This window comes from Molothrus ater, chromosome 1, assembly GCF_012460135.2.
Source record: "Molothrus ater isolate BHLD 08-10-18 breed brown headed cowbird chromosome 1, BPBGC_Mater_1.1, whole genome shotgun sequence".
NCBI classification, from domain to species: domain Eukaryota; kingdom Metazoa; phylum Chordata; class Aves; order Passeriformes; family Icteridae; genus Molothrus; species Molothrus ater.
Genome location: NC_050478.2, coordinates 54,361,065 through 54,871,871, shown reverse-complemented (window position 1 = coordinate 54,871,871; position 510,807 = coordinate 54,361,065). Strand labels below are relative to the sequence as shown.

The following is a 510,807-nucleotide window of genomic DNA, read 5'->3' as shown; positions in this document are numbered from 1 at the left end:
AACACAAGTTCTTCAGCCCCCGTGTCTACTAGGAATTCAAATTCTTCCTCCTGGGGGCCTATTTTTAAAGTTATCAAGGGGGCCTGATGATATTCTGGGCGCCAGGAGGTAGAGCCCTGACCCCTCATCTTCTGCTTCTCCTTTTTTGCTCAGTCTCATAGACCTCAGGTCCTTTTCTTTCTGGGGGCAATTCTTTCTAATACGTCCATTCTTTTACAGTAAAGCAAACTGGTCATTCATTCCCCTGTTTCCCAAACTTTCCTTCTTGTGCCCAGTCCCAAGGAGCTGCATCCCCCCTCCATCTATCTTCCCATACTCGGAATCTCCCTCCCTTACCTGGGTAGTTCTTGTCATGCTGGTTTCCTTCCCTAATGGCAGTTACCATTACTTGGCTTTTGCCTTGGCCTTCTCTTCGTCTCTCTTTACATACACCTTCTGTGCTTCCCTTAAAAGACCCTCTAACCTCCTTTCTTGCCAACCATCTAACTCTTCTAACTTTCTCCATATATCTGGCCAGGTGTGTGTGACAAAATTTATCTTTAGTAAGGTCTGTCTGGTCACTGTGTCAGGGTCAACTCCTGAATACTGCCTCATATTTTTCCTCAACCTTTCTAACCACTCTGTTGGGTTTCTTCCCTCTTTTGCTGCTCATTGAAAGCCTTACAGGCATTTTGATTACATGGAGCTGCCTCTTTGATACCTCTTATAATCCATGTTCTATATTCCTCCATGTCTTGCCTCCCCCCAGTGCTGTTGCGGTCCCAGATGGGGCACACTGTGGGCATTTTCAGATCCCCAGGAGGTCCTTGCACATGCTCCCTTTCCCATATCCATATCCCAGCTGCCCGGATCATCCGTCTTTCCTCTGGTGTGAACAACATGGTTATTATTGATTGCATTTCCTCCCATGTGTAAATATTGGGCCCCAGAAACTGGTCTCACTGCTCCGCTAATCCAATGGGGTCTTCTAATAGTCCTTCTAATAGTCCTTTAATTCCTTTTTAAACATTCTCACATCAGAGGAACTAAGAGGTACAGTTACAGGGGTACTTTCCTCAGGGGGTACAGTCTCAATGCTTGGCTCCCATCCTTTGATCTGCTTTCCTCTCTTTGTGCTACCCTGCTCCTGGCTAGGCCTATGAGGGGGCAGCAGAGGTGCAGTTGGAGCTACTGGATGTGGCAGGGGTAAGTGGTCTAACAGGTCCCACTCTGTATGTTCTGCTACCTTAAACACGCTCACCTTCTCAGCAAGCAGCATAGTCACTCTTCCTGACTGAATGTTTTCTTAGCTCTTCCATACATGTTTAATGCTTGGCATATCCATTCCTCTTCTGACCCATATCTCAGCCAGTATACATGAACATTCCTAATTTCCTTTCTGGTCCTTTCCAACACGCAGTACTGAACCATTTTGCTCTCATCCTTATCTCTGGTGTTGGGGTCATATTTCCACTGGCCTAGCTTCCTTCCCAGTGGACTATCTGGGGGTATGCCCATTGGTTCCTCTTCAATCTCTGCTTCTTCCTTTGGGGATTCGCTACTCACCCATGATCCCATCTTGACCAGGTCTTCCTCCGACAGAGCCCACCTTTGCAACCACAGGCCCTTCTGGCAGAGCTCGCCTCCCCAGTCATCCAACTACACACTCTCTCAGCAAGGCCCACCTCCCCATGAAGGTGTGAGGGAAAGGGGAAGAAAAGAAACCAGGAAAGGAGGAAAGAAAGGGAAGAGAGAGAGAGAGAGAGAGAGAGAGAGAGAGGATAAAGGGAGAAAAAAAGGGGAAGAGAGAGAAAAAGCTAGAAAAAAAACTACTCCGAAAAAAACCCCTATAGTCCAGGGGCTTCCATCCCCGCCCCACTCCAGCTTGGCTCACTCTGTCCCAGCTTGCTGCAGCATGTGAAGTGCTACACCTAATATGGGGTAACCACTGCAGCAAACCTCTCAGCGGTTGTCCTGTTTCCAGCCCGATCTTGGCTGGCTCCGGGAACCATGGAGCTGGTTGTGCCCAAAAGCTGTCCCCACCTGAGCTCAGCCACCGCTGGCGCCACTGGTGCCTGGCCCACCGGTGCTTCCCCCAAAACCGCCGCTGGCTACTGCCACTCAGCCAGCCCGGTGGCGCTGCCCACGCCACCCCCAAAACCACCGCTGGCTCAGTGCTACAAAACCCTTCACAAACCCTTATACGTCACATATCCTGCTGGCCATGGGGGAAAATCCCCACTTTTCTCCTCACCACATATCCTGCCCTTTCCTCCAACCACCCAATATCCTAAAACTCCAATGGACCGGGATAGGTCTAGTATAGATATATAACTGGCGTGGAGTTCGCTTTCATATACTGGAAGTACGGAGTAATTGTCTGGCCAAATAGTACTCACCCCTCTTCATCTCTTTATCCAGCCTCCTATTGTCTCTGGGCTTCAGCCTGCGACCACCGGTGGTCCTGGGATTGTCCAATAGAGCCCGCCAAACTTTTGTGGCATGGGTGCACCTCTTTTCGAAAACTCCTAGCACCACTGGGGCGAGATGTTTATCCAGGATGAGCACCCCAAAATTGTGAGAAATGGCTACTCACTTTTCATAATTTTAGAAAGATTTATTAAACCTTATCCAAAATATAACAGAAGACGGAATAGAGAAAATGTTATGGTGTGGGAGCAAAGGATTTTCCCCATCATGTGCTCACCCACATAATGGAGCTTTCACCTTTTAACCCTTTAACCCTTTCCAAAGTTCTGTCCATCGACTCCTTCTTCACTGTCCAGTGGTGGAGATCTCTTCCTCAAATCCTGGTTGGAGGTCAGGTGTTGCCATAGTGACAAGCTGGCCCTCCCACATGTCCCAACCTCAGCTGTCTCTTGGTAACAACACAAAGGGGTAAAACATAACTAGGAATCTATGAAACTTTTCTTAACCTATACACATGCTATTTGTCTGGTAATTTTGAGAGTCAATCATCGCATTATTCATCTATTGCAATAAGAATCTCAGCTCTGACACTCAGAGCACTTCCTTGTCCCCTTCCCTCCTTTTGCACTGACCTTAGTGTTGCCATCTAGTTCTCCTCAAGTGTCTTCAGTTTTTCTCTGACTCGGGAGACAACTGATGTACATAGGTTCATTTGTTCTCAAGTTCTATTAATTGAAAAGATGTTATAGAGTTCTGCAACACTGAAAGATTGATCCTGTCCAGGGAATTGCTTGCCATCCCTCTCACTGCTGGTCATGTGGTCCCTGCTGGTACCAAGCGGGCTGTGCTGGCCACTGGCTCCACTCGGCACCTCTTCATGTGGAGTGCCAAAATGGAAAAGTTGCTGCTGCCACATTTACCCTTCTGTTCACAGTATGGCTCGCTAAAAGTGGCTAAGGAAAAAAAGATCATTGCAAGCCATGCTGAAATAGCTGCAGCCGCGTGTTGCTGCCCCGCCGCCCCAATCTCGGCCGCGTGGTCCCGGCCATGTGGCCGCTCTTGGACCAAGATGGCAGTGGCCACTGCATTTTTACCACTGCTAAGGAATTCAGTGGTGCTTCTGTGAACAACACTTCTGCCCAAGCTTCATTTCTGGTCTGACTGCAACACTATGAAATACCGAGGCACAAAGCCTACAGCATAAAAAAGATGTTTTTGATTATCTTTGAAAGACCATGTCAATCAGAAGAGGTTTTTGAAGGCTGAAAAAAAGTAAATCTTGCTCTTCAAAGTTCTAGTTCTCATTTTAACCATATAATTAACTTTAGAGAGCAAGAAGTAGGATCGGAATAACCACAGGCTTGTTCGACTCACCTGGGAAGGTGATGGAGCAACCAGTGCTGGAGCAGGGGAATTGGATTAGATGATCTGAAAGGTCCCTTCCTATCTCAGTGATTCTCTTTGCACCACTGAAAATGTTGTCCTGGAAAGTTTGCCTCTGAAGGAAAATGTTTTCCTCAGCTTGACACCAGATAATGAACTCCCCAGGAACTAAGGATGAACAGGGTAGCTTCCACAGGATATACAAAGGACATACTTTAACACACAGCACAGCATGTTTGCAGATAATGACTGAAAATCACTACACAATTCAAAAATAGGCACCCACTCCAGTGCATATATTCAGAGAGGAGTGGTTAGCGGTGAAGAGAAGGAGAAAAGAGAGAAAGAATAATTATGAAATATTGTAAATGGAACATACTTCTCTTAACCCATCACTGGAAAGTCTTTTGATACTGCAAAGAGGATGAAAGTCTGCACAGCATAGAATTAAGTTATGCCAGAAATATACTTTTGGTTGAAATGTTCAAGGAAACACAGGGAAAATGCTTCCCAGCTTTGGTTTTGCTTAACTAAAGATCTTCATGATTTTGAAAAAATTCCAGATGAAGACTCAATAGAGACACACTAGAGTTGGATACACTGAAAAGTGGTTCAGTATTTCTTGTGCCAGCACATGCAAAAATGGCTGCTACTGAATGGGTCCTTACACAACAAAAACACTGTTGTCCTCTGCACCACCCCATGCTACTACTTTATTGCAAGCACAGCACAATAAAATGTGAGACAATTACTCATTTTTAAGAACATTTCAATTAAACTGATTTTTAAAAAATTCTCAACTTATTTATTGTGGCTCCCATTCATCATTCTCACCAGAAACAGATACATCTGTGTCCTATATGAACACTATTTGGAACGTCATCCAGTGGACATCTTGCTAAATGTGATTTCACGGCTATCAGACACCAAGGTATCACTACCTTATCAATCTAACTGGATTTAAAATCTACTGGGATCTGACTAAAAGCAAGGGCAGGAAAATCCTACCAACAATTCAAGTGCCCTCTGCAGCTCCTGCCACTTCCTAGCCCTTAACTATACTACTACACCTCCACCACTGGCAGCTCCTTCAGGCTGGAGGGGTATCAGCCTCCACTCAGCACATTTCTGACTCCTGCACCGTGATTGGTCTTAAGCACAATCCAGGAGCAGATGGCACTGGCAGCCTTGTCCATTCACATTACAGACTCCTGGGTCAATGTCGCAGTCAGAACTTACCAGAATGCCTAAGACCTGCTCTACTGCAAAAACTTATTATGATCCCCATTTATGGAAGGCTTTAAAGGCTAAATTTAGGTCATTCCCCTATGACTCATTAACTTCTCTTAGAACTTCTCACACACTCTATTCTCTTCTACATTTGATGCCTCAGACACTTCAGATGTCCTGTTTTCTGCATAATTTAATATTTGATTACAGTAAAAGAAAGCACACATTGTCTTGAAGAACAGAAAAAACATAATCTATGGATATTTTTAATTCCAAAGGCAAATTAATCTTTCATGGCACAGTAGAATAAACAGTAGAATAGACAGTTCCAAAAGTATATAATTAAAGCATCATTCTCTACATAAGGTACTTATTTTCTTACTAATCTTGTTTAAGTTATTTTGAAAGTACAGCAGTTGATTTACAGCAAGTATTTAGCAAAGATACAGTCTTTGAGAGGGAAGCTTTCCAGAGAGGAAGGAACCCCGATGTTATGCCTAGCATTTACAAACAGGGGTAAAAGTTATGCTGCCTGAATAAGAGGGCAAAACTGTACAACAGAAGACGGGAAACTAGCTTTTCAGAGAGATTTTTCTTCATTCAGATAATCTCCCTTGTTCAGCATTAGATAAGAATTTTTCTGCAAGTAGTTTTCCAAGGCATAGGCAAGGACCAGTGCAACCAACCTGCAGAGATGGCACTGTTTTTCCAAGGTGACTGAAGACATACAGTATTTGAATGCTAAATCACATCATTTCAGAAGCAGGAAATCCACTGTGACATTTTTATTCAAGAGATTATTTGCAATTCCAGCTCCCTTGAATTACAGTCAGGAACTTTACATCACAAGCAGAAAACCACTGTGGTAGTCTACGCAATAGCAAAAAAAAGAACAGTGCCTGCTTAAAAGACTCCGACTGAATAAACATTAAGCCTAAGATGGAAAGTGATTAAATTTCCTATGACGAAAATTTGCTGGACCAACCTGTGCATTCTATACAGAATACTGACAACCTCCACCCAATTATCAGCCAAAATGTATGGAATATGATACCACATGGAATATGACATGCATCCAAAAATGGGGAAGCAACTGATTTTGTATTTGCTCTTGCTCTGTAGCACAAGATCAGTGTCAGGAACTGAACTGATGTTCCAACACACAATACCCAATGTATTCAAGGTTTCCTGTAGAGCAGCTTTAGAAAACATACCTTTGTCTATAGAACAACTTCTTGAAGTATTAACTGACCCACTGAATCATGTCATGGTGGACAGCAGACGCTTGCACAATTGCCATACACAGTTGATTCAATACATCGGTGATCCAGTAGAATAATTACCTCCTCCTTTTGCAGAAGTCAACCTTTATCATGATGCTGTCCACTTTAACTGTGTTCTCAGCAGGACTAAATAGCCTCATTCTGAGTAGGCACCTCTAGCTCCCCACTCTCTTGGGCCCCCCAAAATCTTCAGTGTAGCCCAACATTTTCACCAAGCCTATCACACAGCATTGGGGGTTTAAAATAATAAAACAAGGACAGATGAGAAAAATCATCTGAAAACTCACTTTAGCCTGTCACAGGATGAGCGGGAGCTTTAAAGAAGCCCTGCCTTAGGCTCGGATTTTGACAACAGTTTAAATTAATCACTTTGGCAAGTTCTAAGGATGGCAGATCAAGGTCTATTTATAAAATGAACTATTTATTAAACAGACATGAAATAACACATAAAAATCTTGATCAGAATTACTTACTGCAAAGTATAAAAGTTAAGAACTACTAGTAGATTACAGCATAACATATAATGCTGCACTATATCAAGGTACCTATAGTAAAGCTACCAAAAGAAATACTATTGATTAGGAGTCAAATGTAACTTACCGCTGAAATGAGAGTAATGTACACAGATTCCTTCACTTAACCCCTGGAAAGTAACTGCAAAGCGGGCATTCCTACTCATGGGGAAAGCTCCATACATTTCCAGGAAAATGTATAGAAGATTTCTGCTCTGTGAAAGTTTAGCGTGGCTTTTATTGTTTGTAAAGTGTCTGTCAGTCAGAAATCCAACCTATTTTGCTAGATCTCACTTCAACAGCAAGATGGTTTTTGCTGGTTGGGAGACCAGTATAAACCCCAAGGCATAAAAATAACTCTCTACAAGACAGCTTGTCCTGTTTAAGTTATCTGACTGGTTAACAACATAATTTCTTATGGGGGAGGGTGAGATGTCCTGCTTACAAGCAGGTAATAGTTTTCTCTCTTTTGATATGATAAACCAATTTATACTTACTTGATCCACCACAAATCATTTTAGTTACCTTTATTGGTCAAGAACTCACACAGAACTGGATGTATCAGAGAAAAAAAAGCTTTTAAGTTTATTTGAAGTTTACCTTAGAAGGACAAGAGCTTTGGCATCTGAAGAAAGTGCAGTTGAAACTGATCCAGTGCTACTCTGTACTTTTCTGATACGTTCTGCAACTTTACAGTTAATTCTTACGCAAGTTCTTCTTCAGAAGAAAAGCTCTTGGATAGCTGAATATTTTAGACTCTAATATCAGATGTTTTCTATGATGTAAAGGCTTCTTAGGAAGAAGAGTGTATCAAAGTCAAGTCTGCACATATCCTGCTGAATCTCAATGAGCAAATTTAGACTTCAGGAACATGAAAAGGGTAGTCCCTGAAGCCCAAATGAAAGAAGCTTTGGATTTAGAGAAGATTTTGATTAGATTTTCATACAGTGATTTACTTGCATAATGCAAAGAATATGCCAGGCTATAATGCAGTATAATTGCTGATGATGGCAGAGTCTAGCAAACTGAGTCACAGAATGATCAAATGCTTTAGTGAATTTAAGGCCAAGCTGAAGTAAAAAAAATATACTCTCTTGAAATTATCATGTAACTCTAATCTACAGGACACTTTTCCATATACAGCTATGGAAGTAGGTTGACTTTTTCCTCCTGTAAGCTGACAGCTTATTGCATTCTTAGGATAGAACATAGAAAAACTGTTTAAAGCTACTGAAGAAGAGGGGTTTAAAAAAGTTTTTTAACTTTTACATGCATGGCATGCATTAACTCAAGCATCATGGTGAAAACAACCCTTGAGGTCACTGGAACATTTCATTTACTAGGACTAAAAGCAGCTTTCCTGATCAGTGTAGTGAAGAATGGATAAAGGAACAATATACCTGAGAATACGTACTAGCTGCTGAAAATGAACAGCTGCAAAGCCAGGCACAAATTCTTATGGGTGAAGCTTGATGTATGCAGACTATACCCTGCACTACAAACCTCCTACCCTTCTGTTATTCCACTCAATCTATGTTCATTAATAATTTGCAGTTTTTTAAATTTTTTCCTCAACTGTCTGTGTTAACACAAAAGATTAGTATGCTTTTGAGAAGATCTATTCTTTTAATGATTGTTTTGCCTATGTAATCATGCAGAGTAAATCCTAGCATTTCTAAACACATAAATTTTTATTCCAGTATTATACAGATCTGCACAGTGGACAAGACAAAATCATTCTTCAGATTTCTATACCAATTACCCAGAGGATTTTAAAAGATTATTATGAATATACATAAACTAGAAATCCAAATTTCCACAGTTTTTATTATTAGTAATTATTTAGTAACATTAGTATTAGTAATATTACTAATATTACTAATAATTACTAATTATTTAGTAATATTAGTATTAGTAATATTACTAATATTAGTAATAATTACTAATATTACTATTAGTAATTATTATTAGTAATTATTAGTAATTATTAATAATTACACAGAAATTATTTTAAGGTGTACTTACATGGGAATAAGGTATAGAAGAAGGTGTTGTATTAGAGGTACCATATTTTCCAGTTTTACAGATAGACTGCAGTATATACCATTGATTTAGGACTTAGTATGTTACCATGCTAACTTGTTCAAGCAGTTAACAGTTAATTTGATGGCAAAAAAAATATATTTTTACTTTCAAACTCAAGTTATTAAAAACCAGAAAAATAACTTGGGAGTTCTGATTACTTTTTTAAGGAAAAGATGCTTATTTTGAATTTAGTCAGCATATATTATAAACAGATTACATTACTGTGAGGACATTCTCAAAGATCACTTCCTTTGGATCAACAAAACAGAATGCAGCTCAAATGAACAATATCGTTTTTGTTAACATCCAATTGACTTATTTAACTTAGCTGTTAAATTGCTAAGGCCAGAAGAAACTTCTAGAGATCTTACCTTTGAAAAGTCAGATACATTTTTTCCCTTGCACTTAAATGAAACCATGCATGCACTTCAACCACACATAAAATAAGCACAGAGACCTACTGCTGAGTTTAAAAATAAAGTTTCTGGATGAGTTGAACATGAGAAAAACTCACTTTAAACTACTACATTGTGAAGATTAATTGAGAAATTAACCAGTTTCTAATGAACTATGAATGTGTAACAAGGGCAAATTGCCAATGTATGGAATTCACAGTTAACAAATTTGTTAACTGAAGATATGAGTTGGCACACAACTTCAAGTTCTAAAGCAATTTCACTGAAAGGAGTCAGACTCCTGTGGGTCTCAAGGTAAATAGACTAAAACAGGATTGAAGTAGTCTGGTGAGCTGAATTCATGGCATTACATTTTTCTTTACAATCCAACCATAAGCCTGATGTGGTTCCAAACTGAATGCACATTAACTGATAGCAAACACAAATCTCTAAATCGCATGGGTTTTTTCCTTCCCATTTTATTTTTTTTTTTCTGTTCCAGAATGAAGTAACAAGCTGAGCAAAGGAACCATGACATATGAATTGCATAACAAAGACTTACCAGACAAAGATTTTCACATTTTCTCATTACCCAAAATATTCAATAAACAGGATAAACTACAGGAACCACTTTTGAATCACAATCAAAATTATATACAGAAATGGAAAATTACAGTGGCTCTTATGGTCCTAACAGATTTGGTGTCACTGACTGACACTGAGAACTAGGCCACTGCTATTTCTTCATCTCCAGGACTGCACTTCCTGGCCCCCTGTGTTTGGCACTGCATATATTGCAGAACTGGACAGAAGATACCTAAATCAAAACGAAAACATGAGTCTCTCAGAGAAATGTAGCCACATCAGAATATGTGAAGATGAATGAAAAGTGCTAATGCCCTTCTCAACATTACTGCTCACAGTCAGACTGTTCCCAGTCAACATACTCATGGATAGGTGAGGGAAGACAATATAGAAAAACATAGTAAGACTGGCTGTTCTGGAGTCAGAGAGCAGCACAACTCACCACTCACTCCACTACTACCACCTGCCAGAAGAGTAATGTCAAACTTTCTCCACACCAAAAATGAAAAGTAACACTGATTATCTTCATATATAAGGATGAGAGTAAAGTCACTTGGTGAGCTCCAATAACCACTGGATGCCTTAGTCACAGCTCTGTCTTTGGGTAGTGCTCCACAGATTTCCAACAACTGAGATCAGGGCCCAAATACTGTCATTTGACATCAAAGATATGTTTACTGTTACTCTGTGTTTAGCTCTGTGTCCATTTTGTGCATGCACTATTTACATTTCAGTATGTCACCGATAATCAAACATCAGTAACATGACGGATCACCTAAGGCCACATACTACAATCTAACAGGGGAAATTTGGTTCTCTTACATGCATACACCCTTCTATTCATACATACTGTCTATGAATAGATATCATATAATATCTACATAACATTTAAAAATCCCACCTAATCAGTCACCTCCCCCAGAAAATTGAGAATGCTAGATAAATTTTAGATTATTTCTCACAATAAAATTTGTGGTAAATATTGAAGAAATATCTACTAGTTGTTGGACTTTCTTGTACAAATGATCTAATACATTCAGCTTTTCCTAACATATTTAAATATCCATGCTGTACCATATGGTTATAAGCACTTTGTTTACTTACAGATGAAGTGATTCACTAAAGCTATTTTTTCACTACATGTTAATGTTCAGAGATAGATACAGAATCTTAAAGACTTACATTTAATTTTCTATGTGATTTTGTTACCATTTGAATGCTTTCATTCCTATATTTAAAACCTGTTATATCTAGAAGTTATCTTTTGCTTTGTGTTAATTGAACAAACAAACCAAACCCCCAAATAACTTACAAAGAAAACAATGTTTTGACCATAAGGATGATTACAAAGATATTTAAATATTCACTCTGAAATGACTGATTTTTGTCTTCCAGGTCAGAAGATATCATTTAATATGGTTCACTTGAGAAAATACCTTTATTCTCATCTTTGAGTATGTTTAGTTAAAGTAAAAGCTGGAATGGAAAATAATTTAAAAATTAGAGAGACTGTATTCCCTGTATGTCTCAGATTTGCATTATATATTCTGATTGCAGAAAGTGATAAAATACTGTTCAAACAGTAGTGATTTCTTTTTACATTGGATGAACTTTAGTTGAGGTATCTTTAAACTCCCTTTTCTTGGTCACATACAACTATGTGGCATCATCAGAAGTTATGCCTATAATCATACAATTCCTCATAGACCCATGCCCTTCTCCACAGCTGACAAAAGAAAATGTGTCACTTTATCTTTGGCAAAGGTGTCAGACATATTAAGCTAATTCCTTACTGTGTTAGATACAGGTAGGCACTCTCTGTGAAACATGTGTCTGCAGTGGAACACTACCACACTGAAGGACTTGGATGCATCTGGGAAACAGAAAAACAAATTAATTTCAACAGGACTATGAAACAAATGATTTAGCACATTCTGTCATACACAGAGAAACTTCAAGTAACATCTCTCAAAATAATTTCAAAATTATTCTGACTCATTCATAGAAACCACTAAGAGTGATTGTTTCAGGAAACGTGTGCCAGTGATGGAGTTACAAATCAATTTTTTCTGTGGCTTAGATATTGTATACCTCCCTATCAGGAATTTTTCATCTCAATATATGCTACATGCTAAATTTGGGCAGGGAGAAGAGTAAACTACCACCAAATAATGCAGCTGCTTTGAAGAAAAGATAGCAGAAAAATTCTTGCACTAGTGTGAAGAGAACCAGAACACGGAGCAGTTCTAGAGCCTGCACTGCCCGCCATGATCCTGAAATTTGGCAACAAGCTGCCTAAGTGCATGATGTGAGCTTTCATTCTCAAATGAATATTTAGCCAAATTAGAACCCTTAATACAACATCCACATATCTAAAGAATAACCATCTCACTCACAAGCATCATTTGCATTCTACTTTGGCTCTTTTCACCTCAACACACATACTTCAAAGTGCTAGCACATTCAATTCTGCCAGATTCTCCTTGTCTGTATATTGCTACACATGATCCCAGTATAGTTGTTTTTATTTATTTATTTAAGTGAAAAATGGTAGAAACCAGATTAACTGTAAGTGATTCTATCAGGCTGTTAACCCCTAGAAAACAAATAAATGTCTGTACATATGCTTTGTGTTATATATTCTTGCTTTAACAGGCCACAACAGATATTCTCTTGGTAAAACTACTTCTTTTTAAGACACCCAACAACTATATTGATATTTCTGGACTATTGTTGCTTTGAAGAATGAAAATCTCTGAAATAACATCCTGAATTTCTATTTTCACAACTAACTTTAGAAGGTAGTTGGTTTTAAGCTAAACCAACTTTGGTCTAAAGCTAGTTGGTTTTAAGATGTTGGAAATGTGGCACCCATGACTGAAGCCAAGAACTCACCACCATTCAGACAAAAAATACGTGCAAAAAAATTTTAGTCTACAAGTTCAGTGTGAATAATCCAACAGATGTGGACAAGATTTGGTGCCTTAGGTTTGTGGTTCTAATAATCTTTGAGAATATGTATGGTGATGGAATTAAAAGTCGCCTTGAATTCCATGTAATCAAAACAGAAAATAAGGAAGACAAAGTTGAATAAGAAAGAATATCTGGGTTTACTACAATAAAAAATGTTCAATTAGACTCCACTCCCATGTCAGAATTCAAAAGCAAGTTTTGCATAGGAGATTGAAATTTATACAGTGATCACCAAAGGAGATTACACATTTTTATGAATAATTTCTCTTAAAATACTACTAAAAAAATTTACAAAAAAAAAATTTTACAACCTCCTTTTTTTTTTTTTTCCCAAGAAAAGCATCCTACCTGAAGGTAATATTGGAGACAGACATGATTCACAGATATTCTCCTCTGAAAAACAGAACAAAAGGAAATTAGGTTTTGTAAACAAATTCCATGTTTACTTTTTATAAAGCAGGCATGAACATACTGCTATTACAGAAATGGAGCTTGGCCCTAAAGCATTTACTTAAGATGCCTAACAATCTATTAAAAATTGAAGAGCAATACTGAAGTAACATTTCTAATAACAACATGATAAATATTTAGATTTGATGATGGTAGAACTGCAGGATTGAGGCTGTTTAGGATCAGTGCTGAAGAGATGAAAAGCAAACTGAAACAAGGAGCATGGGATAGGTGGCTGTTAACTCTGCAGCACTTTGGAGCAGAAGCCCTGGTACTCCGTCCTGTCAGCTTTTGTCTCTGGCTATTAACACTCAGCTGGTGTGAATTACAGTGCTGTTCACATGCATCATTAGCACCTTGCAAAATATTTTCAACTGTTTCTGGCAATCTTCTTGTATCTTTTGCTTTGGTTGCAGATTATTACCATCTGATTGTCCATGTTGGTACTAAACAGCATTTTCACCTTTATAGAGGAAATGCAGGACACAATACATTACTAGCTATGCAGAGACTGATCAAGAGAAACAGCTGCATGCTGGGTCTTGTAGTTTTTGACATACAAGTAATTCCTCTGCAAAGGGGAAAAGCACCTAGTATCCTCCTACACTCTACAGATAAGGTAAAAAATGCAGGCTTTTCGGCAGCTTCCAAAGCAGACAGTTAGGAGGTATATAAACAGTCTATGTAAAATAGTCTTTAAAATATTGAAAGTCATCATGTTTCCTCTGTACCCACCATCCACTAGAACACCCTTCATCTGAGTTCGATGCATTTTCTTCAATAAAGAAAGAGAATCAGCAACAAGTATCTTTTTGCATCCTTCCCGCAGCAAGATCTGTTGGTGCAAAGAACATAAAAGACAGTGGTTGTTGAACAGATGGGTATATCAACCATCTTGACAATTAACCACTCTGCTGCCTCTGAGTGCAAGGAATGTTTAAAACTTTTCAAGGTATTATAAAGGAGGCAAAGGAGGAACCTTTTGTTGCTATCACCTCTACCTAAATGAAAAGCCCACAAAAAAACCCGAAAACCCTACAAAACAAAAACGAACATCAAAAAATAGAATTCTTTACAAAGATACTATTATTATAATTATGAACATCTTTCTATGAGATGGTGTTGACAAAATAACAACAGAGAGGAATTTTTACAGTGCCCCATAGAATTAATTTCCAAACCATTTCAAAATTCTTCTTCCTGTATCTTTCCTGTCTTCTTCAGAAAAGATATTTGATAATCATAAGATCTTCATAAACACTGCAATTCAAAATACATTTTGTTCAAACATATATCCTGCTGAAGAGTCATTTAATAAGCAGCATTAAATGTCTATGCAACTAACCAAAGGTCCCTAGTTCATTCCTCTTCAGCAAAAGTCTCAGCTCCCTTTTGACTTATTTGGTATTTTTCATTAGACTGACCTGTCATTGCCTGAAATGGTTTTGAAACACAGAAGAAGCAAGGGCATAACAATTATCCAGAACCTTATTGCACAATACTTAATGGAGCAAGTATGGAAAAACAACAAACCCGAGTAAGTATTTTGGACTTTTTTCTTCCTCCTCCCAAACTGATGTTTGGAAATTTGTTTTCCAAGACAACAATTTCTTTGAAAACTGCTTCCCAAAGATACTCACAGTCAATTATAATGTGATCAACCCTACTAAAAGAGAGGTATAAAGAAGCAATGTTCATTCCTTTCTTCTGCTCATTCGTATTACTGGAGATACTGAGCATTCTAAGACAGTACAAAATACAGCTAATGCAAATACCTAAGAAGAAATACAATAATAGATTTTACAGCCAGGTGGACACTGTCAAAAACTGTACCTTTTCACATACACATTCTGAAGTAATAAGGACACATTGCTAAGAATGATATGCAGATAAAACTGCAAATCTGAAGTACATTAAAAAAAGTAACACTGAGTAACACTGTGAGCATTTCAAATTGGGCATATCAGTGGGTGAATGAGACTTTTCCAGTATTGGAGACATTGAGTTATAAAACATTTCAGAGCACCAGCAAGTAAATGCAGATCTACAAGGCAAATGCTTAGAAAATGAATAATTTTTATCTGTTGATAATCTCAGGAACATTCTGGCTATGTCTTTCCCTTGCCAACTTTATCCAAAGGCAACAAAGAAGGTAAAATTTTGTTCTAAATAAAGAAAAATGTTGCTAGGTTTGAAAAAAATACAAGAAACTTTTAGCAAGGACAACTAAATGAGACTGTGTCAAGTCCACCTCCTGGCCCTGAAGAGGACAGCACCAAGAATCACACCAAGTGCCTCTGAACATTGTCGAAATGTTTCTTGAACTCTGACAATCTTGGTGCTGTGACCATGTTAAATGAAAGAAGCAGAACAAAGATAGAATGGAAGATGGAAATGTGTCCTAGCATTTCTTAATTAAATACAGTGTGCTAATAGAAAAAATTCATTGAAAAGAAAGAACAATGAAGAGGGAAAAAACAGACATCACTAGCTCACTGGAAAACCTCAATACTGTTTGATGCCTTAAAACCCAAGAGTAACAGAAATATCTGATCAAACATATATTTTAAGAAATATGCACTTTCTCCCATTATTTAAACAGCACTAAGATCTTTCCATACCACATTTAATGACTGACAGACCTTATTTTGCTAGAAATGGAATACAGTAGGCAGCCATTATTATATAAAAGGAAAAATTGCAATGCAGAATGTAAAATTTCTATTCTCAAGGTAATAAATTCTCAACACTTCTGTACAAATTTATTTGAAGACCTCAAAAATGGGTAATTTGAGAGTTACAGAAAGTAAAGGAAAGGGAATTTGAGTCCAGAGAGAGGGAGCTTTAAAGGGGAGAGAAATAGGTAACTGCACCCTAAGGTTAAGTTGAACTAGTTAAAACTGACATTGGGCATCAATCTGTGATGGAACCACTTTCCAAGAAGAAACAGAATTGAGGATGAAACTGAATTTTATTTATCCTTTAAAAGCATGTAATTGTGAGCACAAGCATGACAGTATCATGCACCTACAGAAAGAAGTTTTAGTCAGAAATAATGCCTTTCATTAAATTAATGAAAATTGCTAAAACCAAAACTGTTATTGTGAAAAAAGTTTGTTTTCTGGCTATATTAGGGAAGATATTAGGCACCAACCATTCTAGTTGATTGTAACAGTCTTGATTTTCATTTGTAAATCAAGCCTAACATGATCTTTAAAGAAAACAAAAAAAAGCACTGCAGTATGGAGTTATTTTGAAAGGGTATACTCAAAACTATGGGAATTAATTCAGGCCTTGATTCAGCCTAACCCACAAAGAAGTCCAAGTTTCTCAAGGCCAGTTAACTAAATTCTTTCAAATAGCATCACTGCCACATTAAAAACACATTATTTTTAGTCTTTACAGCCAAAAGGCACATGTCCCCCTGCGCAAGCTGCCTCTTGCCCTCTAGTGCCTCCAAGGTGTCTGAACAGCATTTTTTGTTATGTTCAAGTTCATAACCTAACAATTTTTTCAGGTGCTGTTTCAAGCAGCATTCATTGTATTGTCATTAGGTTCTTCTAGTTCATAAATTCTATTATGAGTGGATAGATGTGAATTCTGTGAATGGATTAATGTCTGTTACCCATCAGAGTTCCTGCAGGTTCAAAGTGCAAACTGGTAAGTCAATGTTTGAGTAAAATGGCTAATGCACAAAATCTCAAAGTACTACATCTAAACGAATTGCTTCTGTCTTTAAAGCTAGGGGAAAAGGAGTCTTAGAAAACCAACACCTTTCAAAGATTTATTTTAACAAATGACATAGAAAGGGTGAAAAATGAAGCATTTCTTTCTAAAACAAGACTCTTCCAATACCACAAGCAGTTCCTACATTTCATTCAGATACAAACCAAAGCTGAAAGACACCTATTTTATAGATTTGGAAAGCATAACAGGCTTATAATTAACTCACAGTTCTACAAATAAGGAAATTTTACTATCAGCCTTCTCTGGGAGATATGTGATACAATGCTTTAGAAACCTGGAGAATGGTGATTCATTTGCACTTAAAAAATGCACTAGGAATGTGTAATTTCTAATAAGTAAGCAGGGTTCTCTTTAAGACAACCTGTCTAATTTATCTATAAATTTATGACAGCAACAAAGTAGATTTCAGAAGCAGTAAAAAAGCTTCAGACTGCACTTTATTTGATAAAATATTATCCTACTAAAATTCAAAGAACTATAACTTTGTTGTTTGTGAATGTTACTGCATATAAATACTAAAATCAGCATTATTTCAGCAGTAAATAAACTTTCAACATTACAGTCAGGGTCATTTGATTATGTACTATGGTTTTAATACATTAACTCAAACAATGTCAAAGACAAAACATCAAAATTAATTATCTTCATGGGTAAAAAAAAAAACAACAAAAAAATCACTTCAAGGTTTAATTCCAATTCAAAAAACCACTTAAATATTTCTCTGCTTAGGGGAATAGTTAGAAGTGTGCACAGTTTTAACCTCATGGCAGAATTGCAGAAAAAAGTTGCACATGATCTATGTTTTATTTTTGCCCAAAACAATATCTAATTCTGCTTTAGTGCTGTGCTTGGTTGGTTGGTAGTGATCAGATTTCAAAGGTTAACCACACAGCTGATGTGAGCTTAGAGTAGCATATAGAGCAGTGGCAGCATTTCATCTAGTGGATAGCAGTTTTTTTAAGTGAAGCCATCAGTCTGCAATCTGCCAACATTATTAAAAAATTATTCAAGGAAGAGTCCATATTAAAAAAAATTACAACAAAATTTGCATTAGTAGACTTTCTTGCTGGATTCTCTAATGCATACTGTGAGTCACACATACGTTGGTAGCCACTCAGTTTGATTTACTTGGTTTTGCTGGGATGAAAAGGACTGTTCTCAAAAGGACAAAGTCTGTCAAAGGCACTGCTTTTAACTCCTACCTGTATTTGACATCACACCTAAGTAAAGTTCACTGGTATGAAAACTCAAGAGTATAACAGGAAATTTGCATTTGCATGCTTACATAGGCATAAAACAATTTTATCAGGGCTTGCAAAAGGAGCCCACAACTAAACAACATAATGGCACAGTTGTAACATATTTTGGGAAGCCATCATTATGAAAAGACCAGCACAGTTTTTGTGTTAGGCAGTGACTTGCAAGTCAAGCAACAGGTTCTCCTTCCACCTGCACTCCTCCTTCGTGGATCCTAACACAAGATTCTTTTTGCCTTTGAAAATTAGAACAATAAAACATATGCATACAGAGCTTGAGATCCAAAAATATGAAGATATAGAAAATCCTAGCCAATGAAATTTGTATTTCTGAGTGAGTTCAAAATGTCTGGTTTATGCTCCATGCTACACATCAAGAGGTTTCTACCAAAAGCAAGAGTTCTGCCAGCCAGAATAAAGGCCAGTGACTTCTCAGCATGAACCTACACAACATGTGCAGAGGTATGACCAGACATCACACAAACACACTTGAACTAGCTTTAAAACAGCTAATGAGGCAGCAATAACAAAAATAGTCCCTCTAGAAAATTTGAGTCCCTCTATAAAATTGGCTACTTTGGTGAGTGTGCAAGACCAGCAACAAGATCTCTAAATTTCAATGCAGATATACCATCTGTTCATGAACAGTGCATTTCATGTTGCCAGTAACACTTAAGGAACAGACTTATTTTAAACTATAACTTACACTTCTCTAATGAAATATTGCCTTTTTTTGGGCTATACGTTTTTCTATCATACAAGAAAGCCCAAGCACAAATTACATTAAGCTTCGCTAATTTCTATTATCCCTATGAAATCTAAATTTTAGCCCTAGAGCTATCCAACTCTACTTCAAAATCAATTAATTTGAAATCCATGAATCATTTCAATGCTAACAGTAAATTATTTTAGATATCATTCTCAAGATTAAATACATGCTTTTATTCCAAAAGTAATTCTATTAAAAGGTATTTGAAGAAAAAATTGTTGTCATATTTTGGGGATGGAAATTGTATTTCCATCCCCAAAATATGACCATACTGATGTCATCAGCTTTGTCTGAAGCCATGCAATGTACTCTGTATATGTGTAAAGCTGTAGCTATGCTTACAGCACTTTCTCAGTTTGCCTGAAAACACAACAAATTTTGATTTAATGAGAATCCAGGAACAGGAGGATCAATGGTGGTACTGACAGCAGCAAGATTAACATGCAACTGTTGAAATGCAGCATGGTATTTAGTGATCCCTCATTTTGGAAGGATACTAGCTTTGGACTTCACCCAATGAAGTCAAAAACTGAAGTAATGTTAAAACATGCATTATATGCAAACATGTATCTATTTACAAGTGTTGAGAGATGAAGAAATGTAAAATGTTTCTTTGAAATAGCCAAAGTCATAATCTGAAGTTCACATAAAAATAAAATAATCGAAAAGCCTTAGAAAGGCTTAAACCCTGCCCTGAAGGGAGATATGGCCTAGCAAGATACCAGCCATGACCGTAATGTAACCATTGAGTCCATCTGTTTGCTTGAAATGTTGAAAGACTAATAGCAGATGGGGAACAAACGTTTGAGGCTCAGAAAATCAGAGTTTCAGCTGCCTACTGAGCTACATTTTCTTGGACTCTGCATAGTCACACTGGAGGCATCTGTATTTTTCAGTAGAACAATGGAGAACAGCATAACAGAGAATTCAAGTTTGTGACTCCTTTTGTAGGAGAGAGATTTAAAATATGCAGTGCAACACAATCTGCTGGCTACTTACAGGGAACACTGAAAGATATACTTCTTGTAAGCTCTTACAAACATATCTCAGAACCAATCATGCAGGGGACTGCACATATCTGTATAATTATGCTGGGGTAAGAACTTCCATAATCCAGTGAACAGTCCATTTAAAAAAAATGCATTAACAGCAACATAGGCACAGAATATTCTGAGTTGGAAGCAGCACTGAATCCAGCTCTAAAGTGAATAGTCCATAATACAGGAATTGAACCTACAACCTCGGCATTATTAGAATCATGCTCTAACCAACTGATTCTGCACCACTGACATGAATTTGATTTTAGAAATTCATCTTCCTTCAGTTAGTATGACACTTAACATATGACTCTAACACCTGATGAATGTTTCAGTGAGGGCATGTTGCATTCTGCCTCCATTCTGCTTCTGCATTCACGTGAAACAGAACGAGAAGTACTGGTCATGAAACTTTCCAATACTAGCCAGTTGGGCAGTGTAAAATAGGCTGAATCACTCAAGATGCTTCCAGTTCTACTTACCCACCAGGCTTCTACAGTGTGGAAGACATTTAGAAGGGCTAGATGCCATCAAGAAATCTTATCAAATTTCCGCTATTTCTGTCAGTTTTGTGTGGGCCCACAATGTCCATGACCAATGACTGAACAAATCACAATAGCAATTTCTTGTGCTGTTCAATGACAAAGACAGTTTGCTGTCTCTCTGAAAATTAGTATCCCATGAAGAATGCAACATCTACCTGCAAGTTGTAGTCCTGAAGAATTTTCACTAGTGAGTCTCTCAAATTAGGAATCTCCATGCCTTCCTTAATGCGGTGGATCAAAAGAATAGGATCAACATGGGTTCCAATATTGTTCAACAAACCAGTAATAAAAGCTGTGAAAAATAAGAGGCAAAGAAATTAAGAAAAACAATCCAGCACAATACCTGATTAAAGGATACTATGGTGACAAGCTACTTGACAGTTCTCTAATAAGTGAAAGCACTAAGTCTCTTTTACAGTCTTTGTATGTTTCTTGCAGCTGTATTTACCTGAATAGAAGCCTTTGGGAAAGTGAGGAAGATACAGTCTGGCAACTTACAGAACTTTCAGCGTATTCAGCACAGTTGTAACTGAGTCTCCAGCACAAACTCACAAGTAAATAATGCATTTTGATTCAATAAAAAGAGCACTCAAACAAATAGTGTTTAACTACTAACTAATAACTACTTTATGTGGTAATTCCATTCCCAGTTCCAGGGTATAAGAACAAACTTTCAAGCACCTAACCTGATTTCAATGTGTTTCTAATCATTGGTGAGAGCGACATGATAGAAGTCTTTTGCTCTTTGAAGAGCATCTGGGTAAAAAAAAACCAGAATGATGACTCAAGGCTGTGTTTTTCCTTCAACCCCCACAACTGAGGAATATCAGTAGAGCTGCTCTGCACACAGGCAGAAACTGTTACATAGAGTTACTGAGAGAATTTTGTATGCTTTGAGTCCCTTTTGCTCTAAAGGTGTCACTGACTTTAGTGATGCATTCAAGTATGGGAAATTTGAGAATGCCATTCTTCTTGAGGTTTAAAAGATTCTGGTCACTTCTTCCTTTCAAAATTAGCAACCAAGGGATGAAAAGATACATATTCTGACACTAATTCTACAAGACTCTCAATTCCCTAGAAAAGAGGTCCCAAAAGAGACTTTACAGTCTTGATTTAAAGCCCCAGAAGAGCTTGCAAAAACCCGTGGAGTAGATAGTTAAGAAAATTCTCTGTTTTCTTAGTCATTTGAACTTTGAATCTGCCTCCTTGACAACAGTGATGCTTCTGTTTCTGAGTCCATCTAACCTTTTAACTTGGAGTAGCTATTCATATAATGAATGAAAGGCAAAATGCACTCACTATTACCAATCTTACCTTTGTAACACAGAAAAAAATAAATTAGTTGTTTTACTGAGGGAAGAAAGGTGTAGGCTTTTCATTTTCAGAATCTCGAAGGGAAGCAGTTGTAATAAAATAGTATGCAAAATCCTCATCAAACCTGCAGACTGTGTTTTGAGGCTGTCTAAAAATGAAGTCTCATTCCACTAAACTAAAAGCACTACTGTCCCCTTGATTTATCATTAAGGACATAATTATGCAGAGCTTATTCAATGTTAAGCCTCTAATTATTCATTGTGTAGCATACCCTCACACTGCCTTACTGCAAGTTTTTATGCACAGTAGGACAGCTGTGTTGTCCTTCACAAACTAGAAAACTTCCCTGACCATACAAAAACACGTTCTCTAACATACATGTGAATAATTCAATCCTTTATTTGCAAAAGCATTACACACATGCAAGCTTCCCAGAAACTATCCCACTTACGTGGTTTGTCAATAGAATATAAAATGAGATCTTCCCAAAGTTCTCCATCATCTTGTTCCTTGGCAAATTCAATAGCTTTATCTACATCTTGCAATTCTTCCATTATCATCTTCAAGGCACTGCGGCTATTACCCATTCTGCCTGGAAGGAAAAATAAGAGACTATAAATGCTAATTGCTCATCATGTTCAGTGCTCTTCCAATAAGAATTTTCTAAGCCTGAAGTTGACTCAGACTAATTCAACTAAGACCCAATCTAGTCTATTCAGATGTAGGAATGCAAATCAGTATAATATGAATAAGTGCTTGGAGCAGTTTGCTGGACTGGGGCCTGGAGGCTTTCTCAAGGATGTGTTGGGTCTTTTTTGGGGTTCTGAACTGAAGCAACATCTAACATGAGGGGGAGTGTGTGTATGTGTAGAGATGTAAACTATAATGTGAAATACCAGCTTCAAGGGCCCACATGAGCCCTCTTAATTTGCAGTAAATATGGCACAACTTACACCCATGAAAAATAAGAGGAAACAGGAAGAAGTAGCAGAAAGTATGAACTATTTCCAAAATAAATTTATTAGTAAATCTTACTCTCCACTGGACTGAAATGGTCCACAAAATATTCTTCTTACTGAACCAGACATTGTTTAAAAATATTTACTATTTTGTTCATGACTAATACATAAACATACATATAAGTCTTCCAATGCCTCTCATTCAGAGGTAGATTTCTTGGCCAGCTGAAGGAGTTAATTTACAACTAACTTAATGGAAAAAATGATAGAAAGCAACATAAGCAAATCTTTCATCTCAGCAAAAAAATAATACCAAGCTTCTAAGATGTATTTAGAATAAAACAATTGTTTAATTTATTCTCTCTTTTCAAAACCATCAGTATTACTCTTCTCTTGGAGAATGTATCAGAAAAAACTCCCCACCCAACTTGCTCCCCATAGCCTCTGCAATGCTTCCAGAACCCCAGAAGAACACCAAGTAAAAAACAAAGTAACACAATATATGAAGTTAAGACATCATATCCATCCAGTGCTTTGTTTTATTTTCTAAGTCATGTTATTTGGTTTAGATATTAGACAATATATCTTCATACCATAAACTTTATTACAAATCTAAAAGTGTTGTAATTGATCACAGTTATTTATTCTGAGTTACTTACTCAGAAGATAGACTGTCTCCTCTACAAAGTTCCTCTGCTGGCAGATCTCAAGAGCCTTGAATGTAAGGGAAGAGAAGAGAGAAGAGAATATACGGAAACCATGCAACATGAAATTTTATTGATCACAAATGCTGCAAGAAGCTTGAAGTGATTTTTCTATGTAGTTACATTATTCATTTTGACAGGAACGCAGCTCCCTTAATAAGCACTGCCAAGTCCTCTGGCCTTAATTAAGAAGAGAAACTCTGTCACTTCCATGACTCTCTTTAAAATAATTCTCTGAGACTGAATAAATCTGGGGACAGAACAGGTACTTCAGTCTGGACTATGTCAATCTCTGCCTTTAATTCTACTGGCAACTTCTTTATTCTCCCTCCAAAAGTTGGTTAACACAAAACATTAAGGTTATCTACTACCAAGACTTGCTTCCTGTGGGCAGACTTACGTAGTCTCTAGTGATGGAAGTGTGCGTGACATTCATTAATAACACAAGGCTGAAAATCTCTTCAGGGTAACCAGAATGGTTTCAGGACAGAGAGTGCCCTCCAAAATTTGTACCAAGAAGACAATGCGAAATAACAAATGTGAAAGAATATGGAAAAAGCATTTCTTGTAAATTAGGTTTAAAGACCTGAGGGCTAAGTATCTTCAGCAGCTACAGAAATCTGTGTGTAGTTGGAAACCAGCACAATTATAAAAAATAACAAACTGATTACCAACAAGTTTGTAGTAACAGGAAATCAGCAGGGCTGGTATGCCATAAACAATGCCATGTCTGTTTCCAATTTGGAAACAGAAAGCAAACTCAAGATTCATAGTGCTCCTGTAAAGACAACTGTTCACCAACCTTCACACTTAGAAATCAAAGTTTAAAATACATAAAGTATAGCTACAATCAAAGATGAGGTAGGAATTTACTTTTCCTTCCAATCTCATTATTTCAGAAGGGTTACTATGAAGATTAGAGGTATGGACAACAAATTTTGGGTTAGGGGTAAGCAAATTACCAACTAGATACTCCAGGTGAAGGAAGGTATGAATAACATTAAGTTATATACACAGCTGACAGCCCTCTTTTTCCTCTCCACTTAAAAAGTAAACTACAAAGCACCAGGTATTCAGGAATTCTAGATACTGCCATTTCCTGACTGTCATGCTCCCTCTAGAGGAAAACAGGGAACATTCCTACTTCTCTTCCAGCTCATTTTTAAAACGTTTGCTAAACTGCACTTGACTAAAAGTGGCTTACTTCTAGAGAGCACAAATTATTTCTTCTTGATGAGTTTATAATTTCATTAGAACAATAAAAAGAGCAGATTTTTTTTCTAACAGAAATTGCTTTTTGCAATTTACACACTGTGTTGGAACTTGCTTAACAGGAAGTGAAAATAGCAGAAACTGGGAAATTCTTAGTCCTCTTTTCAATTTCTTAGAGCAAAGATCTGTATGTCACAAGAAGTGTTACTATACAGCATGCATGGTAAGAAGTATAATTACAGAATTAATAGTATCTTTTTGTCTCTTCCTTAGCTTCTTACTGAAAGATGTTAACATTTTAACATTAAGGTTAGAATTACACATTTTTTCTGACATTCTCTCTTGCCTTTGGTGATTACTGCACCACACGTTCCAGAAGCTGATGGGTCTCTGACCTATTCTTGCTCAAAGCCTGTATCTTCAGCAAAGCAATGCCAGCAATGAGCATCACTTTCACACAGCACTTTTCTGCACCACCTGCCACTAAAGATAGGAGGCTGGACGTGCAATAACTAAAATTAATTTGCCTCAAAATTAAACAAAAATGCAGGTAAGGTTTTATACATAAAACCATGATCACATGAATAACACATAAGGCAGAAACTAAGAATCATAAAATTAAAACAAGTAAGCCAATATTGTAGACCAAAGTTTCTGGCTGGAAACCTCTCAGGCTCACTGCCTAAACTAGTCAATCGAGTTTCAGATAATGGTTTCTACAAATCCCAATTCTCCAATCTAAGAATGTATAATAATAAAAGAACGTATTTTCCAGTAGACAAAAGCATGCAAAACAAGAGACATACCAGGAACAGTACTAGTTTTCTTTGGAATGTTAACCATGTAATACAACATTCAATATTACACTTGAAAACTACTCTACTGTGTCATCATTATAGCTGCATATGGATAGGCAAGGTCTGCTCTGCTCAGCCATTAACAGCAACAAATACAAATAATAAAATACTGACCCATCTAAACTGGAAAACTTAGAATTTCCATTTGTTTCACATTAATTCAGGCAGGGCAAACAACTCAAGATTGGCCTTACATTTATGCATTTTGTAATTTGGCAAGAAAGAGCAAGGAAGGAAGATGGAAACCTGGTACTCTGTAAAACCTCAAGTGTATTAGCCAAATTACAAAGACAAAATACTTTTAGCCCTGTTAGTTCAGTGATGTATATTGTGTATATCATTCAACAGGAACTTATGGCCTTACAATAAAAAGATAGAATAACTACAGTTACAGCTACTGGTTTTTCAAGATCTAACACTGACAGCTCCTAGATTTGGCAAAATGATTGTCAATTTCTTGAACCCATAACCTACTGTTCAGTCAGGCTAAGCACTGATGAGTAGATATGTTGTAGCTAGAACTGTAGTCAGAACTTCTGCATTAAAAATACCCATCAATTCCTGCCCTGTGAGCTGAGAGAGGGAAGTCTCAGGTGTCATCAGCTCTGCAAACCAAACTGCAGGTGATGGTCACAAACTTAAAGGATCCCTCATATTGGCAGTAGAGGGCAGTACCAGACACGGCTTGAAATTCACAAGACTACAAGCTACAGACCAGGACCTTAATAAAAATCAAGGACTTATGCTTAGATTTTTGGGGCTTACCTTCTCCAGTGGGCAGTGTGTGCTGTCTCTGAGAAATGGAAGTAAGTTTGGTCGATCATATTCAGCATAAAGACTGATCTGTTTCTCATGATATCGTTGGCCTTTATGGTGGTCTCTTTTGAAAAGCTTGTGTAAATACTAGGAATCAAAAAAGAATCAGAATTCAAACTCACTTGTTCAATATTATTAATGGAATAATAGAAACTCCTGAGTTGGAAGGGACCCACATAGATAAACAAATTCCAACTCCTGGCCCTGCACAGCACAGCCCCAGGAACCACACCATGTTCCTGAGAGCATTGTCCAAATGCTTCTTGAACTCAGATAGGTTTGATGCTGTGACCACTTCCCCAGAGTTGAAGACTATTCCAGTGCGCAGTCACTGTAGTGGGCAAAGCTTTTCCTAATATCTAACCTAAACCTCCCCTGACACAGCTTCATGCTGCCCTTAGGTCCTGTCACAGGTCAATGGAGAAGAGATTATGCCTGCTGATGCTTCCCTTGTGAAGAAAGTGTAAATGCTACAAGGATTCCCCTCACTCTCCTCTTCTCCAGGCAGAACAAAACCAAGCGACCTCAGCTGCTCTTTGTGTGGCTTCTCCTCTAGACCATTCACCATCTTTGTTGCCTTCCTCTGTATGCATCCCTTCTGTAAACTGACAGTCCTGTCAGTTGCCTTTGCAAAGCTCTTAGGCTGTGGACTGCACTTTTCATAGATCTGCTTCCCATAATCAGATCTCTAACCCATAAATCATCTCGTCACCAGATGAACACCTGAGCCCTATCTGTAATCAGCAGCAAGTTAAACTTCCCTCTCTAATACAGCCCAAGCCCACAGTCACATATTACGTGATTACAGTGGTACTGTTATTCTGTACAAACAAAAACAATTCAACAGTGTATGAAGTTACAGCTCCAGAAAAACAAGCAATTCACTTTCTCTATGGATCAGCAAAATGTATTTTAGAGCTGCACCCACCAACCAATCTCATTTTTGGGTAGGGAAAAAGGAGGAATAAAAACAAGAAGTAATTGACCAGGAAAGAAAAGTGCCTACAATGCTATAAGGAGATGTTAATAAGCCTGCATTACGTTATCAAATTCTCACAGGTACACATCTAACTGTGAAGAAGTTATGGCTATGCTAAAGAGGAAATTGGCAGAAGTAGCCACTTTGATGATTCAAGACATTTCAGTGTCAGGTTCACTTTGACAAGATAAACACACATGTAAAAGGTATGTCCAGCCAAGAGTTTACTCAGCTCAACTTCAAATCAACAGAATACAGGAATACTTACCACATGCTGTAACTCAGGCCTGTTTTCTAACTCTTCAACAACTCTGTCAATCTGAAACAAAACAAACCTGTGATAAACATCACATTTACAAGACTGGAAAAAGGACAGGTCATAAAAGCTAGCATTGGACTGCCATGCCATGAACTTGTTATACTCACAGAAATTTTATCTTCATTATCCAAAAACATGTCTACTGCTTTCTACAACAGAGAAAGAGAACTCAAGTAGGTAACAGGCACACATATTTTCTTACCCTCTATACAGTATTATGCTTATTCATGGACAGGTGTCAGATGGACAGACCTACTCTTTTCAGCAACAGAAATTCAGAGGGCAATTTACATAACACCAGCATATCCTGACAGCACAGCATCGCAGTATTCTTCCAGAATACTTCTCCTAAGTTCCCTCATTAATAGCAGTAAATGCTGTGCACCTACACTGCAGGTGAAGTATGCCCACTGAATCACCATCAGTCACAAAAAGCTATTGCCAAACGATGTAGAAATACCATTTGTTCCATCTCAAAAGAGAATTGCAGGGTGGTGACTATGTAAGAAACACACAATTCAACCTGCCTCACAATTGGATTCCTCCAAACTACCTGGAGACCAATACCATTAATCCAGCAGACAAGACCATGTAAGCCAAGTGGCCACCAGGATTCAGGTTCCGCTTCCTCTTTCAAGAGCAAACTTTTGCTTCACTTTCACAAAATCCCAAACCACAGGTTCCTGATACTACTTATTCTATTGAATTAAACAAAAATTATACTTTTTTTCCTCCATGAATGGAGAAACATGGACATACTAAAGATGATCACCAACAGTAGAGATCCATATTTTAGCTACAGCGCTTAAACAACTATTGCACTGAAAAAGAGATCTACTTGGTTATCTTCCCAGTGATCACACCAAAATTAATTTGCTCGGATTTTAAAGTCAGCTGGAAAGAAAGAAGGTAGAATTCAGCATGGAATAAACACTTCCTGATTTTTGGAATTAAGGTTGATAACCTTGTGAAATTTCAGAAACAGATTAATTTTCTGTGGTGAAAGGAAATGGCAAGTACATTTAATATATGCTTAAATAAATTCACTATCTCCTTTCTTTGGCTTATTAATACCATTATTTGATTCAAAATACAGAAAGAATAACATGGTGAAATGATACTCTGTGTGAAATGATATTCAATGTTGTGACTTGAACCACAACAATGTTCTCAAATAATGCGGACACTCACTTTTCTCACTGAGAGTGACAAATGGAAATAGAAAGGAAACAGAAATAGAAATATGAAGGAAAAAAATAATCCTTGGGTCAATTATTTTGCGATCTAGGCAAACAATCTTCCTTATCTCAGAACGTATCCAGATGTAGTAAACACACTCTCTGCCTCAACATCATCTATAGATAATTTACTTTTAATCTGTTAAATTGTATTTAGAGGAAAGTGAATATAAAATCATTAGGATCATTATACCTCTGAATCGAAATCCATGAGCAGAACAATTTTGTCTCTGATAGAACTGAAGAGATTGTGCTTGTGGATTAACTGGAAGACATCTTTGTGCCTTAGAGTTAGGTAGATTTCTAGGGCTCTGCCATAGCGCTGATCGTAAGTGTACCTGATAGAAACAGGATTATAAAACATGTAATATTACATACTTAAAAGTAGGAAAATCATTTACGAGAGAAAATATAAACATACTCTAGTATGTAAAACTTGAATTTATAAATATCCAAACAGACCTGTGATTCATTTTTGTAAGGGGAAATAAACATCAGGCAACATTAATTTCACCTCTATTTATATTTGCCTTCATTTGTGTTTGGACCTGCAGTTTTCTGCATTTTCATTCTCCATTTTCAACTCACAGGGGAAGACACACAAAATGCTAGCGTTTCAATTCTTGGAAACCAACTGGAACACTCTTCAGAGCTTAAAAAACATTGTTCTCTTAGAACTTTTGGACAGATTGTAACATAGCAATAGACAGTAATTCTTCTTTCTTCAAAGATGCAGTGAGAAAATAACACAGTGATCAGGCTGAGAAACTCAAAGAGCTTTATCCCTGTACGAAGTGACTAAGAATCAGATCAGTTTTGGCACATTTTCCAGTCACATATTTCCATCCATGCAGTAATCCTAAATACACTACTTCTTAAATAGTGGGCAAAATCCCCCACCATTTTATTTTTACATGGGTGATTCTGAAATGTGCACTTCAGAGAAGAGGTTTCCTCTGACAGCATGTAGAGGCATGTTAGTTATTTACTTTAGAAAGAGGAACTGGAAATCCAATCTCATGCTTAACTATTTGCTTCTATACTCGATGTGAACATTACAAGGAAGGGTAAAGAATTGCTAAGCTGTGCAATCAGCAGAGTGGAGAGGAGAGAAAGCCAACACTCTGTAGACGCAGCAAAGAAGAGAGCTAAACAAATACGAATAAACTGCAGTACACTATTTTAAGTGTACTTTTTGTAACAGGAGTTTAAAACTGTACTCACAATTCTGCAAGTGTTCGTAGCAAAGTCCTGTTCTGTGGATCTTTCTTCAGGTGATCCACTACAGCTTGAACTATGATTGTGTTGTTGTACAGATCTCCAGGCCATTCTTTTATTAGCGTTGCAAACCCCTAAACGTATAAGAGATTGTAACAGAAATACAAAGAATGGCCTAAGGAGCATTTCAAAACATCAAAGCTTCAGCTAAGCCTCTGAGATGACACCTGCTGTCCCTTAACCTTTAAGGAAGTTTCATGTGCCCACAGACATGTACAGTACAGAACACAGATTTTTTCCTTCTTAGGACAATGTTATTATGATTCATGAAGCTGAGTCTCTTTCAGGTGCTGTAGGCTTTGTGCATCACCTCAACCACTTATGCTACATTAAAAAACCTAAAAATAACAGTCTAATAAATAATCAATCTTACAGTATTCACATGCTTTGAAGAACAGTCTATTTATTCTCTTAAAATTAAAATTCAACATTTAAATATTGTCATTATTGTGGAACTGTGCACTGATAATCTGTTTGAATACATCAGAGAATTTGCTGTCAGAATTCTTCAATGCTAAGGGTATTTGGCTGGCAATAACTATGGGACACATTGATGTGGAACACATCAGGCTGCAGTACCTCATAGTCACTTTCCAAAAATTCATGCAGGACCATTTCATAGATCAGAGGCTTCAAAACTGGATCTCGTCTTGGCAAGTAACGACTAATTGCCTATAGGAACAAAGAGAACAAAGTGTCAGATGGTGAATGACATGTAACATCCTGGTACACTGAAAAAAAATGTTGTGAAACAAAAGAACAAGGCTATACACAAAACATGGCCCCTGGTAATCACTGGAAACCTTATAAACTCATACTTGTAAGCAGCACTCAGAAGTTATTTACTTTAGGATTATACACACTGGAATTTTATAACTGACTTGAAAGAACTATCATTTGAGAGACAGGTGGCAAGATACTAATTAGAATAGGAGAATCAGCCATTGTCCTTAAGAGACCAGTAGTCAATTAGAAAACAAAACCCATAAAAGACCCCTCAAAACAAGAATGTTTTAAAAATCCATTTTGTTAAGTCTTAGCCTTGTAAAAAGGTATAAGGATTCATTAGCTGAAAAATGTGTTGGATTGGATTGACCCTGACTAGACACCAGGCACCCAACAAAGCCACTTTCTCACTTCCCTCCACAACTTGACAGAGAAAAAATATAACGAAGGGTTCATGGGTTAAGATAAGATCCAGGGATCCCTCACCAAATACCATCATAGCAAAACAGACTCACATTTTGGACAGTAATTGAATTTTTTAATAACCAAACCAGAGCAGGATAATAAGAAGCGAAATAATCTCAAAAACACCTTCCCTCATCCATTCCTCCTTCCTAGGCTCTACCTCCTTCACTCCAGAAACACAGCGAGACAGTGAATGGGTATTGATTGACAGGGAATGATTGTCAGCTCATCACACATTGCTCCTCTTGCTGCTCAGGTAGAGGAGTCTCCCTTTCTCCAGTGTGGGGTCCCTCCCACAGGAGACAGCTCTCCACAAACTTCTTTAACATGAATCCATCCCATGGGCAACAGTTCCCCATGAACTGCTGCAATCTGGGCCACTCTTCCATTGGATGCAGTCCTTCAGGCGCAGTCCGCTGCAGCATGGGCTCCTACGCAGGCTGCAGGTGGATCTCTGCATCCCCTTTGTCCTCCATGGGCTGCAGGGACACAGCTGCTTCATGGTCTTCACCATGGCCTGCAGAGGAATCTCAGCTCTGGTGCCTGGATCACCACCTCGTCCTCCTTCTTCCCTGACCTTAGTGTCTGCAAAATTGTATTTGTATCTCATATTACCAACTCAGTTCTTCTCTGGTCACAGTTACAACTGTGCAATATTGTATTTACAACTGTGCAAAGTTGTATTTGTATCTCATATTACCAACTCAGTTCTTCTCTGGTCACAGTTACAACTGTGCAATAACTTTTTTTCTTTGTTTTTATATCTGTTATCCCAGAGGTGTTCCTATCATTCCTGATTGGCTTGATCTCGGCCAGCAGTAGGTCCATCCTGGAGCTGGCTGGCATTGGCTCTGATGGACATGGGGGAAGCTTCTGCCAGCTTCTCACAGAAGCCACTACTGTAGCACTCCCACTACCAGAACCTGATCACGCAAGCACAATATATGTGTAATTTTGAATTATGACTTGTGTTGGGGTCACCACATTTTATGAAGGGCTATTTTTACATACCCAATTGAAAATTAATTTGAAAATATATCTCTCCATGAAAAGGATGAAGGCATGTGATCTGTTACTGTATAGAAGGTGTTAAGGAATTGCATTCCAGCAAGCAAGAGATGAGAAGCTGCCAGAATAAATTAGCTCATACCCTGGAATTTCAGCACAGCATCTAATTAGCACTACTGTTCCATGCAACTAGAGGCCAAGATTATTTCCATCTGCCAAAATAAATCACACTGCTACTAGCTGTCTGGGGACTTAGGGTTTGTAGCTGAGGGACCAACACCAGTGAAATTCCTCCAAACACTCAGAGATGTTGCCTGTTGCCCGCTATTGGCACATGGTACAATAGCATTTTGTTACTGAAGTTGTTTGAACAAAGCAGGAGAAAAAACATCTTACTACATTTTAGACCTCTCCTCTCCCTGTGCTGTCTGGACATGGCCAGTTTTTGAAATGTAGTGCTGCCAACCTCAGCTCCCACCAGCTGTCACAGGATTTATCAGTTAACTCAGGGTACAGTCTTGATGGCCGCTCTGGGGTATATTCCTGACCCCTTCATAAAAAGTCTCTTTTGACCATAGAGAAAGCAAGCTAGACATTAACTGGATACTCAAAGGCAGAAGACAATCTCCAATGGCTGTTTTCACTCCCACTTTCTACCTTCCCTGCTACCTCCTGAATGAACAACCTCCCCCAACAGACTGTTGCAACTCTTGGCTGTAGTTTGGCCATACAGCAAGCCCTGAAGAGGTGTAGTTTCCTTGTGTGTGAGCCAGGCTGCTTCGTGAAGGAAATGTCTCCTGCCCTGTGTCCCATTGCTTTAAAGAAAAAACACAGCCACCTCCTGCAGTTTGACCACCATGCTCAGGAAAGCATACAAGAAGCATGTAAGAAGCATACAAGTTATTTTTAAGCCTTGACACAAAGGTGACCCATGATGGAGGTTACAAACTCTTCCTATTTTATTTTTAAGCTGCACTTAGGGAGCATGGTCAGAAAAAAAAGCTTCTGAATCAGACTGCCTTTGTACCAATTCTTGAACTATGTGGTAAAGTGACTTTAAATAAAAAAGGGATACTATACAGAGAAGTAGTTTCTTCCCTTGTTTCTTTTCAAGATCTGCTTTCAGACTTTTCATCAATAAATGTAAGGATGAGGTACAAGAAAACCCATTTAAGGTTGTACATGAGATAGTCTAAACCATCTCACCAATAAGCCAGAACATCAATTATTTATTCCTCAAAGGCTATCTAAGAGATGAAAGAGCCTGTTAGGATAGTGCTTCTCTCTGCTATGCCCACTACAGTCTGGTGAAGTCTTTCAAATGTCTTCCATCCAGTGTTTTGGTTAAAGCACTGCTGCTGCTAGCTGATCATCCTGGACCACTGCTGAAAGTCACTGCTGTCACAGCAAACAGAATGGAGGGTATCCCTCAGTCCACAACAGACACAGAGTTTGAAATCTTCCTTTGAATCCATCCACCTTCCTCAGCTGCTTGAGCCGAGACATTAGATTTTTATACTGAAGTGACTTGAGCACAAGTGATGCCATTTGAGTTTTGCCTTTTTATCTTTTATATGTTCTCTGTATTCTTCACATGTATATTTGTAACTCTGTCACCTATTGTATTAGTGACTAGTTTTCCCAGTACTTTTCCATGGCCTTTCCTTAAGCAAAAAGACAAAATAAATTCCAGAGCTCCAAGCCCCAGGAGGTACAAGGCCCTCTTGGTTCTTCCTGGGAACTAAGGCTGAGAACAACTCTTTGAGCAGAGCACAGCACAGTGCTGAAGGGGGGGCTCCAGAGAAGAGGCTTGACCTGGGGGGGAATTGCATCACCCACCACTCCTAACTGGTGCTTTTTATCAATTATGCTAATTTCCTAAAACCTTCAAATGTGTACTCATCCCTGTAGGGGTGGGCTTTTGTGGACACCTTTCCACAACTACTCCTGAAGGCCTTCAAATAAAGATTCTCTTTTATATTACCTCCTTAGTAAAATTACGTCGAGTTTCATTTCCAGGTTGAGCAAAAGGCAAAGCACGTAACTCCCTCAAGCCACCACTGTTGGAGCAGTAGAGGAACAGATCACTGCAAGGCTCTAGAATCTTGAAACTGACACAACTAGGTTTCATAGAGGACATTCATTGAAGATGAGAGATACCAAGATATCAAAATGCAACCAAACAGGACTGCTTAATACAGAACATTCAAAAACCCCCTAAAATCACACACAAACAACAACACTCACCCCATGGAATTTGACACTGGGGTATCACTGATTCCTCTGCACAGGAAGGAAATTTCAAGCCTTTAGTTTACTGTCACCTTAGTTATTGGCAAATCATGCTAGATTTGAAACATCAGATTTCAGGCAACAACTTATAAGCAGTGCAAATTCTTCCAAGACAATTCTGTTTTGAAATAAACTCTCTTTCCACATCTCAATAGTCTCCTCATCAGGGCTGAAAGCCATTATAGGCCAGTTACAATATGGTGTTTAATATCTGCTAGTTATGTAGGTAAAAAATTCCACACCAGTGATCCCAAGCATTACAAGGACGCCTTCATTCAGATTCGGCCTAATTTAGTGCATCCTTTATGATACTCAGACATCTTTAGAAATCTAGGACAAGTTATATGCAACTGAAATAGTGAAATAAGGCAGGCATTTTGTAGAACTGCAACTTGAAGCTGAATAATGTGATGGACTGCATCTCGTGTATTTCTGAGAGATCCTGGGCCTAGGCTCTAAGAAGATAAGAGAAATTCTAAAGGCTGAAAACAGCCAGTTGTTTAGAAAGGCAGTAATTGAGGTGAGATGTTTTTGCAACAAACCTGCAAATATTTTTCTGTTTTACAGTCTGCTGGATGATGTAAGTGGAGACAAGACAAACATCCTTTCCAGACATTTGCAGCTAAAAACCAAAATGAACCCAAAAGAAGAAGCAGTGTATCAAAAATTCACCTGTACCTGCATTCAAGTCCTTTACTGGACTAAAGTAAAGGAACAGAAACATAGGATTTCATCTTCCAAGTAGTAAAGAGTGCACCAAACCACAAAGAAGTCATACTAAAGGCAAGGCTGTTTTTGCACTGGAGTGGCCCTGAAACTGAAGTTAGACATTTCTGAAATTTGTAATGCTGAAACACTTTTGGTTTTTGAACAGAATTAAATAGCTCAAAACCAGCAAGGGACTGCATGCTGTGAGATCTTAATAGTATGTCCTTTTTGGCTCATTGAGTTTGAATAGGAAGACATAAAATTCAGAAGTAAATGTACACATGTTACCAAAGGGAGTGTGCATAAAGTTTTCAATTGGTTTAGCAGTGACAGTACTAGGTTTTATGTCCTGTGCAATTTATTAACTGAGACTCTCACATTAAATGTGTACTGTTGTAGTAGCTGGCTTGTGACTAGGGAAAACACCAGGCAGCGCAGACTGCTCCTCTTTCTCACCACCATTTCTAGCACACAGCATAGGTCTTCACTGCTCCTTTGCAATTCTTTAAAACTTAAAGCTGTGTAACTGTTGCAACGGACCTGGATTTGCCAGAATGACTGGCACCCACAGAGTCTATTTTCCTTAATACCTGGGGTAGTATTTTTATGACATACTGGAAATGAATGAAAGGTAAATGGGAAAGATTCACAGTATTTAACTGTGAGCATCTTAGCAAGTAAAAGCTTTGGGGGTGGGTCTTTCACGTTGGAGACTGCCAACAAGTAAAATATATAGCACTATGTCTCCAATCTTGTTTTAGTAATTTACACATCAATCGGAAAGACAGCTGTCTAGAAACAAACAGAGATCTGGGGCAGCAATACCAGAACAGGGCCATTAAATGTGATGCTTTAGATACTTGGTCAATACAAACAGTAAGTACAACATATGAATTACTTGAGTGCAGACATAGAAATTAACTTACTTTAAGCTGACCTATTTCTTTAAACTTGTAAACTTCAAATTCCCAGAGTTCTGTGTTTTTGCCAAGGATTTTCTGGCACTTTCTGCAAGAAAAATGAAAGAGATGAGAACAAAAGTAGGTACAGAAAGTAATACAAATGTGACAGCATTACTACAAGGATTCCTTTCTTCTCCCTATCATGACACTTGTTAAAGCGACTTATTTTGGCAACCACCACTATAAGTACAGTATGCCAGGCTCTCCTCCTTTCAAACCTTAAAATTTTGTTGCATCCAAGAGGATTAACGGCTTATTATGCATTCACCCACGACGGCCATATTAGCTTTCATGGAATCATGGCATGGTTTGGATTGGAAGGGAGCTTAAACATCATCTAGTGGAAATCCACGCACCATACACAGACATGCCACCGTCTTGGTCAGCTTTATGAGTCTTTAATCTCTTTAAATTAAATTAAATTAAATTTAAAAATAAAGTCTTTAAATCTCACCTGAGAAAAACTGAACACTTAAAAAGATATGCTTATGCTTACATGTACATGAAAACAAAACCCTTGGGTAATTTCTGATCCTTACTTTAGATTCCCATGTTTGACATTTTTGTTTATACCTACACAAAATCAAATTATTTTCTGATGCTCTTATGTGCAATGACACACTAATAAACTGAGTTTATCAAAATCCAAAGAAAACCTTAGTTTTGAAAATCTAGTGTGACATTGAAAAATCACGGCTTTCTTTCAAAAATATATGCCTCAATTCCAGTTAAAATTTACAGCAACTTTTAGGTAACTACAAGCAAAAAAATATATGGCACTGCAATACACCTCTGTGTTTTGAAACGTCAGAAATTCCAGAACACACAGAAAATCAACATCCACAAATACTTCAGAATCAAAAATTTGTTTTTGCTTTTCCCTACATAGATACACTTCAGCCAGCAAAGAAGATCTTTAATACTAAGTTACCGAGCAGCCAGGTCGTACTCTCCTTTCTCCATCAGGTGATTTATATAGGCTAAGCCAATATCCTAGAGTGAATGAAAACAGAGAATTAGCTATAAAAGTTTGGAAGTGAACTATCTGACTACTGTACAGAACTACTGTAACAGTAGTGCATACAACTGGAAATTCAAGGCTCTAAGTGCATCCCTTGATTCTCCTTTACAAGTAGGGCCCACAGAACAGTCAATACAAAATACTTGCATAGACTGCTCACAGTTTCAACTAAAGGTGCTCTTTTAAATAATTCTCATAACCTCACTGATGCTGAGAAGACTACCACCTCTAATTATTAAGGATTGTTTGAAACACATAGCTGATCTTGCTGTGCTTGAATTAATTCTAAAAGAAAACCACCAGTCATTGTATAAGACATGCTCTTTGCCAAAACAATTTGCAGAGAAGAGCAAAACGTTGGTTGAGAATATAAATCCTAATGCTGCTCAATAAAGTGCAGGAATTACTGAGAACTTAACAAGATTACTAGTTATTACATACCAAATTTTCTTTCTCAAAGTTCATCACACAGGTCAGTTGTAAAATGTTTTTGATATGCATTTAATATATATTAAAATTTTGGCATGAGCCTCCTAATGTAATCTCAACACTCATATCCATTTTGACCTAACCCAGTGTACTCATTGCATAACTTAAGAATCACATCACTAAAAAAAGCACATTGTTTCTAGAAAGAAAAAAAAAAAGAGGAGAAAAGAAAAAAACAAAGCTGTACAATGAAAAAAAAGTTATTGTTTCTTAAAAAAATTAAACATTTGCATCTTCTGAGACACGAAATTTCTTTGATCCATATCAAGGAAAGAATTGACCATAGCAGAATATGAATAGGGGTATGCAACAACTTCAACTGGTCAATCTGCTACAAAGTTAGAAAAAAATGCACATACACAAGATTTTAGGATTTCATTATGCTATAGGAACCACCTTCGTATTTTCAACTTCACCATTCTCAAGAAAGAGACAGACAGAAATTGTCATTCTGTGGACCAGCTTCTCAGTGAACAGCGAAGACGGTTAAGGAAAGAGATGTAGATCTGGTTGTTTTACGATCTCTGTGCTCTGCTCAAGAGGTGCAGAGAAGCAGTGATAATTACTTCCATCTAAAAAATCCCCAAGGCTACCAGTCTTGTCAGGTATTCTGAATGTGGTGTCACTAGGCAGTGAGAGCATGAGTTGTTTAAAATCAGTGTACCACTAATCCTTCACTTAGGGCTTGATGTCAACATTTTGTTTCCTCAACACATTCTGTTGGCTTTTGCTTTAAAGACCAAAATCTCAAAAACTGCTTGTATTTCACTGAATTTAATCATTTATTGCAGAGCAAATTTCTGCAAAGCAAAAGAAAAGCTGTGGGATTTCTTTTTTTAGTTTGGTGTTTGCCTGTTTGGCTTTCTTTTTTTCCTCCTAATGCATTGCCAGGATCCCCTTTTACTCTACATCTTTTGCAAGGGCCACAGAGTAGTTTTGTTAAATGCAAACTCTGTGATAGGTAATGGCATGCCATTTAAATCTTGATTCAACTTCTGGACTACACAAGAGTAAAACTTTTAAAGATATACTGATATATATTACTGATAACACCAGTAATCTGGCCAAAAAATTAAGCACATCTTGAACACTTTGTACAGATTTCAATTTAAAGCAGCATCAGTATTAGTGAATTGAAACAAAAGCAAACAAACAAAAGATAAAATTAGTGACACTTTTGTGTCTATTACACCATTTCCCCTTTTGTTTTAAACATTGATACCCTTTGTTGCTCTGTGAAAGGGACTATAAACATAGGAAATTATGTGAGAAAAGGAGCATCTCTTAAACTTTTTACAAAATCCTGTCACATTTACGAGGTATAAGTTAAGGAGAAATTTGTCACTCCTGCCTGCAGTCTCTAAGAGTGAAATACTGTGTGTTACTTCAAACAACAGTAAATTTAATACAAAAGTAAAAGCAAACTAAAATCCCCATCAGCAATCAGAGAAATGGAATTCTCTTCCTTTCAATGCCAATAGCACCTTCATATAATGCAGATTCTTTCATGTTTCATGAACTAATGCTCCTGTTGTGCAGCTGAAACCAAAAAATTGGATGCCAGTTGGAGTATGCCTAACAGTTATTTCCTGGTGTTATAAAAAACAGGGAATATACTTGTTTCATCTTATGGCATTCTAAAATAAAGAAGATATTATATTTTGAATATAAGTTTTGAGACTTACCAAAATCTTGTGCTTTTTTATGGTTTTTTGACTGATCTCAGCTGCCATCAAAGCTTCCTATATTCAAAAAGGAGAAAACAGAGATACCAGTCACATTCACAAACTTTCAATACAGAAAGCTCTAGAACTGTATAAATCAACTCTTTTTCAGAGTAGGGTGCTGGAAGCACTAGAATTTTTAATGCCATGGTTGGATGAACAGCTTTGAATTCATACTCAAACAAAAGCAGTCAAGCAAAGAGCAAACTACTTTTGTTTCCATCTGGGTTCACTCCACATTATTATGTTAAGATCAAATCACAACAAAACACACAATGCAATCACATTTGATCATTTTCAAAAGAGACCACTTCACTACCAAAACCTGTGAAAAAAATCAACAGGAAAAGGGGTGAATGGGGAAAGCTACCTGCCAGTTCCCCAGCCCAAATGTCTTCTTCAGTCAGAATGATTTATATTTAAGTGTCATTTGCTGTTTTCCTACTCCTTTTTTTTTCAAACATGTAGAAAAAAGTCTGGCACTTTTACAAATAAAAATGAAACCTTTAAGATATATCATAACAGGCCTGTCTAACTTGAATGGCTTTCATAAAGGCACATACACAGCTGTCACTTGCAAATTACTGGAGTCTTCTGGGACCAAATGCTGTGATTTACATATATTGCAAAACTAAACTCATCATACAAGTTTGCTATTCCAATGCAAAAGCATCCACAAGGATGAAACAAATCTGCATGAGAAATATCATGATTATATTAGCAAAAGCAATACATGCTGAATGGCTTTTCCACATTTTTTTTCTTCTAATGGGCACACAACAAACATAAATTAGAATTTGTAAGTTAACTTTATGCATCATAACAAATGTTCTAAGTCAATAAATACAGGATATTAGAATTCAGACCACTGTGTGCATGTTCATACGGTTTGAAAGAACTTATTGTTTTAGGTGTTTAGATATGCATACTCAAACATCAGTATTTACGCAACCAAATGGTGAGCTGTTTTTTTTCCGCGAGAGCTGTATACCCTTGTCTTTTAATATTGGATGAGCTTTGTTGTGAGCAACACTACTTTCAGCAAGTGCAGGTACAGTTTAAGACCATAATATTTTACTTTTAAAAGCACAGCTCATTAGTTAACTCTTCTGCTATTCTAAAGCCAAAACCCAGCTTTAATAATTTTCAGTGTCAGCTAATACATTTCATAACTGATGATGAGAGCAGTATTTTCAGCATCTAATTCAACCACCTCACTTGAGTGAAATTTTGATTAGTTGTTTCAGTAGTGAGACTAACTCTGTAAGAGATGGAGTAATGAATAGTTAAGTCCCATCCTTTACAAGCATTTACTCAATGGCTGTAGGGAACAGAAATGTCCAATCCAAATGACCTAGCAAATTCCATCATCCTACTCCAATTTCCAAACAAGGAAAGTCTGAAAGAAAGAATGATGTAAAAATTACTTCGTATTTCTTCTTTTCAAGAAGCCAGTCAATGTGATCATCTTGGTCCCGCTCTTTGGCCACAACCACATCTCTTGGGCTGATGATATAAAAAAGCGATTCACCTTCCGAATACTCTGCAAATGCATACACAGTATTAATATTTTTACTATATTTTCTTTAAGTAAAGTTCTGCTTTTTAGCATACCCTTGAGAGGAATTTACAAAGAGGAAGACAGCAAGGCTACTTCTGCAGGACACACTAGTTTGGATGCTGTATTCTCCAATAAATTAAAACTGGTTTAAATGGCTAAATATATTTTAAAAAACCACTAAAACCTATTGCAAATTCTGATTCATCCACTATGTGCAAACTTTATGATGGTTTAGAACCCATTTTTATACTCTTAGAGGACTATTACACTACACAGCCTGCAATAAACTTATCCTTCCCATCAAGGTCAAGGCCATCAAAAGCATAAATGATAGATGCCATAACCCCTGGGGACACAGTACATCATTACAGCAATGCATTTACAATGCTGCAAGTTAAGGCTCTATGTATAATGCATTTTCTTACACCATAAGCCTTAATTTTTGAGTAAGCAGAAAGAAAAAGTACTAAAAGGTCAAATCAAATGCAAAAGATGACTGTTCTAAATAGTTATCATTTGGACAGAGCCATGAAGAAACATGAATACTTTGTAGGTACAGAATAGAAAACCACTCACTGTCCAGATCAGTTTCTATAAACACATCCAAATACAATCCTGAAGTGATAAGCAATTCACAAAATGATACTTGTCTTAAAACATACATAACATTTAGACTTTTCAGGTAAACAAGAATATTCGTAAAGCATAAAAGTACAGCTGCGGACATCAATGTTCTGCTTTGGAAGATGTATAAAAAACCCCCAATTCTACTGATAGCAGCATTGATGTTTTTGAGGTCAGGAGGAGATATAGTATATTTCTAGTGGCTTAAGGGCATAGATGTACACAAAGAGGTTTGCCAAGCCTATGATTTGAAGCATGCTGGCAGAGGAGATACTTAAAATTCAGATTAATGGATTTTAAAAGCCAGAAGAAACGCTTCTCTATAAGACAGGCCACATAATCTTCACCAAGGAATTCTGCATCAGCTTTGCCATGCATTTTTCTGAGCTACAACATATAGATCAGAAAACTACCCCATCTTTAAAAGACAGCATATATTGTGCCAGGGCTTAATGTCCCTTCCTGTTACATAATGAAACCTGTCTTGTAGGTGGAGCTCGCCAAAATCCAGTTCCTATTAATTCCATTTTACCATTTGAGGTCTGTAATACAACTGGCAGCTTTGTCAGTACAGAGAAGCTAAATATCAGTGGGCCCCCTTTAAGTTGACCCATGTACATCTTACTGTTGAAACGATACTTATTCAATCTTTCCCTCTAGAGCAGCTTTTCCAGACATTGTGCCACTCATTTTATTATTCCTGAAGCCCTTTGTGTAAAAAGAGCTCCTATGGATCATATGTTGAATAAATCTCCTTCAAAGATACTGCCTTCGACAATACTGGACATTACATGAGGTATATACTTCTGCCTTCTCCAGTATGTCTGACCTAATAGATGGCATTAAAATCATGATGTTTAAATACACACATTTATTTTCTTTTATATGACTGATTCTTGTGGATTTCCACTCTACACTTCAGTGTCATAAGCGTTACAGCTGTTCAAGTAGATGACAAAAAAATGACATAAAAATAAAAAAGGAGGCTAAGTACACCCAAATCTTTTTTTAAGCAGATCTGAAAACAAAACAAAACAATATTGAGAATACCTACCTAAATGATAATCACGACATTCATTTTCCTGAAATCCTCGTACTGTTAGTGCATCAGAAGAGATCTCTTCACAGGACTCAGGCAGGGGTTGTACAATATCAAGTCTAGGCCTTGCACAACACTCCACTTCCTAGAAAAATGACACCTTAGTCATTTCCTACATGATTTACCTTAGCAATACCAACTGGTGGTCATCTAGAAACAAGGCTGAAATTGAACAGCTGCAAACATTCACAGACGTGCAGTACTTTGCACTGGCTACTCAGCTGCAAATGATATAAGTTGCAAAGTTGTGCTCCACAGAGTAATTGCATCTGGAACTCAGAGGAAAGTTACTCCAAGTTACCCAAGTTACTCTTTGATTGCTTTCCTTGAAGGAGATCAGTCTGGAGGAGGAGGTATAGATAGACATAGGTCCAATCCTACCCTGAGTTTTCTCACTACTTCTCTGCTCTTGGACACAGAAGTTTTCTGGGCTATCACAGATGACTATTAACTGCTTCATTCAACAAGCAACAGAACAATTTAGAGGACATACCCAGCTGGGCTCATGCCGTGAAGGACAGAGCCCTATGAGCCTGGTATTCTGGTATTATTTTTTTTTTTTAAGCTGGTATTTGATTTTAGGCATCCAGCAGCAGCAGGGAGAAATTAATCTGAGAATAATACAAAAACTTTGCTGTTCTGATGAACTTAGAGTAAAATGAACTTTCAAGTGCAATGTAGGAGGTTATGGTAAGATAACATAATGGATTTTCACCTTCTGTTCAAGTGAAACTGCTGTCTTCAACTAGCTGCATTTTTAATTAAGTCAAGGTCCAAGACAATCCTATATTTTCTACTTCAGGCTGTTAATTATAGCAAAATATAGAATAAAAGACCAAGAACATGTAGAAAGCAGATATTAACAGCTCTAACTTACTCATTTGGAAGTAGCACCACTTGGGTCTTTTCTCAATTTAACTGTTCCAGGAAAAAAAATACCCAAACCAAAAAAACTTTCAAAGCAAGTTCAATTGTGATCTAATTTGTAATAAGTAAGAAGCTGTCATTTGCAAGCTGTGAAATCAAGGGTAGGAAGACAAGTGTTCCTTGCAACTAAAGGACACTTTTGTACTGAGTAGCAATTCTGCTGCAAGCTCAGGCAGTTTGGGCTCCACACTAACAAGACAAGTGAACCAAGACACTAACAAAGGAGTTCCCATCACAACAGGACACAGATGCACCATCAGGGACAATTGTACTTCTGTTCCTCCTACAGCTACACAGAGAATGGAGAAGTTAGTGAAGTCCAGCATTTGGAGTTTGTTTAAAGGGCTAATTAAAAGCAAATACAGGAGAAAAACTTTTTTCTATGTTAAATTACCATTATATCACCTGAAATTCCCTTTTCATCTTTCTTTCCTAAAGCAATTAAAATGACTTTAACCTTCAGCAGCCACTACCTTGTTTACACTAGCTCCTTTCCTGTACTACTTTTTCATTAACAGTGGTGTCCCAATTTCCTTGCTCCCTAGCATTTCAACCACCTCTTCCTCCCTCTCCTTATCCCATTTGTCTGCTTTCTTGTCATTCACTCACTCTCCCATACTGTGCTGTCTCTTTTGGGAAACATTGCTGTGACATTATTTTTCTCCTTAATATAAATAAAGAAATAATAATCTGACATCCTGAAGTAGAACTAGAAGCTAACCCCACTGATTTCAGAAGGCTTGTGCATTTGTTTGAACCTACAGCATTTCATTGCCTAGCAACTTGTGCACCCAGTTTCTTAAGGTTACTATGGTGATGGTTGTCTAACGCAGACATGCTTATCAAAGAGATGATCAAGAGCATCTGCCATTCTCACACTGCAGCTTCAAGGACTTCCTCCTCTGCCTTGCCTTTTATTTGGCAATATGAAATCAGTGTCGGAGAAAGACATGCCACTTGTCCATGCACAGTCAAAATGGCTGACAAGAATTCTAAATTCTACCTCTCCACACATGGATCTGGGTGTACACAACTAAAGATCTTAGAAGAACGGGAGACAAAGATGCCACTCACTCACAATCATTCATTCCACTCCACAGTCACTCAAATGCTTGAGTTGATCAACTTCCCTACTCTCATTTCTTTTGAGATACAGTGTCAGCAAGTTCCTCTTATGGCCAAACAAGACTGATTATTTCTTCTGGTGCAGAAACATCAGGAAGAGAGAAATGGAGAGAAAAAGGAGTGGGGGGGGAACAAAGGAAGGAAAAAAAGAGCAAGAAGGACTAGCTAGAGACCTTCTCTGCATTCTGCAAGAAAAAAAGGAACTAAACATGATTTCTGAGAGGTAAGCACATTAGTCTTCAACATTACCTCCACTGACCTTGTTTTATGGATCAGAGATGTTTCACTGTTCACTACCAGCAGACTACAATTTTTTCCTCAGATAATCATATTTGTATGACAAGTTTAAGGCCCAACTCACAGGCTAAATTAATGTTGTGAAGAAACTCTGAGATAAAAAAAACTACCGTTTTTTCGGAGATCTCCTTTACATATGAAAGTATAACAAGCTGGTCACAGAGAGGTGCAAGTCCACTGACGTAGAATTCGGTGTCAAATTGGAAAACTGAAATACAGGAAAGAAAAACAGACTCAAAACCATGAAAGTGTATGAACTACTACCTAAGAAAAACTCGCTGATATTCAGAGACAATCAACAGCATACAGCACCACTTTAGAGAACTGAAGACTCAACACATGTAACAAACCCAGAGATTTCCCAGTTGGATCAGATGAAGATCTACATTGAACAGATTAAATTACATTAAAGTTTGCAAAAGGAAATGTTTGTGCTCCAGGTTGTTAGAGATGAAACATCTGAAATGAAGGTGCAGTCTGATTTTCAGTAATAACATTGAAAAAGGAAGCAAAACAAAAATCAAACTCAATAAAATAAGCAGTAAGTAGTACAGCTTCATTGGTTTGCATATCCACAGCATGTTCAGGTGGCCAAAAGAGAATTTCACCTGCTACATCTATTAGTATACAGGAAAACACAAAGATCGTTATTTATTTATCATCACTTTAAACATCACAGAATAACTTACAGATACAATCATTACAAAGAAAACAACAGTTCATAGTACCTTTTCTTGTTCATAAAACTGAAAACATAATTTTCTGAAATTGGTCTTGAAATAGAGATAGTTACATGAGATTATTTCAAGAAAGATAAAGAGAGTGCTGAACTGTATTTACAAAAAGACTTAATAAATGAGACCTCTGCCACAAACATCTCTTTGTTTTTATTCTGCTGGATTTATGATGCACCACTTTTTGTGAACTCCTCTCTCATGGGGACAAAAACAAGAATCATCCAAGTGCTTATATTAGCAAGCCTTGTAACTATAAGCTTTTAAAAAAAAATCAGATACTTCATTAATTTCTCCCAAAACACGGTTTTAGGAGAATCTAAGCATAAGTAAGAAACAAAAAGTTTCCTTCCTTACTGTTTAGCATATTAAACTACTAATATATATATATATATATATTTTTTTTTTTTTTTACTAAAATTTTCTAGCAGGGCAAACAGAAAATAGAGCATAATGACATTAAAAATAAAGCTGATTTTCTTTAGCTAAGATAATAAGAAGGAACAGGAGAAATAATTGTCCTCCCACAAAAGGAGAAAAAATACAATGAAACAGAGTATATATTTGACACCTGTCTCTCTAGGAATAACCAAGCACTGTTTTTCTTTTAATGACTGCTGACACTTTGGCATCACTGAAGGACCACACTATAGCACAAGCATAGAGCACTCAATCCATTCACAGAGAAGAGGTTCACATGTGTAACCATGTACATAATTATCTTGTTCTAGCCTACAAGACTGATGAGATTACTTTGACTATGTCACATGTTGCTCTCAGTGATGATTTAAAACAAATCAGTTCAAAACCAACTACATACCTTATTCTTAGTTGAAAATTTAGTATTTAGCATTTTAAAAGAATATGGAAGGCAGGAGGAAAAACATGGAAAAGAAAAAACAAAGTGAAATCCAGAATACTATCAAAGGAACTTTAAATTCAGCTTTATAGAAGGGCTAGGAGAACGGTCTCAAAGGCATGTAAAATACTGTGGTTTGTATTTGAAGAGGAAAACAGCAAGGTGAATTATAATTATTATAGACACAGCTTTAAAATCCATGTGTATTTCTTTGTCTTATACTAGAATTTAGGTCCCTTTTGCCAGTGAAAATGCTTGTAATGCCCAATGTAATGGTGCATTTAAGATCAAAAGAAGTACTGATATGTGAAACATAAATAAACAAACAAATAAAAATCACCACTTCGAGTTTTGTTTTTGAACAGAATATAGTTTCCTTGGTTTCACTATCAGCTTTCTCTTAGCTCATCTTTCTCAAGAGGCGTTGTTGAAACACAATGCTCTAGCTCTGCAGCTACAGCCTTGAACAAAGAATAACTGGCATAGACAGTGCTTCTTGACCTGATAAAAACCTTTGATGCTGCTAATCAAAAAAGTCTTACTGAAAAAAGAAGATGGAAGTAACAGCTGCACAGAACAATAATAAGTTAAATTGACTTACTCTCTGGACACTGTGTTGTGATCAAGGAGGAAAAGAAATCCAACATAAAGGCAATGCAGAAATGCTGTTAATTTGAAAAGGATCCAAAATAATTAAAACAAATGTAGTATTGAAGTAAATAGAAATGACTGAGATATGGCCATGCGTCATACATGTTTATGCCTGTCATAAGAGAAGACAGAAGACAGGCTGACAGTGGATCTACTCCACGTTCAGCATCTATGTACAGATGTCAAATAAATTACCTGGAAGTAAAATGAAGAAACCTGTAAATCTTTTTTGCTGCTCATTAAATGAAATGTATGAAATACACTAAAATACAGAAATGAAACTATATATGGTACAATATTTACCTAAACTCCCACTTTCTCTGGGACTTAAAGATCTATGCGTATGCAACGCTGAAACTAAAAGGAGCCAATATTGTTTAGTCAAACCTCTAAAAGCAGGCCCTGCTTTACCACAGCAGATTTTGAAGAGTAAAACTTTGGTTATAGTCAGAGCGTTTTACCTCTGATTCCACCTAAAAGCACTGGTGGTGGAGATATCATCTTGAGAACTCTTAAGGGTATGGTGCATTGTGACCTATAACAATGAATACAAATTTTGCAGATGTTTTTAGTGAGCTAGGTAATTTATGCAAACCAAAACAGAATACAAAATGGCATGATTTGATTAGCTATTATCTTGTGCATGGAGTTGCGCTTGACGTAAAATATAACTTTTTTTTTTCCCAACAGGATGTGAGTTCAGTTCCAACTAGAGGACAAGAAAAGGCCCCGTATAAATATCACTTAAGCTACAAAGCTGATTTTCTGAAAAACTCTTTTTTTCCATTGAACCAAGAACATTTTGTTAACCAACAGGAAAAATATTCAGTCTTGAAGAATTCTGGGGCTTAGAAATTCTGAGGTTTGATTACAAAGAAGTCAAAATCTTGAAGAATTTTGACTCATTTTATGAAGCAATTTATAAATTATAAGTTTGGCTTGTGGCAAAACAGATGAACAAAAGTCTAAGTAGAATCAACTATATAACTAGGTTTAGATTTTTTCTTCTTTTTTTTGGCTTCTCAGAGTATAGCAGACTTGCTTAAATGAAATGTTTGCATAAATCACCTTATGAAGTAAATCTCCTGATCATCACGTTCATCAATTAAGCCTTATGTTCCGTCTACATAAAGAGAAATATGTTGGCACATTAGATCCCATTAATCTTGCTTTACAAACAAGAAAATAAATATTCCCATGTATTCAGATTGAAATGTGCAATCTCAATGCATGATGCTAACTTGCCATGCAGGTGTGAAGCTGCTCCCTTGTAAAACATACAGGTGTGTTGTTACAAGCATAGCCTTGAAACATGTAATTTTTAAACGAGAAAACTGCTTTGTGGGAAATTTGGTAGAATGCAAAGGGAGACAAGTATTCAAGAGACATTGCTGCCTGGCTTGTACCTGCAATTAAGCTGAGATTCCTCAGACAAAATCTGGACAAAAGTAAATTGATTAGAAATTCTCTAATCAACTTGAAGTCTTTTACATACTTCTGGTGTTAATCTCTATTTTCTGCTATCATTAACAACCTGAGTAACTGAGGCAGAGATAAAGTACTTCTCCATAATGGTATATAAAATCCTGGCAAGGCTTTTAGGAAGAAAAGGCTTTTAGGAAAAAATAGGAAGACTAGATTTCCTATTTTCCTTTGAAAAGGTATTATATTAACTGGGAAGTCTAATTAGTTATTTAGCAATGAGCCTTCTCTTGGGTTCCAGTTGAGGAAGGGTTCCCTGTTCAGAGCAGAAGCTGTGCAGCATTACAGCTTTTGTACACGCTTCAGGAGTGAGCACAGAGGTCAAGCACTCTTTAAGAAGGATCACAATGGCATTTAGTCTACGTTAAGCCTGTAATTCAATACCAATACCTTCTAATCAATACACTACTTCACAGCAGTTGCTGACAGAGCTAAACTGATAGGATCTGCTCAGCTAACATATGTTTAAACCTAAATAGAAACACTCACTTGGAGTTTATCTTTGACACTGAATGAAGACTCTCAGAGGTAATGAACTGTAGCAAAAACAATAGCAAGATTACTGAAGAAAAGCACCACTAATATACTGAAAGATGTAAATTGAATTAGCAATGCCACATGAATCTCAGTGCATGAGACCTGTAAAATTCATCTATTTTCTCTCACAGATAATCACAACATTATCTTCTTTAAGATAAAACATGCAGAACAGTTCAAAGGTGTAACTTTCACACATTGTGGGGTTTGGCATCACAGCAGATAGTGAAATTATTTCCCGCCTTAGAGTAAGAATAGCTAATTCTTGAGATAGAAACAGAAGATGAGGAGGTACTTTGTTAAACAGGATCCTATGCACCTAAATTGCAATGCAGGAAATACTGTTTCCTTATTCACTGGGCTGCAAAGTACTGAAGGAACATTTATTATCTACTATTTATTATCTACTAATGCCATCACAGTTTTCTATGATACCACTATGGAACTCAGGGGCCCTCAGAATGGCTTTAAAACAGCATAAACCTGAAACTGTTGACATGTGACAGGACACTGTTTTATCATAGACTCCATATGTATTACCCTGATGACCAAAGAAGCAACGATGAAGTTTCCTGTTCCACTTCTGGTTTTCTTTCCAGATGAAAAATTGTAAAAGCAGAGAGAAAAAAAATTAAAAAACACCACACCACTAAACATGACAAAAGTAATACTGCGTTAAGGGTTTCGCTTTTTGTAAGTCTGTTGACAAGATCTTATGAGTCAAAATATCTGAAGGATACTCAATTGTCCTTGCATTGAAGGATTATATTTTTGTCTTGTATAAATTCTTTACTTTATGCAAGCATATAAATTTATACATTCACTTTGGATATTAGTGGTCTTGCAAGAAAAACTACTGTTTGCAGGTCTGATATAAGATCAGATTTTCTGGCTATACCTTTGAAAAGTAATGATGAAGTAAAATTGAAATAGATGTTATGGCATGACATACTGCAGTCAAGAAGACTTTTAATGTGTCTCTATGAAAGACCAATAATTTATACTGAGACTTGAACAAACAATGTCTCTCTCTTTTCCGTCCCAATCCTCCCAGGTTCTAGAGTGACGTGGATGGCATTTAGCAAAGCAATTTCAGTGCTTTGACTTGAAACCAGAAAATAAAATCTCAAGCACATCATTAACAGGTTAAGTGAGATAAAATACCAGTCCTCTAAACTACAGAGAAAACTGCAGGCCAGAAATTTTAAGATGAAAGAGTTACTTCCACATAAATCTTTATCCTTCATGTCTGCACCTAAATAGCCCAATGACAACTTTTTATGCTTTTTAATCAAGTTCCAATAGACAGTCACCTAAAACTAGCACCATCTATATAAGCACATTACAGATGAAATAGAAGTTATCTCTGTTCACTTGTCAGTATGTGACCAAACCCATTTAGTTATTTTCTAAAAGCTACTTACAGATACAGAAAGTATTATATACAAGATCTCAGGCTAAAAGTCATGAGCAAACTTTTCCTTGATAAAATTATTGTGAATATCCTAGAATTCTGCAGTTAAATAGTCTGTTTGCACTATGTAATCCTAAACATCAAATAGCTTTCAGGTCTCAGTTAATTCTCAGGCACACCACCAATCTCTCAGTATTCAGACTCCCTGCAGAGCTTAACAAGTCTCCTAGATGATTTTCAGAAGCTATTTTAGAACAGTCCCTTCCTGAAATCAGAAAACAGAGCATACGCACACATATGCCATACACCATTCCAAACTGACATGATTCAGGATCTTGCTTGAACACCCTATTTACAATCTCATGTTACTACAGTCAAGGGAGCATCAAAGCCTCCAAACTGTTGCCCACTCTGGTCTGCAGAGTCAGAGGGCCTGCTTATCTTCAGAAGGCCAGCACTATCTGTTCCTAGATACATCTTTTCCCCAGCAGACACTTCCGGGGACAGTTGTGTCTTTTTGTTTACATCCCCACTTCCCTTCCAAATTTTCTTTGAATTCCACTCTGTCAAGAACTTTTCCAATAATCAGTAATAATAAAAATTTATTTACATCAGATTAGCTAGAAAAATAAGAAAGTAAATGAAAATATGAAATTCAGAAGCCAAGAAAGGAAACAAAAATAAATTAAAATCAATTTCCTAACACTACACCAGAGATTTTTATGGGGGGAAAAAAGAGAAAAATGTTATGAATAGTGTAGTCAAACAACATATAATCAAATAAAGTAGTATCTATTTTCTCTTTACTGCTACACTGACCATCAATCATTTAGGCAAGATGAAAACTCAAGTTCTCTAAAGGAATCTGTATGAAAGAAAGTTAAGGTATCCACTGTTCACACAAGTATCTTTGATACTACATGGTCACAGAACTTAAGGTTCTCTAGAAAAAAACCCTCACACCTAGGCAAGAGGGCATTATGACAACCTCAGGAACTAAGAATGAGGAGACATTTACGTTACAACTACATCTTGCCTCCAAAGCGTAACAGTTTTGTTCTGGCTAGCATGTAGAAGACTTTTAAAGCTTTTTGAAAAGGAGTGAATTCATACAACCATACCTATTTCCACGTAGCGGTTTGGTAGGTCACGCATTTCACTGGCATGCCGTTCTTTTACTGAGCAAATCTAGGAAACAAGAGATTTGAATTGTTACAATAAGGAAGCTGTAATTCCTAAAATGACACTAACTTTGCCTCAATAATAAAAGCAATTTCTGGGAATTCTCCAATATGGATTTCTTTATTTTGAAAAACTCAAGTTGTGAAACAGTAATGATGCATCAGTAAAGAAAACCACACAGAAAAGCAGTGGCTGTAGTTCACAGCCTTATAAATATGCTGGGAGAGAAGAGGACCACATAGGACCACATAAAAGAAATGTGAAAATACATGCCCACTGTGGTTTCTTCACAGAGGCATTTATTTATGAGTTTGGTTTTGGTGTCTTCTCACACTTTGTGTCTCATTACCTTTCCAGGTACCTGATTCCTATTCACTAAGTTTGCTATTGCTCCTCCCAGTTACAAGAGGGGAGTATGTATATACAAAGAAATGCAAATAACCAAATGTTGTGAAGCACAGGCAAATAGAAGGGGGAAGACAGATGCCAAACTTAGGACAAACCTCCTCATTTATAAAACTCTAAGCTTAACACTCCCAAAGCTTTTAATATGTCACCTTCCTCACTCCACCCTCCCTTTCCATCTATTCCTATCAGGCACTTTTAATTTCCCACTGTGCAGTGATGCAGCAGTGTGTTATTAGAAAACAGCTAACAGGCTTGTAACAAACTCATGCCATATGCTGGTCTGAGCAAATGATAATCAGTTTGCACCACACAAGTTTGAAATGCCAGTCTCCTGTTGAAAGATAACAAAACCCTAAGCAGCCTGTCCTTCCACCCACCCTTTTTTCTCCCCCATGGTTGACCAAAATCATGTGCCTGTTTAAACAGCTGCAACCTCCTCAGCCCCCAAACCAATGCCCTCAAAAAAATACCTCACGGTAAGTTGTTCTTCCTTAATGCTAGTCCAAAGAAATGAATTCAACAGCACACTTAAAGCTTTCCAAAGACAACATCTCTCTAAGGAGTGAAATGTCCCTGAGGATTACATTCACTGCATGCTCTCACACAGATCTGTCTCACCGCTGGGTGCCTATCATTCCTCCTCCTCATGACGGTCAGTCCAATGACATTTCTGAGGCAGCAAGAGTTCTGAACACTGGTCAAACCAAATTCTATTTTTTTCGATTGTCTTTACTTTTCAGAAACAATCCTCTGTTTGTCTGTTATAACAGCAAGCATTTATTACAAAGACAGGTAATTGCACCTTTACTGAATTTCCCCAGCCAATAATCAGAGTTAAATTATCCTTCCAGCAAAGGCTGCAGGGATACATATCTGGGCGAAGGCTTATGTCATCTCGAGGCACATTGGTAATTCTTTGCTTGGAGATCATGTCAAGTATCTTCACGCCCTGAAAGTTTAAAACCAAGAGAACTTTATTCAGTATGACAAACTCCTACTCACCATTTTGTACGCTAAGGCAGTCAGAGCAGTTTACGGCATAAATTTCAGAGCAGGGCTAAGTGTGCCACCAGAAAAAACTGTTGATACAAAACCCCATCTAACCCAGGAAGTGACAAAAGGAGTAAAGGGATCAGAGTAATTTAGATGTTTTAAATTCACATGTCAAATAAAAAGACATAATAAGTGAATGAGTGACAGACTAGCAATTCTAGTCATGAACCAATTTGGTTTATTAGGCGGGTGCTACTCCTGGAGAAATAAAAAGAATCCCAGCTTTTTCACAATAGTCCCTGCAGAGACACAGAAATTTCCACCTTGGAAAAAGAAAAGCAACAGCTCATTAATATAAACTAATTCAGTCTCAAGATATGCATTTCAACTCTTATTAAAACAGGAAAGTGAGCATATTTAAACAATGCTTGGTTTTTAAATTTTTTTTACTTTTTGTGATATTTTTACTCCCTCCTCAGGAAATCTCTTACACTAATAGAACAAGAAGTTAAAACCCAGGAAGATTAAAGTCATTCAAGAGACAGAGGAAAAAAAGAACCAATAATTAGATTTTTCTGCATTACTTAGACAAGGTAAGCTATAACCTTTCCAACAGCAAAATGGAGGTGAATTTCATATTAAGTAATGACTTGTTCTTGATAATTTAAAACATAAGCCTCTAAAATAAAATATTTTAGTAGGTCTTAGAGAGTGAGTCTTCAAATCACAGAAAAGGGGGATGGAAAAGACCTTGAAAGGTCAGCAACCATGATGCCCTGCCATGTAAGGATTTTCCTAGTGGCAAAACTGATTTAAAAGATTCCCTGCCTATTTCTGTCCCCCCCATTGTGAGTTTCTATGTCCTCAGCTGTACAAATACACAGATACAACTGGTTAAAAGTCATGGGGGGTCATGGTCTAAGCCAGGTTTTGTCTCTTTTTTTAACCACAAGGTAAGTGGTATGAGGGTGGGTGTAGGGATTTTTTTTCAGTGATCTTTGTCACTGAATAACCGTGAGCATGGAACACACTTCTACTAGCATCTCATCAGCTAGCAGACATCAAGGTTTCAAAAACAAATAAACAAACAAACACAAACAAACAACAACTTACCAAAACATCTGCAATGTACAGAACCCAGATCTCTAAGTAACATAAACAATATTATCCTTTGTGTTTTCTGAGCTCATCTGATAAACTTTTTAATCTTGCTTCAATTGCATTTTAATAAAGTTACTTTTTATAAATCTTACTACTTTGTCTCCAAGGATGATTTTTAGTAACCCATACCACACCTTCTGTTTTTCTCCATGGCAGCAAATCTTACATGGGATAGACCAGCTCCTGTTTGAAGTAGCTTTCAAACTAACAGTGTAGGATCTTCTTCGGTTATAAGTGTTGAGAGACAGTTGTTTTACATAATAAGTTTTACATAAGAGTAAGCTATTTAGAGTTATAATATTGTGTGATATAGTATGTTGCTTGCTTAGATTTACTTGCTTAGCATAAGTAGCTGGATTTTTTTGAAGTCTTGGGTGGTAAGCTCTGAACTTACACCTGTTGTTTTTGGCTGCTAATTAATTATTAATTAATTTTCTTTATAGTAGCTGGTACAGTGTTGAGTCATGGATTTGCTGTAAGAATTATGTTGATGGCTCACTGATATTTTAGTTGTTGCTATGTAATTTCCCATGCTCTGCCTGCGAGCAGGTGCACAAGAAGTGAGCAAGGAATCAAAAGGGCCCCTGTTGGCTCTTTGGAGCTGCCCACTGAAAAAGGACTCCAGTCCTTGAAGTTAAAGTGTGGGATAGTGTGTATGTGACTCCTTGAATGGTGTGAGAATGCCTGAGCAGAGGCTTCTTCTCTAACAGGTATGCCATTTGCATCATGAATTGAAAGGCCTTCCAGAGTCAACTTCCCATCATGAATGAGCTAAAACCTGTCCAAATGGGAGTCCAGCAGCCAAATGCCTCTAAGGATTTATCCCTTAGATGTCTCAGTTTGTAAAACTTGCACTATTAGCCATGGAGGAAGGAGAAGAGGGAAGGAAAAGCAGAAAACATAGGTTACCCATGCATCGGAAAAGCAGAATTAGACCTTACCTAAATATGAAAACTAGGTAGCCATGCACACACAGTAAGAAGTAAGGCTATAAACATTTTCTCTGGTTTGGGAAAAAATAAGTGTAACACAAAACCTTGCTAGAGAATGGAGTTAAAAAAATTAAAGGGGAAGAGAAAAGGCAATAACCAAATCTATTAATCTTTTGGAGGGCAAATGTCATTTCATTTTTCTTTGAAATATAGGCCCTGATCATGGCTTTTTGTCTCTGACAGATGGCTCTCAATGTTTTATTAGTACTCTGTGTTCTGTTGTGGCACACCATCTCTAGGGATAGCTCTTGTCCTATCCATTCCAGCAGATACCTAGAATATGTATTTTAATTATATGGATCTGAAAAGAACAAAACCTTCAAATAACCTAATGTTATGTCAGTCAAACCCTCAGTGAAGTTTCCATTCTAACAGAGTTATTAAAGGGAAGCAAATAGACAAAGGTCCACCTTTAACAATTTCATATCAAACTGGTTTTGAAATATAAAAAAGAAAAATGGTTTAAAATATTTTAATAAATGCCTCCGTTTAGGATGGAAAAACAATAGAAAAAAAAAAAAAAGCTAGTGTTTCAGAAGTACTTTCAACAAATTTAAAAAAAATACTTTGGAATTTAGACATGATACACATTAAAAACCTATCCCTCACTGCTGAGCTGCAAAACATAGAGCTTGACCCATCAATTAAATATACAGTGATAGGTGAAGTATAACACTCAGAATGAATGCAATGGTTTCCTTTAAAATTACACTTAGAACAAAAGGGACCTATTTTTTCTAAGTCTAACTTTCTTCTAGTGGCCTAACAAAATGAGGAATTATTACTGTATTTTTTTTATAATCTGCAATATTGAAAGTGCATATGACAATGTCATTTCAGTACAAATGACAAAATCCAGACAGTTTATTTTTTTTGGGGTGGGTGGAAGAGAGTGGAGATGTTCTATTATTTATATAGAGAAGAATTACATAGGCATTCCTTCCTCAGTTTGCTTCAATAAATTGCACTAATCAAAATTCTAATTAATAACAGTGTACATTAGTGACCATCATAGTGGTATGTAGAGCTACTTTCCTAATTTCTTCAGAAGTGGCAATCATATTGGAGAACCCTGACTAATGAGCAGAAAACAACAGATGAAATTTCCAGAAAGAAATAACATATAAACCACTATCCTTCAATGCCTTTTATACCCAATTCTACAAATTCATAGCTTTTCACCTGAATATTCTGGCAATTAGCATTGAAAAATGTCAATAATCAGTGTAACACAGAGATTTTTTTGTACATGTAATGGAGGTGAAAAATACTTACCATATTATTAGCCCAAGCAATTAAGTGCCCTCTCCATTTTATATTTCTTATATTTCCTTCCCCTTCATGTAAAACTGAAGGCTTCCATCTATTCATCCAACCTCTTTCATATAACAGCAACTATGAAGAAGTGAAACAATAAATATTTGACACAGTACTGTATGCAGACATTGAAGTTATTTTTTCTTCATTATCCCTTACTCTGTTTGGATTTAAGAGCAATGAAAAATACACATCTATCACAAAACAAAAGCAAAAAAATCAAACATTTTGCTATACTATATTTACATCAAACATCTTGTATATTACAGAATTCCTGTTAAATTTTAAAAATATTAATAAGAAGGCCTTTCATCAAGTTTCTCCAAAGAACAGTAAGTATAATTATTTACCTTTTAAAGATAAAAAAATTAGGGTATTTCCAAACCTAAGTCTGCAGCGCTAGTGACAACAGTTCAGAAAATTGTTAAAGAAACCAGGTCACCTCACTGATCTCGACATTCATCAATCTCGTTATAGACTCCTTCCCTCCAAAAAAAATAAGCAGTCAAAGAAAATTAAAAGATCCCCAAGCCTGTGACCTTTTGCTTGCCTCCATGTGAAACTACACAGCGTTCCACAGGGGTATAGAGATACTGTGGTTTATTCCCACATGTGCAAACTGCACTATACCACAAGTGCTGCTGATTGTAAAACTTGTGTGACTAGCAATCTCAGGTTCTAAGGAAGGTATTTTAGAATATCTAAAAGCATAAGAGATGCTATGGGATACTTTTCAGCAGCAAAGAAAAACCCAACTCCACACAGAAAGCCTGCACAGAAAGACAGCCCATATCGGTTAGTTGAAGCATGGTGCTAATAATGCGAAGGTTGCAGGTTCGATCCAGTTATGGGGCATTCACTTAAGAGCTGAACTCGATGATCCTTGTGGATCCCTTCCAAATCAGAACATTCTGATTTTGTATGTCTCATTAAGTTATTTAATAGGATTACAAGGAATCACTCTGAGAGAAGCAAAGTGCAGCACTTGGAGGGATACCTAAGTATGAAGCTGAAGCATCTACCGAGACCATAGTCCTGCTAACTTTTGCATGAGTACACCCACATACAAATACATGCACAACCTGAACCCAAGCTCCCAAGTTCACACCTCACACTGGAAGGTGTGAAATAGCTGTCTGCAAGGATTTCTACAATGCTAAAACCCAAATGGAGTACTCTGCTTGCTAATATTTCCTATCTAAGATCCAGCTGTATGCACTGTTTTTATATGGTTTCCCGCCACTTGTATTTGGATAAATACATAAAGTGTTAAGACATTAGTTGTTTAAAATAAGATCTTTAAACAAAATACAAGATTTTAACGGCAATTATCAGACTGCCTGTCTCCTAAAGCCACCAGATGGCACCAGAAGACCAGTATTTTCTCCAAGAGTTTAAAGCAAGCATTAGGTAGGGATTGTGTGAATTACACTGCAGACATCAAACTTTTAATTCAAGCAAAGTGATTTTGCATCCTTCACATAGGTCACATGAACGCCCAACTTTTAGACAGTATAGGTTTTTTTCCCACATATGAAAAGATTACTGAGTAACTCTCACAGAACATGTTATTTTACAGCTACCAGGGCAAGCCACTGAAAGCAGTGTAACTTCTACACCCACAATTCAGTGCTATATGGAGGGATTTCCATTAGAAGACTGGTAGGAAGATGTTAAGCATAGGAGCAGCCCTCAGCCCAAATGAATGATCTCCACTCAGATGCTAAAGATGCCATAAAAAAAAAGTGCTGTGCTGATCCAGACTTGAAAATTACTTTTTTCCTGAGGAGAAGAAGAAGAACTGCTGCTTGGATGATTATACCATGCAATAAAGACAGCAGCAAAATACGTGGTATTTGCATTGAGACTTATCGGACAAAGATCCAAAAGCTGATGTGGATGATGTGAAACCTAGCTGATGTCAATTATATTATTGTACTTGGAATTTTTTCTGCTTGTGACTGAATTGTGATTTAAATTAATTTATTATACTCAAAATCCAGAGCAAACTTCATATGACACTTTGCATCTCTTTTGTTATTCATGGTTTGTGAACATGCTTTTTCGTGACTCTGAATAACAAACTGCAAGGAAAAGTAAGTGATCTGAGAAAGTTCTTCTGAAGAGAGAAGATAATTTGAAAAATCCTGCTTCCATCTATGCTCAACCCTAAGGGCACAAGTTTTTAGATCAAGGCAGTATAAGACAACAGGCTGATATCAGCTATAATAAGGATGGAAATTGAATCACTGAAACACCCTATCATTCCCATCTTCAGATCAGCAACTGAAATAGGTCAAACACTGAGGCCAAAGGGCACTTCACACTGTGGCTTTAAAAAAAAATGCAATCTCAAAACATGCTTAACTAAATTATCTTCAGTGCAATTATCTGTGTGCTGTTGATATACATACTGCGATTTATTTATTATTTCTTAGAGCAATGGCACGTGGAAATTGAATTTGTGAACCCAGAACTTTCCTATGTATTTTGGAACTGCTGTCTACTGAAAGCATCTCTCTCAAAATGAACAGCCTAATATCTTTCTTGGCCTTCCTTTCTGTCTCCACATTGTAATGTTGATCATACCAGAAGGTAATTTAAAACTTCAGAAGACTTGTAAGAAGAAATCCATGGTTTCTAGAGGGACTCTTCCTACCACCTCCCTCTCTTTTTCGTTGGAGTAAAATATTTTAAGACTTTATTTGCCATAAATCCTAAATTATGGTAGTCAGCATTCACAGTACTTATATTTCAAGAGCAGCCAAAATCCCACTTTCTTGGCTTCTCTGCAATAGTTTGTTTTCCCTGTTTTTCCTTTGCTCTCATAAAACTTTCTAGTCTTTTGTTACATACAATACAGTTGTGCTTAGAACACTCTTCCAGTGTTTCTTGCATGCACCGCAATTTGATAATACAGCTAAAATAAAATAACCTTTAGCATCAAGGTCCCCACCCACACTGTTTCACAGCGCATTGCAATCTTCTGTTAGCTCACTAATTATTTTGCGAGTCTTAACTGCTTATAAATGCCCACCAGATCATTAAGAAAAATGAGACACTGAAATGTATGAGACAAGAGGTGGAGCAGGACACTTTTTGGTTTTTAAAAAAACTTGGATTAGTGAATACATGAATACACATTTTGGATTAGTGAATACATCTCTCCATATATTTTATTAACAGTAGATTAATCTACACGAAAAAGAGCTCAACACTCTATTTTAGAGTGCATTCAGGAAAGAGAATAGATGAGCGCTTGGACTTAATGGAGCCTGTCATGCAATTAGCATTAACACTAACTACATGTAATCCTGGTCTTAAACTATGTACAGGAATTCCCAATCCTCTGAGCAAAAAGGTGAATGATTGCAACTTTGGAAGTATCAACATGGTAAAGTAATTAAATTTAATTTATTCTCACTACCACTTACTAGCTTCGATATACTGAAATATGTCTGTTCTCACAGAAATTTCAAAGGAAACACACTTTTAATGATGCCTAGCATCACTACTTCGTTTCAACACAGTGACTTCTGTGTAAAGATTTGAAGATTTAGTGAAGAAAAAGTGAAGAAAAAAAGGCTTAAGTCTTCAATTTGTAACTGAAGAGCCATTTTTCCATTCCCTACTGCAGAACTCTTGGATCAGTTTTTAACTCCCAAAATCAAAATTAGGAAAAAAGTCTCTGTAATTTCCTTGTTCTGTTCTTTGTCTAAGTGTGAGGATGAGCCTACCTTTGGCATTTGTCCTGTGTTTTGGTGCCTCTGTCACCACTTTCACCTCAGCCAGGCAAGACTACAAAAATCTAAAATGCTATTTCCATGGTTACAAGTGATCGCTACAGCTATTTATTGTTTTCAGCATATAACAAATATTTACAGGCACAGTCAAGATTAACAGATACCAGAGAGTAACATAGAACAGCATGCCTCATGAAGACTTATGTTTAATAGTTCATCCCTAGGAAAACATACAGCAACAATAAAAAATTATACTTTGTATTTGAAACAGACGATGGGACTGGAATGAGCTCAAACAAGACAGAGAATAATGTAAGCCTCAAGCTTGTGGCTGAAGATGAGCTTTCAAGATTTCATCACAAAATGTTGTGTAGGGAGCTGGGATATGAACAGAGAGGAGGGCAGCAAGTGCAGTCAAGGGAAATCAAGCAAGGAGGCAGAGGCACACAGCAGTATCAGGAGGTATGTGATGGCAACAGTGAGTGATGAAACAGGAGCTACTGTTGGTACTTCATGGACAGAGGAGCTAGAAATTTTGAGATGTTTAATACAAACAAACGCCACAGGACCTTTATTAGGCTTCACTTTTAATAACTCAACTGCCACATTCCAGCTGTTGCTTATTCAAAAAAAGCTACAGAATTAACACCTTGAAAAGCAAATCCTACTGTCTTGCAGGCAGAGAGACACATTTCATACACTTAGATCCTCTTCAGTTGCCACCTCAGGCAATGTAAAAAAGGGTTCTACAGAGACATTTGTAAAACACAAAACTACAGATTGCATGCACATAGGACTACGATCCATTTCCTTTACACAAACCAAATTTATTGCTGCACAAGGAGAGTTTTTGTTTTAGTGATGAAGAAACACTTATCCAAATACCCATAAAGAAGAAACGTAAGAAAAAAAGAAAAAGCTTATTAAGCAAACAGGACACACTATATATCCAACTCTCATCTGTTTAATAATATGGGATACATCTGGGCATTATGCATTGCAGCAAGGAAATAACAGACCAGTAGTATTGTGGTTTACTTGCTACAGTTTGTTTCCTACTTATGGTAAATTATCCAATGCATGGACAGAAATTGCCACAGTATTTACTCTTTCTTAATTTAAATCAGACCTTTGAGTATTTACTGAGTGACATTTTATAGCTTACAAAGCAATCTGCCTTTCTTGTCTGATACTCTTCTACCCAACATAATGCCAAATAGCTGGCTATCTGCTTTCTAAAAATGGACTGTGCTGCAAACAGCATCCTAACAATTTAATAATTTGTCAAAGTACTTCAGTTATTATGAAGTACATATCATAGGGTTCAGAGGTAAGGTCATCTACTTACTGACCACATGAAGTGCATCTGCTGACACTAAAAAGCAACAATTTAAAAAAATATCTGAGACATTCCTTGACTTTAACAAAGAAATTCCACTACCCCTAACAGCAGTCACAGATCCTCAACAATGCTTTTCTCTTTCCACTTGTGCACTTTTTGGAATCACCATGCTTTCTCTGTATATGTTGTTGCTCCACCTGGAGTGGAAAGGAATTTAGATTGCCTTGTTTTGCATTTCAGGCAAGAGTTACCATGGGTCCAAAATTCTGACATTGAAATAGGTTTTTTTTGTTTGGTTGTTTTTTTTATTTGTTTTTTCTTTAATAAGAAATTTCCCCCAGATAACAGTAAGTTCTCTCTGCTTTTATAAAAGAAAAAAGAGTCTAATATTTAAACACAAGCATTGATATGTTTAAATGTTAATTCTAGGTGGATAAATGGGACAAACACGATCAGACACATCTGTATTTGAAGACCAGTTCTTATAGTGTATCTTCTGCAGCAAAAGAAACACAGACATTATTCCAACAAATATATATATAAAAACCCATTAATATATTGTGTAGCTATAGACACAGATAGATATAGAGAGATGACGCTGTTGACAGTCACAGGGCAAATCAGTTTTATTTTGGTTCTCTAGCCCTTAAAATGTTTCAGACTGGACATGCAAATCAATATTTATTATATAAAATATATGTCCTAGGCAAATGAGGAGACCCAGTCCTTTATGATACAGAATATTCTACTCCTATACTTCAGAATACATTTGCTTAATTTGTGCTGGGTCCCCACTACCATGCTAGGTTGAGAAGACTCACAAAACCCCTTCATTAGCACACATTCAGCAGAGCGACTCAATCACTCCAGAGGACTCACTCTCCTAAGTGTTTCACTACAAAAACATTTGTATCTAGTTATTGATGTTAATAGAGATGATGTCTCTGCCAAGAGAGGAATCTCAATTTGTCCTGCTCTCCTTAAGTTATCTTTACATAAGTCACAGTAGCTGATACTTTGACTTTGCATCTAAAATAATCTTCAGTCTTCTTTCTTTATTAGTTCTGTCTGTTTAACCCTCATGACATAACGGATACTTGGACTTCACAAAAACATTTATTTAGTTGATGTATTGGCAAAGACCAGCACTCTAAGAGTTAAATCAAGAAAACCTTGTTTTCAGCTCTACCACCCTCATTTAGTTGGCTTTTACCCTGTTATTTTTTGAGATTAGAGCCTTTTTTTTAAAGGTAGAAGGTTATGGCCTGGAGTAACACAGTATTTGTCTTTTCCCTTGCTTTGAAGCTCTATTGTCTGCTCTGGACAGAAATCCCCTTTTATTTACAATATATAGTATTATTATTTCAGGGTTACCATCATCTGCCAAATAAGCACAACAGTGCTGTGGTTAATTGCAGAGATGAGGAGGGGAAGAGGGAAGCACCTCCTTTTAGTATGGCACCTATTGCTTCTCACTGCAACAGTGTCAATTTCCACAGCACCTGCCTTATTTCTAGGCACAGATAATATAAATTGATTTAGGAAAATGGGTGAAATAAGCTTTCCCAACCCAAAATATTATTTCAAGTTTAACAGAAGTTCTTTTCTTTTCAAAACTAATGCTTTAATATGCAAACAATTTAATTAGTTCATAATACATTTTAGAGAAAAGCTTTTCTATATGCCTACTTAAGCAAAGTTAAGCAACCATAAAAACAAACGCACAGTAGAGTTAAGCTTACAACTCACAATGATTATCCCAGTTACCCCAGGGAGCACTGCTCTTAAGTCAGCTTTAGGTCAGGCTGAGCTTCTAAGATGTAGCAAATCCCAGCATTACACAGCAATTCACCCAAGTTCCAGACATCCACCTGTGTAGGGAACTGAGGACCTGCACTGTGCATGCCTGAAGCATGTTGCTAGGGTCTTTTTCCCACTTCCATCTCTTGAATATTTCCAGGATGCCCTGAGTGCATCTTTGAACTGAAAAATGTATTTTATACACATTTTATATTGTTATGAAGAATATTTTTCTAAAAAAATGAAGGCAAAGCAAACAAAAAAACCCACTCCACTTTAAAAATGCTTACATACATTATGTTACCATTCTCAGAAAGTAAAAACAAAAATGGATCCAGCAAGCCTTTGGATTAAGAGTTCACATGATATATACCATGTTTTTTAATGCAGCTCAGGCAAAGAGCATACCATTAGAGCTTTAAGCAAAGCTTTTCTTTTACATTTGCTCCAAAATGAAGATACTCTTATTGTTACTCTTGCCTTGGTGTGGATGAGGACAACAGGCAACATGCTTCCCACCACTGCCAGCTATCATGGATGAAGTTAGTGTATACATGTGAAGGCTAAAAGTGCACAGACCTCAGGAACCACAGGAGGACCTGTCCCCCTCCCTGAAGGAGCTCACCTTGGTTGCTTAACATTGCTTAAGTAGGCACAATCCCCCAGACACAGGGAGAGAGTGGTGAGGTCCACAGCCTGAGGCTGTATGCTTCCGCCTGCTTCTCCTCACTCTTCAGCTGCCTGTTGCCTGCTGCCTCCATACTACACTTTGGCTTTATAGTTAAGGAGAGGTGTAAATGTTCAGAAAAAACAAGAAAGTAGCTTTCTTAGTAGGTGGAATTTAGCTTCCCGAATTTTCAAAAAGCATTTTGTGGTTGCTTTTACAGAAGTACATATGCTCCTTTTGGAGGAAAGGAGAGAAGGGGAAAGGCTTCTACTGCATGGCTAAAAGCTTTATTTGTTGGTTTTCTGTACCAATAAAATCAAATTTCAGGTGTCAAGTGACATTTGCTTCAATGCTAAATACCTTATGTGAAGATGTCAATTAAAGTTTTTCTGAGGAGTAAAGTTCCTCAGCAAAGCATGAATGTATTAAGAATGAGTATACCATTTCCCAGAGGACAGAATATAAAACAACCTGTCAAGTAATCAAAGATAACCAAAGAGAATGTGTTAACTCCCTGATGTTTTTTTCTGTTCAGCATCAGGTGAATGCAAGATCTTTTACCACCTGACGGAGTCTGTTCTATTAATTCCTTGCTCCTCTCCTTCCATGCCCCTTTTATCAGCACTAAAAAGCTTCACAAACTGGTGGCTGACAAAGACACACACTGACTGTACATTATTTTAAGTACAACACCAACTTCTACCAGCCAGAAAAATCTGTCAAGCACACACACCACTTAAATAACTAAAGCACGGCTATGCTTTGAAACATATTACTGAACTGTTAATGGAATTTAAGATGCATTCAGCACTAGAAGCCTGTAGTTTTTGCGTGCTGGTAAGAGCAACGCAATGGCATTTGGTTTCATGCATCTGTGAGGAGTGTTCATCCTTAATTCTTAACAGAAGGCAAATAAAATTCCATGAATTCAAGAAATTGTTCCAAATAAAACTTTTCATATTTTGACTGAAAATATGCAATGTGATATAAGATACCTGTAGGACATGGAAACACCTGCAATCTGGAAGTCAGAATTGTATCCTACACTAATAAGACAATGTACATTTAAAACACCGACTGAATCCAAATAGAAGACTACCTAGAAATGTAAGTCCTTGGAATGGGGTGAGCTCTACTATACCAAGAACTCCCCTTAGTTCATTTTAAAAAAACCAACAAAATCCCTCACCATGGCCAAGAGCTGATGAAGATACTTGGGTTTATTTCCTTAAAATAAAACCCCAAACAACGAAACAAAACCCCATCCCAAGAAATCACCCACAGGTAACCTGACCAGTTTTAAGGTCTAACTTCTGCTCCCACTTCAACAAATTAAAATGGAGAAAATCTGGCCCAGGACATATAAATTACTTTTTTTCAGGCTATCTACACAGAATGGTATTTCTACTCTGAATCTCAACTTGTTGTGACATGTTTTTAACGTAAAAATTGCACTTTCTTTCCCCCTGAAGTCACTTTTAATTAGCAATGTTTTAGAATACAATGCATAAATAGAAGGAAAAAGCAGAAGTCTTTGTTCTAGGTGTTATAAGTCACATACATAGCCTTCTGAGCTATATCAAGGGCTATTTAAAGGTAGCCAAAGTTCATTATGAATGCTTACCTTTTTTCCTCCTGTTACAAATTGCTTGAAGTGGGATCTTACAAACTGAGGATGAACAGCAACAATCTGGGGAGGGTGGGGGAAAATGGGAAGAGATGACTGTGGCTTAAATAACAGTTTACATGAAGCACCACATCACTTTTTAAACTAGATAACCCTTTGTCAATTATCAAGTATTACAGCTGAGTTCTTTCTCTAAAGTAAAGTCTAGTTGCTTCAGACACTTGGTTGTTTTTCTTAGAAGATAATTCTTCATATTATATGCTGTAGGACAAGGGTGACACTGAGCATCATCTTGCACTGAATAGCTACTTTTTTGTAGAGAAGGCTGCAGAATTAGGACCAATCAGAACAGGACTGCTGTGAGCAAGTTACCCCAGTTAAATCTGGTCTGGAACCTGCCTGAAGGGTACACATACCTCAGCCCTGCCAGAGGACAACATTGTGTAGCATCTTACATAGTCTCTTTGCTTTATGTGTTACAATGTCAAGAGTGGAGATCCAGCTGTATGAGCAGTAAAGGCCCTAGGAGGCAAGTCTGGCATGTCACATCTGGCATGTGTGAAAACTTAATGATCTCATTCCTTTCCCCCACACCACAAAGAGCAGCTGCAACATGGAAGACCCCAAGCAGCAAAATGCAAACATTTGCCCACATCGCCGCTCCTCCTGCAGGAAATGTTTCTTGTTAAAAAGTACTGGATTTTCCCATATGCCCAGTAGACGTCCTTTTTTCACCAGCCGGACAGACACACTTTTCTAAGGCAGAGTTAAACTCAAGTCTCTCCTTCAGATAGGGCACATCAGTATCACGGCCCATTGCCTTATTTTGAGGCAGGATTAATGGATATGAACTGGTTGCAAAGTATTGACCTCCCATTTAGCAGAACCCTCAGAATTTGTATCACAAATCTACAAAGAAATATGGTGAGATGGGTAACACCTGAAACAGGACAATTTCTCTTTCACTTTCTTTTTGTATTTGAAAAACTCAATAATACTTCTTACAAAACCAAGATTGGCTTTCTTCCTACCTAACCAGATCAAAACCAGATCAAATATTGAGATAGAAAACTATTTCCTAGTTACTTGAATAACATTGTAAGGAAATGGTATTCCTCTCTTTCATTCATTGCATGTGACCTTTCTTTTACTAAAGACAACACCACCACAATTACTATAGATTAAAACAAGCACTTACTTTAATAGGACAGTCAAATGTTTCATGAAACTCTTCTGCTGAATATAATCCAAACACTTGTACCTGAAAAAGTATATTGAAAAATGAAAATTATTTACCTGATTTACACTGAACAATTAACACTGAAAGTAAAAACCTAACACCTAGAAGATTAATTTGAATGCTAACATGACATCTTTTTTCCTAAAGGAAGACACAATTAACAATTCAAAGCTAATTGATATGGCTTGGTCTTCTACAGTGACATATCTCTAATATTTGCAGCAGTACAGAAATACTTTTATGAATATTTTTCCTTTTTTTTTTTTGTTACAATCACAGTAAAAACAATAACTTCCTTTTGCTTTAGGCTGATCCAATTGGTTTAACAGATAGCAACCTAACTATGGTAAGAGCAACAGAATAACATTCAGGAGAAAATAAATTAAAAATTCTTCCTTTCTGAGAAAGAATGGTAGGATTTTTTTCCCTCCAAGCAATACAGGGTTTACATAAGAAAAGAAACTTGTGACAATAAAGCAAAACCAGCCTGAAATCCAAGTTCCATATATTTCTAGGCATCCTCCCCTCCTCCCAAGTGCATACAGTGCTATTTTGTTTTATTCCATGATCACTGGAAATTTCTTTCTCTGAAGATTCCTCCCTTCTCACTTATATCGAGGTATCAGTACATTTAAGAGTCAGCAAAGGAGTTGCAACCATAGGCAATCATATTTATCAGAATCAATCCATCTGAAGAAGCATCAACACTGAATTAAAAAAAAAGTTTCTACTGTCAAGAGAATGAACAGATTTTTAATATGTTTCCTTGCCTTTAATTCAGAACAACTAGAGAGATATCAAGTGTTAATGAAATACTATTAGATTATATGACTACAGAATAAGATACCTCCAGATTATTTTAAGTACAGCCCTCTTTTGGATTCATGTCTCCTCATTCAATAAACAATATTCCCTTTCCTTACTCTCAGATGAGACAGTTTACCGCCTAGTTCCTGCATAATTTAGGAATAAAATGGGGCTGATGACTTATGGCCAGGAATTAGTAACTGATTTACTAACTATGTTTTCCAGGAAGAATAATAAATGGTTTGCTTTTGCATTATGTTTTTAAGACGTTTCCACCCACTGTCAGAAATTGTTGAAACAAACTCATCCAAGGAGGGATGAACACCAGTGGAGGAAGGGAGAAAAAAGAGTGTCCCATGGAGTGATCAGTGAGGAAATGTATCTGACAGCAAATCTACTTGAGAATGCTCTCAGATAGGCTCTCATTATTGTCTGGAAAATTTTCTGGAAAAGGTAATCCCTTCAGTAACTCTGCTCTGCATGTTCAGCATTGGACTCAAAAGTTTTAAAAGATCTTTTAACCTTATTTCTTTCTTCCCATCATGATTCTTTCAGGGGGAAAACGAAAAAAATAATAGTAATGAGAAAATATAAATCCCTTTAGAGAGAGACCTGAAGAATAAAGTCAGTAAATATCAGTAATGGACCACAAAATGTGAGGCTTAATTGCTCTGAAAAGATCAATTCAGAGCCCAAGAACACCCAAAATTCCTGCAGACGGTCAAGAAGACAAAGTAAATATATTAAACTTCAGGGAAACTACAAGAGAAACTAAGCCATCTTCAAGGAACTAGGACATCCTTAGAGCGACTCAAAGTTCAGCAGTGTCGTGAAGTTAAAAACATCTCCAACCACCTCATTTTACTTTCAAGCTTGTCTCCTGGATACAACTCCTAAGCATTATCAGCTCAGACCATTACTCATTAGTGAATATACTGCCTCTAACAACACACTTTAAAAATACTTCTGCATGCACTGTGTAGGGCTGAGCTACTGCTTCAATGGATTAGAAAAATCAATATTTGGAGACTGTGAGATGTATCACAAATCTGTGATTATGTAAGCCAGCCAAAGGGTTGTATTTGAATTGGACCTGGCTGTAAGCCTAGAAAACCTTTGGGCTGATGTCTAGAGGATTTTGCTTTCTGGGTTTTTGTTTTCATCAGTTGGCACATCTGATGAAAACAGATGTATATTCAGTACAATAGCCTACACAAAGTAAGAAACAGAGGAAAGAGAAAATAAGATAGAAAAAAGAAAGGAGAAAAAAAAAAGAAAACACACAGTTAAAACATAACACTACAAATTCTGTGAAAGCAGAATCCTCAAAAATTACAAAACACCCCTCTCAAATTAAAAGTAATTAATCCAAATTAGCAACAGTGCCTTCAACGTTTTCCTAATATATCACTGAAGATGGCAATATGATATTTCTTTTGGAGTATTACAACAACATGGAGTGAGCTAAGAGGAAAAAACAATTCCACAAAAAATACATGCTATCATGTTTACTCTAGGGACATCATCTAACAGTTTATTACTTCTTAATGTCTCATATTCTTCAGAAAGAAAGTGATTCTTTTGCTATTACAAACCTATATTGGATTTATCTACCTCTACTTTCCATGCCCACTCTGTTCACGATGCTCTTAGGCAGCTGGAAAAAGGATTTTATGATTCCCCTACATTTTGCCAGTCCTGTCTGATTTTAAATGTCCAGAACCCACCACTCCATTGCATCCAGACTTAGCTGCTTCTTTGCTTCCACATGTGGAAAAAGTAAGCAACCTTCCGTGACCAAAAGGCAGGAAATCAAGTCACGTTTCTTGAAAAATTATCAATGTAATTCATGGATATTCTTAACATCAATGTTGTTACAGGCACTAGAGATGACACTAAAACACATAAGCACATGAGTTTTCAATATAATTTCTATTTCTTCATATAAAAAAAGTTAAAAGCCAGAATAAGAGTGCAATTACACTCTTCTTATGTAAAGACATGGAAGCTTTAGCAAAATCGGGAGTCATATCCAGGTTTTTCAAGATAGTATACAATTAACTACATACAAAACTAACACAAAAAAACCAATCTAAAAATCTCCACAATTCTGAGGATGCCAGCCTGCTTCCTGCTCTATTTATTTGAGCACCAAAATTCTCTTATGCCCTAACATTTCAATACCCAGCAGCTAGACTAGAAGGATGGTGTTGGTTATGATTTCTGCTCCTTTCCATGCCAGTGGTGATCAGCTGCAGCTGACTTCATTAGAAAGGAAGGTTTTCAAAGAACAAATGTGTAGTACAGAAAAGCTGCAAGTGGCTCTCAAAGCATTTGTTGGACATGTATGATATACATGCAACAGGTTTTGACATTGGGTCTGGATGTTGACTGTCAAGAAGAGGGTTAGAAAATTGTACTGTTCTTCTGTGCTCTCCCCCCAGTCTATACAGCTAGATCAAATCTAGTTTGAGAGCCAGAAAAAAAAAGTAGTAAAATAAAATATATCAAGCAGCAGAACAGACATGAGGAGGAGGTTCTCATCATAAGGCCTTCCTGCAAGAAAGTAAATGGCTTCCATCTCTATCATATTGGATCCACTTTGATATGTGAAAATGCACTCTGCTTATAGCAAAAGAGAACATATCTTCATTAACTGGTAGAATATACTTGTAGCTGACTCAAAATTCCCAGCCTCTTCTTTACATCTGCTTTTTTGTTTAAAACTGATTTAAGAAAACGAAACTGTTTTACTGTACTGCTTTACTGTTTTTCCCCCCTTGTTTTTTTTAAAAAAAAGGATTTCACCACTTTTAAATATTTAATCAAGTTAATAAAGACTTTGTAACTACTTGTACAAGTATTTTAACTGCTCACAATATCAACACTCCCACTGTAGCAAGGTAAGTGCTATAAGGAATGAAAGTTACACTTTTGTTATGACCAGAATCTGTAAGTGCTACATTATCTGGCTGGGAATCTGCCATTTTCTTATACAGTAGCACAACATAAAACAATTTATTTTAATCAATTTTAGGGGTGGATTATTTCACAGACACGAGCCTTTCTGGATCATGTGGAAAATCTAACTTCTAAAATATCCAGATCGTTCAAATCTCCAGATGAGTTTTTCACAAGTGTAGAATATGGTAAAGCATCAATGTCCCTGGACTCTATGAATGCAAATATGCTGAATATTGTACCTGTGATACTACATTCCTGTGGCTGTGGGACTGTATTTTAGACTGCCTTGTATAGTGTGTAATGTCATACACAGGATCCACAACTGCTATTTCACTAAATTAAGACAGAGTCACCATTTAAAGTATTGAAGTCTTTTCAAATAGAACCACACCAGAGTAGTGATTATGGGTTTTTCAATATATCTGAAATGAAATAACTATATTTAGTATTAGCTTAGTATACAAAAAAATGTGTATGGCTTGCAGTCTCACTGCAGCATAGTGGATTTCTGACAGTCATCCACAGTCATATCTGAGGAGCCCTTACAGTAAGTGCTTGCTCCCCAACACCATAGGAAAACCTAAACCAACAATGCTAGCTCAACTTTTTTATTAGCTTGCTCAATTACTGACCCTTGCCTTATCTTGCTTAGACAAATAGGATACTCTTGTGGGGTTTCACACAGGATGTAAAATTCTATAACGACTTTGATAGGTACTAGTATCCTAATTACTGTGCCAAGATACTGACATCAAGATATCTCTCAGAAAGAAAAGGCCTGGATACACAAACTGGCTGCCTGCCTATTGAGGGACAAAAAACTCCATTTGGAATGAAAAAACCCAAATGCACACCAGTCTAAAGTGGTTTTTTCCCCATTGCAAATTCCAGCTGTATTTTAATTTAAAGAACTTCAACTGAATGCAACATTAGGATTACCAACACTCCTTCTCCCCCAAGTCTACTGTGTAAGAAATGTTCTCCTGAGAAGTAAGTTGGATATTGAAAAATTATTTAAATTACTTTAAATGCACTGCATTTGTATATGGGCACTATATTAAAAATAGCCTTAAATACACAATGTGCATTAGAATTTTGTCATTGCAAACCAACATTAGAAAATACTGTCATCCACTGAAAAAATGAAAAGACATTCTTATAACTGGAAAATCAATCACCAAAACCACTAAATGTCACAGCTCAACATTCCAGAGAAGCACTGATAATTGCTACTTATACACTACACAAATGATATATGTCCTCAGTCAAGGAAGCAGGTTTTTTAGGAAACTGTACATATATTGATTTTACATTTATTTAATGTGGCTGTTGTAAGACACTTTGTTCTTCTGATAAACTATGATTGTTTATCAAAAGATTCTGTAATTCAAGAGAAACATTCATAAAGTGTGTGAAAATGAAAACCACCAGCCCACAGAAATCATGTCCACAAAATCCAATTTTGTGGATTTATAGCAGAAAGGCATTAAACTACTGTGTTGCAGGAACAGCAGAGTAGTCACTGAAGTATAACTGGCACAGCAGTAATGATTAAGTTGACATGACCTCCTGTCACAGCTGTTAATCAGCTTAATAGCAGTTACATTATTGACATTCCTGTAATTACTTTTCCTACAGCATATTTGTGCAAAATATATTTGACTTTAATTTTGAGTATTCAAAGGTGAGTTCAGTTCTCAAAATGTATGGTCAAAGTAGTGGTGCTCAATGCAGGAATCAACTCCACAGGTTATCACAATTATCCTAGTATAATACTAGGACTACCTGCTACTTCAACAAATATATAGAGATTTGTTGTACCTTCCCATCTTCTGAGCAAACACCCATGTGCTCTCCACTTTCATCCAGGCTGATCTGATTTATCTTCACTGGGCTCTAGAGAAAGAAAACAAGGAAAAAATACTTTTGAAGTTAAATCACCAAGAACATGCTTTAACATTCCTTGCACTTTGAAAGATTTACGTGTTAACGACTGAGTAATGTTTAGTTGCATGAATCAAAAAATCCTCACAGAACAGGTATTTCTATGACAAAGCCAAAAGACTTCTTTCCAGCCTTCTGCCCCACTCCAAAATTTTGACTTTCCTTTTGCAGTTACCTGCCTCAGAGCTCTGGAACTCCCATGAAGTGCCAGGCTCCCAGACCTTAAGCATCTGTGCCTGTGCACCACTGGCTATTAGTTCTTGCTATCAAAACTTTGGATAAAATACAGTGACCACAGGGGCATCAGGGCAACTGGAGACTTTCTATTTTGGTCTGATGGCTAGGCCTGTAATTATTTGTTTTTTCAAATTCCTTCTCTTACATTCATTTTTGGCTCTAATACTGTTCTCAGAAGTATTAGAAGGAATTGAAGTGCAACATAGGTTTACTTGTCCTTAGACAAATATGGAGAAAAGCCTGAAAACCATCCCAATTTAATAAATCTTCCCTTCCCTATCCAAATATACTTTTGGTTCTAACCTACAGGGTTAGACAGTATCTGCTACTGTTTACTTAGCTTAAACAGCTACTCACACCTGAGGTATGGAGGGCTAACTCATAACATCATTTGGGTAACCTGATGAATATCCTCTTGCATACAAAAACCAAGTCAATTATATTCAGGTACCAGAAACTTCTTATGTACCATGATCCTGATTTCACCCTCTGTAACAAATAGCTCATCATTTCAAGAATCACTGAAGGATCTTCCCAGAGCTAAGTCTCTCACACTTTTAAGAACCAGTTTTCTTATTCTCATAAAAACTAGAATGGATTGAACCACAACTTAGACCACTCCTGTGGTTCTGAGCATGATAAAAGAAATCCATCATATGTTTGTGTAAAAACAAAGTGTCACTGGAAGAGCACTGGAGTTGTGGGATCACATTAGATGCTACACAACTGTGTCTGAAGTATCACAGGTCCTTATATATGCTATGGCAGTTGGAATTGCATTAGAAGTATATAATAAGTATATAAAAACACACTGTCCACATGGGCTATTCTACAGCAGATGAACTGAGGTGTTTTCACACCCTCTGGAAAGTTTTTCCCCCCATAATCTTTCACACACACAACAAATTCCAACTCAGAGAAAGGGAAGCTTTCCTCCCATCCACTCTGAAAACAGCTTATGCCCAAATCATATTTTCTAGAAGCTTTTTTAAAATCAAGGTTGATTGAACAACTGAACACTGCACTGCCATAGTTGTCTGATGAGTTGGGAAAGTTACACTGCCCTTTTGCTTTCCTGCTGTCTTGTGTACAAAACATAATTCCTGGTCTCACCACAAAATGGCACCTGGAAATATTGAAATTACTGCTTATCACAAAGTGGTCTTTCTACAGAGTGTTGTTTGCAAAGAAGTTCACTGGGAATTTAAACCAATTTTCCTTGACTTATGTGCTCCCGAAGTATTTTTGTTTGCCACAGACTGGTTATGCTGAGTTGCTACATTTCAAGGTTAGACACCAGTGCATGACTAGCAGGGCAGGCAGCTGGTGCACATTCCACAGCTGTGTTCCTTCTGTCACATTCAGGGGGTATCAGCAGAGGAGTACAGCTCAAGCCCATCAACCTGATTGTGTGGCATCCTTGTAAAAGCTCTATTCTCAGATATTACACACAGAATTGGCTAATTCCAAGCCTGGAGGATGCTGAGTAAGGCATCCTGTATCAGTTGTCAGTCTGACTTCCTAGAATCTTCATAAACAGCATGTACTTTCATTCCTGCCTTGCCTTGAAAAATGCCTTTCTAAATTTCTGTTTTGCTCATCAAGGTGCAAGAGAAGACTTTGCCTCTGTCTAGGGGTGGCCATAGGGAAAAAGCTAGCATTTCCTCTACTACCAGGAACATCTCTGGCATTCTGAGAGGAGAAGCATAGAAAGTTTAACTGAGTTTATCAGGGAAGTGATACGGGTTTTTTTGTTCTGGGCTGCATCTAAGTTGCCATTGCCACAACTTTCCCACTAAGTTTCCTCTCTTCATTTGTTATTTTGCAACTGCAAAGACAAAACGTCTGTCTTCAGTAGTACAGTCTTGGCACAGGGTCATACACTAAGGTACACAGTGTCCAACTAGTCATGTCCTTCTCATTACTCCAGCACCTACATCCACCATCAGACTGACATCACAGCAACAGCTGATCTGGCAGCAGTTCAGTGTGATGGGCCTTGTTGGAGACACTGCTGCAACAAAACCTAAGACAAAATGACACAAACCAGGACACACCAGAGGAGCTGACGGCTCAATCCTACAGTCCACACTATTCCTATTTTCCAGTCAAATGGCTTTGATAAAGTTTGATTCTGAAAAAATGAAGCGTAGAAAATAGGTAAAGTGGACTACAAAAGCTATCTCCACATAAACATTGAAGATGAGTATCAGGAGGATGGAATTTATCTTTTGTAATGTGAAAGCCATATGGCAATACTTCAGAGATTAAATGTATGATTGTATTCAGGTAATTAACAGTGCTCAGTAAGGCAAAATATCTCCTGCGGGATACTAAGGATAACAGGAAGGGCTTCTACAGGTATGTTGCAAGCAAAAGAGAGACTAGGGATAGAAAAGATATGGGAAGAAAATAGGAGACCAGGCTACCATGGACGAAGAGGAGGCTGGGGTTCTCAATGACTTCTGTCCCTCTGTCTTCACTGCCAAGTGCTCCAGCCATGCCACCCAAGTCAAGAAAGGCAGATGCAGGGACTGTGACGATGAAGATCCTGAGCCCCCTGTAGGAGAGGATCAGGTTGGAGACCACCTAAGGAACCTGAATGTGCACAAGTCCATGGGACCCAAGAAGATTTATATGTAGGTCCCAAGGGAGCTGGCAGATGAAGTTGCTGAGCCACCATCCATTGTTTTTGAAAAATTGTGTCAGGTGAAGTCCTTGATAACTGGAAAAAGGGAAATATAATCCTCATTTTTAAACAGGGAAAAGTGGAAGATAGAAGGAACTATTGTCCAGTCAGTTTCAGCTCTGTGCCAAGCAAGGTCACACAGCAGATTCTATGGGAAAGTATGCTAAGGTACCCGGTACCCGGCCAACAAAGAGGTGACTGGTAACAGCTAAAATGGTTTTACAAGGAGAAGATCATGCCTAACAAATTTGGTGACCTTCTATGACAGGGCTACAGCATTGGTAGACAGGGGTAGAGCAACTGACATTGTCTACCTGGACTAAATGCTAAGTGTTTCAAACTCCTGCAGGACATCCTTGTCTCCAGATTGGAGAAACAGGGATTTGATGGATGAACCACTCGGTGGATACAGAACTGGCTGGATGGCCAAATGCACAGAGTTTTGGTCAACAGCTCATTGCCACATGGAGAACCAGTGACTGGTGTCCCTCAGGGTCCATACTGGGCCCGATACTGCTCAACATCTTTGTTGGTGACATGGACAGCGGGACCAAGTTCAGCAAGTTCACTGATGACACCAGTCTGTGTGGTGCAGTTGACACAATGAAGGGAAGGGATAATGGCATCCAGAGGGACCTTGACAGATGTGGGCTGAAGCAAACGTCATGAAGTTCAACAAAGTAAAGTGCAAGGTCCTACACTACTGGGACACACAAGACAGATTATGGACTTTGGACCTGGTTAGCATAAGAGATTTGATAACAGGATGCCTTGGTAATAGCAAACAGAACTTTGAGGATTAAATCAAGATTGCAAGAAGATTAAATCAGACAGACTTACCAGAAAAAGAAAATTACATCAAACTCTTCAAGCAGGAGATGTAAAATGCAAGAGATGTTGTAAAATGCGTATGTTTGTTTATGTGATGATTAACCCAATCCTGGTAGTAAAACATTACTAGTCTTCCTAGAAAAAGTATATAAGCAGTTGTACTTCACAAGAAATTTGTATTCTTCAACCATTTCATGGAGTCTCCATCTCTCTTCATTGCTGACACTACACCTGCGTCACTGCAATCCCAGACACACCAATGGCTTGGGCAGAGAAGTGGTTGAGAGCAACCCTGGTAAGAAAGACTTGGGGCTGCTAGGTGATGAAAAACTTCACACAAGCCAGCTGTGTGTGCTCATAGATCAGAAAGACAATTGAATCCTGGGCTGCATCACAAGGAATGCCAGCAGGTCAAAGGAGGTGATTCTGCCCCTCTACTCTGCTCATGTGAGATCCTAACTGGAGCGCTGCATTCTGTTCTGGTGTCTCCAACACCAGGAGGACATGAAACTGTTGGAGCAAGTCCAGAGGAGGGTCATGAAGTTTGTAAGAGGACTGAAGTACCTCTTTTATGAAGACAGGCTGAGAAAGCTGAGGCTGTACAGCTTGGAGAAAAGAAGGTTGCATGGAGACCTCACGGCCAACTTCCAGTACCTGAAAGGGACCTACAAGAAAGTTTGGAGAGGGACTCTTCATCAGGAACTGCAATGATAAGACAAGGAGTAATGAGTACAAATGAAAAAGGGAAAATTTAGATTACATATTAGGAAGAAATTATATACTGTGAGTGTGGTGAGACACTGAACAGGTTGCCCAGAGAGGTTGTGGATATCCCAACCCTGATACTGTTCAAAGCTAGGCTGAATAAGGCCTTGAGCAACTTCATCTAGGGGGAGGTGTCCCTGCCCATGGCAGGGAAGATTAGGACTATGTAATCTTTACATTCTAAGCACTTAACATTCTGTGATTCTAAGATTCTAGAATGTTGTCAGTGGAATAAAAGGGTGATTCTAGAGTGTTTGCATTTTTCCCACATTCAAAATAGTGCACAATACTTCCAGACTTGTTCCATTTCTAAACAGAAATTCAATGATACAACAGCATTTATATTTTAAGTAACAATTTGGTACAAGCCTTCTGCATGCCTAACACCTTCATCAGTTGCTATTAACTTTTTCTTTCTCCTATTATTTTTTCCTCTTTGTCTCCACCATACACAGATGACAATCAGGGAAAACAACTAAACTCAACTAAAAGAGACCTGCTCATTTACACAACCCTCCAGATAAGTTTTGACAGGAAATGACATACACAAGGCAAAGCAAACACAGAGTAAATTTTTTTCTGTACTCACGTCAAACTAGCACATTGACTATTAGCCTGTCTGCTGACATTACAAGTCAGAACTTTCTGTGGAGTTCAGAGAGTGATGATAGTCCAGGCTGAATATTACATGCATTTTAAAAATAAAGTTTCAGGAAGAACTCTAATACCAGACTCTTCTTGTTCAGAGTTAAATAACAGTCAAGCCTACGATTTCCGGAATTATGTTCCACTGGAAAGCTGTTTGAGAATCAAGATCTCAACCTATTCAGGAAATAAGAAAGAAAAGACCACAGATAAAATTGGTACATATATTATCTAAACTAAAGTGTTTCTTCCAGAATCAGTTCCAATTCTTCTTTTCATAACCATCATTTGTTTAAATATACTTCTGTGCCAGTCAGCAAAGCTACTTACTATTTCAAATTTAATTGCATTAAATTAATCAATTTTAAATCAAAATTAATTGCGATCAATTGCATCCAATACCCTGTGGATAATTTTGATATTTTAGAAAGGAGGAACACAAATAATATTGTGGGTCACCCCCTCCCACCTTGCTTTTATTTTTCTTTTTTTTAATAAATGTTAGAAACTCAGGCATAAAGTTACAACCGCCTTTCCCTTGCGTTTTTTTTTAAAGCTTTGTCCAGCTAACACACTGATGAATTTAATTGTCTGACTAAAGAAAGCAGGCTTTGGATTTTACAGTAAAGGTATAAATGCCCCTCCTGCACGATCTACCTTTACATGTCTACAAAAGATGAAGAATATCTCAAGGTTAGAGAAGACAAAAGGAGTCACTAACTCATCATAATTTGAAGGACTGATTATTTAACACAGTTGGAACCATGATACACACTGGAATTTGGTCACTTGACTGTTGTAAAGGTATTTTAAACGTGTGTTGGAAAAAACCTGTAACATGTAAAAGAATCTAAAATTTAGAACACGTAATAGAGATGATCTAATCTTAAGCCTCATGTCATAAAACGAGAGGCACCTGTATATAAAATGTTGAAAAAGTACTATTTATTATTTTATTAGCACTACATTGGATAATCTTTTTTGTACCTAATCAGGACCCCTACCATTAGGCCAATCAAGTAAAAATACACAACAACTTTGTGATCACAATGATTACTTCCAGTGCTGTATAAGAGATGATAATAATACACATTGAATTTCTCAAGCATCATAATTCAAGTTCGGCAATAAGTTGGATCCTGTTGGTTAGGAATGGAAATTATTTACCTGGGAATAGCTTCAGAATTTCATACACTTTTGAAGTACTAGCAAAGGAAGAAATACCTTCAGCTGAATTTCCATTAGCTTCAGTTTTCTTTCTGATGGAGACATGTTTGGAATTCTGGACAACATAAGTAAGTTTGACTGTTCAAAATCAATAATGTCAAGCTGACACTATAGAACAAAAAAAAACATTACCTTAATGGACGAAAGAGAAGTTTAGGTAGCAGGAGAGAAAGCTAGTAGACACCTTGCACATAAAGATCTAAATGCAGACTTTTGCAAAATCCTAAATTTAAAGGAAAGGAAAATCAAATATCTAGCAGCAAATGTACCTCATGTGATAATCAATTACCTAATGTAAAATGTTTGAAATAAATGCTCTTACTATGGATTAAGTCAGCTCTTCAATTAGGAGTAAATTCATGGCCACTCAGAAAGCTTCTTTTAATTGTGTTCTTTGTGGCAACTCCTTCTCCCCTGACACTCATCATCAACCCACCTTATACAATCAGTCCCCCAATGGTGAACCTGAGAAATCAATCTGCTAATGTATAATTTGTAAAGCTCCCCCGACTAACAAATGGATAATTGATTCTTTCACAAATGCTGCATCCCAATGGATTTGAAGCGGAAGAACATGAAACATAAGACTGGATTTCACTCCAATTCTGTGAGAAATGCAATATTTACAAGCTAGGAATCTAAACATTTTAATAGTTGTCTGTGACTTCATGCCTTTTAGCCATGGTTTGCAGGCAAACCACATGCACGTTAGGAGTGTGAAAAACAAAGCAAGTGTTCAATCATACTTACAGCAAAGCTCATTTTACTTCAAGAGGTTCCCATCACTTCTACAACCCCCTTAATCAGTGTTTTCATCCACTCATTTTAAAGACTTTTCATAAGCTTTTCCTAAATTAATTTAAACATAATTATTTATCTGTGTGTGAGGAACCAATTTAGCTTTATCTCAACACTGATTGCCAGGGCACATGGGGAAGGGGTTGCATATCTGCCACATGCAGGAGGCAAGCCTTGTCTCTGGGAGGACTTCATCTGGCAACATGGGACTTAACCTCCTCCCAAGGGACCGTCAGTAGGAGACACTGAACTCCCCAGAGAGGCTTCTCCAATCAGATGATGAAAGGTCACCACCAATGGACTGCCATGGAAGGTTAGACTGGGCCAATGGTCTCCAGCCAACAGGCAGGCTTAGGGAAGAGCCAGAGAGCATAAAAAGTAATTTCACCACGAGCAGTGGGGGGCTTTGGAGACTATGCTTTTTGCTTTGAGGGGCTTTTCAGTTTTATGCTTTTTGTGTCTTTCTGGGGACTTGTCTTGTGGCTGGGGGCTTTTGAGACTTACTTTTTAGCTTTGTCTACAACCTGCTGAGGGGCTCGCCACTGCTCGCTGCTGTGCCCTTGCTGGCTTGCTTGCTCCCTCCTTTGCCCTGACACGAGCCTGCCTTTTGGCTCTTCTGCCTTCGCTGGCTCTTGCTCGCCTTCGCGCCTGTCCTGCCTCCCCGTGTCCCTGACCATCACCCCGCCGCTTCGCCTGCGCATCCTTGCCTGAGCTACTTGCGTTCAACCCGGCTGCTCCGATCGAGCCCCGTACTGCGATGCTCGCCCCGACCCTGTCCAGGGTCCTGCACCTCCGGTCGGAGCGCCTACCCCGCGTGCCTGGTGCCGTCGCTGCGGGAGCCGGGCCTCTCCGAGAGTCGCGTCGGCTCGTTAGGAGCCAGCCCTGCACAGGCAGGCAGCGCGCACACCGCCAGCCGCCTGGACACCGGCGGCACTTCCCCGGACTCGCAGGTGGCAACGCCCTCTTTTCCTCTCTGTCTCCTCTCCCCTCTCTCTCCCTGCCCTTCTCCCCTCCTTTTCAATTTTCCTTCCTTCTTTTCTGCCTTTTCCAGCCCTCCTTCATTTGGGCAACTCCTTTCTCTTTTTGGTTTTTTTTTTTTTGTTTGTTTTTTTTTTCATTAACAATAAACAGTTTTCAGATACAACGTTTGCCGTGTTTGGCTTAATTTAGTTCCTGACCGTCCATTTCTAAAATAACTCCTTGCAGTTTCCCTCAGAGGGACGCAATACCATGCATATGCATACATATATATATATACTGAAAGAAGAAAAACACCTAAGGGTCTTTTCTGCTACATGACTATCAGTCTGGATCTGTACAATGATTATGTAGCTGTTCTCCATACTAAGGCAAATTGCATGTACAAAGTTGCATTGTAATAAAAAAAACTGTCTCCTAAATGTGCCTACTTTTCATTTATTCATGTTTCATCTGCATGCCATTCACATAAACAAACATGTAAAGCTCCAAAGTACAGCAATATGATCAACCAACCCATGGTTGTATACTTGGTTGTATACATGGTTAGCTTGCTGGAGTATGGACTACCATTATTATGTTTGTATTATTTCCACCATGGCGGAGGTATCCAAGTGTAAAATACTGATTTGCAAACAGAAACCACCTAAGTTATTGTCATAACTAAGCTAAGATCCTCACAAAACACAAACCTTGCTCTATGTAGGATGAGGAACTGGCTTTGAAAAGGACCCCAAATCCTCAGCAACAGTTAAGCACAACTCTATTATATGCTGTGTCCCATCTCTTTTGACTTCAAAACACTCATACCCAGAGATCTCTTGTACTGAGGAACTGTCTTTAAAAAGAAACTGAACTCATGCACTTTTCTCGCCCCAAATACTGCAGTGTTGCACTGACTCACAAGTATTTCGCATATTTGCAAAATTTCATCGATACAACACAGGCAAAAGCATCTTGAAACCCAAATTCTAATGCTGTACCATGATTTACCCATAAAAAGACAGAAGTACACACATATCTTACTTATCTACACATAGCTGAGGAATAAAGCACAATAACAGAGAAGTCTAAATTGAAAATGCAGCTGTAGGAGTTAAAGAAAAATATGTTCGCCACTGCCTGCAATGAAGAAGCATACTCTATATTTACAACATCTAAAGTTTCATTTCCTGAAAACTTACTAATATCCACACCAAAGAGGTGTAGTTCAACAATATTAGCAACGAAATTTTGGTGGGAACTATTGCTCCACTGCATTTCCTAAAACACTCTTGAATCTGTCATTCTCCAAATGAAAAATGGGAGATTATGTTGGTTAGAAGAAAAGGGAGGGGGAAAGGCTCAAGGGAGTGACAAGGTCTGGGACACAGAACAATAACAACATTAACTTTTATCTTGTCTGCAGGAAGGCAGACCTTATCTACAAAAACCAAAGATCTCAAAAGCTTGTCTAAAACTAAGGGAATATGAGGACAAGAAGTCCCTCAAATATAGTCTAAGACAGTGAGAAAGAACAAAAAACCTACAGTGATTTCAGTATTTTCCACATCAGTGAGTCCCTTGTTTGTCAACTGCAGGGACTAAGAAAAAAAAAACCAAAACATCCAAGGGGAAAAAAATATTAACAAGGGATCTCCCTAAATCTTTCGTAGATACTAGATAATCAGAATGCTTGTTTACGATTGATGGAACTATTACCAAAACCAAATCTATACTGAAAGCCTAGACTACTTCCTAGCAGAATCGAACTGTTACCTAATTCCTGACTGATCCAAAGAAAAATCTCTTTTCTATTAAAACACTGCTGTGTAAGGAGATATCCTCCTGGGAACTTTGTGCCAAAGTAAGCAAACTACTCCCATTTCCTTCTCCCCCCAGATCCCCTTTGCCATCCTCTGTATAACTGTAGGGCTCTTCAACAATTTTATGTCCTAAGCCTTTCCCTACTTCTTTGTTGCTATCTGTGTATTAAACCATCTGAGAATATGAAGCAATATTCCCAATCATACAGCCATGGAGAAGGCTGAAGTACGGGGGGAGGGCTGAGGAAAGTCTGCTGGTGATAGATACATCTTCCTTGGAAAACCCAACACCCCCTGGGGAGAAAGACTATCCCAGGCAATGTAGAGGTTCACCTCACCAATTTCTGTTACTGCTTTCTTTTCAGAATAGTTTGCCAAACACAATGAACTTGTGAGATTCATCTTTAAATATAAACTTTCAAGAGAGGCTACTGAATTATTCAAATGGGCTTTGAAGAACAGTCCACAAAACATACCTAAAACTCTGACGATGTAACTTAAGGGGCACTTCACTGCCTGTTTCTAACGGAATACTACTACCGTCATTAATGTATTTAACAGAATTTTGTAGAATTCCATCCTTGAAGTGGAAAGTATGAGATTTTACTCCATTTCTTGATAAGCCACATTTCAGAAATGTGACTAATGAAAAAGGCCAAGCAGGACATACAGTGAAAGCTCTGGTCAGAAGAGGTTTTCTTTTTAGAGATTAATTTATTGGTGCATCCATCAAACAACTTTTGAAGAAGCAAAGGGGCTGTTGACTATTCTGCTTAGGGCTCATGCACTGTTGTGCCAACATCATTTCCAGGAAGGTTTTCTGAACAGCAATGATGCTCATCCCAATCTCTGACCTAACACAAGATAGAAGACATCATCCCATGGAGCCTGGAAACACTGTTTCTCCACACATTCCACACAGGGCCATTATTTTCTTCATAGTTCTCTTTTTTTTCCCTTTTTTCTTTCTGTAAGGTCCTACAATGGAAAATTTCAGTAAGTACTTTTCCCAATTATTTTGGCTTGTCAACTACTCTGCTACAAAAAATGATCCAAACCCAGTGGCTAGTGAAATCAGTGAAAATATCTCCACTGATGGAATCAGACAGATGCAGAAATATTATAAGGAAATGAATTCCCTTTCCTGACTGAAAACAACATAAGTAGTTATACTCCTGGCATAGTTAAATATTACACTGGGTTATCAATGCTCAAGCTCAGCCAACACCTAGAGTGCCATTTTCCATGTAAATTTTCAGTTATCAACACTGATACAGACTAGCATAAGTCAGAGCCACATACAATAATAAACACATTTTCTGATTACTGAAAGCATTGTATTCTCTTTGGACACCAACTCTGGAACTTTCTTTATTTGCAATTATAAACATCTGGTAAAGTCTTACAAGTCCACCAGAGATACTCAGTCAATATTGGATGTCTTGTCAGGATCCTAAAAACATATGCAAACCAAAAAGATGGAGGGAGATAGAGAGTTCTCACACTGGTAGAAACTGTGTATTATGAAGTGCGCTGTAATTTACTGTAAGCAGTATATCGTATGCCATATCCTCATTGTGACAGTACGATAGGGAAGGCTAAATATGAAGATTAATTGATCCTGTACAAGTTCCTCAATGCATTTACATACAAAGAGGCTCTATTTCAATACCAGTGAAGTGTACATTTGATTGCGTATCATAAACTTTATTTAAAGTAGATAAAAAAAGCAAACACATTCATTCACTCCATCTTTACACTGCTGACATTTCAATGCTCCTATCCATAAAACTGCCAAGACCTTCAACAACTAGACTTCAATTAGCAGCCAGTTTAGGATTACAGTGGTGAACCTTCCAACACCAAAATACCAATTTCTGACATTTCTTATATCTTTATTTCTCTGTGTCAGAAGACACTGAGTGAAACTGACTTCAACAGTGAAGACCATCACAGTGGAGATGGTCACTTGACAGTAGATACTTTTATCAGCAGCCATTCTGAGGGTATTAACACCAGACACTGGTCAAATCTGGACTGTACATGTTTAATATTCCATCACAAGTGCAATAAAGTACTATACACACTGGCATGTATTTTAAAACAAATAAGTCTCATCCTCCAGAAAGGAACCTTTATTAGAATTTTTAAGTTCATTATCAGTTATGTCTTCCCTATAGAAAAAACTACTTGATTTTGCCTTCATGTTTTGCTCATCGTATTATGCCCCTGTTATGTCATTATCTATTTTTAACAGTGCTGTATTTTTATTGTTAATGGAAACAAAGGGTTGTAGCCCTATCATTAATGTCAACTTGTATAAAAAACATTGTCCTACAGAATTCAGTCTTTCTAACCAGGGAAACATTTTCTAATGTAAATAATATTTTATTAATGCCTGAACTCTTAATAATTCTGACAGGCAAACTACTATTATTCTATATATGCACATAAGTGCCTGCATTCCCTATGGACAAAAATACCATCCAGGTATAATACCCCATTTGAAAGGAAAACAGCCCTAGGAATCAGCAATACACTAGCTTCTTACAATCAAACCTCTCCAAATCCTCCCTATGCTTTTAAGTGTTATTAGATTTTAGAAAATGCACATCTGAGTTACCAGTCTTCTATGAAAACACTTAATTAGTGCTACCTGAAACTCGCTGTTTCATTGGTGCCAATAAAACTCCAGAGCAATTTGGCACAGTGGTCCACTTTCTAAATAGTCCTGATATGTGATACACATTCAAACAGCAAATATTACTACACCTGGATGGTAAAAGAGTTAAAAGGAAAAAAAAAAACAAAACTGTTTTGATGATTTTGATGTATCTTAATAATATCACAAATAATTTTGCTCAAAACTGTCTGAAAGTGACACATGTAAATTTACTTTGCAGAATTACAGTAAGGTCCTCTGTTTGATCCTCCACAGAAATAAGAGGCAACAAGGTTTGGTGAAAAAAAGAAAACAAATTGGAAGCTTTGCCCTTTCATTGATCAACAATGCTGTATTAAATACTACAGCAGTAATGTCCTTAATGTCCTTTATGTTTTGCATTCTCCCCTATTCAAATGTCTTCACCCTAGATTATTCAATGCTTTTTTCTGAAAAAAACATGCAGAATACAACAGCATCCTACCAAGTCAAGAGAAAGTGAACTATTTCCTATGTCTAGATGTTTGTGACAGAACAGTATGTAAACACAGTCCTTTACCTCATTAAAAGGTGACATTAAAGATTTCTACTGAAGTCAGTGACACTAAAGAGGGCTGCTAAGGTACCTTAAATGTAATACATTTAGAGCTGATCATGAAATGCAGCTGACAAACAACAAGATACCCAGACTGAGGTAAAGTGATTGATACTAGAGAACAAAAAAGGAGACTTCTTCCAATGCTTCTATGTTAAAAAAAAAAGAAAACAATATGCATTTGAAGGGTAATGAAGTTGTAGAAGGACCATTTGGTCTAAAGATGGGGCTGTAATCCTTCTCAAAAAAGGGACATGGGCAACCTAGTTGCTAGTCAAGAGTTCAAAAGAGAAGGCAGAAACAATTGCTATTCCAAAATCAGCTGCTAAAGTACATGGGCTTTATACTTCAACTGAAATTAATTAGATCGACACCATACATATTACTGGTTGCTGCAGTACAAGCACACATCTGACTTGTATGTGTTAACAACATTCAAGAAATAAATGACATTCTGTAGCTGAACTCATACCTCCAGCTAAAATTTTTACATTATTTTGCACTAAGCTACGGTTATTGAAACTACAATCCTGAAAGAATAATTGAATGAAATGGTAACACTTCCTAAATTTTGAGCTACAAAAATTATTTATAAGTGATTCTAGAATTGTTTAGAACTCCCACATTTCATCGATATTCCAAACAACATTTGTATTAGTATCAATTACCTTCCACATCCCTTTGATCTTTTTGGTTAACTAAAAATTTCATTAATACTCCTTTCAAAGGAAAGTCAGATACAATAGTACAAAGATGATGTACAAAACATGTACAAGAGGTTGTTTTTTTCTTATTTCAGTTTTGTCAGACAAGAAAACTTTCTAGATCTATGGAATAATGGTCATGACGCCAAAATTTCTGCCAGTCTGTGCAAGATACCACAGGTACACCATGATTCCTGCCAAAGATGGTTCTGAATCTTCAATAGCTCCACAGTTCCCATTGGAAACAGTTCATGTCACAAGCAACCTAATAAACACAGTACCAGAATAAACATATAAAACATACATTTTAAGCCTTTATACAAAAAAAACAGACTCAAAAGCCATTGAATTATTCCCACAACTACTGTAAAAACCTTTGGATTTCCAAATCCTTTGCAGTTAAAATGAAAAGACAGACAGAGAGAAGCAGAAGTGATATTAAATTGGGTGTAGACACTCAAGACTTTAGACAAAAATCCCAAAAGATGACATTTGTGTCAATTTTTTTCCATTTGAAAGAGCTAGCAGTTGGCATAAAGCATTTAAGACACAAAAATGCAACACCCATTTGGTTGGGAGGTCCCAGGGTTGAGAAGGAAACCTGTCCTTTGCAATAGACACTCGCTTCTATCAAAACCATAATTTTTATTTTGGTTTTTGGAACTCTCACTTAAAATAGACTACTTGGTTTTATAAACAAAACAGGATTTCAGCTTCAAATTTAACAGGCACAGTAGCACCATGCAAATCCTGACAGAGAGCTACCCAGATCTTTAAATTCTGCTGCTTCACTTCCTAAGTTTTCCTACATAGTCTCCCACTAACAACTAAAATGATGTCGTTAAAGATAAAAAACAGGGACTTTTAAGTAGCTTGTCAAAGTAAGTGATAGTTACATCATCTTAGTCTCAAACTCTCATGCAAAGTTCCATCCAAAGCAACGTCATTATACAATGAAAAGGTAAGTTACTTTCCCCATTGAAAGATGTTGCTTAATCTCCTACAGCAGTTAGCAGGTTTTGTATCATTGCTAGCAGCACCACTTAGTGCTTAAGAACAGCTGTTTCTTTGTTAGAAATATTTTTTTGTTGTTAACAATTAAACTCTTGCCAAGAGGCAACAAGTCAACTGAAAACTCTGGTTTTCTTTGCAACCTGCTGAGTTATCAGCAAAACAATAGGCCACACACTGACCTTCAACCAAGGTCTTGCTCCAGAGATTGGTGAGTGCTTCAATACACCCAAGGGCAATAATACCACCACGGAAGGAACTCCCTTTCAAGCCTTCACCAGAGATGACGCAGTGTTTTTGCATTACTATCGCTCCAATAAAAAACCAATAATTAAATAGCTAGTGCTACACAATGTGAGACAATCACAAAGATAACCACAAGGCAAGGAAAGAAATACATTGTAAAAAGATATGCTGTGAGGAGGTTTCTTTCTGGAACTCTAGCAGTCTTGAATAACTCACAATAGCTGTTGCATGCTAGAAGACTTCAATTTCTTTGTATTAAGAGAAGCTTTAAACCACTATTTACATCATTTTCTAGACTCATGCATCACTACTGAAACACCTTCAATGCATTAAACTTTTAAATCTGCATTACTTATAAAATAGGCCATCTTCCCCCTTCTAACAGACTATCACTGGCACCATCCAAGACTTCTTACCACTTTTGCTTTAAGCTTGATGTTTATGAGAAGACCAGAACGGGGACAGGTTTTCTTGCCCTTTGAAAGCTTTTTGATTTGTTACGTAACTAAACATGTTTGTACAGCTTTCTTCACATCTACAAATCCTTAACCCACAGGATGTCAGTTCAGGCAATAATTATATGAATAAATTGTAGACAGTCTAAGAAGGAAAGAAAGATGGAGAGACATTTGGAATTAACGTGCTGTGAATCAGTCCTGCATCATCCTTTGTCAGTGGAATTAGCAGGCTTTTCTTCCCTCTTCTTGTTGCCTTTTAGCAATAATTTTCAGTGTATTTGACACATTTCATCTCACTCAATGCACTGAACCCTAATACAAGAGAATACCAGTTTGTCAAACATACATTATTGAGGATGCATACCAGTTAATCTTAGGCAACTGACATTGTCAAAGACAAGCCACCCTGGCAAGAGCCACAGAAGTGCTAGGCAAAGAGGAGAGAGGTACAACAAGTGCACAAGCACAACTGCTGAGATACCAAGCAACACAAAAGACCAAAGCCTCCCAATTCCTGTCTCAATTCCCCCCAAAACACAAATATCTTACAACAGATTCAAAGCACACATTTCCACTGCTATTGACAAGAGGAGTTGCAAGCCTGAAAAGACTAGTCGTCTACTTGGTACAGGATTCTGCATCAGATACTTGAAGAGCTGGATGAGAGTAAGACTTTATTCTAAAAATAATTTCTAGTTTTTTACATAAGTTTCACAGAAGTCTCTTTGAATATTTATTGGTCAAAGTAGAGTAGACACTATAGTATTTGTAATCCAGGATAACCACATTGATTTGCTGCTATGGACATCAAGAAGTGCAGTCCTAATAGGTTTTTTAAACAATAAAAAAAAAGTGTGTTACAATTCCCAGCACTTCTAGGGAAGCCAAGCTTTATATTTTAATGTTTCTTACAGCTGTTTTTAGCTCAAATTAAAATGATAAATGCATTCAGTCTTGAAAAGGAGTGCTGCCATTCAAAACTTGGCTATTCTGGAGATAATGCAACACACTGGTGAATTTTCTCCCTCATTTTGCTGCAAATCCTCTGATATGAGTACCTTTTTACTTTTTACAATTTGGCTCAAATGCAGATGCATTATGGAAAAAATAGGATTTATTATAAAAGCAAAAATTCTTATTTCTTCGATTTCCAAGACCATTTTTTTTTTTAACATGGCTTCCTGAAATTAGGAAAGAAAAACAGAAATCAAGAGGACTAAGAGAGCAGTAATGGTATTTTCTAAGAATATTTAATATGCACTTGGCATTGAAATGAATTTTTAAAAAATGCTTAAAAAAACCCTCTTGCATAATTCTGGTTTATTTTACATACTAACAGTGTTTGGATCTAGTAGCTTTTTAAGTTTCCCATGTATGGCTTTTTTTTGCTAATTACACATTTAACAGATGTATAAAAAAAAATTATTTTTTTCACATCCCAGCTTTTCTTTAAAAAAACCCCAAAACCAAAATAACCCCCCGAAAAATGGAGATAAAGACTCAGATGAAGTACAGTTCCTTATGCAACTGTTTTCTTTTGCACAAAGGGCATCACATTGCTATCCTTACTATTATTTTCTGCAATGTCACAAGACAGAAAACATCTCCTAAAAAGATCCTTTCAAAAAGAAAAATACATAAAAGACCCTCCCCAGGTACACTGTTTACTGTAAACAATTAAAATATTTCAGTGGTAATACTGCTATTTTATTCAGAAAAAATTATACACAATATTAATTTCCTATAATCAGTAACAACAGGTACTTCCCCTATTAACAACTTCAAGATAGAGCTGTATATGCCATTTCACCAATGAAAAAGGTTCTGAGAAAGAATTTGTTCTTTTTGGATCAGAGAAAAAGAACCAGAAAAAACACCACTAGTGAAAACAGTCTTCACCAGCACATTTACAAGAAATGCTTTGTCCCTGCGTGACAAATTACTTCCCTACTTCGGGAAGTAATTCCCTTTTTCCTCCAGAAAGGGTTAGGTTTTATTTGGGATTTATAACATGGCAATACTTTAATGCAAATTCCCCAGGGGAGACAATAAAGAGGCATTAGAAGGAGAGAACTGAACTAAGACCCCCAGTGAATGTTTTGTAGTGATGTCTCTAGTCTGAAATTCAACATCTTGAGAAGTTCAGGTAAGAAGGAAAATATTTTGGCATACAGCAGCCAGTTCAGAATAAACTGTCTATGAGTTCAGCAGCTGACTGAATTATTTTGTGAATTATTAATTCAGAAAACTTTTCAGCTTAAGTAGCCAGGTACATCACAGAGCTGCTTTCTTCTCACATAGGCAGCCTGTTCTGTTCTACAACAGTTAGTAGTTCCTCGAGAAACTTTTCTTTTAAAGACAAGTGGTGCTAGAGGAAAATCATTCTTCTTCAAACTAGAAAATAGAGGAAAAAAAAGAAAAAAGAAGCACCATTTCCAACTAATCCATGATATAATCTATTGCAGCGGAGACATGTACATTACAAAAAGAGATATAAACATTAAGAGTAGAATCCAAGAAACATTTCTTTTTCCTATTCTCCAGCTCAAAAAGCAGTTTGCACTCTAACAATCATTTCAAACGAAATCATTGTCATCTTTACAAGAGACACAGCACAAAAATCATGCTGAAGCAGGCTAAGTTTGGAAAAGTAACATCTTCGAGCAGAAAGTAACTTTATAGTCCAACACTAACTTCATAAGAAACCACCCTCCCAGCAGGCGCTGGTAGGACTTTTCAGTAAAGAAAAACAATGAAAATAACAGCAACTTTGGGAGGGTGCGTATAAAGAGAATGCAGGGATTTTGTTTTATAGACTTTACCAGGTAACAGGTCCCCTTGCTCCTTGCTCTACACCTAGGCAGTTCCCTAAGTCTTCACAGAAGGACGATTTCGTCTCTTGGAACCAGTGTGAGAGAACATGTATTGGTGGTGGACAGAAGAAGATTGTTCTACAACTAAAATTTTCCAAGCACCTTATACTGAATGGAACAAACACAAGTTTAGGACAGTTAATGCCAGACTCAATACAAATTCTCCTCTTCATTTAAGTGAGTCTCTGACTCTGTTTTCTACTGCAGCAATGGAAGAGAATAATTCAGGTATATTTAATCTGACCTGCCTCAAATAGAGAAGTTTCTCCTACTTCCCAGAGAAACTCTATCAAGATGCATGCACGTAAACTAGTAAGAACTGCAAGGGAGACACCAAATGCTTTTCCTCTTCTGAAATGCAGTCAGCATTCTCAGCTGCAGGGCTGATGAACATACAAAATTAAAATAAATAGATGCTCATAATTAGTTTGACTTTAATGAATCGCCAGTAAGGTCATTGTCAATGTGAATAAAATTAAATCTAAAAATTCCTTCAAGAGCTGCACCTTAAGTTTATACTTAAGTTTATGCTCTACTCCCTTGCACAATTCATAATCAGATTTTTCAAAAATATAAACAAATGCTTGACCCCTTCCATGCAGCTGTGTCAGCTTTAGAATGTATATTCTCTTTGCAAACATGTCCACATCTTGTGATGGTTTCTATGGCTAGTCCTTATACTGCTTTGAAAAAACAGTGCCTGGCTACTAACATTTTTGAAGACCTGAGAAGAAAAAAAAATTCTAATTCTTTTCCTTCCACTCCCCAAGACAGACAGGGAATTTGAAACTAATGAACTAATATCCACAATAAAAAGGAACATTTAATACTCTAGAACAGAGCTTTAAATTTAGCATCTTATTCATCTGATACTACAAAGCACAATAAGGAAAAAGGCTTCTTCTTTTCCTTCAATCAATAAAATCCCTTAATAATTCAAACTTCAAAACATTTACATAAAATATTAGCATTATATATTTGTAATTGATAAACTGAGCCAGCAAGGTCATCACTTTTCAATTACTTGTGGCAACTAGATAAGGTGACAGTGCACTAACTAATAACTGACAGTAGTCAGCTAATGAACAGGTTCACGCCTTATGGAAGTAATGAGTTTCCGGGTTCCATTTTTATTAGCCACTTGCAATCATAAATATGTATTTCCTCTTCTGCTACATGAAGAAGTTTCCTATATATAAACCGAGATGTGCTCACCACAAAGACATCCAGCATAACTTCTTTTTGCAAGGACCATACACTGTTTTTTATGTAATGGAATGCGTTAGTGTAGTTGCACATGTAACTGACTTACTGTAGCATGAGTGTTAACTGGTACATTGCAGCAGTTTTATATGCCTGTAAATGGCTTCTGAATAATATCATACTTACAACATCAAACTTCTGTGTGATGTTCCCCTGGACATCAAGTAAATAAACTTTGCCATAATGTGTTCCCAGTGCCAAAAACTGTGAAAGAAAGAGATTGATTACATAAACACAAAGACATCACAAGAAATACTACAATGCTAAATAAACTCCCAGATTAGCAACACTGGGGAAAAGAAAAAAGCCCACCATGTTCTATAGAGAAAGGTTATTTTAACTGTACCCAAAGAATAAAACAGGGCTTCAAGCCCATATTTCTGTGATAGTGCAAGTTAGCTGTCAGAATGAGTCATGAGGACCCTCATCCACTGACAACTAATGGTGGGTCTGCAGTCTGTATACACCAGCTGATGGACTGTGGCAGCAAATTAAAAATGCAGCGTGAGAGCAAGAACCAACAGAGATCTGCAATAGTTCCTAGATCCTTTCTGCAGCTTTGTTTCAATCCTAATGTTTCCTTTGAGCTTTATTTTTAATTCTTCATTATTAAAATAAAAAAAAGTGTTCAAACACAGCAAAACTCCAACTTTAAGCCCCTGGTAAAATACAGTTGAATTATGGAAGGTCTATGACAGTGCATTTAAGTACACAGATAACTCCGGGGATTGCTTTCCTTCACATAGTAACATTCCTAAATAGAATACTCCCAAGACAAATACACTTCCTTGGAAATCTCAGGAGTTGCATTCTAAAAAATAGTAGCAAAATAAAGAAATCTTGACATAAATCCAGACTATCACAAACTTATTTTGATACAAACAAGAAGAAATTGATTCTGAGAGATCTGTTGTTAGTTGAACCATGTGAACTACACCTAAACAGAAAAGATAGAATTTCAGTACTACTTGATTTATGACAGAGGTTTCTTTTATTTGCCCCCTCCCCCATCCTCCCACTTTCAGCATTACTGAAATAGTCTAGGCTACTCAATTCTCTGTATTTCACATGTGAGCATGCTTCATTGCAACCTATAATGAAATGCTCAAATTTACAGGCACTGCTAAGCGTGTCAGTCAGGCAGCACAATCTTTAAAAAATAACCTTACAGAAAGTCAAGGTTTAAAAGGATTTATCAAAATGGAATTGCTTAAAATGAAATTTCTGTTCAGGCACTTAAAATATGAAGCTACATTAAAAGGAGGTAAGAAAGGGAAAGAAGGGGCTCATTAGAAATTCATTCCCTGCAATGCCTTTCACTCCTGCAAGGTTGCCTTTTTTCAGGAAGAAAAAAGTCCCCCGGGTAAAAAAATCAATACTGGTTAATAAAACATCAGGTGTGCAGACATAACTAGGTATGACTATTCCACTGCACAGGCCTGCTTGAATGCACCAGATGCCATGACGATTAGTCATCCAGTGCAGACAGCAAGCCTGGTGAAAATATGATGCTTTAGCAGCAAAAATGAAAAAAAAAAATTCTGGGGGGAAATTAGTCTGAATGCAGAAGCCAGATCTCAGGATTCCCAGCAAAGTTAGTGTTTTAATCAGAGTCATATTTTACATATTACTGCATAAATTTTCTAATGAGAGCATTTAGCAAGGCTTTTCCTGTTCGTTCAGGAAAAAAATCCCAAAAAAACCAGCAAGAATGAAACAGAAATACCCTTGCAAAACCTATAACCCAGCTTCATTTTTAAGTTCTCTGTTGCAAGAGACCTATTCCTAAAAGACTGCAGTACTTGGCTTCTAACAATATTGATTCTTCTCATAAGTAGTGTATCTAGTTTGCTGGAAAACTGAAAGTACTGGGATACTTCGGCAGTTTTCCTGTACTGTCACGCTTTGTGACACTATAGCAAAAGCTGTATCTGTGCACATCCTTATAGAAAAATCCTGTTAAACTCCTGGCTTTCAAAATCTACCTGAGATGCAGGAAAAAAAGGTAACAGAAACAGGCTACAGACAAAAAGGAAATGCTTGCCAATTTTCCAAATATCTGTGTAATTCTAAGTTGTCAAAAACATTTTAAAAAGACTTATTGTTTTCATTCACACTGTTAAAATACAAGCTTCATCTTAAGTGCCTCTTGAGCCATAGCAACAGTCCTCTGAGGAAAAGAAACACAGCACAAGTCAATCTAAAAATATAGCCAAATAATAAAGATAGATCCCTCAACAATAACTGTTAAGGAGATATTACAGGCTGTGAAAAATTATATATTCAGAAAATAGCTACTATGTTTTACATACTAGTAGTTGACAAATCATTAACTCACATTTTCAGCTGCACTTCAGAATGCCTCAATATTCTAACATGTTTTACAGTACGTATAAAAGAGAAGAAAACTCATAAAACACAAAAGCAATTGTTTAAATCACTAAAGAATCATATGAAGCTTATTTAAGAACAAAATATAAATTATTTTAAAAATTTCTTTAGTTTGCATTGTCTATTAGGATATGTCTTTATCCGTATCATCCTATTAAGATATGTCTTTATCCTTATCATCCCTCTGGTACATCAAAATCTCTTAGCATGTGCAGTTCCTCTCTTTTTAACACACTGAATCAGGGAAGGGGGACAGGCCAGTGTTAGTATGACACCCCCCAAAAGTAAAGCCTAAGCAAACAAAAAATACAATATTTACTTTCTTCTACACTGCATTAACATGTCTTCCACAGCCAAATATATGCTAAGTTCCTGACATGATCAAGTTGATCTTTGCTGGCACGGCTGTACAAATAACCACAGTATATGCCAACTTCCTTTCTGAATAAAGAAAAGTTAGGATTGTATTTTGATTGCAGTTCTTAATACTTTTCATTATTAAATCTGAGTGAGCATTTTTCTAGTAGCTTATGTAAACATCTCATCTAACAAATCACTGCATCTTGAATTCTCACCTCATTTCCTCATTGAGAAAATGTGTTTACCACTGAAAAATGCTTGATACAAACAAGAAGGAAATTGATTCTGAGAGATCTGCTGTTAATTGAACCATGTGAACTACTTGTTTTATCACTGAGAAAATGTGGATTTCTCAATACAGGTTAATGGTAAATTTTGTTTATGTCACTGATGCCTTGCAGTGCAACTCTAGATTTGGCATCACTTCTACACAGAAATACACTGATGCACTATAAACACAGATAAATATATAAAACCGAGCAGAAGTGCTATCTCAGCCACAAAGTCACATAATACCTTTTCATGCACTGTCATGCAGCTGGCTGCATCCTTCTGGAGAATTTCAGTCACTCCATTAGAAAGCCGTTCATACTTGAGCTTAGGTTCTTCTTCACTCTCATCTTCCTAAATTTTTAGGAGTGTAAGAAAAGGGAGCAAGAGAGAAAAAACAACAAAAATACTTATAAGTTTATTTTAGATAAAAAATTAATTAAAAGATACCCCAAAACTATCACACAGCAACAGGCGAAGATGGATCACTGCGATCTCTTCACAACAGCCATTACAATCAAAAGCCAAACTTTCACAGTTTAATCATCTGAAGGGGTTTGGACTGTGCTTTTTTGTTACTGGTTTTTCTTTTTACTCCAAAGTTCTGAGTGCAAAGTCTGTATAGCAGCATGTCAATTTAGCTGTAGGAGGCACTTACTTGATATCTAAAAAGCAGGAAAAAATGTGCATGTATACTTTGTTACATAAAGTTAGTAATTTGCAATTTAGAAGTAAAATACAAGAAGGATGAATATGATAATGAAGGATGATAAAATAAAGTGTGCCACTGTAGCCACCATGAACTGAAAGCTGAAGCATGCACGTTACAAGAAACTTCACGACCTTTACAAGATGCTGCACCTCTGTAGGAAGGATAGAGGCAAAATGCTGTGAACAAAAATAAGAAGAATCCACTAGGAATAAGTTAATTGTATAAAATCCACCAATGGGCTTATGGTAAAAAAAAATACTATAAATATGTTTTCTGGGAAGAGGATCTGGACACATTATACTCCTATGAATCACCTTTATCTTCTGCATGTTAGGATCTTTTTCTGGTAAATACTGAAGCGTTCTGCTCTTTTCATGCATGTTAGGTATTATCACCCATCACTACTTAAATGCAAGGAAGGACCATGGGGGAAAGAGTGAAAAGAAAGGAACCCAAGCTAAAAACAAACAAACAAACAAACAAACAAACACCACACAAAAAACCAAAACAAAACAAAAAAAACCCCAACCAAACAAAAAAACCCAAGCAGCAAATTTATTGCTCAAAGAAGACCCAACATGCTTATCTCTTAGGAAAAGAAAATCATAGTTGCAAAATAGCTCTTTGGTCATAGGCATCTATCTGTAACAGCTGGTGTACAGAGGTACAATGCCAGAGAGATTCCACAGGCTTCAGTAAGTCTCAATTAATCTTATACATGCACAGACATACACAAACCCTTACATATCCCTTGGTCCTCACTGGGAAACAGTATACCTGCAATAATATTCTCCTACACTTGCTATTGACTATAATGAATATATCAACACTGAGTATGTGTAGGAGCAATGGGGGGCAGGACGGTTGGGACAGACAGAGAAGAGAGATCCTTGAAGCCAGGTTGTGGAACTTGCTGTTTACTGCAAAGGGCATGGGTGCAGGGGCGCTGCTAGGAGCTGCCAGCCACAGCTCGAAGCAGGCCTTGAGAGAGGGAGAAGGTAAAGAGCGAGGTTCCCGTTACCATACAATAAATCTTCTTCTGTGTTGAATATTCTAATTCACACTAACCAATCTAATTCAAGATACAAATCCTATAGCATTTATATATAGCCTATAAGAATCATTACATTAACATACTGTGTTACATTTTAAACCCTAAATCTACTCTTTGGACCCCTTCTGCCAAGCTAGTAGGGTCTGCTCTGAGCCTTGGACGTGTCTGCAAGCAGAGGGTCTTGTTTCATCAAAAGGGGATTACCTCCAGTCTGGCCATACCATTGTTTTCCAGTTGTTCAGTAACTAAGGTATCTCAAAGCTTGCTTTCATTTCAATCTCGCTTATAGTTTCCATATTCTCAAAATCTTTTGCCAGGCAATCATATTTATAAGGTTTTCCTGTTTCATCTTCCCCAACAAGTATGTTTTCCATATAAAACATCTTTCATTCTTAAGCAACCAGAATATACCAGTGCAGTGCTCTAGTTAAAGGAGTGCCTTGACTTCCCACCAACTACTGCCTTCCAATTCCTAAAAATGCAGAGTATCAGCCAACAGCAGAACTGTGTTTGTGCAGCACTTTCTTGTAGACACGATGCAAAAAATAAATTTGGAAGAGAGACGTGTTAACAGATTAAAAAAATGCATTTTGTTTAAATTGCTTTTGCAGTACTAAAGCCAGGCTTTTCCAAGTTAAATAGTACGGCCATTTACTATGTGCGCTACCATCATATTTGGTAACACTTACATAACCTCATACAAAACACAAAAAAGCCATATACACCTATGGAGACACCCAATACCTAGTCCCTTGCTTATAGAAATATGCTGCAAAAGAGTGTTTTAAAATGTTACGTGAGAGTATTAAGACAGAATACAAATGAGATTAATACAGGGATGTCAGCAGTGCATGACGTAGGAGTATGAAGTGGGATGTCAAAATGTCCACTAAGAAACAATTTTATTCAGTAAATCTAACACTGAACAAAGTTGTTACTAGACAGAATGACAATGTCAAATTACAGGTCTGTATATAAATCAGTCAAATTCCTCATGCCTACAGATCGTTAATAAATGGCTACAAGGTAGAGGGAGGAGGTAAAGTCAAAGTAAAAAGCGTACATTTGATGGAAGGAGAGTGTAAGGAAGTATGTGTCCATTATAACAATTAACACATTACTGCATTTTATACATTGCTTACGAAGATTATACTTGAAATGCATGGGCAATCATTGAATAAATTCATAAAAGTAAAAATTGAACGCCAGTCATCTAGTTTTTATAAGATCCCACATGTTGCTGGGGCCAGGACATCCAATGTGCAACCAACATGAAAAGTTAATTCTAGTCTCTGGAGTAGTTTGCATAAAATCATTCATCCATGGACCATTAAATAAAGTTACTGTAAATAAGTTTTACCTGTCTTATTTATGAGTGAAAACTAAGTCATTTTTTCTGCACATGCATATACAAAAAATATATACTTTCAAAAGTCAGTGCACCAAAGCATTCTGCCAGCATTCTGCCATGGCTTCAAAGTAAGTAAGTAAATAAAATGAAAACTCCCAAATATTAGGCATGATGATGTACCTATTTCACGCTTTCTTGACAGGTATCTTGTATGTTAAATAAAAGTCAAGCTAAAAGGTGAATTGAAATGAGGTTGGAGCACTTTACTGTAAACAAAATGAAATAAAAAGGTGATTTTCAAAAATTCAAGATTACTGCTTCAGACTCTGATATATTAAATGAATTTGATGATCTCTTATTTAGAGTATCAGGGTTTAATAATTTTAAAGGTATTTTTCTACTAGGAAAAGCTTTTATGCAGTTTAAACTTCTTCTAAAGTAAACACAAGCCAGTGTTAATAAAAGCAAATCAATAATTTTTGTTAAATTTTAATAATCTTGAAAACCCACAAATTAAACCATGAGCAGCCTGAGTTGAGATGTCAGTTAGCTGTGTTTCTATGACAACCTAGAGGAATAGTACAAGTCCTGACTTGCAGCAAAGCTAAGATACAAACCGAGTGAAATTTACCCCATACAAGAGAACTCACAGCTTTCCTTTTTTAAGGGAAAAAATAATAAAAAAACCAATTGCTGAATTTACACGTATTTTTACTAACTGTATGACACTTTTAATTAAACCCTCCTAGAGGATTCTAAAAATTTGAAAATAAATTTTGTAAGACTGCTTTTTATACCAACACTTAGTACTACTTCAATATTTAATGCCTAAAATTATCCAAAATAACAATACTAAATTTTGATATTCTTGACAAATGTTTTAAAAGAAAAATATATATTTACTTCACAAAATGTGTAAAGCACATTTTGTAAAGCACACATGGCAGCCTTAAATTCTGAAAGGCAAGGAGGCCCACAGAGCTGTCAGGAAGGTACCTTTGTGATGTGATAAAATAAATGACCGTTTTTCAACAACAGGAATGCTAACTTGAAACTCATACTCCATTTGATTTTTCACTTGCTTTTTAAAGCTAAAGCTAGCAGGCAAATCGCTAAAATATGCTGTAAAGAACAGGCACCCATAAACATTTCCCACTGAAAGCACATTTCCAACTGAATGAAATACTCTGATTAGCCCCTAAGACTAATACAAACTCCTTCATACTGAGAGCTCTTCCAGTTGTCATTGCTGAACACTCCTGAACTGAAAACAAATTCCTTCTCATTCACCCAGTAGCTATGGAATACCAACTCTTCTTCTGGAACGGGTTTACAAAACTAACAAAAGCTACACATGTTCAACAAGCTCTCTCAACAGGCCAGTACCACTGCAAGGGATTCTCGCCAGCCTCTCTGAACTCAGGTTCACAACCTTCTTCAGATATTCTGCCCCATATTTCCTAGCTTTGCCTACAGGAACTGCTGTGCTGAAACCATGAGTAGGAAAAAAGAAAAAAAATCTGAAATCAGTCCTTGTGAAGAAAATTTTCAGAAGGAACCTGTGGGCAGTTCCCAGAGTTATTTCATTAGCCCACATTTGCTCCTGGAGCAGAGGATCTGCCTATAGGACAGACTGTCACATGAACATTGTTCTATTGATTACAGATATTCAAATTATGTTACAAGTACTGATAGCAAAAGTGTCATCCTTACCACACAATTTGCCCTCAAAGTTTTTCAAAGCCTTTACGGAAATAAACATTGCATACACTATAAGGCAAGTGTCCTTCCCCTTTGCTGCACGTCTTCTCTCCGGTCCCAGATAAAATTGCAATTACTCTAAATGTCCATTCCAGCCTTGTTTATGCCTGCAAGTTTTGATCCTGCAAAGCATTTAAACTCCAATACAAAGATAGCTGAAGTCCATCACTGAAGCAATTTCAAAAAGGACACACACCCTACTCCAACAAGGCCCTAGTGTCATAGGCCTTCTTAAAAGGCTATGTGTGAAAAAGGAAAAAAAAGACAAAATAAACAAAAACCCTACAGTTAATTTTCTTTTTTTACATGCTTTCTATCAAGTTTACATTGATTTCAGAGATTATAAGAAAAAGGGTGAGTTACTTCATTTCCTCCTGGCCAGGTCAGGGTTAATTTTTGCAGTAACCAGGGGAGGCATGGCTAGGACAGAGAGGCTATCCTACACCACTTATGCCATTGCCAAGTATGGGGAGGACCCACACTGAGGAGAAGGAGCCCCTTCTCTGAGGAGAAAGGGTTCCTTCTTGTTGATCAGAGGATGGGTTGGGTAATGCTGGTTCCAACCCAGAGTAGCAGGTGAGTACGGGTGAGTATTTTCGCATGTGAATCTCTCTCTCTCTTTTATACACTTTAGTTATTAGTACTGTGCTGTTACTGTTCATTTTCTTATCTCATTGTTGTTTCCAGTAAATTGTTCTTATCTCAACCCATCATCTTTCCCTTTTGTGTCTCCTACTCTCCAGCCCACCCCAAGTGAAGGGGAAGAGGGGAGCAAGCAAGAAGCATGTGGTTTGTAGAGTCTCAGTGAGAGCACTAAAGCAAGGAGTACTATTCCTAAATTGCAACACCCTCTAGCTTACTGGATCATTCAAATGCTCTGCCTCTGTGTGTCTGAACACTTAATGTTTAGGACACATTATAAAATCTTATTAAAAAAAAACCTAACCCAAACCAAAAAACCTCATTCTGCTGCAGAAAATGCAACCCCAATACTACTGCAAAAAGGTGATTGGCAATTTGTGGGAGTAACTTTTCTTGACATTTAATACAGGTCAGACCTTGAGAAACCCTATCAGCATTTTATTTATTTAAATAGTCATCACTATCACACAGAAGAAAAAAATTAAACCAACTAATTAGAGCTCCAGAATTACTAGTTTACACACTATATGAAAATCTCCAGTAGAACCAAAGAAACCAACTCAAATTATTTTTGAATTAAAATAAAACCTCATAGAACATTTTAAGTTATGCAAAAATGAATAAACACCTCCTTAGTGCTCCACTGGGGGCATCTCCACTTCTTACAGAAATTCAATGACATATATAAAAAGAAAAAGAAACCAACATAAAAAGACCTCAAGCCCCAAAATGAAGTCTCCAGGGATAGTTCCTTATTTCTCTTGTATATGTGCAGAAGCTCAAAGCGCAGCAAAATACCCAGCAGAACACAGTTGCCAAGATCATTTATTACTTTCCTTGGTTTTGACATCTTGACTTCATCCAAGGTATAACCATCTCCAAATCCTAATTTTTTTAATAGAAATAATATCTTAATCAGGGCATTGACTGATTGTCTCAGCTTTAGTTTTGAGGGCCTGTGAGATTGGATGGAAATGATCTTTCATCTATAAATGCCCTATTTGACATGGGAGCAAAGAGTACTTAGCCAAGTGTCTGGTGTGTGGCTGAGAAGCAGAATGGATGACTTCTAGCCAGACTGCTATGAAAGGAACATCACCAGTGAGGTTTTACACCAACATCTGACCCCCTGGCTCTCTGCAAACCCTTTTTCATCACCAGAATGGCTTGGAAGGGCAGGATTGCACCCAGGATGGCTGTGCAAACCTTACTTTGGACAAGGGAGCCCAACAAGAACCTTACAAACGTAAGGTTAACTGCCACAAGATTTCCATGACAAGACAAGTACTACCCAACAAAAGATACAGATAAAGCTTTTTATTTAAACCTTCACAGCATTTCTATATGTGGGAGCTGCACCAAATGGGTCATAATGTCTCCTTTGGCCCAATAAAGAAATTGTGGCTATTTTCAACCTCAGACCTTTGTTAGGACCCAACTAATCTCCATTCATTCAAGGTAAAGAGATACAGATTTACAGATGAATCTGATTTTACATTTGCTGAACCCCACTCCCCAAAATCTACAGGGAAAATATCTAACACTAAGTCCCTCAGACAAGCAGGTTCACTTATCTGTCACCTCTAGTTTTCTCTACCCACATTGTATTCAGGCTAAATGTGGCTCAGACCATCTGGTAATCCAGATAATCAGACAGAAGCCTCTATATTCTCAATATCACCCCTGCAAATATCCATGTGCATAATTTCTCACTTCCTTCTTTATCATATTTCACACCAAAACATTTTCTAGTAACTGTATGCTAAAAAACTAAGACTTGCCATACTTTTCTTGTATCTAATGACAGTAATTGACAAACCATACAGTTTCTTCACTCTGGAAATAATGCTTCAGTTTAGACACCCTTGGTCAGCTAGGACAATGAGCAAATTCTTCAACTTTGCTGATTTGGACAACAAGGCAAGATGCAGACAGAGCAACTCTCCACTACAGCTCTGTAGGACTAGGTCTGCTGACAGGGTTACTCTCAGTTTTGGGACACAAATGGAAAAGGACAACAGTGACTCTGCCCCACCACAATATTATGAAGGTTAAAGGATTGAAGTACTGCCTTCACAGTACCAGTCAATCCAACCCCCCTATAATCCAATTATACAAAACACATAAAGGGCCTGGCTCCCACTCCAACACTTAACCTCCACTTTTAAGACTGCAGAGTCTTGAAGGCTCACAAGTCTTCCCCAAGCACCCCTCTTACCAATCTCCTCTGCTCCATCCCCTTGTAATCCTCAGATGGATCTTTGCTGATACCCTAACTTCCCTCAAACACTTTATCAAGCCCTCTCAGCCTAGACTACAAGTCCAATTTCAACACTTTTCAGTGTGCCTGCCAGGAACCCCATCTTCTTCCTCTCCAAAACTACCATGTCCTCAGTCAGAAGCTCACTTCCAGCCAGGCAACCCTCATGACACAGCTTCCCAATACAGGGTTTTTAATGACTGCTTATAGCTTGACATGAAACAGCTGTTCACAGGACACCAGAATCCAGCATGAACAGCTCACCAAATATACTATAGGTGGTTCTTGCAAAAGGCAGGCCACAGCTCCCATCTCAGCAGCAGACTCACAGAGCTCAGAGACATTCAGAGGACAGAGATCAAGACTGACCACTGAGTAAATGGATTTGGCAATGCAGACAATTACCATCCTGTATTTCAACGACCTCTTTCCATATATTAAAAACACAGATGTTCTTATAATACATGGAAGGAAAAAAGGAATTTTATTTACTAATTCGAGGTTGACATATGCAAATGAACACACTGCTCATTTGCAATACAAGGGAATATAGCAAATGAATAAGAATATCTAGCAAAAAAATCTGCTGCAAGTGAAAATACCACATGGGAGCAGCACATGACTTAACACATGCAGGAGGGCTAATAAAAGTAGAAAATATTAAGCAGCAAGCTGTAACACATTGCTAACATCTGTTGATGAATTTAAGGAAGTGACATCATCATGTCACAACACAGTTGGGAGATCCCTTTGACTTCCACCCCTGACCATGTCAAAGTCCCTGCACTATCTGGTAAAACCAATTAATACATTATTTTGTTTGTTTTTTAAGAACATGGAGATGAAGAAAAACTCCTAATCTTTACCTAAATGCTTACCCTGCTCACAACGTTAAGTACAATAACAACTGGGTTACACCTGTGATGAGGTAAATTTGCTTTCTCCCCCTCTTCCTTGTTATATTCCTACTTCACAGTTACAAAACAGTCGGTCTTTATAAATCCTGCTATTGCCTTATGACTGCAGGCATCAGAATGTAACTTGTACTTTAAAGATGAGGGGTAGAAGTTTTGAACTCTACACATTAAATTGGTATATTATCAGAAAGAACCCAGGAATATTTCTGGACATTTGTCCACTTCCTTCTACCCTTAAAGCAAACATGTTCAACTTCAGGTAATCTGACCCACTATTAACTGCATCACGTGCGCATACCAGTAGTCTTATTTTACATCAGCGTCACTGGGAAAAATCTATTTGAAGATGATGACCAATTCTGGTCAGAATAGGGGTAGGATAAAGGTTTTTCTTTGGAAAGTTTTAGAAGTCAAAATTGTCAAAAGATGCAAATTACTCAGGTGGGCAATGAGGATGTAACACTATCATTGTAAAGGAGGCAGCTATTTACTCAAAGTTCTTCCATTGTAATGTCAGGCTTCTTTGGTGTTTGCCTCTGATGCTGCCACTTTTGAAAGAAACTGCACACAAGACAATCTATTGCCTGCTATTCTGACGTGGAAGTCAGGAAAAAACCCTCGCCCAAATCCTGCTTCTTCTCACACCAACTGGAACCCATGTTATAGTGTAGAAATAATTTAAATAATCATTAATTCTGAAAAAATAGCTGGAAATTCACAACAAAGATTTAAAATTTTTTATTTTCATTGTTGCAAAACCTCTAGAAGATTGTTACTCTTTACAATCAAGAAACACATGAAGTATAATTTAGAATCTAATTTGGTCCTTAAAGAGATAGCATCTTGTGCTGATTTTGCAATAATTGATTTTTGGTGAAGATGGAAAAAGTCAGCTGTGGAAGTGATTCTCTGTGAGGAGCTGCTAGTGGTTTCCTCCATGCCTGGCAAAACCAATCACTGGCTACCTTGGGAAACTGGCACTCTGCTAAGCCAACTGGAAATGCCTCTAGGATAACACATTTAAGAATGAAGAAAACGCAGTAAGCTTTCTTGCCCTCTGCTCTGTACAGTTGAGTAGCGGGCCAGCTGGGGCCCTGTCACAGACATCTTTTATGAAAAATCCTTTCCTTAGGATTTTTCCTCCTGAGAAGCTGAGAGGCCTCAGGAACAAAATGTAAACAATGGTTATCTACTGCTGTGGAATGCAACAGGTGGATCTTTGATTAGCCCATGTTGGTTGTTTCTAATTAATGGCCAATCACAGTGAGCAGGCTCAGACAGAGAGTCTGAGCCACAAGCCTTTGTTATCATTCTTTCATTCTTTCTTTTTCTATTCTTAGCTAGGCTTCTGATGAAATCCTTTCTTCTATTCTTTTAGTATAGTTTTAATATAATATATATCATAAAATAATAAATCAAGCCTTCTGAAACATGGAGTCAGATCCTCGTCTCTTCCCTCATCCTAAGACCCCTGTGAACACCGTCACAGGGCCCCTTTCCCAGAGGGGGCTGCTGGACCCTGGCATGGCTGCAGCTCTCTCAACATGGCTTGTAATGGACTTTATTTACTTGGACACTTTTAACCAGCCATGCTGCAGACAGAAAGACAAAAGCAGTGGAACAGCCTTTCTTTTTTTGGTGTCCCAAATGAAGAAAAGGCGCAGAGTGGAGCTGGCAGTTGCCACGGCTTGCACAATGCTGGCAGACCCCATGTGACCAACTGAGACAGAGGCACAGTGACCAATTCCCTGACTGCAGAACCTGGACAAGATTAACCTTTCACAATTTTGCAGAATTCTACAAAAACTGTTTCAATTGGTAGAACTTGAGAACAAATGAACCTGCTGTGCTGGTTTTGCATTGGAGGCATCCGCAGAAGTGCCTCAACAGTTTCCTAAGAAAAGCTGCTAGCAGTTTCCGCCGCGTCTGACAAAAAAAAAAATCAGTAATTAGTTTTAAGAATTGACAATCTGTTAAACCACTGAGTAAGCTAAATGCACCTCTGTGAATACACATGTTAAAGACAAAAAAATCCCAAGAAGTTCTCTTTTGCTTCTGGCCTGAGCAGGTAACAAGGCCAGCCCGGCCTGTATCTCAGCTGGGCCAGGCTGGGTGGGCTCTGCCACAGGACCAGGCCCCATCAGCTGCTGGGCAGGGCGAGGGCAGGGGAGGCCATCGGCCCCTGGCGTGCTGCAGCTGAGCCTTGGCCTGGCTGCGGAGATCCTAGCTGCTCCCCCAGCCCATCCTAGCCCAGCCATGGCTCTGGCCGCAAGCTACCGAGCCTGGCTGGGCTCACATGACCATCTGCAGGCCCCAGGCAAGATACCAGCTCTTTCAGTGCACAGATAAGACTTGCAGACCTTCAATCCTTCCTCACGTGAGAAAAAAGGACAGAGTGAGAACACATAGAAGAACAACATGAAAACACCAAGGTCAGTGAAGGAAGAGTCAAGTCCCAGATGGGAGGGATGAAAAAATGCCTTGCTCTTGAGGCTGAAATCCTCTTGCAAAGCTACAGAGAAGAAAGTAATTGATATATCAGACTCTTTTTCCCTGTAACTCATCACAAGTATGGGGAGATTAAGTGTTCAAATTGTAGATATGAGCAAAAGCCTCTATGCTAAAGTAAGCAAATGTTGAAGTAGCTGTGATCCCACAAGAAGTTTGAACAGAGAGAGACAAAAAAAGTGATGAAGACTCTCTGCCCCAGGGAAAGAAGATTTCTGTTCTCAGAGATGAAGATGATCTCAAAGACAGATAAAGAGAACCTTTGCTCTTGAACAGCTCATCCTTAAAATAGTACCTCATAAGTTGACATGGCCCATAAACGTAGCTGTCGGGAAAGCTGTGAAAAATGGGAGGGACTTCATGATTGCAGATTTCCAGATGGCTATTTGTGGAAATTAAAAGCCACGAGAGAACTGTTTTCTTGTAGAAAAGTCTCCATAAATTAACAAGAGGGACTTCTCTCCCTAAGTGACATGAAGAAAGACTATTCTAGAAGTGATAAAGTAACTAAATCGTTTCTGTATGTTGTTAGTGAGAAAGAAAAGGTTGTAGGGGGGAGGAGAAGTGTTCTAAAACTTTTATTCTGATTCTTATTATTCTTTCTTTTCATTACTATTAATTAACTTTTCTTTATACCCTTTCCAAGTTTTGAGCCTACTTTGCCTTCCTTCTAATCCTATCTCAGAACAAGAAATAAGTAAGTATATTCTAGTGAGTGCACTGGCATTTAACCAGCGCTAAAACCCACCGACAAACACCAATTCTCTCCTGAGTCAGAGAAAAGGAAAAAGTGAAGACAGATGAGAACAGCATGAGAACGCTAAGGTAGGTGAAAAAGAGGGAGGGAGAGGAGGAGCTCCAAGTGTCAGAGCTAAGATTCTTCTGAAAGCTGTGGTGAGGACTGTAATACAAGTTTCCCTGTAATTCATGAAGTGCATGGGGGGGAAAGGTGTTCTAAAAGTTTATTTTAGTTCTCATTATCCTCTTTTAATTCTGTTAATGAATTTTTCTTCCTTTATACCTTTTAGAGTTTTGAGCCTGTTTTGCCCTTAAAGTGTTTTCTCCTAATCCTTATCTCACCCCTTGAGTTTTCTTTTCCCTTCCTCTGCTTAACTATAGCAGAAGAAAATGAATGAATGATTTTCATAGGTGCACTGGCGTTTGACCAGCATCAACCTACCACACACCTCAAACTCATTTATTAAAGCTCCTCAAGTAGACGTCCCCATATTTGTTTTTTAAAAAGAAAAAATAAATGTTCTGTGTTCTAAGGTGATGCAAACACAGCTTCCCTGATTAGCCATTTCTAGGTCTTACCTGGCCTTCCTTCAGAAGAAAAAAAATCCAGAACCAAGCAGAAGAAAGCACTCCATCCCCCACTATTTTGGATGATATATCCACCTCTGCTGAAGAATCAAGTGCCACAGAACAAACAAGGACAATTATTGTAACAGGTTGTGTAACTATTATGAAGTGCAGCTTCATCATTACCGTTTCTCCATCCCTAGGTTGGTTTTCAGACTTCAGCTCCTACCTCAGTGATAAAGGGACTATCTCTGCAATTTTCAGAATTAGGATCCTAACTCAATTTCTGTCAATGCAATGAAATCTCTAACATTAACAGAATACCAAGAAAAACTCAGACCAAGGCCTTTAACCCAGCTGCTTGATAATACCAAAACTGGGATACCATTTTATTGCAAGTTGTTGTTTTATTTACTGTGCTGAATTTAAATCCTGAGCACTTTACCAGACCTTCTGGAAGCTCACTGAGAGAACACAAACCTCTTTTCCTCCATTACTTTCATTAAAAAAAAATTGTTCCTAAAGGAAAATTTTAACAAAGCAGAAAAAAAAAAAAACTGGTTTAAGAATGAGAATAGCAAAGAGCATTTCATCCTGAAGTCACTGGTTCAAAAGCAGGTAGAGCAATAGTGAATAAAAGCTAGAAAGCCATTACAGTTTTCAACTTGTACAAGAAATCTGCAACTATTGGTACACAAAAAAGGCACGAAGACTGAAATTTCTAAACTATGACAGCATGTTTGTGATTTATGCTGCTAAAAATATTTTCCCCTAATTCTATGGTGAAAATACAGTAGTGGTAGTTCTGTGAAAAACATGAATAACCTCTGATCTCATTCCTTTACAACTGTTCATAAGGCACATCACCAACGCTTTTCCAGTACCTAGCTGTAAAATTGGTAAATATGGATTAGGATGGTAAAATTTCACACAGCAGCTTTCTGTTCTCCCCACACATTTTCCATAGGGATTTATTTAGTACTCTGGGAAAATGCAGATACACACCAGGAGCATGGAATTAAGATGATATGGCTGCCTGTGAATGTCTCAAAATGGGCTGCATTTACAGTATGAAATGACACAGATGAAAGACAAAACAGAGAGCATTTTATTTCTTCACAAAACTGTTGTGACATACAGAATATTAGACTATTTTTGCACAACATCAATTGAAGATTTACTCCTACAGATTTGAAAGAGCTGGGCATCAGCCAAGTTTCGAAGCATAAGTAACACAGAGATACTTGCACATGACCAATCCTCATAAATGGTGTGTTTAAAAAAAATAGTAGTAGAAAGTCAATATAATATAATTTGGTTTCATTTCAACTACCTCAGTTTATTTTGCTGATGGTTTTGTGCATGGCAAAGAACACCTGAAACTTCCAAATCCACTTCAGTGCTCAAAAACATAGGATACATCCATCCATACCAAATGCACTATACAGAGGCAGCACAGGATAGGCTGTTTCATCTTCCATGTCCAAATCCAATTCCAGCACAGAAAAATCCAAACTCAGTCCAAATATCAATGAAGCTATGGATTTCTACTTTTATTGTCCTCTTGCTGAGTAAGGAACTTGGGCAAACATTTGTTTCCCCTGTGAACACTATTCAAGCAACACAGTTGCCACCTTGTGATCTACTGCATATGAAAAGCTGACAGTGCAGTTTTGAGAACAGCAGTTTTTGAAGCTCACCTACCCACCACTGGGGAAGAGCTGAATTTCACCATTACTTTCTTTTTGCAGCCAGGAGTGTTATTCCATACAGTGAAGTACATTTAATGTTTTGGGAAAGCCACGTCTACATCCTCTGCTAACACAGTAGCTTTGCAATTGCTTTTAATTTATGTAGGAAGCACAGCAGCATTTTTACTTTTTATGTATGCCACAACACACAAATAGAACAGGCACTTCTGGTTAATATTAATAGCTCATTAAATGAAGTATTTAATTTTCACTCAAAACCAGAACATCTTAAAAGAATACTGCAATAATCAATTTCTTTCCTGCGAGTCAATCCTCTAATAATGTTTATTATAATATTAGTTACTAGTCACTGCAAACTTGTTTTTCAAATTAATGCAGGAAAAGATTCCATTTAAACTTCAATAAATATTTTACTATGCTCACCCTACTGACTCAAATTGATAAATTATTTGCGTGATACATTTCCTCATCAATAAGGAGAACTTAGTACTTGGAATTTATGTAACTTTTCCTTCCATTCTCCCCAAAAGGCCAATTTAATTTAAAGCCATACAGAGAAAAGCAATCTCTCTTCAGATGTCCAATATATGAAACAGAATATATTTTTTGAGCATTTTTCTCCCATTTTACATTTTAAAAAATAATCTAGTGTACAACTATTCAGTAAAAAGGAAAAGTGGCACGATTAAAATAATTACTTTGGAAAAGGTCAGACTGTAGACAAAAAAAGGCAACTCAGACTGAAGTACAGTAGCCATATCTACTTTTCAACCATCAATTTTTCTTGCAATGGTGATGCTCCTTCAAATGCTACTATCCACAGAACAGCTTACCTCTTCCAGCCCAGTGCTCCACACCCCATGTTAAGAGAATGCTTTGATGGAAACACAATATGACAAGGAGCCTTTTTCACCAGATGCTTTACTTACTTGAAATGATTTAATTGCTTTGACCTAATCCAGACCCAACCTACAAGACTAAAACTTGGAGTGCACTGAAAAGAGAAAGAAAATATCAAGGCTTTTTAGTTGACTTTTTTTAAGGCTTACATTTTTTCCTAGCTGTGTTCCTGCTCCGATCTCTTTTCGAAACCCTAAACAACAAACCACCACTAGTCTCAGTGGTAAAAGTGTATCAGAGAGGGATATTTCTAAACCACCAGAAATAGTTTGAGCACTGGATTAACAAGAATTTCTACAATACCCTTCTCTCTACAAACTCTCACAGAATTTATTAATATGGTGTTTAAATAACTAATCAAGAAACTAATTGAACAAACATGTCCCTTTCCCAGGGTAACAGTGATCAAAATAGCAAAAAAATGTTAAGGGGACATATAAAAATAGAAGTGCTAGAATGAAAATATATGCAATACTGATGACTAACACATTGATGTATCTAACAAAAAAACAAGAATACAGGTATCAGTGTACCTTCTTTAAAAAATACTATTCTAATACCTCTTTGCAGAACATCTGCACCCACGTGGCTTTTTTTTTTGTAGTTTAACAAGCAAACAATCACAAAAAAAAAAAATTATGCTGTAGTGCAGCGTCAAAAAAAGAAACAAAACCACAAACAGTGACTTCTGCCTTACATAATCAAGGATCTTTTCTTGGGACATAGCATGCATTTATAATTCCAGGGACATTTGTTCTTGAAAGGGTGCTTCCTGTAAAAAAGTCACATACTGGATCAGCACAATCTGCTAATAATCCCATAGTAAATAAGAATGGAGGAGAAAATTTTAAGTCTTTTATTCTTTGCTAATTAGTTGGCAAAACAAAACTATCTGTCTGACAGAAAACAGCTCAACTGAGAAAGGATTTTACAGCAACAGATGCATTGCAAGGAAGAAAAATTTGAAAATAAATTCAGATTCAGGCTGTACATAATTTAAGGAGATTTTTTTCCCTCCACAGTTTCCAAATAGCCAAAAGCCTGATTACTTTGCTATCTACTTTTTAGATCTCATCAAATGTGACAGTCCAAACATATAGCTTCAGGTGCTATAAAATAAAATTAGGTAAGCCAATGAAACCACATTGAAACTAGGATTTTTCAGCCAAACAAACCTGCTCAGATCCACCCTCAAATCTGGCTGCATATGTGATGATTAGACAAGGTTGGGATAAGTAATGCAAATATACTTAAAAAAAAAATTTAAAACCCAAAAAAACCCAAAAACCCATCAAAAACCACCAAAACCAAATGTCTAAAGCCAAACATACCAAGCCAAAAAGAAAATACCTGTGTTTCAAGACTGAGTAAAATTACTTCACAAAAGAAGGAGGTTTTCCCCTAAGAATTAAAGGACTATTAGATATACAGCTTCCTCATCCTAGCCTGGCATAATATATTGTAGTCTGACTACAGGAAAAGAAAAAGCATGTAATACCCCAAATCAGATATAAGAACATGATAGGAAAGTGCCAACTGTACTGTAGTTACCAGGAAAGAAATGTAATAACACTTCTACAAGTGCTACCAGTTCTACAAATTTTACTAGTAATTTCAGCTATCTCTATATTGAAAGAAAGGTCTACTTAAGATCTGAACAAATGCACCATCTCTGCTCATTGATACTTTGCATTTTACACACTCTGACTTAAATAGCTGAGAAGCATTTTACACCAGGGCAGCCTTAGGAACTCAATTTCCTGTGCAGCCATTGCTGGAACCAAACTTACATTGATGAGTTTTCAGATGACATACATCGAAGATAGTTTTTGCAGACTTCCACATTTGAGGCTTACTATTAAGCTCTACCACCAAGTCTGTGCAAATGGGCATCCTGGCAATTATTAAAGAGCCTGTCCTTCAAAATAAACCAAGCAGGTAGCAAAAAAGCACTAGAATCTTATTTGGTAGAAGATGCTAAAGGAATGATAGTAAGAGTTGCTGCATGAGATAGAATTAATGTATATTTGATTCTTTGCTAAAATAATGGCACAGAAGCGTAAAAACATCAGAAAAAAAAAATCCATACTTTGTTTACACATCCAATTCAGACAGGGGTATAATTTACTCAAAATTGGAAATTTTAATATTGCATTTCTCCATAACAGAAAGCACATCTATAATGTAAGTTGGATATGTGTCATGTGCCCTCTGGAATAATTAGTAACAATATTCAACTTTATACAAAGAATTTAAATTAATTTTATTGCAAGAGTAACTATATATGTAAAAATTTTTAGTACTATGGTAAGATGTCTATGAAGTCCATGCCATAAATATATTTTTAGTGGCTAAAACAACACAGGCTGTAAGAATCAGAGTCTCTGATTCTAGAACCACCACCATAAAATACATCCCTGATTATTCAAACTACAGGCCATTCAAAAGAAATAATTACAATTTTATGATCACAAGAGCTAGGCATGAAGCCATCAGTTTGATCTAAGCTCTGACCATACTTCAAGCAATATAAGCAAGCACTAAGAACATTTTTACACTTTGTGCTTTTTCCATTTTGCTTTTATCTGAACAATCTTTAGAAATAGTCTAATCAGTTTCATTCCATTAGCTATTTTCTGATTATTATAGACGTGTAATGTGATGGTTGGCTCTCACAATAAAGAGATTACTATTATGTGCATGTTAAGAGAAGTTTTATTCATGTATAGTTATGTTATTGTGATTTGTTGGTTAGATGTCCTCTGTTCTCCCCCTAGTCCCCTTCCTCTCCCGGTACTGTTGCCAAGGGACGGCCTTGGTAATCAGGACATGCGGAAGGAGGGCAGGTACCTGTGCCCCTCGAATGGGCATATGGGAAGGGGGAAGGCTTGTTACTAGGACACAGCATGACAACACCTGACCTCCAATCAAGTTGTAAGAAAGTGATCTCCACCAATAAACGGCAAAGAAGAGTTGACTGATAGACTTTAAGAGAGGACAGGGTTGTCCACTGCAACCCCCGGGGTGTAAAACACAGAGCAGCCATTTTGTAGACCAGCTTGTGGCTGCTGGGTCACCTACTCCAAGCATGCTGTCCTTCTTTCCTTATTCACTCATTTGTTGTATTTTGTTAAGCTTTTAATAAACCTTTGAAATTTTCAAAAGTGAGAAGTCATTTCTCATACTGATGATCAAGATACTAAAGACTAGACTTAAAGATGGCTAATCCAAAGCATTTTCATAGACATTAGAATGACAATTGTTCTTTAGATCCAATATCTACATTCTCAATATATAAATTTCCTTTTTACTTCTCTCTGCATGTGAAATTAACATTAAGAATAGATGTCAACTTTAACATAGGTCTAGTTGAAATTTTAGGACTTTAAATTTTGTAAAGATGCATGCCTATTTTTCTTAAGGGAAAAATTAGTAAAACTCCACCAACCTGGCAACCCATTTATGATTAATTCTGCTGTAAATACTGATTTGCTAAAGCTGAAATCTTGAAAGGCCAGTAAAAGTGCCATTTTTTTCATTGCAATAAGCTTTAAGATTAAAAAAAGCACCTCAGCAGGTATCTGTGTTCACTATCCTGTGAATGTCTAGCCTGGAGAGGATTACTATTCTACTGACACATTGCCCAGTGATTGTTTATCTCCACATCACAAAGCACTATTCAGAATGAAGGCATTTCACACTGGACAAAAAAAGTCTGGCCTGGGCAGCTGTTCCACAGAGCAATGTTAAAGGGCCAAAAACCTCTGCTTCTCACCAGTATTGCCATTCAGTGCCACTGAAGACAACCACTCAATGGCAGAAAGAAAAAAAAAAATCTCACAAGAAACAAAGCCACCTTCCACTACAAAAAGATTTTTTCAGAATCCACCACTACAGTCTCTGCACTGTCCACTGTCATAGAAATGAGGATTTCTGTCTACTTAGTGCTTAAACCCAACATGGAGATTTGTCCCTTGGTAAAAACAAAATCTTCCTAAGAGCTTTATTTATAACATTACTGCTCAGAGACAAGCTCTTAACTCTCTCCAGCTTCCTTCCTCTCTTCACCCCCAGCCCCCTTTTCCCATCACCTACAGCAGTGTAGGCAGACCTCTCCAGAAAATGAGACAATTGTTGACAAAACATCATCTCAAGAATAGAGTCTACAGGACATGATTAAGTTGAGATTGTGAAGCTATTAAAACAGCAATGTAATTACCTGAATGTAGTATTACTGCATATATAATTATACTTACAAATTTTCATTTTATCAAAACAGAAGCAAATGCACTTCAATTCATCTCTCAACATAATTTTACAATAATAGGGTGAATGTGTTTTTTTTTTTAATATAAAGAAGCTTCTAATAGCAATTCACAGCTTCTTTTTAATAATTTAAGATCAGAGTAACAATCCTTGGTACATAATACTGGCCAAATTTCTAAAAACAACCAGTGAAACAGTATTTTTCACTCCATATTGACAAAAAGCACTGACCACACTGACACAAATCTGAGTATGAAACATTTTAAGAAGGGTTACCTCAGATTCATCTGTTGATTCCTCATAAGACCTGGTTTCCTGAAAAGGACACAAAAAATAAAGGGGTAAATAGCTATGTATATACATAAATGAGCAGTATTTCCCTTTAAGAAGTACTTTTAAACCCTTACTAAGAAATTAAAGACAAAGCAGGATCAACTCAAAGTTCAGAGTTTCCATCCTTGCCATTCACACTCGATTTGTGCTTGCACTCGCATTTGAGTGTCACAGTGAGAGTCAGGAGCAGCAGGGATTCTGTTGTCAGTTACCCAAAAAGGGAGAGTGACTGGGTGATCTGAGAATCTGTCCCTGTGATTATCTTCCCCTCTTCCAGAAGCAATAGTAAATTTTGCAAAGAAACTGCCCCTATCTTGACTTTCATGGCAGAACAGCATTCTCAAGTTATCCACAAGCCCCCTCTGCTATTCAACTATTTAGCTGTTAATAGGCTTATTTTAAACTTAAATAATTTCAAACCATTTCCATAGAAATCCAGCATTCAATGATTTGCTCCTTCCCATCTGATGTTAATGCAAGATGTGGCTTTCTCCTGCCTTCAAAACAACTGTACCTTTAAAACATCTCTCTAGCAAGATGATTCTTTCTACCCTGGGAAAAGATTTTTTTAAGTCAACTCCTGCTCATCTCTCATCTGCTCACTGAGAAAATCTGCTGATGCAATGCCTCCTCGAAGAAGTCAGCAAAACGAAGATTTACTTAACGTATTTATCTTTATCAATAGCAATAAAGGATTACAACTAATACACCAGCAGTGAATGTAAGCATTTTAACAATAAAATATGATATAAACAAAGAACAAGTAAGAGAGAAAGCAGCATTTCAAATCTTATGAAAGGAGTCTTTGAAGAGTAAGATTAATAGGTACAGAATTCCACCAGACAAGACAAAAAAAAATAAATTACACCCTTACCAACAGCTTAGAGAAAAATGGAAAAGGGAGAAAATTTAATGCACTGACAACCAGTGTAAATTTTTGTTTCTCATATTTATTTCTTTTCTATGTTTATATAATGCACTGATTGTGACCCGTATACCAAAAGCAAAGGCTTACTTTTCATTCCTGGAGGCTCACATTGATGCCCATAATGTGACCATAATGACCATCACAGCAGATGGGACAGAAACAAAGCAGCACTACTACCAGCTACTGGAAGCTTCATGCAAGGTGTTACCACAATTACTGACATCCATTTCCTCCATTTTACATACTACAGACAGACTCACCTCTAAAATACACATCCCATAGAAGGGTTATCAGTGTAGTCTACACTTGTGTCATGAATTGGGAAATTGCAAGTAAAAAGTACATGGGAATCAAGGGAAGATGGAGTAAAATCCTGGCATCCTTTGAAGTTTAGGTTCAACTTTGCAAGCCCAACTGTTTGGCTGTTGATCTCCCAGTCTCTAATCACAAGCTGCTGTAACTTTTCAGGAAATTACAATTTTGTTACATACAATCTTTGTGCATCTTAACAATAACCAAGTGAGAACTGAACTAAAACAGTGTGGTGTAATATTGCCAGCTGACTGGATGAGCTAGAACAACACACAAAGTCCAACACAAAGTATCATCAGATTCCTAATAAAAAACAATTATTTTCCCTTCTGAATACCAAGAGCTACCTACTCAAATGCTTAATAAATCAAAATTAATAGCACTACTGTTGTGGTATTTTGGTATAATTCACACAGTGTGGGGAAAAAAAAAAATCTCTCCCAAACAAAGTAATTACAGCAAGTGACATTTCTGCTAGTGCAGCTACACCAACTACATCTGCCCCTCATGGTTCCAATTGTTTTGGTTGTCTAGGAACAGAAACTTACTTTCAGGATGAGTTCACTATCTAACACCACGCTGTCAGACCAACACACGTGCAGGATGGAGTTAACAGCTCACTTACTGAGACAGCAGCTGGTCCTCACACCCACCTGAGCCACAAGTTATGTGCAAAGGCATCCCTAGAGGATACTGACATATAAAATTAGGGCATGCAAGAATTTGATTCCAATAACAATCCATGTGAACTAAGAAAATATCTATCTATTTTTATTTAGGACATCTACCCTGGTATCCCTACTGTATTCACAAGGCACTGCAATCTCAGATACTACATTTCATAAATAGCATATGAATACAGGTAAATGCTTCATGGCATTTGGTTGCCCTGGGGCTTTCTTATGTTCCTTTGCCTTCCCTCCCAATGCATGAACTGAAAGCATTATCCTCCACTTCCACTTTTTAGTAGCCTTGTAACTGTGGAAAGGAAATCCCTAAAAAGGGATTTGTAGACAACCAGAATCCAAAATCATGTAGGAAAAGCAGTCTTTAGCAATCTCAGACTCTAGGGGAAAATCAGCAGTACGCTTCAGCCAGCTGACAAACACTGTTGCTTAAGTAGCCCAAGAATGAAGTAAGGGAACATAGATCAGGAAACCATAGAAATATGAAGTAATCTCTCACCATTATAATCTCTCACTTAAAAGATCCAACATAACTTCTCAAAATATTCTTAAGTGGGCTCTCCAGTATGATGGTATAGGATTTTCCCTTTCCCTGGTTTTACAAACACCATATGTAATCCACTTTGTGTTTAGGCCCATAATGTAAACCTGACAGAAGTTGAAAGATACAAAAGTTGAGTTTTACAGAAACACATGCACAACACACACACAGCCCTTTCAGTAGAGGTGTGCATGCTACCCACAGGAAACAAACCAAAATGAATAAAGTAACTCTCCTATCACAGTCCAAACAGAGCATAACATAGGCTAGTTTAATCTACTGTATTGTTAGAGAAGACTTGTCCAAGTTTGTTTCATCCTTCCAAAGGCTGCCATAGTTAAAAACTCATCAATCTCGGGGGAAAAAATTCTCCCCCAAGGAAGCCAAGCCCTCTCAACAAAACTCCGTCAGCAGGGAAGGTGGAAACCAGATGCTCTAACTTTCTCATGGCCGGTTACCTTGAGGTATTCCCAAGACTCTCTCACTTTTAGGCATCTATGACTGACAAATATTGCAAAGCTCAGCTGTCTGTTCAAATACTGGCTCAGCAAAGAAACATTTAGAAAGTACCTGAAAGGGCCAGGAACTTCACTTTTTCCTTTATTTCAATTTTTTCTTGGTAAAGAGCAACCTAGGGACGGGGAGCTTTAGGAGAACACCCGATTAAGGAAACAGCACCAAAATCCTCAAGTTTTTTCTCAGAAAAAAATTCCCTTGTTGAAATGAACTTGGTCATGTCCCTATGTCCCTCGGTAGAGAGACAGCTCTTGGCTCCACAGCGGCGTCGGACGCACTTCTAAACCCACCCTCCCGGGCAAACCCCGGCTCCGCTGCCTCCATCTTCCCTCCTCTGCCCCGGTGCAGCGAGGCTGTCCCCGACGGCCTCGCACACCGCAGGGCTGGCTGCCGGCCTCTGCCCCCTGGCACAGGCACTGTCCCACTGTCCCTCCGCCCCTCCGCTCCCAGATGCCCCCCGCCCCAGTCCCGCGCTTCCGCCGTCCCGCTCTGAGCCCCGCTCCTCGGCGCTGCGGCTACAGTGCATTGACAGTCTCTACCTTCTCCCCGGCTTCCGCCATGGCGCAGCCAGGCAGCTGTCATGTGAGAGGCAGGAAGCCGGCGAGGCGGAGGCACTCTGGGAAATGTAGTTTCAGCGGGAAGCAAGCGTTTCCTTCCCTCCCCCCCGCTTTATTTCCTTCCTCAGCCCAGCTGAGGTGTGGTGCCCATGCCGTACAAAACGGAGGGCACACCCCCGCTAACTTTCTTCTCCACCCTCCTTAGCTGCGAGACGCTTTTTTAAGTTGAAATCCATCGATTCTCTGAGGGAGACCAGCATGATCTCCCAGCTGTGATGAGACTGAAGGTAGCCACTGCGGTGCTTGATGAGCTGGCGCCTGATGAGCGAGGGTTCGGGTGTAGCTGAAGCCAAGAGCCATTGACAGCCTGCCTGCTGCCACTGTTGTGTACAGCACTGCCAGTGCTCCCGGACCGGGCCCTTTAATTGTCATCCATCTCAGTAGCACCTGGTCGAGCACAGCTCCGGTTGCCATTATATTCTCCGGTTTCCATTAGAGCCTATGTGTAGCAGCTTTGGTCCTCTTTGTACTTTTTACTTAATCACGAGTATTGAAATGGCCCACACTAATGTCAGGAGAAGGATTTCAGAAGCCTAAATGTCTTCTACAATTCTAGAAGCTGCTGCATCTTGATTTTTAAAAGCATAAAATAAGACTTCAATGTCTTTGTTGTACGAGCGGCTTTCTTTAGGTGTTAAAAACATAATCAAAGCTAAAAAGCAATAGGCAGAACTTTTTACAGTTTGGGTTTTGCCTTTGGAGCTCTTTAAAATCTAAGGTGGAGCTACAGTGTTATGCGTCCTTGGGTTCGAAGCCATGAATTTAAAATTGTGCAGTGCACACAGCACACTGCAAAACCTTAAGGCCATACAGTTAATTGCAAGAGACTATTACCTTGGGTATGAAAATAATGTATATCATTGCTATACCTTTAGAAACTAATTGCCAGAATTTTGGCTGAGAAGAGCTAGAACTGTTCTTTAAAGTCACACTGAAGGTGGTACACAGGGTTGAGAGAGAGTTATCAAAGTTACAGTTTCAGTGCAAGAACATATGAAAATAGCTATCCTGAATAAATTTAATTTGAAAATGATAAAAGAAACTATCTTTTTTATGGTTTGTTATGGACTGTCAAAGTGCCATGGCAAAGAAGTGTATAAAGGTCATCCAGGCAATATAAACCATAGGATATCTACAGATAAAGTGATGCTTGCTTGGCATTGTACAAAATATTGTTGAGACCACACCTGGATATAATTGTAAATTTGGAGTCACCTTTGTTACAAAAAAAAAGATTGAAACTGGAAGGGACCAAAGGACCACTTTTAGGGTCTGATGTGTTGGAGAAGACTGATAAAAAAGAAAGGCTTAGCAACTTCAGTCTAGCAATAAAAGAGATCTGAAGAGGAAGAACTATTAAAGTAAAAGGTATGAGATCAAATCAGTATCAGATATTTTCAGTACATTTAGGCTGGAAATGAGAAATAGATTCCCATGTGTCAGACATGCATGGTCCTCAGAAGAATCTTGCTGACAAGAAATTTAATTGATTTCAAGATGAAACTTAATAAACTTAAATAAGAGATTGTAAGAGGTGTTTGCTGACACCCAGAATGGGTGTTTGCTTACCCAGAATGCTGCCCATTATAGGCCCATTCAGTTCTTTTTGAATCTTAGTCCTGTTCAGATCAAGGCTCTATTGCTGTCAATGGAGCCAGGATTTGTCCTTTAATATGTAATGCACAAGCTATATTTTCTGTTACTTGACACTGTGTGTATCTTGTAAAAGGAAATTTTGCCAGTGAGATTTTTCCCTACTTTCAGGGGAAAAACCAAAACCCCTCAATAGGTTGACCAAAACCCCTCAAAACCCCTCCCCGCCACCCCCACTTTTTTTCTACATCAACAGGTATTTTGTGGCACTTTTTTAACTGGAAAGAACATTAGTAACTGACTTTGTAAGTGCCAAGAAAAACAGAATGTAAGGGAAAGCATGGCAGATCTTGTAAACTTTGCTATTATAACACCTAGCGGTGTACATTTGCTCATTTTTCACAAACTGAGCCATCAAGGAACAGCTGTTCTTGTTTTCATTGCACACAGAATAAGTAATATAAACAATATGATTTACGTATAGTGTGCTGCTTATTTCTGGCAGAATAGTACAAAAGCAATTCTTTTGTTGTTTAGACTTATGGTATGAATTCAATCTGCAATGATAATAGGTTTTTATTATGTCAGGAAAATTTAACATGTTTGCATCTGATTCTGCCACCCCTTCCACATCTGCCCTCTGTTGCAGACATCTTTTATGAAAAAGCCTTTCCTTAGGATTTTTCCTCCTGAGAAGCTGAGAGGTCTCAGGAACAAAATGTAAACAATGGTTATCTGCTGCTGTGGAATGCAACAGGTTGATCTGTGATTGGCCCATGTTGGTTATTTCTAATTAATGGCCAATCACAGCCCAGCTGTCTCGGACAGAGAGTCTGAGCCACAAACCTTTGTTATCATTCTTTGCTATTTTATTCTTAGCTAGCCTTCTGATGAAATCTTTTCTTCTATTCTTTTAGTATAGTTTTAATATAATATATATCATAAAATAATAAATCGAGCCTTCTGAAACATGGAGTCAGATCCTCGTCTCTTCCCTCATCCAAGAACCCCTGTGAACACCATCACAGCCCTCCAGAAGAGCTGAAAGTCATCTACAAGCAATGCCATCAATAAGTTTTAAAATCTTTCAGCCCCTCCCACAAAGTATTCAGCATCCTTCAGATTTGGGCCTGAGAACAGTCAACCTTTGGAGATAAAAAGCTTAAGCATAGTTCAGCATAACTGGGAAAAATAGCACTGCCTAAGGGAAGTAAATGTTCTATCCTAACCTTAAAACCTACTTGCACTCTGTCTGCCAGCATAGAACTGAAGTCTGGGTTAAATTAGTTGTACTAGAGGTGGAGATTTGCAATGTCTGGTGAGATTATAAATGCTTTGAGGTAGAGCATTTTGGCTCAGATTCGTCTTGTGATAGGTGGCTGTACTTTATCGCTTAGTTTTAACTTGGTTCACCAAAAATACCACTCTTCATAAGTATCTAAATAAATATTTTAGTCATACCATAATGCCTTTAATCTTCTTAGTGCCTATTTTAATGCACAGCTTCCAGTGGATGGGAATTCTGCAGGACATTTCTAACAGGATGATGACATACCAGCCAGTTTGAATTTTAAAAATTTAAGTCTGTCAGGAGTTTCTGATTTATTTTTTTGCCACAGAAATCAGAATTAGCATTGAAACTTGGACCTTGACCAACATTCAGAGTTCAAATAGTATTAAAATTTTTCTGTCTTGCTTTACCACGCTTTTTCTCTGTGAAAGTGAGAGTCTACTGTGAAACATAACAAGTAGCAAGTATCCTTTGGTGTATTACTTATTTCAGTCTCCAAGAGCTCTCAGTTGCATTCAAGTAAAACTAATTCATCCAACAAAATGTTCGGCTGGATTATCTCTCACCCCTCTCATCCCCACTTCTTCAGTTAAAAGAAAAAAAGGTGGTGTTGACTGTAAGTGAACAGTGTTTAAAAACACTATGCTGTATAAAACATAGATAATGTCGTCAATACAATGGAAGTTCAAAGATTTTCCTCTTTCTGTTGTTTTGTTTGTAGAAATAAACTTGCAAGGCTTTTCTTTTTTTTTATCCTTGCACTGAAATAATTATTTCTGTTAGACACTTTCAATTTATACTATAGCTTACATAATTATAATGTTGAATATGTTCAGGAACTTTGTACTTTAATACCAATCCTGTTTGACTTGCTAGCATCATATTGTTGTGCAGTTACTTACTTTTTTCTTCTTAATCTGTATCTAAAATTTATTTACGACATTTATTCCTGAAATAAATATCATAACAATGACTATTCAAAAAAATCAGTTACAAATTTAAAACATAGTAGTAACATGTAGTTAACATGTAACTCATGGTAACATGATAGTAACTGCCATCATAGTATCTGCCTTCATAGTAACTGCCTTCTTCAACTGATGCTAAAGATAACTCCAGTGTAATTTACAATATCATCAAGAAGGCAAGGTAAGAAATGGAAGTGTGCATAACCACTATGTTCCACCATTGCAGTGTGTTAAAATTAATTTTAAATTATCAGCTATTTTTATTAAAATGAGAGTGGTAACAAAATCAGAAAGATTATTACAAATTCTTTAAAATAGTTGAACTTTATTCCCTGACATTTAAAGATTTTCTCGAATTACAGTAAATTGTTTTCAAATCCTTCAGTCTTTTCTTTCTTCCTCAGACCCTCCCTCCCCATCTGTCTTTCTTTTGCTCACTTTCTTTGTCTTTGCTCTCAGGCAGTCTTTATTGAAAGATACCTACTTGTGCTGTGTAGAACACACAAAGAAGATGAAAAAATGTGAAGCACAGTAAACAACATAAAGCCATTTATTAAAGATAAACAAGGGCTATTATAAAGGGATAGGTAGGTAGTAAGGGATCCTACTAAAAAGCTTATAGTTGAATATAAAAAGGATCTTGTAGAGAAGGATCAAGTCTGAAATTGAAAATTTATTGTGCTGTGAGAAAATGTCATAGATCTGTAGATTATGAAGCCAGATGGGAATAGTGCTGTGGTTTAATCTGAGCTCCTCCCTAACATTGGCCATGAGATTTACCTGAATTAATTCTTCTTTGTACCATTTTTTAAAACAGAAAACATACCTTGACATAACATTTCCAACTACATAAAAGTCCCTGCAATCCTGGTAAGTCATTTCAAGAGCAATTATGCTCACTGCTAGAAAAATCGAGACTACAAAAGAAATAAAGCAGTGGTGCATCTATCTTGGTCTTCCACACTGGTGATAGGATGCAGTCTGGGGAGAGCATATACTTCTGAACTTCACTCCCTTGTCTTATCCTAGCATCTACTGGCATGGAATTAGAGGTGTTAGAAGACACATCCCTGACTGCTCCTTTTCATATCTGTTAACAAACCTGCTGCTGATGAATTTATCTCTTTTTGACTTGCTAACACTATGTACCTCCAAAATCTTTTGTGACAAGGAAACCCAAAAGCTGTCTGCCTTCCGCTTAAAGAAGTTATTTTTTTCTCTGTTTTAAGCTGCTCTGCTATGGTTCTCTACCAGTTTTGATAAGCATGCTTTCAGTCTAATAATGCAGGACTTGGAACATACTGTGTTTTTCTTATCCCTATGGCAAATTTAAATTTTTCTTACCTCAGCTTTGAACCTCCATTATGTCCACCATGGAATCATCTGTCACCAAGTTCTGAAAGTTCTGTATTCAAAGATTTCTGTTCCCTATGTAACTACTTCTAGTCTAACATGAAATAGTGTCTTAGTATTTGTTAAGTTAAATAGAAAGGTGCATTGATTGTTTCACAAAAGATGTTTTACATCCTACAAATAGTTTTTTGTGACTGTTGTTTGCTATACCATAAATTTGTTACCATCTCTGTTAATTTGTGCTTGGTGGGACGTGGCCCTATTAGTTTAAACTAGTGAAACATTCTCACCCCTTTTATATTTATGTTATTATTGTGAACAACTCTACCATTTTCAGCTGGCATTCCACTGTCGCAGACATCTTTCATGAAAAATCCTTTCTTAGGATTTTTCCTTGTGACAAGCTGCAGTTCAGCAACCAAAGTACACAATGGTTATCTGCTGCTGTGGAATGCAACAGGTGATTGGTCTCCTGTGGGTGTTTGGATTTCTTGACCACTCATGGCAGAGCTGGCTCTTGCTCTGTCTGAGACACAGATCCTTGTTATTCATTCTTTTCTATTCTTAGCTTAGCTAGCTGCTGAAGAAACTTTTCCTTTCTATTGCTTTTTAGTATAGTCTTAATGTAACATATATCATAAAATAATAAATCAAGCCTTCTGATCATGGAGTCAACATTCTCGTCTCTTCTTCATCCTGAAAACCCTTGTGACCACAGTCACAATTGGTGACCCCCGACTGAGGAGGACAATCATCACTTGGTGAGACCACCAGAGGAGCATTGCTGCACTGGGTAAATCTCAAATGTGTGGCATTGATGGTTGCTTCACAAGTGACCACAGAAGTGGATTCTAGCCAGGAGCTGAAGAACTGAAGATCCGAATTTGGACAGAGTTCACAGCAAGGCTGACCACAAAGGGAACCTTCTGAAAAGCCTCCAGGAAGATGTTCGGAAAGCTCAGCAGAACCATGCAGATAGCCAGAGAGTCCTGGACACTGTCACAAGGTACTGTTGGTTTTTCCCCTCCTAAAGATGAGGCCATTCGCAGTTTGTGGCTGCTCATCTGGAGGACTCCTCCCCTAGAGGATGAGGTTCCATTCTCCCCTTCAGAGGAGAAACTTATTGCCCTCTGGCAAAAATGGGGTGAAGAGGACAGAATTCTCCTGTTGGAGGCAGATCTCTATGAGTTTTTTCGATGGGCGAAGCTCTTTGGGTTTTTTACGAATGTGCTATATGCCCTCGATGTGTTTGTCTGGGAGTGTATGGGCTCCATTTTCCAATTCTTTTTATACCGGGGGTTCGGATGCCCCTCGATTTATCCAACCTTTTTGAAGCTCTTTCTAGTCTTGAAACGGAGAGCAGCTGTTTTTCCCTGGATTGCTAACTGCAAGGGCAAAGCCCCGTTCCCCCCAATTCCGGGGGAAGACCCTTTGGAGGGGGACGCTCTGCTGCTTTCCAGCCCCCCTGAACCACAGTGGGGGGGCGAAGTTTCGCCCGCAGCCGAAGTTTTTTTTACTGCGTCTTCGGAGCATGCTCAGACGGAGCCGTTTGTTCCCCCCTCCCATTGCTCTCAGGGGGGATGGGAGTGGGCGGCGCCGCCCCGGCCAGCGCCGCGAGCCCCACCCCGGCCAGCGCCACAGGCACCGCCCCGGCCAGCGCCACGGGCACCGCCCCAACCCGCCCCGCGGGTGCGGGCAGTTCCCCCCGCGGCCCGTCCCGCGGCCGCCCCTCCGGGGGAGCCTGTGGGCGCTCCAGCCGCGGTTCCACCGGCTTCCCTGCCTGCATCTATCTCAGAGACACCGCTTCCCGCGGCTGCGCCGATGTTGCTGGGCAACAGCGATCCACCGCTCCCCCCGGCCGTCCCGCCGCCTTCTGCGACTGCGGTTCCGCGGCCGATGTCAGAGTCCGGCGCAGAAGAAGCTGCCGACCCCGTGCCGCCCCCGCCGCCCCCGCCACCTCCCCAGGCGGCCCCGCTGCCCGCCCCTGCAGGGACTTCGTTCTCCATGTCTGCGTCAGAGGCTGCCTTGGAGCCGGCGGCAGCAGCAGAGGCGCCTCCTGCATCCAGCGTGACTTCCTCCCCGAGTTTTTCGGGTTGTCCCGGGGCTGCCCCTACGGGGGGAGCTGGGACAGGGGAAGAGGGCGTCAGCCTGTCCTTCCGTGGAGGAGGCATGGCCCGACAGCTGGCTGTGGGCGCAGCGCGACTGCCTGTTTTCAAGATCAGCATACTTGGCGGGTTGGGGGGTGTTTGGTCCGGGGTTTCCCCCTGGGGGATGCGAATCTCTCTGCCGCCCCTCGCGCGCCCCAGCGGCGAGGGGAAGGTGGGTCCCGAAAGTTCTGCCCCTGGTCCCCAGCCCAGAGCAGGTGGCGGTGGTGCCGTGAGGCAGATGGGAGGAACACCTGTTGCATTTGCATTGCAGAGGCAGAGGGCACAGCAGGAAGCGAGCATCGCTTGTCTGCTGTGGGGAAAGGACATCCCCAGACCCGAGACGAAGTTTCTCGGGACAGCTTCTGTCTTCCCATTGCCGGCATGCCTCGGTGATTTTGGGGAAAGGAAGCGTTTGGTCACCCCGTCTGCCATTGTACTGGCAGCAGGGTGTGGGTCTGTGCCAATGCAGAGCCTGCCTCGGGGGCTGGGCCTGGGCTGTCTGGCTTGGTTGCTTGGGCCAGGGCCACCTCCCAGCCTCCTGTTGAGTTTGGGGGCTTTGCTTCCCCCTTCTGGTCCTGGGCCACCTTTCAGTGGGCCAGGTCTGGGGTTCCTGATCCTTCCACATGGGCCAGGGCCCCCAAGGGCCTCTCTCTGGCTCCTCTGCTGCTGCTGCTGCTCTTTCCGACAAGACAAACAAAAAAAAAAAAAAAAAAAAAAAAAAAAAAAAAAAAAAAAAAAAAAAAAAAAAAATTTAAATTGAATAAAAAAGGGTGAAAGAGCTGGCAGCAGCTCAGAGGCATTGAGGAGCCAGGGATTGGCTTCAGCCCAAGTTGTTCAATGAAGGGCTGTGGCAAGACATTTCAGAAATTTTCTAATTTTCTCAAAATTGTTTGAAGACTGTCAATGGACTTTTGATAAATATTGATGGACCTTTCTGTAGCAAGCCTGTTTCAGGACCAAAAGAAACTTTCAGATATGGCAAAGAGGAACATCTTCAAGCCATGGACTTTTCCTGAAACTCAGCTGCTTGGACTTGAATTTTCTTTGCATTGTTTTTGCATTTTCTTATATTATAGAATTGTTTTAGTAATATGATAGAATTTTATGTTCTACAGGTGAAGAAATTCCCAGTGCATTCCACAGGAGCACTTGAGTGGAGTTTGATTGGCAACAGATAACCTGTCAAGTGTTTGTCTTTTTCTTCGGCATGAGTACAGCAGAGAAAATTACAAACACTTTTTCCTTTTAATTTAACTAAATAAAAAAAGGTGACATGTCACAGACATCTTTCATGAAAAATCCTTTCTTAGGATTTTTCCTTGTGACAAGCTGCAGTTCAGCAACCAAAGTAAACAATGGTTATCTGCTGCTGTGGAATGCAACAGGTGATTGGTCTCCTGTGGGTGTTTGGATTTCTTGACCACTCATGGCAGAGCTGGCTCTTGCTCTGTCTGAGACACAGATCCTTGTTATTCATTCTTTTCTATTCTTAGCTTAGCTAGCTGCTGAAGAAACTTTTCCTTTCTATTGCTTTTTAGTATAGTCTTAATGTAACATATATCATAAAATAATAAATCAAGCCTTCTGATCATGGAGTCAACATTCTCGTCTCTTCTTCATCCTGAAAACCCTTGTGACCACAGTCACATTCCACTTAAAAATTTCTTTCTCCTTCCTGATAATTAAAATACTCCTTGTCTTTAATTCTTCTCACACTGAGCTCTTTTTTTTTCCTTTTTTTTTTTTTTTTCTTTTTTTGGTGCTCCCTCTATTTTTTCTTATGGTTCATTTAAGTTACTGCCACTGTTTTTTTTTTTGTCTTTGAAACAAAATATAAAGATGAAAGTCCACAGGTATATATAAACCTAAAATGGATGGTTGCATGTTTTCCTGAAGGATATTTTTTGTTTTGTTGTCTTGTTGTAGAGTCCTTATTATTCTTTTAGGAGTTCCCACTTCCCATTTATATGCTCCTCCTAGCTGGTATTTGTTAGTTTCACCCTTTTAAAGTGGCATTAGCATTTTTTTCAGTTAGAGTCACATTCCATTGTCAAACATAAATGTAATTTGAGTAATTAGCATTCTCATCAAAGAAAGCACTCAGATTGGATCTAGTTTAAAACTGACACATAATAATTAGAGCTGTCCTAGGATATTGTTTGGTCAAGAGTTTGAAGGGCAATCTTAAATTTAATCTCCATGTTCATATTAAGATGTGTTGGTTTTTAGCAATTTTATTTCCTTCTGTGTATTGAGAACTGCTGTCTATAAGTGAGACCGGTTCTTAAAAGAAAAGAGATATTAGGTAGGACCCCAAATCTTGACTCTAGGATTTTATAGTTTTATCAACATTTCTGCAATTTGAAATTGAAAATCCAGTATCCTAGCTTCTAGAACTTCAGTCTAGGTTTAGGTAATTATACATTATCTGTCTTATGATGGGACATTAATAGAACTGTTTGTCATGGTCCTTAAGACCAACTGCCATGGAGTCCTTGTGAATTATCAAAACATTTCCATCAATATTCTTGTTACAGGTTGCACCAGCAAGAGAATCTCCATTCCCAAGGTAGTTGCTTCAGACTGTCTTGAGGCATTACCTTCTTCTGAATTTACAGTTCTAAGTACCTGGAATTATGTGAAGATAGTTGTTCTGTCTGTCAGGTGTGTGTTTTGCACTATGCAGAGATTTTTCTTGTCCAGGGAGGAGACACAAAGAAGCATGTAAAGGCACAAAGCCTTCTGGGGTAGCAGCAGAGACCTGTGTCTGATAATGTATTGGCATATTTGAGCAAATTCAGATGTCAGGTTATTGAATTATGTTATCCAAAGGCTGTGGATTTAAAAAATGCTGTACAATCCACCAACCTCTGACATGGAAACAAAACTAATGAATTTTAACAGTCCTGCTAAAGTCCCTTCTGGTCTTCTGTGGAAGACCAGAAGTTTTAAAAGATTATTTCATTAAAAAAAATAGGCCACATAGCTTTTAAGTGTTCCTCTACAGTATTCCTACACCATGTGGTTATAGTATAAAAATGTTAATAAGATAATCACTCTCAACAATGCGTGTAAGTACAGCTGCCACATGGCAATAATAGGATATCCTTCCAGAAAGCCATTGTGTTTGAATTTGAAATAAGTTTTTTTTTCTATTCTTCTAATACTTCAGCTCCCAAGGAAGTATTTTGTGGGTAATAACACTTTTATGTGGTGTTGGGTTGGGTATCGAAGGGCTCTCTACCCATCACACACTAAGTGTGCATTGCAGCAGCAGAATGCCATTCCTCACCTTTCCACTCTATTTAAGTAGATTTTTATAGCATAGTGATAAGAAGTATCCTCAGTTTCATCTTTGTCTGGATTGCTATCAGTAGTGATAGTGACAGGTCACCAGCAACAGCGTTCTCCTCAGTGTTCACTGACAAGCTAGGAAATGCCCATAGCGCTTGAAAACTGTTATCTGTTTTGTTCATGGAGCATCCATGAGGACCAATTCCCATTTTTCAAGTGAAAAAACTGAAATAACTTAAGCAATTTTAAAAGAAAATATCTGTTGTGGGAGTTGGCTAACCTGAGACAACCATTGACTTAAAGCCATGGGAGAAACCTTTTTAGTTCAGGTAAGAAGAACGGGATTATAGGAATTGTTATGTTAATAAGGTTACTCAATATATGGTTGTGTTTCTAGTTCCCGTTCTTGGTTAGTTGTTACTATACTGCATATAAGGTAATGTTCTTGGCTCTTGTTCATGATTGGTCCCCTGCCCTCAAATAGTTTCCCATATATCGTGTGAGATTCCGTGGCACTGTGCATGCTCCCCACCTTCTGCATGATTTTAAAAATGTTGAAAACAGAAAAAAAGTGTCATGACTCCAGCTCTAACACCACCTCTGAACCTGAGGCTGTTTCCAAACCATCTAACCCTGGGAGTGGGACGCAAAATCAGAGCCTGTCACAGACACGGGAGCCCGTGCAGACTACAACTCCTGCCATTTCGATGTCCTCCTTCTTCTCACCCCTCGGACTGCCCTGGAGTAGGATGTGCAGTAGAAAACACCGCCACGCGTGGATGAAGCTTCAGTAATTCCAGTTACTCTGCTACCCTGTTTCCCCCTCCGCCTCCTTCACTCGGGGCTCAAGATAGTGGTGGCCATGCCATCTTGGACCCTTCCCACTCCATCCTACCTGTTCCTGCACTTTTTCCTTGTCCCTCCTTCTCTGCTGTACCAACTAACTGCCATTTTAACATCGACCGCCTTTGTGTAACACCGTCCACTAACTGCCATCTTGCCACGCCATCTAATCAAGTTGTCAGTCCTCTCCTCGACTCCACCCCTTCCTATCCAGACCACACCCCTTCCACCTCGGGCCACATCCCTTCTGGGGGAACCGCAACCACATCCACCATGGTGGTGCCCATGTAGTCTGCGCCAAGGCCCGTACCAGAGGCCAAGCACCACTACTTCAATAATAAAAATGTTGTGTTCATGTTTGGTTATTCTTCCTCCTCTGAAGAAAATCTCAGCCCTTCTGGATCCGGTGACACTGAGGATCCATGGGAAAGGATTGAGAAGACTGCGGTAAAGGAGGGGGATTAGGATATAGTCTCCAAATTTATTATTGCTCTGGTATGCTATTAAAGGAGGGCAAACGTGAACCCAATATAGGAGCCATTGGCCTATGGGGAGGTGAAAGAACTGTGTAAGGTTGCTAGAGAGTATGGGAAGGGATCACCTCACTTCAACACCTTAATTTGGGCTACTTTCACCACAGATGACATAATGCCCCATGATATGTGGTGCATAATGACCATGCTGTTATCCCCTACTGAATGCACCTTTTGGGAAGGAAAGTAGACTATGCTAGGGACCAAGCATAGGCAAATTTAACATTAGATCACCTCACAGGAGAAGGGGCACACACCCAACCCAATGACCAAGCTGAGTGCCTCCCTAGACCTGTCCTAAATTATATCAAGGATGTGGCTAGAAAGGCCCTTATGCAGGTGCTCAATAACAGTACCCCTAACCTGGACTTTGTGGACATTAGACAAAGGCCTAATGAACCCTACATGAAATTTATTGATAGACTCAAAGTCGCAGTTGAAAGACAAATTTTGCTAGAAAGGTACTCAGAAAGCTACTCAGAAAGCTAGCTGTCTCCAATGCCAACCCAGAGTGCAAAAGGGTTCCACCTTCTTTACCACCTGAGCCAGACCTACTTTGACACAAATGATACAGACTTGCAATTGCCTCAGACCAAAACAGTCACTTTTCAGGCACATGTGGTAGGACCAGGAATTGCAGAAGCTTTAGCCACAATGCAAGTCATCCCTCAAAGGCAACAGCAACAGAACCCAAAGCTTTGGTTTTGATGCAGCAAAAAGGGATATTTCATAAAAGACTACCCCCAGCGAGGAGTGAAACTCACTCCTAGGACCTGTAGACACAAAAGAAATTATCAAAGCACTAACCAATTCCGCACAAAACAGGGAAGTTGTAGCAGGCCGCCACCAGGAAACTTCAGTGGAGTGCAGGATGGCCCTGCACGAGGACACAAATAACTCAGCCATCAATGCCTGCCATTAGAGAAGGGCAAGTAGCCCAAAGCTTCAGTGCACCATTTTAGGTCCAGTAGCCTTGCCTATAGGTGCTATACTGGGTTTGGAAAGCGTAAAGCCAGTAATGTTGCATCTCCACTGGACAGCTTGAGCCTAAAGATCAGCCACAGGAACTGTTAATGTGGGGAACTACAGGTCAAAGACTGAGATATTTTTTTTGTTTTACCATTGGTACTATCAGTAATATCGCAACAGGAGATTGCAGTATTAGCTGTGAATCCTAATCCACCTTGTTTTATTCCCCAAGGACTACTAATTGCACAAGCAATCTTACTCCCTAAACAAAACATCGACAGCACACCAAAATCCCTAGTAATGGGGACTCAAGTAATAGGCTGTGGCGGACCTCAATTAACTTGCACTTTAGAATTTAACAACAAGAAAATTATATTAACAAGGCTAGTAAACACCAGTGCGGACATGACAGTCATCTCACGATCCAAGTGGTCCCTGGAGTGGACTCTCATGAAGCTGCACTCCAGCAATTCCACTAGACCATGCTACCACAAAGTATGAAGAATTCTCCAATCATCTCCCAGTGTTTTGTCACCAAGGTGTTAGATCCATTCTGCAAGAAACACCCACAGACCATCATCTACCATTATATAGATGACGTCCTCATTACTACAAAAACCAGTTCAGCCCTAGAGATTGCACCAAGAGCTACCACCACAGCTGTCCAATGGGCGGGGCTCACCATCGCTGAGGAAAAAATACAGCAAATGACACCTTAGAATTACTTGAGATTTCAAATTCTTTCCCAGATTATGCAACTACAACCACTACAACTGAATGAAAATCCACAGACACTCCATGACTTACAAAAACTACTTGGAACCATCAATTGAGTGAGATCCCTGCTTATGATTACTAATGAAGATTTGGCTCCATTGTTTGTCCTACTGAAAGGAGATCCAGCACTGAATTCACCCAGACATCTAACTGATGAGGCAAAAAATGCCTTAGGCAAAGTGTCTCAAGCCATTCAAACTCAGCAAGCACATCAAATGAATCCTAATTTACCATTTTTGTTAGCTATTCTGGGGAAAGAACCTCCACTTCATGCTCAATTTTTCAGTGAGATTCTAAATCACCTGTTCCTTTGTTAATTTTAGAATGGGTTTTCCTACCCCATCAGCCAGGGAAAACTATAATGACAAAACCAGAAATGATGTCTCAGCTTGTCATAAGAGCTAGGTCATGCTTAAATTCCCTTTCAAGAAAAAGTTTTTCCATTATATTTTTACCAAAAACTGCTCTATATTTGGAATAGTTATGACAGCAATCAGAACATTTACAAATCACACTCGAAAATTTCACCAGAGAAATTTCAACTCACTATCCTAAACACAAATTTTTGCATTCCTCATTTAACGTCATTCCCAAACCGCTAAAAAATGATATACCTCTTAATGCGATTGCCTCTTCACAGAGGGACCTAGACAGTCTCATAAATCAGTTATAGTATGACAAGATCTGGTAACATATAATTAGGAGTCAGATATTGAGACCGTGGAGGGGTCACCACAAATAGTTGAACTCGCAGTTGTTGTCAGAGCCTTGTCTAAATTCATAGATCCTTTTAATTTAATTACTGATTCTTCTTATATTTCAGAAATCGTCAAAAGAGCTAAAAATTCATTTCTGAACTTAGTTAGTAATGATATTCTTTACTTAAAAATTTAATTCTCATTCTTTCCAAGAGACAGCATCCTTATTTTGTCATGCACATGCGTTCACACACCTCATTACCAAGATTCCCAGCAGGAAGAAACAGACAAGCTGACACCTTTACAATGACTATACTAACCACACTTCCAAACATCTTTAAACAGGCACAACTCAGTCACTCATTCTTCCATCAAAATGCTCCTACACTAACACCCATGTTTAACATCACCAAAGATCAAGCCAAAGCAATTATCACCATATGCCCCAATTGTCAAAAGTATTCCCTACCATCTGTCAGGGCAGGAGTAAATCCTCAAGAGCTACACAGTCTCCAAATTTAGCAGAGTGATGTTACACACTGCACATATTTTGGCCATTTTAAATATTTACATGTTTCAACTGACACCTTCCCAGGAGCAATTTTTACCTCTGTTCATGTTGGAGAAACAGCCAAAGATACCATCAAACACTTTTTATGGGCCTTTTCAACTTTAGGAATCCCACAAGAAATTAAAACACATAACAGACCTGCCTATGTTTCTCAGAAAACACAAAATTTTTTAAGCTGTAGAGAATCAAACACACTACAGCCATTCCACACTCCCCCACAGGCCAATTAATTACCAAAAAAGCCCATAAGTCTCTCAAGTGCCTACTGAACAACAGAAAGAGGAAAGAGAGACATTATCCATTATAGAGAAGCTTACTAAAGGTATATATATGTTTAACTTTGTAAAAAACTCTTTTATAAAACCAAATGCACCAATTATCAGACATTTTTCCAACACAATACAAGCGCAATTAAAAGAAAAAAACTGCAATTTTAATCAAAGACCTAGAAACAAGCCAAATTTTGAGATGATTTCCAATGATTACTTGGAAGAAGAGATATACTTGTGTTTCCACAGATAAAAGTCCTCAGTAGATTCGGACTAAAAACATCAAGCTGTACCTACAGCCACGGCAAGAACACCAAGTCAACAAGCAAAAAGATCCCCAGAGATTACAGAAAGAAAAACAAAACCCCAACAACCTACAAATAGTAACCCTTAGTCCCTAATGATCTACTATTACTAAAATTCTTAGTATTACCAAATTTCAGACATGACCTGCAAAAGACTCCTACTCGCTATATCCATCCTAGTCAATGCCATGTTCCTCACTAAAACCTAGGAAGTCCCACAGCCGAAGCAAAACATTTCAATAACGCTAACCAATGTCATGCAGCAAAAAGCCTTATGCATATCAATAAGTATTCCAGACAACCCCTTTTCCACTTGGTTAGTAAAGTTGCTGGCGGATGAGCAGCTGTTAGCTAAGGATGCCATCTGCAAATAGCATCTCCTCAATGCACCGTTAATAATTGGGATTACTAAGCCTAGGACCTACCGCATGCACTACTAGAACCCCAAAATTTAGAAATTTTGCATTCTGTTAAAATAGATTTTTGCATTAAATTTCATTATGTGTATAAGACAGAAGCAATACAGAAAATACAGAGTGGTACTGACACCCAACAAATAAGAAATGAGCAAAAAAATATGGTGGGATATTTCCCCCATTATCCTATCTACAAAATGAAAGCATGTAGTTTAATTACACCTCATCCATCCTCTCTTGATCCAGTGATTCCCCATTACAATTACCATCTGAAACATTTTTCATCTGTGGAGGCAGAGCATAGCCCGCCATTCCATCACACATCAAGAGCAGACCATGTAGCTTAGGGAAGCTTACTCTACTGACACCCAACCTCACAATGATTCGTAACAAAAAGATTAGGCAAAAAAAAATTGTTCAGCAATTTAAAGCAGATTACAAAGACAAAATTAACTTTTAGGTCTTAAGACAAAGAATAGCAGCATTGGCATTAGTCCTTGGAGTGCTGCAGCAAGAGCTTTAAAATGTTAGACACTCTTAGGTGTTAGCTGAATAAGCATACCCACACTACCTCCAAAGCATTAAATGAGCTACTAACTAATATTGATAGCATCAAGCATGCCACCCTGCAAAATAAGGCCACCATAGGTTTCCTGCTGCTAGCTCAAGGACACAGCTGCGAGGACTTCGATGGCACACTTTATGTACTGCATAAATCCGAAAGACCACAGCAAGTTAATTCACAAAAGCATCCAAATATTAAAAGAAAGAGTCAAGAAACTACAAGTCAAAGACAATAATGACTAGTTAAATTGACTACTTAAAAGCTGGGGTTTATCAGGCTAGTTGTTGCCTGTAGTTGAAGTTGTAATGTTAGTTATTGTAGTGTTGTTATTGTGTTAATGTTGTTACCATGTTTAATAAGCTATTTGTTGAACGTTTTTAGGAAGTCTTTACGTTCATTATTTTTAATAGACTAGAAAGGGGGAAATAGACTAGAAAGGGTTGGCTGACTAGAAAGTCGGCCAACCTGAGACAGTCATTAACTTAAAGTCATGGGAGAAATCTTTTTTGTTTGGGTGAGAAGAATGGAATTCTGGGAATTGTTATGTTAATAAGGTTACACCTTATATGTTTATGTTTTTAGTTCCCCTTCCTGGCTGGTTGTTAGTATGTTGCATATAAGGTAGTGTTCTTAGCTCTTGTTCATAGCTGGTCCCCTGCCCTCTAATCATTCCCTATATATTGTTGTGTTTCCCCCATTTTCAGGTCCTTTAGAGCTAACCCCATACTGTGTGCGCCTTCTGTTAGTTATTATTTTATCCATTAAAGTTCTTTTGTTTTCAGGCAACCCAGTTGACCCATCTATATTTCTTTTATCACACTACTTCTGGCTGGTCCAGTTCTGAGGTTGCAGCTGCCAGACCATGACAACCTGTCCCTGGTTCCCAGCATTATGTTTTCGCTATAGGACAGCTTTTCCACGTTCGATGTCCTGCTTCAAGTATATCCTTTTTTCATTAAGCAAATACTGATTTTCTTCTGTTCGCAAGCAGACTGGAAATTAACCTTGCTCTTTTTGGTTGCTTCATTGTTTGTGAATCACTTGGGAATAGAATTTATTAATTACTTGCTATTGCTCATCTAATGGGCAATCACAAGTGTCTTTTCTCATGATATGTGTTAAGCAGCACCTATTCACAATGCTTTTCCATGACAAAGTATCAGGCTTTCCCCTTAACTATTTAATATCATGCAGGTAGTCCTGCTCCCAACATTTAATGCATTTTATGATTTAGAAGAAACAGGACAGGAGCACTCATAACTCTTGTTATTTATTTTATAGGCATCCAGCTCCTTATTATAATTAGTCATTTATATTATAGTGATGACAACAGCATACTACTTATTTTTGAACATAGTTGAGAAGATACAATTTCTAGCTGAAAAAGCACACTTCTAAATCAACACAAGATCTTATTTGAATTCTGTCTAACCCTTGAAGTAGCTGGTATTTGTAAGAGATGGGGAGGATCAAAGGGTGATAAGAAAAGATGGAAGTGAACTGCAACAATGAGAGTTGGTGGTGGCAGGTACAGCACACTGGGATTTTGGAGGTTTGCTATTACATCTAGCTCTACTTCTGAAGAATCAGAATACAGATCTCCTCTGTCAAGTGATACATAACATGTTAATTCAGACTTTAGTCATTTGGGGAGCAGAATTACTGGAGTATTAAGCCTAAGTATTATTTTCTAAGGCCATCTCTGTGAGAAAATTTGATTGAGATTGCAGAATGGGAAAGTAATGGGAGCTGGCTGTTATCCTGGGATATGCCAAAGAGTCACTAAATAGGAAAAGATTTGTTTCTCTGTTTATACATCACTTCCCCATCAATGAAATAGAAGTTGTGAAATGTGCTGATTGTTGTGAGGTATTTTGATATCTATGATGAAATGTCCTAAAAATCTGAGGCTTGTTCCAAAGCCCTTTGAAGTCCTCAGAAGGCCCTTGATTCAGCTATCTTAATTTGCATTTGGCTTAGTCTACAAGTCCCCCACCACACTCCTGAAATTTGGAAATGTACCACTGAATGCATTTCTCAAAGATGGAAAAATATATTCTCAAGTAATCATTATCATTTTCTTTGACTATTTGACTATTCACTTTGAATTTAGAAAACAGCAGAATGATATATGCATTTGGATTATTTGTAATATTTTACAAGATCAAGGTGAAAACTTAGAAGACCGAGGAGGAAAAGCCCCAGCATGTTTCCCTGACACCAAAGAAAGAACTCTGACAGAAACAAGCTCTGGGGTTTTTTTATCTTTCTTTTCTGAAGGCAGATGAAAAAGATCAGGAGAAACTATGTCTCATTAGAAGTGAATAAGTCTGTGGTAATCCATACTAAATTTACCAGGACTTATCTTCTAAGAAGGTATTAGATACCAAAGGGCAGGTAGTTACATTGAAAAAAAAAATTTATGTTTAATTTTTTTCCATGTAATAAAGGAAATGGCACAGACATTCCAGAAGAATTTTAAATCTTTTAGTGTGATAGGTAATGTGAGAGAAGGTTGTAAGATGAATGCTCATTATTCAACAAAGCTCACAACAAATAAAATGTGTGCTGTAAGAACATACTTTGTTTTCTTTTTTTTTTTCCTGGAGACTAAATAGCTTCTTTTTGTTAAAATAGAAACATTGCCTTTATGAAGAAAACATTTTTTTCCTAATCAATATTTTTTTAACCTCTGGGTTATTACTTCCTCAAATATATTTTTTTCTTCAAGATCGGTCTGTGTACTTTAATGAAAAATCTGCAGAATAGACACATGCTATTGTTCACATTAAAACTTTCAGAGGTTATTACCTGTGATAGGGCATTACTTGTCTTCAGTACAATTTTTTTGTGATGTATCAGGTTCTTAGGATGTATGTCTGTGTGTATGTACTCATAATTGGGATTAAAAAGAACTAGCTGTTGGCAAAGCATGAATATCCACAACCTGGTTAAAGACCCAGGAAACACACATTCTGTTCTTGCTATGCCATATATTTTATATCTTCTATATGCCACTTAACTTCTTTAAACTTCAGTTCAGATAGCTGATAAATGAGGTTAATACCATAGGGGCATTTATCTATCTTTCTTGACCATTTCAGAAGACTGGTGATTGCTAGAAACATCAATATTTATTTTTATTAAACTGCAGGTAATGTAAAATATTTTACTTTTCAAGTTTTTGTTTTTCTTCATTTTTAGAATAGAAAATATGCAAATACTATAAAAAGTGATTTATTTCTAAAAACGCTTATGCCAGCTAGTAATTCTCCAGAAGGCTTTTCTCTGCCCAGATCATTATTTTGTATCACAAAACAGCTTCTCAGGAGTCCAAAACTGGTTTGTCTCCATCAGGACGTTGACTGTTGGATATCTGTTGGAATTAACTCAATGCTATTTATTTTGGAGCCGTGATCTAATACGAGTCAACAGGTTTGAATGTATGCCTTCAAACCAGATGCAGTCCATACATCAAAATAGAACCTTAGATTTTTTTTTTTTGAGCTTTGGCCAGAGCAGGATGATGAACACTGTGTTTGAAACTGCTGATGCTATTGAAAAACCCTACAATAAAATATCTGTTGCTATCTTTTTTCCTTGATTACCAAGCTGAAAGCAAGATTTTATAATAAATGGCAGATCATGATTGCTTCCTTTTCTATGTCTGTCACCCATCTTATTTGGAGAAACTTGGACAACTGTTGTCTAATTATTGGACTCAATTCCAGTATGCCTGTAAAGTGTCAGTGTTCTCTCTCATCCTGCTTCCACATTATCAGAAGTTCTTTATGAACTCTGCCTTTCAGTCCTCTTACATAGTGTACTCTATCCCACATGAGTTTGGGTACACAATTTTAACTGAGCCTATATCACAAAATGTACCACTTATGTAAAAGTAGAAGCCCAGTCCCCATTTCATTCGTAAATTTAAATAGGAGTCATGTTCTTAAATGCACTGGACCAATTTATAATTAGTGATCAAGATAAACCCAGAAAACTGATTGTAGTACAATAAAGATAAATAAGTAGGAATACATGATATAGTAATATGAAGTATTATGAGACTGGATTTGATCTTAGGTGTCCTTTCCTAGCATACCTACTGTTTTTCTCCTGTTTAGTTTTCTTAAAAAAAAAAAAAAAAGAATTTGGGAACTTATCCAAACTGAACAATCTTGCTTTAAAATATATGCCTAAATGACACATTATTTTTTGTGAGATCTGAGTTGATGGGGGAAGTCACTGGCACTGCAGGGAAGAATGTGTCATTCCAACTTTATGTCTAAATTCCTGAACAAGTTGAGGCTCTTCAGATTAAAGACTAACCCTCTCTAGTTCAAATACTTGTTTCAAAATGGTTCTTCTGTAAGATTTTGGCACTTTTTCCTATGTTTATGAACACTATCCAATGCTGTTAAAAGTACTAGACATATTCCTATCAATTTCAACTAATGTTACATCAGAACAAAATAGAATAAAATATTCAGTGGATTAATTTTTCTACAGGTCCTTAAATTTACTTAATGTTTTAGAGCTTGAATAAATAATCTGGGAGGAAGAAAATATCTCTAGTGTTAATGTCAGGGGCAGAACAACTTTGTTAGCTAAATGTGCAGTATCATTCTTGTTCATGGTGTGTTGAACATATCATTGGATTGAACAGAAGAAAACTGGTAATGACAGATCTTCTTTCCTAAATATAGAATTAAATGTCTAGGCAGGTAAATGGATGACAAAACATTTCATGTGATATCAACAGATATCTTAGTGAACCTTATCCTCTTATAGTTTACAAAGCAGTGATAATTTCAGAATCCTTCTTACCATGCTTTGCATGTCGTGCCAGATTCACTTCTCTGCAATAATGACAACACATACTATGCACATCATGAGTAATAGCTCAAAAATTAGGTTTCTGATCTTGTAATAAATATGAGTTGGGTAATGCAATGGAAAGCCCTTAGCATTAGGAAGATTTAAGGATCCCAGGGCACTGTGCGGCACTACCCCAGCAAGTCCTGGCTTTTAATTAGTTGTGACACACTCTTCCACTTGAACTGCATCTGCTGAATACACATGGTTATGTTAGTCAGGTGGGCACTGGTTCCATTGTAGCTACAGTCATGATGATTAACAGATAACATAAAGATTGCTTTTTTCCCCCTGTTTTTCTTCTGCATCCTTCTTGCTGCTATTTCTAGTATCTAACTGATCACAGAAATGCTTAATAAACACCAGTATGATCTTTTGAAAGTTTTATTAAAAGCACAAAGTAATGTCTGCTAGTGAATAAATACCTAAGATACAAGCTTACTGAGATTAGCATCTGTTTTCTTCTAAGACCTTTCTTCCAAGCAAAACAATGTACAAAGTACCTTCCAAGGTCAAGTTTAATAGCAGGAAAATCTCCAGATAACAGAGGTATGTAGGATAACTGATACAGGCACATACTGAAGAATGAGAATCTGCAATGAGTGAACATCCACCTGCAGCTTTTTCTCTGAAGCGTTAATACAGGACCACAGGAAGCTTCTGTTCTTTCAGCTTCTCAGGAATTACAGGCTGTTACTGTGTCTTGGTGGTACATTAACCGGAGACTGAGCAATGCAGACGCATATGAAGAGCCTCCTTTTGACACGCTGAGCAGTTAAGGAACATTGCCACCTCAAAAAGTCAGGCCTCATAGGGAGATGTCCTTATGGTTTTTCTAAATTTAGGTATTTTCTGAAATAGATGTTACAGAGTAGCTATTCTGAAAAGCTCTATACCAATATTCTTTTGCCCCCAGAACAAAATTGTATGTGCAGAGGAGGTTGAGGAAAGAGCATGAGGAAGCTTTCTAGCCCAAGAAAATCTTTGTGCTATAACCAAATATTCTTCAGTATTTATGTTCTGGTTTAAAAATCCTAAGACTATTAGGATATAAGACTATTAGAATATAGACAATTCCACATGTGAGTAGAGCTGCCAGATGTGTTTCTCTTTGCCTTGCTCAGAGCTGAAGGCAGAAAGCTCCTCCATCTACTGGTTGTCTGGAGCACTCAGTCTGCCTTTTTCTCACCTGAGTCTGCCTTTTTCTCACCTGAGTCTGCCTTTTTCTCTTCTGACACTTCAGACCCCTTTCCTCCACCCACTTCTAACTAAGTGCAGGAAGGACTAGGCTCCAGAGTGAAATGCACCACATGTATATCCTGGAGAACAGAGAAAGTCAGATGCAAAAGACTGGGAGGGTTTGTGCTTTTGCTGATCAAGGACCAGAATTTCCACCATGTTTCTTGTATCATGCTGTAATATTCTTTTTTCTTAGTCATGTAGGACTGGCAAGATGGGTCTTTTCTTTGTGTCTCATTTAAAGTCCAATGAAGTCAGTAGAAAGAATTTCTATCTAGTTTCACTCTGACTAATGTTTTACCTCATTGGGTTTTTGACCTAAGTAAAACAAACTCTGAAAACAATTAAATTATAATTAATTTTCTGTGTTTGCGTGACTCCCTTCTGCTCTTCTACTCAAAAATTCCAGATGCAGTGGGATGAGGTAAATAATGAGAATTAAATTTTAGAATTGCATTCTTTTCTTGTCAGAATGTTGGGGGACACAAGGCAGATGATGGATATTGGACCTGGTTAACATAAGAGATTTGATAACAGGATGCCTTGGCAAAAGCAAACGGAACTTTGAAAATTAGACCTAGATTGCAAGAAGATTCAATCAGACAGGTTTACTGGAAAAAGAAAATCCCATTAAGCACTGCAAGCAAGAGATGTTGTTAAATGCATATGTTTGTGTATGTGATTTTAACCTAATCATTGTAGTACACATTACTAGTCTCCCTAAAATAGTACATAAGTGTTTGTATCTCACAATAAAATCAGATTCTGATCACAGAGTCAGTCTTCCTGTCTCTTTCCATTGCCATTTTCTCCACCATTACAAAATGCAATTTAAACTTTCATGCATAGAAGTAGTACTACAGTTTACAGAAAGACATTTTTTAGATGTATGCCTCATTAGTTAATTTATAATAAATTTTTTTCTGGTGCTTTGTCACTTTGGTCTTTTGATATTTTAAATTGGACAGAAGGAGCAGCTCTGCAGCAATACTGACTATCAGAGTGTCTCACTAGAGCAGCATTGTGGTGTAGATGAATTATGTAAAGAGATGGTATCTAGTGGCAATCGAATTAAAATAACACTATTATAAATCTAGAGGCCTTTCTACAGAACTCTTTACTCATAGATCTTAACAATTTATAGACAGATTCTTAAACTGAGAACTCTATTTTGCTGTTCAGTCACAACAAAACCAGACCACAGTCCTGGCAACTGTAGGCAGCAGTCTGTGCTCCATCTGTTGTGCTCTACATCAAGCCAGCTCTGTTGGCTTTTGTCAGCCGGTGAGGTGATGGCATCATATGTTGAATAAAGTATGCTTTGCTGAAACATAAGCCCTTACCACATTGCTCAGGAAGCAGAAGAATTCTGTGAAATATTGTTCCCATAAGCCAGAGAAATGCTTTCTCTTCAGAAGAGTGGGAAATCCATATTCGTTCCCTGCAAGAATTTCTCAGCAAGCTTCATGAAACATAGGAACAAGGAAATCACATATGAGTGGGAAAAAAGAGTAAAGCCAAATTTTTGATTTTGAAATTGAGAAGTGATTAAATCAAATTCACTATTATGTTGTGAAGAAACCTTGATAGCCACTAAAACAAAGACATTTTTAGAATTAAAACATGGTTATTGTTCATACAATGGAAAAGATTCATTTTCTGAAGTGGCAATAGTAAATATTGAACCATTGGCAATTTGATTTCAGGCATCCATTTTATAATCCTTTTTTCACCTTGGAATACTCAATACTAATTGCAGAACTGGAGCAGTGCTGATAATGGTGATTTCTGCAACTTCTAACCTGATTCTAGAATGTGTAAAAAACTAAAATAATGTTGAAAGTTGCTGTTAAACTATTACAAAGATAAGAAGCAATTATATGACATAGTTGTTGTGCCTGGAAAAAGTGAATGTTTCAATTTTTCATTTGCCCCTTTTTCTTGATAAAAACAATTGTCTTGGAAACACAGAAGGTTTTACTAGAGTGTAAAAAAAATTCAATTAAAAGAAAAAAATGTACCACAAATAAGTGCATTAAAATAGATTTTACACTCAGTTAAGTTAAAATCTTGCAATTGAAGATTAATATATTTCACTAATGATATTAAGAATTAGAAAACAGAAATTCTAATGCTTTCACTTCAAGACTTTAGTGATTTTAATTTCATTACTGCTTTTGGCTTTTTTATTGTTACTTTAGCTGACTTTTTGCTAATGCTTAAGTATTGTAGACAAGAAAGTGATACAAATTCAAAAGACATTATTTTACTGTCCTTGTTCTGTTGTGTTTTTGTATTAGCAAAATCATTAGCAAAATCTTCTCCAAACAACTGACATGAATAGGTTCAAAGCGTTTAATTGGTTCAACACTGATTGTGATCACAAATACCACCATTAAGTCCAGGTGTCTTGGACTGCATAGCCGCCATTTCTTTTAACCCTTTGGTGATGACAGTACTGGAACAGAAAATTTAGACAAGATCATCTATGTATCATCCAATGACAAGATCATCTCCTTTATTTACTACATTATCGAAGGTTGGGATTTTTTTTTTGTATCACTATAATTGTTTGAAGGTGGGCCACAGCTTCTTGTTGCTTAAGTGATGTCAATGCTTTCTTCTTTGTCTTTAAATGTCAAAGCATTTAATATTGCAAACAAAAAACCATGCAGCTTACCCCAGTCAACAATTTTTCTAAGCCAGAGCAGTTCATTTCTACTCCAGGAGAAGCTGAAGTGTTTGAAAATCTGTCATTAGCAGCCTGTCTTTCAGAGGACTAATATTAGCAGTGCTGCCAACACAGGTTACAGAACCTGTAAATGAAAGAGATCACTCTCCCTGCCCCTTGGCCAGGAGTTTAAAAGACCCGTGAGTTTACCAGACCATTACAAGTTCTAAATGAAGAGTTCTGTGCTTTTGTGCAAACCCTGAATACCTGTGTGTTTCTTGGCCTGCTATGAGATTGTTGGTATTCGAGGTACACAGTAACATGAGAATGGTTATACACAAGGCTCTTCATGAAGAGATCCTAGACCAGAGTTTTGTAGAATTTGCAAGCATTCAGTGAATTCAACTTCACTTACTTGAAGATCTGAAAGGAACGGTGCAATATTTTATGTAACCAATTTCTAGAAATATGTTTTTTGGTTTTTATGATGATGATGTTCTGCTTAACAATATATTTATTGTACTGGTAAGTCTGAAGCACAAACAAAACTGCAATTCCTAACAATGTTCAAAGTCATGAGTCAGGACTATAAGACTGGCTTAAATTAAAAAATGGTATGTCCATATAATTATTTTCTCTCATTTTTTCAGACCATGCAGAAGAGTAAGGTCATAGTTTCTAGCTTTCTCTTCACATACCCATATTTGAAGTTTATGTTTTAAGAGGAAATTTTAGTTTTTCGATGCAATAAAGTATCATGGAACTGAAATTATGAAAGGAAAGCAATGACTGCAAGGCTTCACAATTACCTTTCTCTGGAGGCCATTCTGCCTTCCTGAAGAATATAATAAATGATGTATTACTTCACACCACAGGTGTTTTCAGAAGTGGTTGCTCCTGGGTGTTTAGCAAAGTAAAATGAAATAAGGTAAATGTAAAGTGATACTCTTGACTTCTGTCATGGTTTGACACTGGCTAAAACCCAGGCACCCATGAAAAAAACTATTCACTAATTCTCCTCAGCTATAGTTGAGCAGAGGAGGGGGAAAGAAAAACTGAAGGGCTCATGAGTTGATATAAGGATCAGGAAAAAACACTAAAGGCAAAACAGGCTTAAACTTAAAGGGTATAAAGAAAAAAAATATTAACAGAATTAAAGAGGATAATGAGAACTAAAATAAACCTTTAGAACCCCATTTCCCCCCCTCCAGCCCCTCCCTCCTTCCCACCGACAGGGAAGGGCAGGGAGACAGGGTGTGGGAGTTTTGGTCAGTTTTTCATTTGAAATCTTTCTTCAGTTTGCTTAGGGAGAGTAGTCTCTTCTGCTTTGCCATGGAGTCTTTCCCACGGGAGACAGTTTTCTGTGAACTTCCCCAGTGGGGTTTTAATTTTTCATGAGTAGCAGTCCTGCCTGACCTGCTGTAGCAGGAGTCCCTCCCATGGGCAAAACAGTCTTCCCAAAACTGCACGGTGTGGATCATTTTAGTTCATGGGTGTCTTTTTTAAGGATAAGCTGCTCTAGTTTGGAAGCAAGGGCCCTCTATCTCTGGAAGCAAGGGTCTTCTCTCTCTGTTTCCCACTAGATTGCACCTTTTCAGTATGCACCCACTCCAGAGTAAGCACCTTTTCTCATGGGCTGTGAGTGGATCTCTGCATCCCCCCATGCACTCTGTGTTCAAGTTGTCCCCATTATGCATGGTTTTGGTCTTCCCTTCTTAGTTTTGACAGGCCTAACTCATACCTTCTGCTTTAACTCATACCTCTGGAATCTGATCCTTAAGACTCCCTTACTCTGTGAAAGCATTAATGGTTATTGGTAGTCTGTTGTATCCAGCATAATTCCTCAAAAATCACCCACCCCAAAAGCACAGGTGTTGCAAATTCAATCCCTTGTAAAGAATGTGATCACTTGTGAATATTTCACTAGAAAGTGGTTGCAGTTGCCTGCACATAGATTCTGAAGTGACCCTATTCTGTTATTTTTATACTCCCTCTTTTCCTTGTCCTCCAAAAATAGTTGGAAATAGTGTCAGCTACCAAGGCAGTAGAAAACATCAATAACTACTTTACCTATCTCCTTGTCTCAGTGACTTGTGACAGAGGACTTGGGAGCCACTTAGTTGATACCCTAATGGAGATGCTTGGTAAAAATACAGTGTCATCTGGTTGGTAGATAAAGAAGATAAAAAAGGAAGGTACGATGGAAAATATTACAGAAATCAAAATGCCTCCAAGAATACACATGAACTGAGGCAATAAGGGATGAAACTGAAAATTTTCATCAAGTGCTTGGCAGTTAGAGACTTGAATGCTTGACTGCAGTGCTGGTGTTACAGTTCTTCCAATTTTTTTTTCCTGTTTTCATTCAGCTTACAAGTGAACTTCTGATGGTGTTCTTCCTCTCATTCATATCTTTTTTTATTAGACTGGAAAATATATGTAAAAATAGGGGAAAAGAGAAGTTATTTTTGCTTGTTTTGAACCTGACATTTTAAGGGAGAGCTACATGATGGAGACAGAGGTAGCATGGAGATGATGTTACTGTTACATTAGTCAGGGTCTCCAGAGTGTGAATGACTCTGTTTTCTCCTTATCAGGTCCCCAAAGCTGGTAGTATTATTTTGAGGAAATAATGTAAGGGAAATAACATCCATTCCTGTCCCAAATATCTACCATTCAGTTTTCAAGAGTAAGGCCTTTGTGTTACTTGCTGGTCCTCTTGTCCGAGCTGGACCTAAACAGACATAAGATCCAGCAGGCTCATTACTCACTACACAGAAGTTCTGAAAGAAACCAAGGAATTTTCTTGAGATGATCATCTGTTAGCTCTGAAAATTGGACATTTTCTCTTGGTCTCTAAGCTTTTGTCTTTTATTGCCAATGATGGCTGTTGTCCCTTTTCTTCCTGTTAAACTGTTCTGTTAAACATTCCTTCAATTTTTCAGCTGTCCATCTCCTATTTCTTTGCTTTCCTGCTTTTTCATCCCATTCTGCCAAAGTTTATATTTTTTTCTTCTCCCTCCCCTCAGTTTCTATTCCCCACTTGCCTTTCTTCTGAAACTCTTTCATTTAAAGAGGCTTTAAAGAAAGTTTAAATGAAATATGTTATAAACTAAATAAAATGTATGTAGACGCAACAAATAGGATATTCTCACAGCTTTCTCCATTTAATTTGGATTAATGTATTTTCTTTTTCCCAAGATTTAGTTAAATCATGATCAATCTGGATCTGAAGTTCAATCTCAGAATTTGAGTCTGAAATCAGTGATGTAAGGAGGTCAAAGTTCAAAATTGTGTGCAGTGCTGATCTAAATGATAAAATTCAAGATTCTTGTTTTCAATGACTGACAGCTGACATAGATTCTGTATGGGATTATTATGTCAAACAGGCTATGCTTTTGCAGTTCTGCATGAGGCTTCCAGCACAACTAGAGGTCTGGCTGAATCCAGGGTAATGTCAACCATGGAGCAGTGCAGTTACACTCCTGCCTTTACATTTGGGTACCTTATTTTTATTAGATGTGGTTGAAAAATGGAACATTTTCTCTCTTTATTTTACTTGTTTTATTATTTCTTTTTTCTAGATGTTTCTTTTTTTTAGATGTTAAAGTTCTAGAATTTGAGAGAAAATGAAAGAAAGTTGAGCAGTTATTTGAGAAATTGAATGAAGGATAAATGCAGTTTTTCAGATCTTGCCACATGAGAAAGGGTCAAGGTCTTGCCTATTACTAGAGTGGCTGCAATAGTGGCCAGAAACAAGTGCACAAGAAATCTTTGTAGGAAAAATCTGTTCAAGTATACAAACTGGTTCAGACATGGTACAGTATTATTAGCATAACATTTAGAAGTTATTTTTTATTTGTACTTTGCTATTTTTTCTAATTATGGGCACTTATTTAGTTAATGAACAAATGAAGCTGCATACAAAAAATCAGCTTGTTCTAATTTTGCTGATATGATGCACATTTTACAGCTATATTTCTTGACTACAGCAAAACTGATATATGTATTGTAGGAGTCTCTATTTGATTACCAAATTCCAGTCAGGCAGAGTCAGGTCGCACACCTCCAATGGACAGATATGTGTGAGTTTTTCAATCAAATCTGATGGAAATTAATTTGAGGCTAACATTTCCCTTTGAGATGCTTTCTGTGTGTGCTTGTGCACACGATACAAGCTTTTCATGCTGGAAACTCTTGAAGAGTACCTTGATTTTAAGGGAATAGCTTTTCCCCTGCTGAATAGTAATAGGATTTGATATTATATAGGACAAGATCTTTGAAACTTTGCTTATCAGACCAGAGAAAATACTTTCATGTAAACAGGTTACAGACATAACATTCTTTTTTTTCTGACTTTGAAGACATTTATCTTGTGGCTTTATCCTGCTTCAGATATTTAATTTTAGTTTTGTAGCATCAAATGTGAGGGTTATTGCTATTGTTTTCTTTGATGTCTCGATAATAGGTGCTTATTGGATTGGGCCAAAACAGAAATAAAGGCACAAGCTGATCTGAATCCTTAGCATGTGATACTGCTAAGGGAACAGCTCTGCAAATGAGTGAGAAGGCAGCCCCTCTGTGAAAAAGTGTGGCACAGAAGATGGCTCTGTGAAACCTGGGAGCAGAACGCTTTATCCCATCTACTAAGATTCCTAGAGGGTGGAGCTTGTGGCATCTCTTTTCAGCTCAACAACTGGTTCTCCACCAGAACCTAGAGAAACTGTTATGCCAGATATTTTCTATGTGAGGAGTGGAAGGGGAATGGGGAAAAGACATCCAAGAAACCACCTACAAGGAATTTAAGTAAATAATTTTGTACGTTTTTAATTGCAAGGGTGTAAAATCTGGTCTTAGTCTCAAGTTGTTGCATATGGAATAAATACTAGTTTAAGTATTCAGTCAGCATCTGAAATTGTCCCAAATGTCCCTTTGAAGGCTTATAATGCTTTTCACCATGGTTCAGAGAAGCATCTCTAATGATTGTAAAATCTTCCTGAAATAAACACAGAGGACTGTTAATGCTAGCTCAGGGAATCTACGCTCTTTAAGTGATCTGCTGCCCTTGATATGTGAGGGAAGCTGTACTGATATTAAGGCCCATTGGAAAAATTGCAATTCCTGTAAGACTGCTGAGAGGTAGTTTAGGTTCTGAATGTTTGGAAAGGGAATTAATGCATTTTTTTTAATATCACACATATTTTATATTCTTATAAACCCTAATGATTTTATGTAATGGTAATTCTATGGTATAAATTCTTATCATTCTTCTTTTAGTATTTTCATCTCAAGTACTGAAGAATTGTACATTAAGATTGGCACAAAAAACTTATTGAAAATAAGAGTAGTGTATCTTAAAAATCATAGTCCATGAATTGGAAGCAAAAAAAGAGAACTACTCTGATTTTTTGGATTCTTCCAATTTTACTATGCTATGGCTAGCAGCATCAACTGCTTATACTCCTTTGTTTCCACCCAAATACACCTATTGAGTTCTTAGAACCCCATTTTTTCAGAAATAATTCTATTTTGTGTATAAAGCAGCTTGAGGGAATTAAGTTACAGAGCAAGGACATAAAGGTCTTCCAGGAGCAGGAGCATGTGAAGATAGAACTCATTAAAATCACAGCATGATATGACATATATGAGTCACACAAATAAATAATCTAGAAGTGTATGGAATTTATACATGTTTTACTTTATCTTGAAAACCAATGTAGTTTAAGCACCCAGGGACACTATAGGCATTTGCTCCACTAAAGATGCTGAAAGTACTAAACAAGTACTGACCTGCACAAAACCATTTACATTTGATACGTTGATATAGCATGTGGCATACAGTATTAATAATATTTCTTATTTTTACACTCTGTCCAATTTAATGCAGACAATTTGAAACATTTTGAATCCAAAATGCTTTGCGCATGCACATGTCCCATGAACATGGGACTTAGTCTGTTTCTTTGTAGTCTCAGGAGATGGAAGTCAATATAGCTTTGTATACTTTGGGAATGCTTTCTTGATTCATGCTAGCTCAGAATTTTGTTGAAAATCACTTCCATTTACTCAATATTCAATTTTAAATGCTTTCTATAGCTTCATATGTTGATACAATGTAGTTTCATCCTAGTCCATTTTTTTCAGAAGTGGCTGGTTTTTGTCATCTTTTCCCTCTTCTTAAAGCTTTTACACATTCACTGGTTAAATCCATTCATCCTTGAAAATTAGCAGTGTTCTCCCTATCCAGAGGACTATGCTCTCCACCTCTTCATTACTGGACTGCATTGTACCATTATCTTAACTTGTTCTCTTCATGGCTGCTGGCACCTATTTTATTTGATGCAGTGAATCTCTCTTTATAGGCTTATTAGCATCCATGTCAAGACAATGTGAAAAGTCCTCCTCTTTCAATACTGATGAATACAAACAAGTAGAGAATAGAAGACATGAGCAATCTTTATCATTTCACTGCCACATTAATACCTCTAACTCTAATTGACAGGGTAATTAAACCCCAAAGATATCCCAAGAAAGCAGCCTGGGTAGCTGTGATCATGCCATGTAAGTGATATAGAACACATTCTGTAAAATAGGATCAAAATGGTTTCTGTGCATTTTGTGTCACCAAAGCAGCTGTCCTGATGATTCACATCCTATTACATGCTATTTAATATGGTTTGAGCATGTCATAATCAATTAAAAATAGTTTTCATTTCAGATAACAGTTTTGGAATTTTGAAACTGGGAATAGCTTCCTTTGGACAAAGACTGTTAAGGACTCTCCTTTGTAGGACTCCTGTCCTTCATTCACCTATCTCTTCTCAGGTTTGTAACAGTTCAGGATCAGGCCTCTGTGGAGATAGTGGGGGCATCTCCTGAGCTGGGGAGATACAAGAAGCTTCCCTCAAAAAGCCAATAAGACCCCATTGCCTCCTTCCCCTGTTTCTATGTCTATTGCTGTGTCCCTGAGCCACTCTCTTCCTATTCCCTGATTGCCCCTTATCTTTGCACTGCCCCGAGACCAGGGTGACACCCTGGCCCCTCGGGAGAGAGAAACTGAGACCCTCAATGTGTGTGTGCCTTGGGCCTGAAGATCTTACCGAGAGACTGAATTAAACATCTATGGATACCATGCAAAGGCCCTTTGTGCTTCTTTACCCTAGACTTTACTAGCAGCAGTTCAGGCTGCAACAAGTGATGCATCTAACACAGACCTCTTCTCCTGGAAGATATCTGCACTAGACCACCCTGAGAATTTGAGGTTTTTTACCCCAGTGTGGTGAGGTTTGTTATAAATGATCAGCCAGAAATACAAATCAATAAATGTGAAAGATTTTATTTTCATGACCAAAATACAGTCCTTAAAAACCCACAGTCAAAGAGGCAGCGTCGAGCCTGGGATCGGCGCTGGGTGAACCTAGATCTGACCTCTATTGCACCACATCTCCCTCTGTTCATGAATGCCATTTCCTGTGGGGCTGTTTTATACAGTTTTTTATGCCTGAGGCAGAGGTGTCCCAATTTCTTTTGTAACCCTGAGTATGTATGAAGTTTTCTTTCACTGTGCAGGGCTGGACAATTGCTGTTTCCTGGGTAGTGGCGGGTGCTGATCATGTCAGGGGATCAAGTCATGTATTCAGATGTATGTTTTTCCACGACTTCGGTTATCTTGATTGATGGTATGTATCAAGTGCTGATTGTCCTTGGGTGTTCCCTGATGGCTCCAGAGGAAGCCCATCTCCGCACCAGCCATGTTCTTTTATTAGTAAACAAAGCGTTGTTCTCCTGCTGCCTTCAGGAGTTTTGAAATTCCAGTGTAGTTATCTGTCTGCAGGCTGCTCGTGGTCAGAGGCTCACTGGATTTTACAATTTATATTGTATGCACTCTCTCCTTAAGTGTGAATTATTTTATAACATATATTACAGGTTGAAATTTTGATTACATCCTCCTTTTACTCTTGAGATTTTGGAAGACTGGGTTAAGATGGAAGCAACATTCACCCATGCAGAACAAGAAGTTTACCTCCACCAAAAAAAGTCTTTTATTCAAGAAAATTTTTGTTTTTCAGAGGGGGTATTGAAGTGTTTTGTACTGGTTATTTAAGCATTTTCCTTATATTTCGCAGAAATAGGTTCTAGCCTATGAATTGTTGAAAGTAGCTTGGGAAAAATTAACAACTAGTAAAGAATTCCATAAAGAATTCTATCCTTTTTTTAATATGATGATGAAATGTGTTCTGAATCTTGGGGACGGTGAACCCCAGCTGAAAACCCTGCCTCCGTTTTCCCCTCTTCGTGCCCCTGCACCCTCTCCCCTGTTGCAAGGAAAGACTCCTTCAAGTTCTCCCGTCTTTACTCCTGCTGCCCAAGTTGGCTCTCACCGCATGGCCACGGCCACATGGTCACATTTACGTGCTCAAGATGGCGGAGACCACCTGGCTGGGGCCACGGGGTCTCCCCTTCTGCCCTCTGGTCCTCACGCCTCCTCCCACAGACGCATTTACCTCGGTTGTTATAGCACCACAAGATGTGGCACAGGTGGCGAGACCTGTTTCCCCTCACACCAAACTGCTGCCCCCATGGAAAGCCCACAGCTGCCCTGCCACTTCTCTGCATGGCCAGGGCGAGGCGGCCGATACTCACTGCCCAGCATGACCCACGGCAGCCTGCTGCATGCGAGCCGAGGGTGGGCAGCGAGGCTGGCAGCCCCGGGGCACCACTGTCGCTGGGCAGACAGACAGCCCTGCCAGGGACAGCTCAAAGATGCAGTCCTGGCAGTGAAACCGCCGTCCCTTGGCCACTGGTGCTGCAATAGAAGCCCCGTGCTGGCAGCGCCCACAGGTGCCAGCCAAGAGAGACCCCCGGGAGAGGGCTGAGCTCCAATATGGCCGCCAACACCGGGAGTGGGATGAACTATGCACAGCAGTGTCTGAACACCAGCACCAGTGCCAGCAACATGTCCAGCACCACAAACACAAATCCACTGGCAAAGGTAAAAAAGTCCTTGCCATGAATGTTTTGGGGACAGTGAAATGTTTCAATGTAAAACACAGATACGGTTTGATCACTCAGAACGATAACAAAGATGATGTGTTTGTTCATCAGACTGCTATAAAAAAGAATGACCCCAGAAAATACTTTCACAGCTTAGGAGAAATTGTGGAATTTAATATAATACAAGGAATAAAAGGCCCCCAAGCAGCCAATGTAACAGGACCTGGTGGAGTTCCAGTGCAAGGTTGTAAACATGCACCAAACTGCAAACCTGCAAAATATTATCCATGTCACAGAAGTCCACACACCTACCGAGGGAATATAACACAAATCTGACAACTATCAAGCCCTAGTAACAGCCTAAAAACCAAGAGGGCACAGAACACCAATGAGCTGTCCTGCACCCAAAAGTCCACCTCCATAATGACTGAACCTTTCAGTTGGATAAGTCCAACTTCTTCTAATACCCTTCCCCAATTCCTGTGACCTCCCTCCCGCAATTCCTGTGACCTCCCTCCCCTGTCTCACTTTCCACTTTTCCTTTCCATTGTCCTACTACCCCTTTTTTATGTTCCCACAAATTCTTGCCTCCTTTCCCCCCTTTCCATGGCCTCCCTCCACCAATCGCTTCCCCCAGAGTTCCTTCGTAATACCAGAGGGAGCATGACTGGGAGGGAAAGAAATTTTCCCTAAAGTAACCATCTATTTCTTAAAGGTTAATGATTTCTATTTGGAGTTTCCAACAGGCACACCACAACCTACACTACCTTGTACAGAGCCAATCACAGCCAACAACTCTGCCCAACAACACTGGGAGTCTGGGGAGGACCCCAGTGACTGGTAGCTAACAAACACTACTCCAATTAACAAGTCCTGGCAGAGTCCCAGTGTGCTCACAGGCCTCAGTGGATGGGACTACTTGCCTCTCTGCACTTCCTCCATCTCCTGCCAAGGGCCCAGGGACGTGTCCCAGCTCTGCCTGGGACCTTCAGTCCCTGGCTGAGCCCTGCTGTGTGTGTGCCCATCTCTGCCCCTGTCTCCTGGCTGGGCCTGGGACCTGCACTGCAGAGCTGCTCTCGGGGGTGAAGCCCTCAGACCTGGGTTGTAGCTTGTTAATGCAAAACTCTAGGTTTAACATGACATAACTGCTCTGTTCTGTTTCCTGTGCTCATCATCAGTCAAGTAACAATGATCATTATTTTCCAGAAATGTCAGGGCCTTTTCATCTCCAAAGACACATTCAAGGACACATAACACACAGGTTATAACTGAAAATGGGATATTATTTTAATTTTTATTTTTGTCCATCTGTTTTGGAACTGATGCTCACAACCATTACCACAATGTGCATGTGTAGCCAGGATCAGGCTGATATATTCTTCAGTTTAGCTTTAAAACCCATCCTTTGTAATCTGGAAAAAGCAAATGACAGAGCTACAGAATACAGCAGCAGGAATACAGGCCCAGCAGCTCTTGTTTCCTGAAGGGTGAGAACACAAAGACTGAGGATCTGTACCAATCTCACATAAAAAAGAAAGCATATGTGGTACTGTGGGGTATTTCAAAAATTATAACACATATTGATGACAAGCACAATTTTTGCCTTCCAAGACTTCCTTTGTTGCTGTACTTCCTGGCCAGGGATGCATGGCCTGTGCTTGTGTTGCAGGCAGGAGAACTGAAAAATGGCAGCTCTGGATGGATGCAAGAACTCCATGGAAAATGGAGCCAAGGGAAGAGCAGTGCTCAGCCTCACTCCAAGCTTGCAAGGGGCAAGAGAGCCAGAGAGAGCCGGGGCACAAGTGGTGCCTTGGAGGTGTGAGGGCAGCAGGCAAGAATGGACTCACAGGGGCCCAGAGGAGCCCTGACAGGGGGGCTGTGCCCAGTGCTACAGACAGGAGGACAAGAAGTAACCCCCAGGCCACCCTTGGGGCCTACCCCAGGAGTTTGGAAGGCTTCCTTTCCTCAGATAAGGATCATGAGGAACACCTTCAAGGAGCAAGAACACCTGGCACCTGGCCAAAATGGCCCAAACCATCCTGGTTGTGCTCAGTGTGCCAGAGGAAAGCAAAGAAACCCCAGGGACACTTGCAGCCCACTGTAGGGTAAAAAAAAGGCTTCCTTCCCCCAGATGTAGGGCATGACAGGCTATCTTCATGTAGCATAAGCAGCAGAGACTGCCAAAGGGACCAAAAATGTACAAGAAGGGGATCACATGAGCCCTCAGCAGTGGTCATGCTCAATGCTTCAGAGGCATACAGAACTGCCTCGGAGGAAAATTCCTCCCTGACCCCAGAACTGGCCATCAACTTTTCTCAGAGAATGTGAGAAAGACCTGTCTACTCCTCCCACAGGCTGGCCCTGCCTTCCAGAAGATGCCCAAGCCCTGTTCTGCCCTGCCTGGAGTCATCTTCTGAGTCTGGCCACATGCCACCAGTCTGATCAACTCCAGGAGCACAAATCTTTGTGTGCCTGGCAGGGCACCAGTGGGTATTCCAAAGCATTGGGATCCTGTCAACATCTTAGCATCTCATTTCTTATGGCTGCTGCCCCTGGATTCAGAGGGGATGAAGAAAGAGTGCTCTGCAGTGCTCCTCAAGTGTTCTTCCAGAAGGCATTTCCTTGGTCTTACAACTTGGCTTGGTGCTCCTTCTCATCTTCTGAGAAGCTGAGGTCTGTTCCCTGAAGTCTGAAGCAGGATATCCATCTATCCAATGGGCTTTGAGCATGGCCCTACTAGGAGCTGGCCTTGCAGCAGATAATCTTCAGCAACATCATCCAGCCTCCTTCAGCCCCAACAAGTAATTACAGTAGCTCCTTAAGGACTTTCTCTTGGATGTCTTCAAGCTAACCCTGTGCCAGCTCTGTGAGTGGGACACAGGAGTCTCCATGTGCAACCCCACTCACTGCAGCCCTGCCCACCACACCTCTGTCCAGTGTTCTTCATAGAAACATTGAACCATAGAATAGTTAAGTTTGGGAAAGACTTTTAAGATCCTCAAGTCTGGCCATCAACCCAGCGCCACCACCATGTCCCCCATTAAACCATGTCCTCATGTGTCATATCCACATGGTTGTTGAGCACTTCCAGGGATGGTGTCATCTCCACTCTATTGGACAACCTGTTCCAATGTTCCAATGTTTTAAAACCCTTTCAGTGCAAAAAAGTTTCCTAATATCTAATCTAAACCTGGTGCAACTTGAGGTGATTTTCTCTCATCCTGTTACTTGTTAATTGGGAGAAGAGATTGACCCTCACCTGTCTATAACCTCCTTTCAGGTAGTTGTAGAGAGGGATAAAGTCCCCCTAAACTTCCTTACTCCAGGCTAAGCAACCCCAGCTCCCTCAGCTGCTCTCATAAGACTTGTGTTCCAAACCCTTCACCAGCTTTGTTGACCTTCTCTGGACTTGCTCCAGTGCCTCAATATCTTTTAGTGAGAGGCCCAAAACTGAACACAGTATTAGGCCCTCAGAGGAAGGCCTTTAGAGTGCTGGCCCTGAGGTTGTCCCTGTGTCCATGAGTTGGCCCTTGCCCTTGGTGGCTATATACTAGACACAGCTTCCAGGTACTCAAGACATGTCCTCCTCTGCTTGGCTTCTAAGGACTAATCTTGTGCTGTTACTCCTCTCTCAGGCCATGGGAGAATTCAGCCCTGCAGCCCAGAGACGACCCCTATCAGCCAATCCCTTCTGTGCCAGAGCTAATGTCTTTGAAGTCCCACAGTAAGGAAGACCAGGGACTTGATCTGTCTGGTTACAAACTCTTTTCCAGAGGCATGGGTGGGCTGATTTCAGCAGCTGCAGGCCAGGGAAAAGCCAAAGTGTAGCCAGAGCCATAGGCTGAGATGGACCAGTGCCATAAGACCACCAGGGAAACAGACACTTTGAAAAACAAGTGAACAGAGGTGACTGGTGTGATGAAAAGGTTGGTCATTTTTAGACCTCGAACATTTTGATCTCTGCCCAAAGCACAGTCAGGCAAACATGACTTCCAAACTGTGAGAATGGCTCATTTGTGCTATTGTAGTCAAATCTGCTTGTCTCACTGAAAATAAAATGTGCAACTCCTCTGTTAAACACTGTAGCAGGGCATCTCAACCCCCCCTCCCTGTGCTCTGCGCCCCCCCCTTCCCCTCCATCCCCCCCAAGAGCTTATCTGTTGCTTGTTAGATGGTGAAATAACTTAGGGCATCTTGCCCCTCACATGAGCTTCACATGAGCTTGCTAATTGGTGAAATAACTCAATCAGGAGAGCTTGTCTTATAATGAGCTTTTTTGGCACCATGGGAGTAATGCTTTCATCTCATCTTGCTGTGGAAGTGAGATGTGGAGAGATAAGCTGGAATTTTTGACTGACAGACATTTCATTTTAGAAATTATAAAAACTACATCAAACTTTCACAAAGCAGGTCTTCTGCACATTCCCTGGAATTGTGTGGGGCTTTCTCCCCAAAGTTGGGATGTCCACTTTGTGATTACTCCCTTGAGGGTTCAGTGAAAGGATTCTGTGTACACTCTTGCTGATTTGGTGGTAAGTTACATTGAGTCCTAATCAATACTATTTCTTTGCTAGCTTTAATATGGGTGCCTTAATGTCATGCAGTTTTATGTAATCTGCTAGTAGCTATTTTGTTTTATAATGTGTAGTAAGTAACTATGTTTAAAGCCTTTTGTCTCCTATCTCCCGTTTATTCAATAAATAACTCATTTTATAATAGACCAGGCCTGCCATCCTTAGAACGTGTGGGCTGAGGCAATTTTAGGTGTGGGCCACCTAAATTTAAGCTGCTTCCAAAAATCTGGGGCTAAGACAGGGCTTGTCTGAAACTTCCTATTTGATCAATACCAACATATCCATTGGCTGGGTTTATATGGGATACAAAGCACACTTCCGTAATGGCGTAAAACTTTTAGAGCACTTTTCTCATGATGCCTAAAGATTTGTAGCTTTTTTCATATGTTTGTTGCTTTATAGATTTTTTTATATATAGTTGTATACTTTCTGTTATTTTTCCTGCCCTCTCTCACATTTCAGAACAATAAGCTAATCATTTTTAACACGTTGAAATTCTGTTTATTCCTATTCTTAAGAAGAGAATTTCTGGCACAGGCATCTTGTTTTTCACCAGAATTTGAGAAAAGCAACAAGATATAGGGCAAAGAACGCCCTGGACCAACTCCAAGGGGCAGAGCCAAGGGTGCGTTACTGAGGCAACTGATCTAGCAGGATGTACCTGCTAGATATACTAATTATTTAATCTTATAAAAATTGTAAAAATCCTGTATCACGTGTGTGTAGCCATATTTGTGCACCTGAAACCTTTCATTAAAGAATTGCTTTTTATCTTTCTGCTCTTAATATTGTTTGGAAAGTTTTTATTTTTTGATTCTAGGCAACACTCACTTTAACCTTTCTGAGAGATATTTGCCTACGTCTATATGTGGGAAGATGTTCTTACCTAAAGCCCTGTCAAGTCTCCTTTTTCTTTAAGATTTATTAGTTGGACTACTAAAAGATTAAGTGAGGTACGATTATTGTAATTTTGTATTGTCCTTTTTTTGGTGCCAAAATTGGTGTGTACCTTCAGACTGTGTGAATAAGGGCATTTATACCAAAGACAGTCTTTTGGTTGTGGTGATGCCAGAGATGAGAGAGTTTTTGTTCCCTCTGCATGAACTTTGCAGGGATGTAAAGAGCATGTGTGGTTTCACCACCATTCCTCACCAATGCATCAAGGGACACTTGCTAGGGCACTGTTTATGGAAGTTGTCTTTTTAGAAAAAGGTCACAAATGTTTTTGTGTTCTATACGACATTTTTCCTTGCACTTCAATAACTCTTTTCACCCTTTAGTCTTCATTCTTGATCCCTTTCTTGGAGATGGTCATAATCCTATCTGTCTTTGTATTGCTCCTCCCAGTCATCATTTTTCTTCTTTAGGCACTCCATGCCCAGAAATAACCATCTTAATCTTTGTCTGCATTCATTACAGATGGAATTTGTCTCTTTAGAACATGAGGAATGTGAAATATCCATAGTGGTACAGGTGAGCTCTCACCAGGGCTTTACACAATAGTTGCTTTTCTCATCTGACACAAAGGAATGCTTTTTCCTGTATCCCATTCATGACTTATAGTCACCCCGTGATCTACTCATGCCTTCCAGAGCATTTGCCTCCTCCGATGTCTTCAGACTGGACCAGAAACTTGTGTCACTCCACCTGACATGGTGGTACCTATTTCTACCGTGCAGTTCCTCATGCAGGAGTGTTTATTGATGTAGGGAATGTCTTTTCTGTCAGAGCTTCAGCTGGTGGGGAGGATGGAGGCTGTAGAACTACACCATAAGATAAAACTTTTCTTCCTCATGGGTGCCATGAAATCCAGAATATGAGGTGGACAAGGAAACCTAAATTCTTGAACAATGGTTTTTGCAATCTGAATTCAAAAGGCCTGACCATGAACTTCCCTGTTTCCTATACTTGATGACAGCAAAGCATGAAGGCTGGAGCCCCCTTAATGCATCTCTCAGGCTCCACCCATGAGTAACCTGCTGGAGTCCAGCTCCACACAGTCACAACCAGATCCAGCCTCCGCCGGCCAGCTGAGCCATGGACAAGGCGTGTGTGTGGGCTCTGAACACAAGGCTGGTGGTGTCAGTCCAGCTCCTTTCAGAACTGGTGTCTGCCTCTTAAAAGAGGAAATATTCATGGCTGGCATTAACTGAGTTTCCATTGGGAAGTTTCATGGGAGAAAGTGCTCAGTCCAGGCACTACAACAGACCAAATCTTGGTGGGTCAGTGAGATGCATTTCATGTTCCTGCTGTCTTTGGGGATACGCTTTACTCTCCTGGAGCATAAATAAAGCTTGCTGATGAACTTTAAAATGAATTCTGCAGCTGTGTAATGAAAAGGAAGGTTGTTGCTGACATGGATAAGGAGGTGGCTGGATAGGTGGGCATCCAACACCAAAAGGCAGTTGCCTCTCTTTAGAGGCTGTACATGCCTGGAGGAGAGATGTCAAGAAGGATTGAAGAGTTTGCTTTTTATATGCCCACTTGAAACCATCGTGATTGTCAGTGTGGTGAAATGACTAATGATATCATTCAGACACAAAGAAACTTATTTTCTTTTTTAATTATTGGATGAAAATATAAAAAACAGTCTTCTAGTATACACATGGTTATGAGTTTGCAAAACTGGTGCAATGAGTGCATAAAGTTGCCAGAACATATCTGTTCACCTGAAGAATCTTTAAATATAGCTGCAGAGAGCTGCCATCCTGGATGGACCACTCAGCCTAAGTCTTAGCTTGTCTCCAGCCCTGACTCCTGGATGGACCTGGGACCCATGATACAGCCCTGTCTCCAGGTCTGTTTCCAGCTGTATCTCTTGCTAGTCTCCCTGGCGAGCCCCTGGATCTGGCTCATTCCCTCTATCAGAGGGTCTTTTTAGAACAGATTACTAGCTGCTGGCTCTGCCTGTCTGGACCAGAGCCTACGGGATGGTGCCCTGTTGATGGGGGCATGGGCCCTGGTCAGCACAGCTCCCCACCTGTGCCAAAGTCAGCAGTAGCTCCTGACTTGCCTGCCTTCAGTGAGCAGCAGGCACTTGCTGCTCCCTGGCAGTCTCCTTGCATAACTTCATCCTGAAACATTTTGCAATTAAGGTATTTCCTAAGCCAAAGGGTGTCAAAGTATTCATCAACCCATCAGCTGATTGCCCTCCATGAACTTATCCTGCCTCACCATGTAAGCTTCTGGTTGACATATGGCCAAACTGTAGACCACAAACTGATCCTCAGCAGGTGTCTGAGCATAAAAGTCTGGCAAAGAGTCATAAACATCTTAAAGGAAAAATTGCGAGCAAAACTTAAATATAGGTTTTTCTATTAACCGCATTTATAATAAATGTCATCACTCATTGACTTTCCCCGTGAATAAGCAAATAGCACAATTTACTGATAAATGAAACAAACTCAGGAACAATTAGTACATAACACCCCTTTCAGTGGCTCAAACCTATCACATTTTCTCTCCTGATCCTGTGTAATATACAGCAGGATATAAAGTCTGTAACCAAATTTCATGAACTGACAATCAGAAGATCAAATATTTCTCACTGAGACGCGTCCTAATGTAATGCCAGGAAGTACATCTCTGTATGTAGTATACCTTTATTTGATACAGGAAATATTCAAACATCATCTACAGTGCTTGGAGCAAGAGAAGCAGAGGTATATCGGTACATAATTTTATTTGGGCTTTTTTATTTTTTTTCCATGGAAGAGAGGCATCTACTTAGGAGCTGGGAATCTGAGGCATATGTAGTGTATAGGAAATGTGTGCTTTCACTGTCACTACACTCCCCTTCTGTCACATCCACCTCCACTCATTTTCTTGTCTCTTGTGATGCTGTCACTTTATTGTGTTGTGTTGAAGTGGAAGTAGCACCTATGCAAGATGAGCAATTTACAGCTCAAGTAAATAAAAGCAAATATACCAGTGAACAAGAAGTTAATCATCATCACACACACTGTGAAACCATCTGGTTTTCCCTGTTGGTGTGTGTGCTGGTGTCGCAGACATTTTTTATGAAAAATCATTTCCTTAGGATTTTTCCTCCTGAGAAGCTGAGAGGCCTCAGGAACAAAATGTAAACGTTAATTATCTGCTTCTGTGGAATGCAACAGGTGGATCTTTGATTAGCCCATGTTGGTTGTTTCTAATTAATGGCCAATCACAGCCCAGCTGGCTTGGACAGAGAGCCCAAGCCACAAACCTTTGTTATCATTCTTTCCTATTCTATTCTTAGCTAGCCTTCTGATGAAATCCTTTCTTCTATTATTTTAGTATAGTTTTAATGTAATATATATCATAAAATAATAAATCAAGCCTTCTGAAACATGGAGTCAGATCCTCGTCTCTTCCCTCAACCTGAGACCCCTGTGAACACCGTCACATGCTGGTTTAAAACCCAGCAAGAAAATTAAACCCACTCAAGCTGCCCCCTTTTCCCCATCCTATTTCAAAAGTGGAGAAAACACTAGGAGACGTTTTAGGATGAAATCACAATTTACTGAGAAATCACAATTTACTGAATAATCACAATAACCACAACAATATTGATAAAAGAAGGTACTCAGCTGGACTCCGCTCTGTGCCACCACTGCTCTCTCCCTTTTCTTTTTCTTGCAGCGGCATCTCAGGCTTGCTGGTTCTGTCTTTCAGCACTAAACCAGAAAACTCACCACTCAGAGGAACAGGAAAGAGACTGCTGGCGGCAGAAAGGGGCCAGTTCTGCCAGGCTGGCCCTGAAACCTGCACATCCTCTCCCCTAAGCTAGGTGAAAGATGGCAATCCTTCCATTTCTGGCCTTGGCTTCCTCCTGCTGAAACCATGCCTCTGCCATGATGTGGGTGGTATGGAATTAAATGCTGCTAGAAGCTCCACCCCTTTGCTCTATAACAATGACAGCATGGTAAGAACATTAACTCTGAAGAGTTATATAGTTACTGATATGACTCATTAATACATTCTATTACTCAATTAACAGAAAAATATGCCTTATTTTTTATGTTACTAATGTCCTTGACATGTTCTATATCCTGCCAAAGATTTTGGAAAAGTTTTGGAAAAAGATTATTCCGTTCACAGTAAGGATCATATTTTTTAGTTCCCCCAAATATGGTCTGTTCTTCACATGGTGTAAATCTCCATTATTGGATATGCTATACCCACATGGTGATAATCTCCATTATTATCCATGGTATATCCAATAAGTGAGAGGTCTTAAAAAACCCATTGCACCAGATACTGCAGAAAACACCATGAGACATGAAGAATGTGGTTTTATTAGAATGCTGGAGTTGGGAATATACCTGGGAAGTATATTCTTAAACCTTACCCAGTCAATATTACCCTTTCTTGCTAATCCCTCCTCCCTCTCAACATGTTTTTCCTCCACAATTCAATTTCACCTGAGAGGTGTGAGTCCTCTGATTAGCTAGATTCTATCATCCTTGGTGTAATCACCTCTCATCACTTAGCATAGGAGTAGAGGAGGAAGGTGCTGTCTCTTCACTATGTAGTTTACTATGGAAAAAGAATCCCTTTCCCATTTCCTAGATTTTAATTTTATATAAATTCCAGTTGAATCAGAAAACTGAAAGATCTGTTGAACATTTTTCCTCCCTAAAACACAAAAATAGGTTTTCAATCAAACCAGCTTCTTAGAGCTAGAGGGAAAGAGGGAGAATTTATTTCTACATTTCCAAAGATACAAAGTGTTAGAGCAAGTCCCTTTTCTCTAAAATAACAAGAAAAAGAAAGTTTTTTGCAGATGTTTTCTTTAGAGAGTGAAGGATACACACTGAGGGAAAACCATTCCACTGGCTGTACAGAAAGGAGTATAATGTAGATTATGCCTTGTTCTAGCAATTTAGGCACAGAAACATCTTTTCCTGAATTTCCTTTACATGATACAGGAAGAGAAGGAAGTGTCATTCTTGAAGTGAGTATGTGCCAGTAGCTTGGTTTTTGAAAAATGGAGCTCTGGGGCAGTGGGAGGAAACCCAGAAATTATACATTAATGAAATCTGGAGGAGGAGAAATTAGAAGTGTCAGAGGTTTTCTTAATAGCAGAATTCCCTCTGAAATATAAAAGTGATTAGCCAAAATGGGCTTGCAGAGGCAGGATCTGTAATCCATTGCTGTCTCTTAATACAAAACAATTATTTTGGAATTAGCAAAATTCAGCAGAAGTTTGCTCATACAGAAACCCCACTCACATATCCATGAAAATTAAGATGCAAAATGCCACATACTGTCAGTTTGGCAAAGATGGCTAGAGAGAGTGAGAGAGGAAGGAAGTCATTGACAATTTAGAATTTGATTTGTTCATTTTCGAAGAGGGCTAGACTGGGACTTGTGTGTTTTAGGGGTGAGTAAAGGGCCTGTAGTGTGAGGTACGACAGCTTGTTCTGACAGTGCCCTGCATCTGTCACTCGAGAAAAGAGGAAAAAGAGTCCCCCTAGTGTACCAATGCTGTAAGCAGGAGTGTCTTGCTCAATTCACTAAATCTGCTGCAAGTTCTGCTATGGCATGTAATCAAGTGCCTAAAGGTATTTTAGTAAAGCCCGGGGCTCTGTTGATCACAAGGCTTCTAGTTCAGGATGGAAAAAAACAATAGACAATCATAAATAATGAGCATTTTAAAATGACCATGTGTTTTAACACATTTTAGCTATGAAGTAATTGGGTTTTGCATTGCTGTATAATTCTAAATACTAGGTTTTGCCACCCAGGAAACTTATATTCTCCTGGAAAACAGGAAAGAAATTATTTTATACAGTAATACTTTTTTCACAAGTTCTTAGCTGTGTATCTGTGAGGTAAAATCAAGCACATTATTCTATTAAAAAGTACCTTTTTTAAATTATTGTTTCAATTAAACAGGGAAAGTCTACTGCGGTTAAAGGTACTCAGTTTTACACTTTCCCTGGCTGCCAGAAATCCAGTGTGCAACTCAAAACACAGGCATTTTACCACTTTGAATTTGCACATTGAATTAAGTGATAAATCAGCCTCCTCCCTGTGTAAGCCCTCTCTCAATGATTTTAGGTACAGTAATGCAAACCTTTGTGGCAGGTGCTGAAGGGGAATGCATGTAGGAAGGCATAGCTGCCATAGATAGCTGTGACTCCGTAACTATTTTCCTCTCAGGTATGCTGAAGTAGAGCCATGGATAAAAAGTTTCAAAGGAGAACAGAAGGTCTCTGTTGGAGATGCAGCACAGCTGGTTGGTAAGCAGTATTTGTCATTCTGTCTTTCAGTAATTTTCCACAAGATGCTTGTGCTAGAGCAAACCTGGCAACTCAAGTTCCCCTTTGCACCCTGCTCTCCATCTGAGTCTGCCCTGTGGCAAATTAGGCACTATCTTGCTCTCTCACCTTTTTGACTGCTGACAGGAGAGCTAAATCACCTTTCCAGCAGCAAAGGAAGTGTGTGTTTTCAGGCGAGGGAGTGAGTAGGGAGAGTGGGAGATGTTAGGGAGATAATTCCTCAGAGTAAGTAAAAAGACAAAGTGGGACCCACACCTTTCAGGAGATGGCCAGTGGAAGGCCTGAAGGATGAGAAGCAAAGATGAAACAGTGCTCAGGGATCAGCTGTGCTGCCCCTACAGACATGATCAGGTAGATTTGGCTGAGGGAAAAGGTCTCCAGCTCCTCAGAGGTAAGGGCAGCTCCAGCAGCAGCACAGGAGGCTCTTGCAGCTGTTCAGATTAACAATGGTGCTGTAAATTATGCAGAGGCATTAACTGCAGGGATTTTGTTTTACATTTTAGATAGTAGATTGGCATTTCCTGGAAGTGTAGGTTAATTATAGTAAAAAGAGAGGTAGCATATATCTCACTCTGGGAGGAGGGAGCTCTTGCAGCTCTGCTGGTGTTGTGTGCAAGCCACTGGTTGCTTAATGGTATGTAAGGGTGCAGCAGACTTGTGTGCATACAACACTGTGCTTATTTCTGTTCTGTAACAAATGTCTCTGTCAGTGTCTCCACTAATAAAAACCTCGCAGTGTTAATTACCAGGTTTAGTTAAATGAGTTAAAGGAATTTGAAAGGTGTTTGTGCATACCCACTGCAGAAAGGCTTCTCCTGAAGAAAAACTGTAAAATGGACATCCTTAACATTTCTTTCAAATTCATGTGTAGTATTTGATTTTAGCGTGTCTGTTTTCCTGGAGACAGCTGAGGCAATCTCCTCTACTCACTCACCCACTTACCAGTTGTACTTTGAATTGTTTGTGATGATATGGATGTTGATTATGGCCTTCACAATACTGCCTGGTTTTTCCATAGAATTGTCCTGGATGAAGAGACGCAGCAAATTCTCAGCTGACCAGAAGGCAGCCCAAGGTAATAGTTCAGTGTATTTTCTTTCATGAGTAAGAAGCAGATAAGATTTCAGCTCAAATGGTGCATTTTATTTATATTTATAAATGAAATGCATAGCAAATGTTGGAAACAACATTTCAGGTACTCCTTCCTCCTCCTTCCAGAGGCAATATTTCATTGTTAATATTGTATATCTTTCTAAAAATGCTTGATTTGAAAACTTTGTTATGCTAAAATATTTTGTTGTCCTAGGAACACTTCTGGGTCCCCATGCATCTACATGTGAATTGTTCTTATTTCTAATTTTTAAAATATGTATCAAAATTTCCTCATGTGAATTGTTCTTATTTCTAATTTTTAAAATATGTATCAAAATTTCCTAAGTTTTTTCTTAACATTTAAAAAAATAATTGTATTATAAAAACTCAAAAACTGGATATTCCCTGCCTATCTCACTCCCTCAACACACATTTCATTTGTTCTATACTTACATGCGTATGCACATACATACACACATATATATGCATACACACATATATGCTCATATACATGCACTTCATCACATTCCAAACACTTCTGGATGTTGAATCTTGAAATTCTGTAGTAGGAGACTGGCAAGTGCCTACAATTAGAATATGGTTGATATTCGCACATTTCATTGACCATAAAAGCTAAGATCAATATTTTCAATGCCTTTAAAAATGAAATAATAATGTCAAAATATTGCCAGGAACTTACTGAAATGAAAAGGGTGTATTAGGTTAAGCATAGAGACTAGACTGGGGTTTTTTCTGCATTTTTGCTTCTGACGTCCTTTAGAAAGTGTGTTGTTTGCACTACTAACTGAAATGCAATTTGAGGAGGATAGAAAGATGCACTAATATTTATATGAAGCTGTAATACAGCAAAAAGTATATGGGCTGTTATTCTACTATATTGCCGGAGGACTGTATTGATCTTCAAAGGGTTAAAGTGCTACGAGGTTACATTAATGTCACCCTTCAGCAATCACTGGCCAATAAGGTATCAGCAATCAATGCTACAGCATGTCGTGCAGGACACTCAGTTTTTGGAGACAAGTGGGTGATATATTTTGACAAGAATAAAAAATAGGCTTGGAAATTCTTGCAAATCTTAACTCAGAGGGGGAGATACATGAAACAAACTGCTTCCATTCAAAAAAATGGTAATGTTTGCCTTCCTAAGTAACAACATTTTATGTCAGTTCAGTGGAGCAGTGAATGAACCAAAATTCTGCTGGAAAGGATTCTGTAAGTAGGATTTACATAGTCTGAATATTTAATATTTGGAGTGCTCATCACAGCTCACATAAACTAATACTTAAATATATATTTCCAGTAAAGAAAACATTTGACTTCTGGTGGAGTAAAGCAGTGAGATGCTTTGACTTGTGAGTACAGACACAGGTTTCTCAGCTCCTGCTTCTTTTTTTCCTGTTAGAAATTTTTTTCCATCGAGTTCTCATAATCTCTGCAAATCCAAAGATGGCAACACAAGCCACTTCACTTTGACACAAAAGAAACTTAAAGAAAAAAAAAATCAAGAACTCAAAAAGATATGAAGTAGAAGGATAAAGGTGGGGGAACAAAATTAGAGGCTGCAAGAGGACGCAAGGGGTTAAAGTTCTGACCACTGTCTGCATATATAAAATCATATCACCTTATCTGAAAAGTTTAGGCTCTAAAGAAAACACTCAGTTTAAAATACCTTTTAGGTATATTAAATCTTTAGGCTGAAGATTACAGCAAGTGTTTTCTCTTTGGTGAGTAGCTGTTTGTCTCACTTTATTTACTTGGTATTGGGTATTTGTCAATGTCATTTCATATCTGCAGAAAATTCATACGTTCTATGGAAGTATGTATGTGTGTGAGAGTGCTGAAGGTCACATGACTATTTCATCCTATTTGGTGGAGCAGCTTGACTTTTTTCCCTTGCTTTTGGTGATGGTTGTGAGTGCAGAAGTTGATTGACAGATGCATGCCAGAAACCCCCATTCTCCTTTTCAAAGACTACATATGATGGATTGCGATCTTTCAGCTCAGCAGGACACAGGGACCATGCAAGCTGTAATTGGTCAGGTATGGAGTCAGCCATTTCTCAACTCCCCTTTTATTTTTTTTTTTTTCACAAGGGTCTAACCATATGATTCACATAATTCATATTTACAGTACCATCTTTCTATCTGTATCTTCAGCTACCAGCGAGTGTAGTACTGAAAGTGAGAAAGGCAAAAGAAACACAATAATCTGGCCAGGAAATCACTAGAAAAAACTAAATTACCATCCTTTTCTTCTAATAAACCCCATTTCAGCCTGAGCTTTATCAAATCAATGTATTTATTAATTTGCTGTTTTATTTTGTTTAAATATGCTGAAGTAGAAGAACCGAGGAGTGAAAGTGTTATGTTTGCTGGGGAGTTGCTTTCTATTTGTAATGCTGTTCCTTATTTTTATATTGACTGTATTCCTGTGCTAGATGCTGTGGCTTTTATTTTTTATTTTTATTTTTTCCTCTTATACTCCTAATCCAGATAATGTGTGATTGAGCCTGGTAAATGTAGTAGTCTTTGCTGCTGCAGAGGGGCAGCCTGCAAATTAAACACTGCCACAATCTGAAAGGTCCAGGTGGTCTGCTCGTGCTTCCTAATGCAATCCAGCACAACAGCTTTAATAAACAGCTCTATTTAGTTCTCCCTCCCTGTATCCAGGGAAGTGAACTGGGGCTGCTGTGATGAAATGCCAGAAGAATATCTCTCAAAGGCCTCACAAGCTGATTTTTAGAGCTTTTCCGTTTTGTCGTCTTTGTCTTCCAAATGGGTCAGTGAGTCCTTCTCTTTCTGTTTTGTGATTTCTGATAAGTCTGTAGTTTTTATATGTGTGATTTAACCATGCTGTTTTGAGCTTTAGCCAGAAGAGAGAAAAATCATTGTCTTTTCATTTGCTTCAAATAATAACATGAAGTGGGGAAAGAAATTATTTTGTTCTGATGAGCAGGGAGGGCTGTTTTCCTGTGAAAGCAGTCAGAGTCAGATGAGGGTGCCTGTTTTTCTTCTTCTAACAAAATTTTAAGTGCTCAACAATTTCTCATTAACCACTGACTTGTAAATCATTCTCTGGTAAAGGGTATTTTTTGAACTCTCAAAAGTTTGTGTTTTTTTGCATATGTTTCCAGTACAGTGAACGCATGCTGCTGAAATGATGACATAGTATTTGTTTTCTATATGTTGATGTAATGGTAGAAAAATTCTCATTCTATACATTGTTTTCATCTAAATTACGGCAAAGCACTGAAGTCCCTCAAAGCACATGGTTTATTAATACCATCGTACATAGTAATGCATTTTTGGGTGGAAAATGTCAAATATGTAATGCCATGTTTACCACAGACTTTTATTGCTTTAAATATTTTAAAAATAGAAGATACATTTTTTATTAAAAATCCTCCAAACATTCACAGCTTTCTATTAGGCTGGCTTATACCTAAAAAGTGGGGCATGCTTGCCAGTACTACATTGTGGAAAAATAAGTATTTTAGACTGTGTTAGTTACCTTTTTGGTTAACTTGTTCAGTCTTACAGAAATATATTTAATGATTCTAAGGGAGATACAATGGCAAGGTTTTGAGCAAGTGCTCTTGACAGAAAATCTACCCTGAAATCTTTATAAATCTAAAAGCTTGTAATATCTTTTTAATGTAAATTTTGTTTTCAAATTTAAGAAAGTGTAAGTTAGCTATTTTATGTTTAAGGCTTGCCAACTCTCAAAAAGTGGTTTTGAGGCTGGAAATGGTAGAAGGATTTTTTTTTCTGTGTGTAACATTCCATATTTCATGAATGAAAAAAGTTCAGTGAGTGTCTGGAAAAATGTTTATATCATGTGTTTGTGTATTTCATTTCCTAAAATTAATAGCAAGAGCATGTACTTAAAAGAAAAATAAATTTATGCATTTTAGGTGATGAACTGCTGTGGGTTTTCTGTGCTAGACTTTATAGATGTTATTTTTCTGAAACTTACTGTCTTAGGTGCTGCAAACATTTTTTTCAGATCAGCATGTGTGCATATTTACATTTCATATATATAAGTGTGCACATCAAAATAGGTTCATAAATCCACAAAATTTTCAAGTATGTTTTTGTTTTGATTAATTGTCCAATGTTTGGTTGTTATTAGCTATGTGCTAAGATAGGGAAAAAAGTTTAATTTTTTTTTCTGATAAATTATGCATTTTCTGGTTGTATAATAAAGGAGTTAGTTAAAATGTGGGAATCTCAGGGCAATCAGTATAATTAACATACTTTGCTGAAAATAGACACGGACTTTCTGTAAGTACTTTAAGAAAAAATAACTATCAAAAGGCAAGCCCTGTGGCAGAAAATCTTTCCGTATTGTAAGTCTCTATTTTGTATTGATAGTTAAGGTTTGCATATTTAGTAGTTGCATAGTTTTAGAAGAGGCATTTATTTCCTGACAGTATTAGAAAAAGTTATTGAAAGTCTTTGTTAACTTTCAAACCCCTAAACCCAAAAAATTGGATAAATATATATAATTTGGCCTTTTTATATCAGCACTGTATTTTTTTTCTGCCATGACAATTTTTTTTTTTTACTAATCCTGCAGATGTAGCTCTAATTTCAATCTTGTTTACTGCTAATGGAATGTGAACTCGCCTAATTAAAAATCCAAACTATACACGTATAGCTGATGCAATGGAGATCAGACACAGTAGCAGATTTTTGTAGTTCAAGCATTAGTCTGTGTATGACACAAATGGAATAGGAGGAGCATACCAATTTAAAGGCATTTTCAACACCAAGTACTTGTTCATCATTAAATGCATTTTTTACCTTTTTAAAAAAAAAATCTAGATTTCAACTGTCTTTAACCACCAGTCCACAGTAATTCCCACTGGTGATGGCAATGGTGTGCAGAGTGCTACAACTCTGACTGCTACCCAGCACCTGGGTGTACTGGGTCCAGGGTGCAGAATTGCTTGTGAGCCTTCCCTCTGGATTTTTCCTCCCCCAAGCAAGCAATAAAACACCCAAGTACTCTGAAGAACAACCTCCTTGCCTTGTGTGTCAAGATCTAGAAGCTCATTGCTCATTGTGATTTTGATTCATAACTGGAGTGTTTGGCATGAAACCCTGATCCCTGCCAGCAATAGTGTGTAGCATCCTTTCTTGCATGCCAAACCACAATATCCATTATTTCTTCAATTGTGTTTTGCTCTCATAGAAACTATTAGCTGGATTTTCATGCCATATTAGCTGTATATCCTGAGCCCATCTGAATGAACAGATAATTAAATGTCATCTAATTATTCCAATAACATTGTAATTTTTCTGCCTTGCATGCTTTCTAAAACCTCTACTATACCTTTTTCTTATTCTTTTTTCTCTCCATCTTTTTTTTTCTCCTCAGACCTGAGCTTGTGAGTGACAGGTTAGTTCATCAGCATTACAGCCCTCCTGTTTTTGTCTCATCTCATGCAGACAGGTCACTGTGTCCAATCACCCTTCTGGCTCTGCTGTCCCCAGGGGAGCCCAGGCCAGCCTGCCATCTTGATCCACCGGCCTGAGGGCCCAGGCTGGCTGCACATTTCTGTGTTCACTGGTTCTATACTAAAGTGGGAAAGGGGAGGGGAGCAGCTTAAATTAGATCTCTGTATATTGAGAGGAAGTAAATTAGGTAACATTCTTCTTCAAATAAGCCTGTGTTTGCAGTTATTACTGCTATGTTTGAGTTCTCTTTCTACAGGTTTAGCATGTATTTCTACAGGTTTAGCATGTATTTAAGTGGTATCCTCCATATGATCTCACCATGTAGTAAATGCTATTTATGCAAGGATAAACATGGTCTTTTCCCACAGAGAGCTCTCTAAAACCCAGTTTATGAATCTGATACATTGCTGCAGCCAGTGTGGGTCTTTCTGTTCTGTTTCATTTTGTTGCCTTTTTAAATTTTTTTTTGTGTTCTTCCTCATGATTAACCACAATACAACATGTTTCAGAGAAACCATTCTTTTTGCAACTTTTGGTCACCTTTCAGAAGTTTAATCTGTTGTCAGTGTTGATTTTATAATGCAGACTAATATGTATCCAGGAGTTTAATTTTTACAAAATGAAGATCAGATCTATAATGTTATTTTGTCTTGAGCAATCTCTACATGATTTTTCTTATAGCAGTAGAGAAGTTCTTTTTCTCTTGGAATATCGGTTTCCAGCTCTAATCTAATATAAAGAATTGCCTATAACATAAACAAACAGAAAATAACCTTATGTAAAACTAGGACCCACTTTTGTAAGACAGCAAGGAATTGTGCCATTTTGTCTGCAGTTTGGGACAAATCCTGTTCTTTCAAGTTAGAATTAGACCCATCACTGTAAGAATAACTACTTGCATAAGTAAGGCCAGACTACATGTCCCCTTGGCAGCTCATTGTGTATCCAGAACAAAAACTGTGGTCCTTTACTGTCACCAGCAGTGGTTTTCTGCAGCTCAGGACTGTGAGAGAGAGACTTATGGACAGGTACCCATTGACTGTTTTTTTTTTTCAGTAGTAGAGAGACAATGTAAACAGTAAGAAATATGTTTGAAAAAGTCATACTTTTTAATATTTATGAACACACTGGTACTCTGATAATGAAGCATTCCATCTTTGGAGAAACCCACTATTGTATATACTCTCTAGAATATTGTGTCCTTAAGAATTATTATTGTAAGGAGATGCAGGAATGTGGCTGTAATATTTTACAGTATTTGTTGTAGAGGACTTTGAATCTTGTTAATTTAATATATGTAAATTCTTTGGTCCTAGGCCTGGATTCCAGCAAAAGAATGCATTTTTCTGTTGACTTTTGTTTTTACAGCAGAAAATATGAATTTTTATCATTTTGATTCATACTTTAAAAGATTTTTCTTCTTTTCACACCAAAATTGGATTTTAATTGAAATCAGCTTTCTAAAACATATTTAGTAATTTTCTCTGATTTTCTTTTTTCTGTTCTGTACTACTGTGTGGTTTCATCTGTGGGTCAGGGCAGCCAATTAAGAGGTCAAATCTTAAAAAGCTGTGATTTGTACTCTGTGTATATTCACTATATTCTAATTGTAAGAGAAAAATGAAGTATGTCAGATGACCTTTAAATTACTGGACAAGTGACACTCCTTCAGTGATGTAGATTATTATCTTTTGACAATGCATTTACATTCAAGTACCTCTGTTATGTTTCCTAGATTCCAGACTGATAAACTAAATATCAGTCTGGCCCACTTTTGTGTGTACAGTGCATAGAAGTGACTGCTGAGCCTCTTATCTTACAGTGACCTGTAGCTGTAACAAGACTTTTATTTTTCTTCTCTGATCTTAACTGCAACTCAAATGGAAGAAAATAAAAGGACAATCAAAGAGAAACTGTATACAGCACTTTCAACATTAGATGAAGATATGGCAAAATATTATTTTTTCCTGTGATTTACATCATTCAGCAACATTAATAATGTAGGTTTTCATTCTGAAATTCAAAAGATGGAAGAACCTCAGATCAGGCAATTTTGAATATGTGCATGTTTATCTCTCATTAAACTTAACTAGACTTAAGCATGTACTTATAAGTTGGTCAGCAAATCACTTAAGCCCATAAGAAGTCTGCAATTGCTAAAGCTTCAAGTGCAGAGAATGATACTGAATTCAATAGGGCTCCTCATATATATAGCAATTGGCAGGATCTTGTCCGACAAGCCTATTGTGTTACTGCTAATAAATATAACAAAGTCTGGCTTAAATGCTAACTAAATAATTGTTATGCAAACTGTTTTACAATTAGAACTGGCTATTAGGAATAAAGACAGTAACCCAAGGGTCTTGAACACTTACTTTTTGAGGGTATCAGGGCTACAGGTAAACAGACTATCACTTCAGGGGTTTTGTTTCAATGTGGGCTTCAAAACCTCTGTGATGTGTAGTACTTTCTCTTCAAAAGAGAAATATTAGTTGATGTTTGCCACTGATGATTCTCTGTTGACTGGTAGTGCTGTTCTATAGTAGTGCTTTATCTAACTGTTAGATCAAAAGAAAATTTTGAAGATCAAGGGACTGTTCAAAATTTCTAGCCATTATTAAAAGAGGTAGTGGGAGAAAGCTTCGTAAAGAAAAGGTTGGGGAAGAAAGAGGGGATGCAAAAATCTTTATTTCAAGCAATCTTTATATGGTGAACTATATAAATTAAATTTTCTTAAGTTGTTTAGAATAGTTTTTGTAGTTACTGATAAGCCTGTTTTTTCTATTTTTGTATCTATATTTGTATATGCCATACATATAACAAAACTATCTCCAACAAACTTTTACTCACATGAGTAATAGTAATTGATACTGTTTAGTGACTCAAAGTTGGATAAATTATTTTCAGAGATGAGGGCCTCATAAATTCATCTTGCTCTCTGCTGTAGATGTACAGCTGTCTCATGTCCTTTGCACATGCGAATGAGGATTTACAGGGCAGAACTCTGATAGCTGTTCTTGTCAAAACACGTAGGTCTTGTCTTAGTGGGCTTTTCTGTGCCACCTTCCTCTACAAGAAATCAAATAATTTGACAAGCAGTGTTACAAAATCACAATTGAGAGAGTAATTTTGACCCTGTGATATATCTAGTGAGTGGTATCTTAAGTGCTTGCTAAATATGACCTATTCGCAAAGGTGGCTCATTCCAGGGTGGGGTTCTGAATCCACAAATGGGGAAAGGCATTGTGAAGGGAAATAGGACCTAAAGCAAAAGAAAAAAAAAAGTTAAAATGAAACTTAGTGCTATTTCAGTAGTTGATTCCATGGAGTAGCTTTTATTTTGTAAGTTGATAGCATTTTCAGGGAACTTGGACTCATGCGTGTTTGGATGACACAATCCAGCTATGGAACAGCACTTCCAAAAAGGAACTATTACAGGGACAAGTAAAGGATGAAAGTGTTTTTTAACTACCCCCTGCTATGGAAACAAGTTTCAAGAAACAGAAAATAACAGAACATGAGTTTTTTGCAAGCAAACTAGTGAAAGTCATGTTAATAGTATTATACAACTGCTGTTAGACATATTGTAAGTAATGCTTCTGTATCAGAATGTTGCACTTTTCACTAAACTGTTTACATGTCTAACTGCTTTTTCACTTATAAATCCAACTTATGGAGCTCTAATGCAGTTTTTACTTGAGCCTTTCTTTTGTTTCAAGTGCAATGAAGTTTTACTGGAATAAAAAACAGATGGCTTTAGCCCACTCCTACAAGACATCCTCTTTTGGGGGGGGAAATAAATAGCTAAACATAGATTTGCAACACAGACTAAGACTTAAACAACAATATCAATGACCAGAATGTTTCATATCCTTGCTTCAAACTTATGAATTAAAATCACATTGTCTCCCATCAGTGGCAAAGTAGCATCCACTTTCATTTTTCTTAGTATATCACATTAAAGGCTGTCATTGTTTTGGGGTTTTTTAATTATAACAATGGAGAAATGTGCCTAATCATTACTGAATATGCCTTTAAAAAAATAAAAAGAGCTAAAGATGCAAATAATTCTGATAATGGTTAAGTCTGGTATTTCCAAGACACTGTCATTGGGTCAATAACTTTTGCTACTAGAACCAGATGCTGCCAAGTGCTGAATTTGTCTGGAGTCCTGGACCTCCCCCTGGCTTTGTTAGCAGGACACTGTTCCAATGAAATAAAATAATCTGGAATAAAGAAGAATTATGCTGCTATAGGAAACCAACAGTTATTGCAAGATTGCTGGCTATTAAATCTTACCTTCTCTTCACTGTGCCCATTCCCTTCTGTGTACAAAATGTGCTTCACGTATTTCAAATGGATTATACAAAGCAGAAATATTACCTCATTTGTATAATTCTAATATTTTGGAAGAAAGGTTAAAAGTTGTGGCAAATGTAAAAGTGGTTTCTAATGTGGAAGGATAAAGCAGAAAATATCAAACTCATTTTGCTTAGTGTCAGTCATGATGATTTATCATTATAGTCAGGGCAAACTATGGTCTTGGAGTAGAAACAATTTTGTCCATTAAAAGGGAAAAAAAACAACTCCAAAACCCAGAATGTTCCAGTTTGATTCTTATGTCCTTAGGGTTGCAATATTGAATTCAGAATTGGGGAAGCTTAATCTTGCAGCCAGATTTGACAAGATGCTGGTCAAGCAGCAGGCAGAAGTGATGGTTTGTGTGTTGTAATGCCCATGGTGGGAAATAAAGAAAGATAACAAGATTTTTCCAAAAGTCTGTGTGCAGTATTCACCACCTGCTCCAGCTTGTCACCAAAGTAGGCAAGAAAACTTTTTGTGTGCAAGTTGGTGAGCAACACTTGCAATTTCAAAGCCTGACAGATGACAAATTTAGAGTGCTCTAAAACAGCATGTGAAGGGTTTACAATAACTCTGAACACAGCTGTTTGTTTGTTTGTTTGTTTGTTTTGGTGATATTGCTTATTTAAAGGGTAATCATGGAACCATTTGAGCACATCCATAAGTATCCCCACAATTTATTGGGAAAGCTCACATGAGAAGCACATTGTGCATTAGACAGTGTAATGCTAAAGGCTTGGATCTCTTCTGGTTGCAAGAGGATATAGACATGCACTGCTGGAAAAAAAATGCCAGTTCTCCATCTCCACTCAGTAAATCCTGGGGAGTAGAAATCTGTGTGTGTGTGTATGCGTTAGGGTGTGTAGCCAAAAACCTGGAGGCTGAAACTGAAATTGGCAGGTTTGGAAAATAAGAGCTGAATTTTGAATAGTTAAGCAACAACACAAAATAAGCTGAAGATTGGAGTTTCTTCCCATAAATATATTGCTTTCAGTTTATTTTTGAAGTTCATGCTGGATTTTAGCAAGAAGAGAAATTTAGGGTTGCCCCTTGACTAGGCATTTAGAGTGACTCTGTAATGAATTTTAACCCAAGAGGCACTGTGGATATTCAGCAAACCTTTGTTCTACTCTGCTCATGTCCTTATGCTAGACCCATCACTGTAGTTATTAGATCTCAAAGATTACATTCTTTGATCTAGTGCTTTTTAAATCCTTAAACCACGGTTTATTTATTTAAAAGGTTATATCTAGCATTGGATTGGATTGTAAAGTACCCTTTGACTCTCATGAAGGACACAGAAGAAACAGATGCTTCTGAGGGCGTATTTCCTTCTGATCATGAAGTACCACAGCATTTTATTGAATTAAGAACTGCACAAAGATCTGTGCTTTTAATCTGGTCAGTGTGCTGAGAATTTTTTTATCTCCAAGATATCATGATGTCAATAATTTCTGATACAACAAACATTAAGGTATATAGGTGAATTTCAGTTACTCTTTTAATTAAAAAAAAGCTGCAAAGTAGCCTCATATTTCCCTAAGAATATAAATAAAAGCACACTAAATTTCAAACAGACGTTTAACATGAGCATGTTCAGGATGGGTTCTTGGGGGTTTCTTTTCTATCTGATATTTACCAGGATTCATCAGAAGTAAATCTGTGGAGCTAAACAGTTACATTTGGACAAACAGGATCACCAGCAGCCTCTAAGTTTCTTCTGTCAAATTCAGAAGCCTTTACATGAGCAAATTTAGGAGTGTAGTCTACAATGTTTGAACAATTAGTGATTCCTAAGATAACTAGAAAGAAGGCACAGAAAGAAAAAGAGAAGAACACTAAAATTAAACCCAGTGTGCCCCATCCTGACTGATATTAATTATACTCTCTCCAAAGTGATCTTTTTATTTTTTTCCCAATCAGTGCTGCAAGGCAAATGGTAAAATTTTTTATGTGTTTTCCCTTAATTTTGGAAAAACAAGACTGGAATTGGCATCTGAAAATAAAAATTTCACTAAAAAAATGGTGATTATTTTTTTGTTTTTATAATGCTTGTGTTTGGTTATTTATCTTTTTTTGAGAAGTTCAAGCACTGGAGATAGTAGCCTAATTCTACTTTATACTGGGATCTCTTTATACCATCTGGAAGTACAAAACAGCTGTAAAGTGGGTTGTAAGAGTAATTTATTTATGTGTACTTTAAAGTTCTTTTTTATTTCCATGAATGGTAGAAACCCATCTTGAGGTAAGTAGGGATAGAGTCCAAACAAATAGATTAGAATTTCCATTTTTTTCGGATGGAAATGAAAAAGGGATAGGTGGAAATCAGACTGGGGAAAAGAGGAAGGAGAAAGCCTTATTTAGTTAGAAACAGATATCCATTAACAGACAAGGTGAAAGGTCCAAGTCCTGTTTTATTGGTCTCCATCTATATCTTTGCTGGCAGTGATGAAAATATGAAAGGGAGGGAAGAGAGCACTACTCAAACCATAATAGTCAGAGCTGCTTTCTCAATCAATTTGGTTTTAAAATGAGTATGCTTAAAACAAAAGGCTTAATCTAGTTCTCCCTTTTTTCTTTTTTTTTTTCTTTTTTTTTTTTTTACCCTGTGGGCTGCAGTGTTGCTTGCTGTGACTTTTGACAAAGATCTGTCTTTCCAGAGCATTATTCAGTTAGTTTATTTGGATTAGGGAAAAGGAAAACAAGTTAAATTCATAGGAATTAATGTCAATTAAATTCCCTCTTTCTATACTTTCTATTGTAAGTTGCATACTTCAATTGGTAAATAAAAACAGCAAAGAGAAAAAAGCAAAGCCCAGAATGACAGTTATGCTAATGAGGAATACCTTAAAATTAGTCAGATATGGGAAAAAATATTAAAATAGCAATTTTGGCATTGAAACAAGAGTTTCCTTTGAAATTTTGAGGAGCTTCCTACTCCATTTTATTTCATAATCCCTTTTAAATGGGAACATAGGAGACTTAAGGGATTCTGTGAAGTTGTGAGATATTTCTCTCTTTGCTTCCCCATTTTGTGAGAGCCTAAGGGAAAAATATTGGCAGAACTTGTAGAACCTTCTATAATTGAAGTAGCCCAGTATTTCCTATTTTAGGACCTTTGCTGCTGTTCTTAGTATTTCCACCTGGTTGGCTAACTCTTCCTAAGTACTTTTAAAGGAAATTTCTGCTAAAATACTTCAGTGGTTCCCAAGGAAGATATAGAAATATTGTGTATTTTTTCTCATTTTAAAAATATGTCATAATTAAGAGCAAAATTAAGATAATGTGGTGAGGAGCAGGAAAATTGGGCTTGACATGTCTCTTCAGGTATCCTGTGACAAGCCATGCTTGGTTATATTCCAAGCCTTTGAGAAATGTAGTTGGCAGATGTTTACTTTGGAACTCTAAATAGCTACATCCCCTAAAAATTCACAGAAAAGGGAACCTCAGGAAGGAGCCTCCAAAAATCACCTGCATATGGACAGGATCAGCTTATCCGAGTCACATCTGACAGGTATTTGTATAAGTGCTTCCTGAAAAGCTCCATCCAATTCCAAACTCCATGAGCACCAATTTATTAGTATCTTTGTCCTATTGATTGCACCAAGTAAAGCCCATATCTTCTCACCTCTTTTAGGAGCATCAGATTATTTCTGCCCCCCTTGAAATACTAGCATCCCACTATACCTGTTGTGGGAAATGGCAGAGGTGACACCAGGGACCCTTTACTTTTCTGTGTACTCAATGACCATATTCATGGGGAATGGAAAAAAGAGAATGTGTGACTCAAATGAAGACAGGACAAGAGCCAGGGAAGATGAAAGATATGGAGTGAAAAAATAAATGCAGAAGTAGTCAACCTCTAGTAGGACTAGAGAGTGACAAGGCATGGGGAAGTAGGAGCCTGAAGAGTGGATCCAAGAGAGGTTTGGAACTATGAGGGACAGTAGGGAAGAGGACTTGCCTGTGTGTGGGCAAACTTAGATGAAAGGAACAACTGAAAGAGGACTGGACCTGGTTAGGGATAAAGACAGAAATAGAAAACCCATGGGGCGTGTCCCTTGCTTCTCAGAAATTTCTGCTGGCAAATCTCACTGGCAAAATTTCTCAGTTCTTTAAAACATATAAATCTACACATACAAAGTGTGGAAAACAGTATTTCTACTGTAAAGCAAGATAATTCAAATAATTTGTTTTGCTTGTAAATATACATAATAATGACCCTTTAATTACATAAACAACTATATCGTTTATGTAACACCTTCACAGATTAGGTTCTTTTAGCGTGACTTCTTTCTTAATATTATAGTTGATATATACTGTTATTTTGCTCCCTAGAAATTGTGGGAAGTTTATGTATGTATGTATGTATGTGAATATACATACACATACATACCCATGTATATATTTATTCTGGGCCAAATATGACTAAAAAAGTCTTATTCTATTTTAAAGGGAGAGTTGTTGTCTTTGCATGATTTTAAAAGATTAAAGAAGATAATTTTTAAATGAAAAGTAACTTTGACTAAAGCACTAAAACTGTCCTGCTTATAAAATGTCAAACTGGAAGGTATGGGCTTCTATTCCTCTTTCATATGAATGGTAGGATTAAAAGTTCTAACACAGCTGAATTTTCATTTTGAATGAAAAATTCCCCACAGATCTTGCCATAACTATTTCCAACAGACAAAATCTATCAATTTACCCAGTAGTTTTTTCTAGAATAGTGACTGACGTCTAGATTTTTGAATATATATAGACACTGGTGTTTGCACAAAGTAGACACATTAAGCCCCCATAATAGGTGATACTTGGCTCTTGATTCTCCACTGACTCAACTACTTATTTGCAATGTTAAAAATGGAAGCATTGCAAAACAAAGGGCTTGTTTCCACTCTAAGTGTTAAATACAGTCCCTTTACTGCAAAGTAAAAGCTCTAGGTTCCTATGGAGAAATAACATTGGATTTGAACAGATATAATTGCTACTATCAGCAACTTGAAGTCACTTTAATTCCTATACTACACCAATTTTATCTCTGACAGGAGGGATAATTTTCTGAAACTTATTTAGCTTCTCTTGAGCATTATTTACAATTGTGACTATAATCTCATGATTTAGTAAGAGAATGTCACCATGCTGAAGGAGAACTGGGAATAGGTATCTAATACACACAAGGGTGATGTGCAAAGGGGAAATAGTAACTGCCAACATGGGGGTGTGAAAAAGGTGGGGCTAGAAGAAAGCCGGAGACGCAGTGTGGAAGGAGGTCATGGCAGTTAGAGAATAGGTGTTTTGGTAAGGTTTAAAAATTGAGTTATTTTTCTAATAAGTTTTTTATGGTTTTATATATTGAACTAATTGTAATAATGACTCAGAAAGGTCAAAAGATTAGGACTAGCAGCCAGGATTACATGGTGGCCGAGAGCTGTGTGAAACAGTTGTGTACAAGAAAACTGTGGATAATAAAACTACATCCATGTTATATTCTTTCTCTTCACCTTCATCCATTTAGCATCTGCTCAGATACAAGTTCAGGGGCCCATCTTACAAGGCATCAGCAAACCAGGCTTGTGGTAGTGGTGCAGCAAGAACTGAGAAAAGCGTAAAACCGGGGCTCAATTCCATCACGTTCCTGTTCTGTATCAGTACATTACAAAGCTTTTAGCTGTTGCAAAATTAATGTTAATTAAAAATTCCATTTTTATTCCTTAACTGAAGGTAGACTGGCACAGATATTGTCTGGTGCCAAATCTGGGCCCAGAGTGTTTCAGATAAAGTTTACAAAACCAAGAACAAGCCTATGAGGCTGTCTCTAGATGTGACTTACATCCAAACCTTTTCTGTTAGCAGAGATGTTGCTGGCCATGGTATCAATGCCTCCCTCAATGTGATTCAATTATTTTTTTGAAGTTGCTTTTCTAAAAGACAGTTTATTTCTTGATCAGTATCTTTCTGCTTTGAATCGGCTTCAGTTTGGTTAATGCCACCTTGGACACTCACTGTATCTGCAGGTGTCTCCAGTATGAGCATAGAAGGATAAAGCATAGGAGGATAAAGTATATATTTTATCCCCTCCTTTCATTATTTCATCTCTTCCCTTCAGGCTAAAGAAAGAAAAGAATAATTATAATTTTATTAATTTTTACTAAAATAATACTTTTTCCCCTCACAAATGATCTGATAAGAATAGGATTTGTTGGGAAGCTCACATCAGTATCTGAGGTGTGTAGGTGTATAACTGAGTCACTTTATGTTGCAGTCTCATGTCAGAAAATATTTGGGTAACCATTGTTAAAAGATTGTTATTTCTTTCTGAATTGATTCCCAAATCAGTGTAATGAAATACAGATCAAAGATCCATGAAAAAGAGACGTCCTCTTCTCCAGCATGTAAGAGTGTGGGAAGACTGTGGCCAGCAGGTCAAGGGAGGTGATCTTTCCACTCTACAGTCCCTAGTAAAGCCACATCTGGACTGCTGTATCCAGTTCTGGGCTCCCCAGTACAAGAAAGACAAGAAGAGGGTTCAGCAGAGAGCCACAAAGATAATTAGAGGTCTGGAACATCTCTCTTATGAGGAGACACTGTGGAAGCTGGGCCTGATGCATAGAAATATCTCAAAGGAACTTGCCAAGAGGATGGTGCCAGACTCTTCCATGGTGTTCAGTGGCAGGACAAGGAGTGATGGCCATAAACTAAACCACAAAAATTTCCACCTCAACATGAAGAAGAATTTCTTTATATTGAGGGTGGCAGAGCACTGGAACAAGCTGCCCAGGGAGATTGTGGAGTCTCTCTCCCACCTCAATGCATTCCTGTGTAAGCTGTCTTGGCAGAGTGCTGCACAAGATGATCTACAGAGGTTCCTTCCAAACGTAAATATTCTGTAATTCTGTGGTTCTCTGTGTAGTTCAAGCTTGGAAAAAAGTGTGTGATTCATTTGTCTTAGTTTTGGTAGAGTCTTTCTCATGGATTATGGTTTAAAGGCTGAACCACAACCACAGCAATCCCCCTGCAACAAACCAACTGGTTTTTGATAGGTGGAAAACTTTTCTTCAAAGAGGAAAGACAGATAACAGGTGAAAAAGTAGGACATTATTTGAGAGCTTTGAAAGCTTTTTCTAAAAGAGGGAACAAAGAAATAATTATTCTGCCATTATTCATGTAGGTATGAGTGTAATATTTTTCGTATTGGGTTATTTTTCTCAACAGCCTGATGAAGGTTTTGACATTTAAGCTGCAAATATGAGAAAGCTATATGCATTCTCAAACCTCAGCTTTCATACTACAGCTTCATACTATGAGATTCCTTTAAGGCTAAATAAATCACAGGCAAAAACTGGATGAATTTGAGAGTCTATCCTTTGCTGTGGTTAATCAAGTATTGCATTACAGTATTGCTAACAAGCTTTCTTCTCAACAGAATGTGTATTGGTCTTACTACGATACTCTCTACTTGTAGAAGACTTCTGTATTGAAGAGGCTTATGCTTGAATAGTATTATGTCAGTGTGTATGTCTTAAAGAATCTGCACCAGTGCTGCCTCAACCTTGAGTTGTGTGTGCAGTTTAGATGACCACAATATAAAAAAGACATGAAGCTATTAGAAAGCATCCAGAGGAGGGTATATTGGGTTTACATGGCCAAGCTTTGGTTGTGGGGAGGCTACAGGGGTGGCTTCTGTGAGGAGCTGCTAGAAGATTCTTCCATGTCTGGCAGAGCCAGTCCCTGGTATCTCCAAAGATGGATGTGCCACTAGTTAAGGCTGGGCTAATTAGAGATGATGGAAACACGGACACCTCTGTGATTACAGATTTAAAAGGAAAGAAAAAAAAAAAGAGTTACTGTGCAGAAGTAATTGCAGCCACGGAAGACTGGAGTGAGAATATGTGAGGAGGACAAATTTGCAGACACCAAGGTCAGTGGAGAAGGAGAAGGAGATGGTGCTCCAGGCACTGGAGCTAGGATTCCCCTGCTGCCTGTGGTGCAGACCATGGTGAAACAGCCATGCCCCTGCAGCCCATGGAGGACCAAGGGGATGCAGAGATCCACATGCAAGCCATGGAGGAGCCCATGCCAGAGCAGGTGGATGCCAGAGAGGAGACTGTGACCCTGTGGGAGGCCCATGGGAGAGAGAAGCCCACTCTGGAATAGCCTGTCCTTCAAGAACTACACCCTGTGGAAGAGTGACCCATGCTGCAGCAGTTTGAGGAGGACTGTGGGATGGGCTCACATTACAGCAGTTCACAGGGAGCTGCTGCCCAGGAGATAGATGCATGTTGGAGAAGTTAATGGAGAATTATTTCGCATGAGAGGAACCCCATGCTGGAGCAGAGGGAAGACTCCTCTCCTTAGCAGCAGAAAAAACAATGGAACTGACCATAACCCCCATTCCCTGTTTCTATGCCACTGGGGAAGGAGGTAGAAGAGCTGGGAAGGAGGGAGGGGTGGGGCAAAGGTGCTTCTAAGGTTTTATTTTATTTCCAATTGTTCTGCTCTGATCTTCTTAAAAATAAATTCATCTTTTATCTTTAATTCTAGCCTGTTTTGCCCATGGTGGTATTTAGTGACAGGTCTCTCCCAGTCCTTGTCTCAACTCATGAACCTTTCATTATATTTTCTCTACTCTGTCCAGCTGCAGAGGGGAGTGAGAGAGTGGCTTTGGTGGGTGCCTGGCATCCAGCCATCATCAACCCACCACAGAGGGCCATGAAAATGGTGAAGGGCCTTGAGGGGAAGCCATATGAGGAGTGCCTGAGGTCACTTGGTCTGTTCAGCCTGGAGGAGAATGAGGGGAGACCTCATTGCACTCTTCAACATCCTCACAGGGGGAAGCAGAGGGGTGGGAACTGATCTCTTCACTCTCATGAACAGTGAGAGGACTTGAGGAAATTGCCTCAAGCTGAGCAAGAGGGGATTTAGGTTAGATATCAGGAAAGGATTCTTCACCCAGTTGGACACTGGAACAGGCTCCCCAGGGAAGAGGTCACAGCACCAAGACACATCTCAAGAGGCATTTGTACAACACTTTCAGGCACATGGTGTGACTCTTGGTGCTGTTCAGTACAGGGCCAGGAGATGGACTTGATGATCCTGATGGGTCATCATGATCCTGATCCTTACAAATCACCTGTTTTTATGAATTTCTCTTCAGTGTACTTATATGTTCTGAAGTGTTTTACAAATGCAACATTCCTCTGCTTCTGAGCCCTTCAGTTACCTGTAAGATGAAATGGAAAAAATATGGAGTTGAGCCTAGCAATTTTAAGTGGCAGTGTGTATATGGAAGTAAAGAACGTGTTGCCAGTGGAGTTTAAAGGATTGCATCAATTCCAGTGTGGAGCTTGGGCAGGATATCAGAAGTGCTTGGAGACTTCCATTGTCCTCTGATAGCCCAAAAGGTGAAAAAAATGTAGTTCTATAGATGCAAGTGTGCAGACTGCTTTTTCACTGTGTTTCTCATTTAGAGAATAGATCACAGATGCTAATGTGTGCTTGCAAACATAGCTTCTGATACCCCTAATCTCTTCTGCATTTTTGTGTTTCTGCCAGGTGCTATTTCCAGTCTAGAAGATTGTGCTCTTTCCGTTGTTTTTCAAGTATTACCCCTTTGCAGGGGTAACTGTATCAGGAGATGGAGTTCAGGGCATTCATTCATTATGTATTTACTGTTTTCCAGCAAAGCTCAGTAAAATAGGCCACTTCACAGAATCATGAAATCACAGAATCAGCTAGGTTAGAAAAGACCTTTGAGATCATCAAGTCCATGACCCAACACCACCTTGTAAACTAGGCCATGGCACTAAGTGCCACATTCAGTCTTTTCTTAAACTCCTCCAGAGATGGTAACACCATCACCTCACCCATTCCAAAGCCCAATCACTCCTTCTGAGAAAAAATTCCTCCTAATGTCCAGCCTAAACTTCCCCTGCCACAGTTTAAGACTGTGTCTTCTTGTCCTGTCACTGGTTGCCTGGGAATAAGATGCTAACCCCAAACTGGCTACAACCTCCTTTCAGGTAGTTGTAGACAGTGATGTCTCCTCTAAGCCTCCTTTTCTCCAGGCTAAACAACCCCAGCTCCCTCAGTCATTCCTACAGGCCTTCTGTTCCAGACCCTTCTCCAGCCTTGTCACCCTTCTCTGGACATGCTCCAGCATCTCAAGATCCTTCCTAAACTGAGGGGCCCAGAACTGGACACAGTACTCAAGGTATGACCTTACCAGTCCTGAGTACAGAGAATCACTTCCCCAGTCCTGCTGGCCATACTATTCCTGGTACAGGGCAGGATGCCATTGGCCTTCTTGGCCATAGTGGGCACACCACTGGCTCATGTTCAGTCAGCTGTAAACCAGTATCCCCAGGTCCTTTTCCACCTGGGCACTGTTCAGTCTCTCTGTCCCCAGCCTGTAGTGCTGCAGGGAGTTGTTGTGGCCAAAGTGCAGGACCTGACACTTGTCTTGTTAAACCTCACATTGTTGGATTTGTCCCATCAATCCAGCCAGTTCAGGTTGCTCTGCAGAGCTCTCCTACCCTCCAGCAGATTGAGATTCACACCCAAATTGGTGTCATCTGCAAATCTGCTAATAGTAGGCTCAATCCCCTCATCCAGATCATCAGTAAAGATCTTAAACAGGACTGGGCCCATACACAGATCCCTGGGGGACACCGCTAGTGACGGGCCACCAACTGGATCCAACACCATTCACCACCACTCTCTGGGCCCGGCCATTCAGCCAGTTTTTAACCCAGCAAAGAGTGCACCTGTCCAAGCTCTGAGCTGCCCGCTTTTCTAGAGTTATGCTGAAGGATACTTCAGTCTGTACCAAGGGAGACAAGACCTAGAATGTAGAACACCATAGTCCCATCAACTAATACAGAACCTTGTTCAAAACGTGGGTTGTATGCATGGACATGGTTCAGAATTTGTTTCTAAACATGCCATAATCAATATTGCTAAACGAACCTTTATTATGAGACAGTCAAACCAACTGTAAATACTAATTAAAGACTAATCCAAAAATCTATTGAAGTTTGTGGCAAGATTCAGTGTGCTTTGAACATGTCCCAAGGTAAAGAAACAATCACTATTTTAGCAGGGTTCTGCCTCTACAGTTGAGAAAATTTCTTTGCTAATGAGAGACTGTTTTTGTTTACCTGAATCCTCCCATGTTCCAAAGCTCCCCTGTTTTTAGCTTGGTATAAATAATGTTTACATAACAAGTATGAATGCACTGCAGAGAAGTAGAAGCAGAAAACCCTATCTTGCTGCGTAAGGAATGCCATAACAGAAACTTATTTCTTCAAATAAAACACAGGGTAATTATCCAGCTATACTATATTGTCAAGCTACAAATCTGTTACACTTTTTTACAAATGTCTGTGGAAAAAGGATGAAAATCCTGGCTTTACTGAAGTCAGCAGGGATATTTTCATTAACTGATATTGCTTAGAGAGTTTATGGTAGTTATAGGTACAGAAAGTCTGTGCTGGAGACAGAACAATTCCAAATCTGCTCTGAATGATTGTGACAAACAAAGATTAAGGAAAAAATTCTAACTTCCAAAAGCCATGTATTGACTAATACCCAGTGTTCCATGAAGGAAGTTAAAAAATGCCAACAGCTCCAAAACCTACATACTCATTCTCAGTGGCTGAAAGAACCCCATTTTCAAGGATGAACATCTTTATATTGCTTTCTGGTAATACCTACATTTTGATGTAACCATTCACTGCTTCAGGAGCAACAAGAACTTTCAAAACAAGATACTTGCTAATTAAATATTCATGACAATATTCTGTACAACATTTTTATGCTTTATGTAATACTTTAGTATCACTACATACAGTTCCTTGAAATGTGTACATTAGAGCCCTCCAATGCTTTAAAATCACTATGGCAGCAATCTTCAAATTATGTCAGGATCAAATGAATCTGCTTCAACAATGTTCTAGTCACAATAGTTTTAAGCCTTTCTTGTATGGGAAAAGCCCTGCTGAAGTCAATTATGCCCTTAAAGTTCAGTGCAATCCTTTGCTGGAGCATGGCCTAAACTCTGAATGGGTAAATGAGGTCAGTGTGGGATTATTCCACAGAAGTCTTCTCTTCCTGCTCCTTAGGCTGTGGGTATGCAATTGTCCTTATCAACTCGAATATACCTTTGTGGTTAGTGTTGAGTCATCCAAATGTCATCTGATAAGCTTTAACAGCTAATATAATAATAAATAAATAAAGCTAATATATTAGCTTTATAAGTCTCCAGTCAGACACATGGATTTCAGGATGCTCACAATCCTTGCTTAAGTATAATATAATTGGACATTAATATGTTGATTCAGTTCCTCTGAAGAGATAGATTTAACACATTTTGGCTTTTTTTTTCTCCTCAGAAATTAGCCATTTTCATCTGATAAAATATTGTTGCTGTACAAATGGGAATTATCACTTATTCCATTTTTTTAGGTATTAGAATTAATGTTACCTGAAAGGATTTTAAATTGTTACAAGTATTTCCTAAATTTAAATTGTTACAAGTGTCTCATAAATGAGTGTTGGGGGTTAGGATTTTTCCTTTTGTTTCTTTCCCTCAAGGAATTTTGTCCCATATGTTGCTAGGAAACAATAACTACCGATACTTAAGAAAACAAAAGATGCAGCTGGGTGTCACAACATTCCATTGAAATGGCCCTGAATGGGACCAGGTTGCAAGGGATAATGGGAGAGAAAATGTGAGATGGTTACTCCAGAGGTTTGGGGCTGGGTTTTTGGTCGGTCGGGTTTCTAGGTTTGGGAGAGGAAGGAGCTGTTTGCTGTCTTCCCTGCCACCTGACTGCTCGGAGCTCAGAACCAGTGCATGTGGTGCCAGAACATCGGGGTCAGCTCCTGCCAAACCCTCTACCCGTAGCATGTTGCCATGGCCGCTCCTGTGTCTTGGACTCCAAGATCTCGGTCTGCTGTGATTTTCATGCACTGCAAATCTGTTTAATCACTTTTTTTTGTTTCCCAGATGTTTGGGGGGGGGGGGGGGGCAGGGGGGTGTGTGTGTCCCCATATGGGCCACTTCTGTGTGGTAGCTCGACAATCACGACCAGCTGCCGCCCGTGACTTCCCGTTTCAGCTAAGCCACCATTAGCCGCGTGGTCTCCAAGCTTGCACCAGAGCGCCCCCTGCAGCCGCGGGGCAATCATCGCAGCCTCCCTGCCCGGCCAGGAGCCACCAGCGCCCCTGCCGGCTGTGACCGTAACTGCACCAAAGGGGAAAGCGCTCAAGGAGCAGGAAGAGACTCTGTTGGGTTTTCTGTTCTTGTTTGGTTTTGCTACCATTGGTGTTTGCTTGCCTTGTTATACATACACTAGTAAAGAACTGTTTTTCCTTTTCCCATATCTTTGCCTGAAAGCCCCGTAATTTCAAAGTTATAATAATTTGGAGGGAAGGAGGTCATATTTTCCATTCAAGGGAGGTTTCTGCCTTCCTTGGCAGATACCTGTCTTTGAAACCAAGATAATGAGAAACTTAATTAACTTCTAGATCCTTGGATTTGGAGAGCAATGCAAAACAGAGTTTGGTAACTGGAGGGATCTTGTACCTTGTACAATTATATATTTTAATGGAAGAATTGCCTGGCACACCTCCATCCACATAATTTAGGCAACTTTTAAAGAATTTTCAGATGTACTTGAATGTTGTATGAATGCCGTAATTGTCAGTCTGTGGGTTTCTTCCTCCTGGTTAAACTTTTAAAATTTGTATGTGTCTCTTCTGATGCTTGATTTCTCATTTGGCATATACTCACTTTTAGGCACTTAAAAATTATATGTCAAAGTCTGAGGCAGCCAATCTAAAGCTTGTATTCTCTCTAAGTGCAATAGAAGAAGGCAAGTACTGTGAGCTACAGTGGAAAGCCTTACTAAACTCATGCAAATAATTCTTAAGTAAGGAAATAGGAATCATGCATTTAATTATACAGCAAATAAAAGCAAATATTTTCTTTAAAAAGCTTTTAAAAATTCTTGCTGGAGGTTAACTCTGGAAAATGAACTCTAAATTGCAAATGAAAAACCTGCAATTTTGGCTTGCTAAAAGGTATTCTAAGCAATGTCCCAAGGCTGAGAGTTGGAAATGCTCCGGCTGTCCTCCAACAGAGGAAGAGGAGGAGGATGTGTAATAGCACAGCTCATTTCTATAAAATAGTCAAAGAGGTTTCTTCTTCATAGGAAATATTATCTTGATTTTTTTCCCCCAAATCATCTGGTATGTGAGGATATATACTTTCCTCAAAAAAGCTTTTAAAAATACTATTAAATTAGAACAAATACTGATACTCATGTAATTCTTATGTGAGTTGGATGACAGCTGGGAAGAAACAAGCATCTTGCAATGCAAATAACCTTCCATTTTTATATAGCTTTTGCCCTCAAATATTACTTCATAGTAATATATGATCACAGCTGTCTTGGTTTAATATAATTTAGAGGCAGACATTTTAAAATGTGTTACTTCCCATTAGTTTTAACCAATGCCTTTCCACCAATAAGAAGACACAGATATTAGTAGATTGAAGTGAAAAAATAGCAGTTTGCTAAAACATGAAACAGCAACAAGTAAAAAAATAACAGTTAATTATTAGTAACTGCAAAACTGCTGAATCTCTTAGTCCCCATGAACAAAGAGAAAACTAAAATTGCAGAGAACCCCCACCCCTGAGATAGCACCCTCCACAGACAACTGTGTTTGGGCAGACAAGGGGAAAGATGGCAGCAGATTTTCCACCTCTCTTGGCTATATGTGGAGGGAGAGAAGAAAGAGAAAAACAACACAGAAAGTGAAACTCCTTGATCACAAAAACTCCCTCTTCCCCATACAGCAACCAGCAGGAAACAAGGACAAAACAAAAAGAAAACTTGGAGTCCGAACTCAAATGCCCCCTCAATCTTCCTGAGTGGTAGGTCTGTCAATAACGGCAGCTGACACATTCCAGCAGCTGGAACTTGCGAACTGAAGAATTTGCTAAACCTCATCTGGCTGGTTCCAGATAGTGTCAGCTCTGCACCAACCAAGCCATTGGTGTCAGTGCTGCTGTCTCAGGTCCCTTTTATAATGAGGGTGAGGAAGAAAGACAGACTCCTGAGCACTTAAGAATGGTGGCCCAACCATGGTTGGCTCTGACACTGTGGACAGGTGTTGCAAAATTCACTCTGGAACTTTTGAACTGTGAAATGCAACTTCTCAGGTTGTTACTGTTGCCATGTGGAAACCCATCTGAAGCAACCCCCTCCAGAAGCCAGAAAGGAACAAAAGATAAAAATTCTTCAAATTAAAAATTATGAACCCTAAGCAGTTTTTTTTATAGACAGTACTTGGTTTGATAAACTTCACAGTAAAAAGTTTAAATTCTTTATTTGTTGTTCTTTACCTTTCCAGATATTGTCCATGGAAAATTTACCAGCATGGAGAGGGCCTGGATGTGCTGATACGTTTGTACGTAGCTATTGTAGGTGCACAGTTTGTGGTAATTGGGAGTGGGGCTGCAGTCGAACCTCATCCCTAGTGGGCTACAGCTGTGCAGGACAGGTGAACAGCATTGAAGGTAATGAGACACAGAGTGCCCAGGTGCACTGATCAATCACCAAAGGGACACAGGTGCAGTCAATGCATGTAAGAAGAGGCGTATAAAAGGTTGTGTTGAAGACCAAGAAGGGCAGCTGCTTGCAGCCTTCTGAAGTGACCTTGCTCTGTATGGGCAGGTGCTTGAAGACTTCACATGTTACATGATGTTACTCTGTATGGGCAGGTTCTTGAAGCCTTCTGAAACTGTATGGTGATACTCTGTATATCATGGCTGTCTGGACTGTGGTGTGTGCTGTGGCATATGCTGCGACAGATCACTTACGGCTACCGTCTTTGTTCTCCACTGGCTGTCCAGTGCCACGCATTAAGTAATAGCTGGAGAAGCTGCGAGCTTCAAAGCTTCAATGTAGCATCAGTGCTATGCTAGAAGAGTTGGAGATGGAAGCTCATAGGAAAACAAGTGTGTACCCAGCTGGGACTCTGAGCAGTAGTTCCAATATCAATTGCCTTGAGATACATATGAAAGTTGTGCCTGTGTAAGTGATTTCATGTTGGAAGCATGTCTCCAACCCAGGTTCCACAGGAGGAGGTGATGTTTCTGCTGTGTGGAGAAAGGTGCTTGGCTGTCTTCTCCCCTTCATTCACTCACCCCAGTGCTACTCACACTGGTGTTACTTTCTGGGGTACATCTCTAGCGTCAATCTTCTTGCTACTTAATGGGGGTTTTCACAAATGACAAAAATGCAGCTGTTAGAGAGCTGCTATTTTGCTATGTTATTTCTAATGGTCTAGCTATAAGCAAAAGTTAGGGTCCTACTTGCATCTACTGTGAAGTAGCCATATTTAACTGAAAATTGGTGGGTTTAGTTTATGAAGCTGAAATGAATTGCTGTGCAGAAAAGTCTTCTCTCTGATTAAGTGCCTCCTTATGTCACTTTTGCAGGGTTACGTGGAATACACAGTCCATGCAGACTCTGTAATCATTCTTCATATGAGTTAAATTCCTTGCCTTTTTGTAAGACGTGTGTTTGAGTCTGGTGCTTAGCAGAATAAAACTGAAGTAAATGCACACCTCTTTAGTTATCAACTGATAGTAATTACCAGTTCTCAGTGATTTTTACAGCACTGACACTATATATTGGTTCCCAAAGTTCTTCAAAGTCAAACAAAAATCCATCTAACCAAGAGGTGCAGATCAAGTCTGTTGCCTACATGTTACATTGTATATTTAAAAGATGGTTGCTGCGGAGATGAACACAAAAGAACAGACAGACCCTTCTGTCCAAAGCCCGAGCAATTCAGTTCAAGTAAGGAACTTCTGTCTTGACCTGAGGTGGGATTAATTAAAACCTTGCTTGTCAGTACGACACAAATAGCAAACACACTGTCTGATTAGGAAGGATACTGTTAAGTGACAAACTCATCTGAAGAGAGTTCCCTTGCCAAAAGAAAAGCCCTAAATATGGGTATGAATACTTTCATTATTTTTGTCTCCTGTGGGGATCTTGATGGCCTCGTACAGCCAAATGTTGCCTAAAGTCTCATATTTAGAAAAAAACCAAAGCAAACTTTCTGAGTGTTTTCCCGTAACTGATTTTGTGAACTGGCTACCTGCATAGCACATAGGCTGGGCCAGTTGGGGCTGCACAGTGTGGGAGCAGAAAGTGTTCAGGTCTGGGAAGAGGGACACTGAGTGCATTTTACTAAGCAAAGCTATTGGGAAGTGGATCTAAGAGGTACTGTTGGGAAACATGAAATGCTGTTTGCTGGGTTACAGAAGAAAAGAAGGGATAAAAGTCAGTGCTACAAGATGGGGAGATCTTCCAGCCCATGCTGTAGTTGTGTGGCTGCTACAAGACACCCTGTGTTTGCCCGTGTAGTGCCACATGTCGTGCCCTTGGTGCTTGGGCCAGCCATCTCTGGGACCATCAGGTTGCTTGCTGTGATCACCCTCGAGCTCTGCCTTCCCATACTGGGGGGTTCCTTGATGCAGCCCCTTAGAGCTCCCTGTGCCATCTCTCCTATCATCACTTTATTAAAAGGTTTTAAACAAAAAATAAAAGCTCTTTTCTATTCATTCTTCTGTTTGCTTCCACTAGGCTGCTCTCTAGGAGGGCAAAGGGTCCGAATGTTTTAGCTCCTGCTAATATCATGTTTGAGATGATGAAACCAGGCTAAAACATGATGATGGTTACTGGAGGAATCATCTTTTATTGGCTGGTAACTTGTGTTTTCTTCTGCATCTGAACTGGGAAAGTTTTTAGGCATGAAAAATTATAGAAAGCCATACTTGTAGGCACAGCACAAATAATGGTGCTATAACCATTTGTAAACAAAAGATCTGCAATGGGGTTAATTCCATTATTGCTATATAGTGCTGTTTACATCAGCCCATGCCATGGGTCTAGGGATCCCTATCCAAGTTGGAGTGTTGCACTGACCTTGAGCCTATGTAACCTACAGTTAATAGTTTACTTTTACTGTAGAGCTCTTAAAGAACTGTATGAAGTTCATGTCCATTTCCTATCTTTTTATCATAATAAAATATAAATGTGGATTGACTGTATCCCAGCAATATTCTATCTGCTGCATGTTATCAATATCCAAATATGTTTTTCTCCTGGGATTCTTCTGTGCATAAGTGGAAAGATCAGACAGTGGCATTAACTAGCCCTTCTCTCATTCCCTTTGAGCTGCTTCTTTCCATCTTTTCTCACATGACTGCAGTAAGCTTGAGCGAAGTATCTTCATAAACTGGTGGTGGAATAGATTAGGAGAACAGCATGGTAACTATATTAGAGGACTTTAAATAATTTTCTATCATGAAGTCTCTAACAAGAGCTGCACTGTATTAAGATTGTTAGGGTTACTATAAAAATTATTTAATAATATGATACCCGAACAACTGAAAGCCATTAAGGTCTTTATAACATGGCAGCAAAAGTGTCCTGTGCAGTGGCATGTTAATCAGGACTGGTGTCTGAAGTGCTCTCCCATTATGCACCAGTTCAAAGGGAGCAGGGCTTGTTCTAAAGATGATGGCTGCTATCAGGAGAGCTTGAGCAGGGATGCCTGCAGATAGCAAAGGCAGGGCTGAGGTGAAATGATTAAAGGAGAATGTGTGAATTTTATTTCACCACAAACTTTTTCTCACCATGCATGCTAATTATACTCAAGAGAAAAGTTTTCTTTAGTGGTATCTCTGTTTCACTCAGACAACAAAAAAGATATCTGTTGGCAAGATCTTCTTTCTTGTTTTATATTTTGAGCAGAATGCTCCAAAGTGCAGAATGCTGTCTGTGCTCATGCCACACAGTCTCTCCATCATTTCTGTCCCCTTTCAGAGAAAGAATTGGAATGTTTGCCCATTTTGTTTGCAGAAAAGACTCAAGGTGAGTGAAAGAACAAATCCTGTAAGGCAATTCTGTCACTCACCTCATCTTCATAATCTTTCCTTAGCTCCCTCTGCCTACTAACCCTGCTATTGATTGTGTCATAGGCTACAGTAGTCCGAGGCAGGGGGCTGAAAACCTTTCCAAACAGCAGTTGCCAGTCTGCCTGTTGCAGCTTGAAGAAGAAAAGCATGCTGTGAAAACAATCAGTGCATTTGCTTTAGATCTAAGTGATTCCAACTAGGTCGATGCTTCATGCTGATGTGTTGAAAACATTTAAAAAATTTCTCAGAGTTTGATTTCAACTGGAACATTTCAGGATGTGTCTGACTCTCTGAAGTTGTTATTTCTCACTAATGTAGCAGACAACAGGTTTTCTTCCACCCTAGCATAAAGCAGTAGGGAAACTGGGCCTTTATTTGAATGATTTTATGGGAGGTGGAGGTTGGTTGGGTTTTTTTATAAGCTGAGGCTCCTGCAAATTGACTTCCGAGGAGTACCAGTTTATTTCAGGAAAGGAAAAAGAGGTAATCAGGTAATCATTTTGCAAATGAGAGTATAGCTTTATTTAAACCTCTTTTTCCCCCCCTGTACTTGAATTTTCCTTCAAAGGCAGGATAGTTAATTAATAAATAAATGCAGAATATTTTATTTTCTTTAAAGCACATTATGGTTCTTTGTAATGTGTTTGCCTTCAATATAACTGGCTTGATTCTCTTTTGGTTTGGGATCACAGGAAATGAAACATTGCGAAAGGAAACTATTCTCATCCAAATTAGCATTCATTCAGTTTCCAGGAGTAGTGTGAATCCAGGACAACATTTTTCTATGGCAGATAGTGGCACAATTGGTTTCCTAACTTATTGGAAAAGAACACAGGAAACCAGAATTTGCTGTAGACTGTCTAAATGTTTGGTTTGGTTTGGTTTGGTTTGTACATGGTCTGCAGCCACTAGGGTCTATAGGAAACCAAACTGAACAAAAACCACAGGACTACAGTCCTAGATTGGAGCTGGCTGCTCAGTGGTTTTGTGTGGGAGCCCATCAGTAGGACCTCACCTCTGATTCTGCTCAACTGCACTTTCAAGCATACTCCTCTTTTTTTATGTGCCCTTTTCAATAACAAGTACTTATCAGTGCCTGTTGATCTCTGGGATACCTTTTTACAGCATATAAATATGTATTAAATATATCTTGGAATTTCTCTTCCCTGAAGGAAGTGAAGCCACCTCTGTACTGTTGCCATCTTTGCTGCTTACTTCAAATATCACAAAGAACATTTTTGTGCTGCTTCAACAGGAAATAGTGAGCAAGTACTTGCCTTGAGGTATTTCATTGAGTTTCAGAATACTGGCAGATAGAGATGTTAAAAAAATGTTGGAAGAAAATAATAATAACAATAATAATAATAATAAAAACCTTTGAAAGCTGTATTTATCTGTGGAGAGGAATTTCCATTCCCCCTGAACTGAGCCTTTGCAAATGCAGTGTATAGTATACATGGCACTAATGGATTTCATACTTCAGCATTTCTTTCACCAAATATCGTGCAGGGAAAAATAGTTGTCATTTGAGCAGCTCTAGCTTGCAACTGTGTAAGTCCTAGACATTAAAACTAAATAAGCCAGCGTAGAGGTGTGTGTGAGAAATCCTGTAGTCTTAGTGGCATTCTTTCATTCATTCATTTTTAAAATTATCCATGGGGTGTTGCAGAAGTGCAAGTTATGATTTAAATGTACTGCTAGGAATCCTGTTTATAAAAGGTATATACACTTAATTTATGCAAGATGGTGGTTTAATTAGATAATTGATTTTGTTTTCTTCAGAAGAATGGGTAGAATCTAGAGAAAGATAAACTTCAATTTGGTTTAAGGTGCTTTTAACTGACAGAAATGTAGTTAGATCAGACCCTTCTGCTGTAATCTACCATGGCTGCTGAGCAATGATGAAAAGTTTCTTTCCAATAATAGACTCTCCTTTTGGGACTTGTTGCATTGGACCATATATGTGAAAGCAGGGAGGAAGGTTGTTTGAATAATGAGTCCTCAATGGTTCAAATAAGTTGCCTTCTATTGGCATGGATTTATACTTTTTAGTTGCAGTGATTCCTGTAACATTGGAACTGGTTAGGAATTCATTACAGTGTCAGTTTGTAAATATAAGGTCTGTTAAAGCAGAGGCCATTCTGCTGAAATGCTCAATTCCTCCACAGACTTCAGAGAACATGAATTGACTTGTGCTTGGGTGCACTCCTTGGTGGATTAGTGAGGAAGTAGTTAAGGGTGATTTAAAAATTATTTTATATATTCTACTGTTCATCTGCCTCTTACAAACACTTTTTCAAACCACTTTCAGTGTAATTTTTTCACCCTCCCTCAACTGTAAACAAAAATAGCATTCAGAATCTCTACCCCTAAAGGAACTCAACCCAAAATCATAGTGCTTCCCATATGCATTCTAACCTTCACCCTACTTTTCTTGATGTAAATTTTTAAGCCTAGAGTTTTGCGCAATATTAGCCATAATTGGAATTGACAATGGAAAACTACAGAAGGCAATTGACTTAATCTAAGTTTATTGTGAAACTGAAAACAGAGTTCTGCCTGAATTCTCTGTAGATTTCCTGGCAGGAAGCATTCTGTCATTTTCTGGTGAAATTTATTCACAAGGACCTAAAAGAAAAGGTCTTGCTTTTATTGGACTCTTAAAGAAGTCAATGAAAGAGACTCCACTGATTATAACGACCATTGGGAAACTGTCCTATCCAGAGCTACATTGTAGACTTCTGTTTCTGGACAATTGCTTTTCCTCAGTAACAGTCCAAGAGATTGATGTAACTACACAAGACAGACAGTGTTGAGTAAGAGGGAGCTCATCTCAAAGAGCAACTGAACAGAGAGGGAGTGGAACATGAGAATTGCTATGCTTTGTTGCTGCTCATGTGCTGAACTGATAGGTTCAAGTAAGTCAGCTGTATGCTGCATTAGAAGAAAGAGGCAAACGGAGAACTAGACCTGTTAGATACATTTAGCTGTAGGGCTCATCTTGCTGTAATACTTATAACTTTGTCTTCAAATGCTGTTTGTGCTCAGATGCTTTTACTACTATAAAAATAGTACATCAATTTTTCTTGGGGAGGCAAAAAACTTGCATATCACTGTCCAGCAACTACCTGTACTTCTACCCTCTTTTTTTTCTTCAAATAGTCTACTTTGTGTGAAGGTAATACAGTTTAAATTTCTTCAAATCTTTTATGTACCAAGGTCAAAATACTAATGACAGGTATCCCACAAATCTTAAATTGTTTCAACAGGGTTGTCTAGCTACATTGTCAGCCAGACCATGTACCTAAGTCAGTTTCTCCATCACAGAAATTCCACAGTGCAGCCCTAAGTGATAATTGAACCAGATGGATACTAAATGAGAAGAGAAACCTATATTTTAGATTTGGCTCCACTAACTTTCAGATTTAAATAGGTTACTTGCAACTATCATGAGGGCTAATACCCCAGTCAAGGACACTGCACCCAAAATGGTAGCTACCAGTCCTTCAAAACTCTAGGCTAACAAGTGCATGGGGCTTCTGTGATCTCTAAATAAAAAATTAAAAATGTGACAGGGACCTGTGGTTAAGAGGCTGTTCCAATTGTGGATGTGGGAGTAGTAGAGAAATGGAAAGGAAGGCATTAGTAGAGTTGCTTTATACTTGCCACACATGCAGACACCAATTGATAAGCTCTGACTTGGGTGTCTGACAGTGAAATGAAATACTCTCTTGGGAAATAATCCATTCTTCCCAAGGACTTAAGATATATACTGAGACCTTTAACTCCAGTGACTCCAGGTTATCAAGCAAACTAGTTAGTGCATGGTCAACACGTTTGTATGCCCCCAATATGCTAGAGTCAATACTGCAAAACTGCCTTAGCAGGATTAGCAGCTACACTCTACTTCCCTCTCCTTCCAACCCCCAACTTGTCTCTGCTTTTCTTTTGCCACCCAGCCTGCCAAGCTGCAGGTTTCTTTTTCTGAAACACATATTTCTTCGGAAAAAGTAGATATAAAGGGAGAAAATAATTTTCTTTATCCTTTAATCCTTTATTCTCTTTGCTTTTAAAAGTTTATTTGCTTCCTACAGTTGGCCATCTTGAGCTTCTGCTCCTCTGCTGTGTCAAGACTTGCTTAAGCTTGAAGGTTTTTTAGGCTTGACCAAGCATTGACAGTGCTATCACAGAAGTTAATGCTAGAGACTGCCAGTTTGATGGATTAAGTAAACTTATTGAAATCTTTTTTCTTTAACACTAAAAGATGCCAAGGGCTGTTTCTGTTCTTGTACTTTGTGTGAAACACCCACTGACATTAATGGAAGTCCCATGTGTAGAACTAGAGTAGAACACAGCTCTTAATATTTAAAAGACTTGTCAACGATGTGCATGAAGTAATCAGGAGGTGTGTTGTGATGCTTCTTTGCTCCACAAAGGCCATTCTCCTTACACATTCCCTGACTTTTGAAGACACTTGCATGAACAGGAGGGCTGATAGCATCAACTTTACATAACTTTTTCCCTTTCTAAAAATATTTTAAAACAGGCAGTTCCCTTTAGATATGATCTGTCTGCTTTGCTTGGTCAACAAAATATACTTGATGTCTTTCAGTATGGTTCACAAACACTCTTGTTGCCTGATTTTGCCATGCTGTTACGCTATGAAGGAAGAGGAAGAAAGGAAATCTTAAGAGAGAAGCCATTTCAGGTACCTATATATTCTTTTTAGTATATGTAAAAATACCTAATCTTTCATTCTCTGTTTGTTCTTGAGTAACTTGCTCTAATGCAGTGGTGGTATGCAAGGTAGCTAAGGAAAGTTAAATTATTTATGTTACCAAAAAGAGTTCACCACCAGTCTCATTCCTATTTTAAATGCTCATTTTGTTAGAACTTGGACTGCAGCTCAGTCAGGCCACCAGATTGTTACAGATGGCCTTGGTAGGTTAAAGCTTTCTGCTTAGAGAGACAGCTGCAAAGGTGATTTCTTTGTCTTCCCATAAAGGCTTTCTCTTACCAACCTCTTGTTCTTCCTCAGTCATGGCTCTTGAAATTCTTCGTATTTACCTGGGAATGACTGCTTGTGCCCACAGAGGTTTTTGGTGGCTTTTTGGCAGGGAGAGTAGAGCTGGTGACATAATTACAAACACTTTCTGAAGATTTTGGTTATAATTTTAGAAGACTAAGAAAGAAATGAAGGGAGATAGGGAAAGAAGGGACTGGGTAACTCCTTCTGTGTTTTGAAGATAATTTGGATAATTGACTGAACAAGATGAAGATGGTGACTTCCAATATAAAATGCTTATGAATATAAGTGATATTAATTTGCCATCATATTAGACTTTCAAAAAGGTGGCTAGCAAGTTTGCTTATTGTGAAGTATTGTGGAAGCTCCGACACTATTTTTACTAACATAAGAATATTACTTCTTGTGAGAAAATATTAAGGATGATGTTCAAATCTCCATACAGGGTACAGTAAAATTGCTCCTACTTGTGTCAGTGATGTGGATCATGACCTAGATGTTCACATGCAGTCCACGCAAGATCTGAGCATGTTTATGCAAAAATCTACTGAAATTAACATGAATTTATTTTGTGCTTTATAGCGCTGTGGCTTTGCAAAAATGCATTGGTATCTACAGTTCCAAGGGATTTTTAAAGGCGTTTTTCCAGAGGACCTGCCTCCTGTGCTATTTCTTAAATTTTGACATTTCTGATATTTCTAAACCAGATCATCTGTGTAAGCAACTGAGAGAAGGGTGCAGTGCATCCACTTAAAAGTGGTATATGGTTCTGAAAGCAAATATAGGCTTCATTATTATGACATTTTCTTGGTATGTTTACTGGTTTACTATGTTAATGGTTAGTTAACCAACCCTGAGGGTGGCCACAGAAGACAGATGATATAAACAAGTCACAGCAGCATTAGCATTTCCATCAGTTTCTGGCAGCATGGAATTGCCAAGAAACTGATGGAAACCTAAGTCTCCTTCCCAGACTCTTCACCTTAAAACTGTTCTTCACTTTTACAGAAATTACTGTAGTGTTTCAGGGTGATAGTAACACTGCAGTGGAAACTTTGATAATTTTAATTTTTTCTTTATTATGAATAAAAGAATTTAAGGTTTACTAAGTCATCCAAAGAAGACTTTGTCCTCCAGATTTCAAGATGTCCATTTGCAAAATATAATGAAAGAACCTGGAAGTAACATTATTCTTACTCTGCTTCACTGTGCTCGCAGCTGAAATTAGTTGTCTCCAAGACAGGTCCTCTCTTTTCCTCTGTTCTTCCTTCTGTGCCCTCCTAAACAAATTTTAGCTGCATGAGGCTTATTTTCCTTATCTATTGCCCTTTTTTGTTCCCCCATGCAGTGTTTTTAGTTTTCTCTTCTATTAGATAAGAAACAGGAAACTTGAAGCCCAACAAAACAAGCTAAATTTTCTTTACTAGTCTTTAGGTAGGTAAAGGTATTTCTTTCTACTGTCCTTTTCTTCCCTTGCTACTGTCCAATGGGGAAGAAAAATATTAAAAATTCACAAAATCGGAGGGGCTGAGGCTGGAAGGGGCTGCTGGAGGTCATATGGGTCATACCTCCTGCTCAAGGAGGACCACCTAGATTTGGTTGCCTAGGACCATGTCTACATGGCTACTGAATATCTCCAAGGAAAGAGGTTGCAGAACTTTTTTGGGCAATCTATACCAGTGTTTGGTCATTGAAAAAATATTTCCTGATGTTCAGACAAAACCTCCTGTATTTCACTGCATAGTCCTTGCCCAGTCACTGAAATCTACTAAAAAGAGCCTGGCTCTGCCTTCTTTGCTGCAAGGTCACATTGCTTGCTCACATTCAACTTGGTGTACATCAGAACTCCCAGTCCTTTTCTGCCAATTTACTTTCCAGATGACTGTTGACCAGCAAATAGTCATTCACAGGACTGTTACTTCTCAGGTGCAGACTTTGCACTTCTCCTTGTTGAACTTCATCAAGTCCATGAACTTCAATCAGCTCATCTCTCCATCCTTTCAAGGTAACTGTTTTTCCTACAGGGCAGAAAAAACTGGTTAGAATAGGTTCATTTTCAAAACTATTTTTATTATATTTTTTTAATCTTCTCAGAAAAAGCTTTATTCTGTGATGAGCTGTGTTTCTTTGCGAAATCAGGTGAAATTTTTTGGTAGTAAGAGAAGTTAGTTTCAGCCTTTTCTACAGGGTCACTCCATAATTTAATTTGAAAATTCACCCTGTCTAGTTGTATGAGAGTAATGTGCCTTTGAATAGAAATGCAAATTTTAGCTTGCGACATAGAAAAGCTCCTTTTAGAAATTTTCTAAGAGTATGTTATAGAATTATATTCTGGAATTTTGCACTTGCTGCACATTTTGCAGATATGTGTGCATATAACATTCATATAAGGGTTCAGAAAGTATAATTCAATTAATGAGTCTCTTTAAAATAATTTGTTTGGGACAATGAGTCAAAAATGCTACTTCAAAATGTAGTTGGAAGGAGCTTTTCTGTATTCTAAAAAGCACATCTTAAAGCACATAGGGTGAGATTAGTTTTATTGTGTTGCATCACTGGTGTAATTTGGTCTGGGCATTTGATCATATAAAACAAGCCTGACTCTCAGATGCAATGTTCCCATGGGCTTCTCCTTGATGAAAGCCCATCTGGATTTCCTGGATGGGGTCTCCCCTCTTTGAAAACACTGAGAATTTTATAGTTTAGTACATGCAGGATTTGGCCCTTTGTGTAAATTACAAACATTGGTCTTTGAAGATGTGTTTGTCCTTTGGTGTCTAGGCACTTCAGCCAATATCTCTAAACAGAGGTCCAAACTATTTAACATCTGTTTTTCTTAGTGCAGATCAGAAATAGATAGGTAGTCTCAAATGGGTGAGTATAGATACACGTGATTTGTCTTGGTTGTAATCATGTAAACATGCAGAGAAATTGTGGGCAGCGTCCATTCCAGGAGCAGACACGGGGATGTTGTGTTCATGTCTGAATACGAGAAAAATAAAGGACATGAAAAACCAAGCATATCAGACCAACCAACCTACCAAAAATTTATTAAACACTTTCCTGGCCCAAATAGCTCTTGTCCAGCAACAACAAATCCAGTTTGAGTAGGCAGACAGTGAACTTTATGTGTTGTTCCCTTTTGAGGAAACTGTTATCAAATTTCAGATATAGCATTTAATCCTAAATTCAATGTTCTCCTAATCTGTGATATTAGAAACATTCAGAAATAAAAAGTGGGTTTGGTTGGATTTTTTTCAGTTTGGTTGATTAGTTTTTGGTTTTATTTTTCCTAAGCAAATGATATTATCTGCAGTCCAGGAAAATCATGTCCCTGAACAAAACACAAGAAAGCAACCTTTATGTAAATAACAGAGGAAGCCGAACACCTAGAGGTGCTGGATGTGCAAGCTAGAGAAGGGTCTGAATAAATGCTTACATAGTAAACCAGATAATTTGTGCTACTCTGGCTTAGTTGATTGTTGCACACAAGTATGAACTATGACATCAGGAGGGGCTATCCCCAGAAGTTGCAAGATACATAATGGTATAAAAGAGAATGAGATTTATTCAGTATCATGTAAAACCTGGTGGGGCAGATCATGAGCTCTGACCTTAGCAAGACATGTTCTTCTTTTATGGATGGGGCAAAAGCATGTTTCTTTGCAAGTAGTATTAGGCCATTGGCATTTTTTGTTTCTTACTAATGATGCTGGAGAGATATTGAATATCCCATTCTTTTGTTTCAATTAAGATAGCCTTTTCCAAAATCTATGGTAAAAGAAGACAACTGCATATTTCTCTGAGATACCCAAAATTGTTTGGGGATTCTGTGCTAGAAGAGAGCATGTATGGTATTGTTTGTGTATATTATTGTATCTATATGGGTCAGAGTTCCCCTTTGATGGATACTGGTCATGGGCTGCCACTGACTAGCTATGTCTTTCTGACTTTCTAGTGTTTCTGTGAGTTCCCAGTAAGAGGGAAGAACTAATCTGACTAATCTCTTTTCACCTAGGTCAAATGTTCAGACTAGTGCAGATAAGGCACCCAGCTTTAAAATGTTGATGCTGCCTCGCTGTGATACCCCAGTGTGTGCACACATGTACATGCACACGTATGGCCCTTATTTCTTTTCTTTGAAATGCAGTGAGGAGGTGTTGTGATTATGGGTTCATCATCTCAACTTGCCGAGTACTTTTAGACACTCCTCCAAAACTGTCAAAAATACACAGGTTTGAGGAGAAGCTGCAGCAAACTCCTGGTGATACTTTACTATGGTGTCCAAGGGTAAAAATGAGATTTGCCAGTCCAAGACTACTTAATTTTATCCTTTCGTCCCTCATGGCAATGATATAAGGTGACTTTATTGGGAATTGATCATACCACATTTGTTGCTCTCCTTTATGTCTTTTTGTCACTATAAGTCTGCTTACTTCAGTCTCATTAGTTCTGGTGGACTCAAGGATAGTAGAGATAATGGGGGGGAAAAGTCACAACTTTTAACTGTTCTCCCATGTTTCATGTTCTCCCATGAAACAGTGCCATTGCTGAGCCTGTTTAAGTGTGCTCTGATCAGCTTCTACTCAGTGAGAACCTCAGGACCAAGGACCTCATCTCAAGTACTCTTGTTTATGTTGCCCTGCTTATAAAAACAAAACAACCCCACAAAAACCAAAAAACCAAGCTTAAATGATTTAGGAAATTGTGTGCAGGTTCCTTGAGTGGTGGAGGTATACAAAGCATTGGATCTTCTGGCTATAAAATTGATGGCTTGTGCCCTCATTCCATGATCTGAAAAAGGCCAGAGAAGCTTTTTCAGGTGCCTTGATTTTCAGGATGTAATTAGCTTTGTTAGTTCTGCATCTTAAAACATTCAGAACTACAAATAGGCTTGAAACGCCCTGTCCTTTGTGGGTGCTCTGTCAAGCATGAGGCAGTTTGAGTGATGAACTCAAAATTTTTCCTGCCTGTGCCTTCCTATCATATTTAGTTTCTCATGTTATTCTGTTTTTTTAGACTTGATCTTCTGTGTTTGTACCAAAGCCTACTTGCAAGAGAGACCCTGATCTCCAGACCATTTTTCTGGGCAGCAAAGGCTGCCTACTCTCCTTTCAGGTTTCACAGCATTAGGGAGAGGGACAAAGCTCTTTTTTCCTCTCCTCAGCATGCATCCCCTCAAAGATTACCACCCAGAATACTTGTGTGCTGGGAGCACCAGGAATAGAAATGCAACCCAGCATGTTAAGTTTCATACCGGCACTGGCATTTAGAATTGGAATGGACATTTAAGTGCCCACACTGTGCATATTACCACTGCTGCAAAAACAACACTACAGACACTTCTGGCAGGATCCTCTTACTCTCTGCAGCAGGAAAAAGAGATTGTGTAAAAAGGACAAATAAATTCCTCTGCTTGCGTGCATAGCCCACTTCTGACTTGGCAATATATTTTGACTGCTCTCTGTAAACTGTACTATCATGCTGTCTTCAGGTGAATGTTACTTTGCTTCTATGTAAAAATCACATATTTAGGTGCAACATGACTATACGATTTGATAGTGTAAATGCCAGATGGCATGTGCTACTGCAGTAACTGGATGGACACCTTTCAGGTCTGTGAAGCACCTAGTAGAGTTTCAGTTGCTATATATGTTATAATTAACGCTCAGTGCCTGAAAATATATCTATATATGTTGCATGTATACATTTGCACATGTACAAAAAACCATATAGATATACACAATGTACTACATATTAGTGTGTATGTGTAGATATATACATACAGAGTACAGAATATTTGTGTAGGTACAGAGAGATACAGTAACAAACTGTATGTGTGCATGGTTGTAATGACATTTCCTTGTATCACATCTATCAGGTTACAAGCAGCTAATAATTTTCTTCTACTCACAGCCGAGCATAATGGCATACACTCATAAATCAACATCAACATGGAACATTGCTTAGCAAATATAAATGTATGTGCATTGCAGAATGATCAGAGATTACGAAAATATATCAGAAGTCAAAAGTAGCTGCTAGAGAAATGCTATGTCTTTAGTTTATTGAGATTGTTTGGAGGATCCTAATGTACTGTCACTGAAAGAATAATTTTTCCTTTACAATCTACTTAGCAAAGATTTATTGATCCTTTTCCCCTTCATAGAGAATTACTGATCCATTTTAGAAAATCAGATTTTCACACCTTTCACGAGAATGTGCAGAGCACAGTTCTCTAGGGATTGCCAAGGAAGTTGACTTTGACATGAAATCCCTAGGTACCGGCACACAACTGCCTATAGTCTCATCACTGATTTGTTGCACAGGGTGGTAAAATACTTTTATACATTTATAGAGAAATGATTGCACTGCAAGGACTTATTTTTCCATGCTAGTGGATGTATTCAAGGTCCTGTTATTTGTGTAAACAGCATTTTTCAGGGGGGTTGGTTCTTCTCATCTCTGATGTTATGAACAGTAAGGTAAGATAAAAGTTGTTGAAATTAATGTAGTAAAGCAGTATGGTACTGTAGAATTTTTCAGTGTGTGTAAATAACTTTCTTCAAGATGTCTACACTCTGTCCTCATTATTGTAGTATCCCAGGTAGCTAAGCATTAGGCATGTTATATTGAAGTATGCATCATAATGAAGGTGATTTATTATAATTAAAACAGCATGGAGAGCAGCTTTTATTAGACATATTGTTTCACAGGAGAGCTTAATAAAGAGCATTATTATTAGTTATAGATCTGTGTGAAGGATGTTGTTTACTGAGAGTTATGTGAGTATTAGTCAAAGTCTGAAGTTGCTCATTTGAGCTGTCCACTGGATGTGGAAAAAAACCCAAAAAACATTCAGCACAGCAAAGAGAAGAATTTTAAGATTGGAGGGGAGAGAGAGAGAGACAGAGACAGAGGAAAGGAAATGCCGAGTGCATGAAGTGTTCTCTGCAGGAGCAGTTCTAGAATACATATTTTACATATCTACGGAGACAATGGCATGGACTGTAAGTAGCTCCTGTCTCTCAATATAATAATGCACATAAAGTCGGGGTCAGATTGGGTTCGCTCTGGGCTTTGATGCTGTAGAAGGTCACCAAGGGGATCGATGGACAAAAATGAGACCCGAGTTTCATGCAATCAATGAGATTTTTCTATTTAAAGTGGACACTGTGTGTGAGTCTCGGAGCTTCAAATGTGCTTTTGCTCAGCTTGAGCAGATTGAGAGAAAGATGTACTGTGAATGTGTTGTTTGTTTTAATAACTACTGGCACAAATACTGCATATCTAAACAGTTTAGTCTGACGAACTCTATTATGAAGTTGCATGAGCTGCGAATAAATGGACAAATTAGCAGCTACTTTGAATGTTAATTACACTGAGTTTTTATTCTGTTTCTGTTGAGTTGTAATTGCCTGGCATTTAGATAATGCTTAAAATATGATTAGAGAACTGCTTAATCATTTGGTTCGAAATCATGTGGGATTTATCTGTTCTATAAAAAAAATACTTTCTGCTATTAATTTCCTAGTCCTCTATACTCATTATAGCCAATTCCTCAATTTCTTTAGAAATTGTTCACATTTCCACAGATTAAAACAAATTCTTACCTGCCTTTGGTGTAAAAGCTTCATTCTTCTGAGTAGTAAATGGATAGTTGGTACAGGATTACTTTGATAATTTTATCCTTAAAGTTTCCAGGCAGGTGAAAGACCATACATTGTTTTGCCTTTATTGTAGGAAGAGGGAAGCAATCAGGAAGAATGTGATCAGTACGTCTGACATAGCTGTAACATTAGTGACAGTAAATAACTGACTGATATGAAGGAGGTTTATCTCCATCTTGAAATAGTTAAGGAATTAAAGCAAATTATAGGCCAATTTCTAATCACCAATGTAAATGATTTTAACTACTTTGAAGTTGATGGAGTTGTTCCAAATTTACACTGCTCTAACAGATCCATGTCCTGACACTGTTTTCAATTTCAAAGCAAGTCAGCTATCGGACTGCGTTTTGTAAATGAGAAAGCCACTTGAATCTGGGATTTAAACAATCTGATTTTATGGTTTTAAAAGCTAAAACAGCTAAATACTCTTCTGCCCCACTCCCACAGCTGTTCTCTTTCAGTAGATTTCAGAGAAATAAAATAGCCTGTGTTTTCTGAGATTCTATTTCACAAATTGAAGTGTTCAGAAATTAAAGACTGTTTATCCCACATTGCTGCATAAGTAAATGCCCTCCAGTGTCTATGAGGGACAAAAGGGGGAAGCAGCAAACCCAACCCACTGTATTTTTCAATCTATTATTAAAAATGTCCTTTTAATGGCAGTTAATAAATTAAGTGTAGTCCACCAACACAATCCCGAAACAATCTCAAACCACAGAAACAAACCAAGACTTTGACAGACCTTTTCACATAAATATGTTAAATACAATGTAATTGCAGTTTTGTGAGAAGGTCATTAGAAATGGTAGTTTTTTTACAGTTCAGGTCTGAATTTGTTTGCTGGATTCTGAAAAATGCTGCAAAGAAGAGTAGATGTACAGAAGATAACTTAAGCTTCTGCCTTAATTTGATTTCTGCTAGAACGGTCATTTACAATTCAAGCAGAATTTATGTTTACCTGAATTTTTTTTTGTATTTTCATGTATGCCTTCAGTAAGGACACTTCAGCTTCTATTATTCTCATTAAAATGAAAAGATAAGCATCCTCCACCTCAGCTTCTTCTCTTAATGGTCCTTAGTGTTGCATTCTAGGATGTGTTAAACATTTTCTAGTTAAGTCTCTTTGATAAAATATAGAAGTTAATTAATTAGTTGAATTTCTAAAAGAAAATATTGACGAAAAAAGCCCAGTGCAGTAAGCACATTGCACTGGAAAACAGGTCTCTAGCAGTTAATGGAAAGAGTAAGCAATTGCAGGTAGCTTATATAAAACTCAAACAATAGCACAATCTGTGATAAATTGGAAAGTCATACGGAAAAGGGGTAGAAAGAAAGTACCACAACATCTGTAAAATTTTTCTGTGGACACACTTGAGTAAAGTATTTCTCTCTTTGCTTTGGCTGCAAATATTGGAAGGTGAAAAACCATGGCACATAAAAATTCAATTGTTAATTTGTAGAACAACTACCTTTATTTAGCCACTATTGAGGTGTGTACCTTTTTTGGACAAGAGGTCTGGCATGATTCTCACTGATGAGTCACTGAGAGTTAAATTATGTGTTTTGCAGTAGACCCAATGACTGCTGCCCTTTAAAGTACTTTCTTTGAGTTAAGCCTATGCAGCCTCTTTTGACCTCCTCAGAGACATCAGCTGATTTTTACAGCCACCCCCAACAGGGTTAAGTTCTCAAGTGTTCACTCATGAAAATGTTTTTGAGGTTTATAGTAAAATTCCTGCTTGCAAAAGAAGGAGCAGAGGCAACTGGATTTCTATGCAAAGATTTTTGCAGAATTAGGTGGTGAATTAAGGCATGCTTCCCTGATAAGGCCTTACATATGAGGCTAATAAAAAGATGGTTTTTCAATTCTCTGGTTTAAATGTACTGTATATTTCATTTTGCTTTATCTTTCTGAGTGAGGAAGGTTGGAAGATGAACTGCACATAGAACAGCAGGAGCATATGGACCACAAGGAAAAGAAATACTAATGATCCAAAACTGAGGAAACAGATTAATTCAAATGAAAAATTTTGCACACTGGGAAAATATTGAATGTAATTTATAAGGACTTCACCGTAATATTCACATTTAATATACTTTCTTTTTTATACTAACTAATGAATGATCCTAAAAAGCAAATTTTTTTGCTTTTTCTCCTACCCATTTTAAAATACTGGAAAGCAGACATGTAAATTTAAGCTTCCCATGGATATTTTTAACTTTTGCAACCTGCTTATTCAACATATCATCCTAGGTCTCGCTGATCTTAGCAGCATTACAAGGACCATATTTTCACACAGATAAACCATTCATGGCAATTTCTCCAATAGATTTGACACAAACATTCTTTTCTTTGATATTGGACATACAAGCTTTCTATTTTTGACCTATTTTTTTCTCCTGACCGACATATTTATTGAGGCTATTGCAAGGAAAATCCCACTTTCCATTAATATTTCACTTCTCTGTTTCTTTCTCTTGCAGAATTTCAGGTTGATAGAGCAGTAAGTGGGTCTTGGTCAATGTCAGCCTATGTATGGGCACGCATCAATAAAAACAAAACTCAAAATTTTATTTAGAATTGCTATTTGAATAAATACACATGTGCAGTAGTTAATGTGTATATATGTATCATTTTGATGCTGTCTTCATGATTCTACTGATTTAGATCAACATGTAGCATTTATTGATCTGTTCTAAAGGTATATCTAGTTTCAGAGAAGATTTTGATTGATTGTCCTCATTCAGAGTGAATTCCTTCTCCATCTCTCTAGAGTCTTCAGTGGCATTGGCTGTGGACAACAAGCAGACAAAAGATTTCTTTTTGAGGAAAAGATGTAATTGTATACATGTATTATCATGTTTGAACTCCAAATAATTATTCAATGCCCTTTGATTTTTCCATCTGACCAACTTAATACACTTCTGCTGAGAGTCTGTAAACTATTAGTAGTAGTATAGATATCTCTGCATGTCAATCCTCCATTCTACAGAATGAGATGATTGAAACTAATGCACTGCATGGAGTAGGAATGTCTTCTGTAACTTGTGTTGTTTGTTTCATCAGTAAAATATTCATCCCCTATTACCTTTTAAATTAAATGTTTCAGTTTTAAGAATTCCATTCATACGAATCTATATTAAGAATTTAGTAAAATTATTGATTACTTTGCATTTATTGTTTTTCAATGTACAATTTTTAATATAAGCTATATATCCACCCCTTAATCACTGCTGCCAGATGCAAACATCACATGTACTGTACAGGTCAGGTTTAGGACCACAGCTCACTTTCCTATGTTAATTTCTACCTCCTCCTATGGTCTAAATAATCTCTGCCATTTTATCTCTAAGTTCCTTCTACTTGCTGAATGAGATAAAAAGTAAGGGATGTAGTCCTCCATCTTTTGTCTTCCCTTTATAAACTGAAATATTCACCACAGAAGCCCAAAAAGGAAAGCTATGAATGCCAATCTTATTTCCTGAAATTCTCCATTAACTAGATCTCTTGGTTAGATTCAGTAAGTATCCCATGTCTCTCAGGTTACCATCCAAAAAAAAAAACTCAGACTGTCTTGAACACTTTAATAAAAGCCATTTCCTCACTTCTTTTCATGCTATTAATTGGTTTGGTGTTTTTGTAGACCAACAATAATTCTCCCCCACAAAGCTTTGTGTGCATGCTTTTAACCATCCTGAAGAATGAGACTGCTGGTATGGAGTTAATTCTTTTTTCTGAAAATCTAAACTAAAAAACATGCTTGGAAGCTAGTCTGCCAAAAATGCATGCTTGGAACAGTGAATAAACCTCAGGACCTTGCAGAATTCAACTGCCACATCATTTGTATGGCTCACTGAGAACTGGACTCTGCAATATTGACTAAAGGGAGGTCTGTGCTTCATGCCAATTCAAGACAACTTCCCTGGATGGCAGCACGGTCACTGTGAACAGGTCAGAGTTCCTCCAGTTTTCTCTTGGGAAGTACATATCTGGCAAATTTCTTTAGTCTTCACTCACGCTGTTGGTGTTTGCCTTTACCTCCAGCTTTCAAAATTTGACATAAGAAGTAAAGTCTCTAGGCTAAAGTCTATTGTTTTTAAGGTTTTCAGTCCTTTCTTTCAAGACAGTGATCCATTATAGTTGTTCAGCACTTTGAGAATCTTCTCCTTTTTAATTGGGTTTTGTTACAGTACCTGATCTGAATGCTCTTCAGAAGTTGTTGAGAATGTAGAGTAGGAACTTCTCTTAGACTAGCTATATTTAGTTATAATATTATTTGCTCACAGTTTATTTCTTTTGGTAGACTTAAGTTCTAGCATGTTAAATATTTTCACATTATACAAGGATATTCAGTGTTGGTAATAAATATTCTTGAGCTACAAGGAAACTGAAGGCATATTAGTAATGAGTTTTTACCCCTGCCCTTTTGAGTTGCAAACGGGAGTTGCCTGACCATTTTCCCAAAGTTTAGTCTAAGTTTTCCTCTTTGGTATTTAGAATGTGTCTGGTTTGTTCATTTTTTTCCTTGCAAATAAATGGTGCAAGACAAAGCAATGGGATTTGAAGCAGTACAGGAAGATAAAAATGTGACTTTGGTGTGAAATTATGATTTTTGTTCTCCAATTTGAAATTGTTTTCTAGGTAAATATCTATGCACATTATTGTCCTTTGTTAAAATGTGGTACTAGTGTAAAACTGTGCAGAGCATGCATACTACACAAAGTCAGATTTTACTATTGTATCCATGACTCCAACTGGGATACTAAAAGGGATGCAGCTGTGCATTGCCATCAACAATGTTACAAACTGTGTTCCACTTTCTAGTCTGCCTTTTCAATCTCATTGCCTTAAATGAAGTGCTGAATTACACTTGAAGAATCCTAGTGAAGGCAAAAGGTTTAAAATAGGTGTTACTGAGGTCATAACTTGCTAATGATGTTAATATCATATACAAGGCAGAAGAGAACCCCCTTTGATAGTGAGATCCTAGGTTAAGTCTGGAGAGACATTTAGAGGGAAACCCAGCAAATTTTTTAATTACTTTTGGAGAGGAAAATAAACACAGACCAATATGTTCTTTAACTTTTACATTCATTGTCAGTGCAGTGTTTTAGAATTTTTCATTAGATTATAGTGCAAAAAGTATTTATCTGACTCAGATAAATTATTATTATCTGATAATAATACAGAACAAGTTTGAGGTGAAAGACTTTTGGTGATATAGATTAGAAGACACCATAACTGTGCACAACTGTGCATTCTTGTGTTACATGTTTCTCTGTCCAGTAGATCTTTAAATGTCACAAACAGAAGTGCTTTTTGTACTTATCGTGATTTCACTATGTATGATTAGTCCAGGGTTACATGCCTGAAGGACTGGTTTATATCTTTCAGATATAGATAAATGACTACAATATCTTAAAGCCATAATTTAACCACAGTATAAATATGGCTTTGTGTTCATCACAGCACTTCAGTTGCTCTGGCACACAGTTGCTCTGGCTTCTCTTAGTGCTTTTCAGTATGTTGTCATCTTTTCTTAAAAGACTGCTAGGGATGTATACAGACACTAGTTCATTTAGAAGAAAGAAACTGTATAGATGGAGTGACACAAGTCACATGGAGTGATCACTAAACATTGGGGTTGGAAGCCCAGCAGAGGTGTTCACTTGTGTTGTCACTTGTCCATGTGATAACTCTTCTTTGTTTGTGGTCTTCCAGATCCCCTTGATATTAAAGGAAATGTGTGTCTTTCCAAAGTTTTACCTTACTTGTGATAGTAGTTGTGAGAGAGAGGTGGAATCTAATGCATTTTCATTTAACAATTTCTCTTCATAAGAGCACATTCTCTTCATAAGTGCACATTCACTTTTTGTTTTCTCTTCTTGTTTGTAATAACATAATAAAAAAATAGTGGAAGTCTGCAGCTAGAACTTTTCTTCAGAAAACCAGCCAGTTGAACAATTTGTTCAACTGTTTTTATGGTTAGATTGTCCTCCTTCTATTACTCAGTCGCTCTGCTGGAATCAGGTTGGGAAATGACATAGAGTTGGGAACAGTTTCCTGATTGAAACTTTGTACATCTGGCTGTGTGAGACTTCTAAAATGATAAACGCTTTAAACTACTAGATAGGGCAGATTTTGATATGATGAAGTCCAGGGAATTGCTGCTTAAGCATGCAATTCATGTTAATGCACCCCGGTTCCTGGTGAGTTGCTGATTAATCTGAGTGGGTTATAGCATAGTGTCTCAGTAGCTTTTCTTTAACTGATACATGGAACAGAATTCAATGTTTCTTCACACTGAGTATATGACCTTAGAAAACCGAAAAGGAGTCCATGTGTGTTTTTTTGTTTAGTTTTTTGTTTTGTTTTGTTTTGCATTGTTTTATTTTATTTTATTGTGGCTTCAGGTTTTTCCTTCCTTTATTAACTTCTGTTCCATAAAACACATGGAATTGAAATAGTATGAGATTGGTATTCAATGCTTGATACTCACAGTCCTCTAAAATTGGGAATTTCCCCTTTCCCCTTGCCCCCCAGAGTATTCCCTTTGAGTTCAAAGCTTATGAATTTCTAGGCTTCCCACATGAAGAGGTAGTTTTGAGCCCAACAGTGTTACTTACACGAAGACTACAGTTTGTCTTTTCTGCTGTACTTTGGTGAGTTACATAGGTAATATTTGTGCACATATCTTGGTGCTACAAAACTGATCTCATATCCTAGCTAAGAATCAAGTCTGAGAACATTTAATGTTTTTGCTATTTTGACTGCACAAGTGAATCAATTTTGTGTAGAAGGATTTTGATTCCATGTAGGAGTTGCTGGTTATCTTTTACTAGTAATCCTCTATGTAGGCCTATGGGTGTACTACTTTACATTCTCCTGGAAACAAGCAAATACTTTGTGATAGTCACTTAAGTGGCCTTATTGTGCTCCCTAGGAAGATGCCCTACTTGTGAGCGCAAAATTGGTAGCACATGCTTATTGGGGAAAAAAAGCTTTTTCCAAAACCATTGCTACTGCTATTGCAGTAATGGGATATCAAACAGGCAAAATTGTATGTGTTGTCAATGTCTGCAATATAATTTCATTGACTTACAATGTTTAAAGTGAAGGCATGATGGTAAGCTTATATAAGATGTCACATTGAAGTAATCACCTACCAACTTGGTTTTATGGCAAAAGAGAACATTTTAATATCCACATGAATTCTGAGGACACTCTAGCTTGCATGAAAACACAGAGATCAAAGTGTATGATTAAGCATTCCGATACTGTAGTGCTGTGAAATACTTAAATAACCAAAAAAATAAATTAATGAAGTAAATGTGGGTAAAAGTAAATATGAAAGCTTATTTTAATCTGTGAATAGGAATTTGGTCTAAAACCAAAAGAGAAAAGGGCAAAAAAGGGGGATGGTTTAATTTTTCTTGCCCCACATGTAGCCACTTATATTTAGTTGGTGCTTGCCTAAGTCTCCTTGCTTAGGCCTTTATTTTGCCAAGATTTCTCTTCGGCAATCTTCAGAGTAGTGTTTTAGGTTGGAGTCAGATGACAACAAGGATACATGACCTGGGACTGTCAGGCCTGTGGGTTGAGCAGAGCTATCTGTCTACGTGAAAAGGGAGCTCAAGCAATATCACAGCTGTGTGGGTCCTCCACGCATTTTCCTAAGTTGTAGATCTAAATCATAGTACTGGGGCTGGCTGGCTGGAGGCATATTGCTTTGTAGCAGCACATATGATGCTGTGTTTGGATTTGTGACTAAAACAGTACTGATGACACCCCAGTGTTTTGGCTATCACAGAACAGTGCTTGCACAGTGTCTGTGTTAGAGACAGGCAAGAAGCTGGGAAAGGACAGTCTCTCTGTAAAACCTCCCTGGAGAAAGATAATTTACAAGAGTTTGTAGTGATAGGAGAAGGGGAAATGGCTTCAAACTGAAAGAGAATAGGCTTAGATCAGATAGTAGGAAAAAATTCTATACCATGGGAGTGGTGAGGCATCGGAACAGGTTGCACAGAGAAGTTGTGGATACCCCATGTCTGGAAATGTTTAGGGCCAGGTTAGCTGGAGCTCTGAGCAAACTGATCTCGATGATCTTAGTGTCTCTTCAAACCCAAATTGTTCAATTCTATGATACTGTTGGGATATCTGACCCCAACTGACCAAAGGGATATTCCATACATATGATGTAGTGTTCAGCATTAAAAGCAGGGAGAAAGAAGGAGGAATTGGGGTTATTTGTTGTCTATGGTGTTTATCTTTTCAGGTAGCTGTTATGCACAGTGAGGCTTCACTGCCTGGAATTGGCTTGTCAATGGGAAGTAATGCTAAAACTTCCTTATTTTGGTTTGCTTGCATATGCATCTTATGTTTCCCTTATCAAACTGTCTTTATATTGATCCACAAGCAATATCTCCCTCTGTTTGTTTTCTCCTCATCCTATGGGAGAGGGGAGGGAGTGAGTGAGTAGTTGTATGGGTGCTTGGCTCCTAGATGTAACAGCTCACCAAAACATTGCAAGTCTTCAAGAGGGAACAGCTGATGTAAGCACAAGCAGAAATAAATTTGTTGGAAGAACATTTCAATAGGCTTAAAAAATAAGAACCACCTACTGTGACTTTAAGGGTAGTCATATTGATAACTGCTGGGAAAGGGAATATTCCTGAGGAAAGCGCAGTGGTAGGAAGAAAAGAAAAAGTAATGTAACAGGGTAGGGTCTGATCACAGCAGACATGAACTCCTGTGTTATTTTCTTGCCTTCCTTCTCTGCAATGAAGATCTGCTTTCCTAATTTTTCTTGAGCTCCTTAAGCTGGGAGAATGGAGAGCGTGCAATGTAGCAGTCTGAGTACCAAGAGAGCAAGATCTTTTACTCCTAGAAGACCCTTTGAAGTTGTACCAGTTGAGTTTGACAGGTACAATCAAAAGCTGCAACAGCTCTGTGAAATGTATCAGAAGTGCCATCAGGTTAAGAAATGAGAGATGGATTTTTCTTGATGTAAGGAATAAATTGGTTAAGTTTGCATTGCTAGATTATTTGTTCAAAATAGGAGAAAATGGATATCTGTAGGTATTGAAAGCAGGTAAATCACTAAAGGAGTAGGTTAACAAAAGGAATAAATTGATGAAATTATTAATGGTCCACTTAAATATACTGAAAATTGTCGTAGCAGTAAATATAATTAAAAGTTTGTGAGTGTAGTTTGAGGAAAGTTAGTTTTCATGAAACTCTAAGATAGATATTATTAAACCTCAGAAAAGCATTGAGCAAGAAAGAATTCAGTAAAGACTCTGTGGGGATAGGGTAGATTATTTATGCAAATTTTTACAGAAAGGCTTTAAAGTCCAAATAGACCCCCTTGCCCTGCTCTCTCCTTTGCAAATTGGTTAAAAAAATCTATAGGGATTAGGTGACTTCCCTGGCAATGCTTCAGTGGCAAAACTGAGCCTCCAAGAGGCCAGCCCTCCTATTACAAGCATCCCATGGCAAACTTCCTCTTCCACAAAGGAAAGACTATTTTTTTGTTATAAGAGGACTAACAGAAAAGTCAAAGGTGGTTTGAAGACTGAATGATCTTGCAGCTGTGCTAGTATACTCAGGCTTGCTGCAGGAATCCCAAGTGGCTCTTTGGTTTTGCGTATTGCAAACTATAAATACATGTAGTTTCTAGGTTCAGAAAACTAATGATAAATATGGACATAGGAATTAACTTTTCCTTTGAGTACAAAGCAAGGATACTTTCTTCAAATATAAATTCCAAACACACAGTATCAATTTCCATTTGGACTGACACATGAAAATAATTTATAATGAACAAAAATTGTGAGATTGTGATCAAAACTCATATTCTGCATTTTATTGCTCTATTTTTTTATTTTTAATCACTCTGAAGTTATTAATGGCTTATTACTATTAATCTTTGGGATGCTAATGTTACCAAAGCAGTTATAGTAATGATCTGCGTATTTGTGCATGGGTTGAGCATATAAACAAAAGGGGAAAAAAAGTGCAAATTATGCCATGTTTTTAAATAATAATTTAAGGAAACTTTTATTTTAAAAAATGATATTTATTGGTTGTTTTTAAAAAAACATAAAGTTTGTTATAGGTTAAAAAGTAATTTGAGACAAATAGTATTATGAGATTATGTTGTCCTAATTTTTTTTTTAATAACTAAACTACATTTAGGGATACCTATTGATATCTTGTTATGGATTTCAATGACGAGAAAATCAGTGCCCTTAAATAGATCTCAGTGATTTTTCACTAGGAGAATTGAGTATGTTTTTGTCCCTGTTGAAGCAGGTGGCAGCAATTCAAAAGACTTAATTGGGAAGGAATCAGGCCTGTTAAAAACTGTTTAATATATGAAATATTTACATGCATATGTATTGATACATTAGACATACATGTCATAAACAATAATAGGATCTTTGGAAATATTTTTCTCCTGTTAAAACAGAAGGAAATCAACAGCACTTGTGACTGTTCTCTGAGCAGAGCAGTGATAGTTACTCTTTTAGAGTGAAACTTAGCATCCCAGTGATGTTGGCCAGTTTGCAAAATCCAGGTGTTAGCAGCAATGTGTTGCTATAGTTGCATGTTTCGATTTACTCTCTGATCTGATTTTTCCTTCCTTAAAATATTGTTTGTTTCAAAGGAGTTTCCTCACGAAACGATAGGGAACCAATGGCAAATTATTGTATGGCAAATTTTATTGTTAAAAGAGCAACAAACCTGCCAAAAATTCCCCCAGCCAGACAGTATATAATAAAGAACAGGACTGTTCATGTAAGAAAATATCAGCAGATTTGGGAAATGCTTCATTCATTGTTTATTGATAATCCAGTTACTGTAGTTGCAGCTAAAATGATTGGTAAATATTCTACTGTTTTCCTGTCGTAAAGCATTAAACAGAAAAACTGCTTTGTATTGGAGAGGTCCTCCCATATGTCCAACACATAATACTGTTGCTGTGTGTGGTGTGTGACACATCCTACCTACCTTAGGTGACACTCCCTACCTTGGGGGGTTTATAAGTATACCTGCAACTTCCAGCATATTAAGACCAGTTATAAAAAGGTGAAGCCCCCTTTGGGCTTCAAGTTCTTTAAGTCCTTATGCAAATTACATTAGAAATATGAAGCTGTGTGATAGTTGAAGGCATGTTAAATTAGTAATACATTTAATTAGAAATTGATATGTTGTCGTCTACAATATGAAAAGAAATATATGGTACCCAGGTGTTGATGAAGACCTGGTATGAACAAAAGCAACCCTGAAGATCTTTTTAATGATTAAAAAAACAATTGCACTCATTCATCAATGAGAAAGGCTTGGGAAATATAAAAAGCATTGCATTATTGATCTGCAGTATTTGTGGCATCATTAAGTATGTTTAGCAGCTGTAGCAGCAGGTTTTGTTGTCGTATTATTTCAACATAGAAGAATGATAGGAAAACTATTTGGGATTCTTCCTCCTAACCTGGAAGCTGCAGTGCATTTTCTAATACTAATTTTCTAATACTGCAGTATCTGGAAACGAGAAAATAACATTTTAGTCTGTTACCCTCAGATCAGGAGAGGCTTTCTGTTTCTTCAAAAGATGGACATCATTGCTTTTCTATTCTATGCTTAGAGTAGATAAAAGAAAATCTGCAGCTCCACCTCTAGAAAGTATGATATGAGTAGAAATGCCAGAAAAGAAATAATTTCCCATACTTGTCACTGAAATTCAAATGTGCTGTATTATGAAATACTCCATGAAGAGCAGACTAACTTACTAACACATAGTATATATAATTGAGGTTGAGCTATGCTAAGTTTGGATTCAAATTTGGGAAGATGTTGCTCTTGTTTAGCAAGTAGAAGTTAAAACAGACTTGCTTCAAGATAAAAATTAACAATTTTGGATTGAAGAATTTTCATCAATTTTTGATTGTGATATTCTGGTGATTTGCTTCATATGATTTGTTTCAGTGTTTTAACTGTATTTGTAAAGGATTTTAAAAGATTTGCAAAAAATAGATACTGAACTTACAAACTGGTCTAGGTCATTACCATGTATTGTATTATAAATTATAACAATTTTAAAAGTAGAATTCAATTAAAAACCTGGATGCAACTGCAGCTAAAGTAATATTACTTTAAAAATCTTCAGGAAAAAGTTCTCACTAGAAAATGTTGCTTCATTGCACTATAAGGGATTTGTACCCATTTCAACAAAGTTTCTTTTGAAGGTGTTACATTGTGGGTGTTTGATAGGATTTCTGGTGAGAGCTAAGGAAGAGATCCATATTGAAATAGGAAGTCACTTTCCTCATGTAGCCAAGTCCAGGGCTGACTGTAGATGAATCTTGATTTGTGTCTTCCTAGACCAAATGCAAATAATTGAATTAACCACTGAGCTGGGTTACTGTTTAACCTGTGCTCTGATCATCAAAAATTCAAGTTAATGGTTTCTTTGTTTTACATCATGAAAATCCTGACATGTTATGTAAAATTAAATTTTTGTTTAACTAAGAGGAGAGCTTCTTTCAATCACTCTGAGACCCTTCTATGCAGCCTGGACAAGTTTCTCTTTCATAACCAAACAACATTCAAAACCTATTGTAAGTTTGGTTTTGGTGTGATTCTGGATGGGCTGATTTTTAAAAGAAAGCAATTTTAACTGAATTTTGGCTTTGATTTTTTTCACTCAAAGTAATTTCTAGCATGTGCATGGTTGACAAAGCCTGAAAAATGAAAATATAGACAAACTGCATATAATACCATATCTAAATTTCTGGTTAGGCCAACCTATTATCATTTGACTGCTTTTGGTAGAAATCCTAGTAAGAAATTTTACACCTTGGGAAGACTAACTCAACTATGCCATGGTGTATTTTATTGTGTTTCTTAATTTCAAAGAGGTCATGGCCTCTTCTCATGGAGAGCAGAAGGATTATGATGATAAGAGCATACTGTAGGTTCTAGAAGGATCTTTTAACACATGTAGCATTATCATCTGGAAAGAGAGGCCTTGTTTTTAAGGGTTATTCAAAATAGAAACTGAGCAAATATTAAACAAGAAAAAAGACAAGTTATAAAACTGGCAGGCTTATGAAAGAGCACTTGTAATTTGATATACAGGTTCATGTCTTCTCATGTGGTCAGTGTGGAGACTAAAACACCACCACATTAAATAATTTTCAGGGTGAACAAGAAGGCTGGGTTTTTTTGTATAGCAGGGATCAATTAGACACCTAATGTATTACATTAGGGTAGAATGGCATTTTTTCCGTAAGAGTAATGAATGAATACCTTTATAGAATTTTTTTCTTTTGTTTTGCCTTTTTTTTTTTTATGGAAGACAATGCTTTCCTCTTCATACTAAATTTTTTCCAAGTCTTCTGGTAAGATGGCCCCACAGTACAAAAATTTTAGTTATTCTTTCAGGCTTGAAATTTTCTGGATGTTTTCTTATGCTTGACATGGCTCCTTCAGAATAGAATTGACAGAGCATTGGGAATTCTCCATTACTCACATGAAGAAAGAGCCTAAGTCTTACTCCTGATAGGACCATCTTCTAATTTGTGATTTAATTGTTCTCCTACAGCATCTCGTTCTTTCAGGAAACCAGATGAAAGAAGAGTAAAAAATCTCTTAGTTTGATGATTTTAAAGGTCCTTTCCAACCTAAACGATTCTATGAAATGAGTAGGAAAAATCTATTGAAGGCTTATCCCACCATGTTGTTCCCGGTCAAAATTGCCTGTTTTGCCTTTGCCCTATCCTGATCTCTAGGACCTGATTGTCTGCTTTCAAAAAAATGGGTCAGGTTTTGTGTAACTCCAAGAATCTTTAACTAGAAGAAGGCTGATTTCTCTCACTACTCTCAGGACTTGTTATTTCTACTAGTGACTGTGTGCTATTGTCTATCACGTGTTTTGAGGAGTGTGGTAGCTTCCCAGAATAGTAGTTTCTCTTGTCTCTTGACCTGTATATGCATACAAACTTTTCCTACATGCCCACAGATAGACAAGCTCTTTTCCAGTAAGGCAGTATGTAATTTAAATGTGGAATCATTATAATTAGACCAAGGCCAAAATTAAAACTCTTGTTATCTAATTAATAGAGGAAAGTTTTTAATAGCTTCACATTGGTAAAAAAATTTAAACAAGAGTTCTCGTAACAAGAAGAGCACTATGATCCTTAAATCAGACTAATAATTGTATCAGAAGCATGAAGGTCCACTTTTAAGGCTTTAAAGCAACATTTAGAGTAAAGCTTCTGTGCTGTGTGTACTCTGGCATTAGTGATCCCTAAGTGTCATGTGTGTCAGGAAAAACACAAGGTATGGATTCATTAGTGCACATTTCTTTGCCAGCAGGATCAAGAAATGGCTTTTCTGGACCAGAGGTGCAGATGTCTCCTACAATGAATTATTTTCCTTACTTTTTCTATGGTGAAACCAACATTCTTTGCCTTTCTTTCCTTTTTTGGAGATTGCAGCATGATTGCTGGGGTACATTTAGAGGAACAAACCAAACTGATTGTAATATAAACGTTCATCTAGCTATTTACTATGAGGCAGCTTCTGTGTGCCTATTCCCTGCAGCCTCTAGCTGATTAGCAGCCTGATTAGCAAATTGAAATTCTCTTGTGAACCTTTCATCTTGATCTTAATAGGTGTAAGAATATGTGCAATAGTATCATTAGGGAAAATAGTGAAATAGGGGGAAAAAAGTTTGGTGAGGGATTTTTTTGGTATGATTTGAAAACACATTGTATTACCTCAATCTCAAGGCACAGCAAATCAAGGGACATTGCCATTTAAAATTTAATTTAAAAAAGAAATTAGAATAATTCTATTTTAAGATTCATGCAGACACAATTAAAAGCTTTGTAAGTTTCTGTAAATCTTGTTCTTTCAGTCAGATCTGTGTTATTCTAATTAGCAGGAATGATTTCAATATCCTAAGAACTTAAAATTAAGTAAATAAATGAAGGAGACAGTCTTAAAATTTCTGCTTAACTTGAGAAGAATATTTCTGTGAAAGAAAGCAGCATGGGCAGTGATAGTTTTTCTGACTTTCCAAATTAAATTTTTATAGTTCAGTTTTATTAGTAAAATGTGTATAACTAAGTACTGACTTGTTAATTAGTTATACTATGAACATGTGAAAATGAATATCATCGGAAAAACAAAATATCCAAAGCCACACTAGTATTGAGAAAAGGGAGAAAAGAAGAACTTTCTTTTTTCTGCTACAGAGAATTTAATGAGGGGAATAAATAAAATTCTAGCTGAAAAAAAATCCAGAGACTGTTTTGGGGGACAATATTCATATTGAGTGAGATGAGCTGATGACATATCAGTTTTTTTGCTCTAAGAGAAAGGAGAGGTAACACAGAAGATTTTAGTAAGCTGAATATGAATAATATAGGTAAGAAACATACATATGTAGATAGAGGTTCAAGATCAAAGTAGTGATGAGAGATCAATGATCATGTATCAGCTTGTTTGTTTTGCTTATAAACATCCATCTAAAGGTGGTGGTAGAGGTGGCTGTGAAGAAAATGAGTTTTTTCCCTGAAACTTTTCCAGGGAAATAAGAGCCAGCAGGTAGAAATGGTCAGAGGCTAGCAGGGGACAAAAGGTTGATTCAAAGTAGTTTGCATAAACCAGTCTGTGGATAGATTGGGATGGAAATATCAGCACATTAGTGACAGCAGATAAAACAATGTTAAAAGAAGAAAGAATCAAAGAAGGTTGTCTGTATGAGACCTTTATTTATGGAAAAAAAATTAATAGCTCTAGAAGCAATAAGATGAAGGAAAAAAACTTCTTCCTAAGAAGACCAAGGGAGGAGGTAATCCTAAATTTCACTGGCATTTACCAAAAAAAAAGAAATCCAATCCTTTTCCAGTAAAGTCTTGTTAATGTATTCCTCACACAAAAACTAAGCTAAGGTACATCTTAGAACAGCTTTATCCAAGTTTGTAATTGTGCTCTATCTTGATTAAAAAATTTTAAAAGCTACAATTTGAATAAATTTTTAGAGCAGTCATTGGAATAATAAGTAATTATAAAGCATAAATTTTATGTTTATTAGTAGAATTTTTGTGTTTGCTCTCAAAAAAACTCATTGTGTATGTCCCAAACTGAAGTCTGTGCAATATCATGATTGGGGGTGGGGGTTTGGGCAGGATTTATTTCATGTTTTGAAGAAAAGCAGAAAATTGATTTCTAATACTTCTACGATAGGACGGAAATAAGTCGGCAAATTAACTTCAAAATAAGGCCAAAATAAAAAGGAAAACAGAGGATCTTACTTTTTCTCTGAACTAGAATTTAGAAAGTAATTACATTCAGAGCAACAATGTTTATGGTGCAGTAAGTACAAAATTTAGACCACTGGCTAAATCAGTACATGAAGCCTTTATGAAGCTCTATTATCACCCAAGTCCTACATTAAGGAAGAAAGTAATTCATTTTTAGACTTCTGCCTAGGGCATGTTTGACACAAACTCTATACAGTTTCTTTTAAAAGCTGTCTTTGATTATTAAATAGTTTTGCTTGGAAACTGCACCTTTACCCTTAAAGTGCAAAGGCAAAGCTTTTACACAGTGATAAAATGTTGTCCTGTACTTCGTACAGTCCTTTAGATAAGAAAAAAGTAAATGTTTTAGCTTTTAGAAGAGGGTGTGTTACCAGAGCAGTAATTTGCATTTGCAAATTCACAGGATTTTTACTATTAAATTAAGCCCAACAGCCAGTTTAAGCCATCAGGGAGTGGTAGAGCTGAAAAGTGGTGTAGCAGATATTGTAACTAAATTACAGCAGGTATAAGCCACCCCTTAAGGGAGACACACAGCAGGGAGGACCACTTGCAGCACAAAGCTGTCAGGGAGATCTCATAGGAAACAGGCAAGTCTGGAAGTACTAGTGCTGGTTGGGCAAGAAATAGATGACAAGTTATATGAATATCTGCAAGAGATGTGTGTATAATTTGTCACTACATGTGTGGTGTATACAGTTATCTTTTGAATAAGAGGATTGTGATTCCTTAGTTCTCTCAAAATTTGAACCCTGAAATTCTGAAGTATTATGTGCCTTTGCCTCTTACTTAAAGCATATAAACGCTTTTGACAAAATTCATCTTGCTGGTTTTAAGCATTCTTAGACTTTTCAGTTTTGCATATGAAAAGCTGAAACTTTTGTGTGGCTGTCAGTGAACAGAAGAGCCTTTGTTACAGTGCAAAGTGTAATCTGACCTATAGCACCTTCCAAAAAGCAAATGCTGAGTGTCAAGCCCACAGACATCCAGTGCAGAAGAACAGACTCTGACAGTATTAGCTACTAAAGATATATACACAATTCCTTGCCTCAATTCATCCTCTCCAGTGTTGTGGGTCCTCTCTGGGATGGACTTGTTGGCGAGCAAAAGGAGAGGAGAGGGTTTATGGGCCTGCAGCTGTCATAGCAACTACTCCAGATTTTTTTTTAGGGAGGCCATTAGGAAATATAGGAAAAAGCCCTTTGATCACCAAGGGATTTTGCGGACAAGGCCACTTGCTGTGCACTAGAATTACAATTTATTATGTGTTTTGCAAAAACAATAGTCTTTAATCATGCATAATTCACTGCAGAACAGAATGTTTTTAGGCACAGAAAGCAATTGAAGGCCTGAACATAACCTGAAGTTTAAAAATGTCCAATTTCTAATATGTTTTTCAAGGAAACATACCTTTCCTTAAGTCATCATTTAAATGATTTATTTAGTCTTCTTGTAGACTAGAAATTTGGAGACCATCTAATCTGTCTGCTTATAGAGAAAGGTGTCGCTCATTTACCACCTGACAGAGAGAGCTACGCTGGGGGCTAACTACAGGTCTTGTGCTGCCCAAGGGAGGGGGCAGCAGTTTATGTTAATTCACTTTTTATAGTCCTTGCCTATGTGTTTGAAAAGCTGTTTTAAATTCACTGCTAAGAGTATGCCCAGCCATGTGAGTGACTATGTTGATGTTTACTGCTGTGCAGGTCTCAGTGATACCTTGCAGCAATGAGTTCAACAGATTTTCCACCACCCACTGTTTGGAAAAATATAATTTATTATTATTAGATTTATGACTTTTTCCCATTTCAGTGGATTCACCTTTTCTCCTCAGATGAGTTAGGGTGAATAGTTTCTGATCTACATTTTCTCTTTGCTGTTTATTTTCTTGTATCCTTTGATCATGCTCATTTTTAGTCACACTTTTCTGTAAGCACTTCCAGTCCTTTCGATCACTTTATCATTTTTACTGCACCTTTTTCTGATGTATATTTCTTAGATGGGCTAACCAGAAATGAACAAAGTACTCCAGATGAGGCCGAATTATTGATATACATAACAAATAAAATCCTGGCTCTGTTGAAGTTGCTGTGAATTCACTGTCATCGAAGGGCTGAAGTTTCTCCTAGCACTGTCACACTTCCCACATTATTCTTCCTCCCATTTTTCATACATTCAGTTTCAGAATCTGGCAACTTAGACTTAATCTAGAATTCCACAGATTCCGTTAAATCCATTAAATTGCTGTTAGTCCTCAGATGAGGAGTTTTTCCCTGTGGACATGATTAGTTCCCTCCCCAAACTTTGTCATGATTCACATTTGTTAGGGATGTTAGTAACTAATCTTGATGTTAGTTTTGAGTAGCTGAAACTGAGAGAAGCTGCACAGACTGAAACAATGCTGTTTGTGTTCACAATGACCTTTAGCTGCAAAACCCGCTAAAATACATTATTTAGTATATGAAAGCAAACAAATTTTTTGCCTCAGTAAATGACTGTCCATAGTGCACTATGAGTATGAGGCAAAACAACTCTGTTTTTTACAGTGTCTGCAAAAGGAATCTGTTGGTTTTTGTTTCCTCTCCAGAAACATCTAAGAAATGTTCAGGTTGTTCCTGCCTAATACAGTAAATGAAATGTTAATAGATTGCCAGCAATTTAGCCTGACAATAACATGGATTGACCAAATTGATTAAATTGATTATGTTTCATGTATTTACAATATGTAGACACAAGCCTAATTTATTTTCTGAAGAGTTCAAGGTAGGTATCACTGGTATAAAAAAAGGCAAAACCAAAACAATGGAGTAATGTTTGTGGTTGCTATCTGCAATAATCTAATGCTGACAGAGAGCAGTATTTTATTTAGTAATTAACAGTGTAAAGGGAAGAGAAGCTGTCATGTTGGTTCTTAAGCTGGGGAATGTGATGAAAGATGATATCTGCGATCTCATCCTTTCCACTTGTTTAGGATTGTCAGAATGAGAAATGTCAGCATTATGAAAGCTCAGCTCTGCTCTTGATATGATAAAACCCTTCAAAAGCCAGTCTTTCTTTCCCTCTCCCCCTCCTTTCTCCCTCTCCTGCTTGCACTTGCTTTTTTTATTTATCCTGTTTTGTTAGATGGCAGAAATATAATTCTTTTCTTTCTTCCTATTATAAGCCTCCATTTTTGTTTTATTATATGTTTCACAACCCCTAATGCCCCACTGAAAATTACCTTGTTAAATGACAGTGTTTCAAAGCCATGAATCCTTTCCACCATTCCCTCAGAGGTTTGAAACAGTCAACAGACTGTAAAGAATAAATAATAAAAAAGTATTGATTATTTTGATGACTGTGAGATTCAATTAAGTATTAATTTTGCCCTCCAGTGGACCTATCAAGGTATTCAAAAGGGAGGATTCGGCTCAACTAAATGCGTGCTGAGTGCTTCAGCCTTAAATAGGGAGAAAATGTGTTTACCTACAGTATTTGAAGAGGAGTGCATTGATGCACAGAGTCCAATATTTAAGTGCTGTGCAAATTGAGCCCTGGTGACAGTGACATTGTTTTCGGCAGTATGAGTATTGACTAAAGAAGAGCATTTGATGACAGCTTAAACTATTTGTATTGATTAACATTTTCATAGATTATCATGTGTCATATCAAATTCACTTTTCAGACATGAATACATTAAAAAACCCACAGGCGAACATCGACCAATGTGAGGACGGGACAGAGGGAACATGCTAGCCAACCTACTTGCTCACTGGTCACCTGTTCCCTGCATAAGAACCATTTAGGCATGAACTTTGCAATAAATATCTGCTAGAGAGATCAACAAGGTCACTTGCTCTTTTTCTTATTTTTTTTTACTCTGGTTTCTGTGCTGTCATGATATTATGCTTATTATTTTGCAAACGGAATAACTGAGTGTGCTTGGAAATAATGCCTGACACCCAAATATCCTCAATGAGCAGAAGATAAAACAGATTCTGATCATCAAGAAAAAATTTAGATGTGTACATATGTGTAATGTTGTATGGGGCATATAATGGTGCAAACACAAGAATAATTGCAAACTGTATGTGTAAGTATCTTCCCTAATTTTATCTTCTAGAAAATGTTTTCTGTGGTTTTTATTTTCAAAAGAAACATCAGTGTTTGTGTCTTTATGGACTTTTGGAGCATAGTATCCCAATGACAGGAAGAGTTAGAAGAAAATTGTATCTCTTAAAAGTGTGTAATGAAATGGCTATTTGATGCTGTGTATTTTCATAGAAATGCTGTAATGCTAGAAACTGTGCATTTGATTTTGTTAATGTTATACAGCTGAGGATGCCTCTTTAAATCACTATGGAGCACTCACAGGGGGCTCCTCTTCTGTGGTATCGGAGCATAGAGGAATTTCTTCTCTTACTATGCTAAGGACAGGGTGAGGTGTAAAAACATACACACAAAAAAAAGCACATCCCACAATTAAAGCTGTGTTGGTTATGTTGCTTTCATAGAAGTTTTTCTCCAAAGCATCCTGAATCTCTCACATGCTAGTTGAGCTTTAATAGGGTGGGGAGTAATGGAAAACTCATTGGATCTGTAATAGCTCTTCACTTGACTGCAGCCAGCAATAACAGCAGGAGCAGCCAGAGATAAGAGAGAGAGAGAGAGTGTGTGTGTGTGTATGTGTGTGTGTGAGAGAGAGAGAGGGAGTGGAAGAGAGAGTATACGCACACCAAAGCTGCCACTTTTTTTTCCCCCTCACTCTTTTTTTCCCCCATCCTAGGATCCAATGATAGCTGGACAAGTCAGTAAGCCCTTGCTGTCATTGCGGAGTGAAATGAATGCAGAGTTGAGAGGTGAGGACAAGGCAGCTACTTCAGACAACGAGCTGAATGAGCCCTTGCTTGTGCCTGTGGAATCAAATGACAGCGAGGACACTCCCAGCAAGCTCTTCGGTAAGTCTGCCTAGGTATTTCATTTCACTGCTACCATGTTGTCCGGAAGAGCAATCTTCCCCTGTTCTTTTTTTTTTTTTTTTTTTTGCTCAATTTTCTTGTAAGTAGGAAAGAGTAGCTTGGAGCATGCAGGCACAGAGTACTCTGCTCCTATTGCCACTGGTTACCAGAATGACAGCATCAGTCCTGAAAACTTTTGTTAACAATGGACGTATTTAGTGCAAGTGGCAGATGTTTTATGAATATTTTGAAACATGGACTCTAACATAAAATTGTGTCTGTGTGTGTGTATAATTTTCTTGGAGTACTTTAACAATTATTGTGGTAGGTGCTGGTGTGTTGCACATGCTACCAGCTTTTTCCGAGGCTTGATTAAACTGAAAAGTTAAAATTTTTTAACAGTAAAAATAAATCTGACTGAAGAGAACTGAAAGATTCTTGCAGAAAACACTTCATATTGAGTTAACAAAGCCTAGCAAGGGTATTGCACGTGGAGCTAATGTTTTTTGAATTTAAATTAGAAATTAAATATTCCTCCTCAAGCCTGTGGAAAGAGAGATTACCTTTTGATTTTTTATTCATTTTGGAATAGTCTAAATTGTGCCAGATAAGTGTAACATTTCACAATCAAAACAAAAGCAGAAAGAGTGGCACTCCAACACAGACATCTGTCATTCAAACGGATGACACCCTGTAAGCCAACTCAAGCAACTCTGATCTCTAATCAGAAAAGGGAGCAGAGCTGTTGAGGCGCGTGCTTGAGTGATAGATGTTGATAGGTGTCTGAGCTGTAGCAGCACTGTATGGTACATTGTGACATTTGGGGTTTAGAAGGACTACACTCCTGAAGAAGTCCCTTTTAATTATTTCTATTTGTGACCTGAGACAAACCTTAATAAAATGGAGCACTTACTCATTTTTTATTATTCTATCGGTGGAAGTCAAAGGGAAAAAGGTCTTGTTTAAAGGGAATGCAGCTCTAAGGGAGAGGGGCTGAGAGCCCATTTTCTAAGATTCAACTTTTGATTTCATAATCTGTAAGGAAATCTGTAGCAGTGTTCAGATTTCAGTATTTTCCCTAGAATAAGAGCTGCAATATTTTTTAAAAACAAAAGAACACGTGCAATTGTATATTGTAATATTCTTTACACATTACTGAAACATACAGCACAGAATGTTTTAATAAATAACTTCACTACAGATGCAGGAAAAATAATAATTAAACACCCCCTAAAATTTAATTTCTGGATTGCAGTAATGACTGTTACTGAATATCCTATCCATTTTTAAGCACCCTCTTAGTAATCTTTGTTTCCATGGAAAACATAATTTCCATTAGCAGTTTGAATGTTCAAAAAGCATATAATAATTATTTTAGCCCATTTTATCCAGTAAAGAATTATAATGTCTAAAATTCAAAAGGCTGTCTAGAGTAATATAAATATCTTCAGCTGTGTTTATATGTTTTATTTGCTCAAATGTTTAGGCTCCCTCTAATAAATACAGCCAGGCATGTAGAAAGCAAAAAATGAGCTTTTAATTTCAGGATAGTGAAATGTCTGTTTGTTTTTCGATCAGGCAAGTATTCTAATAAAAGGCAGGATATTTTTTGAGCCCTTGTCATTTGGATGTTCTACAGTGGTAGTGAAATATACACAGACACTTTCATTAGAGTTGTCGTGTGTGATATAGAAATGATGTGTAACCATATCTTGCTCCTTTCTGGGCTGAAAATATAATTTATCTCACTAAAAGCACAAGTGAAAAAGCTAAAAATTCGTATATTGTGCTTTTTCTATTGGTGAGTGTAAGATGTTTGCTAGTCTGATCCTTATACTGCTAAAAAGATGTTCCCAAGTAAACAAAAGTAGGTGAAATAGTCCAGCTGCTTCGATATGAACTTATGTACCATTTATTGAGGTTTTGTTAGAATTATGACAGATACTACAGATCTATTAGCAACAGTCTTTGTCAATTAATTTTAGTAACTTTTATAACAAAAAAAAATGATAGTGGGGGAATTTTGATAACTTTGAGGATCAAATTGAGACAATGTAAAATAAAGATGATTAGATGTTATATCACAGTGCATCCCTTAAGATAGATTTGCAGTAAACATTAAAAATTATCAAGTGCAATTGTGTTAAAGCTCTGATACATAAACATGGAACATCACCACCCTATAGTTTTTTCTTTGTTTAATGTTATGAATAGCATGTTAGGAATGCATACTTCGTACTTTTCTTTGCAGTGTCTGAAGTTAAATTATTATAAACATATTGACAGCTGTTGGCATAGAGAATGACAACTTTCTCCTTCAACCTTCTTTCATGTAATGAGAGATAATAAATATCTTTTTAAAATATAACAATTAATACATGTTGTGTGAAAATTTTCCCCAAATCTCTTAAGCAGGTGAGGGAGGAGCATTTTAGAAAGTCAAGAGGAGACAGGTCCCTAGAGAACAAAGTTTTTCTACACTGCTGCTTTTCATTTTTTTTTAAGGATTTGTGAAAATCATGTAGTGGTTTAGTTGGAATGAATGACCAGCATTTGTGTGTTTTGTTGATGTTAGCAATATTTCATGAGTCTTATTTTCATATAGATGAACAGACTTGAACGATGAGCTGCGAAGAGCATTCTTTTCTTTTACCAGACACATTCTGCTTAGCTTCTTTTGATGGATAAGTTTATTTCTGCAAAGGCCTGCCTTTCTCACCTTTACCTTTTCCTAAAATTTACCTGCTTATTCTCAAATTTTCTTGTTCTGGTATTTCACTGCATTTGTTAAAAACAGTGGGTATTTGTTACCAGTCAAAATGGTACCTTTTCAGTAACAGTCCCTGCAGCCAGTGAGGAAAGGGCAGGAGCACAACTAATTGTATTTATTTTTTAAGAGAGGCACTAAACTTTTGTTTCTCTTATGGGTGCTTTGCTATCAGTAATAAAGTGGATGAATGCTGCAGCATTTTAAGTCTCAGAAATACCAGCATTAAGCAGAAGTTCCTGACGACTTGAAATAGCTTCCACCTGAAATTGGTGTACAGGTGTCTGGGTAGATGCACTTTGTCACTGTGTTGCAGCTGTTCCCTGTGGGTGAGGACAGGAGTTGCTGTGATTAGAGGGGTTGCTGTTGTTTGCTGGCTTGTTTTCTCCTGGTGGTGGTGATTTTTTTTTTTTTTCATTTTTAGAATTTGTTTCTCTTTGAAAGAAAATGCTGTCCCATAGTCCAGGAGTCTGTATTCCTCTACTTGTGCTTTTATATCAGTGGACTCTTTTGAATTTGCATACTTCATGCCAAAGACTTTTGATACTGAAACCAGAAAAAAGTAGAGAAAGTCATCAAAAATTAGGTGCAAAATGTTGGTAAAGGAATTAGTCCTGAAACTCATTACTTCAAAAATACAGTTTTGAAATGTGGGTTAGCACAGTTACACTGTTTTGGTTACAGAAATCCCACTATGAGGTGAAGTTGCTTTGTAAGAGATATTGTGGTGAGCTATTTATTTTAAAAATATTTGTGAAGTAATAGCTCCTATTTTAACCATAGAATCTAATTAAGTAACATAGAAACTGAGTATGGCTCTTGACTTTTCTGGCAGTGTCATTTTCAGATCAACTTGTCTTACTCTGCAATATCCTTCAAAATACTAGCCCAGGCCAAATGCCACCAGTCTTCCTAGAGAAAGCTTTTCTTAATGTTAAGTAGCAGTTTCACTTGAATAAACATATTGGTATTTGATCCTAACTTAACTATTCCTACTTGTCATTTTTTACTGTATTTTCAAACAATTCTAGTATAAATTATGAAGTATTACTCTGAAAAATAAATCTTAGAAGGAAAAAAAGCACCCATCACATTTAGCTGTGTGATAAATTGTTGAGATTCAAAAGTTGGTATAGACACCAAGGGTATGTTGTATATAAAATTCTCAGTAGGGTAAAAAAAATCCCAAGAATGAAGTGGCTGATCCAAGCATCAAAACCCCCTGTGGACTGAGGCTGACTTGCCTGGAGTTAGATCTAGTCCTTAATTAATGCTTAATTGAAGGCAATTTGTGACATAATTAGATGATGGGGGGGGGGGGGGGGGGGGAAGCTGGGAGTGCATGCACTTGACTTGCATATTAAGGTAATTTTACTGTAGGATAAAAAGTTATTCTTTGAGATTCAGTCTGTAGTTCTATGAATCAAAATATAAATAAAGCTGTAAGTATATAGTGAGGGCAATACCAAGCCCCTAATTTTGGAGCAGAAGTGTTTCCTATTTAATTATTGCAGGACAGAAAAAAAAAATTGACTGCTAATATTTTTTTTTTCTTTGCTGGCAAGGTTTTGTTCCAGTGAAATGAAATCTTAAGTTTCTTGTGCTGGATCTGATGACTGTGGTTTTCTTTGGTTCATTAGTGGGCTTTTGATCTTTTCATAATGCTGTGTATGCTTGAAATATGGAGTGGGGATATGGGAGTTAAATGAATCTGCATGCATTTAAATAAACAAGTTTTTATTTTCAAACCTCTGCATTGGCTTTGGTATTTTATTTTCCTTTCCCACATTGTTACCTGTGTTTTAGAACTGTGTGCATCCTTCTATATAACCATACGTGTATATGCTGCATAGAAACAAGGTAGAAATTGTTTCTGGCTGATTATGTTTTGCTAGTAGTTCCCTTGTACTAGTCTTTAAAGAAACATATGTTATATATATATTTTTTTTTTAATTGGAGTTGACTTGATTAGAATTTATGGGACTGGAATAATTTCAGTTACAAAGGATAAAGAACTGTCTTTTACCTCTTGAGACAGTGGTCTCTGCAGGTCAGAGCAGAGGTCATTGCCAGGTTGCTGTGAGGAAGCTGACATTATCATCCTTAACAGTATATCTAGCCTGTGGGGGCCTTCAGACTATGAGCTTTCCTTTCATCAGTCTATTTAAGGATGATTCTCAGTGGTTTGGTTATATCCTCAAATTTTAAAGGCCTATAAGATCTCTGCCCATCAGGAACACTTTGCTAAGGTTTGGTAATTTCAGTGGAAGAAGGCAATGTGTATTTGTTGCTCTTGATGCATTTTAAAGTGCTAGTGAATATTGCTGTTCTGATAGGAAGGTTCTTCCTATCTTCCTTCCTTCTTTTAGAGGCCTCGGACATGACACCTGAAATATGTTTGGTCTGCATGTAAAGATTCTTGTCTCTTCACATAATTTTATTCCTTAATTTCCATATTGTGGGTGCTTTGTTCTAAGACACTATCAGTTATCCATGCCATAGAACTGATCCTGTTAGTGCTTGAATGTGTGATACTTTCCTTAAAGCAAATAATCTGTGGATTAGGAACCCTATTTAATTACAAAGACTGTGTCAATGAGAAACATTAATGGGTGGCATGTTTACAGGACTGAGTCATCATACAGTCTTATAAATTCATTTTGTAAAATTTATTGATGTCTTGCTTAAACAGTGAGTAAGTTTTTAAAGAACCCAGAGATTTGGCTATGTGATTGATTGTTATTTCTGAAGGATATATTTTACATGAGCATTTTTAAATAAATATTTGCAAACAGGGACTTGAATTACTCTGAATAATGCTTTTGTCTGATTTCTTGGCAGAATTCTTACTCTGTCAGTGGGACATGTACTTGTGAATAAGGAATAAAAGCCCATTAAAACCAAAACAGATGTTATGACTATTTAAACACAAAGCATGATGGAATGGTAAGGTAGAAAATCCATCCTCAGCTTAGCTTTCCTGCTGTGCTTAGGTATTGCAGGTAGCTCAGGCTGTGGTGGTACTGGTGCTAGCACATATGTTCCAGCTCTGAGGAGACCAGAGTTTTAGTCACTTAGCCTTTGATGAAAGCAATATTGGGCTGATGAAGGACAGGTATTGCAGCCCCACTAATAAATCATCCTGCTTGTATGGAAATAAAGAGGAGTCTTGTAGCTGCCCCTGAATTGTGACAAAGACAGACCATTTTAATAAAAAACAAATAAAAAACTTATACTCAAGTAAGTTTAATAGTGTTTTTTTTAAGTGTACACTATGTGTTTTTAAATGAGTCTTGAAGTCTCATTTTCTGTATTTATACATAGAACAACTAATATTAGAGAGGGAAGGAAAAACCAATTAAATCCTATTATGTAATTGGTATGACTGAATGACAAAAGGTTAATTTTTAATTAATCTTTCTTCTCTCTGAAGTTATAAAAATAGCAACAAACTTGTTTAAAAGCAACATAAATGGCTGGCTGTTTCAAAGGGGACGTGCTGGCTACTAGACAATAAACAGGTAATTTGTGAAAGAACTGTTAGATTCTTTGATTGAGATCCTTGCCAGTTTGTGTTTTGAGATTAATAATAGATCAGACACTTGCACATTTAAAAAGGAAGCAAATGTAAAAAGGAAGGATAATGGTATGTTTCGATTGGACTTCACACGATTAATCAAGTTCTCCATAGGAATGTGCAGGTGAGGCAGATGGCAGCAAAGTTAGATTTGCCCAAATGTACACATGGCTCCACTTAACACCTCTCTGGATTTCCTTATGCTAAACAAAGAGGCAGCAAGTGGTTATACCAAACTGGCACCCTGTCAGGGCAATCTGTATAAAGTTTCCTGCTGTCAGGTTAATAAATTTTTTAAAAATATCTAAAGGCAGAGGTAGCTGTAGGAAGCTCATAGTAACAGTTGCCATTCTCCTGTGGATCATTTTTCTCTTTAATATCCTGTGTAGCACTTGGTTTTCCTTGTGTTGTCTTCCTAGGTTTTTTTTTTTCTTGTCATTTGTAGGTTTTTCTTTGTTTTAATTCTTTTTCCTTGTGAAACTGTTTCTTCTGCTGGATCCAGCATCTATGGTCCCTTTTTGGGGAGAGAGATGGTCAAAGGATGGGAACATCAGCTTTTTGGACTTTTATACTTTGATTTAATCACATATTCATTATATTAAGGTTTCTTCCACAAATGGTTTGTTTTCTGACTTTTCACATGACTACCACTAGTACTACCATTAGTACTTACAAAATAACATTATTTTGTGAGTTACAAAAATATTTCTGACAAACTCAGAGGTAGCAGCTACATTTGAATGATGAAATGAGAAAATTAATGCTAAACAGGGACAAAACCAGTATAAAATTAAATGTGTCATAATTTGCAGGTTTCATCAGGAATATTATTTTTTCATGTAAATAGCTTGGTATTTTTAAACCACAAAGTCTTCCTTTTCTCTTTTTCCACCATCTAAAAATCAAAATCAATATCAGTATGAAACAAAGAAAGATTTGTATTGTGACATGTCCTGCTTTATGTTGTGATACTGCTTTGATGCTCTCAGAAGCCCTTTTATTTTGAAAGCAGATGTAATCTGAAGAAGAATAGTACCTCATCCTGTCTGGCTAGGTAGAGCGTGCTGTTTTCAGAGAGATTAAAATTGGGTTTGTTCTCTAGATTTCAGGGATATCTATATCTACCAAACCAATGAACAATGCACACCCCTGTATTCTAAAGCAAGTTTTTTAAACACTAAACTACTACTTGTCTATGCCTAAAAGAAATTTGGATTTCTGGTTTTATTTTAGAATTTACAAAAAAGAAGAATATACAATATTAGGAAAGAAATATATAAAGAAATATATAAATATACAAGATTAGGAAAGTGGGAGTTTTGTTTTTCTTCTCAGATGTCTTTTTTTCAGAAAGGTAAATCATCATTTTAGTTTCTGGACAGTTTGATGTTTTCTTACGGAAATGTTACATTTCACAAAACAGAGTAATCACCCTACTTGAAATGGATTACAAAAGTTAAATATATATTTGTAATATATATATATATATATATATATTACAAATGTAATATATATAGATTAACAGCTAGTGTGACTGAAATATGACATTCATTATTTTAATGCAATAAAAATCTCAGCGTCCTAAAACAATTTCACGTTACACTGAATATTTGAATGTCACAGAAATAAGTAATAAAGATTTTTGCATTTGGAACAGCATTTTCTACAGCTGTCTATCATTAGATTCCTTCTTTCAAGACTAGCATGGAGTTTACAGGATGGCAGTAACACTGACTTTTAAAATATTGGCTTTTAGGAACATCTTTGTGCTTTTCAGTTCAGATAGTGGTGGTATGGTTTGGTGACAATTAGAGAGTCTATTAAATAATTTTCATTTTCTAGCTCAGTCTCCTATCTGACATAGTCCTACATTTAAAAATCTTGGGTTTAAGTTGTTGAATATAGAATTACTAGCAGTCAGTTGCTTTCCAGAAGACTTTGAAGGAAGTCCTCTCCCAGAGTACATTGGACACACAGTCTAGCTTGTTATTCTCACCACAAACACCAAGGCTTGTAAAGCAGAACATTGGTAAAAACAAAAGTGCCATCTTTCATGTCTTCCCTTCATCCTTACAGCCAGGCTTGGAGCTGCTCCCCTCTCTTCTGCCCCTTGGTGTGTGTGCACAGCTGGAAACACATCCAGCTGTGTCATGGGCAGTTGCAAAACGCATTTTGCTTCCATCTGTCAAGATCTTTAGGCTTCCGTGATTTGTTTGAAGCTTACTGTTTGGAGGAGTTTGTTCCTTGAAGAGGATGATCAAAAACCTCTGTTTAATCAAGAAGCCAGAATTAAGCTTTTCAGTTAACATACCTTAAGGCATACTTTAATTTATTGTACTATTAAGCATATGTAATTATTTCTTGAGATAGAGCAGTGTTAAATGGAGAGGAAGAAAAATCATTTGAATTCGGTCTAATCTCTTGAGCAAATACTATATGGAGTAGCTTTTTTATTTTCTTTTGCATACAGTCAGGATTTATTCACATGGTGTAGAGACGTTCTGTTTCCTCAGTGATTTGAATAAACATGAGGACAGATTCTGACAGGGCTTGGGTGACTGTCCATCACAGAAGACCATAGATTTCAACAGGATATTCATCCTATCAATGCCTGCAAGCCAGTTTGGGCGCTCCACTTGTTTCAATCACTCCTCTACAGCGGTTTCTTATGTTGTGGAGCTAAAATCAGCCAAGGAAACATACTGACAGGAAGGAGCAACCACTCTATAATCATGCTGCATTCATATTTAACAAATGATGAATTATGGAACCAGTCCTGGAGTTACTTTAGGTTTCTGCTTTGCTGTGCAGGTGTATCCATGAGTATTGCTAAGGCTCTGCAACTCCACCTCTGCTGTCATGGGAAGGTCAGTGGTGGAATGTATGTAAAGCTTCCATTAAAGTGGGAAAGTTGTTAAGTAGAAAGGGTTATCATAAATAAAAAAAAAAAAAGGAACATAAATGGTAATTATTTCTAAAACAAAAACAACTAGAGAAATCAGGAGAAATTAAAGGGAGGGGAAGGAAATTAGGTAGATATATTTGGGCTCAACTGTGATTTATATTTCTCCTCCTTTCTTGTACTTCCTTGCCTGAAGTCATAAATATTTGGACTGCGAGTCACAAATATTGATGAAGGAAAAATGGAATTTATAGCTAAAAGAAAAAAGGAAATGAAAACATATTAAAAAAATTTTGCTACTAATTGAATATACTTTACTGTCATGAGCACAATAAACTTAGTAACAATATCTGGCAAGAAAAGCATCTGCATAAGTTGTTTGAGTTGATGTGATTTTTTCTTCCTGGTATGAAGAGTGTGAGGGAAAACTCTTGTGTGGCTGTCTTGCTGGGATTTGATGCATTGTTTGCAGAGTCTTCTCATTTTAACTGTGTGGATATAGCACAGTGAACCTTCTCATAACAGTTGCTGACAAGAAAAAAAAATTTTTCAATCAGCTGGTCCAGCTTGCTCCCACTCTCCCCAACCCCCACATCACTTTGCTTTTATGAAGCAATGAATAAAAGAGGGACCAGATGATGCAAAGGTTTGCTCAGATGAGATGTGCTAGTCAGTGAGCAACTTTGGATTTGCAAGACTCTGGCTTGTGACTGTGGACTTCAAAGGGATTGAGTTTGGGGGTCAAGCCTTTCTCCTATTGCCATTGTCTCATTTTTGTAAAATGATGCTGGTGTATTTTGAATAGCACTTAAAAAATTTCAGGCTTGCTTGTGTCAGCAGACCCTGACTGGTATAAAGGCTGATGTGCTAGAATACAGGGTGCATTCTCCCAGCTGTGGTAGTTGGGCTGTCTGGGGCTCTACTGGAAGGGAGATGAAGGAGGTTTTACTTTATACTCTACCTGAAAACTCAGGTGTGAAACATTCATTATAAGGAGAAAAATCAGGCCCGTTCTTGCAAAAATAAAATGTATTTCTAGGGTCTGATCATGTTTTTGGTTATTTATTTTTAATAATACATCCTTCTGATATTGTATTCTTTTCTGTGGGTTCATATAACTGTGGTATTTCAAACCAGCTTAAAACAGTTAAAAAAAAAAAAGGGTTCCCTAAAAGACAGTGTACTGCTAACTGTTTTATTTTGTTTATATCTGATATTTCTTATGGTATTCAGAAGGTTGTAATAGACTAGCACAAGAGCTACATGTCTCGTCATCTGTACTATATCAATACATTTTTATAATGATACAATAACCTGAACCCTGTAACAGTTTATGATCCATTTGAGAATTCTTATGGATTCTCAGAGTGACGGAGGCCTGAAAAAAGAACTTGACTGCTTTTACAAAACTGGTGCTGTGACAGGAAAAACTAGTGTGCCTGTGATTTAGTTGCTAAGGAATCATATTGATCTGATTCGTCATTAAACTTTTAAGTTGGAAAAAAAAAAGGAAAAAAGTCAAGCTGCTTGAAGGTGGAAAAACAGTGATGTGATTGTGAGGATCTCCAATACAGGTAAACTGTGCCATACTGCTACTAATATTGATTTGTTATGATTAATAAATATGATTTTATGCATTACCCATGTACTTTATCTATAATACTTCTTGTTTTAGAGCAGAAGAAAATTGCCTCTTGCTCTTTATTTTTCATTGACTATTTTTAGTCAATGATAAATAAAGAACTTTAACAGCAGTCTGATTACAGGAAAGACAGGACTTTAAAACAGAAACATAGCAGTAATGAATAACCATGCAGCACGCTATGCACATGCAGCCATTTTAACATTTGTAATGGTGCTAATTTCCTGGCTTTTTAAAATATGCTTCCACATGAGCTCTCAAAAGACATAAAAGCTTGGCATGTAAAGTAAATTGTTTGTCACTTACTGACGACCTGCCATATTTATTGTCAGGAGAAATGGACATTAGTTGGAAAAGCAGTTGTTAAAGGCCAAACAATTTTTAAAGATGGCAAAGATGTGCAAGGGCTTTCCTTTTTCTAACAATGAGCCACCCCTTCAGACATCAAAAGACAAGATAATAAGACACTTCAAGCACAATTCAAGATTATATTCAACATCTAAAGGCTCATCTCCTGTCAGTTTGCATTTACTCTCCCAGGGATGTGATGCTTCTATCATCATTCTGTCAAGAGGAGTCTGGCAGAAACGATGAGGGCCCCTCATTTCACACACTTAGTGTTTTTTATCAAATAGCCCATGCTCATTCTCATTCAGCCAAAATGGAGGGATAATTTGAAGAAGGTCATGCACAAGTACAAAAATCTTGTGCTGATTTGTGTGATTAGAAGGCATTAAAATTGCACGTTTATGTTAGGTTCTGAGATGTTTTGTCAGTTTATTTAGTAAGATGCTGTTGAAGTATTAAAAATATTTTTTAAAGCAAAAAAGTAGGTTTGCTTAAAACAACACACACTCTAATATTAAGCAAATATTTTCAAGACAGATCTATTCTAAATGGCATTATTTTAATATACCTTCAAATGCATTCACCTCCCCTTTCCTCTTTGAGAGTAGAATGTTCAGGAGCTCTGGGGGTAAAACATTGGCCCACTCATACTCATCAAGATTTCACTCACTGGTCATTTAATTCTTGGAATTTTTATTTGGATAAAGATTGAGGATGCTGAATTCAGCATATCAACATAAAGGGAATAATTTTAACACCTGGATCTCAGCACTTTTCCTCTTGGTGTTACAAACTTCTTTTTGCTAACAAAGAATGGAAGGATCTGGCCAGGTACAGAAATGGAGGGTGGAGTAAAACGGTTTTCCTCAATTCTGAATTCTTTGATTTAGGCACTGAAAATGAAAAGATCGGATAGTGCTGTCAGTGTATCTTGTACATGAAACTGGCTCCAATATACAAACCATCCATGGACCATGTAACATAGAGGAGCCAGCCCTCTCTGTCTCCCATTGAAACCAATAGGATATAAGACAGTTTAACCCCTTTTAAAATGGAGCCACAGCTGAGGGACTTGGCTGGAGCTGCTCTCAGTCTTGAATCAGGAATTTATCAGCTGTGCTAGGAAGGAACTGTGAAGGAATGTGCATTTGGCCTTGTGGAAAAAAAAAAAAAAACCAAAAAACAACTCTGCTCTGTAGCTTGCCTTTGCACAACACAGAAAAAAAAAGTAAACCTGCACTCACGGTGCATTCTAAGGGGTTTTCACTGGACAAGAAACCTCAAGGGAATTAGGAAGCTGTGAACAAATTGTCAAAAAGACAGATGGAATTGCTGACTGACCTACTGGTAAGAAACACTAACAACTTCCAACTCAGTGGTATGGTTTTTATGCTGCAATGGAGAGTGACTTCTCAAAGGAGTTTGCTCTTCTACACATGTAAATGCCTTCATGTATATATCAATGTAGTGTGCAGTATTTCTAGGGAAATTATAAGGTGCATTTAAACAGCTGTGGATGTTTAAACTGACTGTTATGCCCAGAATAAAAAACATTTCTTACTCTCACTGAAATACATTCCTGCTTTATTCATAAGGCCTATCTATATTCAGAAGTTTGTATTCTTTCTGCTGAATTATTCTGGAGGAGAACTTCTGGCTGGTTCCACATCAGTGTGATCCTCTGCGTATCCACATTTTGGTCTGCTCCACACTTTCCAGTGGAAAACCAACATCCTCTGAAACTGTGCAGGCAGACAAGGAGATTAATTCTCAAAATATTAAAGAGTGACTAAGACTGAAGGGCAAATATGACCAAAAGCCAGCATGAATGTAGTTGTGCAAGATCCATAGTTCCACCAGAGAGAGCAAGTGGTCACTCTTGTATTCTGAATAGAATTTGGTTTCTAATAGGACAAAATTTATTTGGTAAGTTTTTATCATGTCTGTGGACCTGCTCAGAGCTCTTTCATTATCATCTTTTTCCACAGTAGCATATGGGCTTATGTCAACTGTGGTTGCTATGTGTGTGCATCACTATCTTAGTGAAGTTGTTCTCCAGTATTTATATTCACTGAAGGTCAAATCCTGAAAAGCTGTAGTACATGAGGAGGAGAGAAAAGAGCGACTGCAAATAGAAATTCAGCTATGCTTGAATCTGTCCTAGCTTGCTTGTCTATCTTTCTTACTCAGTCCCTTCCTAGGTGCTCTAGGAGACTTTCTTCCCTGTGCCTGGGGATGGTCCCCTGGCAGTCCACTTCTCAAGCATGAGTGTGCAGAAGAGAGACACTAATAACAAGTGATGTTAAAGGTCTGTAAATTGTTTTCCATCCGCTCTTAGATCCAAAACTGAGGAAGGTGTAGGGATACATTCAGGGAAGCTAATGCAGGTGCTCAGTGCCAGAAAATAAGCCAAGTGTCCCCACACAGAGCAAAAACTCTGTTTAAGAAATATTTAAACTGTAGCTATTGTGCAGCCTACTGGAAGCATTCACAGTAGGATCCAGGAAATGAAAATGAATACCCATCAATGAAGATAGAAGAGCCACTATATTTAAGGCATTATGGATGTGTTTTATCTTTCTACTTATCCTCCTGTAAGTAACCAGGATAGGTAGTAGCTTCTGCTAAAGTTAATGTATTGATTTTCTCTGTGCTGTGCACCTGACTGCTTTCTGTACCACTATTTAAGCTCTGGCAAGAGCTAAGTTCTGGCAAGAATTGCCTGGTGCTCTAGAGAAAGTGTCATTGTGATAAAAAGTTTACCTGTAAAGTTGTGAAAAGCAGGACTGCAGTTGCTGTGCATGCCTATGCTGTTTCTAAAGCAGAAGTATTACAAACGGAAGGTTTGTTAATTTCAAAGACAAACTGAAAAACTTGGAGTGGCAATTTGACATCAGTTGTACATTGAAAATGTGCATGAAAGGTCTTCCCCAAAGCTTGCACTAACATGCAAAGAGGCTGGGAGGAGCATGCACTTATATAAAGCATAACTTATGTAAAGCATAAGTGTCTATTTGGGCTTTTGCACAATGTCACTGAGCAATTCTGTATGCTTTGGGGTTAACTCTCACATGAGTTAGCTGTGCATTGTTTCATGGGTAAGTGGAAGTGAACAAGCATGTATAATTGTGTTTCTGAAGATATTATTCAACCTTTTTGTGTTACCATTCAACAGTTTTTCTTTTTAATTGTGTCTTTGACTGTGGCATTCCCTCTTAGAAAATTCCTACCTAACAAACAACTCATTAAATCATTGATAAGATTCTGTTAAACAAACACTGGATAAAACAAGATATCAGTCCCTGACAAGCACATGCACAAAATGTTGCACTTACTGGTTTTCTGAATGCTTTTATGGGTTTTCTTTTAAAGTGGAGCTGTTGTTCAGGGCTAGGATAATTATTGGATGAGATACTAAATAAATAATAAAACCTATAGCTGTGAAATAATTTTTTTTTCAGTTTTAAAAAGCATTACCATATGTAAGTGTATCTCGCTCTCCCCCAAAAAGATTTTCATCAGCTCTTCTCTCAGAGGCAGTAACACACAGCAGTAAGCTAAAAAGGCAACAGGAGTTATTTTTGCAAATCCTTGTGCCATTGCATCCTTTGCTTGTTAAAAGCCAGGCTCCGACACCAGAATTTAAGCCCTAAAATCCTGAAAAACACAGGTACTGAACTGGTCCATTTCCCTGAGGAAGCTTAACACCTCTGAATGTAGAAAAAATGCTGATATTAGTCATTAGGCAAATGCAAATTGTGAATAATTTCAATTAATGCTGGAATTAATACTATTGCATTTACTTAATAATATTGCATTTTTGCTAAACTCTTGAAGGAAGTAATATCACAATTTCTAGAAGACTGGAGAAGCGCTTTTTTGGTGGGGACCAGTCTATGCTGAGTAGGTTCAATATGATAGAGCCTACGGATTTGAAGTGTGTAATCTAATACAGAAGTGACTTCAGAGAGCATCCTACCCCCTTAAATGTTTCAGAATATGTTAAAACAAAGTCAATTAAAATCCAATAAAAACAAGGGACACCAGGTAGAACTTAAAAAAAGTCAGTCTATAGGAAGTAAAGGCTTATGAGGCTGGAATTGGTCAGACAAAACAAAGTTATTTAACATGGTTATAACTGTTTCTCTAACTGTTTTTGAATACTCTTTTTTGTTACAACATGAATTAGAGGGAAACATGATAGCCTAGAGACTTGCTGTCTTTCATCTGCAGTGAAGCTCAGGTCCTGGTATAAAATAATGGGATAATGGAATTTGTGGCTCTTTTAATGTAGGTATTTCTCAAGTCAGATGTAGGGAGGAGGAGATTTTAGTATTGGTCTGTTTTACTCCTTTAATTGCAAAACTAATTGTGGGTAAAGGCAGAAACAGCCAACACTGGCTATTTGTCAATTGTCCAGAAAGACAAATTGGTTGAACTACTTGGTATGTCATAAAACACACAGAATATATGCGGAAATCTGTTGCAACACCTGGAAACATGTGCAGTAGTCTTTCTTATTCACATGCTGTGATATTGGTTCTCTAATAATTTTTGAATTTTTTCAGTCAGTCCTGCCTTTTCTTAGAGATAAATGTCATGTAAATTGAGATAAGAGCCAAATCTGCTTGTTTAATGAGAAGTGACAAATGACAGTGGATTCTAATTGAAATTATAAATGTAATACTCTAAAACAATCAATGGTCATTTACTAATAATTTTTGTAATTTTTTACTGGGATGCTACTGTACAAAGAGGAGACTTCTGAGACGTATCTTAGCTGCTGCCAATGTTGCATATTTTGACCACAAGAAGCATGCTGGTTTGCATGAACCATGCTTGTTTACTGTGCTTTATTTTTCTATAATGTAATTTTAATTGAAGTAATGTTCATTCCTTTTAGACAAAGCAAAGAGCAAAAAACACCATCAAAATACATCAACTTAATCATCATACCAATGCCATGCTGCATTACATAAAAATCTTAAATAGAATCTCAAGCAATAAAATCAAACCTAAGTAATGTGAAATGCTACAACACTTGCATTTCAACCATGGAAACTTCTAGTCCAGGCTGTAGGATGAGGAGGACAAAAAGCCTGCAAGTTGATAGAGAGGAATTTTTGCTGTTAGGATATGATGAACTGTCAAGGGAAATTAAGGGAGGCTTGCCTAGGACTGTAGTAATATGTAATGTCTTCAGGAGAAGTGTTGTGATAATCCTTTCAGGCCTTGTTCTGGATACCAAGCAGCCCCTTCAGATACGCTGGGATGACAGAGCTGAATGAAACCCACACAAGGGTTTGCATATCTGGAGACTGTGTGTCTAGTAAAACACAGTGACTGTGCAGCAGAAGAAGTATTTACAACTTTTAAAGACATTCATTTCTTTGGGATTTGATCCTTCTCTCCTTGGGGAGGACTGGGACGGAGAAGATTCCAAAGTAAACCTGGGGAGTGATTCCTCTCTGCTGTTAAATCATTTACTCATGATTGATAGAATTAGTTCCTATTTCCAGAAGGAATATTTATTTTATTAATTTAATAAAGACCATGTATGTACAACCTGTATTCCTATTACACAAGACCTGATTACTACCTAACCTAATTGAGGTCATTTACACCCAAACTCAGTACATGTAAAATGCTATGTTGGCAGAATGGGAATGTGTTATGCCTATTTAAGACAGACCTACCCATGGTGCACGGCAGGAAAGATTTTTCTACTTTTGGATTATATTTTTATCTCAAATGCAACACAGAAATATAAAACCCATAAACCCATTTATTTTTTATAATGATATATTGCTGTAAGTCACAGTTTCAGCTGACAATCTTTACTCTCAATTGACCTGTTTTGTGAGATTTTGTAAACTAGCTAATAAACCTTTGCTCTTGCTACAGTTGAGTTTAATAAAGTTCATTACACTCACTGCAATAAAAACTATGGTTTAGTAAATTAAAAATTGTTTCAAATGTCTTAATAATAAGCATGTTGATATTTGTTCACAAATATACATTCATTTCACATGCTACTCAGCACAGAAAATTTCCTCTGATTCATCTTTCAAGTCACCTCTTACAGAATGTATCTCTGAGTTTGGATTTAATTTATATGCTTCAAGAAGTATCAAATGCATAACCAAGAGGTAAAAAGCATATGTCGGTCTCTAGGAGCTTGGTCTCTAGGAACTGTATTGGAGTTTAGGACAGAGGGGGCTGCTTGGGGAAGTAGAGTGCAGTAGATACCATCGTCCTACTTGTTTGTTGTCTCTGGAGTGTAAGTAGGCAATTCAGAAGGTGTATATTAGACTTGGTAAGCATTATAAGACTTTGTTAGCCCAGACATGGGCATGACTCTGCTGGTGATGTTCAGGCCAATGCACATCAGTGAAAGGTTCTGTCCACCACTTTGTTGGCTATCTGTTGGATGAGAAAAGCCTCTGCTGTGGGTGAATGGTCTCGTGTTTGGAGTAATGGTATGCGATGTCTGTGATGGTGGGATGGTCGGATGGAGAACAACAGTGTGATACAGTTGTTATTCAGTATTGAGATAAGTTTTAGGCTTCCTTCTGGAGTCTTCTATTGCAGACAGGGTAGAAAGAAGAATTTGTGAGGACAAGAGATCTGTCACAGGATTATTCAGTGTCTGTCTTCCTGTCAGGGAGCTGTGAGGCTTGCTGTTTCCTAAGAGGAGATGAGCCAGAAGTGGAAGATGACATCCAGTGATGGAAAGGGGGTACAGAGGGGTCTGAAACCAGATCCAATTCCTACCCAGGGATCTCAAATGGGAATACCTGGAAATGATGTCAAAGACAGGACTAGAGACAGGCCTATAACATTCATACAAGAGTTTGGCTCAGAAAGCAAGCTATCTACAGTGTAAATCCAAGCACATCCAGGAGGCAGGGCAAGAGACAAGGAATGGAGGCTGATGAAATGTAAGTTCAGTGAGGTTTGAATGCTAAGGACTCCCAGTGCCATGGGCAGAGCCTGTAGGAGAAAGCCCCAGATCATCAGATTCAGGATGCTAATACTTGTTGGTGCACTCATGCCTCTATACAGCACTGAATTCTCGTTGGCAGCTGGAGCTGAATTCTGAAGTGTATTTGGAACCCAACAAAAAGCACATTAACAGGAGCCCCGTAATTAAATGTATGTGGTGCCACCAGTGTGGCAGGTTCTATTGGTCTACTCTGACCAGTGATTCTTAGTAGTTAGTATATATAAAGTTTATTCCAGCCAGGGGTGATGTTATTTTCACAATTTGTGTAACCAAGATTTAAGGGAAGATGCTCTGTGAACTCCATATTAGTTGATTCTATGAAGTTTGATGAGTGGGAGGGTTTTTTCTCCCCACAACCTTAACCAGTGGGGAAAGCCACCTTGTCAGATCCTGCTTCCTCAGCTTCACAAACCTGTGAAGAGTGATTGCATTATATGTGCTGAAGCCTTTTCAAAAATGTCCAAAAAGGTCAAAAAATCAGGTCTTATAGATTTAAATGAAGGATTCTTAGCATCTGTAATTAGCAGGGTTTTATGCTGACAAAACTTTCTAATGTGTATTTTCAATGAAATAAGAATGAACTGCAAACAGGAAGTACACTTTCCCTCACAGAATTTAATGATGATCTTCGTAATCTATGAGTTCTTCATGGAGTTTTTCGGGAAGGCCACTCAAGCTTATCTTAAAAGAAAATTTTCAATATACAGCTTTCAAATGCAGGCCCAACTCTTCTAGAATCTCTGCTGGTGGTGGCTGTGGGACACCACTCTGCTACTTTTGATTGCTTCTGTGCATTTAACTCAGGTCGTCTCGTACAGCTTATGTCCTTTAAACTAAGGTAGTTAGGAAAACATGTTCCATTTGTAGCATATACAGGTTGATACCACCCTGGTGATAACTGACTACAGCAAGTTAGTGGTGACTGTCAAAGGAATGAATTTTATGCCTGAGGAATATTAATGTGAGGTGCTCATGCATAAAAAAGAAGTTAGTTGAAATTTGCATAATACTTCTTGCACCTGCTTGAATTAACTGTTAGATTATTGTACCAGGCTGCCTCAGTTTAAACACTTCAGCTTTGCCATTCTCAATGGACTAGTAAAAATAATTGTGTGGTTTAACAGAGGAATTTATATTGTGTTTGAGAGTCTTTGAGCAAACACCAGAGAGTGAAAAATACATTATAGACCTAGTGAGCCATGCTGTGGGAAATGTAAACTAAAGCAGTGATGTATCTTTAGGAGTTGCATCTCTTTTGCTGCTTGTGAAAAACCTCCTACTTTAATAAATTGTGAATGAATAAGATCAGTGGTATAAACTGATGAATGAAGTTTATTAAACTGTAACTAGGGTACAACATTTACAGAAGAATAAGGGAAATAATTGCATTTTCCAGGGGCAAAAGTAAATTTGATCTCTGAAGACATGCCTAAAAGACAGCTTCTGACTCAAATGCTTAGGTTTTAAAGAAGAGTGCACTGTTTTCCTTGTGCATGTCTTTACATGGCTCCTCTCACTTTGTGAGGAGAGAGAAAAGTTGCCTTTATTTATTAAGATGGAGATAGTAAAGTATACTAGTCTCCTCATGTATTTATCTCCTTGGGCTTCTTCCTTCTGATTAAGAATGCAGTAGGTATTGATATCACAGGTGTTGACTGCTAGATTCCCACAGCTAACCTAAGGGTAATAGAAGTTGAAACAGAGTTATTATAACATATACACTTATGGGTCATGTGGAAGAGAGAACAAAATGAGATGGTAAGGGTAAAGCAGTAAATGTACTCTAGATTTTCTATATTTAAACAAAGAAAAACAGGAAGTGTCACACAGCATGGAGGTCAAATCAAGGTAGTACTCAGAAGAGAAAAACAGAGAAAACAGATTGTGGTTGAAAGTGCAGCTGTAAACATACTAGCTGAAGTTATCACAGAGGGTTATCTGCTTCAACCTCCCTGCACAGCGTCATCCTAGAGCACATGACACAGGATTGTGCCCAGATGGTTCTTGATTATCTCCAGTGAGGGAGACTGTAACTTCTCCAATGCTCCATCATGCTCACAGTAAAGAAGTTCTTTCTTATATTCAGGTGGAACTTTCTTGCATCAATCTCTGCCTGTTGCCTCTTGTATTGCTTGGCACCACTGAGAAGAGCCTGGCCCCATCCTCTTGGCACCCCCTTTTAGATATTTATACACATTAATGAGGTCACCTCTCAGTTGCCTCTTCTCAAGGCTGAACAGACCCATCTCTCTCTTTGCTTTTAAGAGATACTCCAGTCCCTCAATCATCTTTGTTGCCCCTTGCTGAACCCACTCCAAGAGCTCCGTGTTGCTCTTGTGTTGAGGAGCCCAGAACTGGACACAGCACTCCAGATGTGGCCTCAGCTGGGTTGAGTAGAGGGTCAGGATCACCTCCACCAACCTGCTGGCACTGCTCTTCCTAATGCACCCCAGGAGACCATTGGCTGCCTTGGCCACAGGGGCTCACTGCAGGCTCATGGGCAGCTCGTTCAACAGGACCCACAGGTCCTTCTCCACAGAGATGCTTTGCAGTGGTTTGGCCTCCAGCTTGTACTGGTGCAGGGGGTTATTCTTCCCCAGGCACAGGATTCTGTAATTGCCTTGGTTGGACTTCAGACAGTTCTTTCTGCTTGTCTCTCCAACCTGCTGAGGTCCTTCTGAAGGGCTGCACAGCCTTCTGTGGTATCTGCCACTCCTCCCAGTTTTGTGTCATCAGTGAACTTGCTGAGGAGGCATCTTCCCCTTTCCCCAAGTCATTGATTAACAAGTTAAACAATAATGGACCCAATATTGACCCCTGGGAGACACCACCAGTGACAAGCCTCCAGCTAGAGCCTCTTCTGTTGATTTCATCCCTCTGTCATGTTCCATTCAGCCAGCTCCCAATCCACCTTGCTATCCACCTATCCAGTCCACATTCTTGAGTTTACCTATGAGGACATTGTGAGAGGCAGAGTCAGAAGCCTTGATGAAGTTGAGGTAGACAATACACACTGCTCTCCCTTCATGCAGCCAGGTTGTTTTCCCATCATGGAAGGTCAGCAGGTTGGTGAAACACAATTTACTTTTACTGAATCCATGCTAACTATTACTGATCCCCTTCTTGTCATCTATGTGGATAGAAATGGCCTTCAGAGTGAGGCACTCCATCACCTTTCCAGTGATTGAGTTAGGCTGACTGCGGGTATTTCCCTGGGTCCTCCTTGCCCCTTTTGAAAACTGAGGGGACATTTACTCTCTTCCAGTACTTGGGTACCTCTCCTGATCTCTGCAACATTTCAAAGATGACCATTAAAGGCCCTGCTGCGACATCCACCAGCTCTCTCAGCACTTGTGGGCGCATCCCATCTGAACCCATGGACCATGCATTAAAACTGCCTAAGTGTTCTCTAACGGAATCCTCCTTGAGAGGGGGAAAGTTTTCTAGCCAATGTTCCTTGACCCTGGTCCCCTGGATCAAAGATTCCCAAGATCTGACCATGTCAGTGAAAACAAAGAAATCATTCAGTTACTCTGCCTTCTCTGCATCCTTTTTTTTAACAGGTTTCCCCCTCCATCTAGTAATGGGCCCATATTTTCCTTTGTTTTCCTTTTGTTATTAATATATTTGAAGAAACCCTTCTTGTTGTCCTTGACATTCTTGGCCAGATTTAATTCTAGGTGGGTTTTGACCTTCCTTGTCTCATTTCTACTTATACTGACAACCTTTCTATATTCAGCCCACGTGACCTAACCCTGTTTCCATCTCCTGTGTATTTTCTGCTTCTGCTTGAGTATTGACAGGAGTTCTTTATTCACACATGAAGATCTCTCTTTAATCTCTTTGCCCAATTTCTTGCTCATTGGGATGCACTGTTCTTAAGCCTGGAGGATGTGATCCTTGAATATCAACCAGGTCTTAGATTTCTTTTCCCTCAGGACCTGTTCCCATTGGATTCTTCCAAGAAAATCCCTAAAGAGGCTAAAATTAGCTCTCCTGAAGTCCATGGTTACAATCTTATTTGCTGCCCTGCCTCCTTCCTTGAAACTGAACTCCACAGTCTTATAGTCACTAGAGCCAAGGCTGCTCCCAACCTTCACATCTCCAGCAAGGCCTTCCCTGTTTGTTAGTATGAGGTCAGGAAGCACATCATTCCTTCTGGGGTTCTCACTACTTGTGTCAGGAAGCTGCCATCACTGCTCTCCAGGAACCTTCTGGGCTGTTTGTACTTCAATGTGTTGTTTCTCCAGCAGATATCAGGGTAGTTAAAGGCCCCCACAGGAACTGACTTGGAGACTGCTTCAGGCTGCCTGTGGGCATCATCCACTTACTCCTCCTGCTCAGGCTACCTGTAGCAAACACCCACAACAATGGCACCCTTACTAGTCTGCTGTTTTATCCTAACTCAAAAGCACTTGACTTGCTTGTCCTCCAGCCCAAGAGAGAGCCTAATACATTCCAGATGAACTCTACCACGGCACTTTCCTGGTCTGTCTTTCCTACACTATGTAGCCCTTCAGAACTATCTCATCTTGAGGCAAAATGGGTTTTTTTTAACTCATTTGCTGTCACACATATATATGCATATTGGTTGACCTGCTAATCCTACTGGAAACCTCATTCTAAACCTACTGCAGTAGTTAGGAAACCTTCTATTTATCAGCTAGAATAATTCATGTCCGGTTTGTACCCATCTGTTTTTATTTCAGTATCATCCCCAATTATCAGGGGAAAAAATTATACTTGGACTGAGCAATCACATCTTTCCTTGGTCCTTGCTTTAAGAGGAACTTCACTTCCCCAGTCTCCATCCTGCTCTCCATCCTCTTGAGAGGTGTGGAAAGAGAGGCTGTCATTAAAGAATGAGGCAAAAAAGTAGCTGAGTACCTCAATGTTCTCATCCTTTGTTACCAGTTTTCCAGCACTGTTTATCAGAGGGTGTACACCCTCTTTGACCTTCCTTTTCCAGTTAGTATACCCATAAAAGCCCTTTCTGTTATTCTTTGCATCCCTTGCCAGGTTCAGTTCCATCTTCACCTTGGCCTTTTTCCTCCTGTCACTACACAACCATACTTTGTCTCTATACTCTCCCTGGGTCACCTGTCATAGCCTCAACTGTCCATTCATTTGCTTCTTTCCCTTCAGTTTGACCAGCAGTCTCTTGCCTTCTCTGCCTGATTTCTTGTTCCTGGGGATTACTAGCTCTTGCCTTCTATGGAAGGCTTCCTTAAAGATCTGCCAGCTCTGTTCCACCCCTTTGTCCCTTGTGGGCAGTTTTCCACAGGATCCCACTACGTCCCTGGAAGGCTGGAAGTCTGCTTTCCTAACGTTCAGAAGCCTAATCCTACTCCTTACCTGAACCCATATTTCTCAGGACTGTGAACTCCACCAGTGCAAGATCACTGCAAGATCACTGCAGCCCAGGCTTCTTCAAATTTTGACATCCCCAATAAGCTCACTTGTGTTGGTGACCAACGAATCCAGTAACACATTTCTTCTTGTAGGACTTCCTATTATCTGGGTCAAGAAGTTATACTCCATGCATTCCAGGAGTCTCCTGGATTGCCAACAGTTGCTGTGCTACTTTTCCAGCAGATATCAGGGTGGTTGAAGTCTTCCAGAAGGGTAAGAGCCTGCGAGTGCCCCCAGTAGCTGGAGCAAGAGGGCTCCATCAATAGGATCCTCTTGATCAGGATGGCTGCAGTAGAAAACAAGCACAAGCTTCCCTTTGTTTGCTCTGTTTCTGATTCTTACTTTTCAACCTGCTTGTGGCTGTTCTTCAAAGACAGCTCTTCACACTCAATCTACCTCTTGTGGTAGATGCCTCCACCTCTCCTTTCTCCCCTCTCTCTTCTGAACAGCATGTAGACATCAATATCCACACTCAGTCATGACTGCAATGACCTTCGTGTGTCCCTTCCAACTCAGGATATTCTATAATTCTATGATGCCAGTCATGTGAACTATCCTACCATATCTTTAACTGCAATGAGATCAAAGCCCTGTGAGCACACACAAACTTCTAGTTCCTCCTGTTTTTTCCCCATACTGCATGTGTTGATCTGCAGGCATTTTATGATTGAGTCAATATCCAAGTGGGGGTGAGAAAGACTGCCCCATAGTCTTGTCTTGTGGTTATTTCTTTGGATATTTGTTCTTGCTGGAGATATCCCTTTTTGAGCCTTCTTTTGCTATTTGGGGGTTGCAATAGTCCTCCCTATACCACACTTTGTCTTTGTCTACCCTGGCAACATCCATATCCCTCTTCAACTCTAGTTTAAAACCCCCTCAAAAAGCCCTGCTGAGTCCCGAGCTAAGATTATTTTCCCACTTTGAGACAGGTGGACCCTGTTTGTTGCCAGTGGGCTCTCTGTCATGTAAACTGATTAATGACCAAAACCCCTAAAATTCTGCCGATAACACCAGTCTCAAAGCCAAGTGTTCATCTGCATGATTTTCGTGTTTCTTGCCCCAACATTCCCTGCAACTGGCAGGACAGAACAGAAAACAACTTGTGTTCCAAATACCTTGATCAGTTGTCCCTAGGTCTGGAGGTCCTTCTTGGTCATCCACAGCCTTCTTGTTGGGACTTCATCAGTATCCACTTGCAAAACCAGTAGTGGATAATAATCAGTGGGCAGTGCTGAGATGTTTATTGGTAATGTCCCTGACCCATGTCACAGGGAGGCAACACATCTCCCTGCAGGTCCAGTAGGCCCTCCATTCCTTCTAAAATGGAGTCACCAGTGACTGCTATCCTTCTTTTTCTCTTAATTGAGGGTGCTGTGATGTGGGGAATAGGCTATGAACAAGCATTTTCAATTTTAAAACAGGTAATTTTTTATTCTTAAATTTTATTTGAATTTACTTGATATTGTACTCATTCTGAATCACTCTAGACTTGCACCAGTATTTTAGATTTAAAAAATGTGAACATTTTCTCATTTGTAGTACATTCTAAATTTTGAAGTTCTTTTTAAAAAAGAAGCTTCAGAACATCATTGAGTATCATTTTACTTTACATAGTTAGAGAGATGGGCCTTGAAGATGAAGAAAATTAGTAAAAAGTTTTCACATGTGGCCTGAGTATGCTCATACCACTGTTGCTTGAGTATAAAATTTAATTACTCTGATTATTTTTATCACACTTCACAAACAATTCCCCTAGTATTACATGAGGGAATTAAATTAGATTTAAACCCTTTTGGTGACTTTGGGAGATATCTCAAGCATTGCAGAGAGCAAGCAGGACTTGAAAAATGATGTGTCTGGGAGCTGTCTGCTCTGACTCTTTAGGTTGTAGTTAGTTACTTCTTTATGCTGTTAATGAAAATTGTGCTTTTGAAATATGTACCAGGAGCAGACATAGATTTATCAAACAACTGTGGTTCTTATTCTGGTTCTTGTGTTCATGTGCTCATCAATTAAAGGCAACTCTCTATCATTAATGTACTTGATAATTTTTTGGTGTACCACAGCAGAAACATGATATAGCCTGTATTTCTAATAGGGTATCAGCTTTTATTACTGAGGCTTAAGAACTGTAGTTGCATGGTTTAAATCTGTCTCAAAACCTTAAAAATTCAACCAAACAAAACCACAGCAAACAAAGAAACAAACAAACAAGCAAACAAATAGACTCAAACACACAAAAATCCCCCACACCCCTCTCCAATCCATACCAGCACTGTTTTCCAGTTTTTCAAAATGCAGGCTACCTCACTAGAAAAATGTGATCCTTGATGTCAGGGCAGCCTGTTGAAGCAGTGGTCCCAGGAGTTCGAAATTTGGGGTTGTTAACCACTGAAAGATGCCAAGTGCTCAAGGCAGCAAGAGAGGGACAGTCCTATGACTAGTGCAGTCCACAGTACCAATCATACTGAAATGATAGACTAGGAAATGATGGCTTCTGGAGCAAGAGTACATTTGTTTAGATAAGCTTTGTGTGGGATACTTCTCCCATATCTGAGGAACATCCTTTGTACCTAAGGTTTTCATTGGTCCAGGAAGCATGTGCCTGAGCTCTGAGCCTCGAATACTGAATGCAGTGTTGGGCCAGAACAGTACAGCTCATGTAAACCCACAAGCTTGATAAATATTCACCAAGTGACTCTATTCTGCACTATTCTGAGCTTCTTATTAGGCAATGGTGGTGGTAGGAAAGTGATCTATTTTAATTTTTTTCAGGTGGGATGGATCATGCTGATACATGGTTCTTGATTCCAGCCAAATATAATGTCAGCATCTGACCTTTTTTGTAGACAGCTGGCAGATGGAGCCAGAGGCTAACATGCAATTTTGCCTGGATCTTGTGCTTCTGAGAGGTAGTAGCCTTTGGCTCCCAGTTTCCCTCTGAGCATAAATGCAGGAGAACTGGACTGTGTGGTTTCCTTTGTCCTGGTGGGTTCTGTATCCTATACCCTGATAACCCCTATGGCAAAGTTACAATGCACTAAGGATTAGTCTCTGAGCTCCTTCAGGTTCAAATGAAGCTCCAAATGTTGTAAGGACTCTCAGTTTGTGGAGTTCAAGTCCCTGGACTAGATCCTGAGATCAAAATTCTCACCAGTCTTCTGTGATACCTACAGATATTAGCCATGTGCTGCTGGGGGCAAGTCCAGATACCATGAGCTACAGAACTGTCACTGGCTGAGCTTAAGGAAACTCATTGTTTAGCCTTTAGTGGGTCTTCAAAAAGCCTCATGCTGCAAAGTGTGCACAGTTGCTGCTTTAATAAATTTTTTTCTGATTTAAGATTAGGGGTTTGTAAATTATTAGATTATGTTGCTTCTTAAAAAATGAGACTGTTTAATAAAAGTCTACTTCCCAGTTGCCTCTGCAATATCTGAAATTTACCTTTTTATGAGAGCAGTGTTATAAAAATGTACAGGGAGACACAGAGAGAGAGTGAAATACTATAGCAGTTTTATGGCTATGTAAACAAACCACCTTTGTAAGAATTCAGTCATCTTTAACAGCTAGGAGGTGATGCTTCCAGTGATGGTGATCACCTTCCAGGTGATAGTAAGTACTTATCCATCTCACAGTAATTTAAAGGGGAGTCACAGCTCATCTGTCTTTTTCTAACAGTTACAATGAATATATTTGACTGTAAGAATTTAGCATTTACCCTTCATGGGTCAGTGGATGGGTTAGTCTTAAAGCATCTTTAGGGAAAGATTATTCTAATAAAGCCTCTCTACATTCAATATACTGTATTAGTATTTCATGCTTCTTTTTTAAAAAAATAAACCAAGCAGCAGGCTACATTCCTAATCAACTTCCTAATCAACTGTGTTTCAGACATAACATCCCCATATGTTGGGGCTGATGTGGACTTTCAGACAGAATAGATTAATGGCAATATTTCGTTTAAATCCTTTTTGGGGAACTAGATATCCTTAACAGGCTAACCAGAAGGCACTTTGATTATTGTTTTGAGACAGTGTTCTAGGACCATCTTAAAAGCAACCTTGTTATATTCCTTTTATTGCTGCCTGCTCATTTAATCTAAATTTCATTAATTTATAAATTGTGTGCAGAAAGTTTCACCTTAAAATTTGCAAGCCATGCAAGCATAAAGTGAGATCTTAATTTAGTGTTTCTTATTTTCAATGTCAGTCATATTTTACAGACATTGAATTTTTCACCATGAAGTACAGTCATTATACATTTTCATGTATATTGCACATTTTTCTTGCCTGATCTACATCTGCAACACTCACTGTGCTCAGTAGCTTACAATTTTAGAAAGTAGCTCAGGACAGGGACTGAAAAACATCATATTTAGTTAAAAGTGGAAAGGGATTTTAGTTGACAGTGTAAATATGAGGGCAACTTTTCTTATCACATTTTCTTGCTCTAAAATTAGAAAGAAAAGCATTGTTTCTTCTCTATGTTAAGAAACTAATGGAAAATCTACATGTAAAATTCTATGCTTCTACATTTGAAAATATTGTGATAAGCACTGAGGAAGGGCTTGGGGTTTTTTTCTTGACTTTTAATACTTACTACTAAAACTGCCATGTTTTTAGGAGCGTTTGGCCTCCTATTAGTATTTTTCTCAGTGAATGGGGTCTGAGCTTCTATAAAATATCAAGAAATGAAAGACCTTAACCTCTTCAAGACATAAAGCAAAATTTTAATCTAAACAGAGAATAAAGCAATGCACTGATGCCTACCTCAGGTCTGTGAATCTTCATAGCCTCAAATAGAGGATGTGGAATTGGCTCACTTTTAGATAATCTTTGAATCTTGATGATGATACTGAAATTATAACAGAACCAGCAAGCATATTTTTGGGGAATTTTGGCACTTCCTTGGGATTACGGCAGAATTGAGACTCCTGCTTCGGAACTTGGACCAAGCAGACTCAACTAGGGAGAAAGGTATATTACCTAAGGTAAAACATCAAGTTCTTTACATAGACAAGATATAAGTTAGTAATTAGCATACATCGTCCAATTTTTAATATAGGAAAAATCATGATTTTACTTGAATGCAGAGTTCCAGAGACAGTAGCAATCAGCTAACCAGAAATAAGTACATAGAGTGGTTTTGGCAGAGGAATGAATGTGTGAACTCCAAGATTTTGGGAGTTGCTTTGGTGAAGAGAATTAATTTGTGTCAGATAACAGAAAAATGATGGTGGCTCAAAGAAGGTCTTTCTGAAAATTCAAGAATGGATGGTTCAAGCTGCAGCTTCTCCTTACTTTTCATACTTCCTATGATAACACTGGGTACAGCCCAAATTTTACAGGTATGAAAACATGCCTTTTAGGCATGGTAAGATCTCAGGTGATATTTCTGGGAGTGTCTTGGGTCTAAGTTATTCAAGTGAATAACCTGAGAGCTAGGTATTTAAACATCTTTAAAAATCTGATTAATGGAATTTATGGAATTTTAAAGTTTAGCTTGTCTTAATTTCCAGTCTTATAGGCACTGTTTTTGGGAGTCACTTTTGAAAATGGCTATAGATCAAGGGACTCTCAAAATAGCTCAGGAGGATCAAATAAAAGAGAAGGGACGTAAATTAAGGGAGTTTGATGTGTTTATAGGGACTTCCTCCTAAGAGTTTCCAAGAATTTTAACTTAATGCTAGACTCTGCGCACCTAAAAACTGTGCCTTACCTTTGCTTCATCCAGGTTCCCTCTGTATAAGTAGGGATAATAGCTTAGCCCTGTCTCACAGTGATAAAAACATTAAAAGATTGCAAGATCTTTTTCCAGTACCATAGTAATGGAGGTTATATAAACATCTTAGATAGTGAAAAGGTAAGTTGAATTGGCAAAGCAGAGGTCAGGAGCAACTAGAGATGAGATGTAGAAGGGGGCAAAGTTGAGCAAGGCCTGGAAGGCCTGGTAATAACTTTATATACTGTATTATGTCTAGGAGGGAGACTTTCAGCTCTCACTGACCTTTATTTTGAGCTTTTTTTGTCTCTATTTTATTTACAGTTACATGTACTGACATTTGTACAATTTCACATTTGTCAAAGACCGAAATCTGACAATTTTCTCTTTCAGACTTTGTTTTAAATTGTGAATGTGAGTGCATGCATGAAATTAGCCTCCCATTAACTACTATGGCATGCAATTAGAATTTGCAGAATGGGTACAGAATTCTTATTATAGTAATAGATGTAGAGTTACCCTTGTGTTTGATCTGAGTAGAAAATTTAGATAAGATATGTCATGAAACATTTTTTGTCATAAGAACTGGAAGAAACATATAGCTAGGCTTGCCTCATATTTTCCAGTGTCTTTACAGAAATGTATGATTTTATTAAGCTCCAGTCTTAAGTTTTTAAACTTCAAACAATTTTTTTTTTTGCGTTATATGATTTCTGAGGGTAAGTTTTGCCTGCAACAGAGATGACTCAACCTGAAGTAACAGTAGGGAAATACTTATTGCCCAGCATTGTTAGTTTATTTGTGCTTTATGTCGCATATACTGTAACAAAATTTAGCAGTTCTCTCAAAGCCTCCAAATTTGGTTCTTCTGTCATTATTAAGAAATCACCTTTTTCACACTCAGCGTTGTTAATCCCTGGGAGCCAAATTACTGGAGGAGTCCAGCTTGTAACTGCTCGTGAGACTCATCTCAGATGTACCAAAACTGAACAGGACAATTGCCACTGCTCACCCACGATTCTGGATCTAGACTTCTGCAAAAAAGTGCTGTGTCTAAAGAGCAAGTTTGGAGAGGGATATGGCTGGAGACAACAAGTTACTGAGCCAAAAGCAACAGAAAAAGAAATGCACAGTAGGAGCAGCAACATTAATAACATGAGTATATAAAAAGAGAAGGCTCTTTACACACAAAAATGTGTTCTCCACCTCAACTTAGTTCTGTGTGGCCACTGGGACAAAGACAAGATAGCAGGCACTCCCTGCAGTGCTCTCCCTGTCCCCAAGCCTGAGACAATGGAAAAAACTGATGGACTGATGGACAAACTTCCAAAAGCTAGATTGTCAATGTTGTGCCATGCTGCCACTTGGTTCCCCATGTCTGCTTCCTGCACTGGTGCCACCACTGTTGACCACTCCACTCCACTGGGACTTGGTTCCATACAGCATCACCAGTTTTGACCAGTCCACTCCTCTCCATTGGGCTGAGATGTGTTCTCTGCCCAGAGCCACACTCTCCCAATGGATGAGAAGGGATAGGCAGTGACAAGAGAAGGCATGGTCCATGCAGCTGGCCCCAGCAGCCTCTCCGTGGAAGAGATAGAAACAAACTGGCACACTTCTGGTATGCACTCACCTTCTCTTGCTGCTGAAGCCATCAGTGCTATGGAGTAGCAGCCTAGCCCTGTCCACAAAGCTCTAAGTTCTGCCCCTTCCCTCTGCCCTTTCCCTGCTCCCAGGACACCACTGAAGAAAATTACTTCTTCCTTCAGTTCAGGAACTACTCTGCCGAATTAATTTCAAAATCCACTAGAAAAATATATCTTACCCACATAGTAGTGACTGGCTGCTCAGACAATCCCTGCTGCCTTCTCACTTGACCTGCATGTGTATGAAGTCCCAATCTATTAGACATTAGTCTATTTTAGTTATTTTATTGCGTTAGGACATTAAAATTCCAGCTTTGATCACTTCAAGGTTATGAGACAACACCCCTAAGACTGAGAAAAACTTAATGTTAGTAAGTCCTTATTTCCATATGCTTGACTACAAGCTCATTTTTCTTTTGACCTAGGGAACTGAGTGAGATTGTGGCTCTTCACATTGTTTGAGCACATGAAACACTAAACATATTTTCATGAGATATCTGAAGTAGGAAAATCACCTTAGCCACAGAGTTGTCTGTAAATTTCATCTCCTGCAATCAGTGGTTGTTTTTGGGAAAGTGTATACTTTGGATAAACAGATGGCCTGATCCTGCTCCTGATGGAATATTGAGGTTTTCCATTACTGAGACACATACAAGGGACAGGCCTAGAAACATCTGAACTAAGAGGCTGGAAAATTTTGTCTTTTGGACCTTTTCATAATTTTAAAGGTGTTTACTGAGTGATTCACTTCTTTCTTGCCTCATTTTGGCATTATCTGGCTAAAAACCAGTCTTGGAAAAGACCCTTCCAATGCTGGTCCTGCCAGAGGATATCTGCTTCTTTACCAGGGCAGAGTGGTCTCACCACCAGAGAAAAGGATTGTTTATTGAAGATATTTGCTTCTCAGCATCTTGCTGCATTTCACCTGATATGCCTCATCTTGCAAGTATGTCACTAACGCTGTCATGAAGCATGTCTGCAGGATTAGCCCCAACTTTTACACTTAAAAACCAGTTCTCTAGCAATGACAACAATTTGTGCATGTAAGTGTAGGTTTGTATATATGTAATACTTATATCTATACACATATATTTGCATATATACACATGTATGTAATGTGCATATATGTAATATATGCATATATACATAAATACACACAAACCAGGTATGTATAGGCTTACTGTCATCTATTTTACATTAGCAGTACAATTTACTGTTTTCTGCTTAGCATGAAACTTTCAAGGAATGCATATAGACTGAAAGTATACATGCATACATGTATACATACATAGAGATGCATGCATGCAAACGTTCGCCTTATCTATGGTGCATTAAAAAGCAAGAAATTTTAGTTTGTTCTCCTGATGGAACTGGTAAAAAATGTGTGTTAGTGCATCAGTTCCTGTATTTCAGAAGAGAACAGTGCAGAGACATTCAATCTGAAGTTGCTTGGTATTTTTAAGCTGAAATTAGATTCATTGTTTTGATTATTCCATTGTGGGTCTCAAGTTATATTTTAGTGTCCTTCACCCTTTTCTCCTTTATTATTTATAACCCACACTCTTTGAGCAATGACCAGGACTAATCTGTAACCTTCTGTCCTTCTGCCTGATTCATTCTCTTTTGAAACCCAAAGATTGAAGCAAATATTCTCAGACTCCGTTAAAATATAGATAGATAGCTGGATACATATTTCTCTCATATGTCTTATACTGAAATAAGATTTAATGGAGGTTTTGCTTTTCTAATTCAGTCTCAGTGGACCTACTTCAAAGGAAAATAGTAAAGGATTGGGAAATACATATTTGGTATTCATTGTATGATAATGTATCTACTGCACACGCATCTACATAGGTACTCTATAGGCCTCCACCAAATCATTTGTGTGGCCATCTTGATTGTTAGATCCATGTTTTGTGGGCTTTTCCTCCCCTGGATGTTTTTTTGTTGCTCCTGCAATGTTAGCTGCACCTAAATAAATAAATTAAATAGTAATTCATTTGTGCTCACTCTGCATCACAAAGAAGTGGGGCATAAAACAGCATTAGCAGAGAATCCCCTGAGGACCAAAGAATCTCACAGGGGGCTGGTCCTCTGAATGGTCTCTGTCACTCCCTAGTAGCTAATGACTGAAACAGGATCCATTGCCACTGGGAGCTTTTAATTTCCTTACATTGTACAGATTGCCCTGATCCAATGCAAAGTGACAGCTACCATTTTGGTACAGCTCATTAACAGCTTGTGCAAAAGCCAGCATGCACCACGTCTTCACGTCTGCTATATTGCCATGATCTGCGTTCATGCAGGCTAGAATTCAGCCTTTGGAGAAGTTCTAAAATAAAATAGTTGCAGGCATAATAAATGCAGTGTCTTAGATGCCTGGGGAAAACAGACAGTATATTTAAACTTACCTTGGGGCAGAATGATTCATGCCTATATTTCAGAATAACTTGAGAAAACGCAAGGATTTGTTCGCTTCGTGAAAGCCCAGCAATAATTTATTCAAGAGCAGGAAGCACATAACAAGGAAATTTTCCCAGGAAATTTAGGAAATATCAGGATTTCTAACAGGGGAACAGAAGGGTGAAAAGTTAAAAAAATAATTGGAAAATTAAGGGAAAGGTATCAAATTCCTTGAGATGTGGAACAACAAGAAGTTATGTCTGTCAAACACAAGCAACAAAACTAGAATTAACTTTAGTTGTGTTAGGTTGGGTTTGTGTATGTGTAGTTTTGTAAGCACTACTAAGCAGCTGTGATATCTCCAAAATCAGTGGATTTCATGGTCCTTGTATTCAGTCCTGCTTTAACTTGTACAGGTGTATTTATTTTTCCAGCATGGGTTAGCTGTCCTGAAAGCCAAGCTTTTTTTTTTTAATAATTTTTGTTAGAAAAACAAATCCACTGAAAAAAACACAAAAGCTTGGATTTTCCATTTCCAGATGGAGCATTTGTATTGAATTGGAGAACAGTAGAATAGGTGCAGAGCATACTGGTGTTTCTCATGACTCAAACTTTTGAGAAGAGAATGAGCTAGAACTGTTTAAATGTGGTCTAGTAATTCTAACATAGTTGATGAACCTAATGAACCTGAAAGGATGTCCCAAACCAGAAGCAATGTTGATATCTGTGTTGTGATGATTTTGTGGTGCTTCCATCTCTTCTATATCTTCCATCTTGGATCTGGGCATATGAGGGTAGGTTCAAAGACTAATGAAAGTATACCATTACATAGACTAAGAGGCCATCTCTAAGTAATTTGTAAGGCTGTTTTATCCACCCTTCTTCAGCTCAGTGAAGCTGAAAGTATTCAACACCTTCAGTGGTTATAAAGAAGAGGCTTTCTTGGAACTGAGAGTATATAATATCGTGTAGGTATTTGCTGAAGGCAGAAAAGTTGGGAAAGTCCAATGGGAAACAGATCACCCTTCAGTATAAAGTCCTGGTTCTGAAAGAAACAAAATCTCAGAGACAGGGTGTTAAGTGTGTCTTTCTCAATAAAGGCAGCGAAGTTGCAAGTAGTTGTCATTTAAGTTCTTTCCCTAGTTTTGCTTCTGACTATTTGTAAGACTCATTGGAGTGCAATTGGGAAGTTTTTATTAGTGCATGAGGGAAATAGCATCAGATATGGGTAACACAATGAGAAAAACTGTGATACATGTATTTTTAGAGTTTACAGTCTAAGTGCATGAATTAATGAAAAACTGTAAGATTTAGCACAGTTATTTTAAGATGCAAGCTTTCATTTTGATGAACTTTTTCAATTTTTTTTTTCTCTTTTTAATGTGGAAGTTGAGACAAGTGCAAATCTTGGGCCTTTAAAGTAGATGAATTGAAACAATGTCACTGGCAGCTTAGCAGCATAGAGCTGGGTGACTTGTAGTGACAAGTAGTAGTGTCTAGCAGGCAGAGAGACAAACCCAGGGTCTTGTGGGTTTAAGGCAGTACAGAATGGGATCACTGAGGAAGTATTGAAGTGTGTGTGGGTTCTGCTATTCACATAGCAAATATATAGTTTAGTATTCAGTAAAAAGAGCCAATACATTATCAGTATAACAATATATTTTAGAAGAAAACTGTATTTAGAAACATGTAAAACATTATGCAAAACACCTCGTTGTTTCTATTTGCAGTTCTCCCTTGACACCTATAGCTCTTTACTCATTTTTTTGTCATTACAGAACATGTCAACATGTAAAAAGAATGCACATCTGTACATTTAATAAATAATGGAAGCATTGTTTATAGAACAAAAGTGGATATAGGTTCATGATAATACGCTTAGGGAAACAGATAGGATTATATAAAATTATCAATATGATCACATGGGGAAAATATGATTGACTATATATAAACCAAAGTATCAGTAACAGTGTGTTTTAAAAAGAATTTTGCATCAAATGTGTATATAATTTCATTAAATGTGTCTGTATGAGAAATACGTTGTGTTAAGATGGAATATGAGTAGGTTGACACATTCCATGCACAGAAGATATGGTGGATCCTCATCAATCCAATCACTTTGAAAGGCTGTATCTTAGTAAAAGTATGTGTTTCTAAAGGGAGCAAGCTTCTAGTGTGAGTACATAGACTTGGATTAAGCTTTGCCACAAAGAATTAGTGTTTTTCACCTTGTAAAATTGTCACACTAAACATAATGATCTGTCTGAAAGCAACAGTGGGTGGAGTAGGAGAAGGGCTCAGCATTAGCTGAGGCAGCTATTTCACAGAACTCCAGAGTAGCCAGTGTCTTCTCTAGATAACAACGTGACACCAATGGCTAATCGGAGCTCCCTGCTTTGAGAGAGTCCTTATTGCAGGCACTGACCTCTTGCCAGGGAGTTGCTGCCTCCTAATAGCAAGTTGCTTCAGGGCTTGCCTGAGTGTGGGATTATGCATGTCCCACTTCTAGGAGAGCTTTGAAAAGTCTCTGTAGCTGAACTAGTGCAAATGGCCAAATTAACCCTTTGGGTGGGGGTTATTCAGCATTATTTGGCCATATTCACCCATTAGCAATAGAGAAAAATTTAAACTAAATTTAAATAAACCAGTTAAGTCAGTTATGATTAAATAAGTTAGAATTACATATGTATGCAGAGTGCATTTGTACGCATTTTAAAATGCAGCTAGTATCACATATACTCCCCACCCATCACATGTTGGTTCAATCAGGCACATCTCTAGTAGTAGGAGAAGCACACCAGCACAGTGTTTTGTGATATACCTCTAATCATAATTTTCCACTGTTTGGTTGGAAAAACTCAGTTTTACACAGTTGCATGGTGTTTATACAGTATGTTGTGCTCAGGGGTAAGGCAAGAAAGCACTCAGCCACGTGCCTTGCATCTCTGATTGAATGCATAGGCAGCCGGAGTACTTAAGCTCTAAACACCACATTATGCTGTCTGTGACCCTCAGAAAAAAATCTACAAATCAGATGTCCCAAAATTAATTAGAAATATAGATTAATATTATTTAGTGATGCTTATAAAATTTTATTTTCACCTCCAACTTGGCTGTAAAGTTGAAAAATTAACTGTCTACTAAGCATCTACCAAAAATCCTGTCCTGTAGCCTTTTGTGTACATTGTTCCCCCAAAACGTAATGGTAGTTTTTCAGGTGGAAAGGTTACATGTATGAGTTAAATTGCAGGATCAGATACTGCTCTTGGATGTGCATGAAGAATCCAGTTGATGATGATAAATGAATCAGACCTTAGGTGGTGAAATTGGGGTATTTTGCTCCTTAAGTTGAACTAGAATATGTGTGGCCATGTTTTCAGAAATACATAATGACTGTGCACCCTTAAGAAAACATTCCAAAATAACTGTATTTGTTCTCATGAGCACGGTGTTTACAGTTTAATCACTGAGAACATCAACTCCCAAAATAATGAATATAAAAATCATAAGGTTTTGATTTTTTTAAACAGTACTTTCCCACTTCTTGGTGTATTTATTGGGTTTTGAGGCTTCATGGTCCTTGTATTCATGTTTCTATTCTTGAAAACCATCAAAAGATGAATTTTTTTTTTCTTTTTGTTTGGTGTGGATGAAGTTGGGAAAGAGAGAAAACCAATCTGTATTCACTTAAATGTCACAACTAGACCTTTAGAAAAGCATTAAATACCTAAAATCTCAGTCAAGCAAAGTGACTGTTATGGCTACATGTGATCACTAAACAGAGGACCTTGTAAAAAAATAAATATCAGATATGTTTGTTCCTTTTTTGTTATTGGGGGTATAACTTCTAGAATTATTAAGAAGCAAATTTGTGAGTCCTCAATAAGTGTAAGGCTTGTGATGAAAGGTGTATCCTGGGATGGACATAGTGATGTATTTCCATTTTAAGTTGAGCTCTTTACTGTTCTGTGTCAGGAGACAAATACAAGGCAAGCTTTGGGGGCTATTTAGCTTGGCACCAGGAACTGCAGAAGGATGGCTGTGGTGAGCATGTGGAATGAGTGTGCTTCAGCAGGGCTGAACTCCCAGAAAATAGTGGGCAGTGACAATTTTTAACCCTGCAAAGAAAGGGGATGTTGCTGCATGGGATCATCCCACTTGGTTTCCTTTTACAAACAGTACAGGGGAATGGGGGTAAAAAACCTTTTTGACAGAGAGAAAATGAAACAGAAAACCTTTCAACTCTGAATAAAAGGCTAATTTCTTTATTAAGGTGCAGGTTTGACTCATTTTATTTGTCTGTTTTTCAGAGAGCGAACTTGGTTGGTTTTACAAATCTAAATCTTTATCTTAGCTGGTGTCTCCCCACCCCACATTTGAAGGACTTGGGTGTAGGCAAAGGAGTGTATGTGTCTGGGAACAGGTTATTCTAGCTGCGAGAAAGAGGAAATGGTATTTTAAAAACCCATTTAATTAAATGGCAGCACTTGGGATTTCATTTAATTCACATTACAGGAGGAATTTAGACTTCCACTGCCACCACCTGCTGCCAGGCTGAGCTGTGAGCGTTGTTCCTGCGTCTCACCGATGCAGGTGAACTTACTGCCGAACCACTTTCACAGTCCAGAAAGCATGACATTCCTTGTTACCAGTGGGAGGAAAGGCTAATTGAGAAGTGTGTATAAAAGCTGTAATGAGTAGCATTTACATGTATTGATTAGAAGTAGGGCCACAGTCTCTCATTTATCACCAGCAGCAGCTGTGAAATTTTCCCCACGTCAATTGGCACGGCTCATATTCCCGCTCCTCTGGTTCTTTATTGCTTTTTTCTTCCCCCCACCCGCCCTGAACCAGAGTGCTGATCCACCAGCTGGAATGGGCTGGTAATTACTCCAGCTTCTCCACCAGCTGCCACAATTGCCAAACCGCTGGAGTGAAAAATTCCATCCTGCATTTCCGATTTTTTACATTACCACTGCATAATCATATTTGACGAATAATTAACCCGGGTTAATACTTCAGGGAGCCATTTGCAAGTAAATTGATAAGTTGGATGCTGTAAAGGCGCACTAGGGCTAAAGGCTTTAGGAAGCTGCTCAAAACAGACCACTCACTGCGCTATTTTAATACGCACACACCTCTTGACCATCTTAATTAAGAGTGGACGGTGGGTGCTGTCCTCCAGCCTCCTTTAACAGTGTGGTTAAGGAGGAGAGAGAGGATGGGAAACACACTCAAATTAAATTGTCCACTATATCTCTCTCATGGCAGTGGTGCGATGGATGTGAATAAGTGCGCTTTTCCTCCCTTCTAGATTTAGAAACAGACACCCTTAGATCAGAAACTTGTTAAATAGGGTTGAAATCAATGAAAACTTTCCCTGTCACCTCGTTGGAGAGTAAGTTGGGAGAGCTGTTGACACAAACAATGGCATGCAGGTCAGTAACAGAGCAGAGTCCTTTTCGGAATCATATGTATTTGTATTTTGTTTTCAATTAAGGCAGCTGTACTGTGTTTTAAGTGCATCTTGTTCTTTGGGATTGATCCTGGATTTCTGAGATAAGTGAAAAACCTCTCTATGTGAATTCTGTGGTTTAAAAATCTACTCTTTCTTCAGCTTCAGTTTTTAGAGTGTTTGGCATAATCTTACTTGGAGCAGGACCGCAGCAAATAATAGGTGATTGGAATAAATATTTTTGGTTTGTTCTGCACAAAACAAAAATACACAAACCAAAACCCAAAACCCCAATGAATTTCTGTTTTGTTGATTTTTCTGGCACAGTTACTGTTATCCAGGCAAATATTTCTTCCTCAAGATGGCAAGTAAATGTCATATAGGTGTTCTGTAGCATAGTTTTAGACAGAGCAAAATACAGTACTTTGAGTTAAATAAGAGTCACATTATTGCAGATCTTAACTGGGGTTTGCTTTCATTTTGTTTTTACTATGTAGCTGCATTCCTTAGATTCAGAAAAAAAAAATCATAAGGAATATTACAGCATGTTTCTTTTTCTGGGGAGACATGACAGAAAACAGTGACTAAATTACCTGAAAAAATAAAATAATTAATCATTTAGTATTTTCATATAAACTGTGTAATTTGTTATCTCTGCAAGATTTCCAGCCTAAATCCTGGTCTTTGGGAACATCTGTTTTGACAGTCTTGGTGGCAGCTCTAAGATGTGCCATGCACACGTGAAGCTGTAAATCAAGAGAACAATTAACTGATTTGTATATCACATACTTGGTGGCATTCCCTAAGCAGAATACCATCAAGACACAGTTAGAAGTTACAGAGCAACCTTCAGCCCAGCACCTTGCCTGGCTGAAATCTCTGTGTAAAGCTCTGTGAACTCCTCATGAAGCCTCAGCTTGTCCCATCACTTGGCTACCAGGAATACCTCTAAAGATGGTGAACCGGCATGTGGAAGTTACAAAAGCCATTTATTTTATCTCTACATGGAGAAAGAAAAATAGTTAAATAAAAACATAGGTATTAGGGTTTAAGCGTTCAAAGCAGTTTTATTAATCACTAACATGACTCAGGAGAGAGAAGCAGATGGGATTATTTAAAATTAGGCATTGTCACTATGTTCCTATGAAGTGCAAGCCTTTCTCTTACACAGCTCCCTCTTACAAGTGTGCTGATCATGGGAGCAGGTTTGGGTAGGCTGCCATGAAATTATAAGCTGGGTACCTAAAGGCAACAACATTTTTTCTTGAAAGGAGCAATATTTCTTTAAGAAACATAGGTCTTAACCATTCAGACTAATATTTTTCTATTATGTAATTTGCTTTAAATAATAGGGGTTTATAAAAATAGCTTAAGAATTGTCTTACCTTACATGTAGTGGTTTTTACCCCATTGCTAGTGAGAACCTAAGGATTTCTGGATTGTCATTTGAAATTTCTGTAGTTTCAGAGAATTTCAAGAGGAAGAATAACACTTCAAACTATGGGAGTTTTATGATTTTTAGTGCTCTTATTATTTTTTGCAAATAAACTTAGTTTAATAAGTATTTTATAAATAACTTATTCATTGTCAGGAGAAAGGATAGCCAATCTTGAATTTATTCTTTAAACTGCAGTCTGACAGCTGCATCTGTTGAGGTGGATGTATGAACACTGTATAAATCCTTGCTTGAAATTTGGTGCAGAAGGTTTTCATTGCAAACATGATACGCTGAAGACCAGTGTTGGTAGATCATTGCTGTTTAAAACTCTCATGCACAATGTGCATTTGCCTTAGCAAATGTTTCTGGATACTGAGGCAGGCATTTCAGGGTGTGGCCCAGTCATAGTAAATATGAAAGGAATTAGTCTTTTCAGTTTTGTTTTCCTTCACTATGCAGCTTTCCAGGTCTGCTTTATCATTTTCATGTGGACAAATTGTCATCTGTCTTATTGTCTACTCAGCTGTTTCTGTAAACAACCTCTTTCAAACTTAAATAGAATTGCATAGCATGGCCTGACAATTTGGAAAATAAACTAAGAATAACACTTCTATGACTATCCTGCTGTATTCCCCCAGCATTTAAGTGGTAAGAGCTTCTGTGCATGCCATACGGAAAGTCAGCGCTGGGCATTTGTCACCATGTGTGGTAATGCAGGGGAAAGCAGTTCCTTTCAGAGCTCAAATGTAGCACTGAGTGCAATCAATGGCCAAACAATCTAACACAATTGGTCACATATTGATAGAATTAAACACCGCTGTTAACGTGACTTGTCATTGATCTGACAAAAACAGAGTCCAGGGTAAAAGTCGCCTGAAGCCTTTTGAGTGTGTTTACATAGCTAAGGTTTGGAAATTTTTTGCTCCATCTGCTTCTGACATTTTTTTTTTATTATTTTTGCCCACAATACTCTTCACTCTAGAAAACACTTGCAGAACTTTATCCTCTTCGTTGTCAGAAACCTGACACATGGACACACACACAGGCCCACCCACTGTGCATATTCTCTCTTGGATCAGGCCACTGAGTCTCTTTTCCAAATCCATACACAGGGGAATGTTTGAAAAAGTTACTCCAAGAACTGGGAAGCTCCCACAGGTCGGGGACAAGGTCATCTGGGTCAGCTGCAGGCAGTGTTGTCAGCAGGCAGACACAAATGGTGGAATACAGACCATTAATGCTTTTAAAACAGGGTATGTTTCTGGAAAGCAGAATCAGGTCCATCTCTTCTGGTGCACAACGTCTCTGGATTGTGCAGGGTATAGCCTATATTCAGGTTCAGATGGTAAAAATACCACTAAAGACAGAAATTAAGAGGTTCTTTGCTAATACCACTTGAAACTAGTCTGCATTTCAGGAATCAGTTTTATTGAGCTCAAGCTTTGCAACTGTAGTTTAGCTGTTGGCCTCTTCTTCGTGTGTTAGAAACCAAAAGATTTTGCATTATGAAATCTTCAGCTAGCTGGAATAATTGCCATACACACTGGAAACAAATTTCTAATGAGCACCTGAAAGATCTGAGCAAATTGCTCCAGAGTATTTGCAGGGGAACCATGTTCCTATAATGCTCCTGAGTTGTCTGATCTGACCTTCAGTCATGCTTTGCTTTTAGGCTGATTGCAAACCTGATAATATTTTCTAAAGTACCTCAAGAGAAAGGAGCCTGGGTTTGTAAAAACGTGTCTTAATGGTAACTCGTAGTCACCACACATCAGCCCTGCGTTTCTGCATCATTCGCAGTGTCAGGATAGGCATTCTCACCTGATCCATTCTCACAATCACCTCTCTCCTCCTCTCCTATGGCTCCTTGCCTCTTAGACATCTCCTTTGTTTACTGTAATCTTTGTGCTGTGCTAGAGGTTATAGATACTTGACACTTTGATAGTGGGTATTGCTTCTTTGTTTATCTGCCAGCTGTGGAGCCCAGGCTTTGCAGGCAATGGTGCTGCAAGGCTGCACGCTGGCAGGCTGTGCTCCTGCACATGCCGTCATGGCGTGCGGTGTTCCTGGACAGCCCGAGCACCCCAGGGTGACCAGCAGCAAAAGGCTGCCTCACATCTCAGTTCTGGGGGAGACAAAGAAGTAGCTGTGTTTGCGGGGCTTTTGTTCACTTTTTTTCCCTGATGTTACAATTGTATAATAAAGCTTTCCAGCCAAGTTCGGTGTAGATATTGCTGGTGGATTGTTGTTGCCTGTGGCAGCCGTGATGGCAAGATTTGCTGTGCTGTATGCAGCCTAGGGACTCTGAGGCAGGTTATCACACCTCCATGGCTCCTTCCTTTAATTCACAAGCCTTACAAAGATGTAGTGAGTAAGGGAAGGGGAAAAAACTTTAATGTACACAGTAACACAGTCACAGGGGGAAGACAGTCAGAGAATACTTGGGCTGCTTACTTGCACTTCTTGCAGCATTACAGAAGCAGACAGGTTTCTTCTGAGTGGAATACGATTTTTCCCCAAGATTATTAGCAGAAAGATATTCCCCCAGCAGAAAAGGTGCAATGATTCCTGTGCACAGGATTTGTGTTCTTGCAGTCTGAAGCTCTGTGAAACATGGTGGTGGTGCAAACCAACCTTCCCCAAATCCTAATCATGAAGCACTAGTGCATATATCAGTAGTATACACATCTAAACTGGAAATGTGAAATGCTTGGAAAATATTACCCTGTACTAAAGTCGAAAGCTAATTGCTTATCATGACCATTCCTGTTAGACTCACACATTTGAAGTCTCAGTGTGAAGACTAAAAGCTCATTCCAGGGGTTAAAGAACCCTACTGACAGATGGGATGTCAGGAGGGAGACATAATTGCACTACAGAAGTGGTAACCTGTATGTCTTGGGAAAAGAATAGGACACAGCTCCCCTAGCCTGAAAGAAATAGCTGTGGCTAGATCTTTGAACTCTATCAAGAAAGATCACACTTCCAAGAAGGCAGTAATGTGATGTGGCCTTCCTTCATATAAATGCTGTCTTCATCCTTCTCTCTCAGTTGTACCCCTTCCCTTTTCTTAAAGTGATCTAAAAGACCTACAGCTCGGTGATAGTTTCATGAAACGCCCTGATGAAGGATGTAAAGAATGTGTCAATGTCAAACATCATACCGCACTATGATGGCAACATAAAGAGAGTGCACACACAAGGACTTTCTTCCTCTCATCTTTCTAGGCAGTGGTTTGAGTAACTTTTATGAAAGTTCTTCAGCAATTGTGCATGGTTGGTTTAGATGCTTATAGAACCTTCAAAATCTCTTGAAAGAAGAATAAATTATGTGAAATTAATTTCCATCATTTCAGAGTGGATCCATATCTGAATAATGCCTGTAATTTTAGAGAGACTGCACTTACTTGAAGTAGGGAATTTGAGGGTTTTTTATCAGACATTGAGTTGCATTTTTTTTAGAAAAGCCTTACCTCTAATATGATTTTTAACAAAAAGAAATTTAAAACTATTTAAGGTGAGTAGAGTACATGTATTTATTTCAATATAATTTTCATACTGCCTTATTAGAGAAAACTCAGAAATGATAATGTTATTTCATGATTCAATAAAAATAAAGTGGATTAAAAAAATGAATCTCTTCATGTTTATTTGACACTCCTTTGCATTTAGAAGATAAAGTTTAATATTTTTAGAAAATAAACTTTAATCTTCTAAATTCCAAAGGAGCAGAGATTTTTGTTGAAATCTCCAAGTCTAGTCCTTAGAACTGCAAGTCTGTATTTGCCATGCTTCACTTTGAAATTTTAATCATCAGCAAATAGAAATTCTCTCTAACAGCTGCTCAAAATTTGTGTCAATTAACTTCTTTTAGGCTTCATAGGATGCAGAAATAATGGCAAACTATACCCTGAATATATTTCTATTCACTAGAACATAGTACTTAATTTTAAATGAGGAGCTCGTTAGATAACTACACGTAACTTTCGCATTAAGATTATTTCATCACTTTCATTATTGTTCAAACTAACAGAGCATCAAAACTAAATATCCTCAATGGAATTGCAGTGATGTTTTGTGGTCACTGGAGACATTTTAAACAGTGCAGCCAGCTGCGTGAGATTTCTGTGCTGTCTTTGTCTCTTTGTGTCCATGAAGTGTTCAGTTCTTATAACAGCTTACTTATGCAACATAGGATTGAATTTTTTTCCCTTAACTTAGACAATTGGCTGGTCAAGGACAGCTCTTTAAGTGGGATTGAGATATCTGTAATAAATTATCAGTTTCATAATAAATTAAGCCAAATCCCATGAAGACCCTAGCACACAATTGGAATTCATGGGTGCCTAGCTTGACATGTCTCAGGGAAAAGTCTTAATCCTTCAAGTGGAAGTCTGAGGAGCTTGGCATGACAGACTGTATAAGATAAAGCTATGATGATCTGCCAAGACTAGTTTAGAAATATTGTGCTTAATCATCTCAGCTGTATTTCTCACTCATATTGTTCTTTGTCCAGTGGGTCTTTAAATCTAGTGACATTGTAAAATTGGGATGGGCCATTTGGACTGGTGAAGTTTTAATTATCTGTGTGCCACAGTGTTTGTGCAGTGAATGTGCATGTTTCTGCCATGGCTTCTTGGTTTGATAAATATTTCTGTGTGTCCATAACCTTACTGATGTGATTTCACTGATGGAGAGATCCCCTGCCCTGGTTCATGGAAGTGCAGGGACAGAGCAGGAATGGGAAGTGAGGTTTTCCTGGCACTTGCATCATGTAAGTTGTGAACAATCCCTAGTTGGGCCTGGTGCCTCCTTAGCACTGTGCAATGCCCCCATCCACTGTATCAGTTCCAGGATAAAAGAGTACATGCAAATGTACCTTCAGAATTAGAACTGGTGGCTGCTCAGTATTTGTTTTGCTGCAATTGTTTTTTTGATTCTCAGGTGTATTTGGATCAAGCTGAACTGAACAAGGATTAGAGGGATACATAAAATCTTCTGGAAAAAATAAGAAAGCCACTACATAAAATTGTAATGTCATTGAAGTGTTTTCAATGGAGACATTCTAAAGTAGAAAATGTGCTGCTTTGGGAAGCCAAGACTTTCCCTTTTAGAATAATATTCTGTAATTTTTTATATAAGAGTGTGGTGAAAGGTTTTCACCTTAAGCCTACCATTAAATCAAGATACTCATTCTATATCCTCAGCTAATTTAACTTTTGATTGAAGCTTCATGTTTTTGCCGAGTGATAAAAGAGAACATGTTGCTGGAGCTGGGAGACTGGAATCAAATAATTACCCATTGAGTCAGTCAGCTAATCGGGGGATTAAAGGTTAAAAAAAAATCCATGTGAGATGCATTAATGAGATATTTTTATGTGACACAGCAAGTTTTGAATGACAGATGCATGTCATGCTTTGCAATATCATATGGATAAAGTATCCACCTAGATTTTGTAGTTCTATATTATTTGTAATGCAATGTTTTCTAAAAAAACCCAAGAAGGATTGCTTATTGTTTTACAGTGTGTTCATAAGCACTGGAAAGCTGGTCAGAAGAGTGAAGAAAATATGTATCATGATGACTGTAATAAATCCAAGGAAAGAGTAATGAAAGCAAACTTAGGGAAATGTCTGTTGGCAGATGATATGTTGTGTATTGCATGGTCTATCCATGGGACGTGTGACTTCATATAGGAGTGTCAGCAACTATGTCTGCACATGCAGCATTAAATAGAGAATTCATGTCCTGAATTCTAAATATATTATATCTATTTTTCTGAATTATAAAATATCTAGTATTCCTAAATATATTTTGGTGTATGTCCAGGAGTTAGTCTGCTCAGTGATTAATATTAGTGCTATTCTTCCCTTTTGATTGAAATCTCTTTGGAGGGGAAGGCAACCTTCAGCGTCAAACTGTTAATTTTGTTAACAGAGGAACTGTACCCAGGTTCCAAGGTTTAAGCAAATAGGTAACCACAGTGTACTGTTCCTCCAGAAAGATATTCAGAACCCACACAATAGTGTGTTCCCTGGCTTTGTACCTGCAAGGCACTTATGTCCAGTTTTAAGAGCAGGCATGATGCACTTGATCAGTCCTAGAGGCCACATGATCAGTCATCCCTGCAGCAACTCTGTGCTGCCCTCTCAGAGCTTGGGAGGCAGCGGACAAAAAATTAGGTTTACTTCTGCTGAAGATGTGGGAAAGATCCCTTTCTTGAAATAAACATTTTACAGAACTAAATAACTGATGATGAAAAAATATGTAAAAATAATAATTCTCTAAAATAGTTATACATCTACTCAATTTTTTAATGCATGTTGTAAAATCAATAGTTTTTGAAGAACTACCATGTAGATGCTTGACAGTATTAACAGCATTGAAAACTTACATATTTCTCAATTTCCTGCATTTTCTGAGTAAAACTAACGCAAATTAATTTTCACAATTAGATGCTATGTTTTGATTGCTTGGGTGGGTTTTTTAAAATAGAATCAATGTGGGATGGTGATCCTGGTTCATCTTTGTCCTGTTTTGTCTACATGTGAACCACATCTAGCCTCACATGAGACCTAGCAAGCAGCTCTTTTCTACTGCAGCTGAAAATTGGGTCTGAATTTCTGAGTTCTGCAAGTATGTGCCTTGTGCACTGACACTGTGTTCAAGATGCTGAAACATAGATAGATCAAGCCTGTATGGGCTGGTGCTAGGCTCTGGGAGGGCTGAAGGCTACTGGCTGACCCAGATATGAATCCTGCTGTACTAAAACAAAAAATGTTTGTTCCCTGTCTTTCTTCCAGTCGTAGAAAAGCAATGGAGCTATTTCACTAAAAGAAGATTAAGAGAAACATGTGTCTTAGAGAACAGAAGGGTGCAGTGCTGTGGGGTGTTAACTTGGGAGAGACTCAGTTTTGTGTCCTGAATCAGATCTTAGTGCCCCCAGACTTGATCAAGTATGGAAAGCACTGGGGTGCTGTCTGTTCTTAGGAAGCCTGGTCCCTTTCTTTCCACCTCCAGTTCTGGTTGCAGTCTGAAACTGCATGTTAGAAATGAGTTTTCTGCTATAAATTAGGCGTACTCTTCCTCTTCTGAAAATGGAGTTTTGGTGAAGTTCAATTGACTGATTTTAGCTATTTTGACATTTTCTAATAAAAATAAAATAGCATAGAATCAGAAATTTTCTGTCAGGGTCTACAGGTAAAATTATTCCCATCTTGAAACATAGGCTTTTCAGCAGTCCCTGTTGCCAAGCAGGGAAAATTAAATAATCAAAATTCTGATGTCTTAAAAAAATAAATAAGTTTGTAAATTGAACTTTAATTATTTATACAGTATTGGGAATTAAATAACATAAGAGGATGACTTTTTTTAAAATAGAATAACAATTACATATTGCTAGTTTACTCTTTTTGGTCCAATTGGAATGATGATTGTTGTATTATTTCTTCATAATTCCTTGTTTTGTTCAAGGGATTTCATGGCATTATAAATACAGGACAAAAGGATAGAGCTATACCTAGAAATTACAGAAGTTTTGGGAAATAGAGAAAGTATAAGGATACTGAGAATATTAAATTAAATAGTGGAAATAAAAGGTAAAAAATTTTAGACACTGTTTCTACAAGACCCTAATTCCAAGATGAGCCAAAATGTTCTCAATTTTCATAAACTACAATATAGCTCAGTGTCTGGTGGGATAGAACCCTATAATGCTGAAACAAACCTGAGAAGGATGAGCAGAAGTGTTGTTGAGGCCTTTACTTCATTTTATTTATTCTTATAGAAAGGAGAGGAGCAGAGTGTACAACAGCAAGAAACACAGTGTGTATTTTGCATACACAGAAAAACAAACAAAATAGAAATAGCAAGGCATTGATACACATGAGAAATATTGTATCAATATTTTAGCCATACATCAGTTTATAAGTACTGTATTGATCTGTTTTTCTTCTAACATCAAAATAAGATTAGTGTTACATGCATGGAGCTTCCTTAGCTATTTGGTGCAAGGATTAGTGATTGGAGCATAGAGACTGGTAGTCGAGAAATCCCAATTCAAGAGAGAGATAAAGCACTCCTGACTTTCTTTTCTTGCTTTGCCTGCCTGACACTGTAACCAGATATTTTGTACTTTACCTGTATTACAGATCTGATGTCATGTACCTACTGCACAATTTGAGTGGTTTTAAAATTTTGTATGTGCAGAAAACCTGCTGTTCTGGTTATTCTGGTCCATGAGTATCCCTTTCAGACCCTTGTATTTTTTTGCTTTGTAGTATTTGTACCATTGTGGTAGCTGGAGGCCAAAGCTGAATGCTGTTTCAGACACTGCATAAGCGTGTCACATGTGACAGTGCTGATGGTGTCTGCTCTGCACATTGGGCCTGGGTACCACTGCTTGCAGGTGGCTCCTTTCCCATCCCCAGATGTCTTATGTCTCCTCCTGACAGAGGCAGCTTGTGTCCTCTTCCTCCTTGCCAAATAATGTGCCCTCTCATTCAGAGCTTGCTGTGTGTCTCTGCATCTCAGAGATCTGAGAGACACTTCTGGTGCTGTATCTTATTGAAGACTATTGTGGAATTAGTAATAAAAGGAATCAATTCCTTAGGAAAATGGAGTTTCCCATGCATCAAGTCCTGATCCAAGTTTCCTCTCTCCTTCTTTGGGTTTTTTGTAGGAGAGTGAATAGGAAAAACAAGTCTTGTAGCTGCACACATCATGAAATATGTAAGTAAGAAGTTTTGGTGGCCTTTCCTGCCTTAGTGCTGGCACTCTCTCTTGACAATTTGGGCACGCTTACTAAGAAGGATACAAAGGAGAACTGAGCCTGTAAAAAGAAAGTATGGAGTGTACCATACTTCAAGAAATTTAGATTAGAGGCTTCCAGAGGAAGGTATTTTTGTGAACCAGCTTTGCTTTACAGCTCTGAAAAGCTATAGTTTTCCTTATCATGTCTGGACTACATTAGTCTCAAGAAAGTGCTTCTCCAGTAAAGTACGCTTTTGAGTTTGTAACATGTGGAGTTTGATACTGTTCCTAGAGACATTTGTCAGAGCTTCTCTACCTGGCCTGATTGGAAATTAGTTCAAGCATGGTAGGAATGGGAAGGACCTGTTCGCTTTTGTATTCTCACTTAAAATCTTCTTATGGTATTATGAATAACCTGCTTGCCCTGCTAATTACCATTTTTGGATACAAATCCATCACTAAAGACCCAGGTGTGTGCTAGCATGGGGCTTGACCAAGCCTTGATTGAAAGTTACACTATTGCAAGCCAAAGAAGTAGCCATAGAACTCTTACATGTTTTATGAGATCCTGAAGTCTGATAGTCTCAGTTTGCCTTCCACCTTCAAATATCCTTTTTTTGTTTGGGGGTGGGAGGAAGTGAGAGAGAAGGAAATATGAAGAAATCAGACAGGTAAACAGGCTTTGCACAGGGATTTTTAACACACCACTGCTTTTATTTAAAGCATGCTGTTGGTTCTATTTAGCAACTCTGCTGCCAAGCTCCAAACCCAATCTAGTTCAAGCTTCCCTTGGGAGTTGCATTTACTGAATCTGTGGTGAGTCAGAAAGCATTACTACTTGCCTCATTGTGCTCCTGGGAAAAGAGGAGCTGAAGAGAAGAAGTTCTTTTGCCTTTTTGTATTGGGTTCTGATTTGATTTGCTCCCATCAGCCTAACAGATACTCTTTTGGGGGTGACTTCCTTCTGTGGCTGCCTCCATGACAAGCTGGTGTTCCTCAACAGGAGCCAATTGACTGTTTGTTTCATAGCAAATAGGTCAAAGACTTTCTTTTCCAGGCTCAGGTTTGTGTACTTTCAGTCTGCAGCTGAATACACAATTCCTCATGCCCCTAAACCAGGGCTATGTGCTGCTTGCTGACCCCTTCTCCAAGCTCTGAATCCATACATGCTAGCAGGGTGTATATGCAGAAAAATGTTCCAGATTCTTTCCTGAAAGGTGCATGTAATATTAAATGCTAATTTTTCAATGACAACAGAGAGTGCAGTGCTATTTGATAAGAATTTCATTTTTTTATAGGCTTTCCATACCATGGCAAAATCAACCCACGTGCATTTCACCACTTTATATTAGTGATAGATGTGATTCTCCTTATGCTAAATATTCTTTCTCTGCATCTCATCCATCCAGAACATGTATATTGAAAATGCATTGATTTGTGGTGAAATTCTGAAAATCTTTTCTCTTCCCACCCCAGATATGGATGTATTTTAGCATTAGATTTTAAAAGATGGGGTGGAAAATGATGGATACACCAAAATAAAAGGAGACAGAGCTGCTACTCAGCCTTTTTCTATATTTATCATATGGTAGAAAAAGTCATTCAAGTAATATAACTGCAACTCCATCATCAATTTATTTCTTGGAACTGTTTTGATCCTGCAAATGTTTCATGTTCTTGAGGTGACTGATGTAGATGAATGTAAAAATAATGTAAATAGGTATTTAAAACAAATTATTTATGTGTTTTAAGTTCTTCAACTTACCTTTACTCTTGCAAATTTCAGATAGAAAATTTTGCTTAGAGATGAGACAGTGGAGGGGGACTGACTTTCAGAGGAATATTTATTTTGTAATTCTTCATCATTCAGAACAATGCTGAAAAATAAACTAATACTAAAGGAAGAAGGAGGGAAATTGTATTCTGCTTGTGTAGACATCAGCCTGCTTGTATTTATGTAAGGTGATCTGAGGACAGTTCTACGCAAAAAGAAAAAGGGGTAAATGTTTCCACACATATGTAGTACAATAAATTATTTTTAAAAATATTGAATAATGAAAGGTTTATTGAATAAGACTTGTTAAAAGCACCCAACTTCTTCCAGTGGTTTGTATTGAGCAACAAAATTGCAAAATTCCTTTTGCATTACGATTGCATTAATGTGTTGTTTTCTTCTGATTTTTCGATTGTCACATCCATTTTAGTTTGCTTCTTTCTCTGATTGCTTTGAGAGGGTTTTCAGCTGGTGCAAATGTGCAGTGCTTCCCCACTGTTCATGTTTTAGCTGTGTATGGACCTTTTGAGGAGAAAGTGTAGTTAAATATGGCTGACTGCATTTTCCCCTTATTTTTCAATTTCTGATTATTTTAGCATGCTAATGTTTTGCAGGTGGCAGGTGAATCTTTTTGTTATGAATCAGTATTTCACATTTCATAGCCAAAAGATCCTTGTCCAGCAATCGTCTTTCAAATGAATGAGAGTCTTCCTGCTCGCTATGCCAAGCTCTTCTGTCATGGGGGGTTTATGTCTGTTTATGTTTTTCAAATGCTTTGCCAGACTGAGGTTTAGGCAATCTAAGAAGCACACCAAGGGCAAGACATTGTGCCATCTAATGCCCTCTGCAGCCGCTCTTGTCACGTCTGTTTCCTCCTGTTCTTCCCAAAATGATCATGCTATATCTCATAGGTTGTGCTGATACCAGAAAATACTGAGTGATGTAGGACTGGGCTTCCTATGTTTAAAATTATCTTCAATTTATTCTGTCATTGCATTTCTTAGGACACTAACCAGACATCTTGGCCTGTGATGTGATGTCCACTAGGTAAAGCAAGTTATTGTGAGGCTTTGTTCAAGGATGAAGCTGGCTCCAAATGATCTCTTTGATGCCTTACACAGCTTGGTAAAGCTGTTATGTTCTTTAAATTTTAAAGTAATGTTGCAAAGATCTGTGCTCTCTGCTGGAGTCCCCTGTCCTGAAGCAGAGCTGGTACTTCTGATGACTGGCTTTGGTTGGGAAGTCCTGTACTGGTTTTGACACCACAGTGTTATGCGCCATCAGTGCTTAATGTAGGGGAAGGCTACAAGGGAACTGAAAAATCCCAATATCTAACAGCCCTAATCTTAATTTTTGTTTTCGGTGTCTTATAAAACTTTATGAAGAAGAGGTGACTGAGAGCTGCATTTTAACATGGGCATGCCATTGTTGGCACATGGTGATAGAACTACAGAGAAGAAGAAGCAACTTTCTCAATTCCTTTTTTGAAACTAGAAATTATTTCAAGTCCTCTTTAACTGAGATACTGAACTTGTGTTTGGTAAAGACTTTTCCAAATATGCTGTTTGAAGAACCTGAACAAACATCTTTTCAAAACCCATCAAACAGGGTTCCCCCTCTCCTGTCATTCCAAACTTTTGTTGATTTTTAAAAAGGACAAAAAAATTTAAATACTATTATTAACAATTTATTGTAATAATAATAATACCATAGCATTTTTTAGATTTGCTGTTGAAAATGAGAACAAATAAAGGTATACATTTTTCTTGGTTTTGATTTCTTTGGGTTGATGGAACATTGACTTGAAAATGTGCAGGTGAATGTTTATTACCCATATCATTAATTGCTACCATGTTAATCCTGCAAACCAAAATAAAACCCTCTTTTTTAGAGAGAAATCCTATTGATATGGGTATGCACTGGATGAAAAATACTTTTGTTTGTATGAATGGACCTATTCACAAGAGTAAAGTCCCCTTGTAAAGTAGGAGTAGGTTGCATGAGGTTTGTGGTATCAGCCTAGTTATTTGCAGAGGCACAGGGACACAGTGGAAGCAGAAGCAATTTCTTTTATATTCTGCATGAAAATCCATTCAGATTTCTAGAAGGGTCTGCTTTATTTCCACTTTATTAAATGTAGTCTTGCTTATCCTTATACCAATTGTGTGTGTGTGTCTGTTTTCTGAATGTATCTTCGTTTCTTTATTGTAATATGGGAATATTGTATTTTGCAGTCTGTAAATTAGATATTTGATTCAATACAATGGCAGAACACAAGAGTGTTAAAAATGTCCAATTCCAGCAGGTGAAGCCAAGGGATGTTTAAAGCTTGGTGCATATAATGTTTATATTGCATTAAGTACTGTGTTATTGCACAGGATGCTTATTGTTAGTGTCTGTAGGGAGAATCAGTTCCAAAGACTTCAATTTCAATAAACTGATTATGCAGTTCCACCACATGCAATTAGGATGGTAGTAATGAAATGGTTATGAAGTCCCTTGGCATTCTGTAGTTATTTTTTTTTTTAATTTTGTGAATAACATCAGGAGCATTCTGAAGGGAAGTGTTTATGTATTTATTTGTTATTGATCTAAAAAAATACATTTAACATAACTAGTTATTACAACTCCAGTCTCTACAAGAGGAAGGAGATAAGCTGTTTCCACATTATTAAATGCAGGATGCCTTGGGAATCAAGAAGATTTATCCTTTATATAAATATATTAAATATTAATGAATAGTAATTACAGAAATTAATTTATAGCTGCATTTATTTTCTAGTAATCTCTCATTGCTTTATTCCTTTGTTGCAAACAATGGATATTTAAATACAGAATCCTAACAAATACCTTGGATGACAGAATGGTCTTGTCTACTGATCAGAGTGCTTCATGTACTTCACTGGATGATGCAGAGAAAGGATAACGTGAAAAGAATATGAATCCAATAAATGTTGTTTGGCTAAAGAAAAGAGGCATCTCACATCTTCTGAGGGGAGAAACAAGGGCAACACAGGGAGAATTAAAAAACTTATAAAGATTGCTGTCCTTTAATACAGGTTACGTTTAGCCTTTTTGTAATACACTTTAAATATCACCTCTTTTAAAAAGCCTAAAAATATCTTGTTGGTAGTTTATCATCATTTGGTGTGGAATTTTTGAGTTATTGCAGCTTGAAATTCTTTAGGTTCTTGGGAAAAATGCTTGCATTTATCTCATGTGCAACTTTTTGTCCCCACAGTTTTCTAACTTTCCAGATGTGAAAAACCTTTATTGTTGTTTTGTGGTTGATTTTTCCTTTCATCTGAGCCCAGGTCTGGGCACAAAACAGATCCAGAGGAAAGGTCCGTTCCAATTCTGGCATGGATTTGTAGTATCCTCTTGGTCAGGTCAATTTTGGGCAAGATCACAGTCAATCTACTACCTGTGCCGGAGTTTCTCCATCATTGAAGTTTATGGGGGACATCTTTTCTTCTCCTTTTTGCTGGTCTTAAACAATTACTTGCAGGGAGAGAAACTTTTCTGTTGTTTCAGGTTGCTAGAACTAAGTATTTGGAAAATAAGTTGGATATGAACTGTATCTTACTTTGACTTCTAGATTTCCAAAATGTTTATGAACCCCCTTTTTTTCTTTCTTTTTTCCCTTCTTTTTTAATGTAGATTACAGGGTGGGAGAAACATATATATGCAAGATAAAAGAGAGGAAACAGTTCTGCTATATTTTCTTGCCTTTCTTCTGTTCAAACTTTGCCAGGCTTCTCTTGGAAATAAGACAAATGGATGAGTCTAAACATGAGGGCCACCAGAGATCTATGAGGAATTTCCACAGTTCTTATATAGACAAAGAAAAATAAGGTTTTGTGTCCTTTTCTTTCCCTGATCATAGCTGGATGGGTCATTTTACTATCTAACAGGAGGACTTTCAGCATTCAAGAAGTGGTTTTTCAGTGATTAACTAGATTTGCAAGATTAAATGTCCTTGAAAACTTCACAAACAATAAATGCCTCCTCCTGTTATCAAGGGAGGAGGCATTTATTGTTAGAGGGAGAAGGCAGAGGGAGGAAAAGACAGCCATGGATTTTTGCCTTCAGAAGACATGAGTACCAATTCCCACCAGCTCAGGCCTGCAACAGAAATCACAAGAAATTTTCCAAATAGAATGTCACAGACTGGTGTTGTACATATACCAGCATGGTAAGAGGGATCTGTACAGTTTGATAATGACAATCACTTGAGTTACTTTGTTGAGTTATTCTCACTGTTGCTAATGGTGGAGGAGAAATGTATATTCATTATCTTCTTCATGTTTTCTTGATTGCATGTAAACAGTGGTGTTTTCTCTCATTTGAATTGTCTGCTAGCGCCTGGTACAGATCTGACAAACAAGACACTTTTAAATGCATGATAAATTTATGATAAGAGGGATTTGCTGGGTTCCAAGGATGATGAGACCATGCCTAAAGATGTGGGACTCAGATCTCTCCTGGGGAAGACAAAGGAAGTGTTTCAGCATTTTCTGGGACCTTGGCAAACAGCAGTTTTCCAATGCTCCTCCTCGTCTTTATTAGAAGGTGTCATGATGTTGACATGCAGTATCAAACCTACAGAAATCAATTGATTTCTTTTTATTGGAATCCAAGTTTGTGTCACATCATGTGAAAGTAAGTTCACTGGCCATATAGAGCATCCCCGGCTACCAGGATGGAGCAAATCTCTAGAGAGGACAATTTCCCTTTACAGAGTAGATGCACCTAATTCAGGATCAAAACTGCAATTTGACCAAACAGGCATGTATTCAATCATCTAGATCCTTTTGTAACAATTAATTAATTTGTTCATTAAATAATTCATTCATTTTTAATCAGCAGAAGTGAGTTTGAAATGTCTAAAAATTATTAAGCACTCAGAACAAGGAAAACTTCCCTGGGAATCCACACTGAGAGCAGTGAATGTGTTGGCCAACATGGAGTTGAGCAACATGACAACAAACAGAAGGCCAGGAAAGACTGCAGGGAGTCTGTTATTTTGAGCATCAATTCAGACATGGTTTAGTGTACAAAGTGCTACCGTGGATCTTATCTCCTGGCCTGCTGCCAGGTTAATTTCCAAGCTCAATATTTCATGCTGCCAGCCTGAGTAATCCATGTTTTTCTGTGTCTGATTATACCAGCTCTGCTTGCTGTTGGTGCAAGGCATGCTCTCCTCTATGTGAGAAATCAGACAATCCCTCTGTACAAATTGCTGTGCGATTTGGAAGCAAGCAATAGTCCACGAGAAGAGGAGTTTTTGACACTTAGTCAAGATGTCCTACTTTCTAGAATGGATATATGAGAAACCAAAGGTGTTGGACAATGTTGTTTCAACTGTATTGTATGGTGCCTGTCCAAAAATTCGAAAAAAAGGTCTTTGATATGGTTTGCTGCTTGACATTTTCCCCAGTTCTTTCTAACAGGGCACAGTTTCACAGAATTGAGTTTTGGGGTCAGGATCGTAGGAATGACCGGTCCAATATATTATGAGTCACTTTATATCTTTGAACCGTTCACAGGAGTAGACGCCCAAAGATGAATGCTTTCTGAAGCAGCCATTAATACCTTCAGTTTAAGCTGAAGTTGAGCTGTGTAAGCTCCCCTCTCTCTGCACTGACCCTTTTTTGCCATCTGCTCTGAACTCATATGGTGACCCAGATTAGGGAGCCCATCCTGCTGATAAGAATATTTTACTTGTGTTCTCCCTACCAGCTGTCCCTCACCCCATCTGAGGCACTGCACAGGTGCAATGAAAGGGATGCCAGCACATCATGATGTAGTAGATGCATAAACGCATGCAGAAATAAATACTGTTGTATCTTCCTGTTCTTTGCAGAGGACATGACATTTGAGCACAAAAGCATGCAGAAGGGATTTTGTTTAGTTTAATCCCTGTTCCTGTACATGTTGGCAGTGTGGCTGGTTATACTGAAATTAAACAGAAATGTGCACACTTAAAACTGATCACTAAAAGATGTTGATTCATGCCTGCCTAATATAATGCATGTCAAAATGACATCTATAAACTCCCAGCAGACCTGGAGGACAGTTAGATCTTCACTGGATTTATCCTTTTGAGTGATCCACTGGAAATCTTCTGTATTCAGCTGAACTGTATGAATGTCAGAGGGCAGAATCTGGCTGAGTGATGTAAATTTGGGAAGAAATCTCCTACCCCTGGACTTGGCCTTTAAAAAAGAAAAACTTTAGAAAACCTCAAATATTTACTGAGAACTTCAATGAGAGAAAACTAGTTGTAGGGGGGTTTTGCCTATTCTGTAATACAGACTAATATAGGCACGTAATAATTATGTACTGTTTACAGGTGAAACAGCTACATCAAGTTCTCAAAGAATTTAGATCATAGTAAGTAAAAAACTGGAAAGTCTTTGCTGAGCACTCTCATTGCTGCTGAAATGACTAACAGGTATAATCATATTTTGCTAATCATATTTTTTCTAATAAATGTTGGGGTTTGTAATTTTTATTCATGATTTATTGGGCAGAAAATAATTCAAATCTATGACTCTAAAGGCATCCAGACCCAACAGTCTTGTGTCTGCTGTGTAAATGGGGCCTTACATCTTGACAGAGTGATGAACTTTTGAGTGAAAGTAGATAGTTGCCTGGTGACACCGGGATTGGCTCAAACAGTTGTGAGTCTGTATAAATGGTAGTGAATGCCAAAGAAATTAATTTAGGGAAAAGGCCATGCAAAGTAGTTTTTTAGATGCCTTTTGAGCCTAAGGGACTGTAGTGATGCTTAAGCATTTTGCGCTATTGAAGTGTACTTACTATGATGAAAATAAAATCTAAAAAATCCCCTCTATCACCTTGGAGCATTGCTACAGTCCTGCCAGATGAGGGCGTGGACTGTGGAAAATCCTTGCCAGAAGGGCTGCTTTGGTCCAACCCTTGTTCAGTATTCACTGCTCTAGTCTAATCTGGAGAGGATAGGAGTTTGATACAAAACTGACTGTGGAGCTAGCCTGTTTAAAACAGTCCTTGTTAGTTGGAAAGATGACAGCTGTCATTACTGCTGTGTTCTCAGGTGTTTACAGTAGCACATGGGAAGGAGAACACTGTACAGGTCTGTCAGATAAATGAGTCCTTTTCAAAAATCCTGAATGTAGGTTGTGTTTGACTACTTAGTTTGGGATGTGAATTCACTCTTGGCCTTCATTATCTCTGGGAAATTGTTCCTTAAGATACTAGAGAAGAAAAAAATCTCATGCTAATAATGCTGCTATTACCCCATCATTAGTATTTCTTGACATTTATTAAAAGAGAGTGATAATTTCCTTAAGTTTGTTGGTATTACAGTAGCAATGCCCTGTATTTTTGTGTTCCATCATCAGTAAAATCTATCAAATAAGTTCAGGAAAATTACTGGACCCAGAACCTGTAAATTTTCTAAAGGAGGTAGGGAGGGGGTGTTATTCTCCAGTTCATGAGTCTGAGAACCCGTGAAAAGCAAGTTATTATGCTTAGCCTGAGATTGTATAAATGAATCCACATCTGATCCAGAAAAGTCTGGGGATTCAGAAACCAAAAGCCTCTAGTACATGAGGACTGAGAGCTGATTAAGCATGCTCTGATATATGTCTTGGTTTATGGCACTGCTGTCCTGATATTTTGGCACTTTCAAGCATATCCCCTTGAAAATAACTTCAAACTGGCACATATTAAAGAAACAGAGAGTTGTTTGAATTCAGGTATTGGTTTGGAATCAAGTTGTCAAACTGTGGGGTAGAAATATGGTGGAAAACTCTATTTGGTTTTTGGCGGAGAGCAATTCAGTGAGATCTGGCTTCCAATAAAAACACTCAGTTTTGGCTTCTCTTCTCTTCTCTTCTCTTCTCTTCTCTTCTCTTCTCTTCTCTTCTCTTCTCTTCTCTTCTCTTCTCTTCTCTTCTCTTCTCTTCTCTTCTCTTCTCTTTTTCTCTGTATAAATTAAATCTTAAAAATAAAATTAAATCTTAAAAATATAAAAGTATATTAAAACAGGAGAATAATGACAACACATTTAATTACCTGCATTATTCCCATCAATTGTATAAAATTAAAATGGCAAAAGGATTTTGAAACAAAAAGATTTTATTTTCAAATGCAAATTATGTTCACGTTGTTTTGTCCCAGGGTTTGCTCTTAATCCCCAAATACTGTAAACCCGTAAAACTCAGTATTTGTGGTGGTTGTAATTGAACTCAATGTGTTACAACTGAAATTTGCCAGTCAATAGAGAATTAGTAGTAAAATCAAGATTTTCAGGGATGGGTGCAGAGAGAGAAAGCTGTCTCTGGATTTTTTTTCAGCATGACTTTCAGCCTTGCTCAGAGGCAATAAAATGAGATGACACTGGGAAGAAAAGTACCTCACCAGAGCTTGTAGTTATTGTTGTTTTGAATGCTTATGCAGTTGCTCCACTGGAGCAAGATTGATCCATTTCTCAGCAATGATCATTATACATTGTTTCATACAGCAAATGCAATGCTTTTCTTTTAAGTTGTCCTTTCTGATGGATGTTATTATGCTGAATCTTATTGCATTATATTATAGTTCTGAAATACTTAGGTATTTATATCATTGGTTAGTAGAAGAGTAGAGTGTGAATATGATGTTGGGTTTGAAAACATTTGGCTTTGCAGGGTAAGAAAGTACTCATGGAAGATGAGCTGCTCCTAATGGGGAAATTCTACTTGCTGTTCCAGCATGAGAGGGTGAATTGTATAGGGCCTTCAGCCTGCAAGATACCCTGATGTGTTTTAACCCCTTGTGTTATTAGCAGGATGTGTCACCATCTATTCTGACTTCCTCCACTGTCCCCATTTTAATGCAAAATATCTTTTTATTCCAAATACAAAGTAATTATCAGAGAAAAAAAATGTGTTTAAAATTGCCTTATATTCTACATTTGAGATTTTTTTTCCTAAGAGCTACCCTGCATTTAAAAACATAAGCAATTAACCCATATATTTTTAATATTCTTGAAGCCCCTCTTTCAAGGTTTCTGTCCAAGGATCCTCCCAAAGAGGAGGAAACAGCACAGAAAAGGGGGAAACAGAGCAGGAAAGAGAAGCCAACCCTTCAGAGCTCTGTACTTCAAAAGGAAATGAATAAAAGTTAAAACAGCACACCCTTTACCTAGATATGAGACGTAAATGTCAATATTCTTTGCAGTGACTAAACCACTCCTTTTTTCTTCTCCCTGAGTTGTGTCTGCCATAGTGGGTCTTTCTGAAGTTCTGATATTAAATTATTTTAATGCCTGGAGCTTAAGAAGAGGGGCACACTCCTCATGCTGCCCGATGTCATAGGTTGCCAGTACCATGCCTTCACTCTCTGAAGGCTGGGCCCTGCTCCTGGGGATACAGTGTATAGCATGCTCAAACAAGTCAGCTGTGACTCTGTTTTACTTGATGGTGGCCTAATATTTTGGGGAGCTATCCCTCAGAAGCCTGATGCAGAAATATCAATGCCTACTAAAATCAGCAAGCACTGGCTGGCATGCTGCTAGATGAACTCACATTCACCATGTCATTCTCCACCTGACTTTTAAGTCTGCTGCTTGTGGCTTAGGAGAACTGATATTTGTGCTGCTTGATCCCTTGCCTGGCACTTTGCAGCTGCAGAGCAGCACTGCAGCACTCTCCTGCTTAGCCTACTTGTATTTCAGAACAGCCAAACTGCCAGAGCTGTTGCTAAAGTGTCCCAGCATGGAAGTATAGGTAAGGACTGTTCTTTGAGACCCCAGCTGCAGAGCAGGCTCCCCTGAGAACACACAGCACTCTTGCTTGCAGACAACTGTGATAACCTCCAGCCCCAACATATGATACAACATAACCATTATGCCGTTCTGAAAGATCAGGACACATGCACTGTCATATAACCCAGTGCTTAAGATCTCAAACTTTGTAAAAGTCAGAATACTTTAGGGAAACCTCCTTTAATACAAAACAGCAGGCCTGTATCTTACTGCCACAATTTGTCTCAGTGTTGTTATATGACATCAAATTAAACTTAAGGAGAAGAAAGTAAATGCCATGAAAGGAATTTTCATGCTGTTCACAATAGATATCACTTGATATTAACTATCTACTTGCAGCTGTGTGGCTGCCAAGCCAGCTTTTTCAACACCAAACAATGTTCGTAAACTAAAAGAAAATATTTAATTTCTTATGGAGCCTTGAAAAGCCCTGTAAAGTCTTGCAACCTCTCTGAGTAGTACCACACTACTATCCACAGGGGTGTCTTACCCAGAAGCATAAAGAAGTGTCATTAGTGCTTCATGCTCAAGTTTATTTCAGTAGACTGCTCACAAGTGTAAGTTAACAAAGAGTAGGAATGTATTGCTACTCTCTGCTGTTTTGGGCAAACCTTGTCTGTGGTCATTTTTCAAAAAGAAAGGATTCAGAGGATGCTGTTGTAAAACATGCACCACCTGTGTTTCTCTGCAGGTAATCTATAAGCTGCTGGAGCCATGGAGAAAGGGTTTGCATTTGTCCAGCATCCAGTGCTTCACAGAAATCTCATCCAGAAGCCAAAAGAAGAGTTAGGATATATTTCAGCAGTGAACTAAGACAGCAGCATCAGACCAGGAAAATTTTTGTTGATAACAGAGCATATGCTCAGCTAGCTAAGGAGAATGAAAGAAAAAGATATTGTATCTATAAGTCTAAGTAAGCCTGTGGGTATGCATTAAGGACTTAACTCAATTTGAAAAATTCTGCCCAAATTTGTTTCTACTGTGCGTAAAGTGTTTCTAAGCCTCAGATGAGCCATTATATTTATCCAGCATGACGTCTGTTAAAGTATTTTTGAATAAGGATTCTGTATGGAGCATACATAATAAGAAAGCTTTTGTGAGCATGTTTGTATTCCTGATAGATGAGAATGGCTCATTTGGAGCCTTCCCAATGTTACACTGTTTAGGAGGTATGCTAGATCCCAGATGAAAACCCACAAGAAAATGTAATTAGTGGAACAAAATTTAGTGCATTTGCCTCACGGCTACTTTTTACATTGCAGCAGTTTTGCTGTTAATTTTCCTTCTTCAAAGTACTAAAAACAAGGGATTTTTGAGCTGGGGACCTAATCACAATACAAAATCAAGCCTTGTTTCCCAGTCCTTTCATATATTTTTTTTTCTTCAAAGAAAGAAACCCGATCTACTTTTCATTAAGAAAATAAAATGACCAGACTCATAAACCTTGACCTTGGCTTGTAATCTGGTAGAACCCAGCTAACAGAAACACTGACTGAAATAGAATGGACAACTTTCTTGAGTAAAGATTTGTAGAATTTTACTTCTGGTTCATCAAGTTTCAGGCCAGAGCAAATTTTACGGCCAAGTTATAAATGTTTGAAAAATGCGAAGCATAATGGAAATGCTGACACAATAGGCATAAGCAGCTCAGTGGTATAATGTGGCAGTGCTGTTTTGAAAATGGTTATATGATAATGTAATTCAGGCCTGGAGAATATTTAGCTAAATGTATCAATATGAACCTAATTTAGTTAGACATTAATACAATCATTCACATTCAAAATCTATAGTACTCTGATGTATAGATCAGGACAGTTTCTTTCTCCCTGATTCATATCAGTGAAATATATGTTACAGTACACAATAAATAGGATGAGTATCAAATCACTAAGGTGATGTTTTTTCAGTCTTCCGATCTCTATTTACTGAACAGTATCACAACAGCTATATCCTTTGGAGTGTTAATATGTAACCAGAACAAACAGAGAACATAGGAAATGTGGAGAAAAGTTAGATATATAAGCAAGAAAAAGTGAGTTATTGATTTTATTGATTGGTTTGTTAACTTCTGACATTGCAATAAAGCCTTATTTATTTGTATACAGAAGACTCAATTACATAGATACATATTATTTAAACAACTGGGTTATTTACAGGAGAATTGCAGTTTCATAAATAATATAGACCTGCATTTTTCAAGCTGATGTTTATCCATTGTTACCACTTAGGGAGTTGTGGTATCCACAAATGCTCTTTGGAGGAAAGTCATTAGAATAACGTTAAGTAAAACCCCTGCTATTGTAACTATACATGTCCAAGGTATACATTAGGACATACAAGCTGTGTTCTTCACAATGACTGAAATACAAATCATTGCATCCTGCTTTCTATGACTGGAGGAAGAAGCACGCTGGCAATACTTGCCACTGCAATTGACATGCCCCTTTGGTCCAGGATTTCTCTATGCTCTGACAGCCCAACAACACTCTGGACGTGGGATAAGAAGAGGTGGTAAAGGTCCCACAGGAAGTGGTTGGGCAGGAGCCTAAGCCTTCCTTTTGCCAGATTAACACCTGATTTTTTTCCTTTATGACAACTGTAAGGAACAGACAGTGGTGTGTTTGCTATTTCAAACCAGTCCAGGCTATCTTCATAAGACAGCTTCTCTGGGCAGAGAAGCAACACAGCTGTGTTAAAAAGACACACAGCTTGCGCTTGTAGAGCACCATGTTAGCATAACTGTGTGTCTTCCACACCAAGACTGGCTTCTGTTTGTTCATTTGGGAGTATGGACAAAGAAGTTAAAATCTGTTTGCCTATATATACCTTTAAATGTTATCTTTATATTTTGTAAATATAGCTAGGTTCTTCTAAAGGGCTGGATGGGTCTAAGTCAGATGCCAGAATTATTACAGAACTCTGTAAGAGTTCTTACAGAACTCTGTAATAGTTCTGAAACTATTTCAGAGTTTTTTCTTTAAAAGAATCTTTTCAGAAATAATCTTTCCTTAAAAAGCATTTTTAGAAGGAATCAGTGATTACTTTTTGCCCAACTCCAAATTATGTTTAGTAGGCATGTGCACGTAGTCTGAGGTCTGACATAATCCTCAAAGTAAGTAATATGACAAATGGAAGCTGATGCTGGTTTTGTGTTGTTGTGTAATGGAGTTAGAATAATGACAGGACAATAATATAATAGAATTCTGCAAAGCCTTCACTTGACTTTAAGTGGAAGTAAAATAATGGAAATTAGGATAAATAAAATAATGCTTTGCAAAAAGGATAAAGAAATAGTGTTACCCAAGTCTATTAGTAACATAACATGCTATGAATGCACTTAAATTAATAGCATATTTTGCCAGTAGTTGTTTTTCAGTTACTGTAATGCTGAAAAAATAAACAGAAAAATAATTTAAAAAATGAAAGTGATTTAGGAAACTGATTTGTTTAAATCATGTATCTATATTTAAAGAGGCATATGAATATATGCGAAGACAAGTATTTGCATGGATTAGAAACATTTTATTCCATAAAATTTAATCCTGTTAGGATGTGCTGCAGCGCCCTATTTGAAGCAAGTTGCCTGCCACTTGCTATTTTGGCAAAGCTAAGTTGCATGGCTTCTTTTTGCTTTTTTTGTTTCTTCACGGCATGTTGTTACAAAGAGGTCTTGTCATGACAAGATATTTCTAACCAAGAGATCTTTTAATGAAATTCAGCTGTCCTGGGATGTATGCATCTTACATGTAAAGCTTTTTTACCCTGTGCTATATTCTCAAACTTTTCCTAGGAAACTAATCCAGCACATTTATAATCCAGTGGGATTTTGACTCACATAAAGGCAAGATAAACATGTTACAGGAACAGTGTCCAAATCTTTCTCAGCCACTTTGTTATTTCTATGGAAATCTATTTTGGAGTATTTTCAATGTAGAAAAGACTATTTTAGTGGCTGCTGCAGAGTGGTTTATTATCACTGATTGGCAAATAGCTCCTCAAAACCAGACACTATGATGATGTTGGCTACTAGTCTTTTTCTACCTTTTGTATTTTCAACTTTTGATCTATGAAGGAGGTAAGTACTGAAGGGGTGGGGAGGGGTACAAACCAAGAGCTCTTGGTGCATGATGTAAACTTGGTTTAGTGATGGTAAGGCTTGACATACTTTGCAAGACCTGGTTGTAAGACTGAATGCTCTTTAAAAACAGATATAAAGTGGCAAAAGCTCCTGGCAAAATTGTAAATAGCCACTACAACTGATTTCAGACAATAATAAAGAGAAGGAAGTCAATTCAGTTCAGGATTTATGAGATCTGGATGTGTGCATGCCATAAGTTTCTTCAGCTTCTAGCTAACATTTTCATTTGAAATAATGTCTCACCCTGCTAAGCCACATCATGAGAACTTGCTGCAGATACCAAATGGTACCAGTTGTTTTTGCAAGGCTGATGCATTTTTGTAGCTGGGACCTTCTGAAGATACCTGTGCAGCTAAATAGAGTTATAATGAAGACCTACTAGTTTTGTGATGTAGTTGGATCTAGGTGTGTGAGATCTCCTGCATACAGAGTTGCTACCACTGTTAAGGTTTCCTTCTGAATCTCATCTGGACTTCGACACGATGTCACTCTGTGGGATGGCTCTTTCAAGAGTCTCAGTAAAGTCTGAACAGCTGAACAACCTGTAATGAGGCACTTGATGGAGCTGCCCCACAGGGCTGTGTAAAGACCACAGCAGAGAGTGTAAAATTGTTAAAGACGCTGCAGGGATGAAACCAGTGAACTCAGTAGCAATGGTGATAAACTACTGTTGTTTTACCATACTTGTGGGTCAGATTGCTCCAGTAGAAGTTAACATATATTGTAGGGTGCACTCTGCTGAACAGTGACTCTCCTGTGAGGTGCTTTTACTAGGTATAATTGAATACTTCCTTCCTTAACAGGATGTTCTCCTCTCACCAAACTGGGTGATTTGAATTTTTAAACAGGTTCTCGTCAGACTGATAAAATACTAGGTTCATATGCTTCCCACCTTACAGCTTTTTCTTTCCAGTCCCTTGTCAAAGTTGTGAGTTGAATTACTGTCACTGGCTGCCTACCTGTGCCCTCGGTGGAAATTAGTCTATCAATGCAGCTTGTAAAAAGCAAAATATGTCAGACACACTGTGCTTTTCTTCCACCCAGAAGCCTGAATTACTGTGCACTAGAGATCATCCACATGTATTGCCTGGCTTTCAATAGGCTGTAGTGCCAGCAGCCAAACACATACTAAGTAACTGTGCAGGATTCCTCAGACAAACAGCATTATAAGATATCTTCATAATCTGGCTTATTTGGGGGAAGGGTACAGAAGTCAGGCGGGGAGGGTGAGTGTTGGCAAGTTGGGCTTTCGATGGAAAGCTTGCCCTCTTCCCTATTAGGAATGAAACCAATATGCATAGGTAAGCACTGTAAAAAAATCCTAAAAATATCTAAGATAGCTATAAAGACGGCAAACTGTAACAGTTGTTCCAAAATAGATATTCTTTAATGTGCTCACTCTTTGGCATTTAGTAAACTTCCAGGGGTGGAAAGAAAGGAAAGTTTAATTTAGAGAAGCCTCCTGGCCTTCTTAGCTAGGGATCAGCTGCCCAACATGAAATAACAATGCATTCAACTGTCCATCTTCTGGTAACTCACCTTTATCATCCCTGCATTCACCAACACTAACAACAAACAGTGAGTATGAAATGTTGTATGAATTCAAAGACTAATAGGGTCTTTGTGGCCTTAATATTTGTGCTAATGCATACAGTATAAAAGGAACTAGAACTCTCAATATGAAGGGTCCAACTCATAAAAAATGTATGTACCACTAACAAGGGATTTTTATGCACTGTACTTTGTGGGTGAAGAAAAGTAGAATGAGTCTATTTTGAATAAAGAACATACTTTTGCAATTATATCCCTTCATCTTTTCTGCAGTAGCAACACTTCTCACATGAAGTATTTGAAGTGGAAGAATATTCATATAGGCACCAATAAGAAAAAAATTTCACATATGGTAAAGAGAAAGAGGAAAAGATAAGACAATGAAAGAGGAGCAAAAATAAAGATGGGAAAGAAGAAAATTTAAGGCCCTTGGGAGAACTGAGATTTTGAGTTATTTGTGATTTTGTCCCTCGGTATGGTTGATTTTTTTTTTTGGATGGTAATTATAACATGTGGTTGCCCAGAAGAAGTCCTCTGTAACACGAATCACTTTAATAGTCTGATTTTCATTATAAAGAGTCATGGAGTTTTAATGTTATCAGTCCTAATCCAGAAGGATGCAGGTGCATAAGTACAAACCAAGCTCTGTGCACAGGGGTAATGAGGACAGTGATTTCAGCTACTGCATGTGCCTTGTGGGAGAAGATCCTTTAGGAGGAAATATCTCCAGGGACCAGGCAAAGACAGTATTCTATACTCTGCTGGCAGATTGACTTTGAGCTCTCCAAATGATTTTAGTAGCTTTGCAATAGCAACTGCAAGGCAATTTCAGATAAGTATAAAACTGTGGTGTTTTACTTACTTAAGTACTGAATGATACACTGAGTAAAGCAAATCTGCCCTATTCATACTGCTGTCTAATTCAATGCATTTTCAATGCACGATTTTTAGCTCTTCTGTATAGGATATTGCATTGACATATATGTCAATATGGTAAATCAATATACCATTCCCTTATCACACCACAAACATTTTCAAAGGTAAACTAGAAGGGCTTTGTACATAGGAAGGAGAAAATTAAGAATGAGAGCTATGTACGTTGACACAATCTGACATTGTAGAAGATGTGCACAGCAGTTGTATGTTGTGCTGAAATGATTGTACAGTAAAATCATAACGTCAACATTGCAATTTTATTAGGTTTCAGACTTAACAAGTGCTAGTAGTAATTCTGCAACATCCAGAATTCTACACATTTGTTTTTGTCTCTTTCTGAGGGTGAAATTACTACCTAAAAATAAAAAATTAAAATCTGAAGTACAGGTCAACAGAAAAAGATTAATTGCTGAATCATCTGTGTGATAACCTGATACCTAGGGAAATTTTATACAATCCAAAGGAGTGAATTTTGTGCCACATCTTGGTCATGGACTGGAAAGAGACAACTGTCTAACAAACTAAATATGGAAGGTCTAAGCTTACATTCATATCTTTCAGTGGGAGAATCATTATTCTAATATAATTTATGAGATTGATTTTCTTTGCTGAGATAGCAGGAATATCTCCTCTGAAAACCATAGGAAAATAACAATGTAAAATGGTATCAACATAAAATCTCAATTTTGTCTCCTGCAAGTATTGTAAAATTTAGGTGTGTTTGTGAAATTTTGTGTAACAAACTGATTACTAAGGTTTTACAATGTAAAATGCTTCCTCCTGACATGTCCAAACTCTTATGCAACAGGAAAATGAAACTAAGAGCCAAAATGTGGTGGTTTGTGGCAGAATGAAGAGGGAATGTTATATTTCTTTTTCGTTATCAGTTGAATCTTTTTCTTTCAGCTATTAAATTTTGTTCAGCAAGATTGCTCTTAGTATAATTGCTGAGAGTTAAGGTTTCATTTAGTGAAGAGCTGAGTTGCTTTGATCAGAGATGATGGACTTTCCCACACCATACCTGAAAATTTGAATCATACTAGTTACTATATTTAATTTCCTTAAAAAGTTGGGTTTTTTCTCTTGATTATGATCTAAATGCAGCGATGCTTTGCTCAGATTGTTTAGTTTACTATTTTTTTAGTTTTAAAAATAGTAAATTTTTTTAGTTTTAAAAAAGTAAGACTTTTCTCACAGGCAGTATTTTTACTTTAATGATTTAATTCTTAAAGCTGTATCGTGAATGTGAGTTGTCTCAGTGAGTAAGAAAAAAGTCTGCTTTTGATTTCTTATTGTTATGCTTACTGAGAGATAAATACAAGTAATTTAATGTCGCATTGTGGAACTAGCTAAAGATTTAATATCAACTGTTGCTTGAAATGTGTTCTTTTATTAATGTTAATGCATTTGAAATATTTTCTTATATCCCAGAAGGATTTATGTATTCTTTTGATCACTGAAAATCTAGTATTATTGAATTTGATCTAGGTCCTTTTTCAAAGCATTGAGTGCTAAGGCGACGTGGTCCAGCATATCCCTGAATTTGATACAATTGTGAGACATATTGAATTCATTCATGAAGACCATGAGGAAGTTGCTCATATCCAGGTCATCTGCTGAGATTAGTGCTATGCTTTGGTATGAGCATTGGCTTTGAGTGAGCTTTGGTGCAGAGTTTGAGAAGAGATGCCAGGGTGCATCATGCCTTTGAGCAGGCACAAGCACACATGTGCAGAAGCGTCAGGGTAGAGCTGGATGTACCAGTTTAATGCCCTCAATGCTGTGATGCTGTTCTGTACCATTTCTCAGTCAGCTGCAGGTTCCTTGCAAGCATCAGAGACCAGGTGAGACAAGGGCAGCTGGGACAGGTATTGCATCCAAGTGAGGATGCTGGGGAGCATGTGCAGGTTCACCTTGTCAGAACTGCTGTAGCCCTGGAGCAACCAAGGAGTTGCAGAGCAGTTTTGTGTTTTGACCCATGCCTTCCTGAACAGTGGATCTAGAACTGAGGAGATCAGCTAAATTGTGCTTATTTGAGAGTCCATATTGGAGTCTCTTTTCCCAATTAATTGTAAAGTGGGGGGGCATTGGAGCATTCTCACCTTCTCAGGGCACAGGGAGACACTAAGAACTGAGTTACCTGTTGCATTGCTGAAAATGTGTAAGAAACAAAATGGAAGCAAACAATGGAAAGCCTTTTATAACCAGCACATTTACAGCTGTAATTCTGTATGAAGCTTGGTGGCCTTGAGATGTGGATTTTTTTTTCCTTCTGATATTTCTCTTGTTGTTTTCTGTTTTCTAAACCAGATATTGTGCAACTTGATTTTTCACTTGGTTTGTGGAATTTTTTTCTTATTTTGATAAGGGGAGAAGAAGGTTGCCTTTCTTTTACTTAGCTTTATTTTAAAAAATATTTTATTTTAAGAAGGCTATTTTAGAGTGTTTACAGTGCACTTCAATTTTTTTTTATTGTGTCATGCCCTTCCAGTCCCTTGGTGAGATGAGAGGTATGTATTATATAATTTATAATTAATTTATGATGAATCACATATGATGAATACTCCTTATTAAATATTAAAGCCTTGTCTACAGTCGTGGCAGTACTATGGCAATGGCACGCCTGTCTGTTCATATGGTACAATTGAGCAAGCTCATTGACTTAGGCTGTGTTGTCAGGACTCAGTCATTATAAGAGCCCTGCCTAGGCAAACAATGTTAAGGAGAATTGGCTCTCTTTTCAGAGTAGCATCCCTGCTACTGCCTTCCCCCGCCCCTTTTGCACCAGGAGTTGGGGTTGTAATGAGGGTAGAATTTCTGCAAAACACAGTTGCAAACAGAGAAGGTAGTTCCAGAGAAGGAACTACTGCTGGTAGTTCCCCAGCTCCAAAGAGGCTGTTATAAGTCCTGGTCCCTTGCTGGCAGACCCCTCACTAACAGAAGGCTGAGCAGAGTTGGAGTTTAACCTAACAGGAGGTAACAGTAGGCCTGGATCAGACAAGTGGAAAATCTAGGCTAGATTTTGACAGTCCATTTTCATTAGTGAGGACTGGAATTTGGACAAAGGGATAATTTACCTGCAGAGGTCGTTCCAGCATGTGGAATTAACCAATTCCCAAATAAACTCAGTAAAACATTGGCAAGAAACAGTGTAGGGGATTGTGTGCTGCCAGTTTAGGGCAGTTGTTCTAAATGAAGGCATTCTTCCAAATTCATAGCAATGAATCTCTGAAGCAGAAATAGTAGAGAAATCAGAAATAGACAGAGCTCCCTGACTCCCCTGAAATCAGGGGAATCCCCCCAGTCAGAAATATAAGGCAGAAAAGAAAAAGTAGCCTTCTAGCAATGTTTTGTGCTCTGCCTTGCCTTCTTCAGTGTTGACCTATGTGTGTCAGTGAATGCAGCATACAGCAAGGAAAAAATGCTGTCATTGTGTGATGCAACAGACATTACCCTGAAATGCTTGCTTCCCTGTATTTAGTGCCAGCCCAGCAGGCAGATTTTCTTGTACATTTTCTTGACTCTTAAGTGTCTGTTATAGCAGGTAGATTAGAAGGGGCAGGAGAGATCTGAGAATTTCAGTCAGAGAATACAGGATTGATAATTTCATATAGGATGTCATATAAGACCACATGAAAGTGTGTGCTGTTTTCTTGAGATGACTGCATCCTATGGGAACTGAATTAGGAGCAGCAGGCAGAGCATTTGAGCACTGAAATAAAAAAACCCAAAACAATCATCTGTGGTGTGACAGGAATGTAATCCTATGTGATTTCAATTAGTACAATGAAAAAGGAAAGCAGTGTAATTAATTTTGGCTTGATGGTCCAATATAACCAACTTGTGTTATGTAAAGATTTAGTGATCAAATATTGAAAAATCGTTACGGTACAGATAACAGAAATCAGTGGTTCTTTGGATGGGCACCATGGAGAAAAGAATGCTGTAAGACAGGCATATTACTTCAGAACTTCTTACATATTTTCTGAGAACTCAAGGTATAAAAATTGCAATAAAATCTAATTCTAACGGCTTTGGTTTTCTTCTTTTCCCCAAGATTTCATTAGATTATTTAATGATATGACAGATTATCAGGAGCTTGTTTTAATATTGATTAAATCACACACATAGACAAAACTCACAGCCCTTAAAATTACATAAAAAAAATTGACTTATAAGATTTGATCTTAATGGGGAGTGATATCTTCATTGGTATTGAGCCTTGGATCTAACGTCACTTTATAAATACAGCTGTGAAGATTAAAAAAGAAAGACCATAACAGTATGTGGAAATTACCAAAGGAAAAGTTATGTTTAGGAACATAGCACTTTATTTTGTATAGGAGGACATAATACTGGGGAAACCCTATTTTTGGTCTTAGGGGTGGCATCAGCACTAGAATTGCTATGCATTTGAAAGAAACAGTTTTCACTGAATTGGGCATATCTCGTTACGTTTTTCTCTTTTCATTTAACTTGAATGAATAAATTGCAGAAAAAAAATTTAGTGACTGCGTCTCTTTTTGCATGTTATTAGGCAATTTTTTGAATCCTCACTGATTATAGTACGTCAGCTTATTCTCATTATTAAATGACAATGGTCATTAAAATGGCAAACATATTTCTGTAGAATTCCCTTTATAAAATGTCAGCAAGTTTGTATGTTTTTATTAGTTCCAAATCAGATATTTCAATAGACCATTTGTAAGTATTCCTGGAGCAATGTCCATTTCTGAATTTTTAAGACCACACTAAGATATTACAAATTAATCAGATTTTCAGATTTCTGCATAATAAGTCTGCACATTTATTGTTTAATCCAATTCTAAAATGCTGTTATGATTGACAGCTTGCTGTAGAGATGGAAGTCAATTGAATAATATGTAGCAGTCAATTTTATTTGAACCTTAATGTGGTGAAGGTGGGTTTTTTTCCACATTTCCATTATTTATAAGTTGTTCCCCTAGGAGAATATATAAAAGAATTTGTTTTAAATGAGCTGATAATACCCTCTTTAAAATTTATGACAGAATCGTATCCTTTTTCCTTACAGCACAAGGGTGTGCCAAGAAACTGTTTCTGAATTATCTTGCTATTCATAGGACAAACATTAGAAAAGAGCATCTTGTTAAGGTTTACTCAGAATGGAATTTGACCACTCATCAGGAAAAAAAAACAACAGAAACAAAACAGAAGATATCATACCAATCAGGAAACCTGATGCCTTTGCCAGGGGTTTTTTTATAAGAGACCACAGTACTCTTGCAGCCACATGTGATACTTGCTGTCATTCTTACAACCTCAAAAATCAATGTGGGCCTGATCATCATTGAAAAGTTGGAAATCAGTTGAGCCCTTCGCCCAGAGGAAATGGAGGATTGGGATCTAGTTCTGAAAGTACCAATATTTTCTTGCAACTGATAGGATGTTTTTATTTTTCTTCCTCCCTTTCAAATCTGTATTGCAGATTTCAGCAAAATTTAGCAGGGCTGGACTGTGTTCTATGCTTAGCAAGTCATTAGCACCCAGCATATAGTTCAATTGTTGGATATTGATCATCTCAATAAATGCTGGAAATCCTTGGTTTTGCAGAATTTTGCTAATCCTCCACATGCAATTTAAAAAACAAGCCATCATATGGAAGCTAACTACTTTTCATAGTACCTTTTTATTGTGCATAGTACAGCCTTTGCTTCCTCAGTAACTGACAAAAGAAAACACTTTATTAAGATAGAAAGTAGATGTGACTTGATTATTTTTCACATAATTTTTGCTTTCAGAAATTGCAATGGCTGATGCTCACCTAAGCGTAAAAAATGCAGTTCCTACACACACGGAGTGCTCATGTGCTGTATGTAAACTGATGTATAATGCAACCCACATTAGCTGGGTTGATGATAGCTTCAGTTTCACTGCTGTCAGATTTCTATAACTCTTTGAATGAGCTGGCTAGTCTGAATGAACGTTAGCATAATTTATGCAGCTGATAAGCAATTTGAGTGCTTGAGTTATTGATAAAGCACTTTAACATATCATTTTCAGCTTCATGTTATGTGACATCAGAGTAGAAGGTAATGTGGCAGTCCCCAGGCTTGATATTAAAGTCAATCTGTTCTCTGAATTTCAGAGGCCAGAGGAAACACAGTGTTGCCTGATACAAGCCCAGCAGACCAGCACCAACCCAGTCAGTCCCATCCTGCATTCCCTGTTGGGCCTCAGGTCAGTATCTTTCCTTTTAACTAATTGAGATGTGCAATTTGATGAACAATAAATAACTGTGACTGATCATTGCTGTGTATAATGTAGAAAATGTGAATCTCTTTGGCTGCATTCAGTGGTAAAAAAGAATATGTATCAGTGGTAAAAAAGAAAATGTAACATTTTGAAAGTCAAGTTTGGCAGGATTAGATTTTGTTTGCTTTTCTAAAATAAAACCTAAGTTTTACATATTTAGGAAGTTAAAATATTTTAATTTCTTATGTAAATTACTTGTGAAATTAATATAATAATTTAATATTGAAAATCTTGTGCAATTTTAATGCAGAATTATTGTCTCTGACAGTTGTCTGTCACACAGAACTCCTGTATCAGCCAAGGTATTTCATTATCTTTTATGCCAGGTATTTATTTTCTTTAGAGCAAAGTGTAGACAAAGTAGTATTGCATTTTATAAGACTTTAAAATATTTCCTATCCCACGTCATGATTTTATCCAAATTCAGCTATACTCTAAGAAGATACTCAATATTCCACTTCCCAGTTCAGTCTTGGTCCACAAAGCTTCTGGTAGTTGTCACTAGTGTTTTCTGCTATTATCAATCAGTATACAACCAGGAATTTTTGGGAAATGTTGGCGTTTAGGTACTTGTAGACTAAGTTATGTCTTCTTTCACTCAATTTCACTAAATTACTTTTGGTGTATGTGTAATGAATTTTCCAGTCTAGTTTCAGCTGGGGTTGCTACTATGCTATTTGACTAAGGCTTACAGTTTCAGACTGTCACAGTTGTCAAACTTTTCTGTGTTGGTGAAAATGTATGCTTTTAGATACTGGAAGTAGTGCATGTCTGTAATGGAACACGAAAGGATCTCAAGCAAGAAGGTTGAAAGTGTGTAATACTGAGTCATACACACTGAAATAAGTTTGTATCTGTGGTTTCTTGCAGCCACTACTGACAGCCCAACAGTTAGCCTCAGCTGTAGCAGGGGTGATGCCAGGAGGCACTCCAGCCCTGAATCAGCCAATCCTTATTCCTTTCAACATGGCTGGGCAGCTGGGGGGCCAACAAGGACTTGTCCTAACTCTACCTACAGCAAATCTCACCAACATCCAAGGACTGGTAGCAGCAGCTGCAGCAGGAGGCATCATGACTTTGCCATTGCAAAATCTACAAGGTAAGTAATGTTCATAATTTTTCTTACAGGCTCTTTCACCATGTTTTATGCCCTCTCTTTCTTTAAACTGAGTGATATCTTTTTCAAATTAAATGTTGCTCTCCATGAATATTGAAAAGTAATACCTGGATTGTTTTTGAATGCTTGAGAGACACTTAAGGGCTATTTGCCTTTTTGTAGAAACATATTGGAATTTGGGTCTCACATTTTGTGAGTCAGTAATGCAAACCACTTGAATGACTCATTAGGTTTTCCTGTCATCAATGATCAATGTTTTCTACTCACAGATCACTTGGATATTTCAAACTATAGAATAACAGAGTCATAGAATATCAAGGGTTTGGAATGGACTTTAAGATCATCTAGTCCCAACCCCACCTGCCATGGGCAGAGACACCTCCCCCTAGACAGGTTGCTCAATGTCTTACCCAACTTGTCACAACCTCCTTTGGCAACATGTTCCACTGTCTTATCACCCTCCCAGTGAAAATTTTTTTCCTAATACCTAATCTAAATCTTCCCTTTTTCAATTTGTACCTATTATTCCTTGTCCTTCCACTACAGATCCTGGTGAGCAGTCCCTCTCCAACTTTCTTGTAGAACCCCTTCAGATACTGGAAATTTGCCATAGGGTCTCCATGTGATCTTCTCCAGGCCGAACAGCCCCTACTTTCTCAGCCTGTGTTCATAAGGGAGGTGCTCCAGTCCTCTTAAAAACTTCATGGTCCTCCCCTGGACTTGCTCCAACAGTTTCACATGTTTCTTATCTTGGGGACACCACAACTGTGCATACTCCAGGTGGGATGACATGTGAGCAGAGGGGGGAGAATAACCTCCTTTGACCTCCTGGCTACGCTCCTTGTGATGCAGCCCAGCACTTGATTGGCTTTCTGAGCTGTGAGGACACACAGCTGGCTTGTGTGGAATTTTTCATCACCTGTAACTCCCAAGTCTTTCTTACCAGGGTTGCTCTCAATCACTTCTCTGCCCAACCCATTGGTGTGTCTGGGGTTGCAGTGACCCAGGTGTAGGACCTTGCACTTTGCTTTGTTGAACTTCATAAGGTTTGCTTTAGCCTACATCTCAAACCTGTCAAGGTCCCTCTTAATGCCATTCTTCCTTCCCTCCAAGCAAGTTGACTGCAACACACAACTTGTTTCACCACTTTTGATTAAAGCAGCTGTATGATTAGAGGCAACTAAAAATACAGTATTGCATGAAAATAACTTTTTATAAAATTTACAATAAAATCAGAGTTTTCCCATCTGTCATCCATGCCCTAGATATATGTTTTTGTTCTTGCTGTGGGAGTTCTGCTTTATCGATAAGGTTCTGCCGTCCTCTTTCAAGTTGTTGAGAGAGTTGCATGACTCCAAAGTAACTAGGAAAAAGTTAATCTCTGTATGTATCCTCTCTATTGTCTGAGCTGTACCATGCTTGCAATGGTTCTACCCTGAGGGATTGGTTACATTTTCCCTGTGGTCTAAAATCAGACTGAAAGCAGTTCTATAAGATCCCTTTTTCCCCCTGTTCAATCAGTGTGTCTGACACTGTTAGGAATGGTACTCAGTCCAAGTACATATGATATAAAATACAGATGTATTTATTTACTATTCCTAACTATGTTGATACTTCTCAGAATGCAGTTGCTTCTGAATAGAATGGAACAAAATATAGCAAGATTAAGTGTTAGCCAATATCTTACAACAGAATTGTATAGTTTTGATGGACGAGGACAGTAAAGGAAGTGATAGTCCAGTGTGAAAGTGATGAAGGTGTGAGCAAGAAGTATAAAAAGAAAGCTGTAACTTGTTAGATTTATTTATTTATTTATTTATTGTTATTTCTTTCCAATGTAAATGGTACGAAATATTTTCCTCAAACAAAATGGAAATTTTAGAAAAGTAATCCTCTGCACTGTGCCCTAAATACCTTTTAGTCATTAAACTCTGGTGGTTGCTGATTACCAGATGCATTATTTGAAGCACCAGATCCTACAGGTTGACAAACAGAGAAAACAAAGAGACAGCTCTTGTGTTGAACAAACTCCCTTACAAAGCACATGCATAGTACTCTCACCTGTTGGGAGCAACTACTTGCCTTTACCTTGTGCATGTTTTAAAGTTTAATGTCAACAGACCTCTCTTATCATAGTTGTAAATGGTTTTCACTTTAATGTTTAAAATAATGTCTCTCTCATACCATTAAGCTGCACCAAAGAACCTGTCATTCATAAATGATAGATGAAAAGGACACACTAATGCACAAATTTTGCTTGTTTAAAATTTGAGAGTGCATGTAAAGTAGGAATGGGAGATTAAAAAAATAATGCAAGAACAGGAGCGGGTAAAAGCAGATATAACAAAGTGAAGGGGAAGTAGCTTTTTAGTGTAGGTGGATGATGAAATCTTAATGAAGAAACGGGCATTATAAAAATGTATCCTTCCACTCTGGAGTGCTCCAGGTTAGAGTTGCTGGGTATGTAGTATTATAAATAAACATAAGCTTGTGCAGTTCTTACGTCATTTATTCACTGCAAGTTGCAAAGCTGGAGAGTAGGGATTAAGCCAGCAACCTTTGCTCTTTAGTTTAGCCATGGATGTCTAATTGCTAGCTAAAAGATGTAACTTTGCTGCTAAATAAATTTTGCAAGCAATGACCTTAGGAGATGAAAAGGTTTCCTTTATAATCTTTACAGGTAGATAGAAACCTGGGATCAAATAGGGATTTGCAGGAGCAGCAGGTTCAGTTCCCTGTCTATGAACACAATCACACCTTCCATAATGTATCCGAAAGGAGTAAATCTCATGAATTTATTTAGTTGTGTCACTGTTTGTTGTCTTCCCTACCTTTCCTTCCTGATCTTCCAAGCAAGTGCTACTGCCTGCCCTCAGTTTTTGGAAGTGAAACTGATACACAAGGCAGCAAAGTAACCTGGTCAAGATAGCTCCTACTATCCTGAGTCATAGCTGAAAACTGCCATTGCTTGCCCTGTAACCCACTGTCTAATGCATGCATGAATGAAGATAGGAATCAGGTGAGAGTGTTGTGTGGTATCATCAGTTCCACTGAACCTGACTGACTTCTGGTCCCTGTTTCTTTGGGGGGTTTTCCTTGGGGTTTTTTGGTGTTTGTTTTTTGTTTGGTTGGTTGGTTTTTGTTTGTTTGTAGTTGTTGTTAGTTGTGGTTGGTTGAAAATGAGCATAGAATGTGCGTTCTCTTTTGTAGACATTTTTATAGGTATACTCATAAAAGACCATGTTTGAACACAGTTTGGTAATTCTTGCTCTTTTGGTGAAATCAGACACTAATCACCAGTTTCCATCTCTTAACCTCACTGTAGCATGGCCAACTTAGATAATGGGATGACTTGTTTTCATGCTGTTTTCCAACCTGTCTTAGTAATCCTGTTGTCACATCTACTGTTCCTGAATTTTCAATGAGGACAAGCATAGTTGCTCACAGCTCCTGTGAGCTGGGTCTTCTACTGTCTTTCTTCTCTTGTAAGTAAACTTCTAAAACTCTTCAGTAAGTAAACTTCTGAAACTCTTCATGGCAAACTACCCCAGCTAGGTAACTCAAAAGATACCCTTAAAACTTTTTGAATAATGTATGAATTCAGAAAAGGTCTGATCTGACAGAGTACTTGAATTCATACTGAATGTTGATCAAGGGAGTAATTCTACTATATATTTTGTGTGCCACGTACATGTTTAAATGATTTTCTTCTGAGGAACTTTCAGGTCTGGTTCAGGGTGATAAGTGTGAAATCTCCGAGTGTCTAAATAAAACAATGAAAATTCTTGTTTGTGAAAAGAGAAAAGAGTACTCAGTGATAGGAATCACAGAGGAGATATATTAAGTACATAAAATGAGAAATCAAGAGTTTATTTCAAAATGGAGCAATTAATGATTGCTCACACAGTATAACTTAGTGATATTGCTTATACTTCACTCACCAGTTACCTATAAAAATATTTTTCTCCCAAATGTGTTTGTGTTAACTTGTTCGGTTGCTATATGGTCCTGATCCACAAATAAGTTGATAGGAATTTCATTGCTGTAAGTGAAAAGAGGTTTAGACCAAACCTCTTCCAAAATGTCTTTTTTTCTTCCTCTACATACTTGATTATTATCTTTCTGTTCATTACAGCCTGGCATTTGCCGTATACACCGCTGTACTGCATCAAATACATCCAGTGTAGGTGAACAGAAGGAACAGAGGTGAATGTGTAAATTCTTGCTGTGAAACTTAGGAAAATATGTTTTCCCTGGCTTCAAGTAAGCAAATTTCATATTCACAACTAATATGCAAATAATACAATTCACTGAGATGGAAGAGGGTGGCAGAATAAAAGTATCTACCTTAGGGGAAACAGAAATCCCTCAACATAACACCTGTGGAATTTTGAGTTTCCATCTACAGATCTTTGAAGAAAACAGTAAAATCAGCAACAATAACTTTTTAGTGTAATCCACTAAAAGCACTGAAGATAAAAGTTTAAAAACTATCCATAAAATATGTCATCCCAAGAAACTTACACACCTGTTTTCCACTCATCATTTCCTAGAAATGGAATATAGGTGGAATATAGCCATGCTTTCCTAAAATTTTGCAGGTGTCACAATAACAATTGTGACGTGAGAAGGGAAAAGTGAGGCAGGTGCTCCACAAGACAGTGTGTTTCCTCTCTTCTGCTCTTAGTTCATTGGTTCTTGGCCTGCCTTTATTGACTTAATGCAGAAAGTAGTCTGACAGCTTCCCTCTTAATCATCCAAACTGGTTATTGTAAGTACTCACCTTCCTGTCTTCAGGAAACTTTTCTATGGGCTGAACAGTTTCAGTTTTTGTGTCTCTTTTGCCAGGTCAGATTTCTTTCATTTTTGGGAGGACTATGTTCTTTTTTTAAAAATTTAGTTATCATTCTCAAGAATCTCTCCAAGGGACTAGTAGTTGCTTAATCTCAGAGTATTCAGTAATGCCTGGGAGCTGATATTCATGAAAAGATATTCTCTCCTTAAGCCCATCTGATTTTTATGTCTCAGTGTAATATTTTTGTATAGCTGAACAAGAAACCTTTTGGTTTCGGGAGCTGAGTTTGTTCTGACTTTTTTCTTTATGTTATTTTAACCCTGTGAATTTCCTGTTGACATAACTGAAAAATGGGAAGGCATTCCAGTCCTGGGGAGTTGTTAACCTCTGTCCTCTCTTTTTAGTCTCTTTTCCATGACAACCAAAGCAGTTTTAGCTAAAAGGTTAACATATTTTAGCTATTCTTTTAGTATAGCATATGTGATTGAAATTAGAGAAGGACAATGTGTTGGTTTTGCATCACAGAAGTGATGTTTTGGGAGAGGCTGTTGGTAGTTTCCTCCGTGTCGGATTGGAAACCAATCTGTGGTTGGCTTTGGGAACTGACAAGCTGTTGAACCACTGGAAAGTTGTACACACTTCTGAGAAAAACACATGTTAAAGATGAAAGAAAGTGCTTTGCCTTTCTCCTAATCCTATCTCACAAGGAGAAATGAATAAGTATATTCTAATGAGTACACTAGTGATTGACCAACACTAAACCCACCATAGGCAGTGGTTTTTTGTGAGCTCACTGCTGGGTGCTCACTCACCATGATTAACAATCTGGGAGTCTCTCTGCAAAGGGCTGGTCCAAATATATTTTATCACACAGCAATGGCACACCAGTGTTTTAGATATATGCGCCAATACAGAGAGAGGATGACACTGGAAGCTTGAAAGAAATCAACAAGCTGGAGACTGTAGCCTCATGGCACTGAAACTTTGTGTATTTTATTTCCACTACCCATTGTACTGCTCCATGAGTGGATGTCAATAATTTATTTACAAGTCAAACTTTCTCAGTCTTGAGTCATGAAAGAAATGAGAACAAACTATCTCTCTAAATCACTAGTGAAAGGCTTCAGTGCTGAAAGGAAGTCTTGCATAGCTGAAAATGTGAAATCATTAAATTACATTATTTAAACAGCAGCAGGTCATATTTTAGCAGCAATACAATGGAAGGGGAAATGTATTAAACACCCTGAAAGATAAGAGGCAGCCATTAAAATGCACTGATATGGGTTACAGTTGACATAGATAATGGTAAAAAAAATAAGAAGGCTTTTTTTAATGTGGAGATCAGTCAAAAAGAATGTTAGGTAAAGACAATAGTAAAAAAATAAAAAACTATTGTTTACATTTATTAGGTCTTGTTTCCTCTGAACAGAGATTTGTATTATTAATTGTATGACAGATAAAGTAAATATGCTCTGTCTCCATTCCTCCACGTACACACACCTTAAAAATCAGAAATCAGAGAGAGATGAAAAACAAAAAAGAGACAGAAAAGAAGTAAACTACAAGCTTCAATTTCTTACTGATCTAGAGTCCAAATTCCAGTTTCTTAGAACATTTTTCCCTTTTAACTAAAGTGATGCCGTCCCTATTCATTTGTATTCCCCTTCAAGTAACATGAAATAGCTTTCAGAGTCTACAGAAAGGCAGTGTTTCACTTATGTATTTTAATGAGCACCAATGTCAGTAATAATCAAAATGATGTTTCACTTAGAGGAATACTTTATTTCCAGGTACTTTTGCAGTGTACTAACATAACCAGAACAAGAATGACAAGAACCAAGAAGAAGTGCTGCACTCATAGCAATTTCTGTGAAGCCCTCAAACCAAATATATCTCCCCTCTCACTGTATAAATGCTGCACAAAATGCAGTCACTGTGAAGGGCTCACTTGCACAAAGAAGGGGATAGCCAACCCTCAAGACAAACCTCCCTAGCACAGTACATGGAAAGAAATAAAACAAATGTGAGCATCCGTAAGCACACCGTGGCATGCACAGAGTGTCTATGGATTAGCAGCTGCTACAGCAGGTTTCCTCAGGCTATCAGCTGTATCCCATCCAAACTGTTGTAGGATAACTGAACTAATATGCAGAGATCCCTGAAGATGGGATGAGCTGTCTCTGCTGGGTCTCCCAGGAAATATACTTTTTAAGAAGGCCTAACATTTGCTTTTGGAAGAAAGGACAAAATCTGCTTTTCTGACAGTAGTATTAGCAAGAATCTTACTGGGTTGTTTGTTTATTTGTTTGGGTTTTTTCCCCATAACACAAGGCTTCTCCTGTGTGAATGCATTGGTCCCATGTTAATTGCTCATCTTATTCAGTGGCAAATTGCTGCCTTCAGAGAGCAAACGTGAAAGGTTCAAGTCTTTATTAGTTACTAGCTGTTTATTGATCAGTCCCAGAGTGTTAGCTATTTGTTGTCTGGTTTCTCTGCCCCATAAGTTAAAAGCCTACCACTAGAGGCATTAAAATGCAGTAGTCTTAACGCTCTGTTGATCTCCACCCAAAACAGATCACAGATGTGCCTTTTTTTTTTTTTTTTTTTTTTTTTTGGCTACTGATGGTTATGGAACATTGGTGAGAAGTAATGATGTGATGTAGATCAAATTCTGAAATCAAAGTGTTTGCACCTACTTAAACATTGCAGGCCAAGTACTGGCAAAGTCCAAATTTCCAGACTTTTATGCCAAGAAGCAGATGGGAAAGATGGAAGTAGGCTGCACTTCCTCACCCTCCCCGAAGTTTTCACCAAAACCCCATTGGTTAATTATTCTTTGGCAGGCATGACCATTCAGCTAGGAGTTGTGGCATGATTGGTATGCAAGGCCTGGTCGTTTTGGGGAATGTACACCTTTATTGAGCCCTGACTCAGACTGATATTACTCCTGGCAAGAATATTCTGTGTGCAGGATTATAAATGAAATTTCCATCAACCAGAACATGGGTGCATTTTAATGCTGCGTTTAAAGTATATCTTTGCACCTGTTTTGAGAAGTCTTTAATCTTCTCTTGAATTTAGACCGTGACAATTTAAATTAATATAGAGAAAGCTTATTCCAATAATGTGAAGCACTCAACTTACTGTAATCCTACAAAAGTCAAGAAATTTCAAAAGCTAGTGAAAAACCTAGCTAGTGTTTGTCACTATGTTCTTCACCTCTGCATTTTCGCACATGTGCTACATGCAGTAATGAATCACATGCAGATAGTCTAGATCACATAAAAATAGATGGACACATCTATATGCACATAGGATTCTTATGCTGGTCCAAGACTCTCTACTTAATAGAGAGAGATGTACAAAGATTACCATGATGGATTTGCAACCTTCACACAATTTCCTTGCATTAGTGGATTTAAGTCAGACATTTATAGTATTTGTGATTTAATTTCCTTTGTTTTTCTGTGGTATTTGTATTAATAAAATCACTATGATTCATGTTTTAAAAACTCCCTGGACACAGACTTGTGTTCCTGATTCACCAGTGAGATTGTAATCAAGGACATTTACATTTAGGGACTCATAAAAACAACAAAGTCTTTACTCACCAACAGGGTAATGTGATTTTGAATGCATGGAACATACAAATTAAATGCCTGAGAACCAATTTTTTAAAATGAAATTCCTTTAATGTCTATGTGGTTCTGTACCACAGAACCATACCTCCTATTCTTTTTTGTCATGGAAAGTTCTGAAGGTATCTTATGATTTTCTCATTAAAATCTTAAAGTTTATGCATCTTTAAAACTTTTTTTTTTGGTAATTTGAGAAAAAAATCTGTCTGCCACTGAGATGTCCTCATAAATGGGAACAGAATCTACCTAGTAACATCAGAAATTATAAAAGTGTAACTTCCTCCTATTTTCTTGTCCCCAAACCTCTGTGGAATCTTATGTCCTTTGGGTAGAAAGTTGTACTCATAGAAATCTTCAGGCCTCAATTTCATTTTCCTGAAGCTGCCTTTATTCCTTGAATGTTCCATCTTTGCAAGCTTGTTACTCCTATAGATGTAGCAGAGAGCACAGACCTGAGACCTGTATTCTTGCGCTGCACTTTGGCCCAGGTGTTCCATATGATGGAGGACAAGCCAAGCACATTTTTTGGAAGTCTTCCCACCTGTAAACAAATGTATAGACAGTTAGCAGTTATGCTTTTCCTACAGAGTGGCTTAAATCATTACTGTTAGATGCCTGGAGTTCCTCACACTTAGCTAGATCTAAATGTCCTTAACTCCTAAATCTTATTCTGGTCCATAGACATAAACGACTCTAGGCTCTTTTTTCAGTACTTGTAAAAATAAGGTGAATTTTCCTTATTTTTGGACCTAAAGTAATTTTTTTCAGCTGATAGAAGTACTGGAGTTTTCAACCCAGGTCAATAAGTTCCAGCACCACACAGGCTCTTAGATGATTGCCTGCTATAATTTTTTGTTTGTTTGTTTGCTTTTAGCATAAATATTGCTTTTAAACTTAATCATCTGTAGACTTGACATATCATAGAGACTTTTTTTTCACTTATTTGTGTTTTAATATGATAAATTATGCAATGTTAAAAATAAATCTTCATCATAAAGAATAGAATAAATAATTTCCAAGTATTTATTCTATTCAAGTAAATGGTGATGCTTCAGATTTACAGTGTCTTTTCCTTTCTGTTTCTCAGATCCCATTTCAGTCTCTTGTGCCTTTCCTCATTCAGAGCTGGCTCTGTCTATCTTTTATGTTTCAGCTTGTTTTCTTAAGCTATTCACAACCCAGTTATTCCTGAATATGTTCTGTGCTGTGTAGCTGATTTCCTATTGCATCAGCAGTAATAACTGAAGAAGAGGTGCTAAAACTGTTGTAATTTTACTGTTATACTGGGCCCCTTTATTTTAGAAGATGCGGTAGTAACAGGACATGAATCCTATCTAAAAAGCCAAGAAATAATAGTAGAACATTTTGAGGAAATTCACTTATTGACACCCTGAAAGTTGTTTCTTTTATCTTTGTTATTTTTAAAAGGATAAAAATCTCTCAAGAACAAATTTTGAACCTGTTTTCTGAAAACTGTAAAGTTTAACATCTGAACAGAATAATCATTTTCAGCATCTCTGTTCAAGATTCTGGCTTTTCTTTTCCCAAGTCAGTGCTTGTGAATTGTAAAAGAAGAATCTGGTTCCCCCCACTCCCCCTTTCCCAGCACTGCAGCATCTTGAAAAAATATTCCGTTGCCCAACTGCACACTTTTCATTTTACTGGTAACCAAATCACTTCTTTGCATATTTGTTTTACTCTGCTTTAGCAAGTGTGGTTGTTCATGTTACATTTATCTAACATGAGCACCTTTGCCGGTTTGTAAACAAAATTAAAAACATATACTATATTCTACATTTCTCAAAATAATATAATTGGTTCTAAGTGTAAGACTTATTAAGTGTATCTTTATGCATTTATGTTCCCATGAGTGCTATTATTTTAAATTTTTTTAGTGATATCTATGTATATTCAATGTTCAACATCAGATAATTTGAGTTTCCTGTGTTTGTAAGATAACTCACAAGGGAGAAAGTTGTATTAAATAAATAATACCCATAAATTTTATACTCCCATATATTTCAAAGCTAATGCAGCTAACTTTCAGTGGAATGGTAACATAAGACACAGTGCCATAATATGATTGATTTGTTTTGACAGCAGCCAAATAATTGAGAGTGAAAGGTGTCAGCACAGATGAAATATTGTGTAAGCCACATTCAGAAGGCAACCCCAGCAGCAATAGCAACTGGAGTTTTATTTCCTTTGATATCACACTGTTACTCACTTCCAGTTTATTATAAAACCATGAAAGATATGCAACTTTACGTATGATGGAGGCTTTTATGGAAAGGATAGAAACAAAAGTTTGTCAGGTAGTTGAGCAATAGATACTGACAATGGGATTTATGATGGATACAATATACGAGGATAAATTATCTTAATCTTTCCCATTAGTTTTCTTTCTAATTTTAAACACTTTTTGCAGGCTACTGCTTATCTGGCATCTTAGCTCTAGCTTGGAGGGTAAGTGATTCCCTCCAGAGCAACCAGTCTATGGATTGCTTGGCAGGGGATCGCTGCAAAAACAGTACGGCAATTACCCTCCCCAGCAGTGAAACTTAGTTTTAGTTCACCTCTTTTGCACAGCAAACTATATAACTATACACTTTCTGGCTGAGAAAGGGTATGGCTTGTATGTTTGCATCATGGCATCCAACTGCACTGCAAGGATTACAAAGAACTGTAGCGTATTTTGAGTCCAGGAGACTGCAAGTGTACAAGTAACCTATTACAGAAGGTAGCCAAGTAGACCAGATGGAATAATACCTGAACATGTAACATGAAAAAAACCTCAAAATTCCTCTACAAGTGCATACATACTACATTCCAGAACCAAGTGGAGAATCACTTTTGAAAGTGAAAATCACTTTTGGGCTTTCTTAAAAGTACATTGAACAAGTGACTACAGCATGCTTGTAAAACCCAAGCTGTAAAGCTTTCTTTGTCCTGAAGAGTGATTGATTTTAGAGGGAGCCAGCCTCCAAGGTACAGTTTGAATTGAAATTTATATGTCCTGCCTTTCATTTCAGAAATGCTCTACTAAGACACAATCTGATGTGAATGACAAGGGTTCTCAGTAATGAGCTCTTGCTCATGCAAAACAAAACAAACTATGACAACCATCATGTTAACAAGATCAGGAACCCTTGTGGCTTTGTAATCTAGCATCTATATCTATACCTATACCTATACAAATATAATTATTTTACTTGGAAAAAGTAAATAACAGAATGGGATGAGATTTCCAATACAGATCAATTTATACACAGTCCCATTCTACTTGCATTCTTTTTGTCTCCTGATCTAGTAATTTCATAAATGGCATGGTGGAGATTGGAAACCGAGGCTAAAAAACCTAGACCTACTGTTATTAATAAAGGAAAAGTTTTCATTGAAGTGGTTTAGGAAGTCAGGAAGTAAACCACTGTTCATAAAATATGTCTTACTGTAGAGCTGTATCTACTGAAGTATTTTGTTTAAAACAGGTACAGCAGACTCGAAAATAATCTTTGTGTTTTCACCATTTTCCACCTGTTTGACCTGTGCAGACAAGATTTCTTCTGGAGAAAACTAAACTCAGAATTCCACTACAAGTGCATACCTACTACATTTTCAGAACCAAGTGGAGATACAAAGGACCAAACCAACAAGTGGCCCTTTGGACAGCTTCAAGACCCATGCATTCAGTGCAAAGCAGAGTAAATACTGTCCAAAGAAGAAACCCTGAATTGCAAGTAGAGAGAGTGAGAGGGACTCACAGCCACTAGCTTCCATCTAGTCATCTTCTCATACTGCAGGAAATTACTTGCTAACGTTCATGCTTCGGGAAGAAGCAATTTGTGACAATTGTACATGCAATGAAAACAAAACCTCATTGCTTATGATTCAGAGCAATATAATTTAGGTAGAGGCTTCTCTTAGAGCACTGAGTGCCCAAGTTGCAGGGCTATGTGGCTTATGTAATGACTAGATCTCTGCCATCAGAACCTGCAGTTAAGATTAGCTTGGTAGGTCTGATTTTAGCCAGCAGCAGCTATACTGTTCTCTTCAGTAATTGAAGACAGAATGCTGAATGTGGAATGCCTGCATGTTTGTGTGTGCATAAATCTATTGATAGGCATTGAAATGGGAACAATGAAAGCATAGGCTTTCCAAGTGTCATGTTTTCTGTACAGATGTTAGTCTCCTCATCCAGAAGTACTACATGACTACAAAAAGACATGGATGGGCAAAAAGACTGTTGGGAGAGTGCATAATATTCATGAAAAGTCCCTTCCCTTCCCTTCCCTTCCCTTCCCTTCCCTTCCCTTCCCTTCCCTTCCCTTCCCTTCCCTTCCCTTCCCTTCCCTTCCCTTCCCTTCCCTTCCCTTCCCTTCCCTTCCCTTCCCTTCCCTTCCCTTCCCTTCCCTTCCCTTCCCTTCCCTTCCCTTCCCTTCCCTTCCCTTCCCTTCCCTTCCCTTCCCTTCCCTTCCCTTCCCTTCCCCCTCCCCTTCCCCTTCCCGGAACTTCCCTTTTTTTTCATTGTCCCAGCTTGTACCAATGAGCTGTACTACATATTTATACTTCTACCATTCCTTTTAGGCTCCAACTAGCTCCTTCGTCCAGGAACCTCTGTCCAGTAGGCTGAGGAGTACAAATTCTTCCTGAGAAGAATTTCACAGCATAGTGTATAGAGGTAGAAGATCTACCTCTACTACATCTTTCTGTACAGAAAGATGCTCAAGTGCCTGCATGTTTCCTGGCCACCGTAATTGGGATTCCTCTTTGGCTGTTCACATCTTGACTATTAGAAGCATTTGTCAATTTATTGTTAATAGAACAAAATGCCACTGAAAGAAATAGGAGTGAAAATTACAAAAAAAGACACAACTGAGTAAAAACCCAAAAAGCACAGCCTTCTGGTCCTTACCTAGACAGGCAAATGGAAAAGAGAAAAAAAAAAGTAAGATGGCCACTTGAACAACATGCAAGCATTTCCCACATGTTTTTGTGGACCTTTTACTGATTGGTCAGATAACCCAAACAATTGCTTATTTATTTAGTTGAAGTAGTTAGCTTTGAAAGTTAAGACCAGACAGATTGTCTTCATAGTAATCCCTACTCCTTAAAGATTCCAGTGACGTTTAATAAATAGGATTTTGCAGACTTCAGCATTGTGAATAGTTTCCTTCTTAGATGATGGGGTTTTGCTAACCAGGAAGTAAACATTTTTCCACACATCTCTTCTTCTGAAGTGATTCCACATCATTATTACAAGTAAGTGGTCAGCTCTAAGTGGTAATTGCGATATCCCAGCACAGAGCCAAATCCAGGAGCCTTCAACTCTCAGTTTTAGTGAGGCAGATTCATTTTAGATGTGATGCTTCAGGCCCTGTTGACATTTGGGGGTTTAAGTTTTAAAAAACCCTATGTGCAAACCCTCAAGGTTTGGCTGACTATAACCCGCAAATGGTTTGACAGGACCCTATTTACAGAGACTGCTCAAGAGCCTTTCCCTTCCCCCATCTGAGTGGTCAGCACTGACATACTCCATTATGAGAAAGCCCCACTTAACACAGAACTACTTTCAATTGTCATGAGCACTCAGCTTTATTTAAACTGACACCCTTTCCATCACCCCCAAGCTAGAATCCCAGTGTCAGAGTGCTTCAAGAACTTCGTATTCAAAGCCACACTGTCTGGCAAAGAGCTGTGATAGAGTGGTTCAAAATGGCAAAGAAGTGAACTTCTGAAATGGAAGGACAATCCCAAAGGTGAAGAGAGATGTGGTAAATATGGATCTTCTAGGCAAGCAGAAGAAACTAGAGTGAATGGAAGGCTTGCCTGTGGGTTCAGATTGGGAAAGAAACTTGGAGGACCCACATTTCTCTGTTCTCTTGCTCTTACTCAATTCATTAAACTTCTGGGGTCATGCCATTAGAAAGGGTTACAATTCCTTTGTGTTCCAAGAGCTTCCTTCTCCCACCACAGCAGGTTGATCAAGTACCAAGAACAAGTGTAAACAACCTGAGATTAAACAGTGTGGAAATATTCATGCTTTGTTCCTAGAGAGGAAATATAGTCTATCTGTAAAAAAGGGTTAAGTGGTTACTAGATCACTCCTGTTTCTTAATAGTAAGCAAATTCAATGAATGGGCCAGCTCATTGAAGTGGTCCTGTTTAATATGAAAAAAAAAGTAATTTTAATGATCCTCTGATCCTCTGTTTACAAATGGAGGAACTAAGGCACAGAGTAATGAAGTGGACTGTCCTATGTTTGTCAGCAGAACAATAGCGAAACTAGCCACAGAAACCACGCTTCCAAAGTCCAGTAAAATGCATATTTCCAAAGTCCTGCAAATGTATATTTATAAATCAGTAATTTTAAATTAGTCTAAGAAAAGAGTATTTAAAGAGAATACTGTTATAGGATATTTTCTGGGTGTTCCAATAAAACATTTCTTATAGATTGTTTTAAAGGCTGAATCCTGGTTGTCTCACAGGTATATCCCACTGGCTTTAGGGTGGCTGCTTCCATAAGTAAAATTAACAATATTCATTTGCATATTTTAACTCAAACAAGGAGAAAAAAAAAGAGAAAAAAGAATGGCTGAAATAAAACACAGCCAATGTCTGAACTGTGAATGGTTTCTTCCTTTTCTCTCTTCTTTCCCCTGGAGAAGTAAACAATCACAGTAATGGTTTGAGATTAAGTAATCATCTCAGCTTTCTGCAAAACTAGAGCAGTTTATGGTTTTGTCTGAGTTTTTGTTTTAAGATCAAATGTCATTGTCATGAAAGACTTTTTTCTCTACATACAGGTAAATTTCAAAAATATATCTGCATTTTAGAGGTGAAGGGGAGGAGAGGGAAGGGAGGAATACCACTACCTGAGTTTCATGCCAGACTTTAATGTAAAATTAATTCCTTTTAAAAGATTTTTAAAAAACCACAACATTTTTCTAATGTGCATTAAGAATGTTGGAGAGATCACTGAAGCATATACGTTGAGCTTTCAGGAGCAATCTGTAGTCAGGCATTTTAAATGAAAATTGATTTGTGATTTACATGGTCAGTGGAAAGAAAATTAACTTATGGAAGGTTGTAATGAAATATTAGACAAGTAAAAAAAGTAGATGGTGATCTAGTGGAACTAAAAGTCCCATCTGGAAGAATTCTGTGACATTTTTACATTTATCTGTGTTCTGCATGAGTTGTAATGTTAGTGGTAATTTTATGGGACTGAACTGAAATGAAAAGGGTGTTATCACAGATTGCCTACAATATAGGATTGTGTTCAGTGGAGAGTCCTGTATCCTTTTCTCCATTTTCCTGTAATATGACTCATTGCACTTTTTCCAGCTACTGTTGTTGAATTCATTCAGCCTTTTACTTGAGGCTATTAAAGAAGAACATCAAATGCGCACAAAAACAATCTAGCAGCACATTAAAAATCAACACGGCTGCGTCCACTTACTCCTGCATAGTTGAGGCACTATCCAGGAGACCCTTTAAAACATATGCTAAAATTGCACTTTATCATTCTTAAACACAGGCTATTAACACAGATTTAAAAATACATTCTCTTTCAATCTATGACTCATCAGCATAGCAAGAGTAAGGAATTAAAGCTTTTCCAGAAAACATATTGCCCTACTTCTGTTCCCTGTTCATTTTGAACTCGGATATTCACTGTATGACATCCTTGATTGCTCTTGCTGTCAGTTTCTTGGAGTATGAAGACAGAGAGACATGTCAGAATAACACGATGCCATATTTGCTGCATTCTTCTCCTGCTTTTGTACTAGAAAATCTTTCTCATATTTCAACAATCCAGACTTCACTGGTAATGGAAATAGGAACTCTTATACTACCTTCTACCTGATAATCTTCTTTCTTCTGTAGACTCCACGTATGGCAACATCTAGTTTATCACAGTTTGAAATACAGGACTCTAACTTGGCAGAAGATTAATATTCTTTGGAATTAGTAAGATTTATTAATGTCTTTGTCAAAATTCTCAAATTTTTAAAATCTAGAGAAAATTCTTCCCATCAAAGGCTTAATTCATTCTGTTATTAAACCAAATAATTTGTTTAATTCATCCTATCAAAGTCTTGTCTGTTGAGGACATATAATCTTCCTTTTCATATATTTTTATGCCACTTCTTTCTCTCCGTTCCTTTAAGAAAGGAACATAGGTCATTTGAATGCATGCTAAGTGTTCTAGTTTCTTTGTGCTGCACAGGTTTTCAATATGGCTCAGCATCATGTAGAGTTTGGAGACTCTTGAGCAAACACAGGCTGTAAACTTGTCCCTCTTCTCATTGTTATTTTTTCTAATCACAATTGGAGAATCAGGTTTGAAATTATACCAAATCCATATTACTGTTAGCTGAAATAGAATTAAAATCAGATTGTACAACTAATATATGCAGGGTTGTAGCTCGAACAAGTGCATTATGGAAGAGTATAGTTTGAAACATACCATGTTCTTTCTCTAGGGAATTTATTTTATAAGCATGTTCGAAAGAGGAGAAATATCACAAATCCTTCACAAATAGTGTATATGATTTTCAAGAGAATGATGTGGCTAATCATGGTAGGAACAGCCTTTCTAATCACATGATACTGTAGAGGTCAATATTAGGTATTGGCTTTCCATCCTGTCCATCTGAAACAATATACCATAGTGAATGTAATCAGTTAATGGTGGCAAATGAACCTATTAGAAACATTAGCATTGCAAAATGACAAGTTCTGAGAAATAGATGTTAAATGGATTCTGCAGCTGGTAATTGTCATCCTGGGAATAATTACACTAATTAATAGTTGCTAACCCCAGATCCTTATGACTGTGACTTTGAATGAGTTAATGATTGCTGCTTTTGGGACTCTATTGCTGGTAGATTTTCACTCAGTGTCAGCAGATTAAAAAGGTCCCAAGGGAGAAACTGACTCTGATGATCTTTAGGGTCCCCATTTTTACAAACCACAAGTACATCTCTGAATGATCAGATAGCATCTCCACAGACCACAAAGTAGTTGGAGATTGTCTAATGAAGAGATCCATTTCATTATAAAGTTCCTGATTTATAAAGTTAGTATTAAGTTCATGTAACCTCAGATCCATAGCACTTGCCATCGGAAGGTTTTACTTTTGAGGCTGTGTTTAAATGATCCACAAACCCCAATTTTTTCTGTTGTCTTTCCTCTTGACCCTAGTTATGTGAACTCTATTTCTCCTGAAACTAATTCAAAATGATACCAAATCTTTATTTTGCAAAATTTAATTTCTGCAGGCTTTTAAAGACTGGGAAGCTTATTTTACAAAGGCAAATGGGTCTAAATCCTTTTACTATTTTGTCCTCTTTCTCTCTCTCTTCATCCCTCCTACCCCCCAACTATATGAGTCCTATAATATCCATAAATTTGGAACATATAATCTAGCTGTCTTCTAAGGATGAATTTTAGGAATAATTTTGTATTGTTAAAATCAATAGTTGACTGATGTCACAATGGCAAGAGAAGAATTCCAGTAAAATCAAGATTATGTTCATCAAGCACAAGGGGAAATGTAAGGAGAGCTGTATTTCTCTTGGTCTTGCAGTCTGTGAATGAAAGGGTTATTAATATACTTTTGGAAATTAGTCCATGGTCTTTGACCAGATGGAATGATAAAAGAGATTGAGTGCTGCCCCATGTTAGAGCCTATTTTGGTTTAAACAAAGAAACAACTAGGTAATACTACAATATCATAAGTCCAGGTTACTTACAGTAGTACACTATTAGTTGATGATTCATCATAATATCTTCAGGGAGTTAGAAGACATCATAAAAATATATCTTTTCTTAACTGCATTTGCTGCTTCTGAAGTTTTCCCATGGCTCTCCACACAGACAAGAAAGCTCCTTAAGGTCAGTGTGAGTTGTCCTATCCTGAGTAATAAAGCTGTTAGTTGACAAAGATCCTACCCATCTTTTGTTCTGTAGAAAGGAGAACTGCTTCTAGAGAAATCTATGAAAGTTTCAAAAAATTGGAAATGTTGGCACTTCAGTGTTGCTTTGAACATAGAACCTGGAATACAAACCTACTATCTGTACAGCATTTAGAAGCAGGATTAAATATGGCAGTTGTACGGGCAGTTTATTAATTTCTACAATCTGCAACAGAAAATTGTTTTGTAAACTTTTTTTTCAGCACTTATTTCTCATAGGCATGTGGCATTTTTTATTTGCTTGGTCTTTTTACCAATTATGCCCATAAAACAAGTGTACATAGTGCCAAAGTAAGGTAAGAATGGTGACATTTTTAAGGAAGAAAGCAGTATGAATTTTAGGAGCCACATATGTACTAAGTGGCTCCTGTAGAGACCACAGTAGACCAAGAGGGAAGTGTCCCCAAGCTTTTGAAACCAGATATAGAAGTTAAATTGTTTCTATCTCCCTTAATGAAGATCCTTTATTTCTCTACATGACAATTTATGGAACACTATGTTTTATAGTGATAAGCATATTATTTGCTTCAGAAGGACCAATTTGTTAGAAAGGTATTGAAGTAGCAGAGCAAATGGTATAAAATAAAGTTTGTCAACTATCCTCAACAGTCCTTATAGTTCTTCCAAAAGGTTTGATACCTCACATTATGTTAAAAAAAAATTGAAATTTTTTAAGCAGTTCATGTTGCATTTTGCAATAGCATCAGACAAGGGTAGCAAGTAGAAAGATGATATTAGGCTAACTGCTGGTCTGCATATGCTCTTTAAAACAAAAGAAAATGAATGAGATCTATTTTTTCCTATATTTATATAGAATATTTCAAGGATGTTAATGTTAATTTTGTAAGTTAAACAAAAGAATAACAGAATGTTATGGAACAAGAAAACAATCACGAGAAAAAGAGGAAGGAAAAGAAACTGCATGGAAGATAATGTTCACAGAAGCTGAAATCCATCCAACAAGGCAAGGAGAAACAAATGGCACTGAAAATATGCCAGTTGTCCAAAAAGGCAGATATTATATACAGCAAGATATGAATAGAGAAATAATGGTAAAGAAACTACTCTTTGAATAAATGCAAGGGCCTGGCTTTCAGGACTGTAGAGTGGCTTTCAGGCACTACAGTGCCTCAATTTTTGAGCTTGGACAGTGGCAAAACCAGCTGGCGCAGGAAATATCAGCACTCTGAAAATGGTCACAGAGCCCATGGGGTCTCCTTATGTCAGTGATGACAGTGAGCCTGGCCCTGGAAGACAACAGTCAATGCCTAGAGACAAAGTTAACCAGACAGTGCATAAACCCTTGCCATTTGACATCAACCATGCAGATTAGGTGTTTTGTTCCAGATATTGCAAAGATCATGAGACCTGTAAGAGAGAGCAAAGGATACAAACTGGAACCTTGCAGTGAGTCTCATTTGCAGGGTCTCATTTTCCTCTGAGTTGCAAAACTAATTAATTTTACTGTGAGAGTTAGTCCTTAGACTCCTGTTGCTGAAACTGGCAATTTGGTGCTAAATTTCCAGAGGTCTATGGCTAGACAGAGTCTAGTCTTGTGTACTAGAAAGAGCATATACTTCATTGAATTCTATTTAAACCACAAATAGCTCTCATGGCCTTTTTTATGTGTGTTTTTAGACTGATTCACTGTGCTTCAAAAAGCAGCAGTCTGTCTAAGCAGGAAAATCTTGATTCTGAGTTAGTATTCTAAAGACAAAAGGTTAGAGAACATCACAAAAGGAAAAATAAATCTTGATTTGAGATGAGCAGAGAAGCATTAAATCCAGTAGGGTGTGAGGCACGATAGGCAGTGAGGCACAAAAATATTAATCATAAAGCCAAAGAACATAAATGATTAAAAGGTGGAATTAAGCAAAAATTATGTGAAGACCTGTCCTGGGCCTATTGGATGGAATAGAATTTCCTTTGATACCAGTCTGGTCAAAATTTTGCCACTGTAGTGATAAAACAGAAGGCCATAGACAGGCAGTGAAAAATGAAGCCAGTCTGGGAATGTGAGACATATCGTCTCTGGAGGCATGGTGTATCATAGAGTCTGTTTTGTTCTCCAGTTAAAATCCTTGGTTAAATTGCATCAGTCTGCTGCTAGGAAAGGCTGTATAGCGGAGAGAGTGAACACAGCTAATTTATGTCCAGAAGAGGGGATGGTTCTTGTTTATTAAAGAAATAACGCTCCTTTTTGTGTTTCTCATTGTGACTTTTAGTCACCAACATCTTTGGAATAGTATGGTGATAGTTCAGCTCATGAAAACAAGACATCCATCCCAAAATACACTGGCAAGGAATTCAACATTTATGAAATAAATATTTGAGTGTAACTATAAATGTATTTTACTATTGTTTTCAGTGGGGTGTTGGAGAAAGGTTGCTAATCGGGAGCAAGATGGAGAAAGGTATAAGAGAGACTTTTCTGGATAAAAAAAAAGTGCGATGGAAAGACATTATGGCCCAAACTATATTCTGCTGGTTTTAAAATTATGGTGCAGAGTGAACCTAAATCAGCCAAATCTCTCCAGAGGTGTACTTTATCTGGTAAGGGCATAAAGAGCGGGATCTGCAACTCAGTCTACAAAATCTTTTCAGCATATAAATACAGCCGCTACCATAATACATAGACACAAGCAATGTCATTATGCTAGATTTCTTGAAGTGCAGCAACTAAATTTCAAGACATTTCAGAAGCCTCTTTAAGATAGAATTGCAGAACCTGACCACATTTTCCAAGGCTCATCTCTCCTCAGTGTGGTTGTACAGCTGGTAACCATAAAAACAGACACTTTCAATATATTTTTAGCTATGTTTCCACCTACTACCAGAGTGCCAAGAAGTTTCTCCTTTGTATTTGGTGTACCTTTTTGCAAGAAGACAGGAGTATTTATAGTTTTTTGGGATTCAATGGTTATATGTCAGAAATTCTTATGAAATGTTTTTGTAAACAAACTAAATTCCACTGGGAAATATACAGACACTGTTGCTTTTATTTCCTGGGTTTGTTATTATTATTTTTAATTAGTGCTCTCCACAGAGTGTTGAAGGTTATGATAAATGTTTCCTGGAGCAGATTTTCAGCCTGTTACTCTGAGGAAGAAATATGCATTTAAAGATGTTTTATATTTTGACTCTGAAGGGGATTAAAAAGCTACTCTCAGTAGATTCCTCTCTTCATAGTTTCTTTTCTCAAAAGAAGGTATAGGATATCTAATGAAGGAAATTTATCCTAGCATTAAAACTGAGCTAAATTTATGTGTATGTTTTTTATTTTCTAAAATACATGACTTCAAACAGTTAAAGCACCATGTTCAGCCCATATGGAAATACAGCTGAATTTGAAATTTACTATATGCTGTTTCTGCTTTTCATTTTTTGCCATTTCACACCTTGTCCGCATCTCGAGCAAGCTTGTAAGTTTCCAGCGCATATATTTCTTGTGATGATATATTGTCCTGGTGGAAAATTTCATTTACTGGCTGTGCCCTTTGCTGAACCTGTTGCTAGTCAAGGAACATGATAAGCGTATAAGTAGCATGCTACTTCATTTATCATACATCGTTTTAGACACTCAAATATCTCATATACAATTCTGCATTCTGCACCAAGGGAAACTACTAAACTTGCAGGAAAAAAAATCTACAAATAAATCATCAGTTTATAATATATAAATGTATCATCCTAATAAAAATTAAACATAGTTTATACTAAGACTGTAAGTGCCCTTTATTTTTTTTATGGCCTCAGTAACCACATGCTATCAAACGCTAATAGAAAATATCTGGCTTTTGTGATTTTGTGTACAGCAGAATTAAAAGATATAAAATTAATGTCTATTTTTAATAATTGAATTACATTGTAAATAAATTACAGGCTTGAAAGATCCAGCAATGCTAAGAACCTTCTGCTCTTCTAACATTTCTCTTTGGTTTAGATTTTCATCATATCTTGTATAAAACAAAATTGGATTTAAAAAACAGCCAGAACAGCAACACCAATAAAATCCTCTAACATTTAAGGAATTTAGAAATCAACAGAAAGAAAACAATTAAAAGAAATTTAAGGTTAAATAAAACTAAGTCTATCTGATGTACTAGCTGTTCCTAGAAGAGCAGGTCAAGCCTCCCTAATTTCAGTAATGTGTCATCTATTGATTTCAAAGCTTCTTCAGACCATCATCACAATATTTCACTACAAGCAGCTTTTTATTTCAACATAAAATAATCTATATCTTGTCAAGATGTTGAACGTAAAATGTTGAATTCAAAGCTCTTTTTTATGTTAAGCCATGCTTAAACTAACTACAACCTTTCCCTAAAATACTGGAGTACAAAAAAGTATGCCTTACATTGATATAGAACCTTTTATCCTGCATCTTTTAACAACTATACCTTGAAGAGTTACTTCAACCACTTCTCATGTATATCCATTTCTGGGGAGGGGTTGGAGTGTTTAATGGCTCACAGTGGCATTGTGCTCTAGCTTTGAACTACAACTGAAGAAGAATTAGTTAAATAGAGTTTAACTACATAATCTGTAATTTGACTGGGTTATCAGAGCTGATAGAGATCTGTCTGGGGAGAACAGAGGAGGGAGGTGGAGAAGAATGAAAAAGCAAAAGAAAACTAGATGTCATCCCATCTCATTGGGGATAGAGAAGAAATCTGCATAGAGGATTAGGGATTTTTGTACTTTTTGAGAACATCATCTTTAGAAAATACACCAGGTATGGTGATAGAATGGAATCTCCAAAACAGGTTTCCTTCAGCTGAGAGGTTTTCCACCAGAGTCCCCATTTGAACTCATTGTCATGGTGTATGAAATACAAAATATTGATATGTAAGTGATCTGAATAGGAAAGCTGTGGTTGTGTTGCAGTCATAATTCACCTAGTTGAAGAGAATTAAAACATCTGAAATCAAGTAATTTCCTCTTGTAGTCAGCACATACTGTAAACAATGGATGGAAATGGAAGGGAGTAGAACTGGTGCTACACAAATTATGTAGCTGGTATAAAACTTCATGTCAAGATGGTTTTTACTATCATTCACATCTATATCTCTTCATAGGATCAAATAGGTCACAATTCCACTACAACCCACCAGCTCTACATTTGAAACTAATAGCTGTGATTGGTTTATAAGAAGTTTGCAAAGTTTATTTAAAAACATACCACTATTTTTTTCCATTTAAAACTCAGTTATAAAGAGATTGAAACTCAGAGTTAGGACTTGAAAATTGCTCTCTAGAATCGTAAATGTAGATCCATTTACAGTTGCAAGGATACTGCAGGGGCAGACACCCTGAAGTTTCTGGTATGGAACTGGATGATTTGCTGAGCTTCAATGGAATGTTGAAATCAACACTTTTAAAGTAGTTTATGTTTATCTTTATAAGCAGGTTGCATATATTGTGTTAGCTGTTGTCTATGATTACATTTTGTTCTTTCAGCTCATGGATGAAAAAAAATGCTGGATAAAGGGGTCATTATATATTGGTTGTACGTCTCTAGAGTTTTATGATGTACATCTCTAGTGTTTTAATTATGGAATTTGGAGATGGAATCCATTTTATACAAGAGCTTTGCACAAGAACAGGTAGCTTTACAATTAAAAAATTTCCCTTGGGTTTCTTCATGACCAGGTACTTCAGGTCAATGTAAGAAGACAAATATTTGCTACATTTAGTTTTCAGGAAGCAAAGTGATTAATAAAAAATGTTCAGGTTATGCTGGAACCAATTACAGTGAAGGACATATGTACTGCTTTAGAATTATTTGAAATGGAAACAGCCATGACTTTTCCAATACCAAACAGATGAGTTGGGCACAGTGATGGATCAACAGTGAATAGAAATAATTTCTTTTCATGTTGAACATACCTCACTTTCTTCGCCTTGCCAACTTTTTTCATATGCTGTTAAAGTGGTAAAAGATGCTCATTCACTTTGCTTTTTTCAAGCTGCTGATAAAACATATTGTATTTAATATGAGTATAGAAGACAGGAAGAAACTCATATGTTTTATGGGGGAAAGACTGGTGAGATCCTTTAGTCAGTGATGTTCTCATTTGTTGTCCCACAAGATAGCCAAACCTAGTTAATAGAACAGTTGATTTTATTGTGGTAGGTTTGTAGATTTAAATATTGTCGTTGAAGAAAATCTGTGCATAGCTACATTAAGAAGAAAAAAAGTAAAAAAAAAAACAGGCAACCATGGCTTTAATGTGTAGAAATAGTGGCTATGATTTGTATCTTGCCATCTAAATAAGCACTAACATCAATAGTATCACTATTACGTAATGTTATATGTATTTCATTTCTGAGAAAATTAAGATGCTGAGAAGTCAGGGAGCAAGGGAACCCAAGGTCTACCCCCAAACATTTTCCTCTGAAGTGATCCCCTTCCTTTCCACACAATATTTTCCTCCCTTTCACACTAGGAGTATAAAAACACTCACAGAAATGAAACATCCTGAGAAAGAATGGGGATCACAGGGTCAACAGTTGTTTCTTAAAAAAAATAGACATCCATTAAAGAAGACACGGACCTCTCATTCTGTGTCATGTATTCCTTAGCACCACCTTAATTTTTGTTGCTCTATCCTTGATTTATGTTTCTGGAAACAAATATTTTGTGTTGGTGCTCTATATTTGAAGTACTTCAAGTTCAGAGACAGTTCTGAACGAGGAGGAAGACAGAAAGAACTCTGTTGTACTCTTACCACAGAGCTCCTTGGCAAAAGAAGAGCAATAGGTTTCAGTCCCAGCAGAAGTATTCAGAGGGGAGAACCACCCTTGGTTACAGGCAGTTGTGTTTGCTTGTGCTTTTCTGTGAAGCTGAGGACACAAAAAAAGAGAAACATGAAGCACCAACAGTACTAACTTTACATGGCTCAACAGACTTTATAGCAATTTTGCTTAAGGTTTTGGTTCAGGGTAAAGGTTTCACTTTGACTTTTGAAAGCAGCTATTAAACTTAAAAGGTAAATTTACTTGTTAAATAGCTGCCTTAAAATGTAGCTATTAAGATTATCAAGCCATTAAAGAGTTTTCAACATCTGTCTATTATTCTGTTTTCACAAAGCAGTGGGGCAGAGCCTGCCCTCAACTTGTTCTGGTCAAGGTAGACTTCCTATATAGGAGTGTCTCTGCAAAAAAAATGTTTCTTTTTATTTGTTTGGTCATTTATAATTTGTTTTATAGGTGCCTAATGAACAAACTGAAATCCCATCATTCTTGGCAGCCCATCCCATTTGTCCACAAAAAATACAGAACTAGAAGTCCTCCCAAAGCTGCTTGTAATGTAGAAGACCACAGATTAATGTGGTCAGATATGGAATATAAAAATCAGTAAAGCAGTAGTGGTCAGTGTAGCCTTAATATGTGCTGTCTGTCCTTGAAGAGTAAATGAGAAATAATGGAAGAAGAAGAAGGGCAGAGGCGAGCAATACAAATCCTTGAAAATGAAAAAAGTAGCTTCTATTTGATGTGATGAAAAGAGGATAAGTGATTTAATGACATGAAGAGACATCTCAAATAGCCCTGGAGAATCAGCAACAACTCTAAAAGAGTAAAAGGAGAGCAGGTTCTTTTCTTGTGACAAAAAAAAAAAAAAAAGGATCTTGGCATAAGAGTTTGCACAAGAGTTTCGGTAAAGAAACTGACTGACATGCAGATTTTTTTGCTGTCAGCATATAGACAGAATTGATGTCTTTGAGATTAATCAGATAAAATATTATGAGAGCCAGGAATGGGATCTGAAGAAACTGTTACAGAAAGCTGGAAGAGGAATTAGAAGGATCTTCTGCAAGACGTGTCAATGAAGCATGTTTAGAAAACTGAGACGTGAAGTGCTGTGGGATGGAGCACTGAATCTGAACAAGTTCTGTTGAGTGCAAATGATGGGTTGTAAAGGTATATGGTGAAATTAGTAAACAATTTTAGGCTGTGAGTACATTTTTAATCATTAATTAATTGAAGAAGACAGCTGGAGCAGTAGTTATAGGGCCATGTGAGGATGAAGATTAAGTTAAGGCTAATATGTTTATTTTTATTTTTCTAAAAATAAAGCAAATTAGTGTTTTTAAAAGAAGAGCTATCAGAACATGAAAGGTGATGAACAAATGGCAATGAAGATATCTCCAGTGGGCAGAGAGGATCTAGTTAATGGGACAAGTGGTGCAACAATTAAGAAACTGATGGTCGGAAAGAGAAAAAGCTGTAACTCCGTTCTATTTTGTCAGCTTCCTCTTGGAGTGCATCACAGCAATACTATGTGTAAAGAGGAGTCAAGAAAGTGGAATATGAAGAGGAAGCTGGGGTCTTCCTCATAAAGAAGTATTTGGGATAGTGTGGTACATCAACAATACAGTAGAAGGGAGAGAAGACTAAGATTCAGAACTGTTGAAATGAAAAGCACGAGCTAAAAATGGTGCAGTGATTTGAAGTATCCCCCTGTTCTGCTCACAAGCATATTTGGGTTAGACAATTATGGGATAGGAGAGCCTTCCACATGGGAGGGTTTTCAAAGGGGCAGTAGCACAGTGGTACTCAACTGCCAACAAATCATAAATCCTTCTGATCACCTCAGAAATGCCCTATATACTCCAGAAAGTGTTGAAAAGGCGAAGGCAAAGAAAATAATCACTGTAATTTTCTCTCTGAAATGTAGTACTTAGAATTATGCTTCTGAAGAAATGCTCAGGATTAAATTAAGAAATTACTGTACCGCTGAATGCAAATCTGAAAAAAAAATGCCCTATAACTTTGGGTTTTTAGCCCTCTTATTTGTAGCTTATCTCTGGGAGAAAACACTTTCAAATTTGTTGAGTTATATTGATTTTCAAAAGCAAATGGCTTTTCAGTAGTGTCACAGTCACTCATCTCGGCTGTCACTGTCTTTTTCCAACTACAAAAGAAGTGAAAGTTACACGGATAATGACTTTCCACATCTGTTGACTTCTTTAAATTCTTGATTCCAGTAATTATCAGTGCATTTTATTGTACAGCCATTCAAACTTGTTTCCACTTGTTCATGCTCAATCGATTAGATCAACAAACATACATCCCTGTAAATATGTGTATTATGCTTCAGAATAATGTATTTAACAGAAAAAAATGCCATTGGTTTTGTGAATATTCAACAATTATTTCAGATGCATGGGTGCATCATTCAGAAGGTGATGCCCTTAAATTAGGGGGGGAGTTCAAATTGTCCTCGAGCTGCAAGATCCTTGTTTTTATAACAGTATGTTTTTTCTCATTTTTCAGTTAATCTTGTAATGTATTATATTATATTAGTTCACAGGTATTGAGGTGAGAGAGGCTTTTTTATGCCTCTATTACCTGTTGAGTATTCCTGCTCTAGAATACGTTGTGTTTACTATGTGGACTTTTATTGTATAATGTTTTATTAATGTATATTATGATCCCCCTGATATTTGTGTGGTACTGCTCAGCATAATTAAGGCTGGGAGTCTAATAGGACTCCACACAAGAAATTTACATGAGGGAACCATGTTGGAAGATATGCTTTCTAGCTGAGTACTTTGTCAGCAGCTATTATCAAGTAAACTTTTTTTTCAATTAAATTCCTAAGCAGGAGAGCAAGACAAAGTAAACCCATGGTTAACCTCATGCAGAATAATAAGGTGGTTGCATTGACTCAGTAGAAACAGAATTATAGCATAGGGAACAGCTAAATAGGTGAGAAAGTCAAAAGGAGCCCTCTTTCACAACTATGATTAGTCCCACACACACACATCCCTTTTTAACTGTACAAAAGATATTTGTACTTATAGTGACGTAGCCTGTTCAAATGTTTCTCATTGAATTTCCTTCAAACCTGATGTTATAAACAATAAATATACTACATTTTTTTTCTGGGGAAAATATCAATGCAAGAACTGTGCTTCTTTGAGGTAATGAAACTGTTGTTCTTATACAGATGACACAAAATTCTCCCTAATTATTAAATTTATTTATTTGTTTGTTTGTTTATTTTTATTTGAAAGCTATGCTGATTTCAACATATCTTGGACATAGTGTCCTGGTTTAGGGCAAATTTTGGGAGGAAACTTCTGAAGTGGTCTCCACTAGAAAGCAAATTCAAGTTGCCTTCCCCCCAGCCCGTTTGGGAGAAAAATCTCCTTTGAGACAAGTGGAAAAAAACTGTTTATTTAACAAGCAAAGTACTCACAAACATGAAAAATGAATAGTATTAAATAATGAAACCTCTTATTGTTCTGAAGAGACGGCAAATTCGGAAAGTTCTTGTGGGGATCAGAGAGAGAGACTTTTCTGTCAGTGCGTCCTTGGCTTTCTCTTAGTCTCTCTGGGGCTCGGGCCCAGTGTCATGACTGCAGTGCAGTGAAGGGGGCCCCTGGATGATAATCCTGGTGTTCCTGGACTGAACAATACCTGAACCTCAGTTAACTAAAAAAAAAAAAACAAAAAACTAACTAACTAAAAGCAAAGGAGAACGCTCTCCTGCTGTCCGTGTGCAGATAGCACAGTCCATGGGAAGGAATGTGGGAGAGCAAGTGCAGCTTCTGATAACAAACTCTGAGCTTCTTCTCCCCCCCTTCACTCTTGGAACCAGTCTTAAAGGTGCAGAACCTATTATCCAGCATGAGCAGAACAGATGACTGGGGATGGAAGCATCAAAAATTCACCCTAGGACACATAGTTTCACTTAGAGTCTCTACAGTGGTGACTTATGGGTCTATCCATCCTCCCCTGACTTACCCAAATCTGTTTTGGATTGTCTTTCTGACATTTTTTTTTCACAGAGATGCCTCAGCTTTCACTACTGTCTGTCACTTCTGACAACATCCCCTTCATTAGTCTGTTATTTAACCTCTCTTTGACTTCCCTATTTCTTCCCTTGTACATACAAGCTTTACCCAAAACTTGCCATAGTTGCTCTCTATCATTAGTAAAAGTCTTTTGCATCATCTTCCTTATTTTGGTCATTTTCCTTCTCCCTTTCCTAAGACACCCTGGTAAAGCTCCATGTCCTTTCTGAGCTCAGTTGCTAGGATATATACTTCTCAGTCCAGTCTCCTGAGAAGGCTTGCACTGCTACCAATATTTTGCAAATGTTTCTGTTCCATGTCATTAATGGTCTGCTCATTCCCTATAAGTTTTCTCATATCTTCACCCTTCTTTTTGTTAATTTTTTCATATAGAATGAAAATACCTCTGTAAAATTATAGAGCATCTTCTGAATTAGCAGTCATTTATGCATGGATGTACTATTCTTGCCTTCACTCTCAGGTCACTCACTTATATCTATTCTAGGAACATATTAGCAATGATTATTGATAGTGGCAGATATGCATATTAGCCTCAGCTATCTTAAAATTCCGTGTATGTGTATGCATATATTTGAATATTTTCCAAAATTTTCAGGTTTTTCATTTAACATGAAATACACCATGTATGTAATTTATTGTTTTCTTTCTATATGTTCTCTTCCTGCTACAGTTCTGCACTTTCACAGTTTATATGTTTTGGTTTTTTCTTTGCATTTTTATAGTACCTTTCACATTAGGCAATGTTTAGCTGTTTGAGTAGATCTGGTAGCACTAGGGTTTATTTGTACCTCAATAGCACTTGGGGGCTCTGATCAAAGACCTCACACACTGCAACCTTCACAAATGGGCATTAAAACAATTGTTCTTGTCGTAGGCAGCTCCCAGTTCTAGCTGAGAGTAGCTCACAATGGAAGAAAAGCAACTTGTAATAAGCCAAGTTCTCAGTTTACCATCTACATGGCCAAAGTTTGCTGGTAAAACATTACAAATGTGGGGACAATGGAATATGTTTGTGGATACTAATATGCACTTTTTCCATGTCTATGGATGAGGAGATACTTTCTCAGTAAACTGTAAGATGCTTGGAGAAAAATCTGTGCATCTTGTGATGCATTGAACACATTAGTACTTAAAAAGTAGCCTTTACCTAGTTTCTGTTACTTTTCAGTATTCAAATGCTAAAACATTTCTTGTAATATGTTTTTAATGTGGCATTTTTGTAAGATCATTTGTTTTGGGGAGAGAAAGTCTAGGAGAGAGAACTTCTGGGTTTTAGCAGAGATAATCATAGCTATTTCTTTATTGGGGATAGTGAATGGGTTTTAATACAGAACAAATTAAGAAATAACCACACTGTAAAAACAGCTAGCCATGTCTTCTCCTCAGTTACGTTGGACCAAGAAGTCTGGACTCCCTTCAAGGGGACTTTTTGCTAGTTTGGTTTTGTCATCTTCCTTGAGTCATATCTTGTAAGTTGATAAGGAATCTTCAAGTGAAGAAACTGCAGCCAGAGGAGTAGTTTCTGTAGGAAAGAGGGTGAAAACAGAGCTGTTGGTTTTCATCTCAGCATCTGTCTGATGGTGGGACACCTTCACCTTATGAGAATATTCTGTACACAGATTTTGTTCCTTAATTTTGCATGCCTGATGAGGCGTGAAAACTAATAAAGGTGAATATAATAATTTGTAAATAGGAGGGTGTTGATTCCTTCCAGCAACAGTCATCTGTGAGCCTTCTTTCTCAGTCCTCTCCTTCCTCCACTCAGAACTAAAATGGCTGTTTTCATAGTTGTCGTGCTGTTTTCTTTCTAGACAAGATTACCTATCCACACTGTTAATCATTTAGGCTAAGTGAAAAGAGACATCAAAAGAAACAGTATATTTTATCATTTTATCTGTGATCTTTCCTCTTCTTTTTGTTTCTTCTTTTAAATCATCTGCCCAGAAAGGTGTTTCATTCCAGGGAAAAAAAAAAATAAGACCAAAAAACCACAAAACCAGAGAAACCTAAGTTTACCAGAAGATATCCTCATATCCTCAAACTCTGAGGCCTTATTCTGTGCTGTTGGTTACAACTTCTGTAGGTAGAAGAAATCCATTGCCCCACATATTTCTCTGTCCTGCTAGATGCATGCATAACCTCTCCTCATGGTGGTAGAAAAAATGGGCAAGCTAGGGACTTATATGACAGCATCCATACTCTAAGGCGTATTGTCAGTGTCTGCTCTCTGTAGGGTTTTTTTCAAATAAGCAGGAAGAAGTTGGTTTCAGCATTTGTTCAGAGATGCTGTAGGCTTGACAGTCTCCCATAGAGCAACAATGTGACTCTACACTGACTAATTCCTACCAGGTGTCAGTCAGCTATCTGCTCCTGGAATCAGCCTTCCTTCTTCCTTCCATCTTCTCACAGCAAGACGAGGAAAACTCATCATCTCACCAAAATGTGCTCACTGACTCTCCTTTCCACTGCCCATGTAGGTTTGTTGCAGTTACATGATTAGCCTTTCCCTTCTGTGCTCCAGGAGGGCCCAAATCAGTGCAGTCATTCCACAGACAAACTTTCTACTCATTTCAGGTTGAGGATTAATGTGAACAAAAAACAGAGTGGGGGACCTTGATCAGGTGGAAGTTGGTCACTTCAGCATTTTTAATGAAGTCACTGAAAGCAGATGCTCTCATGTCTAGGAAGTGGTGCCTGGATGACACATACTGAATGGGGTTTCAGAGCTGTTTATAGCTGTGCCAGTCCAGCTTCTGTGGATGTCAAATATTTCTTAGGGTTTCTGAATTCAAAAGGGTGATGCAACAGCAATACATACATGTACAAAAATACAGAAATTTGATGACAAATTTTATTTTAAATTCACAAGCCCTAGTAACAGATATTTTTACTTTAGGAGAGGGATAATCAGGATACTCAGTTACATGGTGCTAGTTAGCTATTAGACATAACTTTGTGAAATTTTTTGGGGTGAAAATAGTCTGTACTTAGCTGCTTGCAGGTGGCATTAGCTCTGCTTCAGGAGCTGCAGAGGTAGTAATTTTTAAATTGCAAGAATTCATCTAGTTAGTATAAACTGTATGTCTATAGCATAAAAACACTAGTGCATTGCAAGAGAACTGGTGTGTTTTATTATCATTAATTTTTCATTTGTTTATTGTTAGAAAGGGCTATATTTTTTACTTTTCTTTTTTATTTTACTTTACTTTTTTATTTTTCTGTGAATAGATATCAAAAAGCTAAATATGGGAGAGAAGTGCATTTTGTAATAATATCATGACTATTGCTATGGAATTCAGGGATTTCTAAACCTACTAGCAATGTATTTCTTAATCCTGTCTTATAGTCTGTATTAATAATTTTGCTCATTATTTATGACTTATAATGAAACTAGAAGACATTGCTGACCAGCTTGTAATGCCATCTCATAAAATATTTCTTTGTGTTTACAGAGACAAAATTGTTGTACATTCCTGCTCTGACCAGAGGTAATTTTGGTAGAGAGAATATATGTAATTTAAGTAGATAACCAGAGGGGTTTTTTTATTTCAAACATTAATTTTGTTCATTTTCTGATATCCACTTCTATGTCTAATTCCTTGAGTCATTATGGCAGGATGTTCACTCTAACATTAAACTACATCTTGAAAATGCTTTTCTAAAAAACATCTGAGTGGATAGATTTTGTTTCTTTTCTTTTGTTATACTCCATCTTTGTAGGCCATATCCATCCATGTTTAATAGGCAGTATTAGCATTTTGAGCTACAACAGTCTGCACAATCTGTGCAATATCCCTGTTGTGCTTCCATATAAAAAACAGCTCCTGTGTATGTCTTTTTTAAGACTTACAACACACATTGCATTTTACTCTTTTTAAAATAACATCAGGGAAACTGTGAAGCTTCTTTTGAAGGATTACATTACAGTTTGATTTTTATTTATAAAACATAAAGGACTAATATATATCAGTTAGGACATTTTGCTTCCAAAGTGCATTGTAACAAAATAATTGGAAGGCAGTTGTTGTGTGAAATATATGACAGCTTTACAGGACATAAAAAGCAGCTTTTTCTTTGTAATAGTGTAATTGCCTTAAACCCCCCAATCATAATTGTTATCAAAAAATAATCCCAAGGAAAGGCTAATATAAGGTGAGCAGACTATTATAAGAGCTCTATACACTCAATTCCTTGAACGGCAAATGTAGCCCCTCAATCTCCCAGTGCTTTTAGTGTCAGTCAGAGAGCACTCAGTCATTTCTGTGCATCAAGCCTGCAGTATTGATTTTTCCACTGACTGAAACAGCCATATAAGCATAAATTTTGCATGAGGCTTTCACTTTGTAGACTCTCCTTTGGTCAGATGACACATGATGTGAACATGAAGACTGTATAATAACAATGCACGGTCAACCTGCAGGCATTAAAGCGTGGTCTCTCACAGCTTTGAAGGACAAAAGCTGGAATGGTGCATCTCTGGTGTGATAGAAAACAAATATCATTTCCATCCTGGCAGCCTGCATTCAATTTTATACCCTCTCTCCCCCTTTCTCACCCCCCCTACACTTTCATGGTCCTCTTTTAGGGAGGAAATGCACACGCTCTCACAAACATGTATAGACATAAAGTATACTTATCAGTGATATCCAGTACAGATAAAAATCAGCTCTGTGGGAAAGCAGAGCTGTGATAATAACTGTGCATCAAACTTGAACCCTTTGCTGCACTTGCTTTCCACTTTTCTTTGGTGGCGGTGTGTTGTTTTGTTTTATAGTTGATGCCATTTCTCTTAAGTCAGCCCTTGAGACTAAATATTGTACAACAGCATTTGATAACATCTTGTATCATGCTGAAAAACCCTTATCTAAAGATTTGGCCTAGTGATAGACAGGCAGGAGTGAAAATATTCCTTAATAGCAATGTTGCAGTCCTTGTGAAGTTCCTCTGCTCATTAATATTCCGACCCTCTTTCTCTTTCTCTTTCTCTTTCTCTTCTCTTCTCTTTCTCTTTCTCTTTCTCTTTCTCTTTCTCTTTCTCTTTCTCTTTCTCTTTCTCTTTCTCTTTCTCTTTCTCTCTCTCTCCCTCTCTCTCCCCCTCTCTCCATTTATTGTTTAAATGTTTAGTGTAAAATGCATTTATCCTGTTATGGGATCATGTCAATGGGAGGAGAGAGAGGAGTAATCCTAACCCGTGTGAGTCTGAAATAGCACAAGGAGTAATTTGTCACTAAGACCTGCAGCAGTGCATTAACTGTTCCTTAAAGTGCATTAAACTGCAGGCAGTTAATGTGATTAATTTATAATATAATGTAATGCAGCTGCTTAAAATTAAGTTGGACTGACCCAGTGGAAAAGATATCTGTAAGCAAAAAGCTCACTCATAAGCCAGTTTTAGTCAGTGACAACAAGAGAGCTGTTTTGTCTTAAATAACAATCACAGGAGGAGGGCAGACCTTACTGTAATGAATAATTGGGAATGAATGCGGTTTTCATTTTGTAAAAGGATCCCAACATAATAATTGCACAGCAGCATGATTATTCCAGCAATGACAGATGTTAGAAGCACTGCTTCTGCTTCTATTTATGCAGGGCACAAATAAAAGTTGAACGTTTATATAGAAGGAGCTACACCGTTGTACAGGCAGATTAGTGTTCAGTGCATTAAGAGAAGAGACTCACATTTTTTCATTTAAAAACACTCTGCTGGGAATAAAAGAGCTCTGACCTCCCTGGTCAAGGGAGTATTTTAGATTTGTTTTCTTCTTCCTCACCCAAATTTGCCTGTCTCCTCTCTTGAGGGTATAATAATGTATTGATCTGAATACAGTGACTGTGTAAGTGCTACCTTTCCCTCAAATTGTGAAATTTTATTTCAATTTGCGCATATCTTAAGAGGGAGGGATACACTTTGGTCCTGGGTTGTGTTTTGGTTTGGATTCTTGTTTTTTTTAGTTAGTTTGTTTTTTAATCAAAGGAATTACAGTATCCCAGCAAATTTTTTTTCTTTGAAATGAGGTATTTTTTCTAGAATGGCAATGAGCATGACACTTGCATACATGGGCTTCACTACAGACATTTGTAATAATTCATCTATTGTAAAATAGTGAACAACCGCATATACATTTTTAAATTTGTAACATTAATCACTAGCTAAAGTAGGTAAATATAAGAGCTAGGTTCATTTCATAAAAATATTTGCATGATTTAAAAATATTTATAGCTATATCTATTTCTATACCTGTACTTAGAGAGTTATGTCTCTCTGTCCTCATACACTCTTAATGATGCATACACTTCAATAACTACCTAATATTAAGGACAGACATTTCTATTGAGTCATACTGAGAAAACCTATTTGTAGGGTCTAAGATAAAATTGTCGAGTCAATGGTTTTCTGAATTACCTAAATACAGTTAAATAGTAATGAGGGATGGAGAATTACATGTCAGTGATTGACATTAGAATAGTCAAAAAAACCAAAGCCTATTGTTGAACTGTTGCAGAAACAAAGGGTCATTGCTGAAGTATTGTAACTCTGTTTCTTTTTTTCTCCCACCTGATATGAAATGAATTACTAATTAATTGACAGGAACTTTATATATGCCATGTGTTTTTGTGCATTATTAATTTTTATAAACTTTTCATTTTGTAGTGGAAGTAAACTGCACCCCTCAAAAGGAGATGATTCTTTGAAATTAAATCTTTACAACTTGTAAAATGAAAAAAAAATACTGTGTGAAATTGTCCTGCTGAGGAGTAACAGCAAGTGGCATGGGTTCTATGAAAATAAAAGTGATAGGATGTGTGAAAAAAAAAATCAAATTATTTTCAATAACAAATTTTGTCAGGAAAATACTCTGTATGAGTATGATGAAAAGCTCCTTAGGAAATGAAGGAAAAATGTATAGGGGTGGCAATGAAAAGAAGACATGACTGTTATGTGTTTTAGAAACACAGCATGGAGCAGCAAAAATCACTTTTAAGAATGTGGTTCAGGTCGAAATGCACCTATATACCTTTATTCTGCTCTGCATTTCTCAGAAGAAAGATCTTTCCTATCTTGTTCCCAGAAGTGGTGGCAGACATGGCACAGTACTTTGGGATAATTTATGCAATGTTTGAACATGTGAATAGCTTCTACTTCTGCTCAATAGTTTGCAGTTTCTAAACATGAAATTAGGATACCTAATTCATTAATTTATTTTGTCCAATGCTAAGAAATTTTCTTTTAGCATTTGGCTGCTTCTGTTTGAGTAGCTAGTTTAAAGGTGATCCTTAGAATGGTGGCAAACACAGAAATCAACCAAATTTTTGAAATAAAAGTAGAGGGAACAGGTTTCAGAAAACGTAGGCTAGAGGAATGCAGTAAGACCTAATCAAAGCCTATTGAATCAAAGAGAAATTAAATCAGATTTGTAATTTGGAGGGTAGGACCTCATCTCATATAAATTGGTTCTTTGTAACAACTGAAAGCCTCATATGCAGATATTTAGTATAAAGAAAAATCTATAGATTAATTTATATATGATTAATTTCATAGTTTGATCCAAACCATAATGATATCCTCAAGAATACCTATATACAGATATAGGCAAGATTGTGCTCAAGAGTGTAAATCCTCAACAGCTCCATTGATTTCAGCAGCACTCTTGTGCCTTGGAGCAATGTGAGTGAGAAGAGATTTTAGCCAATACCTGAGCAAATAAGCAGAGAGGTCGTAGCGCTCATCTCCTAGCCACAGAAAATGTTATAAAGTTCACAAATAGTCAGGAATTTATGTCAAAGGCATAATTTTACTGAAACAGGAATCAGGACATTCCAGGTATACAGGTATAGCTAGTACCTGAGAAGTCTAATAAATCACCAACCTTAAAACTCAAATGTACTGTCCAAACAGAATAAACAGTGTTATATTACTAGGTGCTGTAAGATAAGGACCTCTTTGGAATTATATTTTTTATGAAGCTCCATGAAAGCAAAGAAGGATGAAAGGTAATAGAGAGAGATGCAATTAAATTAAAAGTATGGAATTAAAGAATTCCTCATCAAATCTTCTTCTAACTAATGAATCATTCCATTTCTTTTCATTCGTCTTTTCAAGTCCTCTCCTCTGGGCATTTAAAATTGCTTTGCATCGTCACAGTCATAAAAAAGAAATTTATGCCCCTCAGAAAGGATATGCAGTTTTGTAGGAAGCAATATAGACACGTCCAATTTCAGATCAGCATAGTCTACCTTCAAAGAAATAAGTCTTTTCCAAGAAGCATGAGTGGCTTTAGCAATATCTGGGTGAGTAGTTATATGCTCAGACAGAACCTCTTTCCCTTGTGCCAGGTTTAAAATTCATATTCTCACCTCACATGAGAGGGAATACCTGACTGAGGTGCAAGAGTGAATTCTTGAGGTGCTTTTTTCATTTGTTAGGAGTTCTCAGGACAGGGAAATGCCAGACCTAAACCTGGAGGTGATCACATTTAGTCTCTAGTAAAACCTTGGTTCAGGATAACCTGGAGACAGCTCTTCTAGAAAGGCTCATAACCCCAAAGCTGGCATCACTGCAGCCAGTTCCTGGGTTGAAAAGAGTAACAACCTTGAATTGTCTGTTGAAAGAGAGGTGGAATTTCCAAGTGAGTTTACAAGATACAAACACCTCAGTTCTTCCCAATTAACTTACCTGAGACATGTACTTTGGGAACAATTCATCTAAGTGCCAGTGCCATTTGGAGTTAGTACACATGGAGAGGAACCCACAGCAAGGCCATAAGCTGACTGAGATGTCAGTAATTTGTATTAAATGTCTGTCATTTCCAACTGCCTACCAATGGTGTCTAAAATGAATTGAGGTGCAGAGATTTAGATAGGTGAATGTGGCCTCAAGTATCAACATATATTTTAGAAATATTTTTACAGAGTACAAAGATACCCACTCCTTTAATGCAAAAGATTTTCCTCCCAAAACTCTCAGAGGTCTTTGCATATAGGAAAACAAAGATGCTGAAGTGAAAGCCACTGGTTCCAAATGTGTCAAGTTTAGGTGACCAGTCTGTGATATGCCTCAATTTGCAAGTTCATCTAAAATATCTGTGGTCATAGATGTGGTCATATACTCCCCTTGAAAGTATGATTTCAGGTCCAAAATCCATGCTCTAATCTGGACCGCTGGTACTTCTTTTAATGGGTTATTTTTCTATTTTAATTAAGCAGCAGGGAGAGCTATACAAGTAAAATATGTATATATTTACATATATAGGATTCTGAGTGCCTAGAAGCCCAAAAGAATAACCACCCCATGAGCAGTAATGTGATTTGGTTAATTTCACCACTGGATCCTGATTTTCAAGGAATTAGATGTTGTTGTATAGGGTTCTGTGCCACCATGAGTTTATGTCTCCTTGACAAAGGTAGTGAGCTGCCTTCACACATCTTAACTAAGTCTTGGTTTTCATCAGTGTCACTCTGGGCAACTGTGTAGAGACGTCTGTACTTATTGCTGATACTGATTTTTATCTCCTGCTTCTTCTGCTTACCCCAGCCACCTGCTGCTTCACAGCAGTTTCCATGAGTTAGCTTTGTTCAATGTGCCTTCTTGGAGAGGAAAAATGTCATGGCTTCTCACACTGAAATAACAAGATATCCCTAAGCAGAGAACGGATGGTACAGGACTGCCTTAATGTGCATAGACCAGTATGCACAACAATAATTTTCTTGCTTCCAATCTTTTAATTTCTTGTACCTAATTTGATCACCAGCCAGCCTGTAAATAACGAAGAAAATTGTACACAATCCAAGAGCCTATTGACACTGGGGATTTTGACTCTTCAGCAGAGTTGTAACATAACTGAGGTATGGTCATCTGATTAAAAAATATCCAGTCACATACATGGAAAAAAGCCCAATCTCACATGCATATTAGTGCCTCAAGAACTCCAGTGAACGCAATTTTAATGAAAGATTTTTTTGGTTTTCTTTCAGGAAGGGGGAAAAGATAATTTTCATCAACATGAAATAACAATTACTCTTTATCCAAAATTATGTTTAATCATTAACATTTATTTTCACTTGAGCACATTGCTAATGACCACTCATTTCTTCATAAAAAATTACTCCGCTACATCCTACAAAATCTGTATTTAAAAAGGCATTGATAAATTGAAGGCAGTTCAAGGAAGGGAATCAAAAATGATTAAGTGCTGCAAGTATTGACTTATGACTGAAGATTAAAATAATTGAATGCCTGTGTGTGGGCTAAACATTTCTTACAACTTTGTTCTCAAAAAGGTAGGTGTTTTATTCTTTTCAATTCAAGTTTGAAAATTGAGAATATTCTCAGGAAGAGTGATGTAATTGTAAAATAGATATACTTTTTAACTTAAAGACTCCAAGTTTTTTGCATAGCTATCTATCTTGAAAAATTCTTACTTTCCAAATTAATTGCTATCAGTGAAGTATTTTCAGGATAAAAAAAAGGTACCTTTAGTAAGCATGACAAAACTTAATATATTAAAGGTAAGCTTTGAAGAAATTTACTGAATTCCCCAATTTTTGTGTGTGAAAATAAAGATCCGGTTCATCAGATTAAGACAGCAATTTGTACTGACGAATAGTCATGTTTGGATAACATTTCTGGAGATGCCTTTTAAGGTAGTAGCAAAGACACCCAAAATTACCTCAATTGCTCAAGTAGTCCTTCATCTCACCACATCCCAGGGTATGGAAAAGTTAAATAAGCAGAAGAGAAGATTTGTTATGGCCAAGATGTGTTTTGCAGTGAGATGGGACATCAGAATCAGTTTGTTAGGGCTGGCCATTAAAATGATATCAATTATTAGAAAGAAATAGAGAGAACAAAAGCAAAAAGCATCATGTTGCTACTTTTCACATACTGCTTTGCTCACATGCTGAGTTTCACCAGTTTTGGTTACTAATGCAGACATAGGATGTAATAGAACTAGGAATACCCAGGGAAGTGTGCCCAAAATGTTTACAAGTGAATGTCAGGCTTTAGAAAAGGGTAAATATAACAGATAAATCTCTTTTGCTTTTAAAAGAATAAAGAGTAGGATGTAGAAGTTTGTAAGTCATGAATTGCACAGAGCAACAAAACAAGTGACATGGACTACCCCTTGAAATTGTTAGAGAATACGTTCAAAACAAGGAAAAGAAGATACTTTTTCTCATAGTGCGTAATTCATAGAGCTTGGAAGCAAAAAGTATGAATTAGTTCAAAACAGGACTAGATAAATTAATCTAAAGATTGGCTTAGTGTTATTTCATGATAGTTAAATTCAATGGTTTACATGTGACCTCAGGCTGAGGAAGTCCCTTGACTGCTGATTTCTGAATCCTGGGATGATGCACTGAGGGAAAGATCACTCTAACAGTGCCCTTAAACATTGCAAAAGTCTGGCAAGAGCCATGGTTGGAGACTGTATGGCATGTTAAATAGGTCTGATGCCATCCAATTAAACTTAGGCTCTTATCAAATAAAGACTCTAACTCCTTTTTCCTGACTCCCATCCACACACGGTTTATTCCTTACATGAACATCCAGAGGGGCCCAGGTTCAGTGCACAGCTTAGAGAGGGAATTTTGTATCAGCAATAGTGATGTAAATATGTGTACATCTAATTTAGACTCCAAGCACCTCAGGGCAGGGTCTTGTCATTCTAGGTCTCTGTAAACCACCAGGTTCACCTGTGATGATGTATAAATAATAAAAAATGTTGAACCACATCATTCAAATGGGAAAGGTGTCTAAATGGATCTAAGAAAGGACTTTTTGATTAATAAAGCACATCTCTTACTTGCATTCCTGGTAACTTTGTGGAAAAAAGATGCATACCTGAATAAACAGAAATATTTTCTTGGGGCTTGGTTTTGCTTTGGTTTTTTTGTTGTTTTTTTTTTAGTGGGTTTTTTTTTTGGTTTTTTTTTTTTAATTTTAAAATTTGTTTTGATTTTAAGACACAATAATTGATGTGTTTGGGAAAACTTCAGAGCCTGAGGCTTCTTACTGTAGGACTAAATTGTCCTATTTATCCATCAGATGTTATCATGGATAAAATAATAGAAAATCAATACTGTAAACAACTGAAGCATGAGAACTAATTTTTTTTTTGAACCGGCAGTTTTTTAGTGGAAGATAAATCTCTGGTACTTTGATGAACTTCAGTCAGCAGAAAGAATATGTCAATGGGATAGGTGTGGTTTGGATGTCTTGCTGGAAAAGGTGTATTTTCATTAGTAAGATGACAAAGATGCAGTGACTGATTCTCTGTAATGTCCTAGTGGAGAGCAGACTCTGTGTGTTACATCACCTCCTTGAGTCAGGTCATACATGGCTGGGCAGTACTTGGTTGACTTGTGGTCAGCACAATAAAGACTGTCTTCCCCTGTCTGCACAAAAATGGAGTTGCTAATGCATATTAGTGCTCTATCAGTAAAACAAACACACAAACAAACAACATCCCTTCCCCTGCCCCAAAAAAAACTCACAACAAAACACCTAAGAACAAAACTACAGTTTATATTTGTGTTGTAGCATTTAAATTTGCATTGTGCAACATTATTGTTTAAATGATTAACACTGCCCAAGATCAAGGCTAAGCATGTGTCATACTGAATGGTGAAACATGAAGTATAAAAGCTTATTTGGAACTGCTAAATTAATGTAAACCATTTTTACTGCCTTAAAATTGATGAGTGTAATTATTTCTATGTGCAGACAGAAGAAAGGAATTTGTATCACTGTTTGTAGCACTACTAGGTTCGTGACAAAAACAGTTTCACACTTCTGATAGATATCATCAGAAATTATTTCATTGGCAAAGATGTAGGAAAGTGCTTGAAAAATAGTTGGACAGCTAAAAAATTAGTTTTACATCTGGAAACTTTAAAAGTCTGATAGTTCCTAGCTTTAAAAAGGGAAAATTTACCACAGCCTACAATTGCCTAATGAGGAGAACTTTTGTGCTTACAGTAAATCAGTCGAACAGACACATCTATAGCTTTGAATGACACATAGCTGAGGTTATGAGGTTACATGGTGAAAAGATGCATTTAGTTAAAGGCCATGGAAATTAACCATTGAATGATCAATAACCATTGAATGGTAAACTTCTCTGAAGTCTTTAAAAAATACTTTGACATCTAAAGGGTTATCTCATGCATCTGGAAATTGGGTTGTTAGATGAGTAACAGAATGCCTGTTGTGTAGGTATGGGTAGTGTCTTTGTGCTCACAAGGGTTATTTAAGGCCTTTCAACTAAAGACATGCCAGAATATTTGCTGGGTCAATATTAAGAGCTGTATATTTCCTCCTCCCTGCCCCAGTTATTTTTTGTGAGTGTTTTGTAAGTTGAAGCCCCACCTCACACAGTACAAGTTTGATTAGCTTCTTCAGTGCTCCCTCCTGTCTCCAGCAGAGCTGCATGTCTCTTGTTATTTATTTTATGCATTAAATGCTTACAGTGTGCTTGGGGCTGTACAAGACATAAATATAAAGGGAGTCCATGCCCTGTAGGACTTACTGTGTGGAAGGCAGAGACGAGCAATAGCTTGGGTGTTGGTACTGACTGTTGTTCAGAAATAATGCATTATTGTTTCAGGAATAGGTTGATGCTTGAGTCCAAGAGCATGGATCTGAGGAATGGGCTGGGATGAAGATGAGGTAACTGAGGCTTGAACAACAGATGACGTGTTGGGGACAGGATGTAGAAAGTTAGGGAGCAGAAGTCAGAAGATTAAAGGGAGATAAAGTGTCACAGAGTGACAAGAATTAAGACGTGAATTGCCTCAAGGACACAGTTATACAGAACCTGAAAGTGAAGGAGTTGAAGCAAGCATGAGAGAATCACAAATTGTTAAATTCAGCAGAGAGGAAAAGGCAAGAACAAGTGTCTTCTGGTAGAAGATTTCCAATCTTTGATCTTAAATAGCCTACACATGAATGGCATCAAGAGATAGTTGAAGAGGGACTAGCTATCAAATAATTATATTTATGATTTCCTTGATGACCTAGGATGTCTGTTGTCTGACTGTTCCAAGTACTTCTTCTCTTCAGGAAAATCATGTTAGTACTATAGTAAATATTTTCCCTTCCATTTATGAATTGTACTTAATAAACACCACCATCAGTTTATTTAGTGGTCCTTTCAGCCACTGAAAGTATTTTTGTATTGTAGGCCACCCTGAATTCCCACATAATCTGAATCAGCAGCACTGTGACTGATTGTTAATTGTTTCATCTCAACTTTAGGATTACAAGGAGGCCCTGAGCTCAAATTATGTTTAACAGCTTTTGACGTTTTGGATGTAAAAGTCATGAATAGCTTTAAATTGTTTTTTAAATTATTTGTGTGTCTGTACTTTGGGTAGAGAAAAAGAAATCTTTATTGTCATAAAATAGCCCAGGTGTGCAAAAAGCCACAGTGACAGGTGTAACAACCTTGCTATGGATTTCACACACATCATGAAACAACATACCAAAGAAAGGGACTGAAAAACAGTTCTGCTACTTAAAGTAATATCATTATTGACAGGAAAGTAGTATGTAGTATTTGTAGCTATTCAGAAAATACAAACTTATTTCTTCTTGACCTAATTTCTTCTTGACATGCTGTTCAAATCCCAATTTGTTTTATATATTTTCATAGTGTTGAAGGAGAAACTCATTCCTTGCATAAAGTGCTTCAAGACTCATGTAACTTTTTTAATCATCATAGTCACTTGATACCATTATCTAGTAATCACTTTATCAAACTCTGATGATCACCCACAAGCAGCTTTGAGCAGGATTGTTGAGAAGAGTATGGATTGATGAAGACAGAGCTGTTTGCTATTACTCACTGGCTTGTGGGCAGTAAATGCCACTGCTTTTCACATTTGAAACATAAAAGATATATTCACTTCAGTATAACACTGTGCTACATCTTCTGAAATGGGAAACTTTCTCGTAGTCCATAACTCCTCTTGTTCTCTGAAATAAAAAGTAAAGATATTTTGCACTTATTTCAGTGATGTGATGGCCTCTCTGTAGTTATAACTGGAGCTTGCATTGTATCACAAACCTGTCACATTGTGAAGAAGCAGTACATTTTCTATTAGGAATCAGTGGCGTTCACTATCATGCAAAAATGTCACCTTATTTCACATGAACATAAGCTCTGTGAGTAAATTTGGAAATAAACTAGCATATTCAGCACAAATATAGGAACAGAAATAGAGCAGGAGTGTGATACAATAGGATTTAATCCCAAAAGACTCCCTAAATAAATACAGATGAATTCAGCTGAACTGAAGTTAGAAGCTTATCTATATTCTTACAAATGTCCTGAGGATGACAAGCAGGGATTTCACTTAGCTAATGTGTTAATGCTGCCAGACCAGACATTCAGGGCTCTCAGAAGTTAGGAACACATTTCCAGTATCAGTGCAAACTGTACACATTTGGGTAGCACCGTTCTATGTGGAGAAATAGACTTTTGATCCTGAACATGGATGTGTGTACCTGGAATGCTTCCATTAAGAGCCCTTTGAGGGGAGCATGTGCACAGTAACAGCAATATATTGTTTACTGAGGGTCTGAGAGGTCTTGAAGAACTTCAGTTTCAGAGTGTTCTTTGGTGTGGCCTGACAGCAAATGTTTGTGACCCTGGGAGCTAACCAGTTACCAGGTCAATGTGGAGCTCTTGGAGTGCTTAATAAACAGAAGATATCAGTGCTTCCCCAGTGGTCCTGCAAGATGGTCTAAGGTCCATGTGCCATCTGCTGCCCTTGAAAGCTCTTTCCTCACAGAGGCTTGGATTTTCCTCACAGAGGCTTGGATTTTTCTTGTCCTGGTCCCATGGTAGAGCAGAGTGGGAACCTCATAGATATTGCTCACAGTACAGTGGAACTGAGCACAGGGAACAAGTATGGGGAAACTGCACCAACCATCTGACCTAATGGAAATTGGGGCCACTAAAACTGTCTTTTTGGAAGGCAAATTAGTTTTGATATTCAAAATATGCTTGCATCCTTAAAATAATTCCACACCAGTGGAAGAGAAGCCTGTTGGTTGTAGAAAGGCCCCAAATGGACAAGACAGAAGTTGTGTAATCTCCAGTGTTGCCAGTAGAGCACCGTGAGTAAATACACCAAATTCAACATGCAGAAAAAAATATCATTAATTGTTAATGATAATTGTTAATTAACTGCTCAGACATCTGTTTGACCTTTTGAGGAATTTCCATTTCATGTCAGTATGTAAAAATATTGATTGTGATCAAATTCCTGATATAAATGTTAGATATGGTGGCATATCTTACAAAAATAAAAAAGTTAAATAAAGAAAGTGCAAGTGACATCCTTCTTATATTTTGCAACTTGTGTCTTTCTTGTAGATTCTTTCCTGTCTTGGAGAATCAAACAGCTTTCTGGGAGGGTTTTTTTGTGCATGATAAGCTGCAGTGAATAACATATACTTAACAAAATTACACACTGCATTTGCTGTGAGCAGCACCCCAGTTCCTTTTCACTCCTGACAAGAACACCATCACCAAGAAAATCACCGACCTCCATTTCCACCTCACTTTTATTTGGCAGCAAACAGTCGAGTTTGTCATTGGCTTCCTCTAGTATTGTTCAGCTCATGCAGTATGAGATCACATTAAAGAAGATTGTTGCAATTTGTCTCATCTGGTGAAAGCACATGCTGTCCCTATGCATTCAAGCCATACTTTAAGTATGAGTGATTGAGTGGACCTAAGGAATGCTGAGTAAATATGTTGCTGCAATTGGGGCTTGAGGGAAAAAAAAAAAGTTGTATCCAGTATTTTCCACTCCTTTACTATTTGTGTATAAAAGGTATACACGATCTTTTCCCTATACTCACAATATTTAGCAGATAAAATAGCCTGGAAAATTTTATCATCTTGAGAGCTGTTTCCTGTACTGTTTACCTGCAGAGCAACTGCTGCCCATAAAACAAAAGAGAATCTGGCCTTGTAAATATTAAGACTGCCGTTTCTAAAGTAAACTAGTACAACTCATTTTTCTTTGTGCTTTGTGCACAACACAGGGAGGTCTGAAACACATTATTCTAGAAAAAGGTGCTGCAAGATAAGAATCTCTTTCCCGTTGCATGCAGTGGTTTGATTTATCATTTAAATAACATCTTTCACCCAAGATCTTGCAAGTTTTTAAAGCTATTAATTTAGCCTCACAACAGCCTGTAAAGAAGTTACAAATGAACAGTAGATAACACTAGATGTAATAGTGGATAACTTAATAATAGGTTTATCTTTCTTCTGTGGTCACAGAGACCAACACAAAGCCCTATTTTATGTTCTGTATGAATATTAGTTTGTGATGCTTGTGTTTTTTGAATGGAAAACTAAGAGACCTTGGGTTTCATGTTCAGAGAAAGTGAACATCTAAAATTGCTCCTCATTTCAGCTAAAATTCCAAGTGCTTAGAGAGAAAGTCAAGTCTGTATAGACTCAAATTATTTTCCCATAAACAGGGACTCTGTGGTCAATGAGCTACTTCAGAAAACATTACCTGAGGTGATTTGTCTTATGTTGCACAGTTTGTGTCCAGCCACATAGATAGGATAGACTCAAGCTCCTCTGTCTTTGCTTCAAAATGACCAGGTATGAGCTAGTCCAAGTGTGGAAGCAGAATGCATAAAGTTAATGGCCTGCAGAGGATTGGTTGAATTTCCAGTCTTTGCTGGAAATATAATAAATGACACTCTTTCCTCTTACATGGCTTCAAAGGTGACTCCAGGCTGTATATTTTTGACCAAACTCTGTATTTTGTTTTAAATGTCATTATTATAACTGTTTGTATGCAGGAGACAGACATTAAAGTCATGCTATTTAAGCATCAGTAACACCATTATCTTACTGATGCTTTAATTGCTGAACAGCAGTTGAAGAATGCAGTCCATGTCAAGCTGCTCCAGTATTTTAGGAATAGCTTCTTGCAGCTATGTTGAACTTGACTATGAGAAGTACAGCCAGTGTGCTGTCTGCATTGAGATTTTAATGAAGAAACACTGCTCTTTACATTCACCCTTGTTGAGTTTATATTGAAGCCAACAGCAGCTTTGTTGACCGAATTCAGGATCAAGTCCTAATACCTAAAAAATATGTATGTTACTGCATATTGAAATCTACTTTAGATTTGTTTCCAGGGCACCAGCAGTCAGGAGGACCAAAAACTATTTTTAAAATGCCAAGACTAGGTTTGGTGATTAATGAGGAACTTATTTTATTTTGCAATGTTTCTTATTTAACTGGATGCCTCTGGAGACGTGCTTTAAACAGCAAGGCACTATCTTAGGCTAGTATGGTAGATTTTCATCTCACGTTGACTCCATTAAAGTAAGCTTCTATAAACAGACATCAATTACAACCAGTTTAAAGGGTTTTAAAATGTAATCCAGCAGTGCTGCTTAACTAAATGAATCCTGAGAACTGATCTCCAGTGAATTAATAGAGTAGTGTGTGGAGAGCTCACTATGAATCTGAGTTAATGACTGGAGAAGATCAAATTAATTACAACTGTCTCTGAGGACATGCAGGGAAGAAGTCCCTCACATCAGCTAAGGTTTGATTAACTCTTCAGGAACCAAATAAAGATTTTCTACACGTTATTTTTAAGTAATTGCTAGCAAGACAATGGAGTGAGTCAGCTTGGCATTTCTCAGGTGGCATGCAACTACTGTAAGAAGTGACAGTGCTGAATTTTCCTGCAAATTCCAATTTTATTTTTTTAAGTCTCTGTTTAATTGAGGCTCTTTTAATATAAGATGAATGCTAATATCAAGCTAAGATGATATCAAAGTTATTACATAGCTTTTTCTCTGCATGTTAATGTAGAAACCATTGGGATGATAGGTTCGCATTTTGGATAAACATCCAAGACTATGTCACTAAGTTGCCTCTGATTTTTTGCACTTACTGTTACTACTACTACTACTACTATGACTATTATTCTCAACACAATTTTATTTGATCTTATAGTGTCAAAGAAGGTGTGATTACTGAATTAAGTAATAAGCAAAATAAGAATAAACCTACTGGTTTAATGCGAGGCTATCCTGATACAGTTATGAGGTCAGGAAGGCCCACTGTACTGAAGTTGCAAAAAAAATGCAAGTCATAACTGAAAAATTGTGTATGGGCATTGATCTAAACTTCTATCTTCTCAGAGACAGACTCCTTTCACTTTTTATCCCCACACCTGGTACAACAAACATTTAACTTTGTAGAACTGTAAAGACAGCATTCTTTGTGAAGGGCAGACCAATCCAAAGTGCCACCAGGGTTGGTCAGGACACTGGAATCACAGAATCACAGAATGAGTGAGTTTGGAAAGCACCACAGTTGGTCATCTGGTCCAGCCTGCCTGCTCAAGCAGGGTCATCCCAGAGCATATTCCACAGAATTGCATCCAGACAGTTCTTGAGTATCTGCAATGAGGGAGACTGCATACACTCTCTGGGCAATCTGGTCTAGCACTCAGTCACCTGTACAGTGAAGAACTTCTTCCTCGTATTGAATGATGTACAGGTGGAACTCCCTGTACATCATTCTCTGCTTATTGCCTCTTGTCCCGCTGCTTGGCACCACTAAGAGTCTGGAAACATCCTCTTGGCACCCTCCTTTCAGATATTTATAGACATTGATGTGGTCTCCTCTCAGCTGACTCTTTTCAAGACTGAGCAGGTTCAGCTCCTTCAGCCTGTCCTTGTAAGAGAGATGCTCCAGTCCCCCAGACATCTAACTTGTCCTCTGCTGAATGTGCCCCAAGGCACATTTCTTTTAGGTTTGTCTGCAGAGACTGAGTAGACAAGTACAACTGGAAAGACACTTTTTTTTAGAAATACACACATATTTGTACCAGACAGCATAGAGACATGCCTCCAGCCTATGAACCACATAAGCAGACAGTAAAGGTAACTGCCTGCTATAGAATTAAATTTATTCTCTCTCTTTTAAAGAGCTTTAAAGAGCATGCTCCTTGTTTTTATAGTCTGTGATGTGGAATCCTCTGAATCCTTCCCCCTCAAGGAAAACCCCAGGACATTGCCTTGGAAAGATTTACCATAGAGTTTTCCCCACCTAGGCTGAAGGAGAAGACATCCCCAGACTTACACAACACCATGAACCACTCCTGTTCCCTTCTCCATATCTTCCAAATTCTAGTGGTTTCTCGTTTCCTGGTTTCCTCATTGGTTGTGGTATCCCTGGTAGCCAGCCCCGTCTTCCCTGTAGGCCAATGGCCTTTGCCCTGCCCTTTGTACCTCCCCCATGCCATCCCATGCTTAACCTTGTGCCGACCACATGGTCTCATCCCTTGTCCCCGATTTCCCTTTGGCATGCCAGGATAAACCTTTGCTGGAAGAGAATCATACAAAAGGCCTTCTGCCCCTCTTCACTGAGCTAGCCGTGGTGAGTGTGGTGTGTGGGCTTGACTGCTTTGTCTGAATGTTTATCCAAGCAGCTTTTCCACAGCAGATGCTTATTGGGGATTAGCTATAGGTAGCAGCATCCACCATCTAAACCCGCACTGCTACAATGTGACTATTCTGTTCTTGGGTTTTTTCCCCACAAAACTCCAACAATAAAATCCTGCAATGCTTTCACCTTTACAGTACATTAGGAGGGTAATGGGGGTGCTGTCAAGCAGGAGAGCAAGGAAGACTAAAGAACGCACAATTATCATGAGCCTACAGAGAGAAAGATATCTTCACTAAGAAGGGAAAGTGCTAACTAGCTCCTGAACTGTTAAGAAACATTTAGAGTAGGAATAAGCAATGCAAGCAGTCCTTTCTTCCTCTATCCAATAAATGCCTCTATCCAATAACTGAAACTCCAGAAGGAGTTCAGAGAGAAAGAAGTGATGTGCTAGGTTTCAGCAATTTTCAAAGCACTTTATAAGCATGGCAAATTAGGCATATGATATCATGATGCTTAGTCTGAAATCACTGGGAAAACCTCTTTCCTATGAAATGAGTACAGTGATTCAGCAACGAGAACTGCAAAACAGCCTCAACACCCTGATTTTCACAGACTGACATAAATACTCTTCCCTTTGTATTCAACTTCTTCCACAAAACCTATGCAGCAAAGAGAAAAATCCCTAACATTAGGGTTTGGGGATAGTTTTTTCTACTCTAAAGTGTTGCTTGTAATGCATTGTCATTGTGTGTGTATAACATATACTTTCTTATCCAGAAAATATATTTACGCTCTGGTTTGTTTTATAATTTCAGCTGTCTTGAACTGTAGAGCCTTTTTTTTTTGGTCCAAAGTATCATTTTGTCCAATATATTTCTTATCTAGTGGACTCTGGAGTTAAGGTGGCGTATTTCTTCCAGACAGGTGTAAAATCATGCACTTGAACCACTGTTTTTCAGCGATATTTTGGGGGATGTTGCAGTGGCCTTTATTACTTACAATCTTCTTTATTTCCTGTCTGTATATTCATAGAATTTGTCTTCTCATGCCTACTTCAAGGAATTTTTTAGTGAAGTACAATGACCTCACTCTCTGTTTGCTTGGTTTTGTTTCAATTAAAGTCAAAGTGTGCTTTCTCTAACAATTTTAAAAGTTCTTTCTCACATTTCTTCAAATTTTCAAGAACTTTTTACAAACTTCTTTTTTTTGGTCACTGGAACTTAATACAGTGCTCTAGTACCTGTCTCATCAGTGACTTCAATACAACAATAATGTTACTCTTCTCTTGTGCACAATGTTTCTGCTTCCAGCAGTACTTTGAGAAACAGCTGTGCTCTGGGGTTATGAAGCAGAGCAATGCAGACTCTGCAGACAGGCACAAAAGAGACCTCCTTTATTGCAAAAACCAGGCCTTTTAAAGCAGTTAGGCTTTCATCAGTTTCATACTTTTAAAATACAACAAACATAACTCAACCAACCACCATACAACACAATGTGAACATGCGATGATTATGTAACTTGGTTTTCCTACCTCTAAATCAGCAGAGTCATTCCCAGAGTCCTTTTCTACTTACTTAGCCAAAGTAACAGAAGTGAGTCATGATTTTACAAGGATAACAAGGCCTTCATTTTGTAAAGTTGTACCTATCAGGAACACTATGGAGGCTCTGTGATGCAGCAAAATAAGCAGGTTTGGCCTGCAAGAGGCAATTGTTCTTTTGGAGATAAGGTCGCTTGTTCATTGGTATATCAATGTACATTTTGTGCCAGCTTATTTGGTGGGTCAGGCCACCTTTTATTACTGCCCAATATTTGCCATTATGGTGGTGTGCTTATATATTTTCTTGTTAGATAGTAATATGAATTATGAGAGAAAATGGGCATTGCAGTGGTCGTATTCTTCTGTGTCTATTTTGATCCATGCAGAGACTGTTAAAAATACTCCTTTCAGAGAATTATGGCCAAGTGTCAAACTGTCAGTTAGCTAGTTCTTAAGCCATTTGACATATACTATATTGTTATGGTATATGCCTGATTTTCTAAAAAGAAATCTGAGCAGTTCACATCATCACATTTTCTTTGTACAAGAAACTGGTAGCTCTCTTGAAGACTGTAGTCAGACTTGAAGACTGTAGTCAGACTTGTTCATTTAAGCCTCCTTTTCATAAAGCCACATTGATTGGTGCTATTTATTTTCCTGTTTCTTAATTAAGATAATCCATTGCCATATTTTTCATTACTTTTACTGGGATTGAAGTCTGTTTAGCATCTTATTTACAGAAAAATTCTTAATTACACCTTTTTGCTAACAAATTATGGTTCTCCTTATATTTTTTCCTCATATTTTTCTCTCCTAGATTCAGAGTTTATTCTTATTTCAGCTTTTGTAATTTCTCTTTTGAATTCTCAGATGTAGATATTAGTAAGAATTCAGCCCTTTATACAGCATCAGGAACCTGGTGAACCTAATCTGGTCATGATATCTGGTTCCTCATCACTTGCCAGCATGATGTTCAGTTGTTAATTCATCTTCACCAGTTATTAGGAGGTCCAAATTAGGGTTACTGCTTTTTATATACAATATATTTTTAATTTTAAGGAACTGTAGTAATGTTTAGAAGCTCTGATTGATTGATTGTGATTGTTTTGTTGTGGGTTGTTTGGGTTTTTTTTCATTACCTAACTATAAAAATTTATCTCATAATTTGTCACCTCTCTTATCTGTCCCCTTCCCCACTTCATATATTAAATGCAAATACATCTGACAAAAGCATTCTTCCCTGACTGGTTAGTTTTTAATAGACTCCTACCAAGGCTTTTATAATGAGCAAATAACCCACATTTTACAGAAATTAAAAGTACAAGGAAATTGTCACTGAAATGGACAACTTTCTGAAGCATTTTACCATTTATGTTGCATCCTCTGATGTAATTCAGACCTTCCTGATATCTGACTGGGGTTTAGGTTCCAGTATCCCTTGACAATGGATTTAATTATGCGTTTCTTTAATAACAGCACAGCTGTAATGAAGACTACTGCTGTTTACATATTAAGCTTCCACAGTGAATTTTTCCCAAGTCGAAGTACATTGCTTACCTTTTGCTTGTCATTGTTAGTTTTGTTACACTGCATTGTTATGTAAAACACTCTGCAACCTTTACACTGCACCAAAGAGCAGGGATTGAGATTCCATAAACTGAAAGCAAGAAGGATCCTAACAGTTTTGAAACCATAGCAACTTTAGCAGCCTCAGAAAAAACCCCACAAATGCCTACAGTACAATTCATATGGCAGCTGTAATAAGTGGTTGAACTTTGCAGAGAATTAAAGGAAGGATCCTGAGTGAGATATGGACCATCTGAGTGAGGAGTATTTAGGAGTTCCAGATTGAGAGCAGGAAGCTTAGTGGACATGACTGGGTAACTGATCCAATGCCAGGGTAGGTTACGAGAAGGTGAGAAGCCAGAACTAGGATGGGAAAAGGGCTAAAAAAAGAGACTTTTAGATGGCAAGAGTTGAATAGAGGATATTTGAGAAAATTAATTTTAATATTATAGCAAAGAACAATGAGATTTGGAAAATAATGAGAGACATGCTTGGTGTAGAAGTAGACAGGTGAAGTGAGACTATTTATGCAAGGGGAGGGTAAAAATTGCTGATTTTAGAGCATCCTTCTTCAATGTAGGGAAAAGAAAGAGGCTAAAGTAGTGCTACAAATAGCTATGAATAGTTGGAAAGGCAGAGATGAGAAAGGTGGTTTACCTAGTGAGGAAAAAAGGAAATTATGAAGGTTAATAATAAACAAAGTCTTCTTGGCCAAGCAAAATATCAATCAGAGATTACCTTGGAGGCCTGAGGAGGAGGGGATTGAGGTGATATTGTCATTCTTGACAGAAAAAGAGGAGAATTAGGAAAGAGAATGAAGTAATTTTTACAAAGTAAATTCCTCATGGCAGAAATCTGTCTATTTTATTTTTCTGCAAAACATCATGCATGTTTATGACTCTGAATCAATCATGTTCTGTGGACAGTAAGCCTTTAGTTGCAAATATAGTCCAAATGGGAGGGAAGATGAAACAGATTGAATGGGACAGTGGGGTAGGAAGATCTTTGGGACTATAGCTGAAGGTATAACAGCAAGTGCAAATAACCTGACAGGGCTTGGTGAGAAAAAAACCCAAGAACAACAACAAACAAACAACAACAAAAAACCAAAACCAAAACCAAAACAAAAAAACAACCCAAAAAATAAAACAAGCCCAAAAAACCATTAGGAGAAGAAAGAAAAACAATAAGAATGTATGGAAAGCAGCAAGTAATTAAGGTGATATTTCTGTGCCACAAATTCAAGAATGCAGTATTCTCATAGTGGACAATTAACATAGGTCTCCAACCACATCTCTGACTTCTGCCTAGGAGGGAGCTAGGAGGGAAACAGAAAGTGATGGAAAGACAAAGAAGGTTGCATGGAAAAAGAGAAAATTAGCAGCTATATCAAGTCGGTGTAGTAGATCAAGATCTCTGATTTTTTACTTTAATACAAGTCTGAGCCACAATATAGCAGCCATCAGGCATCCAGCATCTGTTACCACACAAAAATATGATTGATGTAGCAAGTGCTACTGCAAGTCATTACTTCATTACTAGGTTGGGTTGTAACCAAAAGACCAAATCATTTCAGACTTTGAAGGGTCAATTCCAATGTGCTATGCAAAACAACATGCCATCTTCAACCTGCCAAGCACCTAATGTGTCCCAGTGTGATGGATCATTTGTGTTAGTCTGCACAGACAGGTCAGAGGGAATGCACCCACCTGGACTGAAGAGCTAGGATCATTTGCTTTGTGTTCAGCTGGTGCCATGAATATTTTCCTATATACAGGGAATTATTTCATAGCCATGAAATTATATGAAAAGCGACAGTTCTTAATATTCTGCCAGCAAAGTGAATACTACAGGGGCAGCTCCATATGTGACTGAATTATCACAGTTGCATGATCACTGAACTCTTTTCTTGCTGAGAACCATTCCTCAATATAATATCTGTGTTCTCAGTGAGAACAATACTGCACTGGGAAGTATTCACATGGGGAATAATTTTCCCATGGGATAATTTTCAGTTAATACTGGAAGGAAGGTATCTACTGCAGGTTACTGGGCTTTTCTTGGAATATAACTATCCTCCAATATGCTAGAAATGTACTGTTGTTACTTTTAAGCTGGAAAAGGGTAACTAAACTGATTGCTCCTTAACCTGAAGTTGTTCTGTACCAGAGACGGGAGTGATAAAGCCTTTTAATGGCCCTGTACCTGACCAAGTCAATGTACCATATCTATGCCTGCATATTATCATTCTAATTCCTATTGTTTGAATTGTCAGAACCATAAGGGTATATTTTGGGACAAAAGAGGGAGAAGTCACAGATGCCCATCTGGGACAGCTTCCTTGCTGCCCTTTTTATATCAGCAACCAAGAACTGATGAGGCAGGGACCAGGCCTACCATAATTCTCATTAAGAACACACCAAAGAATGTTAGGTATACTAAAGTAATATAAGTTGTAAAGTAAAGTGGTATACTAAAGTAATTTCAGTCACATGCAAAAAGGCAACTTCCATAAGTTCAGTTCAGTTGGGCAGACTGCTATGGCAGTAGAGCACCATTCCAGCTGAAAAGCAAATAATTTTTTGAATGTAAGGATACAGAACTTGCCATATTGCATTGGTTCAGGAATCCATCTACTGTAATGTCCAGTCCCCAGCATTGAACTCTTTCAGAAAATGATGTCTGACAGTAATCTCAGTGATAAATTTTTCATGCAAGAACTGGCTGCCGGATAAGGCCCTAAACACAGAATGTACGAATGGATGAAGCTGTGTAAATTGATGTAATGGAGAAAAATAGTGGAGTTGCTCAAGGATGTCTTGTCGTCATAAGTGGACAGGCTTTACTTCAAGATGTATCTTTATTAGTGAATTCTTTGTGTTTCTGACGTACAACAACCACCCAGAACATTCAATAACAGAGGAATGCTGCAGAGGCAGAGTCAGGAACAGGTTTCACAGCAAAGCCAGATGCACAGTTGAGGGTGTAGAGAAGAGACGAGGAAGGAAAAATCACACTAACCAGGAAGTGCTGTAATCAGAAAGAGCATAAGCAAGACAAAAACAAACATCTGAGATACACAAGTCTGTTGCTCCAATATGCAGAGAGCAATATCAGATCCTGCAGATGGCCCCCAGGCTACTGTTTAAGTAGAAGCATCAATTGCATTGCAATAATTTGCAACATCTTTTTAAATTGTTTTGTAGGCTGTAAGCCTCTCCCCAGCTGCCACAGGAGTGGGCAGTTCTTTTCATTGAGTTTAGATAAGTCAGCTTTCCATTTAAAGCAGTGGCTGTACCAAGAAGAACAAAATAGTAAAAAGCAAGACAAAGCAATTGTTTTATGAATGTTTGATCCCTGCCATTCAGTCTAGAGTAGCAGTAGCAGGCTAAATGAGTTCAGGGTTTGGATAACAGGAGATACACAATACAGTGAAAACTATAACATTAGAAGGCTAGAAAACTGATCAAAACCAAGTATTCTGTAGCCTCCCAGAATAATTAACACTCCACTTTGTCCTGATCATAGACAAACCATTGATCATTCTTCTTTTTAATTATGAAAACATTTTATTTCACTGTCTCTTGCTGTGGCCTGTCTATTATTGTTCTGATAGCTGTCTTGCATATATAGATATCATTCTGGTCAACAGGTACATACTGTACAGAAATCTGTGTGCCACCAACAATATCTAGTTGGAGAACACCCTTAATTAAAAGTATTATATTGAATAAGGTCAGTTCTGAAAAGAAAAAACCAAACCTAAACAATATTAAGACTTTTGTAAACTGCTGCATTAAAACTTGCTATTTTTTGCTAATGTTTAATCAAGTGTCTTTATTCTTACTGAATATGCTAATGAGTTTATATTTACATCATTGTGAAAATTATAATAGCAGGTATATTTCAGAGGTTTGCATTCAGAGTACTCTCAAAGCAAGTAATTGTTGCAAGAGATTATTTTTCTTATTCCTTGCCCCATCCCTGCCCAGAACCTTATAACTGAGCACTTCACCAGAGGATAAAATTTGTTGTAGTAAAATACAAGATAATAAGATATAAAACCTAAACTATCTACAAAGGATAAAGCATTCTAAATTAAATGTAACATGAAAATGTTTAGAAAACACCCCAGGTAAATTAAATAATATGTACCTAAAGCACAGTACAGGAAAAGAGTAGGAATAAAAGAAGGTCCATTTAACCAAAGGAAAAGGACTTTTTATATAACATGTTGAGAATGAAGTTTGGCTACAGTAGAAAGGGCATTTTTTTTCTTCATAATTGAAGTCTTTAGGGATCCATCCAGAATGTTGCCTAACATCCATAATTTAGAAGTAGTCTATTTAAACTCAGTGGAGATGTGGGGGGTTTGTATGTTCTCACATCCAGGACATGTGCTTAATAACTTTACCAATAATCTTAGTAAATTAGAGACAGAGTAGCCAACTTTGTACTTGGAAATGTGGATTGAATAACTAGTGTCCTGAGAAAACACAGGTCTTAATTCTGGAAGCATTAAATATGGGGCTGGAATCAAGAACAGTCTTTTTTCTCCCCAACATTACAAACTTCCATCTGAAGTTAGAGAGAAATATCCTCACCTGACCTTGGCTTTATGTAACTGTCCATGCACATTTAGCTGGTTTTCTAACTGTCTTCAATGGGTCTCCATCAGTTTCAAGATGGATTTGTTTGGGATTTTTAAAACAAGGCATTTACAAAGGAAAGCGCTCAGCCATAAACGTCCAAATGCTCAGTGTAAATACTTGTTGACTGTTGCAGAGGCAGTGCCTAGGCAAAATTAAGTTCACCTCATTTTTGTTGTATTGGAAGCAAGTAATCTTTAATTTGCTAGTATGAGAGAGGATGCTTGTTAGGCAGGGATACTGGGGTCGCCTTTTTGGGCTTGCCTTGACCATGAATACTGCTTTTGAAAGAAGGCATCAGCAGACCTGCTGTGTGATTGTTTTAATCCACTTTGTGTAATGGTCTTGGTAAACTGAGGCAATTCTTCCTCTCAAAGGTAAACAAAAATCTCATTAATTATCTGGTGAGAAAAGTATTCTTTTCTAATGTCTTAGCAAGTGACATCTCACTGCAGAATGTTCAAAGTGTTCAAAGCTGAATGCTTTCACTCTCACTTGCTGTATTTCTTAAGCCAGTAAGAGGGCAAGGCTCTGTTTTAGTGAGTGAACATTGTACTTAAGATTGTTGCTGACCTTGCTGGTGCTGTGACCCTGCCAGGAGGGACAAGTAGCAGTAGGAATGACTGACTGATGGAAAATATTTGAGATTTCAGTACTCTGTTAGGTGACATCACGAGAGGACTCAGGCCTGAAAACCATTCTGCTTGCTGAGATTAAACAGCAAGAGCAGTGTGGTGGGCCTGATCCTACAAACAGTAGCTTACTGCAGCAGGGGGGAGAGCAGATCTGAAGGGGGAAAGAGAACATGACGGTGTACAAATCCTGAGGAAGTTTAGCTACAGTGGCAATCCACTGACTGGCAGGCTTTAGGTTGTTGAATCCTGTCCCCAAAAGTATTTGGAAAGCCTCTCACTTTCTGCGCACTACTGAGTTTAGGTAATTCATAGTAAGTCCTATGTCAAAGATGAATAGTTGCTTTTTTCTCTAGGAGAGAGATCTAAGGGCAACAGCAAGCAATTTTCTAATCAATGACTGTATGTTAAGAATGGTATTTGGTGAATTCCAAAAAGGAATTCTGTAAATTAAAAAAAAAATTCTTAAAAATCTCAGCGCATTAGGTCAAAATGAAATTGTTTTTTGGAGATGTTGGCCACACCACTTAATGGGAGAAACTATTCTGCTAGTACATAAGTGAGCTGCTGAACTTGCAAGCATTTATTTCCTATGAATGGGTTAAAGGATATTTTTACTGACAGGTTATTATGACTACTTTAATGCACATATCACCCATTGTCGAAAGGACAGTTAAAATTGTGAACTGATCATAAATTAAGTGACATTTTTGGCAAAACTGTCACAGGAGTAAACATTTAATTTGATCCTCATTTCTTAAAATAGCAATATTGCTACTACTGCAAAAATGCAAAGGTTTCCTGTTGAAGAAATCTATTTCAGGTCTCTGCATATTAGTCTTTCAGCCCTGCTTATATGCATTTATGACAAATGAAAGTAGCCATATTAATTCTCCATTTAGTGTGAAAATGAAAGCAACAAATTCGTACAATGCATAGCTTTCTGATTAAAGTACTTATAAAGCCCTACATCCCAATTCTAAGAAAACATATCTATCCATGATCTTTTTTTAAATGATTTTTTTATGTAGTTGTCTGCCCCAACTATTCATGATACTTGTGAGGCATAAAGAATAATCTTGTAACAGGGGAACCTTATAAGTTCTTACAGTCCTTACTCAGGAAAATTTCCCACAGTGAATAAGAATTACGCACAAGTGATATTTGCATCATCTGGCTCATGGTTTGAGTATTTAGAGACCTTTCAATTCAGTGCTAAAAATGATGTTAGAATGCAATGAAGCAATAATCATAGTCTTCTGCCCTGTTGTTCACTTCCTCACATTCTGCTTGTTCTCTCACACATAAGTAGGAGTCGCGTAATGACAGAAAAAAAATCTTACAGGTAGCAATAAGTTGTAGTGGGAATACCCCTTGTGATCTTTTAATTATTATAGGCTGAGTTTTGCTCTGAAGCAGGTGGAAGAAGTCTGAGTTCATCAGTTGTTGGTTATGTGTACAGAGTTTTTTCCGAAGTAAATTTTAGAATTAATCTGTTAAAAGCCTCATTTTCTGGGACAATATTGCTATCAAGGTTCATTTTATTGGGTTTGCCTAGCTCTGACCTCTTCTGATGCTATCCTAGGGTGAGTTTATGATGCTTGTATCCCTAATTGTCTGTTCTATTTATGCTGGATAATTAGTTCTGCACCTTCAAGACTTGTTCTGAGAGCGAAGCGGGAGAGAAGAAGCACAGAGTTTGTTATCAGAAACTGCACTTGCTCCCCTGTATCCTGCTCCTGAGCTGCATTGTCTGCAGCATGGACAGACAGCGGGAGAGAGCTCCCCATTGCTTTTAGTTAGGATTTTTAGCTGAGGCAGAGAAGTTCCCTGGACTGTAGTTTTTTTTTTTTTCTTGGAATTGATCTTCCCTGCTCTGGACTGAAAATCCAGAAAAACACCAGGAGCTCACACCTGTGGCCCACTGGGGCCTGGGACATGGCATTTTCCAGTGCAGGAGGGACTGATAAGAGACTGAGCAAGCCAAGCTACAGCCCATGACAAGGACTTTCAGAATTTGTCATCTCTTCAGAACAGTGAGAGGTTTTATTATTTAATATTATTCATTCTTTATGCTTGTAAATACTTTGTTAAATAAACAGGTTTTCTTCCACTTTTCTTCAAGGAAATCTTTTCCCAAACCAGTAGGGAAGAGGGGCCACTTGAATCTTCTTTCTAGAGGGATCCCTTTGGCGGTTTCCTCCCAAATTTGCCCAAAACCAGAATAGGTGCCAAACTAATAATACCTCAATATTGCTTGTTGCTCACAGCACAGGTTTATTTTAATGGCTCTCATTATAGCCTTCTAGACCCTTCCATTATGTCTTGCAAAGTCCATGCTTCTTGGTTCCTTGATTCCTCAGAAAATCCAGTTTTGGGATTTATTTGCAGAATTCATGGTGTAGAGTTTTGGGATTGTCTTGAGGACTCCTAAAGTACAGCCACGGAAGGTAGGGAGGTATTGAAAAAGATAAATCATCATGATCAGAACACATATGTCATTTTATGCTGTTTTGCCATAAACCTGGAGTTCATCATAGGAGATTAGAGGGGGACATTCAGGTAGTATCTTGGCCAAGTAATGACTGGAGAGAGCTGTAAGATTGCTGGACTGGCAAGTTAATGTAAATTTCATTATGAAAATGTCAACCTTAAGCAATTGAATACAGTTCAGTTCAGTCAATATATTAAGGTTCAAAACCTCAAAAAATTATGAAAGCAGAAATCCACATCATGTGCGAAATATAAAGCAGGATTGGGGATGAGGTGGGATGGCATATGCCATGGGATGGGGGGGAAAGGTACCCAGCCACTTAGGAAACAGGTTTGGCATAAGACTCTGATGACAGAGAGAAGTGATGGTATCTTGTGTTACATGGGTCTGCGAACTGTAGAATTGACACAGAGCTAAGCAGAAGAATTAATTCAGTCAGAGAAGTGTTGTTCATGTCACAATAGAAAAGCTATTATCATGGTCATAATACCGCAGAAAATAGCAAAAGAAAGAAATTGGAGGTGAGAGGACAAATTTCTGTGAGGAAAAATTGGCTTAGAAATGGGTTTCAGTTACAGGAGCATCAGTATTAAAAATAACATGTAAGAACCAGGCAGGCAAGGAAGGTTGTAGAAATGCCATTAGTGTCTGATTAAAGCAATAGTGAGAAGAAAGTTTTTCTAATATCCTATATAAGGATAGAGCAGCTTACTACTCTTTTTTCCTTCAGTATATAATTATACACCAACTGAAAGACCAAAAATCATGAAAGAGTCCTCAAGCAGATGAGAATAAAATTTTGTTCTTTGTCTCCTTGTGAAACTGAAACATACAATAACATAGAAAAGAGCATAGTTTTGGGTTTTTTTAATTTTAAATTCAACTCAATGGACAGCTTTCAAACTGCCATTGCCAAAATTGAGAGGATGCTTTTCATTTAGTTCAGTTTCATGCAATCACAGTTGTAAAGGTGCTGACTGATGGTTGCCAGAAAATCCACACAGGGATCCCTGAGGAACCAGAGAATAAAAGGAAAAAGAGGGAGGGAAGACATAAACAAAAGAAAATTACAAAGGTAACTTTTTAATGAAAGGAAGGAACTAAGGAGCAGGTTCAGTGTATGAAGAAAGAAGGGAGTGCCACAGGTGAACTAACTGAACTTCAGTAGGTGTGAAGGTTCACATAGCATCTTGTCTTCTTCACAAAATATGTAGCATTTGTTATTGTGTTCTGTGCAATTAACAAATGTTCCTCAGCTCACTGAGGGGACCAATGCACTGATGGAGCTGAAACGTTGTGTTTCACCTCACCTGGAAGTGGTGCTTGACAATCTGTATTTCTTCCAGACTATTGAAGAGAGCAGCTGCCTCTGTGATATCCACAGGGATCTAACCATGCTCTCTGCTCCTGCCTGAGAGATAAAAGACTCACTGCTTCCTTAGTTTCTGTGCTAGATGTACCAAAAATAAAAAAAAAAAGAAATTGTGTAATTTCTAAGAGCTGTGGGTAGTAAAGAAGTGTGTTACTTCTCAGCTGAAAGCATGGCAGTTTGGTAACAACCTGCTATGAATTAGTATTTATTGGAGGAAGTAAAGTGTGTTTATGGTGACAGTTCTCAGCACATTATCAGGGTTCTGTTGTACTGTTTAGCTAAATGTCACCCATTAATATTTCAGTGAACAAGGACCCATGCAAAACCCAGCTGGTTTAATATAATCAGTCACTTTGCATAATAAACACAGGTTCTCCTAGACACAGCCCAACTCTGTTTTACAAATACTTTTATCTGCATACTAGGAATAATCTTTTACTTCTGCTTCCCACATTAGTGATGTAGAGTGCTCCATATTTTAAACTGATACACTGCAGCTTGCATGCAGAAGAATGTCCATGTTGCAATATGGCTAGACAAGCAATGTACCGTCAAACATGGTGCTCTAAGCAAAATTATTTTAATGCCAAGCCTTCTGTTCAAATTCTAATTATTGCCATTCTCATCTGACCTCAAACTTCAGAAGTTAAATTCTGTTGCTACTGGAACTTTGGAGTGAAAAAACACCCTGAAGGAAAACTTAGTTTTGTATAAGAATATTTTTTCTCTTTATTTTGCTTCACTGTCCGTCTTTTATCTTGTTGAAATTTCCTCTAGTTTTATCAAAACTGAGTTATTTTGGCTTACATTTTGAAACCACATCATATTTTGCATGCCCTGAAAACCCAGTCAGGGTAAAAAATACCAGAAGTTCCTAAAATTGATCTGTTTCAAACATCACCATTGGCTTTTGATTATCACATGAGAGCCAGGCGCTCTCAGGGTTTGGATTAACTAATTACTTTCAACTTGTAAACCTCTTGTGCTATTTTAAATAATTATGTGATTCACTACTCTGTAAGTTGAATTCTGTACACTTAAAATGGGTATTATCCTCTGTCTGTGGCTGGAAGCAAATTAGTGTGTGCTCTTTCAGCCGCCAGGCCTGGAAAAAGCTCTCTCAAGTTGCAGATGGAGAGTACACAAAGCATTTCGAAATCTTTTATTTTGTTGTGAACTGTCATTTATTTTTAAATGCTTTTCACAGTTAAAACTGATCTTTTTCATGAAACATTTTGAATTCCCTGTCTGAGATGACATTCGAGCAGATAGTTTCATAGACGTTCATTTGCTTATGCAGGGAAATTAGGCTTGTATGAAATGTTGCTCTATGCCAATTTAGCACAGAATTTCAGGATGTTTTTGCTCAAGAGTGATTATAAATGTTTTAAAAGGTCATTTTTCTAGATAAAGGAGGTGTCAATCAGTTAACATATTTAAAGCAATCTACTCAGCAATGTGTTTAATGAAAACTAATTTAGTAAATCCTCTCATTCTGTCACCAAATGGTTCTTGATTCTGTTCCTATAAATACAGAGATATTTCTTTGGAGGAGGTTTAATTATTTTTGTAATTGACTCTGAGATCCCTTTGTGAAAAGCACTGAATAAACACACGAGTATTGTCTTTATCTAAATTCAGAAGATACCTAAAGTTACCTTTGACACAAAATGGTTTTATTGATGAAGCATCCTTTGGGTGGCATCCCATTTCAAGCCAGCTGAAAGTTTACAGCATAAGTGTAATTTAACTTCAATTAATTTAGATGTTTAATTTTTAGGGAATTATTTGCTATATTTTTACCTGAATCAGGCACATATAAATCATATTCACAGTAAATTGATGGATAATTTCAGTATTAACATTATTCCAGTTGAGTATAGCTAGTAATTATAACAAAAATTGTGGTGGTGGGGTTTTCATAAATTATTTTCAAATGTTGTATAATTTTGTTTTTTAAGGATTCCACGAGTTGCAGAGATTTAACCATGATTCAGTTACATCATTGTGTTGGCTTTGGACCTGCTATGATTTAGTTACACTTTCGTTTATTCTGACATTTATTCGGCATGTATGTTTTCAAACCATTCTCACTGTAGCAGCAATTTTCCGACTACTCTGTGTGAGAAAGCAATTCTTAAAATTGTCCTCAGTCTGTAGTACTTAAGAAAGGGAAGAATTACATGAAGAAGAGCCTCAAAGATGAAGGCCAGGTTTGAAGCACTGTTTCATTAATACTGGATGGCAGGAAGGGACCCAAGTCCTAGATAATGAGGAAGGAGGTGCAATTTTTTTAAAGCTATCTGGTGACAGGGAAAACAAAAATGACATTCAGCTGACGAATGAGCAGAGTTTGACCTAGCCTTTTGACCCTTGACAAATCAATCTTACCTGCTGCTTCATAAAGAATTATATCTGTGCCACTCACATTTGACTCTGGATCTTTCCTTCCTTCCTTCCTTCCTTCCTTCCTTCCTTCCTTCCTTCCTTCCTTCCTTCCTTCCTTCCTTCCTTCCTTCCTTCCTTCCTTCCTTCCTTCCTTCCTTCCTTCCTTCCTTCCTTCCTTCCTTCCTTCCTTCCTTCCTTCCTTCCTTCCTTCCTTCCTTCCTTCCTTCCTTCCTTCCTTCCTTCCTTCCTTCCTTCCTTCCTTCCTTCCTTCCTTCCTTCCTTCCTTCCTTCCTTCCTTCCTTCCTTCCTTCCTTCCTTCCTTCCTTCCTTCCTTCCTTCCTTCCTTCCTTCCTTCCTTCCTTCCTTCCTTCCTTCCTTCCTTCCTTCCTTCCTTCCTTCCTTCCTTCCTTCCTTCCTTCCTTCCTTCCTTCCTCCCTCCCTCCCTCCCTCCCTCCCTCCCTCCCTCCCATATTCCAGGCCTGTGCACCTTCCTCCTGTAAGTGTTCTGTGCAGTGTCCCTGGCACAAAGACATGAAGAACAGCTGGTAGTGTACCTAATGCTCCACAGGGCCATTCTGGAATATCAGTCAAGTTGGTCACTGAGCTGTGCAATGTAGAACAGATTGGGTCTGTCTGAGAGCACTCAGCAGGCTCCTAATGTCATCTTATGTCCCTTAGAAAAGAAAATAATGAAATTGTTAAATATAAGCTGGTTTTGCTTAATAAGAGTGACGACACAGTAAAGATGATATTTGATCCCATGTAGGAGCTATGAAAAAAGCAGGAAGAAATTAGGATTTTTTGACTTGTTACAGTATTTTATTTTGGTTTAATTTGGTTTGGACTCTTTTATTTGAAGTTTTATTGCTGTGTACTGTACTAAGAATTTGCATACCTTCCTTATTGGAAAGGACAGGAAGTCTAGACAGTGGATGACTGCTGTGTTATCTATTAAGGGTTGCAAAGCAAGTTAAAGAGCAGCATTAGTGGCACAACTGAAGCAAAGAGAAAGTCATATCCAAAAGACATAGAGCTCTTAGAACTGTGTAAGTAAAGGCTGCATTTTCCTCATTGTTTCAGAAATGCAAATTCTATTACACTGTCCTCATTGCTCTGTGAAACCTGAAGAAGAGTTTGGTCTTGCTGTTCTCATCAACTGTGTTGATTTGTATATTTTTATTTACAGCATTTTTGTTTTGAGATGCTAAAGGTAAGGCTACTCAGCAAGGACATCTCTAATGTAATCTACCAGCTGCAAGAGGTAACCATTGGAGGTTTTTAGCTTTTAAGGGTAAGAGGATGTCTGTGGGAACAAAGGCGTCTGAGGGTTTGGGGTTTTTTCCCACTGCCAGTGATTTCTGTGGAGATACTAGAAGGAAATCATGATTGATTTTTTAAATTTTTTTTTAAGTTGCATACTGTAAAATTTTAAAGGCACATCCTTGTTACATACTTACATTACTGAATACTCAAAGCTTTAGGTAGCTGATAGACAAGCATCCCAATTTTTTTTTATGGTGTGAATTCATTTTTGCCCTGTCATGTGTAAAGACAGAAGAACTGCCTTGATTTGTCTTGTGCCTTTTTAGACTGGGAAGAAAAGTATGCAAAATATGGAAAAGGACAAGTCACAGGCCTGCTTTTCACTGGATTTTTCATGATCACGTGGCTGTAGCCAGCCGGGCTGGACTTTGTCTCAGCTGCCTTTGTATATTTTGCTCTTTAAAAGTAAGCGCTAAGAAGAGTAATTGTTTTCTCCTATTTTGAGCTCCAAGAAGGAGAGCTTTTGCATACATAGCCTATGTAGTCTTTGTGTTTAGAGAGTATTTCCAAAACACCTTTGTGGCTGCTCTCTCTTTGGCCTTTCGACACTTGCTATGTGTTCTCTTAAAACAAAATGGCTGAATATTCCCTGCACATGCTTTATAATGCATGAAGGTCTTTCTGGCATGTATAAATGTCATACCTATATGTGAACATCATAAAATCTACTCAGATTTCTCAGTTTATTACTATGATTACTTGTACTACATTTGGAAACCAAGCAAGTCATTGCTGGTCCTGAGAGCCTGAAAAATATGTTAGAAGTGTTTAGGAAGAGGGAAAGAAGGGACTGTTGCACAAAAGAGGGAGAGGAGTCTCCAATTCCCATTTGTCCTTCTGTAATTTGGGAGGCATCATTGGTGTATGAAGGAAGGAGGCTCACACAATGGCTCAAATTTCATAAGCATCATAAAAGCACAAAGCAGCACAGGCTTATTAGCAGAGGAAGTGAGGTCAGTAGTCTTCAGCTTCTTAACAAGATGATAGAATTTATGAAGCATCACAGCAGCAGGATGTGTTTGCCTGCAGACTATTCATATAACAAGCCCACTGGGGTCCTATAGTTATTGCCCTTGAATTTGTTTTCCTTTCTTTATTTTTCTTTTTGTCATCCTCCTGTTTTTCTGACCTAGCTTTCTGCACTGGAGGAATTACTTTATTATTTTTGATGCCTTGTTGGTGACATTTCTTTTGGATTTTTTTTGCCATTATCTTTAACTAGTTTAGTTTAGAGAGTTCCATTGGTGCGTCTCTGATTACAGAGGTGCTCATAGAGGTGTGTAATGAAATCTTAACTATTAATATTCCACAAAATCTGGGAGTGGTGTTCAGTCTGAGGTATCCTTTCAATCCAGTGTGAGATAAGTGCCTAAAATGTGCCTAAGCTGAGAGTTCAACTTAAAAGACATCCTGTTTGTTGTAGATCTCAAAAAGTTCTATGAGCTGCTGGAAGTAAAAGCATTACCCAGACATTACCAAAAAGTAAGAACAAATAATGGGTGCTTTTAAATCATTTCTCTCTTATTAACACCATGTAGGCAGTAGTTCTACAACAATCTTTTCCAAGGGAAATAAAATTTTGTGTATCCTTGACCCCCTTCTTTTTGAGGATTTTGGTGCACATTGCTGTACTTCACTAATTTAGCTTCCTGTGGTGAGGGCAGTGAAGTTTATTATCCCTCTTTTTTTATAGAACAGGAAAGTGAGGAAGTGAGATTAACTGCTGTGCCCAAGGTGGTGCAGGTCTGATAGGTTCAGAAATAGGAAGTGGATTCCCAGGTGCTGATCTTTATGTATAAGACAGTCAGTCCTAAATCCCTGTTTCTGATCTGACTTGTTCTGTCATACAGGATGTTTTTTAATTTTTTGTTTCCTAATTAGGAAAGCTGTGCTTTATATCATGGAAGCACAACATCCAGATGGGAATAGTATGTGTCAGAACAGCATATTTAATTATTTATAACTGCTTTCTTTGTTTGATGGTTTGATTGTTATTTATTTTATTTTTCTACCCAAAGTTTTGATCACTTAAACAGCCTGGAATCAAACATTTGGCAGTGTTTACAAATTATGAAAGTGATTTCTGATTAAAGTGTTCTGTGGGAAAATTAAAGTTGCAGATCGTACATAAGCCAATGGCATTCTTCCGAATTTCAGCAGGAGAGATCTGCTCTGTGGCATGTGCTCTGTATTCATACCCCTGCTGGCACAAGATGCAGGTGGTGCCTTGCACATTTTCCCTGTGGTCTTCTCTGGGCTGTTGACAGGGGGAACACAGAGTCCTCTCAGTCAAGTGAGATGCAGGTCTGCAAGACAACCATTAGACAGTACACAGCAAAAAGGCCACTCGCAGTTGCAGCTGAAGAAAGTGACAGAATCATGCAGACATCTAAAGCTTATCTATTTTGCAGATATATTGTGATCAAGTCCAAAAATCATTGTGATATCAGTTAAACCAGCAAAGTTCCTGGCTGAAGCTATTTTGCACGACGTCAGATGTCATTTCACTGTGAGATATGATTAAGAGGTGCTAGAATTAATCCATTTAAGAATACTGCTGCATTAAAAAAAAAAGGAAATTACTTCTGCTTTTGTCTGTACTGGTCTGTGGACCAGTGTTGATTCACAGATATCTGAGGTCTTATGTTCTTGGCTTCCACTCTTAATTTTCCAGTGTAAAACTTTAAAACACAAGATGCTTTCCTGGCATTAGCTTCTTTATGAGTTGAAAATCCATGTGATCCATAATCCAGATACATAAAACGGTCACCAGTGTATGCTGCAAACCTCTTAATAAAATCTTTTGCACTGGATGATTGCTTAGAGAACACTAGCCTTCACTTATGGGTCTTATCTTTTTAGCTATTTCCTGGTTCATTTCTCAAAAGTTTTACTGATTTTTTTGCTATTGGCAAAAAAACATGCCTATACATTCCTGAAAAAATAAAGGCAGGAATTTGCACATTTTTTGCACAGCTTTTTATCACAATCACATTTATAATATTATTTTCTGACAATAATGTTTAGCCAGATTTGCATTTGCTTCAGTTCCTGTTCAAAGGTGAGGATTGCTGGAGTGCCATCAAAATTCCATAAGCTATAAAGAAGTAAATGTGTCTACAGCTGGTAGAGAAGAGAAGCTGTTGGGGCCTTATGTGCACAAAGAGAAGGTTCTGCATGAGAGGAACCACTGGAGATGGTGGCCATAGAAGTTGCCATAGCCTATAGAAGGCTGGAGGACCTCTGCAGAGCTGGTCTTTCCAGGCAGATTCTAGACAAACATGAGTCCAAAACTGGCCATATTTTTGAAGACTGTGGGAGAGAGGGGAGAAAAATGGGTAGTGTTGTGGTCATGTTATGCTGGACCTGGCTCTGCCTCAAGTATGAGATGAAAAAATAGTTTATCCCATGCTCTCTGGCACCTGGGTGGAAAATCAAAAAGACCCATATTCATTTCATCTTCATTGAAAGCACACAGTAGAATAAACATTAATAGTTGGCAAATGAAAAAGTTTTAAATTGATGATGGAAGAAACATTCATTTCCAAGCTTGTGAGCGAGCTATTAAAGTCAACAGAGTAAAGACAAAATCCCTGGCACTGAAAATGAAAGGAACAGTCTTTGTATCTACTTAGTTAAAACTTGGCAAAACAAATCTAAAGTAGTGCTTTCAGATTTCCATGTGCACTAACTGTGCCAACTTTTGTTCACAGGGTTGCCATGACAGAAAGTTCATCCCACTTGCTCAGTGCTTTTTCCACTAACTTTTAAAATTAGAAGTTAATTTAAGCAAAAAGCTAGATCTTGTATCAGCACTGACATGTATTTATTTGTTTTGTACTGTTGAATGGTCCAGGCTTTTCATTAAAATACACTTTTTTGAAAAAAGCTCATCTCCATTTAATTGGCATTGGAGTGGTGTTTTAGTACAGTAAATAGAGCAGGGATAATTACTACACTAACAGTGTGGTATTTCTACCTACACTAGTCAGTGGGCTTTTGCAAGAGGATAAGGAATTCACTAATTTCAAAAAAAAGGAAATTTGTGAACAGCAAATTTTCTCCTCTTGCCCTCCAACCCCCAAACATCATGGCTGTACATTAGCAATCAATATCACATTATGACCAGTATTTTCATTATCCTAAAAATTTTCTTAATTATCTACAGTTTGAGGTAGTTTTTGCATTATTTTATGAAAAGGTGAAATATAACAGAAGGAATTTTTAAAAGAAAATTATAGTTGTTTGGAAACTTCACACAACCCAGATGCATCACTGTCAGTATGTTTTTATAGGGTGAATAAAATACGGTTGTTAGGATACATTCTCTTATGAATTCTCTGTATTTTTAGAGCAAATTCTGGAGGATTCTTCTATAATTCTTAAAAGGATGCTATTAATAGCAGGTGTATTTAATATGTGTAACAGCCTTAATGCATTAGTAACGTTTTGTAGTGTCATTGAGATTTGATATAGTTAACACAGCTGATGAGACACAAACACTTAGTTTAAATATTTCATTATTCTGAATACTAAAATTGGGACAATGTTGCCTTAAGGAAGGCAAAGACTAGCTTCATGTTAGTTTTTTCAGACAATCACAGGTTAGCAACCAAATTCAGCTTTTCTTCCATTAGCTGGTCTGGAAAAACAAGTATTTTCATTGATAAGGATGATAAAGTATTAGTTACTGCATCAAAAGGGTGCCAATATTCTGTTCAGACTGAATATATGCACATAAACAGTGAATAATTTTTGAATATATTTTTTGCCAATCCAAAATGATTCCTTTATGTCCTTTTGATTTTGTTCTACTTCTATAATTAGGGATTCCAATTCCATGTAAATAAATACGTTATTTAAGTGGAAGTTCTTTTTATTAATGTCTATATGTTCCTTTCAAATTAAAAATAATTAACTTTGAAGAAGCAACTTAAGAGCCAAAGTAAAATCTAGATGGAGTTTGTTTAAAGGACTGCTCTTAACTGCTACTTTTCAGTGTTCAACAGCATGGGGTTTCCTATGTGCTTTTGGAAGCCATGATGTGTACAATGCGTTGACTGGGCAGTGCAATGCAGCTGCTTTTCTGGACTCCCCAGTGCTTCTCTTCAGCTGTGCATGGGTCTCATCGTAATAGAAGTGTGACTGACTTCATGGCCTGTGAATGAGGATTGACTATGAAATCTTCTCCCCAAGTCTCCCATCCAAATTCTTTACTGATGAGTAGTAGAATATGTAGCTGTATGTGAATAACCAGGTTGTTTATTCCATCGGTAAGCAGGAAATTCGGTAGACGGGGAGCACATAAGCACCCAAAGAGCAGCTAATTCACTGTTGCTGCACAAAGGTGATAGATGCCAAGCACAGCCAAACGAGGAGTAGCATCTGAAGCAGCAAGATGATTGGCTGAATAAGTGTAGAGACTGGAAAGAAATCTCATATGCAGCCACTCTCATTTTACTGCAAGCTAAAACTGAGCAGTCAGTCCATCTGTGACAAATACTGCACAGTCTAGAACCATTGCTTCCCTATTCTTTATCTTTCTTTTGAATATCTCTGCAAGTAAAACAAACTAGAAAAAGGGATATAAGCAGATTGCCTCAAATTGACCTATAGTCAGCTTAAATATCACAAAAAGAAAACAGCTACAGATACTATGATATGTTTTGAAATATACATAACTAAATGCAATGTTCTTAATTATGCATGGCGAATACTGGAAATCATGGACGATTCTTAAAGACAGCAAAATAAAGCTACTGAGAGTCAACAATAGGCAAATATCAGGTACCTTGCTGGTGGTACATACATTCCAGAATAGCTTGTGGTATGACAGATTACCAAATTAAAGTTCACCTCCCAGCTCTTCCATAATTTCTGGTGTGGAAATAGTTGCATAGTCTAGAGAAACACGGATCCCTTTTATAAGCAAATAACACCTCTATCTGCTACTCACATAGTGATTTACAGCATCTAGCACAACACCTCCTCACCAACTTTGCTTGAGATTGTTTCTGGACCACAGCTAGTAAAGCAATGCCCCTTGTGACACAGACAAAGCTTTTTAGTCCATTTTTATTCTTCTATGCCTGGTGAAGAATACCACATTCAACATAGTACTGCATTTGTGTCCCAGCTGTTGATGAGTAGCGTTCAGTCCCTACACAGGGATAGGGAGAATTGCAGCCATGTGTTTTCTTTTGCTTTGTGTTCTCCCCCACCTTTTTTACCTTGTTACTGCTATTTTAAATTTTCCATGTCTTGGTAAAAGCAGATGTTCAAGGCCTTATCGAGAAAAACAGGGCCTGTTAAAAAGGTTGAAGCTCAAGTCACTGCTCTGGCAGAGAATTTGTGTGCAGCAAGGTAGAACTGCCATTTTTGCACCTGGTTCTTGTACTTGCTATTGTGGTTTTATTGATTGTAAAGAAAAGAAGAGGGTTGTGCTGCATTTTTTCCCTTTCTCCTAATAGTGTATATGTTGCTGTTTTCTGAGTCATTCCATAGCCTCTTCTCACTGCTGTTCAGCTAACTTCTTTGGCTGGAATTCATACACAGAAACAGAATTTACAGGTGCTTGGCTCTTAGAGTTCTTAAAAGAAAAGAGTTTCAAGCCTTTTTCTTTCAGAAAAGACTGGAAGTGAAAATTAGAAACATGGTTACAATGAGCATCTGAGATGTGAAAGCAAACACTCATACCAAGTCACCTGCTGGATACTGTAGCCTGTATTGCTTCTCTAGGTTGGGGCTGGGATAATGTGACATTTATCCTATGCCATTCCCAGGACACTTTCACAAACTCAGCATACAGACCAACCTTTTAAACCACAAATATTTTGATTCGTTATTTGATCACATTATTTAAAAAAACCCCTGCAAACACACACATGTACAAAATACCTGGTACATTTCATTTACAGTAATGTTATTTTTATTTAAGGAAACATCACTCACTTCAAAGACTCCTTGAGGAGACTTCTTGTAATTCCGGATCTTCAAAGAACCATTGCTGAAGCTACAACTGGAGAAATATTTCTTTGTCCAAAGAGCCATTTACCATAAACAATTATAGAGGATGCAATTGCAGATCTATTACCTGAGAGAATGCAAAATCACTCTGAAGCCACCAAAGAGTTCAACAAGCTCCTCTTGATGAGACTTTGCCCCAAAGCCTCACATAGGCCCACTGTCAGGAGAAATGGCAGGATACCTGGTGGGGTAGGGACTTGTGACTCTCTGAACTGTAGGACAGGATTCTGCACAACCTCTTCCAAGGCTTCTGAGGCTGTATGTTGTTGCGCTGCTTTTTCTACAAGTATTGCTACTTTGAGTACATCAAACACTTAGTCTGCATAAGTTCCATTGAAATTATGATTCCCATCAATGTTAGAGCATCTGAAAAGTAAAGGAGAAAAAAAAAAGCTGCAGTTTCTCACACTAAAGTTTGTATATGCTGAGAATGCCCAGATTTTGTCTTATATCCATTATAAATCATGGTCATTGTTCTCTGAGTCAGCAGTCTGTTGTTTCAGAGTTAATTTCTTTGTGTCATTCATCCATTCCCTGTCATATTCAGCTGTGAAATCTTACATTGGGTTCCGTTGGCCTTTAAATGATAATCTTTTCACTGTCAATTAGTTTCTTGCTATGGAGTCCTGAAGATTTTTTCCTATGAATTGGGGGGTTATCTTAAATTCTGGTCCACAGAAACATTGGTATGGGTTCAATATGGTCTGGAAATCCACTGTGTAGGAATACCATGCCATTTTAATTGATTTTTCTATTCTGTTCTTAGACGGTCTGGGAGTGGTCCTGCACTCTGTAATTAGAAAACTGCTCTTATCTGGCACAAGGACTTAATTGGAAGATCCTACCCCCGATCTGTGAGTCATGTTTTCACAAAAAAAAAAAAAATTGACTGGTAAAATTTAGGAATTTAGCATATCTAGATTACTTGTTTGACACACAGACTTTGGCATTCAAACAATTACAGTGTTGTCATATTATGCTTAATTGCCTGTCTTTGAATGAGGATCCCAAGATAAGCCATCCTGATTGATCTCCTGTGTCTTGATGATACCCCAACTCCAGTTAACATTTCAACCATTTGTACAGTATGAGACCTAAGGTCCCATTTGAACTGAGAAAGTAAATGGCTTATTAAAGTCTAATTTCTCCAGCTTGTTCTTGCCTTTGGGCATTTTAAATAGGTTAATGCAATTTTTACAATACACTCAGGGAACTTTACTCACAGAATATTGTCATAAAATGGCCCCTAGATTATCTTAAAATGGAAATTATTCCAAGTATACTTGTCCTGATACTTAGTCAAGCTCTCCACCTTAGAAATTTTTCTTCTTCTTCTTCTTCTTTTTTTTTTTTCCCTCAAGATTTTAGTGGATTATTGTACATTTTAAAGTTTGGTAAGGAAAAAAATAGTCAGATTTATTTAATGCAGTGGATCATTTTTCAGGGAAGCTCCAGCATTCATCAAAACATAGAGATACCACAGGCACCATAAAAATTATGATGGTTTTGTTCTTAATACTTCCTTTTTATTGCCTACATTCTTTAAAGTGAATTTAGTGCTCATGAACAATGCTGGATACAACAACACTAGAAAGTTAAGTCCTCTGTTTATCTGCAGAATTGGTGCAGAGGACTACTGGCAAGTTTCTTCCCATAACCCCATCTGTGTTTTGCAGCTGTAACCTTGAGGGATCACCTTTAGGAGCAAGGAGATGACTTGATCCGTGTACTCTTTCTATTCTCTGCTGAAAGTGCAGATAGAGATGCCAATGGATGCCATTCAACTCTTTTTGATCTTCCTCATTAGATGTTGTGAGACCATCAATTTATTACCTTGACTGTGGCAAATTTCTTCTAATGCAGGCAGGCTCTCTGTGGATATCTGTGTATAAATAAGACTTCTATACATTGAATACATCTAACATTTTGTATGTTAGAAAACATGCAAAAGCACCATTAAAGCGTGATGACTTTTGCTCCCTATATTGACCTAGGCTGAATTTGAGCCAATGATTTAGAAAGAATATGCTCTGTATCCAATTACTAATGTCTTCAGCCACAAGTCCAACCCTTCAGGGATTTTTTTTTTTTTTCACAAAGAGGACGCTAACATATTTAAAAGAACTCACATTTTACTCTCAAAAAGAAAATCCAAGCATATTGAAAAACACGGGTATTTGGCTAACCTACCCCTCATTACCCAGGGGGGAGAGAATGTAAATGCGGGCTTGCATTAGATTGTTCACTGTGTGTACTCAATCTTTAGAAATCTGTTTCAAAGAAAAGAAAGGCATAAACCTCATTAGAAGAGAAACAACAGGGTGGAAAAAAAAGCGAGCCATGTCAGTTCAAACGCAAGTCCAGATGCTAAAGTTAGTTACACTTTTCAGTTTAAGGCAATGCAAATCCATTCTCCATTACAGGGGAAGTGGAAAAAGGCATTAAGCCCTTGAAATGGCAGGAGTCAAGTTCTGTGCTCAGTCAAATAGGAAAAGGTTTAATGTATGATTTTCTTCTTTTTACTCCATTGTACATTGTATCAAGGCACTGAAGAACAACTATGAATTACATAAATAGGAGGAGAGAAGCTAGAGTGGCACAACTGTTTGTAAGCTAAAATTGTTTCTTATTCCTCCTACCCCTCATTCCTCTTACACAGAAACAAACATGCACAAAACATTAACAAAATAAATCAGAATTTATATGAAGGTTATCCACAAGAGCAGATTCTAGATATAATTCGAATCCCTGAATATTAATTTGATCTTCTGCCAAGTGCTGTAGAGGTCTTAAGAATCTGAGTTTATATTGTGAGGAAAGGTAAAAAAGAGTCTTAATTTTAAATTGTTTTCATTATATAAACATTTGTGAGCACACTTATGTTCCTTGATTTTTGGAGAATCATGATTAAACTTTAAATATATGTTTTAGCCGAAAATAAAACCAGGGATATTCCCCTACTTATGTCACAATATGTTAGCCAGAGGAGACAATTGCTACTATTTTCCATTAATCCGGCTTGGGAAATGAAGACAGAGCCTCTTCAGTTTGCCCACTACAACAAAGCTTCATCCCCCTGTCATGGATCAGACTGCTTCTTTCAGCATGGTTGCCTCAGAGGTGAATTTTCCCCATTGTAACACTCTATTTGGCAGAAGGGCATTTTCATTTCATTTTAGTTTCCTGTGTAGGTAACCAGCAGAGGAATAGAACATGAAATGACACATTTTGTGCAAATATTGTAAATGCATGGCAACACTATGCCTGAGGTATCCCCAAAGAAAGTCAAGGAGGAGTATATACCTTAGGTCGTAACTTTGTCTAATTCACAAAGTAGCCTGAGATCTGTGACAAGTATTGCAGTAGATGACCTAGGAGATCAGAAAGTTTGGTTTCACTGCCTCTTGAAAATTGATTTCCACCACTTAACTCCATGCCTCTTATTCTAATGCAAATGCTTTGATACCATGAGTAAGTATAATCTGCTTAAAGTAGGATCATAAACTATGGGGTGATCTCATGGAAAGTCTGCCACAACACCACAGCAAGCAAGAAGTTTGTGGAACCAGACGTTTTGAAACCCCATGCTCCATTGTTTCTTCATAGATATCAGTTATATTTACCATCATCTTGGATACCTGGTATATATCCAACACATATTTTTTTTAGGGAGAGTTGAAATGTCACACAGCTTTTGAGGATTTTCCTCATAGTTTTTTATTGCATGCATACATTTTTAGTTGTGTGTCTCTTTTAAAGTGATGTACTTTATGTTGAACTTTTTAACTGTGAAAAGAACTTTCTGCAATTCTTTGTGAGCCTTTTTAATTCTTGAATGCAATTGTGAAAGTAGCACTTTTCACTAAAATATGTCAAATTTTTACCCAGCTGTTAGCCAGTAAGTCATAAAAAAGATTCCTGTGAGGTAGGCAGTGCATGTTATCTTTTATACATGCAGACATAGCACTGTTGTACCACCTGAAATTCCATCAGGCTCCAAGCTCTGCAGAAAGTGACAAATGCTAGACAGGTATACTATTTATAATGGATGAGCTATGCAAGCCAGCTCTGGGAGTTGGATTGGATTTGATTGCAAACAATAATATGACACAGCCCCAGCTGTGGATAGTACACACATTGTGAGAGGCAGTGCAATCTGGCAGAATGAACACCAGACACAGGCATGATCCAGAGCCCTAAATCCAGCTTCATGGTATATCTACTGTGTGGCTTTCAGAACACCTTTTCTGATATAACAGTCCTTCTTCCAATTCCTTGTTGGTTTAGCAACAGCATATTGAATGATCATACCTCTCTAAGCCACTTCAATGCAATTTATAGCTCAGCTTGATGATGGACTTCAGAGAGGCTTTTTAAAGGAATGACATGAAAACACAAGAAGTTATTTGAATAATTTCGTGTTTGAATAATTTTGTGCAGTTGCTGACAACAAACTTGGAAAATTTTCCATGAAGTAATTAATCAGATTATCCTTCAGGGAATATCTTCTACCCCAGCAAGAATGTTTCCATTTCCAGTACAAAAGTGAATGGTGGAATACTGATCTTCCTGCTTTCACCAATATTCAAGTATTGACCATTACTGAAAGCAAAGATTTTCTAGTCCAAGATGAGAAGGCTGTGTCTCCTCCTGTCCAATTGTGCACACACAATATAAAACAGTCCCTCATTTCTGAGCCATGTGGATTAGAATTTATGCTTCTGTGGGATGTCATTTAATTCATTTCTGTGTTGGAGTCTGTGGATGCCGTAAGGGTCAGTTTGAAGTCTTGGTTCTGGTTATCAGTGGTTCATCCAGTCTACTAAGCTATCATAGGTGAAGGAATGGCCTGCACAATAGAAAGAACTGGTCTAGATTACTTTTTTCCTTGTGGGAATGGTAAGGGTCTTTCTGCTTCTACAGATAGAATTGGTGAATGGTTTTCCTTGCCATCTGAGATGATTCGTGCTATGAATCATTAAATAATCTATACAGTTACTTTCTTATATGCACACCTTCTTTGTTCTCACATACCTTGGATTATATTTCCACTCACTACCCTGTTGGATTTGGGGCATTTAGGTTCAAATTCTCATTGGGAAATTGATGGGAGTATTCCCTTACTTCTCCAGGGTGATTTCTTTTGCATGAGATAACATGCATGTTTTCAATCTGATGGTCACTCTGCTTTGTGTTGAAACACAAAACTTCTATGAATAATTTTCTTGATAGAAATATATTGGTATTATCAGTCCTCCTCTGTATTATTAGAATTCTTTGTTGAAGTCACATACACATGGCTATAATTCTTGTTAAAGCATATTTCTAGTTTGATTCCTGCATCGGATGAAGAAAACTTAGAGCAGCTATGAGTATGGGAATGGAGAGCCAACAGCTCTTCCTATCTAGTCTTATACTTTTCCTTCTTACAGCTTTTTCTGGTTTACCCTTTCTGCCTCATCCTTCTCCATTGCCTTTTTATTTTTTCTTTTTCTTATTCCAGTTTATGGCTCACTGATTTCATAAGTTGCACCAAGACCTCAGGTTCAGCCTCAGACCATGGACATCTAGAAAGCTGAAATAGGGATGTCGGCATGAAAAGAAAGTGGAGATGGTGTGGCTTAATCTGCCAGTCCACAAATAACTTGGTCAACAGAGTTTCTGGCCGTGAAATCTGAGGGCCATTTTAAAAATAAGAAATTTAATTCATTCCCAATTTACTTTTGCTTCTCTGGATAGAAATTAGAATACAGGGTGGTGCTGGCAAAGCAATATACAGAGCAAAAAATATCATAATGACCTTGCAAGCTGTTTTTCTTGGGATCTTATAGCTAACTAATTCATGCCTTAAGATGTTGATTAACATCTCTATGTCTGGAGACCGAGGTGATTTATTCAGGGCATAATCCCAGAAAGCATCAGTCTTCTGTGATGTTCTTGCTGCAGCTTAAAGCTGTTCTTCCTTAGTGACATCCCTATGACACACTTCCTGTCTTCCTTAATTTAATGAATGTCCTAGTCAATTTGAAAGTGTCTCTGGGAAATAAAGTTTGCCCTTTGTGCTAGCAGGTTGATGTGAGCCATGCACTTCCAAACATCACGTTTGAAGCATATGCTAGCAAAACACAGCGGATCTTAACTATCAGGAGTAAGTGAGCAGTGCAAGTTACAAGAAGGAATTTATAGCTTTTAGATGTGAATTATAAGAAACAGTTCTTATTTCAGAGAGACACACATTTTATTATGTATTTTTTGCTCCCTAGGCATTGCACAAGAAATTTTGCAGCTGAATGTTTTATTTCCTGATACCTACTGCATAATAACATGTCAAAGTTCTTTGCAAAGTACCCTTTATTTTATGACTATGGCTTTCTCCTCCTTTACATAACAGCACTGGTTCATGTTATGAGTTCTTGCTATACTTACAAGTACAGTGACAATCTGTTCCTCTCTTCTATAGGTAGAGAATATTCCCATTGGCTTCACTGGTAAGCTTATCTGAGCCTCTCTTGGTCAGCTCTGAGGCCCATCCTGTGGGCAGTTCTCTATCTCTTTCAAAGGTTTGCTTTCATTGCCCCCAGGGAAGTCTGGCTCTTTACCACAGAATTACACAGGCAGAACCACAGATTATTATTGGTGGGAATAATTTCTTCCCACATCCTGAAGTCTAGGGCCAGCTGTCCTCTAAGCAATGTGCCCCTCAAAGTAACAGAACCAGAATTTTATCCAGAATATTTTAAAGCAGTAGGTATTTACTGAAACTTGTATAACTTCATTCCCTCTCTTCAATTCACAGCTACCTCATCCCTGAACTCCCAGCTTCAACAGCTTCAGCATCTTCAGCAGCTCCAGCATCAACAGCAGCAGCAGCAGCAAAGCCAGCAGCAGCAGCAAGCTCAGCAGGCACAGACTCCACAGCCAACCCAGCAGAGCCAGCAATCACAGCCACAGCCATCAGCACCACCACAGCAGAACCAAACACAGTCCCAGAGCCAGAGCCAGCCACCTCCAGCCTCACAGTCCTCCAGCTCCCCTCAGAAACCCAGCCAGTCACCAGGGCATGGCCTTCCATCTCCTCTTACTTCACCAAATCCATTGCAGGTAGGATGCCACATACAAATCCCTAGAGGTCTTAAAACAGCATGTGCATTCTCTCTCGCTGCAAAGGGAAATGAAGCAAAGGCTACACCTTCTGACCACACAGGCTGAGAAATTCCACTTTGTATTACTCAATCCTTATGGGCATTCAGCTTATAACAGCTAAAATGCCTGATGAACCAGAAAAACATACCTAATGATGGTTCTAGGATGCTGCTTCCTGAAGAGTGTCTTTTGCTTTTAAAGTCTCCTGTCGAAAAACCCATAGAAAACTTTTTAATTTTTTTCCTCAGATTCATCGTGTGACATTCACAAAAGACATTTGCCCAGCAGTCACCCTTTAGCATAGCTTAAGAGGGTAACAATATTAGCAGTTCATTAAGAGATAATCCTGAGTGTCAGCTTCTGCAGATGGACAAGTGCAAGGGGTGGATGCATCCTCTTGAAATCACAGTCCTAATTTTTATCCTGCTAATAATCAAATACTTCTGTTAGGTTCTTAGTATAGGTTCCAAAGCTAAGGATGCCAGTTAATGCCATTCATTGATACTCACTCCAATGACATGGTTATTTTTTAACAGATCCTACCATATCCATATCCATACTGATACCATATCCATACTGATCCATACTGATGCTCAGCTCTGCCCATCTTAGAAGTTCTGGGCAGAAACAGGAGAGCTCTGGTCCAGTGGTCCCATTTTCTTAGAGCTGGGTGTTCTTGCACTACGTGTGTCATGCTACATTCACACTGTGCAAGAGCAGCTTTGACTGTACCCATAAGTAGTGTGATTCTGAGCACCAGGGTAGTCTGTGAAGTGAATGAAGTCTTATTCACTAGGCAGTGAAACTGCACTTAGAAACCAGATAAGTCTCTATCAACTTTAGTCTTTAAATTTTGAGAAACCACTTAAAATATTTTATCCACACTGATGGATTTGGATCCATTTCCTGCAGAAATAAAATTGCATTAGCTTAATAATTAAGCAATCCTTTTTTAGACAATTAAGGGAAGTGGTTTACCAGAAGCTTTTCTTGCATGTGGCCAGTTAAACCTGCATTAATCTGAGCTTGAACTAAATTGCATCAAATCTGATTTTTTAAAATTGCTTAGATAATAGACTTAAAAGTCTGCAAGAGATGTGTCCTTGCTTGCTGAACTTTTTCTTAGAGTAGAGAATAATGCTTCTAAAGCTTCTTCTCTGTATTGTCGTAAGGACTACATATGCATCACTTAATGCCCCATCTATCATGTTAGTGAGTGCTTTGGGGCTTTTTTGTATGCTGATTATTGACATTCAGAGACACAGATATTTTCAGGGGAGCTTCTGTTACATTTTATTGCCTTGGTACAGCTGTAATGTATGCACACTAACTGTACACATGATATTTTGCTAAAACTACCTGCTAAATATTGTGTTTCAAAAGTCATTAAGTTCTACAAACAAAGCAAACGCACACATAAATTAGAGTTGGGAAGAAGCTGGATTATCTCAGACAACATACCTCGAGAGGGCTGTATTGAATCTGAGGTCTTAAGGCTTATATAGCCTTTGATCTCAATGGAAATCTCAGATGAATGTTAGTATTTTCAGTCCCATCTGTGATCTTCCAGGTGCTTTCAACTGTTAGCTTCCCTGGGTCACTTCTCAATTTCAGAAGTACAATAAAAGTAAGTAAAAGCTTTCCTGTTAGATGCTAATGACAATACTTCCACATAGATACCTTGGCATATCTCTCTCTTTAGCATCCTCATGCTCACAACTACATATCTGAGGGCAGTTTGGAAGTGGCAGACAACAGAAGTGAAAGAAGGGAACCAAGTACTCTGAGGTGTTTTTAGTTCAAATACTATCCCTTGAATGTTTCATGAATTGGGATTAAACTTAATTAAATACACCAGTGTGAGATCTGGCATTTCCCCTGGGGTGAGCTCAGCCAGTGCTGCCAAGCCAGTTGCATGTCTGGTTCACTTTCAGAACAGTAATGAAGGAATTAGAAGTCATTAGGTGTTAGTTCTGGCTCAGCATTAAAAACTTGCTAATAAATTGTTGGATAAGTAGTTCCAATGGTCTTTCCTCTCTGATCCTCACCATTTAAATAGCCATGAAATCCCAAAGTTTGTTTGCAGATACAAATATGTTGTGTACTGACAATCACAAGAGAATCCAGAATTGAGCACACTACTTTAGCCCTCACCTTAAGCCATGTGTGTAGGATCATTACTTTGGTTTTCTAGCCATCTCTACAGCATTTCTACAGCAAGTTCAATACAGCTTAAGCTTCCCTAGAAGTAATTAAAACTTGAAGCATGCTCTGTCATATGACCAGGCATTCTGAGACGCTTTCATATGCAAACAAGTGACCCTGAGAAATATTTCCAGAGGAACTGATGTTTTACTTTGTATATGGTTGTTTGGGTACTTTTCTAAATCAGAGCAGTGGTGACATCTCCTCTATGAAATTTGTCTTTCCATTCGAAATCCTGCAGAGAATGGCTGCCTTACCTTTGTACATCCATCTTGAGGATTGGATCTGAAATTATTTTCCTTCACATAAGCAGTTTAAAAAAAAACAAACAAATGGAGGGAGCACATATTTGGCAGCAGTTCCACATAATAACTGCTTAGAATATGGATTTTTTTAATGTTCAATGCTCCAATGTAAAAATCAACCTGAAACAAAAGTCAGAGGTAGTATGTCCTCTAGGGTAATGTTCTTTATGAACTAGAGTGAGATGGATTTTGTTTGAAGAATATTAAGGGAATAAAGAACAACTAAGTTAAAGTTTGACAGCTAAAATTTCATTTCTGAATTCTTGACTTTTTTCATGTGGGCTTTATCCTCTTACATTATTCAGGACCTGTCTGAAAGATATTAGTTTAAAAAAATGCAACCTCAAAAAATTGTCACGGAAAGTCAGTAATTCAGGATGATTGTGTTTGTTTCAAAAAACTGAAGGATAACAGCAATTACATCTCAAAATGTACAGATGCTGTCATGTCCTTCAGAAGGTAAATTAAATGAAAGTGACTTGCTTAGGTATACTTGGGTGAGGTACTTTGCTAGGTGATCAGAAATTAATAATGCCAGCGCAGTGTATACCAGCTAAAAGTCTCAGAATTATTCTTGTCAGATTATTCTGTAATAATTTTATCACTATTCTTTAAAGGATTCAGTGGGCTGGACTGTAGTTACAAAACTACTTTTCATGGGGTCTTTTAATGATTGTGTAGAAAGATGTAAAATCTCCCTTTAGGTTCCAGGATATTAATTTTTTGCTAACAATTATGAAGATGCTCCAGATTTACACTGATAAAAGCCAAACACTGCAGAACCAGGGTGATTGTTGATTTGCAAGAGACAACCACCAGAGAAGAATTTTTAAAAGCTGAGCTCCCTTTCAGGAAGTGGTGGGTTAGGCAGCTGACATAAGACTTTCATACCTCCCTTCTAAAAATGGTGAAATCCCTCATAAAGATAATTACAGTCTGATGTTTATTTTCATTGTGTCAATTGATTGAGACAAAGGAATCCAGAGGCAAAAGACAACCTATCTCACATTGTAAGTTGAGGACTTCAAAACCTTTACTTCTGGGAAAATATACCTCTCCAAATATGCTTATCCTGTGAATGTTTAGTGTTATTACATGAAAAACATATGGGTTCTTGGATGGTCAGCATGTTGTAACGTCAAAGGATAGATATCACGTTAAGACAGAACATCTTACAGAGTTTTCATGCAATTAAAATTTTGGAGTCATAAGAACTTGATTATATGCAGTATAAAATCAGATGAGCTTAGTACTAAGTAACTAATTATTCTGCTTGACTACCAGAATAAGGCAGTTTCTACCAGCAAAATATATTTAGGAGGCTCCAAAAAAAATTGTTAGCTTTTGGTGCTGACTCTCACTCTATATTTTTGAGATATGGATAAGATGAATGTACACATAGCCAGACCTGCAAAGGGAGTGCTGCACTATAGGAATAGATGAATTCTCAATGATTTCTACTGTTCTGTTTGTGTGTGAATAGGAACAGACAAGCAGGAAATCCCCCAGAGATTTTCTTACTGTAAAATTATTCTGACCATTTTCAGAACTCTTTCCTGAAGAGTCTCTTTTGTCACAGAAGTCTACCTACAATAACGGCAGCTGATGGAAGATGATGAGTGAGAAAAAATAACAATAAAAATAAGGAAGAAGGGAAGTGAGGAGATGACAACAGCACAAAAATCTTCCAAGTAATAGCAAACTTTAGGATCCCAAAACCAGAACCTCCTTCAGATTAAATTTTCATACTAATCTTAAATAATGTATTTGGAAACTCAACACTTTTATAACAAAGGAACAAAGAAAAGCAAAAGGCTGAAATACTCAGCTGCAAATGAGGGAGAATATATACACAGATGTCTTAGGCTCCCATAGTCACACAAAAAAACTCCCCCTTCCCTTTCCACCTACCCTCATTCACTGGTTAGCTTCTCATTAAGGCAAAATCAGCTTTGAAGAAATCTCAATATTTTCCGAGACTTTGACATATATACATATCTTTAGGATACAGAAGTCACAAACAAGTCTGTCAGCTTGATAAAGGCCAGTTTTTCAAGGATTATGCTCATGGTCTGTCTTTATGACTGTGTTTGCATCCAAGACTTATTATATTTTTCTCAGATTTTTTGACTCCTGAGATTAGGAAAATTTCATTGAGATTATGACACCAGTAATCCCACTGAGTCTGGTGGGTTGCTTTGTTTTGCTAAAATTGTCAAACTTCCTCTGCATAATATACTGTGCAATGTATGACTGATTGAATCTGTTCCCAAGTTGCTTAGTAATCAATTTGACAAAAAAATATTTTATAAATGGTGAGTAAATTCAGTGCTTCACATCCATCACCCAAAATCCCCTAATTTTGGTATCAATAGGGAGTAAGATAACCCACATCACAAGGTGATATGTGACATAGACAAGAAGACATTTATTTGAGAAGGTTCATATCCATCATCTGATGAGAGTGGGCCAGTTGAAGTGCTGATCACGGGTGGATCTCCAGGAGATACTGACAAGACCTAGGTCTCAGCTCTAAACTGATGGCATGGAAAGTCCCCTGCATTCAGCTAAATTGAGTTAAGCTCGGTGATCTGTTGAAAATACTTTGCTTATTTCATCCACTGTTCATTTCAAACTGAAAGATTTGAACACTTTGTTCTACTGACAGTTTTGGATTTCTGTGTAATCCTATAGTATTGTAAAGACTTTTGTGGGTTGATAAATGTGATTTCATGGGCAGATCAAGCAAGTATCTGTGTAAAAATTTCCACTAGCGAGGAAGTCATGGTACTCAGGTACCACACACACACATAGTTATTACCCCTGCAAATGCTGCTGTGATTCAGGCACTCTCCTTTTGATTTGGTGCTCCTCTTTTTGCCAGTGCACACAAACATTACTGTTAAGAAATTGAGCTTTTCTTGAGAAATTGTTGGGCTTGAGTTTCAGTGCCACCAGGGCCTCCTTCCTTCTTTTCCTCTTACCTCTTGTGGTACTTCCATGGCCATACTCATCCTTTCTGCATCTTCCACCAGCTGGGCTGCTCTGATATGACAACATGGCACTTTATCCTGGCTGGACACTCAGGAGCCTCTGCACTGTGCTCTACCCTGGACCTAGTGCACAGTAAAGAGACATGCCAGCTGGTTTCCTGCTATAGCTAGATTGTTTGATGGCTTGTACTCATTCCAGATCTCTTTCTCCTCAACAGTCTTCCTTCTCCCAGTAGTTCAGTGCTTTTTGGGGTCTTTAAGGCATTGGGAGTTCCCCCTGTAAAGCTGTTTAATACTGCATTTAAACAGACCAGAGATGTTTAAATAATCTCAAACAGACTTTATAAGCACATCTTCTCATTTCCTGAGGAAACTTTCTCTGAGATAGAGCACTGGCTGGCTGGTCCATCCAAATATACTCTGCAGCTGTTGCTATTTCAGAAACACAAGGAGGACTGGTGTCTGACTCACATTCAAAGCCAAGGAAATTAATCTTTGAGCAAAACAACTGGCATTATTAGCACCCAAAGGGCAGATGCTGAGGCTAATAATGGAAACCATTTGCTAGAGAATTCTCTGAAGCAGAGGAGAGTGGAGCTGTTTGCCCAGCAAACAACTTGCTCTGGCTTCTGAAATGGGAGCATTTAATAAACTCCCTAAAGCAACTGAAGTATTTAATACATGGGAAAATAAATAAATAACATCCTCACAGAACAAATTTGGTAAAGGATACATATCCCATAAGGTCTTCTATTTACAAAGCCTTTCTAGGTAGAGAGCAGGACCCTTGGGGATCTTAAGGGCAGAAAAAGTTGACACAGCCACTCAGATACTCTTATAAATCAAGTTGATATGTTCTGTTAGCATTGATTTCTCTTTATTTTTTCAGTCATATTTCCAAAAATTTTTAAAGAAAGTAGAGAATGTTCTAAAGCATTACTTTATTTTCCCCTATTTTTCATATCCCCATCTTTGTATTAAAAAAATGCAAGTCATCACAGGTTTCTAGTCTTGCAGGAAAGTAATTTTTCTACTTGGAAGCAAGTGGACTGAGTGAACACTGAGAACCTGGTGGGCTTGGGTCTTACTGCATCTGAGGAGTAATATTTTGTAAGTGGTATAGCCCTGATGTTATATTATTAAGGCTCATTGTGCAAAAAAGCACCTAAAAGAGGTTGCTCAGCTCCTACATACTGCTAGGGAGGAAAAAAAAGCCACTCTAGACTGTGTTTTAAATTTTAATATTAAGCCTTTTTTTGGCAGTACTGTTGAGACCTATCCGAGTGTCCACTTCTGGATACTGTTGGTGGTTTTAGCAGCTGCAGGTGTTTAAGAAGAGTAAGACTTTTTCCCTTTTTATTGGTAGCCAGAATGTTTTGAGAGAGTAACTAAGCACAGGCCTGGAGATTATGAAATTTGCTTAAGTGTTAATGGGTTGATTGCTGAGTTACAGTCTGCCGTCTTTACTGGAAATTGATTGACTAGTGCTGCAGGTCTTCACACTTGACGCTCGGATTTGACTCGAAAATTCTGCCAAGTCTTTTACTCTGAAATTTATCTTAATTAGATCTGAAAGACCTGCCACAGCAGAATAGTCACACCGATTAAAATGAAAAACAGGAGAAATTACTGATCAAATTAATCATAATGTCGGGTTACAGCTGTAGGTCTGATGTAATTTGCCACTCCAGTGAGTTACATCGGCCCAGGCAGAGGAAAGAGAGCTGGTTTTATGCTGATCCGTAACACCAGGCAGCTTCAGGCAGCCCATCAGGATGCTTGTTCCTTTCATTCTCTTGGCTTATTCTGACCTTAGAGGTGCAACTAGAAACAATTTAGGCAAAAGAAAAAATATCCTTTTATCGAAGGGGTTAGACTGGAAACATGAGCTTTCCAATCCTTCATTTTTTGCCCTTCTCCACCAACCTTCTACTTTTGTTTGAAGTAACTAAAAATTATGTGAAAACTGGAAAACTAATAAGTCAGAGGTCACCACCTCAGCCACAGTCAGAAAATGTGTCTTTTTAAGAAATCCTTGTGGGTTAGGACATGAGGAAATTAGGATAATTTAAACAAATGGGCATTTAGCAGTACATGTCCTTCTGTCATGGTTTGACACTGGCCAAACTCCAGACACCCACAAAAGCCACTCATTCACCTTACCCTGCCACAGATGGACAGAAGAGAAAAAAAAGTTCAACAAAGGGTTCATGAGTTAAGGACTGGGAGGAAACACTGCATGGGCAAAGCAGGTTCAACTTAGAAGTACAAAGTGAATTTGTTACTAACAAAGTCAGAGATGGATAATGAAAAGTAAAATAAGCCCTTAAAAACACCTTTTTCCACAGCCTCTCCCTCCTTCCTACCAACAGCACAGGGAGACAAGGGTGTGATAGTTTTGGTTAGTTTGTCACCTGAAGTTTTGTTCTGCTGCTCACGGAAAGGCGTAATTTCCCTGCTATGCCATGGGGTCTCTTCCCACAGGAGACAGCTCTCCATTCTCTTCTCCAATGTGGTTCCAATCTCGTGAGCAGCAGTCCTTCCAAAACTGCTGCAACGTGAGTGCCTCCCACAGGGAACAGTCCTCCCAAAACTGGTGCAGTATGGGTCACTCTTCCACGGGGTGCAGTCCTCCAAGGACAGGCTGCTCCAGCCTGGATGCAGGGGCCAACTCTCTCCACTGGGTCTCCCACTGGATCACAGCCTCCTTCAGGGCATCTATCCACGCCAGTGTGAGCACCTCCCCCATGGGGTGCAGGTGGATCTCTACACCCCCTATGGACCCCCATGGGCTGCAGGGGCACGGCTGCTTCACCATGGTCTTTACCACAGCCTGCAGAGGAATCTCAGCTCTGGTGCTTGGAGCACCTCCTGCCCCTCCTTCTCCACTGACCTTGGTGTCTCCATGTTGTTTCCCTCACATGTCCTCACCTCCTCCTCTTCTCTGGCTAGAAAAAATCTGCCCCCACTTTGTTTTGATTTTCTTTTTAAATGTGTTATCACAGAGGTGTTACCATCATCTGTCATTGGCCCAGCTTTGGCCAGCAGCATGTCCATCCTCAGAGCCACCAGGGACTGGCTCTGCTGGACATGGTGGAAGCTTCCAGCATCTTCTCACAGAAGCCACCTCCATGGCCCCTCACTACCAAAAACTGGGCCATGCAAAACCAACACACCTTCTTAGCAAGTAGGAAATCAATAATGAGACTTAATAATTTGTAGATACAATGATCCTAAAATTTATTTTTAAACTTCGTACTAATCATATTCTACTATGTATTATATTTTTTCTTTTTCGTATACAAATTACCAATTGAATCCATGTTGATAGGTGATGGGCTGTGGGTCTTAAGGGGCCCTAGCATAATATTTTCATATGGAAGAGATGCCTTCTACAATTCCTGCTGTTCCACCAGCAAGGTTTGAAAGATTTTTAGGACAACTTTTCTTGTAGCACCACTGTATTTTTTTGCTGCTGATCCGGGACAAAGCCAAGAAATAAAGAAGTTTGCCACCAGCTGAGAAAGGAAATTAAGCAAAGGAAAGAGAGCAAGGAAGCATAGATGGGCACTATGAGTCTCAAGAAAAAAAAGAAGTCTAACCTCTGAAATACACACCATTTTTGTTATGATACTGTAATATCTTAGACTACTCATGAAATTTTAAGTGTTTTTTCTTTCCAACAATGATGCAATTCTATAAAGTTGGTTTTTCCCTTGCCCAAAATTTCCTTTTAATTTTCTATTTTAGGCTTTGTAAATTTGAAATAACTAAGTATACCTATTGTTTAAAATCAGCTTAATGGATTTATAAAAAAATATTATACTGAAGAGTCTAAAAAATATTGGCTTAGGAAAATAAGTTGAAAATAATTTAAATTCATAGTGATGATTTGAAATCTGCTAGAATACTTAATCATTTTCAAATGCAAGGGTTTTTTCCCATATTCAATTTTCCCTCTTCATTTGCATCAGAAATTGCGTGATAAATTAGGATAATTTCAGATAATTTCCCACAGGACAGAACTTGACTTATTTTGGATAGTTTAGACATGACCTAATATCCTGTGGGGATTCCAGTTGGAGAACCAAGTTAGGTTTTGTTTGTGAAAGAGACTGGAAGGCAAAGCTGAACTCAGCTCCAGAAGACAAAAACTGACATATGGAAACAGCCCTTCATATATTGCTAGGATTCTCCTTTTACTAAAGGAATCACGATGGTGCATTCTGGTTCTTAAAGGAGTTGAGATTTTTTTAAAGCAGCAATCACCCCTGCAATGTCTTTGTATAACTATTAAGAAATATTTACTGATTGTAAAAAGCATTGGGGAAGCACTCAGATTTGGGAGGATCCTAGTCTTTGAGCAAAAATACTGATGCTACAAAGAAAACCCTAAAATATAGGTATAGTCACATTACAGAAGGGTGCCCTTTACTAGAGATGGCCAGTAAATTGGTATCAAAAGATGAAGCTGAATTAATGTGATAGTAAGTGATATAAAAATTGTTAGTTTTTAATACACTCATGATTTTCACCATAGTAACCCTATAAATCTCTTTTCAGCCTTCTAGAGAGCCAAATCCAGCTGGAGTGCTGTCTTTGTCTCTTAATGCTCTTGTCCCACTTTGGGTATCCTTGTGGATTGGTGGCTCCAGCTGGAACAGGACTGAAAATGGTAGAGGGATGATCTCCTCTTGGTCTTTTCCCAGGAACTTGGGGACACCTCACAGAGTGACAAGTAGAGCTGCCTGTGAGGGTGCTCCATGGGCCATGGGGCAGATGATGAGGACTAGGGCTGTACTGGGATCATTATCTATGAAGGGGCAAGTAAGGTGAAGTCAGTCTCATTCCCAGGATTCATCTGAAGGTGCAGTTTCCATCAGTGTATTCCTCAAGGACTGGGTCTGATATCAGGGAAGAAAAGGAAAATGCTGGGAGGAGGAGAAGGGAGGGAAAAAAAGTCTTTGTTACTCACAGTGCCTTTATTCCTACTGGCCTATTATAGTGAGAAAGAGAGAGGAAAAAAAACATTGGTATTGGTATTGTAAAAGACTGAAATTTTATCACTGATCACCATTCTGGAATAAGATGCTGTGTGCATTTTTTCCATCCTACTTCTGTGTCTGCAACTTTTTACTTTATAACAAGACGTAACTTCGCTATGAGGGAAGTAGGCAGAAGGTTTCTCACAGCACTCAAATGAGACAGGAGCAAGCTCAGCATGCTGTTATGGAGGTCTCCTACTCTTCTCCCTCCCCAGCTCTATAGAAATGCAGCTGCCTTGTTTGGGCTTTTTTAGCTGTCTTCTGACTCTGAAACATGTTCTCCATGCAATCAAAATGTGTTTGACAGAATTTTCAGTTCATGTGAAACAAATATAAAAATAAACAGATCTTGAGAAAACCAAGCCATTCTAAAAATCCTTGATGTTTTCCCCATAGACATTCAAAGACTATGTCTAGGGGGAAATCACTGGCGCTTCAAATGTAAAAGCAGGTATAGAGATAACACGTCAGTCCTGTAGACCCAAACATGGCATTCCATGCTCTCATGAGTGAAAACTGCAGGAAAAGAAGAGCGAATTCTTTTACTGCCATATTAAATCTGCATATTTTGCTCTAATCTCATTATCAAATTATGCCTTTGCTTACTGAATTAATTTTTGACAAATAATTTGCATCAGGAAACAAAGTGATATAGTAAATAGTTGTTGGAGTCAGGGGCATGAAACTGCAATCGCAGGTCTGCCACTGTCTGGGATGTCACTTAGCTTTTTTGTTCCTTTGTTGATTCTCCCACCATTGTTTGATCACCACTTTATACTGGAAACCTTTACAATTTTTGGTATAATGCAATGAGGCCTTGATCTTGCATTGGGCTTCTAAGTACTGCTGGAACACTGATCCCGCAAAAGCAGGGCATATTCAAGGGAAGAATAGCACAGCCCCCATCACTCTCTTGCTGAGTGGTGAATTCAGAGTAGCATTGCTGTTCACTTCAAAGTACATAGAATTGGTATCCATTTTGTTTTCAAGTATATTGAATATTTTGAAGTTTCTGTCAGCTGCTCAGTGTGCTGTCAAATGCACTAATGAAAGGTTTTCCTCAGGTTAATTTTCCTACTCGTAATACAATACCCAAATTTGCTTTAACACTTGAAAAAATCCATCCATACTAAAGAGAATCAGTTGCTTAATCCTAAAATTAAAGGTTATTGCATGCAAGAAAAAATAATTACATGCTCAAAGTATGGAAAAAAGAAAACTTTTTTAATATGTAGGTATTTGTATAATTAAAGACTAATCAAGCATGAAGGCTGCTGACTAAACCAGAAAATGAGATTGTTGGCAAGCAATATTGTAATGTAAATGCCATTTTGTTTAAGTACTAAGGAGCTGGAGGAATGATATCCTGAACAGATTAAAAGCAAACAGCATTGATAATAAATATTTATCAGATTTCAAATGAAACACACAGAGATTTTTATATTTTACATGCAAAATATATTGACATTGAAGTATTCAGTCACTTTTCAAAGGTTTGTTCACATCTTCTCTTTAAAATGTTGATAACAAGCACTCACTAGAGATAGAAACAGCTTTAAAACTCAGTCTTAATCTGTAGCAACATCACTAATGTGTAGGCAATGGAAAACAGCTAAGAGGTTCTTACACAGTTAACTACAGATGTGTAAGGACAGCTCTTGGGGCTGGATAGTGAGAATTTGAGTGGTCTAGATGTGTTTTATTTTCTTTTTCTTTTTTCCAAAATGTTCACATTAATTTTTCAAAAAGAGAGGGAAGCTTCTGAAGCTTAAATCCATGTCTTGAAACAAATATTTAGTAAAGTATTTATGGAGGGCTTTTGTATGTACATAAATTAACCCAATATAACCACCATTTTGTTGTAGAGGACTTATTTAATTAAAGATCTGTGTTTTGAGTTTGTGGTAAACTATTGCACTTGTTAAATATGCTCATCATACACCTTTGTGTTATGTCCTTGCAGCCTTAATCTTGTTTAGAAGTGGATATAAAAATGTTTGGATACAACAGGGGTTCAGAAGAATGAGGAAATGCTAAGACACCGAATGTGTTCCTATTTCCATTCATTTTCTTTTCATTACAGTGTTCCCAAAGTTGGCACTACTCAGCATGCTGATTTCCAGCAGAAACCATCTCTTAATAAAGTCTGATCATACAACAGTTTAAGCTAATTTAAAAAATCCTTTGAAATCTGTGAAAAGAGGCTAAACCCAGTGGTTATGATAGCGAGCCAATGAATACCTTTGCTTTAGTACATGCGTTGTGGGCCATTGCGTCCTTTGTACTGATGTGTACCTCCTGTTGTTTCCTCATGAATTTACTTTTTGGAATTATCTTCATCTCAATTATGACTGAGACATACAATAGTATGTCACTGACAGAGTTATTGAGGGAAAGTGACAAAAGGGATTTTTGAATGTAAGGCTGCCTACAACCTTATCTAATTTTTTGTATCCTGGTGTAATTATATTCTATTTGCCTTTGGACTAAAGGAGTGTAGACAAGTTAAAATTAAATAATACTGTGAAAAAGTCTAATGCTAGTCTCTTGAATAAGCATTGATCAAATTTTCAGAAGGGCTGTGTCACTACCACTGAGATGAGCTGTAGAAATTATTATTTAGCTTTCAAAAGAAAAAAGATACAGATTTCAACCTCTGCATTTCTTAGAAAGGCCTTGCTTGTGTCTATAGGTTTTATCACAGGAAACTGACAGTTTGCAAATGCCAAAATTCAGACTGAGATCAGCCCAAGCCAGCCTGGCTCATACAATATCCTGTGTTTATCTGAATTACTGATCTCTTAAATATATAACTTCACAGATAGGCATATTAATATATTGACATTAAGGAACTTTATAATAAGTACTTTGTAAGCCCTCTAAGCAATTCATATTTACATTAGTTTAATGATACAAAGGATTATGTTGGTAAAACCACACTAAGGAAAATAGTAGGAAAAGTACAAAACTTTGTGTGTAGACAGTCAGTCAACAGTGGTCCAACAAGAGGAAAGTAGCAGAGACAGTAAAGCACATTTAGATCAAAGCTACGCAACTGATGGTCTAGCAGCCAGGTCTGACCCATAGGAAGTTTCCATCAAGATACCAGGTGAGCAAACTAAAAGAAAAATAAAATACTTTGAAGGCAATTGCACGTTTGCTTTACCCTGGTGTGTATCATTGCTTGTGGGTCATGAGAGCAGCCCAAATACCTGAGAGAGCTGGGCAGGTGAAAAATCTGCCTTTTGGTATTTGTTTGTTTGTTTGTTTTTCATACATAGATGACTGAACAATAGTAGTAAATTTTAGCTTGCCTGTTAGCAAAAAGAGGCTGATTTTTTTCTTCTACAGAGGTATCTGTGTCTCCCAAAGATTAGTGATCCTGTCAAGCAGGTGGTAATTCCTTTTTTGTTTGTTTATTTTTAAATGTAGTATAGTATAAAGTGTAAGTTACAAGAACAGTTTACCTGTTGTTTCTAGAAGGGACATTTACCACAGTTTTCTGATGAAAACACAGAATGGTGTAAATTATTTAAAGGCTGAAAGAGACACTTTCACAAATCATTAAACTACCTTGTGTCTTGGAACATGGAGAGGATATTCCTGGGATATTTATCTGAGGGCTCTTCAGGTTGAAAGGGGAATGAAGTTAGCAGAAAAAAAAAAACAGTCCCATACAGAAAGAGCAATAATTCACAAAATAAAAATGAGGATAATGGTTAGAAATGTCAGCATATATATATTTGAAATGCCTTTGATGTGGCTATTACTTATGAAAAAGTTATTACTGCCATTTTGCACTAAGTAGTTATTTCATTGTAACCACGACTCGTATAGCATTCATATATAAGGAAAACCTACAAAGAAACCTCAAACCACCTAGGGAAATGTAGCATGTCTCCCAGCTCTCTGGTTTTATATTCCTTGACGACCATCAACCTAAACAGGGCTTAAAAATGCTCAACACTAGTGTACATCATCTCCACTTACCTTCATGAAACTATAAGGACATGCAAGCCTCATCTTCAGTGTGTGGTTTTGAAAATCTTAATCTGATTCTGTAGACTAACAATATCTTTTACTCCAAGACATAAAATGTAAGATCACAGTCCAGGGTATAGCCACACATGGAGGTCTGACGGTCAACCAGATGCTGCTCTGGTTTCAAGGGCTGTCCAAAAAAGTTGCCTTCTTTTCAAAGAGAATCTACTCCTCATCTGAGCAACAGATACTGAAATTTTTGGATGTTTTTCTGGACATGCTTAATTTGATTTTGCAATTTTGTCACAGGAGTAAGTCTTATTACAAAGATTAGGCAAAAAATCAGACCCAAGGATATTCCATCATATCTATAAACACTTGACTTCAAACCAGAAAAAAGAAAACAATAAAAACAGGGCAACTGAGAAAACTGCATGGATAAAATAAAACTGTTAAATCTGATTTTTACAGATTTTACTTTCATTTTACTTTATCATATGCACATGAACCCCATGCGATTTGAGAAATTTGATTCAAAATGAAGCTCTTAAAACTGGGAAATTTCAGTCCTACCAAAACACTTTCTTTGGGAACTTATGGAAGGAGACAGTTAATAACACAATCAAAGTACCTGAAAAGTTCCAATGGAAAGAATAATAGTGCAATAAATTTTTCCACCACATATTTTAAAGCCTGTTTGAAAAAAAAAAAAAAAACAGTTGTAAGAAAATATTGGAAATTAATGCAAGTATAGATTATAAACTTCCCATTAGGGTGCTGTTTTTAAATTTCCATGGGGTGCTTCAGCACTTCAAGAAATGGCATAGTGTCCTGAGGAGGAGAAAGAAAAGATCAGTACACTTCCCACTTCTGACAGATATGGGTTTTCACTATGAAATAAAGTCAGTCATACCAGAAAAATGGTCCAGAACTGAGGAAATGCAATTTACCTAAAGAACTGAGGTTTATAATTATCAAGAAAATAAACACTCTAATTTTCCTATAACTTGTTCCTTTGCAAAATTCCTAGCCTTCTTTTAGTAGCTGGACAACTCAAGACCTCTTTTCATTATTTTTTGTTCAGAACTGTAGATTCACTGAAAAGCAAATCTATTCATGGCATCTAGTTAAATCATCTCATAAAATAGTATCTTAGCCTCAGGTTCCAGCTTTTCACCGCACCTCATTCAGATATGAGGATTCAACCAGGGTCTCCACATGCTTCTGAATGCCCTGATTTGGCAGAAAAATACATGCTTGAGGGCTTTTACTTTTCCATCTTGAAATATAAATAGTTCACTGTTCATCAGGCCAGAAAGAGAACTTATCCTCCTGTTTGTCCCAGTGTGCATGGTAACTTTTACTAAGGAAACAATTCTAATGAATGGCAGAGAAATGTTACAAGACTGTAACTTACTATGTATAAGCACATCTTTTCTGTTGAGAATTGTCTGCTGCAAATTTTAATGAAAAATTTCTCAAAGTGCTAGGCAAGCTCTAGAAACTGTGTAAATACTCCAGATGAAAACTAAGACTGGTTTGCCTTTGTTCTCTATTGGGAGAAGTGGGACTGATTGTATAGGTTACAGGATATTTTATCAGCTCTTTGGATGGGAGAGTTGCCACTTTAGTATAAGATGAGCACTACTTTTCCTGTGATGACTGCCTGGTGTTTGGACTGTATCTGGCTGGTTTTCATTCTATAATCATGAAAACTGAAAAGATATTTCCTAAGCTACTTTAAAGGGGAAAGATGATTGATTCAGAAAGATAAGGTACATAGGAAGCATATGTATGATTCAGATTGATCAGATTTTTAGAAAAATAAATGGTATCACCCAAGCAAAAGAAATAATCTTCAATGCAAGTAATAAGTGACTTTCTATCACTCAACACGAATTCATATATAAGGAAATGTTGAAGTTCTCCCAGAAAGTACAGCTAAAATAAATCGCTAAATAACAAAATGTTAGCTCCAGTAGGATTAAAAATTTATGAGCAAAATTTGACTTTTAATGATATTGGGTCAATACAGACCTTAAAATAAGAGGAATTACAGGTTCTGAAAATAAAGTTTTAGCTTATTGTTGGGATAAAGCTCTGTGACCCCTGGCCCTTTAAAAATTGAACTTAGGCTGTAAAAATATCACTTCTTATTGATCACATGGTTATTAAAGTCAGTCAGATGCTCAATTTATATGTCAAATACTTGTCAAATTTCCTGTAAATATTAGAACAAAAGAAGACCGTGATAATATTTTGTTCAGTTACATTAGATTTATTCACCTTTTCATCAGTGAGAAATAATAAAAGTGGCACTAAATAATGCATTAATATGCCAAGCATTTATCAAAGCTATATTAATTTCCATCTGCATCATGTATGTGGTGTTTGCATGCAATACTTCATGTATATGAAGGCTGGAGCATACCCTTCCATGTGTGACTTCCATACCCTGAGTGTGACTGTATAAACAGACCGTGGGTTCTCACTCTCTCCTTTCAGTACACCTTCCTACTCCCTGCCACATCCTTGCAACCTTTGGAAGGTGTGGCTTATTTGTTGAACCTCAAGGAGAATGAGGAAACATGGTAAGTCAACAGATATTAATTAAATGTTCAAGGCAGGTTTTAAATTACCTTTAATATATGTTGCTTCTAATGACACTCAAGTGTGCTTAAAAGGGAGGTCAAGGGAGAGATCTTTAGATCCCCAAGGCTCTCCAAAGATACCTTTCCATAACCAAATGCTTTCATATGGGTAATCGAAAGAAACCTTTACTCAACCACTGGGGAGTCTTTACAGCCTGGCTTCGATTGGAGTCTGAGTGGAGGCCTGTGAGCAGGACGTGTTTGTAAGCATTTCTAATGGCATTTTGATGTACATGTACAAAATTGATGTCGGAAGGATCATTGTAAACTCCCAAACAGTGGAATATTGAGGACATTTTCAGGTGGCAGTCAGATTCTGGCTGGGTGAGCCCAGTATATTTTCTCATGTCACAGTTGATTAGGTTCACAGGGAAGTGGAAAGAGTAAAAAATTCTCTTATTACTGCAGCAATGCCATATTAGCCTCTTTTCCCTTTGAATGCAACATTAGTTTTTGTCCAGAACTCTAACTGCTTTCTACAGTTTGGGGAATTGTAAAGCAGAAACAATTTTCCCAGCTAGGCTGACCTTCACAGTAATGAGAAATGACTGGAATTTCTCTCTATTTCTCTAACATTTGGTGAGGGGGGATAGGAGGTATGTGTTTGTTTTACCTGATATTATGTTGTGGGCATCTATTTGGCACTTTGAGCCTAATTTTTTTCCATTCAGGAGATTACATGGACTGCTGCACCATCTGACCCAGTAGCCAGCCCTCAAGTGTATAGAGAAGTGACAGTAATGCACTTTAAACCTTCTGTTATCACAGCAGTGATGGCATTTTGTTTCAGACATTAAATGATTTTCTTTTTTCAATGGATGGCTATTTTCATTTACTCTTCACTACTTGTTCAGGTGATGAGCAATGATCTCAAGAAAATTTAAGGTTCATTACCAGCCAGGTAGATAGGGAATTCTCAAAGTGAACCTACATCTGCTGAGTATTTTCATTGTGAGTCTGGTACTATAGCACTACAATGCTGATCATCTCTTGGGTATGGGATAAGAAAATTCTGCAGTTATGTGCAAAGTAAGTATATCTGAAGAGTTTTTAACAGCAGCACAATTTTCAAGAAATATGAGTTGCTTGTTGCTTCCTTGTTCTCTCCAGGTGTTTCAGAATAAACCTCTTTTCCCTGCAGAATCTGAGACCTCTAGCAATGCATGGTGGTCCAGGCTAGGTCTGCCCTGCAGATGCAGAAGTAGAGCTGCAGAGGTGTCAATATAACGAGGCAGAGATTCATGAAGCAAGATTCATAGGCAGGAAGAGTGAAGGCACTGTGATAGGGCATTTAAAGAAATGAACCACTCAAGTAAACATGCAGGATCCCAGGCGCAGCTTACATTGAAGTCCATAATGCTGTATCCTCATGGTGGCATCGGCATGAACTAGATGGGTTTGGATAGGACTACACCTGCTCCTGATTACAGTGTAGACCTCTCCACCACTGGTATCTATGCTAGTAAAATATCTAGAATTCCTGGAAATGGGCAGAGTGAGAGCATTTCAAGCAGAAGACAAATTGAATCAAATCTCTGGCTGCAAATCATTCACATATGAAAGCTGAGTGGTAGTTTCAGGGAATTCATAAGTTGCAAGTGTTTTACCTTAATTCTGGCTTTATTATAGCTACAACAGGCTATGGAAATGTCAAAATGTCATGGAGGAGGCAGGTTTTCACCCCCTTTTACTGTGGAAGAATAAATGATTACATGGTGTTTCTAGAAGAATAAGATTGCATAATACTCTGTAAACTTTCAAGAGTTTGACTGTATTCTTCCACACTTACTGTATCTGAAAGGCCTGAAATGTTAAACATATTCCATTAGGTTGGAGTGTCATGTTCCTAGGTAATATTTGTGTGTTATGGCCATGATGTTAGGACATTGCTTTGATTCCCTGTTAACAGCCCATAATAAGGGGAGCAAAGTCAAGAAATATTACATTCCATGTGTCGGGTTCGGCTGTCTGTCTGTGCCCCGACACGGGTAGAGTGGTTCTTGGGTGGCACGCGTTTCAAAGGACGAGTCTGGACTCCTCAGCTTTTCGGTCTTCAGATTGTTTATTGTTTCTTATCTACAAAATTTTCTGTCTGCCCAACAGAGGTCTGATCTGCAAGGCAGCCACAGGCACTCTGACCACCCACGGGGCGGTCATGTCTTTTTATACTAAAATCTACGTACATGATATTTACCTTTATTTTCCAATACTTTTCACCCATGTTGGCAAGTGCACCTTCACCATAAACCAATCCCCAAGTGCTAACATCACCACAGGAGATGGAGGACAAGAAGAAGAAAGAAGAAGGACGAGACACGCCCTGATCCCTCCATCTTGTCTCCATAACCCCCCTGTACCAAAAACCTTAAAGTTTATATTTCACCCTATAAATGTGTCCCTTTTACACCCTTCACTCTAAAGTGATTCTCAAGTCCTCAAATTGCTGTCACTTCTGTGGATGGATCAAAATCAAGCCACCAAACACTCTTGGCAACATTCTAGGATTTCCGAGACCCCCAAGGGTTCTCCTGGCATCTCTGGACATCGGGAACAATGTGCTGAGATCCCACATCCATGAACATGTTCTAACACTATGAGTGCAATATCTCATTGACTGCAATTATTGGGGCCAGCAGAGCCTTCAGTTGAATTTTTTTAAGCCATCAATATTAGTGGCATGCTAACAGGAGATTTTTTTCTGATCTGCTCCATCATTCAGAACTACCTATATATCTGCAGCTCATCGATTATGAATGACATCAATAAGGAGGGAAACCCTTGAAATTGCAAAGACTATTTCCTTTGTATTGATACAGAGCATTGCAGTAATCCTAATTTAGACTTTTTTTCCTAATTTTATATTAAACTATTTGGTACTTATGCTTGCATTTCTCTTCTGATCTTTTAAGGCAGATATTTCTTTAAGGTCTCAACAGACTATTTCTTAGCACATGGTGCTTTCTCTGTGTATCCCCTCGGCTCTGTGCATGATTATCATGAATAAGAAAGATTGGATTCATGTGGCTCCCAAAATGAACAGAAATAAACTAAAGCAAAATCAGAGTGGATCAAGACAGATCTGCTGTCTCTTACTTTCTAGGAAAGGAGAACACAGAGGAGGAAAGAGCAAAGTGTCAAGACTGTCTGTACACTTGGATTTAAGTTTTTTTCAGGAAACCCTCTTTCTCAGACTTCATATAAGACTGGACAAATAGTTTATATCCTAAGAACACTATAAGATAAACAATGAGGTTATAGAGTATTATGATAGAGAAAACCAGAGGTGTCAAACAGTGTTTGATAAAACAGAGCTCAGATAATGTCTTTGCTTAAATTAGTTGCTGGAAATAGATTGATAGTCTGAAACACTCCTTTCCTTTTGTGATAATTAGCAATGCCCTGCTTTGTTCACTATTTGCAGTGTCCTGATATTTGATTCATACTTCCATTTATACCTAACTTTTATAAAGGCCTGAGAAAAGGACAGCACTTTAATTAAATATGTTCAGTACTCATCAGTATTTATTTCAAAGTGATTGCAAACATTACATTTTCTACTGGTAACATTAGACATTTTTGTCTAGTCCAGAATCAAGCACTAAGTCTAATACATTGTGCTGGGATAAATCAGGTCCTACTCAGTAGAATGTCAGGTGCAATGCATAGTATGGAAGTGGTATAAATGAGATTGATCTTAGTGACTGGGAAGTTTGGGAAGTTTGTCTTCATAGCACAACTAGAACTTTGTGACTTGTTTTCATCCTTGAGTTTCCCTTAAACACTCTGCACATGAGAAACATCAGTGGAGCTCTTGGCACAGCATCATATTCAGAGCCTTCCCTGCTAGGTGACATTGAGAAGCCTTTCAAAGATTAAGGCAAGATTTGACCCTGGAAATACAAAAGCTGCTTCCATGACTGGTAAATAGGTGTCTGCCACTGACAGGCCTCACTTAAAGAGGCACTCCCTCAAACAATTCTTATTTGACCAGAGAAGGAAAGTGTATATTTGTATTAAATTGGGCACACAAGACAAGATACACTGCAACTCTAAAAACAGCATTACTGTCTCCACACCAAGCGCTTTGGGACTTGGATTATACACTTGGCAGTTTTGTGTTTGTTTTTCTCTCCTAGGTAGCAGTGACAAATCACTGGGTGAACACACCCAAGTAAGAATGAAAGTTCTTCTACCTCCTGATGTCTCTCCTGTGTATTATGAAGGAGCATTGGTACTTCTGTATGTAACAGTCTAAATGTGTGAAAACTGATCAGCCAGTCTCAAGGCAGTGGGCTTACTAAGAAAGGGAAAAAAGTATCTAAGATGTGTGGAGAATTTGCCTGCAAGTACTAGGGTACATTAATTATCAATGTCACAGTCAACTTGAGGCCATCTTCTTCCAAATGGAAAAACTTATGAATGGGATGCTGTAATGAGAAGTGTGTATGTGGGGTCCCAAGTGCATAAATGGCAAAAAGGGGCTGTGGTTGTCCTGTCTGCCACTGGCAAGTGGTGGAAGCTGAATTTCACCAGGTGCCAAAATGAAGAGGAGTATTGTATCCTGCATCCCACTGGGCCCCACAGACTGAGTCCACACACTCCCTGTGGCTGTTAGGAATTAATTCAAATTCTAGAAATTGGCTGCAGGAGCAGTTAGTGACACTAAAACCAGTATCTAAATATAGGAGAAATAAAATAATTATATAAATATTGAATACAGTGCTCATTCCTGGTTCTAGCCTGCAGGAAGCTCTTGAGCACTGCCACTAACTGTGAAGAGCCAGGACTTTGCTCCTTTTGCTCTAGATGTCTAGAGCAAACCTCAGCATAACCTTTATCATGTGATCTTATAAGTGCAAATGATGTTCATAACAATTTTTAAGGTTTTTTCTCCCTATTACTGCTGCCCAGAATTAATGACACAGCAGCAGAACAAGCAAGTACCACAGAGAAGTGCCCAGGCTTGTGTGCTACAGATGTAAGTGCCAGCTTGCACCTCCCCCTGCCATATTTTTGCAAGCAGAATGCCCTTATAGAGCTAAACCCGACCCCTCCCCTATTTGTTAAGAGTGCCCCATTCTTAGTACATTTCCTCCACCCCAATTTCCTTTAAATCCACCCAAGCTGGATGGAGGTCAAGTCCTTCACCCTCTGGACTCTCACACTGGGCCCTGCTGCTATACCAGTAATTCTCTTTGCTTTTTCTTCATTAATTCCTTCCAGAGAGCCATGAAGCTCTTAATGAATTCCTTCCAGGAATTTTTCATGAATTCCTTCCAGGACCATGAAGCCACTGGGCCTGGGCAGCAAGAGGAGAGAAAGTCTTTCCAGAAAACAGCAGGATACCGGTCTGCTGAAATGGGGATTTACAGGGTCCTTAGCTTTGGTGAAAAGGAGTAAAGTATAAAGCATGGGGTAGTATTACTTGCCACTGTTCATCAACAGCCAGACTTACTCTCAGTCCCCCACTCTACTTGTTGCGGCATTTGGAGATTTCTGAATCTCTAATGAAACCAGCAGAACTTATTCCTCTTCCAGCTGTCAAGGGAGCTTTATTGTTTGCTGCCTTTTCCATTCTGCTGTTAATTTAATCTTTTTGAAATATGCATAGTTCCTTTTTACCAGAATAGACAACACTGAAAATAAAAATATACCAAATTAATCTATTAAGCATGAATTATTGCCCCAACTTGGCTGACTGTGCTTTCAAGTAATACTGATTTAAAAAAACTAAGTAAAGCACAGCTTTAAAAACTACCTTTGTGAAGGATGTTTCCTTATCCAGGCTTCTCTTACACCTTAGTCTGTATTTTAGCCCAGTAATTTTGCCTACCCTCCATGACACAGTGCCTTACTGGAGTCTCAGAATCAAATCACAGTCGTCAGCAGTCAGACTGGCCGTTCACTTTTACCATTCTAGAGCAGTTCAGAGCTCCCTCTGCTCCTGCAAAACAAAGATGAAATTGATAAAAACATGCAGAGTAGGAGTGCATGTTAGGAAAGGATCTAGAAGGACAGACTAAGGCCACTGGGCTGCATGAAGTATGAGCACAGTCTGTAACATTTCCTATTCCCAAACACATTGTCTTAGCAGACAAGCAAGACAAAGGAATTACGATTATCTCCCCTTCACAGATAGAGAAATGAGTTAGTAAGAGATTAACTAGCTTGTCCAGGGTCACTCAGAGAGCCTGACAGGCACAGAACTAGGGCCAAGATTTTTTTACTTCCTAAGGAAGGATCAATCTCTCAGAAATAGTGTCCTAAGCTATGTTTCTTAATAGAAGAATCTGATATTAAAACACTACAAAAGTAAAAATGCAATTTCTTTACCTTTCAGTCTGATTAATGGATTTTTCACAACACTACAATAAAGTAAATTCCTTTTCTAATATAGAGTATTTGAATTTTTTTTTTTTTTTTGGTAAGAAAGTAATGATGGGGGAAAAAATCCCCTTTTTGATTAATTGCAGGTGGTTGTTGTTTTCTCTTCTTTTCTGGCCAATAATTTCTAGCTATCTAATAGATATACTTTAAAGTGCTAGGATTTGGCACGATGATGAGCCAACTAGCAAGAGACCACCCTTTATAGATAATATATTAGTTGAAAAAATTGAGTTTCTGGCCTTAATCCACTAAGAAAAACTGAAACCTTAGGGAAAAACTTCCACTGTGTTACTTAGTTGGTTCATCCTATTTGTTTGCTGGGTAGTACATGAACCCTATTTTAGAGGTGATGTGATTTCTGTCTAAAATAAGCTGTTTACAATGTTCTACAGGCTATTATGGTTCAAATGGTAGTTTCTAAAGTTCTTGAAAGCAGTCCACATTAAAGCAGCATTCAAAAGATTGTAGGATTATTTTGTATTCTCTCTGAAGTAGAATGTGATTTGATATCCATCAGCTGATTTATATGAATTATTTTTGGTTTGTTTTTGAGCATTTAATGAACTCACAGATTATTGACCTTTCTTTAAAAGTTTATATATATATATAGTTATATATATTCACTATTTTGTTCATACATAAAACTTAAACACAAAAGCAAAGTGAGTTAGGTGGTGTGCACATCAAGACTTTTTGTGACTTCCCTTGCAGTGTATTATTGCAAAGTAAAACAGTTGCAGAAAACAGGATGTTGTGATTTAACCCCAGCCCCACACAACCCTTCACTCAAACCCAGCAGTGGAATGGGGGAAATGAATGAAGAGTACAGGTGAAAAAGCTTGTGGGTTGAAATAAAGACACTTCAATAGGTAAAGCAAAAGCTGTAAGCACAAGCAAAGGAAAAAACAATTATTCTCCAGCTTCCCATGGACAGGGAGGTGCTCAGCCATCCCCTGGAAAGCAGGAGTCCATCACATGTAACAGTGACTTGGGAAGACAAATGTCATCACTCTGAATATCCCCTCTTCCTCCTTCTTCCAACTTTTATTGCTGAGCATGATGCCATAGGGCACTGGGATATCCCTTTGGTCAGCTGCAGTCCCAGCTGCGTGCGCCCCCAACTTCTTATGCACCCCCAGTCTCCTCCCTGGTGAGACAGTGTGAGACACACAAAATGCCTTGGCTATGTGAAAGCACTGCTCAGCAAAAACTAAAACATCCCTGTGTTATCAACACTGTTTTCAGCACAAATCCGAAACACAGTCCCACGCTATCTAGCGTGAAGAAAATTAACTTCACCCCAGACAAAACTCACAGACAGGATCCCAACCAACTGGGGATGCTCAGTGAAGAATAATGACTAAGGAATAACCTAAGGGTCAATTTTTAATGATTTTTTTAGAGGTTGGTGTACTCTTTTTTTAAAAACTGTTAAAATTTTGTTAAAATTACTAACACTTTCCTTATAAATTGTATTACTTTTGGGACAACACCTTTATTGTTCATGAGAAGTGAGCATGTGGTTAAAGGGAAGCATAATTTAAGCAGAACAGCGCATTTTCTGTACCTTGGCTCTTGGTCTTTCCCTGTGTGATACAAAATTGTGTGGCAGTACTGAAGCTGGGGCAGAGGTCTGTGTTCCTTATTGCTGTACTCAGGATAATTAGAGTGAATTAAAACTAGGGAGAAGGGGAATACCATGTTAGCACAGGCAATCATTTTTGTAGCGGGGCAAGCATTTCTACATTGCGGCTCTTTGCAGTTTGCTTTCATTACAAGAAGTCAATGTACATGCTCAGAGACTTGTCACAGGTTCCCAAAGATAAGAGCTGCAAGGTCCTGAATCTATCATTTTCCTTTAGATGCAGAGACAGTTATGCTGTCATTTGACTTAATGTCACTTCACTTAAAAGTGTCATTTGGGCCTTAGACTGTACAGTCCCATATAGTTAGCATCCTGAGGTAGGCCCTTAATGCAGGTTTCTTACCTCTCCACTCAAATCTAAATTCCTAAGTAATGCATACACATACCCAAAGACAGGCAGTGGGATTTGATGTGCAGTGTCCAAAAATTAGGAAAGCTGCAAAACTCCATTGGCAATGTGTCCTCATACACACAGAATCACACACAGAAATTCTAGGTTGGAAGAGACCTTTAAGATCATCGAGTCCAACCCATGTTCTAATACCTCAACTAGATCATGGCACCAAGTGCCACATCCAGTCTTTTTTTAAACTCTTCGAGGGATGGTGACTCCACGACCTCCCTGGGTAGATGATTCCAGTATTTGACTACTCTTTCTGTAAAATACTTCCTCCTTATTTCTAGCTTGCATCTCCCTTGGCGCAGCTTGAGACTGTGTCCTCTTGTTCTGTCGGTTGTTGCCCGGAGAAAGAGACCGACCCCCAGCTCACCACAGCTACCCTTCAGGAAGTTGAAGAGGGTGATAAGGTCACCCCTGAGTCTCCTTTTCTCCAGGCTGAACAACCCCAGCTCCCTCAGTCGCTCTTCATATGGCTTGTGTTCCAAGCCCCTCACCAGCCTCGTTGCTCTCCTTTGGACACGCTCAAGCATCTCAACGTCCCTCCTAAAGTGAGGGGCCCAGAATTGGACGCAATACTCAAGGTGTGGCCTCACCAGTGCTGAGTACAGGGGAAGAATGACCTCCCTGCTCCTGCTGGCCACACCGTTCATGATACTGGCCAGGATGCCATTGGCCTTCTTGGCCACCTGGGCACACTGCTGGCTCATGTTCAGCCGACTGTCAACCAGCACCCCCAGGTCCCTTTCCTCCTGAGCACTGTCCAGCCACACTGTCCCCAGCTTATATCGTTGCAGGGGGTTATTGTGGCCAAAGTGCAGGACTCGGCACTTGGACTTATTGAACTTCATCCCATTGGATTCTGCCCATCCCTCCAACCGTTCCAAGTCCCTCTGCAAAGCCCTCCGTCCCTCTAACAGATCCACACACGCTCCCAGCTTAGTGTCATCTGCAAATTTGCTAATAAAGGACTCTAAACCCTCATCCATGTCATCAATAAAAACATTAAACAGAACTGGCCCCAGCACAGAACCCTGAGGAACACCACTGGTGACTGGCTGCCAGCTGGATGCAGCACCATTCACCAACACTCTCTGGGCCCAGCCATGCAGCCAGTTCCTGACCCAGCACAGAGCGCTCCTGTCCAAGCCACGGGCTGCCAGCTTGTCTAGGAGTATGCTGTGGGAGACAGTGTCAAAGGCCTTGCTGAAATCCAAGTAAACAACATCTACAGCCTTACCTGCATCGACTAGGCGGGTTACCAGGTCATAAAAGGTGACCAGGTTGGTTAAACATGACCTACCCCTCCTAAACCCATGCTGGCTGGGTCTGATACCCTGGCCATCCTGTAAATTTTGCGTGATGGCGCTTAATATAAACTGTTCCATTATTTTACCAGGTACTGAGGTCAGACTGACTGGCCTATAATTACCAGGATCTTCCTTTGCACCCTTTTTGTGAATGGGTATCACATTGGCCAGCTTCCAGTCATCCGGAACCTCGCCAGTGAGCCAGGACTGCTGGTAAATGATGGAGACTGGCTTTGCAAGCTCATTTGCCAGCTCTCTCATCACCCTGGGGTGGATTCCATCTGGTCCCATAGATTTATGAGTATCCAAGCATTTCAGTAGTTCTATGACTGCCCCCTCTTGGATAAAGGGGGGACCATTCTGCTCCCTGTCACCATCAACCAGCCCAGGCGGGCAGGTGTCTTGAGGGCAAGTCATCTTCCCACTAAAAACTGAGGCAAAATAGGCATTAAGCACTTCTGCCTTTTCCTCATCTTCAGATACTAAGTTCCCTCCTTTGTCCAATAAAGAACAAGGGCTGGTCATACCTTTCCTTCTACCATTAATGTATTTGTAAAAACATTTTTTATTATCCTTTACAGAAGTTGCCATTCTAAGTTCAAACTGAGCTTTGGCCTTCCTAATTTTTTTTCTGCATGCTCTAGCAGCCTTCTTGAATACTTCCTTAGAGACCTGTCCCTTCTTCCAATGCTGATACATCCTCTTTTTATTCCTAAGTTCCTCCAAAACCTCCTTGCCCAACCAGGCTGGACGTTTACCCCGTTGGCTGATCTTTCGGCACACAGGGATGGTCTGTTCCTATGCCCTCAAGATCTCTGTTTTGAGGTATGCCCACCCTTCCTGAACTCCTTTGTTTTTTAGGACTGCTTCCCAAGGGACGCTCTGAATAAGTCTCCTAAACAGGCCAAAGTCTGCCCTCCGGAAGTCCAATGCAAGAGTTTTACTGGTACTCTTCCTGATTTCACCAAATATTGAGAACTCTATCACTTCGTGATCACTTTGTCCCAAGCGACCTCCAACCACCACATCTCCCACCAGCCCATCTCTATTTGCAAATAGCAGATCTAACATAGTCCCTCCCCTGGTGGGTTCACCCACCAGCTGTGACAAAAAGTTGTCCTCCATACATTCTAAGAATTTCCTGGACTGCCTCTTTACTGCTGTATTAAGTTCCCAGCAGATGTCTGGCAGGAACTCCATTGGCAATGTGTCCTCATACGAGTTGCATGCCCTTGTTACCTGCCTTTGGTACGTGCCACCCAACCAAGCCACTTAGATGTATGTTTAGATGCCTCCCATGGTCACTGAAAAAAGAGTCTTCACTGGAAGACAGCTCAGGAAAGGGTCTTCTCTTGTGAGATCTGGATTGCCCCCAAGACCATCTATTTCCCGTATAAATGATGAAGCCTTTGTAACTTCAGGGTCAGATTGTAGGTATTTGTGTATTCCCCAAACAGACAGGAAGACAAAAGTGTGGCTGCAGCATGGGCTAACTGTATTGTGGCACAGGTTATTTTTACTGCTTTGTGTCAGAATATATTTGAGAGGAGCATTACTGCAAGTCTTATTCTCCTAAACTAAGTTGTATCAGTAGTTGTGACACTACTTTGTGAACTAAAAAGAACACTAGTCAAAAAGACTGCATGTTTTGAAGATCGTCACAAGCAGATTAAAGTCTCATCTCTCATGCAGTGACTTATATATGCCTATCATCTCTTCTCCTAGATCTTCTGCACAGCAGGACTGCTGTATAGGCTTCATGAGATGCAGAAAAGATGACAGAAATACATAAGTGTTTTGATTTACCTATAGCCTTCTCTCTTCTATTCTTAATCTAGAATTTAGTGGATTTATGATAAGTTTTATGTCATGTGTCTGATTTAATATAATTATTTCAATAGTCATTCTTGTGATTCCAATTTTTATGTTTCAGAAATCTTGTGTTAATATATTAGGATTAGGTTTTTCTTTTATTACCTCAATAGTGCTTTACTTCCGTAAATAAAATTAAAGACCTTTAATTTTCTTTATCTTTGGAGAGATTAACCTCTATACACATTTTTTAATAATGTTCTGCTTGGGCAATGAGAACATTCCAAAATATATACATGGCATATTTCTGGTTTGGTTTTGATATAGCCTATCACCTTAATTAGTGGGTAGTCCGTAGTAGGATGCTATTTGTTCATTAAAATTCATGTAGCAATCTTGTGTTTCATGCATTTTCTCTTGCATAATTGTCATATGCAGCATATATTTCTATGTATACAGCATATACAAACACTCAGAGTCACAGACTTCCAGGTCTCTGAAAAGCATAGTAAAGACAACCAAGTCACCTGTGATTGCTTTTCAGTCTCTTTTTTATATTCTTCTTCTATATTATTTGCTTTTATGCCTGTTTTCTTTTGTAATTTGACTTCAGGGAGGTTTTTCATATAGATTTGGCAAATACAGGCATTCAATGTATTATATTGCCATGGCATTCCTTTCTTTTCATTACTGCATTTTTGTTCTGTAATGCTGGAATGTGATTATTTGTCCATCTATTTTTACTTTAAGGGTCCAAATTTATAGTATTAGTGTTTGACTTCTATGTTTCTTATATTGATGTAAGCAAAGACAAGGCCTCTAGCTCTGCCAGGTTTTTCCAAACTTTTACCTCCTTTTTGAGGTGAAGGGTAGCCCAAGAATAATTTGATTATGCACATTTTTTTCCCACCACCTTTGTTTTTACACATCCAATGCAGGACATTTTTAAAGCATACTAAGCAGTAAGATAGTAAGATAGTAAGCAGTAGACATTAAGCTCAGCTGTGAGAGAAGATTCTTAACTTGAATTGCCCTTGTACCATCTGTTGAGTTCTCCTGAGTAAGGCACCACCTCCAGTTTTGGTCCTGACTAAGCAATATATTTTGAAGATTCAAAGGCATTCTGTGATGCTCAGACTATGGGATAGTATGCAGTTGTATATAGTTTCTATTGACTCTCTAGCTTCTTTTCCTGAGCAAAGAACAAGTTGTGGCAAGGAAACAAAACTAGATCTTGGGTAGGGAGAGTACCCTGAAGGGGTGTAGGATTGCAGATTGTAGTGTCTTCTCAGAAGACACACAGAAAACCCTGCCAAAACCAAACCTCAAAGAAACAAATTAGACCAGTTAGGGCCATCCCTCCTGGGGCAAGAACCATCCCTACAACACTGCCAGCGATTTAGGGAGCTGGCTGCCATGGAGGCAGCTCCTACTGAAGGCAAAACCATGTGTGTCCCAGGTGAGATGCAGGACAAGAGCTCCATGGTGCTGCCCACCGTATCATCATCCCTTCTTTGTCACAACAGCAACAGATGAGTCGATGAGGCCTTGCATCCATGGCCCCTCCTCTCTAACCACCAACTGGGGCCAGTTAGTGCTCATCATAACCAGGGGGCCTGGAGCACTCCGTAGTACAGCTCTCATAGTTCAACATACAGCTTTCTTCCCTGATTTTGTTATGTTTAACAGTTGCAGATAAGGTAATTTATACAAGTGAGTCATCTTTTCTGCTTAATGATATAGACTGTTAGGTCTAGAGCTCAGGTCAGCATTATTTGAGTTATTGCCATTAATTTTAAAATAGGACTGGATAAAAACAAAGCATCATATGTGAAATTTATTACAAGAGTGTGAATCAATAGAAAACCAGAAGGAATGCTAGGATGCATTGGGAATTTCCCCACTACTTCAGTGTTAAGCTGTGTAATTGGTTTATCTTACAAAAAGTGTCTAGAACATTAATGATAAAATTAGTTTTCTAAATAATACATGTCATCAGATCACAACTTCAGAGCTAAGACAAGGCTTTATTTTATGCAGGATGCTCTGATAATGTAAAACAACAAGCTTTAACCAGTTAACTTATAAAGAGCAGCAAATTCAAACTTAGGTAGAATGCTCTCCTGCATTTATCATTTCCCTATGTAAAGTCAGTCTTCATTTTGAAATAGCCTCTTGTAGTTATTTATACCACCTGCCTGATTCTTAGCTAAAAACCTACATTTTTTGGACAGCTTTGCTAGTGACTTAGATGTTCATCCATTTCTGTACCTCAGAGGAATTTTTTTTTGGCCTCCATTAATATTACCTTGATATATATTATGGTAGTGGCTAAAAATACCAGGTAAATACAGAAAGCAATGCATACTGTGTAGTAAACAGAAAAATTTATTCCATATGCAGATTTAACCTGAAATAAGAAAATCTGTTTTATCTTTGATCTTGCTGTTGTTTGGTGTGTGTGCATATGTAATTCAGTCTTGATGGGCTTGCAGATGTATTATCTAATGAGAAAACAAGCAAACAATGAGAAAGAAAGAGAATTTTTTTATTTATTTTATATTTCAGACAGGAAATTAAAGGAATGGAAATATATGGAAGAATTGGACCCCTGGTGAGGTTTTTAGATCTCTGCCCAGTGACCCTAATCACAAGACTTCCTTCCTTCTCAGATATAATTATTACTATTTCCATCACGTATACTTTGGAAAGTTTTTCTTGTTTCCACATGAAATACTTATTTTCTAACCCTGAACTTTCCTTTTAAGCAAAATCAATGTAAAGCTATTGTTGGTTTTACAAATGCCAGGGAGAAATATTACCATTAGGGGCAGCAATAAAAGATATCTTTGCCCTTGGTAGATTGTATTACTGAGAAATAACCATATAATTACTGTATAAAACACCCTGTTTTTACACTGTTTTTAATATCCATAGAGTTTCTGATTTATTTTTCACATGCTAGCATCAATGCACTAAATTGTGCATTATCTAAACTGGTGCAATTACACTGACTGCTGTGGGACTCCACCTGTTGCATTGACGGCTCTTAAGAGCAATGTTATTTTTGGATGAATATTAGGAACAAAGAGAGAGGGAGACATCTGATTTCATGGGCATTGATTTAAATAAGGAATGTCATTTTCTCGGAATCAAAGGAAATATTTTGCTATGCTAGCTGTCTATCAGGTAAATCTGCTTTAAATAAGGTCTTTGTCAGACCAGCGGGGAAAATTAGCCTTCTGATATTCCTTAGTATGGGATTCACAACTGGAAATGCCAGGGAAACCTTAAGTATAGATGAACATGGCAAATGGACCTTTGTCCCTCTCTCCGTGAAGATCTTAATTCAGATGTCTTAGCAACCTGCAATGCTCAGCGGTCTTGTAGTCTTCAGGAAAAAGAAAGGAAACCCCCTTTTAGCACACTCAGGTTGCTCTCTTGCTGCTACAACTGAAAAACTGGTTCCTTGACCCACGCAAAAGTAGCAATTTCTGGTTTAGTTTAGACTATTGAGCTTGTTTGCCTCTTCCAGCTGGCTGATGATCACCAGGTCTTCTGCAGGTCATAGTCCTTGTCTGTCTCACTGAGGTGAAACTAGGATTGTTACCTGCCTTCTAATTCCCATTGTTGAAAGAGGACACAATTCAACACAGAATAACTGCACCCTTGTTTTTTCTTCAGTTAATACATACTTAAAACTAGATCAAGCCTTTTCTCCCCATCTTTCTTCTCCTGACATGGTTTCTGATATGTGAGTGCCTTCTGTGAGATTTCTTTTTCAAGGGAATGTATTCAGCTTTAAGTTTGGAAAGAAAACAGCACATATATCTTAGAGGTAGAATTTGCTTTGTTACCTGTACAAGTACCACGAATGTGATAGGCACAATGAAAGAGTTCTGCCTTAATTACACTCAGGCTGAGTTCATCACAGTTTCTGACATGTTGGAGGTACATTAGAACAGCAGCACTGTCTGACTAGGTTTTCTGGAAAAACATTTCTGACCCTTGACTTATCCCTTTTACTGACGCTATTGCCAATAGTACCCTCCACTGCCAGTGACTGCAAAGAGGTCTGCATACTTCACCATTTTCAAAGGTATATTCTGGCAAATAGTTAGGTAGATGTATATTTTCCTCCCAACCCAAAATGAATGAGATCAAGAAAAGACATATAAGAATGATTTTTTGAAGTCAAATATTTCCACTCTCTATATATAACACCCATCTGTGAGGGTGATCCATTTTACATTTCCTTTCAAGAAACCATTTTGGTCTGAACTGAATGTTTCAAGTGACCTGAAATTTATTTATTTTCAATTTTTTCCCATTCCAGGTCTGCCTGGACTGTGTTTTGTTACTGGGGTTTTTTGCTTGTTTTTTTTTAAGGGAGTGAATAGGGTGTTTCAGGGAAATTTTTCAGTCCACAAACAGAAAAATCCATTAGTTTCACAGCTGTAGGTGTCAATGTTTTGACTTCTGACTTCAATGCTTCTCTAGATTATAGAGGCATAAATCCAAAAAACAAAAAAACCAAAGCAAAATAAAAAACAAAACAACCCCCGCCAAAAAAAACAATAAAAACCCCCAAACAAACAAACAAAAAACCACAAAAATAAAAACAAACAAAAAACCCCACCCAGACCATTGGCGAGACTATTTGATTTAAATAACATATCAGTGTCATTAGCTAACTCTAGTATTTCAAGTGAAAGAATCATTTCCCCTCCCCCTTACTGCAGATTTGAATCCCATAAAATATTGAAGGGACTGATTCCAACAATAGTTTTTCTGTTTTAACTAATTGCATCTCTGCTGACCTCATTAAATTTAGATCAGATTTATATTCAGGCAGAGAGAAATCAGAATCAGACCAATAACTCAGAACATATGTTATTTTTAGCACCAAAATAATCCCTTGTTTTGTAAACCACAAGAATTGCTACAGGGCCCATAAATATTTTGTGAATCTGGTCAACAGATAAAAGTAGAAAATACTTAGAACATGAAGAAATTCATCTGTCTATCTATTGACAGTGCCTTATGGAAGAACAAGAGTCTAGGTACAATAAGGCAATAATGAATTTAATGAAAAAGCTACAGACATTCAGCTTGTAAGCTGAGCTGCTGTTGAAAGATAGTACATATTTTTGCCTGTATAGCAGAATTCTTTGGCTGAACGCCTATGAGTAGATTTCCATTGATAAAAAATATGGAGGAAATTATTTATTGTAAATGGTAATTAGACTTTCTCCAGGCTATGAATCCAGCCAGTAGCAGATATTGAGTAATAACATAGGCATTATTTTTGACATTCTGTCTCCATGCAAAAAAAAACAAAAAAAAAAAAAAGAGAGGATGATAGGAGCTAAACTTTTTTATGTCTTTTGTTTAAAGTACAGCAATATCACCATAGGCATAAATTACTATTGGTGTGTTATTTTATGTATAAGATAGAGTATAAGGTCACACCACAACTTTATCTATGAAATAGAAAAATGAGTCACAAAAAGACACTAGCGCAAACTCTCTCGAATTTTACCCAGGACTGCATTAGGATTACATACAGGCTAACTAAGCCGTTTTCAGCAGCAGATTTTAAGAAATTTGGAACTGATCCTAGGAGGAAAAAAAATTATACAGTTTATACTTGCAGTCATCACTCACATTCATCTGAGTTCTTCTGTTACCTCAAGCAATATGGAGCTATGCTTTTGTTATAAGAGGATCTCAGTTTCATGTACCCTCTTGCGATCAAATTATAGTGCCTAGCACTGTGACAATTGCAAAGACCTCAGAAAAAATACATTTCTAGCCCATATGTTTTTAATTATTTTCAAGTTTCATTTGCTGTTGGCAACTTGAAGTTATTTTGATTTTGCTGAGGTGAAATATGAGTTTCAAATATGACTTTGAAATTGATTAGGAATTAATATGGCAGCATTACAGATACAGTAGATTTACTGCTTTTTTTGTGGTTCAGTGTGAACTCCCATGCGGAAAAACTATTGTGACCAGACTCAGAGTGACATGAGCAAAGTAGCTGATACTGGAGATAAGAGATCAGAGAAAAGGAGTCAAATAGGTGAAAGCAGAAAGGGGTTCTAACACAGCAAAAAAATTGTATACCCTCTCCAAAAAGGAAAAACCCCAGAAGGAGTCACACGAAAGGTGAGACATGGATGGATTATGAAAACAATGAAAAAAAACCAAAAACCAAAAGCCAACCAAACAAATTTAAAAAGCTTTAAAGTCAGTTGGTACATTTAAAATATTCTCTATATCTCTTATAAGAACATTAAAAAAATTAAATTTGGAATTGCCCAGCTGATGCTGAGCACAGCCGAGCCCCACACTGCAGGCATGTGCTGCTTCTGGGGCAGGACTTATATTTCATTTTTGGGCACAGGTTTCCTGATGACAGCAAATCGGACAGAAGGGCCTGGGAGGAGAGGATGTTCTCTGTTGAAAAGTTACACACATGGCTGCAAATGTAACATATGTTAGATATGTGGCTGCATATTAACCCTTCCCGCCTTTCTCCTTCTATAGGAGCTGCATTGAGGGCACAATTTTTGGCAAATTAAATACACAACTATTACCAACTTTCATGTAACTTTATCTACAGAGCAGGACTGCTGGTGAAAAAGACATTACTGAGTATATGTATTATAAACAGGGGCTTTAAATTGCAGTAGTCAGTCTTGTGCTATCTAGTGTCTTCCACTATGTTTATCCTCAAAGTAAGCTATCTAAATATGAATGTGGCAGACAGTTGCTACCATCTGAGATGCAATATGCTCACATAGTGTTCATGCAAGGAGGCTCAGAGGTGTCTATTACTCTATCTTTAGAAAAGGAGTAGCAGCAGTAACCTTCCCATTGACAAACAGAAAAGAGTCAAACAGTCCATGTCCAGTCCACCACCACTGGGCATTCAGAACTGTACTAAAGTAAAAAAAGAGTGCCCAGGGAAAATACTAACAGTATTCTGCTGAGGGATCCTCAACATCCTTTTCTGCATGCTTACTTCCCTTTTGTAGGTTTTGACTCAGCTTACTTGTTTCAGTGGCTATCATTCACATCTCATACTTATTTAATTGGAAATGTTGTTTGACATCAAGGTTTTCAAACTGAATATTTTCTTCAACTTTATTCATATTTCCGAATCTCATTTTATATACTGAAATTTCAGCAAAACTCAAATGTCTAATTAAAAATCAGAGTCACAACAGATTGCGTATCTCATATATTCTCCACAAAACCTGGAAAACAGAGAGAGCACTTCTCAAACACATTATATCAATTACAGTGTTTATGTCATTTTGACTTTGGGGTGAACTGCTGTAAACACAGAGAATTAAATCCTTCCAGCTTTCTAGATACTTGTACTAAGAACCAGATTCATATTTTGGACTGACTTTTATCTTTGACAGCAATCTTCCTACTGCACTCAGGAGCCATTTGTATTGTCCTTCAACTTAGTATCATATATATCAGTGCATCAAGTAAGGTCCAGTTTGGACCTGAAAGTAGTGAAAGGAAAAGTATTCCACATAGTTACAGTTTTAGATCTGATCTTGTTCACATTCAAGTCAACAAAAATTCAAGGTAAGCACTTAGCTTATATGAAAACAAAACTGTTTGGTGATGCTATTACATTACAAATAAACCAGAGTATCCAGATGTATTTCCAGCTTCAAAAATTAGGATCTTTACAAAGCAGCTGACGCAGAATTTTAAAAGAAGCTTTATGTATATATATTCTCAGTTAACAATGTGTCCCTAAGTATTAAGCAGGATTTATTCTTCAAAGGGCAAAAGACAAGGTCTGTACCTTGAAGTTTGTTTTTTAATATGAATATTTGAATAAACAGTTCCAGGCATACATACAAAGACTGCATATTGTATTGTAGAGCAAGACTTTCAGAAATATTTTCTCAAATACTTAACATGAAGTGTCATATTAACATGGTGTGACCTCACATTGCATTTTTAACATTTATATATGCAAATGGTCATATTTACATGTGCACATGCCACTCACAAATTCAAATTAAAGGCAAATAAATGCTTTAGATTAAGGAGATTAATTTGGTGTGTCTCACGGTTGACACACTTTCTACAGAGATCACGGAGACCCAAGTGCTGGGCTGTTATCTGAAAAGACAGATGGCAATTTCCTTTTGATAAGAGTCCAGGTTTTTAGCAGTGAGGGAACCCTGAAGTAACCATTTTTCTTGTTGGGAAAGCATCTTTCAGAAGCCAGATAAATCATTCTAAAATAGACAAACACAGGAACCAAGAAACTAATCAATGTGAAATGAACTATGTTACAGCCCCTTTCAAAAAGTTTAGAGGGTACTTTTTTGTTTTCATTCTTGCAACACATGGGAGCTACTTCAGAAAACTAGAGAATACAGATAACTTTTTCAGTACTCATTCCTCTTTTATAATAAAGTTTATGATTATTAGATGCAGTTTATGATTATTAGAGATGCCAAATTTAATTTAGATGTTGTTTGTTTAGAGTACATATGCATCATGCATGAAAGAAACAGTTTCAGATATTTTAAAAACTATGTAAACACAAAAGTAACTCAGAAAAAATCAGGTAAAACCAATTAAATCAGACAAAACCAAGATGCCTTTGTTTAACTGAAGTCTCGTCCACTGGGTGCCATCTTAAATAGATCTGGAACATTTCAAACTTGTAAGTTATAAATGTGGACAGTCAGGAACCTACAAGACAGGAGTCTAGGGTCAGTTCATAAGTACTGACCTGCTGTTAAAGCGGTCAGTCATCTGCATTTTGTAGCTATTTGCATTGAAAGATATTGAATATATTTAAATATATTCACTCTTTCTTTTTATAAACATAAGTCCCAGCCTCAGACATGCTGACACCTTCAATTTAGTTTATGTTGTAGGATTAGGCCCAATGAGGATTGCTTTCTTCTAGTTTCCTCTCTTCTCTTTTTTATCTGTGACTAATAGAGAAGAAACTAAAGTGGCTAGGGTGGTGTCTGCTCACTCTTAGCCTGATGTGTTCTTCATTATTCATGTCTCCATTAGTTTGGTCTGAGAGACCTGGGAATGGTGTCTGCTCTTTATTTGCTTTCTCTATAAGAAATATACCCTTTTAATTTTGCAAATTGTTGTTGTAGTTTTCAGACTGGTTCAAATTTGACCAGCAGCACCTTGTTTACAAAGATATTTCAGGAAATCTTGTTCATCCTCTTCTATCCATGTCATATCAAGGCTCACATGAGCACTGCATACTTCCAATCACCTCAGGTCGCGTCGCTTTGCATTGAATCAAGTCATGTCACATCAGCGATACCACTATCAGTACTTATTTCTGATAGAAAATTCAGCATAGATTTAGACAGCAAATTGCTCAACCACAATAAATGCATATAATGAGCAGACTAAGTATCTGTGAGAACCAGATTTTTATGTGTCTCTGTCAAGTCAGTGCTTTCAGATGTTTCAGTATCCTTGTCTCTACACTGTATGCTGTACATAAATTTCTGATCCATGTGCATATACTAAAATGTCTAGGGACATTTTTTCTTAGACTGAGATAAAAATGCTAGAGTTATTCCAGACATAATGTAAAGTCCAATAATTCCACAGGTTGCAGAGAAAGAGAAAGGAAAGGAATAATCTTTCCAATTGTCAGAATAAAATTGCAGCATCTAGCTATCTGCCTAGGTCTTTTAAATAAAGGTTTTCTCTTTATTACTTGTTTTTGCAAATGTTCCTTAGTTTATAATCAGTACTGCAGACCTTCCCACAATATAGATAAATATTGATAGTAAGTGTGTAATATAGCATGCAGTTTTATAATATTCAGCATAAACTCATATTACTTAGAGACCACTTCTCAGGCTGCCTTAAAACAGGACTATTCAGTATAATTAATCTACATTCCAGAAATTAAATTACATTCCCTTCAAATTAATAGAATTATAGCACCTAACCAAGGGCTACAAGATGTTTCTTCAAAATTGGGAGCATAAAGGAATAGTAATTTGAAACGCTCCATTTCTGAATAATCTGATGAATAATCTGCTTGGAGTGACTAAAGAACCAGATTTGCACCACACTTTAAGAATTCTGCCCTTTGAAAATTGTCCCTTTCAAGGAATCACAAGCATGATACTGAAAACTCACTCCTGAAAATAAAAAGCTGAATGAGTTACTGGAATGTTGATATGTGCAATCTTTGTAATTACACGCTGTTTCTGTTACAGAAATTCAGGGCTTGTAAATGTCCATCTGTCTAGCTAAATATATGGTGATCAGTAATCCCTGGAGAGATTAGGCTCTAGGTCAAATCCAAGATCCTATGCCAAATTTAAGGGAAATGATCCTTTAAATGGCATATAGCCTTAATTCCCAATAGTCTAGTAGTTCTTACAATTACAGTAAAAAATCATTTATATTAACAATAATTTATATTAAATATTTTTATTTAATTAATTATTGAATTCAAAGTTATGGCATGTTTATTTATTTTTCATCTTTTGCTTTGGATGGCAATATAAACTGTAACACCAGAGTTTCCCAAGACCAAACCAAGAGATCTAATCCATTGAAACAATATCATTAGATCACCTGATTAATTTGATATAGTACATGTAGAGGACTCTAAATCAAATTTTCATTTTCAGAGGCATATTATGAAGAGCTATTGGCCCATGTAACACTGCTTGCATTCTGTTTGCCCTCAGCACTTTCCAGGAAGAGTTTGCAGCACTGGGTTTTCATATCTTAAATTTAAAGGCCAGGGTAGCAGGTTTGCCAGATTGCACCCTGTCAGTAGATTTCAAAGAGAAACTGTCTACCTATTCAGCTTCAGCCTGCCTTACAGTAGGACCCAAGTGCCATTGCTGCCCTTGGATTCTTCAGAGGTTTAACCCAAAATATCTCTTTTTTATGCTGGTTTTGCAAATGAAATAAAAAATCAGGACTTTTGTGTTGGTTTTGCTATGTTTATTAAGTATGTGAAATGTGTGCTTTGGCAGTTGTCATAATATTTGTAAGGAAATGAGACACAGAAATATGAAAGCAATGTTGATGAATATGGTTTCTTAATTATCATCAGTTGCATTCATATATGCCTCTTGACTTCAGTAGGATCAAATACTTTTTAACTGTGGGTACTGAGTAAGTTTAGTTTCTTTTTTGAAAAGATGGGAGTTGTCTAACAGGAGAAAAATACCACTAAATTCAGCAGTTGCAAGATAACATTTTACCATAAAAGAGTAACATGATGAGAGTTGGCATGATGAACTGCCTTGTAGATAAAGAGGGCAATAGTCTGTTTCTTGGGAGATTAAAAGGAAAATCTAAGTATATATGCTGTAATTGTATTGTCCACACTTTAATTGAACAGGGAATTAATTGGGATTGTTTCATTATAATCTAAGAATGCCCCTGAAGTAACCCACACTTCATTGGGCCATGCCTTGCTCTTTAGATATGAAAACCATCTGTATAAGAAAAATCTTTAGCACACGTCCACCCTCATACTTAAAAAAAAAATAACTAATTTTTGAGTGTTGTAGTCCACAAGTAGCTCAGGAAAATAAATAGAGAGAGAGGCATTGTTGATCCAATTAGATAATAGGAGTACTTTGGTTCTCATTATTCTGATGAGAGGGCACACATTTGCTCTTTGAGCTTCTTGATGGTAAACGGTGCTAATGAGGCCTGATGGATTCCCTGCTCCTAACAAGGCTCTCAGCAGTGCGAGTGATTACAATGGAGATAGATTTGATGGGATGCGCTCCCTTTTGTAGTGTCTCAGCTGCTGACACTCTGCGACATAATCAGGTCACAGAGCCGGTCACAGCCATCAGCAAAAGCCATAGCTCTATTCCTCATTATTAAAGTGCATTATTCAGTTCCAGGCCTTCACAATACTGCCAAGGGCCTTTTTTTCTTCCCCTTTTTTTGTTAAGCATCAGTTCTCAAATACAAGAGTTAATAAAATCATCAGCTAAAGAACTAGTAAATTAAAGAAATGGAAATAAAGTGCTCCCTTTCAAATTCATTGAAGGATCACAATTAAATAAGCAGGGAGTTTCTCATCACCACACACTGTACAGTACAATGTAATATGTCATGTGCAATAACAACAGGGATAAGATTTTAAAAAATAATGCTGTGCTCATTGTGGACTGGCTTGGAAAGTGCTGAAGTATCTTTTATGGTAAAGGAAATTTCTGTCTTCGCAACTATTACATGTCTGCATGTAGGTACTATTATTTTCACTGTTTTTTGTAACTACTTTTTTTCTGAAGTGATAACAGTTATTTGCAAACTAAGTTCATGATTCTAAGCAGAGCAGCTGTCCTGTCTTAGCTTAAGTGGCCAAGGCCACAATCTGGAAAATATTCAATAGGCCACAGTACTAGAACCTCTTTGTTCCCATAGACAAGGCCATTACCTTCTTTTGGGGAGTGAGGTAATTATAAAATTATGTTGTGGAAAAAGGTGTTTGTAGCATTTTCTTTCTATTCTGATGATGTTCAGTTGGGGCTATCCCCATTTCATGAGAAAATACTCTTTTAAAATCTGATGCAAGTTTTAATGCAGTTTAGTTAAACATGTGAGAAAAAAATAGTGGAAAGCTGGAATTAGTTAGTTAGTTAGTCAGTCAGTTACTTAGTTACTTACTTACTTACTTACTTACTAACATTTTGTTTCATCTAAATAGCAATAAGATATTCCAATACTGAAATGTATACCTTTACAAGGAATTAAATAATTTCTGTTGAATCCCTGTAGTATGTATAAAGTGACAATAGTATGATTTTGTGCATAGATAAAACCAAAGGATCTAATACATTGGATGGGTTTTTTCTTGCTGTTGGGGGGTTTTTTGTTTGGTTTTTTTGGGAGGTTTTTGCAGTTTTTGTTCTGTTGGTCTTGTTCAACTCCATTTTTCCTCTGTTTTCCTTCTGTTAGAATATGCTATGATGAGCAAATGAACACGTATACACAAAGTCACTTGTAAGACTTTCAGTTCTCTAGAACCACAGGTGTAAGAACTTTTCAATATCCACATTTCAAAGTTCAGAGCAATTAACAGTCATCTCCAAGAAATGTGTAGAGACTGCTATGTGACCTAGTTTTCTTTTCAACACTAGCCAAGAAAATTGGCAGCTACCACCACTGGGACAGCAAATTGTAACTCCTCCTATACTTAAAAGGAGGATGTTGATTGTTTGTTGGGGTTTTTTTGTTGTTGTTGTTTCTGTTTTTTTCATTCTTCCAGAAGTTCAGGAGGCTCAAAGTCCTCTAATGTGTAAGAATTTTAGAGTCTTCCTGAACATGTGCAATTCATACTGTTCTTCAGGTGTTCAATGTCCATTAGCCTTTTCTGTTAACCTTCTTTTCTTTTTCTTGTTCTCGCTTTCTTTTTCAGCTATGCAGCTTTATACATGGTAACCACTAATATTTTAGCCCTCACAACATCCGAAAGTTCACTAAATTCTTAACAATAATTGTTTAAGTAGTGACTGCTAACAATATCTTCCTAGGGCTAAGGCCTATAGAAATCTGAGAATGGCATATATTAAGGATATTTCATTAGAAGACTGAGACATTAAAAGAGACATATTTTGAAGGCAATGCTAGAGGGAGGGATTGTAACAGTCTGATAATACTAGCATTTAAGAACATTCTTTGGAAAACCCTTTACCAGGAGAATCTGTTTTGACAGACCTTCGTATTAATGTATTGAATTTCTGCTGGGTGGAGTTTGACTCAATTTTCCCCCTCAAAGTTTCACTGTGCTGAATACATGCAGGAATACATGCAAGTTTTGCCATTTGCAGGAAGAAAAGTGAAAAGAGAAAAGGTCAGTTGTAAGGGAAGATTTTTTTTTCCATTGGTTTCCCTCCCCTCAGCTAGACATGGAGGAGGGTGTTTGTTTAATTACCTCCCATGTGAATATGAATCAAAAGACAAATAATTCTTTTAATATATTTTTGCTGACTGTGTCTTTATTTTGCTGTACTATTTCTCTAATATCAGTTATAGCCACAGTGGCATAAATGTAAAAATGCATGGACCAAGCTCTCCGGTCATGCAAATTGGTAGTTTCATGAAGCTGAAATAGACTAAGGCAGAATGAGTCTAACTTCAACCAAGAGCTGACTAACCTTTTTTATCTATTTTAGGCAGTGATCACTGAAAAATGGAAAGGATAATTGTTTAATGAAACTTCTATCAGGCTTGGAAATTATCCACATCTATCCAGAAGAGCCACTGAAATTTATTTTATCTAACTTGCAAGAAATCTTACTTTTGCTACTTAATTTCAGGCTTGAGATTGTAGCCTCTTGCCTGGATTTCTGCCTAAGGTACTGTGTCTTGGACATAGATCTTTTCAGAGGTGCCCAAGTCTTATTTTCAAAAGCAACTTTCATACCTGTAAAAGCCTGAGTTTCCTTCAATCAGAGTTATGAGACTGAGTGCTTGAAGGCATGTCTATGCACTGTAACAGAGCATTGCAAGCAAATTGCCAGAGACAGTTCATTTATATGTGCATGTCTCAGTGCTGTACTAGCACAGATTGAAGAAGCCAAAAATCTCAGTAGTATGTTGTTATGGCTGGACTAATTAATTCTGCTTCTCAACAAGGTGACACAGGATCTAGTTCATTAGTTGTTAGCTCTGGGGTCTTGCTAACACACTGTATTATGTGGAGTAAATACACTTTGAAGAGACCCTTAAAAGCCTGTAGCATTTAGGCACTTTTGAAAATGTTACTATTCTACATTAATTATTTCAAGTCAGAAGTACTGGACATAACTGTCCTTTTGTCATTGCCTTCTTAATTACTTCTGCATGGAGGAGAAAACCAAACCTACTACTAGTTCAACCCTAATACTATTTTCATGAAATCTAAACCAATAAAAAAGAAGAACCTACCATTCCTATAATCTGTTCATCTTAGCATCATGAGGTGGTTATAAGCATGAAAAATTTTTATTTTTATCACCAGTGACATACATCACAGTCAATGAAATCTTTCTGCTCTACAGAGGTTCTTACACCGCTCTCCTTATCATCATATCTTATCACCTTCCAGTAAAGCATTAAGAAACATGACTAGTGATAGTCACAAATTGGTCTTCCTCTCAGCAGAAACTTGTTGAACAGCACATTGCATGTTTGGTAAGGGCATTTGGCTTTGTCTGTCTTTGATAGGAATTTTTTTTTTGTTTTACTTTTAAAGTTTTGGTTTTGTTTGGATTTTAAAATCTTTATGAAAGGATTTCTTAGAGATGCATATTGCTTATATTTGCATCAGAGCAAGGAAGACAACAAAAAATGTATTAGCTTTTGAAGCAGAATGTGGTGAAGCCAAAGACAATAAACACAGGAATATTTCTCAATTGCTGTTGAAATCCATTCCAAGTCTTTGACCTTCCCCTTAGAGCAAACTTTACTGTGCACAGAGAAGGTTTGACTCTTGTTATCCTGAAATACTGAATTTGGTAATTATGGATTTCATCCACGAGCTTTAGCTAGCCATTTAGATTCCTGGGAAGCAGACCACAGAAGAACTTCAAGGCAAAGACTTGAGTTTTGCTAAGTATATTGAAAACTCTTTAACATGATGTAAGCAAAGCAGTGGACAAAGCTGATTCATGTAGGTGGTACCAAGAAAAGGGCTTTCTATGTTACTGATGTTTCCCAAACAGTGGAAGTGCTTGGGAATATTGCATCAGCTCAGGAGTTGACAAAGTTGAGAAAAAAAATTGAGGCCACATCATTGTCTGAACAGCAATGATGGAAATCCTCCTGTATGAGACTTGTATCAGAGTGGAAGACTATTCTTAATTCTAGACTTCTTCTTATGAGGGAGTGCTGTGCAGGGTGGATTATAGAGAGACTGTAGGTGAGCAGAGGCAATAATGGACCAAATCTGAGAGTCTGAGTTATCTTTCTAAATGTGCCTCATTATTTCTGAAAAAACTCAGATCATGGTTCTTTGTGTAACATGGTGCTTAGTCTTATTTAGATTTTATCTAACTTATCCTGTATATTGTATATGCTTTATCCTTGTGTCAGAATTTTACAATCTCCTGAATTGGCACTGATAATCAGAATAAACAAAACCAAAAGTGCTTTTTTGGGCAAAGGGAAGAAGAAGGCAGATCACTCTGTCAAAAGTGCAATTAATGCAAAATGCTAAACATTTTTGGTCTTTGATTCACTGATAGAGCACTCCTGCTCTTTTGGTGAGGTTTGGAATTTCTTAAAAGTTACAAGTCTTCATGCATAAATGAAGGCCATTGTCTTTCTTATTGAGCTTCAGTCTTGACAGTTGGATGTGTATGTCTTAGAGATAGAGGTGAGGAAAGATTTGGCACTCCCATGTTTGCTGCGCAATCAGTATTTGTTTGAAATCTGGAAGGATGAGGAGTCCATCCACTGAAATGTATTCATGCAGCATTCATAGTAATAATCAGCCAGATGGAGACCCAAAATTTCTGCATGCAGATCCACAAGCTTCCAAACAGCACAATGAGCTGGAATTGTCCTGTAAGAATTGTCCTGTATTCTCTGTCTCCTGATTTGCATCTAGATTATTGCAAAGAATTGTGTGTATGCCATCTTCTATGGATTGATCTGTGAACAGTTACAGGGAAAGTTCAAGCAGAAAAAAAATTGATCTATTTTTCCCAAAGTATATCTCAGTTTGTCATTTTTTTCAGATGCTGACAGTGGTAGGCTTCAGTGTGTGTACATGCAAATGGCCCAGATATCAAAAGGAAAAAAAAAGAGACTTTGAAATATCTATGCCAATGTATTAAAATATATATGACTTTAAAAGTATATTTTTCACTTAAACTTCCTTCTTTGCACATTAATTAAATATTATCTCTAGGATAAGTATCTCTCATAGAAGACTAATGTATTATTGTCACATAATAATGGACGAGAATGACAGAATCTCTTTCCTTAAGTGCAAAGAAGGATTTATTAATATAAAGAAAACACTCATAGCCCTTGAGCAACTCTTTTTCTGCTTCATAGAGAACCTTTGCTAGACTCCCCCCACATCTAGCTTCATGCTAGAGATTCAAGGAAGCAATACATATATCCTGCCAGTTTAAAAATCAATCCTCTTTTCAGGGGATAATTTAATATCAAGACATGATGTACCCAATATCCAAATATACATTCATTTTCATGTTTGACGCATCAAATGCTCTGACATAGCCAAGTTTCAAAATAAATGGTTTGTTTTAGAGGTTGGATATGTCATATTAGCATTCACCCAGCAGATAGAGAGATAGATCAGAGAGTGATCAGGACATCAGGGAGACAGTTTAGAGAGAGATGAGAGAGGCCAGGTACACCTTGCAATGTTAAAAAAAGCTAGCTAGCTAGCAAGAAAGAAATTGTATAAATAGGTCACTGCAGCCCAACTGAAAAGAAGTTTAATTTTAACTTGTTAGTCATCATCTCCAGAGGCCTAATCCACTCCCTTCTTTGAGGGCTGTTCATTTAGCTATGTCTTATTTGATAGCACAAATAGACTGAAAGAAAAAAAAACATAGTATCGGACTCATGCAGTGTACTAGCTTTGAGGGGGAAGCAGCACCACTTGCCATGCTAAAATTTCCTTCTCAATTCTTCTTATTAGCCTTAATTTGTTCTCATTTGTCTGGTTTTGTTCTCCTGGTTTCTACCGTAAGGAATCATAAAGAGTACAGGTAAACAGGTGTCTGGTGACAATGTCAGAGATACATCCTCAGACAGCCCAAGGTATTCAGCTTTCTAGTTTCTGTTCTACTTCCTCTACCATTTTCTTTTCCTGACAATTTCATTGTCTCACTATCTGGGATTCAGTTAGTTAAACATAGGTCTTTAGTCCCATTTCAGACATAGCACAAAACTTCTCTAAGTATCTCATGGCTGATCCAGAAAAATGTTCTTCTCGGCCTTATTGCTATATTCTGACAAAATCCTAAAACATTTCAAATAGAGCAGATGTCAACATTCTTTTCAACTGAATTGCTTCCCACTTATGTGAACACGTATATGTATGCTTACCTGGAAATTTATGCTCATCTCCTCAGAAGAGACACAAGATACATTTCCCATAGGGAAATGAGATTATAAATATTTTAATTACCTCTTGAGACATCCTTCTGTCTTTGGAGTCATTTGACTCTTTATTCTGGTGACAAATGAAAATAAACTAGACCTTCTCCTCTTGGCATGGAAGACAATGTGCTGCTCTTTTTTAGCTGAGATCTGTCTCAAGTGTAATTTTAGATGTGTGTAATTATGACTGTACACACAGAGGCCATAATTGTTTGCATTCTATTAATTTAACCCCCATTTTAATATATGAGGAGCAAAACTAGGCCTGTATTTTTCTAGGGGTTTGATTTGCCACAAAAAATGTAAGTACTCTTGAATGACTGCAAAGTGAGAGTTAAAAGATACTGAATGTTAACATTCTACCCTTTCACTACTGGCCGGTAGTATGTAGACAGGTACTATTGATAGTTCTGCACAAGAAATCAGAGTGATCTCTGAATTAGGAGTTCAAGAAAATGGAGGCTTTTTAATAGAATTGCAGGGAAAATATTTCCCAGCATACCCCCACAGGATGGCATGGTCTGCATGTTCCATGACGTTTATCATGTTGATGAATATTGCCTCCAGAGACCTCTCCAAAGTGCTGGGAGGTGGCTTCCATTTTTAGGTATTTAAATTACACCTTCTGGGATCTGCACTATATATCTCTTAATTTTAATTGTTCAGATACTGATGTATGGGTTTTGTATTTACAGTCTCTTAAAATTGATATTAGCAACTACAGTGCAGCACTCCTTATGTTTAAATCTATATGTTGCTCTCTTGGTTGGTCTGTTTGTACCCAGGAGAATGTGTCTTATTTCTCTGATGCACCAAAATGTCCCAGCTGTTGCACCTATTTTTCAGGTACAGACACCTGTAGGAGACAGTCACCTATCTTTGATGTCAAGTAGATCCATGAATTTGAAAACAGTAGTTGTTTATGTTCATTGTTGAAACACACTCCTTTAGCTAAAGCAGAAGGTTTAAGAACCAATGCACAGAGAGGTTAGATAAATCATAATGTCATCACCTTTGAATAAAATTAATATGTAATTGATATTAGCAAAAAAGCACCACATTCTTCTCTACCACATCTGAGAATCTTTGCTACAACAGCCAAGACAAAAATCTGCCTAGAGACTAAGATTAAATATTTAATGATTGCTTAGAAAAATAATTTTGAATAAGTTTTGAATTTAATTTTTTGTTCACAAGGGTCCAAAGAGACCTACTAGTTCTCAGTTCACCAGATACAGAAAGACACAGGAAGCCCTGATGCTCATCTGTGAAGTCTAAGAGCTGATTGAATATGTTCTGAAATTGCAATCACAAACTACATTTTTGTAAGAGTATAAGGGAGGTTTTGGAAATGAGTATAAAACAAATCTTGACAAGCTTTTTGCCAACTTCTCAGGGTAACTATTTAAAATATTAATATTAGACTACTGACCTAAAAATACTGTTAGTAATATACAGAAGCGTTTGTGTATTCAAACAGGTTCATGCTTCTGTATATACAATGATGGACACTTAGATCGCTGCTTACATGGAAGTCCTTAACCAACAATGATGTATGATGAGAAACACCCTGTATGATGAGAAAAAAATATCACAAGTAAATATGCTACAACAAAAGACTTCTTTTCTGAATACAAATAAAAACGTATCTGTTAAATAGTACTAAGTCAAGCTCAAATTCTCATAGCCTGATCCATCAATAAGGGCCACTCCTAAGGAGCACTTAATGCAGCAAGCTGTACCCTTGCCTTTTATTTCTCCTTAAAATCATATGCAGTGAAAAGAGGGAACAAACATGAATGATGCGTTCCTGATTCAGTAAATCACTGTGGTCTCTGGCAAGAGCACAAATGTAAAAATGTTTAGATCGGCCTCATACTACCAAACAAATGATGCAAAAGGAGACCTCAAAGAACACAGAGTGAGGGGAGATAAATGAGTACCATGTCAAGAAAGCAATTTCTCACTGAGTTTGCACAGAATGGAAATTTTACTTCCAAGAGATGGTTAGGGAATCTTTCTAATAAATCTTCAGTCCACAGTCATTGCTGTGTCTTTTTTTTTAAACTTACTTTTTAAGAGTGGTATAAGTTATACCCTCCCCAGTGAAATGTATCAAGATATTACCAGTCAAGTTGAAGGAATTTAAGTGAATCATCTCTATCTCTGTGTTTATGTTTGTAATAGACAAGGATGGTCAAACAGATTTCATTTTGTGCATGTGTTGAACATCTTTTCAACCAGTGAGGTCTTCTTAAAGCCTTTTATTTTAATAGTAGCTCACCAAAGAAAAAAAATGAAGAAAAGTTGAGTCTTATTTCCAGAAAAAGTGTCAATGATTTCATTTTAATTTTAGGGATTTTTAAAAAATTATGTTACCCTCCTTTTATCTACAGCTGAGATTGAGATGATCTGTAAAAAGACAACTTGTTTTCCAAATAACCTAGAGATTGTAGGTCAATTTTAGAATTGAATGCTTCGCAGAGTACTCTGTTTAGACTCCTGATTTGAATTCCTTTTCCCTGTTTTTGACCACATGAAAGGCAACTTAGGCTAGTCAACAATCTAAGCTAGTTGTTTAGTGTTTTCTGTCATCATTGAAACAAATAGATGCTCTCAAAAAATAAAACATAGGACCAATCTAAGGCAGGTGTTTTAAGCATCAATGAATTATTTTGCAGGGATTTTTCACTCTCTACACTGAATAGAGAGAGTCATGAATGACAGTCTACAACCAGATTTCTAATGCTAGGTGTCAAATATTATATCAATTCCATGCTTACAATATCACACAGTAGTTCCTTTTAATGATACTTGAGTCCTTTTGGTAATGTTATCCTTAAGCTCACCATTGCAGTCACAGTAGTTTTAACTCAGATCCTGGGAGCAGCTGAGGATGGACATGCAGAACTTAGTACTGGCTGACCTAACTTATTTTTTTAATTACTCTGGGGGAATTATTCTTTTTTTTTTTTCCTGTTTTGCTTGCCTGCTTCTTTGTGTTTCCCAGATAAATAGAGACCAAGGTAATGGTATGTCTGAATTATTTAAGGCATACTTAACTTTACAGATACTTCAACTAAGTGATGGTTTGCAATGTGAAGGGGAGGATCTTTCTGTTGAGTATCTTTTCTTTCAAGTAAGATCAAGTATTCCATGTGCAGGATGATGTTTTTTAAAAATCAGTTGTGCATAAATGAAGACATTACATCTCTGAGGTTCTCCTACTTTTACAAAAACCCCTTTGAATCTCTAGAAGCGGGGAAGATGTCTCTCCTTTTGACAGATTTCTTTTTACATTTTTCTGGCCATTTGCCCTGCTGTTTTGGTTAGTACAGAAAAGGGATACACAAAATCTTCAGACCACAGATCAACATGAATGTATTTCCAGCACAGCTCCAGCCATTAGATATCACAAATACCGTGAAAGAGTCTTATCATCTAAGAATTTCTATCCTAAAGTAATCTAAACTACACCATCATAATTATTGCGAGTTTTACCAAAATACTTGGTTTTACTCCTAGATATTATGTGTGCTTAGAAGGGGGGCAGATCTTCTAACTTGCATTCAAATGTACCATTTGTTTAGAGATGCAACTGAAATGGTTTTCATGGAATTCTCCTGATTTGTTACTATCAAAGAGCATGCATTATTCTATATTATGGATGGGGTCTTTACTACCAAAGAAACCCCATAAGAAACAAGTGTCCTTTCTACTCAGGACTTGACCCACTGCGCTTCAACATCTTCCATAGGACTTGCACTGAGCCTATGGGATACAATGTAAGTTTTTTGCTACAGTGCCACTTTATTAGCAACTCAGAGAAAGAAGTGTCCTCCTCTCCAGCCACTGTTTTGCATTACAGCTGTAGCATGTTGTCAACTAACCCTCTTAATTGGTTTCTGTTTCTTCTCTATGACCAGGTCTTGCCTGCTACAGAACACTTTATTCAAAGCACTGGGTTTATATGAACTTTCTAGCAAAATCATCTCCTTGGAAGGGAAGATATGTGATAAGGAGTTTCAATATTTGAGCTTTTTTTTTTTTTGTTATCTCTTGTGGCTCACAGTAAATCCTGAATCATCATAAAATTGCACTGTAAGTTTGTGTTTTGTATGATGAACTTCTTTAAAAGAAGAAAAAAAGACCAGACCACTCTCTTTTTTTTTAAGATACCTGACTATATCTTAAAAAAAAAAATTGAAAACAAACAAACAACAACAAAAAAAAAAAAAAAAAAAAAACACCAAAAAAAAAAAAAAAAAAAAAAAAAACAACCCAAAAACCATGGTTATCAGGGATAAGAATGAACTGTTCATCTCTTAAAAAAAAGGTGGTGCAACTTTTTTAGGTATAAACTCATCAACATAATTCTAAAGCATAATGCTAAAGTCTTTGTTGTGAGAAATAAGAAATCCTGTGGTCTACCCCTAAAGAACATTAAAAAAACATTACTGACAGGAAATTGAAAAAGTAATATATGTCTGAATGAATATGACAACTTTTTTCTGATAGAGCAGATAGATAAATGTCACATACAAGTTTCAAAATGCATTTAATTTTGCCACCACAATGGATATTCTCTTCATAAAATATATATGAATGAGGTTTGAATCATAAAACTTGACTGTGATAAACAAATGCATATTTGATAACTTTTTTTTTTGAGATGCTAATTCCTTTTTTGAGGTTATTTGTTGTTTACACATCTTTACATTTTCATTTCTGAGTGAAGCAGCCTGGTTGACAAATCGTGTGCACATTCAGCCTGGATAAACTTTCTTTTGAATCTGAGAAATGAATTTGGAGTTTGGGTTTTTTGTTTTGTTTGGTGGGGGGTGATGGGATTTGTTTAGTTGGGTTTGGGTTTTTTGGTGTGGGGTGGTTTTTTGGGGTTTTTTTGTTTATTTTTTTGTTATTGTGATTTGGTTTGGTTTGGATTGGATTGGATTGGATTGGATTGGATTTTTTGTGAGGTGATGGCAGTGAGGGGGATATAAGGGAAGAAGGAGAAGCTAGTAGATGCACCAACTCAACTATCATCACGGAATCAGAGAATATGCTGAGTTGGATGGGACCCACAAATGCTGATATTGTTTCAAGGGCAGTTAATATGCTCAATTCTGTCTCAGAAATGAGCACAATTTCTTGACTTGTAAATTTAAAAATCTGTGATTACCTGCAATTAAACTATCCCATATATTAATTGTAGTATGGCATTTTCTCTTCACTTATCTCTTCATTCTTCTGCTGTAATTCCCATATGCCAGGAAATCTTCTCCACTATTGCTCCAAGATTAAACAAGAAGTTGTTTTGGAGGTTTCACATTACTGAAACTGAGTTGCTTTTTTTAAAAAATGTACTACAGTATGCATTTTGACAATGTTTAAAACTAAGTTTCATTTTGCTGTTGCTTTTTTCTCTTGTTCACATCTACTTTGTTCTCCTCTTGGAAGATTCCACCACTTTTAATTCTATTTAATATCTTTCTCTTCGGATTTTTAACAGGGAGACTACTTAAATTAAGGTAAAGCCTGAATGAAGGAAGCAACATCTGATGATCCTTACACTTTCATATGCTAAACATATCAGTGGTTAGATTATCTGGTTCTTTAAAGCACTGAGTATAGTACATCACTCCATGAGGAACCTTCTTGTTTCATTTCAATCTTTTCCACATTAAAGCATTACATACCAGAAGAGAGAGGTTGAATTAGGCTGGCGGACTTGGCAGTGTTAGGTTTATGGCTGGATTTGATGATCTCAAAGGTCTTTCCCAACCAGTATGATTCTGTGACTTTAAGCATTGATTGTCAAAGCCAAGCTGAGTAATTGCTCAGAATGATCCTATGGAGGAACAGCTTTGGTTCCTACAGTAGGGCTGTAGCTGTAACTGTGAATGATGTCTTCTGAACTTGCTAAGGATCTCTTTATTCAGTGCAAGTTATTGAGATCCACTGACTTCCCAGCAGCCACAACTGCAAGAGTAATGTGGGAAACACTAGCTCTAGGGAAACATTTAAAATAAATTGTAAACATAAGAGTCAGTTCTAGACTATCACTGCATTTTTCCCCAGCTTTTGGCTATGATTTTCAACATTTTACACCATGTTTAAAATGGCATTAATGTATTTTCCTTATGTAAAGGGAGCATTTCAGTACTGACGAAGTTAAAGTAGCACCCCCTTTGTTCTTCTCTCAGGAACCTGTAATCCAGTAAAAATTATCAGAAAGTACAGCAGTAGCATCCCACTTGAAAGTCTTGATAGAGTGCATCACAGTCTTCAGTCATCTTAACTAAGGAAATGTGAGACTATTATGTAATATAACAATTTAATTCTTTGACAACAAATAGGATTGTTGTTACTTTTTTGTCTACGGAACCCCCATAATGATGAATGGAATACATAATCATACTGGAACACTGTGCTACGGTCTTATTCTAACATACCAAAAGAAACAATGGCCTGCCCAAAATAACTGAAAATGTAAATATAAGACATGTGACAGCTACACAGATGGAGAAGGGATTCTGGAAATAACTAATTTTCTATCCTTACCATTCCCTTTCTCTAGAGTCAAAAAAGTAAAGAAGCCCCTCACCTTTGGTGCCCTGCAGATGACGGTTGAAAAGGAAATATTTTTAGAGAACAGAGAGCATGTGCAAGAATAGAAAATTGTGATCTGCCTTCCACAGAACAGGCCTCAGGAATATGGGCTCTGCTGACGGCAGAAGGGAAATACAAAGTAGTTTGAATTAATATAAAAATACATAAACAAATTTCAATTTGTCTGTCTGTATCAGGAACATGTTGCTTCCACAGAATAGCAGTGTAGGAGCTGAAGATGGGATTACCTCCAGCCCACTGCTTCTTTTAATAAGAAAATCATAGTTATTTAACTCTTCCTTAAGCAGACCTATGGACCAGGCTTGAATGAAACTGGTAATTAAGCTGCATGTTCTCCTCACAGATTCATAAACACAGTCTCTTGCTACGTCTTCCCTAATTTTGAGAATCATTTCAAGATGAGTGGCTTTTTATCTTCAACATAAAAATACCCTACTTTTTTCATATCTTGTCTTTCTAACTCATAGGTAGCCTTACAAAAATTACTTAAAACTTGTAGGAATACTGGCAGGGAAGTAAATAGTATTTATACTAACATATTACACGTGAATGAACAGAGACCTGGAATTTAACAAACTTTTCAAAGGTAAACTGATTGACAGAGCAGTGTGCTGAACCAGGGGCTGGAACAAATTTTTCAAGGTAAGAAGGACTAAGGCCTGGCTTATATTTGGTTGGCAAATTTTCATTGGTACTAAAAAGAGCAATCAACTCTGTGATGAATGCATGACAAAAGGAAGTTATATTTGATCTCGGGAAGGATTTTTATTCCTAGACATTCAGATCTAGAAACTTGGAGTCATGACCATTTTCCATTCAAGAATTTACATGCAATCTATCTAAGCCTTCTTTCAGTGAAATGAATTTTTTCTCCTTGTCTTCAACTCCCACAAAACTGTGGTACTTTATCGCAAAATTCCACTTCATAGGTTGGAATATTGGTTTCCACAGTGATATCCACTATAGTAGAGAGATAATCCAGGATGCTTTGTTCCATCATAATCATGCTGTGCTAAGCATTGTGCCTTGCTCTCAGTAGGCAGAAAAGTCACTTGTGGAAGAAATGCATGTCCTGCAAAACTGGAAAGTGTTTCAGTGATACATTTGTGTACTGCTTCACAGTTACTCATCTCAGCCTTGCCCTGAGCTTTCATACACTATCACAGTAAAAGTTACAACTCTTAATTAGTAAGACCAACAGTTTATATTTTATTTAGCTAAAGTCTAGATGATCTAAAATTGTAGAAACATCACCTAAGTAGGGCATGACTTTGTATTTAGACAGATGTCATCTTGTACAGGTGCTGTGTTGAAATTATGGATTGAGAGACAGCTACCATATCATCCACAGTCATGGCATCTGTGCAGCAAGCTCAGGATTTGTAGTAGTATTTGGAAAAATGTGATTGTCTAACAACAATGCTGAGTATCACTGCTACTGATTGATTACAATATATATTAACCTTCTTGCAAGGAATTTTGGCTAAATCTGAGATGATTGAATGAATCAACATGCACAATTAATTTTACCTTTAAGAATTACAGGGAGAAATCTGTGATCTGATAAATATTTTGTATAGTGTAGGTAATCTGATAGTCAGAAGATATGAGATGTTTCTTTGAGAATATATTGATGGCCTAGAAATTCTTTGACCTATAGTCTAATTAAAGAACTCTGGTCCTAAAGATTGCATCTGAAGATTATTTGATAGTTAGTGATTTCAATCCAGTTTCTCATGGAGTACCTGCGAAAACATCCATTGGTATTCTAAACAGACAGTCAAGGACAGAATAAAATACCATTAAGTTTTCAAAGTAAGGTTCCCAAAATTTACTTTTGTTTCCTCAGAAAATTTCATTCTCATCACAGATTCATAAACAATGAAAAAAAATAAATGAAAATTAAAAAGTCTTTGAGGTAGCCACATTTGGCACGCATTTGCAAGACCATAATACTTCTAGTGGAATAACTTTTTGGGAATGGTGTCACAAGATAAACCGGTGACAGTGGTGACCACCTGCTGAAGTCAGTGCCATCTTCTTAATTGTCTATGCAAAAACAAGTTTAAAGGAACAATCAAGGGAAAGAAATAAAAGTATAATACCAGAAATAGTCCTGCTCATCCACAGGCATTGCCAGTAGTGTGCCACATCCCTTTAAAAAAGAGAGTAAGATTACAATTTGAAAAATTAAACCCACACTATTTCAGTGAGAACTGTTTGGCAGTGGAAGATATTATCTTGTTCATATCTGTGCATGGCTGTGTCTCAATTGTAGCTCTTATTTAAAAACCACAGGATCATAGAGCAATTACTAAACCCTGCCTCATTCTGGCTCCTCACCTCTCGATAGCATCTCTGTAGTGGGCCAGTACAGTGCAACACAGCACCAGGTAGCAAAGGTAGTTCCAAACAAGCTGATAATGTCACCATAGCATGGAGGCAAGCTAATCACATTGGCACACATTGTGCTGGGCCTAGTTAGGCATGCTGAGAAATGGGAACTTGTTTCCTAAGCTGTCCTTGAATGGCTCAGTATGGCGCATAGTACAAAGTGTAAGGATGCCTACATTTTCTTGTGCTGTGTGTCCAGTTTGTTAGATTCTGATGTGGCTGGAAGCAAGTCCACTCTTTATGCTCTGAGAGAGACGTAGTAGGAAATAATGTCATTGCTCAAAAGAGACGATCTTTGTTCCAAAGGAATCTAAATCCACTTTGTAGTCTAAAGATACAAATTGATGTTTGGGTTAGCAGCTGCAGCCCAAATATAAAGCTTGAAAAGGTTGAGAAATTTTATTTCAGAGCAGGGATTTCTTGTCTCTGAGATGTTTGATACTTAGTTGATATTGAAGTCTTCAGAGAAGCCAAACAACAGTGATAATTTTGTAGGCGTCTATGAAAATTGCAGCTTGCATGAAAAGAAAGTAGGGATGAATGAATATTTACAAAAATGTTTTCATTGTAATTAATTCTAGAAATTCACATTTCTGGCCCAGTTGCTATATATTTAATTCCTGAGAAAATTAATACTATTACTTTTGATTATCAAAAGGATTTACCAAAAAAACCCCAAAACCCCATATACAGAAATGTGTTTGCTTGTAAACACCCTAAAAGGATCTGCACAGCAATCAGAAAAGCTGTTTGTAGCTTGGGAGGCAAGCAGAAAATTGCTAAAAAACAGTTAGCTGTAAATTCTTTTAGTGATCATCAAATATTATTAGAAATTCTGTTTGTTTTTTCCATAACAAATATGATAGTATTGGCTGTCCTGTCATAACATATCGTGGATCTGTTGTCATAACAAACAAAAATATTTCTAAAATATTTTATACTAGACATCCATCAAATAATTTTAAATAATAAATATTTTCATAAGAATCTCACTAGCTGGTTTTCAGAAATACTTAGGACCTGCAAATCTAATTAACATCAACAGCTGCTTTGCTCAACTCAGAGAACTATGACCTCTAAGGCTCGTGATGCCTGATTTAATTCTTGTTTTTAAAAGGAAGTTAAATCCTAAACAGATTGCTTAAGAGGAACAATTCAGCAGACACTCAACATAATTTTTAGTCTTCAAATTGAAATTACATATATTTAGAATTTTCTAATTAGAAAATGTTGTGTTATTTAAAATGTTTGATAAAATAGACATTCTTTTTTATGACAGTACATACGCTCCTACTACAAGAATGTAATTGTATCTGTTTGAGAAAAATAGAAAAATTTCACCACATAATTCCTACAGTGATAACAAATAAATTCCTGTGTATATTGATGTTAATATACAAACATTATTTTCTAAAACAAAACAAACACTGAGAAAATCAGGCAGAATGTTGGACTCAATGCTCCATTATGATGCTTACAAGCAATAATCTATCCAATATGTTGAATGATATAAGAACAATACTTAACCTGCATATTACAATACCTTACCTTAAATTGTGACACGGGAGTACAGTTTCCTAGGTGCCTATTTCCAGTATCACTATTTGATTCATTTTCCCAAAGTAGCAATTTGTTGTGCCATCTTTTTGACTTGTCATTAGGAAATACAATGCAGAAAAGAAAATTTGCAAGCTTTGCATTAATTAGTACTACTTTTAATTTGAAAGACACAAGCAGCCTTAATTTCATCCAGTATGAGGTTCAAGAATCATATTGTCATTAGTCCAAAGAATGAGGTAGACTAGCATTACTTTCAAAAGAAATCTGCAAATTGTATTCCTTGTATTCATGATTCCAGTTTTTCAGTGTGTATACTGGAAGTGGATTGCATGTGTGTGGTATAGTGCATATAAATAGCTGGGGTTATTGATATTGGTAGAAAATAAGTTACATGTATTTTTTTAAATAGCTGTGTCTATGTGTTTATAATTTATATGGAAACTGTATATATATAGATATACATGTATGTGATTAAGAAAGGGGCAGCTGCACAGAGGCTAAAGAAGCCTGTGCAGATTCACATCAGTGTATCTTTTCCTCAGTCATTTTCTCCTTAGATTGTCTCCTTAAATAACTCATGCTAATAAAGTGCCCATGCAACATATCTCTGAACAGATGCAGCTTCTGAATAAATTTTGCAAGACTGTACAAAATCATAGAATGATCTAGCTTGGAGGAGAGCTTAAAGATCATCTAGTTCCAACCCCCTACCATGGCAGAGACTGCTCTCACTAGACCAGATTTCTCAGAGACCCATCCAGCCTGGCCTTGAACACTTCCTGGGATGGGGCATCCACAGCTCCCCTGGGTGACCTGTTCTCACCACTCTCAAAATTTCTTCTTAACATCTCATCCAAACCTCCCCTCCCTAGTTTGAAGCCATTACTTCTTGTCCGGTCATGGATCTCTTGTCCTACATGCTCTTATAAAACAGTCCCTATCCAGTGTTTAGGCTCCCTTTATGTACTGGGAGGCTGCTGTAAATTCTTCCCAGAGCATTCTCTTTTCCAGACTGAACAGCCCCAACTCTTTCAGCCTGCCTTCATGGGAGAGATGCTCCAGCCCTCTGATCATCTTTTTGGCCTCCTCTGGACCTGTGAGGTCCCTGTCTTTCTTGTGCTGAAGATTACAGAGCTGGAGGCAGCACTCCATGTGGGCTTGGTGAAGGCAGAGTAGAGGGAGACATACACTCACCCTGAAATCTTCCAATACAGCTCAGGATACACTTGGCCTTCAGGGCTGCAAGAACACATTGCCAAGTCTCATCCACCAACACCCTTGTGTCTATGTGTATATGGTGGTTTGTCTCATTTTGCTGAACAATTTTTCTGTTGCTTCTTTCACTTTTCCCCATTTTTCTGTTTTCTTTTTATGTTGTTCTTCTGTTTTTCAAAATTGAATCATTAACTTTCAATATTTAAAGAGTTGTAACATTGATCAAATTGAAGAGATGTTTATTTTGATGATACTACTAAAAATAATTAATATTTCATTTTTAGAGTTGAAGACATTTTTAGGTGAAATGTCACCATTTCCTTTATGTAAGCCCTGGCTGACAGTAGAAACAAACTAGTGAAGTTGGTCTTTGATTTTACTTACACTTCAGAGCAGAAACAAAGGCAGTTGTTGAACCATTTGGCCACAGTTTGTAGTGTTCCTTTGGTTGTGTTGGCTTGAGTTAAGTAGTGTTAGGACATTACCCTGCCATGGGGGGTGATATTCAGAGAAATTATTGCTATACTGAGGACTTGGGATTTTTCCCCTCCATGGTCAGCTCCATTACTTGGGATTTTACCTTCACTTTAAATGTGTGCTATTCTTTCATTGCTGTTTGCAGGACTATGTAGGCAAAGACCATCGGGCCCACACCTGGTATGAAGGTGCAGGCTGACAAATTAATTTCATGTGCAAGCCAAGACCTACAATTTTATTGCAGAAGTCATCTTGACAATGTAAGTTGTAAGATCTGAGAGATCCAATGTCAGATCTCTTGAAATCCTAGGGTGCTAAAATCACACTAATAGATTAGTCAGTAGAAAATATTCAGATGCTGTTAAAAATCACCCCCGATTTCTTTTAAAATTAGAAACAACTGACTTTTAAAGTGTAGCTAATATTGGGAAGCAGAAAAATAATAAATTAATTTCCACAAAAACTCTTGTCTAAGCAGCTTGATACAATTGATGTATCTATTAATCCATGAACAAAAAGGAAAGAAACATACTGAATACTTGAAGTGATAATCTGACTCCACCAAGGATTCTGGCAACACTCTGTTGCTTGAAGAGGGCCAGAATTGCAGTCTCTGTGATTAGTAAAGGAGAACAAAGCCCCTTTCTCTATAAAAGAAGTTGAAGTCTGAATTCACATTAAATATCTCAGTACAGTTTCTCAGTACCTGCACTGCATTTTGTACCTATATGAGGAACCTGTACCTGGTTCCTGGTGTATGAGGAACCTGTTCCTGGTTCCTGAAATTACCTGTACCTGGTTCCTGGTGTATGAGGAACCTGTTCCTGGTTCCTGAAATTACCTGGTGTAATTTATTTTAATTAGCAGTGCTATGCAGATTACTGTGCCTAACTCCCTTAGAGAAGTATTGGTAGGGGATCCCTTGAATTAACCCTTGGGCTTTCAAAACTGTCTTATTGCTGTTTTGCATATGACACCTGTTTTGCAGCTCCTTTGTGAAGAGTGCTTGCTTTCAGTTGTATGATGTATAAAAGGAACTGTAAAAGACATGCAAAAAAACTCTCAAAACATATAAAATTATACTTTTGTAGCATGAGAACTTTTAGGGATGTGGGATTTTTTTTCTTCAAGAACATCTTTGACAAGCAGGACTGTTTAAGAATTTGAGTCCAAGCATTGCCAGAATAAGAAGCCTATTCTGCTTTGTCTCAGAGAAGACATAGCATTGTGGAATGTATTCTCACTGTGGAAGTGTTGGATGGGGCTTAGAGCAAAGTGGTCTAGTGAAATACATCACTGCCCATGGCTGGGGAATTAAACTAGATGGTCTTTAAGAGGCCCTTTCCAACTCAAACCATTCAGTGTGACTCTGTAAGTATCTTTTGGGATCAGTCCCTGTCACATGTTATTCCTGAACCATCTTTGAATATAATCTGAAGTAGCAGCATTTCCTAGAAAGGAGCAATGCCTCCTGACTAGGGAAATCACTGGCAATTAAATAGTCTGTACTGTGGCACGCCAGTGCTTCAAGCCTGTGGCATTGCCTTGCTTTATTTCTTGACAAAATTCAAATGTATCAAAACCATAAATTGTCTTCAACTTGTACAATAATTTAAGAGGACAGATTAGCAAGGCCCAGGGTGAAATTTCATACCAAAATTAGAGGGAAGAGGGATGTGGTTCAGCATCACGTCAGTCACACAAGGTTTAAGGAAGAGATACAGTTGTAGTACTCCTTATGTGTGAATCAGTGAGCAATTAGGATATTTAGGAGAGGGTATTTGGACAAGGGGAAACTGGAAAGGGGAAACCTGAATCCAGTTTTAGTCATCTCAAAGCTGCATGCAATAATGAGTAGCCCTGTTGTTTAAGTAGAGACAAGTGGATATCTTTTTCTTAACCCGACAAGAATTTACTTTAGTAAAAAAAGAAATAAAATCTTCTTAAACCTCAGTAAGTTTCTGTTTTCAATTAAGATTTACCCTTGGGTCCTATGGTAACACCCCTGAGGACATTTGCTCATTTGCCCTTCTGAAACACTTCTTCCATCTGTGTTTTTCCTGCTCCATTTCTGTCTGTGTGCATGGACAGCACGCCATGTACAGTATGGTGTGTGACACACATTAATACATATAGATAGCCTTCTGCTTCTGACCTTACAAACTGTCCACTTCAGCATTGTCATTCTATGAAATGTCCAACTGTAGTCCAAGAAATGCATTTTAAATGTGAATGCAAACATTTCTATTACTGATAACACCAACACAGCATTTTTTGCTTTGCTGGGATTAGGACCTTGATAGTTAAAGTTACATTGGAGTAATGACAGTCCAAGGTTGCGTCCTTTACAGACATGGCAAAGGAAGGGAAGGCCTTTGATATGTCTCTGCTGATAAAATTAAGAAGGATTATTTCTTGTGTTTGGTGAGATTATATTAAAAGTGAAAGAATATATTTGTTACTCATAAATATGTTAGGTCACAAAAATGGGGAGATATTTATGTGTTGCACTGCACTGCAGCTGTATTTCATTCATGCTGAAAGTCTGATTTTAGAAAACAATTTGAAATCTGATAATGATGTAAATAAATGCCTCTCCCCTCAGTGAAAATAGCCATCTTCTCACACGAACAGGAAAGCAGTTGCCTTTCAGCTAGGGACATTAAAATAAAATAAAATAAAATAAAATAAAATAAAATAAAATAAAATAAAATAAAATAAAATAAAATAGCATTGTGATCTGAAAAGAGAAACTCTCAGGAAATTTCAGCTTAGAAGGCTGACTCTGAATATGCTTCACCATGCTTCACTTTCATGCTCCATAAAATGGGGGTAATAATCTTTATTGATCTGTCTACCTTTTAGCAATGCATTAAGAACTTAAATTGTATCTTTACAGTCTTTTCAACAGTCTTGATATATGCAGCTCTTACAATACAGCTTAGTAGCTGGGCTTGCCATTTTATCAGATTCTCCCACAGGAGAGCTGCCCTGCTTTACTTTATGGTTTTCTGGTCTTCCCATGCTAAGGCCTTCTAACTGGGCAAGTTTGGTAAATTGACAACAACTACTGCTTGTTTCCTGAGCTGCCATAGCCAACAGTGCACTCTTCTTGCTCCAGGTGTCAGTGTAGGTTGTCACCTGGTACTTCATGGTTGAGCCTACCTAGAGGCATATCACTGGGTGTGACTGCTGAAGGAACAGTCACTCATTAGGCTAAGATATGACTCCACTCAGTGGAGTCATGTCTTAGCCTAATAATGGGAGAGAGTGATGACAGCCACCTGTCCCTCCAGCTATGCCTGACTTACTTGGATATCTTTGCATGGTGCTTTTTTAAGAATGGATTTTTTGGGGTTGTTGTATGTCACCTCTGGTGATTTCAGTAGGTAGAGGTCTTCACATATCTTTGTTACTCTTTACCAGGCATTTTACACCTGTATTCATTTTATATCCACAGCAAGAGATTCAGTGGTGTTTACTTTTGCACTCTCATAAAGCAACTTAGTGGTCTGCCCAAAAAGCTAACTGATGTTTTCACTAAACAGTTATTTTAGACCTAATTTTACACTGTATTGGATGGGTTCCATTAATATAATATATAAATTAATTGTTGAAATTAGTAAGAATGTTATATGTTTTGTTTTATATATTTGTTTGGGGAATAAACTTGCTTTTGAGTTTCATTAGGAATACTTCAGCCTATTTTCATGAGAAAGCTTCTCTGTGTCTAGTGCTATGTATACATCTCTTTCTCTTTCCATCCATTCAGCTCTCCATACCTACTTAATGGTTTGTGAATCAGCTGATTAATTTCTATAAAATTTGTCAGAAACAAAGAGATCTAAAAAGATAACTAAGCCCCCAAGTGGAATGAGAACCAGCAGACAGACTGTGGAAAACTACAATATTTCTATCTCCACTGAGGAAAAAAATGGAATTGTACTAGTGGGAGTCAAGATGGACAATGTAGTGTGGTGAATGCTGAGGATAAAGAGGAAGAAGCCAGTTTTCTGTAAAGGGCAGACTGGAAGTCTTAGGATGGAGTAGGTGTTTTCAGCAAGGCTATGATTAAGAGAGAGGAGAAGATGAAGGAAATAGAGATGTGATATGCTTTTTTTTTATTTTTCCTGTTGCAACAATCCTATGACTCCAGCTTCGTAGGTTGATGTTTGGAAAAAAAAGAAAAAGTTTGGGTTTAGGCCCAAGTTTCATCAGAAGTTCATTTCAGATTCTCTAATACCTGTAAAAAGAATCTTGCAACAGCATAACTTTTTCCAGCCTAGCAGCTTATTGACTGACAAGCTTTCTTACGACATCTGTTTGACATCTCATCCTAATATTAGTTTTACAGGCACATTCACATTTTAGGAAATCACTGTATTCTCAAGTCTGAGATGTCACAAGTGTCTCTTTCTGCAACTACTTGCCCCAGAAATGTTAGCTAATATATTTTATCTAACATCAGCCCTCCTGTTGTGTTGTACTTCATAGATGTCATCCAAAACCAGCTGCATTTTTATGAACGTATCTTAATAAGGCATGCCGTGAAAGGTACCAGTATCCCTTTGTGTCTTCCTGAGATCACATGGGAGTAAAAGGTGGTCATCTAGAGTGCCAGGTATTAGAAAATAAAGTAGAATTACATAAGCCCCACTAGTAACCCATTAAATGGATGACGTAGAAAGCAAGACAAAAAGTCTGATACTTTTATCTCACTCTGTGTTAAAATTAATAGTGGAAAGAAACCATAATCCAAGGCCCAGAGTGTGGCCCACAATTTGTTTTATACCCTCTTAAGCCACAGCCTATTTGCTGCAGGTGACAGTGGACAGTGGTAAAATGTATAGGTGATATGTGATGTGACAAATGAATTGGAAAGTCTTCATCACCCCAGTGAAGGAATGACTGTTTCCCACCCTCAGCCTGTCTTACCAGTCTCTCTGTGCTTTTATCACCTAAGTTTGATTCAACATGAAGAATATAAGGAATTACGTGTGGCAAGTACATGTGGCATGCATACATTCTCCCTGTGTTGTTTCTTCCAGATTATTGGAACAATCCCACTGATGCCTAATCCAGTCCCGTCCAGCCAGGCGGCAGGTGGAGCTCAGGGACTTCAGGTGCAACCGATAACTCCACAGTTATTGACCAATGCCCAGGGTCAGATCATCGCCACTGTCATCGGCAACCAGATACTCCCAGTGATCAATACCCAGGGAATAACACTATCGCCGCTCAAACCAGGCCAGCAGGTAAATTGTCTGTCGCCTGAATGATTATCAAAACAGACACACAGAAATTTTCTGCTCCTCATGGACACTCTCATGGCCTCTCTAAAAACTCCCGCTTCTTTAACATCTTTAATAAAACAAATTAATTCTGTCCTGCATAGTGCATTACTGCATACTGTATATGTAGTAATTAATAATGTCCTATTATATAACTTATTTATACATTCAAGAATTATCTATTTATTCTTTTTCTTTTCAAGGTCAGTATAGGACCAACTGAGATGTTTTCTGCAATGAAAATGCAGTAGGAATATGAGACAGAGGAGATCCATCTGGCTCATCTGGCCTATAAAGTTCAGCTCCTTAGTTAGTGGTGACCTAGTAGATTGGGGCTTGAAGTTATTTGGAACATGCAGGGAAAACAAGGGGAAATATAAAATCTTATTAGATTTCCTCACTGGAAAATCAGATATAGTTATGTATAATTGTATAGACAGAAAGTATTCTGTAGAAATTATTACTCAGTGTAAGGTTGCAGGTAGCTGGCAGACTTAAGGATCGATCCAGTGACTACACTGAAGTCCAAAAATACTTCTGTAGCTCTTCTTATAGCACTCTAGAGTCAAATCCATTCTTTTTGCCTACATCTGTAGAGCAAGGAATTGTAGTCCTATCTTTTATCTCAGAAAGAGGGGAAATTGAGGACAGAAAACACATCAAATGTGATTACCAAAGAGGTACTTACAAAAATGTCCCTCACTTAAATATTCCGTTTAGCATTCCTACTGCTGGTCGTGCTTGTTTGCCATTCCTGCTGACACCTCTAGGCACAGGGAGCAGCTTCTTGTATGCTGCTGAGTATCCCAGGCCACCTGAATTCCAAACTGATGATTTATTCTTTTCTTTTTTTTTTTTTTTTTTTTTAATTTAGAAGTAGAGAACCTATGGATCTCTAACGTCACTTTTTTGTTTGTTCTGAAAACATTTTACATCCCATTGGTTACCTGCTTTTTCCCCATCCTATCCTCTGTAGTATGTAGCATGGGCATTTTTCAAAGCACTTATCATTTATATAACTCTATTTTCTTTAAGGGGAGTGTACTTGCAGTACTGGCAAATGCTTTTGCAATGGTTGCATATTCATGGTTTCAAACAAGGCTGAATGGATCTGAGGGCAGGCTCCATGTTTTCCACCACAGGAAAGCCTGACAATGAAATATGAAACTCAGCAGTTCACATTTGGTTTCCTGGAGATGCGTGGGATGGGTGGTTTTGAGCCAGTCCCCTGAAGGGATTAGATCTTTTCCTCTGTTATGGGGGAAGCACTCAAAAATCATAGCAATCCTGAGATCCCATTTGAAACTTATGAAATTTAAGTGTAAATAGGAGGATAAAGGACGTGTATTATTGCCTGAGACATTTTCACATGCAGGGCAACTCGCCTTCTGAGTTCTGCAGCAAAGCAACTTTCTCCAGGCAATGTCTGCCAGTAGTGTCAGTGGGCAGAGAGGATACAGAGGTGTAACATTTTCTGCACAGCTCGTGGGACTGGGCTCACATAAAGGAATGAACTGTGAAAGCTGAAGCTTCCTGAATGAGCAGGGGTGCAAAGCAGAGAGCGCTGTTTAGCCACATCATACTGTACTGTACTTGTTTGCCCAACCTGTGTGCTCATGTGCAGGGATCAGCTGGCAAAAATATCAGTCAGCAGAGAACAGATTATGTCCCAGAGCCAAAGATGATCCCCATTAAGCTGATCTGCCCAGCAGTGCTATGGAGGTAGAAAACATTTTGCCAATACTATTTTCACAGGGTTCAGCTCCTGCCTCTTTTTCACATGGAGTCCTGAGGTGCCAGGGTTGCAAGAAGGGCCACCAAACAACACATTCTCCTAACCTTGAATCAGCTTTTCTTGAAGTCTAATCAAGACAGTATTTTTGATCAGGGAGGGAAAAAAATGTAGTGTAAATACTATATGAAAAAATATATCGGTTTAGGTTATTGTTTTTATAGGAACTACAGAAAATTATTTCAATGTATTTGTGCTCCCTCTACTGGCTCTTCTGGTTTTACTGAAAGAAGTCAGAGAAAATTTTGTCATGAATTTCAATGGGAGCACAAAAGGTGCATGAGAGCTAGATTCCTCATAGAAATAATGCTGATGGACAGCGAAAAACAATTGAGCTGGTACTATACAAACTGTTGTATCATTTGGAAAGTGAATTGATTTGCTCGAAGTTTAAGGAGATCCTGGGGTTTTTTTTTTGCCTGTGCAGAGATTTAGATTAACTGTAGTGTTTGGCCAATGATAGCATATTAAGTCATAAGGTTTAAAATAACATTTTCAAAAGAACTCAGTGAGTGCTTCAAATCAGAGGGCTCAGCAGGAATTCAAAATATTTTTGAAAATGGTGTCACACAGTATTTGGTGTCTTCTAACTTGATGAAGGAAGCTTCAGCAGGGGGAAAGATTACAACACAAGTTTGGGGAAAGTTTTTAGCATGTCTTGAAGAAATAAATGCAGGAAATAAATAATGTAGTAAAAATGTTCCAGTTACAGATAGTCCTAGTTTAGCTTTCAACTTGTCACTTCCTTGGAATCTTAGATACTGAAGGAGAAAAAGAGCAATGATACTGAGCTGCAGCTTGTTAGCTGAGTCACAATAATTGAGCCTTTGTAAACTGTTCCAGTTGCTAAGTAATGCATGCTAGTACTTACTTTTTCCCTGATGACTGAAGACTTAAATGCCTCAGATATTGTTAGTCAGCTTTACTTAGGTAGACTATATGTGTTATTTATTCATACAACTTTTTCAGACTTGACAGACTAAAACCAGAATGTCTCCTAATGGAAATGAGTTCATAGAATACTCACATGCAGCGTAAAGTGGTGCTTCTTTTTCTGCACTGTAAATAGGTTGCTTTTCAATGTACACTAGCAAGTCTGATGTAGTCCTATTCTTCCTGTATTTAAGTATAAATAAATGGGTTTGATTTATGTTCTTTAAACTACCCACAGTAGGTATCGTTCCTCTTCAAATTACACCAAGTAGGTAAAACTTCAGATATTTTACTATTTCCAACATTTTGCTAATCTAAGGAGCACCAAGAATTCTCCTAGAAATTGCAATGGCTTTCTAAAGCAGGCTTTCTAAAGTTGTTTGCACTCCTGTTTTATTCAGTATCCTTTTTATCTCTGTTCATAAACAAGGGGTTTTTTGCCTTTAATAATTTTTGCTTAGCCATTTCCACACTCTTCAAGATTTTTTGATCAGAACTGAATGCCATGGTCACAGGGAGGATGCATCCCTGTTTTACATAACATGATATTATTTTCAGCATTATTTTCTTTCGTTATCTCAGTACAGACTAACTTCCTGCTTTTTTCTATCTCTGTTCATGGAACAGTTTTACTTAATGAGCAGATGTATCCATCATTATATATCTTTGCTTCCCTGATCATTTTCATGTGTATCACTAAAATGGTTCCTTTTGATGTGAATCACTTTGCACTGATCCCCTACCTATCAAAATGCTCTCCTGGCATGCTCCAAACAGGATTTGTAAGTTTTTCATGGTATTTTGTACTAACTGAAGAAATTCATGTGTTCTTCCTGCAGATGCCACTTTACCATTATTCACCATATTTCCTTGCTGGCTGCTAAAATATTTCAAAAATTTGGTGTAAATCCATTGTTTTCTACTTGTAGTCTTCTTTCTTGAAAAAGAAATAATAAAATTCTCTAATTTTATGTTTCTTGCTTTATAAGCTTTTCATGTCCCATAATAGAAGACTATCTGATAAGTTTAATTTCTGCACGTCCTCCATGCTCCTCAAGAGGAATTTTGTCAAAATATAGGTTGCATGGCTAAGGGTGCATTGTTTATGAGAAAAGATGAATTTGTTGTAAAAATTTGTTTGCATTGTCATTCGTTATCAGATTTGAGAAATTTGTTTCAAGGTGTTCTTTCATATCACTAACAACAAAACCTTTATGCCAGCACAGCTGAACTTGAACCATGAACTGCCGTCTTATAAAATTTAGGAAAGTGTGCACCTTGCTTAACTTAGCCATAAGGAGTTAGGTATCTGGTGTAAGCTAGTTAACTGGATTTCCTGCATAGACATAGACAAGGAAGACATATGCATGTCCAGTGGAAAACTCAAGATACCAAAATAGAAAAGTTTTTGGATAGGTTGGATCTCTAATAGGTATCTTAGGATATCCATTGTTACCATTGACATGAGAGAGGGCTAGGGTAGCTATTTGAAGATTTTCAAATAATTCTACGGTGAGGAAAATTGACTGAGAAAAATCCAGCTGCTAATGATCACTGGGGTTCAAACACATTCTTGTTTATGAATTTCCTAAACAGCTTTCCTAATAATTGGTGTTTTCATAACTATTTTCTTTCCCATACAGAAGCAACTTCTGGACATTCTGTTGTTCTCTGGTGTACCACATAAAGTGGGTTCCCATCTCACTTTTGCCTGACTCTTTCTTTCTACATACTAGATTCATTAAATCAGGACTGTAGTCCCAGTTGTCCTCAGTCTTGTTGTATCCACAATACCTGACAGAATTTTTCGTACTTCATCGTGTCTTACAGCACGACCAGCTTTGGGCTTCTGCCAATTCTAACACAGTAAAATGAGCTAGTAGGTAGTATTTTCCTACATTTTCAGTTCCCCATCTTTGTTGTCATTGGCCATCATGCTCCAGATTAACTGTTGAAAAGACATAGATGCCTCTCAGATGGGTCTATGGTGATTCTTGTACATCTGCTTGCCAAATTTCATGTTAGATGTTCCCTTTCTGCAGTCTCAACCTGCCACAAACTCCCTATCATCCTGTTATCACAACTCCATGCAATCCCTTGTTATTCTCTCCTGTTTAAATCTAACCAGCTCTCAATCATTTCCTCTCTGCAATGCTCCTATAGCTTTGATGCTGTCTTGTTTTATGAGAAATGCACTCTTTTTTCTCTGTTTCAATATAGTCACTAAACTGTGTTGTCTCAATTCAATTTTGTTTTTCTTTTGCTTCTTATATGACTTTCAGTGATGAGGGTGACAATTTTTCTCGCTTCTTTCTCTTTTCCTTTACCATCATCATTGCATAACTCTATTTCATCTATGGATAAATTGCTAGAATTTTGAAAGTCAAGATTACTAGACTACTTACTACTACAAGGGACTACATCAGACTTTCCATGCCACAGCATGACATTGACTTGTAGCTTCCATCTTTTCCTGACCAGTTTTCTTTGTGGCATCAGCACCTGTAGGAGAAGGATATCTCAAAAACCATTGATATAACTGCACCAAACCATTGGGAATAGTATGATGTCACTACATTAGCTGTCATTCTAAGCAACTGAGGCACAGAAAGCATGCAGTGCTGTTCACTGTAGGAAAAGGAGGGTTACCTTTGAATTATGCACTTGCACATTTAAAACCGTTATTATAATACTATTGTAATATTTACATTATTAATTAACATTATTAAGTGATAAGTAATTTATAATCAGTGATTAGTGTATTGTCAATAATATTGTTGTTATATTGACATTATCTACTTCCTGCTAGGGGTAAAAAAATTATTTATGCACCTCATTTGCATATAAAATTAAATCTTTTACACAAGTCCAGCTATATTCCCAAACTCATTTAACAATTTGAAAGACTTTCAATTACAGTGTGCTTTGAAAGTAGTTGTGATTCAATAGAAAGGCTTTGAAAGAACTTCAGCAGATGGTGTCAAAGTCCTGCCCCCAGTTATGTCCAGAACAGTCTTCATTTTGGGCAGAGTATGTACACAGCCAGTGTGAACCTAAGGATATTTTCTATATTAGTTTCCAAATGTAGCTATTTTGTCAGTCTAAGCAGTATGTACAAACACCTTTTATGCTATATGTACTATACTATATTGTACTATACTGGGAGAGAGGATGCTTATTAGGTATCAAGTATCTTTCGTATTCAGTTTCATATACGCAGTTACTTGAATTTATTTGAGTAACCTAAATTAGGATGAGGGGGTACAGTATTTGTAACATACTCTGGCACAGCTGACTGTGAAAGGGATTTGGCATGAAGGATGGGGATATGTGTATTAACTTGTTCTTTCCAATTGCTAGAAGATTTAAGGAAACACCTTTGAAGCCCATGCCTGCTCATGCAGTCTGTTTAAAAACAGACTTCATCTGCCATTGTGCTCTTGAATCATGCAGTGTCCTCAGCATGCCATTACTCTTTCTCAAAATCAAATGTATTCTAGGAAATGTTTACAGGGCAGAGGACTCCATTTACAAGAAAATAGAAGCACGAAACACTTAAACTACTACTACTATAAGGCATTATCCTGCAATTTTGAAGTGTTTTGGAATGTCTTTTTTATATCAAGATACTTATTTTTCAAACCTTCCATGGACTTTAGTCTTTGCAAGAGTTAATGTCCATATTTCCCATCAGAAAAAATTGAAAATCATTAACATAAAGGGGATTACTTAAGATGCATTTCTTGCTCTTTGTACCACTCCTTTTAGTTTCATCTCTTCTGCCCTTCTTCTAATAGTTGTCTATTTCGCCTGTGTCTCCTCTAATTTGTTGTGTTTCCTTATCTCTTAGATTCCCTTTTCAAGAATCATAGAAAAATAGCACTGGAAAGGACCTGAAGAGGTCATGTACTTTGTCTCCTCCCACTAGGCAGGATCAGGTGTCCCTGTATCATTCTTGACAGATGTTCGTCTAGCTTGTTCTTTAAAATCTTCAGTGATGGAGGCTCCCTAGGCAATCTAGGCACCTCTACTTAGTGCTCTAAATGTCTTCTTGATGCCTGACCCTAGCTTTCCTTACTGAAATTTTAATTCATTATTTTCTTCTGCTTTCCATTAAGTCCGTATTTCACCCTTGCTGTTTGTCCAGACTCTCCATAAAACCAAGTAGCAACTCTGTTATGATACAGGGCAATGTTCCATCAAAAATTTTCTAGATTTCCACTTAGTTTCTTTATCTTTCCTTATTTTATGCTAAATACCTTGTTACCCTATCACTTTTATGCAGCTTTCTGGATGCAGAAAACAACATCCCTGATCTCATAAGCCCTTTAACACAGAACTCCAGTCAACCATCCCAAGCATAGGGATACCCTAGATAATTTAAGAACAAAATTCAGTCTTACAGACCTAACTAATTCTTTACCTCTGCATTTATCAGTCAATACTAACTTCACTGTTGAAAGCAATATGTAAAGCTTGTATAAAAGAAATACAAATAAGGCCCTTCGCAGTTTTCAGTTTATTCTTATAAAGTATTATGAAGCACTTTTCCCTTCTCATATTCACTTCATCCCACTAGGTGTAGTGTGCCTACACATATTCCTGCCAGATACAGATCACAGTTCCATACAGTCATCATTCTGGCAAGTCTCCTATATCCACTTACAAAGAAAGGCACTTACAGCAAGTGTTTCTGTAATTTCTGTGCCTCCTTCTGTCTTTGGATGGAAAATGCACAACAGTCATAAATATAATTCATATCATACATACGTGTCCAAAATTGAGAAAAGTCAGCTATTGCAAGTACAAATTGATTCTGTCATCTAGAATCTAATTCATAATCTAATCGTTGTCTCTTCTTAAGGCTAGTTCTGGAGTGGAAATTATACTGGATGAAAATAGAGAGTATTTTGATGCAATTTCAAGCCATAGATAACAATCACTCTTTTTTAAGCAGGACATTTACAGCTTAACATAATCTACTGTAAAGCAGAGGGTATGCTGGAAATAATGTAGGGAGTTAAAGATGGAATCCTCCCTCAGTCTTTGGTCAGGTCTTAAGGTGATTCTTCAGCCTCTTCGACCCCATTGCTCACTTCTCCCTCACAAGCAGTGTGTTAGAATCCAACCTCTAAATATCCCTTATATATTGCTGTTACCTTACTTAAGGTAACTATGAATCCAAACTTCACTAGCCATATTCCTTTATGCCCAACCTAATTATGAGAATTTCTTACATTTGTTTAAATATTTCTGGACCTTTAATAAGAAAGTTGCCAAGCTTCTGAGTATTCCAGTTACTTTAAAAATATATGCATAGTACAAAACATGTGCAGAGACTTAAACACTTTCTAGACTCAACCATCATATTATGCACACGCTACATAGTGACTCTGACTTTGTGCATGCCTTTCATGCAGAGCTGAAAAATGCAGAGTGCCCTCTCATTCTAGAGCTTCAGATTCACTGTGGAAGTGCTCAGTAGTTGAACTGTTCAGTGACTATGTTGTAACATAGCTGGAAATTGTTGGATTTGCTTTCTCCCTGAGAAATACTGATGGGAAATGGTGTAGAATAAAAAAAAATTATGGGTGGAAGATCAAGGTTCAAGAGATTATCCAGTCCAACCTGGAGTAACTATTCCAGTTTTTAGTTAATTTGGTCCTAACTACATTCATAGAAACCCACAGATTCCACCAGTAATCTGCCAGTGTTTCACTACCATGTTAGATAGCTTTTCCCAACACCTAATTTGAACCTTCCAAATAACTAGGCCCATTATAAAATGAATAAAAGACAGAATAATTATGTCCTCTTTTCATTAGCTATGCCTATATTCAAAACAGGCATCATATCCCATTTGGTCTTCCCTCCTTTAGATTAAACATGACCAGTTCATTACAGGTGCCTTCATAAGCCTCAGTTAACTCCCAGGCCTTTAGCCATTCTAATTATTTAACTCTAGTTGGTCTAGATTTTAATGCAGTCTAGCACCTAGCTGTGGACATGGCATCCTCCTCTGCAGAGGTCTTTGCAGGGCTCAGTAGAAAAGATGCATTTCACATGCACTGCAGACATCACTCCCACTAACATGTCTTGGTATGGGAGCTGCCTTTGCTTCACTTTTGCAACACCACAGGTTTGCAGCCAGTATGTTCAAAGCACAGAAACATTTTGATTCCTAATCTTTAATCCAGCCTGTCAAAATTTCCTCCCAGCATGTCATCAACATGTAAATTTAGTAAAGGTGTTCTCTGCTCCATCATCCAGGTCATTAAGAAAATATTGAGTAGTGTTGAATGAGGACAGACTTCTGTGAAGCACCATGCATGCCCATTTTTTTCTCCACAGATACTTACTTCATCCTCAGTTTTGCTTTCCAAATATTTTGGCATTCATTCTGCAGCAATTTCACCTAAACTATGCTTCCTTAGATTATAAAGAATGTCACATGAGGGAGTATCAAGACACTTGTAAAGTCAAACCACCTACTGCTTTTTCCTGGTCCACAAGGCCAATTACCCTGTCTTAGAGGGAGATCAGATTGGTTTGACACAGTTTGTTTCTGCAATCCAAGTTGTCTGTTGCTACCTTGTTTTCTTGCAAGTGCTTACAAATTGTTTGATTATTTTCTTCAGTAGTTTACTGTGGTTGAAATTTAGTTGACTGGCCTATAATTTTGCAGATCTTTCTCTTTAAAGGTAGCTGCTGCATTTGTTCTTGCATCCTCACAGATAAGCACTAACATCTCTTAGACTGTTCCACATAGTGTGAAAGCATCTAACTCATCTAAATACAGTACTTATCTTCCCTTGCCTGCGCTGAAATCTTTGGTTTTGACAGAGATTCCCTCAGACAACAGACCCAGACACCAAACACCTGCCTGTTTCTAAGAGCTGCAGTCAGGATATGATGTGGATATAATGCATGGGCAGGCAGTCCACTTCTTCAGTGTTCAAAAGAGGCCAGCCCTTAGAGTGGTATGTTTCCTTAAGAGAAGATATTATAAAAGTACTATCTGAGTTGGGAGTTCTCTGTAGATAAAATCCAGCTGTTAGAGAATTTTTTTAAGATGCTCACTCCTTGCATGAGTCTGAAAACTGGAAGCCTTTTAATCAGCTTCTCAACTGTTATCCCCTTGTTAAAGTTCCAGTTATATTTTGCTAATGTACTTGAGAAAAAAAAAATCCTACATATAACAAAATGCCTTTTTTATTAATCCACAAGGAAGTCAGAATACACTAAAACTGGCCAGATAAATAATTAGACTTAATTATATAAATTATAAGTAAAAAATAATTATACCTAATTATATAACTTTAATATTTATTAAAGGTTAAATCAAAGTTTCTTCCTTCATTTTCTGTTATATTATTCCATGTAGAAGGTGGAAAAAGAGATTGAAGTTTTTCCATTCTTAACAGACTCTAACAGGAATATTGTCATTAAAATAGTTCATATATATTCCACAGAAAGTGTCATCTTGAATGTGACCGATACCTTTATCTACAGTTTTATACAATTTGTTGTCTACTTAGCATCAGACATTTCTATGTGTGCTGGGAGGATAATACATATAATTTGAGTGTCACTAATGTGTGAGTGTCACTCCTTTTCTAAAGTCATTTTTTCAGTTAGATATCAAAAGAGAAAACCTCATACTCCTTAGCATTCAAGAAATAGATTTTAATTACTGACTTCAAGCAAGGCCACATAGACCTTTATCTTTTTCCTTGTAGAAAATGCAGATAACAGCTGCAGTGAAGTGAAGCCTTTTTAGAATATTTTTATGATTTTTTTGATCAATATCAAGAATAACATAAAATAAAGGTATAATAAGCAGCAGTCACTAGAGTGTATCAGACCTGTATTACGGTATTCTTATGCTCTGAAAAGATTGTACTGGACTACTAGAATTCAATTCAAAACTGTAAAGTCCATTGTGTGCCTTTATTTTGTAGAGAGACTGCCCTTCAAATTTTCTGAGAGTTTTATGTGAAAATCAGTACCAGAGAATGTTCCTAGATTTCAATGCCACATGAAAACATATTATAGGCAGAATGGATTGATGTATTCCCCTAGTAAACAAACAAAGACTACAGTCTTGTAATATTTGTTTAAAAAATTTGGAAAGTCAATTCATGTATCATTTGCATCTACCATACTTACTAGACTTTTCACATATGTCATACTGGATATAGTCTTGATGTGGATAGAGCTCAGAAATTTTTGTGTGCGTTTTAGTCAAAGACAACTTATCTGTTCCCATGATTTTTGTTTGTTTGGCAGCTATGATGTCATAAAACAAATCACTGATTCCTGTAGGAAAGGGATTTTTGCTCAGTTTATATCCTCTTCCCCATTCCCATTCTTCTTGGCCCTGGTCCTGCAATATGAAAGGACCTCTGTGAAACAATCCTGATTTCTATAAGAATCCATGTAGGGAATAAAAGTTTGGTTTCATGAGTCAGAAAACAGGTAAGGATATGTATTTAATAAATCAGAATCCTTATGTAATGTCATAGGTCCCTTATCACCCATTACAAAAAAATTATTTACCTTCTAATTAGAAAATATTCTAAGCAGCTCAGATTTCTCCTGCAACATGAATAAAGCCCATGGTGTTTAATGCTCCTATGTGATTTGTTCCCCAGAAGTAGATGGGTGAGATGGTGCATTGCAAGTTTCCTATTATTGCTTCACTTTCTAAATACCTATTTTTACATTTTAACATGTAGCTCCATCAGCCTTCCCAGACGCAAGTGGGACAAGCAGCTTCACAATCCAATCTCCTGCATTTGGCTCACAGTCAAGCATCTATGTCTCAAAGCCCAGTGCGTCAGGCTTCCTCTTCTTCCTCCTCATCCTCCTCCTCTTCAGCTTTGAGTGTTGGCCAGTTAGTCAGCAGTAAGTATTGCTCCCTGGCTCTCCTGAATTCTCCCTTCTGTTTGTTCTCCTCACTGCTGAGTTTTCAAATCTGCTTTCCCTCCTTTTGGTTTTTTTTTAATATAGTAGATTGTATATTGCAAAATAGTCGACTCTCACCAGTGAGAATTACTAAGTGTTATCATGGATGGGGCTTAAGGTAAACATGCCTTGAGAAATTTAATCAGTGTTGAAAATGGTCATAAAAATGGTAGTAGCCATTAATTGACTCATGAGGACAATTGTTATAACTGAAAAGAGTTTACATTTTTTGGAAGTTAGAAGCTTTTGAATCAGTCAATATAATGAAATACATTTCTCAGAATTTGGTTGGCAAACAGGTACTCCTACTTTTGGTTAAGCTGCTTGTTTCTTTGCTTGGTTGATACAGCAAACCATTTTACAAACTCTAATAGTGCACAAATCCAGAGTGAGAGATTTTCTTGCCAGAAAAAGCTCTCAACACTTAAACAAGAATGAACTGGAACACACTGGGGAGAAGGGAGAAGCACACTGCAGTGAAATAACTGAGTTCCAGTGTTAGAATTAGAACAGCTGACCTGAACAGCACTTTCTTCCAGATTGCACTGTTGAGAGTCTTTGCTATTACCTATCAGCATTAACTTGGTCTTTACATAGCAAAAACCACAGGTTGACAGGATGCATAAGAAGCACTAACAGTTTCTGCAAAAATCCAATTGATTGTATGACCTTTTTTTATGATACTCCATGTACATATTCTAAGTAATCAAACACTATAGCTTGTGCCATATTGGTAGTGAAAAATATGTGACTGACACAAGCTTATGAAGGGCTTGGAGAAACTGTTATGCAAGGGAAGATGTGAAAAAAGCATGGTTGGATTATTTCAGAGATCATTTACATGGGGAAATTACTAGTAGAGCTATAGTGGTAAAATTATGCTGATGTAACTCCCAGTGGGAATACTTTTGTTCTGGAATGAAAATATCTGCATATAGATACAGATATAATTATAATGCTATTGCATTGTCACTAGTAAATTTTCTCACATAGACATGCTTGTAGAAGGAAGACAAAGAAGAGGTTTTACATTACAAATACATTGAATTTACCTCTAGTCCATGTGGGCAAATTGAGTAAAATAGCTGGTGCAGAGTTATTTTTCAATAGCTAGTCTAGACTAGCTCCTCTTTTGGACATTCTTATTTAAAATAAATGCAACATGGAAGAAGCCCTCTTAAGATTACAGGATAAATCCATCCAAAGTTAGAAAATACTTGAAAAACAGCTGTTTGTTCAACTGTAGGCAATTCCTCTTAGAATATGTATTTAATTATAACAATATATTGTTGTGATTAAAATCATGCAACCATCTTTTTTTTTTCTCATCCTTCTTTCAGTGCATTCCCAGTGGAATTGTCCTAGGGATGTATCAGAATTACTAACACAACAGGTGGGCTGTTGTCCCAGGGTTTACCTGATTCACTAATCTGTTCCTCAGTTTGCATAACATTTGAGGTAGGAGGCTATAGAAGAGTGAAGGATGGTCTTGCCTGAGGCAATAGAGGACTGAGGAGCTGAAGCCTTCTGTCTGCTGTGTAATTCCAGTGCAAGGCAGGAAAATCACTTAAAAGAGATTTTTCACAAGTGCTCCCTCAATATCCAACTTGAGACTCCGGACTTTAATTTACAGAAGAAGTCGGTACTCATAGTTGCAATTTTAAGTGCACTTTCATCCTGTATCAAGAACCATTTACAGACAGTCTAAAAAATCATTTCCTACTTGACTTGGTCTGGGTAGCCAAAACTGCTTCTTCTCTCAATATCTGTCCACTTCTCTGTGAATGAGAAGGGGAAGACCCTCACCTTGTAGAAACACAAGAAAATAAATTAAGATTTTAAAGAAACCAGAAGAGCTCAAGAGGAGATGTCTTTAGTGAAGAGCTTTAATAGAGGTCTGGGGCCACACACTGAACAAGTAAAAAGGCAATACATCAATCAGTTCATCTGTAATGAAGGACAGTTCATCCTGTGCACTGAACGAGGCACATGAAAAAGAACTGATAATCCAGGGCTCAAAGACTATGGTACATTGTGTTGTGGGCTCCTGTAACTCCAGCACTTTGTAACTTCTGAGTGCTAATTTGTGCAGCTCTAAGGATATTCTTTTAGCTTCATTTTTTGCATAGATAAATTTCAAGGTTGTTTCAAAAGCAGAATAGTAACATAAATCAGTCATATGGTGACATAATCTTTATGTTCATAGTTGGAAATAGGAGATGTGTTGAATGAATGGAAAAGCTGATAGTTCTGTTATCATCTTGTTGGTTCAGCTCTGAAATAAGCATGCTGTGCTTATGGATTTGGCTGAGAGTAGAGTATGAGGCACAAGAATATCAATTTGGGCACAACTGGGAGATACATTAATGAACATAGAACTTTTACTTGATCCTCTCAGGCTTGATTCCTTCCACTACTTGTCTTGTTCTAGTCTCATTAATTCTTTACACTGTTCTCCACACAACCTACTCTCCCTTTGCCTCCATGCTATTGTTCTTCTAGTTTTCTCCCTGCAGTCCTTTCCTCACAGTCCATCATTACCCAACTTCTCTTCCCTTTCATTTCCCACTCAGTCACTGTCTCCAGACTGTATCTGTACCCTTTTACCAACCTTTTTATTAGGTGGTTTCTGTCCTCCTTTATATTGTTTTATCACTAGTGCCACCTCTTTTTCCTTTTCTCTTTTCCTCTATCACAGTGAGTAGTACTCAGCACAGTCAGGCCCTTTCTCCCTCCAGTCCAAATTCTAATCCCTGCTCTTCAATAATCTTCAAGTCAATTTTTTTTCTTCTACCTTATTTTTTTCTTTAGACTAAAGGTTAATTTTTGCCCCCTCTGCATCCAAATCCTGCTGATGCCACTCCACCCTCCCTAGCAGCCATCAGAAGAAAGTGAAAAGTGATCACAAAGAAGAGCATCAAGTCAGTCTCCATGTCTTTACTGTGGTCTATCAAAAAGAGCTACAGGCATAAGAAACTTTTCATACAATCAGACTGATTGTTGAAGGAGTTGCACTTGGAAGTTAACTCAAATTTTCCAAAAGAAAATGTTACTGATAGGGATCTCCTGAAAAAAATTCCACATTAACATAAATAAAAAACTTGCGGAGCTGTTTTGAGTTTCTGCTTCCAGCTTCATTCAGTCTCTGCTGTTCAAGACTAAAAGAATGAATAGCATAAGGGGCAGATCAACTCACTTCTGCCATTTACATAGTAACCTTACACAGATAGAAGCAAACCAGTCATCTCAATTATCCCTAAAGGCTGTTCAGCATACTCCTGAGAGCATGTAGCCACCACAAATTGGAGCTAGCACTTCATGCCTAAGCCTGCTTGAGCTGCCACATCAGGGATGGTGTTACAGGGCACAAGAGAGCTACCTATTCTCTTCTAGTATAATGTGGAAAGAGCCTACAAGAAAGTGGAGAATATGGTCAGTTCAGTAAGGAAAGATCAAACCATCTGTGTAATGAAACATGAAAAATCAGATGGGATCCTTTATAGCTTTTCTTTCGCAGTGATAAACCAGTGATAGATACTGTTTGGACAAATAGTATTGAATGACCTTCATGAGTTTGAAAATTATTTCATGTGACTGAAAAGCCATTTACATAAAACTGTGGCTGTACATCTGAATGTAGATAGAAAGTCATCCTTGTTTCACTTCTTTACAGAATCTGTTCAGTTTCCAGATGCTGATTACTGAAGGGCAGGAGCACCTCTCTGTCATGCCTGTGGCCTTCTTAGACTCCCAGCTCCCACACTGGCTGCAAAGCTTTGTATGAAAGGCTTACAATTGAAATGCAGTGTCTGAAAGTCTATTTAAAGTCTTTTAGTGGGATGAGACAGGCAATGGGTCAGTGTTTCTGAGAGAAGTCATTATTCATGAGGGCAGCAAGAAACAACTTGTGGCCTCCTGAATCTGATTTTGATTTCTATATTCCTCCTGAGGTAGGAATATTGCTCTCTTTTCCTAATTCCTTACGAAACTGTAGTCCAGACCTCTGGCAGAGGTCCCGGAGCTGAGTACCTTGGCAGAGATTTGCTGTATTCCAGAAATAATTGCTAAATATAGCAAAGTTCATGTAAAACTAGTCACATTTAGCCACTTGTTCAGTGAATCAAATTGCATAGAGCATCCAAACTTCAGCAAATAATTATTTGGAGCAAGCTTCTGCACACTGACTGCAAAGAGAATAACTCTTTCACAAGATGTTGCTTCACATCAGAGAAATTATTGAAGTACAAGGAGAAATTCATAAGAACTCTATTAACTATAGTGTTCCATGTTCCTTGGGTTTATTACTTTTACTTTTCATTCTAGTAATATTTTCTGTATGATTTTGCTTTTTTTTTTCTTTAAGGTTCCTTAATGTCAAAGAAGTGTCCTTACCTTTTGTTTTTAATTTCTCTTTCTTTTTTTATTTCTTGTCCCTTTTTTTCCCTTTATGTTGTTGTCTTCTTCATAGCTTTTCCCTTTTCTCTCATCATCACCCCTTCATCCTTAACTGGCAACAAGTGATAATTATTTTGGAGACAAAGCATAACGGTTATTTCCAAATAAAAAAATATTTTAAAATAAGTTCTGTCTAAGCAAGGACTGCAAGATTCATCTCTACTCTTTCTGTCCCTTCTGTATGATTTCTTTGTGTTGTCTAATCCTATTTGTATTCTCTTTTGTCTTCTTTATTTTCTCTTCATTCAATTCTACATCTTTATTCCTCCCTTTTTTCCATTTCATTTTCCTCTTCTGAAATGCATCCCTCTGCTCATTTCTTTAACTTTTCCACCATATGTTCTCTTTGTGGAAATCACTGGTTTCCCCTTGTGGTCTGAGACTTGTGTTTCCATGAAGTTCCTTTCTTCCTCCCAAATTCATTTTACTGTCATCTGTTACTGTGAAATTAAAATGCCTCCAATAAACAAATTATTATTCTTTTTTTTCCCCCTGAGCTCCACTCCATTTTCCATTATCAATGTTTTGTCCTGCCTTTCTTATCCAATTTACTTTCCATTGGACCTCCTCAGCCAGCTATTTCTCCTCCTCTCTGACTGGGGAAATCATCCCCCTGTAATCCCTCCCATGGCAGAACTCTGTGCAACAGAAATTTGGTTTCTCCTTAAGGGTGCACTGATTTCTCTGTAGCAGCTCTTTCCCCAAACTATTAAAGTCACAGCATATTTTCACTCAAGAACAAACTCATGCAGGATTTTCAGAAGAATTCAAAGGTGGGAGAAGTATTCCCTTCAGCAGGAAAAAACAGATTTCTGTGCAGGAGAGCCTGTGAATTTAATTTCTTCTGTACTGCTCATCTGTCTTCCCCATCCACCAGGATGGCTGGTGGAATTTTAGCTGTCTTCCTTTTTGTTATATGCACCCATATCCTCTGAAATGGTCCAAGACAACCCTGTGACCTTTCTCCAGCACCCAGTAGTTTCATAGGCAGCCACTGTTTTCTCAGGCAATAATGTAAACATGGGAGTCTTGAAATCCATTACTGTAGATCCTAAACACTCAATGGGTTTGGCATTCTCTATTTACCTGTTGTCACTGGGCAGCCTTCCCTGGGATATCCACATAATTGGAAAAGAGCCAGTTTATTTACTCTCTTCAATAAGCTACTCTTCCTAAGATGTGAAGGGCGCTATATGTTCAACTGTTTTGAAAGCTCAGAACATGTTAAAACAAAGTCCATAATCTCCTTGAATATGTTTATGAATATGCATATTTAGACCACACAGTCTAAGACTGTATTGATGGCAGTTAAATGCAATAGTGTAAAACAGACAAATGATGGTGCCAATAAAATGATCTTCCTAGCACTATTTGTGTTTTAGGGAGATGACAGAAGACAAGATCCATGGATTTCAAAGGGCTTTGAATCACGCCCAAAGTAGAAGTGGTTCCAATTTCACACAAATGCTATTTTCCCTAGAGTTCAAGATAAAACATTTCAGTGTTTCAGTCCATCTGTTAGTACTTTCCTGTTGCCAAAGAGGCTATGAAAGAATGAAGCCTTTTTCTCAACAGATATTCCACTGTATACTATATTCTACTCCCATATTACTGAAGGGCATCACAGATTTTTTCTCATCTCAAGGAGAGCTCAGCCTAATATTACCCTCATCCAAGTGCAGGAACAGTCTTTCCATGATGCTCACTGTTGCAACAATGCCAGATCATTCTAGATCCAGCAGAACTTGGCAGAATTTCTCTATAATTTCTCTACAATTCATTTTCTCACTTCCCTTTTTATTTCTAGCAGGAGTTGGGGAGGATTACAGGTGCCATAGTTTGCTACTTTGAAAGTTCTCTGGCAACACCTGAATTGTCCTTTTTTGCATTCCTAACAGCCTTAGTCAGAGGCCTTAAATTAACAGAAGGAAAGAGGTGAGGAAAGTCACCATTTTAGTGTACTTTGCTCAGGGTAGTTTTTGAGGCCAGTATCATTTATGATATTTAGTATAGAGACCTAAAGTCAGATAAGTTTGCAGCTCCATTCTGTGTCTCTGAAATTCAGAACTGATATGCTAGGTAGACGATATGGTGTGAGCAGGAAAATTCCATGCTTCTTTATAATATATAAAAAAAATTCCATGCAATTACTTTATAAACTTCAGTGGCCACTGTCACAGCATTTACTCCTAAATCAAACAATATGCACCCTAGCTTTGTACTGACTGAGTGCATGGGTGTGCAGGTGACCACTAGTACAGCAGTGAGAAGAGCAGAGATGATTCTGAGTGTGGAATATCGTTGAAACAAGGCTGGGCCTATGTGCATGTTTATCTGTATGCATAGTTCGTGTGGTCCCTGGTTGCATAGAATTTTAAAAAGATTTTTGCCATTTGTGCTTCTTACACTCAAGCAACAGAGTAAATTTATATGCCAGAAAACCCTTTTCCCTCTGTCTATTACTGGACAAAAGGATTTTTTCATAGGATGTTTCCATCACTAGGAAATTTTACACCAGGTTTATAAACCCCTGAAAATAAAAGCTTTGCTACTGCAATGCTGATAAGCCCTCAATAGAGCCATACTAGCAGGAGCCATTCTCATAAAAGGTTCAGAATGGTAATGTAGTCTAGCACTGTCCTTGGACAACTGCTTGCATTTACAGAAATTGAGGGGTTATTGTACTGCAAACTTTTCACCTTGGAGTCTGAGGAATGAGGTGAAGAACAATAGAGATGTCTCACTGGGAGAATGGCTTCACTACATGCAGGATTGCACAACACTTTGAAATCTTCTACCATCCCAGTCCCATGCTGTCTCTGACTTGGCAAACACTTTCATTTAGTCAGGGATCAGTAGCTTGGGAGGGGGTGGGGGGTGGAAGTTCCATTCTCCAGCTGTTGTGTCATTTCCCTTGATAAGTCCTAAATTGACCGAGTTATCCAGCTCCAAAGGAGCTTTTCTGTGGTAGACATGCTTTATTATGTGCCCTTTCAGGGACAAAGGCTTCTGTGTCACTAAACTGCTATAGAAAGGAAGGACATATTTATTCTCACAGCATCATAAGCATTATCTTCTGAGGGGCTAATGTAAAAGTGAAAAAACTGTGCAGCATTACCATCCAAAACCAGTGTTGCTGCACCTTGATTATCAACCTGATGGGAGGCAGAAAAAAAAGCTTGAAAGGCTGCTTCTTAGAAGGGCATATTTTAAAAGACAATTAATAAATTAGGGAGGTTTTCAAGGCAGAATTATTTTAGGCTTGTTCACTTGCTGGGTTATTTTGGACATTCATGCAGCGGTTTAGGTTGGGTATTGTGTAAAAGGGAAGAAATAGTTGTGAATCTTCTTATTTGGCATTAACTTTAGATAAACTACAAAGACTTGATTTCAAGTTAAAAATCCAAGAAGCTCATAGTATTTATAGCCCTCCCCACAGACTGGAATTAAATTTACTAACACCAGCCATCAAGCTATGTGATAAAAAGGGAAAACAGGGAACATGACTCCTCAGTCCAGAGAAGACTTTGCAAGGCATAAGTGGTAGCAAAGAATCCAGGCATACTCTCCCTCAAAGGTGAGCTGGCCTTTGTCAGGAGTTCAGCAAAGGCATATCTTTGGAAGTCTTCCACCTGCAGACAACTGCAGCCCAGTCGGCATCTTAGCAATCTGAACACACTGACAAGGCAAGTCTGCTTCTGTTTGGGGAAGAGAAAGGGATAGTATTAAAAAAATTGAACTTGAAAGTTTTGGCAATGAAAATGGCTGTAAGCCTGTCCCACTGATATGTGATGCAAAGAACTGACATGATTAAAAAATATCTCAACAGATCCTCAGACAGCCACTGGAGAAGTGGATGGGGTAAATCTGGAAGAAATACGAGAATTTGCCAAAGCTTTTAAAATCCGGCGCCTGTCCCTTGGCCTGACACAGACTCAAGTTGGCCAAGCCCTGAGCGCCACCGAAGGCCCAGCCTATAGCCAGTCTGCCATCTGCAGGTAACAAGTTACATCATAGCTCCTCTTCTTTCTTTGTCCTTAATAATGATCCAGCTTATTGTGAGGAGCATGCTTGTGTTTGAGTCTCATAACGTTAGAGTATATTATTTAACCTGATATTTAAATGTTGTTATCTGACATATAAATTGTTCTTACTGTGTCTATTTAGAGTGATTTTGGTCACTTTTTTCCCTCATTTTCTAAACAAGTGAGAAACAATGTTCCTGGAATAGAGACTTAATTCCATAGATGAGTTGGAGATCCTGCTGATGCTCAATAAGCACCAGCTGACCCTCTTCATACTGTGCCATTTTCTACAGATAGGGTTACTGAACAAATATTTCATGGCTGCATCCCTGCTAAGTTAAACCTGTATTACTGTGGTTAGCACTTCACATAGAGGATGTTAATGATGATTTACCGAGGCAACACAGAAGGGGAAAAAATAGCTTTCCTGCTATCTTGCAAACCAGCAGCTATTCATCTTTTACCACCCAAATATTTACTGAAAAAAACTAAGACAAACCCATGTATGCAAAGCAGAAATTTGTCCTAATCATAAGAAATAATAATACAGTCTTGACAGAGTTAAAGTAGAAGCAAACACCTTATATGCATGTATGTCTATTACAGTAATCCTATGTTTATGCATGAGGTAACAAACACACTTAGGTAACAGCTTTTTCCTCTTGGGCAATGCCTTATAGTCCTCCATCAGTGAAAGCCAAGAAACCAACTCTAAGCTCATTTAAGTGGATTTTGTTCTTGGTGATCCATGAAATGCTCTGTCTTTTTATCTGCTCTTTATACTTTTAATGTATTCCCCATAGAATGGAAGTGTACTTTTCCTGCAGTTAAAGACTAAGGTTATAAATGACATCAGTATGGGGTAGTGTGCTTGCAGCTCACATTTTGCTCAATGATTTTCCATAAAACCCATTGATTGTTGTTAAATACAAAAAGCTCCATAGGATCCTCTCACTTCTATGGTCTCCCCTACTGTTTTTTCTTATAAGATACCTCCCTGTTGAAAATAACCTTTATTCAGTCTATACAAGGATACTACTGCTGGGAAATTTGTTTCAAGACTTGTATGTCGTTATACCAAACATGTCCTGCAGTAACAACGCTAACAAACAATGCCAGTGATATGAATGCTATTGCTCCCTATTGCTAAGGATTAATTTTGATTTTGTTTTGTTTTGTTTCTTATTTCTTTTTGGTCAGTTGGTAAAGAATGCCTAAAATTGGTGGAGTTTTTAGCAATTGGAATTTTTTGTAGTCTTAAGTTGCTGTTTAGCATGGTATACTTTGAAGGAACACATAGCTGTTTCCTTTACCTTTGCCTAGTTTACTGTCTTCTCATTTTCTCCATCTATCCGACACTTTGAGAAAGCACTGGGCATGGTGAGACCTTTTACAGAGGGCTCCTTGGAGGAGCAAGTTGCTCAGAACTTGAGATTGGGTGCAAGAGCTTGTCCCAAATACTTGCAAGGTTACAGACATTTATTAATTTCCTTTGCCCGCCTCAGATGGACACCATTTTGGGGTGTAATTACATGCTATGACTGTGCATTTTTTGTTAACCTGCTTCAGTAGCACCATGTATTCCTCAGAAATAGTAGATTTCAATTTTTTTTCAGTTGTAACAAAGGAGTTTCAGTATGAACTCCAGGTCAGTGGAAGGGGCAATAAGGCAACCAGTTTGAATAACCAGCTCAAAGAGAAAAGTAGAATCTTCTGGTGGCCTATGCAAGTCATAAGAGCAATATACCACCTTGATATGTTCTGCATGCAAATAGCAGTATTTCCTTTAATTTAAGACAATACATTCTAAAATATATTCTTCAGCTTGAAATATCACCAGACACCGAGGAATGACACCTTGCAGTCAATATCACATTAAGATGTCAGGCACCAGTTACAAAGTCTTTGGAGTACCATTATCTGAAATTATTCTTTGTCTTATTCTTTGTTTGTGAGAAGTGCTTTGTTTCATGCTGGAATATTTTTTGCTGCCTCCATGTGCTGAATGGAGACACTAAAAATGTCCAGCTCCAGCCATCAAGTTTCTTGGCATAAAGGGATTGATTCAGTTCCTCTAATCTCCAGAGCACTCTGTGGTTAGTGGTGGTGGTGGTGCTGAAGCACCTGGGCTGGAGAGCACAGCAGCGACATCCAGTAATTGTTGCCTTTCTGCAGCATTAAATACCTCAACATGCAGAGTGGACAGAGCAAAGTGGGAAAATACAAATGGATGGCACCAAAGAAATTGGGTTAAGACTTTTTTAATAGCAAAAGAGGATAAATTCCGTAAATGAAAGAAACAGATACTTATAGGACTTGAAACATGAACTCTGCTCTTCTGCTTGTTTTTGGAAGGATTAAAGCTTTGTGTGGCTGCTTTTCCAGATGTTTTATAATACTTGTAAAATCTGGTTTGGCAAAAGACTTTTGATGGCAAAATGATATATAGAAGACCTCCTTTACAGGAAATGATATCATTCTGGTACAGTTTGCAGAAATCCCACAATAAACTCAGCTTGGTGCCACAGCATATTAGTGGACTGTTATGCTGGATTTCATCTGGAAAACATGAGTCTGTCTTTGCACATTGTGGGGACAGCAAGATAATTGCAAAGTGTCCAGCTGTTTCAGCTGAACACCACCATGGCTATGGGAATTTTTTTTCCAACCCAGAAAAGGGATATAGCATTAACTTACAAACAGTGAAAATTGCTGAAAAATGGAAAGGAAACCTGATATTCAGAGATGAGTATTTGCCATTGGTTTTCTTATTAAAGCTGTGGTGTTTGGATAACGTGGGATGGGAGAGATAACAAAAGGATTAAGCACAAAGACAAGATGATAAAAGCAATGCCTTTGATATCATTTCCTGTAATTAGACTTAGTCTCAAGGGTTTTGAAGATTATCAGAAATATGAAAATGTGATTCTTAACCTGTATTATTTAGTGTACTTAGAATTTTGTTGTAGTGCTCATTTTGTGTTAGCTTAAATCTCTAGCTATATATATATATATCTATATCTATGTATAGATATACCTATCTGACAGTTTTCATAATCTACTGTAAATTACCTCTGCCAGTCAATTAGTCAGGCAGGCAGGAAGTCCCACCCTGGCAGAGCATCAGTGTAAGACTCTTCTTTCTCAATTTTCCCTCAGACACACCATCCTGAGAAGCCACTTTTTCCTACCACAGGAAGCCCAAGAGAACACTATAGCTAGCAGTCTGACAGCCAAACTGAACCCTGGCCTTTTGTATCCTGCCAGGTTTGAAAAGCTGGACATCACCCCTAAAAGTGCCCAGAAGATAAAGCCGGTGCTTGAGCGGTGGATGGCTGAGGCTGAGGCCCGCCATCGAGCAGGGATGCAGAACCTTACCGAGTTTATTGGGAGCGAACCATCCAAAAAGCGCAAGCGGCGTACCTCATTCACGCCACAAGCCCTTGAAATCTTGAATGCCCACTTTGAGAAGAACACGCATCCCTCTGGGCAGGAAATGACAGAGATTGCAGAGAAACTGAACTATGACCGGGAAGTAGTTAGAGTTTGGTTCTGCAATAAGAGGCAAGCACTGAAGAACACAATTAAACGTTTGAAACAACACGAGCCTGCAACAGCAGTTCCTATGGAGCCTTTAACAGACTCTCTGGAAGAAAACTCCTAAGAGCAAAACAAAAAAAGCCAAATCACACAGAAAAAAAAAAAAAAAAACCACACCAAGTGAAATGTGTCCATTTCAACTTTGTGAAAATACCTATTCATCACCCTTGTAAGTAAAAGACTGAGAAAACTACAAGAAGGACAGAACAGTTTATAAATGTCCGTGGGTTTTCCTATTTAAAAAAAAAAACTTTAAACAAAAAAAAAATACACAACACTTAGCGTGTATGTGGTAGAATTAGATCCCCAAAAAACCGAAAAAGCCAGTTTTTTTAAATGGACTTAAAGTAAACCAAATAACTACTTAATTTTTTCTGTATATTATGAAAATATTAACACATTTTAAGGAAAAACAAAACAAACAGCAACAAAAAAAAAAAACCAAAAAAACACAAGGAAAGAAAAAAAACAAAAAACTATTATCTGTTTAAAAGAGAATACAAGCCTGCCACCTGGAGGAGTGATTGTAACCTTTCAGGTATCAAGTGCTAATTCACTATGAAATCTATTAACCAAAGTCAGAAACATGGCATTGCAAACTAGATTGTTAGTCTACTCTTTTATGAACATAAAATTGTGTTACAAATTTTTACATTTGTATTTTGCAAAGAGGAATACAGGATTAATTTCTCTCATCCTTGTTAGTACCCCCTGCAGGTGTGTACAAAGCCATTCCATAGTAGTCACCTCACTTTCTTTTCTTTTAGTCAACAGTTTTGCAATCTCCTAATGTTTGGGTGCCAAAAATAAGTACTTTTTATTGTGATTTGTGGGGTTTGGTATTTCTCCTCTGAGAGTGTATGTCTTGATTTGCATTTATTTTTCTGTTTTTTTTCCTGATTCTATTTGCTGCCTCCTCCCTTCCAGCTCATTCCCCACCCCTTCCCCAAGCCACCCAAACCCAGTACTGTTTGAAGAATTTTAAAAAGAAAAGTGAAATCTGAACACTTTTATATGCTGGAATGCAATGAGGACAAAGAAGGATTAGGATTATATCTGACAGACTTTCAAGCCCACACTAAACATTGTGCTTTTTGTTGAATGTGTAGCTTGAGATTTCTCTGTCCTTTGGCCGTGAACCTGGAGAGGTTACCAAAACTAATTTTGTAGTATAAATATAAACTGCACACTTGGTACAGTACTGCATCTATATTATGGTTCCATTTGAAGCAATTTCTCTCCAAAGCCTGCTAGCCAAAGAAATTTCTTGAGGTTCTGATGAAAACAAATGGACAGGCTGAGAAGTGATGAGGATGTTTTGATCATTACATCACTATGGACAATTTTGATGGTAGTGTTTTGTTCCTTCTGGCTTTTTTTAATGCCATATTTATGCTTGCCCTGTTGACTTCTTTAATAGGAGGATGTGCTTCTGCAGGTGCTTGCAGTGGCCACTGGCTAGACTAAGTAATTGGGACATAGAGAAAAAACACTGAATGTCTTTTGATAATATAAGGTAGATCACCTGCAGTATGATTCAGATGAACTGATTTTTCTTTAAAGACAGTTTATCTCTGTGACTTCCTTTCTGATTAGACAAGCATCTACTAAAATACTGTGGTCATTGGACCTACAAGCATACCAAGGCTCAGAGGCAGAGAAAGGTGTTGCAGGTTCTTGATGGGGTGTGGTCAATCCTGTGAAGGTCATCTGCAATCTTCATCTTCTGCTCAGTTATGCTCAAGCCTTTGGGATTCAGTCTACCATTAGGGTAGAAGCTGCATCTTGATCAGGTCTTCCCAAAAGATAACATCAGATAATTGGTTCAGCTCACTGTAGAGATGGTGAAATTCTGCTGGTATAACTCCTGATAGCATTCCTTGACCTCAGAATGGTTGTGCTGGATTTTTGGTGGTCTGCCTAGGATGTGGAAAGAAGTTTCTGAAGTGCTGGAGTCTTCAAATAACACCTCTCTTACTAAAGAGTTTTCAAAAACTCCAGGCTATATCCAAAACTTAGTGAAAGAAATAGATTTCCATTGATTTCACTATGCTTTGAATCTGGCCCTCTGTATTTTAATAATGGAATTTGCCTTGTAAAGTGGGGTATTTATTACATGGTTGGTGGAGCTTTAAGATTTCAGAGACCATCATCTGGGCCAGAAGCTGCTTCTAAATGTGAGCACTCTCAGAGGTCAGTGTTGGAGCACACTGAGGATCCAGTACTCCAGGATGAACTCATGTCCAGCAAATGGATTTTAGACTTTATGCTTCAGCAGGGTATGTTTAGGATATTTTCAGTCTTGCTTTTATGAGGAGGAGAGTGACAATTGTTATCAACTCTTTTTCAACTGTTGATATATAAATAACTGCTGGAGAAAAAACACCTCAGTAACCACTGGGAAATTGAGAGGGACAAAATAGATGCTTTATCCAAGCTGAGCATGTAAATTAGAGAGTCTCACAGCAACATCTGCCCCTCTAGGTTTTTTTTATACCCTCTCTCTCCATAGATACCTATATCCTTAGAAACATCTGTGTAGTCTATACCAAACAGCTCTGAAATTGCCACCACGGTTCAATCTACATAACGATCAGACCACCATCCAGAAGCCAACAGGAAAGCAAGGATGAATAAATCATATTTGGAAGCAGTTACTCCTGAAATCCTACCCATGTCTCCTGAACACTCCTAATTGCCCAGTCATTAATGCCACATACACAATTACATGTTCAGTCATCCTTAAGGCCATACCCTCCCCCACTCCATCCCCACCATCAACAGCCTGGGAACAAAACCATCAGCCATTCATTGCCTCAAAACTAAATTTCCAATTCTCCCAGGGACTGCTCTAAATTCTGTGAAGAAAAATGCTCCAAGAAAAAAAAAGTTAACTAAACACTGTATGAAAGATACTAAATGTTTAAAAATATGCTGGCAGCAGTTATATAAGCTCTTTTCTGTTCCAAAGTACATATCGGAAGGATATAACTAGGACAGTGAAAATGTAAAATAAATATAAATTGCCAGCATGGAAGAAAAAATAATATTCATCCCACAGTCTTAAAATCATTCATGTGCAGTGATTTTTTTTACAGTTTTCTAATTTTGTATTATGTTTTGTAAATTATTTATAAAGTGTTGTAATGCTTCTCATATTAATTTTTTTATACACAAATTTTTGCTATGAGGCATAAATGGTGCCTGAACAGATTCTTAGGAAGATAAATTATATGTGAATCATACATCTTTGAGAGGGCCGTAAGTATTTTGTTTTGTTATGTTACTGGCAACATTTCTGGTTCCCATTTGTAAACAATTTTCATGTATTGATAACATTTGAATACCTTTTAATTTTGCATGTGACTAAAAGATAGGTTGCTACCAGCCTACCAGCAAATGAAACAAAAGTCTCTTAGGTCATATGTGAAGGTTTAATGGTTTTCCACTTTGTTGATAATTCATTTTTTTTAAATACATATATATATATATATATATATATATATATATATATATATATATAAAATATTATTTGAATAATGAACCAAGGGTTCACTTACTCTTCTAATTTTGTCTTTTTATGTTTTTCACTAAAAAGCTATTTTGGACAGTTGAAGAAATCAAATGCATTCAAATGATTCCAATTTCTTTACATTATTACTGAAAAAAATTTTTAAAAAGCCAAAAAAGAAAAAAAAAGAGAAAAAAAAAGAAAAAAGAGAGAAAACAAGGAAGTAAAAAGGAGCTAGGAAGGAACAAGTAGAGGCGTATCAAAGAACTCAAGCTATAACCAAAAAGAAATATGTAAAATGCCTTTGCTCGTCTTCTCAATGCTGGACCAAAGCTCAATGTTTGTAGGTATATGCACATTGTATAGATATGGCTAAATGTTGCTGACAATCTCGCAATACTAAACTGTTACTATTTTAAAAAATACAAAAATAAAACTGTTCATCAGTGTTTTACCTCAGCACTCTACTTGTACCCAGTTATTGACCAACATTCAAATAAGAAGATAAGAGAGGAAATTGATTTCCATGTCAATATTTGACTGTAAAATCTGTTTGGAAGACATTTTGTAATGAGCTTTTTGTCATGTGGTTTGCTTGTTTCCAACTTGAGACTATGTGGGGCACATTTGTTTATTTATTGTTAAAAAGTGATATTATTACTATTATTATTATTAATTATTATTATTACTATTATTATTATTTTTGTCCTATGTGCTATAATCTACAGAATGGTCACCAGGGTCACTTACGAAGCACTGCAAAGAGATCTGTTTTTCCATGCATGGAGCATGCAGGGGGAAAGATGGCAGTACAAAATGGACTGTGTTGTGTTGTTTAAAAATATGAATAAATAAAAAAGGAGTGGATATGGTGGACTTGTGACCAAGAAAACAAACTGGATATTTAAAAGCTCCTTACTACTCTGACTTTGAAACCAAAGCTGATTTATCTGCACAGGTTGCTTAACATGAAAAAAATAAAAAATAAAAAACTGACAAAAACTGTACTTAATCTAGAGCAATATCTGTATGGTCAGTAAAGCTGCACTTTGTGTATTTCTTAACAGCTTCAGATCTGTCACTTTTAATTTGTACCATAAAAAAATAAAGACTTGTTTGACATGAAAAATAAGCTCCTTTCATGTGTTTGTCTTAAATCTCATGCATTATTCACATTATCCAAGCTCATGTAATTTCACATCAATTCAATACAAAAATAGTTAAATGCTTGAAAAAAGGAAGAGAGAAAATCCATTTGCACTGTGGAGCATAACTTTGTCTGCAAAACTAAACACTGTTTCTGTACCCAGAGTGGGTGCATGCATTGGCCATGTCTTATTTTCTCTACAGGTATTGCAGAGTAGAGGCTCTCCCTCAGGAGTACTCTGGAACCCCCCAGCTGAGTGTGTGTTATCCCCAGGCCAAAGGGAGCAAAGTACAGATGGACATGAAGGCCAGTGTACCCCCCCCCCCCCATGGTTCCATCCACACTCCCATAACAAAGCCCTGGTAAGTGATAGGAGTGTGTTAGAGGGGCGGGGTCAGCCATTTTTGTGATTTCTCTTGCATTTTTGCAGAGCCCATGGGGTTCATTATTCTGTATTCTTTCTGTAATTATGATATTAGGTCACAGAAATGCCTAGTTTTCAGGCCACTTCTCTTGATTCATATTGAGTTCTGTCAAAATACAGGATTCTCAAATGTCAGCAAATTTGAGAAATTATTTACTTGTATTATAAAGGTTTTTTTGGAAAAAAACAGCCTTGAAATAAAAGCTCTGACAATCTTAGAATATTATGTTTCAGTCTTGGGAACAAAATTTTTGCAAAGACTTTTTTCTTTGATTTTATTTAATATTGTTTTACTTTTCCAATATCACGTGTTAAACATCAAAACTAAAAGAAAGTATTTATTTGCATAGAGAAACAGAGAGCATTTGGAATATTTATTTATTGTGATTTTTTTTTAGATCAGAATTTCCCTTTTACATGCAATTTTTCTCTCTTTTATGAGGTACATAAGAAAGAGACCAAAGAAGGTAGCTTTTTTTGTAGACATAATGATAGAAGCTTCATAAACAAGGCAAAGATTGCATCAGGTCCTCTAGGCATCATGTCTCCATACCATGGTCTAACAGCCACTTCAAGCACATGTCATTCATCTACTTATACAATACAAGAGTGTGGAGTATGACCCTTTGTGCTTTCATATCAACTACTAGAACTTGAACACTTATATTTTCATTCCATTGTGATAAAGCAGCAAGCAAACATTGATTAGAGCCTTTTTCCTCCAAGTCTATTTAAAAATGCAAAACTTCTTTTCATCATACTCTAGGTATTTCACCTGGCTCATAGACATATGATCCTACCTAGCCATTACAGTCCAAATAATCTGGATCTATCAAGTTGCAAGAAACAGTGACTTTACAAATTTAATCAATTAAGTTCCTATTGATCACTGAATCTCAAAATAGATCCAACCTTAAAGCTACTGAATACTGACTATAAGACTTCACACTCCTTACAGACTGCTTAAAAATCAAATTTCTAGAAATTTAATATGACAGGACAGAGCTCCTTAAGTGTGTCTCACAGGACAAGGAGTTTTAGAAGCACATTGCTTTCCATACTTCTTTTTTGTACTTCCAGAAAAAAAAAAAAAGAAAAAAAACCCCTAAAACACAAAACCCCTAAAACACAAAAACCCCAACATATTTGCAATACTCTTGATAAACAAGGAGCTATGTCTGTGTCCTGTATTTCCTTAAGACAGATGTGATGGGAGGTAAGTTGGCAGTAAGGTGTAGAACACAGGTTTTTATACAATCTCTTCCCCTATGTACCTGCTTTAGCACTGATCACAGCCTAAATCTATACCTGTTAAAAAACCTTTTAGTACTAGCAGGGCTATGATAAGCAAAGATTCTCTTCCACTGGCCTAAATTTCAATCAGACAAGCACTCAGGAAGCAAAACAGGCTTATCAAGAAGGAAGGTTCCAAGACAGTTTGTTTTTAATCTGAGAATCCAGATCAGTGTTAATCAGTCCCATACAAGATAGTGAAGTTCTTGAAAATATTTGAGAGCTAAAGACTTGAAAGATTTTTTTTCCTTCTCTCTCCATCTGGTCTACAGACCTGGATGTTTGTTTTTTCTCTCACTCACTAAATAGTCCTTTACTATTGCATTTCGCCACACTATGGACAGAAAACAGTGGTCAGGACTGAGAAAAGTCATCAGGTAGCCCACCAGCCATTACTGTGATCTTCAATCCAGACCCCAATAGCACTGGTTTCTCTAAAACACTGGCAACAGCCTTGAATAATCTACCACAGCAGCTGCAGGGAGGGCATGTAGCAGCTCAAGTAGTAACAAGTCTTTTATTTTATTGGACACTGAACTTCTTGTATAATCAGTGGCCTCATGTCAAAAGTATCTCAGACCAAGAGCTGTGGGTGTGATTACAGGCACACTCGGCGTGGGCGGGTCTTGGATCAGGCCTGAGACTCACACACAGATTAAGGGTCAGCAAAAAATGGCTTTGGTGGTAAAACTGTGGTAAGGACAACATGAGTGGGCCAGTCCTAAAAGACCCCAAGATTCTGGTTTTGTGGTGTGGCTTAAAATCCAGCCTCTACCATCACAGCACCAATCAGTTTGTCAGGGATGGAGTTGCTCCCTTCTTTTCAAACATCACATAATGTTGGTGTTCAGCTAATGAGATCCTGGCTTTCAATGAAGAAAAATCCATGCTCCATCCAATTTATCCATCAATACCACCAACAGGAAGATATCCAACCCTGTATGTTCTCTGTCATTGATGGCCCCAGAAAAGTTCCTCAAATGGTCCCAGAATACTGAAGGTCTTAGAAGACAGTAAGATGGTGGCACTGCACAAATCTGAATTGTGTAACAATTTGCAATTGATCCTGGTGGAGACAGAATTGTCCCAGAAGCATGAATTTCCTGGAGGCAGCATGTAACCTCTGTCTCACTTGTTTTTAAACTTCACTGAAGAACTTGTGCTTACATTCAGTCATTTTGGTCAGGTTTAATCATAGAATCATAGAATGGTTTGAGTTGTAAGAGACCTTAAAGTTCATCTAGTTCCAGCTCCTTGCCATAGGAAGGACACATTCCACTACACCAGATTGCTCAGAGCCTCCTCCAATCTGGATCTTGTACACTTCCGGGGATGTGGCATCCACAGCTTCTCTGGGCTCTTTGTTCCAGTACCTTACTGTCCTCACGGGAAAGAGTTTCTTTCTAATACCTAATTTAACCCGACTCTCTTTCAATTTAAATCCATTCTCCCTTGCTCTGTCACCACATACTCTTGTAAAAGGTACCGCTCCATCTTTTTTAGGCTCCTTTCAAGTTCTGGAAGGGAGCAATTAAGTCACCCCAAAGCCTTCTCTTCTCCAGGCTGAACAACCCCAGTCCTCTCAGCCTCCCCTCATAGGAGAGGTTCTCCATCCATCCCTCTGATTGGCTTGGCCTATTGGCCTCCTCTGGACTTGCTCCAACAGGTTGATGTCCTTTCTGTGCTAGGGACACCAGAGCGGGATGCAGCACTCCAAGTGGGGTCTCACCAGAGCAGAGCAGAGGGGCAGAACCACCTGCCTTGACCTCCTGGCCACGCCGCTTTTTATGGTTGGCTCTCTAGGCTGTAAGTGCACATGGCTGGGTCATGTCCAGCCTCTCATCCACCAGCACTCCCAGGGCCTTCTCCCCAGGGCTGCTCTTGATCTGTCCATCCCCCAGCCTGTGTTGATACCAGGGGTTGCCCTGACCCAGATGTATCACTTTGCACTTGGTCTTGTTAAACCTCATTAGATTTCCATGGGTCCACTTGAGCTTGCCCAGGTTCCTCTGGATGGCATCCCATCCTTCAGGTATGGGAGCTGCACTACTCAGCCTGGTGTAATCTGCAAATTTGTTGAAGGTGCCCTTGATCCCTTTGTCCATGTGATTAATGAAGATATCAAATAACACAGGTCCCAATACTCACTGAAGGACACCACTTCTCACTGATGTCCATTGGGATCTGAGCCACTGACCACTACCCTTTGGATGCAACCATCCAAACATTTTCTTATCCATATAACTGTCCACTCATCAAACCCATCTCTCTCCAATTTAGCGTGAAGAATGTTGAGACTGTGTCAAAGGCTTTATAGAAGTCCAAATAGATGACATCTCTAACCCTTCCCTTCTTTACTGATCCATTAGTCACTCCATTGGAGAAGGCCACTAGGTTGGTCAGGCAGGACTCGCCCTTGGTGGAGCTGTGCTGGCTGTCCTGAATCACCTCCCTGTCCTCCAAGCTTTAACACAGCTTCCAGGAAGATCTGTTCCATGATCTTGCCAGGCACAGAGGTAAGGCTGTCAGGTTGGATATTCCCAGGGTCATACTTTCTACCCTTTTCAAAGATAGGTAAAATGTTTCCCCTTTTCCAGTCACCTGGGATTTCCCTGACTGCCATGACTTTTCAAATATCATGGAGAATGGCTTGGGAACTACATCAGCCAATTCCAAGTAATGCTATTAATTTTTAACAGCTTGTGTCCTCGTAAACTCTTGCTACCTTTCTCTAAAATATATTAATTTGTCTTTTAACTATTAACTGAAAGAAAAGAACACAAAACTCTGAAGATCCTTTAATTTCTTTTTGCAAAGAAGGCATTATGGTGTTTTTTACCATTTTTGCCTTTGTCCTTTTGACATTTTCAGACCAATTATATGTTCTTAAACAGAGGAGCATGAAACTTTCTCCAAAATTACCCTTCAATTCATTCAAGTTGAAAGCAGCTGAAAAGAAGTGGCTATCTTTTGAAAAGCAGCAGCTATTTTCAGTTACTAGCTGTGCAATCTAAAGAAACTGATCTTGCAAGTTCATAATGTGCATAACTTTATTTGCCCAGCTAGTGTTAGTGATGCTGTGATGCTACCTTCATAGATACATTTAGTGACATGTGTAAGTCTTCACAGGATTGGACCTACCCTCAGAATATGTGAGTCAATTCTTTTATTTATCACTTTTTCTCACTCATTCATCAGTAAATCTTGATGTGCCCTTTGTTATTTTTGAAACACAAACAACTCGGAAGGGAGCGTATCTCAACAGGAAAGATATGAGCATGTGTCTTCTAAAATTAATACAGTTCTTTCTAGCTCAGCAGTTGACTGCCAAAAACAGTGCTGCAGATAATCTGGAGAGTAACATGAGGGAAATATTGAGGGGAACATTGAGAGGAATAAATGCATGAGCATGAGACATTACTTATTTTTGAAATACTCTCTATTGTTTCATTTAATTTAAGATCCCTCCTTCTGAAGGTACCCTAAAAAATTTCCATACTGACCACTAATAATGAGAACTTACAGCAGCACCATTTAGTGTCTGTGGTATAACTAATCCCAAGCATATGCACCAGCAACCTGACCCTAAGAGTTATCAGCTCATCTGGGGATCAAAACTCGCCAGGTGGTTTGTATATCCAGAGTGAGGAACACAAAGAGCAGGGATCCAAAATCCACATTGGCATAAGCACTTTACAGCTCATGATACATTCATAGAAATTATTCAATAGGCAATATGTAATAAAAACCACATCTGAAAAGGAAAGAAACGAAATTAATTAATTTTAAAGCAAACAAACAAAAACAAAACCAAAAAAATTTAAAAACACAAAAAAAAAAAAAAAACAAAGAAGAAAAGGCAGAACTGAAGAACTGACAGACCATGTCTCTTCCTAAGATGTGTTGGAACAGCCATACACTGCAGTAAAAGCCTGTCAATCGCTTGGTATCAGCTGAGCATACACTCACTGTACATCAAGGTTCTGAGAAGTCTGTATTATTTACAACACACTTTCCTCTGCTGTGGCTAAAACTGTGATATCAAAAGCAGTCGTATGGCCCCAGATATCAGCTGAAGATGAGAATTTGACATATTACTTCTATGTCTGGAAATGGGTTGAATTTCACACTAAAATGGAAACCTGTATGTCATGAACAAGTTAAATTTTTTTAAAACATAAATACTGAGCCTGAGATTATTTTACTGGAGTAATAGGAATAATATCCTTAAGGCTAATTTTAAATATTCTTTAATATTCAATCATTCCCAGATTTTAGAGGGCGGGAAGGTAATAGCCGATTTTCAAAGAACCACATAGCATAGTTATTTATTGTTTATGCGCAGATTTGGTTTTTCCTGTTTTAATTATATTACTCAGTTAATTAATTTAATACATAATTATTTAATATCTAAAAATGAATGTGCTTATATGCAAAGCCAGCATCTCTTGTTTACTTCAATCATGTATCAGCAAGCCGGATGTATTAAAATGTTTACACAGCCATGTCAGCTTGGTATTATAAAGAAACAACTCATGCATGCTTCTTTCTTTATCTGCTCAGATTTCATACAATCTTAACCTTGATGCTTTAAAAGACTGGCCGGTTTCAAACAAATCTGAGATAAAGGAGATAGATAACTACAAGTTTAATGAAAACAGCCTAGAGAAAAAAGAGGTAGCTCTGTCTCCCAGGTGAGAAAAAGGCTGCAGTAAGTACTTGTAAGTAAGCTCCCCTCCAGATTATCTTCAGCAGTGTTTTTGGCAGTCAACTGCCAAGCCAGAAATAGATATATTAATTTTAGAAGAAACAGTATATACCTTTCCTGTTGAGATACACTCCCTTCCAAGTTTTTGTTTCAAAAATAATAAAGGGTACATCAAGATTTACTGATGAATGAGTGAGAAAAAGTGATAAAAAAGAGAATTGATTCACATATGCTGAGGGTAGGTCCAATCCTGTGAAGACTTACACATGTCACTAAATGTATCTATGAAGGTAGCATCACAGCATCACTAACACTAGCTGGGCAAATGAAGTTATGCACATTATGAACTTGAGGAAGTAAACCTTACTGAACAGCTGAGAGAATAGACTTGGACAAGTATAAAAATAGTCCTTCTAAAAACCCCAGCTGTAGGAAGAAATATCACTGAGCTCACAAGTCACCAGAGATGCATATTGTGGGAAAATAGATTTCATTTGTTTTGGTGCTTAAAGTTCTTCATAATTTTAATGTGATTCACAAGACCAGCTGCTGACGTCTTGAAACAGGCATAGCAAAAAGGACCGGTGTTGCTCTCCCATCCTTCCTTTCACAAAGTTATCTCCTAAACTTTTCAGAGAAGTTAACTTTTCAGGGATGCGTTGAAATTATAATAAATGGGTTCAAAGCTTTTCCCAGCACAACATGTATATAGGCCTTCACTTCCTGTAAAACTGTTCCTTACTGTGGAGAGGTATTGTCTTTAAAAGAAAGCAGTCTGTCACTTCGATGTCCAATATAGCAGATATATTATTATAATTCAGGATGAAGAAAATCTCTAGCCAAAAAAAGCACTCCATTCCTCTGGCACGGGAAGATGATTAAAAGGAAGGGGGAGAAGAAAATAGCATCCCTGTAGATACTGGTTATAAAGTATTGTATTAGAAATTCTATTCTTGTGATTCAGGTATTACACAATAAAATAGGCTACTTTTGAACACAGGAGAGAAATAAACACAAGTTTTCACTCATTAACAAAATCTGTAGCACATTTAAGGCTAGTTGTGTTTGCTATTATCATCAAGCAGCGTATTTAAAGTGGGGGAGATGTGCAAATGTACAAGAGTATAGGTTTGCCTTAAGTAGCTTTGTTGCTTCCCTGATGGAGTTGTTGATTCCAGAAGTGTATAGGATTTGGACTTTTTTTCAACATTTTTTTTCAAATGCTCATCTGCTTTCAAAGAAGCTCTGAAGCTCACTGCAGCACCTGTTCCATAAAATGGGTTAGAGGAATCCAGAAAAGTCTACACCCAGTTAAGTTTGTTAGAATGAAGGTTGCTTATGTTTGGCAGTGAGGCTTATTTCTCTCAGAAAACACCCCTCCAAGGAGAAGAAGACATGTCCTGCTACAAAGCACTGTGCAGGCCAGACATTCTGCAAGGCTAAATCACACCAAGCTTAGAGCCATCTCTCTTCTCTGGGCTTGCATCTTCAGGGGCTGTCTGGTGATAAATCCTGTGGCTGAGTAATGCAGTAGACCCTGCAATGCATGTGCCTAAAGCATGTGGTTCCTGGCTTCCGAGGCCTAAGGACCCTTCCTGACCACCCTTATCCTTCAGGACCCTTCAGAATGCCACCATGGGACATATCAATTAGGAAGCAAAATCATTGCTCAGCCACAGACACTGAGGAGCTGGAAAGTGAAGCATAGGTGACCAACCAGTCTTCAAAATGGAAAAACTGATGAAATAGAGAGTTTAGCAAGTAATGGGCAACAGCTAATTGGGCAAAAATGTATTCCTGAAGACCTTTTCTTACGTAAAGCAATTTTTAAGTATATTCCAGATAATCAACATGTATTTATTTTTCCCTTTCTTTGGTCAGTCCTAATAACTTTCCTTGAGGCTTTCCAGTGTTTCAACCATTGCTTTTCTTCACCTCTGATGTTTAAAGCACAATCAGAACAGAGTTAAGGACTATAAACATAATTGTCAGGTGCAATTTAGAGTCTTCCCCAAAATCCTCATATCCATATCCACTAGGCAGCACATTTCAGAAGATGATCATCCATTATTTTCTCTTGGCATAGGCAAATGTGCTCTGCAAACAGCAAGATTGTCTGCTATGCCCCTTTCTCACCCCTCCCAACCCACAAAGGCTGAAAAATGTATCTTCATATCTTCCAGCAGATAATCTCTTCTTATAATTATCTCATTTTATTTGGGACAACCTTAAGAAACACATAATTTTTAAACTTTTTAAGCCAACTCACTTCTCTATGAGCACAACTAGTTGAAAGGCAATTGCACAAGTTGCTTCAATGGCAAAGGTGCAAGAAGAATGGAACAAGGAAAAGGTTGAGCAAAGAAATATCAGGTATGAGCACAGGTGTATCCAAAACCCCACCCCATCCACATCCACAAAAAGCAGATAACTTTTCACTGCCTCAAAGTTTCATCAGGTCCTTTAGAGGGGGACCTTATGATTGTGCTTTGAATTTTTGGCTTGCTCACACCATCTCAGTAATATTTAATATTTTTCCCTCCTTTAGCAACATGAAGAATATACCATATCTGTTCAGAAGGAAAACTATTTTTTTGACTTGCTGGAAATATCTGTATTTTTGTTAATGAACCTCAGAGAATTTCCCTTAGATAAGGAATTCTGTGAGGAAAAAAGGAACTGAAACATGGTCTTTTTTTTTCATATAAGAATTGAAGTAGTTTAGGCTTTCTCTTTATTTTTTTTAACATTTTTTATATGATCAAATCCCTTCTTTGTCTCTCAATCTCTTAAGTTCCAATTTAAGCTGCCATTGGGATGAAGAAGAAAAATTAAAATTAATATTTCTTACTTCATAAGGTAAGGTGGTCCTAGATATAAGCATGGCTGAGTAAAGAGCCAAATGCTGACCACCTAGCACACTCCCTGCTCCCATGCTGGGAAGTTTATTGCATGTGAGAAGTATCAGACTGGTGGAAAAATCTAGACCCATCTTTGTCATTGATGCAGTATAGCACATGTAACAAGAGAGGAAAAAAAAAATCAAGCTCTATACCCTTACCTAGACCTTGTACATCCTCTTGAGACTCCTGACAGAGTCAAGACAGAGTGCAAGTTACTAGTGATGTAACAGCAATTTTCCTGACAGATACCACTCTGCTTTGTGCCTGATTCATCATCAACAATTCACCTCACACAGGACACCAAATGGTGTCCCTCATGTGAAAACAACTTGTAAACTAATAATAAGAGGAAGAGATATTTAATAATTGATAATGAAATGGAGTAAAATCAGTGACCTTGGCAGGAAACATTCTATGTCTTATTAGCAATTGCCAGAGCTAGTCATCCATCCCCCTTAAATCCATTTCCTGAATGTATTGCATCTCTTGAATTTCTACTGCTCTGGCATGAAACCATGAACATCACATTTCTGCAGTTTATTCTCTTGCAGTCTAAATCAAGCAGATTTTGCTCCTCCGACCAACAATAGCCTCTTTTTTTCCTGCATATAGATATATATGCTTCTCTAACTTTTCACAGAACTATAGCTGTAGAAATATTTGTGGGTTGAATGATTTTATTGATCTTGGTGGCCTCAGATTGCACAGTGCCTTAGCACAACTGGAGTTTATGGACTACTGGCATGAGGTATATATTTTAGAGTTCTCCTTAGAAGCTAGAGAAAAAATAAGAGCCATATTATTCCTTCTACAGGTTTTATGGTAGAAAAAAGTGCATTGTAGACAATGATTACACAGTATGTTGCACAAAAATCATTGCCAGGCACCAAAAAATCACCTCCTATACAATGTTGCTGGCAGCACAACAAACATTCTACACCAGGCTTTTTATAAGCAATATTAATCTTTCCGGCTGGAGTTACCCACTGTTAATGCACTCTCATAGTAAGGCTGTATGTTTAAGTCATTCAGGAGTCCTCGCATTTTCAATAAACTATATTTTCAAGTATATTCTGACCAAACCAAATGCAAGTACATTTCCTTTCTGCAACTTCTAGAGCTTTTTGGAAGAGATGCAAGATTAACCACATTTACCATGTATGTTCATGTGAATACATAGTCACACAAATGCTAATGTTTATGTGAAAACGTATTTCTGTACTATATATGCACACACAAATGTGTCATAGATATGGAGACAGATGCATAAAACTCTTCATCTGCAGCTATTGCAGATGCATTTGAAACCATTGCTGAATGAATGCTTGACCCATTTAATCTTCATCTAAAGAAATGCCTTGCTATGCTATTTTTGGTTTCAGTTGCATTTTAAAGCACTCACTCCAAAATTAGAACTGGGGAGGTTTCAGGCTTCATAAAAAGGCTAGCATCTACTTGTCTCCAGAACAACAGCAGCCTGTACCCCAAAATAAACCTTCCTATTTTCTTAATGCGCCTGGGTATTGTAAGGGCTCAGCAGCAGCAGTAGTAGCCACAGCAGCAGGAGAAAAAATCAAGTATTTTTGATGATTCCATTCCTTATACCACACAGCTAATTATTTTGGAAGAGGTTTTTTTGCCTTTTCATCTTTTCATTCCACACAAATATGGATTGATTTTTTTTTCTGCCAGTGCCTGCAGCAAAGTGAAATGCACACATAAAATAACCATAAAAAAAGTGTCCAACAACTTTTTTCAAAGTGTTTTCTTACACATCCTCATGGAAGAAAAATCACAGAAATTTGTTGTCAGAGGTGTGTGGAATGTTGAAAGAGGAGAGGGGATAGGGTATTTGTACACCTACCTAGATTCAGAAGGGTTTTAAATTAATAAAATTTCTCGTGTTTTGTGAAAAAACGTAAGTAATTTCAATGGTAAGAAACAATTAATGGGACTTGAATGAAAACTAGGAAAAAATGTTTCTTTGCATATGTGTTGGAACGCATTAGTGAATTTTGTTTAGTGACCTTTCTGTGTTTGCTTTCTAAAGACATTTGGGGATTTTTGCCAAAGTGCCGTTTTTATTGTCCAAGTCTAAAACTCAATTACTCACACTAAGTCTTCAGTGGCAGATGCACTATCTTCACTAGTTACTTTTTTTTAGATTTTACATAAAGCACAAATAAGATAATTAGTGGAAGCATCTTTCTGGAACGTAAAAGAAGCCAGATGCATATTCAGACTTTGAATTCAAAAGGGGTCTGGGTTCCTTTCAGATATAGTGGAAGAGTCCAGTTCAGTAGTGAACTGCAAGTTATGATATGGAATGGGTAAAATTCAGACATAAATTATCCTGTCAAGACAGTCTGTAACTGCTGGAAATGACTCAAAGAAATCTGCACTGGTTCTGAATGATACAGACTGACGGCTATTTTCCACTACCCAGTACAATCTAAAACAATAGAGCTATTTACATGAAAGTACGTAAATTACTTAGTTCTAGGAACATCGACATTTTTCATCCAAACAGCCACTTGGAAGGTTGTACAGAAGCATTAGAACTCTTTTTGTTTGCATTTTGGCAGGGCACTCCTGAAAAGAAAGCCCATGTACCTGCTCTGCCTTTACTTCCAAGAAGGGCAGATTGCCCTGTTATCTTTCCCCGAAAACTTTTACAAGAGCTTCCTTGCCACCTGTCTGAACAGGCCAGTATGGGGCATGCCCCTGCAGCACTCACACACCAATCTCCACCCAGAGCACCAGTGACTGCAGCCCCCTGAGATCACCTTGAGGCATTTGCAGTTTCCCCCCTCTCTTCCCAAGGGCAGAAGTGTCCTGGGGGGACTTTATGTTGCTCATATCCCTGTCCATCTGTTTAGCCCAGAAATAAGTTTTGCACATTTAAGACTAGGTCTGAGAGTGAAGGGGGAGAGAAGAAGCATGCAGTTTGTTTTCAGACATTGCACTCACTCCTTCACATTCCTGCTCCTGGACTGTGTTGTCTGTGGATGGACAGACAGCTGGACCAAGCTCTTCTCTGCTTTTAGATAGTTTTAGCTAGCTGAGGCAGAGAAGTTCCCTGGACTCTGGGTTTTCTTTTTCTTGAACCTGTTTAAACCTGCTCTGGACTGAACACCCAGAGGAGCACCAGCAGCTCACACCTGTGGCCCACCGGGCTGGGCCTGGGCCACGGCATTTCCAGTGCTGGAGGGACTGATAAGAGACTGAGTGAGCCAAGCTACAGCCCATGAAGGGGACTTTCTGAGTTTGTCATCTCCTTCGGAGCAGCAAGATGTTTTATTGTTTAATATTGTTCATTTTTGTGCTGGTGAATGCTTTTCCTGGTAAATAAATAGGTTTTTTCCACTTTTCTCCTAGGAAATCTTTTCCTGAACTGGCTGGGGGAGGGGCCACTTCAGAGGTTTTTTCCCAAATTTGCCCTAAACCAGGGCAAGAAGTCACTATAATCTTGGGCCAGATGGTTCCTCTTGGCACCATGAATAATATTCAGATGAACACAAAGAGAGCTGAAACAGGTCTTCAGGGGCTGAATATCTGACAAACCAAAGCATGCATCTACTGATTGTCTTTGTCAGCTCTCAGTAGACAATGTTTTAACATTTACAGGTAACTGAACACTGCCATTTCCAATACATTTACAGTAAGAATCTCTCTCATCATTAATTCTACAGACATCTATAGTTGTTAAAATGGTGCTGACGTTTAAAGCATGACAACTCTAATACATGCAACCAACATAGATGTCTACATAGTAGAAAATTAAGTTCCACACTGCTGACAATTACTTGATATGTTGCAATTAGCATTTGCCTTGGTAAGTAACATGTGGTAAGTAACATCTGTGCACACACAGAAAACTGAAGAACCAATTTTAAAGTCACTTTGCTGCAATTTCTGAGCAACAAAGAGTTTTGAAAACTAGTAGCTGTCTTGGGAGGTGCAGGTGGAGCAAGGATGGACCATCCTGGAGAAAATCTAAAGGGTTGGCAAGATGGCAGATGGGGTTCAGGCATCACTGGACTTTCTTCCTTCAAGGGGGATAAATTCTGACAATGTTTTCAGAGTTTATCTGTTTGATTTGGGGGTTATTTTCTCAAGGATGTGGACTTGTGCAGACCAGTATAGTTAATGCCCCAAAGGCACCAACAGACCCTACTGCCCCTGCCCCTGCCTACAAGCCCATTTCAGCCCAGCCAGGGCCATCAGTCCCTGTCTCAGGAGTGCTGACATCCAGCTCCCCACAGTCCTGAGCTGCCCAATGTCCTGGCATGGCCTCATATCTCTTATCATTATGAACCTGCCAGACAACCCGGTATGAACCCAGCTTCCCAGCCTCCCTAAGCCTGCCCTGCTCACACCTCCCAGGGATGATGGCACCAGTTCCTGGACAGCAAATTCCCCTTCCAGTCTCTTAAGGACCTGCTACGGCTGCCCCCTGACAGGTGCTACGTAATGTTAGCTTTGCTTTGGGAGCTTCGGTTTACTTCTCTTCCTTGGAGAGAAGCAGTCTGCCGATGTTTCACCTGGATCTTGTAGACTGAAACCACCTGAATGCTCTGAGGTGCTCATTTTACAGTCAGAGCAAGAAACCTTTGCTTTCACAGGCTTGTCATGTCTGTATACTTCAATACACCTGTATTGTTACACCCAGGATCAGGACTGAGCAAGAAGGCCTTAATAAGTCACACACACTGACATAAGGGTAACTTTGGAGTGCATATTCCCAGTCTACTGAAAATATGAAATCAAGATCATTAGCACAGCCCTCTGTTGTGGAGCTCATGGGCAGACCCCCAGCAGAAAGAATTGCAGCAGCTTAAGATCTTGATTGCCCAAGAGCTGATTCACACCACCTTTTTGCTTGCTTTCTCTTTTGTGTTGCACCCACCACACCATCACCAAAGGAAAGAAAAATATGTTTCAGCAGTCACATAGCCCATGACTCTGGGTTTAAGTGGATGGTAAGGCAATACAAGCTGAGCACATCTGAGAGCTTACAGCTTCTAAAAAGGGCTCACTTCTGCTCCCGCCTATACTGCCTCCAGTACCTCTCCCTGGCTGTTCAGTCCTTCACTCTGTTACCAGCTCTGATCTAACTGCACTCCAAACTCACCCAGCTCATTGATCCAGGAGAAAATAGAATGGATCGAGGGTACCTCAGTCAGTTTTCCACTGAATTAGTAAATTGGATTTGGCTAACTATGCTACCAGGGAAGTATCACAGCCAAAACAAAGCACAGGGGAATGGGACTACTCTTTCTTTGTAGCTGCAAACTTCTGGATAAGCTATATATAAGCTGTCTAATTACACATTAAGGTGCCAGGCCTACCACTGATATGACTTAGGTGTAAGTTCATATTATCAACTTAGTTCTAAGGACCTCTAACATAGGAGATGGAAAATAGGCATCTTGGTGCAATTAACTATTAAAATATCCCAACTAACTTCATGAGATTTTAGTGTACTCTGACCTTTCAATCATGCTAGGATGAAGCTAGTGTGTTTTATTCCACCTTTGCTACAAACTCAATGCCAGTCCCAAGTCAGCAGTGCTGATGACATACAAGGATTTGTATCTGCACTCCTGAGCCCACAGCTGTGGCACATAAGTCATGAGAAACAACAGTTCTTACTCTGCAGAAAGAAGTTCTCAAGACAAGGGAATGACAATGAACTGGGTAAATAAAAGAATGAAATGGAAGGTAGAAAGAGACTAGCAGGAGAAGTCAAAAGAGAGAGTAAATATTTGGAGCTACTTGGCAGCTTTTTTTTTAAATTCTTTCTTTTGCCTACACTGTGAGGACTTAAGTTACAGGTTAGTAATGTTAATTAGCAATCAGAATTACTAATAAGTTAGTATTGCTAGAGTATAGGATAGACTATAGGATATAATCCTATAGATAGAGTACAGGATAGAGTAATCCTATAGATAGAGAATAGGATAAATTGTAAGGTAATTGTAGACTTAGGCCACACCACACTTTTACTAAACTGGTCATGACCACTTCATCTTTCCACAATATTTTCAATACTTTACATGTATCATGTCATTAATTATTCCATTGCAACTATTTCTTTCAGATATGATATGCCACAATTCTTACTGCCTTTCAGCTGTAAACTCATTAAATAGATAGTACTCTAAATAAATTACTCATTTATGAGTATGTGACACAAATTAAGAAAAAAAAATTGAAAAGATGCATACAAGATAGTGTACTCTATTTTTCTGATCTTTTCTTTTCCCTAACTGCCTACTTTATGGAATACGCCACATGGTATATCTAATGCTCCTTGTATCCCAATCTAGGGGTGATTGATAATAAATTAATAATACAGTTTTTCAAGTAGAGCACTTTAATTTAAGCTCTGAAGTCCAAAAGTAGGTGTCTTACTGTGGCTTCTATGTGAAAGTGGAAAACAGTTGGTCCTTCACTACTCATTTCAAAAGGAGTTGTTGGGGACTCAACCTGCTTTTAAATCAAAGTAAGGGTCCTAAATGTGATATAATTTTTTACCAACACCTTGCTCCCCTTTATCATAAAGATTGGTGCTAGTTGAACGTTCCAGGTGCTGTGTGCAATACCCTGAATAAACACATGGCTGCTTGAAGTAAAGAATATTAGACTACTGACTCTGAGGTGTCTGAATTTTTTCCAAAGTGTCTGTACTCTGCACAATACATTTCTACACTCAAATCTGAAAACAGGTAAGAACTCTTCACAGAATACCTAATCATGCCCACACTTCAAAGTGCAGAAACAGAAGGCTAAGAAATTTACAGAGACAGTCATTCTGATGAACAAGAAATTTATTTTTCCTGTTAAGCTCTGTTAATTTTAAGGGGTTAGAGAAGAGCTTGCCTTCTATTGATGGTGTAAAGGTCAAGGAATTATTATCAGTAGTCATATTTTGAGAAGTGGGAGACCTCAGTTTTGATATTATCTCTGCCTGTACCTGCAAAATCCCTTCTCTGTCAGCGACATAGACCCTCATAGTGTTGCTTCCAAGTTTATGTGGAGATTTTGTCCACATGGAAGCATCCATACACCATTAAGGCCATAGTACAGGCCTACTGTGGAAATTACATCAGAGGATCGTGTATAACATGGTGCTCTGTGAAGGCTTCAAGCATTATTGCTGCCCTTGTCAATCAAAGTGAGACAATAACTAGATAATATGTTCGTACTACATGGCTAGAGTCCTGACACAGGTCTCTAAGCAAATGATAATACAAATAAATAATAGTGGACAGGAGGCTTCTGAAAAAGAAGACTCACCCTTTAAGGGACAAGAAACCCAAAGAAAACAGGAAGTCAAGTCCTGGACAGATATTTAAAATTTTATTAGTATTTTTATGGTTGGGGATATGATTTTTGATTTTATTTGTCCTCTTTCCATTGGCTTTTTATCAAAATGAAATCTAATCACAGTCAGTTACCAGAGCTCGGCTGACAGATGGTAACTTGTTAAGGCATGGTTATGTGATTGTGTTCATCATTTGCCCCAGTCTGTACCAGAGCCAGTAGCCCTCATCTGGTCTCAAAAGCTTTATTAATGTAACTCAATTTGTCTCAGAAATCACTTTGGACACTTCTTTACCTCCACGGTGAGACATCATCTTCTTTCAGGTTAAGTTAATAACTGACCAACTAAATAGCACTCCTTAAGCCATTTAAGTTTTGTCTTGAAGGATGAAAGATAAATTGGTTTAGAAATAGTTTTGTTACACTGACACTAAGCAAATCACTACACTTTTCTGTGTATATAAAGTTTAAGTACTCTTGAAGAACTGTCAAGTTATAGCGGTTCAAAATTGTGTTGTCCTTCAATCAAGCCACAGCAACAGGCTGAGTGCATGCTCCTGTAAAGTAAAATACAACAGTTTAAATCTCCCTTTGCTAATTAACCTACAGATTAAACTGTTTCATAAAAATGTAAACCACTATGTGGTACCTTGAAGTCAGATTGACCTAAAACTGTTTGCGGTCAGTTGGCACTTCTCAGCTGATAGGGATAATTGGTTAAACCCCTCAGTCTTTCAAAGGGGCTTCACATGCTAAGTGCATTAACCATTTCCATATTTTAACCACTTGAAGGTTGAAAGGCATTTCAATTTGAAAACTTCTCATGGTTCTAAAAAGCTTGATTCTTTTTCAGTCTGTCTAAAAGCACTAGAATTCACCCTTTGGAAGAGATGCACAAATGGATGTGTCTTTGATGTGTTTAGAGCTACAAAAGTTTGATATTTTCAATTAAAACAAGTGCTATTTACTTCTATACTTACGGATAATAGAGCACTTTTGACTTTTACAAAGTGCATGTTATTAAAGCACTTCGCTAATGTACAAAGGCACTTTCATAAAACAAGGAAGAAAAGAAGCAGTCCTCTTTCAAAATGCCTCTGGAAAATGAGATGAAAGTAGAAAAAAAACTTGCAAGAAGAGAGGTCTTTAACAATAAGAGAGCTATCTTCAACTGTTCCTCTGTACGATTTCAGTCATCATCTTTATGCCTAGAAGCACTTTTATAAACATTTGTAACAATTTAAACATATTCTATCACTCAAAACTTTTCACACAAGGGTTCTTCACCCTAACCTTTTTGATGAGGCCAGAAAACACTCATCTTGTGGTTTCCAAGGTATTCCTGAAATAGTACAATGGAGAAATATTATGCTATTGTTAGTGTTCAGGAACAATGATTACTGATTTATTGCTTAATATCATTATTGAAATTGCATATGGACCTCTTATTTCTGTGTACCTCAGTTTATTTATTTTCCACAAACATTTCCTGTACTATCCTCTGGAACTGCAGTTTTCAGGAATTTAGGTCCTGATTCAGTCAGGCACTGTCTCTTCTGAAGATATTTTCTTCTTCTACACTTTTTGTTCTCTTTTGAATTTAGAACTGACAATGACAGAGATCCATCAATCAGAAAGTTGCACAGTCATATCTGCAACAGATTACTATCTGGAATGAAATGTCTAAAAATGCAATTATTATATTATGGTTTTGATAGCCAAACTGAAGGGAGAACTAGTGGGGTTTTTTCCAAACCTTTTCCCGTTAGGCCAAGAAAGGTTTTTATATTTCTTTTATTCCATGTAAAGCTGAAAGGTTATTTTATAGAGGGAAGAAATTATTTCCAACAAAATACCTCTCAAATTGTGATTGTCTCTGAAATGGCAAAGAAAAGTATTATTTTTCAGGTCATATAGCAATGTTTTCAGTAATGAAGCATTTCTAATGGAGAAATCATCAGCAGAGATGTTATTTTTCTGTAAAGATCTTTGTGCAAGATGCTTAAAATCTCTTCCATTTCAGTCTCAGAATAAGGCAAAAGGATGGGCATCTTATACACTATTTCTTAAATACATGTATTGCTTCTCATCTCTGAGAAAGAAGTCTTAACCTGGGAATGATGATTACACTGCATTATTTCACTTCTGCAGTGTACCTTCAAAAACAAAAATGTCCCATCTTTGTTTTCTGTTAAAAAACAGCATCTTACAGCTTCTTCACTGCTTGTCCCATCAATCCTCCTGTTTCTAAATGATTTCTCACTTTTCACTAGCTTGTGTATTACTGTTTCATAATGATAAATTTTTCTTTTTTTTTTTTTTCTTGCTGGTGTACATAGTCAAATAAATAGAACAAACAGCTAGAACAGGGTTTAGTACAGAGCATGTAGAGAAGCAGTTACAAAGAAGTTTGTCCTGCAGGAGAACTAAACAGCAAAGCTTAGCCATTGGCAGCTGGATTTCTGAGGCCAGAGTCAAAAACCACCTTTTTGGTAAAGGATGTATTTTCATGCTTCTATCTGCGCAAGCTTTTCTTTTTTTTTGTTTTTTTTTTTTTTTTTTGTACAGTAAAATGTCAACTCATAAGAGCATCAGGTGCAACTAGAGATGCTATTATGGTTTTTGTGTTATTAGCATCCAAGAGTGCTGGGGGTGAGGAAAAGGTGCAAGAGCAGCAGGGGACTGTTGCCATAAACAGGATTTCACAGAGTCATGCGTCTTTCAGAGACATCTCCACTTACATTACTTCTAAAGTTAGCATTATTTCTCCATTCGAAATAATCAGAAATAAAACATCAGACAGTAAACACTTCCCCAGTGACTAACTGTGCTGTTTGGGTCTTTTCTTTCCTCCACTCCTCACTCCCCCCACCCTCCACTACTTTGCAGAAAGAAAAGACACTAAAAGTTCCTTCTGTGAGTTGCCAAGGTGCTCCCAGCCCATTGTGCAGAATCATTGTCAGGTTAAATTAGGGAGTACAGACTCCATGAGTGTAAAAAAATCAATACTTGATGGAAGATTGCTCCCCGGAAAATCTGTTTTGATTCCAGAATTAATTCGCGACCAAAGGCTTCTGCAAAATGACATGCCATTAGTCAGAAAATGAACACATTCTACCCTTGAAATTGGATGGAAATATGTCAGGTGATTGACCTATTCATTCTCTTCGCTCTCTGGGCAGAGAGAGTAGGTGTGGTAGCTGTGAATTAGGCCCCCAAACCAGGTCCATTTTCAAGCACTAAAAAAAAAAAAAGAGAAAAAATAGTCCAATGTGAATTGCAAGTATTCTCTAGGCCATTGTTGTAAAGCTATTGCAAATGCATTCCGTCAAGGTAAATGCATTTGTCTGGAAGGCCTGACTCTCTTGTGTTTTCTAAATCTCAGAATAAACCATACTAAAAATCTTAAAATAAAGCAGGGATTTTTTTCTTCTGAAAAAAAGGCTTGCAATATTAATGACGCTGTAAATTGTTTGCCATATAGAAAGTAACATTCCACCCCCTTTTCCTTTGCTTAGCACTTTCTTCCACAAAAACTTTCATGAGGCAAACCCAGCACTTGAGCCACGCTACCTGATCTGTGCTCAGGCCTCTTGAACAGTCCCAGTGGCAATCACAGCATTCAGCCCTGGCAGTGGCCCTTGCTCTGTCTTCCTGGTGCTGTGCAGCCAGTGTGCTTCCTTGTCTCACAAGGTGCCAAGATCTAGGACAAAAGGTCATTTTAATTTTTGTATTTATACATTCTGAGCCTGAACTGCGTCTGCTTATACTGTTAAAACATGCTGAATGTTTGAGGAACAGAAAGGTCATGACAGGAGATATTGTATTTATTTATCTTGTGTGGGATTGCCAAGGTGAATCTAACCTCTTGATAGAAGAGGGGGTTTCCAGTGGAGAAAGAAGTTATGGGTAGCATTGTTAGACCTTGTACTTGGGGTGTGGGGAGGCACTGTATCACTCTTGGCGACCTGACTGGAGTGCACTGAGATTGGAGAAGTTGCTCCCAAACATATTAATGACTGCAAAATTATTGCCATGGAGATGCAGCCATTTCAGAAAGAAGTCACCACTAGAGTTTTATTTTTGTAACTACTCAAAAAAAATATTACCACATGTACATCATACTAGGATTCAAGTGATCTGGAGTTTTGCTTGAAAATCTAGAGAACCATTTATTAGGAGAAAATGCATGCCTGAGTAGAACGGAAGCAACAAACAAAATAACCAAAAGATATGTTATCACTGACTGAATACTCATTAGCAGCCTAATCCATCAAACTTCTTACTGCTGACATACCAGAGAACTCATTCTCTAAAATTTGAACATTCTTTGTCTGTAATCTCCCACCAAAAATGGCTCTAAAATAATTTTTGAGAATTTTGGACTTGAAATTCTGCACCTACTATATTCCCTTTTAATTGTGAATCAGTATCTTTTGACTCTCTCATAAAGATCTCACAATAAGGGTTGAACTTAGAAAAAGCTGCAATCCTTCTGTTCAGTTCCAGTGTTTCTTTCATTCAAACCTTGAATATAACATGTTGTGTAAATAGAAAGTCATTGATGGTCCATGTGTGATTACCTGGAGTTAGTGAGTAGGTAATTCTTCTACATGAGGCCAATCTAAGATTTTCAACATGGCTATTTATATCTACAGGGGAAAAAGCTCCTTTCCAAATAGTGCCACAGGAGTGGCTAGGGATGATGATACCCGGAATGACCAACTAATCTTTATTTCTCTAATGATTTCACAGTATAAGTGTCTTCAAAGAAAACCATTTAGAATTCCCAAACTGAGTTTAAAATCAGCAGAGGATATTTCTCTCCCCAGTTTACAATGATCCTCATTTTTGTATTATAAATGTGCACCAGACTAATACTGTAACCTTCTGGTCAAGCATAGAGGATCCTGTCAGATATGTTACACAGAATTAATTATTATTTCTGTTTGGTGGGAACCCTAGAGATCTAAAACCATCAAAACAACAAAAGGGAATGATGACTTATGCTAATATTACAGAGTAAGACCAATTGTTTCCCCCAGAATGTGTCCCAATCACACAAGGAGAGTCTTGTCTTTAATCCAAAAAGTCAATGCAGACAATATTTCATTTGAAGAAATAATAGAATCTGATCTTTTAGCCTTTTTCTCATTTAAAAGCAAGGTATCACGTTTCCTTGTCTCAGAGAGATAGCAACCTCACAGATTTATACCAGGCTAAGACAGGAACAGTGAATTATTCTCCAAAGTTCCCTTCCTCTGCCTATTAGTTTTAGAAGGGATCTTACAAGATTATCTTAGTCCAGATGCCAAAGTGCTAATACCAGATAAAATTAATCCCATTCTTCAAGCCCGTTTCCATACACCTGCAGAAATATCAAAATGACCATCTCTTAGATAAAATATTGAGAGGTTTTCATAATTAAAGACAGTGTCTTGTTCTCAGCATCAAAACTGATTTCAATGGAAACAGGAGCAATCCATGAAGTGCTTTGAGGCCAGTGGATGCAGGTTGAAAGTGCCTTGGAGGAAATTTGGTAACAGACTTAACCTGTAGCAAACAGATTATACTGGATGTTATGGGAAAAAACTTTCAAGGCGAGGCACATGGACATCCTTGAATAAGAGCCTACCTAAGCAATCAGGAATTATTTCATTGCATATCATCTTGTTTCCAAACAAGAACTGAATTTTTTATAATTCTGTCACAGTTTTGATACTCTCTCTTGCTCATTGGGGGAATGGGGGTGTCATCTAAAAATTTATCATTGCAGAAGATATATTATTGTAGGCATAGAAGGTGTGCAAGATGATTACAAGTTTCAGTCACACAAGCTGCCAGACTTTACAAAGGGAAAAAAAAAAGCATAACTTTTGGGATGCTTGTGCATTGTGCAATCAATGCACATTTCCAGACATTTGCTTGTACTCCAGGCTCTTAATTACTACGCTCTTCTTTTCTCTAAAGCCATTTTTTGCTTTCTCACTCATTTCCAACTCTCAGTTCTCTCATCTGACTGTTATTGCCTGAATGTTTTACTGATTTTGTATTTTGGACACTTTGGTTATCTAGTCTCAACTCTAAGGCCATCTGATATAGGCTGGCAATCAACTAATCCTCATAAACTATTATGTGAATAAAAGGTTGCAGGAATGAGGGGCTTTGCCCAAACATTTTCAAATTATTTTGAACTATTCTTTAGTGGGCATAATTCGAGCCCAATGAGCTAAGGTTTTCTTTTTTTTTTTTTATGAGAAGGGGACTGTGACTAGATTGTACATGAAATAAAAAGGGAATAAAAAGCATTTATAGACATATGCAGTTCTGTATCTGCCTATATTCATATGCAGTGTTAATGTGTCACTAGAGCAGCTCCTCCTACTTTCAACTGTTGTTAGCCAAGTTGCAGACTTAATGGATCTAAACCTTGAGATAAATTGACAAATTATTCTAAGGTTGTTGGTGTAGCTTGTCCTTCAAACTAAGAATAAAAATTGCTCCTGAGAGCATGGAAAAATACATTCAAACTATGAGTCTAAACTGGCCTTGATTTATTATTGAATTGATACAGCAAATTCTATAAATAAAGCCCTGTAGGTGTCCTAGACATTTAAGAAACATACTAAATCCTAAAAAAAATATTAGAAAATCCTAAACATTTAAGAACATACTCTAAAGAACTCTGAAGTACCTCATTTTCCCATGCACCCTAAATATTGGTAATGGCTTGTGGTCTATTTTTTGATCATTGCTATACATGGGCATAGCTATACACTCATAAGTGCAGTAATCAACCCAAATTTTGTGCTGTACTGTCATGCTTTAGGAATGGTACTCCCCAATTTAGTGCTCATACTGAGACTCTTCAAACCATGTTCAAACCCATGGAAGACTCCCTTTCTCCCACCCTGGCAATGGTAAGGTAGTGTAGAATAAGCTTTGTGCCCTAGCCAGGCCCATTCTGGCTACTGCAAAAATCAACCCTGTCTTGGCCAGAACCAAGACATGTACAAATTCAAAGGAATGCTCCTGTTCTTCCACTGTGAACACCTTTGATTCTTGTTCTCATCTGCATCTGGCATCTTTTCCACAACACAGGAATAACCTTCCCTTAGGACTATCCCTGTCCATGTGAGAGATGTGGTAATCACCTGCATTCAGTCCAAAACACAAACTCATCCCCACTAGGCACTGAGCAGCCCTTCCATCTTCCTCTGCCTGTGTGTCTGCCTTGTGCCTGATCATGAAGCCTTGACTTCTCTGGACAAGTACAGGTAAATATGTAACACAATGATCTTTCAATCACAGGAAATTTAGGGGTAAAGAAATTAAACTTTTCTAATGAATATGGCTAAAAAGGGAGGTAAAGTTAGATTGAACCTGTCTAGATATAACCTTATTAAAATACTGTTAAAGATGCAGAGATTTCTTCCAAAATACTAAAAATAGACCTTGATGCCAATGATCAGCAGAACAGCAAAAATCCTGTAAAGCCAGAAAATTGAATGTATGTTGCAATCAAGTTTCTTTGTGATGCTCTAAATGCTTTCTTAGAAAAATTCCTATATATTAGTGACTTTAAAAGAAAATCTAGAAGAAGCTGAACTCTTGGTATGGCTTCCAATCACAGTTTGCACATATAGTTCATAACAGTTAATGACATTTTTCTTCTCTTCAATTTCACATAAAAAGATAAAAAGGAAAGCTGTGAGAATTTGTCTATAACATGATGACTGTGGTCAATATCTTACTATTTGTTCTGTCAATGCCATCAAAATATTGTTTAATAATTTAGAAGCAACCATGTAATTTTCTTCCCCAGTAGTAGCAAATTAGGCACTTACTAAATAATTGGCAAAAATACTTAATTCTAGGGAAGCTTTGAAGAACATACTATTAGCTGACAGATTTTAAAACTTTTCCTTGCATTAGTAATTATATTTTTTAATTATTTTCACTTTAATTCTTACCAGTGTAGGAAACAGCATAGCTTGATAGCTCAACCTTCTCATTTTTAATAACTAACAACACTCTCTGACAAAAATAGAGAGGGAATCATGCAGGGAATTAATAAAATAGGGGTAGAATTCTCACAGGTGGGGGTATGCACTTTCAGGTTTCATATCACAATGCATTGAGTTTACATACCTATTTCTATGGAGATATTGCAAAAATTAGAATTTGAAACAGAAATTACAACAGTTTAAAATAACTAGAAGTACAGTTTTCCAAGCAGCTTGGAAAAAAAAGCTGTTTTAAATAACAGTTTTAAATAATGCAGCAAATGATACTTTTTAAAATATTTATGGGAAAAGCATGTCCATTGTCCATAGAGCTACCTTCTTCAGACAAAGAAGCTGAAATATTAGTATCAAAATGCATTAAAAACACCTGTAATATGGGAATGTAAGTTCCACATTCTCAAAAAACCAAAGGAGGAATTCCATTATGAAGCAATATCTGATAATTAAGTGAGAGTGGTTCATGTGTGATTCTTCTTTAGGAAGGAAAAACATAACATTTAGATCAATTCAGCTGGGTCCCACTGACAATACAGAGGGATTACCACTGCATTTCATTTTGGGTGACTGTTCATTCTGAGCAAACAGCAAAGGAAATTGTATACCCTTGTTTAATTGCACCAATGGTAGGCATTTCAGTGAAAAGACTTGTGCAAATGAGTTAGGCAGATTTGCTCAGAAGTAGAAGGCTCATCAGGTATGTTGGACAGATGTTTCATATTTTGCCCTTACTTATTTTTGCAAAAACCTCTAGGAAGAGAACTGAAGTAGAGACTATGAGCACTTTAACCAAGGTCTCTGTAACTGAGTTGATGATTCCAGTAAGTCTATATCTCTTTCTCCAGGGAAAGAGATGTGGCCGAAGTATTTATTATATGGGCTCCAAGGACTGCCAAGAAGAGCAGCTCCAGTGCTGGCATAATCTGCAATGAAACACTCCTGTGTGGTGCACAGGACAGGCTCCCAAACTAGGGAAAACTCAGGAGAAGATGAGAAAGCCACAGGAGCCCACAGCTTGCATGACAGCAACAGAAATTACTGGAGTGGGGCCAGGAGCAACAGCAGCCAAGCCTCCACACAGCTCAACCAGGGAGCCCTGCTATCCACCCAGCAGAAAGCCATGGTCTCTCTAAGCTCAGCATCCACCACAGCTGACCCAGCTTCCCAGACAGACCTCAGTGAGAACATGCTGCCACTTTGACAGCAGTACTGGCCAGCAACAGTGAGCACCTCTGTGGAACAGGTAGAGGGACTCCTTCACTTACTGCAAGAGCTCTGAGAGGAGGTCAGTAAATTGAAGATTATCTGAGAATGATAGAGAAACAGACCACTCAAATCACACCCTACCTTCCCTGAGACAGGCTTGACAACAGACAGGATGCATGACACAGGTCCTCTTTCCACTTGGCTGAACACAGTGACAGAAGGTAGAGAGGCAATGGCAACAAGCTCCTACCCAGCACAGCAGGCACATCTCGGAATGCCCCACCATCCCAGATGCCCTGGCATAACAGGCAAGAGGCTCTGCAAGTGCAACCAAACAATAGCAAGGAGGATAATTCACCTGGCATGGAGGTGTCAGTGAGGTTAAACTGGACTATGTCCTGCCTCAAGCTTGCTTCAGTAAAGAAAAACAGCTCGGTCACAGTCATAGTAGATGCCCTTCTGAAGGGATGAGGATGCTCAACATGCAGAGCAGACTTTTTAGGGGAGTCTGTTGTCTCCCCAGGGACCTAGGGTTAAAGATGCAAAGAGAAAGTTCCCCACTTTGGTACAATACTCAGGTTATTACTCATTATTGACTTTTCAGGTAGGCAGCAATGAAGTTGCAACAAGAAACCCAAGGCAAATCAAGAGAGGTTTCAGGGCCTTGGGACATCTGGTTAAGGAATCAGGATCACAAGTAACATTCTCAGTTTCATGGTATGATGAGGGAAGAAATAGGATTAATAGATCAACTCCTGGCTCTGAGCGTGATGTCACCGACAGAATTCTGGGGTTTTGGATCATGGGTCAGTCTACACAACACCAGGGCCTGCTGATGATATATGAATTTCAATGGGGAAAAAGGATCTTTGTGAAGGAGTTAGCAGAACTCACTGAAAGAGCTTTTAATGGATCTGAAGGGGAAAAGGGGTAAATCCAGGCTCAATAGAGATAAGCCTGTGAGCAGCACACCAAAGTTTGAAGGATGGTATGCTAGTGAGATCCTTCAGTCTGCTGTATCAGTGGAGGTTGGGTGTGGTGATTCATGTAATAGCAAAGTCACAAGGGTTCTTGATGTATTAGAAACCACAGAAATGCATCTGAATTGTCACGCAGGAATTAAGAGTTTCTCTCACATAAAAGGCAGTGAGCTCAATAGCCCAACTGGACTGTATCTACAACAATGCATGGAGCACAGACAAAATCCAGGAGCTGGAAGTGCAGCAGGAAAACTTTGTGCAGTGATGCAGTTGATTCACCTTCCCTAGAGGTATTTAAAAGACGTGTGTACAGTGCTTAGAGACATAGTTTAGTGGTGGATTTGGCAGTGCTGGGTTAATGACTGGACTCAATGATCTTAAAGGTTTTGCCCAACCTAAATGATTCTATGATTCTATGATTGAACCATTCATTTGGAAATTATTCATTTTCATTCTCATCATTCCATATCTTCTGTTTCATTTTGTTTAGTACACATACTTTTTTTTTTCTGGTCAATGAACCTGTTTTACTAGAAACTAGTGAGTACATGAGAAATTAACGCCGTAGTTAAAGCCTTCCAGTCTCTGGCTTCAAGTTCAAATGCTGAAAAATATTTAAGGCAACTTTCCTCATAAAATTTAGCACTCAAGTGCCTTTGAGCATCTTGACCAGACACACTAATTATTTTTCCTAGTGATTGTTTCTAGGCAATCTCTGAAAAAAACTGGTTATCTACTCTGCAGAGACACTGTGAGAAACGACTGATCACTTTTTAAAATTCTATAAACTTTAACAAAAACTACTACAAAAGGACTAAATAAGGAAAAATTACAGCACTTGAAGCCCCCATGACTACCAGCCATGTGGTCTTCTTCAAAATGGATGCTCTGCCTTTTATACCTCTAGCCCCTCCTAAAGTCTTGTCAGCCGACACCTTCCTTACCGTCCAGTGGTGGGGATCACTTTCTTACATTTTGGTTGTAGGTCAGGTGTTACTATAGTAACAAGCCAACCCTCCCCAAATGCCCCAACTACCAAGGTCGTCCTGTGATAACCATGCAAGGGGGAAGGCATGTTACAGTAACATAACCATACATCTACGAAACTTCTCTTAACATACACATAATGTTCATCCCTTAATTGTGAGAGCCAACCATCTCATTACTCATCCATGACAACACTAATCACTAATAGGAAATTCAAAGAATTAGTACTTGCTCAGAGTGGGAAAGAATAGAGCAAGAACTCAGTTCCTTCCTGCTCTCAATTTCAGCAGATTTTTTTTCCAATGTAATGCAATTGATTTTAATACCACAGTGTTGTGGTTGAACCCCAGCCATCAGCCAAGCCCCACTCACTCACTTCCCCCCATTAGGATAAGGGAGAGAATTGGAAGCGTAAAAGCTGGAAAACTCATGGGTTGAGATAAAGACAGTTTAATAGGGAAAGCAAAAGCTGTGCACACAAACAAACCAAAACAAGGAATTATTTCACTACATGCAGGTGTTCAGTCACCTCCAGGAAAGCAGGACCTCTCACATCCAACAGCTACTTAGGAAGACAAGTGCAATCACTCCAAGCATTCCTCCTTCTTCCATCTTGCTCCCAGTTTATATACTGCAAATTATGTCATATGGTCTGGAATATCCCTTTTGTCATTTGTGGTCACCTGTCCCAGCTGTGTCTCCTCCCAGCCTCCCATGCACCCCCAAATTCCTCACCAGTATGGCAGTAAGAGAAGCAGAAAAGACCTTGGCTTTGTGTAAGCCCTTGCCAGCAATAACCAAAACATCTCTATATTATCAACCTTGTGTTCAGCACAAATCCAAAACACAGTGCCACACTAGCCACTGTGAAGAAAATTAACTCTACCCCAGCCCAAACCAGTACACACAGAAATGAAATTACTTTTCTACTCACGTCACAGAGCTGAGTCCTGCCTACATACTGTATGGAAACCCAGGTAACCTGTGAAGCTCCACTGTTGAAAGCTCAGATATTTGTATTTCTTCTATTCATGGCTTTAGCTGTTCTGACCACTGTCATAGAAGTGAAGATGTGTTAGATGTTACTATGTTTTTTAAAAAGAAAAAAATTCCCTAGGCTTAAAAACAATAGTATCTAAGTGGTACAAATTACCATCCTGGCCATTCACACCTTACCGAGGTAATGAAGTGGAACCAAAGTTGCCATCTGCTACCGTTTGGCTCCAGACAGTTTTCTGCATGACTAATTTAACTGGTCCACAGCACATCTGTTTTTCCTGTGATCTGTGATGCCTGTAATTGTCCACTGCAAAAATATAAAAGCATTATTTTAAGACGACAATTGAGATTTTGCAGCAGATTACTGGAGTCAGTGGAAGCTGGCAGGGCATCTCTGAGATGACAACAATTTCCTGGCTGGCATCTTGGAAGAACTGAGTGTCCATGTTTCAATAAGACACTGTGGTCTCAGCCTTATAGGCTGGAGAATTAAAATTTGTAGTGATTCTAGAGCTTAACATATTCCTTAGGTTTGTGTTTTTCCAATGGGCTAATTTAGGTGCTGATATTTGTCACAGCAGAGTTCAGTTTTAATAGTGTGCTAATAGCAACTCATTATCCTAAAACACTCTCAGGAAGAAGTCAGAACTATTAGTAAGATTTAGATATCTAAGCAGAGTCAGAAGAAATTTTAATTCATCAGCTTTTAATGTTTTTTTTTTAAGAAAAGGTTTTACCTTATTAATAAAGGATATTTTCATGCTATGTTTCAAAACCCCTCCCTGCTGTAAAAAAATTCTGTGGCTATAATAGGGAATTCCTTTTGATATGGGATTGGTTTTGGAGGGAATGTTTGATTTTTTTTGCTTGTTTTACCAATATGGATGCTGGGAGGGGTGAGGTGGTGGTAGTGGTGGTGTGGAATACAGAGAATGAGAGGTTTAAAGTAGTGGATTTGCAGGGATTTATGAGGTCCTCTTAGAGGAGAGGTATTGCCTTTCACACTTACAGATTTTTTTTTTTCCAAAGATAGGAAATGATCTTTCTTTTCACAGGCAAAATATATTTCCAGGAATCTCAGCAATGGCCTGATTTGCACAGGTAAAGCTGAATCTATGAGAAAAATCACATTGACAACACATCTTTGCCCATCTACATATGTTAGGCATCCACTTTAATCAAAAAAAAATAAAATTTGGACCAAAGCTGAGAATTAATGATTTCAGTATGGCTGTATTACTAAAGAAAACATCATATAATAAATAAAATATTTGGTCTTGTTCACTGCAGAAAGTATATGCTATATTATACAGGTGTCTGTGACTAATTCACTTCTCTCAGATAAATATATAGGCAATGAGGCAATGTTTGTCTTATTCACTGTAACAAGGGAGAACCAAGTAAGTTTGAAAATGGAAATAAATAACTATAGCCATTCCCTTAGATGAGTTTCTTGTAGCAATGTAAAATGGGTAGCATGTAAGTTTCTTTTTCATGGACATGCATGAAAATTGCTAAGGGAAGTTAAACTGAGGGGATCAAATCTTAGTAATTTTTTATGTCTGCTTTAGACTGGTTTTCACAGGATAGGTCCAGTGGGGTGTAAATTTCATCTGTCTTTTAACTGGTGGAAATCAGAAATGTTAGATCATTGTTAGTATGGGAAACAGAGTATCTGTGAGGAGGCCCCGCTTAGAACACTGAAAGAATAGCGCAGAATTATTTTCTGTCAAATAAATTGTGTGGGTGTTTTGGTTTAGGGTAAATTTGGGAGAAAATTTTTAGACGGATTTTTTAGAAAGTAAATTTAAGTGGCTTTTTTAAGTTGATCTGGGAAAAGATTTTTTTGAGAAAAGTGGAAAAAATTGGTTATTTAATAGGTATTTATTAGTATAAAAAATTTGTAATATAATAAAACTTTTGGCTGCTTTGAAGAGATTATAATTGTAGAAAACTTATTTCCTGGTCTGTATTTTGGCTTATTTAGTTTTTTATTAGGTTTTTGGGGTTGGAAATGTTGTGGTCCAGGCCTGGCCAGGTGGGTCATAGATGTGAGTTGTTGGTGTTTTTTTTGGTTTTTAGTTTAGAGTAGGTTTAAATAGTTCTAAGAAAAGAAAAAAATATAGTTTAGGGAATTTTTTGTTATAACTAGTTAAAAATTAATTAAAAGTAAAGGAGAACTCTGTTTTGTTTTTTGTTTGTTTGTAGATAACAGTTTAGGAGTAAGAATGTGGAGGAGTGAGTGTAGCATTTGAAAATAAATTGTGCACTTTTTTTTCTTTTCTTTTTGCTTTTAGAACTAATTTTAAAGGTGTAAAATTTATTTTTGAGTTACATAGATGAATGGGGATATAATTTATTATTACAAAATTATTTTTGGTGATTTCATTTTTTATTTTTATATTGTTAGCTTATTATTAAAATTATTATATATTTTAATTTCATAAATATATATAATATATATTGTATATAGTTATATATAGATAATGACAGTAATATTTAGTAAATAGTGAAATTTATATACAGTTTAATTTAATAATTAGATTTTTTTAGGTATGTATTGTTTTGGGATTTTTTGTATTCTTTATCATGTGTAATTTGGTTTTTGAGTAAAGATAATTTTGTGGATGGGTTCGTTTGTATTTGAGTTAGAATTGATTTAAATTTTTTTTAGTACATTTTTTATATGCACTATTGGGATTTTGTTTTTATTTATTGTATGTAGGGGTTTAGATTGGGTAGGGTTTGTTTGGTTGGTGGAGCCTTGGGTGTTAACTAACTAGGTTAGATGTTGTCTTTTGTTAAATGTTGTTTTTAATTTTTGAAAGATTTTTTATTTAGGTGGTTTTTCATAGTTTATTGGGTTTTTTACTTCATTAGTAGTTGGTGTATGTAGGGGATATGGTACACTTATTTAATGTTTTACTTCATTAGTAGTTGGTGTATGTAGGGGATATGGTACACTTATTTAATGTTATGTTTTTTAGCTTAGGTGTTGATAAGGCTGTTTTTGAAATGAGTCTTATTTTTTGATTTAATTTTTTTAGGGGCATTATGCTTCTAAAGGATTTAGTTTGTTTGGCTTAGGATGGTGTTATGGGCCATAGCATGAGGTATAGAGTAGGTTTTTAGTTATTTAGTGGTGGTTTTTATTATTGTGAGTATGTAGTATTTGCTTTGGTGGGTTTGAGGCAGTGTGATGTAGTTAATTTGTTAGGCTTTTTTATATTTATATTTTGATTATTCTTTGTTATATGGGTTTTAATTACTTGGCTTGTTTGATGTTATTGTATGTTTTATGTATCCTACATTTATACCACATTTATACTGCATACATTTTATTTATGGATGATTTGAGAAATATTGTTTATGGTTACATTTACTTTTTGGTTTTGTCCTTATTTATAGGTGGTATTTTTACTTTGATGATTTGAGGTATTATGGGCTTATTGAGCTAGGAAACCCCAGTACTCCCTACCAAAAGTAGCAAAAATATTTTAGAGGAAAAAGTAGACAAAAGTTCTGGGATTTGGCCACAAGGAAAACCTGAGTGACCATTAGGAAGAACTAGCTCCAATTGAGTGCTGGGCTCACAATTAAAAAGACAGTAGTGAGATGAAAAATGGGAAAAATATCAAGGATTTAAGTGACTGATTAAAGAGGAAGGGTTGTCTGAACAAGGCTTGCAAAAACATTGTATACTTTTAGGAAAGGAAAAGCATTCATTTGTGAGATAGCTTCTGTACCAGAGTAGGCGAGCCAGCTGTCTTATTTTCCAGCACTAGCTTCTATGGCTCAAAGTAGAGTTTGCAGTACAGGAATTGAATAGAAACCCCAAATTAAAGCAGGTATTAAATGACAAGGGAACAAAACACTTCTGAGGATTATTTAAAACTTATGTAGAACATATATTGTATCATATATTTTACAAATAGGCTTGCATGAATACCACAGCAGGATTTGTTTGACCACAAAAAGGAGAAACAGCACACCTAATTTCCAAGCAGATACTGGTAGCTTCAGAAGCTATATAGAGAACATCATCTTGTTACAATATAAATCTTTGCCCCCCACCCACTGATGCTCCTTGTTCCAGTAATCATTTGTAGTGAAATTCCGGGGAGAACAACTAATAGAGTCACAGCAGTACACCTGCATTATAACAGGAGGGGACTGCGATTACTGGAGGAGAATTTAAACAGCTCAGGATTATGTGGTAACCTAGCTGCTCTAGTTCACAGAAAGACCTCAGTGGACTTATATAATTTTTTTAAATCACCCACCACCCACAGCATTCTTCAGTTCTCTGTGTAGAATAATGCACTGTTGGCTCATGAAAAAAAGGAAAATGACTGATACTCCCCCAATTAGAGGGTATGACTGTCACTTTTGCCATCCACTGATATCCAGTATAACAAGAATATCAATATGACTTCAATTGAACTATCACACTGTGTACGCAGGCAGATTAAGCAGTAATAAGAAACACTGGATGACATTAGGTAGGGTTTGTTCTGCCTATGTTATGGAATATTGGAAGGGGGCAGCTGTTCAATCAATACTTGTTTTTTGCAGAACCTGTTGACTGGGAAAGTTGCAAGAGGCATTTTTAAAGATATAAAATGTAGGGGAGCAAGTCTATACTTGCTAGTCTTAATGTCATGTTATCCATAGTTAAAGTTGGACTAATAGTGCTGCATATAAATGGATGTTTCCACCTCTTCTCATGAATGTAAACATAGGCTATCTCAGTAGGCTACAACTAAAAATTCCCCTTTTCACCTCTCCAAAAAAAAAATAGAAAGACCTCATTGGAATAGATGATGAGCAGACTAATGTACCTGACTTGAACACAGACATTAATAGGCATGTTCTCAGTACATTTCCTACAAGATCTGGTGAAATTTTTGTGAAAAATCAAAAATTAAAACTATATTGCAGATATTCTTTTGACTGAAGCACTATCACCTGCTAATATGAGGTAAAATTGACGTATGGCTGATTCTATACTTCAGCTTTATTCTTGAGTTCTTAAGTGCATATAAATGGAAAGATCATGACCTAATGCTGATCAATATATATATAAATTGATTCATGTCTAATGTAAGTCTA

The 510,807-nt window shown here is 37.8% G+C and overlaps 2 protein-coding genes across 6 annotated transcripts; one reads left to right on the top strand and one right to left on the bottom strand.

Annotated features, from left to right (window-relative positions):
* Nucleotides 1-9,747: 9,747 nt before the first annotated feature.
* On the bottom strand, nt 9,748-119,324 carry VPS41 (VPS41 subunit of HOPS complex). 5 transcript variants are annotated; one of them, XM_036405058.2, is made up of 29 exons: nt 119,279-119,324; nt 115,700-115,738; nt 96,282-96,389; nt 93,141-93,218; nt 73,105-73,179; nt 67,471-67,533; nt 66,270-66,335; nt 57,052-57,171; nt 53,433-53,579; nt 52,162-52,228; nt 45,474-45,571; nt 42,970-43,099; nt 41,158-41,273; nt 39,692-39,748; nt 37,428-37,489; nt 36,461-36,542; nt 30,915-31,007; nt 30,282-30,409; nt 29,251-29,395; nt 27,927-27,968; nt 27,769-27,819; nt 26,471-26,608; nt 23,592-23,646; nt 22,425-22,565; nt 20,815-20,951; nt 14,041-14,140; nt 13,204-13,248; nt 11,676-11,755; nt 9,748-10,114 (listed from the first exon to the last, which is right to left on the bottom strand). In XM_036405058.2, the coding sequence occupies exons 1-29, from the start codon at nt 119,297-119,299 to the stop codon at nt 10,034-10,036; spliced, it is 2,565 nt and encodes an 854-aa protein (XP_036260951.1). In that variant the 5' UTR covers nt 119,300-119,324; the 3' UTR covers nt 9,748-10,033. The 5 variants fall into 5 exon arrangements, with proteins under 5 accessions (XP_036260951.1, XP_036260960.1, XP_036260967.1 ...); XM_036405067.2 differs by lacking the exon at nt 119,279-119,324 and adding an exon at nt 118,182-118,199; XM_036405074.2 differs by lacking the exons at nt 96,282-96,389; nt 115,700-115,738; nt 119,279-119,324 and adding exons at nt 77,549-77,686; nt 78,339-78,571; nt 79,754-79,844 and having other exon boundaries at nt 93,141-93,206.
* A 49,293-nt stretch (nt 119,325-168,617) lies between these two features.
* POU6F2 (POU class 6 homeobox 2) lies at nt 168,618-472,268 on the top strand. Its single transcript, XM_036396650.2, has 9 exons — nt 168,618-168,722; nt 229,300-229,471; nt 302,862-302,953; nt 303,899-304,127; nt 383,621-383,925; nt 448,170-448,376; nt 459,876-460,044; nt 468,389-468,557; nt 471,744-472,268. Exons 1-9 carry the CDS (start codon nt 168,618-168,620, stop codon nt 472,246-472,248), a joined length of 1,953 nt encoding a protein of 650 aa, XP_036252543.1. The 3' UTR covers nt 472,249-472,268.
* Nucleotides 472,269-510,807: the final 38,539 nt, after the last annotated feature.

Excerpts from the sequence above, each read along its gene's own strand:
- VPS41 (XM_036405058.2), bottom strand. The coding sequence starts at position 119,299 with ATGGCGGAAGCCGGGGAGAAG. Across the intron at positions 14,141-20,814 it reads TTCAGGACTACAACTTGCAG|ATCTTGCTGCGGGAAGGATG; the intron begins GTAGATGTTGCA and ends TTGCACCAACAG. Across the intron at positions 10,115-11,675 it reads GCCTACCTGTATCTAACACA|GTATCTTCTGTCCAGTTCTG; the intron begins GTAAGGAATTAG and ends GTTTTGATTTAG.
- POU6F2 (XM_036396650.2), top strand. The coding sequence starts at position 168,618 with ATGCATGCCAGAAACCCCCATTCTCCTTTTCAAAGACTACATATGATG. Across the intron at positions 383,926-448,169 it reads CTTCACCAAATCCATTGCAG|ATTATTGGAACAATCCCACT; the intron begins GTAGGATGCCAC and ends TGTTTCTTCCAG. Across the intron at positions 460,045-468,388 it reads TGTTGGCCAGTTAGTCAGCA|ATCCTCAGACAGCCACTGGA; the intron begins GTAAGTATTGCT and ends ATATCTCAACAG.